The sequence below is a fragment of the Bos taurus genome, chromosome 13, assembly GCF_002263795.3.
Source record: "Bos taurus isolate L1 Dominette 01449 registration number 42190680 breed Hereford chromosome 13, ARS-UCD2.0, whole genome shotgun sequence".
Classification (NCBI taxonomy): domain Eukaryota; kingdom Metazoa; phylum Chordata; class Mammalia; order Artiodactyla; family Bovidae; genus Bos; species Bos taurus.
In genome coordinates, this window is record NC_037340.1 from 36,302,580 (window position 1) to 36,804,605 (window position 502,026).

Below are 502,026 nucleotides of genomic sequence, written 5' to 3' on the forward strand. Positions count from 1 at the left end.
TGTCGAACTCCATTTCTTCTCAATACTATAAAATTTGCAGAGTTGTTGGATGAAGTGTGGGTGTGTGCTCAGTTGTATCCCACTCTTTATGACCCTATGGACTGTAGCCGGCCATGCTTCTCAGTCCATGGGATTTTCCAGGCAAGAATAACAGAGTGGCTTGCCATTACCTATCCATCTCGTGTCTCCTGCATCGGCAGGCAGAGTCTTTACCACTGAGCCACCTGGGAAGCCCTTTGGATGAAGTGCTTCACTTCAAATAGCCTATTTCAGAGCCTCGTGGGAATGACAAAGAGAACAAACAAGAGGAAAGCGGCTAGAGTGTTAAGCAAGTGTGGTCTCCAGGTGAGATCCGCTTCACTGCCTTTCAACAGGGGCTGATGCAGTCTGAGAGCTCAGATGACTCTAATTTCAGGTCACTGGTCTTCATCTCCACTCCCTCCACCCCCCTCTGCCTTCAATCTTCAAAGTTCTCTCATCTCTGAAGACTGTCATTCTTCTCTTTCTTAAATTCCATTAGCTGACTTTTCCAATTTATCTTCTAAATTTCTTTCTGTAGCCTACTTTTTTGATTAAAGCTTTATTTTGTACTTTGGATTCTCAGTTCTTGCTATAAATCTGTTTACAGTGTAATTCATTGTACAGTGTGTATTGGGCAAATAGTAGTTATATGGAAAGGGTATTTATCAAGTTCTATAAGACAAGTGAAGGGGGCCGATACCAGATCGTATTACACGTTTTTGATGGCCATCAGGTGTTGCGTTTATTTTCTTCTGTTGTCGAAGTATTAGCCCCTGGATACCGTCAAAGTTTGCCTTTACCATTCTCTGCACCTTATTCATTTTCTATTAATTTTTTTCTAATTATAAAAGTAATTACACGTTAATACGGAACAGGGAAAGGTAATTAAAAAAAACACTCCAGCATAATCTTGCCAAGGGTGAAAACACTGCATGCCTTTTCTTTGCATGTCAATTTCCTTCTAAATCTTATGCAGCATTAAAAAAAAATACCCAAGAGATCGCTCTAAATCCAGGCGATGCTGAAGATTAGCTGTTATTCACCAAGTTCATACGGAAATCAAAGACTCTCGGTGGAACAAGGAAGCTCACTTCCAGCAAAGGAACCTGGGTACCCCGGGTTCTTTTCAAGGAGGTACCTCATGTAGAAGACCGCGAGTACCGCAGCCACCTGGGAGCGGAGCGGAGCGGGAGGAGGCGGGGCTTCCATGATTGGCATAGAGGGAGAGGAGTTACAGGGCTGCCACCAATCAGGACTCAGCTTTGTTTTCTTGTACTGACCAATGAGAGAAGCGCTGCTGGTGAGCCTGTCTCCAAATCGGAGACACCCACTCCTATCGCAACCAATCATCAGGCGCCTTTTATACGGCACCCGCCGTGCTCTCGCCCCGTGGGCGGAGCTTTCCCGCCCCGCCCCTCCGGCCGCGGCTCCGCCCCTCCGCGGGCGGGGGCCAAGGCTGTGACTCGCGGCTGGAGCCAGGGTTGGGGGGCCGGGTTCCCGGCTCCAGAGTCCTGCGCCTGCCGCTGCGGTGCCGAAACCCGCAGGCTGCTGATTGTCCTTAGCGGCGGCCACGGCCGCAGCCTCCGTACTTCGGCCCCGGGCTGCCGACGCCTGAGAGAGTGCTCCTCCCGCGGCCACGGCCGCTGGGAGCAGGTAAGGGGCGCCAGGGCTGCAGCGCGAGCCCGAGCCCGAGCCCGAGCGCGGGGCGGGCGGCGGGCCAGCTCCCTGCTCTCCCGCCGCAGCCACGGGCCGATCGGGCCGCGTCTCCCGGAGACTCCGCCCGCCTCGGGCGCCTCCGCCGGGATCCGCGGCCGCTGCACCTGGCAGGCGGTGGGGGCGGGACCCCCGGAGTCCGGGACGCGGCGGGACTCGGGGCGGCGGCCGGTCCGGCGGGGCGGGGGATGTGCAGGTGGAGGGAAACGCGGAGTTGAGTCAGCCGGGCTCCGGGGAGAAGGACCTGCTGATAAGCGGTGAGCAGCCCGGCGGCTTTTTATTTTTTTAAGCGAGAAAGGTATCTGCACTTAGATGGTGTGAGTTACACATTCCTGGAAACGGCGCTTTGCACTGCGTTTACCCAGGCACACGATTTACTTCTTATTTATTATTTTGAAATTCAAAGTAGCCTCTAACGTGAACTTACTTGGGGCTTTTTTCTTCCGTGACAAGCAGACCCAGCAGTGTGACTCACCTTTGTCTGGGCTGCAGTGGGGGCCGGGCGGTTGGGGTGAGGCGAGGATGCCGAGCTGGTGTGGAAGATGGTAGGGGTGGGATTTTTTTTTTTTTTTTTTGCCTCCCTCCATGGGTGGGTGTTGAATTGCGATTCTTATTTCTTTAAACGTTAGCATTCGAATAATAATAAAAAACCTTTCTAAACATAGTCTCTGGGCTTTAGGTTTTAGGGGGCTGCACCTGCTACCCAGGCAGTAGTACTCTGCAGACAAATCCTAAGCAGTTGACTGCAGTGGTGTGATTCACCTCTAATGAAGCACCTTGATTGATGTTACCTTTTCTCTGACGTGCTTAAAAGCCTTTTCTCGCTTTCCATTTGTTCACAAGTGAAATGAAGGTCACGAGTTTGAGTAGAAATGGCACAGGGAGGACTCTCGCAACGGTCCTCCCTTCCAGGTGCACTGCATTTAGGTCTTTTAATTGAGCAGCTCACCGCACTCCATCAGTATTAGTATTCTCTTAACTCTCCGGAAGCAGGTAGTGCACCCCACGCCCATTTTGCAGGTACATAAACTCAAGGCCCTAGAGATGAGGGGAATTCTGCCCCAGGTCACTTGACTTCTGCTCTTCCACACCTGTTAAGGGGTTTAATGCAGGAGCCAGGAAGATACTTGCTGTCAATCAAGCTTCTCTGCCTGCCGGTTTGGTTCACATGCACACCAGTCAGAGGCGCAGATGGTTATTTCCAAGTGAAATATTCTCTTAGGCTTTTTTTTTACTTCTAGGTTGCTAAGATAGTTTGAATTTCACCAGAAAGGTCATTTTTCACACAGGCAAGAAAACCTAGAGGTGCCATCTCTATTTTAACCTAGTGAAAAATTTCTATTTTAAGTTTTGGGAGGTTTTCCACATTAGAAAATCTTTTCTTTGTTTGCATCTCTGGCTTAGCATTGGGCTTGAGTAGTGTTTTCTGAATTCAGTTGAATTAGTTAATATTCATAAGGCAAATAAGAATGAAGGGTAATACATTTTGGTTATGATTTTTTTTTTGCAGGAAGTTTTTGCTATAAATTTAGAAGTGTCAAACATGTAAAATCCTCTATCCTTTGATCAGAGTAACACAAGGGAGTTCGAGGATTAATGGCAAGTAGGTTTAGTTGGATGGATGGGAGGGACTCCTTGAATAATGCCAAGGCGTGGGGAATCCTAGGGAGTTGTTAGGTTATGTTAAATTTATTAGTCATCAGGAACATGGAAATGCCTTATTTATTACTGAATGGAACTATTTGATCATGAAGTAACCCCTTGTATTCATGGCAGGTGCTCTGCTGGGTGGAACATGTACATTTTGAAATAACTTATTTGTTAAGTAAAGCATCCTTCACATAGGCCTTGTTAGTCCGGTTCTGATTCTGTTTACTCATTTGTTCTTTTTTGCACTCAGTATCTTTACTTAATTTTTACTCTTTTGGTCAAATTAAAATTTCTAGCACCCAAGCAGAACATTTCATAAAGAAACCTTTATCATCTGCTGATTTGTACAGAAAGTGAGCTTTCTTTTGATAAGCATCTCTTGCATTGTGATGTGGGAGGTTGGAAAAAGATTTATTCTGTTTGCAGAGTGGTGGTGGTTTAGTCGCTAAGTCATGTCTGACTCTTTGTGATCCCATGAACTGTAGCCTGCCAGGTTCCTCTGTCCATGGGATTTTCCATTCAAGAATACTGGATTTGATTACCATTTCCTTCTCCAGGGAATCTGCCCAACCCAGGGATTGAACCCCACTGTCCTGCATTGCAGGTGGATTCTTTACCGCCGAGCCACCAGGGAAGCCTTGTAGAGTATTTACCTGTATTCTTACCTAGGGATCATAGCCCCCTGTGATGTTAAGGGTTTCTACCCTTCAAAAAAGCTTTAATTACAACATTACAGTACTTCCACTAGATGGTGCACCGGGTGCTATTTACTGCAGATTTCAGGTTTTTTTTTTTTTTAAATAAGCATTTCACTGACAAAGATACAAACGTACAACAGCTGTCATCACTGAAGTTCAGACAGAATTGCAATGAGTGATTTAAGTCAGCTTTATTAAATGAGATTAATTGGAAGGACATGGCAGGTGAATTTAAAGTAAAGGAAGCTGTTAGTAATTTTAGAAATAACCTGTGAGAAAACTGGTTCTTGCTGTAGACAGGTACCTGGAACAGTGTCAGTTTATTGGTCTTTATTTCTATACACTTGAACCTGTTTGTTTTTAATGGTTTGTGTTTTGTTTAAATCTTATGTGAACTATGATGAGCTATTTGAGTGTGGTTTTATGCCTCCTATGAACAAACACATAAACGGTTTTTTTTCCAGGCATGTAAAACTGTTTTTTTGCTTTTTCCTTGAATGCTCACTTAATAAATCTTTCTATTCTTTTAGAAAAACATGATTATCAGCTTCAAGTAGGAAAGAGAGAGGAGCTTTCTCCCCTGGAAGGCAGGAACTGTTGGCTTGCTAGTTACTGGTTAATTGCTGCTCACTAATTGTTATAGGAGGGAGATGAGAAAACATAGCTGCTGCTTTGATAATGCCACACCAGGTATAGAAATGGTAGTGGAGAAGAAGGACTAGTTAGGGTGATTGCATTTTGTGAGGTGTTGCAGAAAACACTGGACTTTTAAAAGGCAAGATGAGCACTCAAGTGGGAAGGTCTTTGGCGGGTGCTATGTGTCTGTATAATTCAGTTCCACTGACTTTACGTGGGCAGGAGAGCTTTGGTAATTTGGTATAATTTCTTGGAAGTAGTTCTGGTCGTCAAGGGATTTGATGGCGCTTTGGGAAGGGGAAATAAGTTGGTGACGCTCCTTCTAGGAGGGAAGCTCCTGGCAGAGCTGCCACCTTTGGGAGAGTGTGGGCTGGGGCACGAAGGGTGGGTGGTTGTAAGCAACTGGGGAGATGAGAAAGCTGCCCGAGCGTGGGTTTCCTGGAGTTCTCTGCACCTGAGCCCACAGAATCAAGTCTGAGCATTCTCAGTCAGGATTATAGCGGCTCCAGGGCCAGGCTTGGGCCACTTAACGCTTCCGTCTTCAAATTTATGTAAAATAAGCAGAACCCCGAAGTTGGTAAAATGAATGACTTTTGTATGCAAGTGAACAGCTTAAAAGAATTATTTAGCGTATGTTAGGTTCTAAAATTATGGTTCAGTTCAGTTGCTGAGTTGTGTCCAACTCTGCGACCTCGTGGACTGCAGCACGCCAGGCCTCCCTGTCCATCACCAATTCCCAGAGTTTACTCAAACTTGTGTCCATTGAGTCAATGATGCCATCCAACCATCTCATCCTCTGTTATCCCCTTCTCCTCCCTCCTCCAATATACTTATTTTTGATAATGTTCTTCTACTCCCTCTGGAAACAGGCTTTATTAGAAATAGGTAGCCTTGAATATGGAGAAGGCAATGACACCCACTCCAGTACTCTTGCCTGAAAAATCCCATGGATGGAGGAGCCTGATAGGCTGCAGTCCATAGGGTCGTGAAGAGTCAGAAACGACTGAGTGACTTCCCTTTCACTTTCATGCATTGGAGAAGGAAATGGCAACCCACTCCCAGTGTTCTTGCCTGGAGAATCCCAGGGACAGCAGAGTCTGGTGGGCTGTCTATCGGGTCTCACAGAGTTGGACACTACCGAAGTGACTTAGCAGCAGCAGCGTAGCACTTTTGCTGTAGTATACACAAATGTGTATATGGGAAAAGGGGCTTCCCAGGTGGCTCATTGGTAAAGAATTGCCTGCCAATGAAGGAGACACAGGAGACGCAGGTTCGATCCCTGGGTCAGGAAGAGCCCCTGGAGGAGGAAATGGCAACCTGCTCCAGTATTCTTGTGAAAATTCCATGGAGAGAAGAGCTTTGGTGGGCTGCAGTCCATGGGGTCACAAAAAGTCAAATACGACTGAGCAACTACACGTGTATGTGTACATGTGGCAAAAGTCTCTGATCAGCTTTACCCAGGATTAAAAACTTGCTGTTTGCAAGACAGTGCCTCTGTATGTGTACTTAAAGCAGTTTGAATCTTGAGAATCAAATACTTCTGAGAGTTATAACTTCTTTTTCTGGCACTTGGAAGTTTGTGGAAATGATGTAAAAATTTGGAGTCGAGCCAAAGATAAAATCGTTTATGGAGCAATGGACCAAGACTTAGGAAGTTTCTACAGCTGATATAGAAACCACTTTTTCTCCTCTTCCTAATATGGCTTGTGATTTGACTTGAGAAGATTCTTTTTCGACCTCTGTGCTCTTTCCACGTTTTGAATTTAGTTCCCAGTAAGGCCCATCAGAGTTGACTGTTTTTTAGACGATTTCATCAGGGTACAGTGTTCAGGGGGAGGAAATGTTGGGCTGTGGGCAGTGAGGAGAGGAATTAATATCATTTTTATCTGTTTAGAGTATTTTTAAATAGGATCAAAATTTCTTATTTTGGAATTTTCAAAATGAAATCATTTCATTTTTAACATATACAAAGTTGAGTATAAAAACTTTAAGCTGAGGTTCTCAAACTTTACCATGTCTCAGAATCACTGTAGGGAGGGATTGTTAAAATTCCAGCGGCTGCTTCATACTCACAGTTTTTAAGTTCTCAGGTCTGGGAATAGGCCCTGCGAATAAGCATTGCTAATAAGCTCCAGGGTGATGGCTGGCGATGCTTCTGGTCCAGGACCACACTTCGAAATCCACTGACATGATTCCAGGGGGAATGTAAATGTAGTGGTGAAGAACCCAGACTTTGACTTTTGAAAGATCTGGCTTTGAATCCCTGCTCTGCTACTTAGTACTTTCTTTGACAACAGGCAAATTTCTTACCTCTGGTTTTCATTTCTAAAATGGCAATAATGTAGTATTATGATGTTGAGAGTATCACATGACCTTGAATGTATGTAAAAACTCATACGACAGTGCCTGGAGGGTTATAAGCATGCTGTAAATGCTGGCTTTTAGTCATACAAATCAATTAGTGAATGAAATACATAGGATCCTGAATCTTGTAAGTTGAAGTATGTTCCTTAAAGACAGAAACATTTACATGTATTCTCATTTCCCTTCAGTGTGTTGTGGGAGAGATATATGAATGCTTGACTTCTGTTTAATGAATGAAGGAGCTATTTGTGGATCCTAGTAAGTTTAAGAAACCTTTTTTAGGGACGTAGAATATTCACATTGGTAGTATGTTTTTTTCCCCCGCCTTAAAAGATTGAACTCTTTGGTCAGAATATACTGGAGTTTAGCTATAATCATTGTAGTCCACACTTTATAGAGCAGGCATCTTAAAGTTGGCTTTTAGGCATTCACTGCAGGAGAGAAGTCATCTTTTGAATACCTGCAGGCTCCCCTGGGGAGGGGTGACTGCCATTGATGCCCTGGAGGCATTCATGGAGGTCCCACCCCAGCTGCTGGACACCTGGCTCCCTCCCTCGCCCCCCGCCCTGCCCTTCGCGCCCCACCCCCCCCCCCCATCACCAAGAGCCCACCTCTCTCTGGCGGACATCCCCCAACCCCCAGCCCCGCATGCCATCACTTCTGGCACAGACACCCGTTTATTTCCGTTGTAGCAGTTGTCACATGCTTACCATAATTTTATCTGTTTCCTCTTTACGTTTCCTTCATTGGATGTCAGCTCTGAGGGTAGGGATCTGGTCTTCACTGCTGTGTCCCCAGCGTGGGGCACAGTGTCTAGTGTGTGCCGACTGGACTTGCTGCATACTGTGATGGGTGTATGAGGTGGTCGGGACTGGGACCCTCCCCAGCTGAGGGTGCAGACTGGAGTTTCTGGCCCTCTATCAATACGGGTCCAGGCAGAGCCACTCATGTTGTTTTATTGTGTTTTCCCCCTCCCCACATCAGCACTCTCTCCTGGGCATAAATGTAATTTCATTGAGTTCTGCCACATTATTACCTGGGCTGGCTGTGGCTTGCTCCTACTCCCCGCGTTCTTGCTAGCATTTGATCATTTCTGACCTTATAATTTTTTCCAATCTGATTTCACAGATGGAGCAATCTTGGGCACATATGTTACTGTTCTGATTGGCAATTCTCTGTTTACTAGTACAGTTAAGTATCCTGTCAGATGCTTCTTAGGTGTGTGGGTTTTGCCTTTTGTGAATTGACATTGACATGTTCTTTGCGTTGGGTTTCTTTGTCTTCACATGTTTCAGCCTTAAATTACAGCAGGTTTGGTTTTTTTTGTATATTCTCAATGTTAATCTCTTATTAGATTTTAAACGGTGCAAATATTTTCTTTTTTTGCGTGTCATTTTTTTTATTGAACAGAATCTTAATTTTTGTTACAATTTGATCCATCCATTTATTCCACCTTCCGGGTCTTGTTTAGGACGTATTTCTCCATTCTTAGTTAACAAAGGTGGGTTTCTAGTTTGTTCCAGTTCCACACTGGTTTTTGTTTTTATTTTCGCTATTACAACTTATTTACGTATTTTGCTATGTGGAAGCGTGTCCCATCTGTGTGTCTTCAAAATTATTTAAGCTGGTGGTTTTCAACTCTGGCTTTATGTTAGAATTAACTGGATAGTTAGAGACATGCCTGTTTAACCCAGATCAACTGAATCTCTAGGGAGTGGAGCTCCGCAGTTGAATTTTTAAAAAGGGCCTCGGGTGATACTGACCTAGGGCCATGGATGAAACCATGTATCAGAGAGACCTATTTGCAGTGCAATAATAGATAGAGAACGGACTTGAGAGAGTAGCATTGACATATGTGTATGGTGGGAAACTGTTGTGTAAAAATGGAGCTCAGCCTGGTGCTCTGTGACAGCCTAGAGGGGTGGGATGGGGTGGAAGGAGGCTCAGCAAGGAGGGTACACAGGTGTACTTACGGCTGATTCACGTTGTACGGCAGAAACCAGCACAACATTGTACAGCAGCTGTACTCCAGTTAAAAAGAAAAAAGGAAAAGATATTTATGGTTTTTCAATACAGTTTTCGTTTCTCCACGTTCTATGTCGTCTTTGTTGGATTAATTCCTAGGTATATCAGTTTTCGTTTCTGTGTGAATGACACTTTTGACTCCTGTTCTCCCCATTTTTTCTCCTTTGTGGAGGGAATCCTGTTGATACAGATGTGTCTGTATGTATTGATGTAAGTCAGTTAGCTAACCTGTCTGTATTTAACCTTTTTTGCAGGCGTAGCAATTGTGCTGAGTCTGTTGTATTTTAACGGCTACTTTTTCTTTTGGGTGTTCTATGAAGGTGATTATTTCATCTTTACATAATGGCCGTGTGTCTTTTCCTTCCGCTTCTCACCACCTTGCTGTCTGTGTTTGGTCTCTCACTGCATTTGTCTAGACTTGTGGTGATCAGTGAAGATTAGCAGGGATAGAGGCCACTTGATCACTTTAACACCCTGGAGGGAATCCGGCCTTAGTTTTGCCTTTAGTTGGGAGATTTCATTTTTTACAGTTGTATTTGATTTCATTAAGAAATTATGACTTCATTGTTGCAGTTTAAAAAACGCGAGAGGTAAGCACAGAATTCTCTTCCTGATCTTGGCAAGGAATCCAACCTAGATGGTATATAGCTCTTAACCCAGAAAAGTTACGGTTGTCTGTATTGAGGCTTTTAAATTAAAAATTTTTAAGTTAAATATTTGATTATTTTCATCAGGCTCTTCCAAAGTAAGTTGTGTATAATGACTCCCCTTAGGACAAACCAGAAGTTGTTCTGCATCTTAAACTGTGAATTTAAAAAAATTTATTCAAGTATAAGATATACCTAGAGAAATGCATACACCAGGTACCTAGAAATATGTAATGCAACTGTCCTAAGTGTGCAGGTCACTGAATTTTCACAAAGCAGACACACTGTGTAACCAGCACTTGGGTGAAGACACAGAACATTACTGGGACCCTGGATGCCAGTCTCCTGCTCATATTCACTATCTTGACTTTTAACCACGTGGAGTTAAAAGTGCTCTGCCACCTGCTCCTGCTGGGCTGCCAACTTTTGGTGCTTCCTTTGAAGGAGAAATCAAAGTCACCTCTGATAGCTCCTTTGAAGATGCATGGCCTTGACCTCCGTTCTCACAGCTGCAGTTTTCAGACCTTTGGTCACAGTATGCTTCACACTCTTAAAAATTATTAAGGATGTTTTTGTTTGCATGGGTTGTATCTATTAGTATTTACTGGCTTGCAGTTTCAAACAGGAAATTTTATTTATTTTATTTAAAGGCACAGCCTCTTAACGTTGTCACATATTTTTAATGTCATGGATGTCCTGAAAGGTTCTTGAGGAGCCCCAGAGTTCCTGGATCCTGAGAGCAAAGAGCTGGCTCCTGACACCTCCAGCATAGCTGAGCGCCAGCCCCTCAATCTGCTCTGTCTCCTTGGGGTGCTGAACCAGATCCAACCTCTTCTCTTCCTCCCAAAGTGATCTTCTTAGAAGCAGGGACTTGCTACATCTTGGCTCAGCAGGGCTGTATTTTTTCCCAGCGAAAGAAAGCTTAGTAACACTAGGAAAGCAAACATTTCTGAGATTGGCAATTCCAGACCTGTATGAAGGGGCCCATTTTTCTCTCTTGACAGCATAAGCGCATCTGTAAACATGCTATTACTTGGCTGATTTTCCTCTTTTAAGATGGAGATAATCACAAAGAAACCTGCAAGAAATGTCCTGTGTCTGTGTATCAAAAAATATTTGCTTGGTGACGTCATCATAATTAAAGAGTTATAACAGGTAGTAACCTGTTGTGATGCTTTCAATTTAATGTGTGGTTTAACCTGTTCTTCTGTTCTTTTATTTCCTGTAAATGGTAACCTGATCTTGATTTGATTCAGTGTCTATTTTTTGGGACAATATTGCTTCACAGTGGTGTGGTGTACTTGTAGCTGGATTCAGACAATGTTGGTTGTCTCTTTGTAATATTCATGGTCGTTAATAATCATTCTCTAGATCCATTATTTTATTTCTCAGTCGCTCAGTTGTGTCCAACTCTTTGTGATCCCACGGACTATAGCCTGCCAGGCTCCTCTCTCCATGGAATTTTCCAGGCAAGAGTACTGGAGTGGATTGCCGTTTCCTTCTCAGGGGATCTTCTTGGCCCAGGGATTGAACCCGTGTCTCTCGAGTCCCCTACCTTCTTTATCATTGCTCTTCCTGGGAAACCCCTTTATTTTATGAGGGGTTTGCAAAATGGTGATATTTAAATTCTGTCTCCCTTTCTAATTTATTAGGATATCTTTATAAAGAGGAATTATATTATTTGAGATATAGTTAGTATAGAAAGGCAGGTTAAATATTCGGTTTTAAAATCAGTTTTCAACAGTATAAGATTATAAGAGAAGCATGTTCAGGATGAAGAAATGGGTTCATCATTTTTCTTTGAAACAGCAGCCTAAATTGTGTTGGTTTGCAGAAGTAAATCCAAAGGAAACTATGAATAGAAAAGTCCTTTTGTTGTATTCTTAAAGTAGCTTAATTTATTTGAAGTAAAAAAAATAATGGTAGACACTTCTTGGTGGTGTTAGGGACTTTTTTTTTAGTTAAACCAAGACTTTTCTTGCCTCCACAGTGATGTATTTATTATGTATGACTATCCGTTCATGTATCTTACACTGTGTTCTGAGACCAGATTTGAAAGTGTAAAAGGCACCCTGCCTTGAAAGTGTTGATAGTGCAATAAAATAGGTGAAAAGTTGCCCTTTAAAAAATTATTTATTTATTATTATTTTTGGCTGCACCAGATCCTCATTGCTGCTCAGGCTTTTCTACAGATGTGGCAAGTCGAGGCTACTCTCTAATTGCAGTGCTTGGGCTCTGTGGCTCTGTATTTATTACAGTATTTCCCCCTCTTAAAAATTTATAATATTGAGAAACAGATGATAGAAAATAAGGAGTTTCTTAGGAGAAACCAAAAGCGGTAGGTGACATGTTATCTGGGCTACAAGTCAGATGGAAGTAGACAGTCTGTTGGAATTCGGGTGAGAGAAAAAGGGCAGGTGCTTCCAGTCTCTCCCGGCAGACTTTCACCCTGCTGCCCGCTGGTGCCAGCCGTGAGTGGAGCAGGTCCTTCGGCTTCAGGTCAGGCTGGTTTTCAGCTACCCCTCCCTCCCCACATTCCATCTCATCACTTGAGCGATACTCAGTACCTAGATGACAAAAGATGATATCAATATTTGTGTACGTTTGTGAAACCCCTCGTGGCAACTGATTAGTAAGAGCTGTCAGCAGTGGGATTCTTCAGACCTTCCTCTTCTGTGTAGTTTCAGGTTGGTGTCCTTGGAAGAGTGTACACAGTTCACGCACTGAGGTTTGTTAACTTGTTTTTGGTTCAGTGTCTTGAACTTTGTAAATGACAAAGAATGATATTGGATTGGCTTCTGGTGTTCTCCATGTTTCTGATCTCAAGAGGACTCGAGCTGGGTAATTAAATGTACTCTTTTGTGTATGAAGCCTAAAATATCCCTCAGGGACAGACTGACTGGTATGGCAGGACTGCTTATCAGAATAGACATTTTCCTGTCTGAGCCTAATTGTGGACTTACAAAAGCCTCAGAACACTTTAACAAACTGGGGCGGACTTGGAATTTACAAATAATAGCCAATCTCATGCTGTCAACCAGGCACTATGCTGAGCTAGCTCTCTTTAGATATTTATGCTTAATTCTTACAGCAGCCCTTTGAGTTATTGTCATTTTTATTTTACAAATAGAAAAAAAAAAAAACAAGTCACGGAAAAGTTAAATAATTTGCCCTGAGTCATATAACTAGGAAGTGATCAAGCTTGGATTCAAAGCCAGGTCACCAGTCCAGAAAGTAAGAGACTACCATATGATTTAAATTCATATTGGACTTTTTCTGTTTTATACGTCTTCAGTCTTTTTTTCTTTGGCTTCTTATCTTAATCTGGAGAAACACAAGTCTGACTGACTTTGGCCAGCGTACTAAAATTTTTCACCACAGTGCACCCCTCAATAATAGAAATTTGCCTAGGAGAAGGCTGAGGCTCTTCAAAGAGTAGCCCACCGCGAGCATAAAGTTGTTCTGAAGTTTTTGTTTGATTCGACAGATTGAACATCATTTGCCATTGTGTAACATTGACATTCCAGAAAAGTGAAAAAGTATGAAAGTGTTAGTCACTCAGTCATGTCCGACTCTTTGTGACCCCATGGACTATAACCTGCCAGGCTCCTCTGTCCATGGAATTCTCCAGGCAAGAATACTGAAGTGGGTTGCCATTCCCTTCTCCAGGGGATCTTTCCAATCCAGGGATCGAACCCAGGTCTCCAGCTTTGCAGGCAGATTCTTTACCTTCTGAGCCAGCAGAGAAGCCCCAACATTCCAGAAAGATGTGTCGTTTTCATGCCCACCCTTCATCCTCCACAAGAGACCTCAGTTGGAGAAAAAAGTTTGTCGGACTTTGCGGTGATGTCCTGGTCACAGGTGGGGTTTAGATAATGCACCCTGTTGGAGTAGTGGGGGTTGGATGGGGAAGGAGGGCAGAGGGACACTGGCGAGGGGGTGTCTTGGTGGGGGCGCTGTGGCAGGGGTGGGTCGGATGCAGATTTGGGTGGAATGATGGAATGGATTTCATGCCAGGTTGGGGAGCTTCGTTCTCCTACTTCTCAGACCGTGTAGCTTCTGCTCTGCTCAGTTTCTGCCCCTGGCTTTTCTCCTTGCTCCTGTGCCTCAGCTGTGGGAGTGGCTCCATGGATGTGTGTATGGATGTCCTTGGCCCATCTTTAGCCGTCCTCCCCACCGCATGCCACTGCCTGTTATCTCAGTTCTGGCCATCCTTTCTGTGTGAGCGACTCTGAACTGCTGCAGTGCCAGCAAACTCCGGTCCACCGAGCCCACCTGAGACTCATTTTTGGAAGCAGGTGTGCAGTCGCTTTGTGGCATCACCTGGATGTTTGAGTGTCTCAGAGTTAGCATTGATTTGAACTCCTCTTTTGTCTAAAACCAACGATGACCTCTTTAGGCCATCTGTGGTTGGCTGGGAGAGAACATCTGGGAGTCCACTGTGCATCCCACTCAGATCCCTGTCTTATCAGCCGAAGGGACAGGACTCCTGGAGGGTAGATCTGAGGCAACACTCAGGTGGATCCCTTTCTCTGGCCCGTGGTTCCCTGGGCACCTACCTGTAAGAACATCAGGGCCTGTGTCGTGTTCCCAGGAGGGCTGCAGGAATGATCCACGTGCTTCCTTTAAGGCATTGTGTATGAACAGCAGGTCCTCTGAGTTTTTCAGCTAAACCTGTCTTCCTCCCACCCTGTGGGGCACCCAGGCTGAATTCTGAACAGTGACTCCACCTCCAGTCTCTTGTGTCCTAGAGACTGTTTCTCCAACTCGCTTCCTAGTTTAATTGATGTTTATTGCCCTGGTCACTGAAAATCTTAAGGCCTTATATCTTAACAGTTAAGAATGTAAACTATAAGACAAAAAATATCTTTGCAAACCTCCTGATTGAGGTATAATTGACATACAAAAAGCTGATGTCTGCGATTTATTTGGTTTCGAGATTCACGTATGTCTGGAAACCATCACTGCACTCTGTGCCAGGAGCCTATTCATCACCTCCAAGAGTTTCTTCCTGCCCTGGCTCAGGTGGTGAAGAATCTGCCTACAGTGCAGAAGACCTGGGTTCGATCCTTGAGTCAGGAAGATCCCCTGGAGAAGGGTATGGCAACCCACTCCAGTCTCCTTGCCCGGGGAATCCCATGGACAGAGGAGCCTGGTGGGCTACAGTCCATGGGGTACCAAAGAGTCAGACATGACTGAGCACCTCAGCACAGCACAGAGGGCCTGGAGGCTGATGTTCTGTTCTTTGTGGTTGTCAGTGAGCAGATGCTCTTGTGTCTTCCTTTTTGCTGTTTCGTGGCTGCTGCTCCTCGGACACCACTTCTGCTTGTCTCTTGTCTAGGCAGCTTGGCCAGCGCGTCCCTGCCCTCTACCATCCCTTCTCGACCATGTGGCGGTGCAGATGTGATCATCCTTTGTGGAAGTGGCCATCCATGCTTTGGCCCTCCCATTCTAACCCTGTGACTTTCAAAGCCTGTCCTATTTAGGCCCGCTTGTGGTTATTTTCCATTACTCTTTCTTTCTTTTTTTTTAACTTTACAATATTGTATTGGTTTTGCCATATATCAAAATGAATCTGCCACAGGTATACATGTGTTCCCCATTACCGACCTTCTACTCCGGTCACAAAGTTGGGTGTATTCTGGGACATGCATCGCCTTCCATGTAGTCTGAGCCAACATCCTGGGCCGAGTCACAGGCATGTGCCCACCTTCTGACCCCTGACAGTTGAGATTTTGTTGTATAGAGGTTCCTGAGTTGAAGATGCTCAAGCCTCGGTCCTCATACCCCCTCTTGGCTGGGCCCTGGCCTTATGTTAGAGGTCTGGAGTCTAAGCAGTTTCATTGCTCTAGTATTAAACTGGAGTCTAGAGCACTAGAAATTGCACCATCTTTTTTATGCCGAAACCCTATTAAAGGTATTTTGTTCCTGGCGGTGTGAACTGCAGCATCTTTGTGTTGCTTCTTTATATCTTACTCTTCGTAAAACTTGAAAGGGCTGAGTGCGTGCACAGCAGTGTTGCCTTTTATGTGCCTTTGTCCTCTTAGTTTAAAGGATCTTGGCAGTTGCTAAAATGAATCCCTTGTTGATTTAAAAAAAAAAAAAAAAGGAGGATACAAGATGCAAGAGCTCACGTGTTCCTTGTCCTCTGGAAGCCCTGGGTTCAGCCGTGTCGAGTCCCCTGCTGTGCTCTGGGTACGGTGGGGAAGCCCCAGGCCTTTGTCCCATTCAAAAGGCCTGACCTCCATTGAATGTTCTTCTTTCCTGGGCGCCCATGGTCATCCTGTGTCATAATAATCCTACGGGACCATTTAGCTAGAGTTAAGATTTGATTTCCTCGGGTTTGGTGTTAGGGGCACTTTAAGAAACAGAGGAGGCAGCGTGAATAGATGGACAGACATGTCCTTGGAGGGGGCATTGCCCTTATGCTTATGTCCTCCTGCCCGTCTGTTTTCAGGGATGGTTAAGAGAGTAACTGGCTTCTTCTAGAAGCTGTTGTGTGTTTCCATGGTGAGCCGAGGAGGAGCCCAGGAGACTGGTGCTGGGTTTCTCCTGGAGGAGAGGTGCCTTTGGGCTTCCCCATGGAGGACTGGCCCTGGGAGATGCAGGGGGCAGGACAGGGAACCGGGAGCAGATGGAGGTGGGAGGGAGATGAGTTATGTAGCAGCTTCTTCCTTCTGGAATCTTTCTCTCAGCTCCCCTAAGAGACATGGATGCTTTCCTAGTTGTTGCCACTGAGGACTGGCCCATAATTAAGGCCCACCCCATAGGGGAATATCAGTTCAGATCTGCTAATTAGGCTCTTCTGGAATACGTCCAGAATAGAAGTTGGCTGCGTGGCAGAGATGTGAACTTCACCCAGTGGAGCTGGGGTCATTCAGGCAGCAAGATGGATTAGATATATTCTGGGTGGTATTTTCATTAGGTTGAGAGCCTTGGATCCTTTTTTCCTTTTGAATAATTGGGGTAAAATTTCAGAAACATTTGAATGACAAGGAGACCAGAGTAAACATCGCATCACCTTCAACCCAGATGAACAGATGTTAACATTTTGGCCTATTTATTTCAGTTTTTTTTTTTTTTTTTTTTAATGAAAGAAAGGAAACGTGGTAGATAAAGTTGAAGCATAATTTGTCTCCCCTCCCAGTTCTCTTGCCTTCTCTTCCCCACGAGCAATTGTGGACAAGAATTTGCATCCTTCCATCTTTTTCTAAATGTGCTTTAACATATGGTTGTTTCTGTAATCATAAGGGCATAGACGGTGTTAAAATGATCAGCAGCAGAAAAGATATATTGCATGCTTTATTCTGTTACTTGCTTTTGAAAAATTGTTTTGATAGTAGCTAGTCATGGAAATAAGGAGATCAGATGACATTTTCAATTCTAGTTTTTTATATTGTCTGCAGATGTCTTTTTGTACCTCGTTGCTAATGGAAATCCATCATTGGTTCCCTAACATTTAATAGAAATCTTTTTGTCTGTAATGCCTTAAACTGGTTAGAAGTTTAAAAATTGCTACTGTAAGTTGAAAGCCTAATTTGTGGCTGAGATTTCTACATGTACTTCGGCAGGCTAGTCTCAATATTTTCTGCTCCAAAAAGATGCTGCAAAGATATTGCAATGGGTGTGGAATCGTGTGCAGGGGACGAGTGGGTGGGTGGCTGGGAGTTTCTGTCTTAAGCTGACATATGCAGAAGCGCTGTTGCTAGGACTGCTTAGGGAAGATGGGATTGTGGGGGAGTGTGTTATTAGATGTTTTTCCTCCTTTTCTTGGCTAACAGTTACTAGTTTTTTTTGTTTGTTATTAAAACGATGTCTCCTTTGGTTTAAGAAGTATACCTTTCTTAAGCATAACATTAGTACTGATAATATTAACCTCACCTGTTCTTCTCAGCAAGCTTCCATTACCATTGTCCACACTGTCTGGTGGACATTGCAACTGGTTTGATCATGGTGACCTCACGCAAAGACTTAACACGGAAAAACAGGTCCACTTTTAAATGTACCCAAAGTCCTGTTTATGGCATGATTATCTTGTTTCCTATCTGAGATTAGCAGCTGTAGTGTCATTTTTGAATTCCAACATCTGTTTTTCATTTTTAGATCTGCTTCGCCCCTTGACATCCTATTGCACTAATTTCTTGGTAACGGGATTTCTGTCTTGGTCTGAGTTTGCTCACCTCTGACCTTGCTGCTGCTGCTCTAGCTGCTGCTTCACTGAATACACTGGTTTTGAGTCCTCTGTGCCCTGTTGTTGTTCAGTCGCTCAGAAGTGTCTACCTCTTTGTGACCCCCATGGACTGCAGCACGCCAAGCTTCCCTGTCCTTCACCATCTCCCAGAGTTTGCTCAAACTCATGTCCGTTGAGTCAGTGATGCGATCCAACCATCTCATCCTCTGTTGTCCCCTTCTCCTCCTGCCTTCATTCCTTCCCAGCATCAGGGTCTTTTCCAATGAGTCGGCTCTTCCCTGTTAGGTTTAAAAACACTCCTTGCTTTGCACTATTTTCAAAGAGGACTTCTCCCCTGTGGACCCTTAAGGGCTCTGAAGTTGCTGGAATCAAGCCCCAGTTCTAGCACTTATCAACTATATTAACCTTGAATATGCTGTAAATAGCTGAAGCTCCAAGACTCATTGGAAAAGACCCTGATGCTGGGAAAGACTGAAGGCAGGAGAAGGGGACGACACAGGATGAAATGGTTGGATGGCATCACAGACTCAATGGACATGAGTTTGAGCAAGCTCCAGGAGATGGTGAAGGACAGGGAAGGCTGGTGTGCTGCAGTCCATGGGGTCTCAAAGAGATGGACACAGCTGAGTGACTGAACAACAACATGTTGTAAATATTCTGAGACTCGGTTTTCTCATGTGTTAACTGAGCACTAATAATAGCGTACAGATTATAGGGGTGTCAAGGGCTTGAAGTCAGAGAACACACTTGAAGTACACTTGCTGGCACGGTCCACTGTTCAGGCTGTTAGTCCTAATCAAATCAAGTCTTTGTCCCTTCACCCAGCTTCCATTGTTTTTCATATTGTGCTACTCTCTAAGTATTCAGCTTTAACCTTCAAAAACTATAAACTTGATCTGTAATCAGTTCAGTCTCATTGACCTTTTATCCCCTTCCCTTCCAATCAGACTTTTGCATGTATGTAAACCCGGACTCCTGGAAGTATGTACACTTGCCCGACTGGATGCTTCAGCATTTTCTACCTGTGGTATCTTCCTTGATATTTACATTCTCCCTATCCTTTAATAATCCCACTCAAAGATCCTCTTTTCTGTTGTGTTTTTTTCAACACTATACAACCATGGATTATTTTGTTTACCTTTAAATAATACCTTGTTGTTTAGTACTTTTATTTTTAATCTTTTAAACATTTTGGGCCATACCTGGAGGCATATAGGACCTTAGTTCCCTGATCAGGCCTCAAACTTGTGCTGCCTGCATTGTAAGGCAGAGTCTTTCTTAAAAATTTTTTATTTGATATTGGAGTATAGCCAATTAACAATGTTGTGATAGTTTCAGGTGGACAGCAAAGTGACTCAGTCATACATGTAAAAATGTCCATCCTCCTCAAATTCCTCTCCCATCCATACTGTCACATAACATCGAGCAGAATTCCCTGTGCTGTACAGTAGGTCCTTGTTGGTTAACTATTTTAATTATAGCAATGTGTACATGCCCATTCCAAATTCCCTAACTGCCCTTTCCCCCTGTTCTGCACTGGTAACCATAAGTTGTTCTCTCTGAGTCTGTTTCTGCTTTGTAGATAAGTTCACATGTATCATTTGTTTTCAGATTCCACATATAAGGGCTGTCGTGCTGAAGGCAGAATCTTAACCACTGGACTACCAGGGAAGTCCAGGAAGTTTAGTGCCTTTAGTACCTTAGTACCAGGGAAGTTTAGTACCTTTATGTGGAAGCTCTTTTCTTATCTCAGTTGTAAGTCCCTTCTGGACTGGACTCCTGTTTTCAACTACTGTTCTAGCCTGGCCAATGCCAGGTACTTAATAACATCTTGATAGAAGCTTGCTACTTGGTAACATTCATGCTCTGGGGTTGAAGTCTTTTTGGCTAGGACTACTTTACACGTGAATGAATATTGGTACTTGTGGACTCAGCAAGAGCTGGTATTCAGGAGTATGATGGTGGGGTGTAAGGTGGACAGGATTTCTGCTTGTGTTTGAAGGGAAGGCTGCTGTCAGAGCTGGGAGGAGAGTGTGCTCAGTAGGGCATGGGAGGCACAGGTCGTACCTGGAGCAGAGGGAGCTGATCTAGTCTGGGCTCACCCTAAGGAAGTGGTGGTTAAACAGAACCTGAGCATGGCTGACAGCATGGGGCCTGGAACGGTGTTTCAGGCCAAGGGAACAGTGTCCATGGAAACTGGGAGCTGAGACAAAGCTTGTTGTGGTGTAGACTATTTAAGACTGGAACTCTCTGGGTTTTTTCCTTATAAATTTTTAATTGAAGTATAATTGATTTACAGTGTTGTGTTAATTTCTGCTGTACAGCTAAGTGATTTATTATTCTTTTCCCCTATGACTTCCCTGGTGGCTCAGATGGTAAAGCGTCTGCCTACCAGGACAGAATGCAGGACACCCGGGTTCAATCCCTGGGTTGGGAGGATCTCCTGGAGAAGGAAATGGCAACCCACTCCAGTATTCTTGCCTGGAAAATCCCATGGACAGAGGAGCCTAGTAGGCTACAATCCGTGGGGTCGCAAAGAGTCAGACACAACTGAGCGACTAAGTGATTTATTAAATATTCTTTTTTCCCCTGTGGTTTTCACAGTATTGAATGTAATTCCCCAAGTTGTACAATGGGACCTTGTTGTTCATCTGAGACTGGGGCACTGAATGTGAAGGGGAATGTGATCCCAGATGAGCTGGTGAGGGGAGGAGGGGTTATATTGTCTAAGGTCTTCTTAAGCCATCTTCTAGATTTTTAGATTAGATTCTAAGATCACGTTTTCAGGTTGGAAGTGAGGTAATACATTAGGTCAGCTAATACATTAGGAAGTGAGCTAATACAAGATAGACATGCATGAATGTATGCACACACACACACACAGCTTTTTTAAACAATTGCTCTTTAGTCCTGTGGAGGCAGACAGTTGTAGGGCCACAGTAAGGATGATTGGGAGGCTGGTGAGGTAGGAGGTGGTGTGCAATGGGGGGAAGTGGGCTAATTTCAGGAACATGAGGAGGACGACAGGACGTGGTGAATGGTTGAATGTAGGAGGGAAGGAGGGATCAGCCTCCACAGGGACCCTGAGAGTTCTGATGTGGGCGTCCAGGGGCAGGTCTGGGAAATAGCAGGACGATGTTCATTTTTAAACATGTTGCATCTGAGGGGTGTCTACACATGGAGTGAGGATGTTGTTGGTCACAGGCTGGATCTTGGGCGGGAAGGGGGAGAACTACAGCTTCTGCTTATGGGTGACATTTGTTTCTTCATTTGCTATTCTTTAGTGGCAATATTTTCGGGTTCAACAGTACCTTTCAGGTATGGAACATAACAATTTTAGCTGACTGTTTCCCAAAAGTCTGTCCAGTACTGTTATTTAAAAGGCACAATGTTAGGCTCTGGGCAGACACAAAGAGGGGTATTGTCTAGTTTTCCTCTTGGGACCTTAGCATTTAAAGATAAGCTACCTAAACATTGAACAAAGCAGAATGAAACATGATTAGAAAGGCGAATAATGAGGGTCGCTGTTTGCTGATTATTTACGGTGCAGACTTTGAAAGCATGCAGAAACTCAGGAGGGCATGGGGAGGGAGGGAGTTGATTTTTACTGGACATTAGGTTTCTTTCCCTTTCAGTAGCAGGAGGCAGGGAGGAGGTTGTCCAGGCAGCCTCCAAGATCTGTGGTCTGAGCAGGGTGACACTCGAGTGTGTGTGGTGTGGGCCCAGCGTGAGCATTGGGTGCATGGCTGTGATTGTTCTGTAGATGGGTTTTACTACTGGTTATAGGGAAGTCAGAGTTCTAGTCTATTAAAAAGCTGTGAGAAAATTAGCATATTTTATGAACCTGTATTGTTTCCATGGTGTTAATGTTGTGTGAAATGCTATTGATAGTTGAAGAATATGGGGCACAGTACTCTAAATGTAGTACTTTGCCAACAAAGGTCCGTCTAGTCAATATGGTTTTTCCAGTGGTCATGTATGGATGTGAGAGTTGGACTATAATGAAAGCTGAGTGCCGAAGAATTGATGCTTTTGAAATGTGGTGTTGGAGAAGACTCTTGAGAGTCCCTTGGACTGCAAGGAGATCCAACCAGTCCATCCTAGAGGAGATCGGTCCTGGGTGTTCATTGGAAGGACATCATGTTGAAGCTGAAACTCCAATACTTTGGCCACCTGATGCGAAGAGCTGACTCATTGGAAATTGGGAATGAGCTGACTCATTCCCACCTGATGCTGGGAAAGATTGAGGGCAGGAGGAGAAGGGGACGACAGAGGATGAGATGGTTGGATGGCATCATCGATTCGATGGACATGGGTTTGGGTGGACTCCAGGAGTTGGTGATGGACAGGGAGGCCTGGCGTGCTGCAGTTCATGGGGTCGCAAAGAGTTGGACTGAACTGAACTAGTCAACATTCTGAGATGTGTATCTCTATGCATGCATGCATACTAAGTTGCTTCAATAGTGTCCAACTCTTTGCTACTCTATGGACTGTAGCCTACCAGGCTCCTCTGTCCATGGGATCCTTCAGACAAGAAAACTGGAGTGGGTTGCCATGCCTCCTCCAGGAGATCTTCCCAACCCAGGAATTGAACCCAAGTTTCCTGCATTGGCAGCGGTTCTTTACCACTAGCACCACCCAGGCTTCACTTCGTTTGTCTAGGGATGGGAAGTCTAACAAATGCAGGGCTTTGAGCTGTTAATGTAAAGAGTGACTACTGGGAGAGAGGCACTTGCATCTTGTGATGGCCTTCTTGATGCCATTGCCTTAAAGTAGACAGAAGACTTTTAGACTCTTTGCTTTCATAAGTTCTTAGTGATGATCCCTTAGATGTTAAGGTGGGTGTGGGTGGGTTTTCATATTTCACTGTTTACTCTCCCTACTATGCTGAATAACTGCTTACGGATGTTTCCAGTTACTGGTAACTGTGCCAGTAAAGAGGTCACCTAAGAGATCTGGACAAATACATTGATCCACGTGCTTTTACTCTTTTTTAGGCTGATCTTTCTCGCAATAGAAGTCTTTTGTGATTGTGCCAAATGATACAGAAAAGACTTCTGGTTAATTTAGATGGCACTGACTTATCAGTCTCTTTCAGTTTGCTCCAGGCAACATTTGAACCTTTACCCCAGGTAGTTTTGGTCATAAAATGGTATTGTGGGTTGTTTCACTCGGTTGGTGATGAAGTCATTATTTTTCATAGGCAGTAGTAAGAGGTAGTACAGTTTAATGACTAGTGTATGAAACCCCTGAAACTGCTCCAGCATCTCCAGCCATCAGTTCCTGGATAGCCTTACACCTTCCAGTTCTTTTTCTTCCTTCCTTTTATGTGTTTTTAAAAGGGAAAGTATGTACGACATTAAAATCCAAGCAAATGGTTATGAGTATTCAGTTAATGAATCTAGTTGAGGGAGGCCTTTAGCTGTGTTTGATGATTCATCAGCAGTTGCTACTGGAACTAAATTATTTTGTAGTACTGTTTTCAGCTATTAGGTGGTTGCAAATAGCAATTCCACAAAATGTCACGGCTTTTCATTATTTGAGTCTCTATCAATACCTGATATTACCTGTGTTAATTATTATATATATATATATACACATTGATGTATATGAATTTATATCATATGTATTTAATACGTGTACAGATATAAATAAAACTTTTACAAGTACATAAAGTACCCTTGTCGCAGTATAACAAGTTGGACACACCTGTGTAAATAGCAGATGTATTTGCATATATTTCAGTATACTTTACAAGTAATTACCTTAGGTTCATGTAACAGCAAGAAACGTTGATCTACGGCATGAATCTAGAGGTGCATTGTAGTTTGGCTGAAGATGTCTGATTGTTTACATCTTGGGTGTCTTTTTGACTTAAATGCTAAAGGTCAAGCTACGTAGGCTTGAATCTTGATCATCCACCAGTTTCAGTGTCAGAGGTGATTCTTAGTCTTGCCTCCTTCAGCTGCCCAAGTGCATCATTGTTGCTCCAAAGCTCTATGGGAGGATCTCAGCCCTGCCCTTAGACTTCTGTCAAGGAAGATGGATTTGTGTATGTCTCATGAAAGTCTTGTTAAACACTTGTTTGAATGAAGCAGTGTGTATACACACACACACACACACACACACATTATACTAGCTATTTTAAATACACTCCTGGATCAAGCCAGTAGCATGAGCACAGCATTATGTTTTATGGACGGACTGAATTTTACTGAACTCTTAGTTGATGTGATGTTGACAAGTGTTGTCAGGAAATTAGTTTATGCTGTGCTTAGTTGCTCAGTCATGTCCGACTCTTTGTGACCCCATGGACTGTAGCCCTCTGGGCTCCTCTGTCTTTGGGGATTCTCCAGGCAAGAATACTGGAGTGGGTTGCCATGCCCTCCTCCAGGGGTTCTTCCCAACCCAGGGATTGAACCCAGGTCTCCCTCACTGCAGGTGGATTCTTTACTGTCTGAGCCACCAGGTAAGCCCAAGAATACTGGAGTGGGTAGTGTATCCCTTCTCCAGGGGATCTTTCCAACCATGGAATAGAACTGGGGTCTCCTGCATTGCAGGTGGGTTCTTTACCAGCTGAGATACCAGGGAAGCCTGAAATTAGTTTCCCTTCTCAGGCAAAACAGTTGGGTTTCAGAGTCTGTGACCACTGTCTGTCCACAGATGTCTCTGCTCCTCCCAACAGGACAGGCTGCACCTGGCAGCTCTGTTTGAATCTACCCTGCTTAGAAATTGTGAGCACTTTTGTGCCTTTCTGAATTGTTGTTTAGTCGCTAAGTTGAATCTGACTCTTTTGCAACCCCGTGGACTGTAGCCCACCAGGCTCGTCTGTCCAGTGGATTTCCCAGGCAAGAATACTGGAGCGGGTTGCCATTTCCTTTTCCCACGGGTCTTCTGACCTAGGGATTGAACTCACGTCTCCTGCATGGGCAGGTGGATTCTTTACTGCTGAGCCACCAGGGAAGCCCACCTTTCCGAGTTAGGTATATGAAAAAAAATTAAATTTGTTCCTCAGACTGAATTTTTTAAGATCACTTTTAGTTTTACAGCAAAACTGAGGGGAAGTACAGAAATGTCCACCGTACCCCTTGCCCCTCCAGGTTTTAGACCTGAGAGGTGTGTAGTGGTGGCTCATTGTTAATTGTATTTCCTTGATGACACATGATGTGGCTCTGTGGCTTGTCTGCAGCTTGTCTTCTCATTCTCTTGATGTGGTCTTTTGTACAACAGAAGTTTTTAATGAAGCACAGCTTGTCAATTATTTCTTACTTGGACTGTGCCTTTGGTGTTGTATCTACACCCAAGATCATCTCAGTTTTCTTCTCTGTTATCTTTTAGGGGTTTTCAAATTTTGCATTTTACATTGAGGTCTATAATCCTTTTTGTGAAACGTTTTGATTAATACAGTTTTTTTAGTGTGCTCAGTCATGTCCCATTCTTTGCTACCCCATGGACTGTAGCCTGCCAGGCTCCTCTGTCCATGGGATTTTCCAGGCAAGAATACTGGAATGGATTGCCTTTTCCTTCTCTGAATTTTTTTTCTTTAGTGTTTCATGTTTTTATTTGTGCATTAACGGCATCCTACTTTAATTTTTGAAACATTGTTATTTTTAATATTTATTTTTATATATTTATTTGGCTGCACCGGGTCTTAGTTGCAGTACATGGGATCTTTGATCTTCAGTGTGGCATGTGGCATCTTTTAGGCTGTGGCATGCTAATAACTCTTAGTTGTGGCACATGGGATCTAGTTCCCTGACCAGGGATCAAACCAGGGCCCCCAGTGTTGAGAATGCAGTCTTAGCAACTGGACCACCAGGGAAGCCCAGTAGCATCCTATATTTAGGATGATGTTATTTTTCTCCTTTTGTACTTTCCCTTATTGTTTACATTGTTTATAATGAGTGTTCATCACTTCCCCTCGCAACTGGAGCTTTTTTCCTAAATCAACTTCATCGAGATATTTTTTATTTCTGTTATTTATCTATCATAAAATGCAGATTTCAAGTGACTCTCTCTGTGAATTCTAACAAATTTATACCACCAGTCAAGACATAGGACATTTCATCACTCTACAAAGTCCTTTCCCAGTGAGTTCCCCCAACCCCAGCTCTGGCAGCTACTCAACTGCTTTCTGTCTCTTTATACTACATGTATCTTTTCTAGTTTCATGTGGATAATACAATACAATATATAGTCTTTTTGTGACTGGCTGCTTCTGCTCAACATAATGTTTTTAAAAATTAAAACAAATCTTATACAATGCTTAAAGGCTACTTTTCATTTACAGTTATTACAAAATATTGGCTATTGATTAATATTTTAATTAAAGCACCCCAGTTGCCATCCATGACAAAGCAGCGCATTTCTACCTTTAATTATTGTGAATCTGGTTCTCTGGAGCCTGCCAGCTGTTTCGCTTACTGTTGTACTAAAACATCCAGAAGCAGATGGTCGGGGGCAGTCCCATCCTTGCTGTTTGTTTGTGTCATTCAAGGAAAAGTAACACCTGCTTATTTCAAGAACTTTCATCTTCAAAACAGCTCTCTCCTCCTCAAAACCAGTAGCCCAAGTAGTACAGCTGCTCGTATCTAATAAATTCCAATCCAGCCGCTTCCTCAGAGCCATGCTTAACTTGTGATCATTTGGTATTTTCATACATCTTTTACAATAAACTTTCATTTCCTACTGAACAGGTAAGAAAATAGGATGGGGGGAGGTGTTGGTGGGATGAATTGGAAGATCGGGATTGACATATATACGCCACTGATACTAGATATAAAATACATAACCTACTGTATAGCACAGGGAACTCTACTCGGTGCTCTGTGGTAACTTAAATGGGAAGGAAGTCCAAAAAAGAGGGGATATATGTATATGTATAGCTGATTCACTTTGCTGTACAGTAGAAACTAATGCAACATTGTAAAGCAACTATACCCCCCCAAAATTAAGAAAAAATTAAGTAAATCTGAAAAAAAGGCTGGAGGATATTCATGTTGTGCAGAGCCCTGGAAACTGAAATTTGACCTGCACTGAGTAGTCTATTTATTGCTCATTTATATATTTGGCTCCTTTCGTGTGGTTTGTCTTTTTTGCTTGCTGGACTTGATTTTGGATGCACACAGCAGTAAGTGGCAGCTTGCAGTGAGCAGTAGCGGGGAGCAAGACCTTAGTTCCCGGACCAAAAGTCTTAACCACTGGACCTCAGAGGCCAGCGGCTGGGTCCTGGGCCCCTAGTCCTCCTTGCCTGTTTTTACAGAAAGAATTCCGGTGAGCAGGCAGAAGGTAAAGAGAATAGTAAAAAAAAGTTTATTGAAAAGTACAGCGGAACTCAGAGTTGCATCTTTGGGAGTTTAAATCCTTTATAAGGCGGCTGTTTTCTGGGTCTTTGTCATCTCTTAGGCCAGTCATATTGCTTTGCCCTCCCCCTCCCTGGCTAATTTGTCTCAGGACCCTCCTCTGGGTGCTCATGCACCCCTCAGCCAAGATGGATCTCGAAGTGAAGGCTTCTGGGAGGAGCAAGACTCCTATGGCCTGGTGTTGCCCCTGGACTTTTGATCCCCAAGGAGCCTTTCAGTGTGTGTAGTGTCTCTTGTCCCAAGAAGTGGGGCGGGCAGAGATCCCTTAATCCTTTGCTGAAATGGGGTTTTGCCCCTCTCTGTTCCTGCCATGACTATAATCCAAAGGTGTTTATAAGAGACAAGGCCTGGCTCTTTACCCCGTTTCTGTTGTACTTCCGTTTCTGGAGGACAAGCAGGAGGCTGATTGTAAATCCCTTCCCTGAGCCCCCCTATCTCTTGTCTCAGGAAATGGAAACAGGAGACCAGTTGTACACGTCTAACCCAGAGCCCATCTGTCTCCTGCCTCAGACTAGCAGCTCCATGAATACACGGGCCATGTCTTCCATTCCCCACTGTATACTTGGCACTGAAAGGCAGGGACTGCCTTGTAGGAAATCTTCTCACATTAGTTGACTCTCTGAGTGATTGAGCCCATGCAGAGCTCAGCAAAGATTTCCTGGAGGGCCAGCTAGTAATTGTTTGATGCTTCGCAGGCTCTGTAACTGTTGGCAGCTACTCAGGTCTGCCATTTTAACCCCTGCGTGGTGTGGACACTGGGTGAATGAAGGGGACTGGGCACCAGTGAGCCTTGATGTGTAGAAATGGCCAGCTTGCTGTAGTCTGCTGGCTCCTACAGACAGTGTACCGTGATAACATACCTGGTTAGGTTCCCTCTGATGCAGATTTTACCCAGAAGGCAGCCTGAGCACAGGGAGCACTTGGGTCGCATGTTGGTCAGAGTTAACTGAAACAGGAACCAGTTCTTGAGCTCTGACTACATGCTGGACACCCTAGAAACTAGGACACAGAGACCGGCTTCCTGACTAGGAGAAGCAGACATGTGAGACACAATGACGCAGGCAGTCCTCAGGGCTGTCAGGGGCACACACGTGGGTCTCAGGGATGTCGGAGCTGTGGGATGATGGGCTGGGTGTGTGTGCTGAGTGCTGTCCATGGGACACCTGCTTTACTTCACAGCAAAGCTTTGGAGAAGATACTACAAGGATGTGAAGCTCAGGGAATCAGGGGACGGAGACAGGCCTTGTGGTTTGGGTCAGTGAAGGGTTATCTTAGAGTCAGACTCAAATTCAGGTCCTGCCCAACCTCTTCCTTTCAACCTGGGCCAGTTGTTGACCCTTAAAACTCAGAGGCTTGTTGTGAAGATCAGATGTGTCTTGCAAATCAGTTAACACAGAAGCACTCATACTTGGAAATTTTCAAGCCATGAGGTTCTTGTGTTGAAGGCTAAAAATACATTGGAAATGTAGGTCTGGAAAATTTGAAAACCCATCTCTCCTTCCTACTCCACTTACTATGCTCATAACCTTTCACTAAAAAAAAAAGCACAATTTGTGTTAAAATATATTAATTGACTCGATCAAGTTAAAGCTATGGAATCTATTTCTTGGTGGTTGAACAATGGAACAGGTTGAGAAACAAGTTTCTCAACACACTGAGAAACTTAGAGGAATTTTACACTGTGAAACTGTAAGAAAAAGATTCTGATTTTGGGTGTAAAGGCATCTTGATGTGAATTGGGCTCTCAATCCTGTCCCTTTTGGCTCTCCCATGTTTTATCTCTTACCCAGGGTTACTTTTTGCATCTTGAATCTCTTGGCTCAGGTCTGCCTGTGTAGAAACCCAGTGTCTCTATAGGAACTTGGGGAACTCTCCCCTTTTCACACCTGACTTCTCAAAGTGCTGTGTGTGCTGAGCACTGCTGTTTCCTCAGGGTGTGTTCACGGTGCATGAACGGTACTCGTTTCTTCCTTTCTGACCATCACTATTTGCAGATGTGTCTTTGCCGGGTTCTGCCCTTGAAACCTGCCTTCCTGCCTCCACCCTCCATCTAATAAAACTGGGATGATGGCGGGTGTCTTCTAAGCAGTGTTTTTCTTTCTCTGAGTATCGACAGCCTTTGGAGATGATTGATGCCTTCTGACTGAAACTCCTTCCCCTTTGCATCTGCGATTGTGCCAGTGAATTCACTCTTTAGACTCAGCTCTGAGCACGTCCTTGCCATCCTTCGCCCCCTCCTCCCATAAACTCCTTGGGTTGGCATTCAGGATCCTTCTTCACTGATCGTAGCTCCCACTTCCATTCCAACACTTACCTTGTATTTTCTCCCAACTGTAATAAACAGTTTCCTTAGCGTGTCTTCTGCTTCCCACTCCCATATGTTTGCTCAAGCTGTCAGAGCCGGCGGGGATTCATGCCGGGGCTCTGCAGACTTTCCTGGCATTTCTGTAATACTCAGAAATTCTTTGAGGCCAGGATTGGTGTCTGTCTCGCTTGTCTCCACTCTAACTCAGTGGTCCAGGCAGACACCGGGAAGGTGGAATTAAATGCTGAGCTGCTCGTCTGCCCTTGGGGCCGTCCTTAGGCTCTGGTGGTTGGGTTCAGGGCTGAGCGGAGGTTCCCTGCATGGATGTACTTTATTACTGACTAGACTGGGATCCGGGGTCCTCCGGCTCAGTTGCTGCTCTGAGTCCTGGTCTCTGTTAGGCTGGGGCTTCTCCACTCAATCTTCCTTTTCTGGGGATGGACACCTCTGGAGTGGAGAGAGTCTGGGGCTTGGGGCTCTGTGGAACTGCCTTCCTGGAGGGCAAACCACATCCCTCCCCACCTGACTCCCAGGTGTGTTAGAGCACCTGCGTGACTGGGGACAGTTACCTGGCAGAGGAATAGCTGCTGCCTGTTGCCTGTCCTCTCCTCTCAGTGTCTTACGACAAGACCACTTTAGCCAATATGTGGTCTGTTCTGTAGCACCAGCTGGGTGTCCGTTGTTTTAATTAACTTTTGACGTTGTCTTCCTAGAGGCAGTGCCAGGTCAATCTCGCAAGACTGTCTCCCTTTTCCCCCACGTCAATCACAAATCCAGGCTGAACCTGCACTTCTGACTCCCCAGGAATACATTGGAGGGTCCCACGACCCCCTTCTTGGATTCAGTTGCTTTGCTAGAGTGGCTCACTGGATCACCTGTTTATTAGAAAAAGATGCAGCCTGGGAATAGCCAGATGGGAGAGATGCAGAGGGAGGGCATGGGGGAATGGGCAGAGTTTGCAATCCTTCTCCAGGTGCCATGTGCCCTGCACCAACACCCGTTCACCAGCCAACTAGGTCTCTGAACTCAGCGTGTGTGTGAGTCTTTCAGTCGTGTCTGACTTTGTGAACCTGTGGACTGTAGCCTGCTAGGCTCCTCCATCCATGGAATTCTCCAGGCAAGAATACTGAAGTGGGTTGCCATTTCCTTCTCCAGGGGCTTTCAAGGATTGAACTCAGGTCTCTTGCATTGCAAGTAGATTCTTTATTGTCTGAGCTACCAGAGAAGCCCTCTGAACTCAGTCCTTCTGGGGTTTTATAGAGGCCTCATTACACAGACATGGTTGATTAATTTCACTGGCCATAGGTGATTGAACTCAGTCTCCAGCCCCTCCCCCTTCCCTGGAGGTCAAAGGAAGAAAGTGAAAGTCACTCATTTGTGTCGGATCTTTGTGACCCCATGGACTATACAGTCCATGGAATTCTCCAGGCCAGAATACTGGAGTGGGTAGCTGTTTCCTCTCCAGAGGGCCTTTCCAACCCAGGGATCGAATCCAGGTCTCCCACATTTGCAGGTGAATTCTTTACCAGTTGAGCCGCCAGGGAAGCCTGGAGGTCAGAGTGGGACCCAATGTTCCAACCCTCCAATCGAGGTTGGTCGCTTGGCCACCACCCCATCTTTATGTGTGTACGTGTTAGTCGCTTCGTTGTGTTGCTCTTTTGACCTGTAGACTGTAGCCCACCAGGCTCCTCTGTCCATGGGCTTCCCCAAAGTCACCTTATTCACAGAAGCTCAGGTGTGGTTGAAAGGAGTTTGTTATCAGTAACAAAAAATACTATTACTGCTCTTATCAGTTAAGAAATATCAGAGGTTTTAGGAGCTCTGTGCCAGGTAGGGGAGGAAGATCAAATATATGTTAATTATAAGCCACATACCTAGGTAGGTAAGTGTCACATACCTACACTCTCCTGACAGTTCCAGCCCCTGAGTCATGATGAAGTTTCCCGTGTTCATTAGATGTTTTGCCTTGCTCCTGTTTGAACTGTTAAAAAATTACTTATGATACCTGTGAAAGTAAGGCTGACTTTATTCAATAGAGGCCGTTGCGATGAGTGGAGGGACCACTGTGCTGGGGTATTGGAGTCAGGGGCGCGGTGGGGTGGGGAGATCGGACTCAAGTACACAGACAGCTTGAGTGAGTAGGAGTTTATAGCCAAAGTCAAGGGTCAGGGTGGGCATCCTTGTGTGGAGATTTACTGAAAACGGGGAGCAGGGGAGGGACTGTCTGAGGATTCTGTCCAAACCAACCTAAGAGGATTCCTGTTGAAGGCAGGCCAGGGTGATGGGCCTTACCTGGGAGGTGGAGGGAGCTGGGTCCGACCAGATACCGAGGGTGGGAGGTTCTGGTTAAACTGGCTGAGAAGGATTCTTGCTGAAATTGGGCGATGCAGAAAGCCCTGGAGTCAGGCCTGGATTATGAAGGATTTCAGGGGGTCCTGAGGGTGCTTGGTCAATGCTTGGTCAGTAATTCCTTATGCTCTCAGCTGCAGCTCCTGGAAGTCTAAGCCAGTGGTCTTCTCATCTCCCTCTCCTCTCCCCGTTGCCCCTTCCCCTCCTGCCTGCAGCAGGGTCAGCTCCAGGATCCCTCGCCTGCTCTCCTAACTACCTGGGTCCTGCTTCAGAAATACTGCAGTGTTGATTTTAAAGGCTTTCCGTGTATGTCTCATGAGCTAATCCAGTTTTTCATAGTCATAAACATTGATGGAAAAACGTAGCATCGGAGTATTTCAAGATCCTGCTGACAGTGGTGAAGTGTGCTATCATCCCCCCGCCCCCATTATTTGATATGAACAGTTGCTGTTTTCTTAATATTTATTTGGAGAGCTATGTAAAGCACAGCCTCAGTACCTGTAACCCCTGTCCTCCCATCACATCAAATCCCTAATTCCTTAAATTTCGAGAGCTCCTGGTGGCCTTTTCAGTGTGTTTAGGTACAAAGCGATTTGATTATGCTACCACCAAGGAATTTCAGTTTTCCTTGACAGTGTTTTATAATTGCATCCGGCTGAAATATGATCAGGTACTTAGACAAACAGATGAGCAGCAGCCTGAAGGCACCTCTTCTCACGTGTGAGACTGGGGTGTGTTAGGCTTATCAAGCTTCTGGAGCAGGAGTTCTTGGCCTGGGTACATGGACAGAGTCTTCTGGCTCCACCATCTGCCTGGATTAGGTGCAGCTTTCTGTGAAGGTCGGTGGTTTTCACCAGATCCAAAAATATCATTGGATTCTGAAATGCCAAAGGCCATTGTACTCAGTATTATTTATGGAACTAAAATGGTAACATACAACACGGGTGGCAGTTTTTAAATGTGCCTAATTTAGGACTTGTGATGGTGGACACCGAGTGTATTGCATTGTGTCTTTTATTGAGCTGTGCTGTTTCACCCTAATTTACTAGTTCAGTCAAAAATTATAAATATGTATGTATATGTAGAGAGAACTTGTCTGTAGGAGTCTGGCAGCTTGTGGTTATCATATGAGCAGACGTTGCCACCTCGCCAGTTGGAAGATGTTCCATGTCAGTCACTGGAGGCTTCTTATGCCCATGGCTCACACTCAGGGGTCACCTGATGTGGAAAGCTGTGCTGTGGAGCAGTATACTTGAAGGTCAGAGGAAGAATGGAGGTGGTGTTGACCTTGAATAAGGACTGTGACTTTTCACTGGTTCTTGGTGTTAAAGAACAGAGTTCAGCGGAATTGAACACTTTGGAATTGATATATTTTAAAGAGTTAAGAGTAAACTGGAGACTAAGACAGGGTGTTCCATTTGAGGAGCTGTTTCCCCTGCAAGGTTGAGCCCTGAGTGTTTTCCTTGTCTGATGTAGGCCCTTTCTTTTCCCCCTTAGTTGTTCATTGCAGCAGTAACCTGGTATTTCCACAGCCTTTTACTTTTCTGCTTCACATAGAACTCTCTCCCCTAATACACAGCCTGCCCTCAGAGTGGGGACTGCACCATCTCTATCTCTGGCTCTGCTTGCCTGATGGAGTGGAAAGAACATGAAGTTCTAGGCCGGGGTCTGTCCGCATCCTGTTGTGTGGATCTGGGACAGGAAGGGTGAAGTGAGGTGTAACCTGCCTCAGAGGGTCGTGGGTCACATGAAATCATAGCTGTGTATTTAGCATTGCTGGGATCTGCAGGAGTGTGTGTTTATTTCCTACTCTAAGTGTCAGCCCCAGTGTGTGGTCAGTCATGTCCAGTTCAGTTCAGTCGTTCAGTTGTGTCTGACTTTTTGTGACTCCATGGACTGCAGCACACCAGGCCTCCCTGTCCATCACCAACTCCCAGAGCTTGCTCAAACTGGTGTCCATCGAGTCGGTGATGCCATCCAACCATCTCACCCTCTGTCATCCCCTTCTCCTGCTTTCAGTCTTTCCCAGCATCAGGGTCTTTTCCAGTCAGTCAGTTTTTCCCATCAGGTGGCCAAAGTATAGGAGTTTCAGCTTCAGCATCAGTCCTTCCAATGAATATTCAGGAACTGGAATGAATGCCATGAACTCTATCCCACCAGGCTCCTTTGTCCATGGGATTCTTCCAGGCAAGGTTACTTGAGTGGGTTGGCATTTTCTCCTCCAGGGGATCTTGCTGACCCAGGGATTGAACCTGTGTCTCCTGCAGTCAGGCGAATTCTTTACCACTGAGCCACCTGAGCCCGGCTCCGTTAAGTGTTAGCACATGATTATAAATGCCTTACCTGGAAACTTTTGTGTTCATCCCTCCCCCCAACATAACCTGTCTGCCTTTTTCTCACTGAAAAACAAAAACAAAGCCCCCATCCGCAAACAAAAGCCTGCCTCCTTGTTTATTGCATCTCTGTAAGGTACCTTCGATCTTTGGGGGGAAGGAGTCAGTATGAATTCATAAATACTTCTTTTAACTGTTTATATAATTTTTTTTTCCTGAAGAACATTGGTAGTTCTAGAATATCTTATGGGTGATTTAAAACAAAACAAAAATAAAATATAATTGTTTTCATCTTTGAAAGATACTTTTGTTAGGAGTTGATAGTGGTGTCCTATTTTCTGTGACCTTGAGAGGCACGTGTGCAAGAAGCTTACTTGGAGCTTACAGGAAATTCTGATGGACCATTTATTGACCATGATACATGACTTAATGTTCGTTGACTATTATATGTCAGGTACTGTGAATGGCATTTAGTTAAATTTCACACTTTGAGGAAGACATTGTTATTTCTGTTTAGGGGGAAAAGAATGCTGGTAGGTGGCAGAGCTTGGATTTGAGTCCAGGTTTGAATGACTCAGAAGTCCAGTGATTGTTTGCCCTGGCTGTACTGCTGATTCACTGGGGAGCCTTATTGGTGCTGGTGAAATTCTGTTTCATGGCTTACATTTTCTTCAGTATAAACTGTGATTATAATGTTCATGTCTGTGATTAATAATGTTCTCCAATGTCTGAATTACCAGTTAATTTATTTCTGTTGCCTTTTTCTGTTGGCTCTGTCTCTTGATATGTCTGTTAATTTTTGGTTGAATATTGGACATTGTAGAAAATTGCAGTGTTGTAGTCTATTGGGGTCCCAGCTGAAAACTGGTGGGATTTAGTAATTCTCTTCTGCCTGGTGGGGCCCCAAACTCCAGTTTTTATCTTTCCAGCCAGATGAGATAGACTGTCACCGCTCAGCTTCTCAGTCCCTCCGTTGCTGAATTCTATTAACTTCTCATCCCTGTGGCTCAGTTTGCTGATGAACCAGTGAGTGCTTTGAGAAGAAAGGCAGCTCAGACTGCTCGATTCATTTCTTTGTGCTTTTCTTCTCACTGGAATTCTGGCCCCTCAAGTTCGAGTTGCCCTATTAGTTCTTGAAGTTCAGTTTTTGTCTTCCCAGCCCAGTCACACTGACTGAGGCTCTTTTTAACTCTGTGTGTATGGTTTTTTTTTGAACTTATTTTTTAAGCCCCCACTGTGCAGCCTGTGGGATCTTAGTCCTGACCAGGGATCAAACCTGCACCCTCTGCATTGAAAGTGCAGAGTCTTAACCACTGGACCGCCAAGGAAGTCCTAATTCTTCTTCTTCCTTTTTTTTTTTTAACAATTGTCTTCTCCTTATTTTCTTATGGAAAAGGCAATGGCAACCCACTCCAGTACTCTTGCCTGGAAAATCCCATGGACAGAGGAGCCTGGTGGGCTGCAGTCCATGGGGTTTCGAAGAGTCGGACATGACTGAGCGACTTCACTTTCACTTTTCACTTTCATGCATTGGAGAAGGAAATGGCAACCCACTCCAGTGTTCTTACCTGGAGAATCCCAGGGATGGCGGAGCCTGGTGGGCTGCCATCTGTGGGGTCGCACAGAGTCGGACACGACTGAAGCGACGTACTAGTAGTAGTAGTAGTAGTAGTAGTATCTTCTTAACCTCTTTATCTTCACTTCTTAGGAATTGGGAGAAAGCAGTGTTGGGTACATCTCAGTTTATGTACTCTTTAAAGGTACATCTCAAGATCCTTTTTCCTCCAGGATCTTGGCCAAAGTGGGACTTCCCACTTTGCAAGGTGTGTTTGTTTTCTTTTTTAGCTTTCAGGTAGATTAAAAAAAGTTTATCCATGTTTTCTAGTTGTTTTTTTTTTCTCTTATTATCATTGTTTGGAATTAGTTGCTAGGTAGAGCATAAACTGGTTTTTGTTAGTTTTTATAATTGTTACATTTATTTATGCTTGACTTTTGAAGTTGACAATTAGCCAAAGACTGATTTTGATGGAATTTTATGACTTTTTAAAAAAAAGAAATAAAAATGTTTATTTCTCAAAACAGGTAATTGAACCTAATTGAATTTGAATTGAATTTAAAGGGACCTTTAGCTTTCAAGCTTCATGAAAGTAATTGTCTCTGTCTTGATTACATATGCATATAATTTTATAATTTACTACTTTCTGAGAATTTTTAATAAATGAAAATTTTATCTCTTTGTATTTTGCTTACTGTGAGACTATTTTAAAATTCTTAGATTGAAGATAAGCTAAAAATATTTTGAAAAATTGACATTTGGAAACTGTAAATACTGAAAATCCCTTTAAGTCCTCATATTGTAAATGATTTGTATTTAGGATATTTGTTTTCCCATCCTCGTGAAAAACTTTTGAAGTAACGCATGAAATAATAAACAAGATAAATATAGAAGGCTAAAATTAAGACTTTGGCATTAATTAAATAACATAATAAAAGATCATCTCAAATTTGACCTTGCATACATACCTTGGTAATCCTTCTTTTTCTCAACCTAAATACCTCTTTGCATGGAAAGTTATTGCATGAAGCAGTGGTACTAAGCAGACTGCTCTGGTATCTTAAAACACAGCATTCATCCTATGCTTCCTAGATTAGTAATTTTTCAAATGTTTGGAAAGGCAAAATAAGCAGAATTCTTTTTTGAGCTCAGTAAGCTCAACATTCAGAAAACGAAGATCATGGCATCCGGTCCCACCACTTCATGGGAAATGGATGGGGAAACAGTGGAAACAGTGTCAGACTTTATTTTTCTGGGCTCCAAAATCACTGCAGATGGTGACTGCAGCCATGAAATTAAAAGATGCTTACTCCTTGGAAGGAAAGTTATGACCAACCTAGATAGCATGTTCAAAAGCAGAGACATTACTTTGCCAACAAAGGTCCATCTAGTCAAGGCTATGGTTTTTCCAGTGGTCATGTATGGATGTGAGAGTTGGACTGTGAAGAAGGCTGAGCGCCCGAAGAATTGATGCTTTTGAACTGTGGTGTTGGAGAAGACTGTTGAGAGTCCCTTGAACTGCAAGGAGATCCAACCAGTCCATTCTGAAGGAGATCAGCCCTGGGATTTCTTTGGAAGGAATGATGCTAAAGCTGAAGCTCCAATACTTTGGCCACCTCATGGGAAGAGTTGACTCATTGGAAAAGACTCTGATGCTGGGAGGGATTGGGGGCAGGAGGAGAAGGGGACGACAGAGGATGAGATGGCTGGATGGCATCACTGACTCGATGGACGTGAGTCTGAGTGAACTCTGGGAGTTGGTGATGGACAGGGAGGCCTGGCGTGCTGTGATTCATGAGGTCGCAAAGAGTCGGACACAACTGAGTGACTGATCTGATCCGATAACCCTTAGGTTGAATTATGAAGCTAGTTACACAATTCGTTACTAAGACTGAAATCCATTATTTTTATAGAACTCTGAATTGCTTAATTTGCTGCATTGTCATGGAAACTTTGAACACTATGTCAGAAACTAGTGAAGAAAAGAAAATGTAAAAATATTTTACTTCTGTGTAATATTTTTAATAGACTTATGGAGACATTTATATAGAAGAGTATGAAATCACAAGAAATTTCAAGAAGAATCAACACAAGTTATGAATGAAGATTTACTAATAGAACTCCATAGAACTCTTGGAGACACACAGTTGGAAGAACATTATTTGTATGTACTACCAGCACGCTGCAGGGCTGGAAATAGTCTTAATGATCAGTGAACAAGTCAAAGCATATAAGATGCTGTAGAAACATTCACAAGTTCACTGATAGTATAGTGGCATTGATCAAAAAGTATAGAGTTGTTTTGAAAAAAACTTTGATTCAAGTTATTATTACCCACAGAGAAGCTTTTATATAAAAGTTTGCTATAAATCTGAATTCTTTATTAAGTGATATTGTTAAAAATAGTGAATCTAACAACATCCTGTCTTAAAGTTTAATTCTGGTCCTCCATCTTTCCCCATCCCCTTTTCTTGTCTTTATACAAAGAAATGGATCAGTATGCCAATTTCACTGTTTCATACTTTAGTGTCAGTAGACCCAAAGAAAGGTTTTGTCAAGAGTTTGAGTGTAAGAAGAATTCGTTTTTCTGTGTGTAGATGGTTCTCACTTTGTGGATTTGATTTTAAATGTATTACCTTGTGTGAACAAAGTTTATTGTTGTTGGGGCTGTATCCGAAATATGAAGAGCTTATCTGTGCTTCATCAACAAGCTCAGAACCCAGTATAAGAAAGTTTGTTTACAGAAACAAGCTTATTAAAAAATCTGAGCAGATTTTCTTTGGGTGTTTTATATAAATTCTTTATGTAATATCTTCCCTAATACTTTGTATTTCAGTTTCCTGATCATAATTATAGGATATAAGGAAAGCATAGTTGATTTGTTTTTCCAAAAGCAGACATCCAGGCCCCAGAAAAATATTTCCAATCTGTGCCATGACATGAAACATTGAACTGCATTTGCTGCTTTTTTATCCCTGGTAGCTCAGATGGTAAAGCGTCTGCCTACAATGTAGGAGACCGGGGTTCGATCCCTGGGTCGGGAAGATCCCCTGGAGAAGGAAACGTCAACACACTCTAGTATTCATGCCTGGAAAATCCCATGGACCGAGGAGCCTGGTGGGCTACAGTCCATGGGGTTGCATAGAGTCGGACATGACTGAGTGACTTCATTGACTTCACTTTTTTTTTTTTAACGCTATGGAGGTGACTTCCAGGGGAGTCATTTAGTTCTTAATCTACTGTGGGTGTTTTGGGGCTAGAGTCCATCTATGGAGCCTACAACCTTCTATGGGATTGTGGAGCATTTTGAAATGTATACAGTTTCTTGAGAACCATTTGTATCCTTGCAGTTGGTCAGGCTGACATGCCTTGGAAAATCTCCAGTCCTCACCTTAACCAGGTGTGGTCGCCCAGTAACCTTTGGGCATGTGTGTACTTGCTCGTTTATTCACTCAGCATATATTAAAAAAAAATTTATTTATTTGGCTGTACCAGGTCTTAGTTACAGCACTCAGGATCTTTGACCTTTGTTGTGGCATGTGGGATCTTTAGTTGCGCCATGAGGGATCTAGTTCCCTGACCAGGGATCAAACCCAGGTCCCCTACATTGGAAGCGTGGAGTCTTAGCCATCAGCATACGTTTAATGAGCTTCTCTGTGCCAGGCATTGTGGAATAGAATTTATATTTCTTAAGAAATCTTTGATTTCTTGGAGAGGAAAATCAGATACTTACATAAATGTATTAAATAAAATGATTGATTAAATAGACCTTGAAACTGATGATGGAATTGTGAAGTTTTGAAAGATGGCCGTAGTGTTAAACCTTTTGTTTTTAATTATATAAGAATTGAATAAGTACTTCAGTTCAGTTCAGTCACTCAGTTGTGTCCGACTGTTTGCGACCCCATGGACTGTAGCACGCCAGGCCTCCTTGTCCATCACCAACTCCCTGAGTTTACTCAAACACATATCCATTGAGTTGGTGACACCATCCAACCATCTCATCCTCTGTCGTCCCCTTCTCCTCCTGCCCTCAATATTTCCCAGCATCAGGGTCTTTTCCAATGAGTCAGTTCTTCGCATCAGATGGCCAAGGTATTGGAGTTTCAGCTTTAGCATCAGTCCTTCCAATGAATATTCAGGACTGATTGCCTTTAGGATGGACTGGTTGAATACGTTCTTAGAATCCTTAGAATTAGTAGGCTTTTCTTTAAAAGGTGACTTAGAACTCAGGACACTGTGGGCATGCTAGTTGTAGAAATTGGAGGACCACGGTCCTGTGGTTTGGCGGCAGCATCTGCAGAGGTCTGTAGGAGTTGCGGGTTGTCCATGTCTGTCCCCGGTTCATCTTCAGCTGCCCCACCCGGGCCCTCGCTGCCGCCTCCTGCCCTGGGAGCCACCCCTGCCCTCCTGTCCCCTGTCTGGATCACTCTTTCCCACACTGTTCCCAGTCCTCATACCCCGTGGACCTTGGTCAGGCTCAATTCTGATGGCTGGGGTCTTCCATCAGTGCCAAATTATGTACAGAGTGACATTTCACTCATCCTAAAAGATGACATTCCTGGGCAGGAATGACCTGTTTACTGTCCCCTCTCCTCTCCTCCTACCAGTGCTTCTCTACAGACTCTCTGGGATACATCTCAGTTATGCCCAGAAATGTTTCTGGTTGTTTAACCCACAGATATGACAGCATGCTGGTATTATCTCTCTGGGTTGGGATGCTCCAGGATCAGAATTTTGTTAGCTGGTTAAAATCCACCAGGAACAAGCATTTCAACAATATATTTGTAGAATTAAGAAAAAATGAGTTCCTACCTCTCCTACACATTTTTCCCCCAAATCTCTTTGCACTGAGTTTGAATGAGCCCCATAATTTGCAGATAAAAGGGGCAAGTGCTAAAAATTCAGGATCCTCCCATTTCCATGTTGCAACAAGTTCATGTTTGTTGTTTGGTTGCAGAGGGAATCCTCCCCTCTCCCCCTGACCCCACCCCAGGTCTCCCACCCTTGTTCAGTGGTTTTTGAACCTGCGGTACATAGCGATTTGTGGAGGCTTAGAGTGTGGACCCCTGACTTTTGTACAGGCTCCCCTGTGTACACATTCCATGGGCTGGCTCCCTGAGGTCTCCCTGGGCTGATTGCATGTGCTGGGGTGGGACATGGGTCCCTAGCCTAAACACACCGTCAATGAGAAAGACAGCAAGTTTGACCTTGCTTTTTCCTTGGCCATTCCTGTGCTTGTTGCTGGAGACCCAGTGAAAGAAGAGGCAGGAGAATGACTCAGTCTGGTGCATCCCGCCCCAGATTTCATTCTGAGATAAATCTTTTTTGTGGTTCTTTGCATAATACACATTATCTCCACTCAGGATAATTCCATTGAATAGGTTTTAAGTAATTATCTCTAGTCTCATTTTTTATTTGCTAGTTCAGATATAATCTAGGAATCCTTAATATTTAAAAGGATAAGATCAGATATTCACTCAGGATAATTCAGCACTGATGTATTTATTAGTTGTGTTCGCTGTGCATGAGTGCTAAGTGACTTTGTCTGACTCTGTGCCATCCTATGGACTGTAGCCTGCCAGGCTTCTCTGTCCATGGGGTTCTCCAGACAAGGATACTGGAGTGGGTTGCCCTGCCCTCCTCCAGGGGATCTTCCTGACCCAGGGATTGAACCCACATCTCTTCCATCTCCTGCATTGGCAGTCAGGTTCTTTACCACTAGCACCACCTGGGAATAGCTTTGCAAAATTAGTATTTAAGGATATATGCCCAATGCTTTTAGATAAACCCTCCCTCCCTGAGACATCTGTTACAACAATATCATTGCTTTCCAGAGCAGTTCAGTTGCTCAGTTGTGTCCGACTCTTTGTGACCCTGTGGACTGCAGCACACCAGGCTTCCCTGTCCATCACCAGCTCCCAGAGCTTGTTCAGACTCGTGTCCATTGAGTTGGTGATGCCATCCAACCATCTTATCCTCTGTCGTCCCCTTGTCCTCCTTTCCATATGGTCACTTTTTATTTTATTGGGCCTGTTCTTTCCCTCTTTCCTGTCTGTAGCAATTTAATCCTCAGTGGTTAGGGCGAAGAAACACAACCCTTGAACCACAAGACAAGCAAGAAAGACAGTCCTTGAACTGCCAGACACGTTTAGCAAGATTTTCAGAATCTGTATACCTCTGATTTTTCTGTTAGAAATCTTGGCTCCTTTGTGAAATTAATGGTTTTAGAAATGTTCTCAAGTGATTGAAGTGAAGTGAAGTCGCTCAGTCATGTCCGACTCTTTACGACCCCATGGACTGTAGCCCAGCAGGCTCCTCCGTCCATGGGATTTTCCAGGCAAGTGTACTAGAGTGGGTTGCCATTTCCTTCTCCAGAGGATCTTCCCGACCCAGGGATCGAACCTGGGTCTCCTGCATTGTAGGCAGATGCTTTACCGTCTGAGTACAGGGAAGTCCCTCTCAAGTGGTTGAGGGCAGAGGAAAAAGAATCTTTTGGAGACATTGTCACAGTTTCTTCATCCAAAGAGATTACAGTGCAGTTGAAGACAACCCAGACATAGGACTGGACATTGCACAAGTCTCTTTTTAGCAACTGGGAAGTGATGTCTCAAAACAGTTGCGTGGACACAATTGCTTGGTTTGCTTTGTGTAACTGTTGGAAAAATTCTGGAATTGCAAAACCAGAACTGAGAATGGATTAGGAACTAACTGGTTTAGGAATCTATAGACCAGAAGACCCAAAATGAAAGAAACTGCCAAGGTTTGAATGAAGAGGTAGAAGGGAGCAGGGGCCCATGTGTTGGTGCAAATACACTGGGGTCAGGACATTGTGTGTTAAGAGTCTGGTCCACGGTGATGCTGTGAGTGGAGTCGTAGCTGCAGTGAAGACACTGTCCTTGAAAGCGTGGACCTTTTCCCCAGTGTACTTCAGTGTAAACTGATTGATCCATTGTTGCCTACTTGTTTGTTTTCTTAGATAAATTCCTACAAATAAGTCAAGTTGTTGGTTCAGAGGGTATAGACACATTTAGAATTTTGGTGTATTATCATGTGGTTTCTTTCTTAAATGGGGAAAAAAAGGCATTTGTTCACATTACACAAATATTGGATGTTTATTTTCATTTTCAAATTTCTAATGTATTAGAAATATAATTTTTAGGGTTTGCTCATGCGAAGAGTTGACTCATTAGAAAAGACTCTGATGCTGGGAGGGATTGGGGGCAGGAGGAAAAGGGGACAACAGAGGATGAGATGGCTGGATGGCATCACCGACTCGATGGATGTGAGTTTGAGTGAACTCCGGGAGTTGGTGATGGACAGGGAGGCCTGGTGTGCTGTGATTCATGGAGTCGCAGAGAGTCGGACACGACTGAGCGACTGAACTGAACAGAGCTGAAGTTGTGAAAGCTGCTTTTGTTAATATGACTTAAATTCTCCTTTTAAAAAGTGACATTATGGCACCCTCTACTGAATTTGAAAGGAATTGCTGAATGGTAATGTGCAGGTTTGATTAAGAAAATGAAAAAACGTGCACGTTAGACTTTCTTGTCCCTTGTATGGTGATTTTTGTTACTGGTCATTATTAGGCAGTGTGATGATGGATAGTTGATTAAACCCATATTTTTTTGACTGTGAGGAGCATTTTTAAAAATTTATTGTTTAAACTTTTTGTTTCATATTGGAGCATAGCCAATTAACGAGTTTGTGATAGTTTCAGGTGAACAGAAAAGGGACTCAGCTATACGTACACATGTATCCATTCTCCCCCAAACTCCCCTCCCATCCAGGCTGCCTATAACATTGAGCAGAGTTCCCTGTGAGGTACAGTAGGTCCTTGTTTATCCATTTTAAGTATAGCAGAGTATACATGTCCCTCTTAAACTCTCTACCTATCCCTTCCCACCATTCTTCCCCAATGGCAGCCGTAAGTTTTTGGGCTAAGTCTGTGAGTCTGTTTTCTGTTTTGTAAATAAGTTCATTGGTATCATTTCTTTTTAGATTCCATATAGAAGGGGTGTCACGATATTTTTCTCTCTGACTTCACTCAGTATGACAGTCTCTACGTCTGTGTTGCTACAAATGGCATTTCATTCTTTTTAATGGCTGAGTAATATTCCATTGTATATATTAAACCCATGGTTTGATGTGGGCAGAAGATCTGGAGTGAGCAAGTCTACAGAGGCAGGAAATAATGGGGCATGTAGAAAATCAGAGTGCGTCCATGTGGTGCTTTGCAATGAAAGAAACTGGTAAGAACAGAGGGCTGGTATCCTTTTTGGAATTTAAACTTTATCATGAACGTGCTGTTGAATCATTGGATAGTTTTGTTTTTTTTTTTTTCCCAGCAGTAACTGGATTATGTAAATATCTTAGAAAGAGGATGCTGGCAGCAGTGGGCAGGAGGGTTGGAGTGGGGACAGAGCAGTTGGAGGGTCAGGCATTTGCTAAGTAGGGTCCCAGAGAGAGAGAGAGACAGACAGACAGACAGACAGAGTTCTGAGGAGCTGGGTAATATACTTGGTTTGTTTGTAAAGAAACTTCATCACAAAACTACAAGCATACAGGCAGGTAGAAAGAACAGTACAGTGAATACCCACATGTCTACCTTCCGTGATCCTCATTCTTTCTCTCTCTCCTCTCACTCCCCCTCTTTCTCTCTCCTGGAGTACTTGAGAGTAAGTTGCAGATGTCTTTACTGGACATTCTTAGTACATCAGCAAGCATCTCTCCAGAATGACTTCATGGGAGAGATGTCCAGGGAGATAAAATCTGGAGAGTTTAGGATTTGGGGGTAAAGACGACAGGTTCTGTTAAATCCTGTAACAGGTGGCATGAGGGCACAAAGGCTTGGTTTAGTGGTTAGTTTGTGGTTCCCTGGCATTTTCCGCTTTTCCTTTTGAGACACTGGGAGATGGATATATGGTGAACACTTAACATTTTAAATAGAAACTTTCAAAAGTTTTTTTTTTTCTTATCAGAAAAAATGTCAAGCATGCTCAGTGGTTGAAGAGGCCAGTGTTCTTGGCTGAGGCCATGGCCCACTTCTCCCAGGGAGGAAAGAGAGGTCATTGCAGAGGAGGGGGCCAGCCTTCCCCTCGAGGCGGAAGAAGGGCCAGGCCCTTGGATGGTGTGAGGAGGCAGGTGTGCACCTAGTGCAAGTGTCATCTGACCCACCCATGAGGCAGACAGTGCCCACACACCAGGCAGGCCCCTGGCAGCTTCACAGGCTGCTTGCCTCGGGGTGGTGGAGAGTGGGGAGCCGGAAGTGCCAGTGGGCACTGGGCATAAATGCTGACCTTTGAAGATAGGAAATTTGCCGACTCTGGTCTATTAACTTTCACATCATGACCAGCGGGACTAGCAACTCTTCCCTCCTTTGGGCAGGAAAACTAGGAAGGGGGTGGGCAGAAGCATATGATACCCACCCTGCTGTCTATAAAATAGATGACTAATAAGGACCTGCTGTACAGCACAGAGAACTCTACTCAATATTCTGTAATGGCCAAGAGGGAAAAGTATATAAAAAGAGAGTGAATATTTATCTATGTATAACTGAATCACTTTGCTGCACCTGAAACTGTACAGCTGTACCTGCTGTACCTGCAACATTGTAAATCAGCTATACTCCAATAAAAAGTAAAATAGACTAAAAAAGCAAAACAAACAAAATATCATCGTAGCAGGAATTGACAGTGGATCCACTGTTGACTCATTCATTCTTTCGTTCAACAAACATTAGGGAGCCACCTATTATTGTGTACTGGCGAACACTATTCTAAGACACTGGGAATTCTTTTTTTTTTTTTTCTTAGAAAAGACATAGAACTTTATTTGGGTTCAAGTTCTACCTGTTTCTTACTGTTGTTGTTTTGTTGCTAAGTTGTGTCCAGCTCTTTTGCAACCCCATGGACTGTAGCCTGCCAGGTTCCTCTGTCCATGGTATTTCCCAGGCAAGAATACTGGAGTGGGTTGCCATTTTCTTCTCCAACTGGGAATCCTTGTAGCTGATATTCTAGTGGGAAAGACAGTAGACTAGCTAAATGAAATATAGTGATTAGATGGTGGTGAGCACAGAGAAGAAACATTAAGTGAGGGCAGGTGTATGTGTGGAGATTCTGGAAAGGGTGGCCGAGGGAGTCTACTGAGATGCCGTTTGGGGAGAGACCCATGCAGCCCAATAGCTATGCTTGTGTGCTCAGAGTCGGTGTCACTTGCTGTTCCCACCTGGACCTGTCTTCCCTGAGAAACACACGTGTGCTGCTGCTGCTGCTAAGTCACTTCAGTCGTGTCCGACTCGGTGCGACCCCATAGACGGCAGCCCACCAGGCTCCCCTGTCCCTGGGATTCTCTAGGTAAGAACACTGGAGTGGGTTGCCATTTCCTTCTCCAATGCATGAAAGTGAAAAGTGAAAGGGAAGTCTTTCAGTTGTGTCCGACTCTTCACGACCCCATGGACTGCAGCCCACCAGGCTCCTCCGTCCATGGGATTTTCCAGGCAAGAGTACTGGAGTGGGGAGCCATTGCCTTCTCCATTGTTAAGGCTGTGGTCTTCCCAGTGGTCACGTATGGTTATGAGAGCTGGACCATAAAGAAGGCAAGAGTGCCAAAGAATTGATGCCTTTGAACTGTGGTGCTGGAGAGGGCTCCAGAAAGCCCCTTGGACTTCAAGGAGATCAAACCAGTCAATCCCAGGAGGGAGATCAACCTTGAATACTCCTTGGAAGGACTGGTGCTGAAGCTCCAGTAATTTGGTCATCTGATGTGAACAGCTGACTCATTGGAGAAGTCACTGATGCTGGGAAAGATTGAGGGCAGAAGGAGAAGAGGGGATCAGAGGATAAGATGGCTGGATGGCATTACCAGTGCAATGGACATGAACGTAGGCAAACTTCAGGAGATGGTGAGGGACAGGGAGGCCTGGTGTGCTGTAGTCCATGGGGTCACAAAGAGTTGGACATGATTGAGCGACTGAACAACAGCAAAGTAGATGAGAATGTTAAAAGATAGGAACTTGAACAAAATCTCATGTGCAATAACGTGAGGGTTTCCTTTAGGAGTATGGAGGAAAATTTAGTACAAAGTTGTTTGTGTTATAAATGAAGAGGGCTTTTGAGTTAGATGTTTTGTTTTATCACTATCATGGCTTTAAAAATGCACATTTTTAATGCTTCTCCACACATACACCTACCCTCACTTAATGTTTCTTCTCTGTGCTCATCACCATCTAATCACTGTATTTCGTTTAGCTAGTCTTCTGTCTTTCCCACTAGAATATCAGCTACAAGAATTCCCAGTTGGAGAACAAAATGGCAACCCACTCCAGAAAATAGTTAACATTGGTGTTATGACATAATTAATATTTTGCACATAAGAATTGATTTTTGAAAAGTTTATTTTTTTGATGTCTCTGTTGCAGGCCTGAGAAACCGACAGCAGTATACAATCTGCATCATTTCTGTTATCAATAAACCTATGAAATCATGTTTATAAATGTCCAGATTCATTTCAGGTGTTCTTAGCAGGCTACATTTTAAGGCACTATTGTTTTGAACCACACAATATTAATTAGTACCTAGTAAATAGCAGTGTAAATACTTACATGATTTATGTTGTTTAGAAATTATGCCATTGATTTCTGCACATGATCAGTTTATCCGTTAGGAGTGGCTCGGTTGTGCTTCAGTAGCAAACAGTCCAGCACGTTCGTCTCTTACTTCTGCTGTCTGTCCATCGTGTGTTGGTGGGGGTGCTGTTCCATGCTGTCCTCTGTTAGGCAAGTGGGCTGATGGAGATGCTGGTGTCTGGAACGTGGGAAGCTTGTGAAAGACGAGGTGTCAAATCTCATGGAGGCTCTTAATTGCATTTTCCTGGAAGTAAACAGCCTGTTGCCTCCATGTTACTACAGGTCAAGGTGTCAGGGTCCATTGGAGAAGTCATGTCGTCAGGTGACTCAAGAGCAAGGGAGGGTGTGGATCTGAGAAGGACAGCTTTCTTATAAATAAAGAGGATAAAATAAAAGGATATCAAGGGGAAGACTAAGGGAGTGGCGACTGAGGGAGTGGCGAAGCTAATATTTGGGCATCTGCTATGTTCTCAGTGCTTCAGATGTTTTTATTTAGTCATCACAAGACATAATGAGTCCTAGAAATGATTTCTGTCTGACACTTGAGCGGACTGAACGGACGGGATTAATTAAGAGTGAAGAGATGGCTTGTGTAGTGTGGTTACCATCCTGCCCCTTGGAGTCACACACTGACGTTAGAATCCCCTCAGGCTGTGGCTTAGGGCAAGTGGCTTAGAATTATTTCCTCATCTGTAAGACACCGATAACAGTACATGTTATGAGATTATTGGGGAAATTAAATGAGACATGTTGAGCATGTAACCTAATGTCTGAGAAATTGAGTGCATTCCGTGGTGTCTGTCACTCACATTTATATATGTGTGTGTGTGTCTGTATTTTTTTCTTTGGTTTTACTGGATTTCCCAAGGTCTCACACCTTGTGAGCTGTGCATGTAGGAATGGGTAGAATCAGGGGACTGGACTGTCTCCCACAAAAGCCTGTCTTCTTTTCACTATAGGGCCTTAAATATTTGCTAGATTAGAGGAAATGAGAAGTAGAGGGTGATGAAAGTGTGATTGAAAAGTATGCATAAAAGCTGTCATGTGTTGATTGGCTCCTCTGGGTTAGGTGTTTTACTTATGTCATTGCATCTAATCTCATTTCGTTAAATAGCCTGGCCAAGATTTTGGAGTCCACCTGGAAGGCAGAGCTGGGCTCTTGATCTGAGGTCTGTCTGGTGTCCAATCTACCCTTTCATCTTTAGTCTGTGCTGTCTCCCTGTATGTAAAATCATGAAGTTACACTGACTTTGAAGGATCAGGTCAGAGTTCTGGAAGCTCTTGAGCCCTTAGCAGGTTGGAGCTGGTCACACACAGAAGCACTTCTGACTGGGGGCTATTTGCAGTTTTAAGGGAGGTATGGTGATGCAGGCGCCAGCCTCAAAGAAGTCTAGTGGGGGACATAAGCCCAATTGATGTGTCTTAATGGTCCAAAATGGCTGGTTTCTCCAGTAGAGAGGATTTAGGGAATGCTGATGGAATTTTGGGAAGGGTCTGGAATTGAGAATTAGTCAAGGAAAATGGTTGCAAAGAGTTGGACACGATTAAGCGACTTAGCACGCAAGCACACACATGCAAGGAAAATATAATTCAGAAATTATCAGTTCTCTCCTGCCCCCACCAGTTAGAGGAAAGAGTTAAATGCAACAAAAAAGTGGTTAAAAGAAAAAACAAACAAAAACAAACAAAAAAAGTGGTTGGTTCATGGTTGATGATGTGATCTTGAAGACTGTCCAAGATTTTTTGGTTGTGTGTGTGTGTGTTGCTCAGTCATGTCCAACCCTTTTGTGACCCCATGGACTGTAGCCCGCCAGGGTTCTCTGTCTATGGAATGCTCCACGCAAGAATTCTATAGTGGGTAGCCATTCCCTCCATGGGATCTTCCCGACCCAGGGCTCGAACCCAGGTTTCCTGTCTTGTAGGCAGATTGTTTACCATCTGAGCCAGGGTGGTAGAAGATAAATATAATGAAAAAAGGTCATCATTGAAAGAGAGGTTTTACTGTGGGGGTGGGACCGAGCACAGCTGGAAAGGCTGCTGGGTTTCCTTGTGGACCATCTGAGAATAAACACGGGCCGTGGGGCACTGGTTACGGTGGATGGTTTGGGTCACCTGGAGTGGGGTCACAGCTGGTGAGCGCAGTTCATTCCTTGTACCTGGGCAGATGGGTGAGTGATAGGCAGTGCCTCCCATGAGAGCCCTGATGCCCCTTCCAGCAGGTGACCTGGGCTTCTGTGATTTTCCTGACAGCCTTGAAACCTGGGTGTCCTCACTTGGGGGTTAGAAAGCAGTGTTTCTTACATTTCCTCTTCTGAGTCATCAAAGGTTTATGTTGTGTTCATTTGCTCATTCGTGTCCGACTCTTTGTGACCCTATGGACTGCAGCACGCCAGGCTTCCCTGTCTTTGACAGTCTCCTGGAGTTTGCCCAAACTCATGTCCATGGAATCAGTGATGCCATCCAACCATTTCATCCTCTGTCATCCCCTTCTCCTGCTTTTAGTCTTTCCCAGCACCACAGTTTGAAGGCATCAATTCCTCTGTGCTCAGCCTTTTTTATTGTCCAGGCCTCACATCCGTACATGACTACTGGAAAAACCATAGCTTTGAAAGGTCCGTATAGTCAAACAAACCTTTGCCTACAAAGGTTTATAGGATGCTTTCAATGGGAGCCCTCTTTTCTGTGGCTTTTGTATGTTCCTTTCCATTTGTGATATGTTAAGTTTTGTATTGCATACCGATTGAACCCTGGTGACTTGATAAAATGTGAGGATGTTTTAATTTTTTTAAGTGTTCCCCCTATTTTTTGCTTTCTGCTTTTGGTTATATGAAGCATAGTTTCATACATATGACACCAAATGCATTGTCAGTGGTAAGCATATTTTTTTTATTGTCTTATGTTTACTGACAAAATCTAAGATTCTTGGAATAGACAGAATTGAAATGTGATTTGGGTTTCTGATTAGGAACTGTGTAGTCTAAAATTTCATATCTTTTATTTTGGATACATTTCTGCATAACAAAAAATTGACAAAAATTTGAACTGACTTTTTTTGAATACTTAAAGAATAACCAATAAAATTGTTGCCAGAAATCATGCAACTCTTGATGTGTCACTGACACATAGGGTGTAATGTGTAGGATACTGCCAGCAAATCTGCCCCTTTGCTCTCTTGGAAATAAATTTATACTTGGGAGCAGGGTCACACGCAGCATTTGCATATTGTCTGTGTTGAGCCTGAGACCACAGAGTGTAAAGTGTTTACTGTTTGTGGAACATTTTTGGCTGCCTGGGCCATGTGGAGCAGTTCTCAAACTTTGGGGTCTCTGGACCTTTTTACACTCTTAAAAATTATTGAAGACCCCAAAGAATTTTGTTTATGTATATTATATTGATATTTACCATATTGGAAATTAAAACAAATTAAAAAACATGGTTTCAGTTCACTTAAAAAGAAGAGTACTAAACTTGCTGCTTGTTAACATAAGTTATGTTTTTATGAAAAATAACTATTTTCCAAAAACAAAAACATGAGTGAATTGAAGATTTCTCTAAGGCCTGGCCGAATTGGAGACAGTTACGTTCTTAGATCTGCATCTACTTTCCATTTTTGCTCTTTGTTTTGGTTGAAGGATGAAGACAAACCAACCTTGCTCCTCCCTTTCCCAGCCATAGATTTGTGTATTTTAATAAGCTGTTGAGTTAATCGTAGCTATTCTGTTACTACAGCTGATCCTGGAGCAGTGTGAGGTTTAGGGACGATAGGCATCTATGAAGTTGAAAATCCACTTATAACTTGTAGTTGGCCTTCTGTCTCCATGGATTCAGTCAACTGTAGATCCTGTGGTCCCTTTAAATCTGTGCCAATGGCGCCACGCAGATCAAACCCCTTGTTGTTCAAGGTCAACTAACTGTACATCACAGCTCGACGTGTGGTAGTTTCAGGGTTGCAATATGGAATCTGAAAATATATAAATAGATGTATCATACTGGGACTTTCCAATCTGATGGTATATCCTGCATAATGGATCTTTTTTTAAACAATATAATTATTTTTAAAAATTTATTTATTTTGGAGAAGGAAAATGGCAACCCACTCCAGTGTTCTTGCCTGGAGAATCTCAGGGACGGGGGGGCCTGGTGGGCTGCTGTCTATGGGGTCGCATAGTGTCGGACACGACTGAAGCATGTGTTGGGTCTAAGTTGTGGCATGTCAGATCTTTCACTGCTGTTCTAGTGTTCTCTAGTTGTGCTCTGAGGGCTCAGTAGTTGCAGTGCGAAGGTTTAGTTGCCCTGCGGCGTGTAAAATCTAAGTTCCCGGACCAGGAACTGAAACTGCGTCCCCTGCCTTGCAAGGTGTATTTTTTTTTTTTTTAATACTTCATCTTGCTTTTATCAAAATGTCTTAGAATAGTTTAGGTAGAGTATCTTTTTAGAGAAACAGATTAACTTTTAAAAATTCAAGTTTAATTTATTTCCTTCACAAGGTGTATTCTTAACCACTTTACCATCAGGGAGGTCCCTGAATGGATCTTTTATTCACACATTTTAAAAATATTATGCATTGAAAATTTAAAAAATATACTGGTTCACTATCCAAAGGTTGAAACACAATATAAAAAAAAAACTCACTTTTGTGCGTATTTCCACTGATCTTGGAAGAGCCTGGAGGTTTGCGGATGCTGATGTACCTGTACAGAGTAGGAACAAGTTCCAGGATTTTGGTTAACACAGTGCCTTGGAAGGCGATGACAACCATAGTGAACACAAGTTTTATAAAGTTCTACTGGGTTGGCCAAATTGTTCATTTGGGTTTTTCCGTAACATCTTATGGAAAAACTTGAGTGAACTTTTGGGTCAGCCCAGTATTTTTATGCTTGAATGTTTACACTTTATCATTAGCAATACCTCAAGGGTCAGTTATTACTTTTACTACTTCATGAAGGGCATTCTAAAGTCAGCCTTTTTGTTTGCTTTTTTTTTTTTTTTAATGAAAGTACTTGGCAGGGAAGAATACTCTTCCTAACTAGGATGAATAGTTTCTGTTTGGTACTGTTATGTTGGTTTGTGCTGAGGTACCAGTGGTTTTATCCACCAGTGCTTTTCATCATTCGTGCAAATGTCCACACAGTGCAAAAGGCGAATAACATCTTTATTTTTATGAGTGTAGTTTGATTTCAAAGAACGCCTGTGAAAGGATCTGAGAGACCACTGGGGTCTGCAGACCGCACTGAGAACTGATGGCATAAAAGGTTTAATGCCATTTTCTGTAAGCAGATTAATGCCACTTATCTACATTGCTTCCTTTATTTTCTAACAATTATAATTTATGAAAGTTTGAATAATGTAACAGATACCAGTGTGCTGCTTGCATTGGCTAATGCAATTCATACATCTTTCAGGTAGAATTTTTTTTTTAAATGTCAGATTTGTTAAAAAAAAAAAAAGTTTACTCTTTTTTTCACTGTATTAGGTTTTGAAAGTGTAACTTGAAAGTATTTGTGATCATGAAGTAAATTACAGATGGATTACCGGCCACAATTATTGTCTCTTGAAATTATGAGATATTATTATGATTATTAGTTTATTTATGATGACAGTTAATTAAACATTTTCATGTTCTTGAATACTCCTCCAAATAGGACATGAGTTTGGAAAATTAGGTCTGGCACTTGATTTCCTATTTATCTGTGTTAATAACTGTGTATAAATGTGTCTATGTAACCCTTTCTGCTTCTGAAACCCTTGAGATTTCCTAAGTGATAAGAGTGATGAAAGTGCCCTTTGTTTTTACTACTTTCAGTCATACCTTTATGTTAATGGGGTGACTTTTGGGAAGCCCTTGTGGTTGGAGCTGGTTACTGGGGAACCAGCCTTGATTGGAGGGTTGCAAGTTTCAGTCCCACCAGACGACCTCCTGGGAAGAGAGAGGGACTGGAGAGTGAGTTCAGTCACCAAAGGCCAGGGATTTATCAACCATGCCTGTGTAATGAAACCTCCATAATAGCCCAAAAGTGTAGGGTCTGGAGAGCTTCGAGGTTGGAGGACATGTGGAGATCTGGGAAGGACGTTGCTTCTGGGGACAGCATGGGAACTCCGCTCCCTGCCCCACACACCTTACCCTGTGTGTCTCTTCTCTCTGACTGTTCCTTATTCTTTCCTTTTATAACTAACCAGTAATGTAATAAGTGGGCTTCTCAGGTGGCGTTAAGTGGTAAAGAACCTGCCTGCTAATGCAGGAGACACAAGAGAGGGCACGAACCCTGGGCTGGGAAGATTCCCTGGAGGAGGGCATGGCAACCCGCTTCAGTCTTCTTGCCTGGAAAATCTCATGGACAGAGGAGCCTGGTGGGCTACAGTTCATGGCGCTACAAAGAGTCGGACATGACTGAGCACCCACCCTCAATCTAATAAGCAAATGTTCCCCTGAGTGCTGAGGGCTGAACCTCAGGGAGTTGTGGGAACCTCTGATTTGTCAGAAGCACAGGTGACAGGTGACAACCTGGATCTGATATAAACATTAGAAGGGGGCTCATCTTATAGGACTGAGCCCTCACCCTTTGGGGTCTGGTGATGTCTCCAGATAGATGGTGTCAGAACTGAGTTAGATTGAAGGACACCCAGCTGGGTCACAGGATTGCTTGATGTGTAGAAAACCACATCGGGTGTCAGAAATGAAATAGTGTTGTAGTGAAGTATTGAGAGTAGAGGAGACACACAGGAGGAGTGTGTGTGCACATTAATAAAAATTTTTCAGATAATTATTTCACTGGATGCAATGAAGACATTTTTTTTTTTTTTTAAATGGAGATCTTAGAACGCTTTCTGCTACAGATACTTGCACTTCTGTGGTTGACCACTAGATGTCACAAGAGCCCCGGGAGCCCCTAAAGGGCTGCCCAGGGCGGGTAGAAATTGAACATTGTAGGCTCAGGACCTTCACATATTTCACTGTTTCCACATGATCGATGCCAGCAGAACCTGATACAGTGTGATATATAGAAGCAAGGTATGACTGGAATAATGAAATTTCAAAAATAAGCCCTTTTAGAGGAGGGTTGTAATAGTTCTGTTGGGGATTGTAAATGTTTCAGGTGCACTTGACACCGGTTTCGTTCCTGGCGTTCGGGTCTCTCTTTTTTGTTTTTTATGGAAAGATGGATTGAACTTCAATTTAAGAATATTCGGTAATCCCTCTCAGGACATACTGTAACAGCTGGTATTTTTGTGTTGTAGTAAATCGATTCCATACAACAGTCAGTAATAATCACAACTGGGTTCTGACAAATTCCAAAGCATTTTCAGTAAGTTTAGCCAAAGAAAATATCATGATTACTACAGAAATTTAACTCAGTTTGAAAGTTAAACCCAGCAACTCCGCTTCGTTCCACAGAATATTAACCATTTTCCCCGATGAGATTTTATCAAGCCACTTATTTTTTTTATTGATATACTTGTATATGTTCTGAGAACATAATTACCTTGTAGCGTATATTTCTTAAATAATACATTTTTGGAAAAAATTACCTTGAGTGTTTACTGTGAAATAAAAGGTGAGAAATGCTACGATAAAATCTTCTGTCTATGGCATATGTGAAAGGCTGCAGCATCAACTCAGAAGGATGTTTTGATGTGAAATGTAAGGTGGTTTTTAGTTTTAATAGGATGTTTGTTATAAGCATAAATCGATTTATTATATGCTGTATCTGGTTTATGAAATTAAAACGTTGTAAATTCTTTAAGGCTTGAAGAAAGTTGTAGTTTGCATGGTATAGATTATGTAGTATGTGTATTTCTGTAGTTAGATAATCTGTACCATACAAATTGTGATTTATGGCATAAAGAACTTAAATTACATACATACACACTATAATAAATACCTGCATATATACGTTTTGTCCTAATGGTAGAAATATGTGTGCATACATTTTACAAATTATAACCGTTTTTCCTTTTCTTCTCAGCAGCAGAACAAAAGTTTACTAATTGAATGCATTTTTAAAATTACGTATGGTCTGTTTTTTATTTTCTTTGTGTTTGAATAGAGGAAAACTTTTATGTAGTTGAATCTGAATCTGGATTGTTAGGATAGCTTATGAAAACGAAGCAGTGTTACCTTTTAAAATTATTAGGGAAAATAGCTTCAGAGATGTGGGTTAATGAAACTTTGATTTTCCCTTTTTGTCTTATTTTTAGCTTAGTGATTTGTATTTTCACTTGGTATTTAAAATAACGGCCACCACATTTTTAATTAACACAGAGAGGATCTCTGTATGGATTTGTATGCATATTTTCACCACGTTAACCTTTGTAACATAAAACAGAACTCAAGACACTGCACCCGGTTACTTGGTCCAAGATAGTCTTTTTGATGGTGAATATTTTTATACTAATATTTACTTTGATAATTAAAAAGCTAATTTAGAAAGCTCTAATAGAATTTTATAGTCTGGGTTTCTTCACGAAGAATTTGGCAAGCTCATTTTCTTTATTCTGTAATGTGAATCAGCAATTTAAACGCTTTTAAGAATTGAAGTGAGCCAGTTTTTCAAATGTTTACAGTATCTGTTTTTCTTGTTAATATATGTTAAAATATGCTTTTAAATCACTGATCTTGCTTTATAGAGAATGGGGTGGGAGGGGAAATGCACTAAAAAGTGAGTTTAAACCCATTGTGTGGTTCTTCTGATTTCTGAAAAATGTAAATGCAGTGTATTTTCCGTTATTAGGCAGCTGTGGTCCAAATTTAAACCACATGGCCTCCTTCTAGGTGTCAGGCCAATGTAAATTTTAATCTTGCTACTTTTATGTTTTCATTTTATAATCTCATTACCTGAATTTAAAAAACCTGGTCATCATATTCATTGTTTGCAGGGTGCTGTTTTGTATCCTCTGGCTCATTGGAAGGTCAAGCAACTCTAAATTGCCATTATCTTCATTTGCACTTAAGGAAATTAAGGCTTAATGAGGTTAAACAACTAGATCACAGGGCTAGCAGGATTAGAGACTGAGCCAAACTCTAGAGCCCTTGCTTTTAGTTATTATACAATAGTGCCTTTACTGCTTATTTGGGGATAAACATTAGTGAAAACAGTTATTTAAAGAATCAATATTTTTCAAGATCCAGCAAAGCTTAGTTTTTACTACAACAATTTATTTTCATTTATTAGCTTGGATTGTGAGGTTTAGTTTAGATTATCGACAGTTCTGTAAATCTAAAATGACATCTTGCTTTAATCCGAGTATTCTTTCAAGGTCGTTTGTGATCTTCAGTTAGCAAATTTGCAGTTGTCGTATTAGGATGACCTACTTAAATTAGTTCTAAGTTGTTGACAACTTACAGACTCTTTTCTACATTTAGAAATACAGTTTAGAATTCTAATGAAGGGGAAGAGGTTTAGAATGATACTGGCTTACAAAAGCTTCCTTAAGTCCTCCATCTGTGCCGTCAGCGATTTTTAAAGCAACTATAAAAATCTTTACAGAAGGCTTGACACATGCACGAAGAACTTGCGTGTTTTTAATTAGAAGTCCCACGTCAAAATCAAAAACTCTCCCACTTCCTATTTGTCTGTGCTCTCTAGACGAAACGGTGAAGCTTGTGATCTCATAATGTGTTGGGATCAGCATTTTGAATTAGTTACAGCAAGTTGCAATGTAGTCATCCTGCCTCTTCTGTTTTTTAATGTGTTCCTTTTCTTTGTAGAAACCGCCTGCACGGGGACACACACATCTCGGTAGTCGGCCCGGGAGTGGCTGCAGGGGTTGGCATCTCGGCCGCCTTCCAGGGGAGTGAGTTGGCAGCACCGGCCGGGCTCAGCATCATGCCCGCACTGTCCACAGGCTCGGGGAACGACACAGGTACAGAGCCCACAAGGGCGCTTCCCCTCCCATCCTTACAAACATCCTTTTCACACCGAAAACCCGCATTGCTTTAAGCCAGTGCAGACAGGTCATGCTTGTTGTTCTGTAACCAACGCCAGGGCCAACCTTGGCTTTCCAGGATGAACGTGACCTCAGGGCGTGGGCGGAAGTGGCTTTCTCCGGGTAGTGACGGCTCCTACCGATGCTCTTGTCCTCTCCTGCGTTTTGGAATAATGTCGTACATTTACACTTTTTTTTAAATTAAGTTTTTTAAAGATACAGAAGAGTGTGGACAGTTTCATGCTACTCATATTACCCTCTGCTCCAGTTTAATCATAACTATGAATTTCTTGGGCCATATTTGCTCAGACCTCTCATTTTTTTCTCCACGCCCCCTGCCCCCTCCTCCCCGTTTTTTTCCGTTTTCTTTCTTCTTGTCTAGAGATACAAACTGTTCTGCAGTTGATATATGTCATTAAAGGACTCAATTAAAACAAATATTTCACCTTGTTATCAGTTGTAAGAATTAGTGATACTTAGAATAAAGATTTCCAAGAAAGGGAAAAAAGCTCACGCATGTAGATATGTGTGAAATGCCCTCCTCTGCTCTAATTCAGGAGGTGGGGTGGGGGTAGTCAGTGCCCCTTTTCTGGAATTCCCCAGAGTTAGCACTTTTAAAAAAATGTAAATTCCTGGACCCTCCTCAGAATTATTAAAACAGAATGTAACTGGGGTTGGGGAGCTATAGCTTGCATTTTTTTTTTTCAGTTGTCTATTTTTATTGAGAGTGAATGGGGGCTACTCTCTAGTTGCGGTACGTGCGTTTCTCAACATGGGGGCTTCTCTTGTGGTAGAGCACAGGCTCAGTGGTTGTAGCACACTTAGGTGCTTCCTGGAATGTGGGATCCTCCTGGATCAGGGATCAAATGCATTGTTCTCTGCGTTGGCAGGCAGATTGTTATCCATTGTACCACCAGGGAAGTCCGGCGTGAGTTTTTAAGACCACTCAAAAGCAGGGGTGGCAATGTGACTATGAGGGATGTTCTTTGTGGCACTGACCACGCTGACTTGGTCCCAACAGCCTTCTGCAACCAACCGAGACCTGTCTCATCCTGGACAGGTCCGGGCACCATAGTTTCAAAAGAGCCAAATCACAGATGTGATTTTGTGTTGTGTAGGTTACCCTGGCCTTCTCATTTGCACTGTGTTCTCAGGTCATTCTTCGCTATTTCAGGCTGAGATATTCACTTTGGCAAATTTTGTCTCCTCTTTATCCATCAAGAGTGATGTTTTTCTACTGTGATTTATACTGAGCATTAGTTTTCCTTAGGAAGTGATTTTGATTTTTAAATTGCATGAAAATCTTTTTTTCTCAAGACGTGAACTTGGAAGCAGCTCCTTTGGAAAAAAAAATTTTTTTTTTCTTTTCAATTTTTATGTAGTCCCACATTGTGTTCGACTATATAAAATGAATGATTTAAGTTTCCGTAGTGGTTTGGGAAATTATAGATAAAATTTATTTGAACCATAAATTTACTACAGTTTATGTAATGAATGAGTTTTATGCTTTGCCATTCACCAAAAAAATGCCTTAGTTTAATTGAATGCAAAATATTTTTGTTGATTACACCTTACATGGGGAATGATTAAAATGGAGTATTTATAGTTTAGGCGTCAATCATAAAAAAATACCATAGGCTGTTTAGAATGGAGAAAGGATACTCCCAGGCCTGCTTGGTGCAAACCTGAAATGCTGCTGTGACACACCTGGCTTTGCAATATTTTTTTGCCCAGCATGTCCCAGCAAGGTTGACACTGGGCAGAGGAGACTGTTACAAGAGTCACCGCGGTCAGGGGCGCCCCAGGGTGTGGGCACCTGTGATGTGCTGAGGTTCCCTGTCCTTCCCTGTAGGCCACATGCCCTTGGCCAGTCAGGGGTCATTGATACTGTTAGCAGGTTGCTTAGCAAGGAGGTTGCTGTTCTAAGTCTCCCAGGGAACAGAGTTAGCATAGCTGAAGGCAGACCTCATGCAAGAACAGGGGAGGACTCACAATGACCCCAGTGCTCACGTGGGGAAATACTTCCTGTGTAAACTTCTACCACTTCTTCTTTCTCTGAAACAGTTAGTTATACAAGTAACGCAGAAGAACATTCCTGCTGTCAAAGACACACAGATAAAAAAGGAAAGAAATCTTTTCAACCACTTTTCTCCCTCACCCTCCATGTCCTTTTCTTTCTGTTTGATGAGTGTCCTGCAAGAATTTTCTGTACATTAAACACCTACATGCATATGTACGTAAAAGTGTATGTACATAAATAACATTGTTTTGTCTTTTTTATGTTTTAATCACAGATTTTATCATACTCTGTGGATTATTCCATAGCTTTTCTTCTACACCAAATAATATGTCTCAAAGAGACATATTTCTATGAGGTGTGTGTGTATATATATGCCTGTATATATAGATATATGTATATCCTCCAATTTCTTTTAAGTGAATGCATAGTTTTTCTATTGTGTAACAGTTTAACGAACCAGACTACTCTTAATGAAAGCCCTGGTTTTGTTACTTTTGTATTATTTTAGGAGAAAAGATGTATGCATTTAATAGATGTTGCCAGATTGTTCTGTAGAGGGGTTGGACCACTTAACAGTATATGGACATTGCATTCAAAATCATTTCCGCTGCGTTCTTGTCAATATTCAGTATTCTATCCTTATAATTTTTACTGATCTGATGGGGGAAAACAGGGTGTCTTAAGTGTGAAGTGTGCATCAGTCCTGACATTGAACACTTTTTTAATGGTCATTTATTCCTCTGGTTGGTTTGTTCATATCCCTTTCCCATCATTCTATTGGTTTATCACTTTCTTATTTATTTGCAGTATCTCTTTATTTGTGTTTTGGATATTAATCCTTTGGGTCATTTTAGGTTGAACACCATTTTTCCTCATCAGTCATTTGCCCTTTTTTTCTGCCTTAAATAGTACCATTGTTAAATAGAAGTTGAAAATGTTCATATGGGCAGGTATATTCTGAATGGTGAATGCTTTTTTCCTTCTGCTTAAGAAGACCTTTCCAAGAGGATTTCAAAATCTTAATAATTAAAAAAAATTGTATTTACATTATTTGGAATTTTAGTCCAAACTAGTTGGACTAGTTGGACATGGGAGGAGACAGGGATCTAATCAAATCTTAACATATTTCCCTGTTGAAGAACCAGCAGTCTCTATGTGCCACCTACTCTGGAGGAGAGTGTGCCCTGCCCCCTTTCCTTCCGGGTGAAGTATCCATGTAAGTTGTTTGAAATAATTTGTCTCTTCTCTCCCATCAGTTTATTCAGTCTGTATCAGTGTGGATTCTTGGATGTTTGTTTATACTTTGGGACATCACCCAGTTCTACTTCATTTATTTGGTGGTTCAGATTGCCCCAGCTTTGGGCACAGGAGCTTTTTCAGTTCGTTTCTTTGACATATCCCCATCCACCGAGGGTTTGTTTTTAATGCTTCCTTCCTTTGGGCACGATGAGGTGCTCTGGGTTGATCTTGCCATGCCCCATTTAGAATCAGCCAGTTTTCAAAGGACCACTAGGGAATGGAGTAGAAGCCAAGATCTGGATGGTAGCTTTGCATAGTGTTGCTCATATATGAACATTTCTACATGCAATCATCTGTAAGTATATTAAGCTAAGTGTGAGCATGGCTCTGAAGTTTCCTTAGGTTTTCCTTGTGTTTGATGACATTAATGGTTTTTGTGAGTACTTACTGATGTTTCCAGCTCTAATCCATAGGAAATAAGTCATTTTAGCCTCTTTCTCTTGTCTGTAGATCCCACTGGCTGCCATATATCCACCATCCTTCTACCTAATTATTTATTTACACAGTGTATGTGTGTAGGAGTATCTGAATTGTTACCTGTCCTCTTTGAAAAACAGCTTTTATCAACCAGAGAGCTGATCTTGTTTTGTTCCTGTGATAGTACCATTCTGTTCTGAATTTTATGGGATCATTCTTTCCCTGCATAGTGCTTAAATGTTAGTATTAGTTTTATAAATTCATTAGGTCTGGATTTTACAAATATCATATGATGTGAAATGTAATATATATATATACAGAAATGCATATAAAACTTTTTATAATACAGTTTTAAAAGTGATTATAATTCAAGTGACCACCACCTGAGTAAAGAAATTGAACACTCTGAGAGCAATCCAAGCACTTCTTCCCATTCAGCACCTCCTCTTCCCTGGTGGCTCAGACTGAAGAATCTGCCTGCAACACAGAAGACCTGGGTTCAGTCCCTGGGTCGGGCAGATTCCTTGGAGAAGGGAATGGCAACCCACTGCAGGATCCTTGCCTGGGAAATTTCCATGGACAGAGGAGCCTGGTGGGCTATAGTCCATGGGGTTGCAAAGAGTTGGACATGACTGAGCGACTCACACACACACACAACTTCTTTAGAGATGGACAGAAAAGGAAAAGATTCCTGCCTCACATGGTGCACAAAAGATACGATTTAAACATCTCTAGGCACTTTGGTTTAATTTTGCCTGTCGTTGAGCTTTATAAATGGAATTACAGTGTATGAATTTTTTTTTTAGGTGACGATGTAGAATGTGAAAAAAATAATAAATTATAAAATTTTAAAAGTGGATCAGATCAGATCGGATCAGTCACTCAGTTGTGTCCGACTCTTTGCGACCTCATGAATCACAGCACGCCGGGCCTCCCTGTCCATCACCAGCTCCCGGAGTTCACTCAGACTCACGTCCATCGAGTCAGTGATGCCATCCAGCCATCTCATCCTCTGTCGTCCCCTTCTCCTCCTGCCCCCAATCCCTCCCAGCATCAGAGTCTTTTCCAATGAGTCAACTCTTCGCATGAGGTGGCCGAAGTATTGGAATTTCAGCTTTAGCATCATTCCTTCCAAAGAAATCCCAGGGCTGATCTCCTTCAGAATGGACTGGTTGGATCTCTTTGCAGTCCAAGGGACTCTCAAGAGTCTTCTCCAACACCACAGTTCAAAAGCATCAGTTCTTCAGCACTCAGCTTTCTTCACAGTCCAACTCTCATATCCATACATGACCACAGGAAAAACCATAGCTTTGACTAGACGGACCTTTGTTGGCAAAGTAATGGCTCTGCTTTTGAATATGCTATCTAGGTTGGTCATAACTTTCCTTCCAAAAGTGGATACATAAAATAAATATTACAAAATCCAGAGGAAAAGCAAAATGTTTTTACTGCTTGATATACCTCTGTACTTGTTTTTCTTCTTTATTTTTTGACTATCTACTTTTTGATCGTCTTTGCCTGTGACAATGATTTTGTAATACTGACTTTAAGACCTTCTGGTCTGTAAAGGGGAAGTGCAGGTTACTTGTGTAGACAGTCCTTCTGACACACAGTGATTCTGACACCAGTTCTGTGGGTTTGTTTTCTCTGCGACTCCAGCCTGGTGTCTTACAGTTCAGTTCTGACACACACTGGAGGTGGCGCCAACCTCACAGGTTATGGGTGCAGCTCCCTGAGACTTCCCACCATTTCAGATACCAATTACAAGCACTAGGTCCTCGGGTTACCCCAATTTCTATCTAGCTCGGCTGCAAGTCAGAGGTTCCCATAACTGCATCCTTGCATTCAGTCATGTGCTAGAACAGCTCAAAGAACTAAGGGAAACATTGACCTTGTCTTTGTCAGATTGTTGTTGTTTAGTTGCTAAGTCATGTCTGACTCTTTTGAGACCCCATGGACTGTAGCCCACTAGGCTCCTCTGTCCATAGGATTTCCCAGGCAAGAATACTGGCGTGGGTTGCTCTTTTCTCCTCCAGGGAATCTTCCCAACCCAGGGATTGAACTGGTGTCTCCTGCATTGGCAGGTGGAATCTTTACCATTTGAACCACCAGGGGAGCCCTTTGTCAGGTTATATTATATCACATAATAAAGGACATGGTGAAGGATGCAGGTGAAGAGATATGTAGGGTGAGGTATGGAGGGGTCCAGAGATCAGAAGACTCTATCCCAGGGAGTTGGGGTCCATCAGCCTCCTGGTGTGTAGAAACTCGCTGGATCCATAGTACTGGGGTTTTTATGATACCTTCAACATGTAAGCGTGACCCATGATTAACTCTGCCTTCAGTCCCTTTCCTTCTCCTCCAGAATGCGGGAGTGATCCTGTCTCTTCATCTCTTGTATCTGTTGCTCACTGTGGTCCATGTGTAGTGATAGCTCATGGTATTGAATAGTTTTCATTTTCATTTCTTGGTTATTTATGAGGTTGGACACATTTTCACATTGGCAACTTAGATTTCCTCTTTGTTAAAGTACCAATTTAAATCTTCTGCTCATTTTTTAAGTGCCTGGTCTTCTGTGTAGGACATGTTTTTATGTTATGCATTCTGTGCTTCATAAGCTTTGCTGGTTACCCGTGTGATACCATCCTTTCTCCATCTGGGGCTGTCTTCTCCTTCATGCTTCCTTCCCTGGTCCACATGTAGAAGGTACACATTTCAGTGTAGCTCATTATCATGGACTTTATGGTTAGTGATGTCTATATTTTATTCATGAAATATTTCCTTAGCTTACGGTCGGGAAGTTGCTCCTCCTTTCTTTTACATTTTGATTTTAATGCTCTAGAACAGATTTTCGTATAAGGTGTGAGTTGGGCTCCAGGATGTCCAGTTGTCCCACCATGAGGTTGTGAAGACCACCTTCTCTCCCCTGCTCACACAGCTGCCCGCTGGTACCCTCATTACAGTGTTGATGTCAGCGTGACCTGTACCATCCTCATTTTTAGTTCTAGATCTGAAAAGGAATCACGTCAATGTTTCTTGTTTTCTTCTTTATCATATTTGCTCAAGGTTTTGTTCATGTGTGCCTTTTATTAGATTAAGGAAGTTTCCTTTTATTCTTAGTTTGCAGAAAACTTTTTTTCCCAATGATTAGCCATTGAATTTTATCAAGTGCTTTTTATTTATTATTGTAATCAATATGATTTGTTTCATGTAAATCTCAATATAACAAATCTCACTGATTTTTTAAAAAACTTTATTTTGTATTGGGGTATAGCTGATTAACAATGTTATGATACTTTCAGGTGAATAGCCAAGGAACTCAGCCATACACGTACATGTGTTTATTCTCCCCTAAACTGCCCTCACGTCCACATAACACTCAGCAGAGTTCCATATGCTGTACAATAGGTCCTGGTTGGTTTTCCATCTAAGTATAGCAGTGTGTGCATGTCCATCCCAAACTCTCTATCCTCCCATTCCTTCCCCTGGCATCCAGTCTGTGAGTCTCTTTCTGTTTTGTAAGTTCATTTGTATCATTCCTTTTTAGAGTCTATGTTTAAGGGATGTCATATGATACTTCTCCTTCTCTTTCTGTCTTACTTCACTCAGTATGACAATCTCTAGGTCCATCCATGTTGCTGCAAATGGCATTATTTCATTCTTTTTTAATGGCCAAGTAATATTCCATTGTATATACATACCACATCTTCTTTATCCAGTCCTCTCTCAAGGGACATTTAGGTTGCTTCCATGTCTTGGCTATTGTAAACAGTGCTGCAGTGAACACTGGGGTGCATGGATCTTTTCGGATCATGTTTTTCTCTAGATCTGTGCCCAAGAGTGGGATTTCAGGGTCATGTGGTAGTTCTGTTTTTAGTTTTTTTTAATTTAAGGAGTCTCCCTACTATTCTCCATAGTGACTGTATCAATTTACATCCCCATCAACAATGTAGAGGGTTAGCTTCTCTCCATACCCTCTCCAGCATTTATCATTTGTGGATTTTTTTGATGATAGCCATTCTGACTGATGTAAAGTGATATCTTATTGTAGTTTTGATTTGCATTTCTCTAATAATTATTGATGTTGAACATCTTTTCATGTGTCTGTTGGCCATCTGTATGTTGTCTTTGGAGAAATAGACATGTCTATTTGGGTCTTCTGCCTATTTTTTGAATGGGTTGCTTGTTTTAATTCTGTTACGTATCATGAGCTGTTTGTAAATTTTGAAGACTAATCCCTTGTTGGTCACATCATTTACAAATATGATCTCCCAGTCTGTGGGTTGCCTTTTCATTTAGTTTGTTGTTTCCTTTGCTGTGCAAAAGCTTTTGAGTTTAAGTAGGTCCCATTTGTTTATTTTTGTTTTTAATTTCCATTTTTCTGGGAGATGGATCGAAAAAGATACTGTTCTGATTTATGTCAGAGTATTCTGGCTATGTTCTCCTCTAGGAGTTTGGTAGTGTCCGGTCTCACATTAGGTCTTTAATCTACTTTGAGCTTATTTATGTGTTTGGTGTTAAAGAATGGTCTAATTTCATTCATTTTTTTTTTTTTTTACATGTCCAGTTTTCCCAGCACCATTTATTGAACAGACTGACTAATCTCACTAAGTTTTGAATGTCAAACCATTTTAGGGATAAATCCAATTTGCTCACAATTTATCATCCTTTTCATATAGCCTACTTAATTTGATTTGCTCACGTTTTATGTCCAACTTTAATGTCTGTGTTTATGAGTGAGTTTAGCCTATAATTCTCCTTTCTTATTATCTCAGATTTTCACAGTTGTGCAGTGTGTTGGAAGGAGTCTTTACTACCGTTCTTTTCTGTTTCTTTTTTGGGGGAGGGGGTTCGTTTGAATCCTTTTATCATTTTAAATTTCCCAGCTAATTATTTTGAAGTTATACTTTCTCTTTCTCTTTTTTTTTAGTAGCTATCTTAGAAATTACAACATGCACCCTTTATTATAAAATCTCCTCTTAATCTGTACCTCTATTGTTATCCTGTATTCTTGCCTAGAAAAATCCCATGGGCGGGCTACAATCCATAAGGTCTCAAATAGTTGGACATGACTGAGTGAGTACATGTGGACAGTTAAAAAAATCCAAACAATGAAGAGTCTTTTATTTCATATTTAGAGCATCTTACAATTTGGTATTTTAATCCAAAATAACTTTTCTAATGTAAAAATCTTTAGAGCTTCCATTATCGAAGGTCTGCTTCATTTATCTATTGATCAATGAAGGTCTACTGATGTCCAACTCTCTGTGTGATCATGTCTGACATGCTTTCATTGCCTTTATTTTGAAAGGTATTCTTACTAAGCACAGAATTCTAGGTTAGTATTGTTATTTTTTCAGTGTCCTGGGCACACTGAAACTCCAGTACTTTGGCCACCTCATGCGAAGAGTTGACTCATTGGAAAAGACTCTGATGCTGGGAGGGATTGGGGGCAGGAGGAGAAGGGGACGACAGAGGATGAGATGGCTGGATGGCATCACTGACTCGATGGACGTGAGTCTGAGTGAACTCCGGGAGCTGGTGATGGACAGGGAGGCCTGGTGTGCTGTGATTCATGGGGTCGCAAAGAGTCCACACGACTGAGCAACTGAACTGAACTGAACTGAAGAGCCAGAAGGTGAACACATGATACCTTAAAAGCGGCTGGATAGAAATGAGTTGTTAGGCTCTGTGTGTTCACGGTTCCCTTTCACAGCAAGTCGAGCTCATCTGACACGTGGTTAACTGGTAGCTGTTCTCTGTGAACAAAAAGCAGTGTGTGCATCCACGTTTGGGTATGGTTTTTTTTTTTGGTTACAGTCTACATGGTGCTTGAGCTCCTTTTAAACTGAAGCGGTACACTTATTTTCATCTTGTCTCTGCTCACACAATGTTTATGAGCCAAATGAAGAGGTTTTCTCCAAGTCGTGTGGCTTTTTCAGTGGTGAATAGAAAAATCACCACGTGGCATTTTCTCCCGGTGGCTCACAAGTGGCGTCTGTGTCTCAGCTTCTGTCCTGCCCATAGTTTCTTGCAAAGGTATGGTCAGCATCTGCCAGCATGACTACGTGATAGCAATCACTCTTCCTCGTGCATACCTTCACCATTGTGGAGTCCAACAGAATCATCTCAAGCAATAATTTTGCCAGTAATGTTCATTCATTGCATAATATTTGTCTTTCAGTCTGAGGCTTAGTTTGCAATCTTTATGGCTACAGTGTGACCTGTTTTAGCTATACTCCTTACTTAGCTATAAGGAGTGCAGTATTTAGTAATGTCTCTGTAGTTTTTTTTTTTTTTTTTACTTTGAAGTTTTTAAAAATTGTAAAATGCATATAAAATTTGATACATTAACCATTTGAAGTGTATAATTTAGTAGCATTCATTATATTCAAAACGTGCAAACATCACCACTGTTTATTTCCAAAACATTTTCATCACCCCAAACAGAAACTCTGTATCCACTTAACAATGACTCCACTTGCCCCCCACCACCTGTGTCTGGCAGTCACCATTCTACTTTCTGTTTTGCCTGTTTTAGATATTTCCTGTAAATGGAGTTATACAATATTTGTCCTTTTGTGACTGACTTATACCAATTAATATAATGTTTACAAGATAATATCCACATTATGATCTATGTATCAGAACTTCATTCACTTTTATGGTTGAAGAATATTCTTCTGTATGTATATATGTGTGTATGCTTCTGTGTGCTGAATTTTGTTTATCCATTTTTCTGTTGATGGACACTTGAGGTGCTTTTACTTTCTGGCTATTGTGAGTAATGCTGTAATGGACATTGCAGTTCAAGTATCTGTTTAAATCTCTGATTTCAGTTCTTTTAGGTATGTGCCTCGGGACAGAATTTCCTGGTCAGATTCTGAATTTAGCTTTCTGAGGAAGCACCCGACTGTTTTCTGCAGTCTGCACAATTGATATTTCCACCAGCAAAGGATGAGAGCTTATATCCTCATCCATACTTGTTATTTTATGTATGTTAAAAGTTACAGTCATCCTAGTACGTGTGAAATGATAGCTCCCTGTGGTTTTTGTTTGCATTTTCCTAATGACTAATACTGGTAAAGATGGAAGGCAGGAGGAGAAGGGTACAAAAGAGGATGAAAGGGTTGAATGGCATCAGTAGCTCAATGGACGTGAGTTTGAGCAAGCTCTGGGAGACGGTGAAAGACAGGCAAGCCTGGCGTACTACAGTCCATGGAGTGTCAAAGCACTGGACGCGATTTAGCGACTGAACAACACATGACTGATGATGTCGAGCTTTGTTTCATGTCCTTGTTGGCCATTTGTACAGTTGACCCTTGAATGACACAGGTCAGTTTTTTCTACATCGTTATGCTTTTTGTACGTCACATCCCCATGTCTTATTTTTGTTATAACTGGAATTTTGTACCTTTTTATTCCTTTCACTCATTTTGTCCAGCTCCCACCCTCGCCTTTGGCGGTCACCAGTTTGTTCGTATTATCTGTGAGCTGCTTGTTGTTTTTTAGATTCCACATTTAAGTGAGATCAAATGGCATTTGTCTTTCTCTATCTTATTTCACTTAGCATAATACTTTCCAGGTCCAGCCATGTTGTTATAGATGGCGAGATTTCATTTGCTTTTTTAAAGGCTGGATAATATGCCTCTGTGTGTGTGTGTGTGTGTGAAATATTTTCGCTATCCATCTGTCAGTGGACATTTAGGTTATTTCCATATCTTGGCTATTGTAAGTAATGCTGTAATGAACATACATCTTTTTGAGTTAGTGTTTTTATTTTCCTTGGGTAAATACCCAGAAATGGATATGCTGGATCATATGGTAGTTCTACTTAAAAAATTTTTTTTGAAGAACTCCATACTGTTCTCCATAGTGGCTGTACCAATTTACAATCCCCCAACAGTGTACTACGATTCACTTTTTTCCACATCCTTATCAGAACTTATTTCTTACCTTTTTAATACTAGCCATTCTAATAGGTGTGAGGCGTTATCTCACTGTGGTTTTGATTTGCATTTCTCTAATAATTAGCAATGTTGAACATCTTTTCATGTACCTGTTGGCCCACTGTGTGTCTTCTTTGGAAAAATGTCTATTCGGATAACCTGCCTTCTTTTTAACCCCTTATGAGATATATGAATTGCAAACATTATTATTTTGTAGATTGCCTTTTGATTTTGTTGATGGTTTCCTTTGCCATGCAAAAGCTTTTTAAATTTACATAGTCTTGCTTGTTTAGTTTTGCTTTTCTGCTTTCGCTTCTAGTGTTAAATCCCAATAATCATTGCTCAGACCAGTGTCAAAGAGGCTTCCAGCCTATGTTTTCTTCTAGAAGTTTTATGGTTTCAGATCTTAGAGTCACACCTTTAATCCATTTTGAGTTAATCTTTTGTGTAAGGTGTAAGATAATGATCTAGTTTCATTTTTTTTTTTTCTGTCTTAGCTGTCCAACACCAGTTACTGAAGAAACTCTCCTTTATCCATTGTATATTCTTAGCTCCTTTGTCATAAATTGAATGATCATAGATGCCTGTTTCTGGGCTCTCTATTCTGTTCAGTTGGACTATGTGTCTTTTTTTTTCTTTATCATCTTACCATACTGTTTTGCTTACTAGAGCTTTGTGACATAGTTTGAAATCAGGGAACATGCCTCCACCTTTTTCTTCCTTAAGCTTCCCTTAGCTGTTGGGGTCTTTTATGGTTCTGTACAAATTTTATGATTGTTTGTTCTATTTCTGTGAAAAATGCCATTGAAATGTTCATAGGGATTGCACTGAATTTGTAGATTTCTTTGGGTAGTAGGGACATTTTAACAATATTAATTCTTCCAGTCCATAAGTGTGGAATATCTTCCCATTTATTTGTGTTTCTCAGTGTCTTTCATCAGTGACATAGTTTTCAGTGAACAAGTCTTTAATTTTATTGGTTAAAAAAATTATTTCTAAGTATTTTATTCTTTTTGGTGCAATTGTAAATAGGATTGCTTTCTTAATTTCTCTTTCTGATAATTTAGTGTATGGAAACACAGTAGATTTCTGTCCATGATTTTGTATCCTGCAACTTTAGTGAATCCATTTATTTATTCTAACTTCCCTTGGTGGAGTCGTTAGGGTTTTCTATATATAATGTCTTGTCATCTGTGAAGAGTTAAAGTTTTACTTCTTCCTTTTTGATTTAGATGCCTTTTATTTCCTTTTGTCTGATTGCCATGACTAGGACTTCTAGTACTTTGTTGAATAAAAGTGGTGAGAGGGAGCATCCTTGTTCTGCTTCTCATCTTAGAAGAAATGCTTTCAGCTTTTCCCCTCTGACTATGATATTAGCTCTGGGTTTGTCATAGACGGCCTTTATTGTATTGAGATGTGTTTCCACTGTACCCACTTTGTTGAGAGTTTTTATCATGAAGGTGTGTTGAATCTAGTCACATGCTTTTTCTGCGTCGATTGAGATGATCATATGACTTTTATTATTTATTCTGTTAATGTGTATCTCAAATTCATTTGCGGATGCTGAACCATCCTTGCATACCTGGAATAAATGCACTTTCTTATGGTGCATCCACTTTTTAATGTAATGTTGAATTTGGTTTGCTAATATTTTGTTGAGGATTTTTACAGCTATGTTCATCAGGGATATTGGCTTGTGATTTTCTTTTCTTGCATTGTCCTTGCCTGGTTTTGCTATTAGGGTAATGCAGGCCTTGTAAAATGAGTTTGGAAGTGGTCCTTCTGTTTTTTGGAAGAGTTTGAGAAGGATTGGTGTTGATTCTTTGAATGTTTGGTATGGTGCAGCCATCTGGTCCTGGACTTCTGCTTGTTGAGAGGTTTTTGATTACTAATTCAATCTCCTTACTAGTAATGTCTGTCCACATTTTCTGTTTCTTTATGATCCACTCTTTGTAGGTTGTATGTTTCTAAGAAATTTACCCATTTCTTCTAGGTTGTCCAATTTGTTAGTGTATATTGTTTGTAGTAGTCCCTTAATGATCCTTTCGTTTTTGTAGTATCAGTTGTAACAGCTACTCTTTCATTCTTGATTTATTTATGAGTCCTTTTTTTTTTTTTTTCCTTGGTAAGTTAGTTTTGTTTCTTTTCAAAGAACCAGCTCTTGGTTTTATTGATCTTTTTTTCCCCTTTGTTCTTTCTATGGTCCTTGAGTTATAAAGTTTGTTGGAGATTTTTCTTGTTTCTTGAGTTTGGTATTCATATCTATGAAGTTCCCGCTGCTTTTGCTGCATTACCTAAGTTTTGGTATGTTGTATTTCCATTTTTATTTCTTTAAAGGTATTTTTTAATTTCTCTTTTGATTTCTAAATTGACCCATTAGTTGTTCAGCAGCATATTATTTAATGTCCACATATTTTGGTGTTACATTTTACATCTTTTTATCTTGTATCCCTTAACTAGTTATTGTGGTTATAGTCATGCTCACAGCTTTTGCCTTTTAAACTTCACATTGACTTTTTAAGTGATTAATCCACTACCTTTTCTATGTATTTACCTTTACCAATAAGATTGCTACTTTTACAGATTTTCCTATTATTAAGGAGCATCATTTCTTTTCAGGTTAAAAAAGTCCCTTTAACATTTAAGGCCTGTTTAGTGGTGATGAACTACTCTTGCTCTTACTTGTCTGGAAAACTCTTTTCTTAATTCTGAGTGGTAATTTTGCCTGGTAGAATATTCATGGTTGAAAATTTTATTCTTTAGCAGTTTGATTATATCATGCCACTTCCTCTGGGCTGCAGTTTCTGTTGAGAACCTACTCATAATATCATGGGGGCTCTCTTTACATAAAAAGTAGTCTCTTGCTGCTTATAAGATTCTCTCCTTGTCTTTAACTTTTGATGTTTTAATTGTAATGTGAATTGGTGTGGTTCTCTTTGAGTTCATTGTATTTGGAGTTCTCTGGGCTTCCAGGATCTGGGTGTTGTTTCCTTCCCCAGGTTATGGAAGTTTTTAGTTAGCATTTCTTCAAATAAGTTTTCTGCCGTTTTTCTCTCTCATCTTCTGGGACCCCTATATTTTGAATGTTAGTTTGCTTAATGTTGTCCCATAAGTTCCTTAGCTGTCTTTACTCCCCCCACCCTTTTTTTTTTTATTTCCTTCTCCTCTAATTTCCTCTTTGGTGTCTTTGAGTTCACTGATCCTCTTTTTCTTATTCATATAGTCTACTGTTGAACTCCTTTAATGTAGTTTTAGTTCAGTTACTTTATTTTTCAGTTCTGTTACTTCTCTTTGGTACTTTTTGTATGTTCTGTCCCTTAGTTGTACTTCTCACTGTGTTTATCCATTCTCCTCCTGAGTCAAGGGAGCATCTTTATCACCATTATATTTTCCTTCTTATGAGGTACATATCACTGTTCATTAAGGTTTTTCCCTTAGGTTTTTACCTTATTCTTTCATTTGGGATGTATTTCTCTGTATCTTCATTTGCTTGACTCTGTTGGTTTCTATGTATTAGATGAAATAGCTACCTTTCCAAGTCTTGAAGGGTTGGCCTTGTGTAGGAGATGAACCTTATTTTTCAACCCTGCCCTAGCTGTTGTCTCTAAAACCTTTGTGATTTTCCAACCATCCTATTTTATTTTTAGGAGTTTTCCAGTTGTTGAGGGTGTGCCAAGACTAGTCATTGTCCCAGTGGGGAGGATCTTGGTCAGCACATAGGTTCAAGGTCTGATTGGAAGCTAGACCCTCAAGCAGTAGCTTTTAAAGGATGTAGCTATATATCACATCTTGTGAGTGTAAGCCCTGCTGTCTACAGATCAGGTGAGCTGGAGGTGTCCACTGGGTGGTAGCCACAAAAACTGGGTCATTGGATGTGTGTAGAAGCTTCTCTTTTGGAGATGCTGGTGCTCTGGAGAGCGTGAAGATGTTGCACACTGGCTGGAATGAGAGGAGGTGTACATAGTTGGCATCTACTGATAAAAGAAAAAGAGAAAAATAAAATGGTGCCCACTGGTCTTAGCAAGGCAGAGGGAGAGTATGGAAGATGACACCCACCAGAAAGGGAAGAAAAAAAAGACACCTGCTGGCTTTAGCAAGTGTCTACTGAAAAGTGCACAGCCTGAAAGTTGAGAATTATATTCTATCTGGCAAACTTTCTGAGCACTTAAGCCCAAGAGACAGCCTCTCAGACCACTTTGAAAGACTGTTCCGAAGAGGTAAGGGAGGATCCAGGATATATAGGAGTTTGGAACAAAAATCAGGTAGTTGGAACATCAAAAGATTACTGATAATTAAAACAGACATCTCATGTAATGAAATTACCAGTTTTCTGTGTATGGGAGGATGTGAAGATCTGGATTCACTGAAATCATTCCTTTAATATGAACTGTAGCTATCTAGGGCCATCTATCCTGGTTTTCTCCATCCTGAATCCTCCTCAGGGTGGAGTTTGCCGGGGGTGGGGAACAGCTGCTGTGGCTGATGGCTGCATCATTCTTTGGTTACTGATATTCATGGAGGACTTTGTCCACACAAGGCAGAAGGAGAGTAGGGAGATGGTCCCCACCACCTTCTGTCCTTGGAGAGAATCCTAGGAGCCCCCTGCCCCTCAGACCAACACTTTAAAGTTAGCAAATAAATCTTTTTCACTTAAAGTCTGGGTGATTTTTCCAAGGCTCCTTCTCTGTTGGTCCTGAGGTGGGCGAATCTGTGTGGGGGCCCTTCAAGGGCTGTTTCTCAGTTTCCCACAGTCCAGTGGGTCTCATGGGTAAGAGCCCCGCTGTGACCACATTTTAATTTAATTAACAGTGTTTTAGGGTATAGTATAATTGCAACTCTGTGCTAGTCTTAGCATGAACGAAGAATGGAGCATCCTGAAATTTTCTTTGTTGGCATGATATGGCTGACAACACTTTATAATGACACTTTAACTTTTCCAACAGGATTATAAAAAGGGCACTTTAACAAAAATATTTGATTTTTTTTTTTTTTAAGTTTGTCATTCAGATTGTTCCCTCTTGAAGTGCGATGCAACGTCAGGCCTGTGTTTTCTTCCTTGCTTGTTAGGAAAGACCTCTTTCAGGAGCTCATACATCACCTTCATTTCTTGTCATTTTCACCTTTACTTGTGTCATCAAAGATAAAAGTCAATAATGTTAGTGTGGTGGGCATGTATTTGATAGGAAAGGACATCGAATGAGGGTTAATATTGTAGGCTGTAAGTTTGTTAGTGAATATTATTATGTTTGCTTGCCTTTGTAACCTTGAACATTTGGTACTCAGATCATAAATACTCAGAAGATCAGGAACCTCTATGTTTGTGTTACTATTTTCCATCACTGTTTTATGCTTCTGTGAGTGAGTCTGAACATCTGACTTGATATAATTGTCGTTGTGTAAAGCGTTAATTTTCCAATTACAAGTAGCAATAAAGAGATACCATGGAAGTTGATGAGAAGGAACAAGAGTTCTGACTGGCATAACCTCTGCATCACCTGTACGGCTTTTGTAACAATGATAGCACTAGATTTCTGCAAAAAAAGCATCCCTTTGTTGAAAATTTGAATATGGGTCAACAAAATTTTGATTTTTTTTCCTCTTGGCCAGTGCTAAATTCCCAGTGGGAAAAAGTGCCTGCAGACTATCTAAGGGACCATTGGACCCTGAAATGTTCAGCAGGAGGCACCTTAAGAAAGAATTGATCTGCTCTTTCATTATGCCTTACACCTAAAACTAATACTGTGTTACATATGTTGTATAAATTTTGTTTCAATAATAATAATAAATAGAATTAATCTGTTCTCTTGTGTTATTTCATGAGAGATTTTAAACCCAGTTCCAAACTTGGAAAAGTGCCTTCCTTGCTCCCCCAGCAATCTCTTGATTGGTAGAACATACTGTGCTAAGTGACATTTAAATTAAAGGGAGCATTTTTTGGTGTTCTTTCTGTGAAATAAATGAGGATCGTTATATCAAGAGTCTCTTTTTACAGCTCAAATTTCATATATACTTGTGTATATGGCATGTATGTGCTAGGGCTTCCCTGGTGGCTCAGATGGTAAAGAATCCACCTGCCAGTGCAGGAGACGTGGGTTTGATCCCTGGGTCGGGAAGATCCCCTGGAGAAGGAAATGGCAACCCACTCCAGTATTCTTGCTTGGAGAATCCCATGGACCAAGGAGCCTGGCGGGCTACAATCCACGGGTCACAAAAGAGTCAGAAACTGCTTAGCAACTAAACAATGATAACAAATATGTGCTAACTAAAATTAGCCAAATCACTAGGCTTTGTTTTGCAATATTTTTCCTTATCACAAAAGAAACTTTGCCTAAAAAGATACTCTTAATATAATCTTAGGGTTTAGTTTTAAAAGGGGGTTATTGGCAGTTTGAGTGACCTTGGTAGATTTTAAATCCCTGTTGCATGGAATTGTTCATTATAAAATATTCTTTTCTCTTTGACAGTTGGAACTTTATTTAGTGGGTTTATATTGCCCTGGGAACTTGGCATGCAAGAGATGTGACTGGTTTTTCTTTTTAGAAGAAAACTTGAGGGACACACAGCAGTTACAAAACCAAACTGTCACCAAATTGGTTAACCCCCTGTCCTAGCCACGGAAGCTGTTTTTCTGACTGGATTCGTGCAGCCAGTACTGAAACCAATGATGATACTGCAGCAGAACTAGCTTTATTAAATGGTCAAATGATGGAGAAATGGGAACCTAGTTTGAATATCAATTTCTCAAGCCAAATGAAATTAAGACACCACATATATGAGGGCAGGGGCTCGAGGTAAAAGGGAGGGACTTGGGAAGAGAGGGAGGAATATTCATGAGTTATTCGAGAACAGGGGTGTGGTTTGGACTCCTTTTCAACCCTAGTATGGGCTTTTCTGATTATTGTCATGTCAACTGTCAACTGTCTTGGGCTGATGGGTGTGTCATTTAGCTAATGCATTTAGCTAACTGTGGCATGAGGCCCAAGGACACTGGAAGGCAAATCTTCCGCCATTTTGGGTTTAGCTGGTTCCAGCCAGTTCTTGTTTTTCTCTTTGCAGCTTCCTCCTAAAACTTAGATATGAGCGATTGGTGTCCCTTCTAGGAGAAGCAGGAGTATAATCCTGGGACAACCACCTTGGTAACAAAACCAGGAAGATGGTTTTATATTGTTAAGATGTGATTGAACAGTAATTATAAGGCTATTGAAATCAGTACAATTTAAAAAACATTTTATTTGCCCAAACTCACATTATATGTTAAAATTCTCTTTCTGATATAGTGTACTTGAACCTCCTAAAATTTTAAATACTGTTCAAGAAGTATGTGTGAACATGTTTTAAGATACAGGGTAGACTAGTTCAAGGCTATATATTTAGCTGCTTTTTGACAAGTGAGGATTGTGGGGGAAAAAACCACTGTTGTAAATATCGTGAAAGGATTTTTGTGATAGCCGATATTTCTTAGACTGACTTTTTATGACATAGTTTAAATGCAAAGATGTTATTTAGGATTGCCTTCATTATGTAGGGATCTAGTGTAGTATTTGATTTTATTTTTTTCCTGGAAAGGTGATTCAGTGATGTAGCACTCATAGTAGAATGATTTCTCACTATTCACCTGGTTTGCAAGGCTACCTTTATCTTACACTCAATTCTTTATATGCATCAGGTCTCTTTCCAGATGTTCTCTTACATTTCAGCAGCTTTAACTGGCCCCTCTTGGAGTTTTGAGGGTGGGGTTTACCCCTGGTGATTATGATTTCTGTTGCAGACAAAATTTCAAGCATTTTAAAGAAGATTTGTGTAGACTGGAAGCGCGGGAAGTGTTTAGGTTAGTGGTTATCAGTTTCAAACCACCAGTTTATTTTCAGCTTAAAATAAAATGTAGTGGCACTATAGATCATTCCATTTATCACTAAAATTCATTTTTGGAAGTGCTTTGTCCTCATTAGTTAGAAACTGTCTCACCTACCACATCTTTTCCCCATGGAAACAGTTTTTAAATGTTTTTGCTAACCTAGGGTTTCTTTGGATACAGCTATTACATGATTGTGAAGCAGATTGTTGTGAAGGGTTTTGCAGGAGAATCTTTGAAAAGAAAGCCATTGAAGATGATTCTGTCTCTTGAACTCGGCTCGGGACTTTCCTTTCACTTAATTGCTTATTAATTCAGCTAACAAACTGCCGAGAGGAAATGATAAAAAGGATGGTGGCAGTTACCTGTTTAGTTACTAAGGGTGGTCCAGGTGTATTTCTTCCATTCATTCCATTGTAGAACAGGGAGGTGTAAGTTAGGTGTTGAGCCCTTTCTTTATCTCTGTGATTCTTGCAATTGTCCTGGGAGAAACGCTTACCTCTTTCTGTGCAATCAGTGAACAACCTTCTGCTTACTCCGTCTCTCTTCTTGATGAACGCAGGTACCTTCTGGTCTGTTCATTATTTACCATTTAATACACTGAAGCTACAGGAGTAAGATTAGAGTTAGTTAAGATTAGGTTGCCGTCCTGCAGTGTAAGTTAAAATCCAGATACACTGTTTGACTTGGTCTCACTACATGTTATGCTAAATTTTAAATATATTACAAATAGTGAAATAAATGGAAATAAATCCTGTTGTATTATTAACTACAATATAGTGCTTTAGCTTTTGTGGCCAATGGTTCCAGGCCAGGAGGCCCTGTAACTGGTTAAATACAGTATAAATGCATCCAGTTTTCTAGAAGACAACTTTAGGCTGTACTTTATAAGAGTTTTACAGATAATTTCCCCTTTGCAGTGGCTTCATCTTCATCTTTTGGAATCAAAGTTCTGTTGCATCGGCCAGGGTAGAGGACACTGGTACAAGACCATGGACTGCCAGTGGATAGTTGGTTACAAATTGGACTTGACCTGAACTTAGAGACGGTGTCTAAAAATGGAAGTTATGTACGAGTGTGTGCATTACCTCTGTTAATTTACCCGGATTTATAGACTTTCAGGTACAGGATACCTTGTTCCATTGCACTTCTTAGATACTGATTTTACAAATTAAAGGTTTGTGGCAACCCTGCATTGTCAGATGATGATTAGCATTTTTTAGCAATAAAATATTTGTTAATTAAGGCAAGCACATTGGGTTTTTGGACATAATGCTGTTGTACACTTAATAGGCCACAGTATAGTGAATCATAATTCTTATATGCACTGTGAAACCAAAAAATCTGTGTGACTCACTTAATAGCGGTATTTGCTGTCTTATGGTGGTCTGGAACCGAAGTGTAGTGTCTCTGAGGTAGGCTTGTAATCCTATAAGCTGTTACTAAGCAATCTGCCACTTTATAATTATTTAAATTATTAATATTTTGCATAGTTAAAAACCCAGCCTGCCGAATGCTTTAATAAGTTATTTGCAGTTGAGAGGGAGAGAGTGTGTGAAAAAGAGAATGCCTCTGTTCAGGGTTGAATTAAAATATTTTAGTAGTATAGGTACTTTTGGAAATAAAACCTAGTTTAAATGAGAAAAATTGAGGCCTGTTATGAATGGCACCGAACAGTGCTGATTATTTTACCTTTGACAAAGTGGAAAATTTAAAGCTTGGTGTATCCCATTTTATTAATATAATAAAGTTTTATAGTGTTGTTCTGGGCGTCGATATATGTTCTTTAGTGTTTATTAGCCCATGGTTATAGTAAAACGTTTTAGTTCTATGCCTGGCTATTTCTGTACAGAATGCACATATTAAAACGAAGGGAAAAAAATTGAATCTCTATCTTTCTCTTCCCCAAGTCTTTTTCTATATGATTTCTAAATATTTTGGTTGTGTATGGCATCTAATATGATTGGACACAGAGAACATCTTTTTTATCATTTAACGTAGGTTAATAGCTTCCCCAGACTTGTTCTAATAATGAAGCTATGAGGGAAATGACAAGAATGGTGGTTTTAAATTTCTCTAGACTCACAGTAAATTTTTCCATCCTGATGGCAGGAATCTTGAGCATCTGGAATCTGTGAGAAGAGCGAATTGTTCACGGCGGGAAGACTGTCATCAAACTCTGAGCCATTTATTCTCTTAGGAACTACTGTCCTGTACAGAATATTATATTTTTACAGAGGCACTTTTCTGGAACTGGGGAAATATCTTCACTTCTTCATGTATTCTGTATTTTTGAGATGTTATTTTGAGAATGAGTGTCACATCTTGTCATTAATTTCCGTTAATTTAATTAATTTATTATTATATTTATATTAATCATTTATATTTGTATAAATATAGTTTTGAAAAAGCAATAGAAAATAAACTGTCTTAAACAAAGATTTCTTTCTGGTTTATATAGGTAAATCTATGATCTATACTTTGTTATCTATTTTCTTCAATTTTCAGATTATCTACAATATATATTGTGATACTTTCTACCTGTATTATGGCATAGATGTAATTCCTAAAATGTTTGCTTTGGAGAGGGAAGGAAGGAGTGTGCGAAATTCTCTGTTAAGTTTTGGTGAAAACGTTTCTCAAATAGGGAGTCAAGTTTCTGATTAGCCCTGGATCATGCTGGGCGTTTACAATACGTTTAAGTTGGTAGAAATTTCTCATTCTGTTTTCTTTTTTAAATTCTTGTATGTGTGTGTGTGTGTGTATGTATGTGTTTAAAGACAGTAAAACCTTTTTCCCTGTTTAGTAAGTTTTTGACTCTGAACGAGACTCTCCTGAGTCTTGATACTTTATTGTCCTTGTGTTTGGATGCAGTGTTGCTGAGGCCTGGCTTGATTGTTACAGCAGGGCAGGTAGGTGTCCTTGCCTAAGACGTGAGCCAGCATCTTTAACTGGACTGCTTCCTGTTAGGTCTTACTAGTGTCTTCATGCATTGTGGATACCTACTGCAGGTATCGGAGAAGGCAATGGCACCCCACTCCAGTACTCTTGCCTGGAAAATCCCATGGACGGAGGAGCCTGGTGGGCTGCAGTCCATGGGGTCGCTAAGAGTTGGACACGACTGAGCGACTTCACTTTGACTTTTCACTTTCATGCATTGGAGAAGGAAATGGCAATCCACTCCAGTGTTGCCTGGAGAATCCCAGGGACGGCGGAGCCTGGTGGGCTGCCATCTAAGGGGTCACACAGAGTTGGACACGACTGAAGCAACTTAGTAGCAGCAGCAGCACTGTAGGTATACAGCTCAGTAGTTTGTTCACTTAGGTAAGATGTTCTTCTGCTTCCCAGTTTAGCGGTGTTTAGTCTGTGGGCATCTGCCTCACCTGCTGTCCATCATCAGTTCAGATGAAACACGAGGCCTGTGGGGGTCCTTCTTCCTACACACGGTTCTGTTACTCAAGTGTCCAGGAGCATGGGTTTCTGGATGGGTAAATAGTCTTAGTGTCTTATGTGTACTTTAGTCCGAAGATTCCTTCTCCCTCCACTAAATCACGATGCTCAATGTTCTGCCCACCCCTCCTGCCACCTGGCAATGCTCCCACTCCATCACTGCCTCAGGGGACCCGAGGCCACTTTGCCATCAGACTGTGGACATCCCGTCCCCACTGCTGTGAGGTTAGTCCTTGTTGCTGCTTTGAATGGTTATCTACTCATCACTTTGATCTGGCCCCCGAGGGACTTTAAGTTGCAGTAGGATTTGTTATTTTCATTTAGACTTCGTTTGCAACAGCAGCCATGGACCATCTTCCCTCTAATGAGTAGTAAAATCATAGCCCCCCGCCTTTGCCCACTTCTTTTCAGACTTTCTGAACCCCTGCACTAGGGTAGGTTAGGGGCTTCTGTTTTTTGCTTTGCCCTTGGATTACTTTTGATGTGGTCCAGATGGTGCGTCTAATACTTTACAGTCTCCTTGATAAAAGACACTTCTCTCTTGTTTGACAAACGTGATAACTCTGGTCACTTTCCTTTGTTACGAAGCGTTAGGCCTTTTTCTCATCTGTGCAGGAAATAAACATATTGCCTGATTTCTTTTTTTATCCATTATTCCTGTTCTCCATCCACCACCCTATTTTAATGATTCAGAAGAAAATTTTCACAAGAAAGATCAGTTTTGTGGTGGTTTGTGCCAAATGGTAAAGTCTCTTTGTGACTTTTTGGTATAAGTTCTTGACTGATGCAGTTTTCTTGACTTCTGAAGATGCTGTATTCTGTGTGAAGGATGTCTGTTAAGTTTCAAATTCCAGAATCTTTTATATTTTGATAGAACTGTATCACTTTGAAATGGAAGATAAAAGTCAGAGATGTTTCAGCACTTAAACTGTAAACAGGAATCCTTAAAGAGGAATTCTTGGCTTTTTTTTCTTTTTTCTTTTTCTTTTTTGATTGGAGTATAATTGCTTCATAATGTTGTATTAGTTTCTGCTATATTCTTGGCTTTTTTCTTATGAAAATGTTAATTATATCAAGAACTCATGGGAAAAATTGCTGAGAGACCAATTGTTAAAAGGCTCAAAGACAAGATCTGTTTTTTTTTTTTAAAAAGACAACTACTACCTCTTGAGATGGATTATACTGCTGGCTGGTTTTGCCTCTTATTTCTTCACGCAGCCGGGTTCCCTGAGGCTTAGTTTCACCAAAAGGAGGACGATATGAGTGATTTTATGACAAAGCTGATCCAGTATCTGATGAGCCATTTTCCACTGTCCTCTCAAGAGGCAATGACCCCAAGGTCCAGAGTGATTGAATAATTTGAATGAACATCTGTTGTCAGGTCTGCTCTGAGTCATTTGTTTTTGCGAGGCCGTTCTGGTGTGGTGTGGCTGTTCATCTCCAGAGTGTTTCCTTGTTATGTCTGACCTTGGCAGGGTGGACAAAGCGAGGAGTATATCTGATTATCTCAGTGAAGGGATTACTAGTATTCTTCTGTAATCACATGAAGCATGTTAAGATGAGTCCAATTATTCAGCCTGTTTAGGCTGAATGATGAATGATGGGCTCCCAGGAGCTTCAGTCTGGATTTTGAATTAAGCCTGTAAGTCGACATACGTACATAAACCATTGTCGTGAGAACTTTGTCAATGAGTACATGACATTGATATAATCAAAATTATAGTTATTGCCACTTCTTGCAAGTGATTGTTGCATGATGCTTATTGAGGAAGTTTTAAGCTATTTTAAAGCTGGGACGGTTTGGCATTTTTCTTCTTCACTTTCCTTACGGTATAGATGTCTAGACTGACCCACGTCGGGCATCAGATCACTTTTTTCATTTCTCTTCTCTCTAGTTCACGCTTTACCCAGTACGTGGGGTCCATCACTGCCTGTCTTTATTGCCTGTTGTGGAAAGCTGTCCAGCAGTATATAAACTCACATTTTCTCCTCTGTCTCTGTGATGCCTTGGCATATGCATACATTTTAACATTTAATGTGGAATTTATTTTAAACATGCTTATGAGGCTATACAGTGAAATGAGGCATCATTCTGAGCTTTACGAATAGCTCATTTAATCATTATTACGACCCTAGTCAGGCTAGTATAACTGTACCTTTATACAGTTTAAAAACTGGATGCACAGAGATGTGAACCAATTAACAGCTGCAGTGTTGGGACTTGTATTTATGTTACTTGGCTGCAGAGTCTAAGCGTCTACCCCAGGGCCTTTGTCTGTGCATTTCTTTTCCCTGTAGGGTTTTTCTGCCTCCTCCTTCACCATCCCCAGTTGATGTCTATTCTTTGACCATCTCAGCACAAGCTTCGTTTCCCCGAGGAAGCTCTCCCTGAGCTCGTTCACACCCGCTCTTACCCTGTCGTGGTTTACACCCCCTCCCTTGCAGCAGTTCACAGTTACAGCTTCACATGTGTATTCCCAATGTACGATGCCCGTCTCCACTGGCACACTGCGGCATGACTGTCTTTGCTTCCCTTTCTCTCCCTCCCCCTGTATGCCCATCCCTCAGCACTCTGGTCCATGGTGAGCACTCTGTATTTGCAGAAGGAAGGCTGGAAAGGACCTAGAGGAATTTTGAGATACAGAGGAATTCAGGAGTTTGCCAGCTCCCTTCACACATTCAAGACGTTGTCCATTTGTTATGTTAAGCCTGTTTCTGAAACTCTGAGGTCAGACAGTTACCGAGCTTGTTTTGTCTTCCAGATAATCTCAGGTCCTGCGGGAGGGGACTGTGACAGCAGTAGCGATCTCCAGGAAGTTAATTATTTAGTGAGTTGGTGTAAGATATCTGGAAACAGTTATACTTTCAGGGGACAGCCAGTAGCGGTCCACTGTGGCTAGAACAGAATTGGGGAGTGAGGCATGAAACTTTGAAAATTGTAAAAATAATGTCTATTTTGTAAAAAATCAAACAATGCAAAAATATGTGTGTATGTATGTGTTATATATATATGCACAGCAAATATGAAATACACACACATATAGTAAAATGTAACTAATTATTTCCTGTTCCTTTTAGTTTCTCTTCCTGGATTAAATGCTGATAGAGTTGGATGTAGATTTAGGCTCCCTGGAAGTGGGATGAATGAGGGAATAAACAAGCCGGACCAAAGGGAATGCACGTAGGCTTAAAATCCTCATATTGCCAGTAAACGACCAGTTTATGATTTCCCTGCTTTATTCATCTTTTCATTCTCCCAGGTGACTCTTTCTAACCTTTTCTTTCTCATGCAGGCTTTTGATCCTGTGTCCTCACTCCCCATGGGCAACCGTGTTTCATAGTTGACTGAAAATACTGCTACGATCCATCCTGAGGGAGTCACCCCAGGTCCCCCCTCCCCGCCCCAGCCCAATATCTGCCTCCCTCCTGGGAGCCCTGGATACCCTGTCCGCATGTGCACTGACCCTGTTCCTCTCACCTCTTGAGAGGGGGCCACCAGCAATGGCCCCGTGGTCAGCATTTCCCCTCCAGTAGATCAAAGCCCTTAGTGCACATATGGTCTATTTTTTTTTCATTTTAAAAAATCTTTATCCCCCCACCCCTAGCAGACACTGATTCTCTTTTGCTCCAACCCTCCTCCTAAGAGTAGTCAATATTTGCTCTTTCTAATGTGTCACCTGTTATTGTTAATGCTCTTCAGCCATCACCAGTCCAGGCGGCTGGACCTCATGGGCAGTTCTCGGGCCTTGTTCTCCCTGCCCTGACTGTGGCCTCTCCTGCCTCAGGTCAGTCATCCTTCCCCGCCACACTGGGCCACCAGGACAGCACATGTCTGTGTCCCTCCTCCTCATGTCAAGTGTGTTATCTTAAACCTGTCTGTGAAACTCTGAGGTCAGACAGTGGAGACCCCAGGGCTCAGTCCTTGTTTTTCTACTGTGTCCACACTCACACCCTTGGGGTCTCAATCCAGTCTCTTGAGTTTAAATACCAACCCCCTGCCCAGGACTCCTACGTGTGTGTCTTCAGTTCAGGCCTCTCCGCTGAGCTCCTGACCCCTCCCTCCAGCCGCCCACTGCATCTCCCCCAGGACATTCATTCCACGTCTTCAGCTCATTGGGTCTGAAACTGAGCTTCTCATCTCCCTTGGCAGCAGCTTCAGTGTTGGCGATCATGTTTGTTTCTTTTTTTCTTCTCATAGCCCGCCTTCAGTCAGACAGAAATCCATCGTTGGCTCTTCCCTCAGAATCTGTCCAGAATCCCCACGCTCCTTGGTGCCGGTCCTCTTTCGTCTGGGTCACTCTCTTACCATCTGACTCGTTCTCGGCCTCTGTGCTCCCCTGACCCCTCTTATCAATGTAGCAGCTGGAGCAATGCTCTTAATATGTCACTCAAATCATGTTACTCCTTTGCTCAAAAACCCAGCAATGGCAGTGTCCCTATGAAATAAAAGTTAAGTTCTTTGCAGTGTCTGTCCTACAAGGCCTTACGTGACCTGGTCCCCGTTTCCTCTCTGACATCAAGTCTCTTCTCCTTCTCTCCCTCTGCCTGTCACACCGGGTGCCTTGCTTTCCTCCGAGGCTCCAGGCTTAGAGGCTGGGGTTTCTTTGTCGTCTGGTCCCTCTCCCTGAGTGCTTGTCCCTCAGATGCCCACCAGCTCTGTCACCTTCTTTCTGTCTGTGACCACCAGAGTGTATTCCCTGGCCACCTCCTCTGTCCCTGTCCATGCCAGTGGCCCAGCCCTGAATCTGCGTACACAGCTCAGGTTTCTCTTTTTCTATCAATATCTGTCACCTTCTTACATACTGTATAATTTACTTAACTTTTGTTTATTATTTGCCTTCCCCCTAGAATGTTATCTGGGCTTCCCAGGTGGCGCAGTGGTAAAGAATCCGCCTGCCAGTGCAGGAGACTCAAGAGATGAGAGTTCGATCTCTGGGTCAGGAAGTTCTCCTGGAGAGGGAAATGGCAACCTGCTCCAATATCCTTGCCTGGAGAATTCCATGGACAGAGGAGCTTGGGGTGCTAAAGTCCATGGGGTCACAAAGAGTTGGACACGACTGAGTGACTGTCACACACACGAAATGTTATCTAGGGCTCTTTGCTGATCTATCCAGACACCTTGAATAGCATCTAGCACGGAGAATGTACAGTGGTCAGTGGATGCTGATTGAATGAATGAGTGCACATCCCACCAAGTGACTGCTGGACATCTGCTCTCATGCCCTGTGCTTAGTCACTCAGTCCTGTCCGACTCTGTGACCCCATGGACTGTATTCCACTAGGCACCTCTGTCCATGGGATTCTCCAGGCAAGAATACTGGAGTGGGTGGCCATGCCCTCCTCCAAGGGATCTTCCCAACCCAGGGATCGAACCCAGGTCTCCAGCATTGCAGGTGGATTCTTGAATGTCTGAGCCACCAGGGAAACCACTATCATGCCCTAAGAATGGGTATTTGTGAACTTAATTATCTCCTAAATTGATAAAAGAAAAATGATATGCTTTAACTTACAAAAATTTGTTTATTGACTGTACTGGATCTTCATTGCTGCGTGTAGGCTTTTCTCCAGTTGCGGCAAGTGGGGGCTTCTCATTGCATGTGGCTCCTCTTGTTGCAGAGCACAGGCTTCAGGTACACAAGCTTCAGTAGTTGTGGGACATTGGCTTCGTTACTCCACGACATGTGGAAACCTCCCAGACCAGGGATTGAACCTGTGTCCCCTGTGTTGGCAGGTGGATTCTTAACCAGTGGACCACCAGTGAAATCCTGCTTTGACTTATAAGAATCATTTTATATTATTGTTTAGATTGAGCATTACTTTATATACTGATTCTGAGGGGCATCTATTTCTTCTGCCACCATTTGACTGTTCATATGCTATTGCCCATTTTTTCTCTTTTACTTTCTCTTTTACTCATCTTTTATTATTCTTAATATCAATCACCTGCTTGTTGGAGATAATTTTTGGCCGTTTCTCTGTAAACTTCTTGGTTTTTTTGATGCATGAAAATTTTGTCACAAATTCTACCATAATTTTTTTGTGATTTCTAGATTCTTTGTTTTTTAAGACTAACATTTAACTCCAAGATGATAAAAATACTCTTTGAGATTGTCCTCTAGATTATATTTGAAATATTGGATCCATTTGTAATTTGGGTGTCCAGTTAGACATTTAACTTTTGAGGGATCTCTTGAAGGTTTTTGAATAGAAGCTTTATGTGATGGGTTATTCTGGGAGACATAGTTTAAGTCCTGACTGCCACTTACTGGCAAAGTGTATGTCCTCCTGTAAAATGGAGATAGGAATAGGACTTGCTGATGGGGAGAGCATTAAGTGAGGTGACCTGTAAAGCACTTTACCATAGCTCATACCACAGTATTAGGTATGGTTAATACTACTAGGAACTGCTTCTGGTAATAATTTTTACTAAGTATTATTTTGGGAAGCTTCAGGGGTTGGTGGTGGGAAGGATAGATTAAGGAAGGGGAGACAAATAGATGTAATTTTTAGCAGCTAGTTTTATTAGGTGGGCTTCCCAGGTGGCTCAGCTGGTAAAGAATTGGCCTGCAATGCATTAGACCTGGGTTTGATCCCTGCGTGGGAAGATCCTGTGGAGGAGGGCATGGCAACCCACTCCAGTATTCTTGCCTGGAGAATCCCCATGAACGGAGGAGCCTGGGGCTATAGTCCATGGAGTTGCAAAGAGTCAGACACGACTAAGCACAGCATAGCACAGTTTTAGGCAGGGTGAGAATCACTCAGGGTCTGACTATGATTATAGCAAACTTTATGTACAGTTAGAATTACTATCATATATTTTAGTAAATTGGTAAATCTTACAAAGTAATGAAATTCTAATGTAAGGATGACAATTTATAATTTTCTTTTGGTTAAAGTATTATGACTCCAGGTGAATTGTTTATTAAGCATAATTGGGTCAGTGTTATCTGCCTTCCACAATCCTTGATCAAATCTCCTGCTTCTGACTTACATACAAGATCCTGATAGAAAGCTTTACAATACTACTCTTATCTAAATATTGTGAGAAAAAAAAAAAAAAGATTGAAAGACAACTTACTTAAAGTTGCTAAAGCACCAACATATTTATGCATGAGTGCTCAGTTGTGTCCAACTCTTTGTGACCCCGTGGACTGTAGCCCACCAGGCTCCTCTATCCATGGTGTTTTCCAGGCAACAATGCTGGAGTGGATTGCCATTTGGTCCTCTGGGGTCCTTCCTGACCCAGGGATTGAACTCTGTCTCTTGTGTCTCCTGCGTTGGCAGGCAGATTCTTTACCACTGTGCCACCTGAGAAGCCAGTGGTTAAGAGTCCAAAATTTTTTTATCTGTAGGTAAAACAGTGAGCCTTTCCAGGTGGTGCTAGTGGCGAAGAATCTGCCTGCCGATGCAGAAAATGCATCGGGTTTGATCCCTGGGTTGGGAAGATCCCCTGGAGTAGGAAATGACACCCCGCTGCAGCATTGTTGCCTGGGAAGTTCGATGGGCAGAGGAGCCCCAGCAGGCTACAGTCCATGGGGCCACAGAAGCACTACAGCTGGCCCTCTGTCCTTTGTTTTACCAGGCTTCAGAGGCATCAAGATCATGCTCTGAGCGTAGATTGTTGAGAGAGAACAGGCATGTACAGTTGACCCTTGAACAACATGGACCTGAACCGTGCAGGTCCACTTATATGCAGAGTTTTTCAATAAATATGGTACTGTGTAGTCAGCATGAGGTTGCATCTGTTCTTGTGGACGGCAGATGTAGAGGGCAACTGTGGTGCTTGATCTTCTGTGGGTCCTCTGGATACCAAGGGACGACTGTGAGTGGTATTTTGTTTTTTTTTTGATTCATCTTTAAAGAAAATGACTAGTATTTCTCCCTGCAGTGCAGCAAAGCTCAGAGAAGTCAGCGCATATAGCTCCAATCAGGTACCTAAGTCAGTAACGTGGTGGTCCACACGTGTGCTGGCTTAATGAACTGCCTGGTGGAGTGGGCAGTTTATACTGTACGGAAAGCATTCTCCGTAGGATGTTATTCTTCATGATGTCAGACAGCCAGCATTTGTCATCTCACCTTCCTCTGGAAAGGGGAGAAGAGGTTACTACTGAGCTCATAGATAGCAGGCTTCAGTACCAACTCAGAGATCTTTCGAGCATCTTTGCGTCTCTGCAATTGGCTCCTATTACTGTGAATACCTTCCTTACCCCAGTTAGACTCACCCTCCTGGGCTTTTCTTCCTTTCGGGCCCCAGCCCATGGCCTGCCAGCTTCATTCTGACCCCGCTGATGGCTCTCTGCTTAAAATTGCTGTAATAATTATTACATATATATTAATCAGGTGACCCTCAACCTATTTTAGTTTTGCTCTGATTGATTTCTTTTTCTCAGCATATAAAATGCACTCATTTAAAAGTATCTTTTTTCTGTTGGAATATTTTTATGAAATAAGTTTATTGAAACCCTTCACAGGTATCCTGGACAGTGTCCTGTGTTCTATGTGCCCAAATATAAAGTGAGTTTTTTCCCTCCATAAAATGATCTCTTGGAGGAGAGAGCTGGCTTATAGTCAGGTCCGTACAAAATCTCTTACAGAGAACTTTCTCTGTTTATTCACGTGCGCAAAAGCGTGTGGAATGGGGAAACTAAAAGTATTCATATATAACGAAATTCATAATTTTAGAAATTATTGAGAGTTCCTTTGACAGAATTTTATTTTTTTTTAAAGGAGATGAAGTTTAGACTAGATTTAATTATCCCTTGAAGAAGGGTTAAAAACCTCACATTTGCACTTGATAGAATTTTAAAGAGTATGTAAGTAGGTTTGTTGATGAAAAACCAATCAGCTTTACCCAGATTCTCAGTGACGGCATCTCATATTCAAAACAGTGTTGCATCTCAACTGACCTGGAAGTGAAAACAATCTATTCTAATTCTCAAGTGGCACTTGTGATGAGGAAGAATCTCACTCTGAAGAATTCAAATGGTCGTGTGAAATGTGCAAATGGGGCAAAAACACAATCTACATTAATGTATTTTCAGATCAGATCAGATCAGATCAGTCGCTCGGTCGTGTCTGACTCTGTGACCCCATGAATCGCAGCACGACAGGCCTCCCTGTCCATCACCAACTCCCGGAGTTCACTGAGACTCATGTCCATCGAGTCAGTGATGCCATCCAGCCATCTCATCCTCTGTCGTCCCCTTCTCCTCTTGCCCCCAATCCCTCCCAGCATCAGAGTCTTTTCCAATGAGTCAGTTCTTCGCATGAGGTGGCCAAAGTACTGGAGTTTCAGCTTTAGCATCATTCCTTCCAAAGAAATCCCAGGGCTGATCTTCAGAATGGACTTGTTGGATCTCTTTGCAGTCCAAGGGACTCTCAGGAGTCTTCTCCAACACCACAGTTCAAAAGCATCAATTCTTCAGTGCTCAGCCTTCTTCACAGTCCAATTCTCATATCCAATATAACTGAATGGTCTAGTGGTTTTCCCTACTTTCTTCAATTTCGGTCTGAATTTGGTAATAAGGAGTTCATGGTCTGAGCCACAGTCAGCTCCTGGGCTTGTTTTAGCTGACTGTATAGAGCTTCTCCATCTTTGGCTGCAAAGAATATAATCAATCTGATTTCAGTGTTGACCATCTGGTGATGTCCATGTATAGAGTCTTCTCTTGTGTTTTTGGAAGGGGGTGTTTGTTATGACCAGTGCATTTTCTTGGCAAAACTCTATTAGCCGTCGCCCTGCTTCATTCCGTATTCCAAGGCCAAATTTGCCTGTTACTCCAGGTGTTTCTTGACTTCCTACTTTTGCATTCCAGTCCCCTATAATGAAAAGGACACCTTTTATGGGTGTTAGTTCTAAAAGGTCTTGTAGGTCTTCATAGAACCGTTCAACTTCAGCTTCTTCTTCTTCTAATGTATTTTACTTCATAGGTAATTCACAGTGTTTCTAACTAAATTGCAATTTAAATATTAGAGGTGGTCATGAACATCTTAGTAACATCAGTGACATTTGTTTGTGTCGTCAGCTGCCTGAACATCTATTTATTTTGCTTGGAAGAGAAAATGTTTCAGATCTTAACTTGGGCAAATAGATTGTTATATTTAGGATTGAAAGATGCTTGCTCATATATGGACTGCATTCTGTGTCATCCAAGGTTTTGAGCTCTCTGGGGAGAGATAGCACTACATTATGTGCTTAGTTCTGTGCCCGGGGCTCTGACTCTGAGAGCTCATAACACGCTGATTCTTGGGAATGGAGCCTTCATGGCCCCAGCTCAGGTGTTCTTCCTGCCAAAATGTTTCTTGATGTTGTCTTCCTCCCCCTGGAGGAACTGACCACTTCCCCTGCCTCTGCCCCACAGTCTAACTCGGTCCTGCACGTAACTTTGTTGTAGACGCCTGTGGACGGAAATCACGTCCAATTTGTCTTAGACCTTCAGAGCTGTGGGTGCTCTGGGTTCATGGGTGCCTAGATGTTCATGGAAATGACCTTGGATGACTACAGAGGAGCACAGGTTGACTTTCATGGCCCCAGTTCTTGTTCAGGGAACAGGTGGATTTAGGAAAAAGTTTTAAAGACACACATTGCTTTCTCAACTCTTGTTTTGGCTCTCTGAATTTCAAGGACCATTGTGTGTCATAGTATTCCTCATGACTGGGACTCAAGAAACTGAGTATAGGACTCCTTTAAAGCACACGGAAGTACACAGACCCAGTTTTAGACATGGACTTGAGGTGTCTGCTGGGCCTGGGTCGCTGGTTTGAGTGGAAGTGCTTGTCCTTGTTGCTGCATTGACACTGCATGCAGCTAGCAATGCTCTGCACCTGGCAGCTCTCTTTACCATCTTTTGAATTTCTCATTGGCATGGTCCTGTCTCTCTGGCTTTGTTTTGTGGTACAAGGTATGGATACCAGGGGCTTCCCTGGTGACTCAGCTGGTAAAGAATCCATCTACAATGCAGGAGACCCTGGTTCAATCCCCGGGTTGGAAAGATCCCCTGGAGAGGGAGTAGGATAGTCACTCCAGCATTCATGAGCTTCCCTGATGGCTCAGACAGTAAATAATCTGCTCGCAATGCGGGAGACCTGGCTCTGATCCCTGGGTTGGGAAGATCCCCTGGAGGAGGGCATAGCGACCCACTCCAGTATCCTTGCCTGGAGAGTCCCCATGGATAGAGGTGCCTGTTGGGCTACAGTCCATAGGGTCGCAAGGAGTCAGACATGACTGAGTGACTAAGCACAGCACGCAAGATCGGGGAGATGAAGAGGAGTGAGTGTTGTTGCGCTCTAGTGGATCATGCAAGTTAGGATTGCACAGAGCTAGAGAAGCACAGAAACTCAGGCTTCTGTGCTTTGACTAACAAAGAAGTTGTTATTATTTTAATAACTGAGCCTGACACGGATTATTCCCACAAAAAGCTAAGGAGTATGTAGGCAAGGTCAACAATTTCCATGTCTAGAAGACCAGAGTGGTTTCATTTCTGAGTATGGTGTTTTGTCCGATTGGCACCTACCGCTAAGCTGGGTGTCTACTTAGAAACGTTGCACTGAGATTTTCCTTGTTAGGAAACGAACTGAGGAAAGATGGATATTGTTATTTTTAACCAATGCCTGCAAATTGTGAATTGTTCGCTGAATCCTTACAGCAACTGTATTTACCACAATTTCTTCTTTTGTTTCAGCTTTATTTTGAGATAATTATAGAGTCACATGTTGTAGGAAATAACACAGAGAAATCCTGTGTACTTTCACCAGTTCCCCTGTGGTAACGTTATTCATGACTGTGGTGGTGTGTCACAGCTGGGAGAGCGTCATCCACACGAGTAGCTGACCTTTGTCAGATTTCCCTGGTTTTACATGTGCTTATGCGTGTGTGTGTATTTATTTAGTTCTATGCAGTTTTCACAGTAATCCAAGTCTATGCCCCAACCAGTAATGCTCAAAAAGCTGAAGTTGAACGGTTCTATGAAGACCTACAAGACCTTTTAGAACTAACACCCAAAAAAGATGTCCTTTTCATTATAGGGGACTGGAATGCAAAAGTAGGAAGTCAAGAAACACCTGGAGTAACAGGCAAATTTGGCCTTGGAATACGGAATGAAGCAGGGCGACGGCTAATAGAGTTTTGCCAAGAAAATGCACTGGTCATAACAAACACCCTCTTCCAACAACACAAGAGAAGACTCTACACATGGACATCACCAGATGGTCAACACTGAAATCAGATTGATTATATTCTTTGCAGCCAAAGATGGAGAAACTCTATACAGTCAACAAAAACAAGCCCAGGACTGACTGTGCCTCAGATCATAAACTCCTTATTACCAAATTCAGACTTAAATTGAAGAAAGTAGGGAAAACCACTAGACCATTCAGGTATGACCTAAATCAAATCCCTTATGATTATACAGTGGAAGTGAGAAATAGATTTAAGGGCCTAGATTTGATAGATAGAGTGCCTGATGAACTATGGAATGAGGTTCATGACATTGTACAGGAGACAGGGATCAAGACCATCCCCATGGAAAAGAAATACAAAAAAGCAAAATGGCTGTCTGGGGAGGCCTTACAAATAGCTGTGAAAAGAAGAGAAGTGAAAAGCAAAGGAGAAAAGGAAAGATATAAGCATTTGAATGCAGAGTTTCAAAGAATAGCAAGAAGACATAAGAAAGCCTTCTTCAGCGATCAATGCAAAGAAATAGAGGAAAACAACAGAATGGGAAAGACTAGAGATCTCTTCAAGAAAATTAGAGATACCAAGGGAACATTTCATGCAAGGATGGGCTCGATAAAGGACAGAAATGGAATGGACCTAACAGAAGCAGAAGATATTAAGAAGAGGTGGCAAGAATACACAGAAGAACTGTACAAAAAAGATCTTCATGACCCAGATAATCACGATGGTGTGATCACTGACCTAGAGCCAGACATCCTGGAATGTGAAGGCAAGTGGGCCTTAGAAAGCATCACTACGAACAAAGCTAGTGGAGGTGATGGAATTCCAGTTGAGCTATTCTAAATCCTGAAAGATGATGCTGTGAAAGTGCTGCACTCAATATGCCAGCAAATTTGGAAAACTCAGCAGTGGCCACAGGCCTGGAAGAGGTCAGTTTTCATTCCAATCCCAAAGAAAGGCAATGCCAAAGAATGCTCAAACTACCACACTATTGCACTCATCTCACATGCTAGTAAAGTAATGCTCAAAATTCTCCAAGCCAGGCTTCAGCAATACGTGAACCGGGAACTTCCAGATGTTCAAGCTGGTTTTAGAAAAGGCAGAGGAACCAGAGATCAAATTGTCAACATCCTCTGGATCATGGAAAAAGGAAGAGTTCCAGAAAAACATCTATTTCTGCTTTATTGACTATGCCAAAGCCTTTGACTGTGTGGATCACAATAAACTGGAAAATTCTGAAAGAGATGGGAATACCAGACCACCTGATCTGCCTCTTGAGAAATCTGTATGCAGGTCAGGAAGCAACAGTTAGAACTGGACATGGAACAACAGACTGGTTCCAAATAGGAAAAGGAGTACTCCAAGGCTGTATATTGTCACCCTGCTTATTTAACTTATATGCAGAGTGCATCATGAGAAACGCTGGGCTGGAGGAAGCACAAGCTGGAATCAAGATTGCTGGGAGAAATATCAATAACCTCAGATATGCAGATGACACCACCCTTATGGCAGAAAGTGAAGAGGAACTAAAAAGCCTCTTGATGAAAGTGAAAGAGGAGAGTGAAAAAGTTGGCTTAAAGCTCAACATTCAGAAAACGAAGATCATGGCATCTGGTCCCATCATGTCATGGGAAATAGATGGAGAAACAGTGGAAACAGTGTCAGACTTTACTTTTTTGGGCTCCAAAATCACTGCAGATGCTGATTGCAGCCATGAAATTAAAAGACGCTTACTCCTTGGAAGGAAAGTTATGACCAACGTAGATAGCATATTCAAAAGCAGAGCCATTACTTTGCCAACAAAGGTTCGTCTAGTCAAGGCTATGGTTTTTCCTGTGGTCATGTATGGATGTGAGAGTTGGACCGTGAAGAAAGCTGAGCACCAAAGAATTGATGCTTTTGAACTGTGGTGTTGGAGAAGACTCTTGAGAATCCCTTGGCCTGCAAGGAGATCCAACCAGTCCATTCTGAAGGAGATCAGCCCTGGGATTTCTTTGGAAGGAATGATGCTGAAGCTGAAGCTCCAGTACTTTGGCCACCTCATGCGAAGAGTTGACTCATTGGAAAAGACTCTGATGCTGGGAGGGATTGGGGGCAGGAGGAGAAAGGGACGACAGAGGATGAGATGGCTGGATGGCATCACTGACTCGATGGACGTGAGTCTGAGTGAACTCTGGGAGTTAGTGATGGACAGGGAGGCCTGGCGTGCTGCGATTCATGGGGTCGCAAAGAGTCGGACATGACTGAGCAATTGAACTGATGCAGTTTTACCACATGTGTAGATTATCATTTCTTTTTCAACACGTGAGGGTAACAAGGCTTATATAAGTTATGTGAAATCCTTAAAATGGAGACCTGAGGTTTGCATCTAGGACTGTTTGATTCAGAGTTTTGCTTTTTTTTTTAGTAATAATAATGATGGATAACAGTCGTAATCAGTAATACAATGGCTGAAACTTGCATTACACATGAAACATCAAGTATTTACCACGTGCCAGGACTGTTAAAGTGTAGGAACTCCTTTAATCCCCGCAAGAACTGTACCATATAAATTATATCACAGTTGAATTTGTATTGTTCAGCTCTAATCATATTACTAAGAAATAGGTAATCATTTTTACTACTCCTGAAATCGGTAATAGAATAGTGAAATTCTACCTTCTTTTTACATAATTTCATAGTTTGAACCTCTGACCTTAACTGCTGATCTTGGTGGTTCTGTGTGTGTGTGTATGTATTTGTATAAACTGAGACCTGTACATTGACTTAGGTTGAGATACCTTAAAAATATTTTTACTGAATTGTAAATAAGTGCTAGTTTAGGAAGGGTGCCAGGTTTTTATGGGAACAAATATAAACCACCAATACTTAAGAATGTAATTGGGAGAAGGTTTTATTTATTTACTTTTCCCTAGAGTATTTTAGATCTTTGTGGCCAAATACAGCCCCAGGAATGTTTCAATTTAATCGAATCTCAAGTTACATATCTCACTTCCAGAGTTTTACCAAATGCAATTGGTTGTGAGTTAATCACGTTATCAGAATATTATAACGCTTTAGGAAGATAACAGCTACACTGATCAGAAGGCCATAATTTACAAGTCTTTGCTGGTGGAATATCTTGTAAAGCTGTCTCTCTGATGAACAGCAGCACTTATTCAGACCAGAAATAACAACAGTCCCATGTGCTAGTAAATCCCAGGAGGTCTCGGTGTTTTTGTAGACAGCAGACAGAAATAAAAGGAATTTTGTCCTTTTTACCTCATGTAATCCCGCTGGAAAATGAAACATGTGCTCTGAGTTGATACTGACTTCTGCCAGGTCACCTCCCTGAAGAGTCCGGGCAAGCACTGTTGCAACAGTTCTTGGACAGGAGTCTGCCGGCCCCTGAACGCGATGGATGGTCTGCACAGCCCGCTCCCGGGACACTGTGCTACTGTCTGCTCGAGGGAGCTTCCAGCGAGAACATGCGTGACCTGCATCTGTTGCCTTGACTCTTCCCAAGGGCATCACATACCTTCAAATTAGAGTTGCATTTAGGCTAAGTGCTGCAGAGTTTGTTGTTGTTAAAAAGAGGGTGACTACAAAGAATGCCACACCAAGTACGGTTTCTTCTGGCTTTTTAGAACTTGACTTTGGACGTTCGATAATGCAAATGTTTTTGAAGCTATATATTATTAGGAACTGTTTGGAAACCACAAAACCTTTTTAATGGACCACGCTATCAATTTTCTGCTCTTCTAAAGAAGTTTTTCCTATTCATGACTCACTTCACTCTTTGGCTAACGTCGAGGGAAATGTAATAACGATTAAGGGAAGGAATGTATGCGTTTTCTTCTTTTCGATTTTTTGTTTTTTTGAAAGCTTGTACATATTTTTTTTTGTTTCAGGTTATGTAAACTTGGAGGACTGTAAAATGTTGACCACTGCAGGAGGTAAAAGCAGGCCTGCTATACATACATCTTTAGAATTTAAAACTCCAAAAGCTTCCTTTGTTTCTTTGGAGAAGAGTTTTGCTTGATGGCCCAGAATACAGATCCAGTAAAAACGACATGTTCCAGCCGTCAATTACACACACCTTAAGCGAAATTAATGAGATCACTCTGAGATTACACTTTGTGTTTTATTTTCGTTTTATAGGTCTGTATGAGCTGTTGGTGGCTCTGCCAGCCCAGCTGCAGCCACATGTGGACAGCCAGGAAGACCTGACCTTCCTCTGGGATGTGTTTGGTGAAAAAAGCCTGCATTCACTAGTCAAGGTAAACCATGCTGATGTCAGATTTTTCTTTGCGGAAAAACATATGGAAAAATATTTTGAGCGCCATCCAGTAAAGCAGAGATCAAATTATTGCCCTCCAAAAACAAAACAGCCTTGTTCCATTTCACTGACAGGCGTGGAAGTTGTTAAAAAAGATTCTACCAAAAATACGTAGATGATTTCACTTAATGGTGGCGACCTGGCCGTGCATACTAATAGAGCAAGCCTGCGCCTGCCCTTGTTTAGAAAAAGAATGTGAAATCGTCGCAAGAAGGTTTAGACTCCTCATGGTCAACATTCATGAGCTGGAGTTTAACTTAAATAAATAAATGTTCGCAGCAAAAATTAGAAGGAATATATTTTCTGAGGTTAAGGATGGCAGCTGTTCAGTAGCCACATTAATTTAAAATAATTTCCTCTAACAAAGTCAAATGAAATTCTAGCAAGCTGTTTCTCTTCTTGGCCCAGCGCCACTGACATGGTATTTTGTGTATAAATACACTGACGCTAAATAGGAATAAAAAACAGTGTTTGGAGACCGGTTTCGCCAAGCGTCATACCCTGGAAATGATCAACCACCAGAAATCAGATCTTGCCACACAGCAGTGCTGGGAGTGATCAGAAGTCTTAAAATAGTAAAACGAGAACAAGGAACTTACTGGAAAATATGCCACTCTTGCTTCTGGAAATATGAATTGCATTTTCTCCCATTTAACTCAAGCTGAAAGGAATTTAAAGTCTTACAGAGTCTGCAGGAGACAGAAACGTATGCTTCAACAGTATCTGATCCTATACTTAGTTCGGCTCCATCTGTTACGGTTGTCTGTTGTGATAAGAGGCTTTTTGACTGATGTATAGTATTTGGAAATGAGGCACCGTTGTTTCACAGGACAGGACAATTCTTACTGCATTTTTTTTTTTTTTTGGTCAAATTTGTTGAAATTTGTGTGCTTTAAGCAGTAGCAATTCTCAAGAAATTAAAGTGTTGATCTGTGGCATTTCCCTAGCTTTACATTTAAAGAGTGCTTTATTGTGTCTGTTGTTTTTTAAATTTTTTAGTTTTTGTATTATTGCCAAGATATCTTTGTATTCTAAATAATTTTAGGTAGTTGCTCTCTTGGGATGTATTAGAAATGGTCTTGGGCTAAAAATTGGTGAAGTTTATGACTTAGTGAAGCAATCATGAAAATACTCCTGTATTAAATGTTTGGAAGTTGGACAGTTATGGATTGTTTAGATTGACTTGGTTTCTTGATAGAAGGAATAAAACACATTTAAAATAGCACCATCACTTCTTAATCAGTAAACAAATATGCCCCCCAAACAATGGATGTGTATGTTGTATTTATTTATACTGTGGCTACTATCTCAGTTTCCTTGTCTATAAAATGGAAATTATATTACCTATTGACAAGATTTTTTAAATTAAACTTTTTAGTTTGTATTGGAGAATAGCCGATTAACAACGCTGTGATAGTTTCTGGGGGACAGCCAAGGGACTCAGCCACATATATACATGTATCCATTCTCCCCCAAATCCCCTCCCACCAGGCTGCCATATAATATTGACAGAGTTCCCTGTGCTATACCGTAGGACCTTGTTGATTATCCATTTAAAATGTAGCAGTGTGTACATGTCTATCCCAAACTCCTCAACTATCCTTTTCCTCCATCCTCCTGCCCCCTGCAACCATAACTTTGTTCTCTAAGTCTGTGAGTCTGTATCTGTTTGACAAGGTTGTTTGTTGACAGTTTCAAATAAAATAGTGAAGATCTTAGTTCTTTTGGTAGTTATATAGGTTAGGTGAATAAATTATTAAATTTAATTATCATAGCATGTGAAGGACTAAAAAGAATTGGCAGAGATGGTGGTTATTTTTAATGTTAAAAGAATAAAACTAAAGTAAAAAATTCTTAGTTACACTAGCTGTTGAGTTTTCAGCACAAGCTGTTATTCAAAGTGTGTGTCCATAATTAAGTGGGTAGGAAGCGTAGTGTTACCAATATCTGGTTTATAAAAACAATGTAGCAAATAAATGGATGTTGCTAGTCTTTTAAATAGCATAACATGTGCTCTATTCCAAATGTTTTTCAGTAATTGCCATAAAATGTATTTTAAAAATGAGTTTTATTATGTAATTCCAGTATGTTCTCAGTTTCTCACTAGACGCGCCCCCCTGCTTTTCTCATGCGCAGACTCAAGGTGTCCTTTGACTGACCCATTATGTTAGTTTTCAAGTAGGAAAACCTAGGATGCCTCCAGAAGGCCGGTCTCACGGGATCAGGAGCGTAGTTTAAACAGCTGGAACAATCTGCTTACCCGTCTTCCAAGAGCCTCTACTGCAGGGTGGAGGAGAGCAGGCTTCGGCTTCTATACATAAATCTCGGTAGAGCAAAAGGAATTTGTTTGAAAAGATTGGTTTTGTGTGCTTTGATGTTATGCTCTTTTGCCTACAGTTGACGCTGTTGGTACATGATTTAGAACTGGGTGAACGGAAAACCTGATTTTATTCTAGCCCCCAATCTTCACAGTTCTCATCTTTTGGGTAAAAAAAGAAAGTGGTTGGTAAATTGCCTCGCAGTTTTAAACAGACAACTTGCTGATCTGATGTAAAATATACTTAAGAAGAGGCAGGTTTGGTGCTGGGGTCTGCAGCAGGTATGGCGTGGCACCTTAAGGTCTCAAGCCCCACTCTGAGGGGAATACTGTAGGTTGTGAGTTGTCATTGGAAGAGAACCATGATGGTCCTGTACTGTAACTGAAGATTTTTTTAAAAGAAAAATTTCTAAATAGAAAAGTTGAATAATAAAAACCATGAATATGAGATTCCAAAAAGGGCTTAAGGTTAAATCAGAAGAAAGTTGATATCGGGACTTCCCTGGCAGTCCAGTGGCTAAGACTCTGCTTTCAATGCAGGGGGCACGGGTTCAATTCCTGGTCAGGGACCTCAGATCCAACATACTGCGTGGTATGGCCAAAAAATAAAAAATAAATAAAAAAAGAAGAAAGGTGGTACCTACTGAAGACCTTGGAAATATTATATATAAGAATGGAAATATCCTATCTAATGTGAGACCAGACAAGGACATCAGTTTTCACATTATCTAGTGAAGTTGATGGGTGCACAGAGCCACGTTTTGGATCCATGTTTTTGCAAATTTACAGACCCATGAAGCATATTTTTTGTGCCTGAATCTCATTTCCAAATCGTATCTCCTATCCTTGTGTTTTTTCCTTTTGAAATTCCTTTACTTACTTTAAATTTTATTTTATTCAGTTACATTGTGTGTATTTTTATAATCTGGATTGAGTTCATTTTAAGCCAACAATATGTGGCTTAAAGACTTACTTAACTGTTAATTTTAAAGAAGATTGGTAGTTCTCTTTCTTCAAGAAATTTTTGTTCTTATTTCACAATTGTGTTGGATTTCTAGGATAAGAATATAAAAATTTTAGTACCTTTTAAATAGCTGCCTGTGTTTTTTTTCCCCTGCCTTTTCAAATAGTTGCATATTTGTATGGGGCAGGAGAAAAAAAGGTAGCAATCTGAATTTTATTCTTTTGGAGATTCTGAAGGATTTCAACAAAACACAACTCTTATTTCCAAGGAAAATTTCCTGTTCTGATTGCATTGTTGTGTGTATTTGTGTGATTTCAGTCTTGAGGGAGTCATGGTGAAACTCAACCAGACCCTGATAACTTTTAGTTACGTAGGTTTAATTTCTGATGCTTGACTTTTGTTCTTGCTGTCTTTGTTGAGGTCTCACTCTGTGCCAGACACTATGTAGGACACCGGGGATAATTTCTAATAGAGCAGGTTTAGCCCTTGTTTTATAGGGTCTTCAACCCCCCCAGAGGACATGGTGATTCGCATTCCACCATGGCCCACGGGCTCAGCTTTTTGGTATGCAGAAGGTGCATCCCTCAATGCTGGCCTCAGAGAGGCGCTGGAGGAGGAACTGGTATTTTAAGCTAAAACTGCATATTGAAGAAATCTTCTCTATGCCGAGTTTGTTGAGTGTTTGTTTTTTTTTTTATCATAAATGGATGTTGGATATTTTTTTTTTTCAAATGATTCTTTCACATCTACTGTTTTGATCATATAGACTTTTCTTTATCCTGTTGCTATGATGGATTACTTTATTCCTTCTGAATATTGAACCAAACTTTGCATTCCTGAGAAAAATCCCACTTGGTTTTGGTATATAGTTCATGTTATCCTTGGTTGGATTTAATTTGCTAATGTTTTGCAGAGGATTTTTACATCTCTGTTCATAAGAGATACTAGTCTGTAGTTTTCCTTTCTTGTAATGTCTTTATCTGGTTTTTGTAGGAGGGTAATGCTTGGCATATAGTTAGGAAGTGCACTCTCTGCTTCTGTTTTTTTTTACTGGAAGAGTTTGTAGAATATTGGTAGGATTTTTTCCATAAATTCACCATTGAAACCATCTGGGCATAGTGCTAACTGTTGGGGAAGGTTATTAACTACTGATTTCTTTAGTAGATATAAGCCTATTTAGATCATCTATTTATTTTTGTGTGAGAGTTTTTGTCATTTGTATCTTTCAAGGAATTGGTGGAATCATGTAAGTTATCAAATTTGAGGGCATGGAATTGTTTATAATCTTTATCTTTTTAATGTCCTTGGGATCCATGATGACTCTTCTTTCATTTTTGATATTATTAGGAGTTTGTGCCTCATTTTCTTCTTTGTTAGCCTGGCTGTGGGTTCATCAATTTATCTTTTCAAAGAACCAGCTTTAGGTTTCATTGATTTTTTTTTTTTCCCCCTGTTTCCTGTCTCAATTCTGTTGCTTTTTGCTTGTATTTTATTCTTTCTTTTTTTCTCCTTGCTCTGTTTCCTCTAGTTTCCTAAGGTAGAAGCTTAGAAAACTGATTTTAGTTCTTTTTTTTTTTTTTAAATGTTCAATGCCATGCTTTCCCTCTAACCACTACTTCTGCATCATTCCACAAATTTTGTTAAACCATATTTTCATTTATTGCAAAATGTTTAAAAAATTTATCTTGAAACTTCTCCCTTGGCCCATGTGTACTTTAGAATTGTTGGTTAGTTCCCAAACATGTGGAGATTTTACTGCTGTCTTTCTGTTATTGATTTCTCTTTTAACTCCATGTGACCTGAGAGCATATGCTATATGATTTCCATTTTGTTAAGGTGTATTGTGGTTCAGAATGTGGTCTGTCTTGTTCTGTGTGAGCTTGAGAAGAATGTGTATTCTGCTGTTGTTGGATGAAGTATTTGATTAAGTTGGTTGATGGTGCTAAATACTGATTTTCTGCCTGCTGGATCTGTCAATCACTGATAAAAGAGTGTTGGAGTTTTCGAGTACAAAAGTGGCTTTGTTCATTTCTCCTTGCAGTCTTATCAGTTTTGCATCATGTGTTTTGACGCTGTCTTGTTAGATGCATACACACTGAAGGTTATTATGTTTTTTCAGAGGGTTGACTCTCTTTTCATCATGTAATATCCTCCTTTATCGCTTACAGTTTACCTTGTTCTGCTCTCCACTTTGTCTGAAACTGATGTGGGTACTTCAGCTTTCTTTTGGTTAGTGTTAGCGTGGTCTATATGGAGAAGGCAATGGCACCCCACTCCAGTACTCTTGCCTGGAAAATCCCATGGGTGGAGGAGCCTGGTAGGCTGCAGTCCATGGGGTCGCTGAGGGTCAGACACGACTGAACGACTTCACTTTCACTTTTCACTGTCCTGCATTGGAGAAGGAAATGGCAACCCACTCCAGTGTTCTTGCCTGGAGAATCCCAGGTGGGCTGACGTCTATGGGGTCACACAGAGTCGGACAGGACTGAAGTGACTTAGCAGCAGCAGCAGCAGCCACTGATTTCTGTTCATAGCACTTGTTCTTTTTTTTTTAAATCACCCTCTCTCTCCGTACTCTGCTTTTAGGTGAACATTTTACATGATTCCATCGATTCCTTCCTAACATATCAAAGTTTTTTTAGTGCTTGCCATTATTGAGTTTGCTACATACATTAACAACTAATCTAGGTCTACTCTGAAGTAACACTGTACCTTGTCACAGGTAGTTGCAGGTATCTTATAAAGAATATTCTTAATTCCTTTTTCTACATCCTTTATCGCATTGCTGTCATTCATGTCACTTATCCATATACTATCGTCACCCAATGCATTGCTGTTATTTGAACAAAGAAAGAGTTGTCAGATCAATGAAGAGTAGGAAAAATAAAAGATTTTGTTTTACCTTTATTTACTCCTTCTCTGATGCTCTTCTTTTCTTGATGTATTTCTAGTACCTGACCTATATCACTTTCCTCATCTCTTAAAGAATTTCTTTTAACACTTGTTGCAAGGCAGGTCTACTGACAGCAGATTTCTTTTCAAGTTTGTGTGTTTATTTCTCCTTTACTTTCAGAGTACAGTTTCACTGGATACAGAATTCTAGAGTGGTGGCTTTTCCTTTCAACACTTGAAATATTTTACTCCAGTTTCTCCTTGCTTACATAGTTTCTGATGAGATGTCTGATGTTATTCTTGTCTTTGTCTTCTATAGGGAAGGTGTTTTTTCACTTGGAATTATTTCAGTATTTTCTCTTTATTTTTGGATCTTGCAGTTTGAATATGGTGTACCAAAGGGTAGATTATTGGTCATTTATTCTGTTGGATATTTTCTGAGCTTCCTGGGTCTATGGTTTGGTGTTTTGTCGTTAATTTTGGAGAATTCTCAGTCATTATTACTTGAAGTATTTCTTCTTTTTCTCTTTGTTACAAAAGATGTATGGAACATGTCCCACAGTTCTTGGATATGCTGTTCCTTTTTAAAAATTTCATCCCATTTCTCTTTGTGTTTCAGTTTGGGGAATTTCCATTAACATATTTTCAATCTTACTGATTCTTTCCTTGGCCTTGTCCAGTCTACTGACGAGCACATCAAAAGCATTCTTCGTTTCTGTTATGGTGTTCCTTGTTTCTAGCATTCATTTTGATTCTGTCTTAGAGTTTCCATCTCTCTGCTTACATTTTCCATCTGTTCTCGCATGTTGTCCACTTTTTCCATTAAAGCTATTAGCCTATTAATCATGCGTATTTTAAATTCCCTAGTTCATAGTTCCAACTTCTGTGTCAGAGTTGAGTCTTTTTCGGATCCTTGCTTTATCTCTTCAGACTGTGCTTTTATTGCCTTTTATTATGCTTTGTGATTTTCTATTGAAAGTTAGACATGATGTATTGGGTAATATGTACTGAGGTGATGAGACTTTACATGTGAGTTTTGGCATTGACCTGGCTGTGTTTAATGTTTGCTGAAGCTCTCAGTACCCGAGACTCCAGTTTCCTTAATGTGTCTCTCACCCCACCACCCTCACCCTCAGCCCCACCCCCATTCTCTTTGTCTTTCCTTAAGAATGCTCTTGGAATCTGTGTCTTTGGCTGTCTTAGTTATAACCCAGTGTTATTTTACTGGAGCCCTATTAATGATGGTGAGGTCTTGGAGAGAGAAATTGGTATATAATATTCTGATTAAATGTCAGTCCCTGGGTATGAGGACCTTCAAAAGCGTTTCTTAGCCTTTTTGTTTTCTTTCCTTTTTTCCCTTATTTGAGATGGGAAGGCCGGGAGGTGGGGATGTGGTTAAGTTTTCTTACTGCCCTTTTCCCAGGTCAAATACAGCTCTGATAAGTAAAGCCACTCTCTTGGAGGGATAGCTCAGTTGGTAAAGAATCCTTCTGCAATGCAGGAGACCCCGGTTCAATTCCTGGGTTGGGAAGATCCACTGGAGAAGGGATAGGCTACCCACTCCAGTATTCTTGGGCTTCCTTCGTGGCTCAGCTGGTAAAGAATTCGCCTGCAATGCAGGAGACCTGGGTTCGATCCCTGGGTTGGGAAGATCTCTTGGAGAAGGGAAAGGCTATCCACTCCAGTGTTCTGGCCTGGAGAGTTCCATGGACTGTAGTCCATGGGGTTGCAAAGAGTCGGACGTGACTGAGCTACTTTCACTTTCACTCGGAGGGAGGCGGCTTCCCAGGTGGTGCTAGAGGTAAAGAACCCACCGGCCCGTGCAGGAGGCGAAGAGACATGGGTTCAGTTCCTGGGTTGGGAATATCCCCTGGAGGAGAGCATGGCAACCCACTCCAGTATTCTTGCCTGGAGAATCCTTTGGACAGAGGAGCATGGTGGGCTGCAGTCCACAGGGTCGCACAGCAACTGAAGCAACTTAGCATGTATGCATGCTTGGAGGGGAGAGAGCTCTTGGCCTTTGTATTGCAAAATGGTTACTTTTCTCCTTCCCCTGCTTGAAACACTAGGGGATTTTTCTCCTGTTTTCACCATGAGAACTTGGTAGGGCTTTTTTTTGGGGGGTGGGGGTAGAGCTCTTTGAGGAAAGTGCAAGGTTCTCCTCCAAGACTGAGTCCCTCAGGCTAGTTACCTTTGCCCAGCATTAATTTGTCAAAATGACCGGTTAAGGGTTCCTGCAAGTTTCTGGCTCCAGCAGTTTCTACCCCTGCTAAGTTGATTTTAGCCATGATTTTCCCTCCCGATTTCAGGTAACAGTTTGTCTTGCAAGTTCCTTTCTCTTCACATGTCTGAGCTGAAACCAGACATCTTCCTTTGCCCTCTTTTTAATTTGGCTGTGATTTCATTATTGATTTGCAAGAGTTCTTTATTTTGGATAATTGCTTCTTACCAAATTATAATTGAAAATATTTAATTTCTCTTCTTAAAGATGTCCTGCAGTTTTATTTTTAATGAAACACATGATGTCATGGGCAGGGTAGTTGACACGTGGAAGCAAGGTATGAGGGATAACTTAGCGGCAGTTTATTTTCCATCTCCATATGAATGTGAATTCGTGACGTCTTTAATGCTTGTGAAGTTAGGTAGGATTTTAAAAGTGAAAACCTTACTCTTGAGTCTGAAAATAAGTCTTGAGCAGATGCTCAGAAAGCAACCTGTGAATGAGAATGTACTTTAAAAATTTTATATCTCCAACCTGGAAACTTCAGGAAATGAAAAACCAGCTTGAAGGTAATGCTTGATCTTAATCTTCCAATAATTCCAGTTTTCTTAATCATTAGCACCATGAGACTTGCCTGGAAAGTAGTTATTTCCAGGATAATTGATATAGTCGAGCCATAAAGGAGAGAGACAGATAATTTTATTGGGTAGTGGTTTTATAATCATGCAGGCACTCCACGTTCTTCTCTTCTTTTCATCTAGAAGCAATGGAAAGCATCCTATGGGGCTGGGGAAGGTGATATTTACACGGTAGTAAATCAGCTTCAAGGCTGAAAGGCTATTTTACAAGAAGCTTGCTGGTCCCAGCTCTTTAGAAACAAATTGTGCTGTTTTGGAGGGGAGAGGGGGGTGTGGGGTTCAGAGAGAAAGCCCGGTGGGGAGGTTATGTTACTTGCCTCTGCAATCCCATTTGCCTTGGTGGGAGGAAAAGGAAAAGGCAGTCAGACATTGCGAATGATCCCCGGCCACCTGGGCTGACGGAGGGGCGAGCTGGGTGTCAGCAGCTGGTAACGCTCCTCGGCCAATCAAAGGTAATTGTTTGGCCAGCTCTGTTGGAGGAGCCAGACGAAGTTATTTCTTACGTTATAGTTTACATTTTTTCAGGCACAGAAACATGTAAAGTCTGCTGAAGATATGAATTCCTGAGACCCTGAGTAAATTGTTGCCTTTGTAATTCACACTCTCAAAACAGAGGCCATATGTAACCCTTCTTAGAGATTTGCTCAGGACTGGGGATGGGGGGACTAGGGGCCAGGACTGTGGGTACTTGATGGGCTTGCATCCTCCTGCTGGGTGTGTGTTTCACATCATGGAATAGCCCCTTTTGAAAGTTGCTGTGAGATTTAGATATTCATTTGAATATGCTTCGCTTTAGAGCAGTCATCTTAATTTGCATATATTCATAATTGACTAACAGGGAGTCTGTTTACTCCACACACACGCACGTGTGGGGTATCCTACCTGATTTAAAGAGCAGTTCATGCCCTATTACTCAGCCATAGAATGGAATGAAATTGGGTCATTTGTAGTGATCTAGATGGACTTAGAGACTCATACAGAGGGAAGTAAGGCACAAAAAGAAAAATAAATATTGTATGTTAACACATACATATGGGATCTAGAAAAATGGTACTATGAACTTATTTGCAGGGCAGAAATAGAGATGCAGACGTAGAGAACAAACTTAGGGACATAGCGGGGGAAGGAGAGGGTGGGATGAATTGACAGAGTAGTATTGAAATACATACATTACCTTGTGTAAAATAGATAGCCACTGGGAAGCTGCTATATAACACAGGGGACTCGGCTTGATGCTCTGTGATGACCTAGAGGGGTATGATGGAGGGGGCATGGGAGGGAGGCTTAAGAGGGAGGGGATATATATATATATGTGTGTGTATATATATATATGTATATGTATATATATATGCACACACACGTACATACAGTTGATTCACTTTGCTGTACAGCAGAAACTCAGAAACATAACTTTGTAAAGCAATTATATTCCAATAAAATGGTAAAAAAGAAAAGAACAATGTATTCCTTAGAATGGGTAGAGGCAGGAAACCAGTAATCCTCTCATTTCCCTTGTGGAGGTGATTCCTGCTATTCTCCAATTCCAGAGAACTGGAATTTCAGTAGGAATACATGGAACTTCTCTGGATTTTCTACCTAGCAGTGGGGTCACTGGGCCAAGTTGTGCATCCCCCTTCATCAGGTTCTGCTGAGTTGTTCTGTAGGTGTGGCTGGACATACCCAGCAAGGGAATGGTTGGCTCAGGGAGTTGTATGTCTGCAGTTCTGGTGCCTGGATCGGCTCTCGTTTCCATCCCAGTCCCTGGACTGTGGTGTTTTTGGAGACTTTGCCTTAAGGCAAGGGCGGGCATTTGTTCGTGTCCTGTTCCTAGGATGCTGTTGGGCCATGAGTGTGGTCTTCCTGCTCTGAATTGGTTCTCAAAGTACAGTGACTGTAGATGGTTGTGGACCCAGAGAGGAAAAGGGAGGGGCCTGTTGCTCGGGGCCCTGATGGACTATGAGGTGGCAGGGTCGCGTCGAGCTAGGTCCTCGCCTCTCTGGGCTGTGTTGGAAGGCGGGCAGGAACACACATGCTGTTCACAGAAGACTCAAGGTTGAGGTGGAATTTCGCATAACAGATTTAGAGATGCTTTTGTGGGCTGGCTTGGAGACCTAGCTGCCATTTTAAACAGTGTTTCTAGAATTGTCTTTCCTACCCCATGGACTTCAGCACGCCAGGCCTCTCTGTCCCTCACCATCTCCCGAAGTTTGCCCAAGTTCATATCCATTGCACCAATGATGCTATCCAGCCATCTTGTCCTCTGACGCCCTCTTCTCCTCCTGCCGTCAATCTTTCCCAGCATCAGGGACTTTTCCAATGAGTCCTAGATTTTTGTAGTTTCTAGCATGTGTCTCCAAATCTTAAAAAAAAAAAAAAAAAAATTAGAAGCAGAAGTAAACTTTTGGTGTAAACTCCATTTGATCTGGAGGGAGGGATTGGATAATATTCCCTGGAGTTTAGTTTGGTGCGTCAGGCACTCAGCTCATAATCATTAAGTGAATGAGTGGGTTCCCTATGTGGTTCAACAGGTAATTTCTAGAGGGAGGAATCTTGGAAGCTCCAGGGACAGCTTTGATTATTCAGATTACCTTTGGACTTTTGTCTGCCTCTTTTTTTCTTTTTTCTCTCATTCTTGCAGTCATTTCATTCTCCTTGTGTTCATCTAGCTGCCTTGTGAGCAGTGCATGAATCATGGACTTTTGGGGATACTGAGGAGTGTTCCGTGTTCCACTCTTGTCCGTCATGTGGACACATGTCTGCAGTAGTGGCTCAGAGCTGGGACGCTGGAGCCACATTGCTGGGTCTCAGATCCTGGCTGTGCCAAGAACATGTACCGACAGTAACAGTCATAGTGTTTTACTTCAGAGTGTCTCGTTTTCCTTACGTATTAAGTGGAGACAGTAGTAGTTGTGAGGACTGAACGAATGAATATATGAAACATGCTTTAAATGGTCTGGTACATAAGTCGCTGTGGTGGTTATCATCTTAAACCTCCCGCATTTCTTTCTTTTTGCTATGTGCAGTGCTTATCCCAGAATTTACACTATTTTCTTTTCACCATCCCTTTGGCTACAGTTCTGTGTTTTTCACGATGATGTTGTCTTGCCTTAATAAACTTTTGTTCTTGCCTTTTTACTTCCTTGCTCTCATTCTGTGAAATTGCAGTGGAAATTAATATAGTCTATGATTTGAAATTCTTGAAAAAGTTCTTGAGTTGGCTAGATATGTTTTCTAACTTTTCCTTCACTTTAAAAATGTCATACAATATTTGGGGCATGAGAAAAGGCAGAACCGCAGCTTGAATACCCGCATATTCACCGCACAGCTTAAGAAAGAAAACACTGCAGATTCGGTTGAAGCCTGAATGTCCCTCTTGTTTCTGTTTTTTTTCCTCACCAGCCAGAAGTCACCTTATCTTGAATTTCTCTTCCGGAAAAATACAAAATATTACTTTGTGTGTTTGAAAACTTTTTATAATTAGAATGATAGTCAACAACTTTCTTTTTTTGTTGTTGTTTAACATTTTGCTATATATTTTGAGATGTATTTATGGTGATACAGATAACTCTGATTCAGTAATTTCCATGGCTATATGGCATTCTTTGACTTAATTACAAATTGTTTATTCTCCTGGTGATGGCTGCTTACGTTGAAAGGTGTCCTTCACATTCAAGATGCCTTCACTTGGAAACCAGTGTTGTCTCCACGTCACTTTGAGCAAAGAGTGAACTTGGGCAAACATCAGGAGAGGGTGAGGGACAGGAAGAGTTGCAAAGAGCCTGACACAAGTGGGCGACTGAACTGCAAAGAGTCCTCTGGTGCAGACAGGAGATGCTGCTCCTCTTACAGTGGGTGCATCTCACACTTTTTTAGGTATTACCAGGTTGCTCTTCTAAGCTTGTTTCCTGTTACAGTCCCACCAGCAGAAGGAGAGTCTCCATTGCTTTATGTCTGTATTAACGTTTGGAATTAATTTTTGCCAACAGGGTCAATTTGAAATATTGTCCGCTTATTTTAGTTTCTACTCATCTGAATACTAGAGATTGAGCTATTCCAGTTTCTTTCTATGCCTTTTTATATATCTTTTGCCTGTTGTTTCTCTTTTGTTATGTGTCTTCATCTGGTTGATTTGTGGGAACTACTTCATATACCTGATACTGGATCTCTGTTTGTACGTGTTGTATCTTCTGATCTGTGTTCCGCTCACTTTTTATGATAGTTTATTGCATCCAAGCATACATTTGCACAGATTCTATTTGTCTTAAATGCAGAAGACAGAAGCATCTTGGACAGACCCACCATCCAGTACAAAATCCTTAGCTCGTGGGTTTGGAGAACATGCAGTAGGGTGTGAGGTGCATAGCCTTCGCCCAAGACTGAGGTTTGAGTTATTTTTAAATGCTGATTCTGTGGCTGTTTGCACTGATCTAATATTGTAAGCATCTATGTGACGTATTTTGGCACCTACTGTAGTTATGGGTATGGTGTTCCTTGAAGCCAGTCCTTTCTGGCAGGAGCTGTGTATAATCCATCCTTGCATATTCCACGTGGCTTACAGGTGATGTAGGTGTTGGGGGGAGGGTTGCTGTTGAGAGGGACTGGACACCTTCCCTTCCAGGCTCCATCTTGCCCAGTTTGGTTTCCATTTATTTTACAAATACTCAAGTACCCGCTGAGGGCATAGTGACTTTTGCTCACATTCCATTGAGTTTGTTTATTGCAATACTAAGGTCCTTCATAAATAACTGTTAGTGTAGTTGTTTTTTAAATCACTTTCAATTAGAATTCAAGTTGTGTAAGTTGTGTCGTCTTTATTACAGATAGATGACAGTAAAGATTTTAATCCACCTGTTTTAAAATGAAAGGTGCTGTTAATGTTTTTTTATATGTCAGTACAGATAGTAGGAATGAGAGGTGTTCTTTAGGAATGAGAGGTGTTCTTTGGGGGTCATGATTGGGATATTGTGTACGGATGATTTTATTTTTCTTTCCATCTTCACATAAAATATTTAGAAAATCTTTAACATTTTCAAATGAAGTACTTTCAGAGGTTTCAAAATGTTGTTTAAAATGCTCTATTAGAATTTTTAAAACCAAGACTTTAATGCAATTTTATTATTAAAAAAACCCTCAAAGTGAAATCATAGGCTTTTGTATATATAAAATGCAATGAATTAATTTTAAATGATTTCACATTGAGTCACAGAAACATCCATCCTGCCATCTCTCCGTTGGTAATACTATTTGCAGACACATGTGAAGTCACGTTGGCTGTGTCCCTTGATGTGGGCGAAAGACTTGTGGAGTCAATAAAATGTGAGTGGATGTGAGATGTGACTGCAGCCAGGAGCCCCGAGGAGCCGGGCCATGGTTGCCTCATCTCTGGCCATTGCTGGTTATCGGGGGTATGAGATACTGGGGTGCCCTCCACTTGGCCTGGCAGGTGGCGTGTGAGCAGAGTCCCCAGGACTTGCAGTGTTAACTGGACCACAGGCCTCACTGTGAGAAGCCGCTAAGACTCGGGGGGTGGTTATCACCACAGGTTACCCCACTCAGACCCAACAGGGGCCTTTGCTGTGTGGTGTTTCTCTATTTTCCATGTTCAGCTGGGTGATGTAGTGGTGAAGATAAATGCATGTTCACAGTGCAGGCTTTGCTTGAAGCTTATTCCTTTAAGTGGTTGCTATTGATCTGACAGTCCTGCTATAAAAAGTTAGTGTTTGCAGGGCAGAAACAGACACAGACATAGAGAACAGATGTGTGGACGTGGGGCATGGTGGGTTGAATTGGGAGATTAGCAATGACATGTACATACGCTACCATATGTAGCTTTCCACAGCTAGTGGAAAGCTGCTGTGTAGCCCAGGGGCTCAGCCTGGTGCTCTGTGATAACCTAGAGGTCAGGGATGGGTTGGTGGGAGGGAGGCTCAGGAGGGAGGGGGATATATGAATATGTATGGCTGATTCACTTTGTTGTACAGTGGAAACTAACACAGCATTGTAAAGCAATTGTACTCCAATAAAAATTTTTGTATGGAAATGCAAAAAGAAAATCGTTAAAAGGGTAAATATTATGCATGTTTTACCACAGTAAAGAAGATGCATTAAAAAGTTAAGAGTTTGTTTTCTTGTCAAAACTTAGTAATATTTTTTTTCTTGATACGCATGCATCTCCCTCCTAACTGCTATGGCAAGGCTTGAGGAAAGGAGACGTGCGTTTTACAGTTTCACTGGTTTTTTGTGATGTTCCCAGTACAGTAGCGGAGAAGGCAATGGCACCCCACTCCAGTACTCCTGCCTGGAAAATCCCATGGACGGAGGAGCCTGGAAGGCTGCAGTCCATGGGGTCGCTGAGGGTCGGACACGACTGAGCGACTTCACTTTCACTTTTCACTTTCATGCATTGGAGAAGGAAATGGCAACCCACTCCAGTGTTCTTGCCTGGAGCATCCCAGGGACGGGGGAGCCTGGTGGGCTGCCGTCTATGGGGTCGCACAGTGTTGGACACGACTGTAGTGACTTAGCAGCAGTAGCTGTGCAGTAGGGTGTGCTGGCCTGGGTCATCCATCTCTAACTTTATATTCTTTCTCATCATGACTACATCTATGTTGTTCTCACAGTTCCTTGTTTTCTTACTAAATTTCATGAGATTGTTTTGGGTTAACAAGAGGACTTTGAAGATCAAAATATAAAATATATGTGTAATAAAATATAAAATATGTATGTTCTGATAAAGACCTTTCCTAATTAAAAAATGGCCTTTAATATATCCAGTCATGGATTTTGCGTGCAATTAGTGTTTCAATAGTGCCTTCCTTTTCTTTTATACCTTGGTAGAATAGCAGCTGTAAGTGCTTTTTTCCCTTATTTTCATTTCTGTGTTTAGTTCAGTTAGAAGCCAAATGAAACAGTGTTAACTGTCAACTTTAAAAATATGCTGTATTTATACATTTCATTTGTTCAAGTTGGAATGTTCTAGATTATGCAAGTGATAAAAATTTGATTTTCACTACGTGATAAAGTTGACTTACATCTTTGGTTTCCACTTTGAGTAAATATTTGTGTAGTCACTATTGTGTGCCTACCAAGATTCGCATCATTGCCTTGCCGTGCTTTTTGATCTTTTGTCCGTCCACTAGGTGGCGCTGGCTCCTTTAGGAAACCTGAGCGTTCAAGGAACTTGCTGATTGTTACTGAAGGATTACAAATAAAAAGAAGCAAAAGCAGGCCAAAGCAGTATGAAAAACATGTGAAATTTCCTTATGTCCTGTAAAGAGCCATAGAACTTTGTGATAGAGGTCGTTATTATTAGTAATATATTTCCAAGGGATATATTTCCAAGTGATTTTATTATATAGGTTCTTCGTATAAAAAGTACTTAAACATTTCTCATACCTGGTTTTAGGTGGGGTTGGGATATGATGGCAAAAAATAGATATGGTGGTCTGTATTCTACGTGACTCTTGAAATAAATACTCAAATAATCACTTAAATAAGGGTAAATTTTATAGCCATATACAGAAAGGTTTTTGGTACTTAGAGTGTGTAATGGGGGTGGCAGGAGTGTTTGCTCATGTTTGGGAAGGTTTTGCTGGAGAAGTGATTATTAAGCTAGTTATTGATGTCTAAGGGATGCTTAAGAACTAGCCGGGTAAGAGTGGATTGAGGCAGGAATTTCACAAGGAGCATCACTGTTTTGGGGGTTCTCTGCACCCAGGGTTGTAGAGGGATCCAGTAGGCCTTTTCAGTTTGGAGACTTTGTTCTTCAGTTCTTATGCATTTGATAATTTCCTTTCCTCAGGCCTTTTGCATCTTTCTGGAAGTCATTTTAGCTATGTACTGGTCTTTCTCGATCAGCAGTCTGATTTTTTTCCCTTCTGCTCTTGCTTTCTGAAAGATATCCTCAACTTTTACTTTCCATCTTTCTACTTAATTTGTAAAAAATATGCTGTTAAAATTGTAATTCCAAATATGTTTGCGTGTGTGTCTGTGTCGCTGTTCCTTTTTCATATCCTAATCTTATACCATGGGTGCACTGTAGAATTAAGAATAATTAAAACACCCCACCTCTTATGTATTGATTGCTTATGTGCCACGTGCTTTTCAAAGTTTTATATACCTTGTTTAGCTCTTCGAGTAACTCTGAGAGATGTGTACTAACTAGTCTTTATCCCTATTGTGAAGATTAGAACAACATATGGCTTTGACTGAGGTTACACAAGCAGTTAAGTGGTGGATCTGGTCTGGAACCCGGGTTGGTCTGTGAATTTAACATCTAGCTATTATATAGACTTAAATAGACATTTCTCCAAAGAAGACATATAGATGGCCAATAAACACATGCAGAGATGCTCAATATCACTAATTATTAGAGAAATGCAGACCAAAACCATGAAGTATCACCTCACACTAGTCAGAATAGCCATCTTCAAAAAGTCTACAGATAATAAATGCTGGAGAGGGTTTGGAGGAAGTGAAACCCTTCTACACTGTTGGTGGTAATGTAAATTGCTGCAGCTACTATGCAGAATAGTATGGTGGTTCCTTTAAAAACTAAAAATAGAGCTACCATGCTGCTGCTAAGTCGCTTAAGTCGTGTCCAACTCTGTGCCACCCCATAGACAATGATCCAGCAATCCCACTGCTGGGCATCTATCTGAAAAAGACAATAATTCTAATATGAGAAGATATTTGTGCCCCAGTTGTTCATAGCAGCAACAGCCTGACATGGAGAAGGCAATGGCACCACACTCCAGTACTCTTGCCTGGAAAGTCCCACGGACGGAGGAGCCTGGAAGGCTGCAGTCCATGGGGTCGCTAAGAGTCAGACACGACTGAGCGATTTCACTTTCACTTTTTACTTTCATGCATTGGAGAAGGAAATGGCAGCCCACTCCAGTGTTCTTGCCTGGAGAATCCCAATGCCAGGGAAGCCTGGTGGGGTGCCGTCTATGGGGTCGCACAGAGTCAGACACGACTGAAGTGACTTAGCAGCAGCAGACATGGAAGCAACCTGAATGTCCATTGACAGATAAATGGATTAAGAAGATGTAGAATATTATTGAGCCTCAAAAAAAGAATAAAATATTGGCATTTGCAGTAACATGGATAGACCTCAAGATTATCGTAAGTTCAGTAAGTCAGAAAGAGAAAGACAAATAACATGTGATATCACTTATATGTGGAATCTAAAATATGACACATATGAACTTGTTTACATATCAGAAACACTCACAAACATAGAAAACAAACAGGGTAAGTGGCTACGGGAGGAATAAATATAGTGTTTGAAGTTAACAGAGACACACTACTATATATAAAGTAAGTGAATAACAAGGACCTTCTGTATGGCACAGGGAGCTATATTCAATATTTATAATAACTTATAGTGGAAAATAATCTTAAGGAATACACACACACACATATAAAACTGAATCGCTTTGCTCTACACCTGAAACTAACACAATATTATAAATCAACTGCAGTTCAATTTAAAAAAATCAAGCTATTCTGCTGGTTTATAGATACTCAGTGGAATGGTTTTGATTTTATTTTCAACTCTCTATTGTTTTATTAATAAATCCTTCTTTACTCTGGGACTTTATTTCTGTCGGTCTGCTTGGTGTTTGTCCTGTTGAAGGCTTCTGTCAGATGTCTGTTCATTCTTGGTTATCTGCCTGTATTTGATAGTGAGGTGTTAAGAGGCTCATGGGAGGCTCTTGGTCTGGAACTGGTGGACTTGGAACAGTGGTTTTTCAAATTGGGAGGGGAGTTGGAGAGAACCGAGGAGAAGGGGAGATTTTGCAATATTTGAAGACATTTTTGATCGTCAGGGTTTGAAGGGAGAGTGCTGAAGGCATTTAGTGGATAGAGGCCAGCTGCTGCTGCTGCTGCTAAGTCGCTTCAGTCGTGTCCGACTCTGTGCGACCCCATAGACGGCACCCCACCAGGCTTCCCTGTCATTGGGATTCTCCAGGCAAGAACACTGGAGTGGGTTGCCATTTCCTTCTCCAATGCATGAAAGTAAAAAGTGAAAGTGAAATCGCTCAGTCGTGTCCGACTCTTAGCGACCCCATGGACTGCAGCCTGCCAGGCTCCTCTGTCCATGGATTTTCCAGGCAAGAGTACTGGAGTGAGGTCCATTGCCTTCTCCGGATAGAGGCCAGGGATGCTGCTAAAAAGCCCAGGACAGGCTCCCATCACAAAGTATCATATCCAGCCTAACATATGAGTAGTGTCAAGGTGGAGAAACCCAGCTTTGGAGTGAAGGGAAGAAAAATGAGCTACTGTTGGTTGTGGAAGGTTGCATACTGCATACTGTAGAGGCCTTTTCCCCTGCAGTTTCCAGTGTTCTCATCATGGAAACCTGAGATCTGGTGCCTGGGACTCACTGTGGCTGGCCGCGTGGCCCTCTGGGGAGGGGAGGGGAGAAGACCCCCATCAGGGTCTAGCTTTCGTCACCCCCCACGCCTGGTGACTCTGAGCATCACAGTAGCCCTGGACCAGATTGGCTTCTTCCTGTACTGCTCCCAGTCGGTTCTAATTCTGTGTTGTGGCTTCCCTTTTCTATTAATAGAAATTCATTGTCTAGTCTTCTGACTGCCACATAACCACTATTTTTCATTTTTTTTCTTAAAAACATCATTTTAGTGCATCTGAGGTTGGCGAAGAGATTCCTGTCTGGTGTAAATCACTAAACTAAGTAACCATAAATGTTATAGGCATTATTATTAATACTGCAATCCATCAGCTGCTTATACCAAAATTTATTCATTTTCTTAGAAGTTTTTCTTATCAAGTTCTAGGTTACTTCGAAATGCAGCTTATATTGGGGCCATGTGCCAGAGTCTTTGCTTTAACTTAAAAATTACTTCCCTGGCAGTCCAGTGGTTAAGACTTCGTCTTCCAATGCAGGCGGTGTGGGTTTGATCCCTGCTTGGGGAGTTAAGATCCCACATGCATCTTGGCCAGAAAAACAAAACATAACAAACAGAAACAATATTGTAACAGATTTAATGAAGACTTTAAAAAAAAATGGTTCACATCAAAAAAACCTTTAAAAAAATTAAAAAAATTTTCAGAATGTTGTTTTGGTACCTTAACATTTGCCAAAGTTAGTCAGTAATCTTTTTTTTTTATGTTTTATTATGAACTTATGGATTTTTAAAAAAATATTTGGTAGGTGTCAATTCATTGTAGTCATTCCTTTTGAAGCTCCAGTCACCCCACCTTTGGCCCATGGGAACCTCTTCAGTTTGGCTCTTTGGTTTTTGACACAGCACCGTTGGACTGTGCTCCCTTGTTTTTCGGCTTGAGAGAGTGTCTCAGGCTTAAAATACACATTTTTTTTTTCCCTGTGTATTTTAAGGGAGATTCACAGAAATGGGATGCTGTCTTTTTCAGATACCGTCAGTTCCTAACAGTGACCAATAGAAACTCCTTTACTCTGCTGTTTGCAGCTTCTCATTTGCTTTATTCTATTTTTTACTTCCAATTAATGCCTGTTGGCTTCCCTGGTGACTCAGATGATGATGAATCTGCCTGCAATGAGGGAGACCTGGGTTCGATCCTTGAGTCAGGAAGATCCCTAGAGAAGGGAATGGCAACCCACTCCAGTATCCTGCCTGGAGACTCCCATGGACAGAATAGTCTGACAGACTAGTTTGACTCAAAGAGTCAGACACCACTGAGCAACTAACACTTATTTCCTTTAATGCCTACTAGGTGATCAGTGAGTTTATTTATTTTCCATGTATTCTCTCCCATCTCTTTCTAGTTTTTGGTGCTTGTATTTGACCCACATTCCAGATCTGCTTTTTCACCCTTAGCCCTACCATTCGTCTAGCGTTGGATTGTTAGGTGACCAACAGTCTTTATCCTGAAGCTTCTGTAATTTTTTTAGAAATTCATTCCCTAGTACCTTTCTCGTGGGCAGGGCTCATGGGAACAGTTTTCCTAAAAGTTCTTGTGGTCTTTATATTAATATTTGAGGGTCAGTTTGTCTGAAATGGAAATCTTGGGTATCTTAAGTATGTTCCCTCTTCAACTCCTGGCATAACAGTGTTCCTGCCTGAGTCTGATGCCAACATAACTTCTTTCCTTTATTTCTGTTTTTGTCTTGATGATTAAAGGATATTTTCCTTTTTATTTTTAAATTCTTAAAGAATCGTTCTCAGTGTTGGCCTTTAGTTTTCCCAAGTATTCACTTGCCCTTTTTATCACATGCTTTTATTTCATGGTAGTTTTTTAATCCCCTCAAAATACACCTCTCCTCATCTCTACTTCCTAAGGGCAAAATACTATTCTGACTTTAAACTTTAGGGTTCATTTTGGGCTCCCCCTATGGCTCAAATGAAAGGCGAAAGATTTATACAATCTGAAGAGAAACCAGAATATATGCCAGTGGCTCAAGTGGTAAAGAATCTGCCTGTAGTGCAGGGGACACAGGAGACATGGGTTCGATTCCTGGGTCGGGAAGATCCCCTGGAGGAAGGCATGGCAACCCACTCCAGGAGTCTTGCCTGGGAAATTCCATGGACAAAGGAGCCTGGCCAGCTTTAGTCCATGGGTTTGCAAAGAATTGAATGTGACTGAGCACATACACACTTGACTGTTCTTAGAAGTTTTAATGGGACTGCACGATATGTAATTGTATCTCTGTGTCTGACTATCTTTTACTCGAATGATGTTCTTGTGGTTCACTTACTTTATGAGTAGATAGTTCATTTGCTTTTGTTGCTGAAGGATATTCTGTTTTGTAAGTACATTGCAGTTTATGGAGCTGTTGATGGACATTTTGACTGTTTCTGATTTAGACTGTGTGGATAAAGCTGCCATACAGGTCTTTGGTTTACTCCTGGATGTGTTGAGTGTGTGCAGTGAGGCATACACACACACACACACACATTTCTTGGGTGTATGTGTTTAATAACGGTGGCAACAGGGTCTTGTTCAAAGTGTTTGTTTCTCTTCCTGCCACACGCAGGGCAGTTGCTGCTGCTCCACACACATCCTGACTAAACGTTGGTGTCTTAAGGCGTTCTGTTTCATTTTATTTTGTTTTTAAACTACCTGTGGTGTTTCAATGGGTTTTAAATTTGGATTCCCAGCGATTTTTCCGGCGTTTGTTGGCCATTTGAGCATCCTTTCTGATGAAGTTAGGATAAGTTAAGATTGTTAGGTCTTCTGCCCAGTTTTCTCTGGTTTTGTGTATTACAAATACCTCCTACCCACTATGGTTTTTCTTTTAAATAGGATTTTGGTATATAACATAGCAGAGTCTATTCATCTTTCCCTCGGTGGTTAGTGCTTTTTGTATCCTACTTAGGAAAACCATGGGTACTCCAAGATCATGGAGATACTTCCTGCTTCACTGGTAGATGCTTTATTATCTTACCTTCCGCATTTAGATCTGCTGTCTCTCTTGAGTTGATTTTGGGGTGTGGGGTGAGATAGGAATCCATCTGAGGAAAGGCTAGCTTCTCCCCACAGCTCTGCAGCACTAACTTCCTCATGAATCTTGTGTCCAGATATGCACGGTCTGTTTCTGGGCTCTCTCTCCTTTTCTGTCTTTCTGTCCTTATGCCAGTGTCATGCTGTCTTAAGTACAGGAAAGCATGTTAGGGTTTTGACTGTTATTGCGTTGGATTCCTAGTTCAATTTGGATGGAATAGATACCTTTACAGTACTGTATCTTATAATGCACACATATGGTCTATCTTTTCATTTATTTAGGTTTTTAATTTCTCTTAGTAACACTTTGTAATTTTAATTTACATCCTGCAAATCCTTGATTTGGAGAAGGAAATGGCAACCCACTGCAGTATTCTTGCTTGAAAAATCCCATGGACGGAGGAGCCTGGCAGGCTACAGTCCATGGGGTCGCAAAGAGTCGGACAGGACTGAAACAACTTCACTTCACTACCCATCATTAGTTTCTTTCTAGGTATTTAAAATATTATTTTTAATTGTTTGCTGCTGGTACACAGAAATGTATTGATGCAATATAGTGTCCTTGTACCCTGCAATTTGCTTAGAAATTTGATTAATTTACTGTAGTTTTGTTGTTGTTATTAATAATGGCAAAACTATTATTTTTTCCATTATCATCCTTATATTATCTATCCATCTATCAGTCATTTATTTTTCTGTGTATTTACCTCATGCTTTTCATTCCAGGACCTCTAGTAGCATTGTTAAATGGACATTAGAATAATGAGTCTTTCCCCATGAATTCTCTTTTCCACCTTTCTTCATTACTACTTGATCTAAATTTTGTTTCTTCATTGTATTGTTTATTTCCCTTAATTGTAACTTTCCATGTCTCTTGGGTTGCTTCTCATTTAGTCTTCATGATTGAAAAATATGTGTCTCCCGTGTTCCAGTTCTCTTCATATCATCCTGTTTTCTAATCATCTCTTTTCTGAGCCTTTTCTAATTCTGATCATGCTATTTTCTAATAGCTTCCAATCTTTTCTCATTTCCATTAACTCAGTTTGAAATGTTAGGCTAGGATTTTCATTTGCTTTTTGGTCATATTTTTCTGCCGTGCCTTCGTTGTGTCTCTGTATGTTATTCATTCTTTTTGTCTTTCTAATCTCTCTCCATGTTTGAGTGAAATGAGTCTCTTTGTACCTTTAGAGGGTGGAGGGAGGTCAGCTGTGGGAGACTGGGTGATATTCGAGAGTAATTTTTCTAGATTTGTGCCTCCCGTTGCTTCTTTGTCTGTTGCTGTGAAATGTGAATAATGATCAAAAAGGTTTTTCTCCGCGCAGGTACCATTTTATTCCTTGTAGAATCTGCCCTCTCTGGCCCCTCCTGCACTGACTCAGAGCTCTCTCTGCCCTGTCCCTCCAGGCTTCTGTCTTGCTCACACTGCTTTTGTTTCCAGCATCTCTGTCTTGCAGTCTCTTTTTGCGAGGCAACTTGTGCTGCCATCTTGCCTCCACTTGGCTTATATTTATTTTTTAAAAAAATCATTGAAACATTTTATGTCCTTTCAACCAAGTCCAGTGATATACAGACAGTCTATAATGTGAGAAATCATAATGCTTATATGATTATTGAAAACATTAGAGGAACCAATCCCCGTGAATTGTCAAGAACAGTACCAGGTTGCAGTAAGCACGCAGTGTTGGTTGGTCTTACAATTATTAGTAATAATTAGTAAAGGCCATATTCATACACTCAACAAAGTAAATAACTACTTGAATACAGTGTTAAAGTTGGTAGTGATTCAAAGAAAAATGTAGAGAATAGGACTAGTTTATTACTAGTCTGACTCATTCTTTGGCGAACATGTGTAATTAGATATACAAGGAGCAATCAGTATAATTGGTATAATTTCTATAACTCAGAAAACCCTTTTTAGGGGAATATTGCATTCCTTAATATTTTATTAGGTTTATTTTTCTCGTTTGGAACCTGATGAAAAGCATTATTTCATCTCAGCTGGAAAAGCAATTCTCTGCTACCTCTCGTTGGCAAGTATTTTGTTATACCCACATTATCTGAGTTGGTATCACAGACTCTTGATACCTGAACAGTAGCTGCTTTGGCAGAAGTAGAAAACAGAGCAGGAGTCTAGAATGAAATACGATTTATACATGTGCTACCCAGAGGTTTTTAATCTTCCTATATAAATCAGAAGTGGGAGAGGATTGAATGATGTCTGGCCTTTTTTTTTTTTTTTTTTTTTGAGTATTTCAAAATCACACATTTTACCTAGTGATATATTTATTTCTACTATATTAAAATTATCCATGGTGTGTTGAAGTCCCTAACTTACATTTTGGTAAAATATGCTTTTGAAATTCATTAGGACAGTTTGATTTGGTATCTTGCAACTTTAGGGAGCTATGCTGCCAAGGTCTGTGACATCATTCTCTCTGTAGGCCAGTGAAAGTCCATTGCGTCATCTGAGTCTGGCAGTCTGTGGAATCTGCAGAGATGTTAGCACATGCTCCCCCGTGCTGCCGGACAGTGATGACTTGGCCTTGGCAAAGCTACTGAGCGTGTCCACGGAAGGACTGCAATGATCTCGGGGACGGTGGAGCCACTGGGGTGGAAAGGAGTTTGGTGCTTGACGAACTGCATGAGACGGGGAGGCCAGCCGCTCTCCCTCTCTTGTTTCTCATGAGACCCTCTCTGGAACAGGACATGAGCAAGACGTAAGATGGGCCAGAAAGGAAAGACATTACAAAACTATCAAAAGTGTGCTCTGGAGAAAGACTGAACACAAGTGCAGAAATGCAGTGCAAGTGTAGGATCTCGTAATTGAGACTTACAGAGACCACGTGCAAGCATTACTGATGATTTGTTTGTCTATATGCTTAGTCGCTCAGCTGTGTCTGACTCTTTGCTATCCCATGGACTGTAGCCCGCCAGGCTCCTCTGTGCATGGGATTCTCCAGGCAAGAATACTGGAGTGGGTCGCCATTTCCTTCTCCATTGTTTGTCTGAGGGTTCCATAAAATTCTTACTTTACCTGCCAAGTTGAAAATACGGTACGCTGAAAAAGTTTGGTCCCAAGCATACTCTCTTAACCACAACCTGTTCGAAAACTTCAGTCTACGTGTAGAGAAGACCCAGCTAAATTTTAGTTGCTCTTTCCATTGAGATGGCATATTTTGTACTTTTAAAAATCTCTGGCCTCATCTGAAGTGTTCTTGACTCCAAAGTTTGGCTTCCTTTGCTTATTGCCACCAAGCCTACCCAGAACTTGTTTTTCTTTAGCTATTAAAATATAAAACCATAAGGAAAATAGACTTTTCCCACAGCTTAGGATTCTGAGGTTAAAAATAAAAAGAAGACAAGTTAGAGGTAGCAGGCACAAAAATTTCCCTGACTTTCCTGCTTCTGGTTTTCATCAATTTCTCTTTTCTTTTGTTCACATCTGTTCATTTTCTTTTTGAAAAAAATGGATTAAAAAGCAATTGATTTAAAAATTGATTTAAAGCAACTGTAATTAATTGTAGGTAGTGAGTGGCTTGTCATTCCTTTCAACTGGTGTACTATAAACTTCAAGGAAGTATTATGTTTATCTTTTATCCCATGTGTCACATCGTGCTTAGTCACTCAGTCGTGTCTGACTGTTTGTGACCCTATGGACTGTAGCCCGCCAGGCTCCTCTGTCCGTGGGGATTCTCTGAGCAAAAATATTGGGGTGGGTGGCCATGCCCTCCTCCTGGGAATCTTTTCCACCCAGGGATCAAACCCAGGTCTCATGCATTGCAGGCAGATTCTTTACCATCTGAGCCACCAGGGAAGCCCGCATTACTTGACACTTATTTATTTGTATTGTTGTATATAATGTGACATTCTTAGAATTTTTGTAAGTTTATCTTTTGCAACCATTGTGGGATGCTGAAGTTGTTTAAATCAGTTCAGAGTTATTAGGTTTTATTACATAACTGTTACATAATAATGTCAGATCAAGCCAATCAATCCTAAAGGAAATCAACCCTGAATACTCATTGGAAGGACTGATGCTAAAGCTAAAGCTCCAGTACTTTGCCACCTGATGCGAAGAGCTGATTCACTGGAAAAGACCCTGATGCTGGGAAAGATGGAAGGCAAAAGGAGAAGAGGGTGGCAGAAGATAAGATGGTTAGATGGCATCACCGACTGTCTAACATCACAGTTCATCATGGACATGAACTTGAGCTAACTCTGGGAGATAGTGGAGGACAGGGAAACCTGGTGTGCTACAGTCCATGGGGTTGCAAAGAGTTGGACACGACTTAGTGGCTGAACAACAGCAGCAGTTATGTCAGAGAACAACCTTCCTCAGCCTGTTACCTGAGCAGGAAACTAAAGGGAGAAAACAGAGATATAAAGGATGCTGTCCCAGAAATGAGCTATAGTGAGAGATTAATGGTTAGCAAGCAGACTTGGGTAGAAAATGAAACTTCTAAAAATGTAACTGTTGAATTAAAAGCCTAAGTGGATTTAATAGCTTAGATTGTGAATTAGATACAAGTAAAGAGAATTGGTGAACTTTAAAGCAGATCTGAAGAACGAGGAGAGACTTGAGAGTGAGTGGCTATAAGTTTTCCAGAACTGAAGGAAACCATGATTTCACAGCTTCAGGGAGCACAGTGTATTCAACATATATATATATATATATATATATATATATATATTTAAAAGACATTTTAAAGTATCTCCATGTCTAGGTGCATTGTTGTGAAACCACAGAGCAATAAAGGAAAAGAGAAGAGTGTAAAAGGATCCAGAGAGAAAGGACTAAGCACGATAATTCAAGCATTAGCGGACTTCTCAAAATCAAAAAATATAAGCCAGAAGATAGTAATAACCTTCCAAGTACTGAAAGAAAAGTACTGTTAACCTAGACATACCTCTGCAGAATTATTTTCTAGAAATGAAGTGAATAAAAATGCTGTACAGTTGACACTTGAACAGTGTGGGTTTGAACTGCCTGAGTCCACTTATATTTATTATTTTTCAGTAATAAATGCTGCAGTCCTACAAGGTCCATGGTTGGTTGGCTCCAAGGATGCTGAGGGCACAATTTAAGTTATATGTGGATTAACTCCTTCGTTTTTCAAGGTCAACAGTATAAGGGACACTGAGTAAGCTTGCTGACCTGAGGCTTACACTGAAGGAACAGCTAAGGGATGGATTTAGGGGGAGATGGAATTCCAGATGGAAGTGGATGACTTGAGATGATGTAAGGTGTGATGATCAAATAAAAATGCCATCATATGTGTCCCTCTAAACAATATTGTTTATGTAAAATGACTTTTTAAAGGTCAGACTTGGTTGTCTAAAATAAAGACAAAGCTAGAATACTGTAAGCATCATGTGTGGACCCAGCAGCATTTGAGTTGGGCGGGAAATGATAGAATTTAAAGTGTTCTGATGGTAATTAAGATGGTGTTTCCTTTATGTTAAAGGTGCATGGAAAAATGTAAGATGACCCTACACATAATAGAGATCATGAGTTTCCAACCATTCAGAGAGGGGGGGAAAAGAAGAAAAACAAGAAAAAAGAAAAAAGAGCAACACAAGAAAATGAGGCAGTCAATACAAAAGTAAATGCGAGAAAAAGAAAAGTAGTACGAAAAGAAACAAGGAGATGTAAACATAAAGTTCATGCGTATCAGTAGTCACAACAGGTATAAAAGTGACTAACCTTGGGAGTTAGAAAAACCCGCGGACTGTTAACAATATAATTTAGTCATATACTATTTGTAAGAAACATGCCTAAAACATAAAGTTTAAAGTAAAGAGGTGGAAAATGGAAAATGATTATTAGGGCAAATACTGAACCAAAGTGGGGAAAGTTATAATACTGTCAAGCAAAGTAGACGTTGAAATAAATGCCATTATAGTATTAGAGATGGAGAAGGTCATTATAAAATGATGAATTAACAACTGTTCACTTTGAAACTTGTGTACGTGCAACAAAACTGCCTCAAAATGAATAAGCAAAAATTTATTAAGGAGAGATAATTCAACAGATTCATTACAGTAGGATTTCAATACACAGGATGCATAATATAAATTGATCATATGTAAGTAAGTAAATCTTAGTTGCTAAGTGATATCCGACTCTTTGTGACCCCTTGGACCCCTTTGGCGACCCCTGTCAGCCTCCTCTGTCCATGGGATTTTCCAGGCAAGAATTACTGGAGTGGGTTGCCATTTCCTTCCCCAGGAGATTGTCTCAACCCAGTGATCAAACCCACATCTCCTGAATTGGCAGGCAGATTCTTTACCACTGAGCCTCCAGGGAAGCTGTAAGTCAGCTGCTGCTGCTGCTACTGCTAAGTTGCTTCAGTCGTGTCCGACTCTGTGCGACCCCATAGACGGCAGCCCACCAGGCTTCCCCATCCCTGGGATTCTCCAGGCAAGAACACTGGAGTGGGTTGTCATTTCCTTCTCCAATGCGTGAAAGTGAAGTCGCTCAGTCGTGCCCGACTCTAGCGACCCCATGGACTGCAGCCTACCAGGCTCCTCTGTCCATGGGATTTTCCAGGCAAGAGTACTGGAGTGGGGTGCCATTGCAAAGTATATGGGAGGAGGTGTGTCAGTTATATGCAAATACTCTGCCATTTTATATTAAGGACTGGAGCATCTGAAGATTTTGTTATCTTCAGTGTCTGGAATAGTATTCAATCCCCAAATTGAGGAATGATTATATGGAGGAATGGGAGGAAACTTTCTTGTAGATATCTATCAAAGTTTATAAGAAATTCATATTCTTCAGGAGAAAAATTAGAACCATTCCTTTTAAAATCGGAAGAAGTGAAAAGTATTTTCTATGATCACTTAAATTTCTTTGGTAATGGAGATCCTAATCAAAGGTATAAGAGAAGGGGATGAAGGAGTGGGAAAAAGACACAAAGCTGTCATCCTTCACCAAGGATGCGATTGTCCCCACAGAGCCAACTCCTCTACAGACTGTTAGTAGAGAGGGTAGCACTGGTGGGCTGACTGCAAGGTATACACAAAAATCAGTTGATTATAGTCTCTAGCAACCAACTGAAAATGAAATTTTTTTTTTTTTACCCTGTTGACAATTGCAGCAAAAGCCATGTTGCCAAAGAAGAAATGCAACAAAAATGTTGGACTTATACACAAGAAATTATGAGCCTTTACCGAACCATTAGAGAAGATACAGCAGGTAGAGAGTGATGCCCTGTTCCTGTAGGAAGACTCAGAATTGTCAAGTTGCCATTTGTTTCCCCAGGGTCTTATAGCTTTAGTATATATACACCAGCAAAGTGCCAACAAGAGCTAGCATCTCCTGATGCAGATAAGGGTGGGGGATGGTGGGGTGGTGGTACTTCTACCAGGGATCAAGGTTTATCAGGAAGTCTCCATTGTGAAGATGGCCTGGTCTTGATACAGGCATAAGGTAGAACCAAGGACACAGGAGTTCCTGGTACAGACCTTCAAGTGTAGGGTCACCCTGATTTATCCACATTAAGAAACAGAGGGATGGTATGGGGAGGGAGGAGGGAGGAGGGTTCAGGATGGGGAACACATGTATACCTGTGGTGGATTCATTTTGATATATGGCAAAACCAATACAATATTGTAAAGTTAAAAAATAAAATTAAATTAAATTAAAAAAAAATGTTGATAATTAAAGAATTTGCATTCAAAAAAAAAAAAAACCAGTGGATTTGGATCTCTAACTCACTTCATAATGAAAACCAGTGTTCAGTGGATTATATATCCAAAAGTGAGAAGCAAAACTTGAAAATATTTGGGGGAGATGGGAGAGTATCATTCTATTTGTCATAAAAATAATGTGAAAATTTTGACTACATTAAAACTAAGAAATGGTTTGTCAAAGTAGCCCATAAATAAGTGAAAAGACAAGCCACAAATTGGGAGTTATAATACTTTTTAAAAAATGTATTTACTTTTGATTGGAGGATAATTGCTTTACAGTATTGTGTTGGTTTCTGCCATATATCAACATGAATCAGCCATAGGTATATAATACTTAAAATTGGCAAAGCTTTCACTTCCTGAAAATCTAAAGAACTACCTGTAAGAGGAATAAAAACAATTCAGTAGAAAATGGGTAAAAGCAACAGAAAACCATTGGACCAGAAGACATAGAAAATGTAATTATCAGTAAGCATGGCTTGCAGATTAATAGCACAGTGAGGTAGCTGTTTGTTTACCCCATGAGACTGGCAAAAATTAAGACTCTGTTAAAAGGAAGTACTGGTTGAATATGTGGATGAACATTTTGCTAGTGGGGGTGTAACTAAATACCACCATTTTAGAGAGCAATTTGACATTAACTCATCAAGTTAAAAATAATTATACTCTGTGACCCAGCAGTTCTGTGTGCCAGGAAATGTTTGCAGCATTCTTAGCAGCAGCAGAACTTGAAATAACTCAGAAACCCATTAAAAGAAAATGGATAATAATTTGGGCTTTCTTTGTACAATGAAGTATTATGCAGCAGCAAAAAAAATCTAGAAGATGTACAACAGAACGGGTGAATTTTCAAAACATAATGTTGGGTGTGGATGGAAAGACCCAGAAAACTACGTACAGTCTGACATTATTTTGTGAGGCTCACAAACAAGCAAAACTGAACATGAACCCTGTATTAGGGAAACATTCGCATACAAGTTACAAGGAGTTTTTTTGTTTAAGAGAGAACATTTTGCTAGTTTGCTTGGAAGATGAGGATCTTCAGGACCATGTGGGAAACTACATTCCAGGTCTGATTTATTTTGATTGGTCTGACAGGGTCAGCGCTTAGCAGAATGATGTTTGGAAGACGTCATGCCCAGGTTCTTTTGTTTTTGATGTGATGCACTTTGGCTGCCTTTAAAATCTTTGTGACCACAGTCATCCTGTCCTTATACTGTCGGACAGAGCTCATGTTCAGTGTAACAACCCACTGGAACCATGTCTGCAGTGACTGCCCTTCTGTGATTTTCATCATGAATTTGGTGCGTCTTCATTTATTAATACGCGAGTCCAGTCTGACAAGTGGAGATGGTTGGTTTGGCCAAGTTCCCCTTCTAAGCGTGGTGGTTCCTGGCTTCATAGGATGAATGGGCCTGAAGAGATCTAACTTTTTCTCCTTTCAGACAAGCTGGGTGCTGGGGCCGGGGGATTTTTTAAGACCTAGGATGCTTTGTTGTCTGTACTAAGTAAATATTCTGAGCAAATGCTGCAGTCCGCTGCACTGATGCAGTTCCTAAGCCTCCTAAACCTGTACGTATTACTTTCTTATTGCTGCTGCAACAAATTACAACAATCTCGTTGGCTTAAAGGAACACAAATTTATTCTTTCACAGTCTGGAGGCCAGAAGTCTCACTGAGCTGAGATTAAGGTGTCCACGGGGTGGTTTCTTCTGGACCCTTGATGGGTCCACCTTTTCCAGCTTTTAGGTGCTGTTCTCCTCCCTGGGGCCTGTATCACATGGTTTTTTTCCTCTTTGCTTCCATCATCACATGGCCTTCTGTCTAATACTTCTGCATCCCGATTATATGGACCCTGTGATTACCCGGGGCCCACGTGAATGATCCAGGTTAATGTTCTATTTCAGTATCTGTAACTAGGGCTTCCCTGGTGTCTTGTGTGGGCATTTCAGTGGGATCCTGAGTAAGAGGGGTGATGAATTGGTGGACACAATTCACCATCTCTAAAATGGAAGCTCTTCTGTCCTGGAGTTGGGATTGTTGATGTTTCCACATGAAATATTAAGTTGATGGGAAAACGGTTCTTTTGCTTTTGCAGAGAGTTATCTTTGCGTCTCTTGAGATCTTGTTTCATTCAGGTTTCAGTATTAAACAATGCTTTCTTTTAATTGATTTGAAGGGAAGCTCAGCTCCATCTTTTAAAGTTCAGAGGTAAGATTTGATGGATTCAGCTCTGAAGATTGAATTGGATTATATTTTGAATTGTGACTTGGAATTTGGAGGCCTAAACCAAACCAGTAATTCTATTTTAACCTCTACCGTTTAAAAATAATTAGATTTTATGTTTATATACCTTTTGGTATCTGAGATAGTTTTAAAGCTAGTAGAAAGGCATAAAAGGTTTATAGCTTCATTTCCATAAAGATGTTTTCACATATACCCTTTCAGTTCTAAGGACTTAATAGAGTGAAAATTTGGAAAAATAATCTTAGAAAATTGAGGGTTCTTTTTTTTTATTAGAAATAAATTACAGATACTTAAACTTACACTTTAAAAGTCTAGGACATTTAGCTTTGAGGTGGTTGGAAAATTTTGTTTTGGAACAAGATTAAAATGGTAATTTTGGTCTGAATTTTTCCAGCACACCCAGAGACCATCTCTCTATAAGCAAAGTCATTTTAAGTTTTTGTTTCTATTGACCAAGAGGTATATTTGATTATTCATGCCTGCAAAGCCTCATGTATATTAGCAGCTTTGTTTTTCTGTTTAAAAATGCTTTTTCATAGAAAGACAAACATTAGTTAACTCTGCCAAGAATAAGAGAGGAGTGGTTAGCTGTGTCTTATATAAAACTTAGAGGAGGAAGAAAATAATTTTTGTAGATGTGCTACACTTGCCGTTGATTTGCTACAATTGCAAATACAATTATTTAAGGGCATTAAAGTATTCTGGCTGTGATGGTAATAGAACAAGCTAATGGCTTTTTATGTTATTAGAGAAAGCAGAAAAATAGAAGAGCATTTTAGAATAGAAAAATGTATAAAAAGCAAAAATATAAATTGAAAAACTTACATAAATGTGTGAGAGAAAGAACAGTTTTGAAACAGTGCAATAAATAAAAGAAGATGATAAGAGCAGTCTTGGGCTGATGCCAGAGGCACTTGGTCTGGGACACTGTTATAAATTGCATAGGTTTAAATGTACTAACATTTGCAGCAACAGGCCAGAGTGAAAGACATCAAATGTCAGGACTCTGACAAAAATGTGAATAATGAGACATTAAGGGATGGAGCCAACCTAAATTTCATGGAATGCTGAAACCTGTTGTGTGTCTCTGCTTAACTCTTTGCTGCTGCTGCTAAGTCACTTCAGTCATGTCCAACTCTTCGCGACCCCATGGACTGCAGCCTACCAGGCTCCTCTGTCCATGGGATTTTCCAGGCAAGTGTTTAACTCTTTAAAGTATACTTAGTCTTTTACTTGGCTTCCCTGGTGACTCAGTTGGTAATGCAGGAGATGCTGGTTCAATCCCTGGGTCAGGAAGATCCCCTGGAGAAGGGAATGGCAACTCGCTCCAGTATTCTTATCTGGGAAATCCCACGGACAGAGGAGCCTGGCAGCCTACAGTCCGTGGGGTCGCAAGAGCCAGACACTACTTAGCAACTAAACCACCACCAGTCTTTCATTTAAAGCTTCTCGTCACCACTTTTCAGACTTGAAACACATGGCTTTATGGAAAAGTACCACCTGGTTCTGAGAGTAATAGGTATCAGGAACCAACTTGCCTGCCAATGCAGGAGGTGCTGGAGACATGCGTTCAGTCCTAGATTGAAATGATCCCCTGGAGAAGGGCATGACAACCCACTCCAGTATTCTTGCCTGGAGAATCCCCATGGACAGAGAAGCCTGGTGGGCTAGTCTGCTGGGGTCGTGAAGAGTCGGACATGACTGAAGTGACTTTGCCTGCACATGTGCACCACCTCATTCTGAGAGTAATAGGTATTAGGAACCCAGACCTGTGGTTTCAGGTCAAATGCTGGATCCCAAAGAAAGTGTGAGTAAGGTAGAAAATATTAACATTGTTTTTCTAGAGTCAGAACAGTTCACTGTGGGTGGGACAGCCACAAAGAAATGTTAGCTTCTGCTTTCATTTACTATCAGTTCAGTTCAGTCGCTCAGTCGTGTCCGACTCTTTGCGACCCCATGAATCGCAGCACACCAGGTCTCCCTGTCCATCACCAACTCCTGGAGTTCACTCAGACTCACGTCCATCGAGTCAGTGATGCCACAGGCACTCAGAATTTTATATAGTGGCGACTTGATTCTCAAAGTGTGGTCTGCGGAACCCTGAGGGTGCTAGAGACTTTCAGGGGTCTGCAAGGTCAAAGCTGTTTTTGTAATAATACTATGATGTTATTTACTTTTTATTACTGGATTGGCATTTGCATTGGTGGGTAAGAGTACCGGTGTGTCCACAGAAGTCGGGGCAGTGGTCCCACGTGGTGCCAGTTGGTCATCATTACGTTCTTACTACTGCACACACACAGTAGGAAACAAATGTCAGATTTAATTAAGAATGTGCTTGGTCAAGCAAAAAAAGATTAATTGCATTAAATTACAACTATGGAGGACGTGTCTTTCTACCCTCAAGTCCTTGTAACACAGAAGATGGGAGATGTACTCAGAAGCCCTTTGGATCAGAGCAGTTGTAGGATTGAGAACTAAACCAGCTACCTTTTTCATAGGATACCATTTGCACCTCTCAGAATGACCAATATAGAAACTACATTTATTCAGATGAGGTGATGTTTGGAAAACATTTTCTCAAATAATTGAAGTCAGCCTGTCACTTCAGGGATGGCAATTCACCATAGTGTTGCCAATGATAAAAATTCAAGCTTTCAAAGAGTTGCTAGAATTTTGAAGACCTGTGTCGGCCAACACCATGAGATCTGTGGTTATATTAGTGAATATGATTCTGTTGTTGTGCCATGAAATGTGTAAATATTTGGAAAACTCACGTAACTCGTTGAAGCACTGTTTTCCACATGAACAATGCCTGAAATCACAAAATTATACATGGACAGAGGGCCATGTGGAGGGCAGAGGAGGTCCATAATTGTGATGTAATCTGGGAGGCTCATGGATATCGCCTCAGAGTTCACATTGCAGCTCACCCCTAAATGCCTGCCACCTGTAGCCATCTCTCGAGCACTGAGTCCCAAGACTCTCCACAATCAGTGGAAATAATATGACTTCCTCCTCCCAGCTTATGTGAGGCCTGATTTTCTTCTTGTATTTCAACCAAAGTGACCTGTCCCAACACACTGAATGCAGAGGCACACTGGAGAATTCAGCTGCTTCAGCCAGAATGGAAAGATATTGATAAATTTGTAAAATAGTATAAGTTCTTTCTAAAATTTTTATTCTGAAAATGTTTGCATTTTATGAAAAATGTTAACATAGTGGTTATTCTAAATTACTAAAAATTTAAAAATTCTTAGTTTTAATTTCACTGCTGCAAATGTCAATGAAAAAGACCCACATAAGAATCTGCTTCACATAAGAGTCTGATGGTAAAATATCTGCCTGCAATGCAGGAGACCCGGGTTCGATCCCTGGGTGGGGAAGATCCCCTGGAGGAGGGAATGCAACCCACTCTAGTATTCTTGCCTGGAGAATTCCATGGACAAAGGAGCCTGGCAGGCTACAGCCCATGGGGTCTCAGAGAGTTGGACACGAATGAGCGAGTAACACTTTCACTTTCAAGAACTCTTTGAGGTCCTCAGTGAATTTTAAGAGGACGAAGGGGTTCTGATACAGAAAGTGTGAGATGGCAGTTAGTTGGAACCACTGTTATCAGCACATTGAACAGCTCAGTGCAAATAAAAGGCAGTTTTAATTTTCCTTCAGTCCCTGTACCAAACTTTGTTACATTGAGACTAGCTTTTCTATCTCTTAAGCAAAATTTCTTTCAAAGTCTATAACTCCCAAGACCTTTTCAGGTATTAAAGGACCAGTTTAAGGCTCCCATGTCATATCGGATTTATACCTCACCTTCTTCCTTCCCTAGGGCCAGCCAGGGGTAGCCAAGCTGATGGGGTGGGGTAGGCAGTATGTCGTTTCATCCCCTCACCCCTCTATGCACACACAAACACAACTCCTCACCCTCTCCCCTCCACCCCTTACCCTCATCTGTCTCTCTCTCTCTCTCTCTGTCTCCCCTTGGAGAAGGCCTGGTTTACTCTTGGGAGATCAAGTTTGGGAGGTTTTTACTCCCAAAAAGAGGTTGTGGGGGGGAATGGGACACTATTTTTTGCTTAATTGTCCACATTGTTGCTGCTTTTCAGACTGACACACTTCCTGGCATGTGTATCTCTTTGTGTTAAGGACACAGAAGTTACATCTCTCCTGGGGCACAGTTGGTGTGATGACAGCCTTTGCTGTGCAGTTGGCTGGGGTACCAGCAAGGCAGCTCAAGCTACTACCTTCAAAGGGGGCCCTTTACGCACCCAGGGAATCCAAATGTCATTGCAGACCAAGCGGGAGTGCCCCCACCACTCTAGATTTATCCTGCCATCTCTTCTCATTGCTCTCCATCCTCTGGTTAGATCGACACAAAGGCTAAACCAACTAGTTGGCCGCCTGAGCTGGAGAGTATCTTTTCAGTATCTTTTGTTGTCTGTATTTCATTCTCCGTGAGGGATTCTCTTAGAGGATTGCTTCGCTAGGCTGAAGACTCCTTATTCCTAGTTTTCTCTTTTCCTGCCTTGATAAGATGATTTTTCTTTGTCTTCTTTTGCATAGAATTACATACACACACATACTCTCTACATGCACACACAGGGAAGGGACAGATGGGGCAGTAGCCATGGTCGATGGTTATAGTTCAACCACCTCTACAGCTCTCGACAGATACATTTCTAGTTGTTGGATATTTTCTTAGACGGGACTTAACTGGCTTCCCAGGTAGCTTCCAACAGCTAGTGGTAAAAACATACCTGCCATTGCAGGAGACATAAGAGATGGGGAGAAGGCCGTGGCAACTCATTCCAGTATTCTTGCCTGGAGAATCTCATAGACAGAGAAGCCTGTCAGCTACAGTCCATAAGATTGCAAAGAGTTGGACCTGACTGAAGTGACTTAGCACGCATGTGGACTTAGCACTTTTTCTTCAGCTATGGGCGCTAGACATCAGTTTGGAGGCAAGAAGGAAAAAAAATCACACCATCCTTTTAAACTGTGATCTTAGAATGTTACTGGCTAGCTGGGATTTCAAGATTCATAGATCCCTTTATCATGAATAATAATGATAACTTTTGAGCTTCTGTTTTATGAGGGGTATTGGACTAGGAGCGAAGGATATAGTAGGAACTCTAGGGACATTGCCCTTAGTTTATGCATTTCATTATCTCATGGGGACAGGTGCAAGCCAATAGAGAAATTGTCAGCGAATCTGAAATCTGGTAAGGGTGATGATCAAAAAAAGGGGGGAATATCAGGACAGATAGTGGGGGGGTGCTAATTTGAGTGGGTGGGACCCTCGGGCTGTGTTTTTGTATAAGTGACATTTGAGCTGAGACCCAAAGCTGTGTGGGGGCACCCGCATAGCTCAGCAGCATAGCAGGCAGAGTGAATGCCCTGATGGAGGAGGAGGCCCGGGGGGTGAGGAACTAGCATAAAGTCCCTGTGATTGGCACTTGCTGGAGGCACAGCTCCAGCTGGAATCAGGTAGGGGCTGGGCCATGCAGGAGCCCAGCTACTTTGAATTTCAAGGTGCACTGGCAGCCTACCCTTAATCTCAAGTGCAGTGTCAAAGCATAGACAGATCTGAGTAAGGAAGTGACAACTAATTTATGATTGCTGGGTGTTTCTACTGTGAGTGAAGTCTGGATTCTAACACTCGTTTTCCATATAGTCACGTTGGAATGTATTGCACTCTCTTTACCAGATCCTAGCTCATCTCAAAACTATGCGTTTCCTCATCAACTTCAACAGAACTTGGGGTTGTGGGCAAAGGGTCTTTAAATTCCCATAGGGAGATGAGAGCCAACCATGATGGCTAGTTTGGTGTGGTCTCCGAAGTAATTCTGGCGGCGACTGTCCTTTTCCAAGAACCCTTCCATCTAGCAGTTAATTTTCTGTGTGAGGAGTTTGTCCTTTCTTCTCCCGAAAGACAGGACTTTCTTTTTTGGGAACAGGGCATCCAGAGTGATGCTTGCTTTACATGGGTCCTTTTTTCACATGGGGACAAATGTGCCCATTTACATTTTTCATCACAGACCACATTCTGCCAGGAAATCCCATGGGTCTTGTGCTCTCTCCATTTGCTACTTGCTGTGGTCAGATTTAACATCTGCCTTTTCTGCGTTCACCCGGGCTTTCTTAACCCTGTGGCCACTACCTTCATTCAAGTCCATTTATTCTTTTACTTTGTTTTTGAAGACATGTTGGGATAGGGGATGGCATTTAATCAGAAACGTGTGTTTTCTGCTTGCACCAAGGTGGTAATTTTGCTTCGACGTTTTATCTTCAGGCATTAACTGTATCTTATGTGTGTGCGATGTGATATTGTCAAGGAGAAACTAGTGTGTCCTCTCCTTGGAATGTTAGTGGAGGGTCTGAGGGAAAATCAGGACATACTCTATCATTTTGGGGGTATCTTCTATTTTCTAGAGACACTGTGAAGCTCTTTTAATGGTTACTTTAATTTTCACAGTACCCCTATGTCATAGGTTTTAGGGCTTCCCAGGTAGCTCAGTGGTAACTAATCCACCTGCGATGCAAGAAACACAGGTTTGATCCCTGGACTGGGAAGATCCCCTAGAGAAGGAAATGGCAAGCCACTCCAGTATTCTTGCCTGGGGAAATCCCATGGACAGAGGAGCCTGGTGGGCTGCAGTCCGTGGGGTCACAAAGAGCTGGACACAACGTTGCCACTACACAACAAGAATAGGCACTCTAGGTACTATTGTTATGCTCTTCTGCAGGCTGGACTTCCAGGATCAGTGCTGCAGCAGGTTTGAGGTCTGGTGAGGGCCTGCTTCCTGGACCATAAACATCCCTCATTTTGTTCTGTGTCCTCCCCTGTGGACTGGGGAAGGAGGGGGAGGGACCCTCTGGGATCTCTCTTTTTACAGCACTAACCTCTTTCAGGGGATCGCTGCTCTCCTGACCTGATCACCCCCTATAGACCCACCTCCTGGTAACATCACATTAGGGGAGTAAGTGGCAGCATATGAAACATGAAGACTTTCTTTTACAGCTGTAATGACAGTGCTTGCATGTTAACATGTAAACTCCAAGTAAGCCCAGAACATAATTATTGCTACTTGTATCCTGAGACCTGTCCCAGTTCCATGACCTTACATTACCCCATCTGCCATTCGCGATACCATCTTCCATCTCTCTGATGAACATTTAGCAGTTCCTGGCTTTTCAATTATTATTGAAATAACAGATCTTTTTTTAATGGCAAATCTGATCATTTCACTATGAGGGGAAGAATGAACGAGGTATGTACAAATATTGGATAGTTTATATACTTCTGGAGTGAATAATTCAAGTTCAGTTTTTGTTGAATCACTAACACATTCCAAAGACACTTTAATGCCCTGGCTACTCCCTCTAGAATATTGTTCTGGGAACTAAAGGAATCCGATCTGCCGAGAAAGTTCTGGGAAGTAGTTTCAAATAGAAGCACTACATAGTCAACCAAAATCAAGTTTGTTGCTTTTTATAATTTATCTTAAACCTAAAAACTGTTTTTTTGGTATTTACAACCACTTTATCCTATGTCCCTTATAAGAATTTTTGTAGCAATGTTGCCAGCATCCTGGCCTAAATTGCAGGCAAAGTAGCAAGGGCTCCCCTCTCCCCATTCTGGCTGTGTCCCAGGAATAGTTACAGGCTCAAAGTTCTGTTGTGCTTGTAAGCACAAGCATACTCATAAACTCATGTCACAGAGAACAACAGTCTGAAGACAAACGTAAGGGTTTCTCCTTCAACCATCAAAAAGTTAATTCAAATTAAATGAACTATTCAGGTAGAAACACTGACCAAAATGGATCTCCCTAGCCAAATGAACCTAATTACTCATGAAAGTTCAAATATAAAGGTACCTAGAATCTCCTCCTAGAAGCAAAAAGTGATTTTTTCCCCCTCACTTTTCTAATAATACTACACAAGGGAACCGGATGCTACTTTATTAGATGCCAGAATTAATTTAAATTAAATTACTGACCCAGTCTTGTAATTCTTACAAGAAGTTCTTCGAAGTTCTGGGTAAGAATCGCAAGCTATTAAAAAAATACATTACTGAGCTTGTAAGAAAGAAAGGAAAATCACTTGTTTTAGAAATGAGGTGAAAACGGAATGCTCTACAGGTAACTGGCTGTTGAGCTTCAGTTGTGTCTGTGATGAGGGGAATGGCCAGAGGTGGGGTAGGGGGCCACTGTCTTTACTTTCTGGCTGCAGGAGATATTGAGAAACAGAGAAAATGGTTACTCTGTTAGTGAATGGGAAGGGAAGGAAAATTCTGAGTCACTTTCTCGGGGGAGGGTGAGGAATCTGATCTGTCTCTTCTTGGGATTAGGTAGGAACAGAAGAAAGTCTACTTTAAGAATTATAACCATGAGTTGGTTGGTCCATGGCTTGGGGTTTGAGTTTTTTACCTACAGAATCCAAGCGCCCTGGGCTCTGAAATTGAGCAGAGGGGCTGGTGATGGTTCTATGTCACCTATCGGAAGCAAATAAAAAATATTTCTGTAAAGGCCCTGGGATTTCTTTGGAAGGAATGATGCTAAAGCTGAAACTCCAGTACTTTGGCCACCTCATGCGAAGAGTTGACTCATTGGAAAAGACTCTGATGCTGGGAGGGGTTGGGGGCAAGAGGAAAAGGGGATGACAGAGGATGAGATGGCTGGATGGCATCACTGACTCGATGGACGTGAGTCTCAGTAAACTCTGGGAGTTGGTGATGGACAGGGAGGCCTGGTGTGCTGTGATTCATGGGGTCGCAAAGAGTCGGACACAACTGAGCGACTGATCTGATCTGATCTGATACCTTTTACCCAGGACTCCTTCATATAACACCCAACTGAAGACTTCTAACAACCCTCAATTACAGAGCGTTTGAGAATATAGTTTATCTTCAGCGTCTAATCACCAGACACCACCAACAGCAAGATTAAAACCTAAGCACTCTATATAATCAATGTTGTATAGCCTATAAAATAAGGATATTTAAAGTGATATTAGTCACAAAAGAAGGCCTTGATCATAATAACTGGTGGTAGGAAAAGAGAACAGAAAGATCTGTCAAATTCTTTGAACTATAGAAATAAAAGTATAGTCATTAAAAAAGAAAAAAATCACCCCAAAAACTCTGTATCTAGGTTCATCAGAGATTAGACAAGGCTTAAAAGAGTAAAAGGGAAGTTAGATCTCAGGAAAACTCCCAGGATGCAGAGAGAGAATGAAATTAAGACATACCTACTTGGTTCTTCTTTGATTATAGGATCCAAAAAGCTTTGTATAAGAATAAAGGGCCAAGAAGTTTGGTCTTACTAAATATCGAGAGTGTAGATCAAAAGTACAAACACCAAATAAGAAATGGTAACAAGAGAAAAACTATGGAGTAAATTTACAGACTTCTAAGAGACTATTTTGTTTGAGTAGCTCCAGATAGCTCTTTTTAAAGCCAGACAAAAATGGGTAACTTTCTAGGGAATAGTATTTTCTGCACCTACTAGGACACATAGAAACAACAAATTGGAGGAATTGCTATTAAAGCAGAGGAAGTAAAATATCAAAATACCAGAGTCAGCTGGTTTCTCAGGGGAACACCATCAAATATTTAAGAAAGATATCACTCCACTGGTATTTAGATGTTTCCAGTACTCTTGCCTGGAAAATCCCATGGACGGAGGACTCTGGCAGGCTGCAGTCCATGGGGTCGCTAAGAGTCGGACGTGACTGAGCGACTTCACTTTCACTTTTCACTTTCATGCATTGGAGAAGGAAATGGCAACCCACTCCAGTGTTCTTGCCTGCAGAATCCCAGCGATGGGGAAGCCTGATGGGCTGCCATCTGTGGGGTCGAACAGAGTCGGACATGACTGAAGTGACTTAGCAGCAGCAGCGGCAGCAGAACACATAAAGGGAGAAAGCTTCCATAGTTTCAAAATAATCAAAGTGTAGCGTTGATATCAAAGACCCAGTAGGGACCAAAAGAAGTAGCAGTATTAGTTATGCATATTGATACAGAAATTCTAAATAAAGTATTGGTCAATGGAATTCTCCACTGATTAAAGACCAATATGTTATAACACATGAAGTTCATGGTGGGAATACAGGGATGGGTTGGTACTTGGAAACCTCTAAAGAGAACTCATATTAATTGGTCAGATAGGAAAAACAGTATGTATATACTATAACACATTTTGTGGATTTGAGCATTCATTCTCTAAAAATACTCTTAATAAATTTAGAGCGTGTAGATACTGATTTCACAAGATAGTGTCTATGGCGCTGTGAAGCCAGTTTATCACCTTAAAAGCAAGAATAAAACAAGCATTCAACTCTCATCAGTTTTATAACATTTTTTGTTTTTTCTGGAGGTGTCAGCCAAGAAAATTAGCCCTGAGAGGGAGACGAGGCCTGTGAGACACGGGAGGACGCGCAGCTGGCACCGCTGCCTCTGCTCTTTCTTGTTTTCTTAGTTTTAAATTCACAACGTCTCTTCCGCATCCTTTTTTTTTCTCTTGAGCTAAAGTTTTTTTTTTTTTTTCCTTTTGGAGAAAGAGTAAATTATTAGTTTTAAAAGAGGGTCTCAGCCATTAGAATACTTTCATTTAAAGAAATGTTTACACAATATCATGTGTAATTCTTGGCTGTCATTGTGACCAGTGGATCTTCTTTTAATACCGAATTCCCTCCTCTCTGTGTTTTAAATAAAGGAGGGAGATGGGGCGTGTGTGCACACATGTGCGTGCATGTAGTATCTGTATGCAAACACGTGCGACTTTTGGATGAGTACTGTGATTGAACACAGCAGAGATTCAAACTACCGTGTGGTTCTTTTCAGTGCTTTTTAATACTCATAATAGAAGGCAAGGAAAGGATTTTACAGCTTTGATTTATTTACTGTCAATCAGATAACCTCGGCTGTGTTTGGCAGTTTACCTCCACACGTCATTGAGACGTCATTTAAAACAAATGATTGCATCGAGACTAGTCAGGCTTTATTTACTGAAGCTTATTTAAGGCAGTTTCTACTGAACATGTACCAAAATCAGAATATTGGCATCAGATTTCCTTACAAACATTGAACATTTATTTTCAAGATGTGAATGTATATAAAGGTACTTAGAACTTTCCTATAAGACCTGGTTACCTCTAGAAATGATTTTTATTTTAAATGACTTCTCTTCTGTTTAGAAATATAATTATAGAAAACAAGCCCTTATGAAAACTATTTAATGGAGCATAAATATATATATGTTTTGAATTGTCCTTTTTTCTTAATAGTGTGTTGTAAACATTTTAACACATGCCATTCCTTATTAGGATTTTTTTTGAATAATTGCATATATTTTTAACATGAAATTAATGTAACCAGAGTTTCCTCTTCTGTCCAGTTTTTTTTAACCCCTAGCTTCTTTCTATCTTCAGTTTCTTCCATTTTTGCTCTCTTATTCTTCAAGGGAGAAAAACGAAGTACACTTTTATTATGTAGTTGAATCTGCAAAGGGAAATGTTTAGTTAAATGAGATTTTTCAGATTTGGTAATCCATTGTATTTAGTAAGGGATGCTATTTGTCTTATTGCTAAAGGACATCTTGGATTATTTATCTGTCTTTTGGATTCCAGAATGTTACCCCTCAGGGGAACTTGCCAAACTATATATCAACGTGAACTTTTCTGGGGCATTACAGAGTGAATAATATAAAGTGATGCCATGTTATCTAATATAAAAGCCACTGGTCCCATAGGAATGTTTAAATGAAAATAAAAAATTCAGTTCCTCAGATCCACTAGCCGTGCTCAGTCCAGGAACCCCATGGCCAGTGACTCAGCTACTGAGTCAGGGCAGGTCCAGCCTCAGAATGTTTCTTTGTGAACCTTGGGGCCACGTCTGTACATTTTACCTGTTTGTATATTAGAGTTTTTTACATCAGTTTGGTTTTAAAGTTTTGTTCCTAGTATACTGGGCTTCCCTCGTGGCTCAGTGGTAAAGAATCCGCCTGCAATGGAGGAGATGTCGCTTTGATCCCTGGCTCAGGAAGATCCCCTGGAGAAGAAAATGGCAACCCACTCCAGAATTCTTATTTGGGAAATCCCATGGACAGAGAAGCCTGGCGGGCTTCAGTCCATGGAGTTGCAAAGAGTGACCACGACTGAGCTACTGAATAACAGCCGTTTTAAATACTAGTAAAAAAACAGAATTTCAATATGTTTGGAAACAGTGAACAGTTCAAAATTATTTAGAGTAATTTTTACTTTGCTAACCAACTTAATTTTTAAAATTATGTTTTGAAGTAGCACACGTGTGAACAAAGGGTTTCCAGTATCTGGAAATTCTAGGAGAACATTTAAAATATTGCTAGTATAGTACAGAGTCCAGGAATGGGCAAGGAGGGATGGACTCTTACACCCCTGGGTGAGGATCTAGAGAGGATGATGTAGGAAGAGGAAGCTGTTTTTAAAAGACACTCAGAAGAAGCAAATTAAATGGAGAGATAAAGCACTTATTTGGGGCATGTAATTTTAGGTTATAATTATAGTAGTTTGATAAATTTAGAAAAATGAGCAACCAGAAGAAAGGAAAAACCAAGGGGGAGGGGTGGACGGGAACTGTCAGTCATCCTGTTGTCACTGGCAACAGCCATTGTGATTTGTCACCTCTCTGTCCAGCCTCCTTTCTGTCACGTTCACTCAGCTGTGAATGAGGTCAGTGGAGAATGTAGATGAGATGTTAGTCTGAGACAGACTAGTGGAGTGATTAAGTGCTCTGATGCTGAGCCAGATGGCTGAGTTTTAAATCCCAGCTCCTCCATTTACTATTTGTGGGACCACAGCCAGTCATTTAACTGTGTATCTGCTTATCTGTAAGACGATGCTGTCTACCTTTCAGTGTTCTTGTGAGGGTCACGGAATTAAAATCTACTAAACTCATTGAAGCCGTATTATTAAGAATACTAATGACTAGTCTGAGGTAGTACAGGCATATGGTGAAAGCCTGATTTGGATAAGCTTTGGGGTTTATTGTTGCAGGAAGGCAGGACGCTTAAACAAGTAACTACAATACAGTTAGATGAGTTTTGTGAGCAAGGAAGTTTAGTATTCTATGACAGTATCTGTTCAAGTGACCTAATTATTGATAATTATTTAAGCAAAATGAGTTTAACTTTTAGGATGGTTGGTTTTTATTTTAGAGTATACTTTAATAGTTTCTTCAAATCAACTATTACTTGTTTCATAGCTTGTATTCTCTAAAATTTATTTTCATAATATGATAAAAGTTGCAAGCTTCCAAGATGTTAAATAAGAACATTACCTTGATCATTCTGGTAATATCATAAGTGTCAAAACTCTTTCCCTGATGCTCTGCATTGCAGTTGCCAACAAGGTAAGAGAATCCTCTCTTAGCAATAGCATCTGGCTAATCAAAATAAAATCTGTCTTCCAGACTTTTTACGAGAGTTTGCTTAGTTTCAAGCATAATTAAGAGAGTATTTTACTTGATACCTATTAAAAACAGGAAATCATGAGATACAACCGGTTTTCATATATAAGTGGGGGAGCAGTCATCTCAAATGTAAATACAAAGAGGCTAACGTATATTTTCAAGCATAAAATATAAAGGCACCCATGTAAGAGCTGAAATAGATTACACTTAGGTGCCGAGAGTTATACGTTTGTCAAAGCACCTTTCGTTTCGTAACTATCTTTCTACTTGTATTTTTAAATTTATTTTTTATTAACTATCATTCTAGATTTTTTTTTTTAAGGAACTCAGTTGGCTTATAATGCATTAAAATATATTCTTTTGTGTTCCTGGGGTAATGGTGATGGGAAGTGAAGAATAAAATTATCCTGATTAAGAGAATTTTACTGGTTTTCCAGAATGAAAAACTGAAGCTGAATAGTTATGAGAGATGTCTCTAGTTATGAGAAATCTCTTTGTTTTGTAGAAGTTTGAATGGGTGTGGGGGGTAAAAAAAAAAAAAGGAGTGAAGGAGCATTGTGCTGGGTGAGATGTCTTCCTGGAGGGGTGGCCCTTAGTCTGCATGTCGCCTGGTTCTTCGTTCTGGGCCGTTATTACACCCCAACTGTCAGGATGTGGCTGCCAGTTTCTTGCTTAGCTTTAATCATAATTTATGTTTTTAGCAGGAATATAACCTACGACCACTGCTCGAAGTATTGAAGCAATTATGTTTTAGAAATTAAAGATTTTATAAAACTAATGGTTATTTGGGGGAACAAAGATTTCATTTTCGCATGAGTTCTGTGTCACGATAATCCCACCCCCCGCCCCCAGTTTGACTTCATGTTACAAACATGGAAGTGTCTTACTAGATGAACTATGCACACCTATTGTCATCTGTGGGTTTATAGAAACATGTTTGTCTAGAATGTTCAGTAGACCAGTTTCTATTGAAATGATCAAATGTGTAAATGTCTCAGGTGGTTCGCTAGCAGGTGAACTTATATTCGTTTGCCTTTCTTCCAGATTCATGAGAAACTTCACTACTACGAGAAGCAGAACCCTGTGCCCATCCTTCAGGGCGCGGCAGCCTTGGCCGATGATGTAAGTGTGCCTTCCCAGCTCAGGGGGACTCGTCCTCCGTGACCCCCGGGGGCAGGACTCATCCTAGTGCAGACAGATGTGCGTGCTCTGGGACTGCAAACTGAAAGGCCTGAGTTTACCACTGAGTTTACACTGACCCTACGCTGATTTTCCTTCACTTTCCTATCTTAAAGATTTTGCATGGAGATGCCCTCTAGTCCTGCCTTGGTAACTACAGAATAGAAATTTTAGGCTGTGCCTCTGTGGGGAGAGATGCTATCAGCTGTCAGTGTCTGAGAAAGTCCCAGGCAAGAGAAATGCTTTGGAGAAATAGAGACAAATGAGATGGCTCTATCGCTGACAGTCCTGAAAACGACAGATGCTAGCATAGGAATGAGGCGGATGAAATACATAAAAAGACAGGGTTGTTTTTAAAATGGATTATAAAGCATGGTAATGATTTATGGATGTGAGACCTTTCCAAATTACCTTCATAACCAAAAAATAAATTTGAGCTGCAGTTGGCATTGATGGAGTAGTTAATTTCCTGTAGCTATAATTTTATTTTAAATGTGGGACAGGGAACTAACTTGCTGTTTCTTACTGTTAACTTTCGGACTCAGATGAATTGAGCACAGACCTGGATAAACTGGAGGGGGACACTTAAGCTGGACAAGAAGCACATGTGGTGTGGAAGCTGGTTTTAGTGACATCCTTCAGCCTGCTGTTTTTTAATATTTTATTTTATTTTTTATTTTTTTCTAATTTTATTTTATTTTTAAACTTTACATAATTGTATTAGTTTTGCCAAACATCAAAATGAATCCGCCATGTTTTTTAATATTTTAAACTACTATGATAAAACTATAGTTCAGTTTAGTAAGAGATTAGAGCTATAAGTATAATAATTATAAAAACAAAAACTAACCATCTTCAGAGGTTGATTTTTCTTTGTTAGTAGAAAATAAAGCTTGTATGGTGAATCTATTTGTATATTTTCTGTTTAGTTCCCATTTTTTTCTTCCATTTGTAGCTACAGAGATTACAAATTACAAGGATGTTGCAATATACATGTTTTGTGAAGAAACTTACCTATGAGTTTCAGAACCTAAACACTTGAAACTTGGGAAAACCTTGAAAACCAGTTTTAAAACATTTACTGTTGAGAGTTTGGGAAAATATTTATTTATAAAACAATGTAATTGAGGCCCAATCATGTTACAACATATTGTACATTTTTTAAATTAGAGATTTTTTTGCAAATATAATCTTAGCATTTTGTAATTCATCTCAGAAGTGTTTAAATGTTTAAAAGTGCAAAAAGCCCTTTGTGTCTTTTTGTAAATTAAAAATTTTGTAGAATTGTTACCTTGAAAAAGGAAAAGTACCTTTTGAAATATATTCAGTGAATGTATCAATTTTATCTGGTCTTATTTTCTGTGTATAATTTATTATTACACCCCTCATTTAGAGAAAAGTCCTTTCCCGAGATAACAATTATTTTTAACTTGCTAGAAACTATAGGGACAAATGGAAATTTGATGCAGTGTTTTGAGAAGGGTTTTTAAATGAAAATATATGTACATATTTTGCATTCTGTGCTGCATTTTTCATATTTTGAATGTTTTTTTTTTTCCTACTTGAATCTTGCTTTTCTTCTTATGAAAATGTTATGATCCTTCTTAGAGCCTAAGATTGCATAGAGATTTTGATAAAAAGCCCCTCTTTATGAAGAATACCAGGTAGGGTCCAAGCTCTGCTCCTTTCTCTAGCTGGAAGCGACCAATGGGAATTTATAATCCTGGTCAGAGAACAGTCAGGATCTGTGGGACCAGCATAGTTGTCAAGCTATTATAAGTCATTTTATGATTAACCTATTTTATATGTAACAGACTGTGTAGGTAAACATAATAAAAGTTTCACATCATTTGCTCTTTTAGGGGCATTCTCGTTCTTTTTACCCCAGCTCTAAACAGCAAGCTACTGTGGGTTTTTGGAAACCCTGTAGATTTCACCACCTCATTCAGAAGTTCTTTTTTCTGTTTTTTTTTTTTTTTCTTTTTTTCTTTTTACGGTGTCAACGCTTGATCCAGTCCTTTTTACAAGTGGTCCTTTGTCTGCATGCAAAAGACCATTTTGCAGATGAAGTGCTGGGGTTTGCCCTCATTGCAATAAATCAGAAAGGGATCTGGCTGATACGATTTCTTGAGTTGTACTCAGCCGAGAGCTGGGTCTGAAAGCAGGGCTACTAAGAGCCTCAAAAGAAGAGCAGTGATTGATAGTCTGTTTTCTTTCTTGCTGACTTGAGCTTAATCGCTGGAAAGTAGCAAGATAGCTTCTCAGTTGTCACAGGTGGAGCACACCCTGTTCTCACTAACTGTTCTTCATGTCAATGTGATCTCCCGTGCAGCTGGCGGAGGAGCTTCAGAACAAGCCATTAAACAGTGAGATCAGAGAGCTGTTGAAGCTACTGTCAAAACCCAATGTGAAGGTGAGGACGTGTGACACCTGTAATAAATATCTCCAAAAAGGGCCACTTTCTGGGAGTTGAGATGAATTTTGTTTCAACCATCAATTTTCAAGTAAATGTGTTTTCAAATAGTGCACAGTATTTTAATCACTTTAATCCTGTTAAGTAAGAAGAGTTGAGTTTTTGATGATGATGTTGTGACAATCTATAAAATACTTAAATTGGGAGGCTCATGATTTAAGTTGGAAAACAGAATGGAGCTTCAAGGTCATTTTTCTTTTAAATGAAGTTTAGAGTACAGGATACAGAACCTATTAAGTGATTTTGTGTAGGTTTGTTTTACTTGGCTAGTTAATGGTGTGCCAGTGTGTTTGACAACAATATCTATTTCTCTATGGGACCTTGTCAGCATTCCTCTTCCTCCTCCAGTTTCCTCTCCATTTCCTGCCCCCTCCTCTATCAATTTGTGTTTTAATGCACCCTGCTATTTTATAGAGCAATGCAGTTTTCCAGTAAAATATTGGTAGATCCATCTTGATTCTCCCCACCATTTTTTGTACAAGCTTATCACTTAGTTTTCCTCCAGCTGTGATTGGTCAACATAACCTATACATTTTGGATTTGATAACTAATCTACTTGTGTGTGAAATATTGTTCAGGAGTCAGAATAACATATAGATAGGTAATTATGTCATTAAAGTGATCAGGTATCTCATATTTCTGTTAAGCATTTATAGACTGTTGAATGAAAATGTCCACCTAAATGCAAAAAGTGATGATTTCTACCTTTTTTGAAAAATCTCCTTTGCAGTGGTACTATATATAGTCTTAAGCTGATATTCAGAAAAAGAAAGTATTAAATAAAACATAAAGTGAGAACATGTATGGCCTATGATTTCTCAACCATATAAGCAAATATAAAGCATATGAATGTATATCTGAAAAAAGGGTAAATGAACTATGATTAGTGATGTGAGATGAATTGGCTGGTGCAGAGAAGGTTTGTCGCATTTAGTTCTAGAAGAAGAAAGATCCTATTACTGTAAAATGGTTGCCTGATATTGAAGAAAGAGTACACAGAAAGTGAAGAGCTTAGGGGAGATTCATGAATGCTCTGGAAAGTTCTTCACTGGGCCCTTCCATGTTCTGCACGTGGAAAGCTGACATTAATCAGAACATAGGGAGAGTAACATTGAGGTGCTTGGTAAGCTCCTTTTTGAGAGTATTATCTTGGTTTGAATTTTAGAAACTAAAGAGGAATGTTTCTGACCCCCAGCAAACAAAATGTGTTTTTCGTATTCCATTCAAGAGTGTTTGAAATGGAAAAGCTAGTAATTAGGAGGGTATACTGGATGGAAACTGGTGTTTGGCTGGAGAGAGCAGTGTTGGATCTCAGTTGGTTATGAGGTAATAGAAGATGTGTGTGTATCAGTGTCTGCCCCAGGTTCCTAGATAGTTTCCTGAGTGATGAGAGCACTGGGAGCGTCTGTTGTACGTACATATGTCTCTGACCCAGTCCTTGGCCCAGGTCTCCTGGAAACCTTGTAACTTTCCAAGTGGTAAGGGCAATAGGAGCATCTCTTGTTCTAATGCGGTAACTCTGGGTAGGCTCCTATCTGGAGGTTGGTCACCAGCAAGACCACACCAGGATTAGAAGCTTAGAATTTTCAGCCTTACTCTCTCACCAATTATGTTTTAGGAATTAAAGATTTTATAAAGTTGATGGTTATTTGGGGGGAACAAAGCTTTCATCTTCATATGAGTTTTAAGTAATGATCCCACTCCCCAGTTTGACTTCATGTTACAAACATGGAAGCATCATAATAGATGAATTGATTATGCCTACATGAGAAAGTCCCACAAAATCCCCAAAGTGTAATGTCTAGAGAACTTTCAGGCTCAGGACACATCCATGTACCAGGAAGGGGATGCACCCAATGCCATGGGGCAGAAACTCCTACCCTCCGCTGTGTAACTCTTCATCTGGCTGTTCATCTATGTCTTTTTATCATAGCCTTTAATAAACTGGTAAATGTAAGTGCTTCCCTGAATCCTGTGACCTGCTGGAGCAAGTTGTTCAAACCCATAGAGAGGGTTATTGGAACCTCTGATCTACAGTGGGTTGACCAGAAGCACAGGTGGCAACCTGCAGTGGTGACCTGGTGCTCTCTCCTGGAAGATGAACTCAGAACTGGGTTGAATTGCAGGACACTCGGTTGGCCTCATAGAAAATGCGTGGTGTTGAGAAAACCCCCCACACATTTGGTAATGAGAGTTTTGTTTTGTGTGAGCAGAAAGGGAGGCACACAGGAGGAAAGGAAACAAACTCCAGAAGGAAGAGAAATGTGGGTTTTCTTCCCTTTACGATGGCATCATGCAACACCATTGGATGAAGCTTTATAATTGAGTGCTTAAACTTTGTTATGGCAAAAATACCTCAGATGAATGATTTTGTCTGTTTTCACATTTATATAACAGAGTGGCTAAGGAATGGGTGAGAAGTCAGCATGAAAGGTGTGTATTCACCTTTCATGTAGGAAAATGATATGTAGAAAACGGGTAATGTTGCAGACTCATGACAGTACAGTTGACAGTGACAATTTCTAGTTCACTAGTCTTGAGGAGAAAATATTTTTCTTTGCAGTTTGCCCTAATGTTTAACATTACTTTCCTCGAAATCATTTCTACTAACCACCGTCACGCTAAATCTCTCTTTTGAAGGTAATTACTTTAAGAGGTATAGTTCCCAAATAAGTTTTAAGCTATTTCAAAACATAATCAGATAATTTTTGTCTTGGGAACAAGTGAAAATATTTGCTTTTTTTCATTTTTCTGAGAGCAAAGCAAGGCGCAGTAGAATATAACATATATACATGAACAGTGAATGCAAATTGCTCAGTTGGGTCCGACTGTTTGCCATCCCAGGGACTGTAGCCCACCAGGCTTCTCTGTCCATGGAGTTCTTTAGGTAAGAAGACAGGAGTAGGTTGCCATTTCCTTCTCTAATTAGGGGAGATAGGGGAACTAATTATTTACTTTTTGAAGATTGCTCTTCCAGTTAAAATATTTAATTCACAATATTGAAAGGAGACCTGAAGTGTACCTCCAAAGTAATAATGATTTTTTAAAAACACGCATATATGTATACAACCAAGTATACAGCCCATGATAAAATGATAATGTGATTTCTATAGATCTGCCAACTCAGTTTTGAAAAGCGTTAAAACTTTCTTCAGTAATTTGTAAATGTCAGCACAGTTGGATCTTTGTCCATTTATTCTTACATAAATTCAGCGCCTATTCTGTGCAGTCCCCATAGATACACCTTGAGGAAGATACATGAGCACATATGAAGAATAGTGAAGGCGATAGGAGCAATAGTGGGTAAAAAGAGGGAACACCCAGAAATAGTGTGGAGCACATAGGAATGGAGACAGGGTTGAAGAATACTTTGCAGACAGAGGATATAGTCCATATAAGGTGACAGCCGGAGATTGAGTGTGAGGTGACCAGAAGAGGCAGGCATCAGTCAGGAGTGGGAGGCGAAGAAAGAAGGGTTTCAGTACAGTGACTAGTATGTGAAGTCCCCCAAAGAAAATAATTTGTCAAGTTCGAGGATGTAAAGCAGACTTCGAACTGTGGCTGATCAATAGCTTGTAAAAAAGGAAAGGGCAGGAGCTGGATAGTAGTGCCTGTGAGTCAGGGCTGGACATCCTGGTTTGCCCAGGACAGTCTTGTTTTTGCCAGACTGGTTCCCGTGTTATTAACAACCTCCCTTTTAATTTTACTTGTTTCCTTATTTAGATGATATATTCTATGGACTTTCTAATTATGGGCTTATTCAAAAGTTTGAATTTCATTCTAGGAGCAGTGGAAAGTCATCAGAAGGGTTTGAATAAGTGACGCCATCAGTCTTGAGTGTAATATGCACAGCAGTTCCCTGGGGTGGAGGGGTGGTGGCAGGATGAGAGGAATGGGTCCCGAATGGAGGAAGCCAAGGTGGGAGCCTGTAGAAATGATTAGGGTGATATGTGATTGTGGTCCTTACAAAGAATGTGAAGGATGGAGGCAAGGGAGTGGGAGATAGGTGGAATTGGATGTAGCTTCAATACGAGGTGTTGGGACAGCTGCTTAATTATTTGGGAAAAATAAGAAAGAGGCCTACTAAAATGAAATCCAAATATATTAAAGATGGAAGTGTAACAATTGAACCATAATCATGGGATAGAAAAAGAGCATTTGCAGCTTCAGGGACATTTGGACACACACACACACATGAAAAGTTTTTAAAAAATTCATACATAAGGTTGGAAGGAATAACATCTTTATAAATGATTTATGATATTGCCTTTAATAAGATATGCTAGTTTATTTGTTGTTCAGTCGCTAAGTCATGTCCAACTCTGTGCGACCCCATGGACTGCAGCATGCCAGGCTCCTCTGTCCTCCATTGGCTCCCAGAGTTTGCTCAGATTGGTGTCCATTGATTTGGTGATGTTATGTAACCATCTCATCCTCTGCTGCTCCCTTCTCCTTTTGCCTTCAGTCTCTCCCAGCATTAGAGTGTTTTTCTAATGAGTTGGCGCTTTGCGTCAGGAGGCCAAAGTACTGGAGCTTCAGCAACAGTCTTTCCAATAGTTTACTACTTTGGCTTTAGTTTCACCTTTAACATAGTGACTTGATAAAACTTTAAGAAATAAACAGAAAGCAATTTTGGATAATACATAATTGTGTTTTGAATTTAAATTAGAAAATAGAAGTCTCTATCCGTTGCTTTCCTAGTGAAGACCATTCATATGCTTAATGACTTTTTATTTCTTCTGTAAATCATGTATTCATATACTTTTAGTGATAGTTCATCTTGACTGCATTACCTTTCATTCTTTTTTGTATACAAAAATATTGCATATACATTTCCCACCATTGTAAATAGGGTAATAGGATGAACTACTTCCTGTATTGGATTACACTTAGTCTTTGAATTGATCAGTTGCCATATACAAAAAACTAATAATTGTTATTCAACAGTGTCTACAAAATCCAGCCTTATTGTCCAAATCTTAAAGTCCAGGAAAAGTAAAGTATAAAGGACGCCACATGGTGAGAAAATGTCTGTCACAAAAGGCCATATAGATGTAACACACTCTAAAGCATGCTGCAGTGGGGGAGGGCAAGGACCCAGGTAGGGGCACTGAAGGAGGGAGCCTGATTTCTACAGAGACTTTGTTTCCAGAGAAAGCAGAATCATCAGTAAATAAAAGCACTTCCTAGGCATCACGTTGGCACGTTAAAGGCAAATCAGCCTCTTTGAGTTGTCATTCAGTGGCTCTTTTTTGATAAAAGTAAGGTGACATCATCTCTAGAACATGGTTTTATAATTTAGGAAGTCAGGGAAAATTTGGTAGATTTTTAAAAAGGCAATAAAATAAAAAGATTTGTTGTAATTTTTTAGCTTTCCAAAACATTCACTTACCAGAAATTACTCATTGCCCGGGCATGCAGAATGGATGAGACTTCATTAAAGCATACTGAAGGGAAAAGTTAAGCTTCCTTCTGGAGGAATAAATCAAGGTTACTCATCCTTATGAGTTAGACACTTAATTCTAAGGACCTGACAGATACTTAGAACATAGAATTGACTCCAGGGGGTCCAAGGCAGCAAGAGCTCAGGAGCCTGATGAGTTACAAAGCCCAGTGTTCCATTTCCTGCAGATTCTTCTAAGCAACAGGTAAACCCATCAGTTGTGATTGGTGGCTATGGCATATGGAAACACAATTTCATTTAGGTATTGCCTTTTGAAAGGAAAATCTGTATAGTGAAGAATAAATTGGTTAAAACAGAAGAGTGGAAAACAAAGTTACTTTTACTTGTCCAAAATAAAAATGTTGGTAACCAAAACTACTTATGCAGCAAAGCTGTTAAAAATTATGAACTTGGTATCTGTAAATCTTGAAAGTTTTTTATTTTTGGAATCCAGATATGAAAATACAACACTAAGGAGGAAAAATACATAGCTGGTGTTTTATCATTGCCTTTGAACCATCATGAAAGTGTTAGTTGCTCATCATGTCTGACTCTTTGTGACCCATGGACTGTAGCCCGGCAGGCTCCTCTGTCCATGGAATTCTCCAGACAAGAATACTGGAATGGGTAGCCATTCCCTTCTCCAGGGGATTTTCCCGACACAAGGATTGAGCCTGGGTCTCCTGCATTGCCAGCAGATTCTTTACTGTCTGAGCCATCACAGAAGCCCCAGCCATCATATCCACTTTAAAATATGTTCATTCGCATTCACTATTATTTTTACTATGTGCAAGATAGTCACCATAGATACACAGAGAGTGAACAATTCTAGTGCTCTTATTAGATCTGTGTTCCCATCTGAGATTATTCCTCCTGTCTGAAAGACTTCTTATAACATTTTTGGTAATGCAAGTCTGCTGGTGATGAATTCCTTCAGCTTCTGTGTATCTTTAAGAAGTTCACCATATTCCTTGCTTTGAAAAGGTGTTTTTGCTAGGTATAGAATTTTAGGTTGACAGTAGTTTTCTTTGAGTATTTTTAAAGATGTTGCTCCATTGTCCTGTGGCTCACACTGTTTCTGGTGGGAAGTGAGGAGACATTTTTATCTTTCTTCTTTTGTATGTAATGTGCTTTTTTTCTTTGATTTTAAGATTTCCTTTTTTACTAGTTTTATGCAATTTGATGTTATTTTTTTTCTGTTTATTGTGCTTTGAAACATTTGGGCTTTTTTATTTCCATCAAATTTGGAGTATTTTCTGTCATATTTCTTCAAACTTTTTAAAGAACCTCTCCTGTCTTTGGAGATGCCAATTAGGTGCATGTAATAGACCACTGAAGTCCCACAGCTCAATAGTCCTGTGCTCATAATTTTTCATTATATTTTCTTTATGTTTCATTTTACATAGTTTTTTGCTTTGCCTACAAGTGTTCATCTCATTCAGTGTACTTTTTTTCATTCATTCACTGTACCTTTTAATCTATAGAAGCTTGATTTGAATATTTTTTGTATATCCCAAGTCTCGTGTTCAGCCCTTCTAGCTTTTTGAACATTTAGAGTGCAATTATAACTGTTAATTTTCTTTTCTGTGATCTGTCTGTAATTAGAAGATTTCTGTATAATTTTAACATCTGTGTAATTTTTCAGGGTTTAATTAATAGCTTTATATTTTTCATCATTGTGTAGTTTCTGCTTTCTTTACATGCCTGGTAATTTTTGACTGACAGTCATTGTGAGTTTTACTTCCTTTGATGCTGGATATTTTTGTATATTTATAGATAATATTCTTGAGTTCGCATCATGTAGTTAAGTAACCTGGAAACATTTTGATCCTTCAGAGGCTTGCTTTTAAGCTGTGTTAGGTAAGATCTTAGCAGTGTGTAATCTCAGGCTAATTACTTCCCACTATGAAGACAGTACCCTTCTACTAATTCTCCTCAATGCCCAGCGAATTGTGAGAATTTTCCTTTTAACTTGTGGGAACCGGAGCTATCCCTGCCCTGTGCAAGCTTCGGGGATCGTTTCTTCTCATGCAGGGTTTCTCAGCCTCGGAAGGGTTTAAGTTTGAGGACTAGTTAATTATCTGGGGCGGGGCGGGGATTGTTCAGCCTGGTATCGGTTGCCTGGGAGCATCTCTGGCCTCTGAGCACTAGATGGCAGGGTGTGCGTGTGCGCTCAGTTGTGTCTGACTCCGCGACCCGGTGGACTGTAGCCCACCAGACTCCTCTGTCCATGGGATTTTCCAAGCAAGAATACTGAAGTGGGTTGCGGTTTCTTCCTCCAAGGGATCTTCCTGACCCAGGGATAAAACCTACATCTCTTGCATCTACTGCATTGGCAGGCAGATTCTTTACCACTGAGCCACCTGGGAAGCCAGATGGCAGTGGCATCCTTTGAATCATGACAAACCAAAGATGTCCCCAGACAGCCCTCTGTTCCCGACCACTCTTCTAGTCCTTTCTGGGAGCTGTCCATACACAAGCCTTGGCTAAGGACTCAAGAAACTCTGTGTCTGTGTCGCTCACTCTCCTCTCATCCCTTCGCTGAGAACTTTAACCCCTTGACCTCCTTAGATTCCCAGCTCTCTTGTCTCCACTAAGGAAGACTGCTGCATTCCACCTGGGTTCCTTCTCTTCCAACACAGCCGAGAACCTTGCTCTAGACAGTAAGCTGGGCAGTCTTAGGGCCCACAGTTATTTCCTGTCTCTCAGTGGTCACTGTCCTTCTCTTATTTCATGTCCAGTGTCTTAAAAAACCATTGCTTCATTATCTTTTTCTGAAAATTTTCTCTAATAGGTACCTGGTAACTTCACCTTCGTTTCCATCCTCATTCTTGAACAGTACTTTTGCTAGATACACAATTCTGAGCTGACTATTATTTTTTAATGTGTTTTTATCTTCTAGTTATATTGCTGCTGATCACTCAGTTCTCATTTTTTTTTCCTTTCTCATGATCTGTGTTTTTCTCTCTGATATTTTTAAGAACTACTTTCTGTTTCTGGCATTCTGTGTTTTCACTATGATGTATGTAAGCATGGGTTAATTTTTATTTTTCCTGCTTCCTGAATCTTCAGATTGTGTTTCTCATCAACTGTCAGAAATCTGCAGCTATTATCTCTTCAGATATTTTATCATCTTGATGCTGTTCATTCTATCCCTTTGAAAATTTTGTTGGGTACCACAAACCGTAAAGGAAAAAGTATTATTGGGCTCATTAATTTGGATCCTTTTTTTAAAATCAAAAAACACTAATAAGAAAGTGAAAGGACAAGTTACCAAACGGGAGAATGAGAGAATGTATTTATGGCACAAAGCCTTGGATCCAGCATATTATAAAGGACTCTTAAAAAGAGTCGGATACGACTGAGCATCTGATCTGATGTGATCTTACAAATCAAGAAGCGAAAGATAGATGGAATGGAAAAATGTGCAAGGATCTTGAACAGGCATTTCATAAAAGATGTTATGAGAAAGATGAACTTTACCATTAGAAGATACCACTGTATACTCAGAATGGTCAGATTTTTTTTTTTTTGAATGGTCAGATTTAAACTAATACTGTAAACTGTTGGATCCTGAGACACAGCTAGAACTCACATAGCTGCTGGTGGGAGTGTAGCTGGAGCAACCTGTTTGTCTCATCTGCCTGTGTTGAATGACCCAGACATTATACCCTTAAATATACTTAACCCAAATTAGCGTATCTATGCATCAACAGATATGTGCATAATAGAATTGCTTTAACAGCCAAAAGTGAAAACAACCTCAGTGTCCCTCAGAGGCATAATGGGTAAAGAAACTGTGAAATATATACATGTTGGAGTGCTGCACAATGAAAACAGAATGGCTACCAGTAACAGCATGGATGAATCTCACTTATTAGCAGGAAAAAGAAACATCTGCTTATGATTCCATTTATGCAGTATTTAAGTAGAGGTCATGGTGACTAGGAAGGAGCATACTAAAGGGGCCCCTGGAGTTCTGTTAATGTTGTGTTTCTTGCTTGGGTGATATTTACAGGGACATAGACATTTTTGAAGATTCACATTACAGTACGTACGCTTATGAATTATTACAGTCAATAAGAAAGCTTATAGTCAATAAAGAAACCATTTCTTTGCCTTCTTAAGAGCTTCTGTTTCAGCAGATAGCAAATATATACATAATAACATAAATGTGGTTAAAAGTTATGAGCATGTATTAAAGCAAAGAAGATGGTGCTATGAGATCAAGTAACCTGGGGGTCTGCTTTTACATCAGATGTTTTAGTCACTCCTCTAGAGAAAGAGGCCAGTTATGTAAGCTGAGTGAGGAGGACAGTGGAGATAAGATAAGGTTGGAGACAAATACAAGACTAGAACGTGCTTCAGAGTTTGAGTTTGCTTTTCATCCCATGCTCTTCATTCATGGACTGTATAGTCCATGGGGTCACAAAGAGTCAGACACGACTGAGCGACTTTCATTCATTCATTCTTCATCCCCAAACCGGTGTAGATTTACAGGAGTTATTAGTAGACCAGTTACATGATTTACTCTCTTAAGTTTCAAAACAATCACTCTGGCTACACTGTGGTTCATGGATTTGAAAATGAGCCAAAGGTGAATGCAGCTGGACCAGTTGGGGCTCCAGGTAAAAATGCCCCAGGTAAAAAATGATGGCATCGATGATCTAGACCAAGGATATGCCAGCTTTTTATGTAAAAACCGTGTGTGGCTTCTATTCAGTTTCACCATTGTAACATGACAGCCAACATAAACAGACCATACATCAGTGAATGAGTGTGGCTGTGTTCCAGCAAAGCTTCATTTACAACATAGGTGGCATAGTCGGCCAACCTCTGCCCTGGACTAGAGAGAAGATAACAAGTGTTAGCATACGTATTAGAAGCAGATTTAACAGGATGTGGGCTGGATGTTGGGAGTGTAGCTGAGAGGAGCGGTTTCAAGGATTTCTAAGCTTCTGGCTGGAAGAACGGATGTATCATACTGATTGGGTGATTGGGGAACAAATCAGGTAAAAGTCTAGACCCAGTCACCCCACATATACTGATGTGTCACGTTTTTCTCACCTTTGGTCTCTAGTGACAACGCACTTGTTTTGAGAACTTTTACTACCACAACAGTCATGACTAGAAATACTTTTTTTTTTAAAAATACACATTAGTCATCTATTACACCAAACATTAAAAAGTGAGAATGCCACAGAAGAATGAAGACTCATCAGTTGTATTATCAGTACTTTTGTGTTTTCTGCTAATAGAAGGAAAGGAAAAAAAAAATACATGCGTGGTTTCCCCAGTCTCCTGCTGGCCCATTGATCATGTATTTATAGCCTCATTTTCTCCCTCCCTTCAAAAGTAACTCCCCTCACCCCCCGACACACACCCCCTCCCCAGCTGCCACCTTTCTAGGATGAACCAGAGAATACACAGCTTAGAAGGTGCTGTATGCTGATTCTTGGTGTCCGTTAGTGACCATGGAGGGCTGCCTCTGCTGTTCTGCACCCCCCTTGCCCAATTTGTAAGGGGTTTCTTTCCAAGTAGTTGCATTATTATCTTTGCTGTGCCACAATTAGAACATCAATTTCATTTTCCTCATAGTTGGGTATGCTTAGGGTTTTATATTAAACACTTTTCACCTTTGACTTTGATAGGCTTTGCTCTCTGTGCATGACACTGTGGCTCAAAAGAATTATGATCCTGTGTTGCCTCCTATGCCTGATGACATTGACAATGAGGAAGACTCGGTGAAAATCATCCGCCTGGTCAAAAATAGAGAACCACTGGTGAGTTTTGGTCCATCTTTTATGCTCAGCTATGAGTGGATACCATGATAAAGACCAGTGTGATGGGTGCATATCATTTATTCCCCTCTTTAAAATATGCTTCCTCTGTGTCTTCAAACTCAGAAATAAACAGAGCATTCACATCTAAAGGAGATGATGGATAAAAATTAAAACAGAGCCAAAGAAAATGGCATTCTTTTGATTATAAATAGCAATCATTTTTAAAATGTTACTGGTTGGCATTTATAAAAGATGACGTGACATGCACCAACTGCAGCTGATTAGAGATTAAAAAGTGCAACTGAAAATAATTGCTTATGGCTTTTCTAGAAAGCAGATTGATTTTAAAGTGATGAGAAATTAACCAGGAATCTGATAGTTCAAAATGTAGATGTAGCTATTTGTTTTAGCACCGAGATTTAGGCAGCTCTGTGTCATGTCCAGGGCCTGTGGTAGTGGGACAGTGCCTCCCACACACCCCCAGTGGTATCGAGTCCTATCTTCAGAGCCTTACAAGGCAAAAGGAACTTTTTGTAATTAAAGATCTTGATGTGGGGACCGTCTTGGATTATCAGGTGGGACCAAGGTAATCATAATGGTTCTTATTAAAGTGAAAGAGGGAGACAGAAGGGTTAGAGTTACAAAAAGAGATGTGATGATGAAGCAAGGGCTGGAGTGATGAGACCAGGAGCCAAGCGGTGCTTTTGTACAGTGTCACATGGAATGTGCCCTTGTTTTATTGGGTTTTGATTTTATTTTCATGCCAAGTACATTGCACTAAGAATACTTCAAGGAAGTGTGCTCATAAGGGTTTGGAAAGCAATATGGAAATAGAAAATATTCAGGAATGTAGGGATCAAAAGAAGATTGAGTTAAGTGCTATTAATAGTATCCTGTAGAAAGGGAGACACCATTTCTCAGGTCCATGTTTTCCCTCCAAGGATCAGGAGAATCAGCAGATAGCCAGCATTTCTATTCCAGGGTACTATCTATATTGATGCATAAATATATTTCAGGGCCTTTAACAAGTCCTTTAAGTGTTGAGTACTTTCTGTTCTCTGCACATTCTGGAAGTGATCCCTCCAGCTGTGACTTTAAAAACCACTTGTGTGCCGGTGACTCCCAGGTCACATTTCTCTTTCTTCTAATCTTTTAAGTTTGTATGTCCATCATTCTGCCCAGTATCTCCATTTGGATGTCTGGTAGACATCTCAGTCTTCACATGTCCAAAAGTCAGCTGATCTTTGTCCCCGAATCTGTTCCACCCTGTGGTTCCCCAGTGGACAGTCTCATCTTTCCAGTTACTCAGCCAAAAGCCATAGCATCTGATGTCCTACAGACACTGTGTCTCAAGGGACCCAGCTGCAAGTCTTCCCACAGCCTTAGATGCCCTGGAATCTATTCACCACTCGATGTAGGCACCTGACAGGCACATTCAGAGAGGGAAGAACTGATAATCTGCATCTGCAAAAGTAGTATATTTACAACCTTATGAATACAGGGTTATAGAAGGATTCAGAAGATTATTAGTTTTGAATGATACGGTTAGAAACAGCAATTCTGTTCAGTTTGCCTTAGATAAGTTCTGACTTTGCTACATACTAGTTGTCTGATCTTAGACAAGTCATAACCATTTGTCATGCAATTTCTCATCTATAAAAGATAGATAAATAGTCTTAAACTCTGCGAGATGGAGGACAAAGAAGCCTGGCATGCTGCAGCCTATGGGGTCGCAGAGTCGTACACGACTTAGCAACTGAACAACAATAAACAATTTTCGATTACTAGACCTTTCTGATCATTAGGCATACTTTAGTCAGTTGGAGACACATTCTTAAAGTAAAAGTTGATCTAACTACACTAATTAGTTGTAGTAAGAATATTACATTTCTAGTCATCTTGGCTACAAGCTACCTGCAGAAAATACCAGGAATTGGACAGTCTAAGGTTTATAACCATGGAGAGGCACTCATTCAAGTCTTCAGCCTTGAGGGCATGTGTAGGTGATTAAAATGCCACAAAATCATCCTAGCATGGAATTATTTAATTTTTTGTTGTTATTAGGTATGTATTTGATAGCTATCACATATAAAATAAAATATCATATATAAAATGCATATGAAAACAAAACTAGGAATCCTTTTGTAATATCTATTTTGTAATGCTATAAATAAATGTGTTCACTGTCAAACTTCTTTTTGGGGGGTGAACTTTGCTCCCACCTAATGTGCGTCTCTCTAGCTGTGTAACGTGACATAGATGGTTTGTCTAAACCACTGCCAGTTTCTTGGAAGAAAGTCATGAAGAGGCATTCAAAGTAACCATTTCTGCTTGCTATGCTGACAAAAAGTGTTCAGTTGATTTGCTTATAAACACCCATAAATGAAGAATTTCTGGATTCTTTTTGAAATTATTTCCTAATCTCCTGCCAGAATGTTAGCTCCATTTGTGCTAAGTATAATCCTAGTACATAAAAACTAGGAGTATCAGATCTTTTTTTTTCTTTCCATTTTGTTTATTATCATCGCTGAGTTTGTTTACTGTAATACTGTAGTAGAAGGGTTGCTGAACTAAAGGTCAGGTGGTCTGGGTTTTAGTTTTCTAGTTTATTTTCTATTCGCTTCACCTTCTCTATGTATATGACCTTATAGGGCTTGGGATAAAGATAAAGTGAAATGAGGAAATACTGTCAAAAAACAAATAGTATTCAAATGTAAGGTTCATAATGGAAAGAAGATACTTGTATACTCCATAGTATTGAAGGGAATAAAGATTCAAAAATTTTTGGACTGTGCTGAAAACCTTAGATGATATATGCTGTAGAAGACTGTGTGTTTAGTGATGAGTATTTGTGAGGTGCCTGACATGATATCTGTTCCTTCTGCCTCCTTTTAATTTTTTTGTAGCTGTTTTTACATTTTCCAGATAAGGTCCTTATTTCTGCCCTCTTTCTTACCACCCGGTATGTGCATTTACCCACAAATTTTATTTTATTTTTTCTTTAAAGGGAGCCACTATTAAAAAGGATGAGCAGACTGGGGCCATCGTGGTGGCCAGGATCATGAGAGGGGGCGCTGCAGACAGAAGCGGTGAGAGTGTACACGTGTTTGGCGGGTGTGGACGAGTCATGTGGGCTTTGTGTGTCACATTTCCGGTATATAACTGAAAGGATAGCAGGATTTAGACAGTACAACAAAACAGTAATAAGGTATTTTTCTCTATGTTCAAATGTGGTTATTGTTCAATTGCTAAGTCATGTCTTGATTATTTGAGACCACGTGGACTATAGCACCCAGGCTTCCCTGTCCATCACCAACTCCTGGAGCTTGTTCAAACTGATGTCCATTGAGTCAGTGATGCCATCCAGCTATCTCATCCTAGGTTGCCCTCTTCTCCTCTTGCCTTCAATCTTTCCCAGCGCCAGGGTCTCTTCCAGTGAGTCATCTCTTCACATCAGGTGGCCAAAGTATTGGAACTTCAGCTTCAGCATCGGTCCTTCTAATGAATATTCAGGGTTGATTTCCTTTAGGATTAACTAGCTTGACCTCCTTGTTGTCCAGGGGACTCTCAAGAGTCTTCTCCAGCGTCATAGTTCAAATGAACCTATTTAAATAAATGATAAATCTCATTTTGCTTTATGGTCTTCGCTTATATGGGCTTCCAAGGTTATAAGACTCATTTCAATGTTTCTGATTTCAAAAGTACTACTGAAGCATGTAGCCTTTAAAAATACTGTTTTGAAGATGAAAGTAATGTGCATTTTTAGAAAAAGACTGAGATGCTGCTGCTGTTCCTTTGGCAGTGTTGTGAGGTTGTGGTCTTGGAGTCGTTCTCCGGGGGCTCAGCCTCTGAAACCTGAGAGGCATGAGGTATGTTGCCCTCACAGGCACTGGGGGACCACACGGCGTGTTCAGTGTGGACACAGTCACAAACCATGGTTTCTTTTGTAGGTAATACTGCTGGTTTTCTGAATTTGCTTTCTCTCAGGTCTTATTCATGTTGGCGATGAACTTAGGGAAGTGAATGGGATACCGGTCGAGGATAAAAGGCCTGAGGAAATAATCCAGATCTTGGTAAGCTGAAAATTTATTTTAAAATTGCCATGAAAATGAAATTGAATCGCTGTGTTTCAGACCTGGTAATGAACCCAGGATTTGGATTCGGCAATCCAGGATTTGGATCCTGACTCTATTAATTTAATCCCTGTATGTCCTTAGAAAATACCTTCATCTTTTTATTGCTTCCCTGTATTCATCTACAAAATTAGAATAAGAAGTGGTAAATCTCTCACTGGAGGGTTCAAAGATTCAACGAGCTCCTGTAGGTCAGGAGTTTGACAGGGCCCGTTCCAAATTAGGTCTTTAATACACCTTGCCAGTGATTCATTTATCTCTGGGGCCTATATCTTCCAGGTATATAAAGTAGTGAAACTAACTTAGATATCTTAAGTCTAAAATGGAATGAAACTACTATAGGCCTTGGCAATATAAATTCTCAAATTCATTTGTTTATTTATAAGGACAAAATAAAGAGAGATTGTCCCTGTTATGTATAAAAACATATTATTAACCTGTCAAGAGTCTTGGTATCTCAAAACAGATCTCAGTGTATATGAAAATTTAGTAAATGATTAAGATAACATTTTAAATGAGTGTGAAAGCAGTGAGATTGTTTCATAAATGGTATTGGATTAATTGATTATTCAGTTAGAAAAATAGTCCTTATTGTACAACTCACACAAAACTAAATTCCCCCAAATTCAGTTTTTAAAAAAATCATTGTGCTCTGTCATGTCTGACTCTCATGACATGTCTGCTCTGTCATGTCTGACTCTTTGTGACCCCATGTACTATAGCCCACCAGCTCCTCTGTCCATGGAATTTTTCAGGCAAGAATACTGGAGCAGGTTGCCATCTACTCCCGGGGAATCTTCCCAACCCAAGGATTGAACCTGCATCTCGTGTTTCTTGCATTGGCAGGCAGATTCTTTAGTACTTTTTTTTTTTTTTTAACTACTGTGCCACCTGAGAAGCCCCCATACTACACTTGATCTTAGCCAAAAGGCCAAGAAAGAATTTCTAACCTTGATGTGAAATTCAAATAGATGTAATGACTAGAACTGAAAACTTTTTCTACAGGAAAAGATGCTGTACATAAAATTTAAAAGACAAATGAGGTTATAGGCAAAATATTTTCAATTTATATGATTAAAGGCTCATATTTAATGTATATGAGTTCTTAACAATCATTAAGAAAAAAGCAGTTATAGAACAGCAAAGCATATGTACAGACAAAAATGACCAAAAAACATGATGTCTGAAAAATATTGGACTGGTGGTTATTTAAAAGCTTGATAACACCTAGAGTTAGCCAGATTATGTTAAGTCACTTCAGTCATTTCCAACTCTGTGCGACCCCATAGACGGCAGCCCACCAGGCTTCCCCGTCCCTGGGATTCTCCAGGCAAGAACACTGGAGTGGGTTGCCATTTCCTTCTCCAATGCATGAAAGTGAAAAGTGAAAGTGAAGTCGCTCAGTCGTGTCTGACTCTTAGCGACCCCATGGATTGCAGCCTAACAGGCTCCTCCGTCCATGGGATTTTCCAAGCAAGAGTACTGGAGTAGGGTGCCATTGCCTTCTCCGTTTAGCCAGATTATAAGGAAATAATGTTTATATGCTTCTGTTGGTAGGATAAACTAATAGCATCTTTTGAGATGGCTAGCTGAAACTGTCCACTCTAAATTTGTGTACTCTTTAATAAGAAATTCAGCTATTGACTTCCCTGGCAGTTCAGTGATTAAGACTGCACTTCCACTGCAGGGAGCATGGGTTCAATTCATGGTCAGGAAACAAAGATCCCACATGCCATGCAGCATGGTCTCTCACACATACACACACACACAAACACAAAAGCATTTACAAGAAATTCAACTGTTGCAAATTAACCCTAAGGAAATAATTTGGCAAATGTGTATAAACAAGATAGTTTAAAAATGTCTAGAAACTGTTAAGGTTGCACTGATTGAATAATTGTTCACCCAAGTGATGGATTATTGTGGAGTGTCCACACTGGCTGATAGACCTTATGATTTAGTAATAACGATAGTACTGCTGCTGCTACTGCTGCTAAGTCGCGTCAGTCGTGTCCGACTCTGTGTGACCCCATAGACGGCAGCCCACCAGGCTCCCCCATCCCTGGGATTCTCCAGGCAAGAACACTGGAGTGGGTTGCCATTTCCTTCTCCAGTGCATGAAAGTGAAAAAATAAAGTGAAGTCGCTCAGTCATGTCCGACACCTAGTGACCCCATGGACTGTAGCCCACCAGGCTCCTCCGTCCATGGGATTTTCCAGGCAAGAGTACTGGAGTGGGGTGCCATTGCCTTCTCCGAACAATAGTACTAGTGATTGCTTACACTAATTGAGCCCTTAGTGATACTTGTTTTAAGGGCTTTACATAAATTAAAACACATGCACAAACTAGAAGAATGGGAAGAGATTATTGAGAAGACTTGCTTTCTTTCTACTTTTTTTCAATACTCTTAGTAAGATTAGTGAGTTACTTTTATGATAAGCAATAGCAACAATATTATCATTTTGAAATCACTCCTTTATGAAATTCTGATATTTATGCTGTTAAACTCCCATTTTATGTGAATGTCTATGTTGCACTAGAGTTGCTTCCATATACTGACAAAACTGATTCTATGCTGTAAAAAATGAACTTATTTACAAAACAGAAACAGAGTCACAGATCTAAAAAAACAAATTTATGGTTCCCGGGGGCAATGGGGGAGGGATAAATTGGGAGGTTGAGATTGACATATATACACACTGCTATGTATAAAATAGATAACTATTAAGGGCCTACTGTAGAGCAAAGGGAACTCTACTCAATACTCTGTAATGACCTATATGGGAAAAGAATCTAAAAAAAGAATAGGTATATATATAACTGATTCACTTTGCCGTACAGCAGAAACTAACAGTACTGTAAATCACCTATACTCTAATAAAAATTTTAAAAAGTGAAAAAAGGCTGACTCTATGCAGCTTTTCCCATCTTGACTTTCAGTGACTTTATGCTGATACATTAAAATTGGCCATGGTGGGAGTATTCACATCATGGAAATTGACAGACAGTACCAGTCGGGGCCTTTTTAACCAAACAGTTTCCTGGTTACAGCACTTGCTGATGGCTGAGCCTCAGAGAGGTCCACTCTTCTTCTCTCCCTCGCTTCCTGTCTCCACCTTTTCCTCTTTTCTTCCATCCTTCATTCCTCTTAAATATGTACCAGATATTTAGAGCTTTCACAGAGCTTACATTTTAGTGGGTGTGACAGACATTAGGGCTTCCCTGATGACTCAGAAGGTAAAGAAGCCACCTGCAATGCCGGAGACCCAGGTTCAATCCTCTGGAGAAGGGAATGGCAACTCTCTCCAGTATTCTTGCCTCAAGAGTTCCATAGACAGAGGAGCCTGGGGTCGTGAAGAGTTGAACATAACTGAGTAACTAACACTTTCAGTACCTTTCATGTTCACTCGAAACATAACTAGTTTGATCAGTAAAACTTGGAAGCGATTTCTTCAACAGACATTAGGAAATATTTGTATAAGTAATTATATAGATCTGGTTATGACAAACGCTAAAAGAAGGGAAAGAATGGTATAAGAGTGTGTTAAAGGAAGACCTACTCTTAAAAAATTTTTTTTTCTGAAGTATAGTTGCTTTACAATGTCATGCCAGTTTCAGGTGTACAGCAAAGTGATCCAGTAACACACACAGATTCTTTTGCAGACTCTTTTCTGATATAGATTATTACAGAATACTGAGCAGAGTTCCCTGTGTTAGACAGTAGGTCCTTGTTACCTACTGTCGTGTGAGGTAGTCAGCAAAGAATCGTGGGTATTGTTGCTTGTTTTCATTAAATTAGATAATCTTTTCATCTTTTAATTAATCTACATCATTTGGTACTTTACTTACTAACCAGAATCTATAGAGATGAGTGTTCTTCATTATGTTTCTGATGAACCTTGCAACTGATTGGGTCATGTATCTATAACCACATTGCTGACAGTTGCAGGTATTTTGTCCCTGAAAATGAGATCCTTGGATGTGAAGGTCTGAGCCTCACACGCAGTCTGTTCTTTGCATTTAATCCTGTCTGTGTAAGGCACTGTGCATAGTGTGTTTCTATTTTGAAGTAACATGGACGGTAATATATTCACCGGCATTTTTAAAGTACACAGGAGGTAAAAGTGGATTTAGTGGTTAATGTTTTTTAACTTATTTGACAAACTTTAGCACTTTCTCACGTTACAGGAATTTCTACAAAAATAGTTTCCTTGGTTTGTTTTATCTAAGAGTAGAAAATCCCAAGCTTGTAAATTTTCAGAATCATTTCATTTTCTACCTATTTTAGTTCCTTTCTCTTTGGTTCCCGAGGTTTTCTTATAACACTTTCTTTCCTCTGATAACAGGCTCAGTCGCAGGGTGCAATAACGTTTAAGATTATACCCAGCATCAAAGAAGAGACACCATCGAAGGAAGGCAAGGTAATCATTCCTTAAAAATCCTTTTTCTTTCCCCCCAGGAGGAACTAATGTTTTTCCATTCAATACATATCTTTTTTGTTTCAGCAAGTTGACCTTAATATTCTGTTTTTTAAATAAATCAGAGTTAGACGAATACTGGCCATTTCACATTTACTCTTTATATTTATTCATCGTAAATGGAACTCTCTTCTAGATGTTTATCAAAGCCCTCTTTGACTATGACCCTAATGAGGATAAAGCAATTCCATGTAAGGAAGCCGGGCTTTCTTTCAAAAAGGGAGATATTCTTCAGATTATGAGCCAAGATGATGCAACGTGGTGGCAAGCAAAGCATGAAGGAGATGCCAACCCCAGAGCAGGACTGATTCCCTCTAAGCATTTCCAGGAAAGGTGAGTTCCTGGCGCAGAATCATGGCCTGTCTGCAGCTGACCTTTTGTTCCCTGCAAAATACCATTTCAGCATAGTTGTGATAAAATAAGCCCTGAAACCTTGCCTTCGAAGCCTCTATCCCTCAGGTTTGGATTTCTGTTTTGTCTAATGAAGTATGAATAATGACCAAAAATAACATGACAGTCTCAGGTCATATTCACTTTTTGTTATGAAGCAAATGGAAAATAGCACATTAATATCTGAAACTGCATTGATGTGAAAGCTAGAAGAAAAAAAAGTGATTTCAGAGTCAGGAGAATTTATAAAAATTTGGAAGTTAGAGGATTTATTTCTTAATTTGAGTAGATTGCATTGTATTCATTTTTTCCTCCAACTTTCCATTTTTTCTTAAGACTTTTAGTATTTTGGTATTATATTAGTCTTGGATCTGTCCTGAAAATTGATAGGCATATTGACCTTCTTTTCCTCAGGAGACTGGCTCTGAGACGACCAGAAATATTAGTCCAGCCCCTGAAAGTTTCCAGTAGGAAATCATGTAAGTTTGTTAATAAGAATGCAGAAAACCTAAACCTTGCTGTTTATTTTTGACTATTATAGCAGGTGTTTGTGGTAGAATAAGAGGCCCTATTACATGTGGTAACTTTTGGATCATCTTTTCATAAGAACCAACAAGTAAGAAATTTGTAATGGGAATGGCAAAGTGAATCTTTTGAAGAAAGGGGTCTTTGGGGTTGTTTATAATAAACCCATGACTCACTCTTTAAGGAAAAAAAAAAGATTGCTACTCTTTTGTTTTCTGAATTTAGGTATTTTATATTGTAACCTAAAATGCATCTCTTATCTCTGTAAAGCTAAGAGGTTTGGTTTAGATAATTCTTGGTAAAGATTAGAGGGGAAAAAAAATCCATCATTTTCTTGGGCACAAAAGGACTTGTGCCTAAAACAGTTGTTCTTGTTCTGTTTTGTTCCTTGTTTGTTTTGACATCATAGTCAAAACGAAGCTCTGACCTTCACCCTGTCTGTTCAGAGTTATTACCAGACTAGATTAAAAGAAAATAAGAGTAAGAAAAACAAGGATGTAGGATTGCTGGAAGAGATAGTGTGCTTTTTCTTTCAACCTACCCTTCTCTCAGCCTCTCTTGACTTCCCATCTCCCACCTCTTATAAGTCCCCAGCTTATCTTTAAATGTCCCGTTTTATCTTCTTTGTTTCATGGTTCTAGGTATTTTAAGAGTTTTTTAAAAGCCCTTTGTTTTCAGCATAGAAATTGTACATTAAAAGGTGAAATGAGCAAATAAACGGTCCTGGAATTATACACCAACATCTGTTTTTGGTATCGCTGTGCTTTTCACATCTCCTGTTATTTCTGTCAGTTAGTAGGAGCATAGAGCCCAGGAATCACGTTAGAAGGGAGCCAAACTGCAGTCGAGTATAAATCTCACCAGCAGGCTTCAAGCAGAGCACTGATGCAAAAGCCTGCTTGTTCTTGCTCTGTTCAGTCTGGGCAGAAGGAAGAAACCCTTATCGTAGACAGCCAAATGGACTGTGACACTGAGGGCTTCAAGTTTAACCAGAGTGTTGCGTTGTTCAGCGTGATGAATTTTCACTGGGAGCACATCCAGAGGCCCCTACCCGACTTGCTCTCTGAGGGACTTTTGAATTTGAGGGCCTGCACACTTCTTATATATGTGGGACAAAATATGTGTAACCTGAAAATGAAGTAGATGTGATTCTACTCAAATCTGAATGCATACTCAAATTGGCTTGGGTTTTAGACAATGTAGAAATGTACAATTGGTTATAATTATGAATGTTCACTTATGTAAAATTTTTGATAGATGTATTTTTTTTTTTTAAAGAACTGTACAAAGTAGAGAGGTTGTCTTTTTAACAGCTCTCCCCACTGGTTTCAGTGTAAATGTTTGTGAATGTAAGAGGGTATGTGTGTTTGTCTGTGGGTGTGTGTGTAGAAGCACTAATTATAATGGAGATTTTTTGTCTTTGAATGTACATAATTTCTTTTATATGTTAAAACTCTGGTATCTGAGCCCGAAGACTTGTCATTATGGAATGTGGAGGTCCTTTCACCTTTTTTTCCTTTTCTTCTTCTCTCTCTTTTTTATAACCTAGATTTTGATTCACTGAGAGATGCATTGTTCTCATATTTAGGTGTTCCTTATTTTTAAATAAAAATAAATCTGGTCAATATTAGTTGGAATAAATCACTAGCATATAGTAATACAGCCTTGTTCAGAGAAGCTTTATATTTCTGTGAAAATTAAATAGAAAGCCAATGTCTTTATTCTCAAAGAATTGAAATTCCATTTGAAATTTCTTTGAATGTTGTCTCATAAACCCCTGAACTCAAAAGTTACGCAAAAATCATTGCACTGGATCTGAACATTTTTAAAAGCATTTAAAGCACTTTGTTTTGTAGCCTGTGTATTTGAAAATGATTTTTTTTTAATGTAACAGAATCTCATAAAAGCCGTCTGACTCAACACTTCCTGGACTTCAACTTTTGGTACTTAGATTGTTGGAGTAGGACATTCATGTTTTCATGCCCTTTGCTGAATTGTAGAATAATACTATGAAGAAAAGCAGAAAGCTAATATAAAGTCTTTTATTTTTATATTTCATTTTATTGAAAAAATCTATATATATTTTATAATCATTCTATTTAATTACATTGAATAACATATAATAGGTTTTAAAGTTTCTGATTTAATATAAAATTTCTAAAAGAAGAATAATCCACCTTGGTATTTATAAATTTATGGAAAAAACTCATGTTTATAAAAATTTTCTTCACAAAATTTCACAAGGGCACTTAAAACCTAGAAAGATAATGGTTAAGGCATGGAATTTAGAAAAATGACTAATCTAAAAATGTCAAATTAGCCAGTTAACTTTTTCACAAAGTGATTGCTTTTGCATTACTAGTGTTTTACTCTTTATTTTAAATGAAGAGTAAACTGTATAACTGAAGTCTGCATGGAGGAAAAGTTTGTGGGTAATGGCCCTGGTCCTATAGGGGTTCAGTTAATGTGAGTGTAGAAGTCAAGAAGGGTTGGAGCATCCCAGGGCTGTGTTATCTCTGCCTTTGTGTTTGTGCTAGAACTCTCGTTCCTGGCTCCATGAGACCCAGAATAAAGGAAATCAGTTTTATTCTGAATAAAATTAGAAGACTTCCTCAGGCTTTACAACTGCCATCCTTATATGCAAAATTCTGAGTGTATGTGGTATTCAACCTTGATGCTTAATTATAGTTCCTCTCCTTAAGAATCCACGTATATCTAATACATATCCAGAAAAATGGGCTCCTCAAACAAAATAATTTGCTTCTTACACATTCTTTAAAACTAAAACATGAACTCTTAAAACTAAAACATTCCTGAATCTTAGAAGTTTGACGTAGCAATTCATCTCCTCCTCTTCCACTTCCTCCTCCTCCTCTTATCCAACAAAGAAAATTTTTTTAACTTTTTATTCTATATTGGAGTGTAGCTGATTAACAATGTTGTGATAGTTTCAGGTGGACAGCAAAGGGATTCAGCCATCCATTCTCCCCAAACTCCCCTCCCATCCAGGCTGCCACGTAACATTGAGCAGAGTTCCCTGTGCTGTACAGTAGGTCTTTCCAACAAAGAAGTTTATATGCAGTTTTGTCTGCTTGCCTTCCCTGCTTCATCTAATGCTGGGCTGTCACATAATGAATGTTAATAATACAGACAGAAGAACAGAGCTGGAAGGCTGACACGTGTTCTTTGCTGTGATGAGGGTTTAGATAGTCACCAGAAGGACACACTTATTGAGTGACTTCACTTTCACTTTTCACTTTCATGCATTGGAGAAGGAAATGGCAACCCGCTCCAGTGTTCTTGCCTGGAGAATCCCAGGGACGGCGGAGCCTGGTGGGCTGCCATCTGTGGGGTCGCATAGAGTCGGACACGACTGAAGCGACTTAGCAGCAGCAGCAGCAGAAGGACACAGGGTGTTTGGGGCTGAGTACGAGCACATTTTATGTTTCAAGTGGTACGTAGGGATAGATATCCTGACAGACAACTTGGCAGCTTGCGATACTTGTGTCAATATAATTTAAAGGAACTATGTTTCTTCTGTCAAAACTGATTTTTATAGTTCAGTTGCGTATGTAATGCCATATGATGTCACCTAACTTCTAAAAAGAAATATGAATTTCTTTGATTACTTGAAATATTATTTGTTCCCTTTCTATTGAAACGTAAGTATATAAGTTAGGAATTAGCTTCTTAGTAGCATAAACTTTAACTTCAATTCGATATAATTTATATTTAAATCGAGTCTGTGTGGGATTCAGAAAAGGCTCTTATTCATGGAGTCTATTTTACTGCAGAATGTTCAAGTATATTTATTTACAGTGCTTATTTACCTGTTTTTAGTTATCAAAGTATAAATACCTGAATATTTCTAATAATGATGATTGAATATTAATGAAAATATTTCCTTTTACAAAATAGCTTTAATAGAATTCCAGTTATAAAAAATAATTGTACAACTTACTGACTTTTTAAAAATTAGAAGGTAGAGACAAAATATTTTAGAATTTGTTTTAACCAATTTTGATTGTTATCATGTGGGTAAAAAAGAAAACATTTAACTGCAGTCAAAGGGTGTCCATTTAAATAGAGTGTCACCAGGTTCATTCAAAGACAAATATTTTGTGAACTGAAGATCACAGTCTACTAGCAATACAGTTTAAACATTGAGGAAAAGAGTGAATTCATTCACATGGTACCAGTGTTCTGGAAGGCCAAACAAGATATATATGTATATATCATTACTCTACAGGTTGTTGTAACAGTACTTTCCAAGCTGAGTAAGCCCCTTCTTCCTGGCGTCTTAGATAATGTTTATTTACTGTTTTCATACATACATTTAATTCAAAAATTAACAAACAGAGTATGTTCTTAAATTTGTGTGTCTAATACTTTGTCACACATTTTCTGAATATTGGTGGGATTGTGTGTAAGAGAAACATATGAGGTTTTAAAAATATGAGAAATACTTTTTTGCCCCGACACCTTTTGGGAGATATCAAAGATCAGTTTGTGTAGAAAGAGGTGTAGATGAATTAAGTTGTAAATTGCACATCTGGTCATGAGATGGTTGAGGTGAAGACCTTTCTTGTTGTTGCTTAGTTTTCATCTCAATAGACTGTGATCTCCTCACACACATAATTGCATTGGAGAAGGAAATGGCAACCCACTCCAGTGTTCTTGCCTGGAGAATCCCAGGGACGGGGGAGCCTGGTGGGCTGCTGTCTATAGGGTCACACAGAGTCGGACACGACTGAAGTGACTTAGCAACACACACATAAAGATAAGACTGTCAGGGTGTATGTGTTTAGCTTTTCCATGTGAGAGATTCTCAACCGTACTGTCTTCTGCCTTTTGTCCTGGGACCCTGGTTCATACAGGTAAGAGAGTTGACCAGTGGTTAGAGGTCTGCTCTGTGGTCATGGATCACTGCAGCCTTTTGGGGAGTACAGTGAGGGGTGTGTGGTCTGAGAAAGCAGTTTCTAGAGTGGGGCCTAACTCTGCCCCAGAGAATATCCCATCAATACAGACACAGTTTCTCCACTTGTCAGGAGCATCTGATGGGTCCCACTCTGGTAACCTCTAGCAACAAGTCCATCCTGCCGGGGATGCAGTGCTTTTCCTTCCTCTGAGGACACTGCTCTCTCTCATTGTGACCTTGGTCTGTCTCTCCTCTCTGCTTTTTATAATTGTTGCATTCTGCATGTCGGTGCTCAGTGATGTAGAGCGGACTCTTGCTGCAGCTGGGAGAGGAGAAGGCCCTTCCCTGGCTCCCCTGGCAGGCAAACACCTACTAGGCTGAGGATTCTGGGCGGGCAGCAGGCTGGAGTAGTGGAGGGTGGAGGGAGGTAGTCGGGAAACTTGACAGAAATCTGTTATTTCCAGGGACTTTTCCCTTAACTTAGGTTTCCTAGTTTGAAGCTCCAGGTATTAAAAAGTGACTTTTGGGGTGATTGCATGGTAATTCAAAACTCAGACTCTGGAACTGGACTGCATGGGTCCATGTCCCATGTGCCACTTATGAGTGCCTTATCCCTCTCTACCTCTGATTTCCCATCTGTAAAATGAGGATAATACTTCCAGCTTCATAGGGTTGTTGGAGAATTATATAACATTATCCATTTGATGTGCATTCAGCAGTGCCTAACTGAAGCAAGAGTCCTGCAGCTTACCCCAGCTCTCTTCTGAGATCCACCTTTTATATGTTTTTCCTCTTTGCTTTTTCTACTGGGTTCTATTAAGCATGATACTTGCTATTGGATATTTATGTGTATGTTTTGTCATGCTAAAAATACCATCTCTTCCTACTTTAGAATTGCAAGGAGGAAATGTTCTTTTGAGAATTTATGCAGCATATTTAGGACCTCTTATTAGAATATGAAATGTACATATGCTGCATATATTTTAAGTTACAGATTTTATTTTTATGTGGATGGACTTGGTGTTTTAATTTGTGTGTGTGTGTGAGAGAGACATGGCTTTTTATCATCTGATTTATGTAATGTGGAGTCTTTAATCAAGAGTGCAATATTCAGTCTATCTTATTGTGTATTATCACAAAAGTACACTGTTTGACAATCTATTATGCTTTACAGCAGAATTGTCTGAGATCACAGGTTGGTCAATCTTTAACATGACTTGTTTTTATTTCTACTTAGATGTTGGGCTTGGCTATCCTGTGTCACATCCCTTCATTGTTTGTTTTCTAATCATTTGTTTTAGATGCACGTGGCATTTCAGAGCTCCTAAGAAATGAGGATAAATAAATTCACAACTTGAGTGACTCATACTATAAACCTGAATAGTAATAATTAGCTTGTCATCTTGGCAAATGACTGTCCCAATAAAGCTAACGCAGTTTGAAGACCCATGGGTATTTGAAAAGTAAAAATAAGATGCTGTGCACACTTTCTCCTAAGTGTTTTCTTTGGCTTCTGTGCTGTCCTGTGAAGAGAGAAGCCAGCAGAGAGCTATTCTGATTGGTCCTGTTCACTCAGTAAGGTCAGGTAGCAAAACATCTCCTGCCTTGACTTGTGGTTACAATGTTCTTCTGTTAAATATCCAGTTCTCTCTCCTTCATTAACTGAAGAGGAGTCTCCTAGGTCAAACCTAACTCATAATGCCTTCTTGTTAGTAACTTAAGAATTATTTCAGATTACTTCTTAAAATACTTTTCATCATGTAATATAGACAGAATAAAAATAAAGGGTTCTGTCTGACTCATTTCATATGTATAATAAGTTGACGACAGTTGTCAGGATATTGTTACATTTACAGGATATATAGACACTTTAAGGGCAAAATTTGTTGCTTTGAAAATGTTTACTTTTTTTTTTTTACTATTTTCATCATGAAATATCCTTAGTTCTAAATAGTTTAGAAATAGAACTGTACCATGAAAATTAATATAATCCCCTTATAGAAGGTATTTTTAAGAAATGCTGATGGTTTTTTCTGGTTATTTTCCCTTTTGGGTATTTAATAAACTATATGAAGACTTTTGTGTTTTCACTGCTTACATGTATACATTATTTTTAGACCATAACTACAGTATAGTCTAAAATGTAGTTTTTCAGATTCTATTCTATTTTATTCATTGACTAATTATTTTGAAATATTTAAAATACATTTGTTTTTTCCCTTTGGCTTTTCTAAGATGAGGAGACAGTTGAGAGTGGTAGGTGGATTTTTTTTTTTTTTTTTTTGGTCCCTTGGGTGCAGTATCTATCTTCCTACTTTAATTGTATTTTCTGCACATTTAATCATTTCCTCCTTTTCTTTTTTTGTGCTTCTCAGAGGAAATTAAAGGTACATGTATACAAGTTTCCCTGCATAGTCTAGTAATTTTGTTTAGTGCACATATGTAGAGGATTAAATTGACCATAGTAAGCAGTTTATATTTAAAAGATCATTGTACATCCTAACTTTGATCTTGACATTATAGTACCCGCAGTCATGGTTGGACTTTGTTTTAGAAAGAAATGTACACTTGTTTTTTTGCTTCATAAAGCAGCAGTATACACAGTATTCTAATGTAGTACATTACTTTTATCTGTAATAGTCTCAAAGATAAATGAAGAAAACAGTGCTATTCATATCTACTGACAGACTTATTACCTAAGGATGTGGGGAGCGTCGTCTTAACTATTTGATTTCTGCAGTCTGTGTTATTAGTTTTAGAAGTATATTTGTGTAAAGATGAGAAGCCTAAAATAATTAGGACCCCACTACTTAAATTAAAAACTTAAGATTTGCAAAACCCAGTATTTGTTTAATTCTTGGCAATAATTAATAGCATATTGTTTATTTTAAAATGTTTTCATCGTTCATTTTTTTTTTTAATCAAAAGAAGGGCTGTGTCTTCATTTTAACCTTTCTGTCTACTCCAGTGAGCCAAAATAAGTGTTATATTTTACACAGTCTCAAGGAGCCTGACTTACAAAAATAAATTTACTTTAGGGATCAAGTGGTATAATTTTCTTGATTGACAAAATATAAATGTATCAGACAAGTCTGTTAAAATGTTCTTGGAACTGCAATTAAGGCACTTCCAAAGAAGCGTGAAAAAAGAATTGCATGCTGTTTCAAAATGTTACTGTAAACTTAAATATAAAACAAAATGTTTTATGTTTAAGAGTAGCATTGTGAGGGCTGTTCTTTGCTGTGCTTTGTGACTGTTTGAAGTGATTTATTTTTTTGCATCTGTGGCTGGGCTTCTAACTGTTCTGCTTTGTTTCTCGGCTTTCGTTCTGTCTGCTCTTACACTCCATCCAGAAGATGCTGAATATGGTGGTATCAGCAGTGGAACCTATCTAGGTGAGCAATTAGTCATGGAAGAGGAGTTCTTTCTTTCTGTTGCTTTCTTCAAAGCCATTACACTGTTTTGTCTTAAATTAGCATATTTACATTAGCATGCTCTGCTAATCAGTCGGGGGTAGCATGAACCTTTATTTTAAACTGGCTCAATTGGTTGGACACAAAGGAATTCAAAATAAATAAATTCAAATTTGGTTTATTATTCAGGAAGCTTCCCAGATGCTCTATTTTTGAAAACCATGATAATTTTTTGATAGAGGATGACAAAGCATCTATTTGTGCTAAGTAAGTTTACTGAATTAGTTGTCTCTGGATTCTCTAAATTATCTAGCTAGCTGTAAATTATTCAAAACTTCTAAATAACTTGCATCTTCCTAAATAACTTTGGTTCCATTTTCTAATGACTTATTATTCCCATAACCCCCCTCAGAATACCCACTAATCAGCTCCCTGTACAATTAAAGTTTATGATTAACTTGCTCCTCTGTTCTGGATGGAAAATTTTCCACTTTGGAGATGCCAAGGGATGATATAAACAAAAGTCAAGATATCCAGAGATTGTTAAAGCCTTCAGAGTTATCTTCATCTCAATTCAGACCTTTCCTCACTCTGCTGTGTGTCGGGACACTGACAAATTCTTCACTTGCAGTAGTGAGGGATAGTGGTATGGAAACTCAGTTTGAGAGAGAAATCTTTCAACCTCCTTATTTTCAGATTAATATTTAGCAATATTTATGTACATGATAATATCTCTTGGTTATTGAAGAACAGTGCCAGATCCTGCATTTGTTATTTAATATATATCTTACCTCCCTTTTTAAATTTAAAAAAAATCTTATCTCTCATATGGCGAAATTGGTGGTATTTTTTCCACTTAAAAAAAAAGAAACTGAGACACAGAAATCTTACAGGATTTACCAAAGACAATAAATGTTGCATCTTGATTTCAAATCCACAGCTATGTAGGTATAATACCTACTGTGTCTTTTACAGTATGCTGCCCTCTAGCTTTTCATTCTACAAAACAAACAAAAAAAAAATTGCAGAACATAGGGTATTTTAATTTATATGCTGGGAAAACTGTAATTTACAGAGAGAGAATTGGATGATCAGAGAGAGGTTAAATTTTTCCTCAATTCTTCACTCAATTCAGAACAATACAATGTGCCAGATACTCTGTATATTAATCGATCCTCTCTTACAGTCTTAGAAGCCTTAATGGCTGCAAACCAGAGGCATTGATTAGTCGCCTGATTCTGTGGTCAGCTGGGCAGCTCTGGTCTGTGTCGGCCTGACGGATGGCTGCAGGCTGGTGGTTTGGCTGGGGTCTGCCTGGTCTGGGGGGCAGGGGTGCTCAGTTGGGCAAACTTGTTTCTGTCCCACATAGTTTTTCACCCTCCAGTAAGCTACCCATGTAGAGGTCTCGGGGCTCTGCAGAGCCACAGAGAGAACCATCGCTGGTATCTAAGTGTGATGAGACCTCTGCTTGTATCACACCCGCTGATGGCCCATTGGCCAGAACAAGTCTTGTGGCCATGCCAGTCTGTCGGGGGTCGAGGGGTGGACTGCCCTGGAGGTTGGGGGACAGGGAGAAGCCGTCACTGCACACTTCTGCCTGTCTCCAAACTAGAAAGAGGGGCACCTATCCTTGGTCTGTGTGTATCTCTCCAGTGAAGAACTGTGGCATACTGTGCGTGGGGTTCTCAAGGCAAGAATACTGAAGTGGTTTGCTGTTGCCTGCTCCAGTGGACCACATTTTGTCAGAACTCTCCACCATGACCTGTCCATCTTGGGTGGCCCTACACGGCATGGCTCATAGTTTCATTGACTTAGACAAGGGTGTGGTCCATGTGATCAGTTTAATTTTCTGTGATTGTGGTTTTCATTCTGTCTACCCTCTGATGGATAAGGATAAGAAGCTTATGGAAGCTTCCTGATGGGAGAGACTGAGGGGAAAACTGGGTCTTGTTCTGATGGGCAGGGCCATGTAAATGAGATGGTTGGATGGCATCACTGACTCGATGGACATGAGTTTGAGTAAGCCCCAGGAGTTGGTCATGGACAGGGAGGCCTGATGTGCTGCAGTCCATGGGGTCACAAAGAGTCAGACGTGACTGAGCGACTGAACTGACTGAACTGAACTGAAGAACTATGGCATGAAGCATTATTGGATGAATGTCGGCTTCCCTGGTGGCTCAGACGGTAAAGAGTCTGCCTGCCCTGCAGGTGGCCTGGGTTTCATCCCTGGGTGGGGAAGAGCCCCTGGAGAAGGGACTGACAAACCTTTCCAGTATTCTTGCCTGGAGAATCTTGTGGACAGAGGAGCCTAGTGGGCTACAAGTCTATGGGGTCACAAAGAGTCGGACGCGACTGAGTGACTAACACTTTCACTTCACATGAAATACAGTAATTCAGAGGATGTGATGATCGTCTGAGGCTGGGGCAATGAGGGAGTCAGTCGCATGAGAGGGGATGCTGGAACAGGCTCCGTTGTTTAGGCGGGATCACAGTTAGTGCCAGGGGATGAGGGCAGGAGTAGCAGTATGGACGGAGGTGGCTGTTGCAGAGCACAGGGCGACAGGTAGATGGCAGCACTGGAAACTGATCATCCTGCTTGATGACGTGAGATCTTCAGCGGCAGGCCAAGGAACTTACACATTTTATTAGCATTTACCTGGTTTTTGGACTCACGTAATTCTTTGTATAAAGAATGAAATACAGGTTTTATTCTACATGTCTCTGATAGAATGTAGGGTTCTATAAAGTTAATATTTAGTAGATATGACTTGAAACTCAAAAGCAAAGGTGATTAGCACAATGGGCTGCTTTCAAGAGCTCAAAGGGCATGAATCCTGATAAAATGCCATTGCATCTGGCAACTCGGAATCACTGCTGCTGCCTGAGAAATGACTTTCCTGGAAGCCACAGCCTTGCAAGTGAGGGTGGACAGTGAAGGGAGAGGTCAGCAGAGGTCAAGGTGGTTTGTGTAGTTGAGGATAGGAGTAGTTTAGTGGGAGAGGATAATTGGTTCATATCTATAGGCAGAGATAAAGGATTGATGGTAAAGGATTAAGTTCTGAGATAGAAAGTAGTTCCTTGATCAAAATCCCAAAGCAGATGAGATTAGATGGAATTAAGACCACAGGATCTTTATCACTTGGATCAAGTGAAGCCTGCAGATACCACAGGTCCCAGGAAAACATTCTTTAGAAAGTGCAGAGGGCTTAGTCCTTCCAAGAGACCACTCTGTGGTTGTTCCAGTTGCTTCAGTTGTGTCTGACTCTTTGTGACCCCATGGACTGTAGCCTGCCAGGCTCCTCTGTCCATGGGATTCTCCAGGCAAGAATACTGGAGTGGGTGCCATGCCCCTCTCCAGGCGATCTTCTCAACCCAGGGATTGAACCCATGTCTCTCATGTTTCCTGCACTGGCAGGCGGGTTCTTTACCACTAGCACCACCTGGGAAGACCCACTTTGCACTGCCCCCCCCCCCCAATTATGGATAAAAATAGGGCACAATCCAGGTGAAAGGGGAATATCATGAGTCATTTAATAACTTGTATCAAGGGGTTCACAGACAGTTGTCAGGCTGTGTTTAGGCAAAAGATCCATTTTTGTTAGACCCACAAACATGAGAAATTTCATGTTTCCTGACTCCTTTGACAAAACAGATTTGACCAAACTAGGCCTTCGTTTTCCAGTGTTAAAAATTAGCAGAGGCTGAGTTACAAGTGGCCCCTTAAATGAACACAAGCTCTCCAGTTCAGCACAGCCTCGCCGTGCTGTGGCCGAGCCAGCCCGGAGACGGGATCCCGCGACACTCTTCTAACAGTCGTGTTGATGCTTGTGCTATATAACAGTGAAGTCTTTCTTTATGTCCCAGTTCTCAAACGTGGGGAAATAAAACTAACCAAAGAGCAGTTAAGGGAAAATGGGACCACCTAGTTCTTCGAGGAGTGAATACTGTACAAATCGTGTCAGTGTTGACAGAATGCAATTTAAGATTTTTCTGCCCGTCTAGCTTCTGTTGGCTTTTGGATTTTGCAAGCCCTGATTACAGAGCCTAACTCTCGACTCCGTTCAACTCCTGGTCGTGGAGACGAGTTTTCCTTTCCATACCTGACAAGCCAACAGGAGAGCAAGGTCGACATGTTTTTGTAGATGTCTGTCATGACATCTTTCTTCTTTCTGGTCTAAATGCTTGTTCTGATATAATAGCAGCAAGACAGCCACAGATTCGAGGCACCTAGAGGTTCATGTAGCTACAGGTGGGGTCAGATATCTGAGAAGAGAAGCGTACAGTAAGACAGCTTTGTGTTCCTATGACATAGTAGGATACAGAAATTAATAGTGTTTCTGATAAAAGTTTTTTCTTTTAAGGAAGCCCTTCAATGAATGACTACTGAGTGGAAATTGTGTCTTTCTGCGGGATACACAAGTTTGATGGTACTTCTCTGGTTAGTTTTATTTCTATTAAAGAGTTACTTTGTTATAAATAGACTAAGCAAATGGACTGCCTTGTGGAATGCTATTTTGGCTCCCACCAAGAACCAAACCCTCAAAATGCTACAGATTTTTATACATTTTTAAAAGCAGTCTCATAAGCAGCATGCTAACATTTATGGCAAAGCTATTTTTTGGTATAAATATTATTTGCTAAACACCTTTAAATATAAAGAATCTGCCTGTGTAGGAGACCCAGGTTCTATCCCTGGCTCAGGAAGATCCCCTGGCCAAGGGAATGGCTACCCACTCCAGTATTCTTGCCTGGAGAATCCCATGGACAGAGGAGCCTAGTGGGCTACAGTCCATGGGGTCACAAAGAGTTGGACATGACTGAGCGACTAACAGTTTTCACTTTGACTTTAAATATAGTGATGTAATGAGATAGTGTGACGTTTTATTCACTTTTCTTCTTTTCTCCTGTTGAATAATCATGTCTCTACCTATTTATTTTTTCCTATCGGGTTCTTTATCAGTCTCCTGTTAATGTTATGAGCTCTTTCTGTATCATGCACATTAGCCCTCTCTCTGCTGTGTGCATTTTCTTCTGGTCCTTTGGTGCATTTTACCTTTTTTTTTTAAATGTCAAGTTTAACATCATATATACATTTTAATTTTTACATAGTCAAATCTATGAATTCTTTCCTCTGTTTTCAGAGTTTTGTATTCCCCACACCAAAATTTTTAATTTATATCTTTTGCAAAGTAATATGTACATTAGATCGAAGCATGTGAAATTGCTGTGGTTTTTTTTTGTAGGTCAAAAGTCATCAGAATGTCAACAGTTTCATATAGCTCTATTTAGTAAATCGTTTGAAAAGTGAAATGGCATTGTAAGTTCTTGTAGGCAAAAGCAGGAACCTTTTCTCCTCTTCCTCTTTGGTGTCACGTCCTCCTTCAAAAGATCCCACTTTAGCTCTGGTTAGCAGATTCTTACGGTATTTGCAGAATATAACTTTCTTGTAATGGTATTTCTCGATTGGTTTCCTGATATTTATTGAGCACCTGTTATGTTCTGGACCCTCAGCATTTCAACAGAGATCAAAAGCAGACCCCCTTTCATAGAGTAAGGGACTGGGGTGAAGACATAACTAAATAAATTGCACTAAATAAATTACATAATACATTCAGTGGTGAGACATGCCATGAAGAAAAGTGAAGCTGGAACGGCCACTGGGAGAGGTAAGGACACGCAGCTTCAGTTTTCCCCAGGGTGGTTACTGAAGGCCTCCCTGAGGCCATGGTGGAGAACACCCCTCAGGGGCCTTGTGGAAAAGGAATAATGGGGCAGTCGTGTGCAAAGGCCCTGAGATAGGCCCCGGGGCATCTGTGGAGCAGGGAGACCAGTGTGACCCGAGCAGAATGAAAAAAGGGAAGAGCGGCAGGCTTTGAGGCTGGTGAGATAACAGGATGCTGGTGTGAGGGGCACTGAGCTGACCCCTTTGGCTCTTATTGTGTGGGATGGGAAGTCAGACAGGTTTGGAGCAGAGTGACGTGCCTGGCTGTGAGCTTCAGGGTCACTCTAGCTGATTTGCTGAGAACGGGCTGTAAGAGAGCCAGGGCAGAGGTGGGCAGTTGTGTGTCATCCAGATAAGAAGTGGCTGTAGCTGGAACCAAAATGTCATTAGTAGAGGTGGCCCTGGTGGCTCAGTCAGTAAAGAATCTGCTTGCAATGCAGGAGACCTAGGTTTGATCCCTGGATTGGGAAGATCCCCTGGAGAAGGGAATGGCAACCCACTCCAGTATTCTTGCCTGGAGAGAATCCCATGGACAGAGGACAGGTAGGCTACAGTCCATGGCGTCTCAGAGTCAGACATGACTGAGTGACTATCACTCACTCATACATATACATACACACAGAGATTTTAAAGAATTGGATCATGTGACTGTGGAGGCTTAATAAGTCAAAATCTACAGGCTAGGTAGCAGAGTGGAGACCAGGGAAGAGTTGCAATTTGAGCCAAAGGCTGTCTGCTGCTGGAAATCCTTGCTCAGGGAGAGGTTAGTCTCTTTTCCATTAAGATCTTCAACTGATTGTATAAGGCCCACCCACATTATAGAAAGTAATCTGCTTTGAGAGGGTGAGATGAATTGAGAGAGTAGCATTGACATATATATATTACTACATGTGAAGTAGATAGGAGTGGGAAGCTGCTGCATATAGTACAGGGAGCTCAGCTCGGTGCTCTGTAAAGACCTAGATGGGGAATGGTGGGAGGGGATATATATGTAAACTTATAGCTGATTTACATTGTTATATAGCAGAAACTAACACAACATTGTAAAGCAATTATACTCCAATAAAAAAAATAGAAGGAAAAAAAGAAAAAGTAACCTGCTTTATTCCAAGCCTACTGATCTAAATGTTAGCCTTTATCCAAGAAACACCTTTACCAGAGGCATCCAGAATAATGTTTGATTATCTGGGCACTGTGACCCAGCCAAGTTGACACATAAGATTAAGTGTCACATTCTCCAGTCTCTTACTGTACGTTAAATATATCTATGGTAATTACTGTGGTGAGGGAAAATTTACCCTTTGGAGATTTGATACGTCTTGCACATCAAATGTTTCTCTCACTAAAAGAAGTAATTTAAACCATACAAGTCAACAACGTGGAATGGATCTGTGACATTTCAGGCGATTACTACAAGTCATACAGTACTCTGGTGACTCCAGAGCTCAGCCACTACCGCTGCTTTCTCAGACACGCCTGGTTCTAAAGAACAGCCTTTGCACAGGATGGGTCTGTATCCATCCTCAGCACCGGACACCTTCTCCAGCTGTAGGACCCCTCTGGAATATGGCCAAGGGAGCTCCTAGAAAGTCTGCCTTCTCATGAGGTCATTTCCAAGGACTACTTACATAGAAGAATTTCTTCCCCTCACTCCTTATCTGCCTCCACACTGTTATTTCCTGAGTCCACAGATGCAGAAGGACAGCGGGAATGATTACCCTGCAGACAGAATATTCTTGGACCCCAAGTGGAAATGCCCAGGGTCGCTATTGATCTAAGTGAGGCCGATAATCATTTAGTGAATACATTTTCACTTTCTCTGATGTGCATAAAGTCAAGCACAAAACAGTATAAGTAGCCATTTGCCTGATGACTGATTACATTTTTGAAAATACATTCCATGTCAGATTGATCTAAGTTGACTCTTGAAAGCAGTAGCACTGTAATACTCCAAGCACTGAATGTCTCTTTGTGTAAGAATTATATCTTGAAACCGTATTCAGTGAGCCACCACTGATGCGAAGGTACACTGGGTCGTGGGATTCTTATTGATGTGTAACGCTGGGTTTCTTAAAGGTCACTGTATTTATCAATAAAAGACGTTTGCTTACTAGTGGAGGGAAGGAAAAAAGCTTACTGACTAGGCAGTGTAAGTTGTGCGTTGTTTGCATAAAATTAATAAACTGAGGTTAAATTGATAGTATGCTATAAATATGAATTGTAGAAAATTACACCTTTGAAAGTGTGTGTGTATATATAAATACTTAAAGTATATACACATAGACACACACGTAATTAATAACTCACTTCCTCCTATAAACTCTAAACAACTTCCTTTAGTTGTGATGGGTGGTGTGAGAGTTAGTGTGTCTTTGGTGTGTGTGTGTGTGCATGTGCATATGCTGACTTCCGAAGGGTGATTGCTTCTCAGTGGTAGAAATGCAAGCTTTAAAGATTCTGTCTCCCTTTTCCTACTACAATACAAAGTAGTTCTTATGAAGAGTAACTGGCCTTTTCTTTAACTGGTAAGAATTACAGAATGTTTTCGCTCTGTTTAATTCATTATAGAAATTGTGTTATAAACAATTCACAAAGCACTGCTTATCACGCATGTGTCTTCCAACACAATTTCTTGCAAATGATCTCCTGAAAAATCATCAGTTTTTCTCCACTTCTGCTCCTGCTGGAGCACTTCATGCATTCTTTTAAAACAAGATCAGTTTTGGGACTTCTGTAAGTTAAGACTGTTCTTTCTATTTAACGAAAGTGTTTACCATAAAGTTCAGTAAAAACAAATCCATTCATTTGCTGTTATTTCTTTTAAAACTATTTACCCATCTCTAATTCTGTATTTCTTCCTAACCCTGCTTCTTATTTGTCCCATGTTTAAGCACCAGTGAGCCTCTAGATACATTGCCTATTGTATAAATCTAGCATGAGATTCCATTTGTTCCAATATTCAGTCACTTTATTAAAGAATGTTATGTAGGTAAGTACAGCTGTGTCAAAATATACTGCTTTAATATTTTTCCAAAAAATAAAATTTATACAAAGAGAACATTTAGAAGTATTCTTTCAAACGCGGTACAGGTTAAGAACGAACTCTGCATAATCTCAACATGTCTGGAATACTACTTGGAAATATTCTCTCTGACAGAAACCATTCCTGCTTGGAGAATTTTAGGTTGCATAGACTCAACTTAAAAAAATAACATTAAAATTTCAAATCCAATTTTCCCCTTTTCAGAATTATATTTTTATATTCATTTTTATGTGTGCATACTGTATTTTTTTATAATTTTGAAAGAGTAAGACTCATTTCTTTATTAGCTGGCTGGAAGAAGATTAAATTCTCATATGTTTTTTCTTTTTCTTAAATGGTAATGCTGTGCTATACTAAAAAAAATTGTCGGTGGTATCAGGAAAACTTTTTAAGACCCAGGTGATTTTTTTTTTCTTGGAAATTGCAGGTTGATATTTTATATTAGCTTCCATGATTTCGTTAGATACTTTGAGTTTCTGTTTTTACTTTTAGCTGGAGATGAGCTAAAAAATTCAAGGGTATTTATGGCATTTGAACATTTCTTTTATACTCAGAGCAACTTTGTACTTGTAACATTTCAGAAGTGAATTTTCCCTGTTCAAAAGCCTTTTCCTCCTTTATATACAAAATTAGCACTGTATGGTGAGTTAATATAATCCATGATGACATTCATGTTTCTCTTTTTTTTTCCCCCCCTCCCTGATACTGTTTTATAAGGTGGATGTAGAAGGTGACTAATTCAGTCTCTCCATCTCCAGATCTCTGTAACTTTTACAGTTTTGTGCTGGCATTGCTTTTCAGTTTAAACTTCTTCCCAAGAGTTTTACTTGTTTGTTGTTTTAAGATGTTCTTAATTATCTTTCTTTGTCTTTGGGATAATTTTATGGCTGGCATACTCTGGGAGCATCACTTCAACAATAACTTTGTCATAGGATCGTGTTACTACATAGTTTTTACATGTCTATTATGATTTATATCATCATAACAAGATTGGCATTATATTCAAAATGTTTATTTTAATGGAAATTTTCAACATTTTGTTGTCAGAAGCCTATCATTATATAATCACTTCCAGCCACTTAGTTTTTTTAATGTGTACATGAGTTTTTTAAAAGTCTTAAAAAATTCATTCATCGCAATATTTTCTCTTCCTTGTAATTAAGGTACCTACTGAACTCATTAAATATTTGGTCAAATTAATTCATTGTTTTAAGAAAATAACTTTCATACAGTATTTTTGGCAGTTCTCCTGATTTTTAAAAGTAGCACATTTTAGTATATTTAAGGAGAGAGGAGAGAATTAAAATGCTTATTTTTATTTTAAGAAACTAAGCCCTTTTCTTCACTGTGTTTGCATAAAATAAATGTATTTTTTCAAAAAATTAGGAACTTCTATAAATCTCTTAATTTTTCAGATGCTTATGACTGATATTGCTTTGTTATTAATTCAAGCAAGTTTCACTGAAACTCTGTCCCAATCTGCAGGCATCTGTAACATTTAACATATTAAAAGCTTATTTTCTTAGAAACATTGAGGATGCATAGTTTCTAATGTTATTACCAGACTGGTTACAGAAATATCACCAAAGATGGAACCTGTACCATTTGAAAAGTCCAAATGGTCACATACTAGTATGTATTTTCTTATGGTTAACAGAGAGGCAGGTCACACTCTCGTTCATACATGTGATTTGAGGCTGTTAGTATTGGTGGTGAGTTACCATGACTCTGTAGGAGGGGAAGGCCTTTTTTGTTAATGCAGATACTGCCCATAAAATGATCATGTATTTTTTTTTAATGTCATCATAAATGTCAAAATTTTATGAAAATATGATCATTAAAATGATATTTACATTGTAAAAATCTTCACTGAAACTATTTATGGGAGCCAAAGAAACTGATAACAAATTGTGATTTTAAAAAATCACATTCAGTTTTATTAGTGTAGTTCTAAATTTCCAACACCCAGGTTGCTTTTCTTTTACTCTCTTCACTTCTTAGGTGAGTCCACTGGTTCTCTCTTTATCTTCCTTGATCTTTGATCTTTAGTTTTTATACTATATTCTCACTAAAATTTTTTTGCCATTGTTTTTGCTTTCATTGCTTTTTAAGTATTTAAGTGTTTTAACCTATTGGGTATTCCTAACCTTTAAGAATATACAAATTTGATCTATTTTCAAAATACAGGAAAGTGGAACCTGCCTCTGAGACACAGGCAAAATGTATTTTCTGTTATATATTGATGTAACCTCACAGATACGTCTACCAATCCTGGATTTCATTTGTTTGGTGTTTTTGTGTATTTTTTTAAATTGTAAAATTATGTAACATTATGGAAAGTCTTTTAAAAATAGGACAAAATAGTTGCCTACAGCCCTCTCCCCCTAGTATATTGTCTGCTTTTATAGTTTTTTTCTGTATTCAAACCAGTTTTTATATTAGTAAAACTCAGTATAATTATGACTATTGTATATGTCCAGTTTTCTCCATTTATTGGTATCGCAAATACATTTCTTAATGGTGTTGTATAGTTCTTTTTAAATTTTTATTTTACATTGAAGTATAGTTGATTAACAGTGTTGTATTAGTTTCAGGTGTATAGCAAAATGATCCAGTTATATATATATACATGTATCTATTCCTTTTCTTTCCCCACTTAGGTTATTATAGAATATTGAGCAGCATTTCCTGTGCTATACAGTAGGTCCTTGTTGGTTATATATTTTAAATACAGCAGTGTCTTAAGCCCCCTTTCTTTGAAAAGGTGTTTCATAGTTAATCATTCCCATACTTGTATATATTTTGAATGCTTCAAGGTGTTTTTTACTATTAAAAATATCACTAACATTTGAAATTATAGGATGTGAAAGTTGCTCAGTCGTGTCCAGCTCTTTGTGACCCCATGGACTATACAGTCCATGGAATTCTCCAGGCCAGAATACTGGAGTGGGTAGCCTTTCTCTTCTCCAGGGATCTTCCCAACCCAGGAATTGAACCCAGGTCTCCTGCATTGTGGGTGGATACTTTACCAGCTGAGCCACAGGGAAGCCCAAAATTATAGGATGGTTAGATATAATTTTTGTTGTTGTTGCTGTTGCTGCGTCGCTTCAGTCATGTCCAACTCTGTGCGACCCCATGGACTGCAGCCTACCAGGCTTCTCCATCCCTGGGATTCTCCAGGCAAGAACACTGGGGTGGGTTGCCATTTCCTTCTCCAATGCATGAAAGTGGAAAGTGAAAGTGAAGTCGCTCAGTCGTGTCTGACTCTTAGCGACCCCATAGACTGCAGCCTACCAGGCTCCTCCATCCATGGGATTTTCCGGGCAACAGTACTGGAGTGGGGTGCCATTGCCTTCTCCCATAGATATAATACTTATCTATAATTATTTGAAGTTAATTTTAATACCAAATGATTCTTAATTTACATATGTAAGCATTAAATTTAATACCCTTTTTGCTGAATAGTTATATCTGTGGTGTTATATCAATACTATTATATCAAATATAGTGAAGTAGTTTTGAAAATAACCAAATAACAACTGCCTGAGTTTAATTTCTTTTTTTTCTTCTTAAGAGAAATGTCAAGTCAAATCAGATTAGAAGTACTTGCTAAAAAATTTTAGTTTCTGTCCTGAGCCTGTGTTGTGAAAACACTTAAATTACAAGTATTTGGAATAATCTCTATTCCCCTAGTAGATCAGGAATACTTTGAGGGCAATGACGCTGTTGCATATATTTTTCTATTTTACACATCATCTTAAATACAGAGGAATATCAAATATACATATTCAATTATATTTGAAAAATATCTTCTAACAGAAAAAGAGCTTATGATTTTTACTCCCTGAATTAAACTGCTGCTTCTCTTTGATAAACTTTTCCTAGTAAGTTATTTCATAAAACCACTGACGGTCCTACTGTGTAGCACAGGTAACTCTGCTCAATGTTATGTGGCAGTCTGGATGGAGGGGAGTTTGGGGGAGAATGGATACAAGTATATGTGTGGTTGAGTCCCTCTGCTGTCCACCGGAAACTATCACAACATTGTTAATAGGCATACTCACGTACAAAATTAAAAGTTTAGTAAAACAACAAAAGTCACTGAAAGCTTACCAGTTTTTCTCTTAAACATCTGTGTGTGTAGAATAACATTTCAAGCTTTATTCTGGACTTTCAAGATTTAATATTTGAACCAAGGATTGTTTTCTCTTTATGACACTAAAGGAAGAGTTACTTAAACCTGTTAGATTGTTATGCCTGCTCCATTTGTTGTTAGAATTAAATGAACGCATCCATGTAAGTGCTTCAGACGGTGTCTGTCATTTGTAAGTTCTCAACAAATACCCACTACCACCACCACCACCGCTTCCGCTGTTTTGATATTGAAATTAACAATAAGGGAATGATCTAAACTCAGACCAAGAATCACCTTTTTTTTTTTTTGTCCAAACATCATAACTCACTATCTGGTGTTTCAGTACAAAGTGTGTATTAACATAAAGTTGGTAAAGGGTTGTTCAGTAAGGATTTCTGGGGCCATTGGCTAATTATTGAGAAAACTATAAAGTTACAGCCTCATCTCACAAACTTGATCTCATAATCATACCTGAGTAATTCCAGATGGATTTAAAAAATTAAGTGTAAAGCTATGTAACCTATTTTTTTAATTTAAGAAAATTTGGGTGTTTATCAGATTAGGGGTAGGAAAGTCATAAAAATAGTGAAAGAAATTACAAAGGAAAGAAATTCACAGATTCAAATAAATAAACCTTTAAAATTTCTTTGAAAAGGAAAACTGAAAATCTTAACATCTTTGCAATAAATAAGGCCAAGGGTTATGACCTTAAAAGATACATGTATGTGTATGCTGTTTATGTAGACTCCCCCCAAAACAATCAACAAGTATTAACAATTCACAGAAGAAATAAATGCAAATGAGTTGCAAATGTGAAAAACAGGTTCAACTTAACAGTTAAAATGAAACGGTATACAGTTTTTCACTTGTAAGATCACTAAAGATTTTTAAATGATTAGAAGTCCTTTGATGAGAAAATGGTAAAACACGCAGTTGTTCTTGCTGCCAGTGGAGATGTATGTTCTTATTAACCCATCTGAGAAGCATTTGGACAAGATCCATCAAGCTTCTTGCAATTTGCCCTAATGAAGTCATCAGTGACACAGAGTAACAGGAATGTACAGGAATGTTTATTGCAACTTGTGTCATCTTTTATAATAAAAAAATAAAATTTACTTTAAGCAGAACCACGCAACTAAGGAAGTTAGCGAGTTATCGTAAATTATTCCTGCTGGAAAATATTAGATAAGAAGTGTCTCCGAGTGATGAAGGGCTGACCCGCACCTGCGGTTTCTCTGTGAAGCCACTTTCCTATTGTAATAAAGCTGACGTGCTGTTCTCTTGAAAAAAAAAAAACACAAATCTCTAGCAGCTGTGGGTAAGAGCCATGGAAAAAGCTTGTCCATAAAAATGTTGAGCCAATTATAAATTACAAAAATGTGAAATATAAGGAAAAATATATTTTGCATGAAACCGTTCCCTTACTCCAAATTCCTTGTTAGTGCTGCTCTGCCGCTCCTGGTGTCTAAGAGCCAGCTCTTGCTAAGACTTGTGCACCAAAAACGAACTAGAATGAAATACGTTCTAGGTGATTTATTCCCATTTACTGGAAAGAACCTTCTGCTTGCTTTCAATTTAAGTACACATTCTTGAGCTTCCTTTTAATAAGAGAACCACCTAAGACCCAAAGGCCAGAAATGATTAACCCCTTTTCCTGATGTCGACCTCACTCTCCTTTAAGCTTAGACTTAACCAAGCTGTGCTGACGTGCCCACACTGTGTCACTGAAATTTGAAAATGACAGTCTCTATGCTGCCTTGAGTGGCAGGCTTCTGTGCTACCTGGTTTGGCTTTGTTTTTATCTGAGAAACAAGTAACAACTCTGGATTTCATGCCTTTTGTTATATCCTCTGTTCTGGCTGTTTTATTAGTTGTTCTGGGTTGGGGATTTCTCGTTTCCTGACTCTAATTTTGTATATTCATAGATGTGTGTGTGTGTGTGTGTTTCCCGATGGCTCAGTGGGGAAAGAATCTGCCTACAATGTGGGACACACAGGAGATGTGGGTTCGATCCCTGGATTGGAAAGATCCCCTGGAGGAGGAAATGGCAGCTCACTCCAGTATTCTTGTCTGGAGAATTTCATGGGCAGAGGAGCCTGGCGGGCTACAGTCCATAGGTGGGGGTCGCAAAGAGACACGAATGAGTGACATAAACGGCAAAACGACATATATGTGTGTGTATGTATGTATGTGTGTATCCATATGCATGGGTACATGAGTGTATCTATCTATTGTGTGGTGTAAATATGTGACATATATATGTGTGTGTGTTGAGGGAGTGAGGGACCGTAAGTAAGGACAGAAAAGAGAGATGCTCTCTAAATGTAACTGTAATAACAGAGATAGCACATCCCTAGAAAGAGTACCTAAAAAAAAAATAAAAAGGTAGGTAACATACACTGAATCTTTATCTCTTTAAAAATGCCTTACTGCTTTAATAAGCTACTTTTAATAGTTAACATATTTAAATCTGGATTTAATATTTTGTGTCTTTTATGACGTTACTCAAACATGAAGCCCCTTCATTTGCTTTTCCCGTTCCTGCTAGACAGACGTGTGCTATGGGAACAACAGAGAACGCAGTGTGTTCCTGCCTTGGAGGCACTTTCAGGTTAGGTGTGACCCAGTCAGGTGCTAATCTCTGTCTACTGTGTAAGCCGTTTACCACATGCCAGGTCCTGGGCAGATGCTTCACATAAATTGTTTAATCCTTAATATCCTGTGAGAGGTTGATAGTATTATCCTCATTTTAAAGCTGAGAAATGAAGCTTCAGAAAGTTTTAAAAACATTGGCAAGTCACCCAAGTTGGTAAGGAAGCCAGTGACCCAGATCTGAGCCTTTAACACTCAGCGCGGAGCCCCTGCACCCATGGGATCCCAGTGGACCTGGCTGACTTTTCCCCTTTTGTTTTCTAAATGAGGCGCTGGGCCAAGACACTCAGGCCTCGGAACCTGTGGGAATTCTGCATGCGTGGTCGTGGCCACCTGGAAAACACGTGAGCGAGGTCAGGGCCGGTCGTGGTGTGCGGGCCAGTGCAGGAGTGTCCCTGATGTGCTGGCTGGGCGGGGTCTCAGCAACCTGACGCTCTCCTCTCCGGGGCTGCTCCGGCTCTGAACCTTCATGAACGCGGTGCTGTGTCCCTTTTGTCGGCTTCGTATGGTTATCTTTGTGAAAATCCCAAATGTGTCTGGCTTTCTTTGTCAAAATTTACATTAAGGAAATGAAACAGGAACGATAGTAGAATTTTAGGGTTGCCTTTAAAAATCCTGTTTAGAAAATCTGTTGTCGTGGTTTTAGTTGTCAGGTCATGTCTGAATCTTTTGCGACCCCAGGGACTATATATATAGCCTGCCAGGCTCCTCTGTCCATGGGATTTCTTAAGCAAGAGTACTGGAGTGGGTTGCCATTTCCTTCTCCAAGGGATCTTTGTGATCCAGGAAATGAACCCACGGCTCCTGCATTGGCAGGCAGATTCTTTACCACTGAGCCACTAGAGATTTACCTTTTACTTTAATTAAGTACCTTTTCTGTACCAAGTGCTGTACAGCTCACACCCCCAAGTGACCCCCAGCTCCTCATCCTGCATGTCCATGGAGATCTCACGTTAGAAATCTGGTTCCCTTTTCTCTTTCCCCCACTATCTCATTATTGTTTATGACAAAGGTGAAAACTTGAGTTAATCATAAAGACTCCATTAGGTAAGCATTTTCACTGAAATTCAGGATTTAGCTGGGATTCGTCGATCAGGAATTTTTCCGGTTTTCACTTTTGGATTCATTGTGGATGAGGCATATATGTCTTCAATCCATTTCTGTGCCAGATGTTTGTAGTGACTTGAGGAAACCCCTCCCTCCATATGAGGAATAACTGAGGGATTTTTAGTTCTCCTTGCTAATCCTACAGGATGTCTCATGAGTCTTTCCCCAAAAAATACAAAACGTAATTACAGTTTGTCCTCAGACCCTCACCATAGAAGTCTGACGTCTCTGTGCAGCTAAGATTCTTAGAATTCACCCATCTTTTCTTCATCCTAGGACCAGGTTAGTACACTTCCTCTTTGTCCCTGAGATCTCACCTTTCTTTGTAAGATGATATGTTTCATCGTTTATTCTGTTTGCTTTTTCCTTTTGTCTTTAATAAGAGATTATTAGAGTAGCTGTCTTCCTTGTTTCAAATTCTTTGTAAATCTTCTCTCTCAAATAATCCGAGTATCTCAAGATCAGACCGACTCTTAGTGGATTCCAGGAACATATTATCAGAACATATTTATCACTCCATTCTTAATATTTTGATTTTTATTAAACTGTGGATCTATAAGGTGAGTGATAGAACTCTGGACATTCATTAACTGTTTTTTTTTAATACTGCCTTTATTTTGAAAATTAATTTTTAAATCCAATAGTAATATTTATTTTTCTTTGTGTTCTCTAAAATTCACATTATTGCATTTTATTATAAAATACCTTTATTAAAGTTTTTTTCCTGCTTACCAGATTTGATTAGTATTCTTTTTAAAGAGAATCTGTTTTTATACATTTAAAAATATGCTTGCATTTGTTTTATGTTATGAAACTGATATAGAATATTTATCATATTGTAATAAGCAGACTGTTGCCTCCCTTTAAAGTCTGGATTTTGAGTGTATTGGTTAGGCCAAGAATCCTTGAATGATGTGTATGGTAAATACCACTCTTCAAGAAAAGACATTAAACCAGAATGATATAACTATGTGAAGAACAAGCAGAATGAAATAGGGTTTGCCTGAGACAAGGAACTTTTGCCTTCGCTTTTCTAAGCCAACATTTCAAATGACAGCAGTGTGCTGGAGGGAGCTGTTTAAGCAGACAGGAAACTTACTTAAATACTTGAAAAGGTGTTTTAGTAAAATATGACACGGTATTAATAAGAGTACACAACTGTGGCTCAGAAACTTATTTTCAAATTTCAGTCAGCTTCACATTATAAAGGGCTTCCCTAATGACTCAGATAGTAAGGAATCTGCCTGCAATGCAGGAGGCCCAGGTTCGGTCCCTGAGTTAGGAAGATGCCCCAGAGAAGGGAAAGGCTGTTCACTTCAGTATTAGCATAGAATTTCTATAGGAGAAAAGAACCTGAGGCTTGGTCATTTACTCCACCCACTGGGGTCTCAGAACGGTGAGGTAACTTGCTGTCAATGATGGTCTGGTTCTGTCTGCCTGATCCAAGCAGAGGCCTCATGGACGGAGGAGCCTGGAAGGCTGCAGTCCATGGGGTCGCTAAGGGTAGGGCACGACTGAGCGACTTCACTTTGACTTTTCACTTTCATGCATTGGAGAAGGAAATGGCAACCCACTCCAGTGTTCTTGCCTGGAGAATCCCAGGGACCGGGGAGCCTGATGGGCTGCCGTCTATGGGGTCGCACAGAGTCGGACACGACTGAAGTGACTTAGCAGCAGCTCCCTAACTTTAGTTTTCTTTCTGTTTAACAATAGATGCTATCTGTGCCACAAGGATGTTGTTAGGCTGTGCTTAGAACACAGTGTAAAAGATTCTAGTATTTATGAATGGGAGAATTCATCATTTATATTTAAAAGGTTTCTGCAGTGCTTTTTAAACTTTTTCTTACAATTGTGTTCATCAATCTGTGAAAAAATGTTCTTTATGATATCTGACCTCTTTGTTTCCTGATTTTTGAAAAGAACTCTTTATGATTGGGAAGCAAATAAAACTTAAAATATTATAGCTATAATTAAATGTTAGATGATTCTTTTATCTTTATAAAAGATCTATTTCCCTTTTTTTTACTCAGTGCACTGGTAATGCTATTATGGTAAATAAAATCCAGCCCAACTTTGAGGGATTAAAAAAAATTTTTTTTTTAGAGGGGGTGTCTTTTTTTAGTTCTAACTGCTAAAACGTTTTTTGTTTTTTTTTTTTTTTTGTATTTGCAGCTGGTTTTAGGAGAAGTTTCCGTCTTAGTAGAAAAGATAAGAAAACAAATAAATCCATGTACGAGTGCAAGAGGAGTGACCAGTATGACACAGCCGACGTGCCCACATATGAGGAAGTAACACCGTATCGACGGCAGACGAACGAGAAATACAGACTTGTAGTCTTGGTTGGTAAGTGATGGTTTGTGTGATGCTGAGGAAGTAAGACAGTGAGAATTTAACTTCAGAGGGCACAATGCTGGAAGTGTTCAAGTGGAAAAAATAAATCTCATCTTGAACACCGTTTGGCCTCTAAAATGAAATCTTTGTAGTCTTTTTCTACTTATGACATTGAGACTTTCAAGATACCTGTGTCATGGGACTGGCGTTTTACTGGGCCTTCTCTCTGTAGCAGTGTGTGCGTACTAAGTTCAGTCGTGTCCGACTCTGTGACTGTTTGGACTGTAGCCCACCAGGCTCCTCTGTCCATGGGATTCTCCAAGCAAGAATACTGGAGTGGGCTGCCATGCCTTCTTCTAGGGAATCTTTCTGATCCAGGATTCAAACCCGTGTCTTGTGTCTCCTGCATTGGCAAGTGGGTTCTTTACCACTAGCGCCACCTGGGAAGCCCCTTTCTCTGCCTTCTCTGGATTTCTTTTTCTTTTTCTAGTTTTATCAAGTTGAATTTTTGATCACTGAGCAAAAACCCCTTTAAAAATGTTCAAGTATTAACTGGGCATAAATTTAAATTTGCCTCTAAGCACTGCATCCTACAAGTTTTGATTTATTGTGTTTTTATAACATATCATTAAGATCAGGATATTTTCTAATTTCTGTTGTGACTTCTTTGATCAGTGAGTTATTTACATATGTGTTATTTAATTTTCAGATACTTAGGGATTATCCAGGTATCTTTTGGCTATTGATTTCTTATTTAATTCCATTATAGTCAGAGAATATGCTTTGTATGATTTCAATTATTTTTTTAAGTTTGTCAGAATTTACTTTTTTTTTTTTAGCCCAGAATACAGTTCTGTGTGTACTTAAAGAGAATGTGTTCCGTTGTTGTTGAATAGAGTGTTTTATACATATTATGTAAGTCAAGTAGGTTGATATTATTATTCAGGTCTTCTGTATTTTTATTATTTGTCCACTTGTTCTGTTAATTGTTGGGAGAAGACTGTTAAATTCTCTAACTGTAGATGTGTCTATTTCTCTTTTTACATTAGTCCACTTTTACTTAATAGATTTAGAAGCTCTGTTGCTGGGTGGATACACATTTAGGAGTATTATGTTTTCTTAGTGAAGTCACTTTTATTGTGTAATGTTCTTTTTTTACCCCTGGTAATATTCATTATCCTGAAGTCACTTTATGTGATATATAACATAGCCACTCAAGCTTTCTTTTGCTTATTGTTTGCCTGGTACATCACTTTCTTTTACTTTAACCCATCTGTGTCTTTCAGACAGGATAGTATTGGGTCTTGTTTTAGATATACAATTTAATAATAAGTGTGTTTTATTGATATGTTTAAAGTTTAATATAGGGCTTCTGTGGTGGCTTAGACGGTAAAGACTCCACCTGCAGTGTGGGAGACCTGGGTTTGATCCCTGGGTTAGGAAGATCATCTGGAAGAGGGCATGGCAACCCACTCCAGAATTCTTGTCTAGAGAATCCCCATGGACAGAGGAGCCTGGCGGGCTACATTCCATGAGGTTGCAGAGAGTCTGACACAATTGAGTGACTAAGCACACACATATATGTTCATATTAAATTTACATTTAACTATTGATATGGTTGGATTTAAGCCTACTATTGATATTTTATGATTTGTTTTCTCTTTGGCCCCTTGTACTTTTCAAAATTTTTCTTTGTTCCCCTTTCCTGCCTTCTTTTGGGTAATGTGATTATTTTTTTTCTTTTTTGATATTAATATATTGCTGACTTTTTGGCTTTATCTCTATGTGTAATTATTAGTTGTTCTCAAGTTTTTTCCTTATCTTTGATTTTTAGCACTGATGTATTTTTTGAATTTAACCTGTCTGGATTTCCCAGATTTCTCAAATCTGAAAATTTATGACATTCATCAAATTTTTGGCCATTTTTTTTTCCAAGATTTTTTTTTTTGACCCAACCTCTTTCCCCTCTACTCTGAGACTCCAGTAGCACATATGTTACACCCTTTAAGGTGGTCTCACAAGTTCTTACAAGTTTTTTCCCAGAGCTTCTCTGTTGTTCAAATTTGATGATTTCTTGTTTTTTTTTTTTTTTTTTTCTTTTTTTCCTCTCAAGATCTCTGACTCTTTTCCTCATTATCTGTTTTGCTGTTTATCCCACTGAGCAATTTTTTTGTCTTTCAGGTATTTTCTTCATTTGGGAAATTACTAGTTCTTTTCATAGTTTTTGCTTATTTTGTAAGAACTGTACGTTTCCATTCATTTCAAGTGTGTTTAGTTTTACCTTCTGAAGCTTAGCCACTCTCTCGTCTTAGATGATCCCAGCATCAGGGTTATCTTAGGGTTGGCATCTGTTGATTGTATTTCTCCTTGAGAATTGTTCACCTTTACCTTGTTCTGTTTGTCGAATCATTTGTTCCATATCTTGGATGTTCTTAACATTATTTCATATAGACTTTGGGTCTTACTAAATTCTTCTGGATTATGCTGTTTTTAGCAGGCTATTAACCTGGCCAGGCTCTTCACTGATTCTGGTCTGTGCCATGCATGTGACCCTTGGGGTAAGAGAGACTTAGACATTGGTTTACATCTTAGTTCGTTTCTCAGAGCCTCTGTTGTGCTTCTTCGGGTTCATCTCAGTCATCACAACTTTTGTGGGATCTCAGCTGCACAGCCTGCTGCTCCACAGTGCAGCTCTGAGACAGAGCCTCATCCTCTGGGCAAAGTCAAAGAAGAGAAGAAAAATAAAACGGGAACCTTCACCCCTTGAAGGCTTCCCTTCATAGCTCAGTTGGTTAAGAATTTGCTTGCAATGCAGGAGACCTGGGTTCAATCCTTGGGTCTGGAAGATCCCCCTGGAGAAGGAAACGGCAACCCACTCCAGTATTCTTGTCCAGAATCCCATGGACAGAGGAGCCTGGCAGGCTACAGTCCATGGGGTTGCAAGAGTTGGACACAACTTTGTGATTAAACCACCACCACCACACGTCCTTGGGGCTCACCTCTTAGGCCTGACTTCCTTTTACACTCTGCCTGCTTTTGTTTGCTTCTCCAGAACCCCCAGATCATTGCTTTTAGTGTGCCGTCCAGAGGTTTCAGTTGTAATCAGTGGGACAGACAGGCTGTGTTAAGCTTCCCCCACCAGCGTGAAGCTGGAACTCCTATCATACACAGCTTGCCTCTGTGGAGACAGGCATTCCCAATCAGCCTCCTCAGAACTGGACAACACAGTCCTCACTGACATATTTCCTACCTAGTTTCAAAGGGTGTTGGGGCAGAATGAAAACACAGCATCACCCCAACTACCTTTTCAGGTAAATTAATGCTCCCAGAAAACTGTATCAGCATTCCATTGTGAGCTCCAATCACAGTGATCTGCAGTGTTTTGGGTGCTGCTTTACATGAGCACTGATTGTCTAGATCCATGATCATTGAACTAAAATATATCCAGGTAAAATCTTTAATGAAGAAGTTAATTTTTTATTTTTAAAATTTATTTGGCTGCATTGAGTCTTAGTTGCAGCGCATGAGCTCAGTAGCTGTGGTGTGTATGCTTAGTTACTCCGTGGCATGTGGGATCTTAGTTCTCCGACCAGGGATCAAACCTGCGTCCCCCACGTTGCAGGGTGGATTCTTAGCCACTGGACCACCAGGGGAGTCCTGAGGCTAATTTAATTGTGGGTACTTACTCCAGGAGTTGGTGATGGACAGGGAGACCTGGTGTGCTGCAGTTCATGGGGTCGCAAAGAGTCGGACATGACTGAGAGACTGAACTGAACTGATCTTGCCCTAAATCCCCTTTGTCCCTTGATCTTTGGGTTCCTGGCACCTGACCTGTAAGTTGAATGTGGATCTGTCTAGTGAGCCAGGTGCCTTAGTTTCTAACCACATACTGCCTGCTCTTGTCACTGGATGTTATGCTCTAGGCCAGCTCCTAGGGCTTTCTTCACTTTAATTTTAGTTGTTCAGCCTGTGACATCACTCAGCCTGCAGTGACTGCTCTTAACTGTCTCCTTCTTGGAATTCCTTAGGTTTCTGAGACCTGATTCTTAGGGGAAATTCTCCTTTCATCTCCCCAAAGGGGTGTTAACTCCAAGATACTCCCACACTGGGGATGCTCAGTGTTGATGCTTCAAAGTGGTATAGTCAGTGAAGAGTCCTATGTCCTTTGCTATGCATTTCTCCCCACCAGCGTGTCCTTCCTCTTTGGAGTTTTCCAGGCCTTGAGTAAATAATTCACCACATTTCTTCATCAACAACTAAAACACCCCTTTTTGTGACTTAGGTTTCTCTATTGCAAACTGAGATCCAAGTGTAATGTTTTCTTACTCTCTGCTGTTCCCAACTGCTTTCAAACTGTCCCAACTCTTTTTTCAGTTTTAACTTGTTTCTTAGGCAGGTCCCGCCTTTCCTGAGCCCTGTGTCATAACAGTGGCTGATCTGTATTGAGTCCAGGCACTGTGCTCAGGGGTATGCTGTTATTATTTCCTCAGCCCTCACTGTGGCTATGAGGTAAATACTTTTCATGTCCCCATTTTACAGAAGAAGAAACTCAAGCACACAGATGAAAAGTAAGTCACTGGCCCTGGATCCAGCCTCTAAGCCATGGAGCCCATTCTGCCCCAGACAGTTCAATACTTGAGCCTGTTCCTCATCTCCCTATGGAACACTGCTTTTGATCTGCAAAATCAGGGCTGTGTCCACACTGTGTGCCAGTCCTGAATATCTTACTTTTCTCTTTTTCCCTTTGGTTTAGGGCCCTCCATTCATTTTCCTAACAGATACCTCGACATGCTGTCAAAGTTCAGTTCCGAGTCTCTTGAGAGCCTCTCTGTGCACAAGAGCCCCAGCCTGAGTCACATTTCCTCTGGCGGGGGTTGGGCCAGGGTCGGGTCAGCTCTGCCTCCCCTGCGCTGGCCACAGGGGGCACCACGTTGCGCACGGCATGACCGGTCCACTTTCCGGATCCTTGAGTTTGCCAGCACTTCGCTGAAGTGTCCTAGCAGGTTTGGCTTCTCTCTCCTCCAGTCTGCCCCCATATTCGGCTGGCCTGCACCCTGCAGCCCTCTCGGCCACCAGGGAGGATTGCTGGGCTTGCTTTTACCATCTGCTTTGTCTACAGCCTTCAGTCCGCCAGTCCTGTCATGCTGGTGTAGACAGAGACCCCTGCTATCCCTGAGGCCACCAGCCCTGACTCAGCCAGCCCGGACTCCAGCTCTTCTCAAACTTCAAAAGGCATTTGAGTCACTTGTAAATCTTGTAAAAATGCAGGTTCTGACCTGGGAGTCCCAGGTGAGGCCAGAGATTCTGCATTTTGCTTTTTACCTGTTGCTCCTTGTGACACTGAAGTGCTCAGCCCATACACCCTAGTGAAGCCCCTTGCTCTGTTTGGTTGGGTTCAGTTGCCAATGCGTTCTTTGTTGATTGTTGCCAGCTGGCTGCAATTTATTGAGTTGACCAGAAAGTTCATTTGAGTTTTTCTATAACATCTTATGAGAAAACCTAAACGAACCTTTTGGCCAACCCAAAAGGTTGGGTTGAGCAGTATTTTGATTTTCTACTTTTCTTAACATCACACTTCCATTTTGTTCTTTGTCATGCATATGTTATAATGATGGTTTTAAAACTTCTGATTTTGTCTTAATAGACAATCTGTTGTCTTACTCTATTCTGAATTTGCTCAGTGATATTTATCTATTTATTTATTTTGATATTTATCTATTTAGAGCAACTGGTTTATTATTATTTTTAATCTGAAATTTTTTATTGGAAAAATAAGTTTATATGAAACTCTAGTTCCTTACACTTCATTTCCCTATTTGGGAACAAGTGCTGGTAAAAGATAGTTTTTAAATAATGCAGAACTTTTAAAGTCCATATTATTGCATTATAGTAGAACAGACTTAATGGAGAATACTGGTCTTATTTTTTTGTGATGTTAAAGTACATATTATACCCAGGCAAATAGAATATCCTGTATCTCTATGTGAAATAGAGAGAGAAAATCACATTAAAATACTAAATTCACACAAACTACTTCTCTTGTTTCTACTAAAGGAAGGGTTTGGAAACCTTTTAAAATCAGGAATGCTTGTACAGGTGGAAGTGTGGAAGTGGCCTTCAGCTGTGTCTTTTGTCTTCTCCTGCACTGTGGCCTCTGTAGACTGGGCTTCTAAGAATTTCCCATTATTCACTTTCTTCTATGTGCTCACCACTCAGAAAATCTTCCAGCTTGTCCCATATGGTACTGTTGAAGGTATCCGTTTATTGTCTCGAGGAATCTCCGTCTATTAGGTCCCATGATGGTATAGTGCAGGACAGCGTGGACGGTGACAAGCAGACTTCTGGGCAGGACAGGCCTATCTATCCCTGTTCAGTTCTGTAATTCAGTATCTGGGAACACGACACCTGCACATTTCAAATGTCCTCTAGCTGCAGTTTCTTCATCTAAAAAATGAAAAGAGCAAGATTACCTGCTTTCTAAGTTTGTTTGAGAGCTAAAGGAAATATTTACAATGGGTTTAGACCAATACCTGGCCCTACTAACGTTTTAGTAAAATGGAGCTCTTGTATCTTAGCTAAAAATACTATTGAAATGTTCAAATATGAATAGGCTTCTGCTGATTTGGAAGCTCAGTGTTCAAAGTACTTAATAAATTAGATCATTTAGCCATTTATCATCATCTAAAAGAGTGTGTCCAGCAGTGAATTAAAATTTTGGAAATTCTCATTGTTTGTGCATTAACTGTTTGCCTTTCCTGATTGTAAAAATTATATTTAAAAAATAGTTCTCAGATGCTGTAACGTGTGTGTGCTAAGTTTTCAGTTGTGTCCAACTCTTTGTGACCCCATGGACCCTAGCCCGCCAGGTTCCTCTGTCCATGGGATTCTCCAGACAAGAATACTGGAGTGGGTTGCCATGCCCTCCTCCAGGGGATCTTCCTAACCCAGGGATCAATCCCACATCTCTAATGTCTCCTGCATTGGTAGGCGGGTTCTTTACCACTAGCGCCACCTGGGAAGCCCATAATGTACAGAGATGGAAAGAATATAAGCATATTCCTCCAGCCTCATTTGCTTCCTCCCAGTATTCGCAAAGCCACTGGGAATGATGGTGTTTGCCCTGAAACTGTTAGATAAGTATCATTAAAAGGCTGTTCAGAATCTCTACATTTTTTTTTTAACCATAATATTGTCTGATTTTAATTCTTGGGCTTAATGTTCAGGAAGTTAAATTATCCAAGTTGTTCACATGACAAAAATATGACAGGGGAATTTGAACCTTGATCAGAAGTATTTAATTTTCTCTTCATTTTGAAAAGATGCTATTTCAAGCTACATTTCAGCCACTAAAACATCTCTGTGACAGTTTCTGTTATATTCCCGTCTGCATTTAAAAGTATTTTCCAAAAGTATGTTAAAACTAAGTATACTAAATTTATACTTAGTGCATTTAGTGCATTTTCTATATGTTAAAACTAAGTATACTAAATTTATATTTAGACCATTTAGTGCATTTTCTATATGAGTGTTATCTTTAGCGAAACCTGACTTTTTAAAGAGTAAAGTAATAAAGCCAAATACTAAGTGCGTGTTTGCAGGGAGAAAGCTTTGGTGTTAAAACGCTACTAAAACATTTCACAGTTTAAGGCAGTAAAGAGCACAAATTCATCTTGCAGATAGTCAGACAATTTGTGACTTGTTCTGTCTGGTTATGAGACATAGGAGGAAACTGACAATAAATCTTTCTGTATATTTCACGTTTCTAGCTTGAGCATAAAGTACTATTCCTTCTCCTTTCTGCGGAGTCTTGTATGTCGCCTAAAGTCTGCCTTGGGGAAGTAGTTTGAATAAATTGACCTTTATAAGACTGTCACCATTTTCCCATAAAACTGGCAAAACAAAAAGTCTTCCACATAAAGCAGAGAGGAAAGTAAGCAGTCAAGACTAACTGTAAATGTTAATATGTTTATCAGAATTCCTGTCACTTTTGTTGAAGGTTGATTGAATGTTGGTAGGAATTAAGAGTCTGCTCTGCAGGGTTTTATATGGACAACTGTAAACACCAAAGTTATAAATGAGTCTATGAGTGTGTGATGGATTTAAAATTATAATCCTTGTATATAAGAGGTAAATATGATCTTTATTAGAACCACAGTTGGCTTTTTATGCTGTTGGTCTGTCTTACGTGTTTATACTCTGGCAGCCTTTCTGGGTGTAAATCACACTGATGTTCATTCAGTGGATTTGTGTGGGAAGGAACAGATGGTGCCTGGCACTGTTCTAGATCTGTGAGTCCATCACTGAAGAGCACAAACATTGTTTCCCTGGGAAGGACATATAGACAGAAAACATATTCATAATAAATTATTAATAAATAATAAAGTCAATCATATTGTACTTAGAGGGTGATAAATGATGTAGAAGAACATAAAAACAGAGTAGAATCAGGGGACTTGGGCATTGGCCATTTTAAATAAAGATCATGGGAGCCTCATTGAAAAAGTTGCATTTTTGAACAAACTGTTAAGTAAGGAAATTATCCATGCTCTGTTCTACTCAGCTAAGGAAGACTCGAGGAGGGTTTTATCTTGCCTTGTAGTTTTATTGCACTCTTGTCATAACCCTGAGTCAAGGGTGAGACAAATACTTAAAAGTCATTCTTATCTAAGTCTGGTGTAATAGCTGCTTTGGAAAAAATAATGCTGTTTCAACAAGCTTCCTACTTCCTTTTTCTTTTCATTCTCCCTCTCCTTTTTTTCTTCTCCTCCTCCTCCTGACAGCAGCATAAAAATTGATGCCTCATTAATTGTATTTTTCTCTCACTATGAAAGCAACAGAAAATCAAGGAAAGAAAATCAATTTCTCTCAAGGCTCGTTATGAACTGCTAAGTTGCTATGTTTTCTATGTAGTTTGATTCCCAGGGAACTTTAAATTGAGCTTTATAAACAGATCTGTCACTCCCCAACACAAAAATCCAGCCACCCACTAATGTGATCTTATAAGATTGTGAGTCAGATAGCTTGATTGTTTTTATTTTATGCCTTGAGCAGCAAATATAGTAGAGCTACAATATGATACGTAGAATTTTTATGACGTGGGTCTGATCCAAGGGATACCCAGAGATTTCATTTGATTTGTTTTGCAATAAATCAAATGAGTAAGTGTGGCTTTTTTAGGTCACAAAAACAGTTTGGATATTTATTGCAGTCTTCAGTAATTCTGATGTTTCATCGGATAGTAAGAGTGACAAGTCTGGCCAATGTCTGGGAGAAAATGCAGAAGGATTGTCATGTTAAGCAGTACAGGTACACTGGAGGTGAACACGCAGTAAAAGCTGCATCTGTGTCAGTTGCTTTCCACATAATGTACTGTCTTCATGTTTGTGCCAACCCATTCAAAGATCAGGAGCAGAAGTGACTAGTACTTGGCCAGAGCAACAGATTTCTTTCCAATATACAATTTACTATCAGACGTAAATAAAATTATCTTCTCATACACTATGGCTTTTAGATGAGTGTACAGTATGTTAAAACTAATTGGGCTAATCTCTACCTACATGAATCTCTTTCTGAGAAGTTTATTTCCTAACAGATTAATACTATGATTTTTAGCATATTGATCTTTTATGTGTAAGGTACCACCCATCCCGACGTACATTATTAAATTCATCAGCCTTAAGAAAAACTACAACTAAATTCTGTACTTGATGTTTACAAATGAGAAATTACTTTATGCTAACTCTTTGTAGGAGTACATGAGTGTCATTTGAAAAAAATACCATATTTCATTGGTCTCTGTAAACATGATTTTCACAATAGTAATACATTATTGTTCTAGTAAATAATTATTCACTGTTCAGTGACTCAGGCTTTGTGCTATAACATAAATAAGGAGATGGTTGAAGTTTCAAAGTACATTGTCAGACAGTGTGGTTTTTTTATTTTTTTTTATGTAAGACCATCATAGCCTCTTACATAGAGTGTAAGAACACCCTCATCCAACAACATGAGAGAGAACTCTACACATGGACATCACCAGATGGTCAATACTGAAATCAGATATTGATTATATTCTTTATAGCCCAAGATGGAGAAGCTCTATACAGTCAGCAAAAACAAGACCTGGGGCTCACTGTGGCTCAGATCATCAGCTCCTTATTGCAAAATTCAGGCTTAAATTGAAGAAAGTAGGGGAAAATCACTAGGCCATTCAGCTAAGACCTAAATCAAATCCCTTACGATTTTAAACAGTGGAAGTGACAAATACATTCAGGGGATTAGATCTGATAGACAGAGTGCCAGAAGAACTATGGATAGAGGTTCGTAACATTGTACAGGAGACAGTGACCAAAACCATCCCTGAGGAAAAGAAATGCAGGAAGGGTAAGTGGTTGTCTGAGGAGGCTTTACAAATAGCTGAGGAAAGAAGAGAAGCAAAAAGCAAAGGAGAAAGGGAAAGATAAACACAACTGAATGCAGAGTTCCAGGGAAGAGTAAGGAGAGATAAGAAGACCTTCTTAAATGAACAATGCAAAGAAATAGAGGAAAAGAATAGAATAGGAAAGACTTCCAATTTCCTTTCAAATTTCTGCCCCATGCTGGGATTCAGAGTGTGTAGGGTTCTGTAGTTGTCCTTTAAGAGTGGGGTCTCTATAGAACAGCCTTTTGGACTCTGTGGGAGAGGGAGAGGGTGGGATGATTTGGGAGAATGGCATTGAAACATGTATAATATCATTTATGAAACGAGTCGCCAGTCCAGGTTCGATGCACGATACTGGATGCTTGGGGCTTGTGCACTGGGACGACCCAAAGGGATGGTATGGGGAGGGAGGAGGGAGGAGGGTTCAGGATGGGGAACACATGTATACCTGTGGCAGATTCATTTTGATATATGGCAAAACCAATACAATATTGTAAAGTTAAAAAAAAAAAAAAGTGGGGTCTCTATTCCCCACAGCTCTCTGGCTCTCCTGAAAGTAAGCCTCTCTGGCCTTTAAAGCCAGAGTTCTGGGGGCTCATCTTCTTATGTAGGACCCCTAGGCTAGGGAGCCGGATGTGGGACCTGGATGTGTTGCTCTTTGGGGAGAACCTCTGCAATTGTAAATTTCTTCCTGTTTGTGGGCCACCTACCTCGGGGGGTGGGTCTTGACTGTACCTTGTCTTCACGCCTGCGACCCATCTCGTTGTGGACTTGTTATAACTTTAGTTGTGTAAGGTCTTTTCTGCCCGTCTTTAGGTTGTTCTCATTGATGGTTGCCCTGTAAATGTTTGGTAATGTTGGTGTGCTCATGGTGGGCGGTGAGCTCAGTCTTCCTACTCCACCATCTTGACCCCACCCTCCAAAATCTTTCTTTATAAGATAAAAATAAAGGCATTTTTACATTAGTTAATGGGCATATTTTCCTAAATGTAAAGCTTTAAATAGAAATTTTACTAGCATCATTTTATTAACCCCCAAATGGGCTGTATTTCTGTGGCTGAAATGAATGAGCCTTTATATAAAACCACACACAACACATTTGCCTACTCTCAGAAAGGAGTTACTAATTAAATGCATTCAAGTATTGAAAGTAATATGCCTTTCTGAAGAACACAAGACATATTATCACTGCTGTGGTATTCTGGGTGAAAATACATAATAAAATCATAATCTACAGCCAAAAAAGAAAAATATATACCTTTCTAATTATCTTACTTCTCCATTTAATGTATTTTTTATAAGAATTTCAATTAATGCAGATGACTTATGACTTTATTCTTTCTAGAATTTGCATGCAAAATGATTTTCTAAATTCTTATGAGATTAAAAAAAAAACCAGACACTTATTTACGTTTCTGCTTTGAATAGAGTCACTCCTTTGTTTTTAAAGCTAGCAAGCCCATCCACTGTATGAATAACATTTACCACATGCATTCCAAATTAGTGAACTCCAAAATGATTTTTTAATGTGCTTTTTTGGCTTCTCCTTTGATATCATCAGTCCGTTTGATTTTCCTTAGTCCTGAATCAAGAATCTGAATAGACATGCCCTCTGTATGTTGTCCAGACCTGGTATGCTTGTCATCTTCATTAAGTTTAGTTTAGAGTTCTCAGAAGTTCTGCACAGGGTAAGTTTTGAGTTCACCGGATTTGACTTCTGCCATTTTTTGTAGCCTGAGTCTTGTATTCCACAAGTATAACTTTTCATCACTGTTTAAAGTGTGAGGCAACTTGGAATGGGGTGAAAGACTCTGTGAAGTTATGGGTCACAGCTACAAACAGCTGAGCACCTCGTTACCTGAGCCTGTGTCCTGTCAACATTCTTTCGATAAGACGATGGATTGAGTGGAAAGAATGTGGACTCCTGAGCAGACACACAGGCTTCTGAATACCAGCTAAGCCACACTCCAGATGTGCGATCTTGGGAAAATTACTTGCCCTTTCATCATCTCGGTTTTCTCATCTGTAAAGCGAGGATAATAATACCTTTCTTGCAGGGATGTTTTGAAGATTAGTCATGGTGTATGTGAACCACGTAATACAAGCCTGACCTCATTGTATCGTCATCATCTTTGCCTTTCCAAACCCTCCTGTCTGTGATTTAAATATGCGCTATTTAAACTGTCTTCTCTGCTTCTCTTTAGCATGAACAATTACTTGCTCAGTTGTGTCTGACTCTTTGCAACCCCATGGGCTATACAGTCTGTGAAATTCTCCAGGCCAGAATACTGGAGTGGGTAGCCATTCCCTTCTCCAGGAGATCTTCCAAACCCAGGGATCAAACCCAGGTCTCCCACATTGCAGGCGGATTCTTTACCAGCTGAGCCACAAGAGAAGCCCTGGACAACCACAGCTCGACACAAACTCTAGAGTAACTTATTTGTATACATATGTGTCAGTGCATTTCACCAATTGTGATAAAAAATTTATACACTGACAAGCAGATGAATGTGTCTGGTTACAGGTGTATGAATGACCCTAACTCTGTGTGCATCCCTAAGCCAACTGTGGTGTAAGTAGTCTAAATACAAACCATTCAGCTAAAAATGTGAGTGTATGCCCTTCGATCCCTGGAGAAGGAAATGACAACCCACTCCAGTATTCCTGCCTGGAGCATCACATGCACAGAAGAGCCCGGTGGGCTGCAGTCCAGGGGTTGCAAAGAGTTGGATGAGACTGAGCACATGCCCTATGGCAGAGAACAGGGCAGGAGTGTAGATATAAGATGTGATCTTAAGGTCAGGATCTAAAAGAGGAAAACACCTAGAAACTCACTAGTATGGATAACAGAATTGATTCAAGGACCAGGGAGAATGCTGTTTATTGGTCTGCCAGGCAATTTTGTATAAGAATGATTAAAATTACGTCCCTATTTTAGTTATTTTGTGAGAGTATCCCACACAGTATCCCACCGTGAAGATAATGTCTTCAAATAACCTAATCTAGGGGAAATTTTTAAAATTGTTTGCCACTGCACATTCTTGGCATGGTCCGTGGGTGTGCAATAAAGCAAGGTCCCTAGTAAGAGTTAGGTTATAAGGGCTGGAATTGAAAGTAGTCCAAATTTAAGGGTATCACGTTAAAAAGCAGCATACTTTTCCCCCACTAATTCAAACATACCTAGTTTTTTCCTCCAGAGTTAAAATAAATCACTGTGGTTTTTTGGCATGGGTAGAAGAAGAAGGAAAAAAAAGAAAAAATGCTAGACTTTCACTCAGCAAATTAGCTCACACTCTGGGAAGTACTCCAGAACTTAGACCTGCTGAAGGAGCAGTGAATTCATGTCCCCCTTTAGTTCTTGGTGCCTTGGTGGGCAGCAGACAGGCCAGGGCCCACCCACTAGTTAAGTTTTAGTGTTTTCTTTGCTGCTTTTTCATTTTTTTGGCGCATATACAATCAGGTTTGCATCATCCACAAAGCATCGTAAAACCCCTTGCTTTTCTTGTTTGTTTTCTGTTTTTATTTAAAGGAGGAAGTTTGAGCACTTACTCAAAATGTTGCTGGTCCCTTCAGAGGAGATAAAACACATCAGCCCATGCATGGTGCCTGGGTTTTGGAGACAACTGATCGGTGCTCATCATTGTTTCTCCCCTCTGCTTCACTCACAGGGAGACCCCCACCTGTACCTCCTATCACACTGTACTCCTTTCCTGAACTTAGGGGGACGGATTTCCATCCCTTAAACTCATTGTTGCAGAGGCAAATCCATCACCCTCCCTTCTGCTTGTCTTAAGATTCAGGAGCCAAGTTCAAATGTGAGCTCCACCAACCTCTGTTTGACTTTGAGCATGTTATCTAACCAGCACATCCAGACATTCTAGGTGCAAACACTTCCTCCTTTAACTCCCATGCCTTGGGTTCATTTGGCAAATAGTTTTACTTCTGTTACAGCATAATGACTGAAGTGAAGTGAAGAGTTAGTTACTCAGTTGTGTCCAACTCTTCGCAACCCCATGGACTGCAGTCCACCAGGTTCCACTGTCCATGGAATTCTCCAAGCAAGAATACTGGAGTGGGTTGCCACACCCTTCTCCAGGGAATCTTCCTGACCCAGGGATCAAACCTGGGTCTCCCACATTATAGGCAAATTCTTGACCATCTGAGCCATTAGGTGCTCAGTAATTACTGAATGTAACTGAAATAAATAAAGCAAACTAATAAGTGCCTACATTTTGCCAAAGGAAGCAATTGGTGAACAAACAGATGACATCGCTGAGTCTGTTAGAGGATAAAGACAAGAAGACAACTGCGGCAGAGTGTGATCTATTGATGCGCAAGTACAGGGAGCACAAGAAAATGGCACTCAACCCACATTTAAAATTTTAGGGAAAAATCCCGCAGCTAAACTGACTCCCGAACAACAGGCATGACTTAGCAGGCCAGGAAAGGACAGGACTGTTTCTGTAAAAGTGAGAGGCACGTGTTGAGGACCCAGCAGCAGAAAGGAGAATTTGCTACATTCCAGGACGTGGGGGGGTCTCATGTGGCTGGAGTGTGCGGAGAGAGGTGAGAATGAAGGTTATGGAGAAACACGTGGCTCCCAACATGCAATCTGTGCAGACCTGTCAAAGGATTCATATTTGAGTCTCTTCCCGGTGGAGGAAGAATGGGTGATACTGGTGAGAAGTGACTAAAGCCTAGAGATGCTGGGACACGAGTGTGCACTGACTTGGAGGAGAATATAAGCTTAGGGGGAGGTGTTTTTGAGTTTTCCTGGTCATTCTTATTGTTTTAAGGTATGTGACAATATTAACTTTTTGAGTATTGTTGGAAAGGAGCTTGAAACAGAAAGCCCGAGCGGTGAAGACGCAGGAAGAGACGTTCCTAAGAGAAGGCGTCGGGCGTGCACCTGGAGAGAAGGCTGTTGGGGGGCTGCGGCCAAATCTAGATATGTGTGTTTTCAGAGAGGACTCTGAGGCATGCGTGTGTGGGCATCTCTGTTCTCCGCGTCGCTGAGGTCTCCTGAGCCTGATGTGGTGATGGGAGCCCTAGAAGTTAGCTTCATTCAGCGACAATCTGGAGGGCTGACCTTATGGGGAAGGGAAACAACAGAATATGATTCCTGCTCTCACGGTGCCTCTGTTTGGTGGTAGAAAAGAAAGTGAAGCCGTTCAGTCGTGTCTGACTCTTTGTGACCCCCTGGACTGTAGCCTACCAGGATCCTCAGTCCATGGGATTTTCCAGGCAAGAATACTGGAGTAGGTTGCCATTTCCTTCTCCAGGGGATCTTCCTGACCCAGGGATTGAACCCGGGTCTCCTGCATTGTAGGCAGATGCTAGGCCATTTAGCAATGCATTCTCCAGTTGTTTGTTACGATTTTTAAGTATTATGAGGGAGATGTCAGAATACTCTGATAACTTAAGGATGAGACACAGGGGCAGGAGAGACACTCTGAGAAAGGGTTGTTTGAGCAGAACTCTGAAGGATGCATCAGAACTACCTGGAGCTTCTGCACTACAGGCCAGTTCTTTACCCACGGAGCCATTGGGGAAGCCACCTGGGGCTTCAGCTGAAGGGAAGAGTGGAGGTCACCAAACAGACCCTGATGGCAGTGCTGTGGGCAGCTAGCTGTCCAGGGCTTGTGTCCTTCTGACTTTCAATTTCAGACTTGTGTTTGAAACTGCTTTTTGTTTTCTGGCCCCTGTCTCCTAATCATTTCTTGTCACTCTCCTAACCTAGTTATTTTTCTTTGAAGGCAAACTTCACACATCGTCTCTTATTCACAGCTTTTACATATGCCTTGTTCGCTCCAGGTTGTTCAGTATGTGCACACTGATTTGAATCTGTAAGGTCTATGCTTCCCTGCTGGCTCAGACAGTAAAGAATCCACCTGCAATGCGGGAGACCTGGGTACGATCCCTGGGTTGGGAAGATCCCCTGGAGGAGGGCATGGCAACCCACTCCACTTGGTGGGCTACAGTCCACGGGGTCGCAAAGAGTCAGACACCACTGAGCGACTAAGCACACAGCACAGCACAAGGTCTATGTAAGTTTTCAAAGACTTAGGGACCAACTGAGAATATACAGGGTTGCAGAGGGTCTTAACATGGTGCTGACAGTTGTGCAAATTTAAAATGGATAGCCAGGTTTGCACCTAAAATCAAGGTTCAAAGATTTTCTTTTGTGAAGATCAAAAAATATTTAAAATTGAAGGGATCCCTATCCAGACTGTGTAATTCCACTTTTTTAAAGTTGAACATATTTTTTAACCTCTTCTGGATACTGTTACCTGTTAATGTACTCAAGCACTCTTGAGTATGTTTCATTGAAAACAAAGATTTCTAATCTTTTTAATGGCAAGGTGGGAATTTAAATTTGAAAAGTAGAAAAGTGAAATACAAAAAATAATAATTAAAAAATAAAAAGTAGAAAACCACCAGATAACTCCTAGCTTTTTCTTATGTACAGGTAACTCCCTAGTTTTTTCTTATGTACGACTTGACTAGAGATAATCTCTTTACTTGGGATGCATATGAAGTTGGATACACATTTTCAGTCTGTCTCATGGATTCAGGTCAGTTGCGGGAATGTTTCTATGGTGTTTTGTTGAGGGATGAATTTCTATTTTCCTGTCTTTCAGGTCCTGTCGGAGTAGGTTTGAATGAACTGAAACGAAAGCTGCTGATCAGTGACACACAGCACTACGGCGTGACAGTGCCCCGTAAGTTCTGTACTGTTTGACGCTGCGCACGCTGGCCCAGCACTTACACGCATGTGTGCTGCAGGCTGGCTGCCAGCATTCACAGCTAGTCTTCACCCCAGCCCCGGGGAGGACAGAGTGACCTTATCCACATTTTAGAGGAGGAAACTGAGGCCTGAAAGTTCAGGGAAAAGCCCCAGATTACACAGGCAAGGTATTTGTTGATTTCAGCTTCCCACTCAGTTTTTTATGGTGAATTTTAGTGCATGTATGACATTAATTTTTACTTACACGTTTTCTTCTAAACAGAAGTGTATTCTACTTCTTTAATTTCCAGAGTTTTCAACAAGCTTTAAGACTAGAAGGACCAAACTACAGAGAGCTAAAGGAGGCTTCTTGTAATATAAATGTTTCTTAATTACTTTTCATATTGTAGTCATTGATATATAGTAAAATGAGCTTTTGATGGCCATATAATCTGAATGTGGTAGGCTTCTTTTCAGTATAGAGAATAAGATCTGTTTTTAGAAAACTGGTTTTCACAGGCATGCTTACAAATGAAACATCATCCTGGAAGCATTTTGATATTCAGAATAAATGCCATTTAACTACTTAATAGTTTGTTATTAGGGAGCCATCTAAAAGACTAGATTGAAATGTTGGCTTTTTAAGTGGTTTTAGTAATGTTTTAAAAAAAAAAGTTTTTTGTATATTGCCCTTAGCAGTGTTCTCCAATTTTGGACGAGTTTGACTTTATTTTAAAATTATAGTTTTCTGTTACCTCATTACTACATTTTTCCAAGTTATTGTTTATAATCATTTTCAGCCATAAGTTATAGGGTTGCTAATTTCTACCAAAAGAGATGAAAGTAAAGGAAAAATGGAAACATGTAATTAAACAGTTTCTTTTTATTTTTCCTTTAATTATGCACTACTCTCACAAAAGCTGGATTGTAATATGCAAGTCATTAGAAAATCTTGAAAAACAATTAATAAGCTTACAGATGAGTGATTACAGATAAATCCTAGAGAAAAACAGATTACAAAGGAAAAAAAATTAATAATTTACTAGTTTCTTCATTGCCTTTGTCTTATTTTGTCCTCCCAACAATGGTATAAGATGGTCAATATCCCCATTTCACAGAGGAGGAAATAGGTAAAAAGGATACTTTGACTTATCCAGAAGTTCTGTAGGCAATAATCGCACTTGATTTGAAACCAGTTTTCATGTTCTTCCTCCCATATGACACTACACAAGCCTTTCCAGCTCCAGATCTTCTTTACTGTAGCCCAATGAGTGTGTGTGCACTAAGTCACTTCAGTCGTGTCCAACTGTGTGCCACCCTATGAACTGTAGCCCGCCAGGCTCCTCTGTCCATGGGATTCTCCTGGCAAGAACATTAGAATGGGTTGCCATGCCCTCCTCCAGGGGATCTCCCTGACCCAGGGATTGAACTCACGTCTCTTATATCTCCTGCGTTGGCAGGCGGGTTCTTTACCACTAGCACCACCTAGAGTAAAAACTAACTTCTTTTGAAGAGGATAAATCTTAACAAGAGTGTCTATCAAATGTAACCCTCCCCGGTAGTTTTGGTATTATTCAAGGCATCTTGGACTTCCCCAGTGGTTCAGATGGTAAATAATCCACCTGCAATGCAGGAGACCCAGGTTCAATCCCTGGGTCGGGAAGATCCCCTGGAGAAGGAAATGGCAACCCACTCCAGTATTCTTGCCTGGAGAATTCCATGGACAGAGGAGCCTGATGGGCTACAGTTCATGGGGTCACAAAGAGTCACCACAGCACCTTGGACTCAGTGTATCCATCTATTAAAATATTATCTACATCTAAAGTTGTTATAGAAATGAACAACATCCAGAAATGTTCTAGGGCTGAGACTCGCCAAAGAAATCCCTAAAGGAGTAATTATCCTTCTTAAACAGGTGCTAATGTCAAAAGACCCCCAGAACAATGTTTTCCATACTTGCCTGATAATAAGAATCCCTTGAGATTCCAGAGAGATTCTCCTTCTGGAGATCTGACAGAATTCCTGAAAATCTGTGTTCACAGCCAGCATCCCGGGTGATTCACTGTATTAGACATGTGTGGGAAATACAGCTGTAGTATCAAGTGTGGATGATTTAATTAAAGAAGATATTTTTAAGAGCAGTTTTAGAATTTTAGATAGGTTTGGGCTCCCTAGGTGGCACTTGTGGTAAAGAATCTGCCAGCTGATGGTTGGGAAGCTCCCCTGGAGGAAGAAATGGCAACCCACTCCAGTATTCTTGCCTGGAGAATCCCATGGACAAAGGAGCCTCGAGCTACAGTCCATGGAGTCTCAGAGACTTGGACACAACTGAAGCGACTCAACACGCAGCAGGTAAAAGACTTTATTAGGCAGAGTCATGATTATTTAGAGAAAAATTGCTTTGATTATACCACCAGTATTCTGTTTGATGTTTAACTCCATAATCTCCATTCCCACACCCCTTTTTCATCCTTTATATTGGTGATTTTCTCTTTTGATCAGTGTGACTCAGTTTTTTAAAATTTTGTTTTCCTTTATTGTTTTCTAAAAATATTTTTTTTAATTTCTGCTCTTTACTATTTTACATGTGAAAAGAATGTGTATTCTGCTGTTACTGGATGTGATACTACGTGGACATTAACTAGACCCAGGAAGTTGGTAGTGGTGTTCAGATCACCTGTGTCTTGCTGACATTTTGTCTAGTCCTATCAAATGTTGCAAGAGGGGCACTGAAATCTCTTACTCTGATTGTGAGATTGTCCACTTCTCCATTTAACTCAGTCCAATTTTGCTTTGTTATTACGTATGTTGGAGAAGGCAATGGCAACCCACTCCAGTACTCTTGCCTGGAAAATCCCATGGACAGAGGAGCCTGGTAGGCTGCAGTCCATGGGGTCGCTAAGAGTCGGATACGACTGAGCAACTTCACTTTCACTTTTCACTTTCATGCACTGGAGAAGGAAATGGCAACCCACTCCAGTGTTCTTGCCTGGAGAATCCTAGGGACAGGGGAGCCTGGTGGGCTGCCGTCTTTGGGGTCGCACAGAATGCATTTATCTTTTATCATTTTAAAATATTCTTTTTTTCCTTGAGGTATCTTATCTGATATAAGTAGCCACTTCAGCCTTCTTATGCTTACTGTTTACATGGTATATAATCTTCTATTTATTATCAACATATCTGTGTCTTTATATTTAATGTGTCTTTCCTATAGGCTTGTAGACAGTATGTACTGGGATCTTGCTTTTTCACCCATTCTATGGCTCTCTGCCTTTTAATAGAAATATATAGACCATTAACATTTTTTGAATTGATGAAATGATTTAAGCCACACTTTTATTATTTGTTTTCCGTTTATTCCCTTTGTTTTTTAATCCTTGTCTACTTTGTGAGGGTGGTATTTGAATGTTCTTTAGTATTCCATTTTAATTTACCTAGTGGCTCTCTGCTTATATCTCTTTGCATTGCTTTTTTACTGGTTGCTCTAGGGATTACAATATGCATATATCTGACCATTCACAGTTTAAGTAACTTTGTGACATTTTACATAAAATATAGAAACCTTGAAATTATATAAGTCCCTATACCTCCACTTCTTTTTGTGTAGTTGTCAAATGTATTATATTTGCATACATTGAAAACTCCACCAGATAATACTGTAACTTTCTCTTTAAATCTGCTTTATGTATTTTAAAGAACTTAAGCAGAAAAAAGTAGACTTCTATTTTTACTCAACTATGTATTCTTCCTGTTCTTTATTCATTTCTGAAGAAATGCTTCCTTCTTAACATTTCCTTTCAGTCTGAAAAAGTTCCTTGAATATTTCCTTTAGCACAGATCTGCTGATGAATTCTACTAGTTTTCCTTCATTCAAGAAAGTCTTTATTTTGCCTTTAATCCTGCAAGGTATTTTGGTCAAAGGTCTTTTCCTTTAGTACCTTAAAGATGTAATTTCATTGATGTTTTATGCATATGGTAAGAAATCTGTAGTCATTGAACTCATGTATCTATTCCTCGTGTATGTACTGTGATTTTGTTTTTGTTGTTGTTTTCTAGATGCTTTCAAGACTTTTTCTTTACTTTTCTTTCACTTTGAGTTGTTTGGATGTGCTACGTCCAAGCATTATTGTCTTTGAATTTTTTCTGTTTGGGATTTGTTGAGTTCTGAAATTTGTAAAATGTATGTCTTTAATCAGATTTTAGCAGTTTGGGACGTTATTTCTTCAAATACTTTTTAAAGCCTCAGTCTTTCTGGCATCCCCATTACACATCTGTTTGACATTTCAGTCAACATTTTCATACAGGTCTCTAGGGCTCCATTTATTTTTTTTTTCAATTTTCTTTCTCTTGGTTGCCCAGATTTTATAATTCCTATTGATCTGCCTTCAAGTTCACTGGCTATTTTCCCTGTCATCTCCAGTCTGCTATTGAGCCTATCTAGTGGTTGGTTTTTGTAAAATATGTTTAAGTTCTAAAATTTCCATTGTTTTCTTCTTTATAGTTTCTATTTCTTTGCTAAGAATTCATGTTTTCATTCATTTCAGGTGTGTTTTCCTTTACCTTATGAAGCATAGTTGCAATAGTTGCTTTAAAGTCTTTGATAGTTCTAACTTCTTGGTCATTCAGGGCTGCCTTCTATTATCTTTCCCTTTGAGAAATAAATGCCCATTTTTTTTTTCAGTTCTTTTCTGTTGAATAATATAGAATTGCATTCTGGATATTATGAATGCTATGTTGTATTGACTTCAGGTCCTGTTATAGTATTCTGAAAAATGGTAAAGTTTATTATAGTAAGCAAGTCACCAATTGGTTTATGTTTAGACCATAAGTTTTATCTCATTTTCTATAAATTATGGTTTAAATCTCACTTCAACTCTCTAAGCTTTGCTATGTTGGTTTGAGTCTGCCCTGTCTTGTGCAGTTAAGGGATCAGTCTGCAACTTGTGTGAATAGTGCAGGTCTTAGCTCCACTCTCTCTGCCTTCTGTACATTGGTTTGGGCATGTTCTGTGCTTCTACTTGTGGGCTAGGCTGAAGCTTGTGTATTCTAATCTTTGTTGTTGTTTGTTGTTAAGTCGTGTCAGACTTTTGCAACTGCATGGATGGTAGCCCACCAGGCTCCTCGGTCTATGGGATTTCCCAGGCAAGGATACTGGAATGAGTTGCTATTTCCTCCTCCAGGGGATCTTCCTGATCAGGGATTGAACCTGGGTCTCCTGCTTGGCAGGCAGATTGATTATCACCAAGCCCACTGGGAAGCGATTCTAATCTTAGTTCACTTCTTAAAACTTTGCTGGTTGGAGTCTGGGCTTCATGTGCACAGCTTAGGGGTTATTCTTAGATTAGTATTGATTTCTTCACAGAATTGGGAGTATTTCCTTCTCCAGCTTTCTCCCTTCCTGGATTCCTTGCACACTCTTCAACGCACAGGGGAGTTTTCTTCCTGGTTCTTTTCACCAAAAAGTCAGAGCTTCTGTTGGAATTTAGACACACATTCCTCCATACTACTCTGTGAACGAGCCCACCCATAGGGCAAAGTGAAAGAAAGTGAGGTCACTCAGTCATGTCTGACTCTTTGCAGCCCCATGGACTGTAACCTACCAGGCTCCTCCGTCCGTGGAATTTTCCAGGGAAGAGTACTGGAGTGGCTTGGCATTTCCTTCTCCAGGGGATCTTGCCAACCCAGGGATCGAACCCGGGTCTCCCTCATTGCAGGCAGATGCTTTACCATCTGAGCCACCAGGGAAGTCCCCCATAGGGCAAAGCTAAAGGGAAATAAAAGTTAAACTCTCCCTTACTGAGGCTGACTCTCTTCCACAGTCTACCTGCTTTGTTTGTTTTCTAAGTGCTCAAAACAAAAATAGATGTTTTGGGTTCAGAGTTTTTAGTTGTAATCAGGAGGGATGGACTGCAGTCAGTTTTATACTTGCCACCTCAGCACTGCAATTCCTCAGGGTTTTACTTTTGTTTTTAAAGTTAATACTGTATTTTCTGCTCCATTATAATTCAGTAGCAAATAATTAGGCAAAATCACTAAAAAGTTTAGAAGTTCACTTGTATTTCAAGAAGATACTTATAATTTTGCAAAGGAGAAGTGAATAGAGGTCTTTGATTAGTAAAGCAAACATTAATGGCATACCCTATGTACCATGTGTAAAATAAAATAATTTCAGAGTTTACCTTTCAACCTAGTGAGCAGTAAACTTGCTTCAATGAATAAAGAATCAATAAAAGATGATAATAAGCATATTATTTGCAAAAAAGGAAAAATTTCCTCGAGTTTAAATACCATTTTATTTAATTAACATATTAATGCCCCTTCAGAATAATTAATGGCATAAACACAATGCAATATTTAATCCACCCTCAAGTCAATATAACTTTAGTATCAGTGGAAAAACTGAATTAATGGGATTCCTATATTTTATTAGCTAATGTGCTTTTTTTAAGTTTTAAATCTTATTTACGAAAAATCCTTTAATCAAATACATAATTTCTTTTTTAGTATTTCTCTTAGGGTGGATGATGTAGATACTCTTTTGAACTCTTTTTAATTAAATCACAGATACCACCAGACCAAGAAGAAGCCAGGAGAGTGATGGTGTTGAATATATTTTCATTTCCAAGCATTTGTTTGAGACAGATGTACAAAATAACAAGTATGTGGAAGTTTTTTTAAAGAATTTTCATGAAACTACTGTTTTTAAGCATGTGGCCATATATGTGGTTATAAGCAATTCCATTTGAAGTGAATTTTCACTTTTATAATATTTGAAACTGATAAAATATAATTCAATTAATGGTTATTACTAACCTTTGCCTTTAACTTTTCAATAACCTAGAGCTGTTGTGTATCAGGCTAAGTTGAATGTGTAGGGATTATTTTGAAGAGTAAGGGAATGTAGCTAGTGTATTCCTGTCACGTCTTCCCACCCCACTATGCTATGCTATGCTATGCTATGCTAAGTCACTTCAGTCGTGTCCGACTCTGTGTGACCCCATAGACGGCAGCCCACCAGGCTCCCCCGTCCCTGGGATTCTCCAGGCAAGAACACTGGAGTGGGTTGCCATTTCCTTCTCCAGTGCATGAAAGTGAAAAGTGAAAGTGAAGTCGCTCAGTCGTGTCGGACTCTTAGCGACCCCATGGACCACAGCCTACCAGGCTCCTCCGTCCATGGGATTTTCCAGGCAAGAGTACTGGAGTGGGGTGCCATTGCCTTCTCCATCCCACCCCACTAACTGAATCTTAACATAGAATTTGGGTAGAAGTTTATTTTAAAAACTAGTAACTGTGTAATAGATCCCTAGATATGATCTCGGGTGGCCTTAGCCTGTAATGACTTGAAGCGGGCTTCGTTCCCAGCCAGAAATGGGGCTGGGTCATGATGGTGAAGGCAGCAGATGGTAGCCACTAGACCAATGGTCAGTGACAAGGGCCCTGGCCCTTTGGCTTTGCGGAAAAGAATTTCCACAAAGACGGAAAGTAGTGAAGCAACTGAAGTATTTATTAACAGGAAAAAAAGAGTACAGTATGAAGTGTGGACAGAAACGAGTGGCCTGAGAGACAGTCGCTGAGCTGCACCCTCGTGGCAGTCTGAATTACTTTTATGGAGTTTTCTTCTGGGTTTCCATTGACTAATCATTTTGATTTGCCTGGTGCACAGTCCATATTTGGTGTATCTCAGGATCCTTCCATGTGTGCACGTGCATCTCTTAGCCAAGATGGATCCTACCACAAAGACATATGGGTGGGGAATATCCCTTAACATAACTCCCCTTTGGCCTCCAAGGAGCCTTTTTTTGCACGTGTATGGTCAGGGAGATCTCCTGACTTTGAGAAATATGTCATCTGGGCAGGGCCCAGACTCCTTCCTCCCTTAATTGCCCTGCTATTCTCCTCTGAAGTTACAGTCAATAGGGAATGAATCTCCCAATCTCTTTATGCTGATGGGCGCCGAGAGGTGGTGGGGATGGGGGTTGTGGGTAGGGCCCATCTACCTCCTGCCTCAGTTCCAGCATTTGCCACCTACCTCTGTCTCTCATTAGCTTTTCAAAAAGTTAAATAAAAAATAATGTTAATCATCTTGCTTAGACCATATCTTCTAGCAAGCCCTAAGTCTCCTACCCTCAGGTTTTCCATTTGCTTAAGGATGAATGTTTTAGGCTATCAGGGAGCAATGTGTGTATTAATGCAAGATTGTGGGATTTTATTGAAACATCAAAATGCTTTTTTCATGTTTGGCACAGTGATTTTGAGTTTTTATAGCACGTGATCAGCCGCCCTGGTTCCATTAGCCACCAGCCAGTCCCTCCTCTTATGCTAAAGCTGAGCTTGGTTACTCTTTCGTGTGTAGTGAAATTTCAGTAGTTTCTATTGTTTGGTTTATTCACTGTTTTATTGCATTGCATTAGCTCTGAAAAAGAGGTGATGGAAAACATTAGAGTACTGCTGGACTAAAGTACTTCTTTCTGCTTAAGTGTAATACAAGCAAGTGTTACTGATTTGAAAAAGTAAAATAGAAGATTTTTTAGAAATTGACATTCTGAAGTACTTGGACCTAGTTATTTTATTAAAAACAGTTTGAAAATTACATGTTCAGCAAAACATCTTTTATATATATGAATTATGTCTGCCATATATATATGTGTGTGTATATATACATGTAATTCACAAATGATTCTAATTTCTACAGGTTTATTGAATATGGTGAATATAAAAACAACTATTATGGCACAAGTATAGACTCAGTTCGGTCTGTCCTGGCTAAAAACAAAGTTTGTTTGTTGGATGTTCAGCCTCATGTAAGTGAACAATGACCTAGTCAACACACTTCTAGCACATCTGAGCATTTCATTAGAGGGTAAATCTGAAATCTACTCACTTTTGGCATTTAGGTGCCTTTCCTAAGGTGACAGAAGCATTTAAATGTAATTTGAGATGGCTCTGTTGGGGAAGAAAAAAAAAGCCCATGTTTTTAGAAGCCTGGAGATGTGTTTGTAACTCTTAGATTCAGTGTTTGCCAAGTATAATGACTCTTATTTATTCTATGTATTTTATATATAAAAATATATTACATTGTATGTATAATGTATTCTCCTATATGTATTATAAGTGTTCATAATTGTTGGCAATGGACATTTTGGTTCTTGGTCCTCTTTCATGGATTTTGGATCTATAATTAGCCTAGAAATGTAAAACCCTGGCAAGAGCCGTGGGCATCTCACAGGAGTTGTACAGCTGCCGGGTAGAGCTCACCTGGCACCCTGGGGACTCGGTACAGGTGGATTGAGAGACGGTGGATGAAGCAGCTCACTTTCCTGTCTCAACATAGACCACCTCCATCACCCCCCCACCCCTTCCCTGCAGAGGCCCACCCACAGCATGCTCCTTACTACCCGGGAGCAGTGCTGACTTAAAAGCAGGAGACTTGCCCCTGAAGGGGACTCCAAAGGCAGGATGAAAGAGAAGGGACACCTCATTCTGAGAGCAGGAGGAGGCTTAGATGGCATGGCTGGAAGACTTGCATGTAAAGACAGTTAACTCATAGTGTCTTTTGGGTATTAGATCTAAGAACTAGCTTTCTGGTATTTTTAGCTGCTTCTCCTCAGGATTTAATGATGGCATATTTCAAAGCATTTTAAAGACAGTTACATTCTCCATTTGTCCAGAGGTATCTAGTAACATTTAATTGTCAACAAATGATTGAACAATAATATAGTGAAAGGCCTGCTAACCTTAATTAGGAAATAATTTTAAGGAATTTTCTCCTTAGAAAGAAAATTCAGTTTTACTACAAAACATACTCCTGATATTATGAAGAAATGAAAGAAAATGTATTTCCTTCCTTGCAGACAGTGAAGCACTTAAGGACACTAGAATTTAAGCCGTTTGTGATATTTATAAAGCCTCCATCAATAGAGCGTTTGAGGGAGACAAGAAAAAATGCAAAGATTATCTCAAGCAGAGATGACCAAGGTGCTGCGAAGCCCTTTACAGTGAGTATGAGGATACTTGACTGAAAATACATAAGCAGGAGTAAAGTCATATATGCAGTAGTGACCACGTTAAGGAGACTGAGAGATGAGGCTGTGGTCCAAACATCCAGGCAGGACAGAACTGCATTTGGGTACATACATTTTAAGTGATTGCCCTGATTGTTTTCTCTGCTGTTGTGAACGGATCTTCATATTACATTGACTCAAAAACTCTTTTGTATGCTTTTATGCATACTTATAAAATTTCTGAAGCCACATGTAAAAAAAACCACTGAGTTTTCAACTAGCCTTATTTTTAAAGGGGAAAATACCGGTCGGTTACTATTACTCATTAATAGTCTAGATGAAGATTTAATAATTTGCCTTTTGTACCAACATCATATATAGCATAATAAAAGAAAAAGCATCATTTGGGGTATAGGACAAATAGACCTGTAGTGTTCAATTTGTATTTCCTTTGACTATTGTTAGAAATGGCACCTGAAACTTTCACAACATTGTTGATGGGCTGTACTCCAATATAAAAGAAAAGGTTTAAAAAAGAAATCACAGCTGTGGTGGGTTAATGATTAGAATGACTGGCATGGTCTCTGTTTTTTAACCTTGAGACAGTGTATTATACTTTAGGATCAAGAGAATGGCAGAAGCATTTTTCCCCTCCCTCTTTTAAGTAACTCATCTTTAACCTTCAGTTCAGTTCAGTCGCTCAGTCATGTCCGACTCTTGGCGACCCCATGAATCGCAGCACGCCAGGCCTCCCTGTCCATCACCAACTCCCGGAGTTCACTCAGACTCAGGTCCATCGAGTCAGTGGTGCCATCTAGCCATCTCATCCTCTGCCGTCCCCTTCTCCTCCTGCCCCCAATCCCTCCCAGCATCAGAGTCTTTTCCAATGAGTCAATTCTTCGCATGAGGTAGCCAAAGTACTGGAGTTTCAGCTTTAGCATCATTCCTTCCAAAGAAATCCCAGGGCTGATCTCCTTCAGAATGGACTGGTTGGATCTCCTTGCAGTCCAAGGGACTCTCAAGAGTCTTCTCCAACACCACAGTTCAAAAGCATCAATTCTTCGGCACTCAGCCTTCTTCACAGTCCAACTCTCACATCCATACATAACCACAGGAAAAACCACAGCCTTGACTAGACGGACCTTTGTTAGCAAAGTAATGTCTCTGCTTTTTAATATGCTATCTAGGTGGGTCATAACTTTTCTTCCAAGTCCATATTAATTTATAAACTATTAATTGTGAGTATCAAATAGACGTGATGTTTTTGATTTCCAGTATTTTTAAAATATCTTTTTTTCTAAAGTACTGACAGTATACAACCATACGAAGTAGGTACTGTTATATGATGTTAATTACTCAGGGCTCTGGATTAACACTAAAATTAAAATCTCTGTTGTGAAAATCTTCTGTGACCTTGAGATATCGACTCTGAAATGATTCAGGATGTCACAGTATAAAGAATTACCGTATTATTTATTACAGTCTTGTACAATGTAAAGGTTTCTCAGTGAGGATAATAAACGATAACATAGTCCAAAGATTTAACTCACGTTTATGTATATGGTCTTGCTATGTAACCAACTAAAATTCTTCCTGGTTTCAAAAATGTATGGAGGGCCCCTTACCCACTTGTACTGAAACAAAGAAGGAGATGGTATACATGTCCTTTCATAAATGTATCCACCTCTGAAAAAGTAGTTTTTCTTATACATTCCTTGCTATGAATAAATGTGGACGATGCAGGCAAAGCATCAGGATAAACACTTCTACTTTAATACTGAAACATCCCTGTAATGATAAGTGACTAATTATCCTGAAAGGTGGGAGTTTTGACTCTTGTCAGAGCAGTTTTAGTTACAAGCAAATAGAGAATATTAGAAATGACGGCTTCTGAAGAATTTACAGTTAAAGAGGGTAATTTTCTTTCATGGCTGAGGTGAAATAGTGAACACAGAACAGCATTAGATAAACCAGTTGTGGAATAACTGCACTGATGTGATGAAACTGCCTGGTTAACCAATTCTATTTAATACTTTTGTAGGAAGACGACTTTCAAGAAATGATTAAATCTGCCCAGATAATGGAGAGTCAGTATGGTCATCTTTTTGACAAAACTATAGTAAATGATGATCTTGCTGTGGCCTTCAATGAGCTGAAAACAACTTTTGACAAATTGGAGACAGATACTCATTGGGTTCCAGTGAGCTGGTTACATTCATAACTAAGGGAAGTTTTCATAATTATCTTTTTTTTGTAGAGTGCATGATTAAATCAGTTACCATTTTGGTGGTAGGGTTTTTTTAATCTATATCACTGTTAGAGATGTGCAATCTTGGTTAAAACTGAATGTTGGTTTTTTATCTTTTTATAGTCTTATTTCAAACACAGTGTTTGAGTATAAGATCCAGAATTTAAATGTGCACAGTACTGTATTCTGAGCAGAGCTTTGAACCATCTGGCTGTCTTGAATACAAAGCTCTACCTCCAAGAGGAGGGTTGAACTTTTTATAGAAAGTCTTAGCCAAAGTATATACATGGGCATCCAGTGCTTCTGCTGGTCTCAGACGCAGTCACTGCCTTTGCTATTTGCATGTCAGCCATTGAAGATGATAAGTTTACAGCCTTGAGCAGCTCCAGACAGGACAGCTTAGGTGTACTTTGGGTGGATCATCATAGATGCACCTGGACTGGCAGTAAGGCGGTCCTCTTACTATCCTAAAAGTGCAACATTTTCTCTTACATAGACAGTATAGTCACAGTGTGTGCACTCAAGAATCTCTCTTTAAAGGAATTACTGAAAATCTGTCCTAGCGAGTGGCCTTCATGTTATAGTTTGAGAAGGCTTTGTGAGTACATACACTAGTGACTCAATAAATGTTTAATAAGGGAGGGTAGGCTTTGAAAATTATTACATACGAAACTAAAAACCTTTCCTTGTTAGAACGGTGATTACATACCCAAAAGGACTGATTACAAAGGACAATTTTATTTATAAATTCTCAGACATTTCTTTCTGGACTCACCAGAAATTCTGGAGCCAGTTATCTGACTTTGCATTTTCCCAGTAGATTATAAGAATGAATCCTATTCTAAATGTAGGTTTTATATGTTACTGATACAGTTAAAGAAAATGTGATCATTTTCCCAAATATGTACAGTTGATCACCATATTTAAATTTCACTACAAATTGTACTTTAGAAAACTGTTCATGTAATGTTAACTTATTTCTGTCATCAAAATATTTCTTTACATTGGCCAGATACCATCCTAATCTTGCTGTTTTTAAAGAAGTTTAAGAAAGACTCTCATATTGTAAATAGCTAGATGGGATCTCTCATTTTTCTTTGATACTACTGACCTTCAGCGAGTAAATTATACAGCTCAAAATACTAGAAATGTGCATAGTTGTATAAGAGAATATGCGTCCCATTCTTGCATGCAGTAAGACACTGCCAATCAGAGAATCATCGTATCTGTGACTTTGAAACAGAAAAAAAAAAATATTTTTGTTGATTTCTAAAGAGAGTTTAGATGTCCTGTTTAAAGAAAAATAGTGTAGTGAAATTTTATATATTTATGAAATATTTGAAAGGCATATTTTTTTAATTATCAAATGAGGCTATTCATAAAACAAATTGTATGTAAAGATGTTGTTAATTTAAAATAGTTTTTTAAATCTGGGTCAACATTCCATGTAAATATTTTGACCTTTGTTTGTTCTCAGATCCACATGTGTGCTCTGTGCACATTTGATAGCATGACTTACTGGGTTTCCTTCATACATGTGAAATTTCATACCTGATACACACTCGCAGCTAAATAGTTAGATAACCAATGTTACCTGACAGCCTAATCCAAACAGCAAATTCTAAGTTAATTAAGTAAACAGCAACCAATTCAGTTTAAAAAGAGGTTTGGGGTTGCCAGGTCTAATACTGAAGCCATACCTCATGGTTGCGTGGCTGGTCTAAGAAAGTACAAGTCTTCCTTGGATGGTTTGGGTGATATTCTTTTTCAACACTGATCGAAATTTCCAATACATTGACTTTCTAGGAAATGAATTATAATTTAGGTAGTCCGAATTCTTTGTTCAGAAATAGCACATGGTTTGTTTTTGTTTTTTGCCTCAATTCTTTACTGTGGAGGTAGAGAGCGTGTGATAAAAATGGAGTCCCTTTTGGTGGTGGGGGTGGTGATGGAGGTGTTATAAAAATATATTTTCCAATTTCTCTTCCTTTTTACACTAGAGCTGAAAAGTATTTTTTAAAATAATGGAAAAGGGGCAATTCAGCAATTTGAAAAATTTTTCATCAGTAGTACACATATGTGGTCTTGGTGACATCTACATAGCCACCTTGATGCTTAGAAAGAGATTCTGTTCTCTTTAATTTAGTAAGGCTAGGAGAAGGCAATGGCACCCCACTCCAGTACTCTTGCCTGGAAAATCCCATGGATGGAGGAGCCTGGTAGGCTGCAGTCCATGGGGTTGCTAAGAGTTGGACACGACTGAGCGACTCACTTTTCACTTTCATGCATTGGAGAAGGAAATGGCAACCCACTCCAGTGTTCTTGCCTGGAGAATCCCAGGGACGGGGGAGCCTGGTGGGCTGCCATCTATGGGGTTGCACAGAGTTGGACACGACTGAAGTGACTTAGTAGTAGCTCCGTGGGCTTGGGGATAAATGTTGCAAAGGGCCCTTGATCCTGTACTTGGTGCACCCCTGGCTCCCTCTTGAGGGAGGAGAGACTGGTTCTTTAGGCAGCCTGCTCCCAAGACAATGTCAGCCACTATTTGAGAGAACAGGAATATTTATTTTTTTAAGTCCAAATATTTAATATCCAAGATTAAGAAGATAAGTCTGTATTCCCATCAATAACAAACTGGAATCTGTTTGCTTTTTTTTTTTTTTAGGTGAAATTGAAATACCATTTTTTACCATTATTTTACTTACCAGTATAGACATTATTGATATCTTTAAGGCTGACCTTCCTGGTATCATGGTATCATGTAATGACTGAATGTATCTAAATTGTAATAATTTAAAATTGACAAGCATATAAAGCAAAAAACTATGTTGTTAAAAGTTTCCTGAAGAGACAGATTTTTATTATTTATTTTCTTTTTGACTAGTAAGAGTTTATAAATAAAAGGAATGGAAAACCTTTGAGTGTAATAAAATATCTTCAAATTATATGTATAGTTTCTTGAAGATTGCTCTTGCACTTGGTATCTACTTCACTGTTTCTGATGGTAGAACAAGTTGTTCTTTTACTGACACCATGTGATTTGAACTGCCTCTGTCTAAAACAAAATTTCATATTTGTTCCAGACATTAATTGGTTTCATCAAAGTTGTTGGAGAGATGAAATCCACTAGCCTCAGTCTTACCCAGTCCAGCCAATCAAAGATGAACAAACAGATCTATGCCATGTGCTAGACAAGCCTGGGCAATGAGTACTTAACTGATCATGAGCTCGTTGACACAGTGATCAGCCTCATATCACACAACTTAAAAGTAATTGTGTAAATATTCTTAATTACCTGACAGTTCCTCATATTAGTAAATTCATAGGGAGCTTCCTAAATAATTTCTATTACCAGTTTTCTTGTCGTTGTTTTAAAATTCCATTACTTTCAAATGGTACACCCAAAATTAATTCAGTTCAGTCCAGTCGTTCAGTCATGTCTGACTCTTTGCAACCCCATGAATCGCAGCACGCCAGGCCTCCCTGTCCATCACAGCTCCAGGAGTCCACCCAAACCCATGTCCATCGAGTCGATGATGCCTTCCAACCATCTCATCCTCTGTCGTCCCCTTCTCCTCCTGCCCTCAATCTTTCCCAGCATCAGGGTCTTTTCCAATGAGTCAGCTCTTCGCATCAGGTGGCCAAAGGATTGGAGTTTCAGCTTCAACATCAGTCCTTCCAAAGAACACCCAGGACTGATCTCCTTTAGGATGGACTGGTTGGATCTCCTGGCAGGCCAAGGGACTCTCAAGAGTCTTCTCCAACACCACAGTTCAAAAGCATCAATTCTTCGGCGCTCAGCTTTCTTTATAGTCCAACACTCACATCCATACATGACCACTGGAAAAATCATAGCCTTGACTAGGCAGACTTTTGTTGACAAAGTAATGTCTCTGCTTTTTAATATTCTGTCTAGGTTGGTCATACCTTTCCTTCCAAGGAGTAAGCATCTTTTAATTTCATTGCTGCAATCACCACCTGCAGTGATTTTGGAGCCCAAAAAATTAAAGTCAGCCACTGTTTCCACTGTTTCCCCATCTATCTGCCATGAAGTGATGGGACCAGATGCCATGATCTTAAGTTTTCTGAATGTTGAGCTTTAAGCCAACTTTTTCACTCTCCTCTTTAACTTTCTTCAAGAGGCTTTTTAGTTCCTCTTCACTTTCTGCCGTAAGGGTGGTGTCATCTGCATATCTGAGGTTATTGATATTTCTCCCAGCAATCTTGATTCCAGCTTGTGCTTCTTCCAGCCCAGCGTTTCTCATGATGTACTCTGCATAGAAGTTAAATAAGTAGGGTGACAATATACAACCTTGACATACTTCTTTTCCTATTTGGAACCAGTCTGTTGTTTCATGTCCAGTTCTAACTGTTGCTTCCTGACCTGCATATAAGTTTCTCAAGAGGCAGGTCAGGTGGTCTGGTATTCCCATCTCTTTCAGAGTTTTCCACAGTTTATTGTGATCCACACAGTCAAAGGCTTTGGCATAGTCAATAAAGCAGAAATAGATGTTTTTCTGGAACTCTCTTGCTTTTTCCATGATCTAGCGGATGTTGGCAATTTGATCTGTGGTTCCTCTGCCTTTTCTAAAACCAGCTTGAACATCTGGAAGTTCCCGGTTCACGTATTGCTGAAGCCTGGCTTGGAGAATTTTGAGCATTACTTTACTAGCATGTGAGATGAGTGCAATTGTGCGGTAGTTTGAGCATTCTTTGGCATTGCCTTTCTTTGGGATTGGAATGAAAACTGACCTTTTCCAGTCCTGTGGCCACTGCTGAGTTTTCCATATTTGCTGGCATATTGAGTGCAGCACTTTCACAGCATCATCTTTCAGGATTTGAAATAGTTCAACTGGAATTCCATCACCTCCACTAGCTTTGTTCGTAGTGATGCTTCCTAAGGCCCACTTGACTTCACATTCCAGGATGTCTGGCTCTAGATGAGTGATCACATCATCATGATTATCTGGGTCATGAAGATCTTTTTTGTACAGTTCTTCTGTGTATTCTTGGCACCTCTTCTTAATATCTTCTGCTTCTGTTAGGTCCCTACCATTTCTGTCCTTTATTGAGCCCATCTTTGCATGAAATGTTCCCTTGGTATCTCTAATTTTCTTGAAGAGATCTCTAGTCTTTCGCATCCTATTGTTTTCCTTTATTTCTTTGCATTGATCACTGAGGAAGGCTTTCTTCTCTCTCCTTGCTATTCTTTGGAACTCTGCATTCAAATGGGAATATCTTTCCTTTTTTCCTTTGCTTTTAGCTTCCCATCTTTTCACAGCTATTTGTAAGGCCTCCCCAGACAGCCATTTTGCTTTATTGCATTTCTTTTCCTTGGGGATGGTCTTGATTCCTGTCTCTTATACAGTGTCACGAACCTCCATCCATAGTTCATCAGGCACTCTGTCTATCAGATCTAGTCCCTTAAATCTATTTCTCACTTCCACTGTATAGTCATAAGGGATTTGATTTAGGTCATACCTGAATGGTCTAGGGGCTTCCCTTGTGGCTCAGAGGATAAATCGTCTGCCTGCAATGTAGGATACCCGGGTTCAATCCCTGGGTCAGGAAGATCCCCTGGAGAAGAAAATGGCAACCCACTCCAGTATCCTTGCCTGGAGAATCCCATGGACAGGGGAGCCTGGTGGGCTACAGTCCATGGGGTCACAAAGAGTTGGACACGACTGAGCGAGTTCACTTTCACTTTGAATGGTCTAGTGGTTTTCTCCACTTTCTTCAATTTCAGTCTGAATTTGTCAATAAGGAGTTCATGATCCAAGCCACAGTGAGCTCCCAGTCTTGTTTTTGGTGGTCCTCAACAGGAAAGTGAGCCAAGTTTTATGTTTAGCCGCTGATAGGGAATATAACTGATATCGATTGAAAGAAGTGTCCCTTACCTGTATTCATGCCCTTTCCTAGGCTGCCACACCTTTCCAGATGCTTGCTCACTTGCACTTAGTTATCTGGAGGGCAAGGAATATTGTACTTTTATAACAGCTCTTATTCACATATACCTACATGGGCTACGTACTGCCAGATAAAATAGTCATATTAATCATCAGACATCTGTAGGATTTGTATACAGTTTCATTTAATCCTCATAACGGCGTTATATGGAAGTAGTACCTTATATGGAAGTATAGTACCTTACATAGAAGTGCGGGCTTCTGTGCCTGCCCAAGGTAATAGGCGTGATGAGTAAGGATCGGGGTTCAATTGTGGTCAGGCTCCTCCAACACCAGGATGTCTGCACTGTGCTTGCTGGTGTTGCTATAACTTGAGTCAATTTTGGAAATAGTTGAGATTTGGTAATTAGGAGTGATTATTCATCCTTTTTATGCACAGGCAATTTACAAAGAGTTTTCTCACAACACTGTTGCTTTAGTCAGATAGCTCTTGATTTCTCTATGCCTCTATTGTTGGCTAATCTTCAAACAGCTTGGCGTGCTGTGGTTCGTTGGGTCGCAAAGAGTCGGACGCGACTGAGCAACTGAACTGAACTTCAAACAATGACGATTATCAAAAGCGTACAAAAAAGTTAGCATAATACGCAATTTTTCTGTTTTGTCTGAGTCCTAGTCTTTAATGATGGAGCATGATTTGTCTAATCAGTTGTGATAATCTCCTCTCCGCCAGGATTGATCTGAGTTAGTCCAGCCACTCGTTTCCAGGTAATGTCTGTCAGAGGAGCTGTGAGTTGAGCTGTTTCCCTGGTTTAAACAAACACCTGCATAAGGTGAAAATCCTCTATGCTCCTGCCCCCATTCCTCCTGTTTGAGATGCTTCTATTACATTGTGGTGCTTAACAAGATGACAGCCATAATCCTAACCCTAAATCAATGGATGATAAAGGTCAATCTATAGATGAGTGAGTAAAAAAAAAAGAAAAGATCCTAAATACATAACGTCACTGAGCTGTTGAAAAAATCCTTGGGACCTCTTTCCTCTAATTACTGAATAAACAATGTTCTTTTTTTAAAATGTATTTTTAATTGAAGGATAATTTCTTTATAATGTTGTGTTGGTTTCTGCCATGCAACACCATGAATCAGCCACAAGTATACATATGGCTTCTCACTCTGAAACCTCCCTCCCACCCCCTACCCCATCCCACCCCTCTAGGCTGTTACAGAGGACCGGGTTGAGCTACTTGTGTTATTCAGCAACTTAAAATGAAAAGACAACCCTCAGGATGGGAGAAAATAATTGCAAATGAAACTGACAAAGGATTAATATTCAAAATATATAAGCAGCTCATTAAGCTCAATATCAGATAAACATGAAGCTCAATATCAGAAAAACAAATAACCCAATCAGAAAAACTGGCAGAAGACCTAAACAGACATTTCTCCAAAGAAGACATGCAGATGGCCAACAGACACATGAAAAAATGCTCAACACTGCTCAGTATTAGCAGAATGCAAATCAAGACAATGTTATTTTATGCTCTGTTGGTGGGAATGTAAATTGGTGTAGCCACTATGGAAATCGGTAGCTGGGGGTTCCTCAAAAAAATGAAAATTGAGCTACCATATGAGCCAGCAGTCCCATTCCTGGGCATATATCTTGAAGGAAATGAAATCACTATTTTGAAAAGAGTTCTGCATCCCCACTTTCCACATGCACTGCAAGATTATTCACAGCAGCTGAGACAAGGAAACAACATGTCCATCAACAGATAAATGAAGAATCTAGGGGATGTACACATACACATTTACATACACATAAAAAGGAATGTTATTCAATGGTAAAAACGTAAATTCTGCCTTTTGTGACAACATGGTTGTATCTTGAAGGCATTATTCTAAGTAAAATAAGTCAGAGAAAGACAAATAACTATATGTGGTGCTAGAGAAGACTCTTGAGAGTCCTTTGGACAGAAAGGAGATCAAACCAGTCCATCCTAAAGGAAATCAACCATGAATATTCATTGGAGGGACTGATGCTGAAGCTGAAGCTCCAATACTTTGGCCACCTGATGCAAAGGGCTGACTCACTGGAGAAGACCCTGATGCTGGGAAAGATTGAAGGTAGGAGAAGGCGGTGGCAGAGAATGAGATGGATGGATGGCATCACTGACTCAATGGATGTGAGTTTAAGCAAACTCACGGAGATAGTGAAGGACAGGGAAGCCTGGTGCACTGCAGATCATGGGGTTGCAAAGAGTTGGATCCAACTGAGCGACTAAACAACAACCACTTGTATAAGGTATCTACAAGAGCTGAAATAGAAGGTAGAATGGTAGTTACCAGGGGTTGGATGGAAAAGGGGGGATGTTGGTCAGAAGGCACAAGCTTCCAGGTATGAGATGAGTGAGTTCTGGGGATGTAATGGCATGGTGACTATTGTTAACAACACTGTATTACATGCTTGAAAGTAGCTAAAAGAGTAGATCTTAAATGTTATTAATACACACACAAGGTAATTAGGTGATGAAAGTGTTAAATAACTTTATTGTGGTAATCATTTCACCATATATACATATATCAAACCACACTGTACATGTTAAACTTACACAACTTTATGTCAAAACTGGAGAAGATGTTCTCTTTAAAGTGTTACTATTAGGCTGCTGTTTGCTTGCTGCTGGAAGCATTCCTAATGGAAAGCAGTATCCATGACCGCCCAGGCCACTCCCAGTGCCTGCATCACTTACCAAAAATGTCACTTGTCCTGCAATGAAGCATTGAACCTTAAAACATTCTGTAACTTGTAGCATAAAATAAAGCAAGAGACTCCATTTACATTTTATTTTGCTTGGGTTCCACTTTTTTTTTTCCTCCACAATATAACATTTAAGTTTGGGGAAAGCTGTTCTTGTGTTTTGAGATTTACAAATTGATCATGGTTGTGAGTCTACAGTTTTGGCAAAGTGATATCTCTGTGATTAAATTTGACCTGGGCACTAGTAATACCTGAAAGTTCCACCTGTCAGGCCCCTGCCCTGTGCCAGGCACTCTGCTTGTTAGTAGTAGGTGACCTGTTTGTGATCATCAGCTCTACTTAAACAGATAAAGGACCTAAATAGAAATATGTATAAATAACAATGGCTACAAAACAATATAATTACTGTACATGCTAATGAAAGGTATATAGTATGAAGTAATAACTGAGGAAAATATATTGCTCTTAGGAACCTAGAAGATACCAAAACAGCTGAGGATGGAAGAAAGAAGGACAAAAACAAACATGCTTAAATATTAGTTAAAATATTTTAGGTATTTGAAGGCAATTATTTGTGGAATTGAAAGTAAATGCAAAGAGGAATCAGAGACTCCATTAAATGAGAAGACAAAAAGATGCCAAATGGGTCTCTTATTACAGATTTAAATGGCATAAACTCATGTAGTAAGAGACCATTTTTCAACTACATCAAAAATGGACATCAACCATATTCTTTAAGAAGAGAAAGATTTAAAGTAAGAGGATTGGCAAAAATGTGCAAATGCAAGGCAGAAGGAAACCAAAAGCAGAAAACACAATAATAATATGAAAATTGAGGTAAATGCTTGGGGCAAAAAGTCATTCTTTAGTAATCCGTGGTATAAGCCATAAAAGGAACAGTGTTAAAGACACTGAGTAAAACCTTGAGGAGTGCAGTCAATAAAACCACATTATTTGGTCATCTTTAAAATACTTCTCTTAGACCTCGAAAAGAAGTGGTTATAGAAGGTCCATATACTTCCCTGGCGGCCTAGTGGTTAAGAATCCACCTTCCAATGCAGGAGATGTGGGTTTGATCCCTGTCGGGGAACTGAGATACCACATGCTACAGTGAAGACCCAGCACAGCCCCCCGCAAAACTTCATGTATCACAACTCCTCAGCTGATCTCATAGCCATGGAAAGAATGCTTTTTCCTGCAAACAGATTATACCTTCGGTTCAAGAGCCACACTGAGAATTTACAAAACCCAATCCTAAAGCAAGCCGCAAGAAAAGCCTCATTAAATTCCAAAATATTTTAAGTACTTCAAGTCACATCTAATGACTACAGTCCAATAGAACTTAAAGTGAATAACCAGTAGACACCAAAACAGACCTCTCAGAAAAACTCAAACAACAGCAAAACAAAACATCCTGATCATGGAGGAATTAAAAATAAAACTGTAGATTATTCGGAGAATAACAACGTAACTATCAGAATCTATGGACTAGGACTGAAAAACTGAGCTCAGGAAAACTTGTTGCCTTAAAAGCTTTTCAAGGGGAAAAAAATAAAAATAAACACTGGCTCAAGCAACTCGGGAAAGAATAACATGAGTGGTATTTTGGCTAGGTTATAATATACACTGACTTTTCCAGGAATGCGCTACCATGTAAATCAAAGGAAGACTGTGCTTCATTTTTTCAGAACCCTACCAAGTTTTCTTCACTATTTTAGAACATCATGTCATTAATGGCAATAGCACCCATCGTGTCAGAGTCTCCTGCACGGCGTGTCTGGACACAGCCATGCCACAGTGTGCAAACCTACCCTATGCATGGATCACTGCTGTCTTCGGAGGACTGCTGCCTGAGCATTTATATCTCACAGTATGAACTATTTTATTCTCCACTGCTTTCCTTTTCTTTCTCCCTTTTATTATAATGGGGTTCCATTGTATTATTTGATTTTACTGCACCATGTGCCATGCAGGGTTTTAGTTCCCTGACCAGGGATTGAACCTGTGGCCCTGCAGTGGAAGCGCAGATTCTTAACCACTAGACCACCAGGGAAGTTTCTGGGACAAAATCTCTTATAGACAAGGAACACTGAGTATGATAGGGAGTGATTACTGCTGCTTCAGACAGATGGCCACATAGATCCCATTTATGGTGCAGGCTTTGAGCTATACAGCTCATGCGGTTTTAAAAATATTATGTTTTGATATGATTAATATGCAACTGAGCATCAAGTTACGTTGAAATTTGGCTACAGTCGTAGAAGGTATCTACTGTTAGCACTTGGCTTCCCTGATGGCTCGGTGGTAAAGAATCTGCCTGCAGTGCAGGAGACTCGGGAGACGTGGGTTCTCCTGGGTCAGGAAGATCCCCTGGAGGAGGAAATGGCAACCCACTCCAGTATTCTTGCCTGAAGAATCCCATGGATAGAAGAGGGCTATGGTCCGTGGGCTCTCAAATAGTCAGATAGAACTGAGCGTGCACGGATACACACACACACATTTTGAGCATCAAGTAGTATCCTTGAGTATACTGCTGCTACGAATAGGCTCTTGCAGAAGAAAATAGCTTTACAGTTTAAAATATTTTCCAAAACTAGGTAATGGAATTAACTAAGAGACGAGACATTATTGCAGACCTAAATACTAAAAGATCATAGACTCTCCCAGAATACAATTTTAACAGCATAAGATTTTAGAAAAATCTTGAGACATGGCAGGTAAATCCAAAAAGGAGATGATCAAGATGGCAGAGTGGGAGGACAGACTCCCCTCCCCTCCCTGAACACTCCCGAAGTACATGTACATGTGGAGCGATTCTCGCTGAAAACTAACTGGAGACTGGCAGAAACACTCCTTACAACCAAGGCTGTAAAAAAATCCACATGGAATTAGGTGGGAAGGGAAGTGATCAGATTGAGACTTTGTGCTCCTGGGAGGGAACACAGAAGATGGGGGTTATGTGGGTGGAGATTCTCCCTGAAATGAGGGCTTCGAGCCACATATTCTGCACCCCAGCCCTGAGGTCTGACACTGGAAAGACGAGTCGCCTCAGCTGGCTTGAAAATCAGTGGGACTAACAGGAGGGCTGTGAGAAACCTAGAGTGCCTGTGAAGAGAGGGCACAGACTTGCCTACTCCTGAAACAAAGTGGAGAAAGTGCAACTTGCACAGGACTCTAGCCAGTTTCCCCCAACTACCCTGCAGCATGCCCCAGCCTGAGCCAAGCACCCGTTCAGGCCCCATTTGCCCTGTGGCATGGCTTCACACTAGGCATGAGAGCTGGCATGGCTGAGGCGGGTGCTCAGGGAGGGGACAGATGGAGTTGGCTTGGGCCTGGAATGGCATCTGAACGGGGCAGGGACAGCCATTACTGGTGTTCAGAGAGAGGCCCAGGACTCTGGGGCCAGGACTGGCACTGTCCATACACCAAGTGCTCACTCCAGCCCCTTCTTGCTCCAGCACTACTTCTCTGGGGCAAAGGTGCTGATGCTAGGAGGCAGGAGGATACACACGTGGATGGAACAGAGTCATCTCTGACCAGACCCTCAGGACTTCCATTCCAGCAACTTAGGACCTGAGCAACCCTGCAGTGGGCGAGGTTGGTCACTGACCAGAGGAGAAGCACTGGCACGAATGCCTGGCTAGTACGGCTCTGGCCCATCCATGTCAAGTCCCACCTCCTACCAAGGTAACAGGTGCCAGCACACCTGGAAGAAAGCGTGACTGGTGCTTACCTCTTCCAGCTCACTGACCAAAGCTACAGGGCACCTGCAGACTGTACAGGTACACTCCCATATGGGCACATCCCTTCAAGGCGGGAAGAGGTAACTATCTCACTTCAATTCATACAGACAGAGAAAGATAAGCAAAATGAGAAGACAGAAGGATTTGTTTCAATTGAAACAATAAGGAAGACCTAATGAAACAAATACATAATTTACAAGATAACAGAGTTCAAAGCATCAGCAATAAGAAGACTAACTCAATTAAGGAAAAGAATAGATGAACACAGTGAAAACTTTAGCAAAGAACTAGAAAATGTAAAAAAGGACCAGTCATAAAGGAAGAATACAATAGGAGGAATTAATAATAGACTAGGTGATAGAGATCCTGATAGACGAGGTGAAAAGACCCTGATGCTGGGAAAGATTGAAGGCAGGAGGAGAAGGGGACGATAAAGGACGAGATGGTTCGATGGCATCACCAACTCAATAGACATGAGTTTGAGCAAGCTCTAGGAGATGATGAAGGACATGGAAACCTGGCGTGCTGTAGTCCATGGGGTCGCAAAGAGTCAGATACGACTGAGTGACTGAAAGCAACAAAAAGGTGACAGATCTGGAAGACAAAATAATGGAAACTATCCGATCAGAACAGCAAAAAGAAAAGCAAATTAAAAAAAAATGAGAACACTTTAAAGGACCTCTGGGACTCTATCACGTATGCCAACATTCACATTATAGGGATCCCAGAAGGAGAGAAAGGGGTCAAAATTTTGATGAAATTAGGTTGAAAACGTCACTGAAGAAAGAAACAGATATCCAGGTACAGGAAGCTCAGAGGGTCCCAAACAAGGTGAATGCAAATTCATTCACACCAAGACATAATTAAAATGGCATAAGTCACAGAGAGATTCTGAAATCACCAAGAGAAAAAGAGTTACCTACAAGGGAATTCCCATAGGACTATTAGCTTTTTCTGCAGAAACTGCAGGCCAAAAGGGAGTGGCCTGATATAAAATGCTGAAAGGGAAAAACCTGCAACCTAGGATTATCTACTGAACAAGATAATCATTTAGAATAGGAGAGATTAAAAAAAAAAAACAACTCAGATAAGCAAAAATTATGAGAGTTCATGAGAACCTTAACATTTCTTTTAGGGTAGGCTCCCTCCAGTGTCTGCAGCCAGGACTCTCCCAGGCTACCCTCACCTCTCCACTGTGTTAGGCAAAAAGTGGAGCTGACCCCCAGAAACCCCACCCTTTGGTGTACCTACACTTTCAGTTGTTCAACCAAGCCCTAACTTAGGCCCTCCTAGAAAGGCATGTGGCAGATGCAATTAAGGTTTCAAATCAGTTGCCTTTGGAAAAAAAAAGGGGGGGCGGGATTTACCCTGATCTAACCAAGTATGCCCTTAAAAAGTGACTCGGCTTTTCCTGAACAACAAAGAAGGAACTGAAGTGTGAGAAGGATTTGATTTGACGAGATTCCCTGTCCATGGTTTTGACAGCGGAGAGGACCACAAGGCAGTGAATGCGATTAGCCTCTAAGACCTGAGAGCAGCCCCTAGCTGACAGCAAGAAAGCTAAGACCTCGGTCTTCAAACTAAGAATTGAATGCTGCCTGCAACCCGCTGAGCTTGGAAATGAACCCTAAGCTCCAAGTGAGATTAGCAGTGAGTCCTGCTGAAGCCTTGACTTTAGACTTGTGAGACTCTGAGCTGAGAACTCGGCCATGCCTGTTCTGACCTACAGAACTGTGAGCTCAAAATGAGTGTTGTTTTAAACTACTAAGTTTGTAGTGTTACTGAGGATTGGAAAACTAGGATGTTCAGCCACTGAGTCCTATCAGAAATCTCTTAACTCCATCCTACATTCTCTTTTTCTCTTACTTTATTGTGGTAAGAACACTTAAAACCTACCAACTGATGCTGAAGCTGACACTTCAATATTTTGACCATCTGATGCGAAGAACTGACTCATTGGAAAAGACCCTGATGCTGGAATGATTGAAGGCAGGAGGAAAAAGGGATGACACAGGATGAGATGGTTGGATGGCATCACCAACTCGATGGACGTGAGTTTGAGCAAGTTCCAGGAGTTGGTGATGGACTGGGAGCCCTGGAGTCCATGGGGTAGCAAAGAGTCAGACACAACTGAGCGACTAAACTGAACTTAACAAATTTTAAAGTTTACAATATGCTATTGTCATCTCTAGGCACAATGTTATAAACAGATCTCTAATTATTAATACTCATCTTGTAAAACTAAAATATACTTGTTGATTAGTAATCCCCCATTTCCACATCTCCCCAACCCCTGACAACCACTATTCTATTCTTTGCTTCTAGGAGATTGATTATGTTAGATAACTCAAAGAAGTGGAATCATGTGATACATGTGCTTCTGTGACTAGCTTATTTTACTTAGCATAGCTTCCTTAAGGTTCACCCTTGTTGTCTTATATTGCAGGATTTCTTTCTTTTCAAGGCTGAATAACATGCTGTTTTATGCGACCCCGTGGATTGTAGCCCACCTGGCTCTTCTGTCCATGGACTTCTCCAGGCAAGAATACTGGAGTGGGTTGCCATTCCCTTCTCCAGGGGATCTTCCCGACCCAGGGATTGAACCCAGGTCTCCTTCACTGCAGACAGATTCTTTACCATCCGAGCCACCAGGGAAGCCTTTTATGTATATATCACATTTAAAAAAATCCATTCTTCCATCAGTGGACATTTGTTTCCCATCTTAGCTATTGTGAATAGTGCTGCTATGAACATGGAAATTAAGATATCTCTTTGAGATCCTGATTTCAATTCTTTTGGATAAGTAGCTAGAAGTGGGTTGCTGAGTCATATGGTAGTTCTATATTTAATTTTTTGAGGAACCTCTATACTGTTTTCCATAGTGGTTGCACCATTTGCATTCCCAGCAACAGAGTACAAGCGTTGATTCTCCACAATTCTGGTCTCTTGTTTCGATTCGCATTTCCCTGATAATTAGTGACACTGAATAGTAAAGTAATGCTCAAAATTCTCCAAGCGAGACTTCAGCAATATGTGAACCGTGAACTTCCAGCTGTTCAAGCTGGTTTTAGAAAAGGCAGAGGAACCAGAGATCAAATTGCCAACATCTGCTGGATCATCAAAAAAGCAAGGGAGTTCCAGAAAAACATCTATTTCTGCTTTATTGACTATGCCAAAGCCTTTGACTGTGTGGATCACAATAAACTGTGGAAAATTCTGAAAGAGATGGGAATACCAGATCACCTGACCTGCCTCTTGAGAAACTTATATGCAGGTCAGGAAGCAACAGTTAGAACTGGACATGGAACAACAGACTGGTTCCAAATAGGAAAAGGAGTACGTCAAGGCTGTATATTGTCACCCTGCTTATTTAACTTCTATGCAGAGTACATCATGAGAAACGCTGGGCTGGAAGAAGCACAAGCTGGAATCAAGATTTCCAGGAGAGATATCAATATAACCTCAGATATGCAGATGACACCACTCTTATGGCAGAAAGTGAAGAGGAACTAAAAAGCCTCTTGAAGACAGTGAAAGAGGAAAGTTAAAAAGTTGGCTTAAAGCTCAACATTCAGAAAACTAAGATCATGGCATCTGGTCCCATCACTTCATGGCAAATAGATGGGGAAACAGTGGAAACAGTGGCTGACTTTATTTTTTGGGCTCCAAAATTACTGCAGGTGGTGATTGCAGCCATGAAATTAAAAGACGCTTACTCCTTGGAAGGAAAGTTAGACAGCATATTGAAAAGCAGAGACATTACTTTGCCAACAAAGGTCCGTCTAGTCAAGGCTATGGTTTTTCCAGTGGTCATGTATGGATGTGAGAGTTGGACTGTGAAGAAAGCTGAGCGCCGAAGAACTGATGCTTTTGAACTGTGGTGTTGGAGAAGACTCTTGAGAGTCCCTTGCGAGGAGATCCAACCAGTCCATTCTGAAGGAGATCAGTCCTGGGTGTTCTTTGGAAGGAATGATGCTAAAGCTGAAACTCCAGTAGTTTGGCCATGTCATGTGAAGAGTTGACTCATTGGAAAAGACTCTGATGCTGGGAGGGATTGGGGACAGGAGGAGAAGGGGACGACAGAGGATGAGATGGCTGGATGGCATCACCGACTCGATGGACATGAGTTTGAGTGAACTCTGGGAGTTGGTGATGGACAGGGAGGCCTGGCGTGCTGCAATTCATGGGGTTGCAAAGAGTTGGACACGACTGGGCGACTGAACTGACTGAACTGAACTGAGTATCTTTTCATATACTGTTGGTCATTTGTAAATCTTTGGTGAAATGTCTATGAAAGTCCTGAGACCATTTTTAAATCAAGATTTTTTTTTTTTGAATTGTAAGAGTTCCTTACAAATCTTGGAACCTAATCCCTTATCAGATACATGGTTTGCATATATTTTCTCCCATTACACTGGTGGCCTTTTCACCCTCTGCTTTGTAGTTTGATGTGGTTCCACTTATCTGTGCTTTTGGTGTCATCTAAGAAATCACTGTGAAGACCAATGTCATGAAGCTTTCCCCCTATGTTTTGTTTTAGGAGTTTTATCATTTCAGGTTTTACACTTAAATCTTTAATCCATTTTGAGTTGATTTTTTATGTATGGTGTCAGATAAAGGTTCAATATCACTATTTTGCATGTGGATATCCAGTTTTCCAACACTTTTTGTTGAAAGGATTATTTTTTATCTATTGTGTATTTTTTGGAGAAGGAAATGGCAACCCACACCAGTATTCTTGCCTGGAAAATCCCATGGACAGAGGACTCTGGCAGGCTACAGTCCATGGGGTTGCAAGAGTCAGACATGACTTAGCGACTAAAGTTTTGTGTATTTTTGGCACATGTGTTAAAGATCAGTTAACAAGATATGTTTGTGGGTTTATTTCTGGGCCCTCTATTCTGTTCCACTGATACGTGTGTGTATATATATACACACACACATACACACACACACTATATATATAGTATTTATGCTGTTTTAATTACTAAAACTTTGTAATACATTTTGAAATCAGGAGTTGTGATATCTCTAGCTTTGTTCTTCTCTTTTAAGACCATTTTGCCTATTTGGGTCTTTTGCAGTTCTATATGAATTTTAGAATTTTTTATGTAAAAGAATACTATTGGGATTTTAATAGCAATTGCATTTCATCTATAGATTTCTTTGTGTAGTATGAACATTTTAACAATATTGTCTTTCAGTCCATGAACACAGGATGTCTTTCCATTTGTTTGTGTCATTAATTCTTTCATCAGTGCTTTATAGTTTACAGTGTACAAGTCTTTGAATGTCTTGAGTTTATTCCTATTTAATTCTTTTTGATGTTACTGGAAATGAAATTGTTTTCCTAATTTCCTTTTCAGTTTGCTATTAGTGTACAGAAATTCAACTGATTTTTGTAGATTGATATTATTTCCTGAAACTTAACTGAATTCATTTACTAGCTCTCCCAGTTCTTCTGTGTGGAGTCTTTAGGTTTTCTCTATATAAGATCTTATCACCACATACAGGGCCAGTTTTACTTATTTCAATTTGGATGCCTTTTTGCTATGGTATGAATGTCTGGGTCTCCTCAAAATTCATATGTTGAAATCGTAACCCGCAAAGTGGGCCCTCTGGGAGGTGATTAGGTCCTAAGTACGGTTGGAAAATCATGAGTGGTATTAGGGCTCTTCAAAAAGAAATCCCACAGTTTCCTAGTCTCTTCCATCATGTGGGAAAAACAATAAGAAGTCTACAACCCCAGAGAGGGCCCTTACCTGATCATGTTGTCACCCTGATCTTGGACTTACAGCCCTAGAACTATGAGCAAAACATTTCTGCTGTTTATAAACCACCCCAGTCTGTGCTAGTTTGTTAAAGCAGCCTGAAATAGGCTAACACCTTTATATTTCTGCTTTTGTTTGTTTGTTGCCTAAATATTCCGACCAGGGCTTCCAGTGCTAGGTTTAATATAAGTGGTGAGAGTGGGCATCCTCATCCTATTTCTGATCTTAATGGGAAAACTTTCACTTTTTAACCATTGATTATATTAACAATGGATTTTTCTTATATGTCCTTTACATATACCAACAAACTACATAACCTATAAGAAATGGAAATATTCCTAGAAACATGCAACCTACCAAGACAGAATCACAAAGAAATAGAAAGTGTGAACAGATGTATAACTAGCAAGGAGACTGAATCAATAATCAAAAGCCTTCCAACAGAGAAAAGTCCAAGACCAGATGGTTTCACTTCGTGAATTCCACCAAACATTTAGAGCAAAATTAATGCCAATCCTTCTCAAACTCTTCCCAGAAAACTGAAGAGGAGGAAACACTTCCAAACTCATTGTATAAGAACAGAATTACTCCAATATCAATGTCAGACAAGGATGCTGCAAGAAAATTACAGACCAATATCCCTAATGAATATAGATATAAAAAGCCTCAACAGAATATTAGCAAAATGAATTCAGCAGCAGATGAAGAGGCTCATACACCATAATCACATGGGATTTATCAATGGAATACAAGGATGGTTTAACATATGAAAATTAATGTGATATACCATATTATAGAATGAAGGATAAAAATCACATGGACATCTCAATAAATGCAAATAAAATACCTGATAAAATTCAACACCTTTTCATAATAAAAACATAAACCTTTGGCCCAATGATACACAGGACCCTCCTGATCCTGGCTCCCGCTTCTCCCATCTTACTTCTTTCTCACTGTTCACTGACTTTATAAACTAGGAAAAGAGGAAAATTACCTCTGTGTTCAGAAGCTCATGATCTCCTTTCTCCACCATTACAATGGCCTTAATGGCCCCGTTTTCCATAAGCATCTTCCCTTTTGGTTTATTCTTAACACTTTAACTATTACTCCCACCTTCCACCTCCTCGTTGCTCTCTTACCATCTGCCCCTCTGTCTGTTTATACTATTAACAAATTTCCCATTTCTGTAGCAGAGAAACAGCTAGCAAGGGTAGGAAGAACAAGTATGCACACTTTATTTATGGAAGAAACATTTGAGTGCCTGCTGTCTACCAGCCTGTGCTTGGCATGAGGACTAGTGAGTTGAATGGCACACAGCCCTGACTTTAAGGTGCTCACATTGTAGAGGGAGAAAGGGGCACACAAATTGGGCATTTTGAGAGCCATCATAAGAGCAATAATGGAGATATACACATGGAAGCTTAAAAGAAGATCTGGCCTGCTGAACAGAAGTGGAAAAGAGGAGGGAGAGAAGCAGATTGGGAGGATAAGACATTAAGGCTTGCTGCAAGAAAGGAGACATGAGCTAAAAATCTCAGTGAATAAATACGAGATAACCAAGCAAGGAGGGTGTAGAGTAAGGGGCAGGATCTGGGTATTTCAGTAGAGACATGAACAAAATCATCGAATGCAACACAGTTTAGTAAAATATGGGCATTTAGGACCATAAAAATGTGGAGCTAAAGTCAGTGAACAGTGAGAAAGAAGATGGGAGAAGCAAGAGCCAGGATCAGGACGGTCCTGTGTATCATTGGCCAAAGGTTCCAACATTTTAATGTGTGTATCACTGAGGTGCATGCAGGAAAACTCAAAATTTCTAGGCAGCCGCTGGAGGGTATGATCTAGCAGGACTGTTGTAAGGTCCAGGAATCAGCACTGTCACAAGCAGCTCAGGTAAGCCTGATGAGGATAATATCTGGTTGACAATCTGAGAAACACTGTTGGCAATGAGGAGGCAATGAAGGAAACTGCACAGGCTACGGGGAAGTGGAATTTTGCTTGGGTACATTTCCATACTAGGCCTTCTGGAGGCTTGTAAAATGCTTAATTTGAACAGAAAAAGAAAGACCTAATCCATGGGGATAATGGCAATAATCCAAACTATGGTTTGGATATGGAGAAGTGGTGAAGATGGAGAGAAGAAACATTCCGGAAGTCTTTGGTAGGCAAAATCTGTAGGATGCGTGCTGGATTAGAAGTGAGAGGTCAAGAAGAGGGAGGGGCCAAGTTTCTAACCTGAGTGCCTGGGTGGTGGTGTGTTGCCAACTGAACTAGTAAATGTGTAATAGAAGGAAGATCCGATGGGGCTGGGGGAGTATTACTGGGTCCATTTTGGACCTGTTGAATGCGAGACAAGTGGGCTGTCAGAGGTGGAAGCTTAGGGGGAAGTCTGGGATAGGTATCCAGATTCTAGAATCCATGGAACACAGTGCTAGTCAAGAGAGAAGAATGGAATAAGAGCATATGGAGAGCATGTAAGAGAGAAGGAATAATGTGCTAAAAACAGAATCCTAGATAATGCCAACTTCTACCAGGTACATGGAAGAGGGAATAATAAAGGAGGCAGTGATGGAAAAGCCAAAACTGTGGAGAGAATTAAAAGTGTGGTATCACAGAAGTCAAATAATTAGAAGATATCAAGAAGAAAGGAATGACCAATGATGTCAAACACAATCGAGAACTTAAGAAATTATCCACTAGATTCAGCATGGGTTGGGCACTGGTAATCCACTAGTTAGGATTCCACTGGTAATCCTAAAGGAAACATTTTCAAATAAGTGGTGATGAGAGAAGTCAAACTGAAGTACATTAGGAAGTGAGGCAATGAAAATAGTAAACTGATGCTACTTTACTTGTAAGGTTTGAGTGAGAAGTGGTGGTTAAGCTGGACCATACTCCAAGAATGGGGATTTTGAGTATATTTATGGTAAGGAGGACTTCCCTGGTGGCTTAGAGGGTAAAGCATCTGCCTGCAATGCAGGAGACCCGGCTTCGATCCCTGGGTCGGGAAGATCCCCTGGAGAAGGAAATGGCAACCCACTCCAGTATTCTTGCCTGGAAAATCCACGGACAGAGGAACCTGGTAGGCTATAGTCCATGGGGCCGCCAAGAGTCGGACACGACTGAGAGACTTCACTTCACTTCATGGTAAGGAGGCTTCAGAGATGGAGAGGTGGGCACACAGCAGGGAGAAGAGTGACCTAAGAAGGAAGGTCCTGGGAGGCACAGGAAGGCAGAGGGTCACAGGCACAGGGGTGAGGAAGCCCTCCCCCGGAGTTACCACCGTATCTGAGAAAGGAGGAAGAAAAGGACCATGTTGATAAGAGTGTCCAAGTGTCCTTAAGTTTATCCATAAATCAGGAGAGAAGGTTCTCTGCTAAGAGTGAGTTCTCATTAGATTAGTGGGGTTTTTTTTTTGTTTTTTGTTTTTTTAAAAAAACACTTATCTTCACTGACTGGCTTAGAATAGTGTTTGCATGTTGTATTCTTTAGAATTCCTTCAGTCTTAAGTGTCAAGATATGCAGGCCAAACTGGCTTAAGTAAAAAGGTAATCTGCGTTTCTATCTGGATAGCCCACGGCAGAGCTGGCTCGAGTGTGCTGGATGTCGGGCTCCAGTAGTATTATCAGAAGCTGGTTCTCTCTGCCCAAGGCGCAGGGCTTGGCCCAGCTCATGAGGCTTTCTTCCACTCACTGGCTTCATTCTCAGACAGGTTCTCCATTTGGGATTACAAACCAGCTGTACAAGGAACTGAGTCCAAGGCAGTTGGAAGAACAGGAGTCTTCTGGGAGCTTCGGATGAAGTCAAGACATTTACTTTAACTAGGCAAACACAGGATGTGTGTTCCACTCCTGATCTGGGGTGCCTGAGATTAGGGAAGGAGGGGGGCTCCCCATGGTAGTAGCAGCAGAATTACCTAGGGAGTCTGTTAAAACATGGATTTCTGGGCCCTGCACTGGAATGTCTGATTCAGGAGGTCTGGGGTGGAGCCTGGGAATTTGCATTTCTAACTCATGCCTGAGTGAGGCTAATGCTGCCAGTCCAGGGACCATACGGAGAGAACCACTGATCTGCATATAGGACGTTGGAGTATAGTTCCCCAAGAAGAGGAAGGGCTTGCTACATCCATTCTCTACCCTTCAGAGCCTGTATCTATTCATACATCTGGCGTGTCCTGTAAATGAGGCTAGGGAAGCCTCACTTCTCCCACAGAGAATGGAAGCCCTGCTCAGGCAATTAGAACCAGGTGGGTGAAAAATGCCCAAGCACAAAGCACAGTGGCAGGGACTCAGATGACGTGACATAGTCAGAGTGACTTTCTTCATAGCTGGAGTTTTTGCAGAATTATTCCAGGCTGTTGCCAGGAGCACAATGAAAAAGAATTTTTTTTTTTTTTTGTTATACTCCTGATGTGTGGATTTCTGCTCTTAAGTCAAATAAAAAAAAGTCTGTCTAGATAGTGAATTTTGACACTCCTATAAATAATATCCTCTACTCTTGGGACTTTCCTGGTGGTCCATTGGTTAAAAATCCGCTTTCCAATGCAGGGGATACGGGTTTGATCCCTGTTCAGGGAACTAAGATCCCACATGCCACAGGGCAACTAAGCCTGTACACCACAACAGAGAAGCCCTTGCATACCAAAACCGGAGAAAGCCTTCATGTCACAATGAAGACCCAGGGCAGGCAAAAAATAGAACAAATAAACCCTCTACTCTTGTTCTCTCAATTTTACCCAAACTTACACTTTCATCAAGTTAACTTAACAGTATAAAGTAAAATGTACTGGCTGGGGGAATACACACAAATAAGATATCAGAAGCTGATGTCTTATTTGTGTGTATTTTCAAGTCCCCTCCCCTACACACACACACACACACACCCCTCAGGTGAATTAATTAAAATTTAAATTCCAGATTTCTTCAGTTCAGTCACTCAGTCGTGTCCGACTCTTTGCAACCCCATGAATTGCAGCACGCCAGGCCTCTCTGTCCATCACCAACTCCCGGAGTTTATCCAAACTCATGTCCATAGAGTCGGTGATGCCATCCAGCCATCTCATCCTCTGTCGTCCCCTTCTCCTCCTGTCCCCAATCCCTCCCAGCATCAGAGTCTTTTCCAATGAATCAACTCTCACATGAGGTGGCCAGAGTATTGGAGTTTCAGCTTTAGCAGATACCAAAGGAACATTTCACAAAGATGAGCTCGATAAAGGACAGAAATGGTATGGACCTAACAGAAGCAGAAGACATCAGGAAGAGATGGCAAGAATACACAGAAGAACTGTACAAAAAAGATCTTCACAACCCAGATAATCACGATGGTGTGATCACTCATCTAGAGCCAGACATCCTGGAATGTGAAGTCAAGTGGGCCTTAGGAAGCATCACTACGAACAAAGCTAGTGGAGGTGATGGAATTCCAGTTGAACTATTCCAAATCGTGAATGATGCTGTGAAAGTGCTGCACTCAATATGCCAGCAAATTTGGAAAACTCAGCAGTGGCCACAGGACTGGAAAAGGTCAGTTTTCATTCCAATCCCAAAGAAAGGCAATGCCAAAGAATGCTCAAACTATCGCACAATTGCACTCATCTCACACGCTAGTAAAGTAATGCTGAAAATTCTCCAAGCCAGGCTTCAGCAATATGTGAACCGTGAACTTCCTGATGTTCAAGCTGGTTTTAGAAAAGGCAGAGGAACCAGAGATCAAATTGCCAACATCTGCTGGATCATAGAAAAAGCAAGAGAGTTCCAGAAAAACATCTATTTCTGCTTTATTGACTATGCCAAAGCCTTTGACTGTGTGGATCACAATAAACTGTGGAAAATTCTGAAAGAGATGGGAATACCAGACCACCTGACCTGCCTCTTGAGAAATTTGTATGCAGGTCAGGAAGCAACAGTTAGAACTGGACATGGACCAACAGACTGGTTCCAAATAGGAGAAGGAGTACGTCAAGGCTGTATATTGTCACCCTGCTTATTTAACTTCTATGCAGAGTACATCATGAGAAACGCTGGACTGGAGGAAATACAAACTGGAATCAAGACTGCCAGAAGAAATATCAATAACCTCAGATATGCAGATGACACCACCCTTATGGCAGAAAGTGAAGAGGAACTACAAAGCCTCTTGATGAAAGTGAAAGTGGAGAGTGAAAAAGTTGGCTTAAAGCTCAACATTCAGAAAACGAAGATCATGGCATCCAGTCACACCACTTCATGGGAAATAGATGGGGAAACAGTGGAAACAGTGTCAGACTTTATTTTTCTGGGCTCCAAAATCACTACAGATGGTGACTGCAGCCATGAAATTAAAAGACGCTTACTCCTTGGAAGGAAAGTTATGACCAACCTAGATAGCATATTCAAAAGCAGAGACATTACTTTGCCAATAAAGGTTCGTCTAGTCAAGGCTATGGTTTTCCTGTGGTCATGTATGGCTGTGAGAGTTGGACTGTGAAGAAGGCTGAGCGCCAAAGAATTGATGCCTTCGAACTGTGGTGTTGGAGAAGACTCTTGAGAGTCCAAGGAGATCCAACCAGTCCATTCTGAAGGAGATCAGCCCTGGGATTTCTTTGGAAGGACTGATGCTAAAGCTGAAGCTCCAGTACTTTGGCCACCTCATGCGAAGAGTTGACTCATTGGAAAAGACTCTGACGCTGGGAGGGATTGAGGCAGGAGGAGAAGGGGATGACAGAGGATGAAATGGCTGGATGGCATCGCTGACTCGATGGACGTGAGTCTGAGTGAACTCTGGGAGTTGGTGATGGACAGGGAGGCCTGGCGTGCTGCGATTCATGGGGTCGCAAAGAGTCGGACACAACTGAGCGACTGATCTGATCTTCCAAAGAACACCCAGGACTGATCTCCTTTAGAATGGACTGGTTGGATCTCCTTGCACTCCAAGGGACTCTCAAGAGTCTTCTCCAACACCAGATTTCTTACTCATATTTAAATAGATTTTCTTCCAGCTTAAGAACAAGTGTTAATTTCTAATCTTCAAATATAAGTGAAGTTAAGGTCATCTTTAAGTGGGGTTATCATCAGTGGAGGATGAATGACTATAAGCCAGCCCTCCAGTCCATGATGGTCAGAGTGCCTTCCATGGGTGGCTGCTTCTGCTGCTGCTAAGTCGCTTCAGTCATGCGACCCCATAGACGGCAGCCCACCAGGCTCCCCCTGTCCCTGGGATTCCATGGGTGGGGCTGAGGTCAATTTCTCACTAGGTATACTCCCGTGTAATAATATGGCACAAGAAACAGGCATATAATCTAGACATGTGGAGTTGGGAAGTGTTTTTAGAAGAAGGCATCCTAGCCAACACCTGAAGACAGTCAGCAGAGTTATCCAGAGCAGAGGCTGAAGGTGCAGAGGTAGGAATATGGAAGAAGCATCACATGATTGGATCATAGCTTTTGAGGACTGAGGCTCAAGAAGAAAATAATATAGGCAGAGTAAAACTGAAAGCATGGGAAAAGATACATAAATATTAATTAAATACCAGAAGGATGGCTTAATTAATAACAGATAAATAGATCTCAGGGCAAAGAAAATTACCAGAGACAAAGGAGGGCATTATATAATGATAAAAGGATCAGTCCATCAAGATCTAGCAATCCAAAATGTGCCTGAACCAAAAAACAGGATTCCAGTTTTGTGAAACTGAAAGACAGCTGAAAGTATAAGTAGATATCTCCACAGTTACAACTGGAGATTTCAAAACCCTATCTCAGAAACTGATAGAATGACTAGAACTGAAAACACTGTCAACCAACAAGATATAACCCATATCTACAGATCTGCCCACCCAACAATGTTAGAATACATACTCTTCTTAAGCATCCATGCAACATATGCCATCCTGAGCTATCAAAGAAACCTCAACAAATTTTAAAAGAATGGAAATCATAAGAATATGTTTTCTAACCACAATAGAATCAAACTAGAAACCAGTAACAAAATGTTAAAAAAAAAAGGACATCTTTAAAAACTTGAAATTAAGTAACATACTTCCCAATAAACCATCTATCAAACGGAAGTCTCAAACTGGACAGCTACATGTAAAAGAGTGAAATTAGAACATTCTCTTAACACCAAAACTCAAAATGGAATCAACACTTAAATCTAAGACCAGGTATTATAAAACTCTCAGAGGAAAACAGGCAAAACAATCTCTCACATGAGTCACAGCAAGATCTTTTTTGATCCACCTCCTATAATAGAGAATGAAATTCAAAAATTTAAAACGTGCAAGAAGAAATCTCCAGATTCAGATCATTTCACTGAAAAAGGCTGTAAAACACTGACATCAGTTCTACACAGTGTCATTCAAAAATAGAAGAGGGAAGAGTAGCTGTCAATTCATTTTATTAAGCTATTATTACCTTGACACCAAAACCGGAGAAATACAATTAAAAAAACTTCAGACCAATATCTCTCATCAGTTCAGTCACTCAGTCATGTCCAACTCTTTGTTACCCCATGGACTGCAGCACTCCAGGCTTCCCCGTCCATCACCAACTCCCGGAGCTTGCTCAAACTCATGTCCATCGAGTTGGTGATGCCATCCAGCCATCTCATCCTCTGTCGTCCCCTTCTTCTCCCACCTTCTATTTTTCCCAGCATCAGGGTCTGTTTCAATGTGTCAGTTCTTCATATCAGGTGGCCAAAGTATTGGAGTTTCAGCTTCAGCATCAGTCCTTCCAATGAATATTCAGGACTGATTTCCTTTAGGACTGACTGGTATGCTCTCCTTGCAGTGCAAGGGACTCTCAAGAGTCTTTTCCAACACCACAGTTCAAAAGCATCCATTTTTCAGCACTCAGCTTTCTTTATGGTCCAGCTCTCACATCCATACATGACTACTGGAAACTATAGCTTTCATAGTTATAACATAAACATAGTTACAGAAAGTATGTTAAACATAGTTACAAAATAAACATAGTTACAAAAGCCTTTAACAAAATATTAGGAACCTAAAAAGAATGTACACAAAATCAAGTGGGGTTTACTTCAGGGATAGAAGCTTGGTAGAATCTTCAAAAAGCAATCAATGGACCAACACTTTAATAGGCTAATGGAGAAAAATCATATGATCATATCAACTAATAGAGAAATAATATTTGACAAAATTCCACACCTATTCATGATTAAAAAAAAAATCTTTCAGACAAAAAGGAAGAGCGGGAAATCTCCACAACTTGATAAAGAATATGTATAAAAAAACTACAGTTAACATCCTAGTTAATGATAAAAGACCTAGTTAATGATAAATGATATGCTTTCCTTTTAAGACCTAGAACAAGGTAAGGATGTCTGTTCTGACAACTCTCAGAGAACATAGTGCTGGCAGTTCTATTCAGAGCAATAAGGCAAGAAAAGGAAATAAAAGACATAGAGATAGAAAATGAAGACATACAGCTGTCCCTATGTTAAGATGAAATGATTGTCTACATAGAAAATTCCAAAGATTCTACAAAAGAACTAGAACAACTAAGGAAATTTAAGAAAGTCACAGGTTACAAGAGAAAGATGAAATATAATTTCTGTATACTAGCAATAAACATGTGAACACTAAAAATCCAATGCTGTTATAATCACTTAAAATATTAGGTGTAAATCTCAAAATAAGAGCAGTACTTGTATGCCAGAAATTGCACAATACTGATGAAAGAAATCAAAGATGACCTCAACAAATGGAGAAACATACTATGTTCATTGACTACAAGACTCAACATAGTAAAGACATCAGTTATCCATAAATTGATATGTAGGTTTAATGCAATTCCTTTCAAAATCCCAGTGAGACTTTTTTAGGTATAGACAAAATTATTGCAAAATTTATATTGAAGGTCAAGGAAATTAAATGACTATTTTTTTTTTTCAAAAAAGAAGAATGAAGTATGAGGAATTATTCTACTTGATTTCAAAACTTACTTTATTGCTATAGTAATCAAGATTCTGTAGTATTGATGGGCGAGTTGACACACAGATCCATGGTACAGAATCAAGAACTCAGACTCACAAAAAACATGCTTAACTGATCCACCACACAAACAGAAACAAGAGATAAAAAAAGATTATATGGAGACTAAACAACATGCTACTAAAAAAAAACCAATGGGTCAGTGATGAAATCAGAGAGGAAATTTAAAAATACCTTGAGACAAATGACAATGAAAACAAAACCATATAAAATCTATGAGATGGAGAAAAGCAGTCCTAAAAGGGAAGTTCACAGCAATATAGACTTTCCTCAAAAAAACAAGAAAAAAACTCAAATAAACAACTTAACCTACCATCCAAAAGAGTTATAAACCCAAAGTCAGGAGAAAGAAGGAAATAATAAAGATCAAGAAGGAAATAAGTAAAACAGAGATTAGGGGAAAAAATCAGTAAAACCAAGAGTTCATATTTTAAAAGGATAAAATCAACAAGCCTCTGGCCAGGCTCACCAAGAAGAAAAAAGAAGAAATAAAACAGGAGAAATAACAACTGATTCTAGAAGCATACAGAATACATACATGATTCTAGAAACATACAGCCCACCAAAACTGAATCGAGAAGAAATATAGAATTTGAACAGACTGACCACTAGAAGTGAAAAAGACTCTGTAATTTAAAAAAAAACAAACAGAAAAAATACCTTGTAAACAATAGCCCAGGACCAGATGCCTTCACTGAGGAATTCAAATAAACATACAAAGAACTTGTACTGATCCTTTTCAACTCTTCCAAAAGACTGAAGAGGAAGGAACCATCCCAAAATCATTCTATGAAGCCACCATCACCCTGACACTAAAACCAGACAAATATACTACCAAAAAAAAATAAATAAAAGTTACAGGCCAGTATCTTTGACGGATATAGATGCAAAAAACCTCAATAAAATATTAGCAAACCAAATCCAACAGCACATAAAGAGGATCAAGTTGGTTTTACCCCAGGGTCACAAAGATGGTTCAACATACACAAATCAACCAATGTGATATACCACATCAACAAAAGAAAACTAAAAAACCACATGATCATCTCAACAGATGTAGAAAAATCATTTGATAAAATTCAACACCCATTCATGGTAAAAACCTCATCAAAGTGGGTATAAAGGGAACATGCTGCTGCTGCTACTGCTAAGTTGCTTCAGTCGTGTCCGACTCTGTGCGACCCCATAGATGGCAGCCCACCAGGCTCCCCCATCCCTGGGATTCTCCAGGCAAGAACACTGGAGTGGGTTGCCATTTCCTTCTCCAATGCATGAAAGTGAAAAGTGAAAGTGAAGTCGCTCAGTTGTGTCTGACTCTTTGTGACCCCAAGGACTGCAGCCTACCAGGCTCCTCCATCCATGGGATTTTCCAGGCAAGAGTACTGGAGAGGGGTGCCATTGCCTTCTCCAACATACACAATAACAAAGCAAAATTGGACTGAGTTAAATGGAGAAGTGGACAATCTCACAATAAAAGTAAGAGATTTCAATGCCCACTCTCACCACTTCTATTCAGCATAATATTGGAAGTCCTAGCCATCGCAATCAGGGAAGAAAAAAATAAAAAGTATTCAAATTGGAAGGGAAGAGGTAAAATTTTCATGATATGCAGATGACATAATACTATATATAGAAAACCCAAAAGACTTCATACAAAAACTATTAGAAGTGATTAACAAACTCAGCAAGGTAGCAGGATACAAGATTAACATACAGAAATCAGTTGCATTTCTTTACACTAACAATGAAGTATCAGAAAGAGAAAGTTAAAAAAAATCCCCTTTAAAAGGGCATTAAAAAAAAAAAAATATATATATATATATCAAGAAATAAATCTGACCAAGAAGCTAAAAGACTTAATACACTGAGAACTATAAAATACTGATAAAGGAAACTGAAGATGATGTAAAGAAATGGAAAGATATCTCATACCATTGTTTTAGAAGGATTGATATTGTTAAAAATGGTCATACCACCCAAAGGAAGTCTAAAGATTTAGTGTGATCCCTATCAAATTACCCATGACATTTTCCACAGAACTATTAATAAAAGAAATACTCCTAAAATGTATATGGAACCACAAAAGACCCAGAGTTGACAAAGCAATTCTGAGGGGAAAAGAACAAAGCTTTAGGCATAACCCTTCCCAGACTTCAGAAAATACTATGAAGCTACAGTAATCAAAATATCATGCTACTGACACACACACAAAAAACAGACATATGGATCAAAGGATCAAAACAGAAAGCCCAAAAATAAACCCACACACCTACAGTCAACAAAGGAGGCAAGAATATACATGGAGAAAAGACAGGCCCTTCAGCAAGTGGTGCTGGGAAAGTTGGACAGCTGTATGTAAATTAATGAAGTCAGAAAACTCCCTCACACTACATACAAAAATAAACTCAAAATGGCTTAAAGACTCAAGTGTAAGACATGACACCATAAAACTCCTAGATGAGAACATAACATTCAGCAAAACATTCCCTGACATAAACTGTAGTTATGTTTTTTTAGGTCAATCTCCCAAGGCAAAAGAAATACAAGCAAAAATAAACAAATGGGACCTAATCAAACTTATAAGCTTTTGCACAGCCAAGGAAACCAAAAACAAAACAAAAAGACAATGTACAGAATGGGAGAAAATATTTACAAATGATGAGACTGACAAGGGCTTAATTTCCAAAATATACAAATAGCTCATACAACTCAATGTCAGAAAAACAAAATATTCAGTCAAAAAATGGGCAGAACACTCAAACAGACATTTCTCCAAAGACGACATACAGGCAGCCAACAGGGACATGAAAAGATGCTCAACACTGCTAATTATTAGAGATATGCAAATCAAAACTACAATCAAGCATCATCTCACACAATTCAGAATGGTCATCATCAAAAAATCTACAAATAATAAATGCCAGAGAGGGTGTGGAGAAAAGGGAATCCTCCTACACTGTTGGTGGGAACATAAATTGTTGTGGTCACTATGGAGAACAGTATGGAGTTTCCTTAAAAACTAAAAAGTGTTATTATATGATCCAGCAATCCAACTCCTGGGCATATATCTGGAAAATACAAAAACTATCATTCAAAAATAGATATGCACTCCAAAGTTCACAGTACTACTATTTACAATGGCCAAGACAAGGAAAAACGTAAGTGCATAGTGACAGATGAATGGATAAAGAAGATTATGCCTGTATATCTATATATATACACACATATACACATATGGGGCTTCTCTGGTAGTTCAGCTGGTAAAGAATCCACCTGTAACGCAGAAGACCCTGGTCTGATTCCTGGGTTACCCACTCCAGTGCTCCTGCCTGGAGAATCCCCATGGACAGAGGAGCACGGCAGGCTACAGTCCACGGGGTGGTGGGCTACAGTCCATGGGCTCACAAAGAGTCAGACGCGCCTGAGCGACTAAGCACGGCATACAAAATATGCACACACAACACACGCACAATGGAATACCGCTTTCACAAAAAGAATGAAATACTGTCATTTATAGCAACATGGATGGACCTAGACATAATTGCACTAAGTCAAGTCAAAGAAAAACAAATATCACGTAATATCACGTATATGTGGAATCTAAAAAAAAATGATATTAATGAACTTATTTACAGAACAGAAATAGACTCACAGACATAGAAAATAAACTTATGGTTTTCCAAGGGAAAAGTGGAAGAAGGGGTAAATCAGGAATACAGAGGTCCCTTACTTCTGAACCTTCAAGTTGTAAACTTTGAAAGATGCGAATGCGTGTCCCCATGTCCAATCACATAAATCAGTTCATGTGTCTGACACACATCGTCATGTGAGTACATCTTCTACAAGTGGTTATACTTTTGTATACTTTTGTGTACTTTATTGTACAGTACTGTATAGAGTACAGCAGTACAGTATCTTTTTTTCCAAGCCCCGCACATCCTGAAGCAAAGGAGTAACAATGGAAACAAAAGTGAAAATGAGAGAGCGGAGCAAGGTGAAAAGATGGGAGGAGTCACGCATTTTTTTTTAACACGGATTGTTCAACCATCAGCACAATTCTAAAGAACAAGGGCGAGATCATGGAACACATGAAGTCTGCTATGCTGATGATGTTGACAATTATATCGAAGAAGTATGGAACAGTGATGGAGGAGATGGAGAAACTTCTCAGGGGCAGGATCAGCATCAATGTCGAGTCCTGCTCAGCTTAATGCTGATTCAAGAGAAAACTAAAAGCCTTTATGAAGACCTGAAGAAGAAACACAGTGAAGAATCAGAAGGCTCATCTTCTAATGCCCAACCATGGCTGGTTTCAGATGGTTCAAGACAGGAGCCAACCTTCATGATGTAAACGTAAGCAGCGAGCCAGTGAGTGCAGATACGGTAGCTGCCCGGGAATTTCCTGAAAAGCTCTGAGAAATTATTGATGAAGGCACGTATTTAACCGAGCAAGGTTTTAAGGTGGATGAGACAGGACTGTACCGGAAGAGGATGCCAGACCGAGGTTACATCAGTCAGGAGGAAAAGTTGACGCCAGGCTATCAAGTGGCAAAGGCAAACCTGTTTGGTGGCAGTGCTTCCAGCGAAATGAAGCTGAAGCCTCTCAGTTCATCATTCAGAGAATCCAAGAGCCCTTAAAAATACAGCCACGGGCGCTCTTCCTGTTGTGTGGAAGAGTAACCCCAAACCCTGGCTGACACAGGCCATTTTCCAGGACTGGTTTTTCCACCACTTAATCCCACAAGTAGAGAAATATTGCTTGGAGTAGAACATCCTTCCTATTCAACATTCTTTTGCTGCTTGACAATGCTCAGGCCGCCCCCATTCACGGATGACTTTCATTCCAATGTCAAGGTAGTGCAACTGCCATCAAGTACTACATGCACATCCAACCTATGGACCAGTGAGTTATACTGCAGAGACTTTCAAGATTATATATGTCACACTTTTCATCAGGCAGTGAAGGGAACTGATGAATCAGGAACAACCTTGCAACAATTTTGGAATGACTCTAACACCCACAAGTCCATAAAAAACACTGAGTTTGCTTGGTGTGAAGTTATGGTCATCACCATGAATGGGGCTTGGAATAATCTTTGCCCACAGCTTATTCACAATTTTCGTGGATTTGAGAAGGTGGATGAGGAGTCCAAAGAGGTCTTCAGTAACTGAGTAACCCTCAGCAAGAAGCTGGGACTAGAGATCTGCTGGAGGACAACTTCACTGAACTCCTTGCTGGCCAACGCAAGGACTTACTAATGAAGACCTCAAGGAACTGGAGACTCAGAGAAAGGACAGAGAGGTAAGAGGAAGAAGAAGTAACTGAAGAACCAAACAGATCTACGAGCAGGAAATGGTGAGGGGATTGTCTTTATTTGAGGAGGCACTGTTCAATTTTGAGGCACAGAACCCAAATGTAAAATGGTACACAAGGTTCAGAATACAATCCAGTGCTACCATGTCACCTATGCCAAGAAAAAGAAAGGTACTTAACCCAGTACCTTTCTTTTCATGTGTATGATATTTTATTTCTACTTCTAAAAAATCACTGGAGCATTTTTTTCAAGAGGGTAGCTATAGATGAATGCAGCAAGGAACCAGAACCTGTGACACCAACATTAGGTGTGAGCAAAATTGCTGCTCGCCCTCCATCTACAACTTTCGATACGTCAGCTCTATAATCCCCCACTTCCTCTCCCTCCTCCAGTCAGTAACTCTTTTTGCCTGTTCACTCAACATCAGCCCTTGGATGCCAGCTGTTATACTGTACTATTGTACTTTTCAAGGTACTGTAAGATTTAAAATGTTGTATATTTTTTTTTATGTGTTAATCATGTGAAAAGTATTATAAACATATTACAGTATAGTACTATATAGCTGATTGTGTTAGCTGGGTACCTAGGTTAACTTTGTCAGTCTTATGAATAAATTGGACTTATGAATGCACTCTCAGAATGGACTCATCTGTATGGAGGGGACTTACTGTATGAGATTAAGAGATGTAAACTATTAAATACAACACAGATAAATAGCAAGTCCCTACTGTATTGCACAGGGATTATATTCACTATAATAATGTATAATGGAAAAATGGAAAAGAATCTGAAAAAGAACATGTATATCATTTTGCTCTACACCAGAAACCAACACAACATTGTAAATCGACTATACCTGAATTAAAAAACAGAGCATACAGAGCATTTCAGCTTTGGCTTCTCTCTGAAATGCATCCTTGCATTCATAGCCTAAGTAAGTAACAGCAGGATAAAAAGGACACAAGCAAACTTTCTGAACTGTACAGAGAAAATTAATTTTCCTTCCTATGTATGATTGTACACACAACCTAGAGAGGAGTATGCCAGGTATTAATTTTGATTTCTGTTTCACCATAGTAAACTACACTCAATCTAGGTAAAAACTATGAGCTAAAAGAAAGAAAGCAAAGTTCTCTTTTAAAAAGTGGTAAGACTAGTAAGCTTGATATTCAACTTCACAAATGAGCCCTAATTCCATATTTCCATTATTCCAGTTGCACATAGGTCATTTCTTCTTGGATGACATATTATCATCAGATTCAACTGGTCCCAATCTAAACTGAGCAATTTCAAAATAATTATTTTAAATGCTCCCTTGATACTGCCAATGGCACCAGTTAGGTTTAATGTATTAAAAGAAATTTGACATAGATACATTAGATAGAACAGTGTAGATGAAGAGGTGAGGGAAATAGATAAAGGGGACCAACTGTGTGCTGAGTTTCCATATAGATGGAAACTAAATTTTTGGTGGTGAGCATGAGAGAGAGTCCAATCTCTCTTGCTGAGTCACTTCAGTCGTGTCTGACTCTCTGTGACCCCATGGACCATGGCCCACCAGGCTCCCCTGTCCATGGGATTCTCCAGGCAAGAATACTGGAGTGGGTTGCCATTTCCTTCTCTAGTGATAAAGTATGAAGTGAGTAAAGTGAAGTCGCTCAGTCATGTCCGACTCTTTGTGACCCCATGGACTGTAGCCTACCAGGCTCCTCTGTCCATGGGATTTTCCAGGCAAGAGTGCTGGAGTGGGTTGCCATTGCCTTCTCCAATTGTAGGGTATACAGAAGTAGAAATATAATCCCATACACATGAAACTTAGATAATGCTATAAATCAAAGCTTTATAAAAAATGAATTGTCCTTTCCAAAAGGAGAAAAAAGATAAGCTCAACTGATTTTTGGAGAAGTTGCAAAAGCAATTCCCTTGAGGAGAGATAGCATTTCAACAACTGCTATTTGAGCAATACGACATCCAGAGATCAGGAAAAAAAAAAAAAAATCTCGATCTAAGTCTTACACCTAAAACAAAAGCTGATTCAAAACAGATCACTAAAATAGTCTCTAATGTAAAATATGGAACTACAAATACTTTTAGAAGAAAAGGAGATGATCGCTTGCATCTCTGAAGAGTTCTTAAATTTGAGACCAAACCTTGATCCCTAAAAGAAAAAATGGACAAACTGAACTCCATCAAAATTTTTAAAGTTTTTGCTCTACTTAAGACCATATTAAGGTTTTTTTTAAGTTACAAAGTGGGAGGAGATGTTTGCAAACCACATATATGACAAAAGAGTAGTCCTGAATAAATAAAGAATTTTCAAACTCCTACGGTAAAAAAACCAACCTTTAACACCAAAGGCACAATCTATGAAAAAGATAATTCATTAGGTAGAATTCATTAAAAAATTCTCCTCTGCAAAAGATAATGTCAAGAGAATTAAAAGACAAACCATAGCCGAAGGGAAAATATTTATAAAAGACATCTGGCAATGGACTGTTATCCAGCATATGTAAAGAACTCTTTAAAATTAGTAAGAGGATGAATCAACTCATTGAAAAATAGGCAAAAGACCTGGACACCTCACCACAGAAGATTACAGATGGCAAATAATTATATGAAAAGATGCTCAACACCATATGTCGTTAGGGAAATGGAAATTAAAGTAACAGTGAGATATCTTTCAGTAGGTGAATGAATAAACAAACAATTCCACTAAAAGAAATACCCTAAAAAGACAAAAACAAAATACTCTAAAAGAAAGAACAAAGAAATTAAAATGATATACTAGCGAATGTTTGTATAACAGAAGAGAAGGTACTACTAGAGAAACAGAAATGAAAAGACTTATGAAAGAAAAATAGCAAAACGGCAGATGTAAATCCTACCTTAGCCAACTAGTGTATTTCAGTCACCTGCCACAGTGATTGGTTTAGCAATGGATATAGGACCCAGACTGACCCAATAGAAAGTTAGCCTAGTCAGTAATCAGGGAATCAGTCTCCCACTGGGCAAGGAAAAGGATGACTGAGTTAATGCTGGTCTTTACCTGGTGAGCAGGGTGAGTCAACCTATGGATGTTGCTAACATAAGGAAAATGTAGAAAAGACAGGGGGAAAGAAATGGACCTTTGGCTGACATTGCTGTGTTAGTAGGGGTCCCACTGTTTTGGACCTAAAGTACTCCTGGGTGGATGAACTGGAAAAGTTCTGCCTGTAGGAGCATGGTTTTGCTAACTACATGGCTCCTTTGGGTGAATAAAACAGCACCCCTTCCTCCAGGAAGACTCAGCTCCATGCCTGGGCATATGGATTGTGAGCTGGATCCAGCTCCCACTTGCTTCCTTGCTCAGGCACCTTTGAGCAGCGCACACACTGTGCAACTACACACTGGATCTCTGAGCCTTGCCTGAAACCTGCTCTTCCTCTGAAGTTTTTAAATGAGCCAATATATTTCCTTTGTTGTTTAAGCCAGTTTAAATCTCTTCTATTATTTTCACAACTCATGCAGAATCTGTTACCATAAAATGAGGTGTTACAAAGAATAGATTAAAAAACATGGAACTGTGTGAGCTGACAGGCGGGCTGGAGGGTAACAGGATGATCCTACAGATCTCAAACAGGGAAGCTGGACACCTTTGTATTCGCAGCAAAGAGTGGGTTAAAATATTTCCTATTGTGTTTCTAGACTCTGAGTACATTTCTAACAAGGCTGTGGCACTGACATCTGGTATAAAAAAATCAGGATTTTTGAGATTTTAAATATGTACTGTGACATTGAGGTAGGTCTTCTGTGAGTGATACAAGCTTAGGCTGCAGGTGGCCTTTCTGTCTCAACCAATGTCTGCTGAACTGAATACTTGGCCATTTAATATGTTCTGTTCGTCTGTAAAACATTTTAACATAAGCCCATACTCCTCCAAATACTTATGGATTTAGGCACTTGTTTCCACGAACTGAGTTTTACAGCTCCCAATTTATTTGTGTTTTCTCCTAAACTTATTTATGCCAGTTACGTTTATTATAATTTTATAAGTTAGTAAGAAATAAAGAATTACAGAAACCAATGAGCCATGAGCATGACAACAGAGGGAATTTTTGTTTTCACCCTAGGAAAGCTAGATTAAATGCTTGGAAAGACTTGATAAAAGTCAACAGCTTAAAAACTGCTCTCAAACTATAAAAATTGGGGGAAATTGTAAAAATTTTAAAGGATTTTTCTCTCCTCACATCACATGTTCCTTTAAATTCTCACTATACATTAAAAGAAAACAAGAATAGAAGAAAGTAAATCTTATGCCTCAATGCATTACGTCTAAGGTTTAATGTGAGAAAAGACTCACATTTGAAGAAAAGGCCTTGGCCTCATGCCAAAGCACTGATGAATGGATGAGTGAAAATAAAATGTTTATAATCGATTTTTATTCTTTATGTTTCCTTTTGAATTTAAATTGAGCTATAAGCAGTCCTTACCACTGTGTTTAAGAGGTTTCTACTGTTTGACTTTGCTAAGAGATACTTAAGGGAACCGGCCATCCATGGTGTCTGGGGGCCCAGACATCTGAAGCCTCTCAAGGCTGGAAAAGCTAATCCTCCTTCACAAGCTGAGGTAGGTGCCAGAGAAAGTAGGAAGGTGGAAATTTCTCATAAATGTGAGTAAGCTTAGTCCTGAGTCCTCTCACTCCCTGTATTCATTTCAAACACCTTATGTTATGCATTAGTGACCAGACAAATGGGGAGGAAACACTAATTTTTAAGGAAACTGTATTTCCCAAGAAGCCAAAACCTGGCCAGTAATTGTTGGTGACCCTGAATATCTCGTGTTGAGAGAAGAGGGCTTTTCTAACCTAGTAGACAGACCACTGGGAGTCTTCCTACAACCATGAGCTAATGATGAGGAAGACATGGGCCTGGGGATATCACTGGGCTGCAGACCAAGACTTGCCTGAAGGTCACCTTGACTCATCCTTTTTAAAATTATATGAGCCAACAGATTTCCTTTAATGTTTGGATTTGGCTTCCTGATTGTTCTCAAGAGCAGTTTTAGGTTGAGTGTGGATGACGCAGTGCCTGAAAGTGGGTTCCAACATTCAACCAGATAAAGTAACTTCTATCTCCTTTGGAGGAATTTGGGGTAACGCAAGGATTTTTTGTTTGTTTGTTTGTTTTTTCTCCCCAGCTAGTGACATTTCCAGAGATGCTTTAATGTCCCATTGATGTCTTAGCATTTCTCGTTGGTTGGTGTCATGGACAACTGCCTAGCTGGGCTTCCACTTAACCTGCCCTTGGTGTTATGAAGTGTGCTCTGCCCAAAGGCCAGTGGATGAATTACAGAAGGACATCCAGACTACAAGCCAAATTAGCCCTTTAAAAATGTGTATGACCAAACTGAAATATTACTTTAAGTAATGCAGCAGAGCAACTCTGTCAAGACACAGGGAGCAGTCAGGGGTGACTCTACTTGCTTTGAGTGAAGTATCACGTGCAGGACAGAGTCCCTGGTCATCCCAGTGTGGTACATGTCCCTTCAAGGGAAGTTCTCCCCTAACATACTGGAGGAAGGGTGTGCATCCACTAATGCAGAAATATTTGTGCTGGTCCTGGATCTGTCTGTCCTGGGATCTAGTCCTCTGTACTGCGGCAGCAATGAGCCCAGCGGACCAGTTCCCAAGCTGGGAGTGGCCAGGCAGATACTAGCAGGAGATAGGGGGAGGAAGGAGGGAGAAGCCAGGGTATTTCTCCTGCTCCCTTTCTGTCCCTGGGAACATCTGATCAACAGTGGGACACTTCTGGTTCCTCTGTTATTACCTTCGCCTTTTGCATCTTCAGTCTGGCCCAGGGATGGTCTGTTAACCTCTGGGTTGCCTCCCTGTCTTGCTATTGGGCATTTCCGCTCTGCTTTCCCATGGGTGACCAGTTTTCTGCATCAGGCCCTCTGTTTTAAATATTCAAGTGATTTCTCTTCCTTGAGGAGGCCCTGAATGATAGAGTATAACTCAAAGCCTTAGATCAGAGCTTCAGAAGGATGGGCCCAGCACATACTGTCCTACTGCTCTTCTGAAGGCTTTTAGTCTGTTACATATTTATTAAGTGCTCATGTTATTTCCCCTCCTTGCATGCTCAACATCTCTTCTATTTATGATTGAAAGTTACACTTCAGCTTATAAATGGCCTTTTTTGTTTTCTAGTTATTATATCTTGGCATCGTACTTTCCAAACACTGTTTTATTATATTCCACACTTAAAAAGCCACCTGGATATTCTCCGTTTCTAGTCTTTTTGTTAAACTATCTTTAAGCTCCCTTGCATGTTTTTGTAATGGGTAATGCAGACTCTGTTACAACAGAAAAGTTTCAAAAGACTTGTGCAGCTGGGAACTTTTTGATGATTTCACTTTATAAGTCCTTTGGAATGAACGTGGGCATTAAGAAGCACAACGAATACAATATCAGTTTAACAAGATTCGAGTGGCCTTATTTTTACGGAGACGTTAACGTTTCTAGACATTGCAATTCCACCAATGGCTTTCTCTATAATGTTTTTAAAAAATGGAATTTAGCAGACATATAAAATGGAAAAAAACAGAAGAGCTGTCATAAATCTTTTTTACTGAAGTGTTTTGTGATTGCTTCACAAAGAAACAAGATGAGACCGTCCAGGTGCTATTTGTTAAAGTGCGGAGGTGATGTTTCAGCATCTCAAAGCGATATAATGAAAGAAACTAAGGAACACAGGTCATGTGTGACGGCAACTCACCAGACAAATCAGGTCCATCTGGCTTCTCCCCAAGAAATAGGAATACACAAGGCCAAAACAATGAAAAGTGCACAGCGAGGCAGAACTCGCCAGACCTTTTCCCCGTGGCAAGTTTCAGCCTGCCCCTGTCCTGGCCACGGTGCTGCCCTGTGTGGGTCACAACAGGGCAACCTGAGGGCAGCTGTGCAGAAATGATCTGCTCTCTTGTGTGACTACCTGCTGTGCTGGCCATGTCAGCTACTTGCACTACGAATGCATCTCCCCAAAGATCACATGGCTGGCTCAGGACTTGGGCCGGAAAGGTTAGCCTCACTTCCCCGCCTGCAGTCTGCAGCTGATAAAGGCCCAGCGACTTCATGGCAGGACCCACTGTACTCCTCCATAGACTTGCTTTTTCTTTCTAGGATCTGGTTTAGTGCAGAGGTCCCCAAGCTTTTTGGCACTAGGGACCGGTTTTGTGGAAGACAATTTTTCCACGGACCTAGGGGTGGGGTGGGGGATGGTTTGGGGATGATTCAAGTATTTTATGTTTATTGTACACTTTATTTTGATTATTATTACATCAGCTCCACCTTGGATTGTCAGGCATTAGATCCCAGAGGTTGGGGACCTCTGGTTTAGTATATAGCTTGGATTTCACCCTCTGAAAAATCCCTAAAGATTGTTTAATATCTTGACTTTAATATATATACATGGATATTTATTAATTTATGATATATACATTGATATACATATCTCAAGCGCTTTCTGGATTAGCATGTTCTCACTCACTCTTCAAGCAGCTGTGTAATAGTCCTTCCCATGGATACACTGTTTAAACCACTGCCATATTGATGGATGAAGCTTCTCAAGTGGTGCAGTGGTAAAGAATCCACCTGCCAATACAGGAGATGCAGACTTGGGTTTGATCCCTGGGTCAGGAACATCCCCTGGAGAAGGGCATGGCAACCCACTCCAGTAGTCTTGCCTGGAGAATCCCATGGACAGAGGAGCCTGGTGAGCTACAGTCCATGGGGTCACAAAGAGCCTGACATGACTGACATGCACTCATACTGCTGGATGGTTCATGTATTTCCACTTTTTGCTATGACAAGTGCTATTGCAATAAATATCCATGTACATTTTCCTTTGGTGATCTTTGGTGATCTAATTCCATAGAATGAATTTCTAACTGTGGGATTTTAGGCCAAAAGGTATCTATACTTTAAACTCTGAGAGAGACTGATGTATTTTCTTCTCGGAATATCATGCCAGTTTACACTCACAGAAACATAATGAAGGGGGCTACTGGTGACTCCAAAATCCATTTGTGTCCTGAGTGCTTTGATGGGATGGGTTTGATAAGCAAATTTAGAGGGCGAATGCAAGGCATAGTTAAACCTTCCTAGATAATTTCAAGAGGAAGAAAGTTAATGGGAGACGCATGGCATTTCGGAGGCTAACAATGAGAGCAGTAAGGCTGCAAGAAGAAGGCGAGGGGAAGGACGAAGCGCTTTCCTGATACTAACGCACAAAAGCCTGTGTAGGGACTTGCGAATTCTGATGCAAATCCTCTCCTACCAAACTGCCAATAAACTGCATGTTGATCACTACGTATTTTTCGAGTGAAGTCTTTTGGGGGTGTTCAGTAAAGAAGATGAGAGCAGCAGACTCATTACGTAGTATCCCCACACTGCAGGGCATCCGGAAAATCAACAAAAAGGCAAACAAGAGACCCCTGACCCTGTAACCCTAGCATAATCACTGTCACAATTTTAGTGGCTTCCTAGCCTCCCATCTTTTTTTCATTTACAGTTTTACATAGTTGTAATCATCATTTACATATAATTTTTGTATCCTGCTTGGCGAAGTTGGTATTAATGTGTTTGTGTGTACTTATAACAAAGTTGCAAGTTGGAGAAACAAACTCCTGCATTCTTATTTTCCACTTTCACTTGAAGGTTTTGTTGGGGTCAGAAGTAATCACAGACATATGTATGTAGTGAATGTTTGGGATTCTCTTTTTGGGACTGAAAGTTCAGAGCACATGGCGTATGGATGTGTTTGGAGATCAAAAATAAGACAATAAATAAGTTGTTGAAGGCTATTGATGTCACTTTCTGGTTCTAAATATAGAAAACGGTATAGACTGAAACACCTATTCAACTTTCACAAACGTAAACATTTTGTTAGTATTTTGGTTCTTGATCAGATTGAATTAATTTCAATAGACAACTGAAAGTTAATTAAGTCGATGGTGTCTGCCAGCTTGAAAATGAAGACTACAACATTTTCTCCCTAGGGAAGTATTTTCCCCAAATGTAGTTTTACTTATTGATTTTCATGGCTTGTTGAACTCTGTATGTACTGATTTAAGTACAGAGGTCTGATGCTGGAAGGGACTGGGGGCAGGAGGAGAAGGGGACGACAGAGGATGAGATGGCTGGATGGTATCACAGACTCGATGGACTTGAGTTTGAGTGAACTCCAGGAGCTGGTGATGGACAGGGAGGCCTGGCGTGCTCCGATTCATGGGGTCGCAAAGGGTCAGACACTACTGAGTGACTGAACTGAACTGAACTGAAGTTAATTAAACACTTCTGCAAAGCAAAATGTAGCATTGACTAGATTCTTTGCTTATACACTGCCAAGTAACACATGAATTATGTTAAATATTTAGTTTGTAAATAGTCATAGAAGTTGCTACTAATAAATATTTAGCATAGATGATGAAAAGATTTTAAAAAGAAAATTATCTGATTGTTGAAATGATAGTAGTTACATATGACACACACAGTACTTAATGTGCCTTACACATTTATTGTTATGAAGTTTAGGGTCAGTTTTCCAGATTTACTAAGACTAGAACATATTTGAAGACTCCTTAGGGTAGCTGAAGTTTTTACCTTGGGGCAGATTACAAAGTAAATCTTTCTTTACTCTTTTTTTTTTTCTGTGATAGTATCTCTCTGATAGTGGGCTGGGGTAAAAGTGTAACCCACTGAGTTCTGCCTACCCACCTTCTCTGTAAACTTGGTTGTACTGGTATATCTCTAGAGGCTCAAGTTCTTATTTTGATTTCCCCAGTATTTCTGAATTCTTCTTCTGTTTGCTATGTTGGTTCCCTTTTGGTCTTGATCTCTTTTGGCCCTGGCTGATACCTAAATCCAGAGAATTTTAGAAGTTGCTTGATAACTTAGCAAGGTAACTTTTACTTGGCTGCATCAGGTTCCAAATAATCTGATTATCACATTTATAAGGACCAGCATCTCTTACAACATACCAGATAAAAATGCTTTCACTTAACTGATGAAGTGCAAGGTTTATAGTTCTTATCTCCCAGTAGCTGTAGTCATTTATTCTCTCAGGCCAAATTCATACTGAATCATGAATTCAGTATCAGCCTTCTATCCTGTCTGCTTTTAATAATTTTAAATGGTCAAATGGATCTGACATTTAAAAAAAGCATAATTTAAACTTTTGTAACCTTAAATTATATGTTCTGAAAATAATAAATAAGAAAGAATATCTGACTTTATTTAAACGCCAAAAATGTTTAAACTGTTTTAATCAGATATTCAGTGAAATACAAAATTTGCTAAGACTTTGTAATCTTTTTAAATTTGGGGTCAGTCTCTAATCAGATGCATTTGTATGTTTAGCATGCTTATTTGTAAGTTTCTTGGGAAAATTCTGAAAAATATAATTTCTAAGCCCTGATGATTCTTAACCAATTTTATTTCTTAAAATATAGATTTTTAAGACAATTAACACATTCTTTATCCAATTTGAGTTGATGATGTCCTAAATGCTCCTAGTTATATGAACTATATAAGCTATGAATTCAAAGAAGTTTAAAAAATCTTTGGCATTATATCATTTTGTATGATTCTGTGACTAAGGAATGCATTCCTACGGAAGAATTAAGAAACTTTCCATAATTTTCAGTTTATTTCAGTATGCAAAGTCAAATTTCTCTCACACTATAAACATTTATAAAAATCATCGTTGGCTAGAGCCAATGCCTTATAATTGTCAGAAAATGGCTTTTCCAATAACTTTACAAAAAATTCATAGCTCAAAAGAATTCACTATAGAAACCAAGTAAGAATTTCATAAGAAACACAGATTTGAACAGTCATTAGAAATACTAGACATTTTCCAAAACAGTAAGATATGCATTAATAAAACTTCAAATTACAACAATGCTGTAATCTCCCTCCAACAATAGTTGTTAAATATAAATATTACTGCTTTAGATAAATAATGATGATGGAAACATCTGGTAAAAACTGGCTACATGTTAAAACACCTGAAATTTTAAAAAAATTAAGGTCTCTGAAAATAAGTTTATCTCTAGTAAACCATCAGAAATCTAACCAGAAATAGCTCCCTAATATGACTATTAGTACATGAATGCCTAATACCTTTTTTAAAGACTCAGGAAACAATTAGGCTTAATTTTCTCAACAATAAAATATACAATCACTACTGGTAGCTTCTTTTGCCTCAATTCAAATATCCATTTAGTCAAGTAAAGCACTCACTTTAGATAATGATCAGAAACAGGAAATGAGAAAATACAGATTCTAAAAGTAGTTACAAAGAGCACTATCATATTCATGGTGTAAAACCCGAGACTATGAAAGAGCTGATGGAGCAGACCATCACCATGTACACCGTTTACAATTATTCACTGCACAGCTTTGTCCCAAGAACAGTATCTATCATGAAAGCATTTCCATTCCAATTCATACTAGTTCATATTTACATTGTAAAAGTTGTTTCTGGATCAAATGTTTAAAAGAAAGATGTTAAAATCTGTAAGGTTCAAGGACTATCTATAAGAAACGACTCAGAAAAAACTATAAAGATGGGCAAAATAAATAAACAGCAATCATACAGAAGAGAACAGCCGTCAAATATATAAGCAAATATGTTCAGCCTCATTAGTAGTGAGATATCAGCAGATTAAAATAATAATATTCTCAGCAGATCAGCAAAATTCAAAGACTGATAATATCTAGCATTGTCAAGGGCGTGGGTATACACTGGTGGGCTGAAAATTGACAGAATCTTTCTAGAAGGTCATGGGTAGCATGTTTTAAACATTTTTAAAGTACACATTTTCTTTGGCCATAGCAGTCCAACTTTATGGAACATATATATACGTATATATCATAATGTATGTATTACATATATTTGAATGTGTAAATGAATACATTCAATATATGTTATTGAATAATGAATGTATATGATTAGAGGGTATATATATTTTATATGTATATAAAAATTAGAGATAATTATGCAAGCATGTAAAGTTATGTATATAAAGATGCACATTTTTAGTGATATCTCCTAAAAAGTAAACAGTTGAAGGATAAATTGTTGGTCTGTTCAGTTGCTAAGTTGTGTCTGACTCCTTGTGACCCCATGAACTGCAGCACACTAGGCATCCCTGTCCTTCACTATCTCCCTGAGTTTCTCAAACTCATGTCCATTGAGTCAGTGATGCTATCCGACCATCTCATCCTCTGTGGCCCCCTTCTCCTCTTGCCCTAAATCCTTCCCAGCATCAAGGTCTTTTCCAATAAGTTGGTTCTTCGCATCAGGTGGCCAAAATATTGGAGCTTCAGCTTCAGCAACAGTCCTTTCAAATATTCAATGAATATTCAGGGTTGATTACCTTTAGGATTGACTGGTTTGATTTCTTTGCTGTCCAAGGGACTCTCAAGAGTCTTCTCCAGCACCAGTCTGAAAGCATCAATAGTTTGGCGCTCAGCCTTCTTTATGGTTCAGCTCTCACAACCATACAAAACTATGGTTTTTCCGTTAGTCATGTATGGTTAGTTTCCAAAACTACTGGAAAAACCATAGTTTTGACTTTACGGAACTTTGTTAGCAAAGTGATTTCTCTGCTTTTTAAAATACACTGTCTAGGTTTGTCACAGGTATTCTTCCAAGGAGCAAGCGTCTTTTAATTTTGTCAGCTGCAGTCACCATCCATATTGATTCTGGAGCCAAGAAAATGAAATCTGACAGTTTGCACTTTTTCCCCATTTGCCATAAAGTGATAGGACTGGATGCCATGATCTTCATTTTTTGAATGTTGAGTTTTAAGCCAGCTTTTTCACTCTCCTCTTTCACCTTCATTAAGAGGCTCTTTAGTTCCTCTTCACTTTCTGCCATTAAAGTGGTATCATCTGCATATTTGAGATTGTTGATATTTCTCCCAGCAATCTTGATTCCAGCTTGTGAGTCATCCAGCCCAGCATTTCATATGATGAACTCTGCATATAAGTTAAATAAGCAGGGTGACAAAATACAGCCTTGAGATACTCCTTTCCCAATTTTGAGCCAGTCCATTATTCCAAGTCCAGTTCTAACTGCTGCTTCTTGTTTCTTAGGAGGCAGGTCTGGTATTCCCATATAAGAATATTCCACAGTCTGTTGTGTTCCACACAGTCAAAGGATTAAATAAATTATAATATATCATTTTTATAGAATGCCCTAAAAATAATGAGTAGGTGAATTTATCTAGAGTAACATACATTTCATGATATACTGTTAAATGAAAAATTACAGACCAAATATACAAAATGATACCAGGAATTCAAAGTAGCCTTAGATATACAGGAATCTGACAGAAGCAAAGGCCAATCTTCTCTACAGGAAACTTTTTCCCCCAGTTCTCAAAGAATTCATTGAAAAAAAAAATCTCAAGGGAAATGAACAGCTAACAGCAAAATACCATTCAACACACAGGGAAACAAGGTACCATGAGCGAGAAGCAGCAAGAATAAAGACATGAGAAATAAAACCAAAAGACTTCAGATACTGTTATATTATGTGTATAATGTAATTATGCTTAGCATGTATAAATAAGTATTATGCTTAGCATGTATAAATAAAAGTTTGAAAATCTGTATAGAGAACAATAGACTATATAAAATGACCATAATCTGAGCAAGAAGCAAGTAGAGTACCTGGAAATGAAAAACATAATTACTGAAATGAACAAAATAAACCCTCAACTGATAGGTTTAACAGTAGACTAGACACAGCTGAAGGCTTCCCTGGCGGCTCAGAGAGTAAAGCATCTGCCTGCAGTATGGGAGACCTGGATTCAATCCCTGGGTCAGGAAGATCCCCTGGAGAAGGAAATGGCAACCCACTCTGGTACTCTTGCCTGGAAAATCCCATGGATGGAGAAGCCTGGTAGGCTATAGTCCATGGGGTCACAAAGAGTCAGACATGACTGAGCAACTTCACTTTAGACACAGCTGAAGAGAGAATTAGTGATCTCAAGGACAAATAATCATGAGGACGTTATCCAGAAGGTGGCACAGAAATCACATGCAATATATGGGAAAATAGGTTAAGAAAATGGGTGGACAGAGGAGATATGTGCCTAACTGGAGCTTCCCAGGGGGCGCTACTGGTAAAGAACCTGCCTGCCAAAGTAGGAGACATGAGACATGGTTTTGCTTCCTGGTTCGGAAAGATCCCCTGGAGGAGGGCATGACAACCCATTCTAGTATTGTTGCTGGGATAATCCCATGGACAGAGGAGCCTGGCAGGCTACAGTCCATGGGGTCACAAAGAGTTGGACATGACTGAAGCAACTTGGGATGAACAGAGCCTCAGAAAGAAAAGAGAGAGGGAGCACAGTTAATGTGTGAAAATAAAATGGCTGAGAATTTTCCAGAATTGTTGAAAAGGATCTTTGGTTAGACTCAAGGGCACAGCAAAAATCAGGCAGGATAAATATGAAGAAAACTCACAACTAGAAAAATCATGGTGAAGCTGTAGAGCATCAAAGAAAAAGAGATCCTCAATTCTATAAAAGAAGCAAGCTGTGTTTGATCTTTATACATCTTATGCTTTTTTTTGCTCTTAGTTATTATTATGATGCTGTTATTCTCAGCTATTTTGAACATTTATTTGAGATATAGTTGATGCACAATATTATAAAGTTACAGTTATACAGCATATTGTGATTCAGTTTTTAAAGGTTATACTCCATTCAGTTATTTTAAAATACTGGCTATATGTCTTATGTTGTGCAATACATTTTATATTAATAGTTTATTTATTGTACAAATAATAGTTTGTACTTCTTAATTCACTACTCCTATCTTGCCCCTCCACCATTTCTCTCCCTACTGGTAGTTACTAGCTTTTTCTCTATGTCTATGCCCTATGACTTTTATAAATGCTTATTATTCAAAAAGAAAGAATGAAAAGAGATTTTAAAAGGAGATGTACTACCTTTAGAGGAGTAACAAATCGACAGCTGATTTCTTGATGGCAAAAAAGGAAGTCTGAAGACTGTGAAGTGATATATTCAATGTACAAAGAGAAAACTATTTTTAACCAAGACCTCTATTCTTAGAGGGGAAAAAAATCTTTTCTGCATGAAGCCAAGCTGATATGAAGAACCAACTCATTGGAAAAGAACCTGATGCTGGGAAAGAGAGAAGGCAGGAGGAGAAGGGGATGACTGGGGATGAGACGGTTGGATGGCACCATCGACTCAATGGACATGAGTTTGAGCAAGCTCCAGGAGTTGGCGATGGACAGGGAAGCCTGGTGTGCCACAGTCCATGGGGTCGGAAAGAGTTGGACACAACCGAGCGACTGAATTGAACTGAACTGAAGCTGATGACATTCTCAGGTCATCAAAAACTGAGGGGAATTTGCCATTAGCAGATCTTTGGGTGGTGGTTTACTTGCTAAGTCATGTCTTAGGGACTCCATGGACTATAGCCCTCCAGGCTCCTCTGTCCATGAGATTTCTCAGGCAAGAATACTGGAATGGGTTGCCATTTTCTTCTCCAGCAGACCTCTACTAAGGGAAAATCTAACTGAGTATAAGAGAGAGAGAGAAGGAAAGTGATATCATATTCAAAGTCTGAGATACAATTGGAGAGATGTATGGCCATGACAAAGTAACAGGATCTGGATTTAGGCTCCTGCCTGAAGCACCACCACCACCAACAACAGAATAAAGAGGCTGGATGAAGTAGTAAAACAGGGCATGACAAGCTTCTCAGAGGTGACAGTATGTTCATTCTCCTAGATGAAGTGACTATTTCCAATATGTTGGGACTTATCAAATTGTATACTTTTAACATGTGTAGTTTATTGAACATCAATCATACCTTGATGATTCTTTTTTTCCAAAGAAAAGGAAAGCAGAGAAAGTGGTAAATATATGCACAGAAACAAACAATATGAAATGACGACTGTATAAAGCAGCAGTAGCATGTTGTACCAAAAGGGACACAACTCCAGCATGGATGAGGGCTCAGCAGCTGGGCAAAGACACTAATCTGAGACTTTGATAAGTTAATTATGTCTGTAATTTTTGGGGTAACCACAAAAAGAACAGTATCAGAGTGCACAACTCCTAAATAGTAGTAGATAAAAAAGAATTAGGAAAAAATCAATTCAAGCAAAAGGCAACAGAGGAGAGAAAAAGAATCATAGAAAAGAAGGGACAAATGGAAACATAAAATAAGATTTCACATAATGTAAATATCTTAAATGCCTTCATTAAACACAAAGGTTGTCAGACTATATCTATATTATTTTTTACTTTATTTAAAAAATTTTTATTTTATATTGAAGTATAGTTGATTAACAATGTTGTGTTCGTTTCAGGTGTGCTGCAAAGGGAGTCAGTCATATACAAACATGTATTTATTCTTTTCCAAATTCTTTTCCCATTTAGATTATTATGGAGTACTGAGCAGGATTCCCTTTGCTATACAATAGGAAAAGGAGTACGTCAAGGCTGTATATTGTCACCCTGCTTATTTAACTTCTATGCAGAGTACATCGTGAGAAACGCTGGGCTGGAAGAAGCACAAGCTGGAATCAAGATTGCTGGGAGAAATATCAATAACCTCAGATATGCAGATGACACCACCCTTATGGCAGAAAGTGAAGAGGGAACTAAAAAGCCTCTTTTTTTTTTTTTTTTTTTCCTAAAAAGCCTCTTGATGAAAGTGAAAGAGGAGAGTGAAAAAGTTGGCTTTAAAGCTCAACATTCAGAAAACTAAGATCGTGGCATCTGGTCCCATCACTTCATGGCAAATAGATAGGGAAACAGTGGAAACAGTGTCAGACTTTATTTTTCTGGGCTCCAAAATCACTGCAGATGGTGACTGCAGCCATGAAATTAAAAGACGCTTATTCCTTGGAAGGAAAGTTATGACCAACCTAGATAGCATATTGAAAAGCAGAGACATTACTTTGCCAACAAAGGTCCGTCTAGTCAAGGCTATGGTTTTTCCTGTGGTCATGTATGGATGTGAGAGTTGGACTGTGAAGAAAGCTGAGCGCCGAAGAATCGATGCTTTTGAACTGTGGTGTTGGAGAAGACTCTTGAGAGTCCCTTGGAGTGCAAGGAGATCCAACCAGTCCATTCTAAAGAAGATCAGTCCTGGTGTTCTTTGGAAGGAATGATGCTAAAGCTGAAAACTTTAGCTGAAACTCCAGTACTTTGGCCACCTCATGTAAAGAGTTGACTCATTGGAAAAGACTCTGATGCTGGGAGGGATTGGGGGCAGGAGGAGAAGGGGACGACAGAGGATGAGATGGCTGGATGGCATCACCGACTTGATGGACATGAGTTTGGTTGAACTCCGGGAGTTGGTGATGGACAGGGAGGCCTGGCGTGCTGCGATTCATGGCGTTGCAAGGAGTCGGACACGACTGAGCAACTGAACTGAACTGAACTGAGGTCCTTGTTGGTTATCCATTTTAAATATAGCAACATGTACATATCAATTCCAAACACTGTCAGACTGTATTTTTAAAAAATCAGCTATATTCTGTTACAATGAACATATCTAAGATGTAAGTTTCCAGAAAAATTGAAAGTAAAAGGATAGAAAAAGATACACCAGAAAAACACCAAACAGAAAGCTGAGGTACCTCTATTAAAATCAGACAAAATATACTCCCAGGCAAAAATCATTACTAGAGAAAAACAGGGTAACTCTTTAATGATAAAAGGGTCAGATCTTTAGAAAAGAGAAGAAGAAACTTCCCTGGAAGTCCAGTGCTTAAGGCTCTGTGCTTTGAAAAGCAGGGGCTGCAGGTTCATTCCCTGGTTAGGGAACTAAGATCCCACATGCTGCTCTGTGCAGTGCAGCCAAAAAAGAAAAAAAAATTTAATTTGGCTCATTTAAATTTCTGTGTATCTATTAATATAGCTTCAGAATGTAAAAAGCCAAAATGTTTCATGTGATTCATTATGGCCACTGAGATATAAGTAGAACTGTGGAATGGCAATTTCCTTAAAAGAAAGCCAGTGCATGACCTTTGTCCCTCTTCATGCTTTCCTCCCTCCTGTTGGCTGGAAAGTGGTCCTCATGCTGGAGAGGAGGGAGACCTTGGAAATGTGAGTCCTGCCCAGCGGAGGAGGAGCCTGAATCCCCTAGGACTTTGCAGAGTTGACTGCTGCTGCAGACTACTGTTGTAATAAAATTCTGTCCTCTGTAAGCCACTGTCTTTGGAGTCTCTGTTTCTCACACCAGAACCTAATCTTAACTAATACAGAGTGAGCTTACAGAAGTTGAGGAAGTAGACACATTTGCAAAGGAGGGGGAAAAATCATCATGGCTTTCCTAATCCCCAAAAGCTCCTGTAATGTTATTATAACACTTAGGTAATCAATAAGACAGGAGAAAAAACAGTTTCCTCAAATGACAACTGGCAATGTATTGCATATGGTTTATTAATCGTGCTTCTGCCTCTTTCAGCTGATTTGTCAGTTAGGAAGGAAATAGAAGATTAATTTAGTTCATTTAGACTTCCTTTTTTCCTCCTTTTTCTACCTTAAGAACTTAATATCCATGGAAATTACAAAATGGCCCATTTGTGTTTAAAATCCTCTATAGGAAATGTAATTGAGTAAATGCAATAGCCCTCAGAGAGAATGTACGCATTCTAATTTCTGTTCTATGATATCGGATTACAATGTTTGTCATCCCTAGAGACTAGTTTCATTCCTGCTGCTGTTGCTGTTGTTTTTTAATCCAGTGACAAAACCCAGAGAAAAACTGCTTCAAGCTCAAACACTTGCCAGGTAATATTACAGGGATAAGACTATGAGTCACGGAGAAAGTCAAAGGAAGATTTCAATATGGAAAACCAATGCCAGTGACTTCAATAACTGCTCTTCAGGACCCCAAGTCCGAAAGCTAATGGGTTCTGGCACACTGTGAGTGGTGCAGATCCATACTGGAGCCTACTGGAGGGTGTGACTTAAGACCGCAAAAGACAGAGGAACACGGGGCCTGAGACGCTCCATCAAGGAACCAAGTGAGTGGCTTCCAAACTGGAAACACATGAACTCTTGCAAAAGGGTCTGTGGGTCTAGATACTTTATAGGAAAGCAGTTTCCAGATTACAAATTGTTTCTGAAATGTACCTAAATATATTCTGAAGCAGTAAGCCCCATCCTGGTTTTCCCATCCTCTCTTTTTACAATAATCCTTCCTCCACCTAACAAAACTCTGAGATGTATTACAGTCACTAAAGAAGACAATCCATCTCACTATAAAACCCTAACTTACTTATTTTCTTACAAATAAATCACACTGTGCAGTTAAACTAATTTTCATTGCAAATAATGTATCCATCATTTCATTATTTGAAAAGGGTAATACTCTTGGCTTTTAGATCTTTAATAGTATTATAGAGTTGACGGGCAAAAGACGACTAGTCACTCAAAGAATGCTTCTTTTCTCAAAATAAGTAATATCCCCCTCTAGTCATGTTCTCATTCGGTAGAGACACATGATTTACTAGGCATCTGGAAGCCATTCTTTTAAGACGTCTTCACTGTTTCCTTTGGTGTTTTTGGGAGACATCACCCGGATATTATTAATCCTCAGTTTGTTTTTCCAAAATATCAAGTCTCACATTAAATCCTTTATTCTCCATGAGGATTTCTGGAGTAATCACTTCTTGGCTAGACTACACATTTTCTATATCAAATAACTTTCCCTGCATTCCAATGTATTTTGCTCTGAGTTTCTACTTTTTAAAAACCCAGAACAGGGACAAAGTGTTACCTGACATAAAATGGGGTACATTTTTTTATGGAATTCTATATTCTTATTTAGATAAAAGAGTGAGTTTAAAACAAAAAGAGAGACTTTGAACAAAGTAATTTATAAAAAGATTTTTAAAGACTCAACTGCATAAAAATAAAGAGACAAATCAGAACACTTCTCTAGGCTATTCATCCTAGATATTCTTTTTTTAAACAAATGATTACAATGTGTTTAAATTATTTGTATACAATCCTAGATTTGTCTGCTAGAGGACAGAGAATATGATAAGGTGACAGAACTACCATGATGATGTAATGGGATGAAGACCAATACCAAACACACTTGTTGAATGATACATTGAGGAAGGTGTGCTGGTAGACTGGATTATCAGTTCTAGCAATTTCTTTAATCTGCTGTAGTGGTGTCAGATTATCTACACCCTGGCCATGAATTCATAGTGGTCAAATAACAGCTCCCCAACCTCTGGCTTTGGGCTTGACCATGTGATTTTTTGGATCCATGGGATGTCAGTTGACACAATGCATGGGATGTCAGTTGGAATGCTCATGAAAGTGATTCATGATGACAAGTACATGCCATACATAGCCACTGGCCCTCTGCCTGAGTCTGGAATGAGATGTGGAACAGGTTTCACAGCCTGGAACCAAGCCTAGAAGCACAGCCTGAACCAGAGTACTTACTCAGGCCTCATCTAGATGAGCCAAAACTGCAAGAAACTGCACCTGACCTACAGGTCTGTGAGTGCAAGTATGAATTCATGTGTACTACTGAGTGGGGTTATGCAGCAGTATTACAGACTAGCTACTTGTCACAGAAGCCTTGCCTCTTCTGATGTCTGAGTTCATCAGGACTGGGTGTCTGTGTGATGGATGATGGAGCACAAGCTTTCCACAAAGTGGTTGGCCCTGGTTCTTCTTGAGAAACTGATTGAATCCTTTTTTTTCCATAAAAATCACAGAGAGGGGCAAGACTCTTACTCATCTTTGGTATTGCTCAATGTTTCTAAATTTCTAAATGACATCCTTAAACTGCTATGGCTTGGTTTTCCTTTTTAGGAATTATTGTTGACTTCTGACTTTGGAAGTAGAGGGTATGATTCTGTTGGCACCATTCCTGCCCCCTGCTACCCACACATGTTCCCTCTTGCAACACTTGTCCATTTGATTGGAAGAACTCTCAAGCGTCAGCACCTGTTGATCTCCGTGTCCATGCTGCTCAGCGTCAGGCCTGCCTGAAAATAGACATCGGGTTGCCAGTGTGAGGAAGGGGGCCAGGAGATAGCAGGGAGGGTGAGCGTGAGGGTGTGTGTGTGTAATCAGGAGCCCATATTTCCTGAGTTCCATGATTTCCACACAGTGTTTTCAGCTGTTCCTGGTGCTCTGAGTGATAAACCTTTAGACTGAGGGAAAAACTTATATGTCCAGCTACTCCTTGAACAAGGCTTTCAAGCTGTCTTCCTGTTTCCAGTCCACTCTGCACCTTCAGAGATCCCTCCAAGTTCTGAGGTTTTCCAGGGTCCATTTTTCTGCAAATGTTTTATTTTTATTGGCTTTGATCCCTTCAAGCTTTTAGGATTCAGCTTTCTCCTCTTGGTTAGGCCATTTCCACTCTTCTGTTCTCTATTACCCATGTTCTGTTGGTATGTTTCACCCATTTCACCTTCCCTCCCATTCTCTTTCCTCACTGTCATTTTTGTGGGTTTTGGTGATGTGCACAATGCACATATTTGATTAGAAATTTAGGTTTAATTAATCCTACAGACCAGTTTTTATCATTATTATAGATGTGCCTCAAACTGATAAGAGAATGCACCTCTCTGGGTTTATTTTTCAGTTTTCACTTATATGGAAATGAAGCATACAACATACTAGCCCTAGACTCCCCCTTCCCATTCAATTAGAGACTTTTCTTATTTTATCTTCTCACTCATTAAAGGCCAATCAATTGCACAACATGTAAATGTGAGATAAAAATCAGAGAAAACACTTTTGTGTTTTCAAATGTTTAAGGCAATCCTACACTTTTATTACCTTAGAATAAAAATCATTTTGTTTGATGCATATGAAATGATGGTTGATATATGGCCTAAATTTGAATTATCTGCATAAAGAATTTAAATTTACTCATGCATTCTATGTCTATTGTTTCTTACACGGTCCTAATCATTTACTATAGGAACACAGGCTCATTGCAACACACCAAAAGATAAGAAGGCATAGAAACAAAAACATTCATAATTCTTCCCCATCCACCCACTTTCTGAGGCAACGTATAGTACTGATTTGTTCTGTACATCATCCATGATCTGTACATACAACTAAGAAATAATATGTTAAAATTGTTTCACTCATTCAAGACATTAGGATTCGAGATACAATAGATAATTTATTCCAGAGTAAGGCACTAGGCTGAGATGTAAAATTGTAGAGGTTATAACTGGAAAGTCAATTTCCTGCCTCACCCATATTGAAGTTATAGAAGGGAAATGAGTGGATTTCCAGGGAAAAGCTTTTTGGAGAGAGCTGTGCTGGCCATCTCTTTTCTGTTCACGTGCCCTTCAACCTCAGTTTAGAAGGAAGGAAGAAGAGGGACTTTAAGAAGACTACTTAGAGAGCTTAATACATGTCCTTCATACTGTGCAGTTGTGAGTCGGGGAGGAGACAGTGGATGAGCCTGGGGGATGAGAGACATGCCTCAATTGTGACAGGACTGACCTGCATTGTTAGTTGAGCAGATAATGTATGAGTGCTTCCCATGGGTCAAATTTTGTCTGTGGGTGAAAAATACAGTGGAGGTTGGAGGAGGTGGGATGGCAGCTATAAAGCCTCAGCAGAAAGCAAATGTATGAACAGATAGATTCCCAGGGAATAAAGTCAGAGGAAGATGCTTGTTTAGGGATGGTGCAAAATACAGTGAGAAGGACACCAACACTGCAAGATTTTTGAAATCCCAAGAAAAACATTCATAAGAGAATGAGCCAGATCAGGCTTAATGCAAAGAATGCAGAGTTAGTTTTTGACAGGACAATTTATAGAGACTCCTTGTCCTTCTACTTCTCCCTTCACTGTCCTTTCTCACCTAAAGGGCTAGAGTGGGACTACAGGAAGGAAATAGTGAAGACCAAGGACAAATAACAAGCTGGCCACGCTTATCCTGTAAGACCAAAACCAGAGAATGATGTTACACACAAAAAAAGGAATCACAGGCCAATACAGGTGAAGAGGTGCAAAAATCCTTGACAAAGTACTAGCAAACCAAACTCAATACATTAAGATTACACACCATGATCAAGTGGAGTTTATCTCAAGGATGCAAGGATAGTTCAATATCTGTAAATCAATCAATGTGACACAGCATACTAATAATTTGAAGAATAAAATTGTATCATCTCAACAGGTGCAGAAAAAGCTTTTGACAAAACTTATTATCCATTTATGATTAAAACTGCCCCAGAAAGAGGGTATAGAAGGACCATATCTCAACATGACAAGGGCCATATATGGCAAGCCCTTTGCTAACATCTGTTGTTGTTCAGTCGCCAAGCCATGTCTGACTCTTTGTGACCCCATGGACTGCAGCATGCCAGGCCTCCCTGTCCTGCTAACATCATACTCTATGGTAAAAAGCTGAAACATTTATTCTAAGATCAGGAACAAACCAAGGATGGCCCACTGTCACTACTGTTATTCAACACAGTATTAAAAGTCCTAGCCATGGCAATTAGAGAAGAAAAAGAAACAAAAGGAATCCAAATTGGAAAGGAAGAAGTAAAACTGTCACTGTTTGCAGATGACATGATATTAGTACTAGACAGAGAAAATCCTGAAGACACCATCAAAAAACTACTAGAACTCATCAACAAATTTGGTAAAGTTGCAGGATATAAAATTAATATACAGAAATCTGTTGCTTTTGTATATACTAGTGACTAATTACCAGAAATAAAAGTTAAGAAAACAATTTCAGTTACCATCACATCATAAACAATAATATATCTAGGAATAAACCTACCTAAGGAGGTAAAAGGTTTGTAAACAAAAAACTATGAAATACTGATGAAAGAAACTGAAGATGACACAAACACATGGAAGAATATACTGTGCTCATGGTGGCACCCCACTCTAGTACTCTTGCCTGGAAAATGCCATGGACGGAGGATCCTGGTGGGCTGCAGTCCATGGGGTCGCTAAGAGTCGGACACGACTTCACTTTCACTTTTCACTTTCATGCATTGGAGGAGGAAATGGCAACCCACTCCAGTGTTCTTGCCTGGAGAATCCCAGGGACAGGGGAGCCTAGTAGGCTGCTGTCTTTGGGGTCACGCAGGGTGGGACACGACTGAAGCAACTTAGCATGGGTTAGAAAAATTAATATTGTTAAAATGACTATACTACCCAAGGAAACCTATCAAATCAATGCAATCCCTAAAAATATCAATGGCATTTTTCATAGAACTAGAACAAATAATTCTAAAATTTGTACAGACACATAAAAGATCCCGAATCATCAAAACAATCTTAAGAAAGAAGAACAAAGCTGGAGGTGTCACACTCTGATTTCAAATTATATTACAAAGAAAGCTATAGTAATCAAAGCAATGTGGTATACACACACAATAAACACTGATCTGGCTCACTCTTCTAAAACAGCTGTGTAATAGTCCTTCCCATGGATACACTGTATCTGTTTAAATCAGTGCCATACTGGTAGATGGAACTTCACAAGTGGTGCAGTGGTAAAGAATCCACCTGCCAATACAGGAGATACAAGAGACTCATCAATCCCTGGGTCAGGCACATCCCCTGGAGTAGGAAACGGCAACCTTCTCTAGTATTCTTGCCTGGAGAATTCCATGGACAGAGGAGTTTGGTGAGCGATAGCCCATGGGGCGGCAAAGAGTCAGACACCACTGAGCATATGCACCCATTGTGTTTCAGGCCAATTACACTTCAAAAACAAACAAGCAAACTCATAGAAAAAGTGATCAGATTTGTGATTATCAGAGGCAGAGGTTGAGAGGAAGGGAATTAGATGAAGGTGGTCGAAAGATACAAGCTTCCAGTTATGACAGATAATTACTAGTAATGTAATGTACAACATGATAAGTATCATTAACACAGCCGTAGGTTATATATGGAAGTTCTTAAGAGAGTAAACCCTAAGTGTTCTCATCACAAGGGAAGAACTGTTCTCTATTTTTACAATTTATATCTATATGAGATGATTGAATGGTCACTAAACTTGTGGCAATAAGACATTGTGATAATATACTGTGACAATCATTTTATGATGTAAGTCAGGTCATTACGCTGTACACCTTAAACTTACACAGTGCTGTATGTAAATATGTCAGTAACACTGAGAGACAAAAAGATGAACTTAGTGTGTAATGGAGGTTAACAAATGAATCAAGATTTGGATGTGGGGGTAGAAAATGTAATGATAACGAGATACAAAGGCCCACCAGTCCCCTCGCCTTAATATGGGAAAACCCTGTAGGGCCATCCCAGACCCAGGGCAATTTAGCTTTTCTCCCCGTCCAGTCCTGTCGCCTTCACTCCCCTGGAAGAGTTCCTCAATGCATCCTTCACAGGCCTCTCTCCATCCTGGACTGTTTCTTAGGGGCCTGACCCACGGTGGTAGGTTATTAATAGTCATCCTGCTTCTACTCTTGCACCTTAACAGCTAGACTTCTTAGCAACATGAATCAGATCATGCCACTCTTTCCTTAAAATCCTCCAATAACTTTCAATTGCTCTTGGAATACAATCTACCTCTTCATCATGGCTTCAAGGTACTACCTTCTGTGACTGCCCACCTTGCAAACTCTTTTCCTCTTTGCTTACTGTGCTCCCTGCTACGGGCCTTACTCCAGGGATTTTGAATAGAGTTTAACAGACTCCTTTTTTTTTTCCCCCAGAACTGGAACTGGACAACCCAGTTCTGTGAACAAAGTGCCTGGCAGTACATACCAGTATCCAAAAAAAAAATACTGATCAAATAAATGAAAGTCTAGGAAGTTAGAATGTACACAGAAAGAGCTATTTCATTTTCAGACCATGGACTTGGTCCATAGTCCATCAGCTGAGGCTGCCATTCTTTGATGGTTGGTCTCTGTCTCTAAACAAAGGTTGGACCTGGGGAATTTGGCCTTTATAGCTTCATCAGACTTCATGCAAATGTCCCAACATCAGAATTCTGTTGAAGTCTGAAAAATTCCATTAACAGGAGACCTTGTCCCCACATGAGACTTAAGTCCATTATTGCACAATAGAGTGATTGTACTTTTTGGCTAGATTTGTGAGGTTCCACTGTCAGTCCTTTCCGGATTGAGGTATCAGACACTCAGACCAACCTTCTCCTGATTCTGGCCTGTATATGCTCCTGTTGGCTGCCCCACACCAGGGGGCCCCATTCTAACACAGATGAATGGGCCCCTGAAACCCACCGACTCCCCTGTTTACAGAATGCCATGTCTGGAACTGTGTTCTCCCCTCCCCAATCATATGTTGAAGTCCCGTTCCTCAGAATGCAAACGTGTATGAGATAGGGTCTTACAGAGGTAATGCAAGTTGAAATGAGTTAATGAGGACGGACCCTAGTCCAACACGATGATTGTCTTTGGAAAAGGGGCTTTTTGCAGAGACAGGTGTACACAGGGGACATCCCAAGACATGAAGATGGCCGTTACAAGCCAGGGAGAGAGGCCCAGAACAGATCTTTCCCTCACAGCCTTCAGGAGGAATCAACCCTGTCAACACCTCGATTTTGGACTTTGAGCTCCTAGAGCTGTGAAACAATATATTTCTGTTGTTTAAGGTCTATGGTACCTTGTTAGGCAATCCTAGCAAATGCTTACACGGAATGCTTACAACGTTTACTGTCCACCAGGGGAGCTGAGCCACCCTGAGCCGGGGTGGATGGTTTCATGGAGAGCTTATTTAGCCAAAAACGTTCCAACCTTTCTCAGATGCCGATGGCAGACTTTCTCTAAAGTTCCACTGGACAAAACTGGGTCATGTTTCAGCTGCAGGCAATGCTGGGAGAGCCCTCTGCTACAGCAAACACCTGTGCACCCTCGGTGTTGAAAGCTCTTTTCCATAACACAGCCACTCAGAATCGTCAAACTGGTTCTATCAAGTGTGTCCAGGGAAACGTGGGCCTTACCTGTGTGCTTCCTGGTTCAACAAAGAATGTCAGGTAGCAAGCCATCTTCGGTCAGATGATTCATCAATTTTGCTCCTTCCGCAGCTCAGTCTGTCTTCCAGCTCTTAGGGATACACACTGGAAGGAAACAGAAAAGGTCCCTGTTTCATGGTGCTGACTGCAGTGGCAGGAGTCAGGCAAAAAGACTAAGAGGAGTTAAGTTCTACTGGAAGGCTTCTTTAGGTGGGATGGTGCGTACCCTGAGAAATGGTCAGTTAAGCTGAGAGCTGAAGGTCAGCCAAGTTAGTGCTTCCACGTGGCAAGAAAAAAACTGTAAGAAGCCTGCTGGGAATTCTACAAATTTAAATATTGTTAGAAGCTTTTCTTTTCTTTTTTTTTTTTATCTTGAAGCTAATAAATTCCAATTTGGAATAGGATTAAGGAATAATAGATTCTGACTTGGCATGAATTTGGCCAATGCTCAGATCTTGGTTGGTGCTGGTTTGTTTCTGCTTTGCAAACCAAGGTCAACTGTCCAGCATTCTGTAGATCTCTGGCCAGTTTCTACATTGGGCCCAGTAAATGTGTTCTCATATTCTACAGCTGATTAAAATCCACAAGTGAAATGAAATACCAGAAGAAGCTTCATGCCTCTGAAAGGTGGCCCCTTCCCAGCTTGTTGACCCTCACCAGGTCATGACCGGTCATAACCCTGCTTCAGCTCTACAGGCATGATCCTGTGCTCCTGAATGTAATCTTACCACCTTTAAAAAAATTTTTTATTGGGCCCCTTACACCCACTGGCATATAATCTTCCTTTCTGGTGCTTGCAACTCTAGGCTTCTCTGGAAGGGAGGTCCCTTCAGGCAAAAAGATTCCACTCCTAACAAGTTTCACAATCTCAAAAAGAGAAGATAAGAACCCAAAGCAAAGGTCACATCAACCTTATTTCTCTGTGTCTGCAGAAAGCTGTTTTTGAGTGGCAACAACATAGTACCCTCACATGTGGCACTTGACATCCTCACAGATCTGCTGGCTTTAAGGAAAAACAATCCAGTTCTAGTTCCTCAACACTGTCTCCCTCCCTCCCTTCCCCCCCCGCCGCCCCCCCCCCCCCCCCCCCGCCCCAACTATCCTGGCTGTACCCAAACACTCCATCAGCCAAGACAGTACACTGCTCATTCCCCCTCTCTTTTTTTTTTCACCCAACAAATATTTTCCTTTTTTCCACTCCCTCCCTCTGGTTTTTCAAGGTTGGTCTCCTGTTAGTGGGCTTCCTAGTGTAGCTCAGTGGTAAAGAATCCATCTCCCAATGTAGGAGACATGGTTCAATCCCTGGGTCAGGATGATCCCCTGGAGAAGGAAATGGCGACCCAGTCCCACGGACAGAGGAGCCTGCAGGGTTAAAGCCCATGGGGTCGCAGAGTCAGACACGACTTACCCAACTAAGACCTAACAACAACTCCTGATGGTAGAGTGTCTGCTGGTGGGGTCAAAGTCATCTTGGCACACAGAGGCGAAAGGCATTTAGAAACACGGGGAAAAGTCCTCATTTCATCCTAGTTCTATGAACTAGAGTATCCAAGAGCAATTTCTGCTTTTCCAGTTAATATCCTAGAATTCTAGTTTATTTGCTTTCTGGAGTGAAAAATGTGCATCTCAAACATCCTGTAAGAGGCCCTGTGCTATTTTTCAGAACCCAGGAAAGAATTCCGGTACATATAACTCCTCAAGGAACGTGATGGGACTTCTGTCTAGAAGCCTAGGGGGAAACAAAACGGCGTTTCCAATGACTATTTTCCATTTGCTTTCGGTTCTACCGTGAAATTGCTGCTAAAGCCTCTCACCGCGCGTTGGGGAAGGTGACAGGTTTCCCACCTGGTGGAGCCAGGAGGACGCGACCTCGGGTTGCTGGAGAAGAGAAAACGGAGCGCATCTGTCTCCAAGGCGGCGCGGGGCTCGGGGACTGGACGCAGGGCTCTGTGCGGGGGCGGGACTCCCGGACTGGACTCGGGGCTGGGGTGGGGGCGGGACTCCGGGCTGCACGCGGGGCTCGGGGCGGGGGCGGGACTCCGGGCTGGACGCGGGGCTCGGGGCGGGGGCGGGACTCCGGGCTGGACGCGGGGCTCGGGGCGGGGGCGGGCCTCCGGGCTGGACGCGGGGCTGGGACGGGGGCGGGGGCGGGACTCGGAGACTGGGCGCGGGGCTGGGGCGTGGGCGGGACTCCGGGCTGGACACAGGGTTGGGACCGGGGCGGGACTCAGGGCTGGACGCGGGCGCGCGCCCGGCACCGTGTTTACCCGGCGTCCTAGCAACCGGCGGGCGCGCGGGCGGAGCGCGGAGTGCGGGGCGCTGAGCCGGGTGCTGCGGTGAGTGCGATGGGCGGGCGCTGGCGTATTTGCAGCAGTCCGCGGGGATGGAGAAGTTGAGGAGCCGCGCTCAGGCCTCGCTTCTGTCCCCTCCCGGCTTCCCTTTCTCCCCTCGTACCCGGTATCCGCCCCGTCCGCGTCTCTCCCATCCCGTCCAGCCCCTGCTTCCCCGCGGACACACCGCTCCTCCCAGGCTTGGGACCTTGACTCTGCAGCCCCCAGCCCGGGCCGCATCCGCGTCCCCCTTCCCCGGTTGCCGCTCCCGCTGCTCCTGGCCTGCCTTCCCTTCTCCCTCCTCCGTCTCCGCAGCTTTGCCTCCTTATCCCTGCGTCTTCGCTGCCGCTTCCTCCCGCCAGTCTCCGTCCTCCCAGCCCAGGACCGCGGCCTCCCGCGCCAATACTTGACTTTACTCAGTTCGAGGACCGGCTGGTGCCATCCTTGCTCATCTCCACATCGGGTCTGTTTGTTTTTATTCAGGGCTCGGTTCCTGTCAGCCCTGAAACCAGTCTTTTTGCAGGTTTCATCGCCTGGTATTCTCGTTCTCTGGACGCCAGCGCAGGCACTGTTCCTAACCCGCTAAATCTTAAGAGTGGACGCTTATATTCCCTAGTCTCGTAAAGAATTGAGTTTTGCTTCTACTCAGGTGTTCCGGAAGTTATTCACGAATGGGTTTTATTTTATAATGATACTGGAGGCTTGCAACGGACCCTTAAAAAGAAAAAACAAACTGTTGTATCTATCGGATGAGTAGACAATATGAGTGTAAAGTGATTTCTCAGTTTATGGAGACAAACATGCACAAAAACCTTTTCCCTTGTCATTGTTAAATTTCAAAATCTTGGTTTAACTCAAAATAAGTACTATGTATTCACGTATGTTCATTGTAACCATGGTTCTCAGGCCCTAAGATCTCATGGATTGGCGCTGGGTGTAAACGTCCCATCAAGCTATCTTGATAAAAAAAATTAGTGTTTAAATTTTTGGAACATTACTGGAATTAGAGGAATAAATGCTGTAGCTTTAGTTCTCCTTGCAAATTAAGAGGTCACTAGAAATTCTCATACTTAAGAAGAAAAAAAAATACAAGACTACCTGTTTTTTGTTTTAGAAACTTAGTTGGGTCTGCAAAGCCTTTTTTTTAAAAAATCTTTTATACATGGTCTTCTTTTTGCTATTCTGTTCCACTTCCCCCCCCCACCCCCCCGCCAATACTAATTCTAATAATATTGTGCTTGTTTTCTGGATGGTCATAGGCTCACTTGTTGTTGTATTGACTAAGTCATGTCCAACTCTTTGCAACCCCATGGACTGTAGCCTGCCAGGCTCTGCCAGTCCTCCTCTGTCCATGGGGTTTTAACTCAGCAAGAATACTGGAGTGCATTGCCACTCCTGGAGTTCCTTCTCCAGGGGATCTTCCCGACCCAGGGATCGAGCCTGCATTTCCTGCTTGGCAGGCAGATTCTTTACCAGTGAGCCACCAGGGAAGCCCCAGTTTTTTCTTAGGCCTTCTTAAGGCAAACCTGCCCATTGCTGCAGCTCCTGGGTTTATTAGACTCAGAAAAACAATTTGAATGGTGTCGAATATGTTACACACGTTCATAAAAAATTTTATCATGATAAAAAAAGAACTTTTTGCATTTCTTAGCTCCTTTTTAAGTGTCTTCCAGAAAATTAGTATCTGGTATGTGGACTGCTATAGCCTTATGTAATTTCACATTAAAAAAAAAAAAAAGGTACAAGAAGGAAGTGATGTAAACAATAACTTTATAAACTGAAACAAATTTACCTTTAAAAACAAACAGAACCATCCACCTGAGCCTTTCCATATGAAATAGATCTATCTGCACTTTCTTTCATAGTATTGGGAAACTCAAGAGTGTCATACATGAACATCAGTGCTTGCTTATGTGTTCAGAATCCAGCAATAGAAACTGGAATACTAAAATGAATGCACAGAACAAATTTATACCTTTTTGGTATTCATTTTATTTCACTAGCATTTTTACAGATATACATATGTATGTGTATGTATATTATGTGTATGTATGTATATTATGTTGTTCTAAACTTTATCTGATCCAATACTTGCTTCTTATAATATTTTGTAATACTCACTTTACTCTTCTGAAATCAAAATCATAGTTTTAAATCTCAATGGTGCTCTAACTGTAAAATAAAAGAAGATAATTGTAATAAAATATCAGCATGCAAATGCTCAGGTAGCAGAATATAATGAAGCCTGGTGTGCTGAAGTCCATAGGGTCACAAAGAGTTGGACACAACTTAGTGACTGAACAACAAAATCAATTACTCCAGCCTTATGTTCAATTGCTGTGTATACAGTGGCCCCAAATACAGTCGTGTCACAAACTTAAATTGTGTGACTAGAATTTCAATCAATGATATGATTTTGCAAAATGCTGACCTCCTGGTAAAGGTCTATATAAAATAAGTATTTACAACCATCCTTTGATTTATATGGTAGTTTCAGTTCTGGAAAATTCAATGCATATTTAAACTGTGAAAAATCCTTTGTGATTATTTGTAAAGTAGCAATAGGTTGTAGGCTCAGGTATGAATTATCTGAAATTGGTTACGTGCTAAATGTTGGAGGTTGCATCATAGTTCTTCCTTCTAGGGAACCGTCCTGCACATGGCAGACATATGGCATTCTTGGTCTTCATCACTAAGTGCTCACAATGTCCCCTATCGTTTTGATAATAAAACATCTGTACGATACTTCTTCACTGCTGTTCAGCAGCCAGTACTGCCCAGTCGAGGACCTCTGATCTAGATGTCCCTGTTACTGGATTTACAGGAAGGAAAGTAAAATCTCCAAACCATTTCTATAAAATCTTGGTTCTGAGCTTTTGTAATAATTATGGGAAGCGGGAAGCTAATTATATTTTTTATTTAACTTTTAAACCGTTCTTCTATTATTCCAGGTGAAAGGTTTTAATGATCAGTGTTAATTGCCAATGAGAAAATAAACAAGTATAGATTATCTGAAAAAAAGACAAAGCTCCATAATATAGTGATATCAGGACTTATTTATTAACTTGGCTCTTATTTAAGTGTGCAGATAATGTTATCTTTTCAGATACCTCTTTTAAAGGCTAATTTTATCGAAAGTGAAATTTATTTCAATTTCTGTTTTACATTTTAATGCTAGAATCCTCTGATAATTTAGATAAACAGGCTAAAAAGGTTCTCATTCATGCTCACATTTTCTCTTAAGCAAGTTATGAATTATGATAAAAATATTCTGGGCAGGATATATGCAAGAAGTATGGAATTTGAATTACTCAAATATGTTGATTAATACCATCAGTATGTGCCTTATGAATTGTCAGAAAAAAAATTAAAATTCTATTTTACTTAATGTTCTTATTCTATTTTTTATGAATTCTGAGGGCATTTGGGAAACTTTCATCAGCCATCATTGCACAGATATAGATGTATGTTACAGCAAAGAATAACAAAATTCAGTTTAATAGCATAATTCTAAACAATGTGTGATCCAGCTCAAAAGAGCATCTCTTATAATCGCTGGCCCCAGCAGAGCTGCAAACCAGAAGGCATGCCTCCTCCGATTCTTTTTTTTCCGCTCTTGGACTTTTATGTTTCTGTTTTTTGACCGGAATTCTCTGTCTTAGGCTGAAAATGAGAAAGAAGTTATTCATTCCGGGGCAGGCAGATACTGGAAAATCCTTATGTCCTTGGGTCAGTTTTACTTAGAGCTGGTTCAGGGAACATTAACTATTTTATTGACTTGAAGAGCAATTGGATAATTAAAAAAAAAAAAAAATCTGTCTCTAAGGTGAACAAGCAGAATGTGGGTTGGGTAAGTACTAGCTTAAAATCTTGAAAATGAGAAATGTTCCTCTAGGAAGATGGATGCTATTGTCTCTCTCTCTCTGCTCTGATGCAGTGTGTGTGTGCTGAGCTCAGGTTTGAGCATCGTGGGATCCCATGGGCGTGGCACTGACCAGGTCTGCGCAGTGGACTGCTGCGGGGCATGGGGCTAAGACCCTGGAAGTTACTCCTCTCAATGAGGCTATAGTGAAGGAAATTATTATGTTTGTGGAGAGTTTTATCTATAAATATCCCCAAGAGGCAAACTATGTTTTTGTAGAACCGCTGGAATGGAAAACAAATTTGGACCCCTCAGCGTTTGGATCAGGCTATGCTGTCAGGTAAGCCAGTGAATTGCTTCTAGAGTTTAATATCTTCGGTTGTATGTTTTTTATTGATTGATTGTAGGTTTAAGGCAAATCGCTTAACCTGTGTGACTCTCAGAACTCTCAGAAACCTGGAGGCACTTGGGTGAAATCTGAGGATGTGTAGTTGGCCAATACACTGTTTATCTAATTTTTACATTTGAATTTTTTTTTGATAGGGAATGTATTTCCAGGTCACTGCACTCTCCAACATTTGCTGTTGCTTTGTGACTGGTCTTTCCACTCACACGAACTGCCAGATGCCACCAGGCATTGGTTTCGTGACCTGAGATAAAGACAAAACCCCTTCTGGTATTTAAATCTGTGGGGCAGCAAAGGGAGAGCAGTACATTTTGCTTACTATAAGGAAAAGACTTTTTAACAATTAGCATTGTCCTTAAATGAGACCCTTCCAAATCTGAGATTCAAAAAAAAAATTCTACCTCCACCTCAAACAGCAGGCTAGCAATTTCTCTTTTGATCATAGCTAAATATATATTTTATATAAATTACATAGGTTTATGTAAATATAATTCTACTTATATAAAATGTATTCTGTAAATATACATTGTAGATGATAAATATATGTAAATTCATATATTCTTTTTTTTTTGGTCAATTTCAGCTTATGTGTCACTTTAGGCATTCTGATCCACTTCCTTTGTTCCTCTTTAGTTTTGCATATGAACTTTTAAAGTCTGATCTTATGAAAAACAGTTCTCTGGCCAAAGTTTGCTGTACATGCCTTTTCCATTTGGGATTATTTTTGAGCATAAACTCAGAATTTAATTTTTAGAACTGTAAAATCATTCTTTTTTTTAAAAGTCTTTATCGAATTTGTTACCATATTGCTTCGGTTTTATGTTTTGGGTTTTTGGCCCCGAGGCATGTGGGGTTTTAACTCCCTGATTAGGAATCAAACCTGTACCCTTAACTGGAAGTCTTAAATCATTGGACCACCAGGGAAGTCCCTGGAAAATCATTCTTGAACTGTATTTCAAGGGCGCTTTGGTTCTGATATCATGGTCTATTTTCTCTCTGAGTTTTCAGAAACCTTTTTTTTTTTAAATTATATTTTATGTTTAACAGTGCTAATGGTCACTTTCTCCCAAAGTGTTTTATTTCTCTCACCTGAGTTCAGTGTAGCATCAAGCAGGATGTTTGGACATTTTGACACCGTGTATGTTTTGAACCAGCTAACCCTTTGTGTCTTTCTTCCGTCAAGTTTACCATGCAGCTCTTCGGTGGGCCAGTTTTTCTATTTGTCATTCCTGTTTCTGACCTTGGTCGATGATCTCTTTGATGATGGAAGAAGTGAGAGGGGTGTGATAGTAGCCGTTGCTGCATAGGAGGGTGGAAACTATTCCTGTGTGTCTTGATGGAAACCGGGTAGATACTGACTGACCCAAAGAAGGCAAAAGATATAGCTGAGATTTTGGTGGTCATCATTTAGTCGCCAAGTCACGTCTAACTCTTGCGACCCCATGGACTGTAGCCCACCAGGCTCCTCTGTCCATGGGATTCTCCAGCCAAGAACACTGGACTGGGTTGCCATTTTCTTCTCCAGGGGATCTTTCTGACCCAGGAATTGAACCTGGGTCTCCTGCGTTGCAGGCAGATTCTTTACCGACTGAACTACGAGGGAGTGAAGGAGAATACCAAATGCTCTCACATCCAGGTCCTGACCCACTCTGTGCTCTGTCCCCTAAACCAAGGAACCTTCAGCACCCAAAGTCACGTGGTGTTTGGTCCATCCAGCAGCACATCACATGATGTAAACCAGTGATGCCCTCAATGGCAAGAAGAATGTGTAATTAAACAGTCCCTCTGCCTCTTTCTTTGCTCTTTGGTTCATATGCACTCTTGCTTAGCTGCAGGGCCTTAGAACACATTTATTCATTTATTTAAAATGGAGGAAGCCCCCTAGTCAAGATTCATATCTGTAAGACCATGTGGATACCCAAGTCGTCATGAGGATTTAAGCCTGGAGTTTCCAGACATGTTTCTACCAAATAGTAATATCCTTGGATGTTTCAGAACAAAGGCAGATTCTTCTTGGGGCTATTCATTCTCTCACGCATCTTCTTCCAAAGCAAGGCAATTTCATCTATGCCAAAACTCTGTTAAAGCAGCCAAATGACCCCCGCCCCCCACTTTTGCTGATCTCTGCAGATATATTGGAGACCACACTTGTACGTGTGGCCTTACTTCTCAGCTACAGTGCATCTCCAAGGGCACACTCTGTAGCTGTCAACACAGGTGTGATGAGCCTTCTTTTGAGCTAGACTTGTTGGCATCTGATGTCGAAACTGATCCTTTACTCACACAATGAGGAAGTTTTATGTTTCATCCACCATCTTCTTTCCTTTTGGGCAGTTGGTTATTAGTTGACTAGATGAGCACAGCACTGGCCCGATTCTGTTGTCTCCTTTAGACTCATTCCTGAGGTGCACCTGTTCATCCTGTATTATCTCTCCACATTCAGTGTTGAGGAGGAAATATCTCTGCTTTCATTTTGATGGAAATCATAGGTCTCTTTTATCACTGTTTCCAGTTGTTTTTGTTCTTTTCACACAGGATGAGATTAATAATCTTCCTAAAACACCTCAGAATGAACCCCAAATCACTGTAAATTAAGGACAGGTGACAGCACTCAGTGGTGACACTATCTGTGGTGATAGTGTTACTTAGAGTCTCTACAGAGTAGCGTGGGCATTTTTTTCTTGTTTTAAAAAAATTCTGTTTTATACTAGAGCACTGTTGATTATCAATGTTGTGTTAGTTTCAGGTGTACAGCAAAGTGCTCAATACTCTGTAATAGCCTAAATGGGAAAAGAATTTGAAAAATAATCAATGCATGAATATGTGTAATTGCTAGTTATTTTTGAATAGTTTTTATTTGCTTATTTGCCATTTGTGAATCCCTGTTAGTGCTATGTATATTCAAGTCCTTTGCCCTTTTTCTTTTCTTTTTTATAATTTTTATTGGAGTATAATTGCTTTACCATGTTGTGTTTCTACTGTACAGCAAAGTGAATCAGCTGTGTGTATACATACATCCCTTCTTTTTTGGACTCCTTTCCATTTAGGTCACCACAGAGCATGGAGTAGAGTTCCCTGTGCTACACAGTAGGTTCTCATTAGTTGTCTGTTTTATACACAGTATCAACAGTGTATATATGTCAGTCCCAATCTCCCAGTTCATTCCACCTCCTCTTTCTCCCTTAGTATCCATGTATTTTTTTAATTGGGTAAGCATTCAGAATCACTTGGTGAAAATGATGTTACCTGTTCTTTCCTCCCCTCTGGTAGAACTAGGATTTTTGAATCATGTCTGCTTTAATATTGCTGTATGTTAGTTGTGAATGACTGTCTGCTGTGTCTCAGTGGTTAGTTCTGTGTGAATGAGACATGAGGACGTTGGAGCAGGACACCTCCTCTACTGGAAATGCACATTTCACACCCAATTCATACCTTTATGGTCCTTAATCTTCTGATCAATATCACTAAGGGCTGAAACACATGATCTCCAGCCTTAAAATGGTATTGTTTGATGAGACAATGATTATTTTATTTTGATAAAATTTCAAAGTCACAGATCAGTGGCCTGAAATTCTGTTACTGAACTCTTTGCTTCTCCTCCCTGAGAATTACTGAATAGTTTCTCAGCTACAGCCTTATTTCCTATGTTACTATTCAGACATATAACTGTGGAGTAATTACTGTGTTCTGGACATGGAACTTGACGTTGGGGATTAAATAAATGAGACATTTTTTCTGCTCTCTATTGTATAAGCTGAGCATTTTTAGCTCGCTCCTCAATTCCAGTTTAAAAGTCTCTTATCAGGTCGATGGATTTCATTTATTCTTTCATTCTTCTTAACCTTATCAAGATGTCTACAGTAGTTTTCTTCCAAAGAGTTCTGTCTTCAGAGCTAGAGACTGCGAGCCTGAAATGGGAGCCTGCTTTTCAAGAATCCTTTCGGTCGCCAGCACTGTAGCTCCTCCGGCTCTGTTCAGCTGCAGGCTTCAGCTGGCAGGACAGTGAGACATGTCCCCATGCCCTGCCATTCTCCTGGTCTCCCCAGGAGTTTCACTTTCTCAAGTTCAGGAGCTTGATCCTGTGGGTATTCATTCTGCCTGTGACTTCATCCTCTCCTCATCCTTTCTGCACCAGTGGCCCTGCCCCAGTACAGGCCTCTAAGACCACTCCTCAGTCCTAAGGGAGTTCTTTTCAAAAGCTTTATTCCAGGGAAATAAACATTCTGTAAATTATGCCCAGCACTGGCAAATCTAAAACCATTTTGCTCCTTCATTTATTCCTCATGCGTCTGTCAAACACCTTCTGTGTGCAGTTCCTCTTCAAGGTCCTGGAAACAGAGCAGTGGGGGAGACCAATAAAGCTCCTGTCTTCCCTTCTGGTTGCTGCTGCAGCAAATTACAATGCACTTAATGGCTTAAAACAACATGGATTTAAATCTTACAGTTCTGGAGGTGACAAAAATTCTAAACATGAGTGTGAGCAGGGCTGTGTTCCTTCATTCTTGTCTTCTGCAGCTTCTAGAAGCCACTTGTATCCCTCGGCTTGTGGCCCGCATCACTGAACCCTGTTTCCATTGTCATGTTGCCATCTCAGACTGCCTCTTCTGAAGATCCCTTTGATTACATTGACCCACCTAGATACCCCAGAGCAGTCGTCTCATCTCACAGTCTTTAATGTCAGCGGTCTGCATAGTCCCTTTTGCCACATAAGGTTCCAGGGACACCCCCGTCCCCCAGTTTTGACCCTCTTTCTATTTTAGTGAAATAGTAATAGATTGACTGGGTCTGTCGATTTACTTTTTATGATGAACTGTCAACATCTCACAATTATTTATCTGTATTACAATTTAAAATAGCAGGTCTTGAGACTTCCCTGGTGGTTTAGTGGTTGAGATTTTTGCCTTCTAATGCAGGGCTTCCCTGGTGGCTCAGACGATAAAGAATCTGCCTGTAATGCGGGAGACCCAGGTTTGCTCCTTGGGTCGGGAAGATCCCCTGGAGGAGGGTGTGGCAATCCGCTTCAGGATTCTTGCCTGGAAAATCCCCATGGACAGAGAAGCCTGGCAGGCTATAGTCCTTGGGGTCGCAAAGAGTCAGACGTGACTGAGTGACTAAGCACAGCAGGGAGTGAGGGTTCCATCCCTGGTCAGGGAACTAGATCCCTACATGCCTCAGCTAAGACCCAGTACAACCAAATAAATAAATAGATACATATTTAAAAAATAAAAAATATCAGATGTGGACACTTTTACTAGGGATTATCAGTATGTAATGAAAAATTGGGCAGTTTAAGTAATGTTGTAAGTAGTATAGATATATCGTGGCCATAAAAAATAATATTTTAGAAACGACAACCTAAAAAAGTTAAAATGGGAAAAATACCAATCTAAGAGAGCTAACAATTTCTGATCAGGAAAAAGCCTAGTTAGAAAAACTGCTTGTTATCCTAAAGTGAACCAAATTAGGGGTTTGGAGGGGGAAAATAATCCACAGAAGGGATCTAGTTTGTCTTTTTTCATAGCACTTTTTTTTTTTTTGCTCAGAAACAGAGTAGCCAAGAAAGTTCCTAACCACTAATTACTGTGGTGTAAAAATTTTATAAATAAAATAACATTGGAAATCCACAAAACATAAATGATTCCCACAGAACTAGTGATTTTAAAAAAGATGTCCAATGCATTATTAGAAAAACAAAACCCAAAACTGTGAGTTTACATAGGTATTCAGGAGATTGCTTAAAAATGTTTTTCCTGGATATATCATATTGCTAAAGAAGTTTGGGGATTTAAGGGCCTAAAAGTGGATGAAAGTGGGAAAATAGATGAGCTTCTAACAAGACCTATTTATATTCTCTGTATTTTACCATGAGACATGGAAATAATGTGTTGAGATGTCTTAAATTAACTTCTACTGGCATTCAGGTAACCCTAAGCCTTCAAGAAAAAAAATTTTTTTTTTCATTTTTTAGTGGAACAACAGTCAAATCAGAAGAAGCTGATAAAAATGGAGAGCCTTTGCTGTATCTCTCTGTACCACAAATTAAAATCAGGAGCTTTGGGCAGCTGTCACGTATGTTATATATTGCTAAAAATATGAAGCTGAAGGAAGCACAAGCATGTATTGAAGGTGATATTTATACTCCAGTCTGTGATTTGAACTTTCAGAAACATAATCTTGGGGGCTGGGGAGGGAATCATTTGTTATAGTCTCTTGAAAAAGTTCTCTAAAAGGTAAAAAGTACTAAGTTCAGCTTCATAAAAATGTCCTTAATTTTTCTTGGCTGAAATGTTATGCTCATATCAGCTTTCCACTTTAAATGAAAACCCTAATGCTTTACCATTAGTCAACTTCTAGATTTCTAATCTCTGTGTGTGGTTTAAAGCGAGCCTTCTTAGCTTCTGGAAAGACCCGCGGCCTTTAAGGTTCATGTCAGGGAAAGAGACAGATGTCCAGGGCCAGTGTTAGGAGCCATCCTCTTGCATTCTGCTGTACCAGATGGTGATCAGTTTCCTTTAAAATGAATGTAGCCTCTTCCTTTAGCAGACAACCCATAATAAGCTCACTTCCCATTTGTCTCAGCCGAATACATAGCTTTCTGTGCATTGTTACTTTCATTCAGTGGGAAATATTTTTCCTCTTCACTATAGTTATAAAATGTTCTTATTGCCTAATCATCTGACATGCAAAACGGAATATTATTACCTGCTATAACTTGGCTTTAAATATTTCTTATGAGTAGAAATACCTATTAGCAGGTAATTATGTCATGTGTATGCTTTGCTTCTTTGTGATCATGTGACGTGTGGTTCCCAGGCATAATGTACATGAGTTCTGTCTCATCATTCATTGCCACTGTCTATGTCTGTGAGATGGAAAATTGGTCATTTTATATTCTTTTGATTTTTGGAAAGATGTGAACCTTAGGACAGCAGCCTCTTTTTATGTCTTGTCTACTCTTCCTATACATCAAAGTTACTTTTCTGAAGAGGGATGATATCTTGAGAATAAAACTGAATTTCAGAAGAGTTAATTGAGGGCACACCCCATACATTAAATTCAACTTAATCTGTAAATTTAAATCCACAAAGTGTTATATACCCAATCTGGCTAAATATGCAACCTTTGCTGCATTTTGCCTTTCTGTAAGAGTTCTAGGTAAAGCTCTTAGTTTTAGGTCCAAATTGACTGAACTGAACTGGCAGTTTGGAAGTCAGCTTGTGTCTTTCCCCAGAATTCACCTAATATTTCTCTTCATAATCTTTAGAGATGACAGTTGTTAAGGTGGTGAATGGAGATGCTCGCTAAGTGCTTGGTCCCTGGGTCTCCTTCTCGTGATGCCTGCACCCTACCCCATGCAGGTTTTTCTAACAGCCCCCAGCCTCTCCTGCTAACAGTCCATTTCCTGTGGGAAAGTTAAAAACCATTGCCATCTTCTCTTCATGTCCATCAGGTCATGCCTTCTGAATTAGTCCCATGGGCATTCCCCCTCAATCCAAATGCATATGTATTTTCATCTGACTTGAATTTCTCCTTCCTAAACATGGTTTTGCCCATTTATCCCTCATTTTCAACCATACAGTTTTTTGAAAGTGTTAGTGGCTTAGCCATGTCCAACTTTTTGTGAACCCCATGTATTGTAGCCCGCCAGGCTCCTCTGTCCATGGGATTCTCCAGGCAAGAATACTGGAGTGGGTTTCCTTTCCCTTCTCCAGGTGATCTTCCCAACCCAAGAATTGAACCTGGGTCTCCTGCATTGCAGGTGGACAGACTATTTACTATCTGAGCCACCAGGGAAGCCCCATTTTGGCTTTTATTCTGTTTTCAACATCTCTAGATTCAACTTTCAGCCTTGGTTATGAGTTGGGATTTTAAGTTTTCACTATAATTTTAGCATTTATGTAAATACTTGTTATATTTGTTTTCCCAGTTAACATCTAAGGACATTGGAAATATAAGCAGTTCAAACAGGTGGAAAAGGTTGGCAGTAGATCTGTAGACTGAGAAAAACATGCTCTTTTGGAGAGAAAACATTTGTGAATACTGTTCACTGATACACACACACACACAGACATACAGTTCTAGTGATCATTTTTCTAAGGAGACCAATATTTCTCTATCTTCAAATCGATTCTGGATGTATTAATTGAATGCCTATTCTGAATAAGGTCCCATAGTCAACTTAAAAAGAAACAGACCTCTTGACTTCTGGCCTATTAGGGTGATGACATATATACATGATATTATAGCACAAGGTGAACATCTCAAGAGGAGTAAGAAAGTTTCTAAGTACAACAGAATCTGAGAAATAGAGATTAATTCAAATTGGGTCAGTCAGAGACAGTTTAATGAAATGAACGTGTTTGAGTGGGCTCCAAAGGACTTGGTATTCTATATGGCTCTAGTAATAGACAACAAGAGGATAATTTTCAAAATTTACTTTTTTGGTCAGCAAACAGAAATCCAGTAGCAAAAATCTTGGGCTTGGATTATAATATAATAAGTGAAAAAATTGGAAACTCATTTGTATCTAATATTCTTGACAAAATTACCAAAGATGATGATTCTGAAAGTGAGATTAAGATGAAGATTGCCTTGCAACTCAAGCAGCTGGATCTGCACTTACTCAATCATTCTCTGAAACATATTTCCTTGTGAGTCTTTTTTTTTTTTTTTTTTAAGAAACCTCTGAAAATTGGTTCTGAAAAGTACTTTTAGAGCTTTAGAGGAAACATAAGAAAAATAATGTTTAGAAGTGTTTGCTATTGATTTAACATTACATTATTTGGAATAAAATTTTTGTTCTTCATGACTATTTCTAGTTCCAAATAGTAAAATTTTCAGCTAAAACATTCTAGTAGAATTTAATCTAGTTCTGAAGCCATTATGTGTTTTTTTATCCCCAAAGTCTCTTAAATCATTAGATAAATTTTTAAATTATAATTCACTTATCATGTAGAGTTTGTCAGATTTAAAACTTGTTCATCTTTCTAGTCTTTTCTAGTACTTTGATACTTTCATTAAGAAATGAAGTGACTATTTAAATGAGTGTATTTAAGTGTTAACATTCAACATTCTCAGCATTAAATGCAAATCACTAATTCTTTAATGTCTAGCAGTGCTATGAGATTGTAACATGGTTAAAATTCACTACAATTTTGTTGATGTATAATTTAACTGATATTTTAATTATGAAAACAATAGTCCCCAATATAATAGAATGTTTTCATGTTATTTTCTGTGGATTCTCTTTTAAAGTATTTCAAATGAATTTCTTAAACATTTATTTCAGAGAAATACGATTAAATCCAGGGACTGTGAAGAATGACATAGAGCTGCTTAAACAGTTCTCAGGAAAGGGAAAACAGACAGTCTTGGAATCTATCGAGTACACCTCAGGTTCATGTTACATTCTATTTATCTTCATAATTACATTTTCAAAATGCTTCAGTAGCTAAATATTTAAGAAACAAAAACTTGAAATATCAATCCTGTTTTTTGAAGCCAAGCTATGTTACAAGTTGAGGTTAAGGAGCTCCTTTTACTTGTGTGATAATTGCTTTCAGATTATGAATTTTCAAATGGATGTCGAGCCCCACCTTGGAGACAGATTAAAGGTGAAATTTGTTATGTGCTGGTGAAACCTCACGATGCTGAAACTTTGTGCGTTACTTGCAGCAAAGAAGGAGTGTTTTTAAATGGTGTAAGTAATTTATTTTAAAAAACTAGTATTTACTTTACTCCTGAGGTTGATTTGTGAGTGCAGGCACGTCTCCAGGATTGAACCCCAAAACCAGGCAATTGAAGGGTTGTCCTGTGGGATTCAAGCAGATCCCTTTGCTGTGTTTGCTGCCTCAGTGTCCCCTACAGGTCCTCAAGTCAGCGTTCTAGGAAGTGGCCTTCATAGTGACCCATTCTGCTATCTAAAACTAAAACCTCTTTAACATGATCAGTTTGCTGATTAATGATACAAGTATTAGAGGGAAAAAAATAAGTCAAAAAAGGAGCTCCAAGGTAACGAAAGCCATAACTGGCTTCTGTCCTTAGCGCTGACGGGACTAACAAAAGAGAGGAAGGGGTCCACAGAGGATGGGCTCCCTCAGAGGGGACCCTGCTACCCAGGGAGGGGCTTCCAGGCTGTGCTGGGACCTCAGCATCTCAGGACAGCGCCTGCACGGAACTGGGACTTACGCCTCTGAAGAGCGGGCCCTGCTTGCATTTGGTGGTGGTCCCTTAGATGCTCAGAGGGTCCCCACAGAGCTGGGGCTCACACGTCTGCAGAACAGGCACCTCCAGGCAGTGCTGGTTCCCTCGGAGCCCAGGTATCTCCCTGAAACCAGCTGGGGCCCCTGAAGAGTGGTGCTGCCACTCTTACTGGCATCTCAGGGGCTGAGTAGGATTTGACAGAGCTGGGTCTCTGAGGAGGGGCCCCAGCAGCTGTTGCTGGTGTTTCTGAGGGATCCTGATGAGCCTGGTTCTGGGCCTCTGGGAAAAGACCCCAGAAACTAGAACCAACTGTTGCTACTGGAAGCAACTGCCACTGTGGGGTGAGGGGCCGTTGCTGGGTGACTCTGAGAGGACGTGGGAGGGAGCAAGTCCCTCCTACCTCTTCCAGCCTCCCCGGCAACCTCTCCCCTCTTGCTGATGGAAATTCAGCCGGCCTGGCAATGAAGAAACAGCTCTACAGACTTCGGCCCGAGTGTCGGCAAAGTGTGGGTGGGTGGCCCTCCACCTGAGGGAGGTGGCACATGGCCTTCTGAATCTTCTGGATTAAACCCTGGATGTTGAGGCCCACACATATGTACTGAACTTGGCTGGAAGGAGCAACTCAGCTTTCTTCTCTGCAAAGTCCTGACCTCACTGTCTTCATGTAAACTTGGGACTCACAGCAAAATTCTGCACGGAGGATCCAACTCCTTAATGGGGACCCAGCCTTTCCAGAGGACTGTTTGGAGAGTGCTCATGCCTCGGCCTGGGTGGGTATCGAGATGCGGGGCCGTGTTCTTAGTGGCAGGAGGCATGTCTTCTAACCTGCCTTTCAGTGCTCATCTTGTCAGTGCAACCCTGGGCTTGTTTCGGCACAGAGGAAGCAGACAACCTAAATATGATTTTGCTTTCAGTTTGTTTTTATTAATAGAAAAGCAGAATATCCAATTGGAAAATAAGAGATTGAGAAAAAAAGAGGAATGCTTTTCTTTGGCCTTCCAGAGTGGGGTGAGGAGCCTTTGCTTCTATAAAAGGCTGTTGATGCATATACAACTTGGTTCGATATGGAAATATCCGGGTGTTCCTCAGCTTAATAAATGGAAGACAAGGAACTGAAGCTGTTCAGTAATCACAAGGAAATGTATTAGACACTACAGTCGATATGTGTAACTATGTTATATATGTGTGTATATATATACATATATATGTACACACAGGGGGCTCCCCTGATGGCTCAGTCAGTAAAAAAAAATCCCCCTGCAATGCAGCAGATGTTGGTTCGATCTCTGTGTTGGGAAGATCCCCTGGAGGAGGGAATGGCAATCCTCCTCCAGAGGACACGACAAAGAGTCAGGCATGACTGAGCAACTAACACTTTCACTTTACATATATATATGTGTATGTGTGTGTATATATATATATGGTGGTGTGCAACTCTGTGACCCCGTGGACTGAGCCCACCAGGCTCCTCTGTCCACATAATCTCCAGGCAAGAGTACTGGAGTGGTTACCTTTACCTCCTCCAGGGGATCTTCCTGACCCAAGGAATCTAACTCAGGTCTCCTGCATTGCTGTCTGAGCCACCTGGGAAGTTACATATACACACACACACAGTTTTATATGTATATATATACACACACAGAGAGAGACACAGTTATATATGTAACACACTACAGTGTATTGTGTATGTGTGTGTATGTGTGTGTGTGTATGGTATAGGAACAGGAAAGGAAAGAGACAAGAAAGACAGACAGAGGCCAAGGGAAGAGGGACAGATGGTACACGGAGGTCAGACCCCTGAAAAATGAGCCTATAGTAATCATACTCCACACAGAATAAGAGCAGGGTGTGACCAACAGAAACATAGGCTTTTGTGTGGTAACATTCTCACCTCAGAGGCCTTTATGACTTCGTCAAAGTCTCATGAAGTCGTAATGCATTTTCACAGGACAGAAGAGTAGAGGGAAGGGGCTTTCAGGTCTCTGCTGAAGCAGCGAGCCATGTGTGTCTAGAAGCCCTGTGTGTCTAGGAGGCCCTTGGTAAAGGCTTGCTGAATGAGTGAATACATAAATGAATTTACATTACATTAAGAGGGAAGGGTTTGCCTGCATGTTTCATGTGTAAAGACAAGCACATGGATCCTTTAGAGAAGAAAACATTACTTGTGGTTGGGTTGTGATTTATTGATCAGATTCTTATGTTGCTAGTCCATTAATTACAGCACCAAACTTTTTCTTCCAAAGGGCAAAACAGATGATGAAGGGCAAATTAATTATGAAAGAAAAGGAGAAATTTATAAAGACCTTGTCACACTTTTAAAAGAAAAATCAGCAATATTTTCAGAAAATATGTCTAAACAGGTAAGTTTTACAGTCTCTTTTGAACTTTTATATCGTTATAGTTTTTGGCTGCAACTTTCTGTAGTATAAAAAATTGGGGACTAATGCTGCATTGTTTTGGACAGTACTTTCAATTATTGGAGTGTTTTCCACAATATAGTATAAAGTAATACATGTTGTAAGTGTAGCAATTTAAGAATATTTCTGGTTTTCTTTAGGTGACAGGAATGATATTTCAAAGTGCTTTCTAAATAGGACTTTTTCATTTTCCATTTTGAATTAATTACACTGAGAACAAAGGACTCAGTCCTGGTAACGAAGCCTACATGTTTTGATTATTTTCATCCTTTCCGGGAATCGTATGATTACTACCTAGTTGGATTGCCTTGATAAGTGTGTCAACTACATGTGTATAAGAACACTGTTTATGTCTTCCATGGTTTGTAAAATAGTGCTGAACAAAGAAATCAGTCAATGTGATATTTTGTGAAATAAAATTTTGGTTGAAGCTGATGTAGGTAGAAAACAAAATTCTAAGAATACTAACATGATCCACTTATGTTCTGGGCTGATTCTCAGGCTGATGGCAACTCGATAGACGCCCCCTCAAGAGCTCATTGGTCAGGCTCATTGTGTTTCTGATGCTGCTGCTTCTGCTGTTTTCTTGCCAGACTGTTGTCATTCAGCCTAGCATGGCCCCTTGTCATCATTTCATGAATTCTTTTTATTTCCTGGTCTTTGATCACCGGTTTCCTGGACCCTGGTTTTCCATTGTTGTTGTTGTTATTGTCATAAAACACATATATACATAAAATATAAAATGTGCTGTGTTAACCATTTTAAGTGTACAATCCAGTGGCATGAAGTACATTCACAAAGCTGTGCAACCGTTACTACTATTTCCAGATCATCTTCATCATCTGGAACTAAGCAATAACTCCATTAAGCAGTAACTCTTCCTTCCTTCTCCCCCAACTCTTGGTAAACTCTAATCTACTTTCTGTGTCTATGCATTTACATATTCTACATATTTCATATAAGTGGAATCACACAATATTTGTCCTTTTGTGTTTAGTATATTTCACATACCATAATGTTTTCAAGGTTCATCTGTGACGTGCCTGTATCTGAACATCATTCCTTTTTATGGCTGGATGACATTCCATTTATGTATGTACCAAATTTTGTTTCTCTGTTCATCTTTTGATGAACACTGGGTTTTCTACCTTTGGTTATTGTGAAAAATACTATGAATATTGGTGTACAAGTATCTCTTTGAGTCCCTGTTTTCGGTTCTTTTGGGTGTACACATCAGGGTTGATTTTCTGGCTTATATGGTAATTATATTTAACTTTTAGAGGAACCACCAAGCTGTTTTCACATCCGCTGAATCATTTTACATTCCCAATAGCAGTGTATGAAGATTCCAGCTTCTTTACGTCCTCACCAACATCTGATATTTTTGTGTATTTGTATTTACTATAGATTTCCTAGTAAGTGTGAACATGGTGTATCCCACTGTGGTTTTGATTTGCATTTCCCTAATAATTAGTGATGTTGAGCATATTTTCATGTGCTTATTAGTGATTTGTATATCTTGTTTGAAGAAATGTCTGTTCAAATCCTTTGTCCATTTTATAAAATTGTCTCATTTTTGAGCTAGAGTTCTTTATATATTGTGGATATTAATTCTTTATTAGAAGGTTTGCAAATGTTTTCCCCTTTTCTGTGGGTTATCTTTATATTCATCTTGATAGTGCCCTTTGGTATATAAATATTTTAAATTTTGATAAAGTCTAATTTATATTTTTTCTTTTGTTACTTGTACTTTTGGTATCATATTTAAGGAACCATTGCTAAATCTGTCATAATAAAGATTTGCCCTTAACTTTTCTACCTTTCTACAATTTTTTGTTTTAGTTCTCTCAAGTTTAGGTCTTTGATTCGTCTGGAGTTAGGTTTTGTGTATAGCGTTAGGGTCCACCTTCACTCCTTTGCACATGGATGTTCGGTTTTCCCAGCACCATTTGTTTCAGAGATTATTCTTCCCCCACTGAATGGTCTTGTCATCCTCATTAAAAATCAATTAACTAAAAATTTCAAGGTTTATTTTTGGGCTCTCAATCCAATCCCATCAGTCTGTATGTGTATCTGTATACCAGTCCCATACTCTTGACTATCATAGCTTTCTGTTAGTTTTGAAATCAGGCAGTATGAATCCTCAAACTTTGTCCTTGTTTTTTCAAGACCGTTTTTTGGTTATTTGGGGTCCCTTGACTTTCTGTGTGAATTTTAGTCTTGGTTTTACTATTTCTGAGAAAAACATCATTGAGATTTTCATAGGGATTGTATTGACTCTGTAGATTGCTTTGTATAGTATTGTCATCTTAATAATATTATCTTTTAACCTACAAATGTGGAATGTTTTCCTACTTGTTTATGTCTACTTTAACTTCTTTCAGCAGTATTTTGTAGTTTTCATGTAAGTCTTTTGTCTTTTTAGTTAAATTTATCCCGAAGTATTTTATTCTCTTTGATGCTATTGCAAATAGAGTTGTTTTCTTCATTTCCTTTTTGATTGTCCGCTGCTTAGCATATAGAAATACAACTGATATTTGAGTGTTAAAATCAGAAGTAATGTTTGAATGTGAAATTCAAAATTGAATCCAGCTAATTTGCCAAATTTATTTAATTCAGTTTCTTTTGAATCTTTAGGTTTTTCTACGTCTAAGATCATGTCATCTGTGAACAGAGATAGTTTACATTTTCTTTTCCAATTTGGATGTTTTAAATTTCTTTTTCTTACCAAATTCCATGGCTAGAACTCTCAGAACTATGCTGAATAGAAGTGGCCAAAGTAGATTCCTTGTCTTACTCCTGATCTTAGGGGAAATGCTTTCAGGCTTTTGCTGTTGAACGTGATGTTAGTTGTGGGCTTTCCATATATGGCCTTTATCGTCTCATGCGTTTTCTTTTTCTTGGTGTACCCCATCATTTTGGTAGTGCTTCCTGAGTAAAAGAGGCACATAGGAGGAGAAAAATTGAGGGTTAGCATGTTTGAAAATATCTTTATTCTTCTCTCTTAGTTGTTGTTTCTATAATGACAGTTTCAAAATAATTTTTTTCTTAGAATTTTAAAGGCATTTTCCTATGTGACCTGTTTGTTTTGGCTTTGCTCATATAATGAGTCTGTAGGATTTTCTCTTATCCCTGATGTTCTGTAATTTTCATGATGATATGGTTGGTGCTTGTGTCTGTTTTTCATTAATGATGACATATGTCTTTTAGAACTGGAAAATATTTTTTGTATTACATCTTTAATCATTTTTTCCCTCTCTGTTCTCCTTGTTCTCTTTATGAGATTCTAGTTGGATTTTGGGGCCTCTGAGGTTGATCTTCTGATTTTCTTTTCTCTCATATACCCCACGCCACTTTCTGGAAATACACCTTTACTTTGTCTTCCAAACATTGTGTAAATCTTTAAAATTTAAGCTTTCAAATTTTTAATGTTTTGTTTTGGGTGTTTATATTTTTTCAGACCATATTCTTTCATTTCTCTTGGGTAAAATGTAGGACCAAAATGGCAAGGTTATGTGGCGGTTATATGTTTAACTTTTTAAACAATTGGTAAACTGCTTGCCAGTGATTGTAACATTTTCCATCCACTCTGTGCACCAGACTGACAGCTGTGCCACATATTTGTCAATGAGTGGTACTGTCATTCCTTTATTTTAGACTTTCTCTAATAGGTGTGTACCACCATCTCACTGCAGAGAAGGCAATGGCACCCCACTCCAGTACTCTTGCCTGGAAAATTCCATGGACGGAGGAGCCTGGTGGGCTGCAGTCCATGGGGTCGCTAAGAGTAGGACACGACTGAGAGACTTTGCTTTCACTTTTCACTTTTATGCATTGGAGAAGGAAATGGCAACCCACTCCAGTGTTCTTGCCTGGAGAATCCCAGGGACGGGGGAGCCTGGTGGGCTGCCGTCTATGGGGTCACACAGAGTCGGACATGACTGAAGCGACTTAGCACTATCTCATTGAATTTTAATTTGCACTTCTTGAATGCATCTTCTTATATGCTTATTAAATGTGATTCATATATCTTAAGTGGTAAAGTATATATTCAGATCTTTTGCCCATTTCTTATTTTTTTTAATTTCTTATTATTTAGTTGTGAGATATATACCTACCTACCTACCTACATACACACATACATATAAGCTTATATTTTCTTTCAGAGATAGGATTCGTCAAATATTTCCTCCCAGGTGGTGGCTTGTCATTTTATTCTCCAAAAAGTCTTTCAAAGAACAAATGTCCTCAATTTTGATGAAGTCCAACTTACTAATTTTTTAGAGTGTTGTAGGTAATAAAGCTTTACCAAATCCCAGTGTCACAAAGATTTTCTCCTGTGTTTTTTTTTTTCTAAAAGTTTTTAAATGTTAGGTTTTATATCTAGGCGTATGATCCGGTTTAATATATTTTTTGTACATGCTGTGAGGTATGGATCAGAGTTCATTTTTTTCTTCTGCATGCAGACACCTAATGGTTCCAGCATCATTTGTTGAAAAAGAATTGTCCTTTCTTTGCCCAGTTGTCCATTTGTATGGGTGTATTTCTATTCCACTGATCTGTTTATTTTTATATCAGAGCCATGCTGTCTTGGTTACTGTCGTCAGTCAGTCTCGGTTCAGGTATTGTCAATGTTGCTGCTGTTCTTCAGAGTTGCCAGCTATTATGTATCTTCTGCATGTCCATTCGAATTTTATAGTCAGCTTGTCAGTTTTTTCATAAAAACCCCTAAGGATTTATGAATGATACTGTATTGAATCTATAAATCAATTTAAGAACTGACATCTTAACAATATTGGAGTTTCCAGGTCGTGGAACTCAGTGTTTCTCCCTGTTTAATGTTACTCAGCGTGGCTCTCCATCTTACTCAGTTTCTCTCTGCACTGTTTTGTAACTTACAACACACGTCTTGCACACCTCTTGTGAACCATCTGTAAATATTTCCTATTTCGGGGCTATTGTTAAACAATAGTTTTAAGGTTTCAATTTCTGGTTATTTGTTGCTAGTATATAAAATACACTTTTGTATACTGATTTCATATCCTGAAACCTTGCTAAAGTCACTTAATAGTTTTGTCTGGTTTGTAGATTCTGAGGGGTTTTCTACATAGATGATCATATTGTCTCTGAATAAAGATCATTTTACCGCTTCCTTTCCAATTTCCATCATTTTATTTCTTTTTCTTTCCTTAATGCACTAGCTGGAACCTCCAGTACAGAACTGAGTAGACGTGGTTTCTTGTTCCTTGTGGTAAAGGGAAAACTTTCAGTTTTTAATTATTGTCACCTGTCAGCTTTTCATAGATGAAATTTATAAGGTTGAGGAAGTTCCCCTCTATCAAAGTTGTTGAGAACTTTATTAGGATTGGATGTTGGATTTTATCAAATGATATTTCTGTACCTATTGCGTTAATCATTTTATTTTATTTTTTAGTTTAACTTGGTTAATTATATTGATTTTTGAAAGAGAAACCAGCCTTACATTTCTGGGACTACCTTTGTGCAGGGTGTATTACCCTTTTTATTTATTTATTTTAAATTTTTAATTGGCTAACATTTTATCAAGAAGTTTTGCATCTGTTTAGGATTATCAATGTGTGGATTATCAATGTGTAGATTTCTTTTCTTCAATATCTTTGTCTGGTTTGAGTATCAGATTAATACTGGCCTTATAGAATGAGTTGGAAGATTCTAACTCCCATTCAGTTTTCTGGAAGAATGCTTAGAATTGGTGTCCTGTGTTAACTGTTGTGTAGAATTCACCAGTGACGCCATCTGGGCCTGGAGTGTTCACTGTGGAGAGGTTTCTAACTACAAATATGATGTACTTACTAGTTATCGGGCCTTTCAGGTTATGTTTCTTCTTGAGGGTGCTTGCTAGGTGGTTTTTAAAGGAATGTGTATCCCTTTTATCTAAAGTTGTTGAACTGATTGGTATAAACTTGTTTATAGTATTCTTTTGTTAACCTTTTAACAACTGTAGAAGCTGTAACTATTGTTACCTGTCTTGTGCCTGATATTAATCATTGTGTTTTATTTTTTTCTTGATCCATCTGGCTAGAAGTCCATCATTTTACTCAGTTCTCTCAAAGAAGTCACTTTTGGTTTCATTTACTCTTCTCTAGCTTTTTTTTAAAACCATACATTTAATCTAGTCATACTTGCATTGAAAGGAATTTTGGTGATTTTGGGTATGACTAATATTAGGATAAGGAATTCTCTTCCGTCTACATTCATCTGTAGAGAAGCTGTTTGTCTTTTGGACACACATTCTGACATTTTGTCTCTCAGACACAGTGAGCACCTCTCTCAGGCATGGCAGTGGTAAGATGTTGGGAACACTCCACTTTCCTGCTCTCAGCAAAGCTTTGACACTTCACAGATGTGTCTGCTTTTATATCCTTCTGCCTGTTTTGAGTTTACATTGCTCTTTTTTTTCTAGTTTCTTAGGGTAACAGCTTAGAGTCTTGATTTGAGAGCTTTCTTCCTTTCTAGGTGAGTATTTAGTGCTGTAAATTTTCCTTGCAGAACTTCCCACCTGTCACACATTTCGGTGTTTTATTCTCATCGTTTTCATTCAGTTTTTGTATTTAAAACAATTCCCTTAAGTCAACTGTACCTCATAATTTTTTTTTCCTTGAGGCTTCCTCTTTGACCCATGATTATTTAGCAGTTTGTTACTTAGTGTTAGATTTTCCCATTACATGGTTCATTATTAGTTTGATTCCACTGTATTTGGAGAACAAACTCTGAACAACTTTATAAATTTGGTTTTTGGTGTGGTTGAATTCTTCATATCCTTGCTGATTTTCTATCAGTTTTGAGAGGGATTTGAAATCCTCCAACTATAATTGTAGATTTGTCTGTTTCTCCTCTTAGTTCTGTTTTTGTATATGCAGTTCTGTATACACATTTAGGATTACGTTTTCTTGATTGACTATTTTATCATTATGTCATGTCCCTTTCTGTCTTTGATGATTTTCTTTTTTTTCTGAAGGCTAATCTACTATTCATATAGGTACCCCTGGCTTTCTTTTAACTAATGTTTGCATGGTATATCTTTTCCCCTTCTTTTACTTTCAAGCTACCTATATCATTATATTGGAAGTGAGTTTCATGTGAATAACATATAGTTGAGTCATTTTAAAAATCCACTTTCTGAAACTATATATCGATGTATCATATCCATGGTGTGTTTAGATCATTTACTTTAAAAAGCCTATTTGTTTTCATTCATTCTTTCATTTTTGGCTGTGATGGGTTTTTGTTGCTGAGCCCAGGCTTTCTCTAGTTTCTGTGAGTAGGGCTACTCTCTAGTTGCTGTGTGAGGGCTTCGCATTCCAGTGGTTTCCGTTGTTGAACCCTAGAATGCTGGCTCAGTAGTTGTGGCATATGGGCTTAGGTGCTCTGCAGCGTGTGGGATCTTCCTGGACCAGGAATTGAACCCATGTCCCTGCATTGACAGGTGGATTCTTAACTAGATCACTAGAGAAGTCCCTAGATTATTTACTTTTACTTATTGATATCAGGGCTTAAGTCTGCCAGCTTAGTTTTATTTTCTGTTTTTTCCTTCTGTTTTCTGTTTTGCTTATCTTTTTCTTTTTCCTGGTCTTCTTTGGCTTACTTGAACATTTTTTTAAAATACCATTTTGATTTTTCCATAGTATTTAGGTATATCTATTTGTGTAGAGTTTTTGGTGGTTGTTGTAGATATTGTGTTATACATAATTTGTCATAATATACTGGTTTGATATTTTACCACCTGAGTAAAGTATAGAAACCATGTCTTCCTTTAAGTCCCTATACCCTCTCTCATTTATATTTGTCTTTGTTTCCTTCACATTGATAAACTGTATTAGACAATGTTATAATTTGTGCTTCAGCCATCAAACATCATTTAGAAAACTCAAGAGGAGGATGCAAGTCTTTTGTGTTTACCCATGCTTTTATTCTTTCTCTGATTCTTTCCTTCCTTTCTGGTGTTGCCAATTTCCTTATCATATCCTTTCTGTTTCAGAACTTCTTGTTCTTTGGAGGTAGGTCTGTTGGTGACAAATTCTCTTTGTTTTCCTTTATTTGAGAACATCTTGAAAATCCCCCTTTATTCCTAATGAATACTTCCACTGTATATAGTATTCTGTGTTGACAGTTCTTTATTTTCAGCACTTGGAAAATGTTTCCAGTCTTTCTGGCCTCCATGTTTTCTAATGAGAAATCTGTTCTTAATTGTTTCTGTCTTATAGGTAAAATGTTTTTTCTCTCTCATTGCTGTTACTTTTCCTTGACTTTGGTTTTATGGAGTTAGATTATTATGTCTCTTGATAGGAATTTCTTTGGGTTTATTCTGTTTAGGGTTTGCTCAACTTCTTGAATCTTACATTTATGTCTTTTTCCAAGTTGGGGAAAACTTCTGACATTCTTAGAGTCTGACCTTCTTTCTCCTCTCCTTCTGGTGCTCTGATAACATGAATGTTGGATTTTTTTCTACTGTCCCACAGATCTTGAGGCTCTGTTTATTTATTTATTTTTCCAATGTATTTTCTCTTTGTGGTTCAAACTGGGTAATTTCTATTGTTTGTCCTCAAGTTCACAGGTTCTCTCTTCTCCATCCTGTTGCCAAACTATCCAGGGAGTTATTTTGGTTTGTAAATTTAAATTTCAAAATTTCTATTTGGTTCTTCTTTATATCATCTATTTATTTGCTGAAACTTTCGAATTTTTCATTTGTTTCAAGTCTTATTATTGATTGTTGAAGCATTTTTACGATGGCTACTTTAAAATCTTACTCCGACATCTGTTTGAGATTATTCCATCATCTATTTTATCTTGGTATAAGCATCAATTATTCAACGTCCTTTCTCATTCAGGTTGTGACATTTCCTTGTTCTTGGTATGGTGAGTGATTTTTTTGACATTGTGTCTTGGACATTTTTGGATTATATTATGAAACTTTGTATTTTATGGCAGTCTTGTTTTAGCAGGATTTCTCTAAGTGTAGGCTTCATGGTGTAGGTCTGGGGTACTGCAAAGTGCATGTAAAAATCCAAGTTCCTCGCTTAGACTCCATTGGGAACCTGGTGGTGTAGCGTGCCTCAACACCACTGGGCAGTGAGTAGAAGTTTGGTCTCCCCACTGCGTCTCTGCTTACACTCACCTGGCCAGGAGGACATGCTTCCCATGAGGCCTCAACTTACACCATGGGAAATGAGTCCATTCCTGCTTGGAGGTGGTGATTTTACTGCATCTCTTGAGATGATCACATAATTATTCTGTTGATATGGTCATTGATTTTTGAATGTTGAACTAATATTGAATCCCAGGATAATTCCAACTTGGTCACGATCTCTTACCCTGTTTAGCGTTGTTAAACGTAATTTGATATTTTACTGAGGATTTTTGTATCTATAGTCATGAAGGATGTGGCTTAGTAGTTATCTTTTAATGTCTTTGTCTGGTTTTTGTATCTGGGTAATGTGGCCACAAATGAATTTGGAAGTATTCACTACTTTTCTTCTTTCTGGAATTCTTCATATAGATTGAGTCTTATTTCTTTGTTAATGTTTGGTAGAGTTTAACAAGGAAGCCATCTCTACTTGAAGGTTTCGTTGTTGAAAGGGTTTATGTTGAGAATTTTATTTCTTTAATAGATACAGAACTATTGATATTTCTTTCTCTTGCTAAGCATTTGTGGTTCATAGCTTTCAGTGAATTTGTACATTTTGTCTAACTTACCTAATGTATTGACATCAAATACTACTCCACTATTATCTTCTGATGTCTAGAGGATTTGCTCTCTAAAGGATCCATCTTTCATGCCTAATATTGGTCACTTATATCTTCTTTTTGTTCTTAACTCATCTGGAAAAAAGTGATCAATTTTACTGGTCTTTTCAAAGAACAATTATTTGTTTCATTGATTTTCTTTATTGTTTTCTTTCTACTTTATTTTATTTCTGCTCTTATACTTTTATTCCTTCTGATCTCTTTAAGCTTAATTTGCTCTTATTTAATTTCTTGAGTTGGAAGCTTAGGAATTGGTTTGAGACCTATATTTTTTAATATGAAATTTTATGCTGTGAGTTTCTTTAACAGCACCATGTGAACTGTCTCCCAGAGACTCTATGTGTTCATGCAAATCAATATATCTGAAGATTTTCCACATATCTTTTTACGAGTTTCTAGCTTATGTCCATTTTATTAAGAGAAAGTGTTTTATATGATTCCAGTTCTTTTAAATTTGTGGATGTTTGTTTTATGGCTTACAATTTGGTCAGTTTGGTGGACTTTTCCTTGTGCTTTCGAGAAGAATGTGTTTTCTGCTGCTGTGTGTGGTGTGTTCCGTAAATGTCAGTTACATTCAGGTGGTTGATAGTTTTCCTCAGGTCTTTTATATTCTTATTAAGTTTTGTTTTGCTCACTTTGTTGATTTCTGAGAGGGGAGTTTTGAAGTTTCCTAATTGTGGATTTATCTGTTTTTCCTGTTCTATTTCTGCTTTATGTCTTTTGAAATTCTATTGTGAACATAATTAGAATTGGGTGGTAATTGGCTCTGTCATTGTGTGTCTCTCTCTTTACCTCTGATAATATTATTTGTTTTGAAGTCCCTTTTTGTCTGATTGTCTAATGTCTAATATAGGCATTTCTGCTTTGATTCTTGATTTCATAGAATATTTTTCTTCAGCCTTTTACTTATAATGTATTTATACCTTTATATATAAAGTGGTTTCTTTTAGACTACAAATAGTTAGGTTTTCCTTTTACGTCCAATGTGATGAGTTCTTTTAATTGAAGTCTTTAAATCACTTTCATTTAAAGTTCCTACTGATAGAGTTAAATTACATTTACTATTTTGCTATTTGCTTTTATTAGTGTCATTTATTCCTTGTCTCCTTTTATTCTTCCCCTTTTGGATTAATTGAACTTTTAGAAATGATTCCATTTTATTTATGCTATTAGTTCATCAGTTGTGCTACTTTTTAAAAGTATCTCACTTGGGCATATATGTCTCTAATTTATAGAGTGTGCCTTGGAACAATATTTTACAGTTTTACCACTAGTCTAAGAACCTTACAAGTGGCTTCAAAGGCCACTCCCAGGCCTTTGTACTATTGCGGTCATGAATTTTACTTCAACATGCTAGTAACATGTTGTTGTTACTAGTAACAACATGTGGTTACTAGTAACATATGTGGTGTGGTAACCCCTCACCACAATGAGTCTTTTATATTTATTTTTATCATTTCAGCATTATTCTATGTAGATCCATGTTCTGTGTAGTATGAGATTCCTTCTGACTGAAGAGCTCCATGAACAATTTTTATCCTAGGTCTTTCTGATAATGAATTCTCTCAGCTTTTCTTCATCTGTGAATGTCTATTTTATCCTTATTTTCAAAAGATTTTTTTCCCTCTGTATAGAATTTTGAGTTGAGAGGATGTGAATTTTTTCCCTTTTCATCACCTTAACTGTATCCCTCCCTTGTCTTCTGGATTGCATTGTCTCTGATGAGAAGTGTATTTTAATTGTTATGTTTCTTCTTCTGTCTATAAAGTGTCTTCAGTTTCTAGCTACCTGCAAGATGATCTCTTTATCCTTGGTCTCAGCAATTTGACTAAGATGCATCTCAGCCTTTATAGGGTTTGAGTATAATTTTTTTCAGGTGGTGGTGAGGAGTGAGTCAGTCCAGCCCTGCTGCAGTATCTGTGTGGGCTGCTTAAGAGCTGTGAGTTTAGGATCATCCCATTACTGTCATCCTAACTCCAGTAGAGGGCTTAGTCTTGAAGTTGCCCAGATTCAATTTGTGTTGCTAAGCAACACAAGTTAGAGCATCTTGAGACATCTTGAATTTATCACCAGGGTGGTGAATTTTCAGATAGCATGAGATAATTCAGAAACAGTATCATTATAAAAATACGCTCTTTTTTTATTTTTTTTATTAATTGAAGGAAATTAAATTCAGTGAACAACCACAAAAGGATCAGCCTAATGAGGCACCTAAGGAGGAAGTGGCCATTACACACAAAGCTAGTGTTACTTCCCGCAAGAGTACACAGGAGAAGAACCGAATTAACCTGGGAAGGAGTCAACTGACCAAGAGATTGGAGCCAAGTTTAAACTGGAGGACCAGTGTCAGTTCCAAAGAGTAGGTAGATATTAACGTAATGGGTTTTCTGATACATACTTCCCTACCACATGTTTATCTAACTTTTCACATAACTTCATTTCACTGGAGGAAAATACATAGTATATACATACACCTCCCTCCAAAGTAATTACAGGTTGGTTCCCTTTTCCCCTCTTCATGTTCCAAGAAGAAAAATTTGACATCAAACTGGGTTTGTGTACAGAGGACCATGGAAGGAGAGCACAATTCACTTTCATGTGGTTGGTGAGTCAGGGCAAATAACAAATGAAAATGATGATAAAACACATGGAGGAATCTCATGGGGGAATGTAAACATTGTGGTAGGGACCTGATTAAGTAGTGTTAAATTATGTGATTAAATATAAAATCAGGAGGCAGTCCTAAGATGGTGGAGGAATAGGAAAGTGGTCTCCTGACCACTTTCTCCCCCACAAATTCATTGAAAGATCATTTGAACACTGAGAAAATTCCACAAAACAACTTCTGAATACTGGTGGAGGACATCAGGCACCTGGAAAGGCAGTCCATTGTCTTCAAAAGGAGGTAGGATAAAATATAAAAGATAAAAAGAGAGACAAAAGAGTTAGGGACGGATACCCATGCTAGGAGGGAGTCGTGAAGAAGGAGAAGTATCCAAACATCAGGAAACCCTCTCAGTGGCAGGTCTAAGGGGAGTTTTGGAATCTCAGAGGGCAACATAACTGGGAGGAAAAAATAAATAAATAAAACCCACAGATTACGTGCCTAACTACAACTCCCAGCAGAGAAGTAGCCCAGACGCTCGCATCTGCCACCAGCAAGTGGGGGCTGAACAGGGAGGCACAGGCTGTATTGCTTAGGTTAAGGACCAGGCCTGAATGCCCTGAGGGCAATCTGAGGGAGCTAATGTGAGATAGCAACCCAAACTGTGGGATAGCCAGAGAGAGAAAAAAAAGAAAGCGTGTGAGAGAGAGAACTTTCCCACAAAAAGCTCTAACCTAAGGCACTGCCAGGCTGCTCACAGAACAAAGGACTGAGTGAATACCAAAGAAGAGCTAGCTGGCTGCAGACAAGCCCATCTCCCACTGGAGGCAGAGAGGCAGGTGGGCGGCAGCCAGAGCCAGCAAGGGACAATCTCTGCCCGCGATGGCATTCTCTACCAAACTGTGAGCAGGCTCCCAGTTGCTAACCAAGTCTTCCTGAGATCCTGGACGGTTGACATCCACCAGGAAGGTTGCAGCCAGTGATCAGCTCCCTAAAGGAGACACACAGCACACCTGAGACAGTGCTCCCGCTGTGCACCCAGGAAACAGAGCAGCTGGCACAGGGGAGGAGATAAGACACACTTGGGGAGAGTGCGCTTGCCAAGCACCTTTTTGCCTGAGCTGCTTGGACCTGGGAAGGGCACAGAACACAGGCCCAACTGAGTCTGTGCCTTTGTGGAGTACCCGAGAACCTGAACCTGAGTGGCTTAGACCTGGAAAGTGCATACAACCCAGGGCCTGCTTTAGACAGTTCCCCTGCCAAGCAACCTGGAGCTTGAGCAGTGTAGACTGCAAAGGCACACATTCCGTGAATGGGGGCAAACCCACTGTGGCCCAGACACTGTGAGCGCTCCCTACACACACCAGTGATATTTGTTTGCAGTGTTACTCCCTCCCCACAGCACAATTGAACAAGTGAGCCTAAATAAGTGACCACCTCCACCCCCTTGTGTCAGAGCGGAAACTAGACACTGAAGAGACTTGCAAACAGAAGAAGCCAAAATAAACAAAGTGACAGGTGCAACAGATTAAAACCCTATAGTTAGCACCTACTACATTGGAAGGGGCCTGTAGGCCTCGAGAAGAAGTATAAGCTGGAACAAGGAACTATCTGAAACTGAACTGACCCCATACTACCCACAACAGCTCTAGAGAAATTCCTAGATATATTTTACTATTATCATTTTTAAATTAAAAAAATAAATTTATTTTTAAGCCCTTTCAGTTAAGTTCAGTTCAGTTGCTCAGTCGTGTCCGACTCTTTGTGACCCCATGAATCACAGCACGCCAGGCCTCCCTGTCCATCACCAACTCCCGGAGTTCACCCAGACTCATGTCCATCGAGTCAGTGATGCCATCCAGCCATCTCATCCTCTGTCGTCCCCTTCTCCTCCTGCCCCCAATCCCTCCCAGCATCAGAGTCTTTTCCAATGAGTCAACTCTTCGCATGACATGGCCAAAGTACTGGAGTTTCAGCTTTAGCATCATTCCTTCCAAAGAAATCCCAGAGCTGATCTCCTTCAGAATGGACTGGATGGATCTCCTTGCAGTCCAAGGGACTCTCAAGAGTCTTCTCCAACACCACAGTTCAATAGCATCAATTCTTCGGCACTCAGCTTTCTTCACAGTCCAACTCTCACATCCATACATGACCACTGGAAAAACCATAGCCTTGACTAGACAGACCTTTGTTGGCAAAGTAATGTCTCTGCTTTTCAATATGCTGTCTAGGTTGGTCATAACTTTTCTTCCAAGAAGTAAGCATCTTTTAAAGCCCTTTATTACTCCTTTAATTTTCATTTTTATAGCCTGCTATTACCTTGACAAAAAAGACCCTATTTTTAAAGCAAATTTCATATATATTTTAAATTATTTTTTGTGATTTTGTTTTGTATTTTTACTATTGTATTTTTGAGAGTCTAACCTCTACTCTAGATTTTTAATCTTTGCTTTTTGGTATTTGTTATCAATTTTGTACCTTTAAGAATCCAATCTTCAGTACCCATTTTTACTTAGGTGTGTGATTACTGGCTTGATTGCCCTCTCCCTCTGACTTTCCTTTTTCTCCCCCAGGTCACCTCTATCTCCTCCCTCCCCTTTCTCTTCTTTACCCAGTGCTGTGAATCTCTTTGGATATTCTGGGCTATGGAGAACACTTAGGGAACTGATTACTGGCTAGATCTGTCTCTCTCCTTTTAACTCCCCCTCTTCTCCTCCTGGTCATCTCTCCTTTCTCTCTCTTCTCTTCTCTGTGTAACTCAGTGAACCTTTCTGGGTGTTCCAGCCTGTGGAGAGCACATAGGGAATTGATTACTGGCTACATTGCTGTCCCCCCTTTTGATTCCTCCTCTTCTCCTCCTGGTCACCTCTATCTCCCTCATCCCTCTTCTCTTCTGTATGTAACTCTGCAAACCTCTCTGGGTGTCCCTCACTGTGGAGAATCTTTTCTCCATTAACCTAGATGTTTTATCATTGGTGTGGTATGGATGGAGAAGTCCTGAAGCTACTGTAAGAATAAGACTGAAAAACCGGAGGCAGGAGGCTTAAATCCAAAACTTGATAACACGAGAAAACTCCTGACTCCAGGGAACATTAATTGACAAGAGCTCATCCAAAAGCCTCCATACCTACACTGAAACAAAGCTCCACCCAAGAGCCAACAAGTTCCAGAGCAAGACATACCATGCTAATTCTCCAGCAGTGCAGGAACATAGCCCTAAGCATTAATATACAGGCTGCCCAAAGTCACATCAAACCTATAGACACCTCAAAACTCACTACTGGACACTTCATTGCATTCCAGAGAGAAGAAATCCAGCTCCACCCACCAGAACACTGATGCAAGCTTCCCTAACCAGGAAACCTTGACAAGCCACTCGTCCAATCCCACCCACAGGGAGGAACCTCCACAATAAAGAGGAACCACAAACTTCCAGCATACAGAAAGGCCACCCCAAACATAGCAATCTAAACAAGATGAAAAGGCAGAGAAATATTCAGCAGGTAAAGGAACAAGATAAATGCCCACCAAACCAAACAAAAGAGGAGGAGATAGGGAATCTACCTGAAAAAGAAATCAGAATAATGATAGTAAAAATGATCCAGAATTTTGAAAACAAAATGGAGTTACAGATAAACAGTCTGGAAACAAGGATTGAGAAGATGCAAGAAAAGTTTAACAAGGACCTAGAAGAAATAAAAAAGAGTCAATCAATAATGAATAATGCAATAACTGAGATCAAAAACACTCTGGAGGGAACCAACAGTAGAATAACCGAGGCAGAAGATAGAATAAGTGAGGTGGAAGATAGAATGCTGGAAATAAATGAAGCAGAGAGGAAAAAAGAGAAAAAGAATAAAAAGAAATGAGGACAACCTCAGAGACCTCTGGGACAATGTCAAATGCCCCAACATTCGAATCATAGGAGTCCCAGAAGAAGAACACAAAAAGAAAGGCCATGAGAAAATACTTGAGGAGATAATAGTTGAAAACTTCCCTAAAATGGGGAAGGAAATAGCCACCCAAGTCCAAGAAACCCAGAGAGTCCCAAATAGGATAAACCCAAGGTGAAACACCCCAAGACACATTTTAATAAAATTAATGAAGATCAAACACAAAGAACAAATGTTAAAAGCAGCAAGGGAAAAACAACAAATAACACACAAGGGGATCCCCATAAGAATAACAGGTGATCTTTCAATAGAAACTCTTCAGGCCAGAAGGGAATGGCAGGACATACTTAAAGTGATGAAAGAGAAAAACCTACAACCCAGATTACTGTACCCAGCAAGGATCTCATTCAAATATGAAGGAGAAATCAAAAGCTTTACAGACAAACAAAAGCTGAGAGTATTCACCATCACCAAGCCAGCTCTTCAACAAATGCTAAAGGATCTTCTATAGACAGGAAACACAGAAAGGCTTTATAAACTCGAACCCAAAACAAAGTAAATGGTAACAGGATCATATTATCAATAATTACCTTAAATGTAAATGGGTTGAATGCCCCAACCAAAAGACAAAGACTGGCTGAATGGATACAAAAACAAGACCCCTATATATGCTGCCTACAAGAGAACCACCTCAAAACAAGGGACACATACAGACTGCAAGTGAAGGGCTGGAAAAAGATATTTCACACAAATGGAGACCAAAAGAAAGCAGGAGTAGCAATACTCATATCAGATAAAATAGACTTTGAAATAAAGACTGTGAAAAGAGACAAAGAAAGACACTACATAATGATCAAAGGGTCAATCCAAGAAGAAGATATAACAATTATAAATATATATGCACCCAACATAGGAACACCACAATATGTAAGACAAATGCTAACAAGTATGAAAGGGGAAATTAATGGTAACACAATAATAGTGGGAGACTTTAATACCCAACTCATACCTATGGATAGATCAACTAAACAGAAAATTAGCAAGGAAACACAAACTTTAAATGATACAATGGACCAGTTAGACCTAATTGATGTCTGTAGGACATTTCACCACAAAACAATGAATTTCACCTTTTGCTCAAGTGCACACAGAACCTTCTCCAGGATAGACCACATCTTGGGCCTTAAATCTAGCCTTTGTAAATTTAAAAAAAAGTGAAATCATTCCAAGCATCTTTTCTGATCACAATGCAGTAATATTAGATGTCAACTACTGGAAAAATATTAAAAATACAAACATATGAAGGCTAAACAATACACTTCTGAATAAACAACAAATCACAGAGGAAATCAAAAAAGAAATAAAATATCAAAATATGCATAGAAACGAATGAAAATGAAAACATAACAATCCAAAACCTATGGGATTCAGTAAAAGCAGTGCTAAGGGGAAGGTTCATAGCAATACAAGCTTACTGCAAGAAACAAGAGAAAAGTCAAATAAATAACTAATTCTACACCTAAAGCAACTAGAAAAGGAAGACATGAAGAACCCCAGGGTTAGTAGAAGGAAAGAAATCATAAAAATCAGGGCAGAAATAAATGAAAAAGAAACAAAGGAGACCATAACCAAAATCAACAGAGCTAAAAGCTGGTTCTTTGAGAAGATAAATAGACAAACCATTAGCCAGACTCATCAAGAAAAAAAGGGAGAAGAATCAAATCAGAAATTAAAGTGGAGAAATCACAACAGACAACACAGAAATACAAAAGATCGTAAGAGACTACTATCAGCAAATATATGCCAATAAAATGGACAACTTGGAAGAAATGGACAAATTCTTAGAAAAGTGGAACTTTTCAAAACTGAACCAGGAAGAAATAGAAAATCTTAACAGACCCATCACAAGCACAGAAATCAAAACTGTAATCAGAAATCTTCTAGCAAACAAAAGCCCAGGACCAGATGACTTCACAGCTGAATTCTACCAAAAATTTAGAGAAGAGATAACACCTATCCTATGCAAACTCTTCCAGAAAATTTCAGAGAAAGGTAAACTTCTAAACCCATTCTGAGTCCACCATCACCCTAATACCAAAACCAGACAAAGATGCCACAAAAAAGAAAACTACAGGCCAATATCACTGAACATAGATGCAAAAATCCTTAACAAAATTCTAGCAAACAGAATCCAAAAACATATTAAAAAGATCATACATCATGACCAAGTGGGCTTTATCCCAGGGATGCAAGGATTCTTTAATATCTGCAAATCAATCATTGTGATACACCACATTAACAAATTGACAGATTAAAAACCATATGATTATCTCAATAGATGCAGAGAAGGCCTTTGACAAAATTCAGCATCCATTTATGATAAAAACCCTCCAGAAGGAATAGAAGGAACATACCTCAACAAAATAAAAGCCGTATATGATAAACCCACAGCAAACATTATCCTCAGTGGTGAAAAATTGAAAGCATTTCCCCCAAATTCAGGAACAAGACAAGGGTGCCCACTCTTACCACTGCTATTCAACATAGTTTTGGAAGTTTTAGCCACATCAATCAGAGAAGAAAAGAAATAAAAGGAATCCAGATTGGAAAAGAAGAAGTAAAACTCTCACTGTTTGCAGATGACATGATCCTCTACATAGAAAACCCTAAAGACTCCACCAGAAAATTACTAGAGCTAGTCAATGAATATAGTAAAGTTGCAGGATATAAAATTAACACACAGAAATCCCTTGCATTCCTATACACTAACAATCAGAAAACAGAGAAATTAAGGTAACAATTCCATTCACCATTGCAACAAAAAGAATAAAATACTTAGGAATAAATCTACCTAAAGAAACAAAAGACCTATATATAGAAAACTATAAAACACTGGTGAAAGAAATCAAAGATGACACAAATAGATGGAGAAATATACCATGTTCATGGATTGGTAAAATCAATATGGTGAAAATGAGTATACTACCCAAAGCAATCTATAGATTCAGTGCCGTCCCTATCAACCTACCAACAGTATTTTCCAGAGAAATAGAACAAATAATTTCACAATTTGTATGGAAATACAAAAAAATCTCAAATAGCCAAAGCAATCTTGAGAAAGAAGAATGGAACTGGAGGAATCAACCTGGCTGACTTCAGACTATACTACAAAGCTACAGTCATCAAGACAGTATGGTACTGGCACAAAGACAGAAATATAGATCAATGGAATGAAATAGAAAGCCCAGAGATAGATCCACACACTTAAGGACACCTTATCTTTGACAAAGGAGGCAAGAATATACAGTGGAGAAAATACAATCTCTTTAACAAGAGGTGCTGGGAAAACTGGTCAAGCACTTGTAAAAGAATGAAACTAGAACACTTTCTAACACCATACACAAAAATAAATTCAAAATGGATTAAAGATATAAATGTAAGATCAGAAACTATAAAACTCCTAGAGGAGAACATAGGCAAAACACTCTCCAACATACATCACAGCGGGATCCTCTATGACTCACCTCCCAGAGTAATGGAAATAAAAGCAAAGATAAACAAATGGGACCTAAGTAAACTTAAATGCTTTTGCACAATGAAGGAAACTATAAGCAAGGTGAAAAGACAGCCTTCAGAATGGGAGAAAATAATAGCAAATGAAGCAACTGACAAAGAATTAATCTCAAAAATATACAAGCAGCTCCTGCAGCTCAATTCCAGAAAAATAAATGACCCAGTCAAAAAATGGGCCAAAGAACTAAACAGACATTTTTCCAAAGAAGACATACAGATGGCTAACAAACACATGAAAAGATGCTCAGCATCGCTCATTATCAGAGAAATGCAAATCAAAACCACAATGAGGTACCATCTCACGGCAGTCAGAATGGCTGCCATCAAAAAGTCTACAAACAATAAATGCTGGAGAGGGTGTGGAGAAAAAGGAACCCCCTTACACTGTTGGTGCAAACTAGTACATCCACTATGGAGAACAGTGTGGAGATGCCTTAAAAAAACGAAATAGAACTGCCATATGACCCAGCAGTCCCACTGCTGGGCATACACACTGAGGAAACCAGATTTGAAAGAGACAATGTTCATCTTGTTCATCGCAGCACTGTTTATAATAGCCAGGATATGGAAGCAACCTAGATGTCCATCGGCAGATGAATGGATAAGGAAGCTGTGGTACATATACACAATGGAGTATTACTCAGCCATTAAAAAGAATGCATTTGAATCAGTTCTAATGAGGTCGATGAAACTGGAGCCTATTATACAGAGTGAAGTCAGTCAGAAAGAAAAACACCAATACAGTATACTAACGCATATATATGGAATTTAGAAAGATGGTAACGATGATGTATGTGAGACAGCAAAAGAAACACAGATATAAAGAATAGTCTTTTGGACTCAATGGGAGAAGGCAAGGGTGGGATGATTTGAGAGGGTAGTGTTGAAACGTGTATATTATCATATGTGAAGCGGATTGCTGGTCCAGGTTCAATACATGAGATGGGGTGCTCAGGGCTGGTGCCCTGGGATGACCAGTGGTGGGAGGGGGGTTCTGGATGGGGAACACATGTGCACCCATAGCTGATTCATGTCGATGTATGGCAAAAACTGCTACAATAATGTAAAGTAATTAGCTTTCAATTAAATAAATTAGTTAAAAAAATATAAAATCATGTGAAGTTAATTAGGGGAAACTTCATAGCGGTGGTACCATGTGTATTAAGAGAACTTTAAATGAATACTATAAAAAGGATAGAATCTGAAACATGTGACAGGCCTGAGTAAAGTGGACACTGGTTTTATGAAAGTCTGAAATGTACTTGCCTGGAGAATCCCAGGGACAGCAGAGCCTGGTGGGCTGCTGTCTATGGGGTCGCACAGAGTCGGACACGACTGAAGCGACTTAGCAGCAGCAGCAGCAGCTCCATTCAGGACCCTTTGTAAATTGGTGCCAAAGCAAAGAATAAAGGCCAATGTTGCCAACACCAAAGCAGTCAGAAGCACCTAGAGCACTTTGTGAAGTTTTAGCAAATGGGTTACAAGTTTCAGTGTATTTTTAGTGTTCCATGTTGTCCCCTTATTAAGAACGGGCTCCCTACTGGTCATGTGGGGACCCTCACCTATAAGGATTCCAAGAAGCACAGGTGATTGTATTTTGGACACAGACTCAGAGAGCTGAGAGAGGGGAGACTTGTGGGAGGTGAGACACCTTGCTCCTCTGATTCTCCCTGATTTGCGGGTATTTGACCTTGTGGCTCTCTTTGAAAGGGTGAGTCTGAAAATGATAAGTGTTTGGGCTCATCTGTTAACTGGGGGATGAATTATAAAATACTGCTTTTTCCATGTGCTCACTTTTTTTTCAGTTAAGAATTTACTAAACAAGGATTTAATGCAAACCAGTATATTCCAAAAAGTATACTAAGCTTGAGAATGTCCAGAAAATCGACACAGGCCCTGCTGTGATGTTGGGTGGGCAAGGAGAACACAGGCAGTTGGGACTCAGGGTAGAAGACATAGACTGAAGGACCTTTCCAGTGATAGCAACCTGTGAAGACCTGTTTCTGGCACAAAGAAATATTGGACAAGTGTTTCTCCATTATATAAAATTCATGGCTCTGCTTGCAGGACAGGACAGAAGGGACCTCTCAGGTGTCAGATGAGACTGAAACTCAGTCATTCTCTGTCAGGAAAACATATCATTTGGGTGCATGATAATGATGGAATATTTGTACACATTTATATTTTTAATATTCTATTAGCATAAAGTAATTAATATAATTAATATTTCTTTAGGAGCAGAAATACACTAAGAGACACCCAAGTAGAAAAACATGGAGGAAAACTTGAAAAGTCCAGATCATCTGTTTCACCTGGAAGAGCACAGTTAATTCGGTGAGTTTCTATTAACGTGTGTGTGCTCAGTCATGTCCAACTGTTTGCGACCCTATGGACTGCAGCCCAGTAGGCTTCTTTGTCCATGGGATTCCCCAGGCAAGAATACTGGAGTGGGTTGCCATTTCTTCTCCAGAGGATCTTCTCGACCTGCAGATTGAACCCATGTCTTCTGAGTCTCCTGAATTGCAAACAGATTCTTTACCACTTGAGGATCAGTTCTTTAAAGCCACTCCTACATAACAGCTAGTTAATACTGGTTAATGGTGCTTTACTTTCACATTAGGGTCTTATGATATCTATACTGATATAGTAGAAATGCTGTAAGAAGGGTAATAATGGGTTTCTTTAAATATATAGGATAATTTTCAATGTGGAGCTATTTTGGGGGGATAAAGTAGAAATTAATAGCTTTATTGCTTGGCCAGGCAAAGAGGGGTACAGTGGGCTTCTGCCCCAGAAAACTGTATGTCCCTAATGTGGAGTTAAATACAGTGATCTACTGGTATTAGCTAACTGTTTGTAAACACATATATTTAATGCAAAAAGCAGTTAACTGCAAAAAGCTGTTAACTGCATGTGTGTTCAGTTGCTCAGTCATGTTCAACTCTTTATAACCCTTTGGACTGTAGACTGCCAGGCTCCTCTGTCCATGGGATTTTTCAGGCAAAATACTGGAGTGGATTGCCATTTCCCACTCCAGGAGATCTTCCCAACCCAGGGAATGGTAGCAAAACAGGACTCTTAGCTAATCTCTTGCCTCTGTCATAGCAAAATCGTCATCTTTCTGATCCTTACTTACTGATCACCAATGGCTCTGCTAATTCTAAAGTGACATATGTAATTTCTCATTAAAACAGCCATTAGTCGAAAACCAACTGTTAAGCTTCTTACCCAGTTTTCAGTTTGACAATAAAAGTGACATATCTGGGGAGAAAGTTCAGCTGCTTTTAAGTTTGGGAGGCAGGGAGAAATGGCAGGAATTTCATATTATAAAATTTGCACAGTTCAAAAGAAAACAAACTTTAAGACACTCTAAAACATATATGCCATCTTGGAAAGTTAGGAATAATAAATTATTCAAATTTTGACAATTCTTAAAAAATTCTTACTTTGAAATATTTGTAGAGTCACAGAAAGTTGCAGAGATAGTGCAGAGAGATCCCATATGCCCTTCACCTAGTTCCCCCCAACAGTTAAATCCTGCATTTTGCATAACTACTGTACAAGATCAAAACCAAGAAATTAACATTGGTACAATGTATATGTGTTTTGCTATATCACTGTTCACTGAACCCAGGGTAGGCAACAAGCAAAGCTGGAAGAAAATGTAAGGAATCGTAGAAACTGCAGACACGTTTATTCTCTCCTGACTGGCATAGCAGCTGTAGCAGCAGACACGCTGTATTCTCTTGTGGTTGACCCAGCAGACACAGCCATAACACGTCCCTAACGTGGCCATAACATGGCTGTAACACAGACATAAGGCAGCCTCCAGGGCTTTTCGGGTATCAGAGCAGAAGTGGCCCACGGCCAGGTGGGTACATCGTGATACGGGTGTGCAGTGCTGTAAGTGATGTCAGCTGTCACATAACCATGTATTTACAAAACGTGGGGCAAGAGTGAGAGGCTGTGGGGCAAGAGAGCCTGACCACCACCATCTTGGCTAATTTGCTCTTTCCCTCCATTGGGACAATGCATAGTTCAGTGTCATTTTATCATGTGTAATTTGTTATGGTGACCGTGGCAACCAGGCTAGAGAACTGTTCACCCCATACGTGTCCTCCGGCTACCCTGTTATGGTCACAACCACTTTTGTTCCCCCATAATCCCCACTTCCTAGCAACAGTCATCTGCTTTCATAATTTTGTCATTTTGGACTGCCGTATAGATAGATTCATATGTTGTTTTTATATTGACTTATTTTCCAACACCATAATACCCTTGAGATCCACCTAATTGTTGCATGCATTTTGCTGAGTGACATTCCATTGTATGGATATACCACAGCTTTTAAAGTTTTTCATGTATTAAGGCACATTTTAGCTGTTTGCAGCTTTTGGCTTTTAAAAATAAAACTGCTATAAACAATCACATACAGGTTTTTGTACAGATGAAAGTTTTTATTCCCCTAGGGTAAATGCCCAGTTGGTGATATATATGGTAATTGTGTTTTTAGCTTTTTAGGAAACTACTTAGCTTTTCCAGAGTGGTGGCACCATTTTGTGTTCCCACCAGTGATGTATGAGAGACTCAGTTCCCCTCATCCTCGCCAATATTTGGTTTTGTTGTTTTATTTTAGCTGTCCTAAAATCTGTGCGGTGACAGCTTATTGCAGTCTTTGCATTTCCCTAATGGCTCATGATGTTAATATCTTGTCATGAACTTATTGCTATCTGTTTACGCTCTTCAGTGAAATGTCTGTCTATATCTTTTGCTCATTTTTAATTGAATCATTTGTTTTTCAAAATGTTGAGTTTTGAGAGTTCTTCATCTATCTCTCTACGATATCCTTCATTGTATATGTTAGTTTGCAGGTATTTTCTCCCTCTCTCTACCTTGTCTTTTCCTCCTCTTAATAGGGCCTCTGGGAGAACAGTTTTTGATGAAGTCTGATTTATTAGTTTTTCTTCTGTGGATTGTGCTTTTGATGTCATGTCTAAGAACTCTTCATGAAGCCCTTGATCCTGAAGATTATCTCCAATGATTTTTTCCTAAAAGTTGTAATAATTTTACATTTAAGGCTGGTATTCATTTTGAGTTTAATTTTATATAAAATTTATATATACATCAAGATTCTTTTTTGTAACCTACTGGTGTTCAGCGTTTTCACCTTAGTCAAGCATCAGGTGGGTGCACTCGGGGCTATTTCTGAGTCTCCATTCTGTTCAGCTAATTTTTATATCTAGCCCTAGCACACAATCTTGATAGCACACAATCTTGATTATTATAGCTCTATAGTTATTCTTGAAATCTGGTAAAGTGATTCCTCTCCCTTTATTATTTTATCCCAAAATTGTTTTGAGTTATTCTACTTATTTTCCTTTCCACATACATTTTAGAATGATCATGCTAAAAAAAAAAAAAAAACTTACTGAAGATTTTAATCTGTGGAGTTGGAGAAGACTCTTGAGAGTCCCTTGGATTGCAAGGAGATCAAAACAGTCAATCCTAAAGGAAAACAATCCTGAATATTCATTGGAAGAACTGATGCTGAAGCCGAAACTCCAGTACTTTGGCCACCTGATGCGAAGAGCTGACTCATTAGAAAAGACCTGATACTGGGAAAGGCTGAAGGCAGGAAGAGAAGGGGACAACAGAAGAAAGATGGTTGCATGGCATCACCAACTCAATGCTATGCTATGCTAAGTCACTTAAGTCGTGTCCAACTCTGTGCGACCCCATAGATGGCAGCCACCAGGCTCCCCCGTCCCTGGGATTCTCCAGGCAAGAACACTGGAGTGGGTTGCCATTTCCTTCTCCAATGCATGAAAGTGAAAAGTGAAAGCGAAGTCGCTCAGTCGTATCCGACTCCTAGCGACCCCATGGACTGCAGCCTACCAGGCTCCTCCGTCCATGGGATTTTCCAGGCAAGAGTACTGGAGTGGGGTGCCATTGCCTTCTCCAACCAACTCAATGGACATGAGTTTAAGCAAGCTCTGAGAGATGGTGAAAGACAGGGAAGCTTGACGTACTACAGTCCATGCAGTTGCAGAGTCAGACACAGCTGAGTGACTGAACAACAACAACTGAAGATTTTGATAGAAGTTACATTGAAACCCTATCTCAATTTTGAGAAAATTGATATCTTTACTGTGTAGACTGTATGACTGTTTATTTAAGGCTTTGGTTTCTTTCACCAGCAGTTTCTAATTTTCAGCATAAAAGTCCAGTACATGTTTTGTTAGATTTACATCCAGAAGTAGAAACACCAGTACTGTTAACTATCAATGATCAAGGTAAAAGTCCTTCCTTCCTTTTTCTTAGTCTTAAGAGGACAGCATTCTGTCTTTCACCAGTAAGTATGATGATAGTTTTTGTGCTGCTGCTGCTGCTGCTGCTAAGTCGCTTCAGTTGTATCTGACTCTGTGCGACCCCATAGATGGCCCCGCACCAGGCTCCGCCATCCTTGGGATTCTCCAGGCAAGAACACTGGAGTGGGTTGCTATTTCCTTCTCCAATGCACTAAAGTGAAAAGTGAAAGTGAGGTCTCTCAGTCCTGTCAGACTCTTAGCGACCCCATTGGACTGCAGCCCACCAGGCTCCTGTGTCCATGGGATTTTCCAGGCAAGAGTACTGGAGTGGGGTGCCGTTGCCTTCTCAGAGTTTATCTGCAGATATTCTTTAAGTTGAGGAAGTTCCCCGCTACTCTTGTTTTTCTGAGAGTTTTAATACCACTGAGTGTTGAATTTTGTCACATGCTTTTTCTGCATCAATTAGTATGATCATTCCATTTTTCTTCTGTAGGTTGTTACTGTAGTGGATTACACTGGTTGATTTTTGAATCCTGAAGCAGACTTGCATTCCTGGAATAAACCGCACTTGGTCCTTCTTTACATATATATAGCTTTCAGTTAAGTTCAGTCACTCAGTCATGTCCGACTCTTTGTGACCCCATGAATCGCAGCACGCCAGGCCTCCCTGTCCATCACCAACTCCCAGGGTTCACTCAAACTCATGTCCATCGAGTTGGTGATGCCACACAGCCATCTCATCCTCTGTCGTCACCTTCTCCTCCTTCCCCCAATCCCTCCCAGCATCAGGGTCTTTTCCAATCCAGCTCTTCGCATGAGGTGGCCAAAGTATTGGAGTTTCAGCTTCAGCCTCAGTCCTTCCAGTGAAGACCCAGGACTGATCTCCCTTAGAATGGACTGGTTGGATCTCCTTGCAGTCCAAGGGACTTTCAAGAGTCCTCTTCAACACCACAGTTCAAAAGCATCAATTCTTCGGTGCTCAGCTTTCTTCACAGTCCAACTCTCACATCCATACATGACCACTGGAAAAACCATAACCTTGACTAGACGAACCTTTGTTGGCAAAGGAATATCTCTGCTTTTGAATATGCTATCTAGGTTGGTCATAACTTTCCTTCCAAGGAGTAAGCATCTTTTAATTTCATGGCTGCAGTCACCATCTGCAGTGATTTTGGAGCCCCCCAAAATAAAGTCTGACACTGTTTCCCCATCTATTTGCCATGAAGTGATGGGACCAGATGCCATGATCTTCGTTTTCTGAATGTTGAGCTTTAACCCAACTTTTCACTCTCACTTTCATCAAGAGGCTTTTTAGTTCCTCTTCACTTTCTGCCATAAGGGTGGTGTCATCTGCATATCTGAGGTTATTGATATTTCTCCTGGTAATCTTGATTCCAGCTTGTGCTTCTTCCAGCCCAGCTTTACATATATATATTTATACGTGCTTAACATTTTGTTAAGGATATTTGCATCTACACTCATGAGGGATATTCAATAGCAGTGTTTTGTTTCTGTATATACTTCAGTTTTGATATCAGACTTCATAAAATGAGTTCAGTTCTCTTCTGTTTTCTGGAAGAGATTGTGTAAAATTCGTGTTTGTTTTTTTATGCTTGGTAGAATTCTCCAGTGAAATCATCTGAAACTGAAGACACTTTTTTTTTAAGTTATGAATTAATTCCATTAGTAGCCATGAAAGTGAAAGTGAAGTCGCTCAGTCATGTCCGACCCTTTGCGACCCCATGGACTGTAGCCTACCAGGGTCCTCCATCCACGGGATTTTCCAGGCAAGAGTGCTGGAGTGGGTTGCCATTTCCTTCTCCAGGGGATCTTCCCAACCCAGGGATCAAACCTAGGTTGAACCCAGGTCTCCCGCATTGCAGGCAGACACGTTACCATTTGAGCCACCAGGGAAGCCTGCTGCTGCTGCTGCTGCTGCTGCTAAGTCACTACAGTCGTGTCTGACTCTACAGTCGTGAACCTGTAGACAGCAGCCCACCAGGCTCCCCCATCCCAGGGATTCTCCAGGCAAGAATCATGTGTTTTGTATTGGTTAAGTGACAGTAATTTGTACCTTTAAAGGAATCAATTTCTTTAAATTATCAGTTTAGTCTGTGTTCAGTTGTTCATAGTTTTATTATCTTTTTGTTGTCAGCAGGATCTGAAGTGATATGCTACACCTTATTCATTTCTGATACTGGAAATTTGTGTCTTCTCTTTTTCTTTGTCAGTCTTGCTAGAGGTTTGTCAATTTTATTGATCTTTTCAAGAAGCAGTTTTTTAAATTGATTTTTCAAGTTGTTTCTGTTTTCAGTTTTGTTCATTCTTTTCTTTATTAGTTTCTTTTCTCTCTTTGCTTTGGGTTTGTTTTGCTCTTCTTTTTCTAGTTTCTTTAGATGTGAGTTTAGATTACTGAATTGAGACTTCTCTTTTCTTCAGTTCAGTTGCTCAGTCGTGTCTGACTCTTTGAGACCCCATGGACTGGAGTGTGCCAGGCTTCCCTGTCCAGCACCAACTCCCAGAGCTTGCTCAAACTCACGTACATTGAGTTGGTGATGCCATCCAACCATCTCATCCTCTGTCGTCCCCTTCTCCTTCTGCCTTCAATCTTTCCCAGCATTGGGATCTTTTCCAATGAGTCAGTTCTTTGCATCATGTGGCCAAAGTATTGGAGCTTCAGCTTCAACATCAGTTCTTCCAATGAATATTCAGGGTTAATTTCCTTTAGGATTGACTGTTTTGATCTCCTTGATGTCCAAGGGACTCTCAAGAGTCTTCTGCAACACTGCAGTTTAAAAGCATCAATTCTTTGGTGCTCAGCCTTCCCTAAGATCCAACTCTCACATCCATACATGACTACTGGAAAAAGCATACCTTTGACTAGACAGAAGTTTGTCAGAAAATAATGTCTTTTGCACAGAGTTGGACATGATTGACACGACTTAGTAGCAGCAGCAGCTTTTTAACATGCTGTTAAAAAGGTTTGTCATAGCTTTTCTTTCAAGGAGCTAGTGTCTTTTAATTTCATGGCTGAAGTCACCATCTGCAGTGATTTTGGAGCCCAAGAAAATAACTCGCACTGTTTCCATTGTTTCCCCATCTATTTGCCATGAAGTGATGGGACCAGATGCCATGATCTTAGTTTTCTGAATGTTGCGCTTTAAGCCAACTTTTTCATCCTCCTCTTTCACTTTCATCAAGAGGCTCTTTAGTTCCTCTTCACTTTCTGCCATAAGGGTGATGTCATCTGCATATCTGAGGTTATTGATATTTCTCCCGGCAGTCTTGATTCCAGCTTGTGCTTCATCCAGCCTGGCATTTTGCATGATGTACTCTGTATATAAGTTAAATAAGCAGAGTGATAGTATACAGCCTTGAGGTACTCCTTTCTGAATTTGAACCAGTCTTTTGTTCCAGATCCAGTTAAACTGTTGCTTCTTGATTTGCATACAGACTTCTCAAGAGGCAGGTCAGGTGGTCTGGTATTCCAATCTCTTGAAGAATTTTCCACAGATTGTTGTGATCTACACAGTCAAAGCTTATGGTGTACCCCTTAATAACATATATATATATATATATATATACACACACACACCCCTTAATAACATATATATATATATATATATATTGGAGAAGGCAATGGCACCCCACTCCAGTAATTTTGCCTAGAAAATCCCATGGACAGAGGAGCCTGGTAGGCTGCAGTCCATGGGGTCGCTAGAGTCGGACACGACTGAGTGACTTCACTTTCACTTTTCACTTTCATGCAATGGAGAAGGAAATGGCAACCCACTCCAGTGTTCTTGCCTGGAGAATCCCAGGGACGGGGAAGCCTGGTGGGCTGCCATCTGTGGGGTTGCACAGAGTCAGACACGACTGAAGTGACTGAAGTGGAATGATTGCAATAGGTTCAGTTAATTTTCATCTCCTTATATAGTTACAAGTAATTCTTTCCTCATGATGAGAACTTAGATTTACTCTCTAAGCAACTTTCAAATATACCCCACAGCAGTGTTAATTGTAGTCAACATGTTGTGCATTACATCCTTAGTACTTATTTATCTTATAACTGTGTACCTTTTGACCTTCTTCCTCCAATTTCTCCTCCCTCCAACTCTGGTAACCACAAGTCTGATTTCTATGAATTTGGTTGTTTTTTGCTTTTTTTTTTTTCCTCTGAGATTCCACATATAAGTGAAGTGATATAGTATTTGTTTTACTCTGACTAATTTCACTTAGTATAATGCCTTCCAGGTCTACTAATCTGATCTATCAGATTTTCCTCTGTAACCAATTCAGGTTTCCTGACATCTTTTGGACAAGAGAATACATAAATCTGACACTCAGTTCATGTGTCTTGTTTAGTTGGACCAGGCACTTCGGTTCAGGATTTCACTGCACCGTGGCTCAGCACAGTTGTACCATTCTGACTTTTGAAAGTACAAGAATTGGAGCTCTGTGTGCCAGAAAGTCTTTGAGAAATTAAGAGAATGGTAGAACCTTTAGAATTAATGAAACTGGGCAACTACCTGTCCTCCTATACTATGCTTCCAAATGGAAAAAAAAATTAAAAAGATGTTTATGGAGAGCACATCTGGGGGGATAGAGAGAGAAAGAAAGAAAATAAGAGTGAATTCAAGATGTTCCATGTGTCCATGACCTTGATATTGAGTTAAAAGCCTCAGAGCAGGATGGAATAAAGTGAACTAACTGTCTTTGGTAAGGGAAAAAATGCCTTTCCCTTTGGGGCACTGGCAGTGTTGCCCAACTGAACTTCCTGCAGTAATAGAAATGGTTTATTTCTGAGCTGTCCTGTGTGGTAGCCACTCGACATACATGACTGTTGAGCAGTTGCAGTGTGGCCAGTGCAATTGGAAAACTGAATTTTCAATTGTATTCAATTTCAAGTAAAGAAATGGAAGAAACATAAATATAAATAGCCACCCATTATTTAAGTTATTTTATCACTATGACAAGTGGGAGTCTTAGGTCATTTACCTAATACCTTTTTCATTTTTTACTACTTTTTTATTATTATTATTGTACCATAGCAATAATATTGAAATGCACCTGCTATAAAGGCATGTGTTTATTCATCCCCTCATGTAGATGTTAACAAAGATCTTCCACAATTCAGGTGGTGTTGGTATCTTATCCATAGTTCATGTATCAATGTATGTTGCTGAAATAGTAACATAAGCATACTGTAGCATAAACATACTTATTATATGTTGTTGTTCCTAGTAAGAGTGTTGAAAAGATTGAGGAAATTATTAGTGACAGCTCCTCAGAAAGTGAGGAAGATGAAGAACAACCTGATCATCGTCAGGAAGCAAATGCAGATTTGCCATCAGAATATTGGCAAATTCAGAAGCTGGTGAAATATTTGAAGGTGAGAGAGAAACCTTTTATACTGTATTTGCAATGTTTATTTTAAATTTTTTCCCAAAAATATATATTCTGCTTTCAAGTTTACTATATATTTCTTTCAAGTAACGGTAGTAACTATCCCTATTATTATTTAAGTGTGCACATGGGAAGGTCTTATTACTCTGAGGATAGTGAGATTTGTCCTCATGGAGCAGTTGGGCTGCCTGGTACCAGCCCTCTCCCCTAGGTGGGGAGAAGGCAGTGGACCATGGCAGCCGTCAGATATTGTGACTTACACCACTGTGTGACTAGCAGGATGGCATGATGGAAAGAGCAAGGGGTTTTGAAGCTGGACTTAGACTGAATTCTAGATTGTGTTGCTAACTATCTGTGACTGTTGAAAAGTATGGTTTGCAGCCTTAATCTTCTTGACCCATGGGGTAAAATTAGTAATATCCACTCTAGGATTATTTTAAGGACTGAGAAAACACAGGTGAAAGATGTGGTGTGGTGTCTGATACGTTGTAGGTACTTAAAATATGTGTTGGTCTGTTTCTGCTACTCTCTTACGTGAGATGCCATGTGTGAAAACATTTTGTAATGATAAATAAATGACCCATATAATATTGTATTTAAGTCCTCAGATAAGGGTGGGGCAAGGAAAACGATTTGCTCAAACCCAGATCAATATTAATTTCTGATGTTGGACAGTGAATCTTGGTAATAGCTAGGCCCTGTCTAAAGTTACCATCCAGAAATCCTTTTGAAAACAACACTCTGACTTACCTCAGCTTGTCCTCCTCCATTTGCTAGGCTTTGCATATTTAAAGAAATTTACATGACTCCTAAATTACTAAAGGGTACTTTTCCTGTACCTTTGAGGTCATCCCAAGCTGACAGCTCAAACAGTCTATATGCATATTTTCATGAATTCAGAAAAGCTCCTCCCTCCCGCCAGGTGAGCAATCTGATAGGTATAAGTAAGCTAAAAAAGTTTTTCCTAAAAGAAAAATATGTCCACTTCCTCTGTTGGCATCATCTCAGCTGCAACTCTAAGCACGTCTCAAAGAATTCTTTTATGTTTTCCTGAATCCTGAGAAAAATTAGTCAAGAAATTGGGAAAATGGGAAATTAGAATTAAAGTTGACAGTTAAAGTTTGATAATCTTCCTGAAGACATGACAGGTTCAAAGGAATCTACTGACATCATGGAGAGCAGGATAAGTTGATTATCTTAGTGATCATTCTACAGTGTTTGTGGTTGTCAAAGCAACACACTGTGCACATGAGATATACCAAGGATTCCCAATGTATCAGGGTCCCCTGTATCAGGCCATGGCCTGTTAGCAACTGGGCACACAGCAGGAGGTGAGTGGCAGGCTAGTGAGTGAAGCTTCATCTGTATTTACAGCCGCTCCCTATCACTTGCATTACCACCTGAGCTACGCCACCCGTCAGGTCAGTGGCAGCACTAGATTCTCATAAGAGTGCAATCCCTACTGTGAACATCGCATGTGAGGCGTGCAATGTTTTCCATGAAACTGGTCCCTGGTGCTAAAAAGGTTGGGGACTGCTGAGATATACAATTATATTTGCCAGTTATCCCTCAATAAAGTTTAGAAAAAGAAAATTCTGGCAGCAGAATCAAAGGTGGAGGTAGACATTTCCAGGCATCAGGACAGGAGCCAGTGAGAGATAAGTGGTCTCAGCCCAGGCGGTCAGCCTCACTTATTGCCGTGCTCCGAATGTGTCCGTGCAGGATGGTGAGTCATTCTTGTAAAAATAAATGGTACATTTATATGCATCATATCCTTTACACAAATCCTATTAGTGGTGTTCTAAGAAATAACAAATTTGTGAAGCAAAATAAGTCATTAAATGTGAAATTTTGACCTGTGATTCTTGTAGCCTTGCTGAACTTGCTGGAAATCTCAACGGTAAGTCATTTAGATGTACTCGGACACTTTTTCAGTGTTTAAAAATTCACTGTATTGTGTATACTGTGTATTACAATTTGTTCTTTGCTAGTAATTTAACAGAAGAAATCCAAAGCGAGGAAGATGTGAATGTACGTTGTGCAACAGTCCATCATGATGCCAGAAACTGATGTAAAATTTGAGTTAGCAAATGATCTGATTATCTAATGATAATTAGCAAACCATTTATCCTCAATGGTTAAATCAGAATCAGGGCAAGCAGATAAAATATTTTCATCATTGGAAAAGAAAATGAGGGTATATGAAGCAAACCCTAATGCCCACCTTGGCTCTGCTTTTGAAAGCTTCTTAACAATTTGACTGCTGTCAATGCAAAATGAAAGAAAAAATTTTTTAATATCGGACATATTTGTACTGAAATAAAAATCAAGACTATTGGATAGGACAATTGATGCTTTGCTTTGTGTATTTTAAAATTGTATTTTAAGAATATCTTATAAATGTTAAATATTTTACTTTTTTCTTTCAACTTTTTAAATGGATTTTATTTACCATTTATTTTGTGTGATATTCCCTCTTCTAGTGTTTACTGTTATCAAATTTCAGGTGGAGATCACTTTTACATGGGATTGTAATATGTATAGTGTTTTTTTTTTTCCTTACAAAAAACCTCTGAAATTTTTAGTATTTCTATCACAAAAAAGACGTGTGGTTTATTACAGAAATAATTTACCATTATAGTCATCCTTACTATTTAGTTGCATGTAAATAAATAAAATTTAGCAACACATATGAAATAACATGATTTCAGGAATTCCTGAGAACTTCTGGGAATTCCAGTTTCTTATTCTGGAATCTGGAAGATTCACATTTGCTGGGAATTTGGAGGCAGTCTTGTGGAGCACAGGCTGACGTTTCGGTCCCACAGTTCTGCCCCCACCTTGGCAGGAGTCTTTGTGCACAAACCACCCAATCAGCACAGTGGCCAGTCCTGCAGGCAGGGCAGCCATGTGCAGACTCTGGAGACCTTCCTGGCCTTTCCTGAATCACAGGGCCACCCATGGCCTCTACGCACAAGGAGTGTGTTATCTGAGGACGCTCTGGCCACAGAGATGTCTGCCACCAACACTTGAGTCAGGCACTGGGGCTTGGACACGGCCTCTGGAAGAAGATTTGGAAGAGCCCTGGTGTTTATGCATAGAATTTGGGTCTGTTAACTTTTTTTCATTAATAAAACGAGATAAAGAGTCCAAACAGCAGAAGCATCAGCCAGGTCAGAAGGCAGAATAATGGAGCAGTTAGAAAGACAACCTTCAATGTCAACAAGTCTTCAACTGAGTTGGGCTTCCACCACCTACTATCTCAGCAGCCTTGGGGGTGCTGGCCATCCTCTGTAAGCTTTGGTCTCCTAATTGTTCCAGATGGCAAGATAAAAGATCTCACCTTTTAGGATTATTATTAGTATTAGGTGAGATCTAACACATCTAAGTGCTTTAGCATGAAGGGCTCAGCCCCTGTTAGCAATGATAAATCTTTCTATTGCACATTATTATTATAAACAACGTAAGGTGGGGATGGTCTTCGGCTTTTGCTTTAAGATTCTGGTAACCAATAAAAGGAAGAAATACAGTGAGTTCATACAGTGAGGGACTCTTTCCATCATAAGGTAAAAACAACCCCCTTGCCAATGAGTGTAACTGATCCTGGTGCTAAGAACAGAAAGAATTTCCTCCTCAAGAGCGTAAGGGGGCAGACAGTGGGTTGGTGGTGCCCCACATCCTCCACAGTATCCTCCCCATGAACACCGCTAAGAGTGTCTCATTATTGAGTCACTAGCTTGCATTTTTCAACTATTTGGGATAAATGCATATAGTGGTGGATCAAAAAGAGATGCACTGTTGCGCTCCCAGAACAGCTCAGGAAAGCGTGTATTGATGAAGTGCTACTCAAACTCACACAAGTTACCCCTCAGTAGTTCATGTGCAAATGTGATACTTTTGGCCAGACAGTAAATGGCTTGAAATTATTATAGTTCCCCACAGGTAAATATTCTTAACATAGCCAATAAAAGAAAAAGTATATCTACAAAAGCTTTCAGGATTTTCAACACAGTTAAATGTTTTTCTGTGGAGACACAAAAGGATATGAAAAATCTATGAAATGCAAATTTGAACGTCTCTAGATAATCTCAAAATAAATAAATCTGATACAGTAATTTACAAAATTATGTAAATTTAGACTTCTTCCAGCAGAGAAATGTTCATGTTGACCTGACTCTTCACTTACCATTTTCCAAGTACAGCAATGTCTGTGATTGTTGAAAAAGTTTTGATGAGTTCATTAATAGCCAAACAAGTAAATTAGTGATACAGCTTAGTATTTATCCAGAGCTATGAGCTCAGATCTTGGCACATGATAAAGGGACTAAGTCTTTAATGATTTGGCTTTGACACACATCCATTTCAACTTGGACATTTTACATCTGTGTATATTCTTTTAATCTGGAGTTTTAGAACACAATTCAATTTTTAAACTAATGGATACATTGCATTTTTATTCCCCAACCTTCCAATGTCTTTCCCCCCACATCACTGGTGACTCTGGGCTTCAATTCTAAATGAAGTAATAAGCTCCTTATTCAGCTACCTTCTGTACTTACCTTCTCACAGCTTGTCTATCTCATTAGCTACAGCTGATTAATCTCATTTCTGAATCTTGCAGGATGTCTTCAAATGAGCACAGGCTTGCCTCTCAATCTTTTGCTCAGGAGGGACAGTGACAAAATGAGGTTCCCAAGGGGCCAGACCATCCTTCACTCTCAGCTCCTTGAGAATAGTGCTGTTCCCTCTGCTGTTGGTGTCATTCTCCACCTTCTCTTGCTCCCCCTTCTCCTCCCTTTCTTGACCCCTTCTCCTTGGAGACGTATTGTTTCCTTGCCACATTTGTATGAATATTATCTTCTCCCCATTCATGGTTGCTTCAAAATCTTGCAACAAAAATATTTTGCTATATGTGAGTATCAGTGATAGGGGGAAACAGTTGCTAAGGTCTATACCCCACACTAACACTAAAAATACAGCAAGTTTTACTCATTTCTAAGTCAGAAATGTATTGGGCACCTTTGTGAGATAGGAGGCAAGTTGGGGGATTTGTTGTGTCTTGGAAATGTGGATTTCTTCATCACAAGTATTCTAATATTGTTAATATAAGTAGGTACTCTTTGGGCTTCCCAGGTGGTATCAGTGGTAAAGAACCCACCTGCCAATGCAAGAGATGTAAGAGATGAGGGTTTGATCCCTGGGTTGGGCAGTTCCTCTGGAGGAGGGCACAGCAACCCACTCCAGGATTCTTTTTTTTTTTTTCTCTAATTTTATTTTATTTTTAAACTTTACATAATTGTATTAGTTTTGCCAAATATCAAAATGAATCCGCCACAGGTATACATGTGCTCCCCATCCCGAACCCTCCTCCCTCCTCCCTCCCCATACCATCCCTCTGGGCCGTCCCAGTGCACCAGCCCCCAGCATCCAGCATCATGCATCGAACCTGGACTGGCAACTCGTTTCCTACATGATATTTTACATGTTTCATTGCCATTCTCCCAAATCTTCCCACCCTCTCCCTCTCCCACAGAGTCCATAAGACTGTTCTATACATCAGTGTCTCTTTTGCTGTCTCGTACACCGGGTTATTGTTACCATCTTTCTAAATTCCATATATATGCGTTAGTATACTGTATTTATGTTTTTCCTTCTGGCTTACTTCACTCTGTATAATAGGCTCCAGTTTCATCCACCTAATTAGAACTGATTCAAATGTATTCTTTTTAATGGCTGAGTAATACTCCATTGTGTATATGTACCACGGCTTTCTTATCCATTCATCTGCTGATGGACATCTAGGTTGCTTCCATGTCTTGGCTATTATAAACAGTGCTGCGATGAACATTGGGGTACACGTGTCTCTTTCCCTTCTGGTTTCCTCAGTGTGTATGCCCAGCAGTGGGGTTGCTGGATCATAAGGCAGTTCTATTTCCAGTTTTTTAAGGAATCTCCACACTGTTCTCCATAGTGGCTGTACTAGTTTGCATTCCCACCAACAGTGTAAAAGGGTTCCCTTTTCTCCACACCCTCTCCAGCATTTATTATTTGTAGACTTTTGGATCGCAGCCATTCTGACTGGTGTGAAATGGTACCTCATAGTGGTTTTGATTTGCATTTCTCTGATAATGAGTGATGTTGAGCATCTTTTCATGTGTTTGTTAGCCATCTGTATGTCTTTTTTGGAGAAATGTCTATTTAGTTCTTTGGCCCATTTTTTGATTGGGTCGTTTATTTTTCTGGAGTTGAGCTGTAGGAGTTGCTTGTATATTTTTGAGATTAGTTGTTTGTCCGTTGCTTCATTTGCTATTATTTTCTCCCATTCTGAAGGCTGTCTTTTCACCTTGCTAATAGTTTCCTTTGATGTGCAGAAGCTTTTAAGGTTAATTAGGTCCCATTTGTTTATTTTTGCTTTTATTTCCAATATTCTGGGAGGTGGGTCATAGAGGATCCTGCTGTGATGTATGTCAGAGAGTGTTTTGCCTATGTTCTCCTCTAGGAGTTTTATAGTTTCTGGTCTTACGTTTAGATCTTTAATCCATTTTGAGTTTATTTTTGTGTATGGTGTTAGAAAGTGGTCCAGTTTCATTCTTTTACAAGTGGTTGACCAGATTTCCCAGCACCACTTGTTAAAGAGATTGTCTTTAATCCATTGTATATTCTTGCCTCCTTTGTCGAAGATAAGGTGTCCATATGTGCGTGGATTTATCTCTGGGCTTTCTATTTTATTCCATTGATCAATATTTCTGTCTTTGTGCCAGTACCATACTGTCTTGATAACTGTGGCTTTGTAGTAGAGCCTGAAGTCAGGTAGGTTGATTCCTCCAGTTCCATTCTTCTTTCTCAAGATCGCTTTGGCTATTCGAGGTTTTTTGTATTTCCATACAAATTGTGAAATTATTTGTTCTAGCTCTGTGAAGAATACTGTTGGTAGCTTGATAGGGATTGCGTTGAATCTATAAATTGCTTTGGGTAGTATACTCATTTTCACTATATTGATTCTTCCAATCCATGAACATGGTATATTTCTCCATCTATTAGTGTCCTCTTTGATTTCTTTCACCAGTGTTTTATAGTTTTCTATATATAGGTCTTTAGTTTCTTTAGGTAGATATATTCCTAAGTATTTTATTCTTTCCGTTGCAATGGTGAATGGAATTGTTTCCTTAATTTCTCTTTCTGTTTTCTCATTATTAGTGTATAGGAATGCAAGGGATTTCTGTGTGTTGATTTTATATCCTGCAACTTTACTGTAGTCATTGATTATTTCTAGTAATTTTCTGGTGGATTCTTTAGGGTTTTCTATGTAGAGGATCATGTCATCTGCAAATAGTGAGAGTTTTACTTCTTCTTTTCCAATTTGGATTCCTTTTATTTCTTTTTCTGCTCTGATTGCTGTGGCCAAAACTTCCAAAACTATGTTGAATAGTAATGGTGAAAGTGGGCACCCTTGTCTTGTTCCTGACTTTAGAGGAAATGCTTTCAATTTTTCACCATTGAGGATAATGTTTGCTGTGGGTTTGTCATATATAGCTTTTATTATGTTGAGGTATGTTCCTTCTATTCCTGCTTTCTGGAGAGTTTTTATCATAAATGGATGTTGAATTTTGTCAAAGGCTTTCTCTGCATCTATTGAGATAATCATATGGTTTTTATTTTTCAATTTGTTAATGTGGTGTATTACATTGATTGATTTGCGGATATTGAAGAATCCTTGCATCCCTGGGATAAAGCCCACTTGATCATGGTGTATGATCTTTTTAATGTGTTGTTGGATTCTGATTGCTAGAATTTTGTTAAGGATTTTTGCATCTATGTTCATCAGTGATATTGGCCTGTAGTTTTCTTTTTTTGTGGGATCTTTGTCAGGTTTTGGTATTAGGGTGATGGTGGCCTCATAGAATGAGTTTGGAAGTTTACCTTCCTCTGCAATTTTCTGGAAGAGTTTGAGCAGGATAGGTGTTAGCTCTTCTCTAAATTTTTGGTAGAATTCAGCTGTGAAGCCGTCTGGACCGGGGCTTTTGTTTGCTGGAAGATTTTTGATTACAGTTTCAATTTCCGTGCTTGTGATGGGTCTGTTAAGATTTTCTATTTCTTCCTGGTCCAGTTTTGGAAAGTTGTACTTTCCTAAGAATTTGTCCATTTCTTCCACGTTGTCCATTTTATTGGCATATAATTGTTGATAGTAGTCTCTTATGATCCTTTGTATTTCTGTGTTGTCTGTTTTGATCTCTCCATTTTCGTTTCTAATTTTGTTGATTTGATTTTTCTCCCTTTGTTTCTTGATGAGTCTGGCTAATGGTTTGTCAATTTTATTTATCCTTTCAAAGAACCAGCTTTTGGTTTTGTTGATTTTTGCTATGGTCTCTTTTGTTTCTTTTGCATTTATTTCTGCTCTAATTTTTAAGATTTCTTTCCTTCTACTAACCCTGGGGTTCTTCATTTCTTCCTTTTCTAGTTGCTTTAGGTGTAGAGTTAGGTTATTTATTTGACTTTTTTCTTGTTTCTTGAGGTGTGCCTGTATTGCTATGAACTTTCCCCTTAGGACTGCTTTTACCGTGTCCCACAGGTTTTGGGTTGTTGTGTTTTCATTTTCATTCGTTTCTATGCAAATTTTGATTTCTTTTTGGATTTCTTCTGTGATTTGTTGGTTATTCAGCAGTGTGTTGTTCAGCCTCCATATGTTGGAATTTTTAATAGTTTTTCTCCTGTAATTGAGATCTAATCTTACTGCATTGTGGTCAGAAAAAATGCTTGGAATGATTTCTATTTTTTTGAATTTACCAAGGCTAGCTTTATGGCCCAGCATGTGATCTATCCTGGAGAAGGTTCCATGTGCGCTTGAGAAAAAGGTGAAATTCATTGTTTTGGGATGAAATGACCTATAGATATCAATTAGGTCTAACTGGTCTATTGTGTCGTTTAAAGTTTGTGTTTCCTTGTTAATTTTCTGTTTAGTTGATCTATCCATAGGTGTAAGTGGGGTATTAAAGTCTCCCACTATTATTGTGTTATTGTTAATTTCTCCTTTCATACTTGTTAGCATTTGTCTTACGTACTGTGGTGCTCCCGTGTTGGGTGCATATATATTTATAATTGTTATATCTTCTTCTTGGATTGATCCTTTGATCATTATGTAGTGACCTTCTTTGTCTCTTTTCACAGCCTTTGTTTTAAAGTCTATTTTATCTGATATGAGTATTGCTACTCCTGCTTTCTTTTGGTCCCTATTTGCATGGAAAATCTTTTTCCAGCCCTTCACTTTCAGTCTGTATGTGTCCCCTGTTTTGAGGTGGGTCTCTTGTAGACAACATATGTAGGGGTCTTGTTTTTGTATCCATTCAGCCAGTCTTTGTCTTTTGGTTGGGGCATTCAACCCATTTACATTTAAGGTAATTACTGATAAGTATGTTCCCGTTGCCATTTACTTTATTGTTTTGGGTTCGAGTTTATACACCGTTTTTGTGTTTCCTGTCTAGAGAATATCCTTTAGTATTTGTTGGAGAGCTGGTTTGGTGGTGCAGAATTCTCTCAGCTTTTGCTTGTCTGAAAAGCTTTTGATTTCTCCTTCATACTTGAATGAGATCCTTGCTGGGTACAATAATCTGGGCTGTAGGTTATTTTCTTTCATCATTTTAAGTATGTCTTGCCATTCCCTCCTGGCTTGAAGAGTTTCTATTGAAAGATCAGCTGTTATCCTTATGGGAATTCCCTTGTGTGTTATTTGTTGTTTTTCCCTTGCTGCTTTTAATATTTGTTCTTTGTGTTTGATCTTTGTTAATTTGATTAATATGTGTCTTGGGGTGTTTCTCCTTGGGTTTATCCTGTTTGGTACTCTCTGGGTTTCTTGGACTTGGGTGATTATTTCCTTCCCCATTTTAGGGAAGTTTTCCACTATTATCTCCTCAAGTATTTTCTCATGGTCTTTCTTTTTGTCTTCTTCTTCTGGAATCCCTATGATTCGAATGTTGTAGCATTTAATATTGTCCCCACTCCAGGATTCTTGACTGGAGAATCCCATCTGGGGATTCTGGGGAGCCTGGCAGACTACAGTCCATAGGGTCACAAAGAATCGGACATGACTGAAGTGACTTAGCACACATGCATGCAGGTACTCTTTAGTAACATGATAAAAAATGTTAAGAGATCATAATTATAAGTAGATCTACATTTCATACACCTTACTGCAGTAGTCCCCAGCCTTTTTGGCATCAGGGAAAGGTTTCGTGGAAGACAATTTTTCTATGAACCAGGAATGGGAGGGTGGTTTGGGGATGATTCCAGCGCACTGCATTTATTGTGTACTGTATTTCTATTATTATTACATCAGCTCCACCTCAGATCATCAGGCATTAGATTTCAGAGGTTGGGGACCTCTGCCTTGTTGTTCAGTTCAGTTCAGTTGCTCAGTCGTGTCCGACTCTTTGTGACCCCATGAATCACAGCACGCCAGGCCTCCCTGTCCATCATCAACTCCCAGAGTTTATTCAAACTCATGTCCATCGAGTCGGTGATGCCATCCAGCCATCTCATCCTCTGTCGTTCCCTTCTCCTCCTGCCTCCAATCGCTCCCAGCATCAGAGTCTTTTCCAATGAGTCAACTCTTCACATGAGGTGGCCAAAGTATTGGAGTTTCAGCTTTAGCATCAGTCCTTCCAAAGAACACCCAGGGCTGATCTCCTTTAGAATGGACTGGTTGGATCTCCTTGCAGTCCAAGGGACTCTCAAGAGTCTTCTCCAACACCACAGTTCAAAAGCATCAATTCTTCGGCGCTCAGCTTTCTTCACAGTCCAACTCTCACATCCATACATGACCACTGGAAAAACCATAGCCTTGACTAGACGGACCTTTGTTGGCAAAGTAATGTCTCTGCTTTTGAATATGCTATCTAGGTTGGTCATAACTTTCCTTCCAAGGAGTAAGCGTCTTTTAATTTCATGGCTGCAGTTACCATCTGCAGTGATTTTGGAGCCCCCAAAAATAAAGTCTGCCACTGCTTCCACTGCTTCCCCATCTATTTCCCATGAAGTGATGGGACCAGATGCCATGATCTTAGTTTTCTGAATGTTGAGTTTTAAGCCAACTTTTTCACTCTCCTCTTTGACTTTCATCAAGAGGCTTTTTAGTTCCTCTTCACTTTCTGCCATAAGGGTGGTGTCATCTGCATATCTGAGGTGATTGATATTTCTCCCGGTAATCTTGATTCCAGCTTGTGCTTCTTCCAGTCCAGCATTTCTCATGATGTACTCTGCATATAAGTTTAATAAGCAGGGTGACAATATACAACCTTGATGTATTCCTTTTCCTATTTGGAACCAGTCTGTTGTTCCATGTCCAGTTCTAACTGTTGCTTCCTGACCTGCATATAGGTTTCTCAAGAGGCAGGTCAGGTGGTCTGGTATTCCCATCTCTTTCAGAATTTTCCACAGTTTATTGAGATCCACACAGTGTTATTGCCTTGGTGTGCTGCTAAGTCACTTCAGTCGTGTCCAACTCTGTGCGACCCCATAGACGGCAGCCCACCAGGCTCCTCTGTCCCTGGGATTCTCCAGGCAAGAACACTGGAGTGGGTTGCCATTTCCTGCTCCAGTGCATGAAAGTGAAAAGTGAAAGTGAAGTCGCTCAGTCGTGCCCGACTTAGCGACCCCATGGACTGCAGCCTACCAGGCTCCTCTGTCCATGGAATTTTCCAGGCAAGAGTACTGGAGTAGGGCTGCCATTGCCTTCTCCAACTGCCTTGGTGTAAGTATCCTTAAAACTGAAGAATGAATTTCTGGATCCAGAATTGAAAGCCTGTTGGAATCCATTTCTTTGTGGGTTGAAGGTGGTTTGGATATGGAATTTAAAACTATAGGATCGGGAAATTCAAGAGAACATAGAGGAGACTAGGAAATGGTTGGTGAACTTTTAGATAGCTGGAAGGGATCTCAGAGGCTGGCTTTAGAATCCTGCTTTATCTACTCTATGGGCTTTTTTTTTTTCTTTTTCTTCAAATTTTTTTTTTCCTAATTTTATTTTATTTTTAAACTTTACATAATTGTATTAGTTTTGCCAAATATCAAAATGAATCCACCACAGGTATACATGTGTTCCCCATCCCGAACCCTCCTCCCTCCTCCCTCCCCATACCATCCCTCTGGGCCGTCCCAGTGCACCAGCCCCAAGCATCCAACATCGTGCATCGAACCTGGACTGGCAACTTGTTTCCTACATGATATTTTACATGTTTCATTGCCATTCTCCCAAATCTTCCCACCCTCTCCCTCTCCCACAGAGTCCATAAGACTGTTCTATACATCAGTGTCTCTTTTGCTGTCTCGTATACAGAGTTATTGTTACCATCTTTCTAAATTCCATATATATGTGTTAGTATACTGTATTTATGTTTTTCCTTCTGGCTTACTTCACTCTGTATAATAGGCTCCAGTTTCATCCACCTCATTAGAACTGATTCAAATGTATTCTTTTTAATGGCTGAGTAATACTCCATTGTGTATATGTACCACAGCTTTCTTATCCATTCATCTGCTGATGGACATCTAGGTTGCTTCCATGTCTTGGCTATGGGCATTTTGGAGGGATGTCATTTGAGGATAAGACCTCTGCCCCCGCAGCCCCAGGCTCATCTGGGATGACATTAGCAAGCAGATTTGGAGCCCTTCTGTGAAGTGCTTTGTTCCTCTGGACTTATTCTTGAGTACTTGCTGCCCTAATGGAGGAATCCAGGGTGTGTTCCCCAGGGCCACTTCCCCAGGCGTAACTCCTCCCTGCAGGATGACTGTTTCTGCACCTGAGATTTTGATCCAGGTCCACCCTGGGGAAACAGGCAGACAAAAGCATTGCTTTAAAAAGCTGAGTTCAGCAGCAGGTGGTTTGCAAAATGAATCCCAGTGGAAAGACCGGAAGCCAGTGACCTGTGGCCCTGATGGAGGGTGTTGGGGCCGTGGAATGGAGTAGTGTTCTTGGGAGCAGTCAGGAAAGGGCCAAGAGAGAAGCCAGGCCAGTTTCTCAGGAGGGTCTGGGGTGGTGCAGATTAAGTTTGGAAAGAGTGAAATATCCAAATAGAAAGATCCATACGGTAGTTGGAAATAAAGGGTTGACGCTCCAATTATTGGTTAGAAATGGGGTTACCTTTTTGGTAGAGGAATGAAAGGCTTAGGAAAATGTGGAGCAGATGAGCCTGTTTGTGTCTTTTTATTCATGATTGAACGTGACCTCTTAACAAGCTAATCAGAAGCTACAGTGCTTGAATTAGTACATACAACCAACACTGTTTATGAATCAAAATATTTATGTTAAATGGTAGCCTTTAAATATTAGTTTGCCACCTTATAAGCAGATTGCTTTTTTGGTCCTTTTTTTTTTTTTTTTTTTTTTAATCTTAAAGAAAGTAACATTTGGGACTTCCCTAGCAGTCCAGTGGTTAAGACTTCGCCTTACAATGCAGGAGGTGTGGGTTTGATTCCTTGTCAGGGAGTTAGGATCCTGCATTGCCTTGTGGCCAAAAAACCAAAACACAAACAATATTGTAACAAATTCAATAAGGACTTTAAAAATGGTCCACATTAAAAAAAAATCTTTAAAAAGTGGTAACATTTTATTTGGTTATTTTATGCAACCAGTTAGTGGATTAAAAAGATTAATTAAAGGAAGACAAAAAATTAAAGTTTTTGAAACTGAAGAGAAAAAAAAATGTTTATTTTAAAGTCATTTTCTCTTCAATTGATAACTCCTACATGTTAACACTGTGAAGAGCTAGATATATGAAGGCTGGGGAAAGAAGGGCTTGTTAAATTCAGAAATGTGGTAGCAGCCTAGAGTATGATGCTGGGGCAAACTTTGTTCCCAAGTTCTAGAAGGGTGACCATGGCATCTGATCACAGGTCACTCAGCAGAGAGTGGCTGGCATGGACTGCTGAGTGACAGCTTATGATCATGGCAAGGCATCACATATTAATCCTCTCCTGCCATCCATGATGTGTGGTGAGAGCTAGTGGCTACTTTATTTATTCTATGTGGTTAAACTTGTGTGGGTTTCACCTTTCATGTGAGCCAAGGATCTTGCTGGTTCCTCTTCTGTTATGTATCCACAAGCTCTGTATCCTCAGGCCATGAGATGTGAAGATACATGGTGGTTCCCCAGCTCAGCAGTGACAAGGACTCTACTTCAGGGCAACATCTATTAATAAAGGATGTCACATCAGAAATCCCAGGAGGCTTCTGAAGAGACTTTCCAGGCTCCTTCCCTGGAATGTTTCGATTTCCTCTCTGGAGGAGTATTCTTGGCAAAGACATTTTCAGACTTGAAAACCTTTGTTAAAGACTGCATTTGTGGGGCTCAGTTCCTGCATGATCTTCCACGAATTGATTAAGACACACACATAGACACACACACACACACACACACACACACACACACACGGCCTTCATTGGTTAGAGAGTTCTCTTAAGTGGAAGCTGGGAGTTATATGGTTTTTCATCAGAGGAATTTTGATGTACTTTGTGTCAATTACAGTTAATTAAATTCCTTTCCCATTACTTGGTTTTGGGGATGGAGTGGCAGGTAGTGTGATCCCTGTTTCATTGGTGGAAAAGTTGAGAAATACTTCACTCCAGGCCACACAGAAGGTGGCTGTGGGCCGGGAAGGCGTCCAGGGTCTATGGTTATTGCTCGTTGCCTGGTTGCTCTGTCCCTCTGTCCAGAAGCTCAGAGCCCAGGGGACCCAAAGGCCTCACTGTTGAACACGCCTATTTTCTCTCTGTTTTTTTTTCACTCTGAGTAAGTGACTAGGTACGCATGGACTACTTCTGCACAAAGGAATTCAGTGTTCATTTTTGGGAGGCAGGATCAGAGTGCACTAGCTTTTTACTTAAAGAGATGGAAAGAATGTGAAAGAGCAGTGTTATTATTATTAAAAAGAATCTTCCAAAAATGGGAAACAGTGGTCACTGCTTATGCATCCAGATAAACTCCAGTAGTTGAGAAGGAAAATTAGTACCATTTTCCTGAGAAACATGCTTTAAGTTAATGCATATGTTTTGACATTGTTATGAGTTGATTTTGAAAATAGTCTCCAAGATGAAAAGAGTGGGAGGACTTTAGAAAAAGTTACCTGATAGTCATCAGAAGATATTTCAATTCCGTTTTCTAATGAAATTCCTACTCAGCAGAGTCTGCATTTACATTTTCTTAAATACTGTGAAGTGGAAGTGTTAGTCGCTCAGTTGTATACAACTCTTTGCAACTGTATGAACTGCAGCCTGCCAGACTTCTCTGTCCATGGGGTTCTCCAGGCAAGAATACTGGAGTGGGTAGCCATTCCCTTCCCCAGGGGACCTTCCCAACTCGGAATCGAACCTTGGTCTCTTGCATTGCAGGCAGATTCTTTACTGTCTGAGCCACCAGAGAAACCCCTAAATGGTGTAGTGTAATAATTTTACTTATTCAGATTGAGATGTGTGACTTGTATAATGCCCACTAAGAAGGATTAGTCATCTTTTATTTTTATAGCAGAAGAGACAGTGGAAGTGGTGAAGGGGACTTGCCCTCTGAGCTCTACAGATACAACAGTAACTTGTTTTCAGTTTTTGAGCTTTAAACTTGCTTTGCCTCTGGGCAATCATAAATAAGAGTGGAGAAAAAGCAAAGATAACTATATGAGTATGGTAAATACACCACTGAATCATAACCATATATATGGCTCCTAGCTCACATTATGCAATCACATCCACTTAACTACTGAAAAATGACAATATGAAAAATCTCTAGGGACGTCTCTTAAAGTTTAACTCTATTCATTCTCTCAAGAACATGTACCACTAACTAATCCGGGTAGAGCATAATTAGAGCATACACACTGCCATCTAGCAATTCATATGATTTTTGATTAGAAAGATTATTGATATCTAAGGCAGTTTTGTGTAATGATCTGAAAATGTAACAGATCTGTTCAGGGAATTTGCTGACTGATGTGTTTGCAACAACAATATTTTTTATTCCTCAAAGCATGCCTCCAACCCAAAGTTATTTGAGAGGCTAAATAGAGAAAAGAAGTTTTTGTCTAGTTCCTGATTTATGTAATCCAGTGGATTGCTTCACTTTTTTGGGTTAAAAACACATGTTATAGAAGTTTGAATGCTGAAGAATTTCTAAGTGTAGGGGTTGAGGAGTAAGAGGTACCAGATTTGGTATAAATGATGTTTCACTTCACATATATCTAGAAATCCTCTGTCCCTTTTTCATCCACTAGCCTTTGAGCTTCCTGCTGGCAGTGGCTGTGGATTCTAATCCAGCTCTTGGTCTGGCTGGCAATGCCCTGCTGATACTTCCATGACACACAGAGCCTGGCAGAGGCTTGTGTTCCTCTTCTGGTCCATCCTTTATCTCCTCTGTATTTAGAGTATTATAAAATAACACATTGACATATGCTCATTGTACCTATTCAAGCCATGCCAAAGAATAAAAGTGAACGCCCTCCAGGTGTTTGTGTATATACATACACATATGTAACTTTCATATGTAAAATGCAGTCAGACTATGATTCTACATTGTACCTTTAGTCTTAATATTTCATACTCTGTCTTGGTGATCTTTCATATCTACCTTACTCCTTTTAATTGCTCCATAGTATTTCATTTTACATATATCAGTAATTTAACAATTCCTTTGTTGGTAACCTTTTAGATTTTCTCCCCAAATCAATTTTTGTTCTGACGATGCAGCCGCAAATATTTTTACGTATGCTTTGGACGTTGTATGTATTTCCATAGGATGAATTGTTTGAAATAGAATTGCTTGCGTGAAAGAGTACGCACATTTCAAATGTTGATAGTTCTCATGGGGAGTTGTTGTTCAAGGGGTGTAAAAGTTCAGTTATGAAAGGTGAACGAGTTCTGTAACATTGAACCTGTAGTTAACAATGCTGTTTACACTTAAAAAATGTAAGGGGGAGATCTCACATTGTGTTGTGCCGTGTGTGAGTCGCTTCAGTCGTGTCTAACTCTGTGACCCCGTGGGCTTTAACCTGCCAGGCTCCTCTGTCCATGGGATTCTCCAGGCAAGAATACTGGAGCGGGTTGCCATGCTCTATTAGCATACAAAAAATGGGGAGGCATAGAGAAACTTTGGGAGTTGATGAGTATATTAATTGTCTTGATTGTGGTGCTGGTTTCACAGGTGTATGAATGTGTCCATCCTCATTAAATTGTGTGCATCAAATATATATAGTATTTTTGCATATCAATTATACCTCAGTAAAGACGTGTTTTTTAAAAAAGAATATGTGCACAGTGAAGCTGGAGAAATACTGCATTTTTAAATTTTATTTTAGAGGGAAATATAATGAAAAGTAATCAACCACATAAAAAATTTTTGATAACTCCCTTCAGAAAGTAAACATCCATTTACACTCTATCATTAATAACATCAAAGGTTTACAACCTCAGACACACAATGAAATCAGCCCAGCTCTTAACAAAACAAAGACCGGATGCCCAGGTACCATTCATGGAAGTTTGGATTTAATTGGTTTGGAATGGGGTCTGGGCATTGATAGTCTTTAAAATCTCCCCAGGGTATTAAAATTACTCAACTAGGATTAAGATTTACTGTTATAAATTTTAACCTGCAGTCTTTTTTTGTTTTATAGGGTAGAAAATGTATCTTATGTGAATTTGCATGTTCCTGATTGTTAGTGAGATTGATAGAGTTTTCATATGTCAAGTAGTATTGTGTACCTTGCTTGTTTTCCTGTGTGGATGTCTTTTGATTCTTGATGCAAATTAATCCTTTGTTATGTGCAAATTTCTCTCAATTTGTCATATATCAAAGTCAGATGACAGGTTCATCCGCTCTTTCCTTCAGTGATCTGAATTGCTTCTTTTATCAAATATTGTCATTTCACTTTAAGAGTTTGTGTCCGGATCTTCCTACATTGATTTATTTGGATATTCCCATGCTGTTTTAATTATTATAGCTTTGGTATATTTAAATATTTGGCCAGAGAGTTTTCTTAAAATATTTTAAACTACTTTTTGTATATTTTCCATTCCAGATCATCTTGACGATTCCAGAACCAAGTTTTTTTTTTTTAAAAAGCTAAAAAATGCTGCTAGGGTTTTGGTTGGCTTACATTAATTTGTAAATTATTTTTGGATAAATTACAGTTTTAATACTGTTGAATTATCCTATTAGGAAATATGGTATGACCATTCACTTATTTAATCTTTAATATACTTCAGTAAAACTTCATAGCTTTTCCTGCATATATTTGCAGCACATTTCTTGTGAGATTCACTCATAGCTATTTTTACTACTATTATTTTGCCAATACTGGCATAGGAACTTTTTTCAAATTACATACTTTGATTTGTTATTCTCAGCTATTCACTTTTGAATATTTCCTTTGTATCCAGTCACTTTACTGAGCTACTTTTATTAATTATCATAATTATTCAGTTAATTCTTGTGAATCTTTCTAGAAAGACTGTTACATTTCCTACAGACTTTTCCTCATTGCAGTAACATTCCAGTAGATCATCAATTTCTGTAGATGTTCCATGGTGATTTAAAAAGAATGCGTAGGGAATCCTTGCATTGTTCCTTAACCATTCCTAACCAAAAAAACAAAATTCTTAGCAAGCCTGTAATCCAACAATCTGAGCCTAATTTCTTTTTTCTTCTGGAACAATATTTTCTCTTTTTCCTTGCAATTTCCTTTTGAGTCTCATCTCTTGCGGCCCAGGTTTATGAGTACCGAATCTCAGCATAAAATCAGTCTTCAAATAAACAGAAGGCAAAGCGATATGTTTTACTACCTCAACTTATGTAGTTCTGTGCCACTCACTTGGGGCTCTGACTCTCGACCATTTCTGCTCCTGAGAGACGAAAAGTGTCTCTGAGCCAAGCCCCGCACTGGGTGCCCTGCCCCCCTGTCATCATTAATAAACAGTCGTTGGCAAGGGTCATGGCTCTCGCTCGGTGAGTGGCATGTTTGGAGGAAAAACTGCTGAGCACCTTGGAAGCCAGTTGGATGGCTGTGATGGTTGCGTCACAGGTCTCACCCGCCGCCTTCTGATTGTGGACAGTGGAGATGGGAACAGAGTGACCTCTGCTCCCCTTGCCACCCCTGCCCACCGTGCTGTCTCCCTGGGTCTCACAGGACGCCAGGAGGGATGACCCTGTGAGCATGTCTGCCATCACAGTGCCATCTGCCAACTCTGGCATCCTTTCCTGAACTGGGTTACTCGAAGCCGTTACAGCGCCTGATGAATCACCTGAGCCTGCTTTCTGTCCAGACATCAGCCCAGGCATTCTTTCCTCAGGGGAACCTTCCCTGATGCCCCCTGGCCCAGTTAAAGCCTCCCTGGTGTGGGTTTCCCTGGCCCTGTGCCCCCTCCCTTATGGCACCACTCAGACTTAAAGTTTCCGTTTACTGGGATGGACTTTAGAAAATTAAAATCGTTCTTCTCTACTAAACTGTGAGCTCCATAAAAGCAGAGCCCAAGCCTGTTTTTGTTTCCCAGGATGTCTCCAGGGCCTGGCATCAGACTTGGCAACTAGCTAAGTAAATAGTAAGCAAATTTGCTGAATGAAAGAATACAAAAGTGATTTCAGGCAGCTCTCTTTCTGTTTTACTCCTGAATACATTCTTCATCTCAACTTAGGCAATGTGTATTGCTTCTTTATCAACAGTAAGGGAGGATATTACTCTATACTAGATGGGGTAATATACTTATTTCAAAAATTTTATTTAAGTCCAGAAAAACATTATTATTTTTTTTTTAAATCCTCTATTCATTTTTTAAGAAGAAATTTTGAGAAAAGCGAGAAGCAACGTTCATCCAGTCTCATCGTGTTTGAAGCGTAATTGCAACCACGCATGAGGGCCTGCTGGTCAGGGAAAGGCGCATGAACTGTAAAATATCTGAAGGCCGGCAGACGTTGGAGGTGTTTAAGAAGCAGGAGGGGAAGGAGGACAACTAGCAGAGGAATCGCATTAATTCAAGACATGGAAAAGCTTATTGGAAGCATTCTTCAAAACCCTTCAGAAGCTAGTAAAATAATACTTTACTATGTTTTCCTCCAGCTTTAAAAAAGCCTCACAAACGTAAATCTGTGATAAAATGTGAAAATAAGTATTGGCAACTAATTACATTCTCGGGGAGATTTAATTTAAAAGGAGCATATTTGCATATTTGTACTACTTCTCTTCAGTAAGATGTTTATGGCATCTGGTCAAAGTAGAATGGACATTTGAAAATCCTTCGACATAGTTGGTATTTAAAGAATAGCAATTGGCTAACGTTTGTGGCTCTGTACATTGAATATTTTGGCTCCCATCCGCTGGTATTCATTCTGAAAGATTTATAATCCTTTGGGGAATGTGGTCAGTGACAAGAGTAGAAGTAAATCCTGAAATGTGGAAAAACTAACTTTCCCTCATAAAAAACTGTTCTAAAAAAAATCCCTCAAGCCTATGAATATGTTTCCAGATTTTCAGAAAAAGCTGATGATTTACAGAAAAAAAAATTTTTTTTCTATAAAGATCTAACTTCTTAATGATAAATGTATATTTTCCATCATTTGGTTTCAAAATTGGCCTAAAGATAGTTCAGCAAAATACAAGATCTTATGTTTTGGGCATCAGCTGCAATTACATGACTTTTAAAAGTTTATGTCATCCGTTATAGTGTAAATAATGAAGTAAAACTCAAAAGGTGGAAATACTCTACAAGAGAAAAATGAGAAGAACTTGAAAGAGGAAGCCAAGCTGGTGCTGAATGTCTAAGCAGAAAACTGCTACCAAAGAAACTAGACACAGGAATAGGGAGTCAGGAAGATTCCCCATCATATATAACTGGGGATAGCAGGACAGAAATTCTTCTTTGGGGAGCTGGACCTGGTGGGAAGGGCTTTCCTGGCCTGACTGGGGCTGGACACGTTGTTGGACAGCTACTCGCTTCCTGCTCAGACTCCTGCTTGCGCTGAGTCTGAAGCCACTGCCTGAAGAATCCTCTTGATCTGAGGCTCTCAGCTTCCATTGTCCAACCTTTAAGAACCCAGCTCTGTTCCTGCAGGTGCCTGGGAGGAACTTTCTGCTTTCTTTTCACCATTTAAATTCAGAAAAAGAGCCTTGTTTAATGAGTTGTTTCTCTTCTTTGCTTTTCTTTTTTCTATGTTATTTTCCTTAGTTAATTATGATTAGTATTTAGATTCTCTCTTATGGTTTACAAAATATGTACCTTTTTCCAAGAGAGGCATTGGAGGAACTGGTGTGAGGGGTCCTGTGTCCCAAACAGGGGGTTCATGATACTGACAGTAACGATAGAAGACACAGTGCTTTATGTTTTAAAACCAACTGTGGGGAAATTGGTAGCATTTACATTTCTCTTGTTATTTAGAAAAAGATGCTAAAAGCTCTAAGAACAAAACTTATTGTTTTAAATGTAAGTAATAAAATTAAGGCTCTTGTCATTCTAAACTTAATCTTGAATATAAAGGACAGCCTAGATTACCCAGAGGGAAAATTAGAAAGAAAAGCAGAAATGTCGTTCAGAGCACTTTTAGAGACGTGGAGGGAATATTCTGGAAGGGAGCAAGTAGAGTCTCTGAAGCCTAAACATTTCCTTCTTCACTTCTTGATGCTCACCCTCTACAGATCCCACTTTAGTTATAAACATATTGTGTTGAATTTATAAGAGGATTGGCATGTGTGTATTTGCATGATATGAAGGTGGGAAGCTTGAGTATAATTTCCATTTTTTTGTGCTAAGTCTACCTACACATATAATATATATGTATAACATAGCAATATAAAACCATGATTAGCAAATGATAGTAAATATAATTTGAAGATGTCTTCCCTCAGAAAAAGAAAAAGATGTATTTAGGCCATTGCTACTGCGTTTTGACATAGAATCCCAAGGCTGTGTTTTATGAACACCTTTTGCATAAAATAGCTTTTTCTTGGCTCCATTAGAAGTATTGCTTTTCTGTCTTATTAACTATTCCAGGAACTCTTATTTAGCAGACACTCTCAATAGCAGTTGCAGTAATATATGTATGTAGAAGTAATAATATATGCTATGTTCTTAAAAAGTTTTCAAAGCATTAATGATCAGTGGTTGTTACTTAATTTCCTAGCAGGCCTGATTCACTGATCATCATTAAAAATTTTTTATATCTCTTGGATTTTTTAAAGAAGCTGTTTCCCACTGCTCTTTACATGTGGTGATTAGCTAAACAGACGTTGATTTGCATGTTATTGGGCCAGCATTTCATTCATGACAGTGAAACGATCTTTTTCTCTCCTTCAGTCCACCCATCAGTTCCCAGGTTTTAGGAATTGCTTCCTCTTTCCCAGCCTCACAGCCTCACCCTGCTTATTCTCCATCCCACATGGATCACTGTGCTGCCTACCAGGCAGTTTGCTTTCTTCACGTTTTCTGTGTTCTAGACTATTCTGTAAACATCTGTAAGAATAATCTTCAGACACAGTTTGCACTGCAGCACACACAGTTCAGGGACTGCCTGTAACCCCACATAAACCTCACCTTCCTCAGAATCTCTTTCAAGGCTTGCCCCTGACTCTATTTAATATCATAATTCCACCTGATATTGTAGCTGTTTAAAGCAGACAGACCACCTTAACATGGCAACTCTTAATTGGAATAATGTTTTATGACACCCTGAACAGCTTTCTTGTGCTTTAGCTCAGCATAATCCATTTAACAGATTATAACCTACTCAGAGAATTTTAAAAAACTAAACATGCTATGTATGGGGACACGTACTTCCCAGTTCATGGATTCATCAACGTTTAGTAAATTTCTATGGGAGCGTGATCTTATTTAACCTTTCTGTGGTCTTGGGTCTTTGCAGGGAGGAAATCAGACGGCTACCGTGATTGCATTGTGTTCAATGAAGGATTTTAACTTAGCACAAGAGACCTGCCAGTTGGCGATCAGGGATGTTGGAGGCCTTGAAGTTTTAATAAATTTACTTGAGACAGATGAAGTCAAATGTAAGGTGAGTGTCTTGATCACAGTGGACGAGGAGCCTTGATACACACATGCTTCTCGTGGGTCTCTTCACGTGCTTCTCTTCTCAGTGCTGGGCATCTGCCCTTCCTGTTGCTTCTTGCTGGTCTTTATTTATTTATTTATTTATTTTGGTCTTTATTTTTTACTGATAACTCACTTCTACAATTAGCTTCCCTTGTCAACTCTGTTTTTCTTCCTTGTCTTTTTGGCTCCTTTCCATTAGCTTATGCTTCTTAAATGATGAATGTTTGTTTATTTAACTGCAGGAAAATGCGGGGAATCAGGGGATGTGTATAACACCTGGGAATAGGAACAGTTCCCTTAAAAAACTTAATTGGGGAAGGATTTAGGTAGACTTGGAATTTTTTAAAAATATAGCACTGGTTCTGCATTAAGCATCCATTCATCTATAACTTTTTCTTCTCGTTTAGATTGGTTCATTAAAAATCCTGAAGGAAATCAGTCATAATCCTCAAATCAGACGTAATATTGTTGACCTTGGGGGCTTACCAGTTATGGTTAATATACTTGATTCTCCACATAAGAGTCTGAAATGCTTGGCAGCTGAGACAATTGCGAATGTTGCCAAGTTTAGGAGAGCCCGGCGGGTGGTGAGACGCCATGGAGGCATCACCAAGCTGGTGAGTAGGTGCCACTCATGGGGTTGGGCATCCCCTGTCCTTCCCTGCTCCTCCTGGACACTCAGTAACTCCTGGCTGTGTTCTGGGAATCTTTTTCTTGTGTAACATGCCCTTGAAAATTATTTTTGTGTATGTACATTGGCAAGCAGCCAAAAAAACATGTTCAACCTCATTTTTCAAAGAAATAATGAATTTTTTAAAATAGATGTCATTTTCACCTATCACACAAGTGGGGATACACATTCATATGGGGGGGCAGTGTCAGCGAGAGGGTGGTGACTGACTTCACTCAGTCTGAGACTGCCACAACATTGTTCATCAACTATAGTCCAATATTAAATAAGCAGTTTGAAAAAAAGAGGGTGACAATGGATGAAGCCCTCTGCAGTGGGACACCGTCTGGAGACCCACATCCTATGAGGAGATAGAGATAATTGTCCCCACAGAGACAGAGCGGCAGACACTCATCCTGCTGTTACTTACAGAAGTGACAACTGAAAACAACGTGTTTCACAGGATGAGATTAGTAAAACCCTAAGTGACACATCCACAACAAGTATCCATTGTCAGCTGTCAGTATTGTATCTTAGAAGTTTATTTAGTAACAAGGAATAAATGTATGTGTGAAAGTGAAAATGTTAATCACTCAGTCATGTCCAACTCTTTGCGACCCCATGGACTGTAGCCCGCCAGACTCCTTGAACAGAGGAATTTCCCAGGCAAGAATATGGGAGTGGGTTGCCATTTCCTTCTCCAGGGGATTTTCCCAACCCAGGAATTGAACCTGGGTCTCCTGCATTGCAGGGAGATACTTTACTATCTGAGCCACCAGGGAAGCCCCAAATGTATGTTTAATATTATATAAAATCATCACAGGATTAAAAACTGATACCCAATTTTTAAAGACCTTAGCTAACAACTATAGAAAAATCACTTAAAATAATCAAAATTGTTCCTAAGGGGTTTTCTCTGAAACGACTACCAAATTTCCTCCCTACTATTCTACATTGGCCAGTTTGTTATATTACGTATATAATCAGAAAACATGATTATTTCAATAACTGTCACTGGGAGAAAGAAGCTGGCTCAGGGTCCCTGCCCCAGCAGGAGGGATATTTAGAACGTGCAGCATGGAAGTGCGTTTTCATCCTCACTGTGTCTTGAGTCGCTCCCACAGCATTTATCACACTGGATGACATCACCGCTTTCCTACTTTAAGTTTCTTGAAGAGGAGAGACATGTCTTATTCATCTCAGTGTCATCCTCAGCACCTTACCCAGGACCTCACACACATTAACAGTTAAGAAATAGCTATTGAATGAGTGCACATTCCATGTGAATATGTACATGGTGAAACATGTTCTGAAATTTCCTGAAAGAGATGCCGTGTAGTCGCTTGTAATCTGTAGAGCACTAAAGCTTAGGGTTATTTGCCTCAAAAGTTAAGATGGACTTGTGGCTGGATAGATGGATAAATAGATGGCTATGTGATGAAACAGAAGAATGTGGAAGAATGGTAATTATAGGACCTAGGGGATGGATGTGTGGATGTTGCCACATGAATATTTCAGCCTTCATGAAGATTTCAAAATTTTCATAATAAAATGTTGGAGAGAAAGGGAATTATTACTGTGATTATCATTATTCTACTTAAATAATGAATTCATGTGATAGGCTGGTGTGACTGTCTACCAAAACTACTTCATAAGAATGATACAACGATAAAATGTTTTTATGGGCATCTTATGCAATGTGTGTTGTAGACTGGAGTTTGGACAGTTGCAGTCCCCTAATCAAAATAATGACATCTATTTAATTTTAATTCTAAATATATAGCTTTAAATGGAGTATATAGAAATAGTGAATGTTGTACAACTGAAAATAATAAAGCATTGTAAATCAACTATACTTCAATAAAATTTTAAACATTTAAATAGATAAAGATAGAAAAAATTTTGAATAAATTTAAAAAAGAGAGACTGAAGAGAGGAGATGTCACGTGCATCTTGAAAGGTGAACAGGTATGTGCTAGGCAGACACATCAGGGAAAAGCGTTTAAAGATGGAGCTGTGCTGGTAAAGCCTGGAGCTAGAAAACAACACTGCATGCTTGGAAAGTAGGTGGTGTAACATGGCCAGACCCAGGATGAGATGGGCTGAGCAGTGAGAGATGAAGGTGGAGGACCATGGGGATCACACACAGTCTTACCCAGTAAGCTATGGAGACTGGACTTGGTGCAGTTAGGAAGGGTGTAACCAATGGGCAGGTCCTTTTAGAAAGTTCTCCCTGTGATCAAGCCCATCTTCCTGCTGTCCTATGCCCAGAAGTTACCTGAAAGCCACTAAATAGTCTCCACCCTTGTCCTTGGGTGGAGACCATGTGCTGTTTAGACCACGTGCTTGTGTATGTGTGCTCAGTCGACTTTTTGCCACCCCATGGACTGTAGCCTGTGAGGCTTCTCTGTTCATGGGATCATCCCCCCAAGAATACTGGAGTCAGTTGCCATTTCCTTCTCTAGGGGATCTTCCTGAGCCAGGAATCAAATCCGAGACTCCTGACCACTAAGCCACCTGAGAAGTCCATGAGTGAGCACTAATTAAAGGCAGTGTCCTCTCTCTGTGATCTTGGAATTAGGAATCAGTGGAATTAAGAATCGTCTGCTGCTCCCTTCTAAACGGCAGTCAAGATTAAGTGGGCAGTATCCATAGAATTTGGTCTCTGGTGAGAGAGGAATGGAGGAGACATATGGGGGATAAAGACAGCTCAGGGTGGCTGGCTTCACACCCTGTCCTTCACGGGCAGCCTGACACCCTGCTGTGTGCATTACCTTGCCTCTCCCTTGAGGGCTTCAGTGATTGGTAACTGCAGAGAGGAGAGAGGGGCCTGACAGCTGTGCATTTGGTCTAGTTGGTTTCGAAAGTTCAGGGTGATGGCTGTGTCCTCCAGAAAGGCCTCATGGTTTTAAGCGTGTACAGGCCAGAGAACTTTTCAGTTCTCTCTGTAAAGTTCTCACGGCTCTAGGGAGCCTACTTTCTGAGATACCAGGAATCAGGATGTGGTTTGCAAATCTTCCTCATTAGACGTTAGAGCCATATTAAGAAAATGCTATCTTGGGGGGATTAAATTTCATGTGGGAAGGAAATATAAAAGCTCCCAAATCTGGAGGACATTGTTTTGAAGGTTCTGTTTGTTCCTTTGACTGCTGAAAGTTAATTTCTTAAAGGATTCTTATTTTTGAGGGAGGTGAGCTTAGTAGCAACCCTGAGGTGATTGCAGGATGGGTTGTCTTTTTCTTTTTTCAAATAGTATTTTATTTTTTTAACTTAATTTTTATTGGAGTGTAGATGCTTTACAATGTTGTATTAGTTTTTACTGTACAGCAAAGAAAATCAGCTATCTATATACATATATCCCCTCTTTTTTTGGATTTCCTTCACATTTAGGTCACCATAGAGCCCGGAGTAGAGTTCCCTGTGCTATACAATAGGTTCTCATTAATTATCTATTTTATGTACATAGTATCAATAGTGTGTGTGTGTGTGTGTGTGTGTGTGTATCAGTCCCAGTCTCCCAATTCATTCCACCAACCCCTTCCCCTTGGTATCGATACATTTGTTCTCTACATCTGTGTCTCTATTTCTGCTTTGCAAGTAAGATCATCTATGCCATTTTTCTAACACATATACCCACATATATGTGTAAATATAGGTATGATATTTGTCTTTCTCTTTCTGACTTAATTCACTCTGTGTAACAGTCTCTCAGTCCATCCAGGTCTCTACAAATGACCCAATTTCATTCCTTTTTACGACTGAGTAGTATTCCATCATATAGATGTACCACATCGTCTTTATCCATTTCTCTGTTGGTGGACAGTTACGTTGCTGCCAGGTCCTGGCTAATGTGAATGGTTTAAAGATCCCTGTCTGTGTTGTATTGATCTGCCCTCGTAGGTCGCTCTGCTTGACTGTGGGAAGCATTCTGGAGAACCTGCTCAGTCCAGCCTGTATGAGACCCGAGACGTGGAGGTGGCCCGCTGTGGGGCGCTGGCACTGTGGAGCTGCAGCAAGAGCTATGCGAACAAAGAGGCCATTCGTAAAGCAGGAGGCATCCCTTTGCTGGCGCGGCTCCTGAAGACTTCTCATGAAAACATGCTTATCCCGGTGGTGGGGACATTGCAGGAATGTGCCTCAGAGGTACACAGGCCAGCTCTGCTCACTGTGCTGTAATTTACCTTGACTTCCTTTAGTGGAAAAATAATTTATGAACTTATCATAACTGCTAAGGAATTTTTTTTTAAGTCACCATTCTTTTAGAAAAGCAAGAGATTTTCTAATCAGATAGAAAATTAATTACAATGGTGTTAGTCGCTCAGTCATGTCCAACTCTTTGTGACCCCATAGACTGTGGCCTGTGAGGCTCCTATGTTGATGGAATTCTCCAGGCAAAAATACTTGAGTGAGTTGCCATTTCCTACTCTAGGGGATCTTCCTGACCCAGTGATTGAGCCTAGGTCTCCTGCATTGCAGGCAGATTCTTTACTGACTGAGCCACCAGAGAAGCCCAATTACATTGGTACCTGAATGATATATTTTTTAGAATGTTGACTAAATTCTCTTAATGTTATATCAGTATGTTAAGCTCAGACTATGGTGTTTATTAAGAAAGTTTTTTCACTGTTGTTATTAACAAATGTGAATAGACACATTTATGCATATTTATGCATTGTGTAACTATTATAAGTTTATTTTCCTAGGAAAACTACCGAGCTGCAATCAAAGCTGAAAGGATAATCGAAAATCTGGTAAAGAACCTGAACAGTGAAAATGAACAGCTACAGGAGCATTGCGCCATGGCCATCTACCAGGTACAGTGGGCTCTCCTGCGTGGAGTTGAAGGTGGTGTTTCCTGAGGTCCCATTGCCCAGGGGTGGGACTCAGGAATCTGCATTCTTTATAAGAACCCCTAGGGATTTTGATGCACATGTAGGTCTGAGAGCTACTCTTCTGTTATGATGTGCTTTGTGTAAAATAGCCAGATATGTACATGGTGGCTCTGTGTTGCCTTTCGTATGTCCTATTCAAACACAATAGTTTTGGGAAATACATCTCCCACCAAGACACGATAGATGAATGAGTGTGTGTATTCCTGTTTTATCTTTTTATTAATTTTATCTTTTTATGTATTTGCTTTTTTAAATCTTCCTTAACACTTTGTGGGTTACAAGTTCCATAGTATACCAAAACACCAGATTAGAATGGTAAAGGGGACGGAGAGCTAGCCTTGACAGATTCGTCTCTGGCTGGCTACAAGCAGCACCAGTTTCTGCCTAATCAGAGTAGATTTCCTAGAAGAACACATTTTAAATGTGCAAAGTGAGAGAATGAGCCAGAAAGATGGAGTCAGAGGAAGGTTCATGTCAGTGAAGGGTTGTGTTAGTTTTCTGGAGCTGCCATAACTGCACATGAGTGAAAGTGTTAGTTGCACAGTCGTGTCCGACTCTTTGTGACCACATGGACTGTAGCCCACCAGGCTCCTCTGTCCATGGAGAGGCTCCAGGCAAAGATGCTGGAGTGGGTTGCCCTGCACAGTGGGTGGCTCAATGACAAGAAAGGAGGTTTCTTCACAGTTCTGGAAGCTGGAAGTCTCAGGGGAGGTGTCAGCAGGATTGTTTCCTTCTGGGAAATCTCTCCTTGGCTTGTGGACGGACATCTTCATATTCCCCTGCCCTCCTCCCTCTGTCTTCACGTGTCTTCCTCCGTGGCCTGACATTCTCTTCTTATAAAGACACCTGGCACTCTGGACTCAAGCCCACCTCCGTGATATCATATAACCATAACTACCTTCATCACATTCTGACATAGGGGGGTGAGGCCCTCAACGTCTGAGTTGTGAGAGGAAACAGCTCACACATAGCAGGGATATATCATAAACTTTTGTATTTTTAGTTTTTATATAATTTTAAGGGTTACTTTCCATATACAGTTGTCACAGAGCTTCCCAGGTGACACTAGTGATAAAGAACCCACCTGCAAATGCAGGAGATGTAAGAGACGCCAGTTTGATACCTTGTTTGGGAAGATCCTCTCGTGGAGGGCATGGTGGCCCACTCCAGTATCCTTGCCTGGGAAATCCCACGGACAGAGGAGCCTGGCGGGCTGCAGGCTATAGGGTCGCAAAGAGTTGGACATGACCTAAGCGACTAGCATGCACAGTTATTGCAGAGTATTGGCTGTATTCCCATGTTGTGCAGTGTATAAGTTTTAATCTTGTCTCATCCACAGTACCTTGTCCCTCCCCCTCACTCACCCCTGCGATGCCCCTCTCCCCCACTGTAACCACGAGTCTGGTCTCTAGATCTGTGAGTCCACTTCTTTTGTGTTATATTTGCGTTTGTTGTATTTTTTAGGTTCCACATATAAGCAACAGCATACAGTATTTATCTTTCTCTGACTGACTTTATTTAGCATAATGCCCTTCAAGTCCTTCGTGGGCTGTACATGGCACATATGGTACATGACATGCAGCCCACAACCTTAGAGGCCAACTGTACGCTTAGAACAATATCAAACCTCTGCTACATGTGTCATCTTTTGGCTTTATAAATTGGGAAGCATCACGAGTTGGGAACAGCTATGCAGTCTTAGTGTTATTTCAAAGGATAACACAAACATACGGATAAACATCTGTGAATAAAATGTCGGTTGCTGTCCATACAACCCGCTGCTCTGGGCTCTGTTGGGGAAATTCCTCATTTTGGGGGTCATTAAAGATCTGGCTGCACTCCCTTCTCTCGTCTGTCTTCTCTACTGTGTTTTCCCAAGGCTGTGGGTTACGTCACTGCAGAAATTCTCCAGCCATGCATGTGGTTTTCTAGGTTCCTCACTGACCTTGTCTCTGTCTTGGTAGAAGCCCAGATTACCCCAGAACTGGCTTGGGAGGTTAGCCCAGCATATAAACACTGCTAATACTGCCAAAACCACGTAAAGGAAGAGAGACACTGTCAGATAGTGGCCAGTATAGACTAGAATTATGTCTTACTTGAAGGCTCCTTCAGAAAACGACACTCTTTTAAAAGTAGTTTTTTTGGCAACTAGATTGACAGCCTCTTTAGCAGTCACTGAAAGCTTGATAAACCTTGACCATGACAGCGTCTGACTTGGCTTTTTGTGTAGTGTGCGGAAGACGAGGAAACCCGCGACCTGGTTAGGCTGCATGGAGGACTTAAACCCCTGGCCTCCCTCCTCAACAACACTGACAACAAAGAGCGGTTGGCCGCTGTCACAGGGGCCATATGGAAATGTTCCATCAGCAAAGAGAATGTGACCAAGTAAGAGAAGGCATTCAGTGTTTTGTATTAAGCTATGGCCATCAAAACACATCCTTCCATTTTAATGCTATTTTAATAAAGAGTTGATTCTAATGCTATTCCTATACTTTTGAAAGCTGCACATTCTGGACTAAATTGGTAGAAATAAGGGATTCTTAGAAATGAAAGTGCCTGCTTCTCAGCCCACCACCCGGAAATGATTTTCGTGCATTAATAGGAGGAAGGGACTGACGTCATCTCCCTGTTCCATGGGCTGTTTTGCCTGTGGGCAGGCATTTAAATGAGAAGCACCCCTGATATTTCCTGTAGAGACCATTCAAGGTGAAAGAATGAATTTCTCATAGAATCTTTAGACAAGGAACTGGTTTCATTCTTTTTCTAAAGATAAACAAGATGAATCAGCCAAAGACCAACTAACCAATTAATCTTCAAGTGTAGTCATTTTCAAATATGCTTTCATTGAATTTTAAAGTATTTGTAAACTTTATGATCATATGATTGATTTTAATCTTTGAATTTATCTTTTTATATATTTTTAGAGTTTACACACTCTAAGATGGATGTTCTAGGCAAGCTTTTTCCTATCTCAGGGTGATGCTTTTCTTTGACAAGAAATTTATATGTTCTCTTTAACACAATGATGATTTATTTTGCTTTGTTCATGTAACATAATTCCTGAAATGTGAGGGAAAACCCCTAGGGCAGTGGGATAGTTGATGCTCAGATTTGAAAAAAGTTGTAGTTTTCTCAGAGGCTGTATAGTGTGGTACTTAAGAGCACAGACAGTGCGTGTGGATACAGGCTTCACTGTTCACCAGGCTTCACTGTTCTCCAAGCTTCAGATTAGCCTTTTGAGAAAGGGGGTAATAATAGTATTCATATCACAGAATTGTTATAATGATTGAATGAGCATATGGTTAGCATTTAGTACATTTTAGCTATTAATATTATCACTAAGATGGCTATCAGCCAACTTTATATCAAAAATAACACTGTTCACTTCTTTCCTTCCCTTCCTACCCTCTTTTGCTTTGTGATGAACTCAGATTTCGGGAATACAAAGCCATCGAAACCCTGGTGGGACTTTTAACTGACCAGCCCGAGGAAGTGCTTGTGAACGTGGTTGGTGCGTTGGGAGAATGCTGCCAAGAACACGAGAACAGAGTCATCATCCGGAGATGTGGTGGCATCCAGCCCCTCGTGAACCTTCTTGTCGGGATAAACCAAGCTCTTCTTGTCAATGTCACAAAAGCAGTTGGTGCTTGTGCAGTGGAGCCCGAAAGTATGATGTAAGTGATCCTCAAGGCTGAAAGGTTTTGTTTGAGAGTGTTAGAAGGAATGCTGAGAAGTCATGGAAGAGTGTCATCTTTTAGAATTGGTGTGCATAAGTGATGAGAGAGTAAAATGTGCTTATAAATAACCGCAAGGTGACCAAATCAGACTTACAGAGCCAGATTGTTCCCTTGAATAAACTGGAGGGTACTGACTAAAGTACCCAGTGATCAATCAAAACAGTGGAATTTTCATTAGGGGAATCATCTATATTTTATAGATATTGATAACAGTAATATAATAATACAGCTGACAAAAAGGGAAGAGTGGATGAGTAGGTGTGCAAGTTCTAAATCAATAGATAGTATTTAAAACAGAAATTTTATCTATCTATGCATGTATCCATCCATCCATCCATTTCTCTATCTCTCTCACCTATCCTTACATCCTTTTATCTAGCTGTAGGCATAAAGAGATAGCTGAAATAATTTTTTAAAATAATTGTATTTATGGCTGTGCTGGGTCTTTGTTGCTGCTCGGGCCTGTTTTGAGTCGCAGTGAGCAGGGTTGCGGTGTGCAGGCTTCTCTTTGTGTTGGCTTCCCTTGTTGCATCACACAGTCTCAAGGGGGCATGGGCTTCAGTAGTTGTAGCAAGTGGGCTCAGAAATTGTGGCTCTAGGGCTCTAGGGACACGTTCAGTAGCTGTGGTGCACTGGCTTAGTTGCCCTGTGGCATGTGGGATCTTCCTGGACTAGGGATCAAACCTGTGTCTCCTGCATTGGCGGGCAGATTCTTTACCACTGAGCCACAAGGGAAGCCCTGGAATAATTTTAATGATTGTTATTTCTGCATGGTAGTCTTTGGGATCTTTTGTACTTTCTTTTTTATATTTTCTACACAATTTATATGATAAATATGTATCATCTTTAAAATAAAATAAAGTTCTTATTTAGTACCTTGCACAATCTCATTTTCTCCTGAATAGTGTACAGTGGTTCAGCGTATAGATTCTGGAGGCATTGCCTGGAATGCCAGTCTCACCACTTACTATGTGTCCTTCAGCAAATTATTAAAGTACTTGGTGCCTTGGCTCCTAAATATATAACTTGGAGACAGTCATGGTACCTGTCTCATTGGATTGTTGTAATGATTGAGTGAATTAATGTATGTAAAGTACTTAATAATAGTGCTGGGTAAGTGTTGGCTAGTATCATTCACATAGCAATAGCTTTAATTAATAGCAATTTAAACCAGTAATAACACAAATACAAAATTAAGGTCAGAGTGTCTAGTATCTGTACTTATCTATAGATGAGTCCATTTCTCATATATCAAATTAATCATGTTATTTAACTTGCTATAAATCAAGAATAAGAGAATCTTATTCTTGGGTCCTCTCAGCTGCAATCAGGAACTTTGAGGGTGTGGCATAGACATGTCAGTAGGTGATTATAATTCAGGCCTTTGTGTACTGTGCTAAGCTTGGGTTTTGTTTTAAAGTTGGTTGAAGTTTACTAAAGGATTTTAGGCATAACCTGAAACAGTGAAGCTTATTTAGGAAACCATTGTGGGCCAGAGGTGAAGGTGGTTTACACTAAGCATATGGAATATAATATATATAATACTAAAGAATAAAAAAGTGACAGATTCAGTTCAGTTCAGTTCAGTCACTCAGTCGTGTCCGACTCTTTGCGACCCCATGAATCGCAGCACGCCAGGCCTCCCTCTCCATCACCAACTCCCGGAGTTCACTCAAACTCACGTCCATCCAGTTGGTGATGCCATGCAGCCATCTCATCCTCTGTCATCCCCTTCTCCTCCTGCCCCCAGTCCTTCCCAGCATCAGAGTCTTTTCCAGTGAGTCAACTCTTCGCGTGAGGTGGCCAAAGTACTGGAGTTTCAGCTTTAGCATCAGTCCTTCCAAAGAACACTCAGGACTGATTTCCTTAAGAATGGACTGGTTGTATCTCCTTGCAGTTCAAGGGACTCTCAAGAGTCTTCTCCAACACCACAGTTCAAAAGCATCAATTCTTCGGTGCTCAGCTTTCTTCACAGTCCAACTCTCAGTGACAGATTAAAGAAGAACAAAACCGGGTGAATGACTGAGCATGAGTTGCAAAGAAGAGGGAGGAGTCGTGGATGATAATTAGGTTTCTGACTTGAATAACTATGAATAGATGAGATGGATGTTTGTACCACTTACTGATATAGGGGATGTAGCTGGAGGAATGGTGAAGGCAGAATGAACTTCACTAGGGCAGAAACAAAGCCAGTTTATTCATCATGGTACATTCATTGTCTAACCCAGTCCCAGGCTCAGGATAGGCACTCAGCGAACATTTATAAGTACACAAAATGAATGATGAATTCAGTTACATTCAGTACACATTGAGGTTTTGTGGTGATGATAACTAGTCAATTGGATATTCATTCATGTCTAAAACTTAGGATAGAATGTGGGTTGGGCATGTAGTATTATGAACATTTGGCAACTTAAGTGATGAATATATGTGAGGTTGTGAGGAAGAGAAAGAAAAGGGAAAAGAAGACAAAAACAGAATCCTATCTTCTAAGGAGAAAGAGTGGACCAGAGAAGAGGTGCCTGTAAAGAAAGAGCAAAGGAACAGCCCCAGCTGTGAGGGAAGCCAGAAGAACAAGGTACTGAAAAAAATAAAGGGAAGAGAGCCTTTAAGGGGAAATGTGGTCAAAAGTGTCAAATTCTCTGAGAGTCTCATAAGATAAGGACTAAACTGTTCTTTCTTGTGCAACAAGGAGGTTGATGAACATACTTGTACTTGTGGATATGGTTTTCTTACAGATATTTTTAGAAACACACAAAGTCAGTTTTAGAAAACAGTGTTTTAAGTTTGGTAAGGATCCAACAGCATTACATGTGGTGTCATATTTCAGACGTGGCTATTATTGCTAGATTTGTAGGATTTATTGAGTCTTCAAGCTTCAAGTTAAATGGTAAGGAAATGACAAATTCCTCTCTCTTGTGTAAGCTTTAAATAATTCATAGGCTAGGAACTTGTTTTAATGATTAGCAGTTTTATGTTGTTTTTTGAGGTGGCTGTGGCTGTGGCCAAAACTTAGGTGTGGCATATTAGGGTGAACATCTATACACATAGCAGAGTTTTATTAGCTCTGTGATAGAATGCACAATTCTCTTCCTATATCTATTTTTCAGTAAGAATACAAAACATGTTAAAAATAACAGTTTAGCTACTGAACCAAAAATTGTTTTTAAGACACCAGTGATTTCAGAAAACTCTACGGACTTTTCTCAGTACATCAGACTACTTAAAGACTCAGTATAAATAGTTTCATATTAATTATGCCCTTCCTGAGGACCTGACATGAACAGCCGGTATCCTGATGTATTAGGTTCATGAAAAAGTAGATTTATTCATGCTGGATTTTCTTTTTTTGTTGACTTGTTAGTGCCTGTTTGATATGTACAGAATTCATCTGGAGGTAATTTGTCCTTCAAGTATATAAAAATCACACCAACGTTGCAAAAAACTGTTAACGCTTATGTTTTGGGGAATGTAACTTTCTCATAAAGTACTATAAAATTTCAAATGACTAAAAAGTATTGAAGCTAAAAACTTAAACATCTAAAATTTCTTTTCCATACCTCAGGCTCTTTACTTACCTTTAGAAAATTAAAAAAAAAATTATCGAATTATAGTCGATTTACTATGTTGTGTTAGTTTCAGTGATTTGTGTATATATATATATACATATACATAAAATATATATTCTTTTTCAGATTCTTTTCCCATATAGGTTATTACAAAATATTGAGTATAGATCCCTGTGCTATACAGTAGTTCCTTGTTGTTTATCTATTTTATATGTAGTAGTGTGTATATGTTACTCCCAATTCCTAATTTATCCCTCCCACTCCTTTCCCTTTGGTAACCATGACATTGTTTTCATGTCTGTGAGTTTGTTTCTGTTTTGTAAAGATAAGTTCATTTGTATCATTCTTTTTTAGATTCCACATGTGAGTAATAACATAGAATATTTGTCTTTCTCTGCCTGACTTACTTTAATTAGTATCATAATCTCTAGGTCCATCCATGTTGCTGCAAATGACATTATTTTGTTCTTTTTATTGCTGAGTAATAGTCCATTGTGTATATGTACCACATCTTCCTTATCCTCTCCTCTGTCAAAGGATGTTTAGGTTGCTTCTCTGTCTTGGCTATTGTGAATATTACTGCAATGAACATTGGAGTGCATGTATTTTGTTGAATTATAGTTTTGTCTCAGTGTATGCCCAGGAGTGGGATTGCAGGATCATATGATAGCTCAGTTGTTAGTTTTTAAGGGAACTTTCATACTGTTCTCCATAGTGGCTGCACAAATTTACATTCCCACCAACTAAACTTTTATTTTGAAATAACACTAGACTTACAGAAAAGTCGCAAGAATATAGAATGCATGGAATAGAGAGTTCCCACATGCCCTTAATATCCTACACACCATGGTGAAATTATAGAAACATTTTATTTGTTCAAGTCTAATGTTTTAGAATTTGAAGAGTGTGGTATGTGGATTTTGTCCTTTTTTGTTCAGTTCATTCCCAAGTATTTAATCTTCCTTATTGGTGGTATAATTTTTTTTCACTGTCATTATGTTCTTCAATTGGTTGTCTCTATGAGAACTATTGAATTTTGTGTATTAATTCTATATGCTGCTACCTAACAGAATTCTCTTATCAAGTTCACTTTATTATTGATTCTCTAGCACAGTTGTTGACTTACTATAGTACATGGACCAAATCCTGTTTTTGTAAATAAAGTTTTATTGGAACATATTCACACTCATCCATTTATATATTATCTTTGGTGACTTTTATGTTACAAATGGAAGAGCTGAGTAGTTGTGACAAAGACCAAATAACCCACAAAGATTAATATACTTGCTAAGTAAGTAAGTGAAGTCGCTCAGTCGTGTCCAACTCTTTGCGACCCTGTGGACTGTAGCCCGCCAGGCTTCTCTGTCCATGGGATTCTCCAGGCAAGAATACTGGAGTGGGTTACCATTTCCTTCTCCATGGCTTGATTTTTGAAAATTGCTGAATTCTTCCCTAGGATATTCCTGAGGAAGTTTTATGTCTTCTTTATAAATTCTTATTCTTTAGATTGATTTCTTGTTTGATTTCATTAGCTGATTTCCTACCACGATGCTGACTAGTAATGGAGATTACTGGTTTTAGTGGACATGCCTTTGCTAGCCTTGCTAAGTCACTTCAGTCATGTCCGACTATGTGTGACCCCATAGACGGCAGCCCACCAGGCTTCCCCGTCCCTGGGATTCTCCAGGCAAGAACACTGGAGTGGGTTGCCATTTCCTTCTCCAATGCATGAAAGTGAAAAGTGAAAGTGAAGTCGCTCAGTCGTGTCTGACTCTTCGAGACCCCATGGACTGCAGGCCACCAGGCTCCTCTGTCTGTGGGATTCTCCAGGCAAGAGTACTGGAGTGGGGTGCCATCGCCTTCTCCGGGACATGCCTTTAGTGCTATTTTATTAGGTGAAATAATGTCTTGAGGACTAAGGTATATACATTTTATCATATTTTTCAAAACCTCTTAATTTTTATTTTTGAAGAGTGGTTTTTAAGTCACATATAGGCATTGAAAAGACTTTTCACAGAAAAAAAAAAGAAATAGGTATTAAATTTTGTCAGATATCTTTTTAAGCATTTATGGAGATTATGCTCCATTTGCTCCAGTATGATTTTCCCTTTAAATCTATCAACATCATGAATAATACTCATGGGTTTCCAAACACTGTACCAACCTTGCATTCTGGGAATAAGTTTCACTTGGTCATGATGTGCTGATTTCTTAATGTGGTATAGGATTCTGTTTGCTAATCTTAGTATTTCCATAATGATATCAAGTTAATTTTGGTCTGTAGTTTGTTTCTTTTCCTTCCTTCCTTTTTTAAAAAGACTATCTTTATCAAATTTAGATATCAGTATTATACCTGCTTTAAAAAGAAATTACGAAGTTTTCTTTTATTTCAATGCTCTGGGATAATTTACTGAAGAATGGGATAAAGGTTTGGTAGAAGTATACTGTACAGTCATGTGGGCCCAATCTGTATGTGTTTTATTAGTTCTTTATTGGTTTCCTCTAGTTCTTCTATGAAATCTGATCCATTTATGCTTTTTACTCGAATGCGGTCAGTTTTGGCAATCTGCATTTCCTCATAAAATGATCAATTTCATTTACATTATCAAATTTATTTAAACAGTGATCTGAAAAGCAATGTCTTATGATTTTTAAACTTTGTCTTTTTTCAATGGTTATTTCCCACTTGTCTATTTATGTTTGTGTGTGTGAGCTTTCTTCTGTTTTTCCCTGATCAAATTATCTAGTATAGTTCCCCTATTTTGATTTTTTCTGAAAAAAATTTTATTAATTAGATATACTGTGCTTTTATTCTCTACCTCATAAATTTCTTTTATCTTTATGTTGTCTTTTTAGAATTTATTTTGTAACTATTTTTCTAATTTTTTGAGCTTAGAAGATATTTTATTTTATTTTTTTTGGCTGTGCTGTGTAGTTTGTGGAATCGTAATTCCCTGACCAGAGATTGAACCCAGGCCACCTGTGGTGGAAATGTGGACTCTTAACCACTGGACTGCCAGGGACTTCCCTCGTTTTATAATAATAAAAGTAGTTTGTGCTATGAACTTTTCTTTGACACGTCTTTAAATGTCCCTTGTAGATTCTGATATGTAGTGATTTCATTGTCATTATTTTTAAGAAATTCTTTAAATTCAGTTTGTATTTTCCCTTTAGACCATGTGTTGCTTAATGGTTTTTTTTTTAATTCCACAAAAGGGAAGCTTTTTATTTTTTGCTTATTTTAGCTATTTCTTATTCCTTATTATGTTGCAGTTTACTCAGAGTGTTTTATTTCTACTTTTTGTGGAACATACTGGTGTTTCCTTTATGACTTAATGTAAGATGAATTTTTACAAAACATCTGTAGGTGCTTTGGGTGAAGATATATTCCCTTTCAACAGAGGCTAGAAGTGAAGTGAAGGTTTAGTTGCTCAGTCATGTCCGACTCTCTGGGACCTCATGGGCTGTAGCTTGCCAGGCTCCTTTGTCCACGGAATTCTCCAGGCAAGAATACTGGAGTGGGTTGCCATTTCCTTCTCCAGGGGATCTTCCTGATCCAGGGATCAAACCTGGGCCTCCCACATTGCAGGCAGATTCTTTACCGCCTGAGCCACCAGAGGTCAACAGAGGGTACATAATGAAACAGATCTTAAGAATATACAGCAGAGGGTAGAATCTGATGTGTATTCTTAAGATCTGTTTCATTATGTTACATAAGCCCTCTATCCTTGCTGCTGCTGCTGCTAAGTCGAGTCAGTTGTGTCCGACTCTGTGCGACCCCAGAGACGGCAGCCCACCAGGCTCCCCCGTCCCTGGGATTCTCCAGGCAAGAACACTGGAGTGGGTTGCCGTGTCCTTGTCCAGTGCATGAAAGTGAAAAGTGAAAGTGAAGTCACTCAGTCGTGTCCGACTCTTCTAGACCCCCTGAACTGCAGCCTACCAGGCTCCTCCGTCTATGGGATTCTCCAGGCAAGAGTACTGGAGTGGGCTGCCACTGCCTTCTCCGCCCTCTATCCTTACTATTTATTTTTCATGCACATGATCTGTCTCATACTGGACATGATGGCATTATTAGCATGCTTCTACGTGTCTTGTCTTACAGCTCATATAGCTTTTGCTTCTTAAAGGCAGGCTCTATATTATTTGGTGCATAAATGTTCTAATCATTGTGAATTATAGCTTTTAATACTTCAAGAGCTCTTCTTTGTCATGTTTAATGAGTTTTGGCTTGATATTTCCACTTTGATATAAGAATCTTTACCCCTGCTCTCATATTTTTTCCATTTCTTGGAGTATCTTGGCCTGCCTTTTGTTTTTAGTCTTTCTTGAACCACTTTCTTTTAGGTGTGCTGTCTTATGTAGTCTATAGATGGGTCTTGCTTTGTACACCAAATTAAACATATTTTTAATAATCGAGGTAAACTCACATACACTCATTGATGTTTGGTCTCACAATATTTTATAATTATTCATATTCTGTTATATTTGCTCTTCTCTTTATTTCAGCTTTGCTAGATATAAAATTCTTGGTTTCCATTTTCTTTCTTGAATTAAAAAAAAGTCTGCTTCATTGTTGCCTTACTTCATACCTTTCTTGTGAAAATTGTGATATTAGTCAAATTTGTTTTTCTTTGTGAGTTTTTTGATCTTTTTGCTTGGAGGCCTTGAGAAATTTTTCTTTACCTTTATGATCTAATACTTTTACCCACATCTCCAGGTTTATCTTAGAGTTCATTGCTAATCATTTGGTTAACCTGAAATAGAATTCAGTTCAGTTCAGTTCAGTTCAGTCGCTCAGTCGTGTCCGACTCTTGCGGCCCCATGAATCGCAGCACACCAGGCCTCCCTGTCCATCACCAACTCCCAGAGTTCACTCAGACTCACGTCCATCGAGTCAGTGATGCCATCCAGCCATCTCATCCTCCATCGTTCCCTTCTCCTCCTGCCCTCAATCCCTCCCAGCATCAGAGTCTTTTCCAATGAGTCAACTCTTCGCATGAGGTGGCCAAAGTACTGGAGTTTCAGCTTTAGCATCATTCCTTCCAAAGAAATCCCAGGGCTGATCTTCTTTAGAATGGACTGGTTGGATCTCCTTGCAGTCCAAGGGACTCAAGAGTCTTCTCCAACACCAAGTTCAAAGGCATCAATTCTTTGGTGCTCAGCTTTCTTCACAGTCCAACTCTCACATCCATACATGACCACTGGAAAAACCATAGCCTCGACTAGACGGACCTTTGTTGGCAAAATAATGGCTCTGCTTTTGAATATGCTATCTAGGTTGGTCATAACTTTCCTTCCAAGGAGTAAGCGTCTTTTAATTTCATGGCTGCAGTTACCATCTGCAGTGATTTTGGAGCCCCCAAAAATAAAATCTGACACTGTTTCCACTGTTTCCCCATCTATTTGCCATGAAGTGATGGGACCAGATGCCATGATCTTCGTTTTCTGAATGTTGAGTTTTAAGCCAACTTTTTCACTCTCCTCTTTCACCTTCATCAAGAGGCTTTTTAGTTACAGAAAAATCAGGATAAATGCTTTTTTCTCCCTTTGAAAAAGTCAAATTTCAGATACATGAGTTGTCAGGAGCCCTGGCAAATGCCAACAGTGATGATAAAGGCTGTTTTTCGGACTTAATAGGAACTTATATATCCTCATGGTTTACTTCAGTCTCTGCTGTTAATTTTAAGACAGAATTCCTGCCATACATGATTCAAAACATGCTAAAGTTCTAATGTCTCAAGTTTTTCATTACTTAAGAATAACCTTAAACCTACAGATCAGCTTTCAACTGTAAGTGTCTGCCTACATGCATGCTAAGTCACTTCATTCGTGTCCGACTCTTTTGCGACTCCATGGATTGTAGCCCACCAGGCTCCTCTGTCCATGGGATTCTGCAGACAAGAATACTAGAGTGAGTTGCCATGCCCTCCTCTGGGGGATCTTCCAGACCCAGGGATCAAACCCCTGTCCCCTGTGGCTCCTGCATTGCAGGCAGCTTCTTTACTACTGAGCCTACAAAAGGATTAAATTTCATGTTTTTTAGAAGATAATCAAGAAAAATATTTATATTAATATTCTGTAAATGCCCAAGATTCTAAGAAGTTTTACGTAACAATGTTGCTAAATAATATACTAATTTCCTACAATGTATCCTATAAAATATTTTCCTTCCACACATTATAAAACAAACATTTGCTGAACTGATTGTTACATAGTCCAGTGTTATGTGATCATGTAATGAAAGACTCTTTTATAAAACATATACACAAGGATAGAATTAAAACTTACCATGGAATCTGTAACTCTAAATTTCCTGTCTTCTGTGGTTTAAACATAATTATGTTGCATTTACATAGTTTTTTTTTTTTACATTGGGTTTATTTGTTCTTTTTAAAAAGGGTAGAAAAAATAAAGCTATGCTTGTTTGCATACAAACAGGCCGCTCAGAAATTTCATTTACCACAAAACCAGTCCTTGTGACCTTTTAGAGCTTATGCAAGATATAGAATAGAATATATGTTTCATATGTTTGTGACATTAAGAATATTTTTCCTTCCGTTTTACATTTTTTGGTTATTTGTTTCTCATCTGCATATGTATATGAATATATACATATCTGCAAAAGTATATGAATATGAATATATACATATCTGCAAAAGTATATGAATCTAACTGAGATACCGAAATGCCACATGAAAAGTAATTATGTGAATCATTTTATCTTCTGAGTCTTAGTTTTCTCATTCTAAACAAGCTCTGAGGATGTTTAATTTGAGGGTTATATGGATTTTATCTATCTGCATTATATATCTTATTCATCCAGTTGTGACATGTGCATAAGTTCAGTAGCTGAATAAATTAATTGTTCAGTACTATTTCCTGTGTATGAGAGAGTATGTGTGTGTGTTTACAATGAAATTAAAACACATTTTTTAAGCTTTTAATTTGTAAAATGTTGTGTACATAAAGTACATGTATACATTAGTGTATACATTAGCAAGTGTATACATTAGTAAATTTTAAAAAGGGAAGACTCATTTACCTGCCCCCCAAGCCAAGAAACAGAATATTGTTGTCACCCTACAAGACCCCCTAGCTGCCTGTCCTTCTCCCAACCCACCCCGTGCCCACTTCCCTGCAGGCTGGGGAGAGCCCACTCTTACCTTTTATGGTAATTTTTATCTTGCCGTGTTTTACACATTTTACACTTGAGAATGCCTCCCTGTAAAGTATAGTTCTGTTTTATTTCTATTTGGGAACAAATGGAAGCATGTAGTATGTGTTTATTTTTGTCTGATTTTTTTGTTCAAAATTATAGGTTATTTTAATACTTAACTGTTCTGTTTGATGCATTTTAACAATTGTATACAATCATGTAACCACCAGCCAAAAGAAAATGTAAAACATGTCCTTCACCCAGGAAAGTGCACTCATGCTATTTACCAGTCAGTCCCCACCCTAACCCCAAGCAGCCACTGTCTCATTTCCTTCACTATAGGTTAGTTTTGCCTGTTCTGGGAGTAGAATTTCTGATTCATTGGGTAGAAGTTTAAATTTATTAAAAACTCCCAGATAGTACACAAATGTGGTTGTACAATTTTACATTCCCATTGGTGCCAACATTTAGTGTTCCTTTTTTTTTTTTTTAATTTAGTCCTTCTAACAGGGTAAAAGGGCTTCCCAGGTGGCTCAGTGGTAAAAGAATCCACTTGCAATGCAGGAGATGTGGGTTCAATCCCTGGGTCAGGAAGATCCCCTGGAGGAAGAAATGGCAACCCATTCTAGTATTCTTTCCTGGAAAATTCCATGGACAGAGCTGTCTGCTGAGCTACAGTCCACAGAGTCATAAAGAGTTGGACAAGACTGGAGCAACTGAGCATGCATGCGCACAGGCTAAGCTTAATGTTCAGTAGGTTAGATGTGTTAAATATGGTTGTGTCCTACTCTTTGTGACCCCATGGACTGTAGTCTACCAAGTTCCTCTGTCCATGGGATTTTCCAGGCAGAAATACTGGAGTGGGTTGCCATTTCCTTCTCCAGGGGATTTTCCCAACTCAGGGGTTGAACCCGGGTCTCCCGTATCGCAGGCAGACACTTTACTGTCTGAGCCACCAGGGAAGTCACAGAGCTTAAGAGGGGAAAGTCAAATGAGACCTTGAGGAAGCAACCAGACAAACCCAGATGGTGGGACTTTCTATAGCAGTCTTCATCTTTTAAAAGTCAGTGCCATAAAAAAATATTCTAGATTAAAAGAGACTAAATAGATATATCAAAAACATAGTGTATGATCCTTATTTGAATCCAGGTTTCATTTGCCTTTTTAAAAGCTCCAAAGAAAGTTTTGAAAATTGGGAATATTTGAATCTGAGCTGGATATTTGATTATATCAGGGAATTACTTTTTCCTTTCTTAAATGTAAGAATAGTATAATGATAGTGCAAAAGATTGTGCTTATTTTTGAAACGTGAAAGTTTTATTTATACGCTGTTGTATCTGTAACTTACTTGTAAACAGTTAAAAAAAATGAATACTCATATTGATAGATGACACAAGTAGATCAAATTTTGAAGGCTGTGTCTATTGGTGCTTATTTTACTGTTTTTAAGAAAACTCTTTTAAGTGTGTTTGAAATTCTTCATATTGAGAAGGAAGGAAAAAAGATTTTTTGCACTTAATCGAATGGTAAAATATAAGATAGCTGATGGTGACTAGTATTCTCATGATCTGTTTATGGGAATCAAATTAACATAACTTTTATGGAAGATAGTCTGTTGATACATATTTAAATTTAAAATATATAGAGTCCTTACCTAGTGATTCCATTTCTCAATGTTTGTCCCTCTGGTTCTCCCACGTTGCCTCCTTCCCTGTCTGCTCACCTTCCTAGCCTGCAAATGCCTCTTTCATTTCTCTTAGTCTATATGAGTATAATTCTGACATTCCTGATGAAGTTTAAATAGGGATTTAAATTCACCACTAAAATGTGGAATTCTTGCAATATTCTAATCAATAGTGTATGATAAATCTTTGTTGTTTAAAGTAGAACCATTTATTTCACTGATCACATAGAATGTCAATGCAAATTTACTTAATTGAATTCAAATCCAAATCAACTATATTATCTTTCCTATCTCTACTGATAACGTAGTGCTCATATACTCAAGTGAGGCTGATGCCTGAATAAAATCAGAATTTTTTGGTTCAATACTTTATATTTCTGGTGTATATTAGTAAGTTTATAGTATACTCTGAATAAATATTCACTTTAAAACTTGACTTAGCCTAATTACTGGATATAGATAGAGCCATAGATCAATCTGAGTTTATCTGCATGTTTATTAACCTCGGAAATGAAACTAACATTAATTGCATATATATTTTTAATTATATTGGATATCTCATTAGTAAGATAATATGACCTGATTTTAATAGATGAGGAAATTCAAGTTTCAGGAGATTAAATATTTGCCCAATATCATGATTCTAGGTAGTAGTCCTGGTATTTGAATACATGATTTATAATTATCTAGTTTCAATTCAGTTTAGTTCAGTCACTCAGTCATGTCTGACTCTTTGTGACCCCATGGACTGCAGCATGCCAGGCTTCCCTGTCCATCACCAACTCCTGGAGCTTAAACTCATGTCCATTGAATCGGTGATGCCATCCAACCATCTCATCCTCTGTCATCCCCTTCTCCTCCTGCCTTCAATCTTTCCCAGCATCAGGGTCTTTTCCAAGTGAGTCAGTTTTTTGCATCAGGTGGCCAAAGTATTGGAGTTTCAGCTTCAGCATCAGTCCTTCCAATGAATATTTAGGACTGATTTCCTTTAGGATGGACTGGTTGGATCTTCTTGCAGTCCAAGGGACTCTCAAAAGTCTTCTTCAACACCACAGTTCTTATGCTCTCTCAATAAACAGGATACACACTTAGGTGTTGATTACTCTTAAATTTATTCCTTTGTCTATTTTGTTATTTTTGAAGAGTATCCACTTAGTCATAATCATGAAATAAAGAAAAAATGAAAGTGTTAGTCACTCAGTTGTGTCTGACTCTTTGTGACCCCATGGACGGTAGCCTACCAGACTCCTCTGTCCATGGAATTCCCCAGGCAAGAATAGAGGGTAGCCATTCCCTTCTCCCGGAGAAGGCAATGGCACCCCACTCCAGTAGTACTCTTGCTGCAGCAGTGGCAGCATTCCCTTCTCCAGGAGATCTTCCTTACCCAGGGATTGAACCCAGGTCTCCTGCACTGCAGGCAGACTCTTTATCATCTGAGCCACCAGGAAAGCCCCCTGTAGTGATAATACATGTCATAATCATATGATTACAGTCATATAACTCATAATCATAAAACCCCTCAAATACAGATACAAATGTAAATGTATCCAGTAATGATTTACAATGTCTAACTACTTTGAGAAAGAATTTATTTTACTACTCCAAATGTTTAGGGATGTTTATAGTTTCCTCAGACCACTGTTACAAAATTATTCTTTTATATCCAGAAGGGTGGTTGTATGAATGTGACCACACATATGAACATTTGCATTGGTTCATTTTATTTCTGCCCTGAGTGAACCTTCCCTCACCTGTCTTTAATGCACCCATCTAAACCATTTGCCTTTTTTTCTTGAAAGTAAGAAAATATAAATTGTTTTATTTGCTTATACAATAAATACATTATACAGCACTAGTTAAGCCACTTTACCTGTTTCTATTTTTGTTTTTTAATGAAAGCACTTGAGTAGAGGTTCACTATGACAGCACTAGTATCTGATGACTGTAATGATGACTAACTTCCACTTAACGCTTATTGAGAATGAGTTCTTCTCCATGATGAGGACTACCTAGGTACTTGGTCTCTTATCAGTTCAGTTCAGTTACTCAGTCATGTCCAATTCTTTGTGACTCCATGGACTGCAGCACGCCAGGCCTCCCTGTCCATCACCAACTCTTGGAGCTTACTAAAATTCATGTCCATGGAGTCGGTGATGCCATTCAGCATCTCATCCTCTATCGTCCACTTCTCCTCCTGCCTTCAGTCTTTCCCAGCATCAGGGTCTTTTCAAATCAGTCAGTTCTTTGCATCAGGTGGCCAAAGTATTGGAGTCTCCGCTTCAGCATCAGTCCTTCCAATGAATGTTCAGGACTGATTTCCTTTAGGATGGACTGGTTGGATCTCCTTGCAGTCCAAGGGACTCTCAAGAGTCTTCTCCAACACCACAGTTTAAAAGTGTCAATTCTTTGGCGATCAGCTTTCTTTATAGTCCAACTCTAACATCCATACATGACTACTGGAAAAACAATAGCCTTGACTAGACAGACCTTTGTTGGCAAAGTAATGTCTCTGCCTTTTAATAAGCTGCCTAGGTTGGTCATAACTTTTCTTCCAAGGAGCAAGCGTCTTTCAATTTCATGGCTTCAGTCACCATCTGCAGTGATTTTGGAGCCCCCCTAAAATAAAGTCTCTGTTTCCATTGTTTCTCCATCTATTTGCCATGAAGTGATTGGACCAGATACCATGATCTTAGTTTTCTGAATGTTGAGTTTTAAGACAACTTTTTCACTCTCTTCTTTCACTTTCATCAAGAGACTGTTTAGTTCTTCTTCACTTTCTGCCATAAGGGTTGTGTCATCTGCATATCTGAGGTTATTGATATTTCTCCCAGCAATCTTGATTCCAGCTTGTGCTTCATCCAGCCCAGCGTTTCTCATGATGTACTCTGCATATAAGTTAAATAAACAGGGTGACAATATACAGCCTTGACGTACTCCTTTTCCTATTTGGAACCAGTCCGTTGTTCCATGTCCAGTTCTAACTGTTGCTTCCTGCCTGCATACAAATTTCTCAAGAGGCAGATCAGGTAGTCTGGTATTCCCATCTCTTTCAGAATTTTCCACAGTTTATTGTGATCCACACAGTCAAAGGCTTAGGCATAGTCAATAAAGCAGCAATAGATGTTTTTCTGGAACTCTCTTGCTTTTTCCATGATCCAGCGGATGTTGGCAATTTGATCTCTGATTCCTCTGCCTTTTCTAAAACCAGCTTGAACATCAGGAAGTTCACGGTTCACATGTTGCTGAAGCCTGGCTTGGAGAATTTTGATCATTACTTTACTAGCGTGTGAGATGAGTGCAATTGTGTGGTAGTTTGAGCATTCTTTGGCATTGCCTTTCTTTGGGATTGGAATGAAAACTGACCTTTTCCAGTCCTGTGGCCACTGCTGAGTTTTCCAAATTTGCTGGCATATTGAGTGCAGCACTTTCACAGCATCATCTTTCAGGATTTGAAATAGTTCTACTGGAATTCTATCACCTCCACTAGCTTTGTTCGTAGTGATGCTTTCTAAGGCCTGCTTGACTTCACATTCCAGGATGTCTGGCTCTAGGTCAGTGATCACACCATCATGATTATCTGGGTCGTGAAGATCTTTTTTGTACAGTTCTTCTGTGTATTCTTGCCATCTCTTCTTAATATCTTCTGCTTCTGTTAGGTCCATACCATTTCTGTCCTTTATCGAGCCCATCTTTGCATGAAATGTTCCTTTGGTATCTCTGATTTTCTTGAGGAGATCTCTAGTCTTTCCCATTCTGTTGTTTTCCTCTATTTCTTTGCATTGATTGCTGAAGAAGGCTTTCTTATCTCTTCTTGCTATTCTTTGGAACTCTGCATTCAGATGTTTATATCTTTCCTTTTCTCCTTTGCTTTTCACTTCTCTTCTTTTCACAGCTATTTGTAAGGCCTCCCCAGACAGCCATTTTGCTTTTTTGCATTTCTTTTTCATGGGGATGGTCTTGATCCCTGTCTCCTGTACAATGTCACGAACCTCATTCCATAGTTCATCAGGCACTCTATCTATCAGATCTAGGCCCTTAAATCTATTTCTCACTTCCACTGTATAATCATAAGGGATTTGATTTAGGTCAAACCTGACTGGTCTAGTGGTTTTCCCTACTTTCTTCAATTTCAGTCTGAATTTGGCAATAAGGGGTTCATGGTCTGAGCCACAGTCAGCTCCTGGTCTTGTTTTTGCTGACTGTATAGAGCTTCTCCATCTTTGGCTGCAAAGAATAGAATCAATCTGATTTCGGTGTTGACCATCTGGTGATGTCCATGTATAGAGTCTTCTCTTGTGTTGTTGGAAGAGGGTATTTGTTATGACCAGTGCATTTTCTTGGCAAAACTCTATTAGTCTTTGCCCTGCTTCATTCCGTATTCCAAGGCCAAATTTGCCTATTACTCCAGGTGTTTCTTGACTTCCTACTTTTGCATTCCAGTCATAGAACCATTCAACTTCAGCTTCTTCAGCATTATTGGTTGGGGCATAGACTTGGATTACTGTGATACTGAATGGTTTGCCTTAGAAACAAACAGAGATCTTTCTGTTATTTTTGAGATTGCATCCAAGTACTGCATTTTGGACTCTTTCATTGACTATGATGGCTACTCCATTTTTTCTAAGGGATTCCTGCCCACAGTAGTAGATATAATGGTCATCTGAGTTAAATTCACCCATTCCAGTCCATTTGAGTTCGCTGATTCCTAGAATGTCAATGTTCACTCTTGCCATCTCCTGTTTGACCACTTCCAATTTGCCTTGATTCATGGACCTAACATTCCAGGTTCCTATGCAATATTGCTCTTTACAGCATTGGACTTTACTTCCATCACCAGTCACATCCACAACTGGGTGTTGTTTTTGCTTTGGCTCTGTCTCTTCATTCTTCCTGGAGTTATTTCTCCACTGATCTCCCGTAGCATATTGGGCACCTACCGACCTGGGGAGTTCATCTTTCAGTGTCCTATCTTTTTGCCTTTTCATACTGTTCATGGGGTTCTCAAGGCAAGAATACTGAAGTGATTTGCCATTCCCTTCTCCAGTGGACCACATTTTGTCAGAACACTCCACCATGACCTGTCTGTTTTGGATGGCCCTACACAGCATGGTCATAGTTTCACTGAGTTAGACAAGGCTGTGGTCCACGTGATCAGTTTGGTTAGTTTTCTGTGATTGTGGTTTTCAGTCTGTCTGCCCTCTGATGGAGAAGGATAAGAGGCTTATGGAAGTGTCCTGATGGGAGAGACTGACTGAGGGGGAAACTGGGTCTTATTTAAATGGGCAGGGCCATGCTGAGTAAATCTTTAATCCAATTTTCTGTTGATGGGCGTGGCTGTGTTCTCTCCCTATTGTTTGACCTGAGGGCAAACTATGGTGGAGGTAATGAAGATAATGCGGACCTCCTTCAAAAGGTCCCATGCACGCACTTCCGCACTGAGTGCCCCCAACCCTGCAGCAGGCTCCCGCTGACCCATGCCTCTGCGAGAGACTCCTGAATACTCATGGGCAAGTCTGTCTGGGTCAGTCTCATGTGGGGTCACGGTTCCTTTCTTCTGGGTCCTGGTACACACAAGGTTCTGTTTCTGTCCTCCCAGAGTCTGTTTCCCTAGCCCTATGTAAGTTCTGGCAGCTCTATGGTGGGTTAATGGCAACCTCCTCTAAGAGGGCTTATGCCATACCCAGGTCTACTGCACCCAGAGCCCCTGCCCCCAGCAGTCCACTGCTGACCCGTACCTCCACAGAAGACAACCAAACACAGTTCTGTCTCAGTCTCTGCGGGGTCTTGGGTCCTGGTGTGGACAAGGTATTTTTGAGCCCTCTGAGCGTCTCTGGTGGGTATGGGGTTTGATTCTAAAGGCAATTTCACCCCTCCTACCATCTTGCTGGGGCTTCTCCTTTGCTCCTGGACGTGGGTTATCTCCTCACAGCTGCTCCAGGGTCACACAGCTGCCTATATGGTCTCCTATAATCTCTTTAACGGAGAAGGCAATGGCACCCCACTCCAGTACTCTTGCCTGGAAAATCCCATGGATGGAGGAGCCTGGTAGGCTCCAGTCCATGTGGTCGCTAAGAGTCAGGCACGACTGAGCGACTGCACCTTTACTTTTCACTTTCATGCATTGGAGAAGGAAATGGCAGCCCACTCCAGTATTCTTGCCTGGAGAATCCCAGGGACAGAGGAGCCTAGTGAGCTGCCCTCTATGGGGTCGCACAGAGTTGGACATGACTGAGGCGACTTAGCAGTAGCAGCAGCAGTCTCTTTAAAAGAATTCATAGAGATAGAAACATTAAAACTTTGAGAATTTTTATAAAAATGTTAAATTTTTTCTAATCATAGTTTTTTCACAGTCATTAATTCTGACCTGCATTTATGTTTCCATTTTTGCAGAATTGCCAACATGGTTTTTAAAATGTATAGATTTCAGTTGCAATTTACAATGTGGCTTAAGAACATCATGTTCTTTCAGGCTAACCGCATTTAGGTTGAGCCATTGTCTGACAATGGTATTTATCAGCATAATTTGCAAACATTATGAAATTTTTAGACACAATGCCAAATTATGGTTTCAAAATAGATGTACTGGCATTGCCAGACAGAAATTCTGCAACTTCAGCCATACTGGCCATGTGGGTGCAGACTGTCCACGTTTGTTCGTATATGTGGCCTTGGTGGGCAGGCAAGCCAGCCAGACTTCTTAACAATCCTGACAAGAGTTAACATAACAAGAGAAACTGAGACTCACAACAAGCCGCTGTGTGTTTTTTTCTTTTTATAAAGAGTCAGTTAACATGTATTCATCTTTCGAGAACTGTTATTTTGTCAGCCCACAATTTGATTTCTATGATAAACCTGAAGATTTTGGAAACATGTAATTCAGTTTTGTTTTTATAATATCAAAGTATTAATGTAAAATTCTACTGATAATAAAAACAGGAAGAGTTAACATATTGCTGGAAATGAAATCAGAGCAAGATACTAGTCAAGTTAAAGAACTGTATGAAAGGAGACACTACACTACGTGCATTGAAAATGGACAGTGGTATAATTAACACCGCCTATAAGCCCATCATTGTGTATTCAAAAAGCAATAACATTGTAAAGAAGATCTATGAAAATGCACTTTCAACCTAGAAGGAACTCCAAATAAAAATTTACTGGTTAGATTTTGAATTTGAACATATGCTTTTCAAGTATGAGGTTAAAAATGAGTGTATTTGTGTTGGGAGAGATTTTTGATTCAGCAGAAAGCGGAGTAAGCAAAGACTTCTGTTTCAGGTCCATTTAACCAATATTCACTGGCTCAGGAACGTGCGCTAAGCATGGTGGGCAGTAGCAGATTCTGGCTGTCAAGGAGATTACACGGCACTTGGGGAGATAAGATGCATACACACATGACCACACTGCAAAGCAGTATATGATGAGAGCCAGAAACGAGGGCAGCAAAACTCAAAAGGCTCTCAGAGGAGGGAGAAGCCAGAGGATTTGAGGAGAGGTTTTATTGTAGACCTTAAAATATGCATTGTCACAGCGAAAGATGGAGGTGGTGTGGGAAAAGGTTAGAGCTGGGAGAATCTCTGTGACTTGTGAGTTAACCAGTGTCTCCCCTCTGTGTTCACATGGAACCTGACACCCACCTGTCTTAGCAGGGGTCCCCAGTCTCTGGGATCTGAGATGCCTGGTGATCTGAGTTGGAGCTGATGTAATAATAATAGAAATAAAGTACACAATAAATGTAATGTGCTTGAATTACCCTGAAACCATCCCCTCAACCCCTGGTCCATGGAAAAATTGTCTTCCACGAAACCAGTCCCTGGTGCCAAAAGGTTGGGGACCACTGTCCTATAGCATTTACCAGAATAGATTGCAATGGTCTCTTTATCACCTTCACTAGACTGCAGTTTCCTGAAGGACAGTGAAAATCCCTTTTATTTGCAGAGCCTTTATTCTTGTATTCTTGGAGAAGACAATGGCAACCCACTCCAGTACTCTTGCCTGGAAAATCCCATGGACAGAAGAGCCTGCGAGGCTGCAGTCCGTGGGGTCGCGAAGAGTCAGACATGACTGAGCGACTTCACTTCACTCTTCTTATATTCATATCTTGCTGAAACGTATTTGTGATCCCCCTAATTAATCCTTATAGCATTTTTGCAGTTACTCCATGCATGTGTTTCCAGCTGGAGTTGAACACGGCCATACTCTGCCTTCTTGTTTCCGCTCTCCTTTTGTAAATGTGTCATCTTCATAGTATTTAGTGCCACATGTTTTGCATTTTTGTGCTTTGAGCTGGTGATCTTCCTGTTTGAAATGGCCCCTAAGCCTAATGCCAAAGTACAAGAAGACTGCCATGTGCCTTACAGAGAAAAATGTGTGTGCTGGATTGCTCGTGGGTTCAGTGTTAATGAATCAAAAAAGTATTATTAAGAAAAGTGTCTTTAAACAGAAACACACATAAAACAAGATTATACATTGATCAGTTAATGAAAGTATTCTCACCTGAGGCTCTTAGGAACAAAACTTCATATTCCCCAGAGAGCAATGATTTTTGGTATTTACAAATTCACTGCTTGCTGTGACTTTATACAATTTAACTACCTTGAGCAGCCAGAATTGAGTGTATCTGTTACTTCTGTATGCTCAGCACTTAGTGTTTAGTAGGTGGCCACAGAGTTTTATGAGCAAACACCTGAATATAGGGAATTGGGAGGAATAAACCAGCTCATTGGAAATGTTAAATACTGAGTTCAAGACTGGGGTGTGAATACCATGCAGGCAGTGGGAAGCCGTCCGAGACTGTCCCCTGGGAGTGATCTCTCAGTTGTGAACTGTTCACCAAGCAGTAATTGGATGTGTTGGCTGGTGTGATGGACAGAATGAATATCTCTGGGGCCTTGCTTGCAAGGAGATACTGCAGAAGCTCTACAATACTCTTTCAGCAGGATTAATTTCTATAGGATGGATTAGGATGGACTCCAGAGAGAAACTGGAGACACAAAACCAAGTTACTGCTGTAGCTATCTCCATATGAGGTGACAGAGACTACAGTTAGGGTGCTGGCAGGGAGAGAGAGAAGTAGGGGAGACGCTTGACTTACTGTGAAGCAAATCCACAGTATGACTCAATCCAGAGGATGAGGGAAATGGAGGAACAAGATTAAACTCTGAAGTTTGCTGCCCTTGAGTTTGTTAGTTCCTCTGTTTGCAGTTTTTGTTTTTTTTTTTTTTTTTTTGATGTTTTCCTCATCTCAGGTAATTACTGTGTACCATGCTATCTTTTAAGTCATCTGTAATGAGGTCACAGTCCTCATCCATTGTAACTAAGCAGTTGAGGAATTGTCTAGGGTTTGGGATGACAGTTAAGGACAGTATATCTGGTTTTAGAATGAACAGTGAATTTTTATTGTTAATTGTGAAATTTTGCCTGGGGTAGGGATCCAAAGTTGAATTATCCCTCTTTATAACTGAAAATGTGTGCCATCCTAATGACTTCCACTCTAATGACAAGCTATGTCCTGCATTGTATGGCTGAATATTCCTAATGCAAATATTAGTACTGACTACATTGGTGAGAGAGTAGGACAGATTATCATTCACTATTGTTCTTTGGGAAATCACACATGAAAAAAAATAGAGACCCAGGGATCTCCATTAATTATGTTTTCAGTGGCATGTGTAAAACAGTAAGCTTTTTTAAGTTGGTAAAGTAAATCCTTCATTGTGAAGTACAGTGTATTCACCATCTTTCTTTATACTTTGTGTAAATTGAGAAATAAAAACTTTAATTTCCCTTAGCAAGATAGTGACAGAGAGCTTTAGTTTTAGAAAATTATTTAAACATGGGGTTAAAACACTTTCTCAGTGTACTTTTTCTCATTAAAGATCATCTTTTAAAGAGATAGTTTATATCTTACTATAAGCTATTTGCACTTCCAATTTTTTTAAGGTTATGGAAAACTTATATCCAACTTGGAACCTTTTGAGTAATACTTTTTTTTTCCTGGCAAACTCATCTCAGATAATTAAGTAATGTAGTATTATTTTTAGTCAATTTTCAAGAAAAAAATTGAATGGCACTAAGCTAGGAGTATTTATTCTATCTGTGGCTAAGTACTACATGTATTTAACTCGAGGTTTAAAATCAAAGGAATTTTGATATTCTTTATCTTTTTCCATCTGCTCATAGTTTAGTGTATCTTTCTGAACAAAGCCATGTTTGTAAAGGATATTAAGTTTTGTTTGGCCTTCTTCTCAACTGTGAGTACTCAACAGACCTTAATGCGAGGTTATGCTCCCTGGACTGATTGATGTATAAACAGAAGACAGATGGTGTGGAGATGACTCTGATGATAATTCATTTTTCAGCTAGTCAAGAAGATATTTTGATTACAGTGTGTTTAAGTAATTATAACACAGTCTGCAATGTTAGTCTCTCTGGGAAGCAAGCACATGGAAAACAAGTTACGTGTTATTGCTGCCCAACAAAGGAGGCAGTGTGGCGTAATGATTTTAATTCCTAGTGCTAGATTAGGACTGGAGGAGTTTAAAATATGTCATGCCGTACGGTAAGTCAATTAAACATAGACCAAATAAAAAAGGTAACTGCACAGTTTTGAGGCGTAAATATTTGTCTTGGAAAGTATTTAGATGTTACTATATGAAAGAAACCAGTATTTTTGCATTCAGGCAACAGACTGTATACAGCTAATTAAAAAATTACATGGCTTGATTTTTAGTTTATGTGAATCATAATTATTATAGAGCTTGCTTTCTGCATCACGAGTGTAAAACTGAAATCAGAGAACTGACAAATCAACAGCATGTTAAGTCCCTGCTGTTGTTAAAGTTTTGGGAAAAAAAAATAGCTAAGCAAAATGTCAAAAGGAGAAAAAAATAATTAGAACTGTGTGGATAGCCATTTAAATTTTATTTTCATGTTCCAATTACAGTATATACCTCTGGGTTTTTTTTAATTGTTTGTTTCACAATAGGATAATTGATCGCTTAGATGGAGTTCGTTTGTTGTGGTCCCTGCTAAAAAACCCTCACCCGGACGTGAAGGCCAGTGCAGCTTGGGCCCTCTGTCCCTGTATCCAGAATGCAAAGGTAAGAAGAGACCGCGAGTCAGTCCATCCTAGAATCTCTAATACCATGGTGAATGATTTACCACAGGTCACCAGCTGCTTTTCACTTCTTTATGGTCAGATTTTTACCTGCGAAAAAGAATACTGAACTTTTGTGCCAAAATAATTTTTGAGCAATACCTTTTCCTGGTCAGTTTTTAGATGTCACATGAAACTGGGCTAAGATGGCCGAGCTTACCGTGTCCTACCTGGCTGGTGGGATTGAAACAAATACCGCGGGTACATCAAGGGGAAAGAAAGTACACTGTTCTTACCTCTTGGGTGAAAAGAAAAATTACATTACTGCTACTTTCAGAAGCCCAAGATAACCTCTATCTTACTTACTGCCTGATTGACTACCATGAATAATCACTAAGTTCTTTGTTACCTTGAAAAAGTCACATAATGTCATGAATTGCACTTTTCTTATCTGTTAATAAAGACTAGATGTGAAGTCTAGAGATTTCTCTCTGTCGAGTATTTTTACAGAAAGCATTTAATTCCTGTAATAAATTTAACATGCCTCTATCTTCCTAAAATTTGTGACTAGAAGTAATTGTAAAAAGTGAATTGTGATATATACTAATATTTAGAAAAGACTTATTACAAACTGGTTAATGGACTGTTTTTTTATAACAACAAAAAAGGGAAAAAAAAAACACCTCAAATGTCAGCCTGTAGGAAAATGAATAACAAGATGACAGCACAGTCATAATATGTCATCCAGTGCAGCAATAAAAAATGAATGTACTTCAGCGATGTCTGCATCGATATCAGTGTATCTCGTGAACACACTGACCAAAATAAAAGCAAGTTTCAGAAGCAGAGATACAGTATAATCCTACTATATAAGGTCCAAAAAATTTTTTTAAATATAAAATATAAATGATATTATTTAGGGAGCAAGAAAGAAGCCTATTGAGGAAAGGTTGCTACACATCTTTGAAGGATTTCTTTAAGGATATTCTTTAAGAAAGATCTTAATCCTCCTTAAACAATCTTTCATATCTTTAATGATCTTAATTATCTTTAAGAAAAGCTAATTGGTTTTAGAGACAAACCAAGACTGATAAGCAGAACTAACTTCAGAGGAACAGAAGAAGACAAAATTAAATCTTTAAAATTAATATCCTTAGAATGACCCAAGGGATGCTGCTAAGCCCAAAATGGCTAAATAAAAAGTATTCATAGATTAAGAAAGGGCTTTTGGAAATTAAAAATATATTTTGGAAACAATACATTTAATAAAAGAGACAAATACTACATTATGTATGGTACTGGGATATGACTGAGTAATTAATCTGGATGATAAAGTCTAGTAAACAACTAAAAATGTAAAGTAAATGTAAAAAGAAAATAGGAATTGCAAGCACACAAAAGGAAAGCAAAAGGAATAAACAGTCATTTATAAAAGGGGGAGGTGGTTTCTATAAGCTGAAGAGTTGAAGAAAGACTCTAGTCTCCAGATTGAAAGATCCATTTAGTGCCAAGTAGGGAAAATGAATTTATCTATACCTAGACACAAATTCAAATTTGGCATTTCCAGAAATTAAAGGAAAGGAAAAAGTTATATAAGGACAAGAATCAATATCATTCACAGTGAATTCTAAGGAAAATGTAACAAAAATTTTTCTGTCTTTAAAGGAAAGCATTTTTTATCCTGGAATTCTATATCCTGCAAAACTAGCACCTGAGTGAGTGTAGGGTAAGGATGGAATGAAGACATTGTTCTTTTAGAAATGTTGGGATTCAGGAAAGTTATCCTCCATGAGTCTTCTCTGAAAAAAAATTTTACTTTAGAATGTTTTCCAGCAAAACAGAAGATTATAAGAAAGAAAATAACATGAATTATAGAAATAATAATGAACAAATAAATCATTAGACTTTTTGCTAAATAAGAATTTGTATTATAATAGGGCTTTCAATTTTTATCAAATTATTGAGAAAGAATTTCTTTAAAAATAGTGGCATAAAATAAAAGCCATTGAAATAAAACATGGTATTGTCACAGTAACAGTCAGCATCTAGACCATCAAATGATTAAAAACCATGTTAGGTAGTGGAAGGTAAGAGGTAAAAGCATACCAAAGGTCTTTCCTTTTCCTGGAGAAGCTTGTTAGAGATACCGGTTAACTCTCAATCATCATTGAAAAGAGAAATTTAATATTATCATTGGTGAGGTACCATTTTTATGGATAACATTTCTATTAATGTTGTTATTACATGTTAATTACATCCTTTATTCCTATGGATTTCAACTCTAAATTTGCCTACTTATCTGTAATTGGCTTTAAAAGATTTTCTAGTGTTTTCATATTCATTATTCTTGCCCAGGATTTCTGTCCTGAATACCCAACCGGTCTTCTTTGCTAACAACCTAAACTTAACCACATTCAAACTTTAAAAACAACCCATCTTGTCTGTGTTTAAACCCTTGGCCCAAAGGACCAGTCCAGACCCAAGCCTCCATAGAGAGCTCCATTCCTCCTGAACCTCTCCTGCCTTCCACTGCCCTCCACTCCCACCAAAGACCACATGGACTATAGCCAGCCAGGCTTCTCTGTCTATGGAATTCTCCAGGCAAGAATACTGGAGTGGGTAGCCATTCCCTTCTCTAGGTTAATCCACTTAGCTATGTTCAATTTCGGAGAAGGCAATGGCACCCCACTCCAGTACTTTTGCCTAGAAAATCCCATGGACGGAGGAGCCTGGTAGGCTGCAGTCCATGAGGTCGCTAGAGTCGGACACGACTGAGTGACTTCACTTTCACTTTTCACTTTCATGCATTGGAGAAGGAAATGGCAACCCTCTCCAGTGTTCTTGCCTGGAGAATCCCAGGGACGGGGAAGCCTGGTAGGCTGCCGTCTATGGGGTCGCACAGAGTCGGACATGACTGAAGCAACTTAGCAGCAGCAGCAGCATGTTCAATTTAGAATCTTCAAGTAGTATTTTGTATATTCTATTATTTGGAGGTGAATTTAAGTTTTCTCAAATAAGAGTAAGTTCTGTGGGAGAATAGAGGCAGGAAACACTTTGAACATGCCGGGCATCCTGCTCACAGTGAAATAACAGAATCAGACGAGGTCCTGCCAAATATTTTGGCCCATTCTTCCTTCCCCCTCCTCCTCATGCCTCCTTGTTTCAGGTAAGTTTATGACTCAGCTTTCTAGGAAAAGTTTCCTTTTATTTGGTAAGAAAGCATTTCCACATTTTTGACGTAAGATACTTTTGCAAGTCACTTTAGAATTATTAACTTATGAATCATAGGAGTTGGCATCATTTTGAAATAAATAACTTCTTTGTCTAGATTAATGGCACTGACATCAATGCGACAGAAACCAGCTATTGTCAGTTATAGCCAAGGGCAGCCCCAGTGGGAAGAAAGTAGAAGGCATGTCTTCAGACAGGTCATTTCTACTTCAGGGTCCCTGAACATCTGTCAGGCGTCGTAAAAGCTGAGCACACTACGTACGTGTCCATGTGGAGTCGATGTGGTGAGATGTCAGCTGTTGAAGACAGATGTTACCCATTTTTTATACCGTTAACAGCATATCCATGAGAACACATTTTCAGATCTGTTAAGAAAATGAGATGTGAAAATTACATGTAGTGAATGGACTGCCTCTTTTCTTGCAGGGAAATATTAAAAGCTCCCTATCAGAGAATGAGTGAGGCAACAAAGTAGTTCAGTAATGAATCGTGGAATAATTGTGACAAATTAAGAGTCACCACGTAAGCTGCCACTGGACTTGCATTGTATTATGTTGTAATTAGATGTATTAACAAATGGAATGTGGGGTTTTTGTAGTACAAAATATTGACATTTTTCCCAGGAGGCCAGTGTCTCAGCTAGAAGCTTCAAATATTCCTTCATTCTGGAGGAAGCCTATATATTATAGTTTTTGATCAGTAATTGGTGATTAAAAAATGTACTAAGTGAAAGATAAATGTTTTACCAGCCTAATAATTATCTGTCCGGACCTTATATGTTTGAAAAATCAGGGTGTGAAATGTAAGTCTGTTTTATGGCCTTAAACTTTAAAGAGTATTTAAGATAGGAAATGAGCATCTTCAGTTTAAAAGCTGCTCAACTTTCTTCAGTCTCTCAAGATCTAAAGAACAGAGGCTGAACTAAAAGTGAACTAAGCATAAAAATTCACTGCATATTTTTCTAAGTAGTTTTATTTAAAAGGATTTATTTAAGACTTAAGGAAAGTTTGTTGTTGTTTCCCTGTTCAGATTACTAAAAAGGACAGAGATTGTAAGATGTGACCTCTGTAGTGATGTTATTTAGTAAAAATCATGAGCTGGAAGTCTGGCTGCAGATGAAGAGCTGTTTTGTAAAAAGTGAGAGATATTTGTAAATGGAAGTGAAAAGCTGTCCCTTTCCAGCTGAATGATCAAACACACTTTGGAGAAAAACAGTGGTTGAACAGGTGTTCAGCATTATGAACTTGTGATGTAAAGAATGCAAAAACTGAATCTGGCAAAGATCCGTGTATTAAATTCTTTGTTCTTAAGAACCAAAATTTCATGCTGCAGAAAATCAACTCAAATTTGTGCTCTGTGAACAATGAGATAATGAAAAATTACAGAATTCACATAAAGAATGTATAATTATGTTACACCACTTACCTCAAGCATTTTTCCAGCATTGATAAGAGCATGTTTCTTTTTTAAACTATGACTGCCTTTTTTAATATTTTCTTTTTGTGAATGATGTAAGATAGTACTTAATTTTCTTAATTCTGTTCCTTTTCATTAATGACTTTTAAAAGTTTTTATTAATAAAAAGTAGAAAGTGTTAGTCACTCAGTCATGTCCGACTCTGTGCAATCCCATGGACTGTAGCCCACCAGGCTCTATTGGCCTTTTTATAAGAAATGATTCACATAATTCATATTAATTTGCAGTCACCACTTCCTTGTGAATTAGATGGGAAACAGGTATCTTATTTTGAAATAAATACTCTCTATAATTAAAACAGCTGTCACACTAGGAAGAAAACTCAACCTGTCTACCAAATCAGTAATGTATCTATGTGATCACTTGGCCTTGTAACCTTCTTAAACCCAATTTTGCTGCTTGTTTAGAAAATAATATTTGGTTGTGAATTTTTATCTCAGAGGGGAAAAAAATCTCTAGTAACTTTAAAACCAGTGGCCTCAGGATCTGCCCCAAACAGAAGCCAATTAGAAGATGTTTGAGAGCTATTCCCCAAAAGAAAGGAGAAAAAGTTAATTTCTGAGAGATTAGAATACAAGCTTGGGAAGTTTTAGCTTCCTGACTACAGGTGTGACAGAACACAGCTGATGAAACTGGGCAGGAATCTGACATCACCCTCTGTTTAACTTCAGCTGCCCAATGAGCCATGTCCAATGAGGAAGCCAGAGAGAACCTGGACAAGAAGTACATAGAGCTGTAATTTCACACTGAGACGACTGCCACAGACACGGCTTAAGGAGCTCACATTTGCCAAAGAATGTATAGCTGTCCACCATGTGCCAAAGAAGCAGCACAGGTTCTTAAAACACTGAAAAGCTGTTTAAAATGAAATCCGTGTTTGGTGGCCCACCTATCTAGGGTTATTTTCAAGTCAAACAGTTCCAAGTATGCTCCTTATCTAGTCCACGGTTTCTAAAATCCTATAAACTAAAGTGAACTGTATTACAGATATTTTTTCTTTGCGCCTGATTTTCAGCTTGGGACTTAAAGGGCCACAACAAGTGAGGGTGTGATTAAGCTTGTCTTCAGATCCCAGCTGAAAGGACCACTATCCGTGGGGCAGATGTGTTGCTTTGGATTCCCCTCCTGCCCTGCGACTGCTTCCCGTTCCAGGCTTCTCAGCCCCTGTTCTGAAGAGGGCTGCAATGAGATTGCTAGTTTAGGATGCCCCCTGCTTTGGGAGCATGGAGACTTAGCCTCTGGACCACCAGGGACATCCCCATTGAACCATTTTATTTGAAAGTACAGTTTATCTGTCCCATCACTTCATGGCAAATGGATGGGGCAAAAGTGGAAACAGTGACATATTTTATTTTCTTGGGCTCCAAAATTACTGTGCAAAGTGACTGTAGCCATGAAGTTAAAAGACTCTTGCTCCTTGGAAGAAAAGCTATGACAAACCTAGAAGGCGTATTAAAAAGCAGAGACATCACTTTGCTGGCAAAAGTATGTATAGTCAAAACTATGGTTTTTCCAGTAGTCATGTACAGATGACATAAAGAAGGCTGAGCATTGAAGAATTGATACTTTTAAACTATGGTGCTGAAGAAGACTCTTGGAAGTCCCTTGGACAGCGAGGAGATCAAACCAGTCAATCCTAAGGAAATCAACCCTGAATATTCATTGGAAGGACTGATGCTGAAGCTCCAATACTTTGGCCACCTGATGTGAAGAGCTGATTCATTGGAAAATACCCTGATGCTGGGAAAGATTGAGGGCAGGAGGAGAAGGGGGCGATAGAGGATGAGAAGGGGGCGATAGAGGATGAGATGGTTGGATGGCATCACTGACTCAATGGATATGAGTTTGAGCAAACTCTGGGAGATGGTAAAAGCCAGGGAAGCCTGACATGCTGCAGTCCCATGGGGTCATAAAGCGTTGGGCACAACTTTAGCGACGGAACAACAGCTTATCAGCTACCAGTTACTTTGTTAAATGAAAAATGTCATCCATTAAGTTACATCATTATCTCCCGCTCAGCCAAGAACTCCGAGGAACACACCCTGTACTTGACCACCATCAGAAGCTGTGCTGTCACAGTTCACAGACTAGAACATTGACTAGGACCCCAGTTTCTGATGCAATGTTGCGTCCCTCCATTTCTCTGGGCACATAGCATTTTTAACTTTTCTAAATTGAAATATGGTTGTTTAAATATGATATAAGCTTCAGGTGTACAACACAATGATCCACTAATTTTAAAAGTTAGATTCCATTTACAGTTACTATAAAATATTGGCTGTATACCCTGAAAGCAGGCACACTTGTTCCTGATCTTGGAGAGAAACTTTCAGTCTTTCACCATTGAGTATGATCTCAGCTGTGGGTTTTTCCTACTTGGCCTGTATTATGTTGAGATCATTTTCTTCTATTCCTAGTTTGTTGAACTTAAAAAAAAAATCATATGAGGACATTAAGTTTTGTCAAATACTTTTTCTGCATCATCTGACATGCTCTTATGGGTTTGACCTTTATTCTGTTAATGTAGGACAGTATATTGATTTTCTTTTGTTGAATCACCCATGCCTGCACACTAAGTCCCTTCAATTGTGTCAACTCTTTGCGACCCTATGGATTGTACCCTGCCAGGCTTCTCTGTCCATGGGATTCTCCAGGCAAGAATACTGGAGTGGGTTGCCGTGCCCTCCTCCAAGGGCTCCTCCCAACACAGGAATCACACCAGCGTCTGTTACATCTCCTGCACTGGCAGAAGGGTTTTTTACCACTAGTGCCACCTGGGAAGCCCTGAATTACTCATACTTTCTAAGTATAAATTCTACTTTGTCATGGGGTATAATCCTACTGAATTTGGTTTGCTAGTGTTTTGTTGAGGAGTGTAGTTCTCCTTTTTTATATTGTCTTTATCTGGTTTTGGTGTCAAAGTAATGCTAGCTTCATACACTGCCTTTGGGAGTGGTACCTCCTCTTCAGTTCTTTGGAGGAGTTTGATGATTGCTGGTACTTCTTATTTAAATGTTCCGTAGAATTTGCAAGTGAAACTATCCGGTCCTGGGGCTTTTGTATGTTTTTTTGTATGTTGAGGTTTTTGATTACTGATTCAATTTCCTAACTAGTTATAAATCTATTCCTATTTTCTATTTCTTTATGGTTCAGTTGGTGTAGGTTATGTGTGTCTCATTGTTTGCTAAACCCAGGGTAGACAAGCAGGGAAGCTGGAAGAAAATGGAAAGCTGGAAAAAGTCCCTATGAGGAGCCGTAGGTACTGTAGACAGTATTTATTCGCAGCTGCAAGGCCAAAATGCCTTATTCACTAATGGTTGACGCTTCTGCAGTGGGCTACAAAGGCTTTTCACGTGGTGCTTATGTAGGCATGATGCACGTGCGCTCTGCTATAAATGATATCAGCTGTTGCATCATACCATGCAAAGTCACTGTTTACAGACTTTGTAAACAATGTGGGGCGAGAGAGAGAGAACATGTGATGAGAGTCTGACCACCGCCGTTTTGGCTGATTGTTATTTCCCAACAACGTGTTTCTTGAAATTTATCCGTTTCTTTTTCTTCTAGGTTACCCAATTTGTTGGCATACAATTGTTGATAGCATTCTGTTACAATCCTTTTTATTTCTCTAAATTGTCTTGTACCTTCTTTCATTTTGGATTTGGAGTCTTTTTTTTTTTCCCTTCCTTAATCTAGCTAAGGATTTGTCAGTTTTGTTGATCTTTTTGAGAATCCAACTCTTGGTTTCATTGATTTTTTTCTACTGTTTTTCTATGTTCTTCTTTAGGAAATAGTTATCTCTTCTTTAACTCAGTGGTTATTTACAAGTTTGTTGTTTAATTACTGATGAGGAAATGGAAACTTAGAGAAGTTGGGTAGCGGCTCAAAGCAATACAGCCAATAGTAATGAAACCAAGCTATGCTCCCAGCTCTTCTCACTATGTGACTCAAAGTCTTAAACCAGGGCTTCCCAAACTTTGATGCACATTGGCATTGTCACCTAAAGACCTTCTGGGCGCTGGCTCCCACCCCCACATGCTTTGATTCACTTGGCCCAACTTGAGCTGATAGAACATGAAAAGGTCTCCCAGGTGATGCTAATGTGCCACAAAGTTTAAGAACTACTGCCTTAACAACTGTATTTTTACCTTCTTAAGGAATTTTTTTTTAAGATGAGAATGCTTGGATAAATTATTTACCTCTAAATATCCTAGGTAGCTTACTTGGTTTCTCAAAGGACAGTATTAAACAGAAATAGATAAATTTTACCATGTGAAATTTAATCATAAACTTATCTCTTTTACGTGAAAAATCGTCCAACCCAATTTATACAATAAAAAGCAGCTAGAATCCTCACAAATGCAGGATAGGAGAGCGTTAGCTATACAGTAACTCACTTGTAAAAGATGTAGGGGTTTTGGCTGAGTTGCAGAGCTTAACATGAATTCATTGTACCTGCTCAAGTAGCAGCCACAGCAGAAGCACTGAGTGGAGCTCTTGGAGGTGAGAAGTCTGCCAAGTTCTGCTCCAGTCAGACCATGTCTGCTAAATTCGAGGTGTGTTCTCAGAGAAGCTGATAAATGAGAGGGAAGACCAATGAAAACCACTTACTACAAAAATCAGTTACAGGAACACAGAAGAGGAGGAAGACCAGAAAGCCAGTTTCAGATGTTAGAACATTCCTGAGCATGAGGATTCATTGCAGGTGTTAGGTTGGTGCAAACCTAATGGTGGTTTTGGACCATGAATTTTAAATCATTATAACTAGGTTCAAACACATCTTTATTAATCAAAATAGGAACCATTCCAGTCAACACCTTTTTGCCAACGAGAAATAAGTTTGCTTATTCCTGTAGCATAAAAATCCACTCTTTAGGATTTGACGAACTCTGCCTCCTGCTGACTGTGGAAGAGTTTACCCTGCAAAAAGTTGTCAAGATGCTTGAAGTGTAATTGGTTGTCAAGAGGTCAGGTGAATATGGCAGATGAGGCAAACTTCATAACCCAATTTGTTCAACAGGAAAATATAATGTAACAGACCCAACAAGTAAACTGTTGGAGAAGAACCTCTTCATAAATTAGAGACTTTTTTTAAGAGTGTAGTATTTGATACAGTTAATTTTTTTTAAGTTTATTCTTAAAAAATATTTATTTTTTATTATTTTATTTTATTTTAAAATAAAAAATATTTATTATTTATTATTCTTAGCCTGACCCATACAATTCACTGATTAATCTTAACCAGAAAGTGTTTTACACATCTTAATCTGTGGATTACTGATTATAAGTGGGAAAAATTCTAAATATATGTATTTTAAAATTAAAATATATATAAACTTATACATGCACAGTTGATTTACATATAATAACTACTAGATGATAATATGTCTTATATTATTTAGCATCTTGTACTTATAAACTTCTTTAAAATATGTCATCAGTTAAAAATGTCCTTTAATTGCCTCTATAAGCCTCTGAATATACAATAGTGAAAGTGAAAGTGTTAGTTGCTCAATTGTGTACAACTCTTTGCCAGGTTCCTCTCTCCATGGAATTCTCCAGGCAAAAATGCTGCAGTGGGTTGCCATTCCCTTCTCCAGGGGATCTTCCCAATCCAGGGATAGTACCTGGGTCTCCCGCATTGCAGGCTGATTCACAAGAGTGCCTCACAATTTAGACTTTTTCATTAATAGAATTGCATCTAAAGTAGAATCAACACAAGGTGTAGTAAAATGGAAAAAAATCACAGTTGACGGTGATATTTTAAAAAATTATCTTAATTTCGGCTAAGGAAATAGAGAAAAATCAGAACCATTAACTTTAGAAAAAATTTGTCTTGTGTAAATTAATTGGATAAAGCCACCTTCAAAGTTGAATACATTTTCTGCTACATAGATCTAGACTGAGCCACTGCATTATTTATTTTACCGAAAGTCAATTTATTTTTCCATCAGTTCAGAAGGAAAGGAATAATAATTGAGGTTCTACTTTCCAGTTTTGAAGGACTATATTTGAAAGTGTCAGGTAACTCCAAATCATGTATATGTGTGTGTGTGTGTGTGTGTGTGTATAGTATATGTGTGTATGTATGTATGTATATGTATGTGTGTATATATTTAAGCTGTGGGACTTGTTTACTAGCAACAGAAACAAGGACCTTATTATGATAGAGCCCACAAACGAACTGTTCTTGAGTATACAGAGGTATATTTAGAATTTGAAAAGAAATTTATTGAATTTACCTTTAGGACAAGATTTGCCTGTTCAGTTTTAGTTTCTCTGACGTGCTATTCTAATGTGAATGTAGCATTTTTGAAATTTTTTTTTATATGCAGGGTGCTATTTTAAAATCTGTTTCAAATGTTACGCATTGTATGGTCTCTATATGGCCAGAGTAGTGTAGTGTTTTTATAGCCCTTCTGGTCAAAAATTTTTGTCTTAAGTCACGTCACACTTGCCTTGCATGTGCTTTAAAGTTGCCTTGTATGTATCTCACCTCATCAGAAGGCTGCCGGTTCTTTTTGCTGGAGGCAAAGGAGGGGATTTCAAGCCTATTAGTTTACTTGCTGTGTGCCAAACAGCCAGTTTTCTGTTTTATTCATTAGTCTGTAAATAATAATCTGCATTAGTGTTTTCCTATTAGTTGAATTTTAACCAAAAACATTTAACATTAAATACTTAATTTTGTTTAATTTGAACTTGTCCCCTTTCCCTACTTATTCAACCATTCAAGCTCATAGCAGCATGAAGGTGTTTCATATTCTCTTTTTAATTATGGTTTTTGTCTTAGGAAATGTCACTGGCAAATAGCTTCATCCCTTTTGGAATTATTAACTCTCTAAATTGGGAGGCTTCTTCTGACTGTTTATAAACTAACTTTAATGTGACAACTTCAACTATTGGTACTTCCAAGTCCACGCACACAGTTGTGTAGTGAAAAGATACTAAATGAGAAATCGAGAGATCTGCTTTTTTAGCTTTGTCACTCACTGTGCATGAACCTTCAGACTGCCTGTCTGTAAGATGAGGGCGCCATGGTTCCCTAGGCAGAAGAGATAAAGTATGCGGAAGTCTTCTGTAAATTGCAAAAAAAAAAAAAAAAGGCTCTTGTTATTGTACTACTATTATTATCATCATCATTATCATCATCATTATTAAAGATTTTTCCATTAAAAAGTTGAATTGTCTATAGCCAATATTGTACCAGCGGCAAAACTGGCAAAGACTAGTTTTTAAGATATGTGAGAAGGTGGAAAATGTAGTGAATTTGCCCAGTCGCTCAGCATTAGTGAAAGACAGTTTTGGCAGAGGAATTACTTTTTCCATCCTCAAGTATACTGTCTCCCTTTCCATAGAAACTATGTGAGGCAAGAAGTCATGTGTCTAAAACCTTTGAACCTAAAAACGAAAAAAAAGCTCACCTTCAAAACGAACTCTGGAGGGGCCTATAGCCTCGAGTGTAGCACAGATTATCAACATAAACTGTTATGAGACCCTTGTGAGCCGCACCATGGCCTTGCTGACACCTGTGCGCTGGATCTCGCACCACACACCTCAGGGAGGTCCCAGATCAGAGGCAGGTGTGGCCACTTTTGCTATTTCTCCTGGGGCTGCCCCAGTGCTGCGGCTCCCAGGCTCCATGATAACTGCTGTCAGAGAACCGGGAAGTCACTAGACTGGAGGCCAGTTCATTTATACTCTGTCTTACCAAGCTAGCACACTCTTCTTTTTAGTGCTTGTGACTGTGGTGAAGTATCTTAAAAGTTATAGTCTCCTTATTCCTTTTATTTTTTCAACAAACATTTATTAAAAGTCCTCTGAGTGACAGAGTGAGATAGCCCAAGTGAGAGTCAAAGACCAGGTGTCTCTCTTTTTAAAAATTTTTTTATTGAATACTTAATTTAATAAAATAAAATTTTATTTAATTCTTATTACATTTTATTATTTGATTTTTATTTCTATTGTACAGCAAAGAGAATCAGCTATGCGGATACATATATCCCCTCCCTTTTGGGTTTCCTTCCCATTTAGGTCACCGCAGAGCACTGAGTCCAGTTCCCTGTGCTATACAGTAGGTTCTCATTAGTTACCTATTTTATACATAATATCAAAGTGTCTATTTGTCAGTCCCAATCTCCCAGTCCATCCCACATCCCCTTCCCCATTGGTATCCATATGCTCTCTGTATCTTTATTTCTGCTTTGCAAATACAATCATCTGTAGCATCTTTCTAGATTCCACATATATGTGTTAAGATACAATATTTGATTTTCTCTTTCTGACTCACTTGGTGACTGTTCTTGAAGAACTCATGTATTAATGAGGAAAGGACCCATAAGAAAATCATTACAATATGATGGAAAAAATGGCTATAGATTCCTTTGGTTCTAAATAGCCAGATCAGACTTTAGCATTACTTGATTCAGCATCTCAGCAGTGTCTACAAGAACCAGGCTCTTGTCCTCCTCCTGTTTTACCATTCTCAGTGTTGTTATAAATAGGAAAACCCTTCCAGAAGACTTCTGATTTATCATCCAGAGCTCATGTGCCATAATTGGGCTATATGTACGCTGCCCCTAAGCAAAGTGTTGGCAAGGGGTAGGAGACTTCCAGGACAGGTGGAAGCTCCAGGTCAGAGGCAGTCTCTCCTGATACTTGTCTGAGAATTAGACAACCAAGCAAAACCAGGACTTGGCAAACAGAAGAGGGTGAGGAAATGGATTTTTGGAGAAAACTACAAGAATGTGGAGGGGAGGGAGTGACCACACTGAGAAGGGAAGGCCGGTTGGATGGGTGGGGAACTTCATGGAGGAACTGTTATTTAAGCTGCTATTAAAAGACGTCAGATTTTCAGAACGGAGCAGGAGTTTGTAGTTGGGTAGGGCTAAACTCCAGGTAAAGAAAATAACTTGGTACTTTAGGGAACAGCAATAATCCTAGAGTCTGGAGCACTGTTTATGCAGAAGAGTCTAATGGGAAGTAGAGCTTCCCAGGTGGCTCAGTGGTAAAGAATCTGCCTGCAATGCAAGAGACACAGGTTCAATTCCTGGGTTGGGAATATCTCTTGGAGAAGGAAGTGACAACCCACTCCAGTATTCTTGCCTGGGAAATCCCATGGTCAGAGGAGCCTGGCGGGCTACAGTCCATGAAATTGTAAGAGTCAGACACGACTCAGTGACTAACAGCAACAATAACAGACTGGGAAGTAAGACAGGAGATTGGGAGAATACGTGAATGTTGTTTTGACCTGGTCCTGAATGAAATGAACTCTTCCCTTCAGCTGTACATTCCTGTCTCTTCTTCCCATTGTCTTCGCCTTGCTCAATTGTGTTTTGTTAATTAAGACTCAGTTGGGTTTTGTTAACTTCTGTATCCCCAGTAGTTATCACACTGACTCATGTAATAGTGCTTCAGTCTGCATTTGTTGAAACTGAGCTGTGTCTGTGTATGTGCTGTGTATTGTTTAGTCACTCAGTCGTGTATGATCCTTTGTGACCCCATAGACTGTAACCCACCAGACTCCTCTGTCGGTGGGATTTCCCAAGCAAGAATACTGAAATAGGTTGTCATTTTCTTCTCCAGGGGATCTTCCCAACCCAGGTATTGAAACTGCATCTCCTGCATTGGCAGGTGGATTCTTTACCATTGAGTCACCAGGGAAGCATGTGTTACATATACAAACATACATACATAAAAATTATATAACATATGAATAAACTGAATTTTTTCATACCAAAGGTACAACTCACAGCCTTATCATTACTTTGTGCTTTTTTAAAAAATGCTAAATATGGGTTTATTTTTGATATCATCTTTATTTTTATTGTTATCTAGGATGCTGGAGAAATGGTTCGTTCCTTCGTTGGTGGTTTGGAACTTGTTGTCAATTTACTGAAATCAGATAATAAAGAAGTGTTGGCCAGTGTATGTGCTGTTATTACCAATATAGCAAAAGATCAAGAAAATTTAGCTGTTATCACAGATCATGGAGTTGTTCCTTTACTGTCCAAGCTAGCAAATACAGTAAGTAATGTATCTTTTTATTTCAAAATGCATATTGTCATAAGTAGTAGCAAAAACAATGAGCTCAAAATCCAGAGACCTGGATTCAAGTTTAATATCCATCACTTATGAGGTATGAGATTTAGTAAATTCATTTAATTTCATTTAATTTCTCTGAGACAAATAACCGTGAAAGTATATTTCAAACTGTAAAATGTTAATATGCAGAAGCTTTGTAAAAATAGAGGCTATTTTTCACTTATCATTGGCAAGTAAAGTGGTGGCAAATATAAATGTTACTATAGAAGTATTAACTATTGTATCACAATCATCATTATTATGATCTTTAAGATGATTATTCATGCCAACTTGAGAACTTAAATGCTCCTTTCTAAGCTTAGCAAGCCTGTGTCGATGGCACTCTTGAGCTAGAAGATTTTGGCAATCACTGTATTCTTTATCCAGAGCTGTACTAGATAGAACAAGCAGCCTTCAGAGATAATGACTTCACCATGACCATAGATATTTGAGCATGGCTTGGTCTGCCACTTGGCAGAAAAGTCATAAAGCAGAAATTCAGTGATTGGAAGCCTGTTTGATCTAGAAGACTTTTGGGCCAGTCTAATACTGAATTCCTAAGAATATCTGCCAGTTCCAGTTAAGGACTCTCAAGTCCTTAATCAAGAGAACAGTGTAATTAACAAACAGAAAATTAGGGCATTATTCAGGTGTATTATACATGTATGAGGTAATAACATCCAAAAAGAAGGATATAGTCTACATAAACAATACAGAAGGACTTCCCTGTAGCTCAAAGGGTAAAGAATCTGCCTGCAATGCAGGAGACCAGGGTTCAATCCCTGGGTCAAGAAGATCCTCTGGAGAAGGGAATGGCAGTCGACTCCAGTATTCTTGCCTGGAGAATCCCATGGACAGAGAAGCATGGTGAGCTACAGTCCATGGGGTCGCTCAGACTCAGACACGACTGAGCAACTAACACACACAAACAGAAAGGAAAATGGGGGACTCAGCACCTGACCTTGTTTACTGCATTGTCTTCTCCCTCTTAGGAACCAAGGTATCTTACTGATGTGTAAGTATTCCTAGGGTGAAGAAGTAGAATGAATCTGCTTATCCAAGTTATCTGATAGGGTCCCTTAAGAATGTCCAATATTCCTTAATTATTTTTTATTATTTGACCACTTGCTGATCTGTAGGTCTGTGTTGTGAGTGAACTTACTCAGAAGGAAATTGAGCCTTGAGCAAATAACTAATGCCTGATACCTGATCACCTTTGCCTGCATGTATTCTATTCAGTTCATAAAAAGAACGTTGATCCATTGGTGACCCACCAAAATACTGGTTTCCATCTAGACACCAACTATGTAGCCAGTGGGTAGTTAATATCTAAGACTGGTTCCCAACCTTTTTGGCACCAGGGACTGGTTTTGTGGAAGACAGTTTTTCCATGGACCAGGAGTGGGGGTTGGGGATGCTTTCAGGATGATTCAAGGGCTTCCCTGGTAGCTCACATGGTAATGAACTTGCCTGCAATGCAAGAGACCCAGGTTTAATCCCTGGATTGGGAAGATCTCCTGGAGAAGGGAATGGCTACCCACTCCAGTATTCTTGTCTGGAAAATTCCATGGACACTGGAGCGCTACAGTCCACCGGGTTGCAAAGAGTGAGGCAGGACTGAGCAGGTAACACTTTGACTTTTAAGCACATTGGCGTTTATTGTACACTTTACTTCTATTATCGGCTTCACCTCAGATCATCAGGCATTAGAGCCTAGACGTTTGTTGTTGTTCAGTTTTGGGGACCCCTCATCTAGAGCATAAACATCACAGGGTCATTACGATGCACATACCACAGTTCATTTTCCTTGTGCAGAATAATGACAAACTGAGGCGTCACCTAGCAGAAACGATTTCACGTTGCTGTATGTGGGGCAGAAACAGAGTGGCCTTCGGCGAGCACAAGGCGGTGGCTCCCTTAGTGCGGTACCTGAAATCAAATGACACCAACGTGCACAGAGCAACAGCCCAAGCCTTGTACCAGCTCTCAGAAGATGCCGACAACTGCGTTACCATGCACGAGAATGGAGCCGTGAAGGTACTGTTGATCAACTTTGTGCGATAGTCCAAGTTAAGTCAGTGTATGCTGGAAAGAAACTTAAGTAATGTGAAGGTTTTACTAGAAGGGGTGTTTGAACACACAAAACTACCCACTTGTTGCATCACGACTATGGGTGGGTTATGTGTTACCATTATCATGGTTTGTCCTGCAGAAAAGTTGTGTGAAAATAGATTCCTTCTAAATCAAAGAATGTAATATATACTCAGTTAACTAAGTAATTGTTCCGTAATTCGAATTGGATTAAACAAAACATATGTTTTTAGGGAGGGATTCTGGTGGCTCAGATGGTAAAGAATCTGCCTGCAGTGTAGGAGACCCCAGTTCAATTCCTGAGTCAGAAGATCCCCTGGAGAAGGGAATGGCTACCCACTCCAGTATTCTTGCCTGGAAAATTCCATGGACAGAGGAGCCTGGTAGGCTACAGTCCATGGAGTCTGAAAGAGTTGGACACAACTGAGCAAGGAACACTTTTCAAACAAAATATATAGTGTATGAACAATCAGTGATATTCATAATTCTGTTTAATGTTTTATTTACTTAGCACCTATATAGTAAATAGAGGCACCAACTACACAGGAAAGGAGCTGACAAACAGCAACTAGATAGTCTTGCCAGTCTTACCCATAAGCAAAGAGCCAATTCAAAGACATTTTTTTAAAGAAAAAAACTGTGCGTCAAATTTTCTTTGCCTTTAATATCCAGTAGGAAAGTTTCTGTGCATAGGCTTTGATGTATCTGTATGTTGGGAACTACCTAGAGCTTCTGAGTGAAGTATTTTTATGACAATGTATATAAAAATACTTAGGAGTACATGAATAGCTTACAAGTATTAGGAAAAATTGGTTTCAAGTTAACAGTCCTTTTCTACAGCTTGTTTCCTTGTACAATGTGATTTTACTGTCCAGTGTCTCAGCTTGGAGCCTATGACAGCCAGAGGCATTTACATTTTGAAATATATGTCCAAAGTCAGCTTGATCTTTTAAACAAAAGCTAATAAAATCTTCAGTTAATGTATCTTTCAAACTTATATGTGCTGAATATGAAGATAAGCCTGGTAAGCTATAGTCCATGGGGTTGCAAAGAATCGGACACAACTGAGCAACTAACTCTTAACTTACAAAACATCTTCAGAGGAATAAGACTCTTAAAATGCCAGTTGGTAATTTTTTGAGGTGATTCTTTTAATTTATCCTTTAAACCTATTAGAGTTGAAGAATATGATGTTAATTTTTCTGAATTTAAACCCGATTAAACCCAAGTGTGTCAGCTTTTCCATTATAAATCCATTTTTACAGCACACAAGTTAGGCCATATTGATTTCTTCAAGCAAAAAAAAAAAAAAACTGGCATAAAAAGCACCTTTTAAACTAAGCACCAATTTTTTAAAGTTAATTATAAAAGATATACTGAAATGTTAAGTTCAAGTTGCTAAAGAATGGTAAAAATGCCATCACTTCTATGTGATCATGTTCACACTTCAAAAAAGATTTTCTAACTTAAAATTATACATTCTATTATTGAATAAGTACAGTCTAATATGCATAGCCTAAAGACTTTTTAAAAAATTAAAAGCTATAAAAGTTAAGTAGCTGGTAAAGTGTCAGACATATACCATGCTTAGACAATTGCCAGTTCCTTTAAGAAGAGAATTTATAGACTACTCAGAATTCAAATTTAATAATGTTTACCTGTTACACTTCAATTTCCATTTATACCAGCTATAAATGCAAGTCTCGATTATTTCTTCTAACACAAGTCCATAGGTAATCTAAACTCATTTACGAATTGTGCTGTGCTACGAAAAGTGTTGAAACCGTGTTCACCCACCCACATAGCTTTATGTAAATCACAAAATAAAGTACAAAAATGATTAGAGTGAGGGACAGGATAGAGAACAACAAAGAAAGTTGGGTTTGTTGCCCTTGAGACCCCTTCCCAGGTCAGCTAAGGGTGTCTTGAGGTTCTCTCTGCCTTGCTCACCTGCATTCCCAACTACCTGCCATTTCTAATAGAGGATGAGTGTAAAAATATGATTCTTATAAGCTTATTGTAGGCTGCTCTGTCCTGACACAGAGACTGTCTTTATGGTGGGCTCTCCCTCACGTGGCCGTGGGGGAAGCCTGAGGACCTGTGTCCTCCTTCTTTGGTTTTAAAGAGTTAAAATTGTGGATGATAGTGTACTGGGTGTTGGTAGAACCCAGTGGGGTTTGATAGTTTCTTGGATGTGAGGAATAAAGGAAAGTGTTGAGTCAAAATTAACTCCAGGTTTTGGGCTAAGTGAAGAGGAAGTTTCCATCAACCAAGACAATGCAAGAAAATATAGGCACTTGTTGTTATTCAGTCACCAAGTCCTTTCTGACTCCACAACCACATGGATTGCAGCATGCAGTCTCTTACCATCTCCTGGAGTTTGCCCAAGTTCATGTCCATTGCATTGGTGATGCCATCCAACCATCTCATCCTCTGTGACCCTCTTCTCCTTCTGCCTTCAATCTTACCCAGCATCAGGGTATTTTCCGATGAGTCGGCTGTTCACATCAGGTGGCCAAAGTATCGGAGCTTCAGCATCTGTCCTTCCAATGAATATTCAGGGTTGATTTCCTGTAAGATTGACTGTTTAACCTCCTCACTGTCCAAGGGACTCTCAAGAGTCTTATCCAGCACCACAGTTCAAAACATCAGTTCTTTGGTGCTTAGCCTTCTTTATGGTCTGGCTCTCATAGGCATATCAGGGTGTTACAGTACCTGCAGTCAATGTGTCGCATTGTATAACTGCTAACATGCTAACATTTCTGACTTCAAATGTACATAAACTTTATCCACTAATTTGGCAAATCCCTGACTGTTTTTGTTCCTAAATGCTACAGCACCCTTCTAGTCAAATGCTGACAGTCAGCCCTTCTTATTGGTGGGTTCTACTCCACAACCATAGATTCAACCAACCATAGATGGAAAATATTCAGAAAAAAATATTCCAGAAGGTTCCAAAATGCAAAACTGAAATTTGCCACATGTACTGGCAAATATTTACATATCGTTTACATTGTATTCACAACTATTACATTGCATTTACATTGTATTTGTTGTTCAGTCGCTCAGTCATGTGTGACTCTTTGCAACCCATGGACTGCAGCACACTAGGCTTCCCTGTCTGTCACTATCTTCCTGTTGCTCAAACTCATGTCCATTGAGGTGATGATGCCTTCCAAGCATCTCATCCTCTGTTGCTCCCTTCTCCTCCTGCCCTAAATCTTTCCTGGCATCAGGGTCATTGTATTTCATATTGTAAGTAATCTAGAGATTTAAAGACATACAGATGGCCAGCAGGCACATTAAAAGATGCTCAGCATCATTAATCATCAGAGAAATGCAAATCAAAACCGCAGAGAGATAACACCTCATACCATCAGAATGGCTGTCATCAAAAGACCACAAATATCAAATCTGGCAAGAATGTGGAGAAAAGGGAACCTTTGTGTACTGTTGGTGGAAATGTGGATTGGTGCCGCCATTATGGAGAACACTATGGAGATTTTTCAAAATGTAAACATAGAAATACCATATGGTCCAGCAATTCTACTTCTGTGTGTATATCTAAAGAAAATCAAAACACTAATTTGAAAAGATACATGAACCCCAATGTTCATATCAGCATTATTTATAATTGCCAAGATAAGGAAGCAACCTAAGTATCCATCAACAGATGAATAAACAGGATGTGGTGTGTATATATATGCACAATATGTGTGTGTGTATATATACACACACACACACACACACACAATAGAATGTATGTATATATACACAATAGAATATTACTCGGCCATAAAAAAGAATTAAAATTTGTCATTTCAACAACATGGTTGGATTTGGAGGCCGTTATGTTAAGTGAAATAAGTCAGACAGAGAAAAGCGAATACTGTATGTTATCACTATATATGGAATCTGAAAAAGACAACAAATTAGTGAATATAAGAAAAAAGAAACAGACTCACAGAGAACAAACTAGCGATTAGCAGAGGGGAGAAGGAAGTAGGATGGGGAGAAATAGGGGTGAGGGTTTAAAAAGTATTAATGCAAACTGTGTTTAGTCGCCGTCGTCTCTAACTCTTTGCGACCTCATGGACTGCAGCCGTCCAGGCTCCTCTGTTCATGGGGATTCTCCAGGCAAGAATACTGGAGTGCGGTGCCATGCCCTCCTCCAGGGAATCTTCCCAACCCCTGGATCCAACCCAGGTCTCCCGCACTGCAGGGAGATTCTTTACAACCTGAGCCACCAGGGAAGCCCATTAATACAAACTACTATGTATAAAATAAATAAACTACAAGGATACATTTTGGTCTTCCCTGGTGGCTCAGTGGTAAAGAATGCATCTGTAATGCAATAGTTGCAGGAGACACAGGTTCCATTCCTGGGTCAGGAAGATCCCCTGGAGGAGGGCATGGCAACCCACGCCAGTATTCTTGCCTGGAGAACCCCATGGACAGAGGAGCCTGGTGGGCTGCAGTCCATAGGGTCACAAAGAGTTGTACACGACTGAAGTGACTTAGCATCCACACATATATTGTACAGCACAGGGAATATAGCCAATATTTTGTAATAACTATAAAGGAGTATATAATCTTTTCAAATTGTGAATCATTGTGTTGTACATCTGAAACTAACATAATATTAACCATTGACTTATACCGCAATAAAAATTTTTAAAAAGTATATAGGACAATGTGTGTAGGTTATATGTAAATACTACATCATTTTATATAAGGCACTTGAACATCCATGGATTTAGGTATCCACGGGAGTCTTAGAACCAGTCCCTGAGGGACAGCTGTGTGGTTTTATTTCCTAGACCTGCAAACACTCCTGTAGCAGCTGCTTGTGAGCCATGTAGACAGGTTCCTTGACAATTACCAGAGTCATCCTGTCACCCTGTTCAGAAGTAGTTTATTCTAGAGTTAGCTGTTTCCCTGTACAATTTCCTCAACAGTAGCAGCTGCCATTATGCAGTGTATCTGTCTCATGCCAACTGGTGTTTATTCTGTAGTAACAGCAAAGGAGCAGGCTTGAGGGTCTGGAATAGATTGAGTTCAGTTTCTAATGTGTTCCATTCAAACGGTCAGCTTGAGTTTTAGGTCTAGAGCAATGCTATCCAGTAGAAATGTAATGTGAGCTACATATGCCATTTTACATTTTCTAGTAACCCCAGTTTAAGAGAAGGTAAAGAAACAAGCAAAATTAATTTTAGTAATATATTTTATTTAACCCAGTATACTCAAGATATTATTTCAACATATAATCATTGAAATAAAATGCTAATGTTTTACATTATCATTTTTTTGGTACTAAATCTCCAAATCTGGTGAATGTTTTTACACTTATGATACATCTCAATTTGGACTGGCCATGTTTCAAGTTCTCCATAGGTGGTTAGTGGTTTTCTTATTCCACAGCATTGGCCTAAGAACAGAAGAGCAGGCAGATTCAGGAAGTGTCATTGGAGAGGTATTAAGTCATGATGGAGGGTGGATAAGATGTTTTTGGCAGAGAGTTTAGAGAAGCCTGGGAAATGTCTACATTTTCCGTCATGGAGCCTGTAAACCATGAAGAAGAGCCATCACAGTGAACTTAGGAAGTCAGCAGGTTAACCAGGAGTTCTGGGAGCCAAAGAAAGAACAGGTTACCAAAGGGTTTGTGTTTAAACATGCTAAGCAGTCAACAAAGATTTCCTAATTCAGTTATGATGAAAAATAATCCTTGTATGCTATCCACCTGAAACTATCATAACATTGTTAACTGGCTATACTCCAATATAAAATAAAGAGTTGTTAAAAAATAATCCTTGTAGTAGAGCCTCTCCATGTTAAAATCTCTTCTATAGGAACTAGTAAATACCCTGCTCTGATGGATACAATGGGACAGGAATAATCCAGTTCTTATCCTTTTATGGTTTCATGCAGACTTCCTTCTCCAAGTATCAGCCCATGGTCTGTGTCATCACAAAACCTTGTGAGCACAGAAGCAGAGCTATTGGCAACTATATTGAAAATATAAGACATCCAGGAGATATATCACAGTCATTTGCTGATCATAACAAGACTGTGACCTAAGAAAATGATTGAAAGAGGGGAAGAAGTTGCAGAAAAACTGAGCAAGACAAGCCCTTTCCTAAGACAGAAAAGTGATCAAATAGAAAGTTGATGAGTACCTTTAAGAGGCATGAAACTGCCTTCTCCATAGTGACAGTGGGTTTGTTTATGCAGATGTCTATACCAGGCAGATAAAAACTACCAATGTCTTTCTGAAAGGCAGGAAATTGAAGAGGCTGCAGAAATGTAACCTGGAGTAGTCCCAGCAGTGGCAGAGTGAGGGAAGAGTGCTTCTATTTGAGTAGGGTTCCAGTAAGTTAGGTTTTAGTTTATCATATTTAACTTTAATATTATTTATGTGTCGTGTTTTCCTCATTTTATTTTTATTTTTAACTTACAAATGTAATAGCTTTATTAACTCTATGTGTAATTAACATACACATGTATATAATTAAAGTATATTATTTGGTCAATTTTGACATTTAGATGTATGCCTGGCGTGCTGTGATTCATGGGGTCGCAAAGAGTCGGACACGACTGAGCGACTGAACTGAACTGAACTATGCATACACACACACACACACACACACACACACGCAGACACAGACACACCCCCACACACACATGAAACTATTAAAATATCAAGATAATGATGTCCCAAAGTTTTCTGCTAGCCCTTGGCAAACCTTTCCTGCTCTGCTCTGTCTTGGGGCAACCACTGATCTGCCTTCTATCAATATAGATTAGTTTTTATATGTTAGCATTTTCTAGATGTTAACATAAATAGAGTCATACTGTATGTGCTCGACTTTTTGTTTGACTTGTTTCAGTTCAGCTGAGTTGTTTTTGTCTTCGTCTCTGTTCCTGCATGTATCACTAGTTCAGTCTTATTGCTGAGTAGTATTCCATTGTATGGACATACCACAATTTGTCTATCCTTCCACTTGTTGATGGACTTTTGAGTTCTTTCCCATTTTAGGTTATTACAAATGAAGCTTCTGTAGATATTCATGTCCAAGTCTCGTATGGACATGTGCTTTCAGTCTTCTTGGGTAAATACCTATGAGTGAGTGGCTGGATCATATGGTACATGTTTAACTTTGGAAGAAATTGCCAAATCTGTTTTCCAAAGTGTTCATGCTGTTTTACATTCACACCAGCAATGTTTGGGAGCATCCCTACCAACACTTGGTATGTCCAATCTTTTTTATTTGAGACGTTTTGATAGATGTATAATGGTATCTCATGGCTTCAATTTCAATTTTCCTAATTACTAGTAATATAGAATATCTTTTAATGTGTTTATATGCTAGCTTCATAAGTCCTTTGAGAAAATGTTCACATTTTTTGACCATTTAAAAATTTCACTGTTTGTTTCCTTATTATTGAATCTCAAGAGTTCTGTATATATTCTGGATACAAGTTCTTTACCATAGGTATAATTTGCAAATATTTTCTCCCAGTTTGTAGCTAGTCTTTTTAGTCTCTTAACAGTGTCTTTTAAAGAGTAGACATTATTAAATTTGATGAAATCCAATTGATCTTAAAAAGTGAATCATGCTTTTGGTGTTACATCTACGAAACCTTTGCCTAACACATTGGCCACAAGGATTTTCCATGTTTTCTTCTGGAAGTTTTACAACTTTTGGTTTTACATCTAAGTCTATGACCCATTATGAGGAAATTTTAGTTTATGATGCTAGGTGTGAATTGAAGTTAATTTAGGGAAAGGCATAAGGACATCATTTGTTGAAAAGATTTCCCTTTCTCCACTGATTTCTTTTGCAATTATGGGGAAAGAAATCAGTGAATACATATCTGTTTTGTTCCCTTGTTGTATTCATCTATATTTCTGCCAGTACCACACTATCTTCATTACCACAGCTTTGTAAAAAGCTTTAAAGTTACATAGTATAAGTCTTCCTACTTTATTGTCTTGAAGTTGTTTTGGCTATTCTAGTTCTTTTACATTTCCATACAAACTTCAAAATCAGTTCATAACTTTCTACAGTAAATGCTTCTGGACATTTTTAATTGGAATGACATTAAATCTGTAGATCTTAGGGGGAAATTGATATCTTAACAATATTGAATCTTATGACCCATTAAAAAGAACTATGTTTCCATTAAATTAGATCTTACTTAAAATCTCTCAGCTACATTATGTAGTGTTCATCATATGGGTTTTTCACATCATCCCTATGTAATCAAGCTTTTTTGATGGCACAGTAAACAGTATTTTTGAATTTCAATTTCTGTTGTTAATTGCTATTATATAGAAATGTGATTGATTCTGTATATTAATCTTATATCCTGCAATCTTGCGAAACTAACTTATTTATTTATTCTAGTAGGTTTTTGGAGATCTGTCATATTTTCTACCTAGACCAGGAGTAGGCAAACTTTTTCTATAAAAAGTCAGATACTAAAAAAAGTCAGATATTAAATATTTTAGGCTTTATGGGTGGCATATAGTCTATATTGCAGATTCATCTTTCTTTTATTGTTGCCATTGTTGTTATTATTTACCATACAAAAATGAAAAAGCTGCTCTATATTCTGTAAGCCATACAAAAACAGATTGTGGCTTGCCAACTTTTCACATACAGTCTTGTCATCTCAAATAAAGACTTTCTTCTTTCCAATCTGGATGTTTTTATTTCTTTTTTTCCTGATTGTGTTGGCCAGAAAACTCTGCATAATGGTGGAAAGAAGCAGTAAGAGCAGATGTCTTAGTCTTAAGGTAATGCATTCACTCTTTTACCATTAAGTTTAATGGTAGCAGTAGGTCTTTCAGAGGTAGTCTTTATCAGGTTAGGGAAGTTCTCTTCTATTACTGCTTTAATGAGGATTTTTTTATCAGAAATAAATGCTCGTTTTGTCAAGTGCTTTTTGTATATCTATTGATATCATCTTACGATTTTTTTTAGTTTGTTATTATGGAGAATTGCATTCATTTTCAAATGTTAAACCAACCCAGCATTCTTGAGGTAAACCCACTCTGTCATGATGTATTATCCTTTTCATACACTGTTGAACTTAACTTGCTGACATGTTGCTTATAGCTTTGCATTTATATTTGTTTTTATAGTGTTATTTTTGCTTATAATGTCTTTCCTCTGTGTTGCTATCAGGATAATGCTGACTTCAGTGAATGAGTTGGGAGGTATTTCTTCCTACTCAATTTTCCTGAAGAGTTTTATAGCACTGGTATTATTTCTTCTCTAAATGTTTGGTAGGATCCAATTTCTTTAATCAATATAGGACTGTTCATGTTATTTCTTCTCGAGTGAGCTCTGATATCTTGTATCTTTCAATGAATTATTTCATTTCATCTAAATTGTCAAATGCTTTGGCCTAGAGTTATTTAAAGTATTTCCTTATTCTTTTAATATATATAGAATCTGTAGTTATAGCACAACTTTCATTCCTGATATTGGTAATTTCTGTCTTCTTTTTTTTATCCTGATCAATCTGGGTAGAAGTCTCTTAATTTTATTGATCTTTTCAAACAACCAGTTTTGTTTCATTGATTTTTCTCTATTGCTTTTTATTTCATTGATTTCCTTTATGATCTTTTCTATTACCTATCTTCTGATTACTTTGGGGTCTCATTTTTTTCTTGTCTAGTTTCTTAAAGTGGAAACCAGGGTAATTGGTTTGATACCTTTATTGTTTTCTAATAAATGTGCTTAGTTGTCCAAATTTTCCTCTAATACTGCATCTCAGAAGTTTTGATAAGTTATATTTTCATTTTTATTATTTCATTTCATAAGTTAAATTAGAAATACTTTATAATTTCCCTTTTGATTTCCTCTTTGGCCTGTGGATTATTTAAAGATGTGATGTTTAGTTTCTAAATACTTGGGGATTTTTCCAGTGGTCTTCCTGAGATCCTTCTGTTATTAAATTATAAATGATCCTTTATATATGATTCTTTCTGTTATTAAATTATAAAATTTAATTCCATTGTAGTCAAAGAACACACATTTATGATTTAAATATTTTTAAAACATTTCAGACTTGTTCTATGTCCCAGAACATGGTTTGACTTGTTAATATTCTATGTCCACTGGAAAGAAATGAGTATTCTGGTGTAGTTGGGGTAAAGTGTCCTATAAAGTTTAATAAAGTCAAGTTGGTTAATATTGTTGTTCAAGTATTCAGTTATTGTGGATTTGCCAGTTTCTACCTGCAGTTCTATGAGTTTTTGTTTCCTTCATATTTTGACGCTCTCTTATTAGTTGCATAAATATTTAGAAATAGTATATCCTATCAATGACGCTTTATCACTATGACATGATTTTTATCTCTGGTCATATTTTTTGTTTTGGAGTCTACATTTTCTACTATTAATAGAAACCTTGATATTTTTTCTTTGGTTACTAGTAGCATGCTAAATTCTATGGCTTTTTCTATCCATTTATCTGTTTGTATGTCTTTGTTTAAAGTGGTTATTTATAGGCAGCATATAGTTGGCACTTGCTTTTTTATTCAAATCACAGCCTCTGCCTTTGTGGGGAATGTAAGAGGGAGATCCTATACTATTTACATTTAATGTACTTTTGATATGACTGGCTTTAAATATATCATCTTGCTTGTTTTCTCTTTTTCCCATCTGTTCTTTCTTTGCTTCTTCTGTCTCCCCTTTGGTTTATTAAGTTTTTTATTATTCCGTTTCATCTCTTCTGTCACCTTACTGGTTATGATTTCTTGTATTTTAGTATACATATTTACATTCAGTATATATATTTAATATATATAAAGTATACATATTTAATTCAGCATAGTAGTGGACTTCAAGTTACGCCATACATAGAAACAGATAGTCTAAGAATCAGACAACATAAGCTCATTTCTGTCCTCTCAACTTTTGTGCTGTCGTTGCCACGCACTTGACTCCTGGTGGTGGTAGTTTAGTCGCTAAGTCGTGTCCAACTCTTGCGACTCCATAAAATCCACAATACATTGTCCTCATTTGGGGCTATAAGTAGTTACTGTTTACAGATGTTTAAACCAACAGGAAAAAAGTCTACTTCTTCTGTTCTGTAGTGCAGATTTTCATCTGGTGTCCTATTCTTTCTGCCCAAAGCACTTTTAACATTTCTTAGAGTACACTTCTCTTGATGCTAAATTCTTTCAGCTTCTGTTATGTCTATAAAAGATTTTATTTTGTCTTTGTTTTTGAAAAATATTTTTGCTGGGTGTAGAATTTTACACTGACTTTTTTTTTTTTCCTTTCAGAACTTTAAACACATTGCCCCATTTTATTCTCACTCGCCTTATTTCTGAAAAGAATCTGCTGTCGTCTTTATGTTGCTTCACCTATATGTCAAGTGTCTTTTTTCTTTGGCTACTTTAAAATTGTATTGTTTTCACTGATTTTGGGCAACTTGATTATGATGTGCCTTTTTTTTTCATGTTTCTTGTGCTTGAGGTTTGTTGAGCTTCTTGGATCTGTGGGCTTAATTTCATCAAATTTGGAAATTTTGGAACCACCATTCTTCAAATATTTTCCTTTTCTCCATCGCTTTCTACTGTCCTTGGAAACTCCATTTCCACTGATATGTGCCTGCTTCAAGTTTTCCTCCAGCTCCCTCCCATGGTGTTAGATTTTTTAGTTCTTTTTCTTTGGGTTTTAATTTCTGATATTTCTATTTCTTTGTCCTCAAGGAGAATTTTTTTGCAGTGTTAATTAGTGTTTATTTACACTCAGCGAGTTTTACATTTCAGATACTATAATTCTCGCCTCTCAAAATTCCATTTGAGTCTTATATCTCTACTTAATATGGTGAGTCTTCTCTCTGGTTTCTTGCATGTACAAAGCTGAGTTCTAATTACAGTTCTAATATCATTTCTGGGTTGCTGTCAGTCGATTGACTTTTCTATTTATCATGAATCATTGGACATCAGAGCATGAGTTTTTAATGTGTTGAGTATTGGATATCTTTTTCTTGTATTTATATAAGTATCCTTGACTTTTGTTCTGGGGTGCAGTTATGCGACTCTGACACAAATAGGTCCTTTCAGTTCTTGCTTTTATGCTGTTTGGGTAGGAATAGAGTAGGTCTCATTCTTCCCCACTTCCCAGGCAGAAGATCCTTCTGGTTATTCTACCTGACACCCTGTAAATTGCAAAGTCTTCTACTCTGAGGCACTGTTCCTGACTGTGTGTGAACTTCAGAGATTGCTCCATCTTTCAGGTGGTCCTTTTCCTGTTCTCGAATGGTCTCCCAACACACAGGTGATGATCAGTACTGCCCCAGAGGTCCACGGGCACTGATGCAGAGCGAGGTCTTGCCTCTCCCCTTTAGTAACCTGCCCTGCAGACTCGAGTCACCATAGTCCCCCAGACTCCCTTCTCTGACTCTCAGCTCAGGAAGATGGCTGAGCTTTGTGTGCATTCTCTCTTCCTGTGCTGCAACCTGGAAACTCTCTCCAGGCAGCAAAGTCCCTCCAGGCAGTAAATTTTCTCTAGGCAGTAGGCTGGGAGACCCTTTAGGGCTGACCATTTTTGTTTCTCTTTTCTTAGCTATCACTGTGCTTTGTTTGCATCTGATGTCCAATGACTTGAAGGCCATTGTTTTTTATATTTTTCCATTACTTGAGACAGGAAAGCAAATCCAGTCTCTATTACCCTATCTTGGCATGAAGCAGAATTCTTATTTTCCTTTTATATTTTCTCTTATGTAATAAGTTCATGGAAAGTGATAGCTGGCAGAGGCAAGTTGTCCATTTTAAACACATGTTTTGCAGATGAGAAAACAAAGAGCCAGGTAAGTGAAGTTCCTGAAACTGCGCAGTCAATAGAGGTCATAACATCATTAATGATTGTGATGGTTAGTTGAGTGCTGTTTCCACTAGATGAGTGAATTTCAAACCATGTCTCATGACCCTTAGAGTTCCCCTGGGTAAGTATCAGCACCCGGTAGTCAGGCCCCAGGAAGCAGGGCAGGCAGGGTGTAGTCACCCATGTTAGAGCAGTTATTTTTTCCACTTTGTGTATTAAACTTGTGTAGGAGATTGCTTCATAAAAGCTTTGGCTGTTTTAAAAAGAATCAAAAATTACTGCCCGAAGCCATGTTGTCCTTTAATAGTTGTTTATGCAACCTAATAGGAGACATCCTCTTCATATTTATTTTGCATTTTGCTTTCATTTGATAGAAGGTTTCTAAAATAAGAATCTCTCCAGTAGAAAATAAGAATTCTAATCTTAATTCTTTGTATTCTGACAAGTACACTGCATATAAAAATCTGATATGAGAAAGACTCTTTTCTTTTTTAGTCTAAGTTTCCGTTGGAGAGCTTTAGGCAATGCCTTTGCCCTTGAGGTGATCAGTGGTCTTTCAAGCATTCAGGCAGCATTTGGGGAGAACTGACTGTATCTCAGAGGGTCTGAGCTAACAGAACACGTGTCTTCTTTCACACCAGCTCTGCTTCACTGGAAGGAATCCACCCTGTGTCTGCTCACTCACTCCCCCCCACCCCCCCACCAGCCTCCCTCACCCCTACAAAACAACCCACCGCCTCTTGAAAGCTAAAGGTGGGACGGGATGAGAGGATAGCTGCATATAAAGCAAAAGCACTAGATAATAATGAAAGTCATATCATTTTCATTTATTCAGCTTCGTATGTGCAGATTCTATTCTAAAAGCACATTCACATATATTCTTTCATTCATTCTTCTCCACTAACCAGTGAGATGGGAATTGTCATTTTTCTCCCTTTTTAGATAAAGAAACAAAATCTCATAGAGGTTAAGTAACTTGCCCCAAATCATCCAGGTCATGAGAAAGAGGGACCCAAGGAATCTGGTTGCAGAGTCTGTTCTCTTCACCCCCCTTGAACGATGAAGTTGAAGCCCCCCCAGTGCACACCTGGGTGTAGATTCTGGTGCTGAAGGCTGTGTCTGGACGACTGATCTGCTTTATGGGGCAGAGTAGCTGCTGGGGAGGCAAGAACAGGAATGGGACTTGGCAGAGAACATGCTTGCTTGTGGTGGTTGAGTGCCTGCTCCTAAGCCTAACCCTTACATCCTTTCTTGAATTATGTCCAAAATGCTATAATTTTCTCCTTCGTTTTCATGATTTTCCAGCCTCTCATGCTGTCCTTGAAGCTCTTGCATATTCTTAATGTATTCCACTTAAACATTATTACCAGAAAGAATTATAGTATGTAAACTTAAAACCAGATGATTTTATGATTTAAAATGTTACATTTCTAATCTTTGAAAGTGAAAGTCACTCAGTCATGTCTGACTCTTTGCAACCCCATGGACTATACAGTCCATGGAATTCTCCAGGCCAGAATACTGGAGTCTTTCCCTTCTCCAGGGGATCTTCCCAACCCAGGGACTGAACACAGGTCTCCCACATTGCAGGTGGATTCTTTAACAGCTGAGGCACAAGGCAAGCCCAAGAATACTGGAGTGAGTAACTTATCCCTTCTCCAGTGGATCTTTGTGAGTTGAACCAAAATCTCCTGTATTGCAGGCAGATTCTTTACCAACTGAGCTTAATAAGGGTAGCTTCCTTTTTCAAAGGTAATAATATATTAGTTAATATTGGTTAATTTAGTTAATATGAATGGCATTTTATGCTCTGTGTATATGTATATACTTGACATTTTTAGAATTAAGAAAATTGGAACTAAAATACAGTTCCATTAAGCTTTGTGCTGAATTTAAACTTTTTTGCTAATCTACAGCAACTTTTTAGGTCTACATGAGGTATATTCCAAACTTCCACAATCTTTGTATTGTTTTTACTTTTAAAAGCATCTCTTACCACCAAGGGACGTACTTCTAGGCATTATAAATACTACTAATTATGACACTATAAAATGAGAAATCCCTAATCAAAGAAATTAAATTCAAGATCTAAGTTTAACCTGGAAACTTGGGGTAAAAGTCTCAGGCCTCTTAGCATATCATGAATGAGACTGTCCATTCCTAAAGTCAAATGACATCTTGTGAGTCAAAACTGTCCTATCTCCTCACCAATATTCTGAGTATCAGGAGCAGCCCCACTCCTGGGCCACCTGAGGGTACTGTGGTCCATTACAGCATCCTGTCCCAGAGCATGGTCCACAGTCTGCCCATCTCAAAGCAATATGGAACGTGTTGAAAAACGCATATTTGCTGGTCCTTACCCTAAACTGAATGACACAGAGACTCTGTAAACAATACCAGGAAACTGTATTCTAACCAAGCTCCTAAGGTGATGGGGAAACACATGGAAATTTGAGAACCCCTGATCCACTGAGGGCACCAGACCATCACTGACATTTGTCATCCCCTGACACTCAGAACTCAGCCTCCTCAAAGGTAAAGCTAGAGAGCCCTGGTAATGATGAATCCTTCGCACCCACAAAATGCTGGTTGTGCACTTGGAATTCTCTGGGATGTGATATCATGGTGAACAGGAATCATGTGGCTCCTGTCTGCGTGAAATTAGGGAGGGCAGGCAGTTGTGGAACTCTGTTTTCCAGGACCTCTGCCAGTGTGAAGACAGTTTGTCTAAGATGCTTTATTTGTTCCTCATCAAAGACAAGACAAGGGGGACTTTTTTATTATTAACTTGTAATTTATTTTTGGCTGCACCGGGTTTTCATTGTGGTGCACAGGCACTTGTGTGCGGGCTTTCTCTAACTGAGGCAAGTGGGGGCTACTCTCCAGCTACATTGGGCAGGCTTCTTGTTGCAGTGGCTTGTTTTGTTGCAGAACACAGGCTCAAGGGTGCTTGGGCTTTAGTAGTTGTGGCACAGGGGTTCAGTTGCCCTTTGGCCTGTGGGATCCTACTTCCCAGACCAAGGATTGAACCCATGTCCCCTGCATTGGCAGGTGGATTCTTAACTACTGGACCACCAGGGAAGTTCTGACAAGGAGAACTTTCTGCTAATATTATAAAAATAAAATTTCCTTTAACTGAGACAAGACTGAATTTATGTGTTACCTGCTTTACAATACCATCTTCAAAGTTTGCAGCTTTGAAAATAGGAATGTAGGATCTGACAGTGTGCCAGTCCGGGCCAATCCAGTTTAACTTAATTGCCTTTGAAAGGATATCAAAGTGTATGTTGTATGATTATCCTACAGAATAACCTTTTTTTCCTGTCATCAGAAAAACACTCAATATTTGTTAATGGGCAAAACTGTGGGGTCTGGAGGCAGCTGGCCGGGGGCCCTTCCTGGCTCTCAGCCTCTCCTGGCGCCCCAGGACTAAGGGCTTGTTATTCAAAGTGTGGTCCCAGGCACAGGGTGCTTGTTAGAAAGGCACAATCTCAGACCCCATTCCAGACCTACTGGATCGGAGTCTGCATTTTAATAAGATTCCCAGATGATTCGTATCACAGTCAAGTTTGAGAAGCCTTGGATAAGGCACATCCTCTCAGACAAACTTAGAAAAAGAAACCAAGCAATACTGCAGTATTCCTGCCCTTACCAACTATTCCAATTTGTTGTAGCTTGAACACATTCTGCAAAGTTGACTTAGATGTGATTTTTATGCGATTATAAAACTTTTTTCTATAATTTGCTATAATTTCTGGTTAGGGATCAGAACATGTGGTCACTATAACTTTCCTAAGCCCTTCTTAGGTATTTCATATATTTATCCCAAACCACCATTTAAACAAGAAAATCCTTAAATCTCCTACTCTCCATATAAAACAACCTTTTATTTTCCCCAGCATTGCTGACTTCATAGTTGAAAAGGACACCCTTTTGTTTAAATGCCCTGAAATTTGATGAACTAGTTCACGTTTAGTCCACTAGTAATCTTAATTTGTTAAGTTTAAATGCTAACATTTATAGCTACCTCTCAAGTAATCATATACATGAAGAGCTGCTTTTCATCAACCAGTTACTTTTCTACTCAGTTACACTGTGGAGCATCCACTACAATGGTGCTCAGCCACTGCAGTATTTTCCAAGGAAACAACTTATTATTATTTATCCAGCTGAATCTTTTCCTAATCCTCAGGATTTTCACACACAGATTTGTGTGCAGATGGGCTCTTTCTATTTTATTTTCTAAGGCTTTATACTCCACAAGTAGCTTCAGTCTATTTTCTTTTTTAACAATGACACCAGTTTCTAATTTATTCCAGATACAGTTTTCTAGTTCATTTTAGATACCAGTTTCTAATTTATTCTAGGGAATATGTATTATTTTATTTATAATTTCAAACATTTGGTCACAAATTATACAGTATTTGTCCAACTTCCGAAAAAATTTGTGAATGGATAATTTGAACATGAAGCATTTTTTTTTAAGAATCCTCTACCTATTAGAGTCAGAATAGTGAAAGTCGCTCAGTCATGTCTGACTTTTTGTGACCCTGTGGACTATACAGTCCATGGAATTCTCCAGACCAGAATACAGGAGTGGGTAGCCTTTTAGGGGTTCTTCCCAACCGAGGGATCAAACCCAGGTCTCCCACATTGCAGGCTGATTCTTTACCAGCTGAGCTAGAAGGGAAGCCCAGAGTGAGAATGAGTTGGTCTATTACAAATGCTGCTTCTCTGAGCATCCTTGACATAACTTTTTGGTGGACATAAGCACAGACCGAGTGCTATAAGGAGGGAAACAGTAATAGTGGTAACAGTGGCTTGCAAGTCCATTTTCATTTTAAATTTCACCAGGTAATTTGGAGTCATCCATTAAATGAAAAGTTAGCAAATATTAGACTATTGGACTTAATAATAAGAGATTGCAGTGCTTTTCTTAGACTAATGATTAGTTAATATGAATAATTATATATATTTTTATAACATATATTACAGGATAATCTCTTCTTAAAATTGCAGCCAATGACTTAGTGTTTTCTGCTGGGCTAGGTGCTTTATTCTTTCTCTCACTATATTCATAGTCATCCCCTGATCCTGACATTACCATGCCTGTTTTAAAGATTGGGAAGCATTAGTTCAACAGTCTCAGTGATGTGCCCAATGTCCCATGGATAGAATGTCCCATAGAAAGAATGTAGGATCCATTTAAGATTCCAGAAATCACAAACAACACAACTCAGATAAACTTGGGCTCCAAAGGAGAACCATAGGCATTGTGACAGATCTTATGGGCCAGAAAGCAGCAGAGCCTAAGAAGTTGCTGGGTGGAAAAGAGCTTCAGCATTTGTAGCATCTTTTCTTTCATCTGTGTTCTCACTTCCTTTCTGTATCTGTTTCATTTTATTCTTTCTCTGAGAGTTGTCTCTGTTTTCCCACATTTGTCTCCACTGTTTGGGCCTGGTTTACTCTGCAGTCACCCCGGGAGGCCACATATTATTTTCATTTTTAATTCAAAAATCTCAGAGAAAGAAATCTGATTGGCACAGTTTGAGAAAAGTACCTACCCTTAGTCCAATCAGCTGTGGATGAGAAAACAGTGTATTCTCTTACCAAATGGCTGCCAAGGTGGCCCCCGGGGATGAGGGACGAGGACAGCTAGGGGTGTTCCTGGTGAACTGAGAAGGCAGCAGAAAGGGGCACACCAATGCGACAAGCCACAACTTAGATTTCTGGACCCACCAACATGAGAAATTTCTGTGCTATTATTGCCTGTATTTAAAGTTATATATTTATACTTTTGTTAGTTTCATTGTAAGTCTTTCAAAAATATACCTAACACTTCTAAAATGATGTGCCTTTTTTGTTAAAATGATAAATTCTGCTAACAGCTTTGGCTAACTTTATTTATTATTAGTATTTTATTTTTATTAAAGAACTCTTTCATAAAGCAAGCTTTGTGAGTTAAATGGATGTAAACCATAAAATGTGAGAGGTAATTATTTATAATTTTTACTGAAAGTATTCCAGATCTTACTATTGCCAACTGCTAGTATGGATTTAGCATTCTGAAATTTAAAACAGTAACTTTCGGCTCTTTTTTTGTCAAATACTTTGTGATTAAACTATTACACTGTCAACTGAAGTTTAAGAAAAGACACTCCTTCACCATTTAAAATGCTATGCAAAACAGTCCTCATTTTATGCACATATAAACCTGTGAAGCTTTCACATGTTGGTTTTGGGATTTTAAACTTGGCAAATTACAGATTCTTATTTTTATATCTGTCACTGTTGGCTCCAAACTTTAAATTGAAACCACAGGGTTTACCTGGCACTCACACCAAGGTAATGCTTTTCCCTGTCTTTAAATGAGCTGCTACTTTGTGATTAAGAGTGATGCACAAGATGACAAATAACATCAGAACAATAATATATTCAAATTACTGTCAAATCAATATTCACATACAAAGGCTGCTTGAATTTGGGGCTATTTAAAAACCAAACATCTGTCTGTCACACTGTATTCAAAAACTTCACAGCAAAAAGTGAACACACTATTTATAAAAAATTTTTTCATTTAGTTTAGAGGAAACCAATGAAAGGCAAAAACAAAAAGTCATTGCCATCTGAGTACATGGAAGACTCTCAGATGTGCACCTCCCCTCCTGAGTTGGGTGAAGCCAGAAACCGTGACCTTGATATATGTTCCTGAATATCACATTTCTAGAGCTTGTTATTCATACATCCTAATAAGTTGACTATGGAATCACTGCCATATAAAAAAATTTAGGGCTAAGAGGTGTTAGAGTCCACAGAATTCAGATGTGGGGCTGGAGAGTGAGTCTTTCTCTTAACCTAATTATGTCACCAAAATTAGGAACATCGGGCTCTATTACAGTTTTCTGATCACAGATAAAAGAAAATGACAGGACTAGGTAGCTTATCTTGCCTGAACTGTACAGTCTGGGACTCCTGAAATTTGAATGGATCCGGCTATCAAGGTGCTAGGTTGGCATAAGATGCTCTTGGCCCAGGTAAAGCATCTCCTGGTCTCAGAAAAAGATGCTTTTCCTGTCGATCTGCAGGTCCGTCGAGCCCTTCAGCAGTAGTTGTTGCCCCACAGCTTTTTTGGTAATAAATGATCCGTTTCAAATCAATGCAATTGCAGCCAACTCTGCAGAAAGAATCACTTTCTTAAAAAAGAGAGTCAGTCTGAGAGGGTCAAAAATGCACAAACAGTATGGTAAAATAAAGTATACGCTGCTCCTTTTAATGGAAAAGAGTGCTACTGGCTGCATTTGCCAAATTCAATCAGCCTGCCAAAAAGTCGAGGAATCTGGCAGGAGTTCTAGAGAGTAGTTCCATGTTTCATCTGTATTTCTTCTCTGTATTTATCTAGCTTCAGAAAATGCCGGGAATGTTTTTTCCTTCCGACTTGGCCCTTTTTTGAAACCACAGAAATATACCGGGAAGCTTCTCGTAATTGTTTGGTTACTTACAGTGCTGTCAGTCTTTAAACTTCTGAGAAATACATCGTTTCCATTGGAAATTTAGAAAAAGCACCAACAACTGTTTGTTTTCACTTTCTGAAATTTATCTCGGGAACAAAAAAGAAAAAAAAATCAATTTTATTAATTGGCAGCTACTGGCCTCAGTGCACAAAGGCAGGAGGCCAGCTCATTATTTTTGGCCTCCAGCTGACCCAAAATGGTTTTCTCGTATAAGAAGCTATTCACAGATGCTAGACATAAGAATTAATAATAATAATGGTATTTCAGACTTCATGAATAAGTAGTTTTTGGCACTCAGAAAATATCTTCTGTTTTTCCCTTGAAAACAGCAATCCTGTTATATACAGAAAGTAAACAGAGCTTGAGTTAGCGAGTTGAAGTCTTTAAGGTACCGAAATTATGCATGCATTAACAGTCCCTTCTAAGGCTTCTTTTTTTTTTTCATTTCCTTCAAGATCAATCAGTTTTTTTTTTTTAATTAAAAAAACACAAAGCCCTTCAGTTCATAGAGGCTGTGATCTCTCTCTATTTTGCAACCCATTGCCATGATGTAAGATGTCTCCCTTTGAAATGCCTTTGGATACAAATTTAAAAATACATGTGTTCAACAAGAGTTACATTTTTAAAAATCAGCTTAATTATAAGATGTGCATATTTAAATTAAAACAACGATGTCTGTGGTTCAGGAGTGATCAAACAGAATGGCTTACGCTTCTGGTTAACAAGTTAAGACTTGTTCATAATATCCTAGTTTGCAATATGCTTTTGGTTTTTCAATCACTTCATTCTCTAGGTCTTTGTTTACCTGTGAGTAAAAGTAAGAAAAATATTTCTAAAGTTTAAGCTAACATTCTTTATAACCCAAGTTTAAAGTTTGAATCCCTGAGGAGGAAAAAAATCAGAAAAGCTCTCCTAATGCTCCATTTACAGCAAGGAAAATCGGCATGCAGTTTGAGGGGGTCTCTTTACAACTCGGGGCTTAGCATTTATACCTTTGATTATTGTAAGAAGTAACTTAAAATGTGCACACTGACTACTGCAAATGTTGATATTTTTCACTAGACCATGATTTTCTGATTGAGGGAAATCTGATCAAATTTCTGTGAAAATAAATTTCTAAGGTCTTTTTTCTTAGATGGTCAGTCACTTGCCAGTAAAACTTCATGTCAGAATGTTGACCCACTATTTTTCATTCCAATTTGCATGCAGAGAAGTAAAAAATAAAAGCCTCTTTGAACATTGTCATCTTGGCCAAAGAAGTGTAGAAACACTCATCCAAGCTGTGGTGCCTGGTCACCTAGAGACACATCTTGTAGAGCCGGCCGCCTGTGCGTGGCTTGAGGAAAGCACAGATGGACATGTGATGTCCTCTCTGTGACTGGGAGAGACAGCAAAGGTGCTGGTTTGTTGTAAGTGAAATTGTGTGTTGATGACAGATTATCATATATCTGGACATATACCTTTCTTGTGCCACAATGTCCCTCAGTCTTGCTTGAACAAGTCCTGGAAACCTTCCCAGTGGGGCTTTCTGGGATCTAGAAGGGGAGCCTCAGGAGCCTGACTAAAGCAACACTGGGTCCAGCTGTTTTCTACAAAAGGGCAAGTCCCCATGCATGTCCCCGTCTGAAAAAGGACTTGAATCATTCAAACTATGTAAAGAATTTTTACAACTCAAGAAGAAGATAAACAACTCAACTAAAAATTCACAAAACATGATCCAAAAGGATACATGCACCCCAGTGTTCACTGAAGCACTGTTTACAATAGCCAAGGCATGGAAGCAACCTAAATCCCCACTGGCAGAGGAATGGATAAAGAAGATGAGGTATATATACACAATGAAATATTATTCGGCCATTAAAAAGAAGGCAGTAATGCCATTTGCAGCAACATGGATGGCCCTAGACAGTGTCATACTGAGTGAAGTAAGTCAGACAGAGAAGGAGAAATATATGACATCCCTTATATGTGGAATCTAAAAAGAAATGATATAAACTTACAAAACAGAAAGAGACTCATAGACTTATAAAATGAACTTAAGGTTGCCAGGGGAATGGACAAGGAGTTTGGGATGTTCATGTACACACTGCTGTATTTAAAATGGATAACCAACAAGGACCTATTTATAGTTCAGGGAACTCTGTTCAACATTATCCTGGGTGAGAATGGAGGTTTGGGGGAGAATGGATACATGTATATGTATAGCCGAGTCCCTTTGCTATTCACCTGAAACTATCACAGCATTGTTAATTGGCTATACCCCAGGACAAATTTAAAAGTTCAAAAGAAAAAAATTCACCATCTGGATGGTTCAGCAAAGACATATGGATGGCAAGCACAAGCACATGAAAAGATGCCCCACACCACTTGCCATCAAAGAAATGCAAACCAAAACTTTATAAGACACAACCATACACCTATCAGAATGGCTAAAATTCAAAAGGCTGACAATACTAAGAGCTGAAAAGGATGTGGAAGAACTGGAACCCTCACACACTGCTGACAAAATTGCAAAATGGTACAGCTACCCCCACCCTGGAAAGCAGTTTGCCAATTTCTCAAAAAGTTAAACATGCCATGTGGACCCACACTTTCACTCCCAGATACCTACCTAAGAGAAACACGAAAATGTGTATACACACAAAGACCTCTCTGTGAATAGTTTCAGCAGAATTAGTCACAGTCACCCAAACAGAAACAGAATATCCCTCAATAGGTGAGTGGACAAATAGCTGTGGTTGCCTTTGTGCCACTGGAATATTACTCAGCAACATGAAGGAATAAACCAGTGACACATTCCATAACATGGATTAGTCTCAAAAACACTGGGCCAAGTAAGAGAAGCCCCAGGCTGAGTCATGATTCACTAACTATCCTCATTAGGTATGACTTTTATTAAATCGGTCCTCCATGGTTTAGCGGAGAAAGCAATGGCAACGCACTCCAGTACTCTTGCCTGGAAAATCCCATGGACAGAGGAGCCTGGTAGGTTGCAGTCCATGGGGTCGCGAAGAGTCGGACACGACTGAGTGACTTCACTTTCACTTTTCACTTTTGTGGATTGGAGAAGGAAATGGCAACCCACTTCAGTGTTCTTGCCTGGAGAATCCCAGAGACGGCAGAGTCTGGTGGGCTGCCGTCTATGGGGTTGCAGAGTCGGACACGACTGAAGCGACTTAGCAGCAGCAGCCATGGTTTAGCGCCATTTCAAGTTTTAACTCTGTTAACTGTTCAATTTAATAATAGATGAATCAGAATTTAATTGATAACCCTTGTAATAATTAAATCAAAGCCACTAGTTTGTGTATGCATATATATATATATATATATATATATATACACACACACATATCTGCAAAAGACTTGTATTATACAAATTACATAAAGAATTTTTATAATTCAAGAAGAAGATAAACAGCTTAATTGAAAATTCACAAAATTTCTAGACACTTCAGCAAAGACGTATGGATGGTAAACACAAGCATGTGAAAAATGCTTCATGCCACTAGTCATCAGAGAGATGCAAACCAAGTATGGCTTACCCATATTTTTCATATTCATTGAAATCCTAAAAGAAGTGATGGCCTGTCATAAAAAAGAATGATTTGATAGTGAACCATGAAAGCAAGGATCCTGACAGCATGTAGGCACTAAAGCTACCACAAACCATTCTGCAAGAATGAGAACTTTTTATAGGATAGAGTCAGTGATTTTATGCAAATTTAGATAGGTTTTGGGGAAAAAATCATTTTAGTGGCTTAGATCCATAATGTACTATATACAAGTGTAATTTAGACAGATATCCCAAAGGTGGTTCATTAATCCAATTTAGAAAATTGATAAATCTGAGGGAGAAAACTACCCATTAAATAAATAACAAAGGGTGCAGAGAAATATGCATGTGTTTGGTGCCAGACTAGACATGGGCTTGAGTCCTGGTTTGGGTACAGCTGCCAAGGCACCCTGATGCCCTGAGTTGTCCTTACTGCTTCCAGAAGGATGATGATATTTTCCTCAGAAGGTTACAGAGAGGATGAAAGGAGAAGAATGAATATACATAGAGAGATTTGTATATATTAAGAGCCTGCCTGCCGGGAGTACATTCAAATGCTGTTGCTGTTTTTATCAGGAGCAGAATATTGACTGGTGAAGGCTGTGGGTTTGGGGTAGGTATCTAAAGCACTCTTCCTGAGAACCAAATCCTCTTCTTGTGCAGTGAACCAGATCAGATGGCAGCTCTCATGTCCTCGGCCTCGAGGTTTTCAGTGTAGACACAGTCTAAGGTGCTGGCTTCCTGCAGCATTTCTTCTGAGGGGCTGAGTGACATGTGGATGGATCCTGTACCCTTGGCAGGATCAGAAGCTCCTCAGAGAGGCCGCTGACAGGTCTGTGCCACCCCTGAGAGTGGGTTGGTCCTCCTGTGGCTCAGCCAGGGTGCAGGCCACACTTGTTATCTACAGATGATGTCACCTCTGCACCTTAAAAGGGGTGTGGTTTGTTGGGACCTGGGACTGTACATAAACTCGGAGCATGTCCGAGGGTCACGACAGGGGAAAGCTGAATAATACAGGCTATTTCAGGTTTCTGTCTGTATCCACCAAAACCTTTCTGTTGAAATGTAAGCTCTCAAGTAGTTCCTTCAAGGCTGTGTGACTCAGATATGTATCCTCTGAATGCAGAATTTGGATTGTTGCTGAACAAAGACACATGATAATTAAAAGGGAGACTCACTGGGGGGGAACCTTAGCTTGTGTCTACCATGATCCAGCCTGTTCTGCAAGCAAATTCTCCTAAGTCTGTCCCTGCACTTCTTACAACACTGACCTTTCCTTTGAGCAAGACCTTGCACGACCTGAGTCTTGCCTGCCTCTCTGCCACCATCTTGCCTCTTCCTTCCCCCACCATGTTCAGCACAGCACAGAACACGTTTTTCAGCCTCCCCTGACCCTAACTGTGACCACGTGACTAAGTTCTTCACCACAGGATGTGTGAGGAAGTGATGTGGGCAACTTGTGTTTCTTGCAACACATCTAGGATGCATGCATATCCCTGGGTCCCATTCCTAACTCAGTGGCTGAGGGGTGGAGGCCACTGGGGCAGCTTTAGCCTTTAGAGTTTAGCCAGCATGTTGAAGACAGCAGAGCCGCGCTACCAGCCCTGGACCATTTGCAGAGTTACACAAGGGAAGACAAGCTTCTAGGTTGTTTAAACCACTAAACTGGGTTAGGGTTAGGGTTTGGGGGTTGTTATGTGTAAACTGTTTATCCTGGACTCAAAGTAATGCATTCATGGGGCATGGCTTGGCAAGCTCTGGCTACTTTTATGTGAAGAAAAACATGCCCTTGGAGGCAGCCACCAGCCAGGATGTACAAGTGGAGAGAGGGCGGGGTGGAGGGCTGGATGTCACATGTCTGTGCTCTGCAAATCCCTTATAGGTGTCCCCACTGCCCTCCCTCAGCCTGCAGTGCCCTTCAGCGCGCCCTCCCCCCCCACCGCACCACACTTTGTGTTTCCACATCCATCTCTCAGGCTTCAGACTCCCTCTTGTACCTCAGGGACGTCTCCTCCTACCCCCTGCCCCCATCTGTATCTCCTGAGACTTGTGCATCTCTTCTTTTCTGCCATGATGGGACTGTGGGTCTCAGGAGACCATGGTTGCTGAAGACAGAAGCCAGGCCTATCTCGTCCACCTCTGCATTCCCAGGCGTGGTTCATGCCACACAGCAGAACATAGTAAATATTTGTTGAATGAAGCAATGAAACTCTCCGCATTTTCAGTCCTGCCACATAACCGTAATATCCAAATGTCCAAATAGCCTGCAAATGTGGAGACCAAGTGAAAAGGATTTGACAGAGGGAAACATATTATAATATTTTTCTTCACCGTAGCCACCTAAGCCCTGGCGCTCAAACTGTTTAATTTATGGACAATGTAGAAAAGGGCTGAGTTCCTCTAATGCACTTGGTTTTCAACTCTGTATTTTTCCCTGCTGCTTGAGTAGAAAATTTTTCTCTTTGATTTTTTTTTTTCAATTTGTCCCCTGGAAAATTTAGGTGATAAATACAGGCAATGATGGCAAAGTATGACTATTGCCGGGTGCTAATGTTTTCAAATTGCTGATGATTTTTAGGGACACCACAAACTGGCCGCACTGTCAGAAGCATTTGGCAGTCATAACTGGCAGCAGGAAATCAGACTGTAAATTTAGAAGGCATTGCACCATATTTGGGAATGCACCTCATAGTCACCTCCAAATATGCCATGGTCATGTAGCTGGGGGTGCGGAGTGAATTTAACTGCCCTCTAGTATGTATGTTGTGGTACATGAAAAGCTTCAAAATCATGGCTGGGCAAAAGAGAAAGCTATTCTGTTGCATTAAGGTAAAAATTTCATCAGAGACTCCACCTGCCAAGTTGGCAGAGCCATTTTGCCCTGATACTTTCTTCTTATACCCTCCAACTTTATTGAAATAATTTTTTTAAATTGTTTATGTTAGTTATTCCTCTAATGTTCATTTGTTTAATTTTCTCAGCAACGGATTGTGTCAGAATAAATTGACAGACTGAAAAAGAGATGTTCAGCTTTACTGCATGAGAGCTTTAACATACCATTGGCTAATGCAGAATAAGATTTGCACTGTATCTTCTTGAAATGCTTCATTAAGTCATTTTGCCCTACATGTGAAGCAGTAAGGCTAGAGGGGGGAAAATGAGCATTTCTGGTTATGTATATTTGGGAAATCCTTGAAATGTGCTCACAGGTAGTTTATGGACTCTTTGATTGCCCCCAAAAGGAGCAAACTGGTCATTATGTAGATTTCTAGGACATTTGTGACAAAGTTCTACACCGAAGCGATTGAAAAGAAATGTGTGTGTGTTTTTGAGGAAGAACAACACAGAGGGCAGGGGGAGGGTAAGCTTTGTTATGGTTGGGAAACCTGACAAGGGGTGAGATTTTATGGGTGAGAAACCTGCCAAGGGGAAAGGGACAAGAGGCAGAGTAGACAGAGGAAGCACCCGTCCTTGGCAACATTCTTCCAGGGTCAGTATTGGGAAGAATCTTGTGGAACACTTTGAAAAACAACATACACAGTGGAACGCGGTCTGTGAGCGCAAGTAAGCTGTTAGGAATATTAAACCAGAGAGATCCAGACATTGTGCCCAAAAGAGTGGAAAGAGTGACTGACAAGTTTTCTCTTGTATCAGAGAAAAATAGCTCAAGTACATTTCAAAATAGATATGACTGGAAGGATCAGAGGAGTAATTTCAAAACCATCTCAGCCTCGTTTGTTGCTGAAGCTGAAATATGCAGAGCATCGTAACTTCAAAACAGTGCGGAACTGTCATAGCCACTGAGGATACGCAGATGAAAGGAAGGGGTTCAATCTTCAGGAGAAGCTCTAAGCACACTGCAGGTCAACGTGGTGCCAGGGTGATGGTGCACCACTGGTGGAGACAAACGTCTAGAAGGTCAGCCCCTGGTAGGGCCTGGACCCCACAGATTGCACTTGGTCTGCAGGGGACCCGCAGGGAGCATTCGCAGAAACAAAGAGGCGCCTCTGAGTGGGATCATTGCAAGTAGAGGCAGCTGACTATGACTACAGATTTCAGCACTGGGTGTGGGCATGATGGCCTCGGGGAATGCCAGCACCAGGAGTCCAGGGACCAGTCCAGACCAGCTCCTTCTCCATGGACACTCATGCCAAAGGAGGCAGTGTTCATAATGGGTAGAAGCGTGGAATCCAGTTGTTCAAATCCTGGCTTTCCCAAGCTCTGTAACTTTGGGCTGCAGTTTCCTCATCTGTAACACTAGAATATTAATAATATTTAACTCTGGGTTTGTTGAGAGCATTAAATGTATTAGTATGTACAGGGCGCTTTGATGGTGCCTCATACATGGTGAGCACTAACTGCTGGTTGAAATGTTGGTCATTGTTACATTACCCCCTTTCTCCTTGAGAGATAGCCAGCCTCCCTGCCTTCTCTGGATCTCTATGGTGGGATGGGTGGGGAACGTCATTTCTGATAGAGACTGGGTGATGAACTGAGAAAAGCCTGCCTGAGTTTTAGCTTGTGTTCTGCTTAGACTTTGCTTTGTAAAAGGGGAGAGGTACAGCCCACACCTGTGCTCTGAGTCTGAGGACATGGGGCAGAGGAGGGCTGCTTGCCTGGACTGCCGTCCGCCACTTGGCTCGCTCTGCACCCCCTAACCCTCCTCGAGGGCTAGCCCATGACTCCCTCATCGTGCCTTTCACATCACACTGCAGGTGACCAGCCAAGGCTTTGTCTGGTTGCCAAGGAAACAAAGACCTGCCCACCTGTGCTCATCACAGCCAAAAAAATGTGAGGGGGAAGAAATTAAAAGGAAAATCTTACCAGACATGTAAGATACACATAGTACCTGGGTTCCACATTGACTTTAAAGTGAGATTGAAAGGATGACTACATTGACATGTTGGATTAGGAGCTCTGGGTTGGTCCTGGAGCAGGCTCAGGGATGCAGGTCCATCTGGGTTTCCTCAGGAGGATTTTGACTCAAGTCACACAGAAACAATATTCTATGTGTATCACTTCAGGGGGGCCCCAAAGCCCTTCCTTGATACAACTCTTTCATTTGTACCGCCTAAGACATATCACTTTGGTACATAATTTGAAATCTTGTAAGCTAAATATTGAGCCTAAAAATGCAAATTTTGAAATCCAAGAAGCATAAGGCAAGTCTGTCACTCATTTAAAACTGAGCCGGAGTGTGCTTAAACTATTCCTTTCCAAACTGTCTAGCTGAGACCATCAGAACTGAGGGAATGACCATTTTTAGGATGGTGGGGCAACTGGTGGTGGAGTGAGTGTGGACTGAGAAGATATGTTGGAGTGAGCAGCAAAGGGAGCTGTTCTGTTGTGAGGATGGAAATGAACAGGTGACAGGGTCAAAGGTTACGGAGATGAGTGGTCCAGATCCTGAGGTTCCGTGTGGGGAGCAAGAGGGAACAGGAAGAGTTCTAGGAACCCACACCCTGCATCCCCTCTTGATGTTCCATTTTGCTTTACATAGTATGTTTATGTACCTGTGAATTTTGTAGAAGAGTTGAATTTTTGTTTTGGGAGAAAAAAGAATACAGTTCTCCTACTCTTTAAAAGTTCCTAGGACTTTCTATTCCTAAGTCTTTCCAGAACTTTAGGGAAGAGTATATATAAATTCACTTATGTATTAAGAAAGAAATTACTAAGTATTTAAAGTTTATAATAACCAATTGCAGATGTGCCAGAAAATATATCAAAACTTTTCAGAGTTTAATGTATTTATCCTTTTTTGAGAACTACATTTAAAAGGAAGATGCTAAGAATCATTATACAGCTAAGGAATGCTTCCATTTAAACTGAAACAGTTTTCAAAAAATTATATAGTTATTACTTTTACATGGTACATCTAGGTGTTAAAATTTCTCCCAACTCAAGGCACTGCTAATAAAAATTAGAGGAGATATATGTGATACAAAAAAAGTGCATCTGCATTTGGTAAAGATGTATTTCATCATTCCAGTTTGTACCAATAGCTTTCAGCCCTAAATATTCTTATTAATATTGCAAGATAGTTCCGGGATTAACAAAATTTTATTTTTCTTGCTACTTACTATTAATATTTTATGATAAATGTTTGTAAACTTTGCTTCTGAATATGCCTGGAAATGAGATTATACATTGTTAATACAGCAATTCATAGTGATAGTTCAGTTCAGTTCAGTTCAGCTGCTCAGTCGTGTCCCACTCTTTGCAACCCCATGAACCGCAGCACGCCAGGCCTCCCTGTCCATCACCAACTCCCAGAGTCCACCCAAACCCAGGTCCATTGAGTCAGTGATGCCATCCAACCATCTCATCCTCTGTCGTCCCTTTCTCCTCCTGCCCTCAATCTTTTCCGGCATCAGGGTCTTTTCAAATGAGTCAGCTCTTCGCATCAGGTGGCCAAAGTACTGGAGTTTCAGTTTCAACATCAGTCCTTCCAGTGAACATGATAAATACTCAGTAAACTTTTTTTTAAGGAAAGGAAAAGAGCTCTGCTGCTGAAAAAAAAATTCTAATCACTGGCTTAGATACCATGCTTAGAGCCAGCCCTGCGGTTCTGAATAGCTTAAGTTGGTAAAAAGTAATGCAAGATGGGCTCTGAAATGAACAGGGTTGTTGCCAGAAGAGGAAGAGATCATTCTGTTATAAAATTCATTGTTTCTTTCACTGAAACTTGAAGTTCTTATACAGATGAGACTAAGAAGTATCATTTTGTATAAATTTAGCAAAAGGAGAAGATGAAAATTAACATTTAGTGATGCATTAAAACATTTTAGAGGGTAATCATGGTTTTTTCCAGAGTTGGTAAAAACGTCTGTGAAATTTTGTGGTAATATTGTTTCGGTTCCATTTTTTAAAGATCTTAGACATCAGAGATAAGTTTTTAAAAGAGAAATGAAGAGAGCACAATCGCTTTTGACTTATTTCTGCCCACAAATTGTATCAGAGAAGGAAAACATTCCCGAGATGGGTAGCAATCGACGAGACCGACTTTTAAGGTCACTTGATATAGACAGAGTGAGATGGAAGGAAGGGAGAGGAGGCCTTGAGAACGAGGTTAAGTCAACTGCAGTTTAAGAAAAGCAGTCATTGGGCCAAAAGACTCTTTCACTTAAGGTTATTTCCCAAGAAATTAGTCATTTATTTTCAACCTTATGAGCTTAGTTCCAATTTAGTAGGAGCAGGGAAAGCTATTTCTTTGACACTGAAGAAGAAAAATTGTGGCTCTTTCCTCCAGGCTTGTGCTTTATTTTTCCATATTAATCTGCTTCTGAAAGTTAAAAAGAAATCAAAATAAAGTTGGGAAAGTGGTTTAACTAAAGGTTTTTTTTCCCCCTCTTCAAATCTTTGGCTTCATTTCTTTTGGATATCTTTCCATGTTTACTCCTATGAGGAATGAATTCCAAACCCAGTAAGGTATTTTTAAAAAGCAACATGTTTTTAATTTCGAATTCCTTCTAATAATGTGCCAGTTTTTTAGAGATACATATAAACGCAAACAAGATAACATTAAGAATTTAGACTGACTCTAAAACACAGGAGACGAGGGTTCAAACCCTGGGTCAGGAATTTCCTCTGGAGGAGGAAATGGCAACCCACTCCTGTATTCTTGCCTGGAGAATCCCATGGACAGAGGAGCCTGGCGGGCTACAGTCCATAGGGTCGCAAAGAGTCAGACATGACTTAGCGACTGAACAACAACAACATGTTTGGTTTTTTTTCTGTAACTTTAAACTTTTTATTTTGTTTTGGGGAATGGCGATTAACAATGTTGTGGTAGTGTCAGGTGAACATCAAAGGGACTCAGCCATGTGTATACATGTATCCATTCTCATCAAACCTATCTCCCATCCAGGCTGCCTCATAATGTTGAATAGAGTTCCACGTGCTATAAATAAGTCCTTGAATAGCAACAATGTTATGGAATATTCTGGACTATATTGCTAGGTTATTGTGGACTATATTATGGAATATTTTTATCCATTTTAATATATCTATATTTAGATGATTCTTGGCCTGGCCTAATTTAGAATTCTTAGCTTGATAAGATTCAGTTTTATAGATTTATCTCAGATTTTATAAATTCTTACTATTTCCTAGAGCAAAGTTGTAAACCAAAACAAAATCCTTCCATTGAAAATGCCTTTATTTTATATTCTGCAACTTTACTATAATCATTGATTATTTCTAGTAATTTTCTGGTGGAGTCTTTAGGGTTTTCTATATAGAGGATCATGTCATCTGCAAATAGTGAGAGTTTTACTTCTTCTTTTCCAATTTGGATTCCTTTTATTTCTTTTCTGCTCTGATTGCTGTGGCCAAAACTTCCAAAACTATGTTGAATAGTAATGGTGAAAGTGGGCACCCTTGTCTTGTTCCTGACTTTAGGGGAAATGCTTTCAATTTTTCACCATTGAGGATAATGTTTGCTGTGGGATTGTCATATATAGCTTTTATTATGTTGAGGTATGTTCCTTCTATTCCTGCTTTCTGGAGAGTTTTTATCATAAATGGATGTTGAATTTTGTCAAAGGCCTTCTCTGCATCTATTGAGATAATCATATGGCTTTTATTTTTCAATTTGTTAATGTGGTGTATTACATTGATTGATTTGTGGATATTGAAGAATCCTTGCATCCCTGGGATAAAGCCCACTTGGTCATGGTGTATGATCTTTTTAATGTGTTGTTGGATTCTGATTGCTAGAATTGTGTTAAGGATTTTTGCATCTATGTTCATCAGTGATATTGGCCTGTAGTTTTCTTTTTTTGTGGCATCTTTGTCAGGTTTTGGTATTAGGGTGATGGTGGCCTCATAGAATGAGTTTGGAAGTTTACCTTCCTCTGCAATTTTCTGGAAGAGTTTGAGTAGGATAGGTGTTAGCTCTTCTCTAAATTTTTGGTAGAATTCAGCTGTGAAGCCGTCTGGACCTGGGCTTTTGTTTGCTGGAAGATTTTTGATTACAGTTTCAATTTCCGTGCTTGTGATGGGTCTGTTAAGATTTTCTATTTCTTCCTGGTCCAGTTTTGGAAAGTTGTACTTTTCTAAGAATTTGTCCATTTCTTCCATGTTGTCCATTTTATTAGCATATAATTGTTGATAGTAGTCTCTTATGATCCTTTGTACTTCCATGTTGTCTGTTGTGATCTCTCCATTTTCATTTCTAATTTTATTGATTTGATTTTTCTCCCTTTGTTTCTTGATGAGTCTGGCTAATGGTTTGTCAATTTTATTTATCCTTTCAAAAAACCAGCTTTTGGCTTTGTTGATTTTTGCTATGGTCTCTTTTATTTCTTTTGCATTTATTTCTGCCCTAATTTTTAAGATTTCTTTCCTTCTACTATGAAGGAAAGATCCTGGGGATCTTCATTTCTTCCTTTTCTAGTTGCTTTAGGTGTAGAGTTAGGTTATTTATTTGACTTTTTTCTTATTTCTTGAGGTATGCCTGTATTGCTATGAACTTTCCCCTTAGGACTGCTTTTATAGTGTCCCACAGGTTTTGGGTTGTTGTGTTTTCATTTTCATTCGTTTCTATGCATATTTTGATTTCTTTTTTTATTTCTTCTGTGATTTGTTGGTTATTCAGCAGTGTGTTGTTCAGCCTCCATATGTTGGAATTTTTAATAGTTTTTCTTCTGTAATTGAGATCTAATCTTACTGCATTGTGGTCAGAAAAGATGCTTGGAATGATTTCAATTTTTTTGAATTTACCAAGGCTAGATTTATGGCCCAGGATGTGATCTATCCTGGAGAAGGTTCCATGTGCACTTGAGAAAAAGGTGAAATTCATTGTTTTGGGATGAAATGTCCTATAGATATCAATTAGGTCTAACTGGTCTATACTAGAACTAATCAATGATTATAGTAAAGTTGCAGGATATAAAATCAACACACAGAAATCCCTTGCATTCCTATACACTAATAATGAGAAAACAGAAAGAGAAATTAAGGAAACAATTCCATTCACCATTGCAACGAAAAGAATAAAATACTTAGGAATATATCTACCTAAAGAAACTAAAGACCTATATATAGAAAACTATAAAACACTGGTGAAAGAAATCAAAGAGGACACTAATAGATGGAGAAATATACCATGTTCATGGATTGGAAGAATCAATATAGTGAAAATGAGTATACTACCCAAAGCAATTTATAGATTCAATGCAATCCCTATCAAGCTACCAACGGTATTCTTCACAGAGCTAGAACAAATAATTTCACAATTTGTATGGGAATACAAAAAACCTCGATTAGCCAAAGCTATCTTGAGAAAGAAGAATGGAACTGGAGGAATCAACCTACCTGACTTCAGGCTCTACTACAAAGCCACAGTCATCAAGACAGTATGGTACTGGCACAAAGACAGAAATATAGATCAATGGAACAAAATAGAAAGCCCAGAGATAAATCCACGCACATATGGACACCTTATCTTTGACAAAGGAGGCAAGAATATACAATGGATTAAAGACGATCTCTTTAACAAGTGGTGCTGGGAAAACTGGTCAACCACTTGTAAAAGAATGAAACTAGAACACTTTCTAACACCATACACAAAAATGAACTCAAAATGGATTAAAGATCTAAACGTAAGACCAGAAACTATAAAACTCCTAGAGGAGAACATAGGCAAAACACTCTCTGACATACATCACAGCAGGATCCTCTATGACCCACCTCCCAGAATATTGGAAATAAAAGCAAAAATAAACAAATGGGACCTAATTAAACTTAAAAGCTTCTGCACAACAAAGGAAACTATTAGCAAGGTGAAAAGACAGCCTTCAGAATGGGAGAAAATAATAGCAAATGAAGCAACCGACAAACAACTAATCTCAAAAATATACAAGCAACTCCTTCACCTCAATTCCAGAAAAATAAATGACCCAATCAAAAAATGGGCCAAAGAACTAAATAGACATTTCTCCAAAGAAGACATACAGATGGCTAACAAACACATGAAAAGATGCTCAACATCACTCATTATCAGAGAAATGCAAATCAAAACCACTATGAGGTACCATTTCACACCAGTCAGAATGGCTGCAATCCAAAAGTCTACAAGCAATAAATGCTGGAGAGGGTGTGGAGAAAAGGGAACCCTCTTACACTGTTGGTGGGAATGCAAACTAGTACAGCCACTATGGAGGACAGTGTGGAGATTCCTTAAAAAACTGGAAATAGAACTGCCTTATGATCCAGCAATCCCACTGCTGGGCATACACACTGAGGAAACCAGAAGGGAAAGAGACATGTGTACCCCAATGTTCATCGCAGCACTGTTTATAATAGCCAGGACATGGAAGCAACCTAGATGTCCATCAGCAGATGAATGGATAAGAAAGCCGTGGTACATATACACAATGGTGTATTTCTCAGCCATTAAAAAGAATTCATTTGAATCAGTTCTAATGAGATGGATGAAACTGGAGCCTATTATACAGAGTGAAGTAAGCCAGAAAGAAAAACACCAATACAGTATACTAACACATATATATGGAATTTAGAAAGATGGTAACGATAACCCTGTATACGAGACAGCAAAAGAGACACTGATGTATAGAACATTCTTATGGACTCTGTGGGAGAGGGAGAGGGTGGGAAGATTTGGGAGAATGCATTGAAACATGTATACTATCACATGTGAAACGAGTTGCCAGTCCAGGTTCGATGCACGATACTGGATGCTTGGGGCTGGTGCACTGGGACAACCCAGAGGGATGGTATGGGGAGGGAGGAGGGAGGAGGGTTCAGGATGGGGAACACATGTATACCTGTGGCGGATTCACTTCGATATTTGGCAAAACCAATAAAAAGAAAAAAAAAAAAAAAGAAAATGCCTTTATATAATTAAGGTCATTGTTTTACATTGAAGAGTGCATGTCTCTTATTGTTTTAAAATACTTCTACATGAAATTATAAATTATAAGGCTGTATGTTAAGTAACTAGGCCTTTGGTGGTGATCACTTTGTATTGTATACAGACATTGAATTATAATGTACACCTGAAACGACCTCAACTTCCCACACCTACAGATTCACCTGTAGCTAGGTTCAGTGTGAACATCTCTCTGGCATTTCAGCATTTCTTCTCCAGGCTGTTCCCACCTATTGCACTCATGATCCCATTTTTGTCTTTTTCAGAAGCTGGAAATTCTGACTTTAGCCGTTTCCTTTAACTTCTGCATATTCAATCTTTGCCATGTTTTATTGAAAGACGGATATATAACATTAAGTTTCAGGTATACACAATTCAACATCTGTATACAATACAAAGAGATGACTACTAAACGCCTAGCTGCCGTCCATCACCAAACAACTGGCCCACTTCACCCATTTCACACACCTCCTAACTCCCTTCCCCTCTGCTAACCACCAATCTCTTCTCTGTATTTATGAGTTTTTGTTTGTTCATTCTGTTTTTAGATTCCACGTGAATGAAATCATATGGTCTTTGTCTTTCTCTGACTTATTTCACTTGACATAATACCTTCAGGGCCCATCTATGTTGTCACAAATGGCAAAACTTCATTCTTGATTATGCTTGAGTAGTATGCCTCTGTGTGTGTGTGTGTGTGTGTGTGTGTGTTGTGTCATGTGTGTGTATGTGTGTGGTATGTGTGTATGTGTGGTGTGGTGTGGTGTGGTGTGTTTCTGGGCACAGAAACTCTGTAGTGGAAGGCTCATGAAAAGACAACTTGAAAAACCAGAGGACAAGCCTACTCCAGTGTGAAGGAATGTTTGTCTGTGCAGAAGGGGCACTAGATGGAACCAACAGACCCCTCCTGAACTGTGTGGATGTGGATCTCAGATCACAGGGCATGCACTCCTGTTTCCTGGAGGCAAAGAGACACCACAAAAGGGCAAACTCCTTGCTTAACTAAACTGACCAAAGAGAATCAAAGGTTTGCCTCCACCATCAAATGTAAAATGTGTTTTGAGGCCCATGGCTCTGGGGAGCTGCCATATGAAATGAATTACCAAGGCTCAGCGTGGGGGTAGGGGTCCACTGGGAGCCTCTGCAGCAGAGCCCAGCCGCCTGGGCATCCTGGGGGCCCCGGGGCCTGCAGGACATGATCCAAAGGCCCTGCTCATTCCCAGGTCGTGCAAACCTCACCTCATTGCCTGGTAAGCAGACAACAGAAGATGGGTTCAGATCAGCTCTAGAAATGCCAGGACTGCCTGGAAAACCCGCTGAGCTCGGTGTGCATGCAGGTATTTCAGGGCTCCTCTGGCTCTAATGAGCACTCCTATTTCCAGTCTGGGTTTGCCCAAACAATGTCAAGTCAAACCACAAGAAAATCTGTTATCACTCAAATTGGTACATACTTTTCATACAACCGAAATATTATATAAAAGTCATGAACTGTTAGATGTAAAAGCAGAAATTGGACGCAGATACAGGTTCCCTTGCTACCTCTGTCTTGCCTTCCAAGGGGGATGTGAAGTTCGGGTCACAGCTGTGTTCCAAGGGTTTGTGCCTGTGATCAAAGCCTCTGCCACTGGAGGAAGCGCTCGCATGAGCCCAGTCCGCAGACCACTCTTGTTGCCCCTCCCCTTGTTCTTGTTCACGCCAACACTGTAAAAAGTTATGTGTTTGAATGATGTTTTAAAGCGCTCTGTGCAATTAAGTTCTGAAGCAAGGGAGCTGGTTTTCCTTCAGCACATATATGAAACTGCCAATAAATGTAAGACCTGGGTGTGTTTGGGGGAGGGGGAGGTGAAAACGAGGAAAGTTTCTGAAAGGAACAAACACTTCAAAAAAGTAAACCTGAGGTGTTTTTCCTTCTCATAATATTTTAAATGCTTTTATAGTTGGAAAAAGTCTACAAATCAAAAAATATATACCAGAAAAAAATGCATACTACTTCCATAATCACTTGTACCCAATTTTCATCTCTCCTTCCTAAAGAAACTTCCCTGATAACTTAGTTGGTAAAGAATCCACCTGCAATGCAGGAGACCCTGGTTCGATTCCTGGGTTGGGAAGATCCCCTGGAGAAGGGAAAGGGTACCCGCTCCAGTATTCTGGCCTGGAGAATTCCATGGCCTGTATAGTCCATGGTGTCACAAAGAGTCAGATACGACTGAGCAACTTTCACTTTCTAAGGAAAGCACTCCTGTTAAGTAATGATTGCAGAGAATTTCATACCACCTTCTTGCCGTGTGTGTTAGTGATTTGAAAACGTGGTGCTCCTTACTTTCTGTTAGCTGCTCTTCAAATGCAAGATTTTTTGCTGGAGTGGGTAGTCTAGCCCTTCTCCAGGGAATCTTCCCGACCCAGGAATTGAACTGGAGTCTCCTGCACTGCAGGTGGCTTCTTTACCACCTGAGCTACCAGAGAAGCCCTCTTCCTAAGGAAAACACTCCTGTTAACTAATGATTGCAAAGAATCGCATACCACCTTCCCCTTGCCGTGTGTGTTAGTCATGCTGTTCCTTACTTTCTGTTAGCTGCCCTTCAAATGCAAGATTTTGCCCTGAGTTTCCATTATGTGGCTGTTTAGAGCCATTTGAAAGCATTCCTCTGGGTGGCCTAGTTTGCTTGTGAAGCTCCTAAGAAAAATAAAAGCCTCTATTCCTGAACCTGATTGGAAACCAAGACACATAACCAGCACATGTTGTTCAGAGAGTGGTTTGGGAAAGGTGACACATCCTTAAACAATTTGTGAAGCAGCATTAGCTGCACAGCCTCTGGGTATATTAACAATGCAATGAGTAGCATATATTGAGAGCAAAATAAAGTTTAGGCAAAGTAAATTCACAGAGCAGCATCACCAAAAGAAGGCCTAGAAATGCCTCTCAGGTGTCAAGCCCTTCATATCTCTGTGTTTAGTCGCTCAGTCATGTCCAACTCTGCGACCCCATGGACTGCAGCCCACCAGGCTCCTCTGTCCGTGGGATTCTCCAGGCAAGAATGCTGGAGTGGGTTGTCATGCCCTTCTCCAGGCCTCTAGCACGCAGAAAATTTTACACTTCCATTTCTGTACCCTTGATTGAGAATGTTCCTGGCTAAGGAAAATGGCCAGAGCAGGATAAAATTAACCAATAAAGAAAGAATTCCAGTGCCTGGCACAGAGTAAGCTTGGTAGCTAATAAAATCATTTCACGTTGTACAAATGTTAGGTAAGCTGTGGCCTGAGGCCAATGAGTCACTGAAGTTCTGTTTAAGGAAGCCGCTCTCACTGCCCACCACAAGTACCTTTCTAAGCCATACTTTTCTCCTTTCATCTATTTTTAAAACTTTCAACCCTTGTCTACCTTTTAGTCATTTAAAGTCTGGACTGCTGGACTCCACTGATCAAGCTTTTAAGCTAAACATTCAGTGACCACCATTATTGGATGTGGAAGGAAACCTCATGGTTAGTGCAAGAAACTTAAGAAAGTTAACTCCACAAAGAGTAGGAGTCATTTTGATGAACTCAGGACTATAAGTTAGGTAACAATGTCGTGTATGGAGTTGAGTCATAAAAGGCACCAGCATTGAGGAAACACTGGATTTTGACATAATGTGTGTGACGGTCTGGTGCACGCACCTCTAGAAACCCTGTCCAGAAGACTCCAGGGACAGCCAGCAAGCACACCGTGGGCTCCATCAAAGACCCAGGTGCCCACAGCATGCCAGACGTTTCACATGTACCCTTCATTGGTTTATGTAATATGAAATTATGTAACTGGCATCAAGGGCTTGGGAATAAATGCCTCTGACCCTTAGAAATCTGGAGAGGGAACCACAGAACCACCACCAGGTCTGGGGGGAGGAGGGGCAAAACAGTGGTTTATTTCTGACAGGCATCAGCCAGAGGGGCTGCTTTCTAAGGGAGTCTGCAAGGCAGCGGGGGCAGTGGTGATGCCATGTGAAGCCTGGACCACTGGTACCCCGGAAGCAAAGTGCTGAAGTGGGCAGACTGACCCCAGGGCCAAAACTCCTGTTCCTTTGTCCCTCTCACACTAACCTTCAGACCAACCAGGGCTGGGCTCCAAAGAGTAAATGCCAGAACCAGACTTTAGACCTGGTGAAGTCATCACTCTGATAATGGATAGCATTTACGGAGCACTTAACCTTGTCCTGGGCCCTGGGTTTATGGGATTCGAATGTGTAACCTGTATAGAGCCAAGCTCCTCACGGTCCATTCGTGACTGGGACGTGAAGTCCTAGACACAGAAACCTGGCAGGCAAGGAGCAAGTGAAAGTAATTGTTACCCTAGTTTCACTGTCTTTGAAGCTGAAGAGCACAAGTGTGTACTGTGAAGCTCTTTAAAAATCTCCTACCTTTGCTCCACTCAGCATCCTCTCTCTCTGAAGTTGCTCCCAAAATAACCCCTGAACTCCCAAGCTCTCTTCAAAACAGGGTGGGAGGGAGCTCTTTCCTCCCTTGGCCTCCTTCCTCTGCTTCCCCACCTGCGGTTCTCTCCTCTCCCACAGGGAATCCTCTGCCCTTGCTGGTATAAACTCCCCCTGCCTGTGCTTCTTTACATGTTTGAGTTTTCCTTTCATACGTGGCACACTTGGATCCACAGAAGACTCAGGAAACAATCACACAAAACAGGATGAAGGAGAGGGGCAGATACAAAGATCAAACGATATATATAGAGAGAGAGCCCGTGAACACAGGTGGAAAAGCATTTCTATTAAAGGTGTGTCCTGTCTCATTTTATCTTCCCAATGACCCTCAGATGACCCATCTTCCCATTAAACACTTGAGAAGGCAGAACCAAAAGGTTCCATAACTTGTCCAGTAAGTGGATGAATCAGGATACAAATCCATGCAGCTATGATCTCAGCATCTATGACTTTGACCTCTATTTGATGCACCCTTTTCCATAGAGGAACTGAACAGCATAAGGCAGCTGCCTAGTTCCTTACTCAGGTAGTTGGGTTCACCACCTGAGTAATGAACTTCATTTCATCTCTCCCCAGGTTTAAAAACGACGACAACAAAAAACTATTGAAGGAGAGACAGAGACTAGAGCAGAGGCCCTGGGAGGGAGGTATTAGGTGAATTCTCTGTAGATGGTCATTGCAAATCTCTTTCCCTCCAACTTCTTACACAACATATGCTGGGCATTTGGACACTAGACTCTTTCTACATCCCATTTGCTTGTGGAAATCAAGCTTTTAATGTAGTATCATGCATGTGTGTTCCATCATGTCCCAAGCTTTGTGACCCCACGGACTGGGGCCTTCCAGGCTCCTCCATCAGTGGAATTTTCCAAGCAAGAATACTGGAGTGGGTTGCTATTTCCTACTCTAGGGGATCATCCCGACCCAGGGATCAAACCCATGTCTCTTGTGTCTCCTGCATCTCCTGCATTGGCAGGTGGATTCTTTACCACCTGGGAAGCCCCATGATGTAGGAATGTTTGCAGACTTGGTTGGAACAACTCCTGTCTAATGACTTCTGGCAAGCTTGTAAAGGAACCCGGACAAGTTGTCTGCTGAGGAAGAGTTGGCAATTAGAAAAGAAGGAGGATTTTTAAATAGGGATCAAGAAGAACAAGGAAGTAACCTAATTAGACAGAGACATACTTAGATTGCTGCGGAGTGAGAGAACCCAGCTGAAGTTGGATTTATGATGAATTCTTTTGCTTTGTTGTGTACATATCATGCCCAGTAGGGCTGGATGAGCTGAGGGCATGGGGAAGACAGAGTTGATTATGATTTTGTTGGATGGATGTCATAGATCAGATCAGATCAGTCGCTCAGTCGTGTCCGACTCTTTGCGATCCCATGAATCGCAGCACGCCAGGCTTCCCTGTCCATCACCAACTCCCGGAGTTCACTCAGACTCACGTCCATTGAGTCAGTGATGCCATCCAGCCATCTCATCCTCTGTCGTCCCCTTCTCCTCCTGCCCCCAATCCCTCCCAGCATCAGAGTCTTTTCCAATGAGTCAACTCTTCGCATGAGGTGGCCAAATTACTGGAGTTTCAGCTTTAGCATCATTCCTTCCAAAGAAATCCCAGGGCTGAGGAGGTTTAAAAAACTGGTAAGAGAATGAGAAGGTGGACTGTGGAATCTAAACTGGTCATGGGAGGAAGTGAAGACAGGACATGATTTAAGGAAAAGCATATAGGCCAATGGACTGGAGGTCATGATGAAAACAAACAAGTTCAGTGGCCAAATCAGAGGGGAAGAAGTTGTTGTAAGAGAATTTGGAGGCTAGTCTGTTCAGAGTGCTGAAAATAAGAACCAGGGTGTGACTCTGGCAGTGGGAGCTCAAATGTGGTGAAGACCATTGACAGGAGGGGGGTCAAGAAACAGAGAGGCCAGACAGCCTTCAGTACCCTAGCCTGATCAAGGTCGTCTCGTATACAGCCTCCTAAACATTTCATATTTTGCTTTCTTATTTAAATCATCAGTCTACCTAGGATAGATGTTTATGTGTGATATGAAAGTACCATTTTTATTTTCTTCCATTTGGATAACCAACTGTCCTTGGGCCATGTGTTGAATAACTTAGTTCGTAAATATCCCTTGAATTCCTTCCATCTATGCTATTACTGATTTTGCTTTACTCAGTCCGTATCACTCTAGGCTGATGTACTATAGTACCCATTGATCTTCCCCCTCCACAGTCCATAAAATTTATCTTTCTAAAATACAGATATGACCACATCACTCTCCTGATTAAAGTGCTTCAATAACTTCCTTTCATTCCATGCAGAATAAAAGCCAGGCTCCTAAGCCTGTCATATTTAAGATATTTCACAATATTTTTATTTACAATATTTCTTTGCTTATCAAGATATCCTCATTCTATGACATTATCCATATTTGTGAAAGTGAAAGTGATTCATTCGTGTCTGACTCTTTGCAACCCCATGGACTGTGCGTCCGTGGAATTCTTCAGGCCAGAATACTGGAGTGGGTACCCTTTCCCTTCTTCAGGGGATCTTCCCAACCCAGGGGTTGAACTCAGGTCTCCCACATTGCAGGCGGATTCTTTACCAGCTGAGCCACAAGCTGGTAGAGTCCAAAATGGTTAATTCAAATTACATTTTAAGTCTTTTATCAGAACTATTAGATAGACTTATAATTGATAGATCTTAAAAGTTCTAATTAAATTATTTGATATTTATTTGGCATTTACTCTGTATCAAGCAGTATATAGTAGATTCTGTATTTATTCTATATATATAGTGTGTGTGTGTATGTGTGTGTATATATATATATATAAGATATATATATATATATATAAAAGATATATATATATATATAAGATATATATATATATATATATAAGATTCTTCCAGAGTTTACAATCTAAAGGAGCACAAGAAGCATGAATACGAATATCTGTGGAAAAGGGAAGAATGTAAATGTAGCAACAGACATTTGAGTAAATGACTATGAGAGCTCCGATGAGGGAGCATTGGCACTTTGTTTGGCAGAGATCGGTGGAGGCTTTGTAGAAAAGTTAACTGGGTCATGAAAGGTGGGTAACAGAAAGTTAGAGGAGACAGGAGGGCATTTTAGATAGAGTAGTGGCACTGATCAAGGCAAAAGAAATGGGAAAGTGTGACCTTGGAGTACAGGATGACATGGAGAAAGATGAACAGCCAAAAAGGTAAGCTGAGGCCAGAGCACAGAAATCCTTCAAGGACACGTTAGGAGACTGGACTCTAGTTAGTTGCCCTGGAGTCAATGAAAGTCTCTATTAAGGGACTGACTTACCTAGGTCATGACATGGTGGGGCAGACTGGAATGAAGAGAGATTCAATCTAAGAGGATACAGTAACAGGCTAGGCATGACATGCTGCTGGCTTGTCCCAGGAGGTAGAAAAGCTACAGTGGATGCAAGAGAAATTCCAAAGCAGAAAAAGTCAGATGACTAAAGAAAGAAGGGAGAAACAGGTTCAGTTCCGTGTACTCGCTTAGTCGTGTCTGGCTCTGCGACCCCATGGACTGCAGCATGCCGGGTTTCCCTGTCCATCACCAACTCCTGGAGCTTGCTTGTTCAAACTCATGCCCGTCGAGTCAGTGATGAGATGCCCATCTCATCCTATGTCCCCTTCCCTTCCTGCCTTCAGTCTTTTCCAGCATTGGGGTCCTTTCCAATGAGTCAGTTCTTTGCATCAGGTGGCCAAAGCATTGGAACTTCAGTCTTGCTCAGCTCTAAACGATAAAAACATGAGAATTTCATGAGAGAGTCCTGCATCTGATTAAATACCATTTATATTTACCTTTGCCATCATGAAATTTCTAGGATTTTTTTTGGTGACTTAAAAACTATTTCATATATAATGTATTTATATAGCCTGACTTTACAGGTTTAGATTAATGTTTGTATTCTTGTTTCCCTCCTCCCCCTCTCCCTCCATGTGTGGCAGCTTCTCCTGGACATGGTTGGGTCACCTGATGAGGAACTCCAGGAAGCTGCTGCAGGTTGTATATCCAACATTCGCAGGTTGGCTCTTGCTATTGAGAAGGCGAGATACAGCTGAACCTGAATGGGCATGACAGCTACCAAATTTTACATGACCCTGTATGTGTCACTCCCAGAGCCGTGAAGCCTAAATTGGGAAACACTTCATAGCAGATCCTTTAGAAACAAATGTCTGACTGAAAACCAGGAAGTTAGAAATGTAGAGAATGTGGTTCACCCCAAAATTGTATGGGTATTTTTGTTCTAATTTAGGGATATGCCATGTGGTGACACATAAACCCAATATATTGGTGATAATTTTTTCAGGAATTTGAGAATATATATACATGTATACAGCTGTATATATGTATACAGATATATATATATATATATGTACATATATATATATATATTTCAGCGATGCTTTTGTATTTGTGGTGATTTTAATAAAAGATGTGGTCTTCCCGTTGTGTGTATTTATAGTCATCCATGAGTGTCTTTAGAAATCCCTTTCTGTTAAACCAGTCTAACTGTCCCGTCACTATAGTTTTGTTTGATCTCTTGCAACCCTCAGGAGAGCTCTGAGATGTGCTGACTTGACAAATGGTTATGGAACAGAATTCAGAGTTCAGCAGCTGGGTTGAGAGAGAACATCCTGAGGTCATTCCAAGTTTCTCCTAAAGCTGTCAAACATCTGAAAAGACAACGTATAACTGTCACTGTCCCAGATAACACAAATCACAAAAACATAAGCACTGAGTGAGATTTTCACTTTTGCATTTCCCAGGCATAAACAGTGAAATGTTTTATTTCCCTCACAGGATACACCAACATTTTATTGAAAGAATTAATTTATGCCGATGTACGCACACCTCACAACACAAGGATAATATTACTTTCACGTAAACTTGCTTGGAGTTTCTGAACTTGTTTTCAGCATACAAAGTACTTTTTAAAAAGTGGCTACAAAGGATTAATAGCATTTTATCAAGTTATAGAAACATGAGAAGCCACTTAAAAGAATCACAGATGTAACCTTGGTGTGCTACAATGTTTGGGAACTGACCGTCCCCCCATCTAGAACTAGCTAGGAAAACAGCTTCTTGTATATCCACTCAGTAAACCGACAGTCTCACTCTTTAAAGAGCAGGCAAGGTTTTATTGAAAAATATGAAGTACTGTGTATGTTTGTCATAATTTGGAGAAGACTGTAAACTTAATTGAATTAAATGTAAATAATTTGTATGAAATGAAAACCCCATACAGGATTAAAATTATCCTGATGATTCTGAGAATTTTAAGATTTTGTAAAACACCAATTCATCTTTATTGCTTTTCAAAGGAGGTTATAAAAGAGGATAATAGAAACAAGGAAATGGTATCAATGCTAACAAAGAATTGAATTTAAATAATAGTGGAAATCCTCAAATGCACGTCGGACTCTTTGTGACCCCATGGACTATAGCCGGCCAGGCTCCTCTGTCCATGGGGATTCTCCAGGCAGGAATACTGGAGTGGGTTGCCATGCCCTACTCCGGGGGACCTTCCTGACCCGGGAATCGAACCTAGATCTCCTGCATAGCAGGCAGATTTTTTATCATCAAAGCCACTAGGGAAGCTCTTTAAATAATAGTGTAAATCCTAAAATTCTCAACAGTAGGTATTATTAAAGACACTGGTTAGGTGTGTTTCACTAATATTAAAAACACATCTAGAAATCATGGATTATGACAGTTATAGAAAATGAATAAATATATTATTGTTACATTATTATTAAAGGAAGCTTTCTCCATCATTTTAAGATTGTTCATATTCTTGGAATTAGAGGGTCCTAAGAGCTTGCCTGAAGAATCCCACGAACAGAGGAGCCTGGAGGGCTACAGTCCATAGGGTGGCAAAGAGTCAGGCTTGACTGAAGTGACTTAGCATGCATGGATGAGAGGGGAAGGAAGCAATAGAAAACAAACAATCAAACATCTGCAGCAGCACAAAGAGAACTGGATGTAGTTGAGAAGGATAAGTTCCTTTACCATGTGCAAGTGTGGGACTTTCATTTCTATGATTATTAAAGACATAAAATGAGAGCAACAGTACCATTTTAAAGGAAACTGAACTTGTGGGAACAGATACAGTAAGCTAACATGAAAATCATTTTGGGTATTTCTAAGAGTTGTGTCCTTTTAATTGGTAAGCACCCTGGATGTAGTGGTCTTCCCACAGGTGGCTCAGTGGTAAAGAATCAGCCTGCCTAAGCAGGAGACACAGGAGATATGGGTTTGATCCCTGGGTCAGGAAGATCCCCCTGGAGGAGAAAACGGCAACCCACTCCAATATTCTTGCCTGGAAAATTCTATGGACAGAGGAGCCTGACGGGCTACAGTCCACGGGGTCATAAAGACTCAGACAGGACTGAGCATGCATGTACCAGGGATGTAGTACCTTTAAACAAAAGAGAAACTGAATTTAAAGGTCAGTTTTGGCTGTGTGTGTATGTGTGTGTATAACAGTATAACAGAAAACTCTGACCTTATTAGAAAAATGTCAGAGGCAGTGAGTGAAAGTATCCAGAGATAACAGAACAAACAAGCCCAGGATCACACCATTTCTTTGCTGCTCCAAGCCAAAGGACCATTTCTTGGCACTCTCCATGGAAGAACACCTTGGGTTGTTTTTTTTTTTTTTGGCCTAGGTTTCTGGATAAGATTTTTGTGCGTTATTTTCTGCTTTAAAGCTGGTGACATTCATTCTGAGTTTTCAGTGGCAAGTTCTTTTTTAGGTTTTATTCTTCCCCAGGACATCCTGGGAATCCAATATGCTCTGTGTGATAGCTGGCTATTTCTGCCTGGAGAACCTGAAGGTGGAAGGAATTTTAAATAGATGTTCTTTGCTTTTCCACTGTCTTTAGTTTGCAAGGTTTCCTTTTAGAAATCCTGGCCACAATCATTCTGCTGCTTGTAGTCACTATTATTTTGCCTCTTTCAGAATGACTTGCACTAAAATAATTTCTTTTTAAAACTCTTCTAGGCTCTGAAAGTGAGTGGAAGGTTAGATGTCTTGTAAGATGACGTTGCAAATCCTATCATTTTGATAGATTTTGGAATTACCATTATGCCTCTCTAAGGCATGGACTTTGCATGGATTTGAAGGTCAATGATTCACAATACTTGGAAATTTTATTTCCACTTAGGAGAACTTATTTCATAGTTCTAATAATTGACGGTGTGTAATCTCATTCCATAAAAGACTAGGATGGAGTAGTTTATGTCCATTCTTATGATTCAGTGAAAACAGTAGGGACACCCACTTATTTAAGAACCTTGCTGCCTCAAATGCATTAAGCGCCTGAAGATAACTATGTTCCTCACATACATAAGTTCAGAAAGTGAGAAATCTCTTCTAAATGAGAGGAGTAGGAAGAGAACAACATGGAATATGATGCTACCAAATGCTGGCACTGTGTTAAGTACTTCCTACCCTCTATCTCATTTAAAATAGAGAAACGGTGAAATACCTAATCTCAGATCATACTAGGGGCTGTCGAAATGGGCACAGTTATTCCACAAGGACAATTTGGCAATGCATACCAGAAGCTCTAAACATTTTTGTGCCTTTTGGATTATATGCAAGGGTTTATGTACAAGGGTATTCACAACATCATTATTTATAGTGATGAAAATATTTGGGAAAAATTGGTTAATTCCATTCAGGTTCAACCTTAGCATAAAAACATATTGTAGGATAATAGTTCATGACAAAGGTTTTCATAAGATGCTGTTAAATTGGAAAGCAGATTCTGAAGCAGTGTATACAGTATGAGTGCATTTTAAAAATTATATACACATAGCTAGTCACAATGAGGAGAAGGCAATGGCACCCAACTCCAGTACTCTTGCCTGGAAAATCCCGTGGGCAGAGGAGCCTGGTAGGCTGTAGTCCATGGGGTCGCTAAGAGTCAGACACGACTGAGCGACTTTACTTTCACTTTTCACTTTCATGCATTGGAGAAGGAAATGGCAACCCACTCCAGTGTTCTTGCCTGGAGAATCCCAGGGACGGGGGAGCCTGGTGGGCTGCCGTCTGTGGGGTCGCACAGAGTCGGACACGACTGAAGCGACTTAGCAGCAGCAGCAGTCACAATGAAAGAACATGACTTATACACACCAAACTGTGATAAGTCAAAGAAGTGATTATTTCTGAATGGTGGAATAAGAATGATTTCTGTTGTCTCTCTTGTTCATCTCTGTTTTCTAATTTACAATAAACATGAATTACTTTTTTATGATAACACTCCCAGTGAATTTTCTTTTTTTCATTCTTTGGAAACTTCTAAGGTAGACATTCTTCCTCATGCTTTTGTTCAGGTGCTAAGTCATGTCTGACTCTTCGCGGCCCCATGGAGTGCAGCACGCCAGGCTCCCCTATCCTCCAGTCTCCTCGAGTTTGCTCAAATTCATGTCCATTAAGTCTGTGATGCATCAGAGGATAAACATCTCATCCTCTGCCGCCTCCTTCTCCCTTTGCCTTCAATCTTCCCCAGGATCAGGGTCTGTTCTGATGAATCAGCTCTTAGCATCAGGTGGCCAAAGTATTGGAGCTTCAGCTTCAGCATCAGTCCTTCCAGTGAATATTCAGGGTTGATTTCCTTTAGGATTGACTGGTTTGATCTCCTTGTTGTCCAAGGGACTCTTGAGAGTCTTCTCCAGCACCACAATTCAAAAGCATCAATTCTTCAGCACTTGGCCTTATGGTCCAACTTTCAGATCCATCAGGACTACTGGATAAACCATAGCTTTGACTAGATGGACTTTTGTCTGCAAAGTAGTGATGTCTCTGCTTATTAATTTGCTGTTTATGTTTGTCATAGCCTTTCCTCCAAGGAACAAGTTTGCTTTAATTTCAAGTCTGCAGTCACCGTCCACAGTGACTTTGGAACCCAGGAAAATAAAATCTGTCACTGCTTCCACTTTTTCCCCTTCTATTTGCCTTGAAGTGATGGGACCAGATGCCATGAACATACCTAAAATAAATAAGTTTTTATATATAAAATAAGAATGGCTTGTTTCAGCACCTAAAATCCTATAATATATTTTGATCTACAAAACAGACATTTGTAATAGCTTTCAACTACAGCTAAGAATAGTACAGTATACTTGAAGCATACTTGAAGTATATACAGTGAACTTGCTGGGAAAGATTGAGGGCAGGAGGAGAAGAGGGCACCAGAGGATGACATGGTTGGATGGCATCACTGATTAAATGGACATGAGTTTGAGGAAACTCTGGGAGATAGCGAAGGACAGGGAAGGCTGGCATGCTGCAGTCCATGGGGTCACAAAGTGTCAGACATGACTTAGCGACTGAACAGCAACAGCAATACTTGATGCATGCTGAAATGGCCCATAGTAAATTCTGAACTTTTATTTTTGTCTTAACAGCTGAATTCTATTCCAAGGGCACTGAAAACAAATAAAATAGCTCAAAAGTCACTGACAGATTGCTTTATACAGCATTGTTGTTTTGAAAAGAGAAGAATGATTTTGATCCATTCATTTGCTTATTGCTGTAGATCCCTAAGACAAACATTATTGTGATTTACTGTCTCTTTATATATTTTGCTTGAATTAGTCTAATGGAAATACACCCCCAATCAATAAATAAATATAGTACAGTTTCATAAACTTCTATTCTCCTTTAAAGCATCATGTTTTTCTTCTTTGTGATTTTTTCTTTCCTCTGTTACATTAATTTCCCCTCATTCAAGCAATTACTTTCCCTGATTTTCCTCCATTCTACTTTCTGTGTCTCCAGATTCTGCTCCCATTTTCTCTGACAAATGGTTATTGTATTTTCTGCTTCTTAAAATGTCTCATGCTTTAATTTCTATAAATGCAAGATATAAAGTTAATATTTCAATATGCTTCTGATGTAACTGTCATGACTGATGTTACATGACTTGAAATCATGTAACAGATAGAATCCTAATACTCCAAATCCATTATTTTCAAATTTTCAGGTAAAAGTAATTTACTCTTTATTTACATCTGTCAAGACAAAAGGGAGCTTTTCTTTTGCCAGTTCATGCCACCCTGATTTATTAGTTGATAAAAGACATCCTTTGCAAATTATGTAATTGGTTCATGGTGTTCAGAGTTGAGATTTGTCATTACAGTTTAGATTTATGTCCTAATTTATTTTCATGATAGACAGGTATAATAGTGTATTTCAGTGTGGTTCATATATATACAGAATCTACAGCTGGGTAGTGTCCCCATAAAGAAAGACCGTCTATCAAAAGGGAGTTCAGATAAGATAGTGTGGATAGTTCAATGCAAGTCCTCCTTCATTATTGGAAGAAAACTGATCTTTGTCAGTAGATTAGTTACAATATCAGTTGCAAACCTAAATTCACAATGGTAGGGTGGACATGAGTTTGAGCAGGCTCCGGGAGTTGGTGATGGATAGGGAAGCTTGGCGTGCTGCAGTTCTGGGGGCGCAAAGAGTCAGACACAACTGAGCGACTGGACTGATCTGAAGGTAAGTAATGTAAATGAATAAGAGCTAGATTAAAGGTCATAATACTGATACTATTGCCAATTGACCGTTAGCCTCCATGTCTGGGAGACAAGAGGGGCTTGTGGAGACTGTGGAGAGATGGGGAGTGAAGACAAATGACTACTCATCTCTAGCTAACTGTTACCAGATCTTATAGTTTTTCAAGAGAAATTTAGACTTTTATAGGCACTCTCCCAAATTTTATGTATTGGCGTAGCTTGCCAGCTGTGAGAAAAATAAATGTCTGTTGTTTAAGCCACCCAGTTTGTTGACAGACAACAGACATTTCTTTTTCTCACAGCTCGAGATGCTGGGAGACCACGAACAAGGGGCTGACAGGTTGGTTTCTGATGAGACCTCTTTCCCAGCTTGCTGTGTGCTCACAAAGAGATTAATCTCTGGTATATTTTCCTTCTATAAGAACACTAGTCATGTGGGATTAAGGCAGGAGACATAAGAGATGTGGGTTCAATCGCTGGGTCAAGAAGATCCCCTGGAGGAGGGATGGCAACCCACTCCAGTATTCTTGCCTGGGAAATCCCTGGACAGAAGGGCCTGACAAGCTACAGTCCATGGGGTCACAAAGAATCGGACATGACTGAGCGACTGAGCAAACACACACACACACACACACATACACACGCATGCAGTGAATAACAGCGACCATGCAGAAAAATCAAAATGTTTCCCTGAGCCAAATATGGCCTTCAGCTTGTCAGTCTACAATGTCATCATCTTTATCTATTAGAATGAGAGTGTAAAGTCCTGACATGAACATCCCTAATGATGCCTGGAGCTAATCAGTAGAAAAGCAAGGAAAATAATTTGTGGAAAAGGGCACATGTCAAAACTGTCTTGGTTCATATTGATTTATACTGTGATGTCAGCACTACAGAATGCAGCATCGAAGAGGCTGACTTCCTCAAATTCAGGCTAACGCTTGGAAAAATTACTCCGAGGATGTAAATAATCATGATTAGGTTTAGGGTCAAAGAATCACAGAACTGGAGATAACTTTAGGGCTCAACTGCTGCTGCTGCTGCTGCTAAGTTGTGTCCAACTCTGTGCAACCCCATAGATGGCAGGCCACCAGGCTCCCCCGTCCCTGGGATTCTCCAGGCAAGAACACTGGAGTGGGTTGCCATTTCCTTCTCCAATGCATGAAAGTGAAAAGTGAAAGTGAAGTCACTCAGTAGGGCTCAACTACCTGCCCTCAATCAAAGCTGCTCAGGACAGAGGCTGATTCTCTTGCAAAGGATATCTAGGTATTTGCTTCCCATTCTCTCTAAGACAGATTAGACTAACCAGTTTATGAAGATAAAAAGAGCCTTGAGAAATATTTTGAGGAATTGGCTTAATCCTACAGGCCAGTGTTCCCCAGGCCTTCTGCATAAGGCCAATCTGGGATATCTGTTAATATGCAAAGTGTCAGTCCTGCCCCCAACCTACCCATACAGAATTTCTGGGAAACCCGGATTTCTGCAAACCTGGAAACCTGCAAACTTCCCAGGTGGTAATTTTTTTGATCATGAAAAAGAAAATGTATACAAAGGATTTCCTAAAAGTTAATCTGGTGGGGGTGCAACGAATAGAATATAGAGAGGAATGAAAAGAATGAACAAGGGGGCTGCTATAGAGGCCAAGACTAAAGCATAGGAATAGAAAGTTACCAGAACTGACAGTCTTAAAACTTGGTCTCTTATGCCTTAAAGAAGAAGCCCATAGTCATGAAATGAAATCTACTTCTGTGCTGTCATACCACGAACCACCCCATATACTCTAGAGCAGTGCCATCCAACAGAAACACAAGACAAGACACTGTGTAATTTAAAATTTTCTGCTCAACATCACTAATCATCAGGGAAATGCAAATCAAAACCACAAGGAGATAACATCTCAGACCCATCAGAATGGCTATCATCAAAAGGCCGAGAGTACATATTGGCAAGGAGGTCGAGAAAAGGGAACACTTGTGCACTGTTGTTGGGAATGTAAATTAGTGCAACCATCATGGAAAACAGTGTGGAGCTTCCTCAAAAGATTAAAAACAGAATTACCATGTGCTTAGTCGCTCAGTTGTGTGCAACTCTGCGATCCCATTGACGGTAGCCCACCAGTTTCCTCTGTCCATGCGGATTCTCCAGGCAAGAATACTGGAGTGGATTGCCATGCCCTCCTCCAGGGGATCTTCCCAACCCAGGGATAGATTGCATTGTAGGTAGATTCTTTACCATCTAAGCTACGGTCCAGCAATTCAAGTTCTGGGTATTTATCTGAAGAAAATGAAAATGCTAAATTGCAAAGATACATGCACCTTGTTGTTCACTGCAGCATTATTTACCGTAGCCAAGATATGTAAACAATCGAAGTGTCCATCAGTTGACAGATAAAGAAAATGTAAATATATAAAATGCCATGAAATTAAAAGACGCTTACTCCTTGGAAGGAAAGTTATGACCAACCTAGATAGCATATTGAAAAGCAGAGACATTACTTTGCCAACAAAGGTCCGTCTAGTCAAGGCTATGGTTTTTCCAGTGGTCATGTATGGATGTGAGAGTTGGACTGTGAAGAAAGCTGAGCGCCGAAGAATTAATGCTTTTGAACTGTGGTGTTGGAGAGACTCTTGAGAGTCCCTTCCTTGGATTGCAAGGAGATCCAACCAGTCCATCCTAAAGGAGATCAGTCCTGGGTGTTCATTGGAAGGACAGATGCTGAAGCTGAAACTCCAGTACTTTGGCCACCTCATGCGAAGAGTTGACTCATTTGAAAAGACCCTGATGCTGGGAGGGATTGGGGGTAGGAGGAGAAGGGGACGACAGAGGATGAGATGGCTGGATGGATTCACCGACTCGATGGACGTGAGTCTGAGTGAACTCTGGGAGTTGGTGATGGACAGGGAGGCCTGGCGTGCTGTGATTCATGGGGTTGCAAAGAGTCGGACATGACTGAACGACTGAACTGACTGATTGATACAATGGAATATTATTTGGCCACAATAAAGAATGAAATATTGCCACTTGCTACCATATGGATGGGACTTCAGGGCATTACACTAAGTGAAATCTGGCATAAAGACAAATACCATATGATCCATAAATGCAGAATCTAAACCCTCCCCCCAAAAAAATCCCCATAAAACTGAATTCATAGATAGGATAGGATATACAAAAGATAGTTCGGTAGTTACCAGAGGTGGTGGTGGTGGGCAGTTGGAGGGTGAGCAAAATGGGTGAAACTTCAAAGTGTACAAAACTTCCAGTTATAAATAAGTCATGGGGATATAATGTACAACATGGTGCCTATAGTTATCATACTGAACTGCATACTTGAAAATTGCCAAGAGAGTAAATCTGAGAAGTTCTCATCACAAGAAAAAAACTTTTGTCACTCTGTATGGTGACAGGTGTTAAGTAGACTTATTGTAGTGACCATTTCACAATTGATAGAAATACCGTATCACTATGCTGTATACCTGAAACTAATATAATGTTATACATCAGTTATATTTAAATAAAGTACACACATTGCATGCATATAAAAAATAAGATTTTCTAGTAGCTAAAGTAAAAAAAAAGTAAAAAAAAAAACAGATGAAATTAATTTTAGTATTCTTAGTTTAACCAAATGTCTCCCAAATATTGTAAACATTTCCCTGGTAACTCAAATGGTAGTGTCTACCTGCAATTCTGGAGACCTGGGTTCGATTCGTGGGTCAGCAAGATGCCCGGGAGAAGGAAATGGCAACCCACCCGCGTATTTTCACCTGGAGAATTCAATGGAAGGAGGAGCCTGGCGGACTACAGTCCATGGGGTAGCAAAGAGTCAGACACGACTGAGCAACTGACTTTAACTTTTAAAATACTTAACGAACATAAAAATTACTAATGAAATATATTACATTGTTTTTCACTAAATCTTTGAAGCTGGTGTGTATTTTACACTTATAGCACAGTTCAGTTAGGGCCAGCCACATTTATGTGGCCACAGGGTACCATGTCGATCGATAAGTTTTAGTCTATCCATTTAGCTAGTTTAAGGGGTTGGTTTCTTTTATCAAGACTGTTTCAATTTATGTGGGTTTTTACTGTTTATCTGGGTTAAGCCATCTTAGTCTTTTTCTCCTGACAGACCCCTCAGTCATGCTATTTCTGTTGACATGATGACTTTTTAAATTCAAATTGATATGAATTTTTAAATGTAATTCATCTAGAAGACCACAGTCAACATTATATTTGTGTACAATTATTTTTCATTTTTTATTGTGGTAAAATATACATAACAAAATGTGCCATTTCAACCATTTTTTAAAATTGTACAGTTCAAGGGCATTAAGTATTTTCATGTTGTGTGTAACCATCAACACTCTCCATCTCCTGAATGTTTTCATCTTCCCAGACTTAAACTCTGCTCCCTTTAAAAACACTGATTCCCAATCTCCCGTTCCTCCAGTCCCTGGTCACCACTGTGTCTCTATAAATTTGATCTTCCTAGTTACCTCATGGAAGTGGACTCACAATATTTGTCTATTTTTTTTTTTTAATTAAAAAAATTTTTAATTTATTTTTAATTGGAGGATGATTGCTTTACAATGTTGTTAGTTTCTGCTGTATAACAACATGAATCAGACATAAGTATACATATGTCCTGTCTCTCTTGAACCTCCCTTCCACCCCTCAGCTCATCCCACCCCTCTAGGTTGTCACAGAGCATTGGGCTGGGTTCCCTGTGTTATATAGCAACTTCCCATTATCTGTCTGTTTTTCATATGGCAATGCATATGTTTCAGCTCTACGTTCTCAATTCATCCCAACTTCTCCTTCTCTGCTGTGTCAACAGGTCTGTTCTCTTTTATAAGGGAATTCTCTTGCACTGTTGGTGGGAATGTAAATTGATACAGCCACTGTGGAGAACAGTATGGAAATTCCTTTAAAAACTAGAAATAAAACTACCATATGACCCAGTGATCCCACTACTGGCCATATACCCTGAGAAAACCATAATTCAAAAAGACATGTGTTACCCCAGTGATCCTTGCAGCACCATTTACAATATTTGTCCTTTTGTGTCTGGTTTATTTCATTCAGCACAGTGTCTTCAAGGTTTTTCCCTGCTGTAGCGAGTGTCAGAATGCCCTTCTATTTTATGGGTCAATAATATTTCACTGTATGCCCTGCGATGTTTTGCTTGCCCATCTGTCCATGGGTGGTCACTTGTGCTGCTCCCATCATGAGGCTGTTGTGAATAACATTGCCATATGCATGAGTGTACAAACGTCTGGTCAAGTCCTTGTTTCCAATTATCTTGTGTGTACACCCAAGAGTGGAATAGCTGGATTGAATAAAATTATTTTTTTCAAGCCTAACTAGTCAAATCTATAATGATTTAAAAAAGTTGGTTCGGGGTATCCTTACCAGCAGAATCAGTGGACATGAGATGCACTCCACAGAGTCTCTAGCAGGCACTCTGTTTATTAAGCATCCCAACAGTCACACAGTCACTGACTCATAGACAAAGAATCCCCTCATGTTACCTCAGTCAGTTCAGTATATTTTTAATTCTGAATGAGCCAAGTTCTCCCAGTGTGTGATTCAGTGGGTGCAAATTAGGCATTTAAGAAGACATAGTCACACTTTTGGAAAAATAGTAAGGTCTTACCACTGTGCCACTAATAGTATCAAAATGGCCTAAAAATGATCATAACTCTCATAAATTCCATTGGGTGATGTTTAGGTTGTGCTAAAAGGCAAATGTGAGTTTTCTGCAACTCCTGTGAACAATTCAGCACTTTTAGAGAGAAAAAGAGGCTGGAGGCCTTTGAAAAGTGAGTGCTGGAGTTGTGAGAACTATGCGCAGGGTGGGAGCTGCCATGGGAATTTGCTCAGTTTGCATCATGGGTGTGATCCAGGCCCCATGAAGATGGTGTGCCTGGTTCCCTGACGGCTTGCAGATGCCTCTGTCTGTGTCTGTACTGCCGTCCCTTCCGCGACAGAGAGATGTTGGCCCCAAGCAAATCTCGCTTGTATGTTGTGCACATGTGGGGAGGATGTCACAGTTAGACCCCTGTTTTGCTTTGAAGGGAATGTGTTGCCTTTTTCAGCGTCAATGGTTGTTCCTAATCTTCATTTGCAAGGTATAAAGCATGAAGGGATCACCTTAATGATCATCTTCTGTTTGAAGCAATAAACAGCTGCTGACAATAATTTAAAACAGAAGACAAGCGACCACACTGTCATCCCTGAGGTGAATTTATTCAGATTATTCTCTTAAACTGAATTACTTATGAGCTAAAACAACAGAGTTGAAGGTGAGAAGGAAAGAAGCGTCAATGAATGCAGGAGACAGATGTGCTCCAGCCAAGACTGTGGCCCACCTCCTCCGAGTTCTGCAGGTTCTGAACAGGGGCCCAGAGGTGCTCAAACGGACCTTCCCTCCACTCTGGCTGTGTGAGACTTCGTTTAGGGGGGATAATATTGTCGATCATTTCCTCAAAAAGGGTATTTATTATGCCCTTTAGGCAGAGGACTGATATTTCAGAGAAAGAATGAACGAATACTTCATGAGCATTAGACAACCCTCAGTTCTTGAAAAACAAAACAAAACAGCTTTATTGAGGTTTGATTGATATGCAGTGGGCTTCCCTGGTGGCTCAGCCAGTAAAGAATCTGCCTGCAATGCAGGAGACACAGGTTCAATCCCTGGGTCGGGAAGATCCCTTGGAGAAGGAAATGGCAACCCACTTTAGTATTCTTGCCTGGAGAATTCCATGGACAGAGGAGCCTAGGGTCGCAAAGAGTTGGACATGGCTAAGAGACTAATACTTTCACTTTCAATTGATAGACAAATAATGCACACTTTCAATGTGCACAATTTGAGGACTTTGGTCCCACCAAACACCAGTCACTCCAGCACCACAATCAAGGTACTAGACATATAACACCTCCCAGAGTTGTGTGCAGCTTTTGTGTGTGTGCTGTGGGTGGAGAGAACTTAAGATGAGGTCTGCCCTCTGAATAAATCTGAAGTACATAGTGTCTGGGACTATAGGAATGATGGGTACAAAGGTCTCTCTCTAGCACTGTTTAGGGCAGTGTAACTCTAAATAAAACTTTACACCTTTGAACGTCTATATCCCCGTTTCCCCACCCCCAACCACTCCTGTATTCTCTGCCTCTGTGAGTTTGACAGTTTTAGATGTGGAATTGTGTGCTATCTCTCCTTCGAGGACTAGCTTATTTCACTAAGCATAATGTCCTCCAGGAGAAAGCTTTCTATTTATTCCCACATTATCAAGAATAACCCCAACCGTTCTCTTCAGAGTTTCTCCTGTGTGCTCATTTCAACCTACCATCCCATCTCCTCCCCTCAAGGTTCTGCTCCAAATATACTCCACATGTACTCTGATCAAAAACAAACAGAAGTCACAACATATGGATACCAGAGGGGAAAGACGGGGTGGGATGAATTGGGAGATTGGGACTAACACTTATACACTATTGATACCATGTATAAAACAGCTAATGAGAACCTACTGTAGAGCATTAAGGAACTCTATTTGGTGCTCTGTGGTGACCTAAATGGGCTTCCCTGGTGGGTCAGATGATAAATAATCTGCCTGCAGTGTGGGAGAACGGGGTTTGATCCTTGGGTCAGGAAGATTGCCTGGTGAAGGGCATGGCGACCACTCCAGTATTCTTGCTTGGAGAATTCCATGGACAGAGGTGACCTAACTGGGAAGGAAATCCAAAAATGAGGGGATATATGTGTATATATGGCTGATTCACTTTGAAAGTGAAAGTGAAAGTCGCTCAGTCGCGTCAGACTCTTTGCGACCCCTTGGACTATACAGTCCATGGAATTCTCCAGGTCAGAATACTGGAGTGGGTAGCCTTTCCCTTCTCCCGGGGATGTTCCCAACTCAGGGATGGAACCCAGGTCTCCCGCATTGCAGGCAGCTGAACCACTAGGAAAGCCCCAATAAAGGTGAAAAAGAATTTAAAAACAAAAACAAAAACTGCTCCTTGGGGTTAAAAAAGGATTTAAAAACAAAAACAAAAACTGCTCCTTGGGGTTAACTCCTACAGACTTAAGAGTTTTCCTGCTTCTTATCGTCTCCCCTCTCCTCCTCCGCCCCGCCCTGCGCGGGGGGCGGCGGGAGGTGGGGGGCAGCGCACAGAGACTTCCAGGTACTGATCCGCCGGTGTCCTTGGGGCTCTGACCCCGAAAGTGCCTTGGGTCCCCTTGCGCCCCATCTCTGCAGCCTCCTTTGGGAACCTGGCCTCCTCTGGCGTCGGGGAGGGTCTGGGAGGCAGAGCCAGGCCCTCGGAGGGGCCGGGACCGTAAAGCCGGATGTAGGGACTTGGGGAAGCTGCCCTGAGCTACATCAGCCCAGCCACACCTGCTCCTTTGCGGACTCGGAACTTCTCTGGAGGCCGCAGCCGCTCTAGGCTCTCTCCAATCTCATTTCCCACAAAGCTCCAAGCAGGCCAAGCTTTTGGGGCAACAGCTTTCCCTTCTCTTCCTAACGCTGCCAGGCACTCAGTTCTCCTTTGTGTGGCTTGCCCTTCTAGAAACATATTCTCCATTTTTCTCTGAAGGCAACCCTCCAAGCTTTTTATATAAAAACTCTGCTGGAAGAGGTCTGAAAAAAATACCCGATTCCTGCTTGGAAGTCTAATTTTTTGAGACTGCTATTTATCTATCAACTTTATATTGAAAAATCTAGTTTGAAATGCAAAACCGAGCAAGGCTTTCTTTTGTTCTGGGTAGTATTTATCTTCTTTTCCCTGTAAAAAAATATCTTCAGCTTCTTGGCTCAATGGAGGGGAAGGCTGCAGGGTTTTAAAAACAACCAACTAACCAAATAAACAAACATGAAAACCAACTCTGGAACTACTAAGGAGGAAAAAGACATTGTATGGCATTTCAAAACACTGCCCATTGTAATCAGCCAAGCTAAACTGTTTCTATTCCCCCAAATATGCTGGACCATGCTGCTTCCACATCTTGCCCATGTTGCTCCCGTCCCTTCAAACATATCCAGGAATTCGGTTTTGACTTCACACTCGCTCTGCTGTTGTCTGGCTTTTCATGTTGGTTGGTGAGAAATTTTTCCTTTGATTCCAGATGTATTAAAAACATGTTAGCAATGAAGCGATGAAAACGACTTCATACTGATTCTGAACTGATATGCCACACAATTTCAAAATGAATGAAATAAAAAACATTGTGTATGGTCAATAGTAACTCTGTATAACTTGATGCCAGCTCCTGGTGGCTGAAAGTTCTCTGGTTTGCGGGTGTGATTTTGTCCACTAAGATTTAGACAAAAATTGGCTTGAACCTTGATAGAGTGAAAAACTCAACTCTGAGCATTTCCAGGAATTCTTGAGCAGGACATATTCTTCCAAGTGACCTCATGATTCTTGTCATTGCCTGCTTCCTTTAAATGTTCAATTCTTTCCAGCCTCACCTCTGGCAACTTCCCTTTCCTTCTTCCCTTCCTCCCTGTGTGATGGCAGGTATGTGATATGTAACACAACTCCTTTTCTTTGATTTCTGAAAAATGCCACTCATTCAAGACAAATATGAGCAGGAGACATTTGCAGAAGATTCTGGGGTTAGGGCAGCATGAAGAAAACTTCACTCTGTGATACCAACCTCAGCTCTGTTTCCCAATCTTTCTCCCCATCAGGAACCTCCCACTTCTGGCAATCTCACTCCTGGGCATTTATCTGGAGAAAATTCTAACTTGGGGAAAAAAAATACACTCACCCCAATGTTCATAGCAGCACTATTTACAATAGGCAAGACATGGAAACAACTCAAGGGCCCATCAACAGATGACTGGTTTAAGAAATAAAAAAAAAATATATATATATATATATTCCATTATAATGGAATATTAGTCAACCATATAAAAAAATGAAATCTTGCATTTTCAGCAACATGAATGGGCCTAGAGATTGTCATACTAACTGCAATAAGTCAGCAGAGAAAGGCAAATATTGTATGACATAACTTATATGTGGCTCGATAAAGGACAGAAATGGTATGGAACTAACAGAAGCAGAAGATATTAAGAAGAGGTGGCAAGGATACACAGAAGAACTGTACAAAAAAGATCTTCATGACCCAGATAATCACGATGATGTGATCACTGACCTGGAGCCAGACATCCTGGAATGTGAAGTCCAGTTGGCCTTAGAAAGCATCACTATGAACAAAGCTAGTGGAGGTGATGGAATTCCAGTTGAGCTATTTCAAATCCTGAAAGATAATGCTGTGAAAGTGCTGCATTCAATATGCCAGCAAATTTGGAAAACTCAGCAGTGGCCACAGGACTGGAAAAGGTCAGTTTTCATTCCAATCCCAAAGAAAGGCAATGCCAAAGAATGCTCAAACTACCACACAATTGCACTCATCTCACATGCTAGTCAAGTAATGCTCAAAATTCTCCAAGCCAGGCTTCAGCAATACGTGAACCGGGAACTTCCAGATGTTCAAGCTGGTTTTAGAAAAGGCAGAGGAACCAGAGATCAAATTGCCAACATCCGCTGGATCATGGAAAAAGCAAAAGAGTTCCAGAAAAGCATCTATTTCTGCTTTATTGACTATGCCAAAGCCTTTGACTGTGTGGATCACACTAAACTGTGGAAAATTCTGAAAAAGATGGGAATACCAGACCACCTGACCTGCCTCTTGAGAAACCTGTATGCAGGTCAGGAAGCAACAGTTAGAACTGGACATGGAATAACAGACTGGTTCCAAACAGGAAAAGGAGTTCGTCAAGGCTGTATATTGTCACCCTGCTTATTTAACGTATATGCAGAGTACATCATGAGTAACGCTGGGCTGGAAGAAGCACAAGCTGGAATCAAGATTGCCGGGAGAAATATCAATAACTCAGATATGCAGATGACACCACCCTTATGGCAGAAAGTGAAGAGGAACTACAAAGCCTCTTGATGAAAGTGAAAGAGGAGAGTGAAAAAGTTGGCTTAAAGCTCAACATTCAGAAAACGAAGATCATGGCATCTGGTCCCATCACTTCCTGGGAAATAGATGGGGAAACAGTGGAAACAGTGTCAGACTTCATTTTTCAGGGCTCCCAAATCACTGCAGATGGTGACTGCAGCCATGAAATTAAAAGACGCTTACTCCTTGGAAGGAAAGTTATGACCAACCTAAATAGCATATTCAAAAGCAGAGACGTTACTTTGCCAACAAAGGTCCGTCTAGTCAAGGCTATGGTTTTTCCAGTGGTCATGTATGGATGTGAGAGTTGGACTGTGAAGAAAACTGAGCGCCAAGGAATTGATGCTTTTGAACTGTGGTGTTGGAGAAGACTCTTGAGAGTCCCTTGGCCTGCAAGGAGATCCAACCAGTCCATTCTGAAGGAGATCAGCCCTGGGATTTCTTTGGAAGGAATGATGCTAAAGCTGAAACTCCAGTACTTTGGCCACCTCATGCGAAGAGTTGACTCATTGGAAAAGACTCTGATGCTGGGAGGGATTGGGGGCAGGAGGAAAAGGGGATGACAGAAGATGAGATGGCTGGATGGCATCACTGACTCGATGGACATGAGTCTGAGTGAACTCTGGGAGTTGGTGATGGACAAGGAGGCCTGGCGTGCTGCGATTCATGGGGTCGCCAGGAGTCAGACACAGCTGAGCAACTGAACTGAACTGAACTGATATGTGGAATCTAAAAAAAATGCTACAAACGAATCTATACCCAAACAGAAACAAACTCACAGACATAGAAAACAAACCAAAGAGGAAGGGGGGAAGGGGTAAACCAGAAGTATGGGGTTAACAGATACAAACTATTACTACTATTCATAAATAAGAAACAAAGATTTACTGTATGGTCCAAGGAACTGTAATCAACATCGTGTAATAAACTGTTTGGAAAATAATCTGAAAAATATAACTGAATTATGTTGCTATGCGCCTGAAACTAACACAGCATATTGGCCTTTTCTCCCTTACTACCTATTTTTCCTTCCCAGACTCTTGCCCATCCCCCACACCACCTCCTGGCCCCCATGAGGCTATCCTTAGAGATTTAAACATTTCTGTATCAACTAGTTTTTATTGCTTCACCACCCATTCCAAAAGTGAAAAGAAAGGGTTAGTCACTCAGTCACATCCAATTCTTTGGGACCCCAGGGACTACAGCCTGCCAGACTCCTCTGTCCATGGGATTCTCCAAGCAAGAATATTGGAATGGGTAGCCATTCCCTTCTCCAGGGGGTCTTCCTGATCCAGGGATCTCTTGCACTGCAGGCAGATTCTTTACTGTCTGTGCCACCAGGGAAGTCACCTGTTGCAAACAACCATTTACTGACCTCATGAATCATGAATCTGCTGGGAAGCAATTTGGACTGGACTTGGCTGGGCACCTCAGGCATCTGCGGACAGGGCAGACTGACTTTGTTTTTAGAAGCTGAGTTCTTGTGTTCCCTGGGGCTTCTGCTGGGTCGAATGGGCTGATTTGAATCTGCCATTGGCAGTCTGTTATCCTCCAGTGGACTAGCCAGGGCTTGTTCACAAAGACGTCGGGCTGGTTTCTATAAAAACAAGCAGAAGCACCCAAGGCTCTTGAACCTTAGGAACAACTGATCCGCCATCTCTTCGCTGCACTCTGTCGGTCATAGCAAGTGCGATGTCTCCATTGATGGCGTGAGCTACAAGTCACCCTGCAGGAGGTGTGCCCATGGCAGGCTGGGGGTGGGTGGGGAATACCAGCACATTTAGCCAATAATTTACTACAGTTTCTTACTTCCCTGACAGACAGCCATTTAGCTCTCTTTGCCATACTCTGAACCCACCCAGGACAAATCCTTAGGGCTATCTTTCCACAATCAATAATCCTTAAATTGCTTTTACAAAAAATTACGTTTTTCCCCCCTCAGAGGAATTTTTTGACCACCTCTTAAAGTTCTGGGTTGTCTCTTTAAAAAAAGAAATTATTTAGTTAGTTAGTTTTGGCTGTGCTGGGGTCTTCGCGGCTGCGTGGCCTTTTTCTCGAGCTGCAGTGGGCAGGGGTTACTCTCAAGTTGGGGTGCGAGGGCTTCTCATTGTCGTGGCTTTTCTTGTTGTGGAGCACAGGCTCTAGGATGCACAGGCTTCAGTAGTTACGACATGTAGGCTCAGTAGTTGTAGTTCTCCAGCTCCAGAGCACAGGCTCAATAGCAGCTGTGGTGCACAGGCTTGGTTGCTCCAAGGCATGTGAGGTCTTCCTGGGTCAGGGATCAAACCCGTGTCTCCTGCACTGGCAGGCAGATGCTTTGCCTCTGAGCCATCAAGGAAGCCTCTGGGTTGTCTCTTCCTAAGAACTTATAGAAATAGGGCCAGTGTGTGTGTGTGTTGGGGCACGGGCATTAAAAATAAAAGTCCCCTGGGTTTATGATGTTAATTTCATTTTAAATTTTGTAGTGTCTTTAAGATAAGCCAACAACATAAATACATATTTATGGCTTCTTTGTTTTGTTTTATCCAATACAGAATTACATAAGGACATGCATCTTAACATTCCACTGTGGTAGTCAGACAGGTTTCTAACTATCCTGCTATTTGCTATAGAAAATAGGTCACCCACAAACTGTGAAATAGATTTTAAGTCCACTGGAGATAATTACTTGTTACCAAATTCATCAGAAGGCAAAGATCCTTTCTAATTCAATTTTTAATAATGGCAGGGTTCATAAAGAACTAAAAGAGAATTGAAACGTCTGTGAAAGTAATAATTTTTAAAAGGCTGAACATTCCTATGGAAAAGGAAAGAAGCTGATGAGAAAAAAATAATCAGTTCTGGGAAAGCAAGTTTCAGCAAGTTTAGGGCATTGGCAAAAAAAAAAAAAACCTGTTAGGAAGAAAGGAGCCCAAAGAGCTGGATGGTCTTTAAACAAACAATTCTGGCAGGTGAACAGACTGCACAGGGCGTGCGGGACAGGGAACAGCTGGCCAGATTGGCAAACCAGAGCTGTGCAAAGGTCTGAAAGGCAAATTAGGGAACTAAGAAACATCGTCCAGCCAGATCACCAAGGATGAACAAATGTGTAGGGACCACATCAAAAGTGGGAAAGATAATACAGGGTAGGGTAGAAATAAAAGACATCAGAAAGTACTTAATCAGCTGCAGTAATAAAAACCAAGTTATTAGTGACTATGTTACCATTTGCTTAAATAACCATTCTGAACCCAAAGAGAAGTGTGCCCTGCGGTTCTTGTGGATGTGAAGTGGTATGGAGGCACCACTCAGATATTTTTCTCTGTTACTACCAGCGGCCAGGATATCCATAGGCAGATCTGGTCAAGTAAGTGACCAAATAACGCATCCCCTCAAAGACAGGTGAAGCTGAGGTGTCCTGTCACCTACGTTGATCAGTCACAACAGCGACAACATCATCATAGAGAGGTTGAGTCATGAACTTTATGAGTAATTAGTGCCATCCCTCCAACGGTGACTGCCAAGATCCCCTTCAGACTAGAGCTTCTATCAAAGAGAAATCAGTTAGTTCAGCATTAAAATTAAAAGTTAAAGTTGGTGGTTGTGCCCATAAGAAACAAACAAAAACATCATTCAGTTCAGTTCAGTTGCTCAGTCGTGTCCGACTCTTAGTGACCCCATGAATCACAGCACGCCAGGACTCCCTGTCCATCACCAACTCCCAGAGTTTACCCAAATTCATGTCCATCGAGTCAGTGCTGCCATCCAGCCATCTCATCCTCTGTCGTCCCCTTCTCCTCCTGCCCTCAATTCCTCCCAGCATCAGGGTCTTTTCCAAAGAGTCAACTCTTCGCATCAGGTGGCCAAAGTATTGGAGTTTCAGCTTCAGCATCAGTCCTTCCAAAGAACACCCAGGACTGATCTCCTTTAGGATGGACTGGTTGGATCTCCTTGCAGGCCAAGGGACTCTCAAGAGTCTTCTCCAACACCACAGTTCAAAAGCATCAATTCTTTGACACTCAGCTTTCTTCACAGTCCAACTCTCCAACTCTCACATCCATACATGACCACTGGAAAAGCCATAGCCTTGACTAGATGGACCTTTGTTGGCAAAGTAATGTCTCTGCTTTTGAATATGCTATTTAGGTTGGTCATAACTTTCCTTCCAAGGAGTAAGCGTCTTTTAATTTCATGGCTGCAGTCACCATCTGCAGTGATTTCGGAGCCCTGAAAAATAAAGTCTGACACTGTTTCCACTGTTTCCCCATCTATTTCCCAGGAAGTGATGGGACCAGATGCCATGATCTTCGTTTTCTGAATGTTGAGCTTTAAGCCAACTTTTTCACTCTCCTCTTTCACTTTCATCAAGAGGCTTTGTAGTTCCTCTTCACTTTCTGCCATAAGGGTGGTGTCATCTGCATATCTGAGTTATTGATATTTCTCCCGGCAATCTTGATTCCAGCTTGTGCTTCTTCCAGCCCAGCGTTACTCATGATGTACTCTGCATATAAGTTAAATAAGCAGGGTGACAATATACAGCCTTGACGAACTCCTTTTCCTGTTTGGAACCAGTCTGTTGTTCCATGTCCAGTTCTAACTGTTGCTTCCTGACCTGCATATAGGTTTCTCAAGAGGCAGGTCAGGTGGTCTGGTATTCCCATCTCTTTCAGAATTTTCCACAGTTTATTGTGATTCACACAGTCAACGGCTTTGGCATAGTCAATAAAACAGAAATAGATGTTTTTCTGAAACACTCTTGCTTTTTTGATGATCTGGTGGATGTTGGCAGTTTCCCCAAATGGCTCAGATGGTAAAGAATCTGCCTGCAATGCAGGAGACCCAGGTTTGATCTCTGGGTCAGGAAGATCCCCTGCAGAAGGGAAGGCAACCCACTCCAGTTTTCTGGCCTGGAGAATTCCATGGACAGAGGAGCCTGGCAGGATGTAGTCCATGGGGTCACAAAGAGTGTGACATAACTGAGTGGCTTCCACTTTACCTTTTTTTTTTAATATAATTGTAATATTATTGTTATCCCATTTTACCTCTGTTCACCCTGTCTTCAGACTAGACCTAAAGGGAGTTGGTATTATTTATTATCCCATTTTACAGAGGAGGAAACTGAGGCACAGATTGGTTTTCAAAGGCATTTGAAATGGCAGAACTTTTTCCTTGGTAAGTTACTAAGACTCACATGTCATAACTTCAGACTTACTAGTCTTTCTTACTTTCCTTGAACATTCTTCTGCTGCGTTTCAACTGAGTTCTAAGCACCCTGTGTGTGCGCATGTACTCAGTCACGCCCAACTCTTTGCAACCCACAAACTATAGCCTGCCAGGCTCCTCTGTCCATGAAATTTTCCAGGCAAGAATACCAGAGTGGTTGCCACTTCCTACTTCATGGGATCTTCCTGACCTACAGATTGAACCTGCTTCTCTTGCATCTCCTGAATTGGCAGGCAGATTCTTTACCACTGACACCACCTAGGAAGCCCACTGTACATGTATATAATCCCACAGAAATATAGTTTACATATTATTTTCAAGTACACATTGAACATGTTCAAAAACTGATCATATTCTTCACCCTAAAGCACTACTTAAATAATGCATTAAAATTAGAAATACAATTTATAAATACAATCAATAGCTAAAGATAGCCAAGAATCAATATATTCAGAAATTTAAAACCCACTTCTAAATAATTCATGGGTAAAAAAGAAATTGTATTAAAAACAGCCAAATAGAAATGATTGACAATATAAGCCCTACATATTAAAAGCTCACCCAGGATTATTTGCAGGGAAAATTCTTTCTAAGCAAACCGAAGCTAATCTTCCCCTAATAGCATATTTCCATCCAAAATGTTGACATTGATAGAAAAACTTAGGGAAACATTTTACTTCTTCCATGCTCATTGGGAAGACTGCCCTCTGTTCTTTCTCTCCCTGGGTGTTTCCGTGAAGTCTCAACTAGAGTCCATATGCTGTTCATTTTCTCTTTAGTAAGCATTTTTGTGGCAATTTTACAGAAATAGCCAGTTCAGTAATGGTTAGCCTTTTTGTGCTGCCCCCCAATACACACACACGCACACACACACACACATACACACACACATACACACACACACACACACACACACAGGAATGTTTTCTTTATTCTATCAGGTGATTATCAAACGAGTCTCTTACTCCCTTCTTGGACCACGCGAGCAAGAAATTGCCCCAGGTATTGCCAAACTAACCATCTTCTTGTCTACTCATCATTAGCTTCACAACTCTGCACACTGGTGATTTCTTGCTGGAACATTCCTCATATGTGAATTTAAAAATCTATGGATTTCAGTTATTCTATTGGTGCAAAACCATACAACACATCCCTTCTAGCATAACTCAAATGAACTGTGTAATCAACCTGATGCAAAGAAAGAGGAAGGAAGAAATGATCATTTTAGTGTCCGCCCTGAAGACAGTGGGTTTGCAGAAGAGTCTCTCATTTGACTTGTCTAATAGGGATGATAATAAACTTAACTAAGGAGGATGAATATAATGATTTTAGCTTCCACTTACATTATAAAAATAATATATTCTTGTTATATTTTAAATTGATTTCTTCTCATGGGTATTTAAAAATCCACAAATATTTTTACAGATCATCTGCTACAATAAAGAGCGATTCTGCACATGGTTGCATTAAGGAAAACCCATCTTAGTTTCCTTTGACTTCATCCTAGGATCACAAATGTTGGCACTCATAACCGAACAAAGGATAGACTTCCTTAAGCATGTTTCATGATAATAGCTTTCATTTTATTTTGGTTGGCTAGATGTATATTGCCTCTCCAAGACCTCAATTATATAACCTGGGATTTCCACATTGTTTTTGACAGAAAAGTAGAACAAAAATAAGTTATGCAGACTAAATTTGAAACACATGATATGGAATTGAAAGGACTTAGTGATGAAAAAGTTGTCTGAGTTAGTGGTAATCAAATCTTGAAATAGACTTCTTCTTAAATAAGCAAACAGTTCTAAGTATTTGGCTATGCATCACTGTTTGTTCAAGCTTGAAAAGATTATATTGCTCCATCTCTCAGCTATAGTATATTTACAGCTGGACTTTGAAACTGATGCAGTAAACATCAAACTCTTATCCCAATCTTGGGTTATAGCCTCCATTAAGCCTCTGTGAGGCTCTGGCTTCAGTGTCATAGACAGCAAGCAGGATTTTGCACACTTGAGGAAAAACAGCAAGGTTTTGAAAACCACGGACTCTTGCAACAGATGTTCTGCTTTTGTCATTCCAACAGGATTAAACTGCTTTAATCTTCTAAATGCTACAGAGCCAGGCTTATATTAGATACTTATTTACTACCTATTATTTGATACTTTACAGGTTCTTAATCTATTTGGAGGTCATAGACTCTTATATGCATCTGATGAAACCCATGGATCTGTATTCTCAAAATTTTGCCTGTCATTTCTATCCATATTATAGTCCCAGAAATCCACTCAGGGATCCAAGTTAAGAATCTCAATCCTAAGGAATCTGAGAATGAAAACTCTAGGGGGAAAAAAAAGGATTTTGAGTAGTTTTTCTTTAAATTTCTTTTAAGTTTCTTTAAATTTTAGTAATTTTCTTTATATTTCTAATTGGACATTGGATGTGTATAGGGACCATCCATTTTTAGGTAAATTTCTCTAGAAAGATTCATAAGGATTGAAAAATATATGTAATTGTCAAAGGATTTCAGCATTTATAATCTTTTTACCAAAAATCTACATCAATCTTAAAAAGGAATAGCTAAGTATTAGGTCAGGGTCCAGGTCCACATTTTTTTTTCTTTTTTATTCTACCAGATAAGAAAGTTCTAACTCACAATTACAGTTCATCAGAACAGGCAGAAAATGTTTTCTGGCTCTGACAAATGGATGTGGATATCTGGATTGAAATTATAGAGAAATTTCCAACTACTTTCAACATTCTGTCAAAGACTAAATCAAGGAATATAACACACTCAAAAGCTGGACTGCTGTAGGCTTCGACTTGGGAGTTTGGAGCAAATGGTTTCCATTCTTTGGTTTCACTGGACTCTGGAAAGCATTCCCACTGTTACAGCACATGTATGTGGTTTTATAATGTGCCCAATATGATGTCATTATTTTTTTTCCCTCTAAAGATGGAAGAAAATTGAATATTCAGTGTTTGAGAAGTCATACACATAGTGATAGAGCTGTTTGCACCAGAGTTGGGTTTTCTTAAGACATTCTCTTCTCTCATCCTCAACATTAAAAATTAAGTTATTTTTGGCTCTAAAGTGGTAGAATCAAGCATTAACAAAAACAATTAGACTGAAACACATGTTCCTTTAGCAAACCACCAGAAGTCATTGAAATGGTCTTTATTGTCCCAATATTTAATCAAGGATAGAAAGCATATTAATGGCCACTATTGGGGAGTTGGTGATGGACAGGGAGGCCTGGCATGCTGCAGTCCATGGGGTCGCAAAGAGTTGGACACAACTGAGCAACTAAACTGAACTGAACTGACTGGGCTTCCCAGGTGGCGCTAGTGGTAAAGAACCTGCCTGCCAATGCAGGAGACGTAAGAGATGGGGGGGAGTTCATAAGGGACTGAAATGACTTAGCATGCATGCATGCATATCACTTAGAACATAAAAACTGTTGCAGGTCAAACAAAAATACAGACTCTGAAAGAAGACAGATGCTTATTTTTCTGCATCACACAAACATCCGAGCTGGTATCAAAGCTCTATCCTGTACGATCGTTGGATGTCTGTGCTCTTTCTCTCTTAGCTTAGTAATCCTCTGCAGTGTTGCCTTGTATTCATAACCCAGAAGAACTCACCAGATTGACAATTAGAAAAAAAGGACGATGTACAAACCTCAGAGGTTGCATATATGATGAGAGTGAAAGTGTTAGTCTCTCAGTCGTGTCTGACTCTGAAACCCATGAACCCACCAGGCTCTTCTGTCCATAGAATTCTCCAGGCAAGAGTCCTGGGTGGGAGCTATTCCCTTCTCCAGGGGATCTTCCCAACCCAGAGATTGAACCCGGGTCTCCCGCATTGGAGGCAGATTCTTTACCATCTATGCCATCAAGAAAACATGTGTATGTATCTCATCCAGGTGAGCACAGTCATATACAGTCACACCTACCAGCAAAAGACACTGGAAAACACCACCTTTATTCTGGGTGGCCATGTGCCCAGCTAGAATAGTCTAATACCGTAAAGGTGGCTCAGTGGTTAAGAATTCTCCTGCCAATGCAGAAGACACAGGTTCGATCCCTGGGTCAGGAAGATCCTCTGGAGGAAAACATGGCAACACACTCCAGTATTCTTGCCTGAAAAATCCTGTGGACAGGGGAACCTGGTGGACTACAGTCCATGGGGTCACAAAAGGGTCAGACATGACTTAGTGACTAAACAATAACAACAATATAAAAAAGACAAAACATGGATCTTGACTACGTTTAGCAGTATCTGCCAGAGCTGCCAGCTATTTCCTGAGAGTCAAGCATTATGGCTTTGACCTTCCATTGTAACCTTTGATCCCCAAGCAACACCTGTCTTTGCACACAAAACCTGTGCTCCAACGAAACTGCTGCTAACTCAGCTTTTTTCCTGGTCTTCATCACAGATCGCAGTTGTAAACTAAGCAAACAAAAAAGATTATTTGCCTATAATAATGGTTCTTGATAATTTTTTTAAAAAGTCATTGAGTACTTTATCCTAATACTTTACAGCACATATTAATATTAAACATATACACAATTTAATCCAATTGTAAAGTGAAATATCTGTAGAAACACATACACAATCAGAGAGTTTTCTTTAGTTCCAACTCAAATTGGGAATGTGTTGGTTCTGGTAACAGGAACTTCTAAGAGGTGAGACTCGTTTCTAGCAGCCATGGTCTAGAAAACACATTTGGGGAATGGACTTAGGGGTAGGTCTCAGAGTCTTTTTATTGAAAACAGTAGAAATGGACTCTGGCTATCTTAAACAGGAAAAGAAAAATAATTTAACATAATGATACCAGGGTTACTCATAGAAAAAAAGAGAAATAAATGTCAGGAAGGACAGAAATTAAGACACAGCAACCATGGGGATCTGATAGAGAGACCCTCCTAGACACTCCTGCCCTGCTGGAGCAGTCATGTTTCCCCTTGGCCGTTGTGCTTGAGATTCAGAGTCCTGAAGAAGAGTCTGGAGTGTGGTGAAGTGGACTGATCTGTGCCCTCCTCCCATTCGTATGTTGAAGTCCTAGTACTTCAGAACGTGATGCCTGTATATGAAGAGGGGGTCTTAAAGGAGGTAATTAAGTTGTAATGGGACTTCCCTGTATCTCAAACGGTAAAGGATATGCCTGCAGTGCAGGAGACTGGGGTTCGATCCCTGGCTCGGGAAGATCCTCTGGAGAAGGGAATGGCAATCCACTCCAGTATTCTTGCCTGGAGAATCCCATGGACAGAGAAGCCTGGAGGGCTACAGTTCATGGGGTCGCAAAGAGTTGGACACAACTGAGTGACTAACACACACACACACACAAGTTGTAATGAGGTCATCAGCGTGGCCCTGATCTAGGATAATTAGCATCCTTACAAGAAGAGAACATTTAGACACAGACACCTACAGAGGGAGAATTCCCCATGAATATGAAGATGACTGTCTATAAGCCAAGGAGAGAGGCCTCGGAAGAAATCGGCCATGCTGACATCTTGATTTTGGATTTGTAGCCTCCAGAACTGTTAAAAAATAAATTTCTATTGTTTAAGCCACTCAGTCTGTGGTACTTTGTTAGGGCAGACTGAGCAAACTAATTCATTTGGCTTATCTTTTTCTTGATACTGCATGCAATGAAGCAGAGGCAATCTGCCAAAAGAAGGGGGAAAGATGGGGAGGAATGTCCAAAGTACAAAACATTGTACATTTCTTCCAAATAGTTGAAGTCTCCTCAGTTGGAAGAGATATTACATTTATTCCACATTACTCCATAGAAGAAAATTTGTGACCTTGGAAGTTCTGAGAAAATACATGATTACCTAAATATAATAACAAGCTCCTCAGTAGAATAGAACAGAACCAACTGCTTTGTAATATAATAGAAATTGAAGCAATTATTATTATTATAGGCAACATTTATTGAGTACTACCATGTGCCAAGGGCTGGGTGGGAGACTTTTCCAGATTATGGTATTTGATAGCAAGAACCTCATGAGCAAATGAACAAAAAAAGGATGCCCTCTCTCACATCTCCTATCCAATAAATCTGCTGATAGTCCTAACTACTCAATTAGGCAAGACAAAGAAATAAAAGCCATCAAGAATTTGCTGATGAAATAATCTTATACAGAGAAAATCCCAAAGAGTCAATCAAAAAACTGTTGGCACTAACCAACAACTTCTCTATTAAGTTGCAGGATAGAAAATCAACATATAGAAACCTGTTGCTTAGTTGCATTCATGAATGCATACATGAATGATGAAACATGTGAAAACTAAATAAAAAGAACCATCGCATTAACAGGAGCATCAAAAACAGTAAAATACAAATAAATATAATCCAAGAAGTGAAAGATCTGTGCAATGAAAAGTGCAAGACTTTGGTGAAAGAAACTGAATAAGATGGATCAGAAGAAATAATATTGTTTAAACGTCCATACTAGTCAAAGCCATCTACAATTCAAAATACCAGAGGCATTTTTTACAGAAATAGAAGAAACAATCCTAAAATTTGCATGGAACTGAATAACAAAAGCAATCGTGAGGGGAAAAATGTTTCCTGATTTCAAATCATACTACAAAGCTGTAGTAGTAAAAACAGTATGATACTGCCACAAAAATAGACACATGAGCCAATGGAACAAAATAGAGAGCCCAGAATTAAATCTCAGTATACACGAGTAACTAGTATTAAACAAAGCAGTCAAGAACACCCAATGGGAAAGGAGAGGCTCTTCAACAAATGGGCTGAGAACACTGGAGAGTCACATGCAGAACAATGGAAGTGGACCCCTACCTCAGCACCACTCACAAAGATTAACTCAACAGACCTGATACCATAATACTCCTAGAAGACAATGTACAGAAAAGTCCTCAGTATTGATCTTGGCAATGATGTTTTGGACATGACACCATGAGCTCAAACAATACAAGCAATAATCAATAAACTGAACTACAGTCAATTCAAAAGCTCTCACACAGCAAAAGAAGCAAAAAGAATAGGAGAAAAATTTTGCAAGTCATATATTGTATAAGGGGTTAATGTTCAAAATATATAAAGAATTCATATAACTTAATAGCAAAAAAAAAAAGTCCAATTAAAGAATAGGCAGAAGAACTAAACAGACAATTTTCCAAAGAGGACATCAAAATTGTCAACGGGCACATGAAAAGATGCTCGACATCACAAATCAACAGAGAAACTCAAGTTGAACCTACGAGATAGCACCTCACACCTGCTATATTGGCCATTATTAAGAAAACAAAAGACAGTGGATGCTGACGAGGATGGTGAAAAGGGAGCAATTGTACACTCTGGGTGGAAATGTAACTTGATTCAATCACCATGGAGAACAATATGGAAGTGCCTCAAAAAATTAAAAAATGTATCTACCATATGCTCCAGTAATTCCACTACTGGGTATATAGTGAAAGGAAATAAAAACAGTATTTTAAAGATATATATGCACTCCCATTTTTACTGCAGCCCTATACACAATAGCCATGATACGGAGAGAATCTGCGCATCAACAGATGAATAAATTTTTAAAAGATCCGACACATATAAGCAGTGGGGTTTTATTCAGCCATGAGCGAAAGTATATCCTGCCGTTTGTGACAGCACAGGTGGACTTCAAGCACATTGTGCTGAGGTAAGTCAGATGGACAAAAACAAGTACTGTATGATTAATCTTATACACGGAACTAAAAATGTCAAATTCATAAAAATCAGAGAGTAAAATGGCAGTTACCAGCGTATGGGGGTGGGGGATAAGATTAATGTTTAAGGGTATAAACCTGCAATGAGCAGTAAATAAGCTGCAGAGATCTATGTACAGAATAACAAACATATTATATGACAGTATGCTATTCTATGTACAGTATAATAAACATATTGTATTATATGACAATAATACAGTATTATAATCATGTAATGTGGTAAATACCATTACGATGATGATCATGTTACATTATATAAAGTAACAAGTTGTACACTTTCAATGTCCACAATGTTATATGTCAAATACATTCAATATAAATGCTGGAAAGATAGAATTTTTAAACAGAAATGGAAATCATTGGTGTAATTTTATTAAATACTAGAGAACAGGAAGGAGGGCCTTGGCTCCGGCTTTCTATTTTCCATCATCTATCTAAATATGACTGTTAGTCCCTGTGAAATATGGATATATTATAAAGCAGTCAAGGAAATTTGAAGAAAAAAATGTTACAGTGAGTATATTTCAAAGCACACAGTTAAACCATATCATAGTATACCAGTGAAGTCACTGAAACTATCAGCGATAAACTTCATGGCAAATAGATGGGGAAAAAGTGGAAACAGTGACAGATTTTATTTTCTTGGGCTCCAAAGTCACCATGGACGTTGACTGCAGCCATGAAATTGAAAAGACTCTTGCTCCTTGGAAGAAAAGCCATGACAAACCTAGAGAGCATCTTAAAAATGCAGACATCACTTTATTGACAAAAGGTCTGTATAGTCAAAGCTATAATTTTTCCAGTAGTCATGTATGAATTTGAGAGTTTGCCCATAAGGAAGGATGAGCGCTGAAGAACTGATGCTTTCAAATTGTAATACTGGAGAAGACTCTCAAGAGTCCCTTGGACTTCAAGGAGATCCAACCATTCAATCCTAAAGGAAATCAACCCTGAATATTCATTGGAAGGACTGATGCTGAAGTTAAAGCTCCAATACTTTGGCCATCTGGTGCAAAGAGCCAACTCACTGGAAAAGACCTGTTGGTGGGAAAAATTGAAGCAAAAGGAGAAGCAGGAGCGGCAGAGGATGAGATGGTTAGATAGCAACACTAACTCTATGGACATGAATTTGAGCCAACTCTGGGAGATAGTAAAGGACAGGGAAGCCTGGCGTGCTGCAGTCCATGGGGTTGCAAAGAGTCAGACATGATTTAGCAACTGAACGACAACAACAAAACAAATACTTAGTAGTCAACTACTAAGAAATACACGAATTAGGTTCAAGACACTATATTAAAGTTCTCAATAATTTAGCAATCAAGTTTGAGTTGCTATTCTATCAAATTTCATATTACTTGTTTACCTGACTTTAAGTAATAAAGCAGATGCTTGGCAGATATTATTTCAAAAAAGAGCTTGGCATCTTCCTAATAGCTTAGACCACAGTTCATTTGGTCTTCTCAACTTCAGTCAGGTATTTCTTTAAATGATTCCATTTATATACAAATCCAAATAAATGTGGTTCTTAGACCTTTTATAATCCCCAGATCTGGCATAACTCTTGATCTGAATAAACAGATAAAGTTTTTTAAACTTTGCAAAAATACTTAGAACTCACTGTATGATATTTGGTGAAATTATCACATTATTTTGAAGATTTGGAATATAAAAGATGTTTCTCTGAATATGCTAAAATTGATTTATCTTTGGATCAGATTAATTACAGAAATAAAGGAACAATTTAGTACTAACTACCTCCACGTAGGATGCAGAAGAATAGAAACCTGTGGTCGATTTTTAAAATCTGGCATAGCTACAATAATAAGAAATTACAACGTAGGCGTGTTTTTTTAATATTTAGCTATCATTTTTTCCACATTAAAGAGTACTTTTCCATAAATGTGTTATATACATGTGGTATTGGAACATCAGTATACTTTTTAGACAAGAACATTTTTGTACTTGAAGGAAACTTAGAGGTCACCTTATGTAGCCCCTCAATTTATAGGGCTGGAAAGTAATCCTCAAACAAGTTGACGTGATTTGCCTAAAATCATGCAGCAATTTAACTATCATCATGATAATATCTAATACTTATGTAGCCTACAAAGCATTTTACATTCACTGCATTCACTAATTTTAATAACAACTCTGTTAAAATATGCAGTACAGTTTTCCTCATCTTTATTTTTTAGATGAGTAAACCAAGGCACAGAGATATTAATTTATCCAATGTCACCAAACTGTAAAGGGAATGAACAGTTCAATTTTATACCTCTGTTTCCTTACAGCATCAAAGTAGCCCAGTTGGCAAGTTAAAGTCACAGTGACAAACCAGCACTCACCCACTACAATTAGGATTTCTAAACCCAGAAGATTGTGCCACGTGTTCATGAGGCTGGGGGGGAATTGGAGTCATACTTTGCTGGTGGGATGTGATACAGGACAGACACGCTGGATGGCAGTTTGGCAGTTCTTTAAAAGTTAAGCAGACACTCACCTGTGACCGACCCGTCCCATCCCTAGGTGCTCACCCAAAAGAAGAGAAAGCACATGTCTTACAAAGGCTTTGTAGCACGGATGCTCACAGCAATAGTTTTGGAAAAGCCCTGAACTGGGAACACAACACTGAAGACTCTCAAAATAACTATGCTGATTCAAAGAAAAGCCAGACAAACATGAGTAGATGATTCATGGTTTTATGTATTTGAAACATAAAATTCAAACTAGTCCTTAGTGACAAAAAGCGAATGGGGTAACGGGGCGGGGGCGGGGGGCGAGCAGGTAGGATCTGGGAAGCATACGAAGGGCCAAGAGAAAACTCAAGGGTGATGGAAAGGTTCATCATGTCGGTGGTGATGCTTCCACCAGTGCACACGTGTCAAAGTTTGTCAAATTGTACACTTTAAAATATGCAACTTATTGTCATTGTTGTTCAGTCCCTAGGTCATTTCTGACTCTGCAACCCCATGCATTGCAGCACTCCAGGCTTGCCTGTCCTTCACTACCTCCCAGAGTTTGCTCATATTATTGTCTGCTGAGTTGGTGAGGCTCACCGTCTCATCCTCTGCTGCCCCCTTCTCCTTTTGTCTCCAATCTTTCCCAGCATCAGAGTCTTTTCCAATAAGTTGGCTTTTCACATCAGGTGGCCAAAGTATTGGAGCTTCAGCTTCATCATCAGTCCTTCCAGTAAGTATTCAGGGTTGATTTCCTTTAGGATTGACATTAAGTATATATGTCTACCTTGATAAAGTTGTTAAAAAGAGGCCTGAATAAAGTCAAGATTCTGAAAAATCTACTTAATTATACTCAAATTTGCTAGCTCACACTGATACCAACAAATGTCTTTCAACTTTTTTGGCTGAAATAAATAATTTAAAAGTGCACATATAAAAAGCAATAATAACAGCAACAACAGTAACAATAGCATAGTTATACCTTTATGCCTTTTAAGGCAATAGCAGTTATTTCTATGGTCTTTCTAACCCCCCAAAGCACTATAAATTCTAATGATGAGAAGTTAATTGTTGTGTGTTTTATTGATTTGTTTTGTTTAAGTAAAAGCAAGGATTCAATCAGAGAGGCACACTTAACCCATGCTGGTGGGAATATAAATTAAAATAATCTTTGTGGGACCCAATTTGGCATAGATGTTCCAAGGATCTAAAAAACTATCCTGGTTTTTGGTCAGATAATTACACATTTGGCAGTTCAGCCAAAAAAAATGATCTCAAAACAAAAAGATTTTTGCAAAGATTGCTCCTCCAAGTATTATTTATAATAGCCAAAAATGGAAACAAATGTAAGGTCCAAAAATAGGGGGAGTTATTAAATAAATCATGCTACAATTCACTCAGTGGACTATTATCTAGCAATTAAATAAATAATTTGTAATCTTTTTGGAGAAGACTTTCCCAGAAAAAGCAAAGCCAACTTGCAAAGTGCCCTTCCCCTTAAAAACGAGTGAAATGAGCACAAATAGGTAAAAGCAGAAGGAAAAAGCCAGCACTCAGAAGGCCAACTTCTTATAATAATACTTGAAAAGTGGCAGTCGGGGCAAGAGAGAGACAATAAATTATGTCATGTGGATGAACTCCTGGCTCTCCATTCCCAGACAGTGGGGAAGTGAAGAAGAAGGAATCCCAAACATGCTGTGATCCCTACTCAGTCTGGGGAAAGGCTCACTGGGAGAGAGGGGAAGCAGTGTGGACAAGAACAGAAGCAGCTCTTGCAAAAGGACAAGCCCTTTGTCAGCATCTCACCACTGACAGGGGAAAACATTTGACTCTCTGTTCTTGACTTTCTTGACAAGGAAAAGAGGCGGCAGACCCTGGGGAGCAGTCAACATGAGGCGCAGATGGCAGTAAACGAGGATTTACACAGACAGAAAGCAAAGGAGAAGGGGAAAAAAAGACAGTCCGCTTGCTGGAATAGGAAGATGGAGTGGAGAGACCCAGGGGAATATCTCACGGCACCATCTAAGAATGCCTGGACCAAAATCCTTAGGGTTTCCCCCCATTTATGACCCCTGAGACATCCCAGCATTATTTGAGAAAGGTAAAAGGTGGAAACAGTCCAAATGCCCATTAACTGACGATGAATAAACAAAATGTGCTAAAGTCATGGGCTTCACAGGTGGCTCAGTGGTAAAGAATTCTCCTGCCAATGCAGGAGATGCAGGAGATGTGGGCTTGATCCCTGGGTTGGGAAGAACCCCTAGAGTAGGAAATGGCAACCCACTCCAGCATTCTTGTCTGGGAAATGCCATGGACAGAGGAGCATGGCGGGCTACAGTCTATGGGGTCAAAAAGAGCTGGACAAAAAGCCAGAGGACAGAATATTATTTGGAAACAAAAAGAGATGAAGTACGTCTACATGCTACAAACATGGATAAATAAAGTGTAGTCTATATATACAATGGAATATTACTCAGCCTTAAAGTGAGGGAAATCCTACCACATGTGACAAATACGCATGAACGTTGAGGACATTATGCCAAGTTAAATAAACCAGTCACAAAAGGACAAATGCTACATGATTCCACTTACATGAGGCATCTATAATAGTGAAATACATAAAAGCAAATAACAGAACAGTGGGTGCCAAGGATTGGGCTGGAAATGGGGGGAGATGCTGGAGTGTGTATAAATTTTAAAAATAGGGTTTTTAGAACCATGGAAATTGTGATTTAAAAAATGATACACTCATTACAAAACAAGCCATTATAGTACAAGAGACTTCTTGTATAAGGCTAAATTTAAAAGAAACAAAAATACCTATATTATGATTATAAATAGTTGTTTCATAGGATTACAAGAAAATTCCTAAGGCTGAAAAAAGTCATCGTTTTGACGTGATTGGGTAACAGATCTTTTTTCCTTCCTTTTATGTTTTTTCATTTTCCAGGTTTTCTATAATAATATGCTCAGTCTAGATATGCTGAAGAATTTCTTAGGACAAAAAACAATTAGAATTAAAAGGAAACCAGAGGTGAGTGTCCATAGCCCCAAGCACATGTAGGCAAGGACTGATAGATAGCAAAATACCATCATTCCATCACGAACAGCCTCAATTAAAGGTTAAAGTGAGCTACAGGCTTGTAGACAGTCATGCACTTAAAATTTTACAATAGTACTAAGCTAGGACCCCGCAGAAACTGTGGCATTTTCACCCAAAAAAAGCCTGAAAAACTGTTCTCTAAATAAAACAAAGACACTATAACTGTGAGATCCTTGTGGAACTAGAGGCTAAATTCGGTTATTAAAAAAGAAAAGCTGTGAAAGAAGCTCCATACACGCATAAGACATAGCTATGTCATTAGTGTTAATTTCAGATTTACGCCTAGTCCGCCACATTTTATCAAGCATCTAACAGTTATTTTAATGATTTTGCATCTAACTTTAGATCAGAGAAAAAGTCTAATTCAATAAAAAAAAAAATTAGGCATATGTTTTCAAGCATTTGAGAGTATTTTGATATTTCACTTAAATATGTTTTAAAATTGTCAAAATATGTGTTTATATCCATATCAGTTTGTTTCAAACATCTTAGAAGCTCAATGTGATGTGGTTTTTAAAAAAAAATTTTATTTATTTCTCATTTATTTTTGGCTGTGCTGGTTCTTCATCACTGTGTGGGCTTTCTCCAGTTGCAGTGAGTGGGTCTGCTCTCGAGCTGTGGTGTGTGGGCTTCTCATTTCAGTGGCTTCTCTGGTTGTAGAGCACAGGCTCTCGGATACACAGGCTTCAGTAGTTGTGGGGCCCTGGGCTCTAAATCACAGGCTCAATAGTTGCAGCACATGGGCTTAGTTGCTCCGAGGCAGGTGGGATCTTCCCAGATCAGGGATTGAACTGGTGTCTCCTGCATTGGCAGGTGGATTCTTTATCACTGAGCCACCAGGGAAGCCTTGTGACATAGTTTTTAACGAAAGTCTTTTGCAAAAACTACAGAGAAGATGGTTGATACCTCACTCCTTCTGAAACTCCGCAGCCACGCTCCTTGTCCGTGTCTGTTACCAGGACACAAAGAACTGAATTAGCACTCAGAGAAAAGAGTGGGGGTGGGGGGTGGTCGCAAAAGAGGCAGTGGTATATGCATCTACAGTCAAGGAAAGAGCAATCAATCCATTAATCAATAGTGAACTTATCCATGGGAGTGTCAATTTTGTCCAAAAAAAAAAAAATCCTTGATTTTTGTCAGTGCCAGTTTGAGAGTCTGAAGTGTTATTTTCCTGAGGATGTTGCAGAATGAAGCCTCTCCTTGTTCTCTGCTCCCAAGGCCATCACTGACAAAGAGCCAGGACTGGGGACTTGAGGGGAGAAACTCCAAACTTTGAAGGGACCTCCCCAGGATGGTGAGTGAGGCCACGAAGGGAGCTTTTATAAGGAGCTTCACTTCCTTCATAGCTCAGTTGGTAAAGAATCCACCTGCAATACAGGAGACCCTGGTTCAATTTCTGGGTTGGGAAGATCCACTGGAGAAGGGAAAGGCTACCCACTCCAGTATCCTGGCCTGGAGAATTCCATGGACTGTATAGTCCATGGGGACGCAAAGAGTCAGACACGACTGAGCGACTTTCACTTCACGTCCCCAGCCTGAACCAAAGTGCTTTTGCTCTTGAAAGAGACATCCCCAATCCATGCAGTGACTGTCCTGATTCAAAACTGTTTCCAGGGCAACTGTGTCCCTGAGTGTCCTATGAAAGAGGGAAGTCCTTTGCCCAAGAGATGATCGGTAAATTGAGAAATGGGTGGGTCTTCCCCTGGCTGTCCAGTGGTTAAGACTTTGCCTTCCAATGCAGAGGGTGCAGGTTCCATCCCTGGTTGGGGATCTAAGGTCCCACATGCCCTAGAGCCAAAAAAAAAAAAAAAAAAAAAAACCCAAACTTAAAACAGAAACAATATTGTAATGAACTCAATAAAGACTTTACAAATGGTCTGCAACAAAAAAATCTTTTTTAAAAAAAGAAGTGGGCATCTTTTGAGATGTTTCAGAAAGAAAGAAGGAGTTTCAAAAGTGAAGGAAACTGGGCGTCCATGGCTGGAGGAGAGGATTTATTGTCCTCCTTTGCCTATGAGTCTTCCCTTTCCTTCCTTTCACCACTGAGCACTCCCCCAGCGTTCCCTGAGGAAGCGATGCTTATAAACAACACATTTTTGTTATCAACTCGCCTCCCCATGTAGTCACCACAGGTCCCTCGAGACAGACAGGGCGGAGCTGGGCTGCTGACACATCCGAGGTGTTTAGGGTCTCTCCTCACGCAGGGAGGCAATGATTTAAGGAAGCAAAGACTCTCATCACCGCCCAACTGTCGACAGGGTTCCGAACGGACAGTTTGTGAAAAATGATCCCAAGGAGCTTATGAGTTTCTTCCACGTTTAAAAGAACCTGTTAACACCAAGCCACAGGAAAAAATAATCCTCTGAAGGGGTTTCTCCCCCGCCTTCATGATGCGATTCACATCTGAAACTACTCAAATTATGCTCCAACGAGGAAAAACTTAAGCAAGAAAATCTCTCTTGAGCGTAAAAAGAACCTGCTTGTTTAGGAATCTGCCCTTTGATCTCCAGAACACCCCTCTGTCCAGGCCTCACTCCCCGCGCCCCGCGTCCAGCCCTTCCCAGGCTGCATGCTTTGATGTTTGAGTCAGACGGGTGGACAGTCACAGGTTTTGAAGTATTTTGAAAACATTGTTTAACTGCTGACAGTAGAGACACAAGAGACACAATCCTCTGATGGTGAAAATATGCCCCAGGGTTTGGATAACTCCAGGTTTGCTCCAGGCTTCATCATATGAATTTGGCAGTTTATCTTTGTCCTTTCTGTCTTTCCTTTTGGAAAACTTTTTTTTTTTTCTTTCCTTTGATCTCTGTATGATCTTATGTCAAACTTCACTTTAATAGTCACCCAAACCAAAGAGAAGCTACTTGAAACCAATAAAAAGAGACAGTGAGGTGTGTAGTAGAAAAATACTCATGATGAAGCTCAGGCAGGCCCTAGTCAGACCCTGTGGCCTCGTTCAGTGCCCTCAGTTTCCTCATCCGTGAAATGGGGTTAATCAGGACTCTTCAAGGGTTTTTAAGACTTGATTAATATATGGAGACCTTTAAAAAATAGAACCCTACGCTCTGTGATGACCTAGAGGGTGGGGATGGGGTAGGAGGTGGGAGGGAGCTTCAGGAAGGAGGGGACATATGTATTTGTTGTTTAGTCACTAAGTCATTTCTGACCCTTTGTGACCCCATAGACTGTAGCTGACCAGGTTTCTCTGTCCATGGGATTTCCCAGCCAAGAATTCTGGAGTGGGTTGCTTTTTTTTTTCTCCAGGGGATCTTCTGACCCAGGGATCAAACCTGTGGGTTCATCTCCTGCATTGCAGACAGATTAGTTACCTCTGAGCCACTAGGGAAGCCCAGACATGTATGTACTTATGGCTGATTCATGCTGTTGTATAGCAGAAACTAGCACAACATTGTAAAGCAATCATCCTTCACTTAAAAATAAAAAAAAATTTTAATAAAAAAAAATAAGAGGAAAAAAATAAGAACTCTAGTGTTGACTCAAAATGTTTTCTAATGTAATGTTGCTGATGTGTAAATAGAAGACTAGGTATGATTTCTTTTATACTTATGCTTATGCCAATTGTGTTAGTCAACAACTACTAAAATAGTGCAGCAGAGCTGACAGCCCCTAAATCTCAGCAACTTACACATTAATTTTTTTTTCAGTTCATAGCAGGGTTTGGCTCAGTTTCGCTGGACTGAATAAGGATTAGCGCTAGGTTACAAGTAGGTTCATTCTGCTCCCCACACCCACATGCGTCTTCACTCTGATACCAGAGGTGACACAGGGCATGGATTTTAGGGTTTGTTTAGTTGGTTTGGTTTTCACTGTTCCTTACAAACTGAGCTGTCAGGGAAGCCTTCTGATGTATCACAGGACAGCAAAGATCAAACCAAGTCATGCATACATTTTTAAAGCCTTATCTTGTGTCACATTCATTAACATCTCACCCAAGTTCAGCCTCCAGTGAAATACACTCTGCGTGTTCTGTGTTGGAGGGGCTGTGTAGTCCCACAGTGAAAAGCATGAAAGTGTGAGTCTACAGAGAAGAAATCAAGAACAATTCACCAATCTCCCTCAGAGTAACTATTCACTTTGTCTTCTTATGTAAAGTACTCTCCCCACCCCTCAAAACACATCATAGCCTCATCCCATGATCTTGGAATCAGGCTCAGAACCTGTGCTCTCCCCAGAGCCAGATCAGATCAGAACCTGTGCTCTCCCCAGGGCCAGATGTGGCTCTTCTTAATCCAGGTATCCATCAAGAGCACTTAGCTGCTTTTCTCAAAGTCCTTTTGTCCAGGTAAAAGTATGTACTGTCAGACATGGCCTTAAGGTTTCTCTTACTGGGGTTATACTTGGATTGTGTTGTTTCCCTGAAGCTATTTTAGTAGGTCTTTCGAATACAAGGCATTTTTCAATTTTCTCTTTTACTGATTGGAAACAGAACAATGATTTTATTTATCACCTCTACAGCTGCTGGAATTTCTAGCCTTCCACATTCCCTCTTAGCTTTGCCTACAAACTGGCCAATTCTTTTCTGAGCTCATCACTTTCTTGGACCTTTCCAAATGCAGTGAATTTCAGCCTGTCCAGATACTCCACATTCTGATTCAGAACCTCCCTGTCCAATGCTTTAAGTTCATTAGGTACGTTTTTTGTTTTTTGGCCTTTAGGTCATTGAAAGTGACAGTTTTGCTAATTTTCACTGCCAAGTAATATAGGCTGCTGTTTTCACAGATACCTATAACATTCTGCCTTCTCTGGTAGAAGGTACTGCAAAGTCACAGGACACAAGTTTGGCTGTATCATAATCTAATAGAGAAAGACTGAAAAATTGGGAAGAAAAATCTAACTTACCACACCAATGTAAATCAACACAAATTTGTAAATTCGTTACAATACTCATAAAAATAACAAAACTCAAAAGAAACAACATTAGCAGATGATATTGTCTTGTTTGTACAAAATTATTAACCTGACATTGCCCTGATGATGTCCTTTAGAAGATGACTCTACTGCCACATGCCAGGGGAATCTCCTAGCCATCTTTTGAATCTAAACTCCTGCAAAGCCACCATTCATTTCACAAAATATGAAGTCTTTCGGCCTCTGCTTGGCACACACGTGTCATTTATTAGGTCTGCCTTTGCGCCTTTCTCATTGGTCTACTTCAGTTAAAGTAGCACACTGAGATACTGTCTGACTCCTAGGTTATGAGTATTTGATTATGAAATCAGTTCTCCTGACGATCCAGAATATGCTCATGGGTTTTGTATTAGTCTCATCTGTTGACAGTGATGTTATCCCTATGCAGAAGGCTCTTACCAGGGCCCATATAACCTGGAGTGCGGCCCCGCAGACCTTGACCAATGAAAGCCAATGCCATGGCTGGACCAGCCCTTGTCGTACTTATTATGAATACAAGATGCACCTCAGCCACAAGCATCAGGGGACTGGAATAACAAGGATTACTGCTCACAGGTTCTGGTGGGTACACAACACGCCCAGGTACCACATAGCAAGGTCACCAGTGGAGAGAGAGGGAGCGTGGACCTGGGACTCTGCCTTTACTGGAGTCTGAGGGTAGGTGCCTAGGGTTTTATGGGTTTACTCTTTATTGGTAAATTTTAAAATAAGGTGGGAATTAGGGTGCAGGAAGGAAAAAGTGGAATCCCTCCAGCAGTCAGCTGTCAAGATTACCCCAGACTTTCTAAAAGGGGAACTTCATGGGTAAGGAGGTCGGTCTGGTCCTTATCAAGTTGTTTAGTTACTAACTGTCACACAGCTGGCGATCTATTTATAGGAGATGACATCTTTGAAACGGATGCTTCTGAAATCAAAAGCTGTGTCAGGGACTTCCATTCAACTTATCATCAGGCATTTACACTACATCGTGTTAAGCATTTTAATACTATTTTTGTTGCAAATACACAAGCCTTTTAGAATCTCACCACTCGTGGACTATCAAGAATATGATCTGTAGATCCCCAAGCTGAGAACACTGATCTGAAGGGTTAATGGGGGTTTTAGATGGCTTGACGTTGTTTAAAGAGCTTAACACAACACTTGAGTAAGTGCTCGATAACTTTTAGTTCCCGTCCCTTCCCTTTGCACTTTATAGATTAGAGTTTCATAGTCCACTGTGAGCCTTAATTTGTTCAGTTCTGCCTTCAGGTGGAACATCTGTATAAATCCAGCTTTGTGAATATTTTTAAACTGAGAGATTTTTCCATCTGTTTTGGAGTTATAGCAGTCCACATTATCCTCACTAGAGCTCTTAATGATGTATGTGTGATGGGAACAAGACATTTGAATGCATTAGCGTTCACAGCCTGCCTGTTCTGTTGGGGCAGACTCTATCCTTCCTTCACCATCTTGGCATCCTTTCTTTGCCAGTCCAGTTCTTGGCATCTTTGTGATGTGAAATTAGGAGACAGGGGAGATGCATTAAGAAAAGGGAAAGGATTTTTGCTTTCTGGGTCAGCCCTGGGTTCCTTCTTGAGGAGAGTCCAGGTAATGAGCAAAGCAGAAATGAAACTATAAAAAGAAACTCAACTCTAAATTGATCTAAATAAGAAGGAGCTTTGATGTGGGGGCAGGAGATAGAAGACAGAAACCATAAACAGTGGATGTTAGGAAAACTGGGGGAGCTCGAGAGACTCTGGAACAAATATGGAGAAACGTGGAAGAGAGATAATACTTTAAAAATAGTAGTTGTGGGTTATAACATAGATCTTAACCTTTCTGCAGAAATGCATATAAAATATTGAAACTCCTTTTAAGTTACTTTGGGCCACTGGAATATATATTTATTCAGATGGAACACCATGTTAAAACTGATTCATCTGAAGCCACTCTCTCAATACACACACACATACTTTATACTTTGATCATATGCAATATTTCCTAAGTAAACAGCCAGCATCAAGATTATATATTGATTATTCTTTAAAACTCTGCAAAGTCACTAAAGTGCATTTTCCAGAGTGCTTTCTGTGTAAGATTTTTTATTTGAACATACTTTCAAGAAGAGAAAGTTACTAATGTTGATATCACCTATAAATACAGGTAGTTTTGTCACACTTCAAAATGCATTTTAAAACTTCTAAGCAAGGCTATGTCATGCATGGGCCCAGAGTCACATAGTGTTGGAGAAGATCCTGAATTGACCCTCAGTCCATCCTCCAGACATCTAGCCACACAGCTTGAGACTACATTTCCCAGCCTCCCTCAGAGCTAGTTGGCCACTGGACTAAGTTTGTGTCAGTGGAGGGAGTACAGGTGATTGTGCAAGCTCTGCATCATCAAGAAAACCACCTGCTCTCTAGAGTTTCTCTTTTTGCAAGCTGAATTCTGGACAAGGAGCTGAACCAGTTTCAAACATGCAGATAGAACAACACAGCAGCAGGCACAACACATAAGGAGCCCAGGTCTCTATACTAACTTTGGCCTGTCCATCTTGGTCAGCTATCTTCTCCCAAAAGTTCCCTTGAGAGAGAAGTATACCTCTATTACATAAGAAGTATTTATTATCATAGCTTGTGTGTGCTTAGTCACTCATTCAAGTCCCACTCTTTGCGACCCCATGAACTGTAGCCCGCCAGCCTCCCCTGTCCATCTGGATTCTCCAGGCAAGAATACTGACATGGGTTGCCATGCTCTCCTCCTTTTGTAGCTTAGGCTATACTGTAATCAATACATTTAGAATACATTGCTTTTCGTTCAGGGAATTACTAACTAAAATGGGTAATATAACTTATATAGACTTTCTGTACAATGCAATGGCACCCCACTCCAGTACTTTTGCCTGGAAAATCCCATGGATGGAAGAGCCTGGTAAGCTGCAGCCCATGGGGTCACTAGGAGTCAGACACGACTAAGCCACTTCACTTTCACTTTTCACTTTCCTGCATTGGAGAAGGAAATGGCAACCCACTCCAGTGTTCTTGCCTGGAGAATCCCAGGGATGGGGGAGCCTGGTGGGCTGCCATCTATGGGGTCGCACAGAGTCGGACATGACTGAAGTGACTTAGCCTAGCATCTGTACCATGCAAACAGTCTGGTGTACTAAAATATTCAACCATAGGGGATCACCATCATGTCTGAGAAGCACCCTTTGCTGGAATGACAGTGCATCTCTTCCTGTACAATTATGTTGTGATTGATTAAAATACAGTTCAGATTTGTGACAATAGAGCAAACAAGGGTAGTGAAGCAACCAATAGTTGTCCATTCTTATAGGATTTATTCAGTTTATTTGTAAAAGGTTTTGAAGGCTTTCAGTTTCCAGCCCAGCATGCAAGGAGCTTGGAACTCATCTACCTCTCCTGGCCACTCAAAAGAAAAACGTCTGAACAAACAGAATCAACAACTCTTCTTAGATCCATCAGAGAACTGAGGTCACAGGGCAAACCTCCAAAATCCCTCCTGGATAGGGACAAGACAGAAACCTGTTTGGTGGTCCTGCTTGTGGTGTAAAGAGTCATTTCTGAAAAATTGACCCAGACTTTATTATTTAGCACATCCCTTCTCCTTGTTTTAAGTCTTAATGATTTTGTATGTCATTTAATGTCCTGGAATGGTGATGGATAGAGAAGCCTGGCATGCTGCAGTCCATGGGGTCGCAGAGTCGGACATGACTGAGCCACTGAACTGAACTAATATCCTGTAATAACCTTTCCGGGTTAAACTAGCTAAAGTGGATTCTGTTTGCATCAGTTTAAGACTAGACCCAGATGTGGAACAACTATACATCTTACCTTGATAAAATAAAGAAAAAGACAGTGATATGGAGGGACATCTTGGTAAGTTTTTCCTGATATCCTGTACCATGGGGGGGGCTCCGTAAGTGGCACTTGTGGTAAGGGACGTGCCTGCCAATGCAGGAGATGCAAGAGATGCAGGTTCAATCCCTGAGTTGGGAAGATCCCCCAGAGGAGGAAATGGCAACCCACTCTGGTATTCTTGCCTGTGGAAATTCCAGAGAGAGAGGAGCCTAGCAGACTACAGTTCATGGGGCTTCAAAGAGTTGGACATGACTGAGTGACTTAGCATAGCACATACCATGGGAAGCGCAACTCCTGCTCAGACCCTACTTCTTAGCACTTTGTAGAAGCTGCTGGATTTTATAAATGACTGAAACTTGGCTAAAGATGAGACATGAGGGAGACATCACCTAAGAAATGTAACAGAGGCTTCAAGTTGTCCCTCCTTTTCTTTCATAGCAGGGATCAGCAAGAATTTTCTTTAGAAGGCCAGAGAGAAAATACTTAGACATTGTGGCCCATGTGATTGCTTTCTCAACTGCTGACCTCCACCACTGCACTGTGAAATCAACAGTAGGCGTTGTGTAAATGAATGGGCATGGTAAGGTCCCAATCAAATGTCATTTACAAAAATACACAGTGGTCAGATTCAGCCAGCCAATCATAGTTTGCCAATCCCTTCTCCCATAGTAACAGCACCTTGCACTTTGCAGATATGCACATGGCCACCTGGAATAAAGACTACATTTCCCAGCCTCCCTTGCAGCTAAATGTGGCACATCATCTATGGGAGACAGAGAGGTATTGTGGGAGTGCAAGAAGCAAGCATTTTCATCTTCTGTCTCCTTTTCTTCTGCGTGGGATGTGGTTGTAATGGTTGAAATTCCAGCAGCCATTTTGGCCCAGATAATAATCTCTGGCCTGAAAGCCAAGCACTGGGAAGCAACAAGACAGAAGGTTACTAGATCCTTGACATCTTGGAATGCCAGGTGGACTTGTGGATATAAGAAGTAAGCTAGGACCTTGTTGAAACCATTTTGATTTGGTGTTCTTCTGTCCCTCACAACCAAACAATCCTAACAGATCAGGCAAAAATTAAAAAGTATAATTAATGAATAAAGAGCTGCTCAGTAAATGTTTCACTGAATTATTAAGTGACCATGAATTCAAGTAAGCAGTACATGAAATAAGGCTATTGAGACATGGCTCAAAATATCTAAATGTGAACTTTGGGTATAAAATATAAAATTTTAATTGGTTTATGGTATTTGTAATACCAAATTTCTGTATATGAAGTTTCTCTGTAGAAAGTTATTTGGTATTTTCCTGATACAAAATAGAGAAAAATAAATTTCATTAAAGGGAAGTAAAATAAGTGTAACTCTAGCTGCAAAGTGTGCATTAAAAATTCAAACTATTAATAAAACATCAAGCAATTACAGCTGCCATTATATATAGCATTCAGATTTATAGCCACATTCTAGTCACTGTGCTACAGAAATAGCTTTCTTAATTTTACAAGTTTTGTTCATGAGTTTATCAGTGGACTTATTAAACTAATTATGCTGCTGCTGCTGCTAAGTCGCTTCAGTCGTGTCCGACTCTGTGCGATCCCATAGACGGCAGCCCATCAGGCTCCTGTCCCTGGGATTCTCCAGGCAAGAACACTGGAGTGGGTTGCCATTTCCTTCTCCAATGCATGAAAGTGAAAAGTGAAAGTGAAGTCACTCAGTCGTGTCCGAGTCTTAGTGACCCCATGGACTGCAGCCCACCAGGCTCCTCCATCCATGGGATTCTCCAGGCAAGAGTACTGGAGTGGGGTGCCATTGCCTTCTCTGAGCTTATGAATAGTTTTAATTAGAAATTCAAGTATTTTGCTATACCAATAATAGCATAAAGGTTTTTTTTTTTCTCATCCCTACCCATGTCCCCACCTATCTCGATAATGATATCATCTCACTGGGTGCTATTTGTTTTTCTAGGTTGAGAAGAGAAAGGCTAATTAGGCTGTAGGTACATCCTTTACAATCTTGATGTTCAAAATGTAGTTCTTGGAGGATCAGCACCATCTAGGAGCTTGTTAGTAGCATAGAGCCTGGACTACCTTGTATTGGAAAGGATTTTAATAAGACCCCTCATGTGAATTTGCCTGCATGTTAAAGTCTGGGAAATCTGTTTTTCAATTTTTCTGTACTAGCATCAAATGGAAAATACCCCTTAACTTCTGTTAGCTCTTTGAATCTCCAAAATACTAACCACCTAAATAAAATACTTTTAATAGCATATTGAAAAGCAGAGACATTACTTTGCCAACAAAGGTCCGTCTAGTCAAGGCTATGGTTTTTCCAGTCATGTATGGATGTGAGAGTTGGACTGTGAAGAAAGCTGAGCGTGGAAGAATTGATGCTTTTGAACTGTGGTGTTGGAGAAGACTCTTGAGAGTCCCTTGGACTGCAAGGAGATTCAACCAGTCCATTCTAAAGGAGATCAGCCCTGGGTGTTCTTTGGAAGGACTGATGCTAAAGCTGAAACTCCAGTACTTTGGCCACCTCATGCGAAGAGTTGACTCATTGGAAAAGATTCTGATGCTGGGAGGGATTGGGGGCAGGAGGAAAAGGGGATGACAGAGGATGAGATGGCTGGATGGCATTACCCACTCAATGGACATGAGTATGAGTGAACTCCAGGAGTTGGTGATGGACAGGGAAGCCTGGTGTGCTGCAAAGAGTCAGACACGACTGAGCGACTGAACTGAACTGAATCCCTAAACAACCCATCAAATGCAATAACTCAGGTCAAATATCTGGAAACCAGAAAGAGGACTAAAATTAAAATGTATGTCTCATAGCATCATAGTCTTTCCCTTTTATGTGCTCAAAGCACTTTTTTTTTTTTTTTTACTAGAAAGCATCAGGATTAGGCTCATCTCTGGTCCTGAGATGAAGAATGAGATTTTAGTGATAAATCCTAAGAATCAGATGTCATACATGTAGAACCATTTGTAGATCCTACAAAATCTATTAAACTCTGACGAGTTAAATAGTTTTATTCCTTGATATGTGAAATTACTGATGGTTTTCAACAATAGGTTTTTATATAATACTTTCTCCATTACAAAAATGTCAGTTTCATAAGCACTATAATTTAACTATAAAAACCTATATTACAAAGTAGAAATTGTTTTCTTCCAAAGAAAAACCTTTGCTTGCAGCCCTGCTTGGTTCAGTTCAGTTCAGTTGCTCAGTCATGTCCGACTCTTTGCGACCCCATGAATCGAAGCACACCAGGCCTCCCTGTCCATCACCAACTCCTGGAGTTCATTTAAATTCATATCCATCGAGTCGGTGATGCCATCCAGCCATCTCATCCTCTGTCATCCCCTTCTCCTCCTGCCCCCAATCCCTCCCAGCATCAGAGTCTTTTCCAATGAGTCAACTCTTCGCATGAGGTGGCCAAAGTACTGGAGTTTCAGTTTTAGCAACAGTCCTTCCAAAGAAATCCCAGGGCTGATCTCCTTCAGAATGGACTGGTTGGATCTCCTTGCAGTCCAAGGGACTCTCAAGAGTCTTCTCCAACACCACAGTTCAAAAGCATCAATTCTTCGGTGCTCAGCCTTCTTCACAGTCCAACTTTCAAATCCATACATGACCACTGGAAAAACCATAGCCTTGAGTAGACAGACCTTTGTTGGCACCCAAATCTATGCTCCAAGAATTCAGAGAGCCACAAATGTAACTAAAGTTTTGAAAATACAAACTTTGAAAAAACTTAAAATCTTTCAGAATTAAAATACTGAAAGGAAATGAAAAAATAATCTCTAAACTTTTGTCAAAGAATGCTCCCCTGTGGTTCACAATTACTAGCATCATCCAGAAAAAAAAAGATTGGTCTTCCATAAAGTGTGAGAACTTTTAGGTAAGATATGAAATTAGTAATAGAATATTTCCCTCTTTGAGGATATTTAAAAATACACTGGACAGAATTCCATTATGGTCTAACTGTGGCCTTGACTAGACATGGGAAGATAAACATTATCTCTTCTCAAGGTCCCTTTCAACCTAACCTTCAATGACTAGTCTCTCTAGAAATAGTACTTATTATAAATAAAATTCCATAGTGAAAATCAACTCAAGCACATTGTTCCTTACACCATTCCATTTTCTAAGCTTTGGCTGAAATATTCAAAATATTGGCAACTATATTAACTCTTTGAAAGTAGTGAGATACTTGGACTCTTTTATACTGGCAGTTTTAGACCCTTTTAGTGCATTCTTGATATTTCTAACAATTCAAATGTACTTAAAAGTTATTTTCCTGCCAGTTCGACATATAAGTTTGTTTCTGAATTAAAGGCTTTGTTTAACATCTGAGTCAAGACTAGGACAATACATCAGAGATCTGTTGCTTGAATGCCAGGCTGACAAATTTACTTATCTAACAAATTTTGGGTGACTAACCATCCCATTTTGCCTGGGACTGGAGTGCTTACTGCGACTCATAACGTTAGTTATAAAACTGAGACAACTGGTCACTCTACAATTTAGCAAAACACCTATCAGTGTGTGTGTGTGTGTGTGTGTGTGTGTGTGTGCATGTTCACACATGTTTACCATTATCGTTTTCATATGGGTTTAAAGTCATTTTAGAGGGGAGAATAATAACCAAATATAAATCTCTTTTCAATGGATGTGCTATGTAATGAACTGTGCAGTTAAGTCATTTAGCAACTCATTTTTTAAAAAAGGATAAAGTATAAAGTTCAATAGCCATGGTGGTGTGGTTTTCGGTCACTCAGTCGTGTCCGACTCTTGGCAACCCTGGGGACTGTAGCCCACCAGACTCCTCTGCCCTTGGAATTTTCCATGCAAGAATACTGGAGTGGGGTGCCATATCCTACTCCAAGGGATCTTCTGACCCAAGGGCTGAACCCATAATTCCTGCTTCTCCTGCATTGGCAGATGGATTCTTTACCACTAGTGCCACCTCAAATAGAAACATCTTCTCTGCACTGCATACAGGTGAACAGTAGTTG

At 40.0% G+C, this 502,026-nt stretch overlaps 2 protein-coding genes, 2 long non-coding RNA genes and 1 other non-coding gene across 17 annotated transcripts; 3 read left to right on the top strand and 2 right to left on the bottom strand.

Annotated features, from left to right (window-relative positions):
• The first annotated feature begins 1,526 nt into the window (after positions 1–1,526).
• Positions 1,527–225,124, top strand: MPP7 (MAGUK p55 scaffold protein 7). Its single transcript, NM_001100347.1, is given in 17 exon segments — positions 1,527–1,674; positions 57,182–57,336; positions 96,702–96,820; positions 143,794–143,871; positions 146,261–146,341; positions 157,496–157,627; positions 160,635–160,716; positions 161,615–161,700; positions 166,107–166,181; positions 166,375–166,571; positions 167,043–167,107; positions 194,316–194,486; positions 211,536–211,616; positions 218,186–218,279; positions 220,314–220,422; positions 221,473–221,616; positions 223,664–225,124. Coding segments are annotated over 16 exon segments (1,731 nt in total). The 5' UTR covers positions 1,527–1,674; positions 57,182–57,299; the 3' UTR covers positions 223,844–225,124.
• Positions 52,261–52,341, top strand: MIR2285P (microRNA mir-2285p). The gene has a single exon (NR_107750.1). It is a non-coding gene; the product is annotated as a microRNA mir-2285p (primary transcript).
• LOC104973767 (uncharacterized) lies at positions 108,278–286,311 on the bottom strand. 6 transcript variants are annotated; one of them, XR_009496878.1, is made up of 3 exons: positions 286,206–286,311; positions 284,349–284,465; positions 108,278–122,057 (listed from the first exon to the last, which is right to left on the bottom strand). It is a non-coding gene; the product is annotated as an uncharacterized lncRNA (long non-coding RNA). The 6 variants fall into 6 exon arrangements; XR_009496877.1 differs by lacking the exon at positions 108,278–122,057 and adding an exon at positions 140,617–140,802; XR_003037766.2 differs by lacking the exon at positions 108,278–122,057 and adding an exon at positions 196,545–200,918.
• A 297-nt stretch (positions 286,312–286,608) lies between these two features.
• On the top strand, positions 286,609–464,109 carry ODAD2 (outer dynein arm docking complex subunit 2). Of its 8 annotated transcripts, none has more exons than XM_025000641.2 (20): positions 286,609–286,696; positions 290,832–290,892; positions 296,927–297,084; positions 299,408–299,609; positions 300,248–300,354; positions 300,522–300,658; positions 303,405–303,521; positions 315,524–315,720; positions 325,668–325,766; positions 334,985–335,132; positions 358,030–358,176; positions 358,622–358,831; positions 362,785–363,027; positions 363,588–363,698; positions 366,007–366,161; positions 367,208–367,450; positions 390,910–391,024; positions 405,562–405,750; positions 407,623–407,844; positions 452,158–464,109. In XM_025000641.2, exons 3-20 carry the CDS (start codon positions 297,030–297,032, stop codon positions 452,269–452,271), a joined length of 2,811 nt encoding a protein of 936 aa, XP_024856409.1. In that variant the 5' UTR covers positions 286,609–286,696; positions 290,832–290,892; positions 296,927–297,029; the 3' UTR covers positions 452,272–464,109. The 8 variants fall into 8 exon arrangements, with proteins under 8 accessions (XP_024856409.1, XP_024856406.1, XP_024856407.1 ...); XM_025000638.2 differs by having other exon boundaries at positions 286,612–286,696; positions 290,628–290,892; XM_025000639.2 differs by having other exon boundaries at positions 286,613–286,696; positions 290,628–290,892; positions 299,513–299,609.
• LOC112449278 (uncharacterized) lies at positions 290,160–301,454 on the bottom strand. The gene is made up of 2 exons (XR_003037768.2): positions 301,147–301,454; positions 290,160–290,353 (listed from the first exon to the last, which is right to left on the bottom strand). It is a non-coding gene; the product is annotated as an uncharacterized lncRNA (long non-coding RNA).
• Positions 464,110–502,026: the final 37,917 nt, after the last annotated feature.

Coding starts and splice junctions, on each gene's coding strand:
- ODAD2 (XM_025000638.2), top strand. CDS start 290,669: ATGGGCGTGGCACTGACCAGGTCTGCGCAGTGGACTGCTGCGGGGCAT. Junction 297,085..299,407: donor AGCACAAGCATGTATTGAAG/GTGATATTTATA, acceptor TTTTTTGGTCAG/CAAACAGAAATCCAGTAGCA. Junction 391,025..405,561: donor CCTGTATCCAGAATGCAAAG/GTAAGAAGAGAC, acceptor ATTGTTATCTAG/GATGCTGGAGAAATGGTTCG.